This window comes from Xenopus tropicalis, chromosome 3 (assembly GCF_000004195.4).
Source record: "Xenopus tropicalis strain Nigerian chromosome 3, UCB_Xtro_10.0, whole genome shotgun sequence".
Classification (NCBI taxonomy): domain Eukaryota; kingdom Metazoa; phylum Chordata; class Amphibia; order Anura; family Pipidae; genus Xenopus; species Xenopus tropicalis.
Window position 1 is genome coordinate 69,016,330 of NC_030679.2, and position 540,544 is coordinate 69,556,873.

The 540,544-nt window shown below is 36.4% G+C and overlaps 6 protein-coding genes across 17 annotated transcripts; 5 read left to right on the forward strand and 1 right to left on the reverse strand.

Annotated features, from left to right (window-relative positions):
* Window positions 1–52,295: 52,295 nt before the first annotated feature.
* Window positions 52,296–223,673, forward strand: kcnd2 (potassium channel, voltage gated Shal related subfamily D, member 2). The gene is made up of 6 exons (XM_012959957.3): window positions 52,296–54,162; window positions 207,945–208,107; window positions 208,812–208,907; window positions 210,733–210,828; window positions 218,227–218,465; window positions 221,384–223,673. The coding sequence occupies exons 1-6, from the start codon at window positions 53,051–53,053 to the stop codon at window positions 221,559–221,561; spliced, it is 1,884 nt and encodes a 627-aa protein (XP_012815411.2). The 5' UTR covers window positions 52,296–53,050; the 3' UTR covers window positions 221,562–223,673.
* A 13,903-nt stretch (window positions 223,674–237,576) lies between these two features.
* Window positions 237,577–313,876, reverse strand: tspan12 (tetraspanin 12). 4 transcript variants are annotated; one of them, XM_031898979.1, is made up of 9 exons: window positions 313,210–313,876; window positions 309,999–310,170; window positions 308,489–308,629; window positions 291,444–291,526; window positions 289,786–289,921; window positions 264,605–264,679; window positions 259,177–259,284; window positions 250,056–250,199; window positions 237,577–241,099 (listed from the first exon to the last, which is right to left on the reverse strand). In XM_031898979.1, exons 3-9 carry the CDS (start codon window positions 308,552–308,554, stop codon window positions 240,797–240,799), a joined length of 915 nt encoding a protein of 304 aa, XP_031754839.1. In that variant the 5' UTR covers window positions 308,555–308,629; window positions 309,999–310,170; window positions 313,210–313,876; the 3' UTR covers window positions 237,577–240,796. The 4 variants fall into 4 exon arrangements, with proteins under 4 accessions (XP_031754839.1, XP_031754838.1, XP_004913041.1 ...); XM_031898978.1 differs by lacking the exon at window positions 313,210–313,876 and adding an exon at window positions 310,407–311,384; XM_004912984.4 differs by lacking the exon at window positions 309,999–310,170.
* Window positions 313,877–320,419: 6,543 nt separating this feature from the next.
* Window positions 320,420–339,230, forward strand: ing3 (inhibitor of growth family member 3). 5 transcript variants are annotated; one of them, XM_031897849.1, is made up of 14 exons: window positions 320,420–320,556; window positions 325,080–325,127; window positions 325,262–325,366; window positions 325,484–325,548; window positions 326,765–326,865; window positions 328,040–328,105; window positions 329,279–329,375; window positions 330,523–330,594; window positions 331,753–331,872; window positions 333,600–333,757; window positions 333,948–334,135; window positions 336,710–336,905; window positions 337,124–337,162; window positions 337,971–339,230. In XM_031897849.1, the coding sequence occupies exons 5-14, from the start codon at window positions 326,770–326,772 to the stop codon at window positions 338,085–338,087; spliced, it is 1,149 nt and encodes a 382-aa protein (XP_031753709.1). In that variant the 5' UTR covers window positions 320,420–320,556; window positions 325,080–325,127; window positions 325,262–325,366; window positions 325,484–325,548; window positions 326,765–326,769; the 3' UTR covers window positions 338,088–339,230. The 5 variants fall into 5 exon arrangements, with proteins under 5 accessions (XP_031753709.1, XP_031753707.1, XP_031753708.1 ...); XM_031897847.1 differs by lacking the exon at window positions 320,420–320,556 and having other exon boundaries at window positions 325,085–325,127; window positions 325,484–325,555; window positions 337,971–339,056; XM_031897848.1 differs by lacking the exons at window positions 320,420–320,556; window positions 325,080–325,127 and having other exon boundaries at window positions 325,189–325,366.
* Window positions 339,231–346,046: 6,816 nt separating this feature from the next.
* Window positions 346,047–361,311, forward strand: germes (uncharacterized LOC779566). 4 transcript variants are annotated; one of them, XM_031898982.1, is made up of 12 exons: window positions 346,047–346,618; window positions 347,892–347,924; window positions 352,497–352,610; window positions 353,023–353,144; window positions 354,140–354,283; window positions 354,707–354,809; window positions 356,050–356,108; window positions 357,386–357,991; window positions 358,753–358,834; window positions 358,967–359,086; window positions 360,186–360,593; window positions 360,659–361,305. In XM_031898982.1, exons 1-11 carry the CDS (start codon window positions 346,580–346,582, stop codon window positions 360,591–360,593), a joined length of 1,830 nt encoding a protein of 609 aa, XP_031754842.1. In that variant the 5' UTR covers window positions 346,047–346,579; the 3' UTR covers window positions 360,659–361,305. The 4 variants fall into 4 exon arrangements, with proteins under 4 accessions (XP_031754842.1, XP_031754841.1, XP_031754844.1 ...); XM_031898981.1 differs by having other exon boundaries at window positions 346,048–346,618; window positions 360,186–361,311; XM_031898984.1 differs by having other exon boundaries at window positions 346,054–346,618; window positions 357,893–357,991; window positions 360,186–361,305.
* Window positions 361,312–368,804: 7,493 nt separating this feature from the next.
* Window positions 368,805–488,293, forward strand: cped1 (cadherin-like and PC-esterase domain containing 1). 2 transcript variants are annotated; one of them, XM_031898985.1, is made up of 22 exons: window positions 368,805–369,719; window positions 376,937–377,117; window positions 385,389–385,486; window positions 393,396–393,471; window positions 400,805–400,937; window positions 401,213–401,351; window positions 404,925–405,061; window positions 406,110–406,179; window positions 408,114–408,266; window positions 409,500–409,607; window positions 414,799–414,965; window positions 419,505–419,572; window positions 421,491–421,520; window positions 423,393–423,579; window positions 426,206–426,374; window positions 467,522–467,624; window positions 469,251–469,387; window positions 470,106–470,323; window positions 471,488–471,589; window positions 475,136–475,223; window positions 479,125–479,271; window positions 487,559–488,293. In XM_031898985.1, the coding sequence occupies exons 1-22, from the start codon at window positions 369,504–369,506 to the stop codon at window positions 487,748–487,750; spliced, it is 2,919 nt and encodes a 972-aa protein (XP_031754845.1). In that variant the 5' UTR covers window positions 368,805–369,503; the 3' UTR covers window positions 487,751–488,293. The 2 variants fall into 2 exon arrangements, with proteins under 2 accessions (XP_031754845.1, XP_031754846.1); XM_031898986.1 differs by having other exon boundaries at window positions 421,494–421,520.
* A 20,405-nt stretch (window positions 488,294–508,698) lies between these two features.
* wnt16 (Wnt family member 16) lies at window positions 508,699–523,409 on the forward strand. The gene is made up of 4 exons (NM_001103081.1): window positions 508,699–508,790; window positions 516,794–517,080; window positions 520,941–521,227; window positions 522,945–523,409. Exons 1-4 carry the CDS (start codon window positions 508,699–508,701, stop codon window positions 523,407–523,409), a joined length of 1,131 nt encoding a protein of 376 aa, NP_001096551.1.
* The last annotated feature ends 17,135 nt before the right edge of the window (window positions 523,410–540,544 follow it).

The following is a 540,544-nucleotide window of genomic DNA, read 5'->3' on the forward strand; positions in this document are numbered from 1 at the left end:
ATTTGGGACATACAGTATGTTAGCAACTTCATTCTCTTTACAGGCTCACATGCCTGCTAAGTTTGGTATATCTTTGACTTTGAACTGTGTTTTCCCATAGTTACTTAATAATTAAAGAGATATTATAGTGGTGCTACATTGCCTGGAAGGTGCTACATTAAAAAAAACAAAAAGAAAACTAACCAACCATTGTAGAAATATTCTTTACAATAGACTAAAGGTTGCTGTTTCAAATGGAATCACCAAATTATATTAATTTATTTTACCTACCAGTACTTTTGAAAGGCTCATTCACATACACAGTATGTTCTTTACGTAACTGAACTGCCCATTATTCACTAATAATCCTGTCCATAGCTGTTTTTTTCTATTTACTTCAACTATTCGACTACTAGACATTTTACAAGGCTTCCCCAGACACCTTGCTTTTTTCTTAGTCAGCTATACCCTACCCTAAATCTATAGTCCCAGACATGTGAATTCCCCTTTCTACTAAATTAATAATTGTTCTCAGATCTTTCCTTCTATTTCATCTCTTTTAAAGCTGCTAAAAATGAAAAAGTTCTTCCCATACTGTAAGCTGTTTTGAGAAGAACCTCTATGTTAATCTAATGTACAGTAATGTGATCTATTATATGGAATATTTTGGGCATAGTGATTACCTGGAAAAGGTATTTTTCCATAATGTAACCTTGCCTTAAAGTCACTTAAAAACACATAAACAAAAACCCAATAGGATTATTTTTTTTCATACGTATTTATGTTAAAGCTTAGCTAATGTCAAGTACAGGGTACTAGCCAATTATTACTAATTTTAACTTTAATTGCTTGTTTAAATAGGATACTATTGAAAATGGTAATGGCAAATTTCCCCTGCTTTCTGGATAACAGTTTTCCAAATTACAAATTATATCTGCAATATTTAATTATTATTGTTAGCGTAATAATAGCATGCATCTATAAAGCACCAACTTATATTCTGCAGCAATATACACTTGAATGGTGTATAGATTAAGCACACATGACTGTATTAATACTGACCAGTACAGAAAAGCAAAGAGGGTGTTGCTATTTAGAGCTCACACATAAGGGCTTATTTACTGTATGTTTGCAACTTGTGCTTTTCTCCTCAGACAGTTGCTCCTAAACCACTTTCATTTAAGTTACTTGAATCAAAATGCTTTCTTTGAGCTTGTGTATAGCTGCACTCAACTCATTCCTCCCTGTTCCAAATCAGGTGCTGCTGCACCTATTGACACATGTGATCCTTGGAGCTGCCCCCACCTCCTGAGCAGGCAGTAGCTCCAGGGTTCCCTCAGTGCAGCACAATTGCGCTGAAAGAATACGGCTTACATGTCACTTGCACACCAAACACTAAAAATGATGGCAGCAATAAAAATATTTTCTGCAATTGTACCTGATTTTCAACAATATGTAACTGTAATTGTGTCCATTTTTGGTAGGCAGCGCAACAAGTGACAATATTGTCACTTGTGTACATCTGCAATGATGGCAGAGTTATACTTTGCACTCTGTGTCTAAGTAAGTGAATGCGTCCTATAGACTTACAAAATAAAAATAACATTTAAAAAAAAAATCTATATTCCAAAGAATCATTAATATTGTACAGAAGTAGTTCAGGTTTTGCAAGAGGAATGTTTCTATCATGCTAGATTTAAGAAATTATTTCTGAACAAAGCATGCTTAATTGCCATCTCAATGGAATTGATTTATTTGTAGTGAGCGTGGGTTGCCTTTAAGATGTGGCCTCTTTGTGACACTGGATGACTTAATCTACCTACTCATGCAGAAATTATCTATTGCAGGCTTGTTAGCTTCTAAATCAGCTATTTATTTGTTAAAATTAAAGACATACTGCTTCACTCAGTCTAAAGCAGAATCAGAGATTAGCACAGAACTATCAGCTTTAACGAGCACCAAAGTGTGTCCCTGCCTGCCTGCATTGAATGAGCTCTCTGTCTAAGACATGAAAGGTAAGGCTGATGGCAGACGTGGTGTAGGGCGGATATTTTCAGCAAGCGGAAAAATGCTTGCCGAAAATAAGCCCCGTTACTGTAAAAATCACCTACCTTGTGCCTGCACCTGAATGAATAAAATACACTTGGGTGCAGGCACATATAGCTTCGGCTATATGTGCCTGCATCCAAGCGTATTTTATTCTTTTAATACGCATAAAAACGCGAGAGAACACAAAGGGGCTGATTTACTAACCCACGAATCCGACCCGAATTGGAAAAGTTCCGACTTGAAAACGAATATTTTGCGACTTTTTCGTATGTTTTGCGATTTTTTCGGATTCTTTACGAATTTTTCGGATCCAATACGATTTTTGCGTAAAAACGCGAGTTTTTCGTATCCATTACGAAAGTTGCGTAAAAAGTTGCGCATTTTGCGTAGCGTTAAAACTTACGCGAAAAATGCGCAACTTTTCGCGTAAGTTTTAACGCTACGCAAAATGCGCAACTTTTTACGCAACTTTCGTAATGGATAGGAAAACTCGCGTTTTTACGCAAAAATCGTATTGGATCCGAAAAATTCGTAAAGAATCCGAAAAAATCGCAAAACATACGAAAAAATCGCAAAGTACCGATCATTACGAAAAAAACGCAATCGGACTCCATTCGACCCGTTCGTGGGTAAGTAAATCAGCCCCAAAGTCTTGCATTTTTATGTGTATTTCGGCTACATGTGCCTGCACCTGAGTGTATTCCATTCATTCGGGTGCAGGCACAAGTAGGAGGTGTAGGGTGGTATTTTTGCCAAGCGTTTTTCTGCTTGTCTGGCATCAGCCTTATTTACAATGCACCACACAGTGTGCAAAGTAAAAAAAAAGGCCACGATTGGCCACTGCTATGCTAGTTGTGTCTTGTGTAGCTGTGCTTTGCTACTCTCACTGGATTTTCAATCTAGCATGAGAAGGTGCTTCTTAAGTCCTTAGCATCCTAGCAGTTGCTCCCTGGTTTAAAGTAAATGAATACTTTGATTTACAGGAGAATTGCTCATCATTCCAGTTTGCAAAGTTCTTTTTAGCTCTCTTATGGACTTCTTCTGTGCATGCCATTAAATAGTGTACTTCACCGTGTCATGCTGATCTTTCAGCCTCTCCATACATCAGTTGTTGTTGCTACGGGAATTTTGATTAATGTCTTTCTATTTTGCACTGCATGTAGTTGTTTACTTTTCGGCTGGTATATTCTGCACTACATCCTCATTAGTATTTGCATGTAAAGGCATTAGTTGAAGTGTAGTAAATGGTCCTTGGATATTACTGCACTCAGTTTTATCAAAAAAGTAGCCTATACTTATTGAAGCACTTAACCTTAATCTGTATTACTCCTTACCCTTAAGCATTTCTCTTCCCATAGAATTAATTTGTCAGTGTATGCATTTGTTTGATTTATTCCTTGCCTACACTGCAAGTGAAAGGTGTCTTAAAAGTTGTTAGTAGTAGCATTACAAAACACACAATTAGTGAAGGAAATGAAGGACTCAGCACTCACAGAATCTGTCCTGTTCCGCTTTGCCGAAAAATGAGCCAAACTGTAAAAATTTGCAAAATGCAGCCACGACACATCTTTTTTTCTTGAAGTCTGTGGACATTTTTTAGAGCAAAACCTGGCAAGAAATATCAAAACAATTGATAACAGGGTGATACAGGGGATACTAATGTGGGGGCCCAGTAATCATTAGGTCCAGGGATACCCACACTTCAATGAGCATTTTTTTTAATTCAAAGTGAATTCAGCAGTATCAGTAGTCTGCTTCTTTTTGACATCACAAGGGGTGACAGTGGACCCAGCCAATGGAAGGGCATGTTGTTGTGATACAATAAAGTTTCAGCCTCCTGCCTATTATTCTGTGGGTAGCAGCTCTTCAATTTTAATTTTTAAGGTAAGCACTGCACACTGCACTGGATGACAGCCATTTATAGGTGAGTTGTACTTAAGGTGTGAGCAGTGACATAACATTTGTTGTTGTTGAGGCAGAAATTTGGAAGGAATTTTTTAGGGGCAAAGTTATCAAATATAGGAAATATGGGAAAATCGAGTACACTCCTAAGAATTTTAACAAATATAGAGTACTCCCTATTGTAAAATATAAGGATAGTATGTCACTGAGGAGTTCCATGGCCATATAAAGGAACAAGGCCAAAGGTCAAGTGCTTTTATACAGGTCATGAAACTCTAAGGTGACTTAAAATATTCTCATTCATATATATATATATATATATATATACAGACAGAGAGCCGCACACACAAGGACTTAGCAATAAGTGAGAAAATGTATTGAAAAAATCCAACGTTTCGAGTACTGACTGTACTCTTCTTCAGGGACAAACCCATATATATATATATCCACCATCAAAACAAAAGATGCCTGGGTGCTGGGTAAGGTAGCCACCATGTAGAGAAATGAAGGACTCAGCACTCACAGGATTTGCAGAAAAATGTTAAAAAATTCTTTAATGTGCAATATCAACATTTTGGTGATATCTTGAAAAAGGTCCCAAAGTTTAAATCATAATAGGTATATGGATTAAAATTTTGATCCCTAAAGTTCCTTAGTTCATGTTCTTAGCTTGTGTCCTTGGGCATAGTTAGTCTAGGGGCAAGCTATTTTAGTATAAATTTCCTAGTCCTTGACTTTGGTATTTGTTATTCTAGGGGGCACTAGCAAGTTGTTTATCATAGCACTTGCTGTACAGCAATCCAGTGTCTGGATTTTACATCATTCATTACAAACACGTGTGACATTGTGCTAACTTGGATCAGTTTTAAGATAAAGAAAGTGAACATGTTAGAGTGAAAACATAAACCATGAGAAAGAATTATCAATCAAATTGAATAATGTGCTGTAGGGCGTCAAAGAATCCAAAACAAATACGGAAAAGCATAAGATACAGGGTTGATTCATTAAAGGGCGATAAAACGAGTGCTATTTATAGCATGCGTTAAAAATTTTATCGCATCTTATTTTTTGCGACTTAACGCTCGATTCACTAAAAGGATAGGTGTCATAATTAAGCCGCAATGTTCTTTGCGTTATTTAACTCATGATGAGCGCTTTTCTTGTGTTATTTCCCACTGCGCGCGATATATTTCACCGCAAGTAACCATTACTTTCGGAAAACTACTGTTCTGAAAATTATCATTTCCCTGCAACCTGGGAATGCATCACTCTAGGGCCAACACATACTTGAAAAAATCCCACTGCAAACTCCATTTTGTGCTGCTAAAAGCTCATGAACCACAATTTTCTTTAAGTACCGCCTGCCCCAAGTAGGTGTTAATATTCGCACGGACTAATAAGATATTTAGTGCGTTTAACGCTTCATATGTGTTTGTGAATCATGTGTTATTACTATTTCTATTCGCTAATTAACGTAATGCGATAGAAATAACTGCGTTTTTTAGCGCATGCGATATGCGTCTTAACGCAGGCGAAATGCCTTTGATGAATCGGTACTTATTAAGTGCATGCTTTTTAACACAAAAAAGCATGTGATAAGCATTATCGACCTTTAGTGATTCAACCCCACGGTAGCATAAGATAATCAACTAAGCATGATTCAAAAGATAGGAGTACCTGTTAGTGATGAGTGAACCTGTCCCATTTCGCTTTGCTAAAAAATTCACAAAGCTGCTGAAAAATTTGCGAAATGGCGGAAAATTTGTAAAATTAATTGAAGTAAATGGCCAACAATTTTTTTACATCCAACATTTTTTTCTTATGCCTGTGACTTTTTTCTTACTCCAAATGCATTAAAGCAAGTGAGTGTTTTTTCTCACTTACTCTCTCTTACTATGCGACAATGTTTTCTGACACGCGCAACTTTTTTATCACTCCAAATACATTAAAGTGAATGGGCGTGTTTTCTCGATGATTGTTTGCTGCAATTACAGAAATCATTTTCCAATGGTGAAATGTGGAACTTCGCTGCAAATCTATGTCTGGTGAAAAAAAATGCTCATTACTAGTACCTGTGTATATCAGAAATGAAGGTACTATTTAAGGTATTGTATGCATGCAAATGCATAGAAATGCATATTATGTAAGTGTTACAAGTGCCGGGAGAGTCCCCAGACTCTTCAGCGCGCATCCAGTTGTGATACATGTTCAGACGCACGCCTAAGCAATAGTGTTTGGCACTGCATCGTGACATCAGCAGACATGCTGACATTGCTTTGCTTCCAAATTCAAATTTAAATAGTGCTAGAGTGTTTTGATTCCCATAGCTGGCTCTCAGTATCCAGCTATGATTAAGTGCCAAGTGCACGAAACGCGTAAGGCTATAATGTGATCTAATTGTGTACAATAAAGCTTCTTTGTTTTTATCTACTATTGCCTGCTCGTGGGATCTGTGAGTGCCTGCCATATGTATTGAAGTATATCTTCTTCTCAGTATCCAGACCTTAGATAAGCCTAGTATTTGATAGTTCAATTGGTTTTGCCTGATTCTTGACACTGAACCTTTGCTGCCTGCCCTCGACTTTTTTCCTGACCCTAACCTTAACCCTAAAGTTGCCTTTGCCTGACCCCTTTTGTACTGTGTTTCTGTATCAACCTTGGCATTGTTTAGGGTCTTCTTCGCAGCAGAAAGCCCAGGGCCCCAAAATGGTGTCGGTGAAAACCAGGGCTGCCACGGCTCTTCTATTTTACCTAAGGTTGGTAGTAATAGTCTACTACAATCCATAACAGTAAGATTATTTTTTTTTCATCTATTGGACCCATAGCTTTACCACACATTTACTTTTGAATACTAATGCTAGTTTGATATATAGATTTTTCTACCTAAGTGAGCCAACTCAGACCCAGTCCTATATAGCTGATTCATTTATTTATTCATGTCTTGACATTTTTTACTATATAAAGGTTGCATCATTTTTGTCTAAGCACTGCCTACTCTTGAATGAGAAAAGATTATTCTATATTCTGTTGCATAGAATTACTTCTTAGCAAATTCTTCTTGAAATAAACCATGAAATTCGTTTTTTTTATTTAAATTGAATTATCTTTTATTTCTGTTGTTTATGTTAAAGAATAGGCCATGTTTGGCATACCATAGACGTATTACTGGATCTTGGATAGAATGAGCAATGTTGTTGTTGTAGCGTCATACATATAATTACATTTTGCCCCCCCCTATTTTCCAGTATATAGATTTGTTTATATTTCATTTCCTTGGTGTTCAATAAAAAGGCATAGACTTTTTACAAGGCCAGACAATCTTATGATAGTAAGAAATGTTCTCTTGTCAGTTACTACAAAAAAAAGCGTTGTTTTTCTTTTGGCTAAAAACAAAGACTAGGGGGCACATTTACTAATCCACGAATCTGAATCACGAATGGGAAAAAATCGGATTGGAAACGAAAATTTCTGAAGATCGCAAATATCACGAAAATGCTTACGAAAAAATCGTATTAGTCACGAAAATATCGTATTGGTGATCCGAAAGTCACGAAATTTTCGTACCGAACAATTGTAAACAGTGGTAAAACCTTTCCGATTTTTTCGTGCAAACGTCCGAAAAAGTCATGCGGCGTACGAAAAAGTTGTGCGGTGTACGAAAAAGTCGTCCGGACGCCCGAAAAAATCGGCGAAAATACGCTCGGAGCATTCGCATGAACGCTCGAGCATTCGTGCCTTTGTAAATGTGCCCCTAGGATACATCTTAAAATATTTAAAAAATGATGTTTACAAGAATCCATTAGAACAGCATTTATAAAGAATTGGTAGGTTTAAGTTACTGACTCCATCATAAAAATTAACCATAAATACATGTCTTTGCTTAGACTTGAAGGATTTTCAGAGAGAGGGAACTCAGGCTACTTACTTTTGATTACATGGGAAAACACCCAGTAAATGTTGGGTTATTTTTCATAGGGGGAGATTTATTAAGACACGAATGCTCTGAGCATTCATTCGAATGCTGCAAGCGTAATTTTACGGATTTTTTCGTACTCCCTCACGACTTTTTCGTACGCTTGCGCGACTTTTTTGTACGTTTGCGCGAAAAATTTGGAAAGGTTCTGCCGCTGTTTACAATCGTTCGGTACGAAAATTTCATGATTTTCAGATTGCCAATACAATATTAGCATGACTAATAAGATTTTTTCGTAAGCATTTTCGTGATAATTGCGATCTTCAGAAATTATCGTATCCAATCTGAATTTTTCCCATTCGGGATTTGAACTTGTGTTTTAATGAATCGGCCCTATAGAGTATAGAGTTAGTTTTGTTGGTCTCTGTTAGCTTCTGTTGTCCATAATTAAAGTGTAAACATTTTTTATGTAATTTCTATTACTGTATACTATTTTTAGGGTATGGCATGGCTAAGATAGAAACTGTCTATGTTTATGTGGAAAACTCAAGTATAACAATACAGAACCCCCAATATCCCATTTGCATCAATGAAAAAAAAAAACAGATGCATCGTAGCTTGACTGTAATATCAGAACTCCAGACATTACCATTTCAAGCTAGATATCCTTGCTTTTATCAAACTTTTAGGATGCTATAGAATGGCCAGTTCTTAACAACTTTTTAATTGGTCTTCATTTTTTATTTTTTATAGTTTCTGATTTATTTGCCTTCCTCTCATGAATCTTTCAGGCTTTTAAATGGGGGTCCCTGACTCTGGCAGTCATTTTAGCACTTAAAAATCTGAATCATAAAGAAAAAATCCGACCATTTGTAAATGACCCCCAAAGTTAATATATACACTTAGGGGCTGATTTACTAACCCACGAATCCGACCCGAATTGGAAAAGTTCCGACTTGAAAACGAACATTTTGCGACTTTTTCGCATGTTTTGCGATTTTTTTCGGCGTCCTTACGAATTTTTCGTTACCAATACGATTTTTGCGTAAAAACGCGAGTTTTTCGTAGCCTTTACGAAAGTTGCGTAAAATCTTGCGATTTTTCGTAGCGTTAAAACTTGTGCAAAAAGTTGCGCTTTTTTCGTAGCGTTAAAACTTACGCGAAACTTCGCACCTTTTAAGTTTTAACGCTACGAAAAAGGCGCAACTTTTCGCGTAAGTTTTAACGCTACGAAAAATCGCAAGATTTTACGCAACTTTCGTAATGGCTACGAAAAACTCGCGTTTTTACGCAAAAATCGTATTGGTAACGAAAAATTCGTAAAGACGCCGAAAAAATCGCAAAAAATACGAAAAAATCGCAAAATACCGATCTTTACGAAAAAAACGCAATCGGACTCATTTCGACCCGTTCGTGGGTTAGTAAATGTGCCCCTTAATCTTTGACACAAGTGGCATCACTACATGATACAAAAATGCTTTATGCAACTGTACATGTATATAAGGCAACAACTTGGAATTCCATTATAGCTACTAGTAGATTTAACGTTAATTTTCATTCATATAAAATTATATTATGGCTCACTGAAGTTGACTATTGCACTACCTTTCAGTCTGCTGATGAGATGTCACTAGAGTTTACTAGAGTTAAAAGCATTAGCAGTAATTATTGGTTGAACTCAAGCTGCATCTTTGCAAGAGGAAATGTCAAATAGCAATTAATGTTAAGCAATTATTGTCATCATCTTACTAATTACTTACCTTTTTGTGCCCATGTTTATTATGTTAGAGATAAAAAGAGGTGTAAATAGTCACAAAAACAATATTGTTTTATTAACTTTTTGATCCAAATTTTACTACCATGATTTACTGATTAGCAATAATGCAACTTGTGTTCAAACAGATTGAATCTATGAAGCCCTGCAGCATTTTTTTTTTAATTTGAGCTGATATTAGCAGTATCTAGTTCAGTCTTTAATGTGGTTTATTCTTTATACACAACAGAGTTTTTTTAAATTGTCGCGAGCGTCAAAAGTATTAACGCGAGCATTAAAAAGAGTTGTTGCGAGAGTTAAAAAGAATTGTTGTGCGTCAGAATAATTGTCTCTCATGTCAAAAGAATATATATAGTCTTGGGCCAAAAAGTCTCACTCATCAAAAGAATTGTTTTGTGTATTAAAAGAATTGTCTCGGGCCAAAAACAATTGTCGCAACATTTCTTTTTACCCACAACAATTTCGCCATTTTGTTTGCCGGCAAAGTGAAATGGGACAGATTCGCTCATCACTAGTTATGATTTATCAACCTGGTGGGATATTTAAGTGCCGCAATAGATTCAATATGGGTTCAGCTGCCTTATATTACACTCAGTAATTTTGGGTTCCATCATTTATATTGAGTTGCAGCCTGTGACGGATTTACAATTGATGCTCCCCTAGGCCAGCCACCTTTCATTGCACCCCCCTTGTCCTTTCCTTCCCCACCAGTGTTGCTTGCGCATATTTTACCTGTGCATCAGTCACGCTTCTTATCAGGCCTCAAAGTACCGAGGAAATGGCGCGCAGGAAACTTAAAGAAATCTCCTGCTTGCCTATTTCCTCAGCACTCTGGGAAAAATTATAAGACGCTTTACCATAGATTAAAACAACAAAAACACTTATTCAAAGTCTTACAGTATTTCTCACCTTGACTACTGCAACTTACTCATTGCAGGCCTTCCGATATGCTCTCTTTCACAACTTCAATCTGTTTTAATTGCGGCCAGTAGACTCATTCCATATTTTGAGAACATAATGTGGACTGCAACTTCAGGAGTAGAAATTTAATTAAATAGATATAACTAACAATATAAGACTACCACCAAACAGAAAATGTACATGACAGCAACAACACGAGGAGTACTTGGGCTCTTAATTTCTTAATTATATATTTAAGCATTGGCATTCAGTAAACTTTCTTGCTAGTTCTGTTTAATTACAGTTGTGGGTCTTATGTATTAATATCATGCACATTGTGTCTATTACCATCCAACGATATGTGGCAGATGTTCTCTTTGTTATTTCATTTAATTGGGCTGCATCATGTTTCATTTGATATATACAAATCATTTCATGAGGTATAAAAGACCGCTAAAAAGAATTTACAATGTGGAGAATCATAATCTCAGATAATGTATCCACCACCCTCTGCTGTTAATGGATTCTAAAATGAATATGATGTGTGACCTTGCTGAAGTGCCAGTTTAATAATATTAACTTCATACTAGCAACCTTCATGAAGGTAATTGGTGCATCTGGCTGTGACCTCATAAGTAACTTTTCAGAGCAATTCCACTAATCAAAAATCCCCTTAATCACTACCACAAAACATTGTATATATCATATGTATCATATTTATATTGACAAGAAATATTCTGGCCAAAATACGTCATTTCATTTAAGTGTTTTTTTCTTGCTTGCCTCCATTAGATAAATACTGTTCTACAGAAGTGTTGTCTTTTCTAAGACAAGCTGAATCTTATTTTGATTTATTAAAAATAGTTTTCCTTGTACTGTAATATCCACTAATATACTTGAAAACAGGCGCACTGAACAGTGCATTGTTCTACTTTATGATAAACTGAGGTATATTTATACACAAATCAATGTGAATACAGAATTTATCTAAGCAAAATGGTTAGGTATTTTCATTTTAACCTAAATTCAGTTAGACAAGAATCATTCAATATATTTTAACTGGAAATGCAGTTAATGCATTAAAATGAAACTCACACCAGCTTATTTTTGTAATGTATTTAGGGTTTAAGAGACTTTGCTCTGGAAATATTTCAATTATAAAAAAATTGCTGAGTAAAAAGGTTGCTGAAGTGAATCGATTTTAAATTGCCATAACATATTAAAGATAATTTGTTTCACATATTTTATAACAATGAAGTTTTACTATTCTTGATTAAGTACTATAGATTTTTAAAGTAATTGCAACCATTACTATTTTCTGATAATAATTACACAGTAATGTGTACATTTTTAACAACTTGAAATGTATGTGTATCACTTTGTGTCCTAGTGGTGCAGGCTCTTCTGGGCATATTGATAGTTTAGCCCTTTTGGAAATTGCATTCTACCCTGTTGTGCTTACCCTATTTACCAATTTTTGACCCAGTTCCTTGGCAATAATATCTAGATAATTATACATGTCTAACTTGGTTCTTTGGGAATCCCCCAGGGAACTAGGCTAGCTACAGTGTTCCACTGTATTTTATTATGATTAATCCCACAACAGATGCTTGATTTAATTACTTTTCACCTAGCTGTATCTACAGTTAACACTTGCTTTTATTAGATTAGATTTTTTTTTAGTTGTTTTTTCATAAATTTAAGATCAACTTCTGGTTACTATGGTAATTAATGGCATTCCTGTTTTAGCACCATTTTCTGCACAGGGGAGGGTTCGTAAGGGTTTGCATTGCTTACACTTTTGTTTGTTTTTTCTTTGAGGAATATCATGATTATGTGATTGAAACTTTGGAATTTCTTTTGTTTGTTTATTTAAATCAGTTACACAAATAGTGCCTGTAGGGTGCGGTACTTTTCTGTTGCTCTGTAGATAATTTACTTGCACCCAGGCATGTTGTGTTTTTGTTTGGTGAGTGCTCCTCCATGATATATATATATATATAATTTCACGAGTGCCGTCACTTGTATTTCCTCTCTCTTCTCTCTCTCTCTTTCTATCTATCTATCTATATATAGATAGATAGATAGATAGATAGATAGATAACTTGACCATAATTGGTTTGCTGATTTACTCTCGATTAGTTTCAAGGATTTGATGTCATTGTGCGATAATATTTGCTTCTGGCCAATTTAATGAACTGATATTATTGTGTGATGTATACCTCCTTTTCTTTAATATTGTTTTTAAGATGTATATCTATAATAATTTTAATCTATCACTTTTACCAGGGATACACGTTTAAAACAATTTAGTACACTCTATACAGCAAGTTTTATTGGGATTTGAGACCCTCTGAATTTTCCTTTACTATTGATGGTGTATTATGCTTAAGGTTTACGTGGGCACAGCTGGGGATATACATTTCATTACATCTGTTTGATCTGTGGGTCGCGATAATTTGAACATAGAGATTGCTTTTCATATCTATTTATTGATTTATCTATTTATCTATTTATTAATTATGGTGGTGAAATTAATGGTGACTCCCTATCTTTTCACTTTAGATATCTTTACACCTTAGATATTTGTATACGTGAGATACTTTTTAGGCCTTAGATATTTATTCACTCTGTGATATACTGTATGTGTACTAATTTATTTATTGTCTGTATAAGACTATCACGTGATGGGTTAATTATGATTGGATTTTGATTGGGTGATATGGGTATTTAATGATGCACCTCACTTCCTGTCATTATCCTGACATCGATCCCTAGTGGATCGAAACGCGTTGATATAGAGTTTCAATAAAGGTTTCATGGGTGGACCCTATGCTGTGAGTGCCGTTTGTGAATGTGCATATGAGAAGTGATGTGCACCCGGCTTTAAATTTGTACTTTGGTGAGTGCCGATAACTGGAATTTATATATATATATATATATATATATATATATATATAGCATGTGGACAGGCACTCACATCTCAGTAGGAATAGCGATGCCTGGGTGCAGTCCCAACGATTATGGAATATTATCTAGAGAAAATGTCCCGCACTCACAGGTCTTAGGTGAAATTAAAGGTGTTTATTCAAAACATATATATAAAGAAAGTGCAAGTGACGGCACAATTTTTTAGCAGTCAACCAAATTGACTGTGGTCCTTCACAAGGAACTTTCTCAAGTTTCTCTGAGTTAATCTAGTGAATAAAACAAAAAAGGTTTATTGATCTAACATTTTTATAAGTACTTGCAACAAACAAGGGGCACAGTCATGAAACTGGCCAAAGACAGGCAGAAGTGGAAATGCTTTACATTGCTTATCATGCTATGCATTTCAGCTTTATCTATGTGAATATGAGCAGGTGCAGGATAAGTGTATATATGATTTATGTTGATTACTTTGAATTAATATAGTTTTTTTCCTGGACAACAGCTGTCCTATCTTAGCAGAATTTGACAGCATGGTATTTGAGGTTGGTAGGGCACAATTGTGTGTACTTACTAAATTGCGTCCACCAAAAAATGCACACAGTGCCTCAATATGCATGTAAATTGGCACTGATAAATGCCTGGGAGTGTGCTACATTGCATTGATTTGAATTGCATAATTAAGGCTTAAACTTACACACTAAACCCTTCCATAAAATTAACTGTGCTCTAAGCACCCTTAAGAAGAAATCTAGTAAAGTAACATTCAAGGTTTATTCTCAATTTTTAAATATGATTATGTCTTTAAACACTACATTCCTATAAGTGCTACTGGGCACTAAGTCATTTTAAAGTCTTAAATTACAAGCTGAATTTTTTACAGCAATGCTTGGTAAAATGTTTGCTGTCTGTTTCTAAATTTGTGAGGCTGTTCCTTTTACATTTAACTGACAGTTATTCAGTGGTAATTATTTACATAGACTGTAATTTGTAAACCCAAAAATGAAATTTTGACTGAAGAAAGACTATATAATTATAAGCACTCCAAATCATTAATGGCAAATGAAGTTATTTGTAAACCTAACTGATATTTAAACCAGTATCTGTCTGTCTTCGGATATTCTCTGCACTTACAACTGGGTCAGACTATTGAAACAATGTAGCAGACTGAGGACAAGATTATGAGTGTGATTCCATGTCCTGCTTGTTATTTTATAATTGTTTGACCAATTCTGACAGTTGAAAGATAAAAAAAGTTGCTAGAGAAAACCTCTTTTTCCTAATATAGACGAACAGAAGACAGATGAAAGTTGGAAGACTTATTGCAATGACATGTGAACTTTTTTTAAAATGACATTTTAATCAATCGAGTTTTTGATTTTTGAGACAGTTTCTAATAAATAAGCACACATTTGATTTTGGAGAGTTTTCAGGTTTTTTCAAATTAAAAAAACTTTAAAAACACAAAAAAAAATATAAATATGCCTCTCTAGAAATTCTATTAACATACTATAAAATAAAACATGCTTTAATAAGATCCTTTTATTCTCCACACCAAAACATTAGTAAGATTACTTTTTTTAGCAAGCAAATGCTGAGCCCTCAACATTCCTGTGACCCCACCAAGTCTGCTTACCGAACTGTTATACCCATATCCCAAAAAAGCTCATACCCTAAAACCTTTGGTTTCCAGATTGTGGTGCTGCTCCTTTTAGAGCAGTGCCCTGGAGCACTTTCAGACCTTAAAGTTAGTTAATGTGAGATCAATGGTGAATGTCTCTTTCTTCTCCTATGTTCATCTGGAAGAATAGACTGGTAAAGGTCAATAGGACTTGTGGTCTTATTTCATGTTTTTAGCAACAGGGGTCCTGACCAAAAGCTGAACCTGAAGGTGGTTTGAACTGAAGAACTGAACTTCAACTGAAGAAGTTAGAAAACCATTGGAGAGAGGTTCACTTGCTGCATAAGGAATTGTAGCTAACGTGTAGGCATACAACATCAGAATATATTGAACTGAGTCTGGGTCTCCCAGGACAAGATAGAGTTGATAAATGTCTAAGACTTTAACATGGAATTGTTATTGCTACTGAAATACAAGACCACATAAGCACTAGTTCTTCTTCGATGTGTTTTGCTTTTACTGCTCTAGAATTGGTATTGGACTTATGGAAACAGAAAGAATTCTATGTGAGTAAATTTTATGTTTTGAGAAATGTCTAAGACTTTAACATGGAATTGTTATTTCTACTAAAAACAAGACCACATAAGCACTAGTTCTTCTTCGATGTGTTTTACTTTTTCTGCTCTAGAAATTGTATTGGACATATGGAAACAGAAAGAATTCTACGTGAGTAAAGCTTATTTTTTGAGAATATAGATTATTACAGAGATTTATAAATAGTTTTTGAACACTTGCATTTCTCTAGAGTAGCAAGATACATAAACCCACAGTGGCGTACCTAGACTGTGCAGGGCACCCCACAAAAAAATCTACTGGGGGACCTGGTGCACTTCAAGACTATGTCCCCCTGACGGCCCTCCCACCTGTCCTTCCTCTTGCATTCACCGGCTCTCCACCACTGGCAGGGCGACCAGGGAGGGGGGATTTCTTTAAGGCTATAGAGGAAGCAGAATGCGGGGTCTGCTTTCTGTATAGCTACACTACTGTAAGCCCATTCTGACTTCAAACTGGCTTGATAGTGCATATGATCATAGAAATAGATTATTCTCTCCCTCACTCTTGATAACATTGCAGTCTTTTTTTAGAGCACACATGCAGGTTCCTGATACTTAGGGGGAGATTTACTAATCCACAAATGGTCTGAAGGCGTCCGAATGTGTTTTTTCGTAATGATCTGAATTTTTGCGACTTTTTCGTATTTGTTGCGACTTTTCGTATATTTTCCGTGACTTTTTCGTCGGCGTCGTGAAAAAATTGGATTGGTTTTTCCGCCGTTTACAACCGCTCAATACGAAAAAATCGCGTCGGCGACTAAATAGTCGTGCAGAATACGATAAAGTCGAATCAAATACGAAAAATCACGACGGCGACGAAAAAGTCGCAAAATTTTCGTTTCCAATACGATTTTTTCTCTTTCGGGATTTGGATTCGTGGATTAGTAAATCTCCCCCTTAGTGTTTTTTTATTTAGAGAAAACCTAAGCCACAACCTGGTCACACTGAAGTGTGTGTGCGTGTCATAATCAGCCCACTGTTGTGCAGAGGAGTATTTTAGAGAATAGAGGTGAGAAGTAACTCACTGCTGTCCAATGTCTGTGGTACTGAGGGCTGGAATTTTTCTGGCCTACATGGTGGAAGGCCGAAAATGTAAGCCAGTTTTGACCATACCCAAACTAATGGTGGTAGCTCAGCAAAAACTCAAATGGTTGATGCTTACTGTATTGATATCACCCTTCATTCATATGTGAAATAATTATATTATGTCATATTAAGACCTACCCATATATCCATATGTCCCCTCCTCCACTGTGGATAGCACAGCAACCCCCAGCATATAATTACACACCTTAGGGACCATAAAATGACTATTTCCAACTGCTAACAAACTCCCAGAACAAACCCCTGCCAGGTTCACCTTCCACAGGCAGCACAGGGCAGGCAGAGTACTGCTTGTGTGTTCCATACTCTGCCTGCCCTACCCTGCCTGTGTGTGCCATAATCTCCCTGCCCTATGCTGCCTGTGTGTGCCATACTTTGCCTGCCCTATGCTGCCTGTGTGTGTCATACTTTCCCTGTCCTATGCTGCCTGTGTGTGTCATACTTTCCCTGTCCTATGCTGCCTGTGTGTGTCATACTTTCCCTGCCCTATGCTGCCTGTGTGTGCCATACTCTGCCTGCCTGCCCTATGCTTTTGCTTTTGTCTATGTGAATTATATACTGTGGAAGGCATACTTCTTGAGGGAAAACAAAAGGAGAACTGAGGGAGATAGAACAAGCAGTGCAGGAGTTGGAAGACCACAAGAGTGAGTGTCAAATCCAGAAGACTAATGAATATTTTAGGATAGCTGACTAGTGATGAGCAAAATCTTTCCCCAGGTATGGATTTGCGGCAAATTTCTGCCTTTCGCCATTGGCGGATTAGTCATGAAACGGGCACAAAAATTCACCACTGAAAAATTTGTCACACATCAAAAAAAATTATACACGTGTATAAAAAATGATGCACGCGCCCAAAAAATGACGCATGTCAAATTATCACTATAATTGACAGGTCTGATATGCTTGTAGACATGTCTGAGTCTGCACTACTGGGAAATAAGTGGGCAACAGGCTACTTGTTGCTGCTGTCCTGAAGAAACACACCAGAGCCCTTCTGTGTGCAAAATATAGAGATGATAGATACTGTAGATAGATAGATAGATAGATAGATATGATTTATTGTTTGCATACTACTTCCCCTAAAGTCTGTCAAGCTTTTGTTATATTTTGTGTCTGTTTCCTTCTGACTCTTTAAGTCAAAGGGGATTCTGTGTCTTTCTGTCAATTTATACTGCTAATTATATAAAACCGATAAGATAACACTACAGCAACACCTCATGTCGGCAGTTGACCTTTTCTGGAATAATGCAATATATGTCTTACTATTTTTTTTAATATAATGAACCCATCTTGTGTTTTTCCTTTATGTTTTCTCTCTCTCTATTTCAGTTCACGTTTATAGATTTTTTTTAAAAATGCTATTTCATTGCAACTCCCAATTTATAATGTTTTACAATAAAAATGCAACAAAAATTATATAGTATAAAAAAGAAAAGAAAAGACTGTATGACTGCAAGTGCAGTGTGCAAAAGTGGATGGAGATTTGTGCACATATTGAAGCCATCTATGGAAGGAACTTGCACTCAAAAATGCTCCTTGCACTTCCATGTCCTTATGCTGAGCACTATAATGCCCCTACCCCGCCTGTTCTCAGGTTGCATCAATAGCCACAACAGACTTTCACCAATTGAATTGCATGCTAATGCCATTATTAATGTCATACACACTGGAGCACAGGAAGTGACACAACCCCACTCTGATAATGCTAGCTGCAACTAATGCATGTTTTTGCAATTGCTACAGTTGTAACTTGGCACATGCCTGCAATAACACTGGGATTCTGGAAAACGCACTCTGCACACTTCACTGTGGTTGTAAATAAGGCTTGTTGTCATTTGGCAATAAGGTACAGACCAGTTGAGCTGTCTGATCTGCCCATGGAACTCCTATATAAAACCCAAATAACTTTGCTCCAGATAAAGTAAACCAGCACATTGGCTCACAATTTTCTGAACAGAAATACATGACATACACGTATGCTTACAGTGCTTAAAGTGTTACATTTTGAGGGCCAACAAAAATCCCCTTATGCATCTCTCCTGCAAGCAAACTGGAATTTACAAGGTTTAGTGAACAGTTATGTAAAGGCTGCCAATGAGAGGAAGATTACTGAGACAGCCTGCTTAGCTTTGGAACTATTCAAGTGTACTGCTGTGTAACCCTGTTAAGGAAGTATGTCCATATTGTAAGTACAATATCTCATTGTTGCATCCATTTGTACTTTACTTGCATAAAATTAAGAATGACTATGAACAGAGAAATCCTTTTTTAATGCAAGAAATTACAAATAAACATTGATATGGTAATACATGCTTACATACATTTTGTATATACCATCTTTAACAATACAAAATGTACTGCTAAAGCCACAGACATAATATTTTTCACTTCTTAAGCAAAATCCATCCATCTGAATGCAAAGATGCATTTGAATGCATAATAATTACATTCAGGAAAAGTAGAGGGGAAAGATTGCCTATTTTTCTCTGGCCTTTTAGACATAAAACAATTTTATCGCCGAGGTTGATCTAAAATGGAACATATGTTTTTAGATAGAAATTTCTCAAGAACAGTGGTTACAAAGAATAGCTAAGCTAAATTGCACAGCACTGAATTGATGAGAAAAGACCTTCAAACAGATCGTGTCTGAGTTGTACCAACTGCAAACAATGCATCCCTTAGGACATAATAACCTTTTCTTTTTGCTCACACTACAAACCTTTTTTCTTCTGCAGTTTTTTTGAACATAATATGCCGATTGTGACAATAATTTTCTGGTAACATGAAAGTAAAACTGATTTCTATTCCCGCCTTAAAAGATTGTGGATAATTTTAAAGATATGGAGTCTCGCTGGTATCAGGACAACAAAGATCTCTAAAAACTCTCTTGGTGGCTAAGTATTATAGTGACAGCAAAACGTAAAGGAAAAATCAGCCTCCATATTGCTTTGTGCTAAGGTGCAGCACCAGTGGTGTTCATAAACAGACTCAGTGTCATGTGACTAAAAGGGGATTGCATTCCCGCATAAAGAAAATACTATTGAAAAATAAAGGTATCCAGTCCTTCAATAAGAGTTAAATAAATAAACTGAAAGTACACAGGCATACTGCATTCTTAATTGAGAATCCGTTAAAAGAAAGAGCCCCATGCCAACAATACCCCTAAGCAAGGGATATTGGTAATATGGTCAGAGGCCAGTATATAATTAAAAACAAATGCACATTTACATTGCTAATAACTACTCATTTCATAAAAATACCTAATATAATTCTTGCAGTTTCAGTAGTTGTGAAAAAAGGCTTGCCTTATGGAAAAGGAAGGTAATGACATTTACAGGTGTAAAAGGTTGCCCTACTTTATAACATACAGTACATAAAATTATGTCTATTTTTGTCATTTGAGGGAAACATCCTGCAGTTAGGTCAGTGTTTAGAAAAGTTTTAACTGTTCTACATTTGCACAACATCCTTTATGATTGAATAAAAGTGACATTGTTTTAAAATAAATGTGGTGCTTGCTGCTAGTTTACAAAATACATGTCTCCTGTGCCTAAACTTTTTGCAGTCACTAGTCTTTATTCATTGTAGTATATTTATGACTACACTAATAAAAACTTTAAAATGTTTGTATGTAAAGTGAGTGAAAGTTGATATGTCTTGGCTCTACAGGTCATTTGTTTACTTTTGAGGCAAAATACGATTTGTAAATATCTCACGATTCAGTAGGTGACTTCCTTTTTTGTATTTTGCACTTAACATGTCTATAGCCGGAAGCCACGGCTTTTAGGAATATGCACTCCAAGTTAACTTTACTATAGACTTTATTTTGGATAGCACAACTGATTTTTTCTTTTTGAATTCAATTATACATACTTTCAATAAGTATATAAATAGAATTACTAAGGCCATTTTTTCATCCATCAAAAGCATAAAATATGAGTAATATTAATAGGAGATATGCCATATTGCCATATTTGAACTGGAATCCATGTATTTTTAATATGGTAAATGAAGGACATTACAGATGGATCTTTCACATTTGGATCTAAAGTCTCTGCCTACCAGATAATTCAATAGAGTACATCTCAAAAGAAAACAGACTGGTCTCAGCCTGCCAGAGAATTCAAAAATGTATTCATACATATATACAATATATATATCCAGAAACCCATTATCAAGAAAGCTCTGAATTATGGGAAGGCCATCACCTATAGACTCTATTTCAATCAAATAATTTAGATTTTTTAAAATGATTCCCCTTTTCTCTGTTAAAAAACTGTACCTTGTACATGATCCCAACGAAGATACTAACATATAATAAATCCTTATTGCAGGCAAAATAATCTTACTCAGTTCAATTAATATTTAAATTATTTGTTAGTAAACTAAAATTATGGAGATCCAAATCATGGAAAGATCCCTTATCTCGAAAACCTCAGGTCCCAAGCATTCCAGATAACAGGTTCCATACCTGTATAATGTTTTGCCTGCTATTTTTTTTTAATTTCTAGTAAAATGCCTTACTTAGCTACGGATGAGGAAATAGTGCATCAACCATAAGAATTTAACAGAAACCTTTCTTCACTGATGTTCAGGAAAGCATTGATGATGCACAGTATAAAGACAGGGCAAGGTACTGGAAAAAGCTGTTTATGTGATAAATTAAAGAATGTAAGGACTGTGAACTGTAAACTTTAAGGATATTTGTTGGTTTGTTCTGGAACAGCAGAAATACTGTATACAAATATGATAAGACTGCTTTTTATGCCCTACTGGAGTGTAAAAAAGTGTATAGTTTACATGTCTAATAGTACAAATGATGATGAATGCACAAAGCATGTTGTTAATTAATTACTTAGGTGCATGGGAAATGTATGAACAAATTAAATGAAACATAGTTTGATCCTATAAATCCCCTTATTAGCATCTAAGATCAATAAAATTTATCTTTATATTGGCATACACTGTATTTATTTTATGGAAAAATTATGCATCACCGTAAGCAAAACTTAGAAAAAATGATGAATTGCCAGAAGCAAAACTTAAAGACCAAGTAAAAACTAGTCTGCATTTCTCTATTTCTGTTATTTAGACATAACAATATGATTTATAGAACTGTCATAATATTTTTTCCTATAAGTAAAGCAGGAACAATTGCAAATTAAAAATTCATAGGTATAATCTTGTTGTATCCATGCATGATAAAGGGACAGCAAGTAGTAATGAAAATGTCCAATCTTTTTTGTTAGCCGATAATATGTATGTAGGGGATGTGAAGGAGTTAACTATCCCTGTTTATGACCTGAGGTGGGAGGTATTCCTATTGGCCTATATGGCAAATTTATCAAGGTATGTGTTTCATTTTACACCATCTGAATGCTATATTTGATGGTGTTATTTTATACCACTTCAGACCTTGTGTAATCCATTCAATTCATGGGAATAGAACACCATGTAGCACACTGTGAATTTGTGGTACACTAAGGCAGATATCTGTGGGGTACACCAGCTGCAGCTATTATAACAGTGACATGGCAATTTTTCCTGTTTTGGTATATAAATAAAATCTACATTATATTTATATTTTGTTGCACATAGTTACCATGCTTAGATACCCCGGGACCTGCCAGAATGTAGTCTTTAGGTGTGGTTGGTATGTCTTATACATGTAGACAAAGAGCAGGCCCCGAGTTTACAAGATAGGAATTGTAGTTCATATTTAGGGGCTGATTTACTAACCCACGAATCCGACCCGAATTGGAAAAGTTCCGACTTGAAAACGAACATTTTGCGACTTTTTCGTATGTTTTGCGATTTTTTCGGATTCTTTACGAATTTTTCGTTACCAATACGATTTTTGCGTAAAAACGCGAGTTTTTCGTATCCATTACGAAAGTTGCGTAAAAAGTTGCGCATTTTTCGTAGTGTTAAAACTTACTCGAAAAGTTGCGCATTTTTCGTAACGTTAAAACTTAACGCTACGAAAAATGCGCAACTTTTCGCGTAAGTTTTAACGCTACGAAAAATGCGCAACTTTCGTAATGGATACGAAAAACTCGCGTTTTTACGCAAAAATCGTATTGGTAACGAAAAATTCGTAAAGAATCCGAAAAAATCGCAAAACATACGAAAAAATCGCAAAATACAGATCATTACGAAAAAAACGCAATCGGACTCATTTCGACCCGTTCGTGGGTAAGTAAATCAGCCCCTTAGTGTTGACGCTATGCCAAATTATACCTTCTTTTGTGTTATTTCTTCAATAAATCATTTGTCCTTTGTTAAGAACCACTGGCCTTCAAGTTTCTTTGTTAAAATGATTGTGTTGTAGTTTTGCTTGGAGTCTTTTCAACTGAGAGGGCCCAGTTTAGGAGAGAAGGCACATGTAGTAGTGTTCTACCACTATTACCTTCTGAAAAAGAATCCCAAAAGATACCCCAAAGTTAAAAAAGACACTGAACATATCATTCATTAGAAATTGCTTTATAAAAGAGATAATAGTTTTTATTTTATTAACTGACTTGCATATTTATATATATAAATATGATGTTACAAAAAAGAAATGCATAATATATACATATATATATATATTATGCATTTCTTCTTTGTAATATCTTTTTTGGATATTTATGCACTGTTTACCTTCTGTAATATTATTGTAAAACTGAATACGTTTTGCTCCTGTTGCTCTAAAAGAACTCTTAGCTTGTAAGAAAGTGTATGTGCCAGTGCATCTTAACTCTCTGGGGCTGATTTACTAAGACACGGATTCGAATCCGAATTGGAAAAATTCCGATTGGAAAACGAACATTTTGCAACTTTTTCGTATTTTTTGCGATTTTTTCGGCGTCTTTATGACTTTTCGGAAATTATCGCGACTTTTTCGTTACCAATACGATTTGCGCAAAAAAACGCGAGTTTTTCATAGCCATTACGACTTGCGCGAAAAAACGCGAGTTTTTCGTAGCCCTTCTGAAAGTTGCGCAAAATCTGGCGATTTTTTCGTAGCGTTAAAACTTGCGCGAAAAGTCGCGCCTTTTTCGTAGCGTTAAAACTTAAAAGGCGCGACGTTTCACGCAAGTTTTAACTCTATGAAAAAATCGCGACTTTTCGCGCAAGTTTTAACGCTACGAAAAAATCGACAGATTTTGCGAAACTTTCGGAATGGCTACGAAAAACTCGCGTTTTTTCGCAAAAATCGTATTGGTAACGAAAAAGTTGCGATAATTTCCGAAAAAATCGCAAAATACCGATCATTACGAAAAAAATGCAATCGGACGCATTCGGCCCGTTCATGGGTTAGTAAATGTGCCCCTCTGTGTTCATTTGTATGCTAACTAAACAATTGACTGCTAGAACCCTTTTGCTTAACCCTTTTGCTGCTGGAGTGCTTGTTGACTTGTAAAAACAAACCCTTTGACTGAGCTGAGAGTGTGATCAGTACATGACATGGGGAGGTTGTAATTCCGGTCCCCTTTTCTCTTAACCCACACCCCATTCTACCCCCGGCCCCCTCACAAAAAACCAACACAGACCTGCATTTTCTGGGTGGAAAGGCCACAGCTTATTTTATTGATAACACAATAAAATTGTAAACAATGTTTCATTCAATAGACTTTTACCAATTAAATAAACATAGTTACATAACATTTAGCCGCTGAAGGCTGCAATACAACTCTTACCATTATAATAATTTAACCTTAAATTAACCTTGGAGAATTAAAGAACCCTTTCACGCCTGTGACTAAGCCTCCATAACCAAACTTTCCCACCTCCTGTGCTTACTATGACTGTTTTTCCCCCAAAGCCTAGCCCCCAGGCCTGCCCCTCCATAAAAGCACCTGTCCCTTAATCTATTTAGCCCCTTTTCGGCTCCCCCTAGGGCAGCCCCACCACGCCACAAGCTGCGACTAATCAACCAGTTCCCCTCTATTACCTGTCCCTGAATTCCGTACTCCAGAGCGGGTGGGCGGGAACGCTGTCCTCTCCCTTCTACAGCCACGAGGTAATGGGTGCCTTCTTCCGGCTCCTTTTATTTATATGGCCTCTTTCCCCTCCCCTCTGCTGCTTTGGTACTACAACTCCCATCAACCTTTACTCCAACTTCCTGTGGGTCCCTATTAACCCCCTTGTCATGGCCTCGCTCCGCTCCACCTGTCCCAGGCTCGCTCTCCGGGCTACTGTTGCATAGAATTATGTATTAGAGATCAGAGAACTAATAATATTAGACCATTTTCTAAGGGTAGATGGTGACAGTGAGTTTTGAAGGTTTTTGGGGTGGCAGGGATATTTTGGGAAGTGTAATACATTAGTCTAAGTGAGAAGCTGAGTGTATAACTAGTGATGTTTCGCCAGGCATGGATTTGCAAGAATAGTCGCTGGCATCAAAACAATAGTCGTGCGTCCAAAAATTGTTGCATGAATAGTCGTGGGCGTCAAAAGAATATTCGCGGGCATCAAAAGAATAGTTGCGCATCAAAAGAATTTTGCCGTGCAACATTTTTTGCCGTTTTGTAAATTTTTTTCGCCATTTCGCAAGTCTTTTGAAAGATTTGCAAATTTTTCAGTGAAGCGAAACGGGACAGATTCGCTCATCACTATGTATAACCCTTGTAGCTGCTCCCCCTAAGTCACATGCATCTAAAGTGGTTTTTTTTTGATGGGTAGAAAAGCAACAAACTGTAAAATATGAAAGTTTAAAACCACAACCAATGAATATACACCTTTTAAATATACAAAATAAGTGAAATACATGTAATATAACTATACAGAAGTGTGGGCCATTGATAAGTCTGGTCTAGGTGGTCCTCTAGCAGCTGGATAAGGAAAACTACCATTAACCCCTATCCTGGTTGAATTTATTCCTTAACAAACTGTTTGGATTTTGATTCTATGAAGAAAACAGCTAACTCTGAATCACAACCATGCTACATTTTCCATCAAATCTCAGAAGCAGAACTATTATAATCAGAAAACTCTGCAGAATGGTTTACATTTTAACATGTGGAATTATGAAAAAATAATCAACTGTAAAAAGAATGCCATGGATAAGGATTCACATACCTACATTTTCAATAAAGCAAGGAAGAATATCAGCTTGCTCCATCAAAGTGACCACCAAAGTATTGAGTGTATCCACCCTAACAATAATTAGGAAAACAACCCTTATATAATAGACCACATATAGCAATAATATAGGTGTGGCACACAGGTGGTAGGGTAGTGGGACCATGATGTGGGCTGACAGAAGCAGTCTAGGCTAGGGGACATGAATATGAATATAAAAATAGGAATATGTAGCAAGGAAGGTTATGAATTTTTTTTTTTAAAATGCAACAAAAACTATGAATTACTATGGGAACATATTTCCTTGACAATATAGGGCCTTGAACCTACAGAAATGGTTGAAGCTTAAGCTTTATGCATACTTACGTCTAAACATTGCATTTAAAACATTTCATTACATTTTTGAAATATTTCTTATTAGAAAAAGCAGGGCATGCAGTATATAAACATAATATGGGGCTCATTTATCAAAGTACGATCGCTTCGAAATCTTATTTTTTTTTCATTTTCGCATTGTGCGTATTTTTTGTGACTTTTTCGTTAATTTGCGCAACTTTTTCATACTTTGCGGCAAAAAGTGCGACAATTAGTGAGACAAAATCGTATTTGTCGCGACGAGTACGAAAGTTTCGGATTCATTTAAGCTTCAGTATCGTGACTTTCCTTGGGCCAGGTTGGAGCTGCAGAGTGCCATTGAGTCCTATGGGAGGCTTCCAAAATCATGCACAGAAGGATCAGAAAGGTTTTCCCGCCGTTTCCGATCGTTCAGATACGAAACTTTTTAGACTTTCGGATAGCCAATATGATATTATCATGACTAATACGATTTTTTTGTAAGTATTTTAGTGATGTTTGCGATCATCAGAAATTATTCTACCTAATCCGAATTTAACCCCTTTCAGGATTCAAACTCGTACTTGAATCAGCCCCTATGTGTACAATGCATTTTGAAGACTTGGAATTATTTAGTCATAGAACACTAATAAACGTTTTGGCTGTGGCTGTCTGCCACAATATTAATCAAAGAGAATTCCATTTGATTGGTGAGAATTTGTCAGCATTAACATAGAGGTTAAACCATGACAGAAGATGTCAGAACAAGAACTCAATGCAAAGTTCTGTAAGCTGCATCTGTTTTACTTATCAGCTGGATAGCTACCAGCTTCTTACATCCTGCAAATAACTATTAATAATGGACTTTGGTTTCATTTAAAAAATGGTTCAATCTAAAGAACAAATTAAATTCTGTACAGCCTAGAGCTCCAGTTAAACCTAGAGGTTTAAGCATTAAAGGGGGCAGCTGAAGCAAAAGTCATCAGGTGATATAAAACTGTTTCAATGAAGCCTTAAGTTTAAACAAGTTTAAGGACAGCAAGAGTGATGGACTGCTGAAAGTTATGTATTTCAGGCCACCCAAAAGATCAGAGTTAATAAACCAAATCTTGAAGGAAGGAGAAACACATTTTTAAGATTCTCCATTTAGAGTTTCTGCAGGAGAGATTAAACTAGTGCAGAGAGCAGCCAGTCCCCTGGGAAAAATTCCTCTGTGCACGAGTATTAAAAGACATGTTCTTGCACCCCGTAGTGCTCTTGTAACCCTTAGTGAGCCTGCATTTCTCCCTACAAACATACCCATATATACTGTACATGATTGCTATTATGCTGGATTTCCCATCATTTAAAGAGATCCTGACATAATAAAGTGCCATAATACATTCGAAGAACTATTGTGCCTAGATTTATTCACCTGTTTTTTTTTAACCTCCAGCTGTTCCTGCCTCAGAATATTGACCAGATGGCTGCAGAATTTACATGTCTTTATAAATAATTAAAGGGTGATGGTAGAGATAATATTTAAAACACATAAACATAAAATCAGTAACCCCATATTTTTGGCTTTAACAATTTATTTTATGAATACAAATTTATTGTGTGCTAGAATAATTTGATTCTAAAAATAATTGTCCAAATTGAGCTGAGCAGTATTGCTCAAAGATCAAGTATAGCTTAAAGCTATACCCCTAGAATAAATACTTAACCATCATATTAGGTGGTCTATTAAACAATCTTAACAAACTGGAAGATATATATCAGTAATATTGCCCTTATTGCCACCACCATTTTGTGATTGTTTGTGTGCTCCCTCAGAGATCACATGACCAGAACAATGGAGCTCAAACTGTAACAGGAAGAGATGTGTGAGTAAAAGACAAACCTTCGTCCATTAATTGGCTGATATAACCTAACATTTATGTGTTCCCTTGGTTTGTTTGTGTGCACCATAATTCGTATGATGCCAGGGGGTGGCCCTTAGTACTTAAAGAAGAACTATACCTCCGGGCTATAAAAGCTTCCTTAATTAGCGCTGCCTTGACCCCCCTCACCTCTCAACTTAGCGCATAGTTTCTAACTTTTAAAACTGTCCCAATCGCTAACCCCAACCTAAAGGAGCAGAGTAGTGCAGCTGCGTACCTGGCTGATATCTTCCCTGGAAGTGAACAGTCTTTGGGACTTTTGCCGATACGAACCCTGCTTGCGCATGCACATTTGTATCGGCAGAGAGACCCGAAGACTGTTCACTTGCAGGGAAGATGTCCGCTGCTTATCTCCTTTCTCTTTTTTATTCTTGGATTTTCTTCCTTCACTAGAGTATTTGGACTGATTCATTAGGGGAACAAGGACTAGTGATGAGCAAATATATCCTGTTTCGGTTCACCAAAAAATTTGCAAAAGGACAGGAAAATTAGCGAAATGCAGAAAAATCGGTGTTTGTCGCACGTCTTTTTTGTCGCTCACGTCTTTTTTTGCTGTGGCCGTGCCCAACTTGACACACCCGTGACTCTTTTTTACGCGCAACAAATTTTTCTGTGGCAAATTTTCTCAGAATTGAGCAAGACAAAAATGCAGAAATTCGCTGTGAATCCATGCCTGGTGAAAACATTTGCTCATCACTATCGAGGACAGCTAAAGAGATACTTTTCTTTACTTCATTTACTTTTCTTAGTAAAACAGTAAAGTATACGATACTGGTATTGGACCCCTTATCCAGAAACCCATTATCTAGAAAGTTCCGAATTACAGAAAGTCCATCTCCCATAGACTCCATTATAAGCACTTCCTTGTCTAAAGGTCATGTGATAATGAAAAATGTTGCATGATAATTAGGGTTGAAATTTGTTTCAACCAGACACTGCACAAAGATGATTCAGTTTAATCCAGTGCTAAATTCCAATTACTCTTTGCAAACATTCTAAAATTTGTTTTTTTCAGTCTACTGCAACTCCCAAAATAAAATCAATGATCTGACTAGTTACTATAGAACATTGCGCTGAGTTTGCACTATTGTGCAAGATATCAGGGGTGGTCAGAACTATGGTAATTCAGTCTTTTACAAATGCAGGGAAGGTTATACAGTTTGTTTGAACTCCTCAGATGACTTTTTATCATTCTAAATGAATAGATCATGAAAACACTTCACAAATGTAGATTCTACTAACAAACAGGGTACATTTGTCCAGAAATGTATGTAAAGTTGGGTTTGTGTCCAAGTGTGTGAAACTGCATAAAATGTATTTTGTTTTATTCAGAATAACGGTTTATGTAATTTCATGTAATACAACACAAAATGGGGTATATATTATTTATTACTGTAATCTGGAGCACCATTCCTTCAAAGTACTAAAAACATATATAAAAAAAAAAAGAAAAACAGATATGAAAACAGATATTTATTAGTATTAGGTCCTGTTGAGTATCAGGTACTGTATAATTATTACAGAGATAAGCTAATCAGCCAGTATAAAGAATTGATTTTTAAAACAGGACACTATGGAATATGACATTGCTGTATATCAGAGCTTCCTAGACCTCCTGCATAATACAGTAAATCCCATTCCTACTGTCTGTCAAGAGGATAAGTCACCTTGATTTCCCTGCAGTGAAAACCACAGAACTCCCCAGTGACTTATAATACCATTATTACGCACAGTAAACACATTATACCATATATAGATGCAATTGCTAATACCGAGCTACAAATCTAAAATAGAGCTATACAAACAGTGTGAATGTAACAAAAATGTTAAACTTATTAAAACTATCATAATAATATTAAAACTATCATAAAGCATAAAAATACCAAATCTGTTTATATAGCATTAAACATAACAGTTTGACTATATGTTATATTAATGAATATGAAAATGAATAACCAATATCAAACTGGTAACAGGAAAAAAAGTGTGGGATGGCACCCATGTTAGTAAAGGAGCCCTATACTGATTTGCTAACAATATTAAAAGTATGTAAGGTAATACATAATAATACATAATAAAGGCAGGTTAAGGTTCACTTTTTTCTTCACTATTAAAGAGCTAGATCATAAACATGCAAGATCATAGTTCAGATTCTGAACTAAAAAAACCCTTCTAAAGTGATCAAACTTGCCACATGTATACAGGCATAAATCTATAGCATTTCTACAAGATGTTTCTAAACACATCCTCAAATTTTGATATTAAAGTGCAGTCATGTATTAATTGTCACATTAGTTCACAAAACAGTAATATTGCACCCCTTATTTTATATACATTTCTAAACTGAAATACAGATGGGTTAATGGAAACTTGCTTTGATTTATTTTCTACAAACTTTCATATTCTCAGTTCAGTAACTTATCCAATTAATATTCCGCCCATGGAGCCTAATTAATACTCTGTTGGAGTATTTTCATTTTAAAAATGAAGATTAGATGAGAACTGTTATTATTCAGTAGTACTGTTGGTAGTATATATAGAAAATAGTTGTATTTCTCATTTACCTGAGATACCAGCATAAGGTACTAGGTTTCATATTTGCCTCCTTAAAACAAAAATAAGAAACCAACATCAATATGTCTTCTCTTTACCTGAATGGTGTTTCAAAATAGGTTTCTCAAACTGTGAGGCCAGCTTTGTCTGTGACACACAGTATGTAGCAGTACTGTCTGCAAACACTTGGAACCCTATTGTAATTTATGCAAGAAACAGGGTTACTGAGGTTATGTACCTAGTACCTGCCGTAGGGCATGGTACAGAAACCCAGTGTTCTTTACCAACCAGTTCTCACAAACTTGCATGTCTGAATAATGAACACAGTGCTGCCAAATGCAGGAAGCACTGTACTACTGTACTGCTTAATCTAACCCCCATATGCAATAAAAGGCACAAAGTTTGCCCAGAAGCAGTAACCAATCGCAACCAATAATATGTTTGCTTCTAAACTGATGACCAGTAAATGCTTTCTGCTGATTGATTGCTAGGGGTTACTGCTCTTGGGCAAACTTAGTGCCTTTTATTGCTTTTTTTTGCAAGTCCTGTGTTGAACCAAACTTTTTTTTCTCTCTCTATATATATATATAGATATGATGATATATTTTTCAGTTTATTTGTGGCTTTTTTATAGTCTTAGGTAGATACTGCAGTGTTTAGATCCACCCACCAGCTGAATCACACATGCCTATTCACAATGGTCTTTTCCTTGATAATTAAGTTGGCAGATCTACAGTATGAGTCTATGAAATCACCTTCCCACCCCCAGGTGTGTAATTTCAATTCAGTTATTTTTCTTTTTAATATGCGCAAGAACAGAAAACAAAGAAATGGAAAAAACAAAACAAGTGAACAAAATATGAATGCAAATACAGTACTGTATTTAAAAATAGCCCTTTTTTGAAGGTTCGGTTATTATTTAAAAATAATTTAAAACAACATTAAGTGGAACATAACATAACATGGAATTTAAATGCACACTCTATATTACCGCTCTACATCTTTATAGCCTCTGCTTATGTTATACATTTACTGTCCTCAAGCAGCAACCACTGCCATCATTATAGAGTCATGTACTGTAGATCGGGTTCCCAATGCTCAGGGATCAAAATAAGCTATGGAGCCCATGGGGTGGCACTGGTAAAATGCCCATGGTGTGTCAACAGGCAGAGTTAAAGGCTACCAATCATTGGGGGTCTTTTATAAACACTTGTCAAATTTGCACATGGGCAGTAACCCAAAGCAACTGATCAGTGATTGCTTTTTTCAGTCAGCTGCAGGTTAAACAATGAAAACAAACATTCGATTGGTTGCCATAGGTTACTGCCCAGGTGCAAGTTTGACCAGTGTTTATAAATGAGGCCCATTACCAGTGTGCACAAGAGTTTGTCAGTTGATTTACATGAAATTAGTAAAAAATACACTTGTGCTTGCCATTACAAACTCTAAAGCTGGCCATACACGTGGCGATCCGACGATGTTTCGTACGACCATCGGTCGCACGAAACATCGTCAGATCCGCCACACACCATTCAGGGCTGAATCGGCAGGTAAGGAGGTAGAAACAATAGGATTTCTACCTCCTTCTGCCGATTCAGCTCTGAAGGGAGAATTTTGGTCAGGCGCCTTCTATGGCGCCCGATCAAAATTTTCTAACTTGGCCGATCAGCGAGCCGACCGATTTCAGCAGCTTCCTGCGATATCGGTCGGCTCGCTGACATGCCATACACGCACCGATTATCGTACGAAACGAGGTTTCGTACGATAATATCGGTGCGTGTATGGCCACCTTAAGTAATGCAGCTTCTGGTGCTTAGTAAGTCTTTCCATATATCATATTTTGTATAAAAGTATAATTGTTGATTGAATACTTAACCGCACAAACCCAAACATGTATGGGGCAAAATCACACAAAGCTATAAATAGACTATAAATAAAAAAGATTAAAATGGGAAAAGGGCCTAGAGTTTTTTTGTGTGGGTTTAGATGAATTTTCATTCAGCAACAATAATTTCAAGAATGAGGCTGCGATGAAAACACAAGAAAAACCACAGGATGATTCCCTATAAGTTATAATATAAATTATGTAGATTGCATTAAAAATGGACTGCATGTGCAAAAGTATATGTATCAGATCTCTGCTCTTAAAACACCCACTAACCACATTATGAAAGCATTTCCACTGTTCACAGTATGTCAGCATGCAGGGGTTCTTTGTGTGATGGGTGATTTAAGTATTGTTTATACCAAACCAAACTGCATTACAGCAGTTTAAAAATATAAACAGTTATGTAAATGAACAAAAGGCTGAACAGAAATATTTAGGAAAATGAAAAATAAATTCTGCATTCTAAAAAGTGACAATGGTTTAAAGGTCTTTGTAATAAAAATGTGTAAACTGAAGTATTTGCTTTCTTATAACATAAACCATGTATTTTTTCAGTGGAAGCAGTAACTATTTCAATTTCCTTTTTTTACTTTCTCATGTCTCAGAGAATATAATTCAGTGTCATTATTAGAACTGCACTCTGAACCTAAGCAGAAACATTGGCGTGTTCAAGTGGTTTGAGTATTAGCAAGATCCCCAGACCACCCAGCTCATCAACCTCCATGCAATCCGAACAAGATTCCCTTTCTCCCTCTGCTGCTACAGCTACAATAGCAACAGAGAAGTGTATAAAAGAGCTGGATTGGGAGAATGTATGATCAAGAAGCTAAATAAAGAAAAAAATGCAAAACAGAACATGGGTGAATGGAAAGGGGGTGGAGAGTTGGTGAGTTAAATAGAAGAAAAGGAAACAAGCAATTTACAAGCAAGTAAACTGGAATGAAAATCAAAATAGAGAGAAAAACAGAGAAAATGAGAGAAAAACTAGAGAATATGAAATAACATTTATAAGGAAGAAGGAAATAGGTAAATTCTGTAAAATGGGCTCCTGCTTACAAAGGTGAGACATTGCTTATATTTTAAGCAAAATTTAGCAGATATTTTCTTAAAGGAAACAATTTATGTTTCTATTAAAAAATCTAGAGGCCACTCACAGTATAAACTAACTGAATACGAAACCATGGGAGCCTACAGGGATTTTCTTGAGCAGATGGAGCATAAATAGTTACTGCAGAAATTACTAACGGCTATGGTATAGGACAAGCTCACTATATTGTATAGATAAAGCAATCATTACATTTTCAGCAAAATGAGTGCACATTTCAACAAACTACTATTCTACAATTCTATATTGCATAAACATAGAATGGAAATAAGGAAGAAAAGCTGTATAAAAGGGTAGTATAGCACAGCGTTTTTCAACCACTGTTCCGCTGTGATGCTGACTGGTGTGCCGTAGGCAGGGCCGCAATTTTTCCTTTCAAAGGAGGCCCGGCGATGCTACAGTTTTTCTTAGTAGCTCGGGCCCCCTTTAATAAAATCCGGGCCCTGTCATTGGTTGCTCCCCGTGTGTACGGGTGACGTCAGTACGCACGGGGCGCAACGTTATAAAAGGGCCTGTGTGCGGTCGCGTGTAGGCAGAAGCGAAGCGCCTGAGGGATACGAAGATGCTGCTGAAGCCACCGGAGAAGCCGCCGAAGAGCAGAAGTAAAATGCTGCTGGGCACCAATGTACTAGGGGGGCTGGCTCTTGGCACCAATGTACTGGGGGGCACTGCTGCTGGGCACCAATGTACTAGGGGGGCACTGCTCTTGGCACCAATGTACTAGGGGGGCACTGCTGCTGGGCACCAATGTACTAGGGGGGCACTGCTTTTGGCACCAATGTACTAGGGGGGCACTGCTGCTGGGCACAGAGTTAAATTTTTTAACATTTTCTAATGGTGGTGTGCCTCGTGATTTTTTTCATGAAACAAGTGTGCCTTGGCCCAAAAAAGGTTGAAAAACACTGGTATAGCATTTTAAGTGAAATATGTTAAGTGGGGCTCCTTAGTTAAAACATCTGGACTATCATTGTGGTAAAAAAATGAAATTGTAGACCAACATCAGCTTGTGGTACCACTCCAGCCTATAGAAATGATTTGTCCTGAATCTATCAATGCTATCTTGCATATACAGTAACATTCTGAATAAAAGATCTCCCTGTAGTGAGAGATCCCCTTCTTTCACTTATCTGAAAGAGATCTACACTATGGGGCAGATTTACTAATCCATGAATTCGAATCCTGAATGGGAAAAATTCGAATTGGAAACAAAAATTTCTGAAGATCGCAAATATCCCGAAAATGCTTACGAAAAAATCGTATTAGTCATGATAATATCGTATTGGCGATCCGAAAGTTGCGAAATTTTCGGACCGAACCATTGTAAACAGCGGCAGAGCCTTTCCGAATCTTTTGCGTGGGTGCGCAAAAAAATCACGCGGGCACTCGAAAAAGTCGCGAATGAACACTCCGAGCGTTCATGTCTTGGTAAATCTTCCCCTATGTCTGTTACATTCTGCTCTCTCTGAGCAGGAAAACATACAAAAAGAAAGTACAAGGTTTTTCAATTTTGTCAATTTGGTGAAGCAAGAAAAGGTTCATTGATCCAAAGTTTCGGTCCTTCAGGACCTGTCTCAAGGAAAACCGGTTTTGCGTAAGAGAGGTCCTTGTAAAGGACCAAAAGGTAAGATCAATTAACCTTTTTTTGCTTCACAAAATTGACAAAATTGAAAAATCTTGTGAGAGCCGCCCTTGTACTTTCTCTTTTTTTTTGTGTTTGCAACTAAGCTATCTGAATATGCATGCCTAGATAGAAATGTTCTCGATAAGACCTGTTACATTTTTCAAATTAGGACAAAAAGGGAAAATCAAATATGTTTTAAATATTGGATAAGTCCTTCTGTTCATAATACTTTGCCAATTTCAGTTTTAATTACAAAATTTCAAGTGACTTATTGAGTTTAGGAAAACACTACAGAGACGATCAATCTGGTACCCAGAGCATATGTAAGTAATTATTAAAATCTAGGCATCTCAAGATTATTTAATTTGTTTTATTCTTCTGTGTACAGAATAATAATATTACAACTGTGACTGCAAGTCGCGAGACTAGTTATGTATCAACTTACATAAAAAAGAAAACTTGTCATGAGGTAACACTTTTAGATCAATACAAGAACATTTGAGAGAATTGGGGTTACAGCAATATACATAGTTCTGGCTTTACCAGCCTGGGTGTACCTGTATTCTGCACACACTGCTAGATATAGGGATTGTAAATAAAAAAGGAGAGAGAGTAGGTCAAGCAAAAGAAAACTAAGAACAAAGACCAAGCTTAAATAGATACCCTTTCCTCTCTTTTTTTTTAATCATGGTCACTACTCTTCATTGCAGGTGTAGAAGTAGTTAAATTCTCTGTTGCTTCAGCATGTCTAAGTGCCTGGAAGATCTGAAGCATACTAGTTTGGCTTATAAGAGAAGGACAGTTCCTTACTCAATAAGATTTATGTTGGTTTGAGGGGGTCACCCTGAGTTTCAAGTTGCAGCATGCACCAGACTAGATTTTAAAATAAATTGGTGTTTGCTAGTAATCTCTGTGTGCTCTGAGAATTCCAAATGCATAAGCAGGGAGCTGAGATGATTTATTTGGACCATATCTGGTTTACATTAGTGCAAATCCTATACAGTTAAAGATCTGTTTTGTGGTTGCAAGTCAAAAAGGATTCTGTTTGAGATTTTATGTTAATATTTTTTGTTTCAAACAAGCAATATGTTATTTTTTCTCTGACAAATGGTAGTGCTGTGCATCTTCTATATAGCACATGCTTCGCTTCTTTGCACCCAAAGACTGGTGTCTCTTTAACATAAAGACATCAAGTTCTCAGAAAGTTTCAGCAAATGCAAAACAAGTATCTTCAAATGTTAATTTGGATTTTAACTACAGTTTAGTCTTGATCTTTTATAAACCAGCCTATCCGTCTATGCAAGGTTTTGCACCACTTTCAGTGCATTATATTTCTATTTTGAATACTTATAGCTTTTCTAATAGGGCTTTTGGGGACAGATAATATGTATATATATTACATATGTATTATCTAAGGGCTATGGCAGATGGGGCTTTTTCTCTTCCATCTTATTTCACGTAGCAGCATAGAACCAACACTGCACTTGCAACCACTGAATCCTGCTACTACTAACTTTAGTGGAAAGTCCCTGACACCAGTATTATTAGTTCTCAGTCTGAAACTAGTCTAGTTAGTGTGTGCCTCCTGGGCCAAGAACCCCCAATACTTTCAATATCAGGTTATTTCCAGTAAACTCAATGGAAGGTAGCAGGGATTCTTTCATGCTACTCTGCCCGCCAATATATTGGATTAGGTGAAGCTTTATTTAGACGGAAAAAAAGATGTGTGGCTGATAGCAAAGACAAGGACATATCCTTCAAAAAAATGATTTTGACATCTATACAATATAAATACTGTAACTATTATTTATTTATATCTCAATAAAGATTAATCAAATTTAGGGTTGTCCATGTTTATAATTTCTATTAGCATCACCTTTGTGGAAGCAAGTTAAGAAAAAGGGTTAACTGCACAATGCTCTTGAAAACCTAAAGAGTAGTGATGAGCGAATACACATTACAAATGTTCTGAGTTAGCCTCAGCACTTACCAACCCACTAAGCAAAGGAACGAAGAAAAGGAACAAAGCAAAAAAATGCAAATGACAGTTTCCGTCTTTAACTTCTATATAATACAGGTATAGGATCGATTATCTGGAAGCCCGTTTTCCAGAAAGCTCCAAATTATCTCCCATAGACTCCATTGTAATAAAGTAATTCAACATTTTTAAAATGATTTCCTTTTTCTCTGTCATAATAAAACAGTACGTTGTACTTGATCCCAACAAAAATATAATTAATCGGAGGCAAAACAGTTCTATTGGATTGCATTCTTCTGCACGATGGCTCCCTGAACTTAACATGTACTATATACAGGTGGTAAGTACAAGAATCCCTTAGTGCCTTGTATTCACAGATGTTCCTTCTAACTAATGAATGATATGCCAGTAAGGGACTTGCATGTGAATGCCCCTGTGTTATCCATGACATGTTATATATGTTAGTTTGTATGCAATTTACTGTCAAGTGGAAATCTTTGGTCCTGCTTCTGGCTGACAGTGGTGACCCAAATATGGAGGTACAAGGTGCATTGTAGGGACAAAGGACATGGTTCTGTCTTTAATTTTCACTTTTCCCAAATTACAAAATTAGCTCTTATCAGTCTTGCACATAAAAACTCTATGTAATTACGTATTGATGTATTAGAAAGACATGCTGCAGTATATGGTAAGGTTATTAAAACAAATCACTTGGACCATTTAAATTGTTACCCCCTTTTCAGAAAAATTGGAGATACTGTTCCACTTGTCTAACAAAGAAAATGGTTTAAATGTTGCCTTCTGTTGTAATTAACTGTACTAGTTCAACTAGTAATGGATCGATATTCATCATCTCTTATAATGTAACTGTCACCAAAGTAACCTCTGTTTAAATTGCTCTTAAAAAAGAACTATGATTTCTCCACTACAATAATTATATGACCAAAAATGAAAAATTATTGGTGAACTTTGTATAAAGTACTTACGAAAAATGCTTTAGCTCCTAGTTGTTGCTCTGTGCTGCAACCAAATACAACTGCAAAAATCCAAAAATAGGAAAAAAAGCTCCAGCAGATTAACTGCAAAACATTTATTATGGGTAGTGGTAACACGACATGTTTCGGGTTAATACTTGATAAAGGGTATTAACCCGAAACATGTCGTGTTACCACTACCCATAATAAATGTTTTGCAGTTAATCTGCTGGAGCTTTTTTTCCTATTTTTGGATTTTTGCAATTATATGACCAAATAGGTTACAGCATGCAGTATGCCATGCAATTTTTGCAACAACAAAACTAAACTGCAGAATCCAATGACCAAGAGATTTGGTTCTCTTTTTCCCAGCCCTATACCTACTACAGCAAGAGCAGGAGCTCCTACCAAGGGAAAACCCATAACTTTTAAAAAGTGTAACATCCCTCACATATTGGAATACCATTCCTCTCTCTGTAAATGCACAAAGAAAACTATAGTATACTATAGCTAACTAATACCATTGCTTTTATCTTCAGCCAAATATTAAAAAACATTTAGAGCATGACATTTGACAATTTCAGTTCCCAACATCAGTGACTAATGGAGTTATGATTAGATATAGTGGCTTTGAGAATATAGTAATACATACAAAGACGATGTGAAAGTGGTGACTCCTGCTACTGTACAGATAATGTAGGAATCATAACAATAACAGAGAAAATTCCTGATGTGATTCAGGAACAAAGATGTCATGAAGGCAAAGACTCACATTTACAAAACTGGAGCCAGGAACACCTTGCCCAAATTCAACATACAGTAGTTGTTAAGCCCCTGGGCATAGGAATAAAGTGCAAACAGTTGTGCCTCACTCTATATGCAGCACTGCATGCAGAAGGGATGAGAGGAATCCAGCACAGGGGTGTGTGCTTGAACATGTTTAACTTGTGTGTCACCTCAGCTCCACAATTTGGGGAGCATAGGAAAGACAAGGTGCTAGGGAGGCCTATGGCAGGCATTAAGAGCAGGATTCTCTTGCAGCTAATAAAGTCTAGTACCAAAGGGAATAGGTGCAATCCTTCAGTCATTCTGCATTTTTACTATATATATGAATATTAAATCATACATTTTACATAAGGGATGTCCTTAAAACATCCAACATGGTGAGTGCAGTGTTTGCAAAATCAGTCATCTCTTTCTTCCCCTTGTTTATATTATGGGAAAGGTTTATCAGAATTTCTGGTGCCTTGCTGAAGATGCCAGTTATTGCTGTTTCGACTGAAACTATACAAGTGAAAAGTCAATCGGGGTTATTTATTAAGAACAAAGCAGAAATAGAGACTGCACTCAAGCAAAATTTCAGCTGGGGAGCTTACCCTATTTATTATACCAATCTACCACAAAAAAATCAACGTTGATTTTTTTTGTGGTACATTGGCATAATAAATGGGGTAAGCTCCCCAGTGGAAATTTTGCTTGAGTGCAGTCTCTATTTCTGCTTTGTTTCTACATTATATACAGTATATATTGGGGCGCTGGGGTGAGTGCAGCTGTGATTTTTTTTGTTTGTTATTTAATAAGAAACAGGGCAGAAGTGCAAGAGCACCAAAAGGCTCAAATGTGCTCTTCTTAGTGCTCATTCAAAAATAACTTCTGTCTGTCCAGAGTCTGGCTGCACCTTGCTCTAGATTCTTTATCAGGCATATGGTGCAAAGCAGCATGTCGGTGGACCCAAGACAGCCCTGTCCTTATGCTCTGCCATAGAGCAGGTGGTAACTACAATGCCCCTTTGTGGCCTGTGCCTGGGAGAACTCCCTAACTTGCACATGGGACAGACAGAGGACAGGAAGTAGGGATACTCAAGTTCTATTTCTCAGCAGTGCTGACTACAAAATTGCTGAATGTAGGCAGCACTGAATTCACAGGGTGCTCGCAGGTCTCTGAAATGGAGTCCAGAGACCAGTGGCAATACCTCTACCTCTTACACTCTATACTCTGCTATGCAGGTAGTAAATTAACCCTTTTCTCTTGTGTTGATTAAACAAAATTACACTTGGGATGAGGGAACAAGTTTCTTTAGGTTTCATGGAAAGCTTTATGGTGAATGTATAAAAAACAGTAAATGCTAAACTGTAACTAAACCATAAAAATACCAGCAATAGCTGCACTTTTAGTGATGCTACTTTGTCAGTGCTAACACTATTCTGATTCAGCAGCTGCAAGTCACATTATTACTCAAAGCAGGTTTCTCCAAAAGGGCAGAAATAGAAAATATGCCCCAGCAAAGCAATAATATTTCTTTCAGTAATACACTGTACAGTGAGGAACATAAGTATTTGAACACCCTGCGATTTTGCAAGTTTTCCCACTTAGAAATCATGGAGGGGTCTGAAATTCACATTGTAGGTGCATTCCCACTGTGAGAGACAGCATTTAAAAAAAAAATCAGGAAATCACATTGTATGATTTTTAAAGAATGTATTTGTATTTGGATCATCCAGATGGTCATTGGCAAACTTCAGATGGGCCTGGACATGTGATGACTTGAGCAGGGGAACCTTCTGTGCAATGCATGATTTGAAACCATGATGGCGTAGTGTTCTACAGACAGTGACCTTTGAAACTGTGGTCCCAGCTCTCTTCAGGTCATTGACCAGCTCCACCCTTGTAGTTCTGGGCTGATTCCTCACCTTTCTTATCATCAGTGATACCCCACGAGGTGAGGTCTTGCGTGGAGCCCTAGTCCTAGGGAGACTGACAGTCATCGTTAGCCTCTTCCATTTTCTAACAATTGCTCCAACAGTTAATCTATTTCACCAAGCTGCTTGGCAATTGCTCTGTAGCACTTTCCACCCTTGTGGAGGTCCACAATTTTGTCTCTGGTGTCTTTTGACAGCTCTTTGGTCTTGCCCATGGAAATAGTTGGAGTCTGACTGACTGTGGGGTGGACAGGTGTCTTTAAAGAACTTAGACAGGTGCTACTAATTTAGATTAATGAGTGGAGTAGAGGTGGACTATTTAAAGGCAGAGTAACAGGTCTTTGAGAGCCAGAATTCTTGCTGATTGCCAGGTGTTCAAATACTTATGTGCAGCAGTGCAATACAAATACATTCTTTAAAAATCATACAATGTGATTTCCTGAATTTTTTTTAAATGCTGTCTCTCACAGTAGGAATGCACCTACAATGTGAATTTCAGACCCCTTCATGATTTCTAAGTAGGAGAACTAGCAAAATTGCAGGGTGTTCAAATACTTATGTTCCTCACTGTATATCTTTTCTTTCTATTTTCAGCATGAACAATGTTGACCTTATAGAGCCATTCCATGGACTGATTAGTAAACACAATGATAAATGCAATTACTATAGTTGTGTAAATAGTGTTTTAAGCACTACACAAAGTTGGTTTATTTTCAAACAACTTTAACACTTTCACATTTATATTTTTGTAATATTACTTGATATTCTGATCATTAATGGAAATCTAACTCATCTGCAAGGGTTTGCCTCTGTTGGTCTGTTGTTCCTATCCAGAGATGAATTTCTTGGTGATCCTGGGGCCCCTGCTTCTCATTTTTATTTTTTGCTTGAGTAACAGGTTCCTGTAATTGGTGTCTTTGACCTTCCCTTGCTCATCCGTGACCCTGTTTGCAGCTTTGGTATTGAATATAGTATTTATCTACCTTTCAGTAATCAGAACACTCACATTCTTTCCAGATTTGTACCAGTTCACATGTCTGAACAGAATTAAAATGATATATAGGACAGACTTGAAAATAAGTAAACTTACAGTTAGTGTAAGGTTAGAAACTAAAAAACCATGTGGAAAAAAAATAAGATTTACACAAATCTGTGATCTAGCTATCCCTTAACCAGTAGGTTTACCACAGATGTGGTCCCTTTTCAGTGCAATTTGATGATCTACTATGACTTTTACTGAGTTGTCTTATGACAACTCACTAGTGATGAGCAAAATTTTTTGCCAGGCATGGATTCATGGCGAAAATCTGCATTTCGTCATTGGTGGAATTTTTTCCCAAAACGGCCCCAAAAATCTGAGAAATAAATTTACAGAGTGAGGAAAAAGTTGTGTCAAAAATGTCACGGTCACATCAAAAAAAATTGCGGTTGCGTCAAAAAAGTTACCATTTTTCACCATTTTGCTATTTTTACTCAGTTTTACAAATTTTTCGGTGAAGTGAAACGGGACAGATTTGCTCATGACTATTACTCACACCAAATACCTTGAATTCCCTGTTGACTGTTCCTACATTAGCATTATATTGTTTATTATTATTTAAAAAGTGTATAATGATAAGGTGGCACATATAGTTGATACAGTTCAAAGTGACACCAAAGCTACACCAATAAATGGATCAATGAAATTGTTTATTGCAGGTATTTAGTTTACACTATTCGGGCTTAAAATATTTGTTCCATATATTCGAGGCAGCATAGGGGATGGAGAAGCAGGTAAAAAGTTATCTACTGTTTAATTGGCTACATATTTGGTAGCCAATTATAGCCATAACGTTTGGAAGGGATTCTCCAAAAAATGCCAGGAATATTAGACATTAAAAACATAAATCAAATTAGTACACTACCTATTTTTTTAATGGATACTGGTGTGAGTAGATACATATTAATTGACTCCCATTGTATGTGGCAGTAAAAAAACATAATGGTTGTTTGCAGCACCTGCAGATAAAAATGATGTTATGTTTAGACATATTACATTTATAATAAAAATAAATCCACCTTGTTTCATTTGTATCCTGTATGCTACTCTGGTGTTTCTAATAACTGCAGAAAAACCAATAAGAAACTCAATTAGTGTCTATCTGTATAAGAAATAATGATAGGTTGATCTACTAAACACCCCTGAAGACTTCATTCACATAAATATAGTACTAGGTTGCTATTGAGATTCATAACTGATCCCCTTACACTGTCCTATCATACTCATTTCAGATTATGCAGGGTAGAGGGTTTATTCTTAGTGTTCTGCATGAAGCTGACAAAGTCACTTATAAAAATAGTTACTCTAGTAGTCATGGTGATATTTCCCCATGTTAGTTGTCATAGATGGGTTCTACTGGAGCAAAAGCCATTCTGGGACTATTTTGAACCGTTTTTTAACAGTGGTGGATTTCATTTTGAGCAGCTAAGATGAGAACTATATCTTATAGGTGTCAGAAAAAGCAGTATCAAGAAATATATTAAAAGGAAGATGTTTAAATCAATGTGAATATACTCAGCTAAGTTTACTGTGTCTATTAACCTTCATAGCATTGCTTAGAGGACATCATCTGATTTTGTTAAATAATATGACACTGTTAACGATGTAAACATTCAATGTGTTTACTTAAGCAAAAAATAGTCTGTTCTTTTTTTACAACATCAGTTACTATTCTTTGCATTGTCAAGTGTTTGCTGTGTAAATGACTGTATGTAAAGCTGTACTATAGTGTATGGATTTGCCCTGCATAGCAAACAATCTCTGAGAAACCAAACAATTGCCTGGAATGCAATGACAGCAAGTAGGCACAAAATCTCCAGTGCGGTCTATAAATACTTAAGGCAGCAAAGGGACACGGGGAGTTGGTGATCAATAGCTGGAGAGCTGCAAGCTGGACATCTCCGATATATACAGTATATGATAAAAATATCTAACAATAGTTCCATGACATAATTCCTTTGTACTTTGATTTGCTGTTTCTACCATAAGAGACCCTTGTAATGCTGTCTGTTAAATTCAACAGTGCCAGAAATAATTTTATTACCATGCAGTTTAGGTGGCAGCCTCAACATCAGCTCAGAACCTCACATGACAATATATTTTGACAATCTATTTCTTAAATGGTTGTATTATATATATTTGAATAGGAAGCAAACAGCCTTTAAATTGCATAATGATCTCTTCTCAAGATAACAGCACTTACCAGAGACGGTGGGGATGGGTTTGCCATCACATGATGAACAGTGTTATATAAATTCCTTTGCACATTTCAACACATGATTTACCTACATACCACTGCTGGGAATTTTGAAGGTATTCTGCGTTACATGCTGATGTCTGGGAGCTTGGGAATATGCACACTTATGGCTCACAAAGCATCTAATATTATGAGAAAACAGCACTTGTGGTTAGTTGGTTAGCAAAGGCTCATGATGACAAAAAATGTAACTAAGGGGGTTAAAAAAACATTGTGGGATATATATATGATAAAGGTTTTAGAAAGAGACCGAAACGTTGGCCTGTTTTATCAGTATGAACAAATAAAAGTAATGTTTTATTTTTAAAAGAATATCCTGGTGTGCACCTGATTTTTTGGATTTATATATATATATCTATATATATATACCTGTATATATATATATTGGCCAATATAAAGTCTTGTAGTCATAAATAATAGCCTTGATGTAAATCAGGGGTCCTATAAACCATGGGGCTGAGGCTGTAAGTAAAGACCAGGCTTTTATGCTTTGGTGATACTACATCGGCCTGACTATGAGGACTAGAGTATGATTTATTTGAAACTTTATTATAATCTGCATAGCTGACTAAAAGTTAAATTACAAAATTGACTTCTACCCCTATGAAAACTTTTGCAAGATATCAAAGATCGTTGCCATATTGTTCATATTCATCAACAAACTTTTCAGTAATCATGAGCCTCATTTACAAAGAATGGGACAAGGTACAAGGTGCAAAAAACAGGCACACAACACCCTATAATTCGTACCTTGCTTGAAGTCCAAGTATTTGTGTTCAAGTCCAAGCATTGCCAGCATTCAACAGTGATGCAGTGTGAAGGTAGTAGTGGCTGATGGTACATGTGTGTCTCCTAGAATGCTACTACCTTGTACATTATTTGGGGAGGTAAAGACACTAGGGAGCCCTGTGCTTTATGCCCTATTTTTGGCACATGGTGCAGGGTGCAGCTTGCAACTGCTTACAAAATGGGCCCAATTGCTCCCTGTGTGGGTACATAATTAATACCCTTTATGGGTGCACCAGTACTTGTGCCTGTGCCATTGGTAAATGAGCCTCTGTATCCGACATTTGTAAAGCTTAAAGGAGAAGGAAAGCCTAAGCAACGAGCGGTTACTTCTTCAATGTTGGTGCGCTGCGCATTAGAGTGAAGAGCCGACTTTGTTGTTAAAGTTCAGCTTTTCACTCTAATGCGCAGCGCCGGCCCAGGGAATTTGCCGCAGAAGAAAGGAAGAAGAAGGAAGCGCGCGCTGCTATCCCAGGCTGGTGCAATTTTCTCCTAACAGGGGCACCAGCCCTTGGTACAAGGTAAGCCATTAAAGTCACTTGGGGGTGCCTAACATTTTGGCACCCCCAAGTTACTTAGCCATTTGTTCTCCTTTAAGAGGAATGTACATTTCTGTTTATAGGTTTACCTTCATGATAAAATACATGATGAAGAGTGTATCACTCTTTGGGGCCGATTCACTAAAGGTTGATAAAATGAGTGCTATTTATAGCATGCGCTAAAAATTTTATCACTTCTTATTTTTTGCGAGTTAAAGCTTGATTCACTAAAAGGACACTTGTCATAATCAAGAATCAATGTTCTTGGCGTTATTTATCTCATGATGACATATTTTCAAGCGATAAATTACACAGCATGCAACATATTACTCAGCGCACAATATATTACACGCGTAACCATTACTTTCTGAAAACTACCATTCTGAAAATCACCATTTCCCTGAAAACTGGAGGATGCATCACTCTAGGACCAACACATACTTCAAAAAATACGACTGCAAACTCCATGTTGTGTTGCCAAAAGCTCACGAACCACAATTGTCTTTAAGTACCGCCTACCCCAAGTAGGTGTTAATATTCGCACAGATTAACGCAATATTTTGAGCGTTTAACGCTTTATATGTGTTTGTGAATCATGCGATAGTACTATTTCTATTCTCTAATTAACGCGATGCGTTAGAAATAATGCTTTGCGAAGATGCGTTTTTTGTGCATGCGAAATGACTTTGATGAATCGGTACTTATTTATCGCATGCTTTTTAACGCAAAAAAGCATGCAATAAGCGTTATAGACCTTTAGTGAATCGGCCCCTTAATTTCTTGGTGCTTCTGAGCCATTTCCACTGGTATGTTCAAACCCTTATTTTAACAACTTGTAAAAAAAGCTGTGCATTGGGCAGCATTTGTTACCGTTTTGCTAATTTATAAACAGTTTCGAGAAAAAGATTTGCTCATCACTACTTTTAATTGTCACATCTAGTCAATAACTGCGCCTGATCTGGGAACTGGCACTTACATTGCAGTGTCACCCACTGTAACCTGCATCACTAAAAACCTTCCTATTTGTGACTGTAAGTTATCCTCCCACTTAGATTGCAAGCTCTACAGGGCAGGGACCCCCATTGTCTTGTCTCTTTGACAATTAACTCTGTTGAATCCTTAATGCAACTGTATTTTGTATTTATTATTGTACTTTGTATTTATATATTATTGTAATATCCCCTAGCTTGTTGTGTTAATTTATTGTTCTGCTGCACAGCACTACCTAAATAAGTAGCACTATATAAATAAAGACATAAATACATACATACATACAATAACTAAATTACGTAATTTTCATCTGCAGAATTGAAGAAATAATCATTGCTTACACATATTGCCACAATAATTCCAATAATACCCTTACTTATCATGACATAGACTGACCACTATAAATTGTGAATTTCCCATTCACAATACTGAGTGAGCCATGCATCTGTGCCAATCTCTACATTGGCTTTCACTTTTTATTCATGATGTGATTTATAATTCTGTAACTGGCATTCAAAGCTGTTCACAACTCTGCCCAATATTATATCTGCAAAATTACTCTAATTCCTTGATACTGAATTATTAGTCTGTGGCTGCCCAACTACTGTTGATGTAAGCAATATAAACAAAGGATGCAAAAATCTTACAAAGCAAACAAAGTACAATGGCCCAACCAGGACAGGGTATGTGGTAACGCTTGGCTGGAACATCTACAAGTGCAATGGCAGTGTCAGTCCATTAGAAAAATATTCCTAAGGCATAAACCTAATTGCCCTTCTGTTAAGGAACGCTCTACCTGCAGACTGGCACACCAGTGCTATTAAACTCACAGATGTCCAAGGAAAATTTTAGCTCAGGGTTTTATTTGTCCTTTGAAATTTGTTGGAAACTTTTTTAACTGACCCAAACATCATTCTGCTGAACTCTTTATATAACAGCCTGAATAGCTGCTTATTTACTTTGGTACACTTTTTTCCGCAAAACATTTATGATTGAAAAAAATAAAGGTTGTAGCCTATTTCTTTATCATATGCAGTGAATTTATTAAGAGTTTCCTTTAAGGTTCCATGCATTATTGAAAAAATACTTTTCCTTTGTGTTTGTGGTAGAGATAATTTATCATTGCTTAACAGAAAATCTTAGAAGTAATCTGTATTTAGACAAAAATGAGTGGGCTGTAGGGAAGAATGCAAGCAGGCATCCAAGCTGCCGATGGAGATAAATTTAAGGTTCACCCTGTTACAGAAATGAGCTCATAAATACTGTTTTTTACGTGGACATTGTTAAATGCAGTAATTTTATTTTAAATCTTGACCAAGTCCTTTTTAATTTGGTGTGAATATGTGTTGGAATATGATGAATATGTTTTCTTAAATGTACAGATCCGCCACAATGTTTTCATGGCAAAAAGGTACTGTAAACACAGACTGACACTTTGTTCTGTTGTTTAAAATACCATTAAATATTTCAGCACCTCATTTAAAGATATATACATATAAATGAATACAAAAAGGAGGCAGAACACATTTTGCTGCTTTCTAAGGAATGGCATTACTGTCAATTTTGGTTGAACCACTGCCCCATCTAGTGGTTTCCTTCCAAGCTGGGGATGTAAAACCCGCTCCTAGATAAAGAAAAACACTAAATACTGAAGACCCATCGCAATCCTGAATGTTTGTTTTGACATAATCAACCTTGATTTTCTGATTAGGAATGTGTTTATGGAATTACGTAATATTTATGTACTACACTTGCAACATCAGCTCAATCTATAAATCATAGATTCAATTCTTTAAAAGGGTTCATCTCTTTAAAGGGTAGCAGCCCTTTATACACATGCCATAATGTTGTTAGGGGTCAAAACACCAGAACACTATATTTCTGTGTACTTACTGACTAAAAAGACACTTTAAAAGCATACTGTCACAAAACATATAAAAAGACGAACAAAACATGGAGGCTAAAAGCTATGTATGTATATAGTTTATGTATATGTTTCTTTTGTATATTGTTGCACACAGTAACACTATACAATATCAGACACTATTAATCCATTCCCCTGGATTTCACGAGGGGATCTCCTTTTGCATCAAGGCAGGTATGGGTAAGATGGTTACATGCATATGTTATTTGCACTACAACTCCCAAAATCACACCCACATCCATTGTTGTAGAGCTGGTGGGAGTTGTGCTCCAACAACATTTGGAAAACTTGCAGGTTGCCCACCACTAATATACAATATAAAAAATAATGTATTTTTTTCTGATTCAGAAGGAAAATAGTATAGTTTGCAGATTCAATTATATTATGTTAAAGTGAACTCTTGGTCCACATGGTTTCCTTTTCCACACTGCTGCAAATATCAAATAAAGGTTTAGATTTTACTGGTTTATTGACTTAGATATTGTTTCAGTCTCAAATGTTAAAGGGGACATTGTGCAGACCCATTATGGATTAAAATACCTGCCTGGGCTTTTGCAAAGTGAAACAATAAGATTGTCATGCTACCAATATTCTTTGTGGAAATGTTATTTGATTACAAAATGTGGTAAATATTCTGCTGATTTCCATACAAATTTAAGGGCTCTGTTTTATTAGAGTATTTGTCTTGGGTTTACGGAATCAGAGCAATCAGGGCTGCTCCCTGTCATATAAATAAACATATATGCACATAAATCCCTCCAGAATACCATAAAGTAGCCAATGTGTTACTGAAATGTTATAGGGAATAAACTGAATGTGAGCCTTCTAATAGATATGGCATATTTCCTTTAATGCCTGCAATGCACAATGTTTCTCAAACTCTACATGTTACCACATCTTAATAAGTTAAATTTTATAGTAATTTGTAAATAGTGGATTCAGGACCATGTAAAGTAAAATTGCAATGCCTACTGTTATATTTATACTCTATTAAAATGTAGCATTTCTTGACCACTCAGAGCTGCATTTCCAAAGGGCAACCCATCATTAATCATGGTAGCTAAAGCTGGATTTATGCCTACTTTATTTCTATACTTGATCTTTGGCTCTGACCTGCTCTGTCCCTTTTTAAAATTTCCCATTGATGACTTTTGCTAGGTATCGATCAAAGAGTTGTTGGCTATTCCTGATGCTTACCTGATCACTGGCTAGACTTTAATTAATGCTGTACTGCTAGCCTTGGCACTTTCTTTGGGATCTTGTTTATGTATCACCTCTTTGGCACCGTGACCCAGTCTGACAAAAAAACATGTTGTGAATGAGCCTTGTCATTGTTGCTTAATTAAGGGGGACATTTCCTAATGAGCAGTTTCTTTTTTTGATTCAGATTTATTAGCACTAAAAGTTGCAAAAAAAAAGTTGCAACTTTTTTGAGATTTACTATGCAAAAAAACGGTTACAAATCCGAATCCAACAATTCGAGATTGTGTAGAAGCCAATGGCAGTTTTCCTTTACCTTCCCTTGAGGATTCTTTTTTGCTTCAAAACTTTAGAGGTTTTCAGATTTTTGACGCTGTTTTTGTGCAGCAATTTGAAAAAAATTCGAAAAGGTTGCAGTTTTGCGACTTTTCTGTGACTTTTTCCAGCATGTATTTTTCCAGTACAGAATTAGTTTATTAGAATTTCTGGGTTTATTTCATGTACATTATGGAGACTTACATTAATTCCAAAACTGCATAGCAATACTTTATTTGCAGCATATGACATAGGTCACTTTTTTAGTAATTCTCCATATTGAATCTAATGCACACATAAAATAATATTTAGGAACCACTAATCATATAGATCTAGTCCTTACCAGAACATCCAATTAGATTGTGAGCTCTGTGGGGCAGAGACCTCCTTTGTCTCTTAACAGTTAGCCCCTAATCTTGAAAGTTAATGTAATTTTGTATTTATTGATATTCTTTAATTGTATTGTTTAAATGTACTGTGCTGCATACAGATGTAGTTCTACATAAAGATAAATATACAAACATTGATATTGACATCCTATGAGCTTAGCTTGCATCTATAAAAGGGATTTGCATGCTGTAGTGCCTGCAGCTAGATTGTGTTGAACAACAGATTATTCAGCTTCTTGACTTTGGCCCCTGGTAGCATGCTGGGAATGGTGGTTGAACTGCATGTAAAGGTAGAAATCATTGGTCAATATGGCATTTTAAGTTCCCTTCTGGAAGGTAGAATTAAACTGGATAGGAACCTTTTCATATTTTTTAATATGCAAAGGTATGTTGAGGGGCAGAAAAAGCATGGACTTTAAAAATACAGGGACACTGAGTGAATAATCACCAAAATCAAACTGTTATTATATAATATAAATACAATATAAACTGTTATATAATAATATAATATAATTGGTTGTGCAGAAATACAACATGCAACATGTTGATTTCAAAACCATATGCTCAGCTGAGAAATGGTTCCTGCCATTCAGGAGTGTGGGTAGTACTTCACATTCACAGAATACAGGCCTGATTAGAGGTCTAGTTATTATAAAATGGGACCAGTCTGTAAAGGGAGCATTTAAAAATTTCCTACACGTAATCAGTGTGTCTTTCACCAAGTTTAAGGGCTGAGGAGTATATTTTCTGGTTCCTCATAAATGGATAAATACTATCATTTTTTCCAACATGGGTTCACTTTTCCAACAAGTTCACCTTTGGCTGGCTGAGCCTGCCTCCTCACCTTGTTGTATGGTAAGCACATCACTCTGTACCATAGGTTTATTCATACACTGTCCAATATGGATTATTACAGCATTAAAGCACAGGTCACGTGGGAGGTCCATGTGACTTTACACCTTACAAAGCCTTAAAGAGAAGAACCCTAGTTTTCAATATGGCATCCACTAGGGACTTCCCTTCTGTAGATAAAAATTGCATGGTAGGGGATGGAGAGATAAAATCCTGTGTGTAGAGGGTTGTGGGTTGTGAATCTCTAAAAAATTTTGAAAAAAAGGCAATGTATTTACTTTTTAGTAATTTCCACTTCAACAGGGGGCTGAGACTGGAGGCACAGGGCACATGAGCTAGGGAAAACAGCTTTTCAAGCAGAAAATATAAGTACCAGAAGTACCTGAAATGCAGTTAAAGCTCAGCTATTAAACAACAATTCCTTTGCCCTGTTAAATATTTTCTACCAGGGCCCACTGGCACAAACAAAGCCATCTCAACCATTTGTTGTTAAAGTGGTGCCATAATAATCAAATATAAGCGTACAGATGGGGCCACACTCTGCCAAAAAGGGCAAAAGCAGTTAAAAGAATGTCATAATGGTAGTGAAAAAAAACTAATTCCATCACCTTGCCTTTACCCAGGAACCAAATAGCTTGTATGTATAAATGCACATAGACACGACTATACCGCATGCTCGGCTGATAAATATGACTTGCTTATGGCTTTGGATATGTCATTAACCCTGCTCCAATATTCTAACCAGATCTGTAACTGCTCAGCATATTGTACGTTTAAGGGGAGCAGCCTGAGACTATGTGAATGGATTTCAGAAAAGCCCAAACTCTGATGAGCATATTTGCAGACAAAATGCTCTGCTGAAAGCCAAGGCAGAGTGTGTTGCTGCTGAGGGGATGCAGCAGGTTGATCCTGGCTCAGTAGAGCGCTCGGATGGTCCATTTCAGCACCCTGAACAGCAACAACCTGTTATGGAATTAGGACCTTGCGGCCGAGGCCGCGCCTGCACAGCGTGAAGCCACGCCCAGAAGGCAGTCCAGCGCCAGAATGTGGCAGTGTGGAGACTTTGCTAGTAGAACGGAGCTCAGGCTTCCCAGCTTTGCGCTGCGGCTTCTTCCTGGAACTTGGCTGGAGTGTTGCGGCTTCTTTGTACTTGTTGCTGAGTCTCTCTGAACCTTACACAGGGGATACAGTTTAGTGGCCGAGGGTGTCACTCTGGGACTATTACTTTTCCTGGTTTAACATTGCTCTGAAGAAGACCCTTCATGCTTTAAAGCTGCGTGCCCATGGAACGGTGCAGCATGTTGGACGCTTGTTAAAGGAAAACCGATCCCAATGAATGGGAAATGGATGGGTTGCTGGAATTGCCCAAAGAAACAGAGCCGTGCAGATGTGCTAATAGGCAATGACAGGGATCGATGTGAAAGGAATGGGATCCTGCAATTTGTGGCAAAGGCAAGAGTGTGATGGATTTGCAGTAGTTAGGGAAGCGCGGGCATGTGCTGTAATGTGGCTGCTGCTGCCAGTGCCGGACTTGGGAGACAACATACTGAAAGAGGAGACAGATGAGTGAAACCTGCGGGCAGACAGAGCACATCCCTCCGTGGTGCTGAAGCAGCTCTCATAGGGACAAGTAAGGCAGCAACACATGGTTTGGCTCAACAGCTTCTCTTTCCTCCCTGGATGTTCATCAGCGAATTGGGACATTAATTAAAACAGAAACTGCAGATAGTAATCAGACGTTTTTGACATTTGGCAGTGTGATTATCTTTTTTTTTTTTTTTTTTTAATTTCAGTGTTTTAATCTCAAGAAAATTAGTAGGAGCAATAGTTGGAAACATGGCAGCTGGAGTGGCAACCTGGTTGCCCTTTGCCCGGGCAGCTGCCATTGGCTGGATGCCAGTGGCTGCAGGCCCCATGCCTCCAACTCCTCTTGGGGAGAAGAAGCGCACTCAGGATTCTTTGATTGTGTTAAATGTTAGTGGCACTCGTTTCCAAACCTGGCGGAACACACTGGAGCGATACCCAGATACCCTGCTGGGCAGCACCGAAAGGGATTTCTTTTTTAATCAGGACAGTGGGGAGTATTTTTTCGACAGAGATCCTGATATTTTCCGTCACATCCTCAACTTTTACCGTACAGGTCGGCTGCACTATCCACGGCATGAGTGCATTTCTGCATATGACGAGGAGCTGGCCTTCTTTGGCATAATTCCGGAAATTATTGGTGACTGTTGCTATGAGGAGTACAAAGATCGTCGCAGGGAGAATGCAGAGAGACTTTTGGATGATGCTGATGAGAACAAAGCAGAAGGGCCATTGCCACCAATGAGTGCACGCCAGAAGATGTGGCGAGCCTTTGAGAATCCTCACACAAGTACATTAGCCCTTGTCTTTTATTATGTCACTGGCTTCTTCATTGCAGTCTCTGTTATTGCCAATGTAGTTGAGACAGTACCATGTGGTATCAGCCCTGGCTCCCTACGTGAGTTGCCTTGTGGTGAACGTTATGCCTTGGCATTTTTCTGTTTGGATACAGCATGTGTCATGATCTTCACTGTGGAGTACTTGTTGCGCTTAGTGGCTGCTCCTAGCCGTTATCGCTTTGTAAGAAGTGTCATGAGCATTATTGATGTGGTGGCAATCATGCCCTATTACATTGGTCTTGTAATGACAAACAACGAAGATGTAAGTGGCGCCTTTGTGACATTACGAGTGTTCCGAGTATTCCGGATCTTTAAATTTTCCCGCCACTCCCAGGGTCTCCGGATCCTAGGCTACACATTAAAAAGCTGTGCCTCTGAGCTGGGATTCCTGCTCTTCTCGCTTACAATGGCCATAATAATATTTGCTACTGTCATGTTTTATGCAGAAAAAGGATCACTAAATAGCAGATTCACCAGTATACCTGCTGCGTTCTGGTACACCATTGTCACCATGACAACACTGGGGTAAGTACTGTTGTAAAATAAGTGCTTTGAAATTTATTAGGTGATGTGGGAAACAAAGTTAGTAGGCTTGTTCTCTATTTTAAAGATAAATGAAAGCGTTATCTTACAGAACAGTCTCTAAAATGCCTATTGCTTCCAAATAAAACAAGTTAGGTATAGTAGGGTTGCCGCCTTATCTAATGCTAAAACCGATTTAGGAAAAATATAGGAAAAATTAGCATTGCTGTTCCCTTGCGTACAATATTTTGAGTTGTGATTAACCAACCCTAACCCAAGCTTTAAAAAGAGACAGGTAAAAAGGTATGTGTGTGTGCATGCAAGGGATATAAGCACATTTGCTCTCACCCATTTGATGCATTATAAATAAATCCATCCCATTTCATTGGTTGTGACTAAATCTAGCTATAGAAATATTACTGGATCTAAAAAGCCTACATGCACTAAGCTTCCTACAAATGTGCTTAGTTTTTCAAGACTACAGCTCACAAATTCCCAGGATCCCAACACATAGCTTACTGCTGGCGCCTTGGAATAGCCGTGTGCCTTAGTAACCAAGAAGTGAACCATAAAGCCCACCAAAAGTGCAGTGCAGGCAAGATGTCACACAGTGTACCTACAGTATATCAAATAACCTCCCCAAACATAAAATAGTGTCACAGTGAGGCATACTTTTCACTTTGATTCTCCTTTATCCATGCTATATTTTTACTGTCCAGTTTTCAGACCTAAGAAAAAAAGCAAAGTCCTCAGTGAACTGGTTAAAAATAAGAGTTAAGAGCTGCCAACCCTAGGAATGTAGTAAAAACTGTCTGTATTTTATATGTTATTTTATTTTTTATTATTATTTTTATTAACATGTATTTATAAAGCACCAACATATTCCTCAGCGCAGTACAATAAGTGGGTTTATACATCAAACATACAAAATTACATGTAAGGCAACCAATAAGCAATACAAGAGGTGAAGAGTTTACAATCTATGAGGAGAAGTAGTTGAGACACAAGGTGTGGGGATGGGCAAGATTCAAATTAAGCATTGTGAATGATATAGCACAGGGTATTGCTTTAATGAGGGTAAGCATCTTTAAATAAATTAGTTTTAAGAGATCTTTTAAAGGAAGAAGATTGGGAAAAAGTCAGACAGAACCAGAGAAGGGGTGCAGCCCTTGCAAAATGCAAGTGTGTAAGGAGGTAATGAGAGAGGAGTTGAGGAGCAAGTCATTTGATAAGTATAACAAGCAGTTTGGTGAGTATCTAGAAATGAATTTAGGGATGTAGTGTGGGGCAGAGTTGTGAACTATTGAGTTGAGTCAGTGGTTTGAATTTTATTATGAATAGTAGTGGAAGCCAGTGCAGGGATTGACAGAGTGGCATGGCAGAGGAGGAGCGGTTGCTGAGTGTGTATGAGTTTAGCAGCAGTATTCATTGTAGACTGGAGAGGTGACAGTCTGTGGAGGGCAAGGCTAATTAACAGAGAGTTACAGTAGTCCAGGCGTGATTTTATGAGTGTGAATAAGAATTTTGGGAGCATCTTGGGTGATAAATGGTCTTATTTTGGAAATATTTATTTGGTGAAAGTAGTAAACAAGAGTCCAGAGTGATGAATGATGTTAACAATAAATATTCTAAATTTTTCACTGCTATGTTCTGATGTAATTTCTTCACTGTGATCTGTGTGAAGGTGCTTCATTTAATCTCTTCACTGGATGGGCATGGGATTTATTGAAAAATATAGATACCAATTACCTACTAAGAAGACCAATGTTGAGTCTTTGACACAGACAGGTTTATGTTGGGATGCTTGATATCAAACTTAGCATGTAATTGCAAACAATATGCTTGAAATATTAGAGGAGAACAGCAGCACCATTGTACCCAATAGGCCAAGCAGTAGAGAAGGACACATTGGTGGTACCTTTCTTTGAGCTTCTGATGATACAGAGGACCGAATAGCAAATATAACCTGACATAAGCTATTATAAGTAGTACACAAAGTAAGGAAATCAAAGTGAGCTCACCTATTAAGACTGCATATCCCATAATGCATCAGGGCATGAGGGACACTCAGAATGGAGGATTATTCTTTTTGTTTATAGAAAGGGGAGGATGGTATTTTCTCACTCTTTCAAAATAATTATTTTGTGTCTGCTTTTGGTGGTTATTCTACCATGTTTAGTACAGATATTGGATCTTTTATCTGGAAGCCCGTTATCTAGAAATCATCAAAGCTCTATTGTGCTGACAAAAAGGGGATGCCAAAACAGTAAACACAGTCTTGAAATAAATTGTGGGCTTTATTTGTAGAATTTGCATGCATTATGGGACCAGGTGGAACTGACTCTAACCCAAGTATTATAAAAAAAAAACAGGGTCTGCTGAATGCTATAAAAGACATTTAGCTTTAAACTTACTATCTTCTCATTTCATTCAATAACAAATTGCACAGTCTGCTTATTGAAAAACACATTTAAGTAGGCCTTAATAGTGATAATTGTTTTACATTAACTGACCTTGTTTATAACAACAGCTTATTTGGTTGTGCTTAGAGAGACAGATTAGTTTAGGCTTTAAGTGTAAAGAATTTAAATATACCAGCAGGGATATAAAGTTTTTTCTTCAAGCCTTAACTGGTTATTCAGAACATTAATAATCACATTCATTTGCCTAAATCTATCTAAAATAAGTAAATATGTTAATAAATAAATACATCTAAGTGCTTGGAATTCAGACTTGAAACTGTATATGCTAAAAATATACTGCCAATCTTCAACACAGGAGGTATTTCAACTGTTGTAATATAAATTAATTTATAACTTTGCATTGTTATCTTTGCCAGTCCTCTCAAAAGTCATGAATAAGCACCAGTGTTGGTTACATGTTCTGTAAAAGGTTTATTGGAAAAGATTCCTGTAACTAGTCGGCCAAACTCTATAATAGTGTCTGAACCTACTATTATTATTATTAACATTTATTTATAAAGCGCCAACATATTCCGCAGCGCTGTACAATAAGTGGGTTTCATACATTGGACATACAAAGTAACATATAAAGCAATCAATAACCGATACAAGAGGTGAAGAGGGCCCTGCCCAAAAGAGCTTACAATCTACAAGGAGAAAGGGTTGAAACACAAGGTGTAGGAATGGGCATGACCAGAGTTGTGAGAGGTGTGGCACAGGGTATTGCTTTTAGCAGCACACTGAGGGTATGTTAAACTAGATTAGGGTAAGCTTCTCTAAATAAGTGCGTTTTTAGAGATCTCTAGAAGGAAGAGAGTTTTGGAGAAAGTTTGACAGTTTGTGGGAGCGAATTCCAGAGAAGGGGGGCAGCCCTTGCAAAGTCTTGAATGCGAGTGTGTGAGGAGGGAATGAGAGAGGAGCTGAGGAGCAGGTCAGTAGAGGAGCGTAACAAGCGGGTTGGATGGTATCTAGAGATAAGTTCAGAGATGTAGGGTGGGGCAGAGTTATGAACTGCTTTGAATGTGAGAGTCATTAGTTTGAATTTTATCCTGGATGGTAGGGGAAGCCAGTGCAGTGATTGGCAGAGTGGCATGGCAGAGGAGGAGTGGTTGGAGAGGTGTATGAGCCTGGCAGCAGTATTCATTATGGACTGGAGAGGGGACAGTCTTTGGAGGGGAAGGCCAATTAATAGGGAGTTACAGTAGTCCAGGCAAGATATTATAAGAGAGTGAATAAGAATTTTGGCAGCATCTTGGGTGATAGATCATCGTATTTTGGAAATATTTCTTAAGTGAAAGTGACATGATCTGATAAGTGACTGGATATGAGGAGTGAAGGACAGTGTAGAATCAGCGATAACCCCAAGGCACCGGGCCTGGGAAGATGGGGTGATGGTAGAGTTGTTAACCTGTATAGAGACCATGGCTACTTCTGCTTGGGATGCAAAAAGAGTTGAGCTGGTGGAGCTACGCATGATGGTCAATGCATACATAAAACATGAAATATTCGGGCATGAACACACAGGTAGATGATTCAAGGTGAAAGTGCATTTTTTTTTTTGTTCTTGGTTTTTTTTTTTGGTAGGGTAAGAATATAATGTTGCCTTAAATGCTGCTGCTATCATATGTGGATTTGTCATTTAGATGTAAACAAATGTATATCAGAATGTCTTTGTGAGTGTGTTTGACACAGGTTAACACATCTGACCTGTGAAAGCATTTTGACTGGATATCATCTTGAATATCTATCTTCTGCTAAACACTGGATGTCATTAGAATACGCTGCATCTTAACTGTGGGTCCAAGGCCCACGTGCCCAAGCTTTTGGCATGTCAGCTGGCGTGGCCAGTGTACGCGTGTGTTAAGCAGCATTTGTCAAGAGACCCTACTGTAGGACTAGCTCTGAGAAGCCTTTTACTTGGGTAACCAACTGAGAGCATATTAATGAGTCTGATGAAAACCAGGACTGAATTTACTGTACCTAAAAGATAGTTTAACAGGCATACCAAATAAAAATAGACAGTAGAAAATAGAATTGCTGGTAGCTAGAAAGCTTAGTCCCAATTGCTGGCCAGTGGTAGCAGGTAGCAGACTGAAAAGCTAGTCTATAATCTGCCTATAGGTCATGACAGGCACCAGGCAACAATGTCTGTATAAGAAAAATTTCCTTTCAGGAGATGGTTAGAGAATATAATTAGTGACCCCAGCACTAAAACAAATGGGAAATATGTTGCCTATGGCAGTTGTTGGCACTGTTGGGGAGAGCAAAAGCGCAGTTTGGGTTTTACCAACTCAACAGTGCCAGTGTTCATTACAGGCAATACATAATATGAATGGGAAGCAGTTGCACTTAGGGAGGTTGTTTTGGCTACTACTGAAATTATTGTCTTTATTCCTCCAAATTAAAATATCCATACAAATGTATTATTGTATTTTGAAAAGTATATGTATCTTTCCTATATTTTTATGCTGCTGGTGCCGCAATTAGAAGCAGAGTAGATTGCATTCATGTTATCAGTGCCCCTGCAATCTCCTTCCATAATATTGAGAAACTTCAGATATTTGCATCCACCCATTTGCAGCCTGTTATTAGCTAAATCTACCTTTGTTTTTATCCCATCTTTGTTAGATAGAAGTGGAGCATAGGTTTTTTTTTTATTTAAAAAAAACCTATTCATGTGTTGAGAAAATTGCATAGTAAGGGTCAGCATAGAAAGTTAACTAGAGTCTGCAGTAAGCAGAATCCTCTGCAGCCCCTATTAGAAGTACTGTTAAGGCAAATCTATTTCTTAGCAGAAATGCTGGATGCATGTATGTCATATACACCTATATATAAATTGTGTACATATGCTCAATTATATTTCTTCAGGTTTTTGTAATTCTGTATGTATGCTGTCCCAGGTGGATCTCTTTTTTTAGATTTGAAATGTCTTTTAAAAAAAGATTTTGTTATCTGGTTCTGTGCCATGTTATGCTGTACTTTCAAAGAAGACAGAATATTTTTTGGTTATGGGTTGCTACTTCATGGTTTATTTACTTTTTCGTTATGTCATTTGCAGCTTTGTATATTCTGCAGTTCTCTAAATGGTGAGTTTCCTCCCTTAATATCCCCTGTCCTATTTTTTCACATCATTTCAGTCCTAAGGTCCTGCTTTCTTTCCAATAGAGGCATCAATTGCAAGTGGTTAACAGGCTGCTATTAGTGATGGCCTGGAGCAGAACTATATGATGCAATAGAGCTTGTATATATGAAACATAAATAGGAGCTCTATGAAAGCTAAACTTATTATTGAAGTGTTTTATTCCCCTTTAACTAGAACTGTTTTAGATTCATTTTATAGTATTAGATTTATAGTATTAGATTAGTTTTATAGTTTTTAGTAGATGCTTTTTAAAACCTTGGAGTTTTCTCTAGATGTCTTATGTAATTATGGATTGTGAACTTTAATAACAACAACATTTCTTATACAACAGACTGTTTCTAGCAGTAAAATATAAGTAGTAATGGTGTAACCTTTTGATAAAAAGATATAATGGTTTGTGGAAAAGAAATGCAAATAATGATCTTTTTAGCCATGCTTAAAATCAGAATACTATATACTATATACTATATACGCATTTGCAGATATACCCTCTGCTGACTGAATTTGCCTCACAGATAAAGCCGCAGATTGCCATTGGATAATTGCTGATCTAGATTTTACTTATCCTGTTGACATAGGATGCTTTAAAGGGGACATATTGTGTGAAAAACAATATTGTGCAGATGAATTGTACTCATCTAAATAAAGAAGGAATGCTTTACAAATTTCTCCAAAAACCCCACTAGCCCCACCCATATGTTTCACTTCCTACTGCTTCCTTTCCCTGGGGGGGGGGGCAGGGATGGTTAGTTCATGTCTACCCCTCATTTGAAACACAGACAGGGACCTAAGAGAATCTATAGGGAGCTCCAATAAAGGGGCCATTTTACAGATAGGATTAATTTTAGCCCAAAGTGAAAATACTAATTCATAATTGCCTACAAGATTAGATTTTTCATTTATCCAAAATGTCTCCTTCAAGACAGACAGGGGCAGGCAGTTGGAGCTGATTATGTGGTCCAAGATGTGCTAAATCTCGCACTGTATTTTTCTCATAAACACTTCTGCGTCCTGTCTTTAGCTCATCCTACTGTTTTTTATTTCTGTTCTATAAGATATTTTAAGTACATTGGTTTCATGTCTTGTCTTTGTGTCTTATTTTGGATATATGTTTATCATAGAGGTTTAAGTGTGCATCGTATATATGTAATGTTAGAGCTCTCCTTACCTTTTGGTCTCAAATAAAGTAGCAAATCTATGAATTTATTCTGTGCATCTGTAATTCAGGTTTCTGGTTTGCTAACCCCCTCCCCTCTGACAATTGTATTTAATTGTATTCAACAAGAATATGAAACTGACAGTGTTAATGTTTCATCCTGCATTTTTGTGTTTAAAAACAAATGTTTTTGTTTCTGTGCAGCAGAGATTAGGTAGCTATGTTCCAATCACTTGTTATAGTGCATGACAATGCAAATAGGATGAGTGCACAACAATCAGAGAGACTTTTGCTTGGATACATCTCCAGTAAGCATTGCCAAGAAGGGGGCAGGAATCTGCACATAAAAATGGTTATAAAATATAATTACAGCATATTACAGTAGTACTCTACAGATGTAATGATAACCTGTAGTATTTATGTCCTCTTTTATTCTGATGTTACAGTATCTTGCATGATTTTGTAAGTTGCTAATTAAGAGTGTATGAGTGCAGCTATGTTTTTATGAGCAAGAAGGTGCATCTGAAGACAGCACATATTTGCTTAACTTTATAAAAAAAAAATGCTTTTTGGGTAATGGCACAAGTGGTGAATAAGTACCTGTTCAGTCAAAGCTCTCAGGAAACATCTCAACACCAATCGTAAAGAATTGAAGCAGGCTGCTTTCCATTCTATTTTCTTGGAACTACCAAAGTAGAGCAGATTTGCAGGTAATTGTTGTTCCTAGTTCCATACTGACAGTCATTGTCATTGATTGGTATAAAAATTGTTCTGCAACACTTCTCTCCATTTTGCCATTGAGACTTTTCCTGTATAATGTTGCAGAGAGAAAATCTACACAATTTTGTTTAGAGACTTAAGGGGCCACTTACACACACAAGTGTGCATCACAAAAAAATGAACACTATACCAAATAGTGTTGGTACCTCATTATTTAGTGAAAAAAATAAGATTTTATTCTTCCTGTTTTTTTTTTTATATAAACTGGCATAGTATACAGTTTATGTTTAAGTTGAAATAGAGTGTATAGGGAATGCAAATACCTTTGACTGAAAGGCAGCCATGGGGTGAGCTAGTGACAGAGCTTGGAGCTGTATGCAAGTTTGTTAATAAATGGACAACAAAGCCATGCTGCAAAGCCCTCTCTAAAGGGAACTTGATTCAAAAGTGGTGTTTATAAAACAAAGGTTTGTTCAGAGGATTGGTGGCATTCAATTCTTTAGTTGGAACATTATAGCTGACATAGTTACACAGAAAGTGTAAGTCAAAATAGTACAACTTTTCCGATACCTTATAACTGAATTTACATATGTGATGGTTTTGTTTGTTCAACCTCTGCCCATTTTGGAGCCTTTAGGATAATGCCTAAAATTAGTCCCCTGCCAAAAATCTCTGCTACCATGGGTGACTAATCTCCCAGAAAAGCATTTTCAATAAAGGGAATCGCCGATGGAAAGGCCTACTCATTGCTTCGGTTTTGTGAAGTCAAACAAACTTTCCTCCTGCAAGCAAGTCTGTGCAACTTTGGAAAACCGAATCGATGCACAGGCCTTTAAACCGGCAAATCCCTTTATTGCGGGGGAGATTAGTCACTTGCAGTAGCAAAGATTTATCGCGGGCAACTAATCTCCTTGTGGGACATTGCCCTGCATATGACCTGCCCTTGTCAGTATGTAGCTGGTGATGTTATTGCACAAATGAGCAGTTTGAACAAGTAAGTTTCCCAGATGAGACTCGTTTATGTTCGTTTTGCAACCAGATGTCCAACAAAGCAATTTCTAGAAAGTTAAGGAGTTAGAACCTAACTTACTATGTTTCTATGAGTAGGACTTGGTGGGCTATTAAGTAGAAAAAACATCAAAGTTAGGGTAAGAAGAAAGTCGAAGAGTCCTACAAAATGCAAGACATGCAGTAAAAGCCTTTGTTGAGCTGCCAAGGAATTTGGTGAACTATTCCTATACGAATCAGAGATTGTAAATGAAGAGTAAATGTTTTTGGGTTATTCTTCTGCTACAAAGAAAATAGTACATCATACTTTTAATAGAAAAGTATAAAATATCAATGTACAGTAGGCTCATTTTAATTCCTCTGGCTTTTTGATTAAACAGAATGTTCTAAGGTGTCAGACAACATTTGAGTTATACTTTTCAGTCTCCTTTTTTAATTTGAGTATTTCTCAATGTTTAATATATCAAAGATTGAGTTTGCTACCTTTAAAATGAACAAATAAATGTCACATGTTGCTTGGCACCATAACAGTGCAGAGTATTTCTTTTTACGTAACTAGTATAGATGTCAAAGTATAATGTGCAGGAATAATGCAACACTTAGCAGAGAGAATTACTATATTTTTAATAATTCATTGTCATATTCCTACAAATGTAGAAGAATGGTTAGTAATATTTTTTTCAGGAGGTCTGGTCATGCTGCTTCTTGGTGATTTAGTTAAAACGCCTGTGATTTGACAACAAAAGCATTATACAGTTAATAAATTTTAAATTGCTTTTGGATTGATTTAAAAATTGTAATAGAAAATGAATATAAAATTCCAGACCGTCAGCTAGAGACTTATGAAGAACCTTTCCCTTCTAGCAATGTAGCGCCCCATTTATTTCATTTTCTAGGTTATGATTAGAGATGAACAATTTAGCTGCAGAGGCATTTATTTGGTTCACTGGGTTGTACTTCACAGTATAACTAAAAAAAAGGAAAAAAAAAGTAAATAAAAATGTAAGTAGAAAAAAGTGACCTGGCACTTTGAGTGTTCTTATAGTGGTTTATCATGCATGAAGGAACTGTGAAATCGAAACACAAAAAACTGGCCTGCCTACTATATGTTTTACTGCTGATTCTGTGTGATAGGACTTTTCATTACCCGGCATATAACAAATCTACATAAAATGACAGAGTATCAGAAAGTAAAGGCTTATAATTAGAGCTTTATAAACTCCTTAGTGTTGCTGGTATATATTGTAATGTATACTGATCTATACTCAGGTTATTCACATGAAGATAATTTCTCTGTAGGGGGATTTGCACTAGGGGACAGTTGACACTTCTCAAGTTTACATTTATGTTTCTGGACCACAAGTTCTGCGGGGTACTGACAGACAGAGGTGTGATGCTGGGACACATTCTGTAGCTGGGGGTATGTAAAATGCATGTCTATGAGAAATGAATTACATAGTTTCCAGATTTTTTTTTTTAATAACACTAATATATTTCACAACATACATTAAGGCGTATATTTATAACTATACAATTTTTTAACACCACAAATAGCTCAATGAGACATTGAATTATTCTAGCACCCTTGACATCCTATAGTTGTAGTTGTATGAAAACTGTAATACAACAATGTCCTTCATGTTGGATATCCTAAACTTATTTCCTTTAACTTTTTTTACATTTATGACATTGGGTTTAAGAGAATACTGAGAACTGGATTTCAATAACAGCTATAGGTTTTCAGATTGGACATCACTGCACTCATTGGGCTTTAGCTTGGGCAATAAATGTAACATTATCATGTAGTGTTCTGTCTGTGGTTTCAGAGTTTAATTGCATAATGAATGGAAAATATGAACTCATCTATTATAACTGCAAAATATATATGTATTTCACGTGTATTGAAACCATTTCTGCATGATATATCCAGGTATGGCATCCATTATCCAGAAAGTTCTGAATTATGGGAAGGCCATCTCACAGACTACATTTTAATCAAATTATTAAAATTTTCTCTGTAATAATAAAACAGTTATTTGACCTTGCACTTGATCCTGATATATAATTAATCCTTATTGGAGGCAATGCAATCCTTTTGGGTTTAATTAATCTTTAAATTATTTTTAGTAAACTTACAGAAAGACCCTTTATCTGGAAATCCCCAGGTTCTGACCATTCTGAATAACAGGACCCATACCTATACTGAAATATACTGTTTCTAAATAATGTGGTTGAACATAATAGCGTGATTGTTATGTATACTGCAACAGCATTTTTTCATTGCTTTCCTTTCACTAAGTTTTAAAAAAATAGATATTCCTCACTTTGCTTCCCAAAAATAGTATAAACATGAAACTATGCAGTTCTGTTAATAAGCTGTAAATGCATATTAAATATATGTGCCTTTTATAATATATTCTTTATAGTATATCATCTTTATATTCTCAGGGGCCTCTTTGTTCAGCAGTTGATGTTCAAATGTCATATATTTAATAATGTAGTATATAGGAATACTGTAAAAATACAACACAAGAAACATGAAGAGGGACCTTCTCATGTGGGTCCTGTCTTAGCTAGATATATTACATTTTAAAATTATAAAGGCAGTATAGGGTCAGGAAGTGCATCATCTCCTGGATGATTTTATACTCAACTCAAATTATTCTGCCAATATCAGTCTTTTAAATGACAGCTATATGAAAAGAATCAGCATGGATTATGGTATTTATAATATCAGACTAGTATCTGTTTGATATTATCAGTTTATCTATTATTTCCGATGAAAATAAGAATTTGTTAGTCTCTACATTTAAATTACATTCCATGTGAATTTTTTGTTTGTGGCACAGTAAAAATTAAATATAGAAAGGAATCAATACGTATATAGAGTATTGAGTTTTATTATATAGAGTACACAAAAACACATGTATATTACAATTTGACATATATTTTGTTATTCATTTGTTGCCAATGACTAATTCATTTAAGCTAAAGATTTAAAGTGTTATGTGTTATTTTTGAATTGTCCAACTTAAACTGCAGTTAGCGGTATGAAAGTAAAACAAGTAGGCACTGAATGTTCAAAAGCTGAAAATAGAAGATTGGAGGCTGTGATTTACATTATGAAATAAAACCTGAGTAGTTGTGGCTTATAATCATAGCATTTATTTCAAGTGTTGCACATTCCTTTTAATTGGGTGTCATCAAAGTGTTTTGTAAGGCTTAAAATCTTTCATTTGTCATCATTTTCATATGCCTAACCAGAATGTATGGTCGTGTGTTTTATGTAAAGTGTTTAAACACCATTTTGTGACAGAGTGGGAGGTATCAAAGTGTAACAAAATTTAATTCCTCTTCAATGCTGATTGTAAAATGCACTAGCTAGATTCTGTGCAGGCTTCAAGGAATATACACCGTGACCATGTTGTAGGCTGTTTCATTAATGAATTGCAGCTTTGCTGCATGCACTGCTTCACTTATTTATTGAAGAGATAATAGGAAATAACAGTTTTTTTGTGAACTCATAAATAATATGACACAAAGATATTAAGTTTACTGAGTTGTGAAAGGAAAGCTAAAACTTGTGGGGATTGGTGCATCACCATTAAGGAAAAGTATTTTTTCTGCTTATGGTCAATCTTTACATTTATATAATTTTATTTTTGGTGCGGTGCAAAGCAATTAGTGACTTTATGTGGTTAGCCTAATGCCACATGTAGTGTAGGTAGCACTTTTTTGGCAAACTGAGTAACTCTTGCCGAGAATATAGTACGTATGCTTCAAAATCCTCCTACCTTGTGTCTGCACCTGATAGTATTGAATACACTCGGTTGCAAACACATGTAGCCAATATCCACTGAAAATGCAAAGTCTCACATTTTTAGGCAGATATCGGCTACATGTACCTGCACCCGAGCATATTCAATGCCATCAGGTGCAGGAACAAAGTAGGAGGATTATACAGTAGCATTTTTTGGCTTGCCGAGAATACGCTCCGTGTGGAATTAGCCTTAAGTATCATGAAAAATCTTTAAGGTCTCCAGCTGTTAATTATTTGCAACTCCCCAACCTTTCTTACTCCTGAGCCACAGTCAAAAGTAAAAAGACTTGGAGACCAACACAAGCATCATAAAAGTTCATGGAGGTGCCAAATAAGGGCTCAGATTGGCTATTAGGCAGCCTCTAATCACACTATCAGCTTACAGGAGGATTTATTTGGTAGTAAATCTTGTTTTTATTCAACCAAAACTTGCCACCAAGTAAGGAATTCAAAAATAACTAGCTGGTTTGGGAGCACTGAGAGCAACATCCAAGGCATTGGGGAGCAACATGTTGCTCACAAGCCACTGGTTGGGGATCACTGCTTTAGAGTGTTGATTCTCAGATTCCATGTGGCTCATTTATGAACACTGGGATAATCAGCAACTGGGCAATAGCACACATTTCGTAGCCTATCAGTGATTAGCTTATTTTAGACAGCTGCAGGTAAAACAATGAATGCAAACATTTGACTGTTTGTAAATGGTTTCACAAGCACATGTACAACTGTAAGGAGCCAAGCCGGCCAGGCACTCTAAGCAACCTGGTCGGCTTGGCCCACCCCAGCCTCCCCCTTCCCATGTGAACGTGTGGATGTGCAAGCAAGCTTGCAATGAGAGCACACAGGGCGGCAGGGTTGCGGGGGCCACTGGCGGAGGTAATGCAGTTGGGGGTAAGAGCCCGGAACTAGTAGTAGGTGAAAGAAGGGGTACCCTCCTGGCGCCCCCCCCCACACTGTTGCGCCCTAGGCAGGTGCCTCTTCTGTCTACGCCTAGTTCTGCTCCTGCACTTGAGACAAACATCACATTAACCAATCAGATCTTTCTTGTTTTCTAATTTAGGAAGGAGGATACATCAAGGAATTATTCTCCTTGAGAAAAACAAATAACACATTTAGAAACATATATCATGGCTTGAGAAAATGTCAAGGCAAGTAATAAAGAAAGATCCACAAACATATTGTGCCAGATATATATTTGGTTATGAGAGCACCAATAGATGGATTCACATGATTGAACAAATATTCAAAAGTCAATCAATGGCTTTTGATATTGGCCTTTAGAGTTCTTCATAGTTTCCTTGATATATTTAATAAATAGTGGGATCACTGAGCCTTCCACTTACAAACCACCTACTGTGAAGTGATCAGGTTTCATGCACAATAAAGATCCTAATAATTAACAGTATTAATGTCTTCTAAGTAAACTGCTCCTCTGGGATCATGATCTAAAGCTCACAACCACACTCAATTATCTTCATTGTTTCACCTTCCATTGTGCCATGACATACTACTGCACAATGCAGTGCTGACACACTAGAGGACTGAAGAGTGAAACACTAGATATGGACTCTGTTGATGTTGCATAGAACAATTATTGTGCTTTATGGAGGCAGTGAAATTGGAAGGTAAAGTATGGAGGCTCATTTAGAAACCAGCCACAAAGAGTGAAATGCATTCCATTGTACAAATGGTTACAATACGTATTTACTCTGATTATCAGTTTTATTATCCTAGTAACCAAAGATGATACTAATTGCAATGCAACAATTTATGGACAAGTGTAATGCTAATGGAAAGCCAGTAGTGATCCCAAGTAGGCTACATTCAATATGACTAAGCCAGTGACCAAGTCACTTGAGCATATTTCTCAGGGTGAAACTAAAGTTTAAAATTGTATAGAGTACACACTGGTGCTTAGGCAAACTGTCATTAAATTATTTGATAGATATGTCCAAAGTAGAGAAGTATGCTATTACTTTCACTTTGCAATGGTTCACAATAGTTCACAAAAAGTTGTGTTGAACATAAAATTTAAAATGAAATTCAAGCAAATGTAGTACCACAAAAGGCCATTTCTGCAGTTTTCTTCTCTGAAGAGACATTTTATAAGCTATATTATTAATTGCATATATCAAATTATTTCTATCAAGAAATACATTGAAACATTTGCTCCAAATGAAAGATTTCCTTTAAATGAACCTTCTCACCTGACAGTTTTCACAATCTACTCCATTTACTAAAGTACCTATATCAGCAATTTACTTGTGTAGCCTTAGTCTACCAGTATTCACTGTCACTAATTCACTGTTCTAGGTCATGAAACTAAAATTGATTTTCCATCCACTTTCCTGATCCCTGTCATCAATACTGTTTCTGGGATACTCCGTGCATTCCTGTGATACTAACCTTTTAGACCTAATGATGGATGGAGATACATGTCCACTTCTGCACTTGCAGTGATTTAAGCGATTAGTTCCACTGCATCTATGACTAGTCTAAACTAATAGTATAGGGTACACAGGAATAGACAAGGATCCCAAAATGAATGCTTAAATAATTTATTTACAAAGAAGAAAGCAAACTGGTATCTGGCAAATATGGGACAATGAAACAATCAGATAATTGTCATTTATTTTCTTTGTAAACCAAAGGTCAATCTTCAGCAAATTAGCTTACATGTTTTGCTGCTTAAGATTGCTTGTATAAATATAATGTAATAGCTGAAAAGCAAAAAGCAGCAGCAAGTTAAATTTATAAAAGTTTATGTAACATTTAAGTGGGTACACAGAAAAATTGTGTCCTGAAGAAGGTCTTCATGCACAGTAATTTCTTTATTTATATCCTTGAATAATTTAATTTGCTTGACAAGGCAATTTCTGGATCGGGCTGTCACAATCATTAACTCAAGTCAATTGGATTGTGCCATCAGTGCAATAGCAAGGCTATCCTTCAAAAGTGGTGTAGTTCTTTTCTTTGATATTCTTTAGCAGACAAATAAAGAATGTATTATTTAAAAAAAAAAAAAAAATATATATATATATATATATATATATATATATATATATATATATATATATATTATAAAATAAATGTTGATTTATTGAATATTAAGAAGGAAGTACAAAGAACTCTTATATAGGAAAATATAAAACATTTGTGAAAAACAATACCTGTATTAGTCTATGGGGCCTATTTACAAAAGGTTGTGTTTTTAGATAAAGATATTTATTTTTTTGCAAAAAACTTTTTTGCCATTTATTATGTGTCAAAACTGCAATAAATGCAGTAAAAATATGCCATTTTAAAGGTGTTGAGGTCATGTAGAAGTCAGTGGCAGCTGTAATTTTCATTCGGCTAATTTTTCTTTCCTTTGTTTTATAGGTTTTTGGTTTTTTTACACTTTTTTACACTTTCATTTGTGCGACAAGGAAAAATGTGTGCGTGTTTTTTTAACATATTGCTAAAAAGTAAGTATGGTACAGTATCCAATAGGTCGTGGAAGTTTTAGTGAAAACTGGACAAAATATAGCAAAGTCAAGAAAATCGTAATAGGGACTATTACTTTAAATTAAGACTATACCCCTAGAATAAATACTTAACCAACAGGTAGTTAGTATCATATTAAGCAACCTATAAAACAAACTTACCAAACTGGATTATGCATTTCAGTAATGGACAGAACTGTGTCCATTCATTGGCTCATGTGACCTAAAGGTATGTGTGCCCTTGGTATGTTGTGTGCTCTGTGAATTGTTTGATCCAGGTGGGCGTCCTTTACTACTTAAAATGGCAGTATTCTATTTAGGATTACCTAATAGCATATCTACTAAAAAAGTATATTTTATGAAAATCGCATATTTAGATTAGGCAGGATTTTACATACTGTATGAGCTGTTGTATGCACTAAAGTTTTTTAGAGACCTACATTGTTTGAGGTATAGATTTCCTTTAACTGCAAAGCTGGGACAAAATTGCAACCATTAAAACAACTCAGAGAAAACATTTGCCTCTACATACTCCAGAGCTGTCAACTTTTATGCATTGGTGGACGGGGTATAGTGCAATGCACGCCAGCATGCCGCCAAAAATTTGCGGCTATAACTGAAATTGACATCACGTGCCGGGCCACGCTTCCTTCCTAAACAGGAAAAGGGGACTGGAGGGAGATTACATGAGTTTATGCAGAGAGGAGAGGGGTACATAGGTAAATACCAATGTAGTTGAGTAAGGCATATTAATTGAGAAGATGGGAACTGTAAATGTATATTATGGAGTGTGTTTTTTAGCAGAAGAGTTAAATTGATGTGAAGTAAGAACTAGGGTAGTGAAGACTATACAGAAAAGAGTTGTCTGAGAACCAACATAATCATAGTACTCCTGAAACAAGTAAAAAACTCACCATAGTCAAGGGGGGCTCAGGGACACCGCTCATTGACCTGTTTATTAAGTGCCTGCTCTCACACCAATGGTTTCTCGAGAACCAAACTAAGGAATGGAGCAAGGGTGACATGAAATGACCAGAAAAGAATACAAGAATGCAAAAGTAAATAGATTGAATATGAACTTAGGGAGAGGTAATGACATGCATCATATAAAATGACTACAAAAAGTACAAGGGTTTAAGTAATCTGAATATAAACAACAAAGCATATATATGAGAGAATAAGGCAATATAAAATCAGGATTAAGGGAATTACGACTATGTAGAATGCGAAGAAAACTGAGGGAGATAGTGAGAATAATTCGAATTTTAGAGAGGGAACTGAATTTAACAAAAAGACCTGGCTAAAAAGTTGACGGTGACTAACTGAAAAGATATGAAGTTGGGATGGAGTAAAGATTTTATGAAGCAAAAAGGGAGGCTTTAGAATCCAAGGACTGACAAAAGAGCAGCTGATAGAATATGGAAGGGGGTCACACAGATAAACTGAAATATGAAATGTGGAAAAGGGGATAGGATTCAATATGAACTTAGTTGGAATTAGGATCATAGTTATATAGAGCAGCTTGGTGATACATTAAATCAGAGGGAAGATTATATTTTATAATAATATTAATAAGAAGGGTAGATACAAATGATATTCTTAGGTGGAGAATTAGCTGAAGATTGGGTTAAAGGGGACCTGTCACCCACACATAAAAGTTTTAAAATAAAAGTCCTTTGCAAATTAAACCTGAAACCCAAATTATATTTTTATTAAAACATCTATACCTGCTATAATGGTATTTAAAAATCTCAGCTGTAAATCATATATTGCCTGCCCCGGCCTGGGACAGGCAGTTAATTTCCTCTCTCCATTCAGCATTTTCTAGATGTCATTGCATGGTAGCATGGGTATGGGTATCAGGTTCCCAATTCCCCCACATAAACAAGACTTTGAGATAATGCATATTGTTATAATAAAAGTGTTCACAAATTGGTGCCTGCTTGCTGTAATTGTGAATCCCACAGAAACAAGATTTAAATCATATATATATGTAAGTAAAGTTTATTTTTCCTGATTAGCACAATAGAAAAGAATTTGGAATTATTTGTTAGTGTGACAGGTCCCCTTTAAATCAACTGCATGGTAAATAGAAGAGATAAGCTGTGGCAGGAAGAGGAGAAGGTGTGTTGTATATAAAAACAACAACAAAAGGCAAAGAAGAGCCATTTACTATTAAATCGAGGAATAAATGGGACTGGTCAGACTTGGTTTCATTACATCTGAGATGCAATTTCATTGTCACGAACATTCTATAGAAGGTCACTAGAAGCCATTCTCCAGGGAAACAGTGATCCCACTGACTGAGCAAATAACTTAAGGAAATAATGGTTTCCAGTTAAGCAATAATAAGGCTTTAGTTTAAGCAGAAGAGTTTTACAGACAAACAGTGACAAACTGTGACAGAATGAAATATATGTTTTTAATAAAGGTATTAAATAAACATACATTGTAATTTGCAGCAGAGGGAGCTAAAAGGTATTTTACTAATTCATGAAAATCATTAAAGTAGTTTGTTACTGTAAAGGTATCTGCCTGATATCTAATAGTCATAGACGTTTTGGAGCAATAATTTCTCATGTTTTACTTTCCCCTGAAGATGCACTAATGGATTTGTACGTATGTATATGGAAATTTACATTCAGCTAGTGGGTATGCAGCACTTTACATAGTTAATGGGTATGTAACTTGGAACCAAGAGTTACAGTTCATGAATAATAAATATAGCTCTAAAGGTAAGTACATTTATTAAGGACACATCTGCTTCTAAGAGCTTTCAAATTAGTTGCATATATGGAACAGCAAATAGAAACAATTGCTATTAATTTAAATGCATATTAATCATGAAGCCAAGGAAGCAACATAACAGCGTGGGAGAAAATGTGTAGTGAAACAGTGTTCTAAGAAAGCAATACGTTTCGGAGTTAGTATCTTAGTTGATACTTGCTCTTCAACAAGGGGTGGCTGTTTGTCACAGTTTGGGTCATCTTTCAGTTAATTACCATAGAAAATGTGACTGGGTGACATAGCCTAATGACTATTAAAATCTCTCTAGGACTGTAAAGCGATACATGCTAATTGGTCAATTGGATTAACATAGCCTACCTCCCAAGGACTACTTCTGCTAAGACATCATAAAGACACGCTTACCAGTGTCTACTTGGTTAAAAGACTGAACTGAATCCATTTACTACAAACTATGGCATAAAGTAGATGGTCTCATCTCCAGTGTGCTATGAACACTGGCAATGTAGACGGGTTTGGACATATTTCACAAACTGACATTTGCCTATGTGTGACCAAATAAGTCAAAATGTCAAGTCTGATTATCAGGTTAGTTGACATCCAGCAAGATAATACATTGCATTGAGTGTTCTTAGTCAAAATAACCAGACACATTATACTGACAGCATTGCCCATGGAGTAAGATAAAAATGGGGGAATATTGTACATAGAATTAGCTCAATACAGAGGGAATTTCTGTTTTTAAAATAAGATTAAGATTTTAGTTTTATAGTTAAACTAATGGATTCAGAATTTAAAGGGCTGTAACATACAAGCAATGTGTAGTGCACACCACTGATTTTTTAACCCAACAGTACAGTAAGTTACTAAATGTAAAATGTGGCCTGTAGAGTAGAGAAAAAAAGAAAAAAAGAGAGAAAAGGTTATTACCTAGGGTTCCACTGTTGGTCACATTAATTCCTGAGTGGACAGTTAAGTTTTGGATGCCACTTGCCAAGAAGGTTAATATTTAATTTCAGTACAGAGCAAATTGCTAAAGTTAAGGGAATAGCACAGATCAATTATAGATAATACATTTCAAAACTGATTTGGCTCTCTCTAAAGAAAAAGCATTTGAGCACTGGTATGAAAAATAATCAAAATATTTTATCGGTTCATATGAAGCACCCTGAAGAGGTAGGAAGAGGGATGTCCAAAGCATTATGGTCACTCTTTATGAACAGGAGCAACATATTTTCATCTTCAGCTATAGAAAGGGTTTTTTTTAGTAAAAGCAGTAAAATTATAGGATTCTTGGCCAGGAGAGCTTTTGTTGGCAAATTCTCTTAATGCTTTCAAAAATGGATTAGATTATTTTATATTGAATAAGCAGGATATTCAAGGTTATAATAATTAATTTAGCCGAAGCAGTATGTTGATTCAGGAAGAAATCAGACTGTCACTTAAATCAAGGAGGATCTTTAGCTCATTCTTGTCTTGTCTTGCCTTGCCTTGCCTTGAATGAGCAGGTATGTGGGTGTGTGTTTGATTGTGTATTTATTGAGGTGGCAGGTGAGTATTTTTAAAAGATTAACAGCCACAAAGTGTTGAAGATTTATTGTTTTAAAAAATGTTTATAAATGATCAAATAACCAGAGTGAGAAATACTTCTTGTTACAAAGGGTTGTCAGAAATTAGTGCAGTGATTTGCAGAATGGGGCAGTAGAGAGGAAAGAACTGGAGCAACTGCAAAGCACTGGATGTAGTTCTTTGTTAAAGGGCAGTCAGTAAATCTACACATCTACATCTAAATCTACATTTACTGTACCTTCAGTGTATTTAGTATTTTGCACATAGTAAAAGCTGTAAACACACAGTATAGTCATGGTTTTAATAGCACATTATGTCTATCCTTGGATTCTTTATGCTTTCTGAGCACAAACATCAAATCTAACTCCTGTTTTGTGGATTTTCCAGTTGTAATATGAATTACAGATGGTAGCAACACATGAAAATAACCAAATTAAATGCATTGTCCTGGGACATTCTTCTACAGAAATTCTCCATTATAATGCATAGCATTGAACACTGAACCCATCTGTATGTTGATTATATGTTAATGAGCAAAACACTGAATGTCTTTCTGTTCACTCCAGCTGTTCAGAACTACAGTGCCCATTAACTTCTGCCACCCTACAGCCAAAGGCTGATTAAGGCTGAGAATAGTTGGAGTCCTAAAATACCATGAGGTCTACATTGGACATATTTGATTTATAAGGAATTTTCACTCATGCATTTCTTTTTCTTTATTGCTCAAGTTAATGTTTTGTCTGTTTCTCTTTTTCACACATAATGTAAAAAGTGTGGCAAACTATAGTACTTTCACTTCAGGCATCACCGGAGTAATGTAAAAGCAAAGCTTCTCTGATCTTTTTATAATGCCTTTCTTCAATAGAATAAATTGTAGGAATATTTTCTATTGTTGCTATCCCACAGAGAAAAGGGTAGTGGAGTGCTGTGCTGTGTTTTGCCTTGGGTATTTGTTTTACCTGTACTTTGTGTGCATTATAACAGCAGAGGTAAACAAAACAGATATGCAAGTGAAGACATAGGAAATGCACATCACTCTAAATCTCTTTAAAGATTTATTTTAACATTGAAATCGGAATAAGTAGAATGGTGTGGCATGAAAACATTGAACATTTTGATAACAGCTTCTGTTAGCATCAGGTGTGTAGATTAACATTTTTGTTAGCTGTCCATTATGTTGCTATAAGGCAATTCCCAAGCCAGAACACGTGTGAGACCCAGAAACCAGTTTTACCTATGGCTAACTATGGTTTAACTATGACATTGCCACTCCCTACATAAAGTAGGCATTATTTTAATTGTAGTACATAGTGGCAGCAGGCAAGGGTCCTTGCAAAAGTTTAGGTGCAGAAAGCAGGTATCCCGGAGGCTCAATTAAAAAAAAAAAAACAGCTAATACCTTGTAATTATCAAACAGCCTCCCAAGCCACATCATTGAGTGTAAGTTTGAGAACTTCATCAAAGTAACAGTCTCTCTTAAAAGCTTGGGCCAGAGTCTCTTAATGTCTGAAGCCAAATGGGAAGTATAGAGACCCCGTTCATTTCCTAAGTGAATAGATTGAGGGCAGTGCTGTTCATGAAACAGTTGAGCAGATTATAGCTGAGAACCTCCCTGGACCTCAGCAATGATTTTAGGGGCTCCACTCTGCTCTCCATCCTAATCTCTGCAATTTAGTCCTGATGTGGCTGTTTTCTAACATGTTTTCTATCTGGTTACATCAGATAGTTCCATGCAAGTTAGATCTCCCTCATATGTGGCTAATAATAGAGTCCTTGCTACAGAGATAACTACTTGTAGCCAACTACAAGTACCTACTAGTCACCCTGGGAAATATAGGGAGACTAGTAGGGAGACTTGTGTGTACTTATGCAGTAGCTTCATGTCACATAAGTCATCCGTTATAGAATGACAGCAATTTGGAATGCATGTGTATTCAGGAAGGAAATATATTTTATAGAATTTTTTTCAAACAAGTAAATTAACAGACAAAGTTAACGTTTCTTTTCCAATGTTTGTTTAACTGAGGTATTGTATATCAATGTGTTTCATGCTAAATTAATGGTAATCATGATAAACATATCCTGGGCAATTACAGGTGTTTGTTAAATTCTCCTTAACGGTGTGTTTTGTTTTGACCCTGCATGGCAGCACTTGCTTCCAGGTGTCACCGAGTCTTCCACACCTGATACCTGAAAAGAGCACTCTTCTAAATTGAATATGGCCTTTGAAATACGGTATAATTAATTAATGTTTTACTGGATTATGTCACTGTAAAAAAGAGCTGTATGCACCTTTTGGAGTTGGCAGTCATTTCACCTTCATGCAAAATAGAGGCATTTCAAGAGTTCTCTAAGATAGAGATTTAATTAAGTTGCATTTTATGTGATACGCAATGATCTTTAAACTAAGAATCAGTATTGACAAATTGTCAATAGAGATATACAATTAAGTTGGTGAGAACAAAGCTGTATTATTTATCTCACCCTGAAGCTCTGAGATGATAATGCAACTCTGAGTTGATAATACACTAGGGATTTATCAAAGGTAACTAGCTTTCTTACTAAAAAGGATGAACACATTATTGTCTTTTTCTGCTAATGTAAGCTCTGGAATATAAAGTCTTAATACCCAATTTTGAAACCAATTGCAAGCCTCATTGATCCGGTTTATAGAATAAAAAAAAAGATTTTAAAGTGTGTTTACTGGTAGGTGGTGGGATAAAGTATTTTTCCCACTGCAAAATGCTGAAAATAATCTGGTAGAGCCTCGTTGAACAGGTGACATAAGCTATCTATAACGTTAAAAAGAAACCTAAAATCCTAAAAATAGTACAACAAGTTTTAGTTGTTTGTTGTGTGTAAGGGTAGAGTTGGTCCTTGGGAATAAATATGTTGTAAAATAGTTGCAGCTGTTAAACATAGGGGTTTTGCCAGATAGATAGAGGTTTTTTTTTTTGTCTAAAGAAAAAAGTTTGCTCAGTACATAGCCAGTGGCAGTCTCTTGAAGTCTCTGGAGATTCAAGCCACTGCTTTACATGACATGAGTTTAGAATGAGTGTACTTATTTGAGCTTGGATTGTGAGATTATTTGTAATGGCCACCCATGGGGAATTTTCTGGTAATGGAATATACATTATGCCATTATAAAAAATTCATAGCATCAAGAACTATCCATATATTTTAAGGCATATTGTGTGCCTTTTTGGTGTCGCATGTGTGGCACAGTTTACATGATCATCATTTACAGCTCGTGCAACAATAATAATACCATTTATCAGTTTTTCCATGTTGGAACAATTCTTTCCAGAGAAAGATAGTTTGATTACTTAATCCTTACTTGCTATTACAGTGAAGATTAATTATTCAGGGCAGTGTTACAGCTGAATGCTGCTCTAACACACATCTTCTCAAACCCATTCTGGAGAGTTGACACAAATAACTGCATTGACAAATATGTCAGTTCGCTTAAGCACTTTCCTGAATGTCAGCAAAATGTTACTGTCATTTAGGGCAATATTGATAATTGGGGAAATATCTCCAGGGAATTCTTTTGGATACCCCAAATCAATATTTGTCTTTAAGAAGGAAACAGTTGTCAACAAATTTATTTATGCATTGTACAAAATTCTCAACCCAAATTATACCCCCGTTATGTAGAAAACTTCAAATTTAAGGGAATGTCATCTTCCATAGACTCCATTTTCTTATTTATAAAAATGATTCCCTTTTTCTCTGTAATAATAAAGCAGTACTTGGTACTTGATCTCAACAACAATATAATTAATACTAATTGGAGGCAAAACAATCCAACTGGATGTTTAAATGTTTTTTTTAGCAGATTTTAGGTATGGAACTCTAAGTTACAGAAAGACCATTTATCTGGAAAACCCCAGGTCCCAAGCATTCTGGATAACAGGTCCCATACTTGTATTTATATAAATATATAAGTACCAGATTTCATTCAAGCTGCAACTTAATTATATTCATTCTGTCCATACTGTATGTCCTTTTCTGTAACCCTCTCTAAGGCTTTTACACTCTAAATTTCAAAAGACAGATAACATTTAACTTATTTCACCAAATATATTTCAGTGGTAGTGTAATAAAAGGTGCAAACATTCAGTTTTTTAGTTTCTATATTTGTTACCAGCTTTTTATATGATGGTTGGCTAAAGAGTATCATTTTAACAGCCACCTGATATAATCAATAAAAAATGATTCTGCAACTTTTGCTTCAAAAGTTATAGTGACAAGAACCATATGTGCCATAGACTAAACAGACCTTTTTTTTACCATTTTATATGAATTGTACAATAAAAAAATTCATCACATTTATGACTGTTCTATAAAACTTGGGAATATAGTCCTCTCTACAGACATCTGTGCATAGGACTGTTTGATTTAGTGCAAGTTCATGTGTTATTCTTGAAACTGGTGCATGCCATCCCACCACGAATGTCTTTTCTTTCTAATCTCCATGTATGCTTAGAATAATATTGTCAAAATGGGAATAAGTTCCTGTACAATGCTCACTTAAATGATTCTACTTTATGAAACTATAGACACATTGCAATAGAAGCTACTAAACAAAATTTGGTCTAAATGGTTAAAGGATCAGGAAGCAAGTGTTGTATGCATGGAATAAGTAATAGAGAGGTGCTCTTTGAGATGGCATAATTTTGGTGTAGGATCTTACCAGTTTAAAAAATGTAAAGTTACTGCAGCCATACCTCTATACACCTCAAAATATAACTGGCTGCCCCCCTTCTCTCCCTCCCTCCCTCTCCATTCTTGTCCCCCAGATAATTTGGGTATATTTTTAATTTAATTATAACACTGACAAAATAATTTTAATAAATGGAATATTTAGGCTTACAGTTACAATACTAAATAGCCATTAGCATTAACTAATATAAAATAAAGAAAAAAACAATATGCAGTTTTTAAGTTTGTTAGTTTTACAAATGCAGCTATTTGACAGATGTATATAAGAACAGAGGTTAAAACAGCAGCATATTTCTAACAATGTGATTCATTAAAAAACCCTCAATATTGTCAAGATGAGGATTAGCAGAATATAAAGGATATAATTATTCCCTCTTGTAGGCAATTTTTTGCTTGTAAACAGCAAAGTTGGTACTACGTAAAACGGAATCTCTCTAGACAGAAGACCTCTGGCACATGACATTGCTGTCTTGTCCAATGCTCTTGAGGACATGAGATAAGACAGTGCACCAAATGTACGCATAAATACATTTACAAATTGCTGTAATTGGTATATCTAAGCTAAATTAAAGGTTTACTTCTCAACATAAAGGTTAGGGAGTACTAGCATTTCTGTACTATATGTTGCCCAAATATGCATTAACCAAAGTAAATATGTTGTACTACTTCTTGCACTACAGTATTTACAATGTAAAAAGAATTATGCATTATGTAATACTTAGGTGTTTGTGGTTAGTGGTTGTAAGTGGTTGTTCATAATAATATATATTACAGCTAGATTAAATTAAACTACATTCTTACATAGCTTTCATTATACACAAAATTTAAAGATCTTTTTTTTTTACGGGTAAGCAGTCAAATCTGTATTTATCTTTAGTTTGTATTGTCTCTTATAGATAATAGCAAATGTTTACTTTTTCCTTTTATCATCTTTAGATTACATAAATATAATACACATGAACCATACATATCTGTAAATGATATCCTTATAACCAGTGCTTATTGATGTCATCAGTTATAATTGTTGATTAGTGATGTTATTTCTGGACTTAACTCAATAAAACATGTGTAATATCATAATTTACCCCCTGATGTAAAATATATGTTAATATATATTTATTAAGATATTTATATATATATATAAATTATATATATATATATATATATATATATATAATTGTATATTTATATTTTCATATTTTCTATTTATATTTTCATATATTATATTGGAAGTTTATGGCATTTATAAAAGCCTTCAGACTTGTGGCTTATAATACCCTTATATTTTGCGATAGAGGGGTATTCAGCTGGCGTTTCAGCTGTGCATAAGATTTCTTTGTATTTTGACTTTTCTGCACCCATCATCCTTATTTTTCTTTTGTAACCCTCCAGTTGTTCTATATTTCCCTTCCAGTAATTCACTAAGGGGCAGGGTCTTGTTGCCAAGGGGATATTATTGATGCCATCAAGTATGTGCCTAGACCTTAATTTAAAAAAAAATCTCTACAAATTGAAAAAGTCAGAATAAATCTCTAATCCTGATCCAAAAAACTATACACAAAGAACTTCTGCATGGATAATTTTCTAGTATAGTGTTTATATTTTTAAACTTGTATTGCTTTATTTGTTATCACTACATCAATGTCTTTGTGTTATTATTACCTTACAGCCTTTAAGTAAAGTCTAAGAACTTTGCAGTGTGAATGAAATATGTATTGTATATATGTATTGCATAATACTAACTTGCTTTGTTGCCGCTTGCTTTGGAGCGAGTTACAAAATCAGATTCATGGAAAGTAAAGTGTTTGAAGGCAATCTAAATTTGCATGTCAAATAAATGGGTTATTGCAAGAATGAAAGAGGATGTAAATGATCTTTGTGATCTTAATGAAACTAATATGATTGTTGCCTATCCTTTGTAATGAGAAATTGAAAAGGTATGTAGATTAGAGTACTGTGATATTATCATACTCATGTTTCTGAAATGAAAAGAGAAATGTGGAACCCCCAGTACAAGAAATAATCTCTCTCAGATGTTGATGGCATGCTTTTTTTTATAACTAGGCCTAAAAATAGCTCAGCTATGACATGTCTCTGTATCAGAACATGCACTATATTTTACTGTGTAATGTGAATATAAAAAAATGAATTGAATTTCGTAATTGAAGTAGAAAATCTTAAACCAATAAGGTAGAAAATTGATGAGTATTTTCCAAGCAAAGGATAGTACAAAATGCAAATAGTGACATATATATATATATATATATATATAGAAATGTTTCCCCTCCTCTAACGATAAATGTCCCATATGGCTTATTCTCCAAGTAAAACAAGGGTACAAGCTTTGGAAAAACCCTTAGTTCAACAAATATTTCTTGATTAACCCTTTTAGTGGCATACAAAGTAAATGAGTCTTGACATTTTCTTTATATACAAACAACAAGGGAAAATAGTAAAAACTAGCAATATTTACAAGTTAAAGGAGAACTAAAGGCAACCACAGCCCTTTTGCAGAGAAGATCTGTTCCTCCAAAGATGCCCCAGTAGCTCCCCATCTTCTTTTCTGCTGATTCCCTGCACATGCTCTGTGCTGCTGTCACTTACTGAGCTTAGGGGCCGACTCACAATATACTGTATATACAGAATATAAATGTCACAATATAAGGCTGATTAGTACAGATACTTGCTATATTGAATCTCATAAATCAGTGCAACTAGAATCAGAATTTAATCAGTCCTGTAGCATTAGCTTTTATGACAGGCCAACATCATTTTCTGGTTGATAATTTGCAATGATCTCTAAGTTTAGCTTCTCAACAGCTGCTCAGAGCACACTGACCATGTGCACAGTTCTAACAGAATCCAAGATGGGGAGCTCCTGTAACAACTGTAAGCACCTATATCATTACTACTATAGAGATGCTTAAACTTTAGACTAGTGCAGTCAGTTTAGAATATATAAAATATGAACTTTCTAGCCATACTCATGGTTAGGTTGGGTATTTCATCTATGTTTCCTTTTGAAGCAGCGTAGGTGGTGTTTTAGGGTAAGGGCAGCGAGGTTGGGGAATGCCCTTCTGAATTATTATGTAATGGCAGATTCTGTTAATGCCTTTAAGAGGGGCTTGGATAATTTCTTATACAAGCATAATGTCCAAGGCTATTGTGATACTAAAATCTACAGTTAGTATTGATGTTGGTATATATACTGTAGCTTATGTATGTAAGTGTATAGATAGGTCAGTATAGTTTATGTGTGTGCTGGGTTCACTTAGAAGGGTTGAACTTGATGGACTTTGGCCTATTTTCAACCCTATGTAACTATATGTAACCTATAACAAAACTATGAATAATTGCAAATCTACCTGTATATTGACCAGTTGCTCATAATCTCTGGGACTGTTCTCTTCAATAAGAAGGATACTATTCCTATTGTTCATATAAATCCCAGCTTGTCTAGTGATGGTTGTCGTAGGTATGCTTCAGCTGTTGATTTACTGCTCTGTCTTCATTTCTCATTTAAGAAAAAATATATATTTTTTGAACTATGTTTTTATTTATTTTCAAAGAAAAACGAGGTAAAGGTACAGTATCAATGTTTAAGGTTAAATAAGTACACTTGTTCATATAGGTTGTGGTAGGTGTGTATGTTAAATAATAAAGAAGAGTGAAGTACACATCTTTATTTTTGCTTTTAATAACTGTTTTTGCAAAGGGTTCCGCATATCCTTGTACCATTAATTTGATGGGTGACAGTAATTGACCTTAAACTCTACAGTATTATTGGTAGCTACCCTGTACTCGTGCTGCAGTTCAAATTGTATCTACATGGTTGTGTAGTTGTCCATAGTATGAGTCCCATAGAAACCAGTCCTCTAGGAAGGGTAATGTTTTATCATGAAGTATAGCCCTTAAGTAATCCATGTTACGTATATGCTGTATCTTATAGATCAGTTCAGGTATGGTTGGCATTGTGGGAGATTTCCAGTGGGCTGCTATCAGACAGCGTTTCCCTAGTAATACACTTTGTACCACCTTTTGTGTCCGTTTGCCTACTCCTTGTAGTGGTAGTCCTAGGAGATGTGACAGTGGGTCTTCCTGCATGGAGAGACAAGTGATTTTTGAAAGAATTTCTGTGGTTTTGTCCCATAAGGTTGATATTCCTGGACAGGTCCAGAATATATGATACATCATGGCTGGGTTGTGGTTGCAACGCCAGCATGTAGATGGTGTTCCTGGGAAAAGTTTTCGGAGGAGAGATGGTGTATGGTACCATTTGAATATTATTTTCCTCTAAGGTGGTGCATATAGAGGTTTTGGCAGCCACTGTCCAGATCTTTTCCTATTATTCTAGGGTTATGTGGGTGCCAAGTTCTGTATCCCAATGCAGCATATAGGGATGTGGTGAGTTCTCTATGCATTGATTAGTGAGAATATTATATAATGTAGAAATCATACATTTCTTTGATGTTGACCGTGAGCAAATGTATTCAAAGTTTGTCAGGTCTCATTTTTGCAGTTTTGAGCACAGGGATCAACATAGTGTCGTAATTGGTAGTACAGGTAGTCTTCCAGACCTTGGAGTTGCTAGTGTTGTGTTAGTTCTACCTTATCCATAAATGTACGTGTTTTCCCATCAAATATTTAAGAAAAATTTTAACCCCTGAACAATGCAGATTTCTATAAAAACATATCACATAAAACAGCCCATATGTGAAACACTGCTTCATCTAAATAAACTGATTCAAAAAAATATACTTTTTTAGCAGTATATTCCATTGCTAAGGGTAACCCGTGACCCTTACCATTCAAAGTGTATGCAAACAAACCAAAACAACCAACAAGACATGCTAGGTCATATCAGCCAAATAATTGACAGAACTCTGGCTTTTACTTTGGTATTTCTTCCTGTTACAGCTAGAGCAACATTATTTCCTGTCAGGTGATCTTTGAGGGAGTAAGCAGGCCATAACAAAATGGTGCCTTTAGGTAAGCTATGAAAAAGGCATGGGTCTATAAATAGACGTAGAGCTGCGGATTGGGATGGCAGGTTAGGGACAGGTGCAGATCGACCAATTGTTGACCCACACATCACTAATGCAAATCCTTTCATATTTTGCCCGGTCTGGAGAGAATCTGTCCATTGAAGGTTTCAGATTACATAATAACTATTCTTTATTGGAAGATCTTTAATGTGTTAAAGGGAATAACATGACATGACCTGAAGTATATGGTTGGCATTGCACAGCTTCTCTGGAAACAGAGAAAAAGGGCATTTTTGCATGTTACATTTTACCATGTAAACATTTGTTCTGCATAGATCAAATACCCAACCAGAAACACATAATCTATTGTGCTTATATTATGGTCCTTTAGAACCAATGCTGTAGAGTCTACAGTCAGTGACACTCCTAGGGTTAAAAAGGAAAACAACTACTATACACAATGCAAATTACCAATACTAAAGCAGATATTACTAAAACAAATGAGATCTTCAATATGCAAAGGCATTGTTTAGCTTATTTTTACCTTTTTTTTAGACATAGCGCTATTGCTTTAGAAAACATGAAATGTTAAAAGGTCTTGGTGATAATTTATGTTCAGTAGCTGTAAAGAAATATTTTATCTTATGAATGTCAGACATTTCATGTGAGAACATTTAGAACTGATGTGCAGTATCTTTTCCATCTATTTAGCCTAGAGACACTGCACTTGATGAAAGTAAATTTTGCCAGGAAAGAAGAGAGTACTTTTCTGCTATTGAACAAAGAAACAATATCAAATAAATGTGTAATCAAAGGGTGTTGAGAGTAGCTCTCAAAGGATATGAGATTATTTACATTTTAGAAGGTTGAAGATAAAACTTTAACTTTAGGCTATAAATACTAATACTGCATATTATGTGTTTTTCATAATGTGTTTTCATGAGAATTGTATTTTGGGTACTGCACATCATATAGGATGTAACGCATTAGCATATACAAGGTAGCTATGTGTTTAACCCTTTAGAAGTATTTATTGTAATCAGAACCATGATAGAAAACAAAAAAGGAGGAGAAGGAGGAGGCAGGCTGATGTCTTGGCATCCTTCAATAACTTCTTCATAAGTACAGATCAGTGTAAATACAGTAACAATACTAATAGTGCTTAGTACAGTGACCAACACAATTTATTTGACCATGATTGGGTGTGGTGCTAACAGCAGTGGATTACTGTACCAGCCCTGGTATGATAAGTTAACTTATAATTTAGATAAATGTGTCATCTTACTGGGAAATGTAATAACAAGAGTTAGGGGTGGCATAAAGCGCCTTTCCAGCACATCAGACATGGGTGTGTGGGGGTAATCATTAGTGGTAGTAAATTTCCTAAGCCTTTCAAATCTAATAGAGTTGTATTTTTGGTAAATTGCCATCTGAGGCAAGATACTTACCTTTTTTAATCTAAAAAGCTAAAAAGTACCCCTGACAAATACAAAGTTTGCTTTCAAACAGTAGACAAGTTAATACAGATGCTACACACTGATTGGTTGCTTTAAATTACTACAATTATAGGATAGTTCTACCTCTTTAAAGTCACCTCATGTTAGAGTTCACCGTTATAAATACCGTGATAAATACACTTCTAAAAATCCTATAGGATTGAATAGAGAGTGGGTAAATTTTTCTGTGGTGAGCTCTCATCTCAAGTGTTTTTTATTACATAACCCCATTAGTTACTCTATAGGCCAGAAACATGTTTGACTGATCAAGGCAGACAAACACATTCTACTGAACTGATGTGTTTATCTTCTTTCTAGTGAAACTTTTTATATATCCTAAAACAGATCAAAATAGATACTGGATTCTCCAGTTTGGTCCCTTGTTTGTTCTGCCTCAATCAAGTCTCTCACAGTTTCACACTCAACTAAGTTAGGGATAGACTTCCCATGGTAAGAGTGGAATAAAAGTTAATGATGTTTCATTGAAACAGAAATAGTCACATGGGTATCAGAATATTCTGATATTTTTTTTAATGTATCTATTGCTTTCTGTTTCAAGCTACAATAAACATGTTTTGTTATGACAACATTCCCTTATTGGAATGGCCACACAGACTGATCATTTCATGCAGTTATTTCAAACAAAATTGTAAGATTGATGTACCACATATTGGCCCTCAAGAAGTCAAAATAGTTAATCATAGTTTGATGGTAAATTGTACTGAATTAAGTTTAATGACTCCTGGTAGAATCCTGCATCACGTCTGGAGTCAGTTTCGGATGGAAATAGGTAGGCCAGTCAAATCGGGTTTGCAGGTCTGTCCAGTCAGACCTGTTCAGTACTCTACCTCCTGGTGTCCATTGCTTTACAGTCATCTCAATTTAGGAGTTCAGATTCAGCAAATCCTGGTAAAGTGCTGGAATTAGGTCAATCACAAACCAAATCCTGTATTTGGTGCAATCTTCTTTGCATTATATACAATTACAATGTTTTCAGTTTTTCTGCTACTTTACAGTTGCCAGAGCTTCTTGGAGCTCTGATTCCCTGTGGACACAAAATCAATATTTTATTTATCACTGTTGGTAAATCTAGTAGTTTTTGTAATTTTTTTTTTTTAGTGCTCTGTTATGGCTGTAGTTAAACATTAACCATAATTTTTTTTAAAAATGTATTGGTTCATGAAGTAAGCATTAACTTTTATTACAGGCAATAATGAAGAGCATGATTAAAAATGTTTGAATATGAACCATCTGTACTAACTGATGCCTCAATAAAAGCATATCAAATCTGGTACAAAAACTTTGGTTTTGATGTCTGTGCTTTATGCATTGCTCCCCAGTCATGTACAATTCTTTGTTTAAATTATTGTATAATTGTATATTGTGTAAAAACAAAAAAAAGTAATTGAATATAACTTTGAAAAATTGCCCAGGCTGTCTACAATGTCTGGTTTTCCTGGATTTAATTAACTGTAATTAATTAATAATAATAATAATAAGTATTATGTAATGATCCCACTCTTTAATAATATGTATTCCTTGTACTTGTTCTTTAAAAGCATAATTACATCTAAGATTTACTCTTTTGAGATTTTTTTACCTGGAGGATTTAGTCACTGCTTTGGCCATGTTTTAGTAATAGGATACATTTTAAAATCATGAATTTCCTTTCTGAATGGTAGTACTGTTATTGTTTTAACCATACTTTATGTAATTGCTTGTAATGAAAAAGCAGGGATATCAGATAATAGAAAGCAGTCTTGTTAAAGTGTTTGGCTTTTGTTTGGCATAAGATAGAGACACACAGATCTCACACTGGGTTATCCAGAAATGTTTCCTATTCATTGAATGGTTGGCTTGCATTATATTTGGCCACTCATAAGGATGCTAATGGTTTTACCAGAACTGAGCCTGAGTCATGAGGCCAGACATTAGGACCACTAGAAAATATTTCTATTCTGCTTCAGGTTGGCAGAGCACCACACATGATACATCTACAGGCTGTGGCCATCAACAAATCTGTTCCTTGAAATTAATTCTTCAGAATTAAATACTTTAGAATTATTATGAAAATCCACACATATGAATGGATAGTCGGCAAGTTGAAAATACAGAACAAAATGTTGCCAGCTTTAGATGGCATCTAATTATTCTAAAACAATTGACAGCTTTGAATTTAAGCCATTATCATTGTTTTCAGTTGTCTAAAATAATTGTTTTGAATGTGTTTGTTGTCTCTAATGTCATGTTAGTGTTGCTGAAACTAATTGGTCAGTAGGACTTTGAAATACTGATCAGTATTGCTATTCTCATTTCTTGCTGTAACAATTTTCTCTTTATATAAGTATACAATTAAGATTTAGGTAACAATAAAACAAATCTTCTTAGTACTACTCTATTTCTTTTTTTTTGTAACTTTAATTTTTTATTGAAAAGATATTTCAGTGGTTTGCATACATAAAAGAAAAAAGGAACAGTAAAAGAAAAGGGAGTACTACTCTATTTCTAAGCTTGGTGTGTTTTCTCTTTGCAAATTTAAGACTGTAATTGGGTAATGAAAAAAATCAATATAGCCTACTTTAAGCTGTTGCCTTTGCCCTCATGTTATTAAAATAACCCCAGCTTACAACTCTGCTTTTACCTTTTATTCTAATAGAACAATGATCTGTTGTTGCTCTGGGAGCTATAAACAAGTGCTTTCTATTACCAATGATGTAAAGCTATCAGCTTTCCTCAAGGGAAATTGAGGCAATCTAACAACCCCATGTGCTATTGGCCTCACCAGGGGTGTAACAGTAGAGACAGGAAAACATGGGGCTGCTGTGAAGTATAGTGGTCCCAGAGGAGGTCTTGACCTACGGACAGTGTTAGTGTATTTGTGCAAATCAGATTTCGCTTTTTTGTTGTAGAATTCTGACATGATTTTGAGCCCAACACTGGACCTTATTAGTGCAGTCCAGTTTGTATTTTTCTTAATTATTGTAAAAATGATTTTAAAGAATGCTCGTCTGAGAAAATCATTGCATATTTACCAAGGAGTCAGTTTCATTAAGTATTACCTTCAGTCATGTAATGATTTGTGAGATATCAAGCTAAAACTAGCAAAACACAAATAGAATATTAACTCTCATCTTTAACCCTATATTAAATTGGCGATATGCTATATTTTGTATATAAAAGTGGTATAAAATATCTTTTTGGTTTGGAAAACAATTTTAGTATTCATTTTTTACCTTATAAATGCTATTTATACCTATTGCCATTAAGAGGGTTAAACCAAAACTAGGCCTTGCACACTGAAAATGGACCCTATAACTATTAATATGTGAATAACGTTTCTATACTGCAACTGAAAATGGTGTAAAAAGAAGTTTTATCAAGCAATGCAAGGCAAAATGCACGGATTTTATTATTTGAGGTCATAGCACACATTAGTTATATAATATTAATGCACAAAATGCACCTGATCATTATACCAACAGGTGATGTGCATTCAGTAATTTATCTCACATTTTGAGCCACCATTAGTAAATACTGTATATGCCTAAAGGTTCTGTATAATTTGGACTTAGCAATGGACTGTATTTGTAGAGGGGAAAAATCCTAGAAATCCTTTATTGCATCCATTGTAGAAGTGACATATTTACTTGCCTCCTTTGATGATGAATACTGTTAAGAATGCTGAGATCATAAATCACTCCTGTATGGTTGTCAATCGCATTCTTATTAAATAAAGCAAACTATATAAATCCCTGCTATTGCCACACTTCATTATTATTTTAGTATATAAAATGTTGCCACTTGTCTTACTCATTGTCCTGCAACTTTTAGTTTCATATCATAATACTTACAGTGTTCAAATTCATTTGTCTGACTATCAATATACTGTCAGTGGCAGCTAAGAAGTGCAATGGTGCAAAAAAGCACTAAGGAATCTCTAATGAATCACTTGAACAATGATTTATCTCATGTTTCAAGGTATTCATTTACACGTACTAATGTAATTTATATTTTAAAAATTATACTTCTTTATATTGTATACATTATACATTATACCACAAACCATCTAGTTGGTGGGCAGGAATTTTTTTTTTACACAAAAAAAAGTTTTAACAAGAATTGCAGGGAAACCAAATATGAATGTTACTAAATCTGCCCCTTAGTTACTTGAACTGAGGTCCTACAGGGCACTCAGCACTGTGCATAAGATATCCTCTTTGCAATGTACTATGGCTTATGTCAGAAAATAAAGAAGCCTATTTCTATCCTGCTACAAGCAGATGTTACTAAATTTTCTGGGTGTATTAACCTGACAAATAAAGTATATCATGCCATATATAGTATGCATATGACAGGACAATAAGGCATTATGGAAGCTGTTGGCTATCTATTTGTTAAACAGTGTACGAATTAGGTCTTTTGACTAGATGATGATTTACCTTCTTGCACTTATTCGATGAAGAATGTTACCTGAACAATTTCAGTGAAATACTGGTCTGATCAGCACTGTCTGAACTTTTATGAACTTCTATTACATTAATTTTAACACACTAATTGTTTATATCTGGGTGCTTAAAGATTTGGTGGGGTGTTAGGCAGCAAGTTTGAGAGATAATAACACTCAGTAGTCACACAACTGTTGCTCTACAATGTCAGCGTTTTCAAGTGACAGTTGTCTGACCCATGCCATGAGTGCAGCTACAGGTCTTGGCGATTGTCATTAAAAGGAATGAGGGTGATTCTAAGATTTTTGTCTTGTCCATTAAACTGGAAATCACTCTGTGTGCCATTGCCAGTTCAAACACTCTTTAACTTTAATTCAGTTACCACAAAAATATAGCATATATTAGTCTAACTTAACTTTACGCTACAGATGCTACAGATATGGTAGTTTACCCTTCAATCTGATAAATCTGATGAATCAAATCCATGCCTGCAGAAAAATTTAAAATTAAGCAGTGCTTGCCTTTTCCAGTTCTGTTTGCATTTGGAGTTGGCTTTCTGTCTCTTTGTTGTTAGTGAGAGAAGTTTAATAGTAGCAGAGCATCATGACCCTTGTCAGTAATAAGCACTGCTAAGATGCACTGTTATACTGCTTTTCTCTTATTTGCTTCAACAATTCTTAAATCCTTGGGAAGATGTAATAAAGTATAAACTGATGATTCCAGAAGGATTCCTAGAAGTTCCATCTATTTTTTTATTCAAAAGATTTTCCTGGCTGTCAGGAAAGTGTTGCTGCATGGACATGCATGGATACATCTGAATTTTTAGTGGGTACAAGTACTCTGCAAAGCTCTTTGCCAGCTCTGAGTACTGAGTACTAATACCCATCAGGCACCCATGATGGCACAAAAGGGGTGAAATAACATGGGGTATAATTGAAATGCCCCCTCCCAAATAAATAAACCAAACAAAAAAAAACTTTGTTATTGCATATAATGTCAAGCTCATTTCATTTTGGGGTTGGTAGATGTAACAGATGGCAGTCTTTATTATTCTGCTTGAAATATTTTATCATTTCACTATTTATAACTATTAACTATGTCTCATATATACCAAATACGTTATCCTATGATACCAATTTAGTGTCCTTCATCCTGAAAGAACTAAATTCATTGAATGCACCAACTACATGGATAATTATTCTCTTTCTTTCTGCTTTCCATTCCAGTATATTGATAGCCTGCCATTGAGGTCTTAGTGAATAATAGTCCCTAAGAGACCTCATTAACATTATGACATTGTCCAAATGTTGTTCTGTTAATCGATTCTTTCAAATGTGAATTCAACACAGGTTGTTTCTGGCTTGCTATGTTAGTATAAATGCTTGCATTTTGCATATTCAGTAAATGATTTATTAGGTATAAGTACTGTTATCCAAATTTCATGTAACATTGCTTAATCCAAGCACCTGTTTAGTTCCTGTTCCAAACAGACTAAATAGTACTTGCATTCACATTGCTGGTCATATTAACTATTGTCTGTGTGCGTGTGTGTGTTTGTGTAAACGGTGTATATAGGAATTTTCTTTTTTTGTTTGTGTATTGATCGCCATGGTCTTCTAAGGTCCTTCTAAGGAATACACTTGGAAATGTGTGGCACAGTTAGCACATTACCTGTTAAAGTAAATGAGAGTGGCTTGCATGGGTAGAATAGCCACTTGATTGTGCCATGGGAATGGAGTGAATACATGTATAGTACATAAAGAAAAGGTTGCAGTCCTTCCTCTGTTTCTTTTTTTATAACACTGTATAGATTATATCTCATCTTGTCTAAAAATAACACAAAATGCAATTTATTGCAAGGCAAAGAAGCTGTATAGGGTCAAATGTAGTTTAACATATGCATTCAATTTTTGAAACTCTGTCTGTTCAAAAGGAATCATGCTATGAATTCCAATATACATGTCAGGTTATTATGCTGCATCAGCCTTTCTTTAACTTAGATTATGGAATATATATGGAAATTGCTCTAGTTTAATATGCATTAGCTAGCTGGATTTGTATGACTGATCAGAACAGTGAGAAAAATGCTCAAATAAGAGATCATTGCTCTAAAGGTGCTCCGTAAATGAGCAGAAGATTTATTTTTGTTCTATAATAGACAGTGTCCTTTGCAATTGCTCTTTCTCTCTCTGACCTATTTATGGTAAGCTGTCTAAAAAAAGATTTATTTATTCCATTTGGGAAGAGCTGGAATTTCCTAAATATTGTTATTATATTAAATCTATAATTTGCAGTTTTAAGGATACACTATGAAAAAAAATATTTTCTACATTTTGTCTGACATCATTCTTGATATCTGCTGTGCTTTAAAAGGCTCAGCATGGGCCAGTTAATTTAGGTGAATGAATATGTAACCTGCTTATTGTAACAGGCTTTAAGGTGATTGATTTACTGTATTAGCTTGTTTTTAAGAGATATATAGATAAGGGAGAACACAAAAGGCTGGTTAGGGATGGAGATACACATTGTCAATATCTGCTAATTACACTTCTGGTTTGCAATACATCACTGCTCATATCAATCTGGCCAACATTTGGACAACAGACAGTACATCCAAAATATTTATAATGTGATTCTGGCAGCATCTGGTTTAGTCTCAAGGGAGGTCCACATATTCACTGTATATTGAGAATTCATTCTGATGAAGGAGATTCCTCAGCCTCAAAAGGGATAGTTAAAAATAGAAAGCCTCACACTGCACTAACTGCCTGAACCCCTTCTCAACAGAGTGATTCTATAAGTAATTAAGTAGTTGGAACCTAACAAGGAGCTAAACATGTAACATCACAACCTTATCTTATTTACTAGCAGAAGCGACTGGTCATTGTTTTGTGGGGGATATGAGAACATGTTTGATACATAGTTTAAAACCCACACACTTTTGAATTTTTATTGCATGTATGTTATATATTATATTTATATATACTGTCTCTTATAATAGCTTGCCTGTAGCAGGATATATTTTTAAAATGTCCATGCGCATAATGCTCATTATACTGTTACCCTGCATAATATCTCCAGGAAAAAGGTGCCATATGGGCTAATTTACCAAAGGTAGGTGCAAGTACCACCAGTATTCACTCACAGGAGCCTATATCCCTTTAGAAAATAAGCTGCATATCTAAATAGTAATGTGATTTTTTACATATATAGGGAAATGTTTACAATGTATCCCTCTTTTAGAATAAACTATAGTGTGGCAAATTTGTTTTATCCAACAAAAATTAAATCTGTTATGAAAATATATTAGCTGCAGACTTCTTTTGAATAATAGCCTTTTGGATCTTCATGGAGGGTGCCCCCTCTCTTACCATGGGAACTACTGGGTGAGCTCCTTCCTTACTGGTTATTAAAGTCATGTAACTTGAAATGGTCACAAGAACTAGGGACTGCATGTGCCTATTTAACAGCAACTGGTCTACTGTTCTACAGTTGCTGCTTTACTGTTATGGGGATTTAATTTTAGAACAGGTGAATGACGTAATAGAACTTGCAGATATACATAGTCATAAAAGCTCTGCACTAATATATATAGATATATATATACATTAATAATGTATATATTATTAAGAATGTATATATTATTAATAAATAATATATACATTCTTGAAGAAAAAGGCCCCATTGATGTAAATAACATAACATAAGGGCTCCTGATTGTTTATAGCTGTTTTGCTATAATGGAAGTAAGAGAGAGTAATAGCTAGGAGAAAAAGGCAGGCAGCAGTTCAAAGAAATAGATCTGGGTTCAACTACCTGGCAATATGTTTTTATGTGGAGGTTCCAATCTACCATGAAACACTTAGTTACAGATAACTTATTGGCAAGGTCACTGCTGCTTTTATCAGTACACACCTTATTAAACATAAGGTTGAAAAATGGCAGTTCACTGCATGGGTATGATACAGGAATAAACTTTCCATGTATTGGAATTTAGATATGTACATGATCTTTGTTTTACGCAGTGACGATTATATCTCTCAGAGAGTTTTGATATGAAGGCATTCCCTCTTGTTTTACTACATGCTTAGGAGAGAAGGCACGTAAATACAGAACATTGTAACATCAATAGAACTAGAGGTTGAGAAATGAATTTCCATTGCCTGTTCTGGTTATTGCATAGTTATTAGAACAGACTAAAGGTACTGTTTAGACAGACAATGGGGTGGTAAATTTAGTTCACTATATATGTGTAAATAAGTATTTATTATATATTCAAAGCTGAAAAGTATATACTTCCAAGTTAAGGAAGCTGTAGGGGGTTGGTATCTAAAACACATTTGTAAAGCTACAGCTTATTAATTTACACTATAAAAAGGAAATATCATACTAGTGATATTTGTGATATGTGATACAGGCATTTTTCCAGACAGATTACAGCAACCCAAAAGTGTTTCCTCGAAGACAAAATATAAGACCATTGGATTTGGATGATTATGTCCTTTGTTACTGGGTGTAAAGCTGGGGAATTTGACACTGAATAGTTAAAGGTTCATGAGCATGTAGGTCTCCACAGGTCAGAGAGCAGGATATATTAAATAGTGCTTTATAGGAGGTATGTATGGAGCTTGGAACCGTGTGTATATTTCAAATAATAATGTTCTAGGATTTGTTTTCTTGTACAGTTATTTTCTAAAGTTCATCAAATCAAAATATAGTTGTGGATGTCAATAGTGTTAATATCAGTAAGTTTTGGGTTTTTTCTAACTTCAATGGGTTGGCATAAAAGCAATTTAGATGGGACAGTTACCATCAACCACACATACATTCATACACACAGCAGCAAATAGCCATGAATATGTTTTTTTTCAACCAGCTAAACAAGGGTAAAAGTACCTGGAAATTACCTATAGATTATAGGATTTTCTAGATAATAATTTGGCTAATCATACCTTAAGTCTAGCAAAAAAAACATTTGCATTTGAATGTATGGAAATGAGATCTCACAACTGTATTTACTAAGTTTATAATTCATTATGTGATTATATTTTAAGTTTGCATTCATGGCCTGTGTAATTTGAAAAAGAGTTTTTCGCATATGTTTTTCGCAATCACTTTAACTGTAGATACATATTAAAGGAGCCTGAGTTATTTGCAATTAATAACTAATAAAACTCTTAGTAAATTATGTTAAAGTGTTTAAGTATATTGGACAATTATATAAGGGGCAGATTTTTCAAAATGTTCACCATTTGATAAATACACTTCTAAAAGTCCCATAGGAGTGAATAGAAAGTGGATAACATTTGCAGTGATGAGATCTAATCTCACATTTTTTATACATTTTCCGCTAAATTGCTCTTCTCTTGCATTGGAATACACTCCTGCCTGACATAGCACAAAGCAGCTGCACTGCTATACCATAACCCATACTGCAAAAGTCTGTCTTTAGCTATCAGAAACTAAAAAAAAGAAAAACAAAAAATATTCCTGTTGGACATTATTAATTTATCACAACAAACTGAAAGGTAAAAATGTCCCTTGCTTCAATATACCACAGGAATAGGAAGATGGAAGAGGTAGTCATAAATTAGCAAAATGGTGCTCATCATACTCTGTGATAAAATGGCACTTGCATAGTGAAGGTCAAATAAAAAATGTGATCACATTTACAGAAAGCTGATGCATGTGATGGCTAGATTGGCTTTAAAGCCATGATCATAAAAGCGAAAGCTCAAATATTTCCCAGCATCACCAATATAAAGTAGAGGATGAAATCAATTGGTGTGTTCAATGAGATTCTTACAGGAGAAGAAAGCAATGTATTATAGTTCTTGTAAATGAGAAATGCAGTATGCACCATGAGCATGCCTTACAGATTCAGCTAAATAACATTTCATACCATCAGTCCAAAATAATAAATAATAGTTCCTATTCATGTTTAATTATTTGAGTAACCTTTATATTTATTTAGTTGATAGCAAATTTTGAGTCCTGAGATTTTAGATGTAAACTACACAAGGGTAAACATATATGTGTGGAGTGTTAAAAGAAAACTATAGCCCCAAACAATGTAGGTCTCTATAAAAATATATTGCATAAACAAGCCCATATGTAAAACCCTGCTTCATCTAAATAAACCATTTTCATAAAAATATACTTTTTAGTAGTATTTGCTATTGGGTACTCCTAAATAGAAAATTGCATAGGTTTCACATTGCACACAAACAAGCCAAGGCCCCCATACATGGTTGGTCACATCAGCCAATTAATGGACAGAATAGTGCCTTTTGTTTCCACATGTTTTCCTGTTACAAGTAAAGCTGCATTATTTCTGGTCATGTGATCTCTGAGGGAGCACACAGCCCATCACTAAATGGTGGATCAAGGGAAAGGATGTAAAAGGCCAATATTTAGTGATACTGTATATATATTCCAGTTTGGCAAGATTCTTTAGGCCACTTAACATAATATAAACTATCTGTTGGTTAAGTATTCATGGCAACAATATTGTATACTTACCCATCCTGTTGCACTTTGTATACCAGGTGTCATGAAATAACCACAATACGCGTGACATTGGATCAAAAAGGCCACAGCGTTTATTAACATTCAATAAATTTAACATTGTTAAATGACAAGTTGATAAATCCTAACTAACATAAACCACCTTACTAAACTTAATCCTCCTTTCTTGGCAAGTGGCCCATGTAACCGCAAAGTTTTTCCAACGCAACGTCACAAAATTTCTGACCAATCACAAGCTACTCGCCAGACGCCACCACACCGACTCGGCGAGTGCCCACCACCAGGTTTGCTCTAACCAATGTGCCCCCCGACGTGAAACCATTGCCCAGGGGGCCCAAAGTATATATATATATCCATAGCTCCCTTAAGTTCCAATCTTGAGCAAAACCTTCCGTCTGCAATCACCTGTTCCCATGAGCCACCGCCGCTTCTGCTGTGACAACTCATAACCCTCCACTTTTTTTTTTTTTTTTTGGAGTTAACTCTAACCACCACCTTCCTTTAGGGAGGGCGGGCGGGAGATTTTCTGTGACCCCCTTCTTAGAATGGCGCTGTCTTCTTCCTTCACCTTACGCTGACTGGGCTTCGTACCGTAACCCCTAGCAACCCGCGCCAATGTATGCAACCAATGGGAACGCTCCCAATTGTTGCCATGCCTCCCTGCCGTCTACCCCTCACAGGAGTCCTTTCTGGTGGTATAGTTTAACCGCTGGAAGATGAAACACATTAAAAGGGAGGAACAATTCTGGAGCTCTAAGCAAATTGTTTCTTTTTCAGTTGTTTGTTTGAATTCTGCTTCCATAATATGATGGAGCCTTCTTTCTTGACCTTGCATGAACATTATTAAGTAAGACAAATATATAACTTTATGCAGCACAGCCAGCTAAAATTATGTCTTTCTTGTACTATCAAACTTATTTTAATATATATTATTGCAGGAATCAGTACTTCACTCTCTTGTGTAACAAAGGATATGACAGAATATAAAATATGAATTACATGCAAAGTTTATGACCTGAGCCACATATTTTGCACAACTTTAGTTGAATATTTTATCATCCATTTAGTTGTATATTTTATATTCTGTCCAGTATGTCCACAATTCAATTATTGCAGTATCCGGTTTCAGGAGTCTGATCTCCTTAATGTTCATTTTACCTTTGCCAATATACTGTTGCTTGACAAGCTTTGCATAACTCTGTTTGCAGGTCCAAATCTGCGGCAAAGCCACTAATTACTGTATATCTTGAAGGGCCTGTTGGCTCCCAGTTGGAAAGCCCTGTTGTATGTTATCTTAATGTGGAGCGCAAAGAAATGTCTAGATAAAATATGTATTCTCTGCTTCATAAGGCTAGATAAAATATGTATCCTTTGCTTCATAACATTGATTGATTTCTATGTTCTGTTTCTTACTTCTTGAAGGCTCAAGACGCTTGTTTTTTGCAGATGTTAATGTATATTACATAGTATCTTTTCTCTTTAAAATATCTTTTTTAAATATTCAAATTAATTTTAGTCAAAACTGAAAGGAATTGTATTCCCATCCCATGCTGTCAGGTTCTAGGATTTTTCGTTACCATCTGTTGCGTGATAATATGAAATGGAATATGAAATACAACATAATTAGCTTTTTTATCTTTCTTTTTTTTCTTTCATGGACTTTCAGAAAACATAAAACAATTTAAATGCAGCTTGCAGCTCATCATAATGTCATTTTCTGGAATAAACAGCAAAACTTCAGTCCTTGATATTGTTCTTGTTTTGCATATTACAATATTATCTGGATTTGTTTGCATATTCCTTCATAATTTATCATAAAATATCTAAATGCCTTCTTTTTTAATATCAATGTAATTTCAGTCTTTTTCTCTAAGTAGCATAAAACCAGCATAGAAAGAAAAATGTTTTTATGGTAGAGCAAAGTGATTTAAACTAAAGAAGAACCTATGTGCAGTTTCTCAGGTCCAGTCTGAAACTGAATCCAGCATTTATATTTTTGGACTAGATCCAAACATTATTCTAAAGGAAATAGAGAACATTCTCAAACAGTAACTAGTAGCAATTTATAGAATATTGCGGGTAATATTTAGTGATTTCCTCAGTATGTTTAATTATAGAAGACAAGAAAGATGATTTTTGTTATTTTTGGAAGGGGAGTAGACAGTATAGTATTATGTTTTACCTTAAATTTTTGTCATTTACAACCCCAGGGGGCACAAGGGCAACAGCGCTAAGGGGTACAGGAGCCCTTCTGCCACTCCAAGTTTGCATCTCTGATTGATACACAAGGTAAAGGCAGGAGGGGAGGAATGCTTCTGCCGACCCCTTTTGAATCTAGTGGGTCACTGAACTCCAAAATGGAGCTCAAAGCCCCTGGCTTATTGCATAATGCCCCCCACACTGGATAAAATGCAAAAAAAAGCCCAATTGCTGCCTTTTTTTTTTGCACACTGTATGGGGCATTATAAATGAGCCCTTATGAAACACTTTCATATCCAATATGATGTGACTTAACAAGTTAGTCAAATATTTACTTTTCTTAAAAAAAGGAGAGGAGTGCCCTTGTTTTTTTAAAGCAGTCACCTGACTCCTTAAATGGCTGAAGCCTGAATTTCTTCCATCAAACGTGATAGAGAATAACCCATTCACAATATTCAGTCAGCTTTGAGGAAACTCAATAACATGATTTTGCCCAAATGATCTTTTATTGTGCCTTGGTCATCCATATGCATCATGGGACAATTTCAAGTTTACCTGAAGAATCTTAACTCCCAGCCCCTCACAACTGGCCTCCATTGGCCCTCGTTTCCACTTCCCCCCACTCAGTCTTTTACACTTAAAAATGCTAAATTATTGTAGTGCCAGTTCACTCTGCCCTGTCTATTTAGGGCATAGGGTTCTTCCATGCAGTAACTCTTTCATTTTTTTAAAGATAAAGCATTACTAAATATGTAACAAATCTGCAGACAACTTTTATTTCATAAAGCTCCCTCTTTGTGTCTTTACTAGATGGCAACTAGGGTGACAATATGGTTGAACCAAGCAGCCATAGCTCTGGCACTAGGTTAGCCTATTAAAGCAGTCCAAAGGGTTACTTGTAATAGTGCTTTTTAGATGTATCTTTTTAAAGTTGTTTTTTTTCCTCAGTACAAGACTAAGCGGTTTCAGTCAGGTGTAATAGGGCAATATAACAGTACAGGTATGAGACCTGTTATCCAGAATGCTCGGGACCTGGGGTTTTCCATATAAGAGATCTTTCCATAATTTGGATCTCCATAACTTAAGTCTGCTAAAAATCATTTAAATATTGAATAAACCCAATAGTATTGCCTTCAATAAGGATTAATGGTATCTTAGTAGGGATCAAGTACAAAGTATTGTTTTATTACTACACAGAAAAAGGAAATCATTTTTAAAAATTAGAATTATTTGCTTATAATGGAGTCTATGGGAGATGGTCTTTCCGTAATTCGGAGCTTTCTGGATAACGGGTTTCCCATACCTGTACTAAAATCAAAGGAATGTGCTGATTATCTCAAGTACTTAAGGCAAATAATGAATGCATCAGTGATATGAATGTTTTTTTTTTACATTAGACCTCTTTTAAGCCCATTTGCATGGTAACATTTAATCGGACTATTACCTTTCTTACTGTGAGGATGATAAATTGGCCCAGTGAGATTGCAGATGGTTCCGTCCATTGATGCCTGTTGCAATCTCATTATGACCTCTTTGATCATAATGTTTTTTTTTATGTGGTAGATGCAACCCCAAGGCAAATTAATACTCTTTTAACCAGAGGAATTTAAAAAATTTGGAACATATGTGTATTTACCTGAATCAGATTATTTGCTTTGATTAAACTAAAATGACTGTTTTTTTTTTATTAAAAATACTGCAATACAGCAATACTGAATATAGTTATATCACCATTTAAAAAAATGTACCCTCTAAAATCATATTTTAGATTATTTCAGGTTTAAATCTTTGGTCAAATCTGATATTAGTCTCTAAGGAAAGAGGTCACATGAATAAGATAGAAATGACGGCAAGGAAACATATCTGGGTAAATAAGTATAAGGTAAGTGATGGAGTAATTGTCTGAAACAAAAAAATTCATGTATGCCATTTCAAAATGGCAGACACAAACTCTACTGCAAAGTCAATGTAAACTTAACTCCTAATAATATCCTTAAAAACACCTTTTCTGTTCATTTTACATCATTTTACTTCAGGCAACTTCCTTAAAGCAATAGTTCACTTAAACATTTCAGTTCATCTGTTTCAAAGTGCACCAGATATAACTTTTTTTAATTGCATTCTATTGTTTACTTGTTATAGTTTTTTTTTATTTTTAAGAATGAATTTGTTTCATTTTTCCTCCCTCTGTTGTCTCCCAGTAGCAGCTTAGTAAGCTAGGTTGCTGAGCCCTGTCCTTACCTCCTGCCATAAACGTAGGGTTGCCACCTGTCCGGTTTTGACTCGGACAGCCCGGTTTTCAATTGCTGATCACCCTGTCATAGCCCAGTTGCTTTGACTGTGTGGCCCACCCCCGTGATGTCCTGCCCCACCCCTGTGACATCACACCCTGCCTCCCTGCCCAGAGTTCTTGGACAGGATAGGTGGAAACCCTACATACAGGGGTCCTTTACACTCTGCACCCACCAGTGCTCCTTAATGCTTAACATAGGGAACAGATGAGTCAGCCCTTGCCCCATGCTTCCCAAAATTACAGTGCTGCTAACTGGCAGTCAGAGTCTCTGATGGCAGGACAAAGTGTGAAAAACATGGCTGCCTTACCATAAGTAAATGAGCCTTATAATATGTAGGGTGGCTAGCATGCTATCCCAGGTTCATAGAAATAGCACTGCAAAATGCAAATATTTATATATATGGAACTTTCGGCAGGGAAAACAAAACAGTGTAAGCACAAAGTGTACATTTTGGCACCAAATAGCATTGCTAGGAAACCCCCAAAGTAAACAAACATACATATTAACAAGAAAAAAACAGGCAGGTTTTTTTTGCTACCACACAACTCTTTTTTACGTATGCAACTTTTTTTTATGCGCCCTTATTTTTCACTCCAAATTAAAAACCAATGGACGTTTTTTTTTCTCCCCTTTTTTTCTCACTCCAGCTGCATTAAAGTGTATGGGTGTTTTTTCTCAAGTTTTTTCTCATTCCAAATACATTCAATGTCAATTCCAAGTCAATGGCCATATTTTCTTACTGCAAATTAGGTTTGCTATCTCTGCTGGCTTTTATCTCTGGGCAGGGGGCGGCAGTGATGCCACAGGGGTGGGGCTAGGATGTCACTGGATGGGGAAGAGGTGGGGCAGTGATATCACTGGGTGGGGCTGTCTCAGTGAGTCCTGCCCAGTTTTCCTAATTTGGAAAACCGTGCAGGAGGTTTTGACCTAGACAGCCCTTTCAAAAACTGGGCTGTCTAGGTCAAAACCGGACAGGTGGTAACCCTACTCTAAATACATTAAAGTCAGCGGCTGTTTTTCCTCACTCCAAATGCATTAAAGTTAATGGGCATTTTTTGTCAACTTTTTACTTACTTCAAGTACATTCAAAGGGTGTTTTGTCTTACTCTAAATGCATTAAAATCAATAGGCTTTTTTTCTCACCCCAATTTTTTGATCAATGGCAAAATGCAGAATTTAGCCACAAATCTGTGCTTGGAAAAAAAAATTGCTCATCGCTACCTGCTACCCAACTGCATTACATCTCTCAATGGAGTAATAGCTAGATATAACATCCCAGTGACAAAGCCTCGTTGAGACCTCTGCGAGGCCACACAATCAAATTTACATATCCACCTACATTACTTCATTACACCTAAGAGCTGGGGCTTTATTCTGAAGTGTTGTTCATATTTAGCAATAATATATTTGAGCTTAGAGATAAAGAAGATGAAGACTTAAGATTTTTGAAATCAAAGATTTTTATTCAATTGGAATAAGATCTACCATGTAAGGCATTTCTATATAGGGAAATCTTTCTGTTTTAATTAATGTAGTCAAATACAACAATATTATTTTTAAGTGAAAGATTCAAATACGTAAGGATGTATCCTGGCAAACCTCATGATAGATGACTGTTATTTATGTGAGGTATTATCAGAAACCAGATTTATTTATAGAACTTCTTCATCTGTCCAGTGATTCATTTCTGAAACTTTAATCTTGCTAACACAAAACTGCGTTAGGCCTACCAAATTAAATTACAAGACATCAGTTACAGTAAAGAAAAGATGATAAATCTGTAATAAAGAGTGTAACATACAGTAAATTAGTCGATTGCCTAATACATTTAGAAATATGTATACAAATCTGAAATGCAACTGAAAAACACACACAAAAAGTGCACTTTATAGAGGGAGAGCTCACCAAAGGAGTAGTGCTAATATTTGACTAGAATTAGAATGATGTTGCCGCAAATGGTGACCATTGTGATTAAAATTAGTTTATAACGCTAAATATTTATGTTTGCTAATTTATCAAATACTCATTTATTATGTCTGGAATTCATACAAAAGCTTGATTGGCATGTTGGCGCTTTATAAATAAATGTTAATAATAATAATAATGGTCATTAATTTTATTAACCAGCAAGCAATTTATTCTTTATTAATGTTTTAGTAGTATCCAATGTTATGATTACATTTTTTTAACTTCATCAGGAAGATAAAGGGCTGTTTGCTTTTATGTTAACATTTAGTATGGTTATAGATCAGGGAAACCCAACCTTTTTAGTCCTGAGCAACAATCAAATGTAAAAAGTGTTTATGCACCACCAAGCATGAAAAAAATTCTACAGTGATGACAAATAAGGACTGTGATTGGCTATTTGGTAGCCTTGTCTGGACTGCTGGCCTGCAGGAGGCTCTGCTTGGAGTAAAACTGTGTCTCTGTGCTTCCAAAACTTTCCTCCAAGCCAGAAATCTAAAAATGGGCACCTACTTTGAGGCCACTGGTTGCAACATCAAAGGGGGTGGTAACAAACTTGCTGCTCATGCCACTGGTTGGGGATCTCTGTTATAGATAAACCTTCTCTGAGCAGCTTTTTAACTGTTTTTGTTGAATGCACCAGTTAAATACAGAATAGCTGCAAGAGTTTAATTCAGTTTTATTATTATAAGTAAATGGGGGTAATGGCCTTTTATGATTATAAAAATCTCTGTTCACCATAGCAATTTCCCTTTTAAGGTTAGAATTTACAGTAGTTATGGTAAGATAAATAGTTGTGTAAGTTGTGTGTAAGCAATAATAATACATATTCCAAAGCAGAAAATTAGAACTTTTTGTTTGCAATTTTGTTGTCCCGTTGGTACAGCAGTGTTATAAATACCCTCTTGTATAGTATAGCAGATTTTTATTTTTTTTATATTTTTATTATATATTATAACAATTTTTTATATATTGTTATTAAATTATTCACCTTGTTATATTGGCTACTAGAGAATCATCAACATCTTTGATGTCACACCCACAGAGACAAAGACTGCAGTGGGAAAATAGTCACCAACTATCCAATTGCTTTTCTACTGAGGCTAAATTCATCCTTACTGTAGTATTTCAGTAAATGAATACTTTTTTTAGTGATGAACTAAATTTGTGGGCAGGTATAGATTTGCAGCGAAATTTCGCATTTCACCATTGGCAAATGTTTTCGTGAAACTGCTGCAAAAATTTGCTGCAACAAAAATTTGCTGAGTGAGGTATAAGTCGTGAGTCAAAAAAGTTGTGAGGTAGCCACATTTCACAACATTTTTCGCTGCTTTGCGAAATTGTAGCAGTTTTGCTAAATTTTTGGTGAAGCGAAGATTCGCTCATTGCTAATCATTTCTCTAAATACTGCTGTACATGTTTTGATTTTTCTTTACGACCATAGGATCTCTTACTTTGACTCCTTTTGGCAAAGAAAACTAATTTTTACTTTGTCCCAGGACAAGAGAGCAACGTTAGCCAAATACAGGGTTTATTATTTATTCACGCATAGGTCTGTATGACTTCACTACTAAATACACATGTAGTAAAAACAGATATTAAGCTGTACATTTTGTGGTGACAGTCTGCCTTTAAACAATATGGCTATTTGATCATCTGAATTCTGCTCCCTAATAATATCTAAAGGGGTACACTGTATATCTGAATAGAGTATCCCTGAATTGGGTCTTTGTTGCTGGTCAGTTTGATTAGAGTGTTAATATGTGAGTTTTTGGATCTGGGAAAGTTGTGCATTTCTCTTGTGTTAAAGTCTGGACATGTTAAGAGGCATATAGTAAGGGTTGCTTGCTTGACATCTGATACAAAACCTTTACTCTCCACTCATTAATGTGCTGTGAAACCACCAGGGACCTTTTTTGCTGTTCATTGTTTCTACTGGTATTTGGAATGTGAGATGAGGGTAGGTGTTACACGTATAAGTGGCCTTCTTCATTACTAGTAAAAGATACCATAGGCTAAATGCTGGCATGGCCTGGGGACCAAATAAGTGGATCATGTGTGAGATCTACTGTTAAGTAGGTAGCAAATGGTCTGTTAAAGAGGATTGGCACCCAACACTTTCTATTTGGACAATGACCTCTAATTCATACTGTGTGCAAATGAAAGACAATATATTTTTCTGGACAGATTATGATCTAATGTAATCAGGTGACCCTCTTCAATCATATAGTCTTTATGAAATAGAAAAAAGTTGCAAAGCCTTTAAACACACATTGTGTTTTTGCCTGTAACAATAAAACAGAATTTAGGCTTTATGAATTCTGTTCATAAAGTCCCTGGGTGCAAGTGCAAGAGCACTAAGGGGCACAATAGCATGCACATTCTAAGAGCACTTGCACCCAGGGATAAGCTGGTCTTTCAAGGGAGCACCAGTTCTTTTGCTAATGGTAAGGAACAGGCTGCACTTTGCCTAAAACCTATTACTCTGTGCCACATGCTGGATTCTTAATCCGCTGCCAGGTGCAGAGTGCAACAAAGACCTAAAGGACTTATTATACCATAAGTTAAACTAATACATTTTTTTACAACTGCTCTTGTGTGAAAAACTATTAAAGTATTTGCTTCAGTTCCAGTCATTGTTTTAATGCAGTTCTGTGCAAATTTGTTAAGCATTGTTATTATTTCTGCCATTTAGCACACAGAGTTTTAAAAAAATCTTTATATCTCAGAAACAATAATAGGGCGCCTGTTTATTTATGGGGTTTTTTTTATTTATCAACTTTAGAAAATGTACCAATGTTTAAATCTGCATTTATTTGCATCTGAAAGGAGCCCAGATGTATCCTCACAATGTTCCTTTGGTCTAAAACTAGGGCACTGGAGGGGACTAGTTTCTAAAAAAAATGTAGAAATGCAGGAAGTCTAATAGAGATGATTTAAAAATCAATAGTTCTTCCCAAAAGGTATAATGGATACTAAAACCCCTATAGAGACTAATCTTATTCTACATTCTGTGCAGCAAAAACTGTTTTGAGAAAGTTTTTGTTGCTGGATTTGTAGTAGAAATCATTCTCTTAAAACCTAAGAGATTCATTATTTGATAATTTGCTGGTTATATTTTGATTAGAGATTATCTAAAACAACTGGAAACTTAAAAGGAATAGTAGGACTGCACTTATCACAGACTGATTTTATAAAGACCTACTATCTAAGTGCATTTTTTGTGACAAATACCCTTCTTTGGCAATTTGTAATGTATCTATCACCAGCTTTGCTTGTTGTCTATTGCATTTATTATTTTAAATAAATAAATAAGTAAATTAGCAACTGATCTTCTGGAACCACAGGGATCAGCAGCCTAGTATTGTACATAAGAAGCATGCCTTTATGCACAGCCAGCGCGTGGTAAAAAAAAAATTCAACTTCCATGTTTATATGGCGAAAAGTCAAGTGATTTTAAGAATTTGGATTTGATTAGGCCAGGCACGTGGATTCGCCCAAATCCTACTGAAAAAGGCTAAATCTTGGCCAAATTGCAAACCGAATCCTGGATTCCGTGCATCCCTAGTAGATACTTCCATGACATACTAACACTGAAAATTAAGTTTGAATATAATGGAAATTACTCTGTGTGTTTTTAGTATGCAGTATTTTTAGAAGTTTTGGAAGGAAAACCCCCAGAATGAATACTTAACCACCATTAAGTGATGGGCTGTGTACTCTCTCAGAGATCACCTGACAGGAAATAATGCAACTCTAACTGTAACAGGAAGAAGTGCGGAAGCACAAGGCAGAACTCTGTCCATTCATTGGCTGATGTAGACTAGCATGTATGTGTGCATTGGCTTGTTTGTGTGCACTGGGAATCTTATGATCCCAGGAGGTGGCCCACATCAACCAATTAATGGACAAAGTTCTGCCTTTTCCTCTCACACGTCTTCCTGTTGCATTATTTCAGGTGATCTCTAAGGGGGAACACAAAATAGTTGTTCAAGGGGAAAATTTATAATTATTATAATATTTTATATATAAATTCCAGTTTAGTAAGATTCTTTAATAGGTCACTTAATATGATATATACTATCTGTTAGTTGAGTATTCTTTCTGGAGTATAGTTTTTTCTTTAATTAACTGTGCTCCACAATGAAAAACATGTTGTGTGCAGCTAGTTTGAATAAATCACTAAAAAATATCTAAGGACAGGTATGGGTTGTACTTGATCCCAACTAAGATATAATTAATCCTTATTGGAGGCAAAACAATCCTAGTGGGTTCCATTCACATTTAAATTAATTTTTAGTAGATTTCACTTATAGAGTTCCAAATAACAGAAAGACCCCTTATCCGGAAAACCACAGATCCCGAACATGCTGGATAACAGGTCCCATACCTGTACACAAATTTGCCTGAGCCTATATAGAAACTGTAATAAGGACTGTAAGGGGCAGATTCATAGGAGCAGATTTATCCGATTCCTATGCAATTTTTAGGAGCGTATTTATCAATGGACGAAAGAATGCTTCTAATAATCCTACAGGAATGAATAGATGCGGGTGCTTTTTTATGTATTAAGTTCTAAACTCACATTTTTGATAAATCTGCCCCTTGGTGATTGCTAAAAGTGTATTTTTGTTTTTTTAAAAGTTTTGTTATTCATCATTTCAGTTTTGATTAATTGCTTTAATTAATAATTGTGCTATTAAGCAATACATTACAGTATTTTCAGAATTTATATTAAGGTGGTTAAGGTGACAAAATCAGGTTGGTTTTAAATTATGAGATGGTTGTTCAAATTGAAAACAATTGCCACTATGATACGTAAATCAAGTGAATTGGATTCTTATATTCCAAATTATAGTTACTGGAGCAATTTTCTCCATAGGATGGTTGGATAAGACAACATAAAATCTATTACAGACTATAATCATAAAAAAATAAAGTATCCCATTGGAAGCTGTTCATTCAGCCCTATGACATCAACTGTGCCAATTTTGGAAACAAAATTAGATATGATTATTTGGTCATAACCTTGAGCTTTAACCTCTGATATTTGCTCAATTTAGAGTGTGTTAGTAGCAATAGGAAAACTGAAATCATTCTCATTTTCTCACTTGCTCAAGCTTTTTCTAGCGTCCTGCATTTTCTTTGATGTACTGCTTTGGCAGTTTAGTATCTTTTCAGCCCAGAGTGTCAGGTCTATAATTTTTTTTTATTTAAATGTCTGGTAGCTTATTCTAATTCAGTATTTCTCCATCATCTGAGACAAATGGGTGTAAGTCCTAATTCTCACATTCTCCTATTCTCAGATATGTTGTGGTAAATACACTACCACTGACTTCTGAATACCAATACGGTACACTGTAAAGCTCTAGAGATATAGTGAAATATACTGTATAATGCATGTAATCAAAATAGATATTAATGTATAGTGATGAGCGAATCTGTCCCATTTCGCTTTCCCAAAAAATTTACAAAACTTTCTAAAAATTAGCGAAACGTGGAAAATGTGGTGCGTCTAAAAAAATTCTCATGTGCGCCAAAACAAATGATGCACATGTCCAAAAAAAAACTTGACAATTTTTGTTGATGCATGTCATTTTTTTACATGCGCGAAATGTTTTTTTTGATGCGCCAAATTTTCCTGCAGCAATTTTTTGCACCTGTTTCGTGAAAAAATCAGCCAATGGTGAAACATAAAAATTCACTGTAAATCCATGCATGACGAAAAATTTTGCTCATCACTAATAATGTATAATCTCTGTAAGTAAATATCCTGTAAATGAAATCCTTAAATAAATGGTGCTTTGTGAAGTCATCAGTTATAATCAGTGCTCAGTTATGTAATTTCTGTCACATGACTTGCTGAAACTTGTGTAGTAAACAATGCCCCCCTTATTGTTAAAGATGAGGATATCAGAAGCCACATTGGAGTTCCACGACCTATATAAGGCACTCATCTTTCCTAAGGCACCTCCTCCCTTTATATGGACATGTAACTCCTCAGGACTTATAATATTATTGTATATTACAATAGGACTTACATTATTCACTACATAATCAACTATTTGTGATATCATAAGTAGTTAATTATAGCATTCCATGCAAACATTCCGGCAAGCCTGGGTGAGATTTAGTTAGTTTGCCTATTTGCTGCACTAGGAAACTAGCAGAGGCTCAACCTGAAGATTTTATAAATTGGAATGAACAAATATTTGCTGTCCTAGATATTCATGCTACTATAGTTAAATGTCTAATACAATGTTTATTATTATTTAGTTTTCACCTTTGTATGACCTTAAGGGGACTCTGACCAAATGTTAGACTGGGCAGCACACAGGGCTTGCACCAAAAAAACATAACCAACAGTCTGTATAGTAAGAAATAACTTTTCTTCTGTGGATATAAAAAAGTAACATTTTAGACCCTGTCAGTATTTTTCCTTTTAATGCTCATGGAACTGTTTGATGAAACATAATTCTTCTACAGGAGGGGTTACAAAAATCCCTGTATATTGTGTAGAATGTTCAAATGGGATGTAAATTATTTTATAATATACATTTTTGCTGTACCTGTTTGTAATTATGAATTGCTTTCACCTGAAAGATTATACTGTATAAAGTTGTGTCATGTCATTATAGTATAAGTTATACCACGAAACCACACTGTAGCCTGCTATTTTTGGGATTAATCTTAATAATTATTTGTGAAATGTTGCTGAAAGTACATTTATACATGTCGTTAGACATTTTCCACTCAGTTCCCTCAGAATGGATTTAATGAGTCCATTACAGTGTTTAAACAAAAAATGCACCCAGCTGTCAGAACTGAATGGTATTCCTTTGAATCGATATAGTTTGCATTTAGAATATTTTCTGAATATACTTGTATTTACAGGTAAGTGGCAGATAACATTTTTGTTATGAATATTTTTTTATATGTTTTCTTGTGTACAATTCATAAGATTTTTCTATATATTTTGCTAAATATAACAAACACTACTAAGGCTCTTTCCTTTTATACAAATGTAGCAATAGTGCCCAGTTGGTGAGAACACACAACACATAAGAAGAATACAGAACAAAATAATTGTGATCTTATTTAGCTAAATCTAAATATGGTCAGCCTACATGGGTTATAGCAATGCAGATTATTGATCAGTTACTAATAAAAATATACAGATACAACCACCATGAATTGTGCACGTGCAACATATAACCAAGTCATTGCATCCACTGAAATACATTTTGTGTCATGTGGGTCTTGTGTGCCATATGCACATATCATGGTAGCTCTACTTTTTTCCAGAATTAACAAATGACCCCTTATATCTGTTTCCATTTACATGCTTTAGTGCATATACAAGAGCAGATCTTTTGTAACTTTGTTTTTTTAATGAGACAGGGTTAAGACTGCATCAATATCTATGGGGCATATACAACTTTGTAAAAACCTAGGAATAGAGAAGATAGAGAAGACAGGTACTTTTCAACTGCTTAAGATACTTGCAGCTCATGTGTTCCCCTGAGTGTCTGAATATCTAATTTGTCATATTAAATTTCATCAGTTACACACAGATGAATCAATTCTAACAAATAGGATTTCGGAGTTTGCCAGTATCCACAAGCCCCAGACTCTGTTAACATAAAAATTTGCAGTAAACAGTATAGTTCTAATATATAATACACTGTAATCCTCCTTATGTTCTGGGTAAAGAACTAGCATATAAGTCAAAAGCAGTTGGTTTTCTTGAACACAATGAACTTTTTTTTTTTACTTCAAGGTTGTTTTTTTGTTAGCCAAATGGCAACTTTTTTATTTTCAACAGTTGTATTAATGTTTTTTTATTAATGTTTTATGTTTTCCACTACAAGAAACATGCAGTTGTTACAACAAGACATGCATAATAGACTACATAGTATTGGTGACAGTTCTTAATTACAACCCTCTAATATTTAGTATAGAATTTCAGTGTTATAGGTTCATTTAATATTCTGTTAAACATGATGGTTATTCTCTCTTCTCACAATTACTGTGTCTTCAGTTACACTGCCAAATATTGAAAAGCTGACTAAATGATGCACGGATATTATATAATATATATAACATATATATAACTTATATTTATGTCAAGTTGTTGAGCTTTTCAAATCATAATCATTGTTACCAATTAACAAATAATGGTACATTTGTTGCATCACAACAGCAGCCTTTTCTCCAGTATTTTGCCTCTGGCATTGTCAAACATACCCAGTGTAGCTGCCCATGGTGGCAATCTGACCCCAGTTTCCAGGGGCTATATAAGCATTCCACAAGATTACACTGTAGTTATGACAATACTGGGGGGGACACTGGATTGTCTGTAAAATGCTGGGTTCTGACTGAGAGACTCTGTGTGCTACAGGTAAAAAACATCTAAAAATATCTAGTGTTAAAAAAATTAAGACTATACTGACTAAAATAGATTTAAGTCATATATAGTTACATAGTTACATAGTTACATAGGGTTGAAAAAAGACCATTGTCCATCAAGTTCAACCCATCCGAGTAAACCCAGCACACAACCTATACTAACCAATCTATACACTCACATACATAAACTATATATATACAACCAGTAATACTAACTGTAGATATTAGTATCACAATAGCCTTGGATATTCTGCTTGTTCAAAAACTCATCCAGGCCCCTCTTAAAGGCATTAACAGAGTCTGCCATTACCACATCACTAGGAAGGGCATTCCACAGCCTCACTGCCCTCACCGTGAAAAACCACCTACGCTGCTTCAAATGGAAGCTCTGTTCCTCTAATCTATAGGGGTGACCTCTGGTCCTCCTTACTATGTTTAATGGCGCTACAACAAAAAGAACTAGGAAAAATAATCACTTTTTATTTAATACTACAGATTTGCTGAAACTGAAATTATAGGGAACTATAATTTATTTGGGGTCATGATTAAAAACAATAAAGTGACATTACAGACTAAAAAATAGGAATGAAACCCTTTAAAACACAACACAGATGCTGAGTTACATTATAATCAATTAATTGTTTGAGGTTCTTTTACACAGACTTTTTCCGATTTGTGGAGGTTTGTTTCTGTGCAAGAGTTTGTTAAACAGACTGGCTTACAAGTCTATAATTTTCAGATTTGTCTCCAGGGTTCTTTTGAGTACTACTTTGGCTTTCTTCCAGTCCTTTGGTATAAGACAGTTACAAGTAAACTATTAATATTTTTGACAGTTCTTTTAAAATCAATTATAAATCCCTTTGCTTCCAAAAAGACATAGAGACTATGTAGAATTTCACATCAACACATTTTCTTGGATAAGAGTATTTCCATTTATTTTATTTTGTACATTTGCTTAATAAGACTGTAAAAAAAGTATAGCTTTTTGTATGCATAAACATTCCTTTTGTGTAGGTTTTTTTTCCACTTATGAAGTACATTAGCACCTGCCCTATCATATTAACAGCTACCGCTTGTCAGTAAACATGTAAATAAAGTGAAAAGGCATGTTCTGTACATTCATTTATACCATTACTCTAAAATGTCATCATCCAAATAATTTACCATACCAAAACACATTAACATATAAAGGCATATTTACACATGTAAGCACAAGTAGAATGCATAGTAATATAGTAGCATAGCCAGTTTGACACATGTCCATCAACGTCAATCTTTTATGTCTATATAACCTGCCTAAATGCTAATTGAGCTATTTAATGTATCGCCAGTATGACTGGAATTTGCTAAAATGGACATAAAACTGATCACACGTTAATGATATTTAGAAATGTATTTGTGTCCATACATGTTCCTTTACAACTTGCAGTAAATGCCAAAGTGCCCCTTTAATCTGCTCTGGGAAATTATGCATAGGTGCACAAATAATTATGAAATTACCGTCTGCCTGGACATGTTGGTAATTTCAGAGTTCCCCTAGCCACTTGCAGTAATAGCCACATCTGACACACTGAGGGGCATATTTATTATAGTGTATAAGCCAACATCACCAGTGATGTTGCCCATAGCAACCAACCAGATTTTTGCTTTTGTTTTCTAACTTGTTGGTTCATTGGTTAGCTAATTGCTGATTGGTTGCTATGGGCATTAGTATTTTATTTACTTTGGGGCATATTTATTATAGTTTGTAAATCAACATCATTTTGTACAACTGGAAGATCTTTCTTTGTTTCATGATTTTAGAGGTTTTTTGGGGGTTTTTTTACACCTGCATTTGTGGAACAATACAAAAAAACTTTTTTTATTTATGATTTTTTAGTTGGGATTTTTTAATAAATGACATTTGTGGTTTTAATTGAAACTATTTTAGTAATGGTTTCAAAACCTCTACAACCACAAAAATGAGAATGTTGATAAATGGGGCTCTAAGTGGACCATTTACTAACATTATTTATATATTATATATATTTATATTAAAAAGCTGTGGAAAAAAAAGTTGTGACTTTTCCAAGATTTCTTATGCGACAAAACTGTGATAATTCTGAACTAGAAAATAATCTTAAACCTACCTAGATCATGTAGAAGTTAATGGCACATGTCCCTTTCCTGGAAGATCTTTCATTGATTCGAATCTTTAAGGTTTTCGCATTTTTGATGCTGGTTTTTGTGCAACAATAAGAACAAGTCGCAGTTATCATGGGACAAGTAAAAAAGTCACAGTTTTTGTGACTTTTCCATTACTTTTTTCCACCAACCTGTCTCTAAGACGTCATTTACTAATGCTCAGATTTTTTTTCCAGTTCGGATTTTTTAGCACTAAAAGTGGCAGAAAAAAGCTTCGACTTTTTCGAGATTTTCTGTGCAACAAAATGGCTAAAAATCCAAATTTGACAATGCACCGGATAAAAGAGAGAGGACAGTATTAATGTAGTGTGTCTTTTCAGTGCTACAGTGTACTAGGAGATTTTATCCAGTGGCCATTGTTTTCCTTTTTAACAATCATGGGTAACTTGACCTGTGCTTGGACTAAGACGTTACATTGGGCCTCTCAGGATCTGGGTATTTATGTTGCTCTTTTGCTGCAGCTGCACCCTGTGGTGTAATGCATTTAAAGAGAAGTCAACAAAAGGCATAAAGAACAAAAGAGTTCACATGGTAATCAGTAAGAATACCCTGTTGTTTGCTAATCAGGAGAAAACCCCATCAGCTATGTCATATCATCCCACCCTTCTTATACTCCCCAGACTTCTCTGTAATGTATTTGCTGCAATAAAATCTCAGGTTTACAACAACATTCAGAAAAAAATATTCTAATGCATTTTAGATATGAATGTGTTTAGTGTGTCATTTTTATGATACCCGAGATGGTCATAGAAATAATATTAGAGAAAATGTTACATAGTTTAAAGTCAGTTGCTACTATTCATTTAGATTATCAAATGCCTTATGCCATGTTTCTAGAAGAATAGAAAAATAACCCCAGATTCTAAAAATGTCAAATAAAAATCTTAATTTCTTTCCACAACTTATTAATGGACCATTGTGTCCAACTGCATAGAATCCTCTATGCAGTTGGACATGAAAAAATTCACCACCCTCAAATCTGCAAATTTTGCTTTGAAACTGTACTTGGTGAAAAAGTTCACTCAGCCCTACTAATGAACATCATGGTCACAGTTCTATTATTAGGAATACTATACAGATTTTTTTTACCCTACATAAACTGCAAATTTTCTGGTTGTGGTTGACATTTGCAACTCCTTGTGCCATAATTTACTTGCTACATTTTAAAACGAAAAAATTAAATGAAGAATTGTGCAATGGGGAGAATTAACTTTCAATATTATAATAATAATATTATCAGAGTTGAGTAAACTGTGCTCCCCCATTAATCATGTACTGTATTCTGTTTTGCAAGTAAAAGGCAGTATTAGATAGTTAAGATGCATTAGTATAAGCATTTCCTCTTACAGCAATATATTTATTGAGCTTTATCATACCCGCATTAAGCATCAGTATAATCACTATTCTCTGACAATGTTTAATGTACTATATTTTAGTTATACTAAAGTATTGCTTAAACAGTCTATATAAAAGTATACAGACTACAAAAGACACATCAGAGATATACTGTATAATGGCTACATAGAAATTCATAACGTATACTTTGCATTTATATATGGCTAATGGCAGTGATAATAACTGTGCTCTGGTCAGGCTCCCAGTGACCACTAAATTAATTGAAAACAGCACAATTTATGTAGCCATGGAAACACATTATAACACAATAGTCCTGGGAGATTAGAATAGCAAGTTCTATTGATTAATCTGAAGCTAGCAAGGAAAACAATTTGTGGACATACAAATCTCATTTGTAACGTTAAATTTTGTATGGCTAAGCTATAAGTTACATTAAGCAAAGCTCGCTAATGAAAATTGCATACAAAGCATTTGAATACCACAATCTACTCATGGGAAACAACATCTTTATGTCCATATCTGAATGTAAAACTTCCCTACTCTTCTCTTCCTTTTGTTATTTTACTGTTCTCTTATAGCTTTCATTTCACGTTTTTTAATACCTTCAGCTCATCTTTTAATGGTACTATACTTATTTTCTGTTTAAACTGTAACCTTCAGTTACATGTTACTACCTTTAATGTCAGGCAACCTTTTATATCTTATATGATGATAATGCATGGCTTATAGCAGCAGAGAAATATAGTTTAGAAACATTTTCCCTGTATGCCAGTGACCCTCAGATACATTTTTCTGTGCTGTACCTTTGCCTTCAGTCCACTAAGAATGATGCTACTCCCCTTTGCCATTCATTACACTGTCTTCCCAAAGACTTGAAGTTTAGATTTAAAGTCTTTCATTTCCCTACAAATACCTTTATGACTCGTGTCCTGCATGCAGTATGTTGCTGACTTCATTTCTAATTATGCTTCTACTCACCCTCTGTGCTTCATGCACGACCTTGTGATATCTTCATCTTTCATAACCTCATCAAACTCTTGACAAGACATGTCTTGTTCTGTCGTTCATGTGGGACTCACTAACTTGCCCTGTCAGAATGTCTTTAGTTTTGCAGGTTTTAAACACTCTCAGAAGACCCACATTTTCAAAGAAGCATATTCCCTATCTGCCAGTGTGCCTTCAACATTTCCACTCTTCACTCCTCAATCGAAATCTGTCACTACTGTTAATTCCCTAAAAACCTGTTCTATGCCTTCTACATTTTAAGATTGCCCAAGTATGGTCTTATGTAGCGGTATGTTACTATGCAAACTGTTCCCTTATTAAAAAGTATTTCTCTTTAAAATTGACTCTAAAGGTGGCCATAAATATGCAGATACTGTCATCAAATACAAGGTTTTTGGTGGTTATGTTAAGGCAGATATTATTGTGCCATGGATATTGATCATTGATATGATTGTGAATCAGGATGTCACAATGGAAGATGAACAAATGAATGATAGAGGGCCTAAATACAAGTAGAAGCAATAACAAAAATTAACGCTTACCAGGATAGTATTCCTAACAACCAAATAACATTTTCTAGGCCAGAAAATGGCAGAATAGGCTGATACAGACAGAAAATGTAAGACCAACTAAACAGTTGATTAAAATAGGTCTATAACAAAGTAAAAGTTTTTTACATTTAAACAATAATAATAATAATTAAACAGTGATAGTGATTAAACTAACATGGTGGCTGTTGCACATCCTTATACAGACTTTTTAAAGGACATGTAACCACATGCATTGAATATGCAGTCTGTAGGTATTGAAAAAAGGGGATCATGTGACTTTTATTTTTTATAAAATGTAAATCAACTCAACTGCCCGAATGTATGCAGCTTCAGAGGTTTCTAATTTTACCTTCTATTTGTTTTCCTAAGGGCATACCCACATAAATCTTTCAGTTTCTGTTCTGCACAAGGCTACATCCTGACTTGGTTAGTGTTACAGTATGATGAATAGCTTACATCTATTCTTACATAAATACAGCCTAGTTACTTGTGGATAGTGTAGGCACTGGCACGCTGTAGACTTACTAAAAATGTACCAGATTACAGTATAAATAGATCAGCTTTAGTACACACAGCAAATCATGTCTTGATTCCTAATTTTCCTTTCTTTTACAAACCTCATAAATATGAATGCGGAAAATGTAGACAATTCTTCCTACATCTATAATTGTGTTTTGCATGTGCAGTTGGGATCCTAGACTGATATACACTGCTAAAATGAATCACTGTAAAGAAAAAGCAGTAAGGCTTTAATTGCATGCCATTTAATTGGCACAGCATTAAGCACTTTGTCCTGTATTTACTACCTAGTTGAGACAGATGTTAAATAGATGGCACTCTACAGTATGTGTACAGTATTGGTATAGACAAGTGCACATAAGCACAAATGTTTTATGCATGGCACAGTTCTGCACTCATTTATGCACTTTGTGAACGAGCCTGACATTATCAGTAAATTTGAGCTTCATTATTTTGTTTTTCATTTATTTGTGGTCCAGATAAAATGTTTAGCACAAGTACAAAAGGAATTTCCTTTTTATTGATACTGTATACTGTAGGTGCTGATATTATATATATATGTCAGGTGTGTGAGTAAAAAATACACTTTTCTTTTTAAAAAATTGAATGCTCTCGTTAAACAATTTTTTTCTGTCTGTTAGAAGAAGAGTGTAATAGGAAGTTAGTCAAACCTTTAAGTGACTTCTTCTTTCCTTCTAAATATGCAACCCATTTTAGACATCTGTAGTGTGACTAAAGCTCTAATTTAAAAGACAGATAAGTAAAGCAGTAACATATGTTTGAATAATTGTAGCATCAGGCAGAACTTGGTTTAAACTGTGTTTTGACTTCAATGCCAAAGTTCTATTTTTATTCACTGAGTTGTTTCATACAGTAGAAAATAGATTTGATTTATGACTAAATACAGAGGCAGAGTTACTAAAACACTATTTTTTTCTAAATTTGAATTAACTCATTTCCACGAATGTCTGATCATTTTTTTTATCAAACAATCTGAACTGAAAAAGCAAATCCAAGAAAAAGTTGAGGAGAAGTTGTATAAACTATGAGTTTTTTGACTTATAACAAAAAACAATAACTGGGACTGTCACGCAAGCCAGCGTCAAAAATCCAAAAACCTCAAAAGATTAGAAATATCTTCCAGGGAAGGGAAGACACTTCTACTATTAACTTCTACATGATCTTAATAAGTTTTAGATAAAGTATTTTTGACTTTTAATGCTAAAAAATTCTAATCATAAAAAATGTGACTGTTATTAAATGCCCCTCTTAGTGTCAGGTAGGTGTTCATATCTTACTTTGAGATAATTTACGAAATATAATTTTGTAAAAATGTGCTTTATAAAATTATTTGTAACTGTTTAGTAGAATTTAAACAACTGTTTTTATTTTGCATCACTGTTCTTATTTTGCATCACATATTTGTATAAAACTCCCCAATTCACTAATAATTTGGTAATTACATCAATTACAGTGGAGTGTTAAATAATGTACATGTATTGTGAATATTGAATGCTGATTAAATGAATGGATATAGCAAAACAAGGTTAAAGACTGATGATGGGGACAATGCACAGAGAAGAAGGTAGGCAAAGGTAAATTGTAGAAGAGGGGACATGGAGAGAGACAAGCAGGAGTCTGAGGTGCAGTAAGAAAAGTGGCTAGAAGTGGTGGGTAAATATACTTCCTAAGGAGCTAAACAGTGCAGTGCAAATGATAGGGATGAAGACGTAGAAGGATACAAAACAATGGAACAGCGTGGACTAAGGCTTCATCTAAATAGAAAAAGCAAAAATGGATTGCAACTCTGCAGTCTGAGCAGTAAATCATTAGAATGACATCTACCTGTCACTGCAGAGATGTGGCAGATTTCAGCCAGAAAATGCACACTTAAGCAAGGCATATCAGTGTTTTTCCTACAAGGATTAAAAATGCAATCTCAAAGTTTGATGAATTTGCCACTGAAAGTAGTGCAATTACACAAGAAAATGCAAACACATATTGATTAGGGAAACAACGTGGTGGTAATAGCAGCCATTGTGGCTGGGAATTCTTTAAAACAGTTACACCCTGAGGTAGTGTGCTAAAAGTGTGCAACTGAAGAATGGTGTACTGTAGGTTGTAGCTGCCATGTGGAATATCAGAGAGCTACCTGCAAACTGCTTATTATTTTATTGCAGCAAATTGCTTACACAGCCTGCCTAGATGCTGGGTAACTGTGGATGAATGAATGATGGCAGCTCAGAAAAGCAGATAAGCATTAGATACACAGTTTGACAACTCTAGAAATGTCCTGTCAGAGGAATTCAGTAAACTTGCTCAGTGGTGCCTTATAATAAATAACTAGATATCATGCTTTTGGGGTTGAAGAATGTCAGAAAGCTGCAGTGCCCTGTGATTTTTTTTTTCAAGGCCATGGCTTCACATTTTGTACAGTCTAAGTACTAAAGTTAGCAAAATAGTAGCCATGGTATATATGCCTACAACTACTATACTGTATTGTCAGCCCCGAGCACATGTTGGGCCATGCAAATACATACTGCATCAATTACAGTGAAGTTCACTTTTGTGTGGAAACCCAACAGGATGAGAAATTCTAAATTATTCTTGGTTCTGTTAAGCCTGTGACCACACTCTCTCTTCAGTTAGAGTCTTTTATACTTGACTGCAACTAAGACTTGCATGATATGCAAGATTCCCACAAAAGCAAGTGAAGGTACAGAATGCCTAAAAGTAAATGGAAAGAGGCTGGAGCACTAAGACACCAGAGCAAGAAATCCAAGTAAAACTAAATGAAGATGTAGTAGCAGCTACAGTAAAACATGGACTCCATTTAGAGAAAACTCAATTAAGCCACAAAAGCCTTATTAAACACAAATCTCTAACCTCAACTTTTGATAAATGTTCATGACTGGTCAAAGTAAAACAGTAGTGGATGATGTATATTGCACTATAGAAGCTGCCTCCTTAGATTGGAAGGCTTCTATAAATTTGTTTGATAATCATATGAAGGCATTGCAAGACTCCAAACTCACTTCTTATAATCTTATGCTGTAGTATATATATATGACGATCCTGTATGGATCGAAACGTGTAGACATTTGTGTCTAAATAAACTTTTTGATTTTTATATGTCCTTGGAGTGCTTTCTACGAGACTTTATATATATATATATATATATATATTTATATATATATATATATATATTTGTATTTTCAAGCAAGCTGTATATTATCTTTGTGAAATACAAGTATTTCTGGCAAAGGTGTATACTGTGTGGGGAGTTGGAGGCCAAGAAGTAAAGGTAATAGATTGATAGCCATACATATTAGCTATGTCTGGAGAGAGTGGAAAGGAAATAAGAGAAAAAAAGCACTTTGCAACACTGAATGCAGACAGGCTAAACACAAACCACAGGCTTTGTATTTTTCATATTTAATTACACTAAGGTATTATACCACAATGTATTTCAGAAAAGCCTATGTATCAGAGTTAGAGGTTTCTGCCTGTAGAGAGAGAGAATCACCAGTTTAATATCAGAGAGTGCAAAACATCACAATATACTGTATAGTGTTTTTCCAGTTTATTTTGTGTGTGTTACATCCAGGCTCTGTGATATCATACTGTGTAATAGCCCATAAAACAACATGTGTTTTTCTTAACACAACTGTAGCTTAGTTGTACTGTTATTAGTGCTTTTTGTTATACTGAGTAATACTGTGATGATAGAACTATTGCTCTTTTTGGCACAATTTCTTGAATAATGCCTGCATACTGCAATAGAAACACGTTTGTGAAAAGTGACAGTTAATTATGTTGTTTCATTCCTTCATGAATAAATATAATATTTTTTGATGCAAACTTGACAGTATCTGCAGATCATTTAATAACACATTAGCAAACCACACAACAGTGTATTATAAAACTGTATTACATTGCTGGGAAGATCAAAACATGCTAAAATTGATTTCATTTTTCCTAATGCTGTCGAATAGAGATGTTCTTGGGATTTTCCTGATTTTACCCTGCAGCTGGTTTTGGCTAAAGCTTTGAATGCAGAAATTGTTTTGGGATTGGCAAAAACTTAATGAAAATGGAAAAATACAATTTCATCCTGTCTTTCTTAATGCTGTCAAATTCAGCTGAGATGCAATACTGATTTTTTGTTTTTTAATGGATCGTAGGTTTTGTTTTTCATTTAGGTATAGTTAAAGGGTCCTCTTATTGTCCGCTTTACAAAGTTCATGGGTATGGCTCAAAGGGAAAAAACATCCCTGCTTGACATAAGCTCATTTAGTTGGGTTTATGTTAAAAAATATCTAAATTTGTGTTGGCATTTTAAATAGTCATTCCATTCTCATGCTTATTTTTAATACTTTCATACAGCATTTCCTGCCAGCAGCTTGCAGTAGAACAAACGGCTAACAGAAAATGCAGCCCATTCTAATGTCAAAATACTGAATAGCTGTTGACTGAAGCCAACCATACACTGTTATTTATGATCAAAACATAAATCAGTTCCTGGTGATTATTGTGTTTCTAACCTCATAAGTTCTCTAAATAGCTCTAATCATTAAATAGAAACTGCTAAAATTCAAAGAGCTTCACTTATCATTTAAATATGTGAATGCTGGATTATAAAGAGGAAAAAGAGGACAGTAAATAGTTGTTCTCCAACCTGCTTACAATCGGTGAATGAATCAAAATATACTGACATTCTTACAAACCACAAGATATTATTCAATATGACTGTACCTTGCTTTAAAGTAAAATAAAATCAGATCACAGCCATGGAGCACGTGATGTACATGAACCTTCATCCTTCTGATTGGTTATTCAACAATGGTGCGTTTGTGCACATAGAGTTCTACACCAGAAAGAAAATACATAGCACTGGCAGGGAACAGGATCAGAATCAAATAGGATGCATTTATTATTTGAGGCATGATAATTTAATATCTTTTGGGCAATTGGTGTCACTTTAACTTATATCAACATGCCAATGCGGCTTTTTAACAGTGTAGTTGAAAAGGGACTCCTTATACTCCTTTTCTCTGCACAGTCCAGGATCTAAATGAGAATTAAAATATATGAATGTTATTTAGTGATTAAACTGTTTGTGGTTTGTTTTTCAAGTTGACACTTACAATTACGTTTTGTCAGGATCTACAAAGTACCTTTATAAGGTGTTAGCTTGGTAAATCAGATGATCTTTATATTAAATATTATATACATTAATATTTTGTTCAAACTACCTCATACAGTGTATGGCCCAACAGGTCACCAAAATTCTGATTCAGCCAAATTAAAGGGGACATGAACCCACCAAGAAAATAAAAGTACATTTGCTGAAATGCTCTTCTGAGCATTATGGCACAGTTACTATTTTTCTTGCATTTAAAAAGATATTCCAATTTTTATGTTGTTAAACATAGAAAGCTGCTGTATCTACATCATGGCAGTTAATTGAATATGTTTGTAGTATCTACAGGGAGAAGTCATTCTGCATATCACTTTCTCAGTCCCTGTGGATTTTAGAGATTAACTGACAGCCTTATGAAAGAAGACTTTTCCCTCTTGTACAACTCTCTTAGCCTCCCTCCTATTATCTGTTGGGTCCTGTCATTGATGTAACAGGAACCCAATACTAAAACATGCAGAGTGGCATCTCATTGCATATTTAATTAACCCCCAGGGCTCCTGACATAGCAGCCTTTTCAGAGGGCTACTGTGCTAGAAGCCCCATTAAGCAGCATAAAAATGATATCTTTAAAGGGGAAGTTCACCTTTAAATTAGTTAATCTATTTACAGAATGTTATAGAGTGACATATTCAACACAAGTTGGTCTTTTTATATTGTATGCTTTTTGAATTATTAGAATTCCTATTCTGCCATGTACATTGCCTGTACATTAAAAAAATATCTTATTTTAAGGCTCACTGATATTGACAAGCATTTTGTTTAATTTCCATTGCTCTTACAGCGTTGTTTCACTCTTGGGGGCCATTAAAGGTTCAATTTTACATGTTCTAATATTTATTTAGGGGTCTATTTATAAAAATGCAATTTTTTATTTTACTCCTCAAAATGTATAACACAAGCGGTGAAATTTACCTCCTTGCCCTGTTGACCATAGCTTTTTTTGTGGAAAGAAAAGACAAAATATGTTCAGAACATGCCACATTAATTGAGCTCATGTTGAAGAAGGTGGTATATTGCCCCTTTAAGTCTCAGACCCAAAAATATAAACAAACACTGACTACAATAGCAATGCAATGAAAATCTTTTAATGCATATATTTTGAAAATGTATGTAAAATTACATTTTCTTTGGTTATGCAAGAAACTCCTTAAGAATGGAATACCCATTTAAATAAGTATCATTCCCCCACTAGTTAATCAATGACAGTAAAATATAGTATGTTGAGAATACTTGTATTAATGTTTTATGTTAGCCTATATTTAAGTAGAAATTAAACTTACTTCAAAAGGCACTAAATAAATCTTCCTTCTATTTGGGGAAAACCATTTATTAGAAACCTTGACATGCATGGATTATTGAAGTGTTGTATTACTGGAAACAAAGAAAGCTTGGCATGACAGAATTCTGCAAAGTATGTGTTTTTAATTAACATAACTGCACCTATCATCAAACTGATGAGGTATCACTTTAGTATAAGAGGTGATAAAATCTCTTTACTTTGTATTCATCATTAGTATTTCTGCTGATGTGTATGATTAAATGGCCAAAGCTCTTTGACATATTATACAAGATGGTGTTTTGTATTAAAATCACTGTAGAATACATACATACATATATACATACATACGTATATATCACATCTAGAATATTTATACTCTACCTGTAAATATTACTACAGCTCTGATGTAGTAAATATCTGATGAAATAAAGAACTAAAATGAGAATTATAGCAAAATATATAAATCAAATTAGTACTTTAACTAATAACTGAATGGTAACAGCATTTGCACAGTGCAAATAGGAAATGTATACTATCGGTCTAATCTAACAATTTTTTAATGTCTTTAATGTGTAATAAGTAACTAACAGAGCTGTGAAAAACATATAGCAATACATTCAATTTGCCAATGTCAAAATGTTATTACGTCAAAAAAGTACCCGCAGTACCCGCATTACGTGAATTCTTTGCCATTGCACTTTCCGCAGTTTGCAAATTTTTCAGCAAAGTGAAACGGGACAGATTGTACTGGTTGTTTTCAAGGAGATGGGTTAACAGCTACAAAATTGGGGGACCCATGGGTAACTGGTCTAAATCATTTCAGTGCAGTTTGTTCAAATAGGATCACACAGCCATCTGTATCAGAATTTGTATGAATGAAACCTGCCTAACTAATAATTGATTCAGACGAAGGTGGAACCCCCTTCTGGAGCTTCTCCAGTTTGCTTCAGATGGGAAAAGATTCCTTCTTGGCTCCTAAGATGGCAATTAGACCAGTTTCTGAATTAACTAAAATTGATTTCAGTAATTGGTATTTTCTCACTTTCTAAAAAGGCATCCAACCTTTGAAACCCTATTTAATGTATCTTTTAATACAACAGCCTTGGGGAGAGAGTTCCACAGTTGCGCAGCTTTCACTATAAAAAAAAATTCTGTATGTTAAGGTGGAACTTAATTTCTTTAAATCTTTTCCCCACAAGTGGGGTTTTGAGAAAAATAAAAAGCTAGGTTTTAGGTGGCAATCTTTTGATTTTTCTCGAATCCCCTTGTGGGGGAAAAAAAATCTTTTAAAATCCAGTTGGCAGCAAGCAGAAGTAATTACAGAAACCACAAGTGACGTCAGGAGTGAGGAGACTCAAGCAATAGTAAATGTGCCTCTAAGGGCCAGATTTTTTACATACTCGAATTACAGTTTCCGAAACTCAAATGTTCTAGATTTATTATGCACAAAAAAGTCAATAAGCACATATGTAAGAATTCAGAATCTAAAAGCTGTGGGACTTCTAGCAAAATTTAAGCCATTTTTTATATACCTTAGCAACTAGGCAGTTGTTTAAATGAGAGACTGGAATATGAATATGAATAGGAGAGGGACTGAATAGGAAGATAAGTAATAAAAATATAGAAGTGGAAGGCAAATATTTTGAAAACTATAAAAAAATAAACAATAAAAACCAATTGCAAAGTTGCTAGGAATAGGACATTGTATAACATACTAAAAGTTTCCGTAAATGTGAACCACTCCTTTAACTGCTCATTACATCAAAGTAAAAACATTCAACTTGTTCAGTCTATAAAGACAGTCAGGTCTTTTAAATGTTTATTTAGGGAGAAGCATTTGTATACTATTACAGTTTCACAATTTTTCAGTAATGTGCTTGAATTGACCAATGGACCTTGAACATTGCTACCAAAATTTCACTGCGGAAAATTTGCGATTGTGTCAAAAAATTCAGAGGCTGATATCAAGATAGCAGAGAGTCAACAAGTGGATTTAAAACTGGAGGGAGTAAATCTAGACTTGTCAGAGTAGATACACAGCCTGGGTGTAATTCTAGAGATCTCTTCCTCAATCATCAGGTGTCAGCTACCATCAGATCAGCATTCTTCCATTTCAGGAACATTACAAGAATAAAACCTCTGATTAATCAATGTTTTTGTTTCCTTAAGACTGGATTACTGCAATGCCCTGTATTATGGTCTTTTATAAAAAGATCTTTACCGATTACAGTTGGTACAAAATGCAGCAGCCATGCTACTCATCCACCAACATCGCCAATGCCACGTAACACCAGCTCTACATTCCCTACACTGATTTCCAGTTAAATGGAGGATTCTGTTTAAAATTGTCCTTCTTGCCTTTAAATCTATAAATAATCTAGGCCCTGTTTATCTGGAAGAACTTCTGATTCTTCAAGTACCCTTCCCTCCCCTTTGTTCTTCAGACTCAAGGTGCCCAGAGTAGCACTAAAATCCTTTGTATCTCATGCTTTCTGTCACTCTGCGCCCACAGTAAGGAACTCTTTGCCATATGCAGTCTGAGTGGCATCTTCTCTGGATAAAAACAGACTCAAGACATATCTGTTCACCCAGGCTTTTTGAATACAATAAGAAGCATCTATTAAATCTGTAATGTATAAAGCGCTTTGAGTCCTACAGGAGAAAAGCACTATAAAAATATTATATTATATAATAAAATATTATTATTTATATTTTTTTTAGGCTGGAGTTATCCAAAACTTTTTCTGGAAATACTACTGTTATCCTCCTTTATGGATTAGCACCACTGATAATATGGCTGGTAACCACAATGTATTTCTGATAGTTACTGCAAAGTGTTTTATTTGACTTTTTTATCATATAGTTACACATTATAGTACTAGTTTACAAGAGATAGAAGTTATTTTTAAAAACCCTCAATTCAGCTTCTGTCCTTTTAATATTACCAGCTATAAAAAGTGCATCATTAGCTTTTCTTTCTGTTTTACTTCTGGCATTTCTGCAAAAAAACTGATCCATAAAAGAAGGTGAGAAAATAGGATTATGGAAATAGAACAGAATTTCCAATTATAAATTTCTATTGGCAAGCAGACACATATGTGGTATTCATTTAACAGACTTCAAACACCTGTTCATGATTTTTTCCTTCCAGCTATTTTCTGACTTCTGACTGCTTTATGCAGAATTATTAATAATTTTCATAAACTGGAATAACTTAAAATATTGTCTCAAAAATATACACTATTAGTATTATAAGTATTATTTCATAAATGTGTTTGTTTCTCTCAATTCATAATTAGAAAGACATATTAGTAGTGACTAGCTTACAGACATGAGTGAGCATGATATTTTAAATACACTGAAACCAAATACATTTTTTTTTGTATACATGGGAAAACCCAAAATGTCAGGGTTTTGGTGTATGCATCAGAACCAGCTGTTTCCTCCCAGAGTCTGCCGGATGCAGGAGGTGTAATTGAAACAGGGAAAGAAGACATGTACTAAAAGGAACTAAATTTGCCCAGATGCAGTACCCTACAGCAAATAAGATGTTTGCTTATAAATAGATGCCCCATAAATGTTATCTTTTCATTGGTTGCTCTAATGCAAATTCGCACAAGGAAGTGTTAAAGAGAAGTGCACCAAAGCGTGCAGTGAAAAATGTTCAACATCCATGTCTATGTGACAAATAGTCACAAGGAATAGTATTTTGTTCGGCCAGAGGCATGCATTTGGTCATGTCCGAATCCTGCTGAAAAAGGCAGAATCTTGGCCAAATCCCGATCCGATTCCTGGATTCTGTGCATCCCTAATAATAAACATTTCATCTTTTGTTACATACTATGCCCAAAAGGCTCTGTAATCAAAAGATATACAAAAGTCCTTCCTAGATTTCACCCCAACTTTTGGGCATTTTGTTAACCTTTAATCATATATTTGAGACAAGAGTGGAGACTCCTGTCCCAAATATTATGTTATTTATTATTATCAAGTATACTTGAAGATTAGGTACACATCTTTCTTTGGCACTACAATCAAAGTCAGGCAGAGTATAAGTCACAAGGTAAGAAGTATCATAACAATGCGATAGGACATATAAGTCATTGCCCACTAGTTGCACCTTACTGACATATACAGTATCAAACTTCTAAAACTACTCTCCAGCATGGTAAATAAAAGCATTGTAACTAAAACTGTGTTTTTTCCACTCTCATGTTACAGCAAAACCCATTAATAGTTTACTTAGGTAATATAAAGTCTTCTACATATGTCTTTTTCCTTCCTAATATCTCTCACCTCAGTCAGCTCATGTTCCAAGTGCTTACATTGGGAGAATATGCTATTTGACCTGGGCAGAGTTAAGGCCACCGTCGTCGTTACCATTTATTTGGCCCTCCTTTTTAGTTCTAAATAACAACACTAAGGCACCTGGGTGGATTGAAAAGGCAGGAGCTTTATTAATAATGTTAATAGTAGTACTCAACCGAGTAAACGGCCCCCCACCATGCCAGCCATCCTCATGCTACTGCACTCGTATGGGCAATTAGAGGCGAGTAAACCTCACTCAAACCCTTACCTCTCGGGACCATAACCAGAGGTAACAACCAACTCTACAGAATGGGATAAATACCGGCCCCATTCTCCACTCCTGCAAGCATTCCACCGTCAACTGAACTGTGACTATATACCCACCATTAACTATGGATTGTATGTCTTTACTCCTGGGCGGGTGGGCGGAATGCTGCTCCCCCTGCTGCTAGAGAGACAAAGTGAGGCTTCCAGCTATGCTCCTGCTCCTTTCTTGCTCACTGACTCCTCCATCCTCACTCTACCAGTTGACCCTCTCCTTTCTAAGCCTGCCTAATTAAGTCAAATCTCCCCTGCCTTCATCCTTATGTCCGGGCAACCGTATTTTTGTGAAAAGTGAAATTTAAAGGAAACATACTGGATAAATGGGAAAAACCCTAATTTTATAGGCAATTATGAATAATATATGGTGCTGGTTTCACTTTGGGCTAAACATTAATCCTATCTGTAAAAATGGCCCCTTTATTGGAGCTCCCTATACATCCTATAACTTCTCTGTCCCAGTTTTAAATCAAGAGTGGGTGTGTCCTAACGGTCCCTGCCAGAAGCACAATAAAAGGGGGAGAGCCAATCACAGCCCTGCAGTCACACAAGCACAGACAGGCTTCAGTTCCCAATCAGGTCAGCCTAGCTGCTGATTGGTTCCTATCCTACAGTGCAGTGTACTGAGGGCCGCCGGCTCCCCAGCACATCCAGAGAATTCAGCCAGCAGGAAGTGGAACAGATGGGCGAGGCTAGTGGGGTTTTGGTGGAATTTCTCAATAAATCAGTCTGAAACACAACTTTTTTAAGCTCAATCCTTCTATATCTAGAGGAGTATAATTCACTGGTACATTCATAATTTTTATAGGATATGTCTCCTTTAAAAAGCAGCAAATTGTATAAGAAGAAATGTCAACCTGTTGTTGGTGAGTTTAGGACTTCCCTGGCTTGCCTTTAATCTCATTCCCAGCTCTGCCAAAAGTTACCTACATCTTTTCAGTTATAGGTATTTATAAATAATGGACAAATGTATTTGGACACTTGATACAATAGCCCCTTGATGAAATGTTCTCTCTATCTTGTTTTTTTATGAACTGGTTCCCTTAATATGAAAGGAAGAGTTGATATATACTGTTTTAAAGTGTTTTATCATTCATCTATGGGGTTTGAATGTCAATGTGGTCTTGATATATCAGTTCATAGTTAACACTGGATTGTTGTTTTATATTCACTATATCACTAAAGGTTTTGTATTACTGAGACCCTATGCTTGTTAAAGGTGACATTTATGTGTTTATTAGTCTCTTTGGTAGTGACTGGCTGCCAAAGACTATATAACATTAGTGATTTGGATATCTTACTAGATTATTTAGAGGTTAGGAAGGTGTTATTTTGATAGTATGAGGGTTTTTTGAATGTCACATTAATTACCATAAGGTAAGGTGATACTATAACAGATTGTTTAACATATAGATACTTTTTATAGGCATTACAATAGGGGTAGCATTTTCTTATATATATTTATGCCTCAAGAATTGGAAACTTCAGCACTTTCATTGTGTTTGTTACTATGTTTTTAACGTATGTTATGTCATAATTGATGTTATTGGTTGTCATTTGTATATAAACCTGTACTTCACTTCCTGTCACTATCCTGTTGAAGATCCTCTAGGGAGCAAAATGTGTTGTTATGGTTACGGAATAAAGATTTGTGTATCCTGTCTGCAGATCTGGTAGCCATGAGTGCTTTTGTTGACTATATATATATTCATATATATTACATTCCAAAGCACTTAATTTAAAATGATTGCCCATAAGAATCCCACGCAGACATGGGGGAAAACATTCAAATGCATTGCAGAAAGTGCCCAGAAATCAGGGAAATCAGGGATATAATGCAGCAGTGGTCACCGTTGCTTAAAAGTGCTGCCATAGTAACCAATTAGAATGTAGCAAGTACCTGTTTGAAAGCACAATCTGATTGGTTGCTATGGGTTACTTGTCTTTTTACAAACGCTGCATTTAGTACCTTATTCCTCTATGACCCTTGCTTAGAGTATTCCATGCAAGGTAGTTTTTTCATTGAATACTCACAATCCTCATATTAGTTTTGCTTCAAAAGTTGTATGTAAAGCAGTCTGCAAATGCCTAAAGCTACAAAGTAATAAACAGTGAAATACTAATCTTGTTTCTTGCTGGAATCTATTTCCTTCCTTATATTGTGCAGTTGATGCATTATTAATCAGTTTTTAACCCATGTTATCATTTTCTATCAAAGATCTTCTGCTCAGTCACAATTCTAAAGATGGCTGTATTAGCAAGTCTGGGTGTTGTGAGTGATGTGATCCATGTAAGCACAAATAGTTTAAATGCCAGTAAATTCAAAACAAGGAATAAAAAATATTTTAAATTAGAAAAGGAACATGGACAAATAACTTTGTCTGGGATTTTTCCGCAATTACCTATTTAGGATGCCTTGCACTACACAGTTAACAGATATAGGAAGGGCAAGCACAAAGAGGGTTGTGTGTTTGGAACCTTGTGATAAGGGGCAGAGGTGCTTAGGGTAACAATTCACTGAATGGTCATTTCAATTCCATTTCTCATTCAACACATGATAAGCTCCTAATTAAAACTGGTTGTTGTTATCCATCAAAATTACAATTTGATGGACTGGTTACAGCCTCTCTAAATCTAATGAGACTGAGCGGAAAATAGGAATCCAGCTTAAATCTTCCCTAGGTTTTTAGATGCCAGTAAAATATTTACTGGAGACCTTCTTAGGCTCTTAGCTAGAACCACAGGGCAGGGTATTGCTTCTAGTACTTTTTCCTTGTCTATTGTATGTCCTCATATTCTCACTTTTTCTTTCTTCATTATAATGGTATAATAACAAATTTCTAACATTTTTTAGATGGTGGGGGTTAGTGATGGGGGGCTGACCCAATACCCGCAGGAACCGCGGGTCAGGCAGGTTCGGGCTGACCTTGGCACATCACTTGCGGGTTGCGGGCGGGTTCGGGTTGAACTCTTACACTTGCTCTCCCTACCCACAGCCTTACACTGCTGGCTACTTCTTCTGGCTTCTGTATTTATAGGTGCTCACAACATTGCGTGGTGGGTTGGCGCGGGTCTATAGAGTGGAGAAGCTGGATCGGGTAGGGTTAGGAGCGGGCGGATTAGGGTTGGGTGTTGGTTGAGGTTTTCTAGGGTGTATATCAAAAAATCCTTAACAGACCTTTAAAATTTCCTAGATTTCACAACAGGGTTCCTTTTTTCTGTCATCTTTTAAATTAAGTGGAACAATGTTTTCAATTCCAGCTATACAAATGCCATTGTGTAATTAATTAACTTCTTGAACCTGTTTCAGTCATGCAAATGAATGATTATGTATGTATTACTAAATCATGGTTCACGAAAGTGATTACTAAAATTATAGCTATACTTGCTAAATTCTTGTTTTTCAAATGTGGAATAGGAAATAAGGCAGATGGTGTTGATCTCTCTTAAGAATGTCAGATTGGCAAAATTAATGCTGGGATAGAAGAATAAGATTGTTAATGATATGGACTAATATGTTCCTGCAGCAACATCATCATGGAGTAGTCATAATCTTAATTCTTTCTCTGGGCACCTATCGTGCAATCAGTGAAAGATTTAACTTGATGAAAAGCTATTTTTGATTTACTACAGAGCAGTAAGGATATAGCACCAAATATTTCTGTAGGGGTAGCATAGAGTCATCTATAACCAACACAAAGTAAATTATAGAATGGAAACAATTAGGTGGATATCTGACTGGTACCTTATCAGTGGAAGAATCATTGAATTGGTCTACATGGTATAACTATGAAATAAAATAAAGCATGCACATTGGCAATGCAAATGTTTAAAAAGTGAGAGGAGATTGTAAGATTAGATTTGGACACTAGGGGGGAGATTTATTAAGACACGAATGCTCGGAGAGTTCATTCAAACGCTCCAAGCATAATTTTGCCGATTTTTTCACGCTTGCATGACTTTTTTGTATGCTTGTGTGAAAAATTCGGAAAGGTTCTGCCACTGTTTACAAACGTTCGGTACGAAAATTTTGTGACTTTCGGATCGCCAATACAATATTATCGTGACTAATGCGATTTTTTATAAGCATTTTCGTGATATTTGCAATCTTCAGAAATTATCGTATCCAATCCGAATTTTTCCCATTCGGGATTCGAACTCGTGTTTTAATGAATCGGCCCCTAGGTGTAGCACGATTAATGATTTTAAAGTAATTCTGACAGATTTCAGTAAAAACCAGGAATGCAACAGCATCATTTATGACATGCATAGTCTAAAAACATAAGGCATTGCATGAAATGGTTCAGCACCTTTACAAATATACCACTCACAGGATATGGGAGAATTCCAATCCACACACCCGCACAGCGTGGCCTTTTTGCGTATGTTCCACCTGGTGCACAGTATTTAGAGAGGTCTTGGCACCCTCCACTATGTTCCAAAATGCACAAAAATACTACCAGTATTGGAATGTGGGAGAATAACAGAAAATTATAATAGAATAGTTCAATAGCAGATGAGGCACATTTATGTGCTTTGAGCACTATAATTTTTAAGAAGTCCTAAAATTCAGCAAGAAAGCCACTGAAACCACCCCACTTTGCCTATCATTATACATCATTATACACTGCATGGGAATGTTTTTGGTCAGTTCTTCCAGGCAGATTAACTGTTGATTAAGATAGGATGTTAAAAATGTTAACTGATATAAGTTTTATTGTTAATAAGTAAATAACTGCGGCCTTCTCTTCCCAGCTACAGTGTCCAAGTGTGTTGTTTGGCAGAAAGTTTAGGGGCGGGGGGGTTAAAATGGGGAAGGGTTAACGGTTGCAAGCTCGATGCTGCACCTGTCATGCGATGGGCCAGTCATAGCATTAATCCAACTGAGATTTTGTGGCGCTAGTTGCAAAATGATGGTTCACATTTGTCATCTAATTAACTGTAACAAACTAGAATAACTCCCATGAGCCAGAATAACTCCCATTGTTAAAAGCTGGTACACCAAGAAAACTCAAAACCTGTAATTTGTGCAAAAGGTGGCTTTACAAAATATTAAAGTGTGAGGATATAGTACTCATGCAGACACCATGTTTCGGTGTTTTTTCTGAAATCAGTGTCACTATAAAAAAAGGCAATTTTCAGTTTATTGCTGTGAAATAAAAATATAACAGAGAACAAAATTTCAGTTGCCTGGAATCCTGGCATATAAGGTAATGATCCATAGCTTACACGTAGACAAGACCACAAGACATTCTCTAACTAGCAGTACAACTCTTTTCATTAGCCTGTACATTACATGGCAATTGGAACAGTTACTGTACAACATGTAAAAGGTCACATATTATTAAAATACACATCCATACTGATGCAAATGTTTGTCTTATGGTATTTCCCCTTGTTCTATACATCATCAAGAACATGTCAAAAGATACATTTTTAATTTGCTAAGCATCTGGAAAACACTGTGAACCCAGAAAATATTACTTTAGACTTAGACTACTTTTCTATGGCTTTAGTAACACTTTGAAATAAGGTTTGGCTGGGGGGTGCAGGGGCCACAGGGCAGAACCCCCTCCCCTGAGCGCGCATGCATATTGCTTACTTTTCGCACGTCAGGAGGAGAAACATTAGCAGCTGGTGGTAATAGGTCTGGGCAGGTGGGGACCACCAGGGAAAACCCCCAGCTTTGGCCCAGTCCAAACCTGCTTTTAAATAATACAACCAGTTTCTCATTTGGTTTAATAACTATCGCAGGGTGACATCTGTAATGCAGAATGGTAGGTAATCTCATTTATTCTTTTAAATAGACATTACCAATAACATTTTTTATCCTAAGTGTGAAACAGTTGGAAATATACTGTATGTTTGTTAAACAGTGAAGAATTTGATCAGCTTGGGAAAGGCTAAAAGTAGTTATAAAGGTTGGGGACAAAATCCAAAATGCTCGGGACATGTGGTTTCTGGGATCGTTCCATAATTTGGATCTCTATAGCTTACATATGATAAAAAAAAATGAAACATCAATTAAACCCAATAGATTTTCCACCAACAGAATTATTTTGCCACCAATAAGGATTAATTATATCTTACTGAGATCAAGTATAAGGTCCTGTTTTATTATTAAACAGAGAAAGGAAATCATTCGTAGAAATTTGAATAATTTGTTTAAGATGGAGATGGCTAGTGAGGAGCAATTTTTTCGCCAGGCATGGATTCACAGTGAAATTCTGCATATCTTTTTTGTCAAATTTTTTGTCAAAGTGCCGTAAAATGTTGCCTTCAAAACTTTGCGGTTGCATCAAAAAAAGTTGTGCAGTACCCACATTTTGCTAATTTTTTAGATTCTGAGTGCATAGTAGTCTTTCATTTTTCATTTGGAGCCACTATACAACTTGTTTGCATAAAGACTCATCTTTATATTCTGTATAATAAACTACTTTTTTGCATGTATAGCCACTCATAGTGATGTTGATGGGATGCTATTAAGCCTATGATCTCTCATGACCTCTCTCTTCTTCCTCCCCTTAATGAAATTTGCATAACTCCAAGGCTGCAACCAAGTGAAAGATACAGTGGTATCATGGGATGCTAGGAGGTCTTGCTCCAAGGACTAACTAAACTAATAGTACAAATACAATTATGTCAAACCATTACATTTTTTTCTATATATGGGTCACACATGAGTGCACAATATGTAGGTTATACAAGGAAAGCTAGTATATGGAAACTAAACGACTGGTAAATGAATGGTACCTGGAAATATCTTGGAATATAGAAACCTCCCTGGCCAAATAAATTATTTTGTTGATGAACATTATGTAAAATGTTTAAAAATGTCTTATGTTGCCTAAAATTTTCATGTTGCGATACAAATACCTGGTAAAAAAATATTTGAAAAATTAAAAAATCTGTTTGTTTGATTTAAGGGATAGTAGAATCAGTTTAATTCTTTTTACAAATAAGCAGCCATCATGGCAGTTCCAATGTAAATATGCAGTATGCATGAATATGCCAGTAAGGTAATATATATTCACCTGTTAATATTCACCTGTGAGTATTTTCCTTATAAAATTAAATCTCACAACATGACACTGCTGTGCAGAGGTATAAAATAACTGAGCTTGTACCTTCCATACAAACACAAAAAATCCCTTAAGCTTATTTTAGGTTATATATAAATGTAAAGTTTTCTTTGGCTCTTAGTGATTTAATGGCCGTTAGTTGTTCTAATAAAATATAAACAATGAAACAAAACAAAAATACAAAAATTTTCTGTGATTTCAGGAATAGTTTAGACCTTTTCCACATTTGCCCGTAATCCAGATCTCTGTGTAACAGAGCTGAGCAAACTGATTAGAAATGCTAGCTAGCTCCTCTGCGTTCTGCTTTAAAAGTCTCAAGATATAGCTGGCTGAACTTAAATGACCCTTCCAATGTCACTCGGCTTGCAATAAATCTTTCCACTTGAGCTCAGTGACAGGTAAAAGAGCAGATTATGTCAGTACATCATCAAGATAGCCGTCTTTCCTGTAAGCATATGCTGGTTTACTTGTTGAGTGGGTCTGCCATATTGATTACATCACTGCCATCATCAGACTAGTGACAGAGAACACACAATATGCACTGTTGATTGAGCTGGTAATTTTTAGTGAATTATTTTTTTGTAATCCTTTCTGCACTAAATAATTAGGTGGCTTGTAAATTTTAATTTACGTTTTTCTTTGTATGTTTACATTAAAATGTATTTTGCTATTTCCATGCTTCTATTCTTTCACAATTGTTTTGTATTCTATGTTTGCATTGTTTTCAGTTTATGTTTTGCTGTATGGAAATTGGAGCCAAACAATATTTCTGAATATAATAGTTGTTATGTATATTAATTCATAAATGTACACTTCCAAGTCTAGATTAAAAATGGGCTCATTTATTAACACTGGGCAAGTTAATACATAGGCAGTCATCCATAGCAAGTACTCAGTAATTACCTTTGGCCAGAAAGCTGCTGGTAGAACAATCAAAGCAAATATTTAATTTGTTGCTGTGGGTTACTGCCCAGGTGTAAATGTGCCCAGTGATGGTAAATGAGCCCAATGTATTTCTTCTTAATCAGTGTTAAATTGGTATATAAAAAAAGCTTATAAAACAAAATAGCCATTGAAAAAAATAACCGGTGTGTACTGAATTGAACTGGGCCGATATGTCTGATAGATATACATTTTATACTGTGTCAAATGCAAGTGCTATATTGGGCTCTCATGAGAAAGTGATCAGTTTAAAGAGCATTGATCAACTGGCTCCCAAGTAGGGGGATTTTTTTTGCATTTCACTGCAAGGAAAGCAGGAGTTAACTGACCCAAGTCTCCTTTATTGGTCCTGTACCCATGGGAATGCATCTAAATGCTGAACACAGATACAAATGCATTTGCACATTTATCTGTGTTCAGCATTTACATGCATCCCTATAAGTACAGTCCCCATGAAGGTGCTTTTTGATCTAGATAGTTGGGAATTGCAACTATCTGATATCTACACAATAGGGAATTAGTTGCCTATAAAATGTGCCTTAAATGATTTCCTTAGACTATAAAAGCAGTGCCAGGCATTTGCTACCATTTTTTGGGAAAACAGAGGCAACAAATTATATCACATAATCCTTTGGGTGTTTGAGAAAATGTGCTTTGATTCTTCTTAATGCTGATCTATGGTGTGATATATGTCTGATTTCTGGAACAAACCTAACTTTCTGCTGTGCTCAGCTGTGAGTTTAGCTTTTTATTGTCTGCTCAGACCCAAGTCAAAACAATATTTCTGTAGAAAACTGTGACACTGACATGTGGTTTCATTATCATGGGAAGAGATGTTTTCTGGGTGTGAGGAATTTGAGGAAGCAAGGGAGAAATATGTAATGGCATGTCTACACTTAAAAAGTCCCTGAATAGAAACAAAATCTGTTTTCATTTGTATGAATAGATTTGTCATAAGAGCTGCTTGGTGGAAAATATGTAACTGATGTATAAAATAGTTTTAACATTCCCTCACTAAAGATGTTACATCACTTAAAGAGTTAAGCACCTGCATCATTAAGCAGCAGAGACTGTATTGAATGGGCCGAGTTGTTTTCCCATTGTTAGCTTGTAGATAAAATAGCAATAAATCTTTTATTCTGACACCTTAATTGGCACGGGGGAGTGTTCGCTATTATAGAAATAGCTGAAAGTCTTTGTTTTAACACAAATCACATTAATGCATTATCATTTTTTTGTGTAAAACATACATTTTAATGCTAAAGGTTTGCTTTATTCTCTGTTTCAAATGTTAGCAGCTTGGATTTTAGCAGATTTTATAGAGAGAAGTCATTCCCCTCTCAGAAATAAAATCCTAAGCTATTTTATATTAGTGGTGAATGGTTAGAAACCTATAAGTACAGGAACAAACTGTAGGTAATTCTTTGAATTTATGTATTAAAATATATTATTGTAGATTCATATTTTAATATTATTTTATTTGGTTTCAAGGTGCGTTATATTATTCATATTGTGTATGCACATCTAGGTAAAAATCAAGTTCAGCTTCTACTCTTACATATTTCAATGTCAGTTACATACAGACAAATTCCCTTGTGATCTAATCAGTCAGGAGAGCAAATTTGGGCCATTCATATGTACATTGCTGTACCAAACTGTATGTAGGTCAGTTGATCAACCTACCATCCAAATGATCACATGTGATGTCAGAGGAGGGAGCCATTTGATATTTGCTGATAATTTCTTTAGACTGCATAATGCTCTTTTTAATATTGTAGTTAAAGTGCAAAATAAAATAGTTTCCAAAGTTACTGATGGAATTATAATAAATATATAATTATTCAAGTGTGAAGCATTTTGGGCTAACTGCACATGGAGCTATGATGTTTTAAATATAATAAAAATGAAGTCATTGAATTAAAATGCAAAACATTCATAATAGTCTAGGACAATTCTGTTGAATTCTCATCAGGTTTAGGGGTTGGATTCATATGAATCCAAGGGGCTAGAATTCAGCCTAATCCCAAACTGAATCTTGGATTCTGTGCAAGCTGAGGGGACTGTGGGTTTGCTAGATACTTCAAGGAGCCGCACATAGGCTGTCGAGGAACTCACCAAATTTATTGTGGCCACCGTGCATCGGATAGTCACAATTAATATACTCCCCAATCACAATTAATATACTCCCCAATTGCAAAGGAGTGTGTTGTGCAGCTCCTTGAAGTGTCTTCTGTTACTGAAGTGACTGTGTCAATTATATAAGGAGATCTTCACCACTAGTGAAGTTTGTGGGTTGTGCAATGTATTCGCTAAGTCCCATGCAACTCCACCATAGATTGAGAGACGGATTAAACATACTGCAATGTGTGCCGTTTGAGTTTTGTTTGTCATATCTTTATCATATATTTGATATTCATTTCACTAGATGTCTGGCAAAAACATTTATAGCCTAATGGCCTATAATCGACCATATTAAAATGTGTGTTTTCCCATTACTAAGCAATGTCTTATATTTGCACAAGTGATTTACAATGATGATTAAACTACAACTGTACATTGCTCCTCTTCAGAATAACTAGAAGCCACAGTGTCCGATAAGCTTAATTTCTCCAACAGGTCCAACAGGACTTGTGGGCAAACAAGTATTATGCTGCTTTAATGTATATAATTATAATGAGCACTGTATTCCTTGCATTAGTAATATGAAGCAAGTTCCAAGAATACAGATGCGTGGGTTTCCTTCTTTTGTTTTATTTTTAATTTAGAAAATAACTGAACATTAACTTGATTGTTTGTGACAAAGCGGTTGGCATAATATAGAGCTTATTTTATTCTGAAAAACACAATAACAATGTAATTTTCTGTGTGTTTACTTGTTCGTTATTCTTTGGCAAGTAGAGGATAGCGTGGTAATAGTTTAGCCAAAGACTGTCACTCCACTTACAAGAATCACGAAGTATAAGAGAGACTTGTGTTCTTATTTTTTTATTTTTAACCCCCATTTATAAAATAATGTATCATCTAGAGTTTGAGGGGTTTTGTGGCAAAACTTCTTCCTAATGCTAAGGGGTGTATAATACTGATTTTGTATTGAATTTATATTTTCTTTATATTTATAAAATTAGTACCCTAGAGCTTGAGCTTCTTACATTTTGTGTTTATATTTAGTCAGATTAAAACTAAAACAAATTTTAAAAAATTGGTTCATCTTTAATGTAAATTATAATTGTTCTCTTGTTTGTTATTTCAGTATTTGCTTGATTCCTGGCCTAATTATTTGAAATAACACATTATAAAGCAATTAAACAATCCTTTCTTGAAAACTATTTCATATTTCCTTAACTGAACAATTTATATTTGTTTTGTAATGAATATTTATCATTTTGTGTAAGTGACACTGATAGGATTTGTATTACAAGCATCTTGAAACTAAACAAAGATTACATTTTCTGCTATCTCTTAAAATATTAATAGTGCTTACATTTAAGTACTGGTATGAAATGTTTTGTTTTAAACCCCATCTGTCATAAAAAATTCAATGCCATCTGAATATTTTGTGAAATTTCAAGCTGCTGCCATAAGCAGTAAAAGAAACAGCAACAAGTTGGCATTCTTATCTTGTTAATTACATTTTTATATACAAGTCTCAGTGTATATATGTCTTTTGGTAAAGTTGTATAATACACAAGGCCATGGATAAACTGTAAAATGTATGCTTATTATGGTGCTTTGTGATGCTATCAATTATAACTGGCTGCCAGTGATAATTTGTGTCACATGGAGAAAGTAATGTGTTCCATTGTGGCTTTATATAGCAAGGAAACTCCTCTGGAACTTTATTTTACAGGAGTAAGGGGTATATTATTCCCTATAAAAAATGCATTTCTGTATTGTGTTTGATAGATAACTGAATGTATCGTACTTCTTTATCATGTTATTCTTTGATTGGAGTTAATTGTTGGTTGTTTTTAATTATACATCACAGGCTTTGTCCTGGAGAAGATCCAAAGACTGGATCATCTTGGCGTGTAATTTACTGAAAGAGTTTCCAGGCATTGTGCCACACTAAAGTACCTTTTATATAACTGCAATTAGGAATAGGGGATTTCTAACAATAATTTTAAGCACAGATAAGAGATTATATGACATTAACCCACTGAAAATTGTGCTCCTTAAGCAACTCCCGAATCTCAGAAAAAAAAGACATTCTATATCGTCTGTGTCATTAGACTGACTTTTTTTATACTGGAATGTGGTACCAAGGTGCATATGCATGGATTCTAATTTTAACTTAATGAGTAGCTGTGTAAATACATTCACTAGCTGGTTTTCTCACTAGTCTCCATTAGTTATATTAGTTATCTAATATATATGACATTCTATGCATTTCTAAGTTGAAATATTACAGGTATGGGATTCATTATCCAAAAGCCCATAATCCAGAAAGCGCTGAATTATGGAAAGGCCATCACCCATAGATGCCATTATAAGCAATAATTCACATTTTTTTAAAATTTCCTTTTCTCTGTAATAATAAAACAGTACCTTGTACTTTATCCCAGCTAAGATATAATTAATCCTTATTGGAGGCAAAACAATCCTTTTGGTTTTTTAATGTTTAAATTATTTTTCAATAGACTTAAGATTTGGTGATCCAAATTACAGAAAGACACATTATCTGGAAAACCCCATGTGCCTAGCATTCTGGATAACAGGTCCCATACCTGTACACTACATTCAAATGAAATAATGTATTTCAACCTATTATGTAAACAAAAGGAATTCTGGGAATGAATTCCAAACTCTTAAAAAAAATCCCATTTACATGGGTTTATCCTATAGGCTACAGCTCACCCACTGGGTTTGAAGCTGAAGCCAGGATAATAGCTGATCAGATTCCCAACTACAGACCGGTTTCACCTTTCTTGAGGTTCATCAGTGTAGTGCAGGGTTTTCTGATCAGCTTAGGTAGAGTCACCGTGTGGTTCTACAAACAAATAAATAAGGTTGAGGAGACTGCCTCATACAGACAAAAGTAAACAACAGGAATTCTGGGAATGAATTCCAAACTCTTAAAAAAATCCCATTTACATGGGTTTATCCTATAGGCTACAGCTCACCCACTGGGTTTGAAGCTGAAGCCAGGATAATAGCTGATCAGATTCTGATCTGGATCATGTAAATCATGTAAATGGGATTTTTTTAAGTGTTTGGAATTCATTCCCAGAATTCCTTTTGTTTGCTTTTGTCTGTATGAGGCAGTCTCCTCAACCTTATTTATTAACCTATTATGTATTGATACAGTCATACTTTAAAGTTCTTGTAGGCTAGATTAGGCTTACTGCAAACATTCTATCTAATTGATGCTATTATACCATTACCTTCTATGTTGATATTTTGCATCATTATTTGTTTTCCTGAAATATGCAGTTGAGTCAGTTTGATACACTTTATGCTTTACAATAAAGTATGTCAACTTAAACTATAAAAACACATTTTTATTATGTTACTATTTCTTAATTCAGTATATTATGAGTTAGATATATTCTTAATTTTATTTTAAATTGCACTTGTAACTTATAATTAATTAGATCACTTGATAATATATTTTTACTGTAACTTTTTGGTGATGAAAGAAATTTCTAGTAGACCTTAGTGTTGAAACTTGTTGAGACAAGAGCTTCTGCTCTTTGAGTATAGAGTTTCCACTGCAACAGTAGCCTAGGAGTACAAAATAACGAAAAAGGTCATGGAGGTTTTTTGTAGGACTGTGTATAGTGAAACTTCCCCCGATGTATTTTTATCCCACTGAATTTTAACATCACATTAAAGTCTTGAACGTAGCAAAGTTTCAGACCTTAAAATGAAAAAAGCTTAGTAAATATATCAATTTTAGGTTTTCCTCCTTTAATTAAAACAATATTAACTATTAACTGTGGTTTGCTCCAGTTTTGACCTTTCTTTTGTAAAGTAGAGATTGAACATGGAACACCATTCTGCATCTTATTTTCATTGTTCTGTACAATTTAGCTCCACATCTTTGTCCGTATCTCTGCTAAAGCACATTGCATGCTTTGGACATGACAGCTTAGACTGGTCAAACTGAAAAGTTTAAAATTGTGAATGTGAAGGAATATCTTTATGCCTATCCACATCTGAGTATCAAGGAACAATTTAGTGGTCTAGAGGGAGCTCTAATGATTTATATCTGTTAGGTAACACAGTATATACCATGTAGATGTTAGATTGCAAATAAGTAATTACCATCTTACAGGCAACCATATAAAGGCACACATCATATTGCATTGTATAGAGTAATTTCATTCAGCCCTTTCTGGCAGTGTTGGATTTCACAATTTGGGCGCCCATAGGCCGGTCCCCTTCTCTGCTCCCCAAACCCTCCCCCCACCTCAGATCATGCGCATGCACATTTATTTCCCTCCCATACGGAGCACTGGGGACGGGACACGCTGAAGTTTACTGCGCATCCTGTTCCCTGTGCTCCGTATGGGAGCAAAATGTACATGCGGCTGGGTGGCATTCCACACCTAAATTTAGGCTGCCCTAGGCCCAGGCCTTTGTGACTTAGAAACCAGATAGCTGCTGAAATTGCAAACTGGATTGCTGATGAACAAAATGCTCCATTATTCAAACTGAAATCAAACACAAAAAAAAGTCAAGACAAAAAAAAAAAAAAAAAAAAAAAAAAATATATATATATATATATATATAATGGTATAATTTACAGAATATTCCTGACTATAATGTATTATAAGTCACTGAGGAATTCCAATGTTGGGATTCTGCAATAGGACTGAAATGTTGATTACTATGATGCTTTCATTATGTGTTTACTTTAAGCCCTGAACAGTGCCAAGCTGCCAAGCTTCTTTATTTTTGCTCAACACCTAGGCATTAAAATTATCTTTACAGTGGAGAATTGGCATCCATAGACAATGAGCATACACTTCTGACTTCTTGGTTCCTGCTGGTTTGGAGGACCATTATATCTGTTGCTGAGATTCACGCACCTTGGATGTCACCTCCGGACATTATAGCCATAATGCATCAGATTTGATGTTGAATGTTTAAGAAATATTCCATGTGTTTCAGCATCTGATTGTTTAAGGTATTGCCTGAAATCTTGTATTATTGTTGAAATATTGATTGGTTTTTGAGTTAAGCTGTCCTATGTCATACACATAATTTATGCATGAATCGTATTTCCCTTGTGCATGTCAGTGTTTGAATGCTTTTCAGAATTTGTAAGTAAGCCATAACGGAATGACATAGAACCATTTATGACTGTGTGGGAAATTATGATTACCACCATCTTAGTAACAACTGCCCCAAAAGACTTTAATGTTATGTATTAATCCTTATGTATTAATCATTATAATTTAGATGGACTTCAGTGACTGTAGTTATAAAAGACACACACAAAGGTGATCTTACATCTAAACGAATTATAATAGTATTTCAACAATTTTGTGATGATAATTACATATATAGTTACATATAGTTACAGTATATATAGTTATGAACGAATCTGTCCCGTTTGCTTCACCAAAAAATTAGTGAAACTGCCGAAAAATTTGTGAAATGGCAAACATATCGTGAAATGCAGGTACAGATGACTTTTTTTGATACACGCGCTTTTTTTGATATGACTGTAAATTTTTTCGGCAAAATTTTAGGGAAGTTTTGTAAAACAATTTGCAAGTGGCAAAATGCATAATTTTGCTGCAAATCCGTGCCTGGCAAAAAAAAAAATGTGCTTATCACTAGTGATAATTTTTTGAACAAATTTGATTTGCATACCAGTTCATTTTCACTTGAATAATGGAAGTTTAAATGTAATGGTAATGTAATGTGAGCATTTATGACCAAATCAGCGAGGCATTTGTAAGAATCTTCCAGTGCTTAACAAAGTGAACATTTCATGGTTAACACTGACTAGTTAAACAGCCCTTAGTTTTTTTGCAGTGGTGTAGGGTGATATAGGAACTTGGTTTAATCTGAGTAGAATATTAGTAGGATCTGTTGGTACAACATATTTATTCCCATTTATGATTTGTATACCAGTAAATTATCCTTTATAATGGAAACTTAATTTTGTAGCACTGATCTGATGGGCACCATATTTGTTCACACACACACACACTTAAGGAATACACTATTATATACTCTTATTTAACAGCTCTAGTATCACCGTCCATATAGTTAATTTTCTTAAGATAATATAATTTATTAGCACAGTCAAGGTCAGGCTGGGGGGTGCAGGGCCCCGAACTCCCCATCGGGCCCCTGTCGTGCCCCCCTAACCCCCTGCAGGGGCCCCCGCCACCCGCCCAACATCCTCCCCTGAACGCGTGTAAGTGAAACACATCCGGGGAGGACACCGGCAGCCGGGGGATCGGTAACAGGGATCGGGTCTGGGCCGCTGGGATACCGGCCCCCTGTACCGCCCCCTGACCCTGAGCACAGTACAGGCATTGCGACACACAAATTCCTAAAAACTATTTTTAATTCCCTGCAGTGCTACCTTCCCCAAACATATTTTTTTTTAGATCACTCTGTCATCCTTTGATGTGATTACCAGTGTAACATATGTGGAGCTACTTATAGTTCTGTGCTCTTTAACCATGTTCTTCTGTAAATGTATTTACATTTGTATTAGAGCATGTGGAATTATGGGAAGACAATCATGTTTTGCCCTAATGTTTTCATTTTATAGAATACCATGTAAGCTGATAATTACGCCAAAGTTTTGAAGTACAGCTAAGGTAGGTGCCGATCAGATAATGGCTACAGATTGGTTTGCCCTTGTTGGGATCATCAGAGGTTCTTAAAAGCAAAGTTCTGATTGGTTGCTATGGGTTACTGTACTGGTGCAATTTATATCAGTTATTAAAGGTCACGCAAATCTCTGTTTTCTGCATGAACTGTGCCAACATCTTAGAATTATATATACAGTTGTAGACTGACATCTAAGTTGAAAAAAATATTGTATTTTTTTTTACATGTATTTTTTTTACAATATAAATTGTATTTAAAATTATAATTTGTCTCATGTGGAAATCAGAACAACCCCCCAAAAAAGACAATGGATAGACCTAATTAACAGCTCAGTCCCCCTATACCACCTGACATACCTTAGCAGAGGATGTCCCCAAAACTTCCACAAAGTGTGGACCCCCTGGCTAACTGAACACCTACCTGCATTATTTCCATAAAGAATAGTCAGCCCCCCCTTCCCCACCCTTACATCCCCCCCTCCTGCCCCCCCCCCCCCCCCCCCCGGGAAACAACATTACGCACCATAAGTTGGGAAATAGTTTATTAATAAATACTAGTTAGCATCAATGTACAGCTGTCTATATACTCATTCATGTAAAGGCATCCTATCTCCATAACACAGCAATATATGAGAACTGAATGCCTGGACTGATTCACTATGTAAAACTGTTACCATTTAGACAAACTGTAATGTGTAATATAATATGCTGTTTTATCTTCTTTTCTTACTCTTTCCTTTCTCCCTCTTTCTTCTTTCTTTTTCTATGTTAAATAAAACTCAATAAAAAACAATTGAAAAAAAAAATATAATTTGTAAAAACAGCAAAACATAGAAGTGTACAAGTGAGGGATATCTATACATGTAGAACTGTAAACAATATGGCAAACATTGTAACAAGTATCATGTCTAATTATATATGCAGGGATGCAGAGAAGCATGAAGTCATTGGGGAATTCGGGTAGACAGACAAAGTAAGGCATTTAGATAATCTCTACCAAACCAATCATTTGTTTCCAGATGAGTAATTCTCTTTGTGTAGCATGGAGAGTAGTACAGTATAGCAGTATGACAAAGATGTCAAGATAATATTTAATTAATGGGATGTTCAAAGATTTATAACGTATTGTATGAGTCTGCCAAGATGCAGCATATATATACAGCAGAAACCACTCTCAAATTGCTTACGAGGATTACATTTGAATACATATAAACAACTGTAAGAACTAGTAAATGAAGGAGGCTTCATTTTGACAGATGAATTGGAAAGCATTTTTTAAATGAAATACAACAACAATGTTAAAGTCTTTGCTCACTTTCATTGCACAAGGAATACTTGGTTGTGTGGGTAGTGCTTAGTTTGTGGTTTGATACCAAGAAGGTGGAATTTATGCTGTGTAATCTGTAATGGTTCAACTCCTTCAGAAAAACAAACAGATGACACAGAGCTTGGGAGTGCTGCAATTTTAGTTCATTTTTTATGCAGTTTATACAAAATGAACAGGTATAAAGACTCTTCAACTCAACTAGGTATCTTAATTTTTTTTGTCTTTTCACTTACTTGCTTTTGTATGGATTAATCTTCAAGACATATGATGTTCGAGTATTCTGTTAGCATTTTCTTAAAGGGCCAGTAACTCTTCAAAATGTAAGTGATATGCACACATTAAAGACTCTTTAGTATTTTGCTTCTCCTTGCACTTCTGGCTTGCAGGTTCTGAATAATGAAACAGTCTTCTCAATGAAATTCCCCATCTTAAATATATAAATCACACACAGGCTTAAGGGGAGTCCATGTATGCACCTCTGAATACAGCATTGTAGAATACAGGCAGAATTCACATTATGGTGCAACTCTTTGGGCTATTTTATGCACTTTGCATGCTTGCCTTGTTTTTCTTCTTTCTAAATGATGCCTTATATGTGACTATTTTTTAGTGGTGATTAGTACATTAATAGGGTAGTTAGTCACATGATTGTTAACTCTTGTTAGAACTCATTCGTTTTTTTAATGCTACTTTAGGTTTTGCTATTTTGTCATGTCAGATCACTGACAGTTAGTAGCAAATAGTATTTTGTTAAAGGAAAATGTTTCCATGACTTATTATATAGTCAAAGTAACGTGTTATACCTAAAAAGCTGTAGGCAACAGGCCAGCAATAAGGCAGCAGCAGAGACCAAGTAATTATATGTACCATACTCTTTTCCTCAGAAAAAAATAAAAAAAAATCAGTCTCAACTGTCAAAAAGCCGATTTGTGAACAAGTAGGTAAATCCTTATTGTGTGCTCTTTATTGAGCCACCAAAGACTAGAGTTTATATACAATTTAGCATTTTCATTTATACCCTTCAAATAAAAGTCACAATGGGCATCAGCCAGGCCATTTTTGCAAGCTCCTACATAGTTTATAATAAAACAAGTACTCCTAGAAAATACATTATATTATATTATTAAAGGCGCTAGAGTTATGAAATATCTTGTTTAATGGCTATATCTATTAAATTCCTACAGCAACCTTATACAGAGTTTTTGCTGTTGTAGTTAAATACATTTATATACTATTTACACTGTATTTAGATTTATATAATAATGATTTTACATTTATTTCCAGCCTGCTGGTGCCCTAATAAATAATTTACTTCTTACGTATGGAAATATTTAAATATAGCAATATGTCTAAATGCATTTTTTTAAGAAGTCAACAATTTGTAGATTAAGAAACATACTATGTCTGTGTGCAAGTGTATACATGCTTTGAATAAATAAATTGTATATACAGTGTATATACAGTGCATGAATATTTTCAAAACAATGAACAAAGTTTCAAAAAATATTGACTGGAAAACTAGGCTACAACTTCTATCATTCCAAGTGAATCAATTCCTGGTCTGATCTGACATATTTAGAATGAATTCTGTGTCTTTAATCAATAATACATGGTGTTTTCATTTGAAGTAAACAAAAAGAAACTTTCCAGAAATAAAAGGTCCCCATGGAGGTCAAAGAATTGATTTTCTTTTAAAATAATGCTCTTTATTAAGAGCACTGTTCAGCTTCTATTAGAAGTTGGTTGTTCTTTCTCCAAGTACACTTAGCTATTCTCTGTTGTATACTGGGTGTGCCAAACTCTTAATTAGTAACAATCAGCGGTAAGAAGCTATTCTGGTTCAAACCAAGCTAATATTTTAACACTACTTTGTAGCATTATTGGCATCCAGATAATTCAGTTATGCCTTACATATACCCTCTGCTTCAGATCAAATCCATGCAAACATTTTTCAAAAGCTTTATTAAAGTGATTAATAGTGGTTATTAAAATAACACATAAAATTCACTTATAGTTGAACATTTCCTTAAAAATACTAACTTATAGACTTTATTTTACACAAGCCATCTCTGTCTCTATCTAATAAGCAAAGCTATAAATGAACCAGCAGCACAAAAAAGAAAAATTCCAATTATACATGTAAACCAACATTTATAAGCAGCAGCCTTATTTTTCAAGGTTCCATTCTGGAAAGGTGTTGACTTGTGATGAGAGAATTTGTCCCATTTCACCCAAAAAAAACCTGCAGAAATGACATGCGGCAAAAAAATGATGCGCGGCAAAAAAAATGGCAATTTTTTTTTTGCGTTGCAAATCCATGCCTGGCGCATTATTTCGATCACACAGCTATGAATGGCATTTCACCTTCTTTTCATTACTATTTAAGAACTAATCCCATGAAGGGCTAGGAACCCATAGCAACCAATCAGGGGTTAATAGAACTGGTGTCCACTTTACCCCTATATAGCTTATCTGTTGAATATGCAACATGGGCCATACAGCCTTGCATAGATGCCTCCACTGTTACAAAGCAGCTATGTTATATAAATGGTTTTAAAGAGTCTAACAAAAACACACACAAGATATAAACACATTTTATGTAACTGTATATGAAACACTTATTTTTTTGCATTAAATATAAGTGATAATTTCTGCCAAGCTGAAGTCCATAAACAACATGCAATGAGTATTTTCTCATGCTACCTAGAAAACATCATTCAAAAAGGAAAAAAAAATAACAGTAAAAACAGTAGACACACTACATTCTATCTCATCAGATCCCCTTGCACTGCATCAGTATCTTTTACTACAGCATGACAAAATATCTGAGGAAGAAATTTAATGCATGTGGAAAGTTTCAAATTAACATATGTCAATCAGTTCTGGTCACATTCTTGGGGTTTAAGTAGCCAGCAACTGTCCAGGCAAACACTCTCTACATGGCCCCTGCTTGTTATGTTGTGAGTGGGACTAAAATAAATTATTTTTCTTCATATTTGTTAGATAAAAGGTATGGCTCCACAATGTTATGGATAGTTAGATATGTAATTAAATCTAACAATGTTAAAATGCACAGTCAGGATATTAACCTGCTAATAGAATGCGGTTGAATTGGATCCTTCAATCCAAATATGTAATGCAGCTACATGGACAAATTTTTCATAATGATATGGTCTTTCTGATTTAGATCAGGCTCCTAAATATGTAGATTTCCAAAAGCTGGTTGTTTATTTCTTAATTCATTTGCACAGTATGTTTTAGAGATTTCATGACAGATACGGAAGCAAATGAACCAATGATATATATAAACCAGACCATGCCTTTAAATAATTAAACTGCAAATAATATTCATGCAGTTTCTTGTCAAAGTCATTAATAATGTACCCAGTAAGAAAACATTTCTACATTTATGTTAAATATTTCTTTTTAAAATAGCCACAGGGAAATGAATGCCATTGTTGCTTAGTTGGCTTTTGGTTCACTAGAGGCATTAATTGTCAAGTAACAGTTTGCCATTTGCTCTCTTTATTGTAGAATTACTTGTACAGCAGAATGGTTCTAACTATTTTTCAGGGTGTCTATTTTTTCTGCCATTTCCACATTTACTGTTATCATTATTATTAATAATAAGAAAGAATACTGCGAGTTCTGCTTTCTCCAATTAATGTTCAGATTTAGATTCTGTAAACCTTATCTAGATAGTTGGCTGTGATTATTATGCCCCACCTTATCACTCCTTTAAACAGATCTTTGAAATGAATTCTAGGATATGTTGTGCCCTGGTGTTCTGTGTAAGACATGTGAGATAAAAACAAAGTTTGCTCTATCTATAAATAGCCTTTTATCTCCCTATATAATTGGGGCCATGCTGCCTAGGGCAGATTCAGGGCCGTCCCTGCAATCAGGCAGGTGTCCAGGAGTTGCAAAAAGCTTCCTTGGTAATTGATAGAGATGAAATTAATTTTTTAGTCAGAAAGTCAGCTTTTCTAGTGCAAAAAGTCCAGTAACCCTCTGTGCACCAATGATTCCAGCATTGACATGGCCAACTCTGGCAGCATGGGGTCCAGAACTTCCCCAAGGCAGATTCCTTTCCTGGCAGGCAAGTATCACATGGTACAACAAAAGTCAGTGTTCTTGAGCATAAGAATCATCTGCAATAGATAGAGCATTTGGCCTTTAATTGAATATAAACCAGCTGTCTGCAGAGAATGGTATTTTGTTGGCTCTGTGTCTCTCTGTGAGAAAACTGATGTGATCATAATGTACTTTTTATCCTACTGCATCTTGTAAATCCTCTGAAATTTTCTTTACAAATATTTGTAGTGACTTACGTACCATCAGAAAAGTTACTGTATAAAATGATGCCGTGTCTTTTTTAATGAGCAACTTTAGTAGCATTTTAATTCTACATATCCAAAGTTTGTACTGCTAAGTAAATGGTTTCCTTTTTAATTGTCTATTTCTTTTCAACTGGAACATCTTCACTTCAGCAAGCTTAGAAGATCTACTGTAAGAATTGTAGTAATTTCCTAATAGCCTGCAAACATCATTAGCTTTTTAATTTCGGATAATACCATAAATGTCCTTTATAAGAAAACCAAAAGGCTGCATTGCCAATTGTTTTTTTTTTGTCTTTTATAGCTCGGGATGGGATTAAAAAGGCACTGTTGTAATTAGATAATGAGGAAATGATCAGTTACACTATTATTGCAAAATTACAAATGTTGATTATGTGTTTAATCATGATAATGTCTAGGGATCTGTCCATTTCAGAGTGATGCATTTAAGAAGCATTTTGATTCAATGTAACAGTATAAAAAAATCTTTACATTTCACAAGAGCCATTTAACTTTAATCTGGAATTTTGTTGATTTATAAACTGGTACTCTCATTACCAGTCCCACACTATTAAAATGTACTTTTGTACTTTTCCACACTGTCAAAAGAAATCATCACTGGGTGCCTGTAGTTGTAATCAAACGGTAACTTTATTCTTGCCTGCAAGCCAGCGTTCATACAGTTGCCAAGCAATTTTCCACACTTATTTCCTTCTTTTAAATGTTTAAGCCTTTCATCAGTTCTAGTCGCATTCAGGAACATTTTCAGTACAGAAGAGTTTAAGCATTTCTCATAAGTTTCTCTCAGGTTAATTACAACCCTTCTGGTGTTTCACCTACCCATCCTTGCCTCCAGGGCCACTATGATGGTACCTCGATCTACATTCCCTTCTACAGGGCTAAACCCATAACACCAAATCTTCAGGCTCTTAAGTGCCAGTCTGGTCCCTTATTAAAACACCCCAGAGACTAATTACTCCATCTCAAACTGGTAGGGCCACTGCTGCTATTTCTACTAACTTTATGATGGACTAGAGCTGCCTGTCAGACAGTGTACTGTCTGGCTCACACTGCTATGGAGGAAATGGCTGATCCTACCCGCATTTGTCTCCTGTGTGATGTTTACAGGGTAACCCTTTTGAAATAAAAAATAACAAAAGTGTTATAAAGGTGATACCTTTATTGGCTAACTAAGATAACCATAGCAAGCTTTCAGAACATTCTAGTTCCTTTTTCAAGCTGATTACCTGTGTGAGTGACAGGAATAAAAGAGACATGCCTGTTACTGCACACATGTTAGGCCTACCCCTAAAGCTGATATAATCCTATAGCAGATGCATTAGATAAATACTTCATAATACTGAAAAGAACAATATAGGCAATTACTCTAAATAGATGGAAGCCAATTATCTGTGTAATAATGTTAACAACAAAATACTGATGGGTGTCATAAGGAAGCATTGTTAGTGTGTTGCCTGCGTGTGTATTTAATCCATCATGTGTTGTAGCACAGCAGTTTATTCCCTTTCTGCCTTTAGTGCACTATAGCCGTGTGGGGATGATTGATGCACTTTTCCTGCACACCGGGGGTCACCCTTAGGTCACTTTCTGAAATGAACATTATCCTCTCATGTACAGAGCCCAGCACTCCCCATGAACTTCCTTTGCCTTTCCTGATAATGTTATTAGCACCGTAACACAAAATAACAACCTGCATTCAATCTTCATTTCAGAAAACAAATACTAAATCTTTCAGCACAGCATGCCCTGTAAGTTGCAATAGGGGGATGATTGTTAGCAATCCTGACGTGAATGAAAAAAAAAATACTTGTATTAGCATATAATAAACAAGTCATAGATAAAACCTGCAAAATAAATTATGTGAATTACTGAGAATTTTATAAGTGGTCACCTCAGAATTCCATGTGCTATATAAAAGCATTCAACCTGTGACCTTGTGCCTTGTTTCTGTGGCAATGGAACTCCTTGGTGACTACTAATAGCCTTATATTTCACACTGGCTGGCAGATTGCATCATTGCCTATGATTAAATGCTGGTAAGGCTACCTTTATAGGTCAGATTTATTCTTTTTGTGATTGATTCAATAAAAGGTTATGTTTTAATATTTCTAATTTTGAAAGCCTCAAAATCTTATTTATAAATGCTGGCATCTGGAAGCTCTAGATCACAATCCTTATATTACTGAAAGTACTTATTATTTGCTAATTCAGATGGATCGTAGGTGTGTTTCAAATCCATAGTTTTATTATTCTTTCCCAAATGCTGAGGTAAAAGGGTGATTCCCAAGTTTCCAAGAACATGGAAAATCTAGTTCACTGGGGGTGCCAAAATTTTAGGCACCCCCCATTGAAATAGATCGCTCAGGTTTCCTTTGGGTTGGTGCTTCTGTTAGAAGAAAACCGCATCAGCCCATGGAAAAACTACCTAGGCACTGCACCGGCATCTCTGCGCTTTCAATCTTCCATCTTCCATCAGGACACTGATAGGAAAGCTAATTAAAAACAGTGCTTAGTAAGGTTTTTCCACAGGCTAGTGCAGTTTTCTCCTTACAGGAGCACCAACCTGAGAAAAAACACTTAGCAATCTATTTCACTGGCACCAAATATAAGGAAATTAAAGGAACAGTAACACCAAAAAATGAAAGTGTATAAAAATAATTAATATATTATGTACTATTTCCCTGCACTGGTAAAAGTTCTGTGTTTGCTTCATAAACACTACTACAGTTTATATAAATACCCTGCTGTGTAGCCATGGGGGCAGCCATTTAAATTGAAAAAAGGAGAAAAGGCACAGGTTACTAAACAGATAACAGATAAGTAGCAGATTCCCATTGTATTCTACACAGTTTATCTGTTATCTTCTTATGTAACCTGTGCCTTTTCTCCTTTTTTCAATTTAAATGGCTGCCCCCATGGCTACACAACAGCTATTTCTATTAACTACAGTAGTCTTTCTGAAGCAAACACACAGCTTTTACCAGTGCAGGGCAACAGTACATTATATTTTAATTATTTTAAAACGTTTTTATTTTTTAGTGTTACTGTTCCTTTAAATATAATATATTAGGAAATTAAAACGTTTTCAGTGCTTGATTGTGATGTCCCTGCAGTGCTGCATACTTTTTGTTAAATCTTCCTTTTTGGTCCAACATTTTATTGGGCTTCACTTTGCTCATTATAGGTATAATATATAGGTTTATCTTTCACTTTGCTGCATTTATATACAGTATAAACGGTATCACTTTCAGTCATTAGCATTCTTACTCTTTTATGGTAAGAACCCATGGAGCGGTTCAGGCCCCCGCAATAGATCACTGCTATTGCGGGTGACAAACCGCTGCGGCAACAACAGGTGGAAAGCCCTTTGCATCACTGAAAAAGGGCTTTCTAATCTGAAGTTGCGCAAAGTTTCCTCCTGCAGGCAACTTTGCACAACTACAGAAAACAAAGCGATGCAAAGGGCTTTACACCAGCGACACCTAGGGGCACATTTACTAAGCCACGAACTGGCCGAATGCGTCCGATTGCGTTTTTTTCGTAATGATCGGAATTTTGCGATTTTTTCGGAAAATTATCGCGACTTTTTCGTTACCAATACGATTTGCGCGTAAAAATGCGAGTTTTTCGTAGCCATTCCGAAAGTTGCGCAAAATCTACCGATTTTTTCGTAGCGTTAATACTTGCGCGAAAAGTCGAGTACGAAAGATTCGGATTCATTCAAGCTTCAGTATGGTGACTTTTCTTGGACCAGGTTGGAGCTGCAGGGTGCCATTGAGTCCTATGGGAGGCTTCCAAAATGCTAAGGACCTGATTCACTAAAGTGCGATAAAAATTTAAAAACGCAAAATAATATGACCAGCCACCGCCGGGGGACATAGGGGTCCACGAGAGGAAGAGGGCAATCCTGGCTGAGCTAAGAGAGGGTTTGCTCGGCAGGTTTGCCCTTGATGTGGGCCCCCACCAGCTCCGGCGGCTGTGGTCCGACCTTAAGCGCAGGAGCCCAGAACTGGTGGCTGAAATTAGAGAAGGTAATTATTGTACTTCTTTATGCTGTTACAGTATACGTTCAGTAAAAGATTTAGCAAGTAATTTGAACTAAAGGTACAAATGTAAGAAATGTCAGGGATGATGAAAGTAACATAGTAACATAGTAAGGTGGGTTGAAAAAAGACATACGTCCATCACGTTCAACCATAATGCCAGTGAGGAACTGAAACGTTGGTCACAATAAACCTCTAAATATTATTTCACATATTTGTGACTCCTTGTGAGAATCCTGTGGGTGCCGTCACCCCATGCCTGTCTAGATTTTGTTTTGCCACAGGCACCCAGGTATTATTGTTCCTTATGGTGTGCAGCTTCCCAGCACTTCCTATTGTATATATATATATATATATATATATATATATATATACACATCTATTGTCAAATACATAAAGCAGGGGGGAAGCAGCAGGGAGCGGCCCATAGTGTGAGTCATTTGGGGGAAGGCCCACGAATGTTTTAGGGGGCCCTGGCTAACAATGTTTGTGTGTCCTTTGTATTGATGTGAGGGTTCACAGGGGGAGGGGCCATTGGGGGCGTGGGAGGAGGGGGGCCCAAAAAATGTTGTTGTGAGGGGCCCCGTTATTTATGATGGTGTATGAATGTATATATATATAATATATTACACAAAATAACATCTTGCAATACTATTTCACAGAACTTCAGCTGGCGCCTCCTCCCCAGGCCCAACCCCAGGCCCTCCAGCCTCTACCGGCCCCAGCGGCCCGACCTGCGGCCCCCGAGGCCCATCCACCGTCCCCCGAGGCCCAACTATTGGCCCCAGAGGCCCGACCAGAGGCCCCAGGACCCAGCCAGGCCCCAGAGGCCCCAGGACCCAGCCAGGCCCCAGAGGCCCCAGGACCCAGCCAGGCCCCAGAGGCCCCAGGACCCAGCCAGGCCCCAGAGGCCCCAGAGGCCCCAGGACCCAGCCAGGCCCCAGAGGCCCCAGGACCCAGCCAGGCCCCAGACTCAGATGAGGCGGAGGAGGCCGCCGAGGCCGAGGAGGCCATGGAGGCCCCGGACACCCCCCCCCCTTTACTCCTCTCCCAGTTTGTCCCCAGTTTCCCCGGCCCTTGAGTTCCCCTCCCAGCCCCCCGGATGCCAGCAACCAGGTTCTCCTGCTGACGAGGGAAGATCACGGTCCGTGCAGGAGGACCTGGACAATGTGAGGGCTGAGGTGGCCCAGCTCCGGGGGGAAGTTGCTGAACTGAGGAGGGAAGTCACCGAACTCAAGGGCAGCAAGCCCTAAGTTTCCCCCCCCCCTTTTTTTTATTTTATAAGTAAAAGTTTTTAGTTTTATACTTTTGAACTGAGTAATGTCTCATTATTTATCCTTCATTGATATGGTATTCTATACTTTCATGTAGTTTCCCCTACACTCTTACATTTATCAGTAACACATCAATATGCTATATGGGTTAAATGTTTGCAAATATTCTGGCAACAATTTTGTCTTGAGCCCATTTTGCTGAATAGTAAAACTTGCGTTAATAAGTAGCGTATTTTCTGGCGAGTGTGATAACTGCCAATCCAATGTTTTGTTGCCAGAATAATTGCAATATTATATTTGTCCCCGTTTAATAAAGTGGCCATAACATATTTGCCATTTATTCTGTGTCTAAAATCTCTAACTTAATTTAAGCCACTTTAGCAAAAGGACCCCTAAGTATTTGGCTAAATATTCTTAAATGCCCCCCGCCGCGAAAAAATTCAACGCACGTGCAAAAATTCGCTGCAAATCCATGCCTGGCGAAACATAAATATAAATAGTCGCGCAAATGAACGCACGCCATGTTAGCCATACACGCCAATACTTGCGGAAAATTACTGTATTAAAAATGACCATTTCCCTGCAAACTGGCGGCTGCGTTACTCTGGGGGAAACACATACTTGAATAAATAACACTGTAAGTCCATATTTTATTGCAAAAAACTCATTTACTGCACTTTTCTATAATTTTTCGCCTGCCTGTAGTAGGTGTTAATTTTCGCATAGCCGAATGCGATATTTAGCGCGCAAAAGTTATAGTGAATCATGCGATCGTATTCTTTTCAGCGCGGAAATTAACGCATAACGGTAAAACTAGCGCGAGAAATAACCCATGCAAAAATGGCGATTTTTCGCACGCGATAATACTATGGTGAATCGCGCGCAAATTTACCGCGCAAATTTACCGCGCAAAAGCGTGTGATAATTTTTAACGCACTTTAGTGAATCAGGCGTCAGGTTGGAGCTGCAGAGTGCCATTGAGTCCTATGGGAGGCTTCCAAAATCATGCTAAGTCTGAAAGTTTCGCCCACCGCTTAGGAGCGCTCAATACGAAAAAGGCGCAACAAGATACGAGCGCATTGTAACGGCTACGAAAAATTCGCGTTTTTTCGCGCAAATCGTATTGGTAACGAAAAAGTCGCGACAATTTCCGAAAAGTCGTAAAGGCGCCGAAAAAATCGCAAAAAATACGAAAAAGTCGGAAAATGTTCGTTTTCCAATCGGATTTTTCCAATTCGGATTCGAAATCGTGTCTTAGTAAATCAGCCCCCTAGTGTTCTTACCCTTAGTCTTCAGGGAGTTAGCTCCATCTAGTGCTTTTGGTCCCACAGAACAAAAATGGACACCATGGTAGGAATAAGGTTGTCACCTGTCTGGTTTTGACCCTGACAGTCCAGTTTTTCAAGGGGCTGTCCAGATCAAAGCCTTCTGCCCAGTTTTCAACATTCTGAAAACCAGGCAGAAACCCTTCAAATTGCGTTAGGCAGATTCAAATTGCGTCAGGCCCCTGATGTCATCATGCAACCAGAATATGTCATCAGATAATGACTTTGCGTGATGATGGCAGCTCATGTGATGATGTCAGCGACACACGGTGCCGACGTCATCATGCACTCCCCTTTTTTCCGGGTTTCCAGCTAAGATGCAAACCCTAGGTAGGATTATAACACGTATTTGCTGGATGTAACCTGTTTCTTTTTTTTTTGGCTAATTCTGCACATAATCATACAGTGCAGATAGTACATGATCTGTGATCTTTGGTATTCATTTTAATCAGGTTCTGGATCTTGACAGAAATACAAAAAACATTTCTATATCAGATACAAATATTGATTTTGTAACTGATTAATAAATGGGGGCATTTATTTATCAACACTGGGCAAATATGCCCCTGGGTAGTAACCCAGGGCAACCAATCAAATGCTTTTATTGTTCTACCTGCAGCTTGCTAAAAAAAAAAAACAAAACAGTAATTAATGGCTATGGCTTATTGCCCAGGTTCAAATTTGCCTGGTGAGCCCCATACTCCTGATTATATTTGGAATGTGTATACTACTGATACTTGGTATAAACTGGATCTTAAAAAGGCAAAGAAAAAATCTTTAGTGCTCTAAATTATGTCTGTCATGGAATAATTTATTTCTGTTAATTGTAGGATAAACTTTCAGTCATGTAGAATTGTCAAAGTATATTTTATTAAAATCAGTTTGTCATAAAATAAAATCATGAAACAAAAAGAAAAGAGTAAAGAAAAGACATTTGCAGAAGCAGACATTGTATGTAAATTATTTTCTTAAAACTCCTCTAAAAAATGACTCTTTGAACAGGGAAATGGAAGAATGAAGATGCATACTGCAATTGAGATACTTTCAGTACATTTTAATTTTAGGCAGTACACAGTATTAATTCCTTTGCATTCATAAGGATTTTGTCTCAATTGCCAAAAGTAGCCTGGTTTGCACCTAGTGAACTAGATACTTTTTACAAAGTTTATTATTTCCACTAGAGAAAAAAGTACCATTACCTTGGGCTGTTAAGGTTTCCTTTCATGAAATTCACTCCAGGTGTCACCTCTGTATTTGCAGAAACTTAGACTTCAGTATTTTCTTCTTGGTTACACAGCTGGCCTCATTTGTTTCCCTCTATGTTTCTAATGTGCAATACAGTGTTGGTTCTTGATCTTATTTATGCTTTTTTTTAATACGGCAACAACATACACTTTACACAGCACTTTACATAGTTTGCTTATCATTCCCATTAGCCCCCTGTAATACAGTAGTACTATCCACTTAGCCACCATGTCCTATGAGTTTCAGTACCTGTTTAATTTAAATAATATTACTTTGACCTTTTTTGCATTTCAAATTTTTCTCTAATTAAACAGTATCTTTTGCTCAACTGCTAAAATAAAATTTCCATGTCAACCTAAACCTTATCCTAAAATAACCGAGACCTGTGTTTCTGTGTTTCTCTACATTGCTTGGACATACAGTTTCATTGACATATAATATTGAGTTGATGTTTTATTTAATGGTAATTCAAACAACTATGGTATTACATAACTTATTAGTAAGTCTATCATGATGCTTCATGGAAGTGGCAATGTTGGATGTGTGATTTCTTTGGACTGTGCTTAAATGTACCTAAAGTAGATTGTGACTTAAAGGGCATGTCAACCCCAAAAATAATGTTTTGCATAATGAAAGAAAACATAATTCTAAGCAACTTTCTAATATGAAATAATTAAAAATTTGTAGCGCTTTAAACGTTATTTGTAAATGTAATTGCTATTGAAAGCAGCATTTGCTGAACTCCTGGTTGTTACATGTTAAACAATGTTGCAAAGGTCTAGCTTCTCCAGCAATACAGGTCTGTCAGTCTGCTGCTTGTGTTAAATTGTTTCAACAGTCAGAGCCCCCAGGGCAGAGAATAGATAAGGACAGGCAAGGGCTGCTTCTAATAGCAATTAAAAATACAAATAACTTAAAAACCATTACAAACTTGTAATAAATGTATATTGCAAAGCTGCTTAGAATTTTGGTTTCTTTTTTAATTAAGCAAAAAATTATATTTTGAGTTGCCTTGTGCTTTAAAGGAAAACTATACTCCTGAACAATGTTGGTCTCTATACAAATATATCACATAAAACAGCTCACATATAAGACCCTGCTTCACCTAAATAAACCATTTTCATAAATATATACTTTTTAGTAGTATTGGGTAATTTCGTTAATTAGCATTGAGAAATCCTTAATAGACAACTGCCATTTTAAAAATTAAGGGCCGCTCCCTGGGATCATAGGATTCACAGTGCACACAAACAAGCCAAGGTACACATACATGCTAGGCCACATCAGCCAATTAATGGACAGAGTTCTGTATTTTACTACTACACTCCTCCCTGTTACAGTTAGAGCTGCATTATTTCTGGTCATGTGATCTCTGAGAGAGCTTACAGCCCATCATAAAAGAGTGGCTCAAGGTAAAAGATGTACAAGGGCAATATTTACTGATTCAATGTATTTACTGATGTATTCAATCTTGGGGTATAGTTTTCCTTTAACTTTGAATTTCCAATTTGCACTGTTTAGTGAAAGCAATATAAAAAAACAAGGTTTTCCTAATTAAATGAATTGGCAGAAAGTATGTTGGATGCATGCCCTAACTAATGTCTTATTTGACCCTTACTACATACAATACAAAAGTAAAGTAGCAAGCATATAGTATAGACGTTACACCATGATTTTTTTTTAATAATAATAATGGGTGGATGTAATTCATTGCACTGCTACATCTCATCTATATTTGACATTTATCATTAACATCTGCAGTCTATAAATGGAATATCATTTTTTTCCTGGTTGGAATTTAAAATTCTTTTGTATAATGCTTGCCAAAATCAGAAGCCGGCTCATTCTAATTAAAATGTCTGAAGGTCAGTTCTAAAGCATTCTGCATTCTTCCAGGAAATACACATCAATTAACATGTTCTTAATTTGTTTATTTTGAGGACACATAGTTAATTATCAATAGTTGGACCTAACCTAATAGTAATATTTGTATTTCATATGATGCAGCTGCCATATCTTTTAGTTAGAAAAAAAAGATTTTCTATTCCAAAGCTTACTACTGTAACATATTTGTTAAGTGTGCTCATATAGCCCTGTCTTTTTTTTATACATTACAGGCCTGTTTATCTAATATTTTGGGGGTAGTTTGATTGATGCATCTCTGATATTTTAGTGGTTGGCTTCATGCTGCAAAGAGCCAAAAAAAAATTGGGAACAACCGTTCCGTGGTTAAATTTCATTCTTTTCTGTGGAAGAAAACAATTATTAAGCATATGGATTTCCACGTTGGAGAGATTGAAAACTACCAAGGCAGTATTTAACTGTGATGGAAAGAGGGAAAATATCAATTTTTACGATTCTAATGCTAAGTATAAAAGGTTAGAGTAATGGGGCACACCGCCTTAAAGCTGATTACAGAGTGTGGTATTGGTTAGGGTTTTTCAGGTTCATTTTGAAGTCTGCAGTCAAAGAGTAAAGGGGTGGGACCTCCAGATATGTTTTCTGCCTTTGAATTCATAGGTTTATGTGTTGTATTTGAATGTAAATGGCATGGTTTAAAATTAATTCAGAAAGATGATTTATAAAAGACTAGTTCACCCTAGGACACTGATTTATTTCCCCTCAATTGGATTGGTTTGAAATATTTCTTATGAAAATTACACTGGTACATTGTTTAAGAATTAATTCAAGCCTATTATATCAAGTGTTTCATTTTTGAATATCATTATTTCTGTGTGTTGTTCTTCGGACTCATTTCCTAATGTACTCCTTCAATATGCACATTTGCTGAATGCGTTATTAAATGGATTACCAAGCAAATTGCATGTACAGGTTCCCACACATGACTTCCTAGATTAATTACTTTGTTTTCATACATCATAAAGCAGCAAATGATAAGTTGCATTTGAATTGTTTTTATTAAAGCCAATTGGAAAAAAATGTATAAGGGATAATAATGAAATTAAAAGCAATACAGATATATCTAAAGTAAAACAACTTAAAATATATATGATGAATTAAAGACAGAATGTATATAATGTAAGGTTGATAATTTATACTATGAGAAGCAATTTATGTAAGGCTTTTGTCTTCTCAGCTGTGTTGCAGGTGATTTTTTCTGCAGTTTCAAGGTGCACGATACTATAGACACTTCAGGTTTGACACCTGAACCATATTTCTCTATATACAAATCTCATTCAAATGGGGATACATGCGCAGCGCCTAGCACTGGCCTTAAGCTCGCCCCATAATCCCACAGTCAACCCATGCTCAAACAGACCAGCTGTACTGTCTATTCACCGATCATTTGGGTGAAAGGTACCCTTCCCTCCTTTTAGCTGGGGATGGTTTAAAAAAAAAAAAAAAAAAAATTCTTTCTGTACCCAAGGGCTGCCACCCTAGGCCTGCGTCACCAGATGTCTATATGGTAAAAATGGACCTGGGTAAGAGAATAAGAGAAATTCCTGACTAAAAGGCATTAATTTTGTCCAGGTACAGTAACCAATAACAACCAATAAGCAGGTAGCATTTACTAGTCACTTGTTTAAAACCAAACATCTTATTGGTTGCCAATTACTGCTCACTCAGTGCCTTTTATTATATATTGGGGTAAATGCTCTATAATATGATATCTTATTGCTGTATGCTATAATATCACAAAAAAAATTATATAACACCAAAATCCATACTATCAAAAATTATGGCGGTCTCTAAAAGAGAACCTTCTAGTCCAAAGCATAGGATTTTATGAAAAAATTATGACATCCATTAACGTAGAGGAAAAGTCATTAATATGTTATGTCACTTTAATGTGTATGTACATACATGAGCTGCAGAAAAAGAAGGTGAGTCTGTTTTATCATCTAAAATCTGATTATAAAGCAATAGAAATAATCATGTATGTCATAAAACCTCAACAACTGATCAATAATAATGAGTAGGAAAAGTGCTAGATTATAAATTCAAAAAGACAGTAGAACTGAAACGGGTCTATACATTTAACTTTATCGGCAGTATTTATTGTTCTGATATTACATACTGACCCTAGCCACAAGGTACATATTTATTTATCTTAAAAAGTGTTAAGCCCTGATAAAAAAGGCCAAATTAATAATTACATATTATCCTCTAACAGTTTTAGAAGTTTTTATCTGTACTTCATTAATGCTGTTATTCTAATATGTGTAATTTGCTTTAATTCACCAAGGTTTCACTGTGTGCTTGCAATTCATTGTTAGAATTTGATGACAAAATAAACTGAATTTCTCATAGCTAGAATGGCAAAATACTGCTCAAAAGATTTTGATATGTGTTAATTAAAAATCCAAAATGACAGTTTATAAAGCATTTCAAAGGGAGTCATTAATTGTCATCTCAGTTTCCAACAATAAAGCTATCAGACTAAACAGGGCAGTACCACAATTTCCTTCATATATACTGTAGCATGTTATTAAGACTGGTGCTAAAAATATATAGCTCATAGTAACAAACAAAAAAGTCAAAGCGCCCTTATATTAAAGGGGGGTGATGTAATTAAACTTGCGAAATGTAAGTAACTAAGAGCATTTAATGTTCATCTGCTTAAAAGAAAACATCTGGTTGGGCGATAGAGTAGAAACGTATGTGTTAGATTTCTCCAACACGGTAAACTATGGGTGTAAGCTATTTTGTAAGAAAATATTTTAAAATGAATGTTGCATGGCCAGGCCCGGATTTGTGGAGAGGCCACAAAGGCCCGGGCCTAGGGCGGCAGAAGTTTAGGGGCGGCATGCCGCCCCGCCGCAAGAACATTTTTTAATGTGCGCGTTCGCGCATGCGCATGGGGGACTCCCACAGGGGCGGCCTCGGGGCGCACCGGAGAGAAATCCGGCCCTGTGCATGGCATTGCAGTCTCTTTGAAATTTAATTATTTTTATTTTTTATTATGTAGTTAGTGGACATATTAGAAACTACTTTACATATTGACCTAAATCCTGGTCCCAGCTGACTTGGAAGTATTTTCTTACCACCGATAACACATACTATGTCCAGTTTCAATAATCACTTAGTGTGTTCTCGGATTGTTGTTGGCCATATATAGCAAGATCTGCTCATTTGGAGCACACAGTTTATCTGTGAAGATCCCTCAATCAACTTCTTGTAGAGCACAGCCCAGGTATTGATTGAAGAAGCCATAGATTCAGCTCCATATAAGACACTCAAGTCTGCAACCGATATTGGTAGGTATATGGCCAAGGGGGGAACTAGAGCAGGCAGAGCAACCCAATGCAAATTTAGGAAAAACATATGTAATAAAAGGCACTAAATTTGCCCAGTAGCAGTACCCCAAAGCAACCAATTAGATGTTTGCTTTCAAACAGGTGACCAGTAAATTCTACCTGCTGATTGGTTGCTATTGGTACTGCACCTGGGCAAACTTAGTGCCATTTATTACAAGTCCCACAAAACTGGGCACAAATGTGTACTGGGCAGAAATGAACCCCAGAGATACGAGACAGCAGTGCTAATTATAGTACTACTAAATGTTGTCCTCATGTTGATCCTGTGATAAGAAGAAAATAATCCAAGTATTTTTTAGCAGCATATTAAGAAGACAATTAACATGCCTACCCTAGAAGAATAATGTTATTGCTTTAATATTCTTTCACAAATGGTCCTATGCATCTAGTTTGCTAATTATCTGTGATGCATTTTTAATAACAATTTACTTTTGTTCATGCTACTTGACTACTTAACACAATTTAAAATGATTAACTTTGACCTTATATGTATATAGTAGTTTTGTTCTGTCATGAGAGCAATTTGTCACCCATATTAAAATTAAACTCCCAATTATCTTCTATTGAGTATGCACACATAATACATGCAGATTTATTATTTTTCAGTTTCATAAGCTATTAATGCCCTGTATCAATGTGAATGTTAATTGGGGAAAGAATAAATGGTGCATATAAAAAATGAGAAGTGCACTATAACATTAATGCAAATATTTACATATCAGTTGAAATATAAATACTCAGTAATTAAAAAGAGCTAATGTTGAAAAAATTGTATATTTTAGCAGCTGGTGCAAAAAAAGTAATCGTGGTTTGCTCTTTTATATTAATTCACATTAAGTAAAAAGTTGTTTTAAAGGAAAAGTAAAAGCCTAAACATTATTATTTCATATATGTACTGTAAAGGGTAAATTGGTCCCTAAGATCAGGCAACTGACAGCAGCAGAGAACATGTGCCAAAAATCTGGGGAAAAGAAAATAGGGGGTTAATGGGGCTTTGATATTTACTGTTAAAGGGCTATGGTTTACTGTGCTTGTAAAAAAAAGCCTAACAGGGGTCATTTATACCAGATCGTAAGCAGGTTAAGTGCTTTTTTTAGTGTGTCTTAACTCCACATTTTTCCCAAGACTCCAGCATTCACAGAAATTGATTTGACTTGGGTGACATGCAACTGACGCATTTGGGAATGGCCAACTCCACCCTTTCCAGAACAACTAACTACAGAATCCATCATTTTATTTTGCCTGAATATTGAATACTCAGCAAAAAACTGAGACTAATGGGAAGGGGCCATTATGTGGATTAAACTGATGAAGGGTAGCTGGCACTCACCGATCCCACAGACAGGCCAGGGGAGAAAAAATAGCAAACTTTATTAAGCAAACATAAGACCAAAACCAGTCTTTTGTGTTTCGTGCACTTGAGCACATAATCATGGGCTGATTAAGCAGGATACAGTGTCCTACCCCACTTATCACAGTTAAGCATTCTTAAACCTGATAGGAGAGGAGAAGCTAAGGGGGAGGAAGATTAAAACCATTGAGGAATAACAAAAGGAGTATATACAATTCCAAAAATATAGCAGATACAAAAGTACAAAAAGTAAATTTTTTTACATTTCAAAAAGAATTTACTCATAATAAGAAGGCACAATGAAATCGTTATTTATACCCATAGGTTTTGTAGTCCCCTGTGTAAAGATTTGTTTCATTTCATTTTTATTCAATATAGTTAATATACTTACTCCTCTAGGTCCCAATTTTATTCTCTCTATGCTTTTTATAGATAGATAATTGATATTACCATCTGAACAAAGGAAAGACACATTAGTTCCCCTGTTCCATCTGATGTCTAGGACATGCTCCTGTATGCGTTTTTTAAAGGAGACATATAGGATAAATGGGAAAACCCTAATTTTGTAGGCAATTATGAATAATATATGGTGCTGGTTTCACTTTGTGCTAAAAATTAATCCTCTCTGTAACAATGGCCCCTTTATTGGAGCTCCCTATAGATCGTATCACTTCTCTGTCCGAGTTTGAAATGAAGAGTGGGCGTGTCCTAACGGTCCCTGCCAGAAGCACAGTAGGAGTGGGAGAGCCAATCACAGCCCTGCACTCACACAAGCAAAGACAGGCTTCAGTTCCCTATCAGGTCAGCCTAGCTGCTGATTGGTTCCTATCCTACAGTGCAGTGTACGGAGGGCCGCCGGCTCCCTAGCTCATCCAGAGAATTCAGCCAGCAGGAAGTCGAACAGATGGGCGGGGCTAGTGGGGTTTTTGTGGAATTTCTCAATAAATCAGTGAGAAACACAACTTTTTAAGCACAATCCTTCTATATCTTAGAGGAGTATAATTCCCTGGTACATTCATAATTTTTATAGGATATGTCTCCTTTAAGAGTTCTAGTGGCTTGATCCACATACTGTTTTTTATACTTTGTACATGTTAGTAAAACAAAGTCACATTTTTGGAATTGGAGTTGATGTATTGTTTTGTATGATATTCCTTGTTTGTTATTGTAGATACAAAGGTTTTATTGCTGACACATATGTACAAGTTAAACACCAAACAGAACCACATTTTACATGCCCTTACGGGTCAGCCATATGGGAGATGTGGATGGTACTAAAGAAATAATAATAGGAGCTAAAATATTACCCCGTGATGGACTATGTGGAGCTACACAAAGCAGGTATCAGTGTGAAAACACACGCATTTGCATTACTGTGCCAATATGTTCACTATTCCTGTCAATGGAGCTAAGGGGGTGTGCGCATAAGATCGGATCCACTTGCTCCACATCTATAAAAAATGGCTGCAGAGGAAAGCAGTGAATCTGCTTAGTGTGCTCTTTCCCCAATACCATACAGAACCTAAAGCATCATTTACATACAAACCGGAAAAAGATAAAACATTTGCTTCAACTGATCAAAAATGTCAGACTTTAGTATCTGTAAAAACTGGACTTCAGCAGTTTTGATTTGGTTCAGCTGAACACTTCCTGCTAAATCTTGAAATAATTCCTGGATTTTGTGAATCCCTTTTGACAACAACAGGAAGAAAATGACCGGTGTTCAGCAAAAGAGTTTTACAATTCCCATAGGACTAATGTTAATGTGTAAGTGCAGTTACGGCTCCCAAAATGTCCCCAGTCGCCGCGTCATTCTTCAAGAATCCTGCCCAGTTTTCCAAATTGGGGAAACCAAGCAGGCAGTTTTGACCCGGACAGCCCACCAAAAACCGGGCTGTCCAGGTCAAAACCAGACAGGAGACAACCATATCTCAGTCAGCTGCATGTAAAACCACTTTCATTAAATGTGCTTCTGTGAAAATGCACTCCTTGCACTTCTGTGTTATTGTGTTCAGCGCAGTGTTCCTGCCTTTTGTTTGAATTGAGCCCTGCTGCTCCTGTTGTCACAGTGGAAACCTGAAGCTCCCACCACCTCCGGACCAGGTGGTAGCTTCAGGTTTCCCTTAACGTCCAGTGTCAATAGACACAGCCCCCTTATGCCTAATGAATCAATCGCAGGCTGAACTCTGTAAGTGACTCCAGGCAAAAAATATTCTGTGCAGTAGTGCCCAATTCGCAATGAAGTACATATGCTGTTGCTTTAATTTTGCTGAACTGGACACTATTGTACAATTGCACCAAGAGCATCACCACATTCTCCAGTAATTACAGTTAAATTCTGGGAAAATATGCAGTTGCTCTTAAAATTGCACTTTGCTCGCTGCACTTGTGTACATACATGTACCTTCATGTGTGTTGGCACACATTGCCTCCTGCTTTTTATCAAAAACTCAACAAACACTAAAGAAAGCTGTACCCAGAGACCCTGCACTAAATAGTCTATTGATCATAAAGACCATATTCAGGCAATCTATTTTTGCCAACAGAAAATATTGGTCATTAGTGAATAATAGTTAAAAAAATGTTTTGGCAGAAAATCAAAATGCACTTAAACGTGTAAGTATGGTGGGTATGTAGGAAATAGTCAAAGCTGCCTCCCCAGAATGTCTTCATCTAATTGTACTCAAAACCTCTGCCCAAATTGTCCTTCTTTGTTCAAAGAAGCCCTTGTGTATCTGATATCAGAGCTTAACAATAAGTTTTTTTTGCTCAGGCAGTGCCAACCTGGTTAAACATGAAAAGTACAGTACAAACAGAAGTGGAAAATCCAGTAGAATATTATGGTACGCTATAGGCATACAGCAACTGATGTAGATCAAAGAGTATTACATTTTAAGGGACAATAACAACAGTTTATTTATTTTTTTTAAAAAGGTGTTAAAATTAGGATATATACAACAACAGGTTCTGTGAAATATTGAACAAGCTGGTGTATATGTAAACAAAAAAAATTGTAGTACATTTTGTGTCAATGTTCCTTTAAAATAAAGAACCACAAATACAGCAATTCTTGAGGATAAAATCACAGATATAAACCAGCTGCAGAAATCTGAGGCTGCACCTAGATGATGGTGTGAATCTGATTGATGTATTGATTCACACGGTATAAGAATTCATACATTAAAAAGATGGGAATCATTTCATTTTTATAGCACTTGCAGGGGCTGCTCTATATGTTTCTACAAAATAAAGGTTGTTTTTTTTTTTTTTATCCCTGGTTGAAAATTGTTTCATTAAAGTTAAAAACCATACAGTGGGAGTTAAGATGAGATCAGAACAACTTGCAAGGATTAAAAAAAATTGCCCTCTTTCAAACTCAATATTGCAGCTCTTAAATGATATTTTAATCTTGTGGTATGTTAACACACAAACCGTTCTTGCCATCAGCATATTCTTTGTAATATATGATGGAACAGCAAGTTAGGTTTTTACGACCATATTAATGTTTTAGAAAATTATAACCTCTTTCTACTACTTAAAAATGACATTTTACTCACATAAGTCACAGAGAAATGCAATTTAAAAAGAAATTAAAACAAGGAGTGAACTTTTATAGTGACACAAAATACATCAATATAAGATTGCGACATATGCCTGGAAGTTTTATCAAGGTAACATTCTGTTTTGTTCTTTTTTTTATTTTTCAGCTTTACTGCATAACAGAATATATTCTTATGTGCTACAGTGTCAGATGCCATGCATTTTATAGAGCTGGGAGGTTTTGTATTTGGTCTTATCACTTTTATATATTTATTTGAAATCCTTCTTGTAAAATATAAGATGCTTGAGACATTATAACATATTATTATAGTTGTCAATTGTATGTAATCTTTAGTGGATACCTCTTTATTCACAATACTAGATTAGTATAGTTGTATACTATATTTGTCAACAGATGTCTTAATGGGACAGATATCAATGAAGAATTTGTCAGGTGAAGTACTGAAATCCAGGCCCACTAAGCATGTTCATAACAGCAGTGATTTGGGGGTAAACCAGTGGGTGCAAAATTGTTGGGAGAAGGTTTGGACATAAAGTTTCACAATTTGTTGCTGAAATATTCTGTGTCATAGATTAGTACAAGTAGGGTTGACGGTTTACTGAGGACTTTTTGAACCTATTGTTTAAACTTCGAAGGGTGTATGCTTTCCTTTTACCCCATATTGTCTGTCTTGGACCTTGCATGTCTGTGTTCCTAGACCCCCAAGGTGTACAGATATCATCACTACACAAACTGTGAATAAACCCAAAGCATAAATAGATGTCTTACAATTATCCATTTAATTGGTAATCCACTTGTGCTGGGGTGGGTGGGCTCCTGAATTATGAGCCACTGATGTATGTAGTGAGCACCATACTAACATTATTCCATATAGCGATGCTGAGCAAAGCAGTGAGCAAATGCTTGGCTCATATGGTTCACACTGGTTTATATTTTTATACCCAGATGTACAACTTTAAATTGGGATATTTTTTGTTTTTTGTGTACATGTCTTGTTGGTCAGCAGTGGTATGCATTGCAAAAGGTTAATACTTACTGCCTTTATTTATGAATAATATTCCAGCAATCTGGGCAGTAACACATTCCTCTAGAATCATAAAATTCAGTCAAGCAACTGCAAATAAAATATTTTGTGACAGCATCGGTCCTAATTTGAAAATTTTCATCTTATAGGTGTATAGAGAGCAATGAATGCCATTTGACATTATTACCACTTAAGCTATTCAGAATACAATGACTGAATTTCATATCTGTTATACAAACAAAGCACTATAGACTCAGAGGACCATGCATGACTTCCTGCATTGTTACAAAAGAGCTTATTTGTATACATTTATTTATTAGCGCTACTGTATACACAGCGCTGTTAAATTTTAAAATACAGTAATAGTGCAAATGTTGCAATACATAATAGTGATGAGCAAATTTTTTCGGCAGGCATGGATTTGCAGCGAATTTCTGCATTCCGCCATTGGCAAATTGTGTTCCAAAACTTCCGTGAAAATTCGGCGCGGAAAAATTTGATGCACAGACTTTTTCTTTGCCGGGCATCAAATTGGGCATCAAAAAGGCCATGGGTTTGTCAAATCGGATGCGCCCCTGACAAAAAAGCACAGACGTAAAAAAAAATTGCAACGGCGACAAAAAAAATTGTGCGAAAAATGTGTTTTGCGAATTTTATGACAAAAGCGAAATGGGACAGATTCGCTCATCACTAATAAATATAATACTAACAAAATATAATACTATAATACTAAGAGATCATGTTAAAAGACACAGGGAGAAGGACGTTGCTTCCCTGTTGAGCTTACAATCCAAGTGGATTTATCCAAATAAGAACTTCTGAAGAAAAAACTTTTAGAGCATTAAGGTTACAACATTGTAGTAGAAAGGCTCGAGCAATCATATATAAGGCCCACGGGCTAATTTATCAAGCTTGGTGTCACATGCAAAAAAAAAAAAAAGACTAATTTTATGCACTTTGCACATAGCTCAGCCTCTTGTGGCTCTTTGTGCTCCTAAAATGTGCTTCTCTTTGAATGCATTGGCAGGGATGCATTAAGAGAAGGTAGGTGACACACAAGCACTCGTACTTAATGCCTGCCTATGGCTGTTTTGTGGCCACACTGCTACCTTGCATGGATCGATCAAGCATAATATATGGTTATATGCACAGCCATTGAAACAGACACAATTGCTCCCTTGCACTTGATTCTCGAGCAATAATAAAAGAGGTCCATGGTGTATAAATTGCCACGATACTATCAGATACAGTTCTGGTGGTCAAAATGCTCTAATTTTTCCCTTTTATTGAAAGCAATTGTAGATGCTCAGGCAGATGCTGGCAGTGATAGACAGGCACTGCCTGGGCTCACTTTGGCCTTCTAGCTTGTTGCACTGGTCTCAAGAGCTCTTACATATAGTAAGAACACCACAAATTTTCCTTTACTTTACTTTATAAGCAATGTATATGAACAGGTTTCTACCATTTGAAAGGCATAATACAGGAAAAACTCTCAGTTAAGACACTTTAAAGTTGTTTTAATATGTTGCTGCATGTTCTTATTAGGGTAGTCATTCTTTCCAAATATGTAACAAATCTGCCCTAGATAGAAAAAACGTGAATAGTTATGTGCAAGAACAAATCAATATCTAACTAAACTAGAAACAGTGAGAACAGTTGCCGGTTAATGCAAAGAAATGATATTTATCAGCGTACAGCCAATGTTTGACATAACTTACAAACATGCAATAAACGATGCTCTAAATAAAACACCCAGAATACAAGAAACCTTTTCTGGACATAATTTTTTCCCAACTAAATTTCAATTGTTGTCACAGATATTTTCTTTTTCATTCCGTACACACTTTATTGATGCATTCAATTCTCTTTCTTGTGTCTAACATTTGGTGTGCAGCCTTCCATCACCTTTATTGCTTTGTTCAAAGTGATTTAACACTCATGTAGTATCTATGGTTATCAGTAAGGACATTTTACCTTTTATTGAAAGCAAGATATAAAGCTGGATCCTCAGCTAGACTTTCATAGTACTTCTGAAACCAAGAAAACACACATCATAACCAACTCTGGGGGTACAGGCGCTTTATAGGTTATTTATTCCTGGTTTCAGTCCTCAATTCTGTGCCATGCTTTTTATGGAGTGCTTTTATAATCCATCACTGCTGACATTGCACGGCACTCTGTGTTTTAGTAGAAAGTGGATGACGCTGGTGTAGATTCAGGGAAGCTTCTGAAAGTGCTCAGTTCTGTTTATGAAAACTTTCTAGATATGATTAAAGTTTTATTGCATAAAATTGTAGAGTAAATGGATATCTATATGAAATATTATTTAATATTGTGCCATGATTTTGCTTACAAACTCTCTGGAGCAGAGCATGCCTACTTACATTTGTATTATATGAGGTAATACACAGATAAAATATTTATTATTATTTTTATATTTTATGTGTTGTAACTGCCAGTTGCTCTAAAGCCATTGGGAACATGACACTTTTTTCCACATTGAGTATTTACAAACACCCACACAAGGTAAGATTTTCTAGGCAGAATTAAAACTCAATGTATTTGTGATATCTGTGTATGTATAGAGGGCACTGTGTAAAAGTATATGATTTACCGAAAATGTTTTCTTGCACCTAGAACAGGGGTGGGCAAACTACGGCCCGCAGGCCACATCCGGCCCGTTGGCCTTTTTAATCCGGCCCGCCGACTCCGGGTCCCTTTAAATAATTTCTGGGCCCTGATTGGTTGCGCTTCATTCGTGCTCATGATGTCATTACGCAGGGGGCGCAACCATAAAAAAGGATGCAGCGGGGAGCCGTGGAACAGATGCAGCCGAACGATGGAGGGAGCCGCAGGTCGGGGAGATGGAGGATGCTGGGGGGGGGGGAGATGGTGGGAGGACGTTGGCCCGCCCTGGCCCGCCTGTGAGTCAATGTGGCCCCCGAGCCAAAAACTTTGCCCACCCCTGACCTAGAAAGTGGTGGCAGGTAAATACCCTACTAGTTTCAAGAGTTCCAACCCCTCCAAAAAATAATTAATTGATTAAATGAATTATACTTCTTTGCACCACTTGACATTATACCCCAGTAAGTGGCAGGAGAAGGGACTTTCTGGGTCCTAGTTATAAATAAGGATATGGTAGGACACATGGAGAGTGTCTGGATGCACACATACTGGGGATAACTGTTGAAAAAATCTTCATTAAAACCTGCAGCAGCTGGCACATTTCCTTGTTTATATAAATGTGTAACACCATGAATACAACAAAACTGTTCAAGTTGGAGCCTTAGAGTTATGTCCTTTTATAACTTTTAATTTAAAATTAACTGTACAGCTCTTCTGGGTCATCACCCTGTTAAAGTCACTTTTAATTTGAATTGCCACATATTTTTCATACCTCTAATCTGTATGACACTCCTTAACATCTTCTTGAATCCTGTATATGAAACTGCAGGTGTTTTGATCTTCTTTGTTCATTGGGACAGGGACTAATGTGAATAATGTATAATCTCTGTAAAGCAAACCATTGTGGAATATGTTGGTGCTGTATAAATTAATAAATACTACTTCTAATAATAATAATATACAGGAATAGTTTTTTTATTATTTTATAATTGGTAGGAACACCTCTGGACATATAATTGCTTTTATTAAAATGTTTTATACAACACATTAATGTCTGCTTGTGCTCCCTTGTACATCATTAACTGGATAACTGTAGGTCCCAAGAATTCAGATAATATAGCTCACATGTTTGTCAATAAAATCTAATTTTTGTACAACACTGTCCTTAGCATGCTGGCAACAGTTTGTTATGAGGGTGTATTAGCTCCATTTATTATCTATACCACACAAGCCTTTCTAAGTTTACATCTGGGCGTGAGAGGACAAAGAGACATCCAAAAAAAATCCCAGCCCCACTCCCTACATAAACTTCATGTGGGGGCATGTTTGTTTGGTAGCCTGTTTATTTATCAACCTATGAGCTTGTTCACTTTTTTGTTTTTATTTGATGACTAATAAAGGCCACCCACAGGTTGATTTCCTTGCACCTGAATTTTATGCCCGGATACACCAATTTTAATTTATAAGATTAAATGCCATTCCAATACTTATTGTACAGCGCTGCGGAATATCTTGGCACTTTATAAATAAATAATAATAATTCCTCTTAAGCTCATGCTAAATATCACTCCTGAACAGACTCCTCCTGTATGGAAAAACTGTGAGAACATCACATGATATTTAAGACCGCTTTCATTACCTTGAAGCCGCATCTCATGAACCAACGTTTAAATGATTGATTTATCACCTTGCAATGCACATGAACAGTATGAGAACAGAAATAATGCTCTAATTCACATTTAGAACATACCTTCCGGAATAATTTATAAATAAGTGTAATCTGCAATAAACAAATAAGCATAGCCTTGGGATATCACCTAGGACTTCACCATTCTGTCTCTGGTGAAGGTCAATATACTATTTTGTTTTTTTTCTGGACTGGAAAATATTTTGAATATTAAGAATAAATGATAATATCTATGTTAGTAGCCCCTTGGTCATAACTATAAATATTTTTCTGCACGGCCTGCCATATCTTTTCATGCTCCACTAAACATTTTAATAACCATTATTATATTTACAGAATACTGAAATGCAGATAGAGATTGCAATATATACATCTATATCATTTGTTAACTGGTTTGCACACTCCTTAATATGAATAATAATCCAATGTGCCCAGGTGCAGCCACTGAAGGGAATCATCAAAGATAGGAAAACAATAGCACTCTTCCACAACTTTTCATTTTACCATTATTAACTTTAAGATACCAGTGTCAGCATTTCAGTATGTGCCTAGAGGCTTTTTATTGGCATATATAACAATATAGAAACTTTGGCTGTTGTAGACACAGTTCTAGGAATGTCAGGGGCACTAAAGACTAACTGAAACTTGTATATTTTAAAAAATATGAGGATATTAAAAGTCACCTCAGAGGTCCAGCATTTGGCCTGCAGCTCTGGTTGTACTTGCGTAAAATGCACTTCCATATAGTTGCACTTCATGCCTCCCATTCCAAATTAAGGGCAGCTGCATCTATCAATGCAGAGGAACCCTGCAATGGCTTTGGTAGTGGCAGTGGTAAATAGTTCATTATACATATGAATTTTGTTTTAAGTTTACAACATTATACATATGCATGTGTAAAATGAGATTTGCCTGGACTCATAGAAATGAAATAGCATCTAATTTCACTATGACTCCATACAGATAAATGGACATTTGTATTTTGTAGCATTTGTATAGAACTAAGGTTTTGGTATGCTGTGCTGGCTTTTTACACTTGAATAACATGATGTTTAGAAACTTTTGATCCATTTTTAGGGCTGGGTTGACCTACCAAGGTAAGTAGTTCCTTCATTCACTCATTTTCCTTTAATGCCCAGTCATGTTGTTTGGCAGCTGTACGATAAAAACCAATTGTCAATTACTTGTCAGGAAATCAGTTAATAGGAATGACGTAATAATGATTATCTTATTGTGCCAGTGTCCCTTGGAGCATGCTAGTCACCTGCGATAGATCTTTGCTAATGCAGGAAACGAATCACTCCAAAATGCCTTTCCACTGGCACCAATAGTAGCCACTGGTGGAAAGGCCTTCGGATCTTGTTTTCCAAAGTCGTGCAAAGTTTCCTCCTGCAGTCAAAACCAAAGCGTTGCATAGGCCTTTCCCCTGGCGATTCCTATTGTTAGTTTTCTAACTTCCACTTACACATACTCCCAAGTCAATAAATTAAGAAATATGAGGTTTACTGTAAAAGGGAATTTCACCTTCACAAAATATTTTCAAAAAGTAGGCAAGAGGAGATTTGTCACTTGCAGAAAATCTGCGCCACCATGGACAACAAATGTTACAAAAATGCCTTACCCTTCACTAACATTCGGACCTCCACATGTAAAACACCGGTAGAAGGCTGTGCGGTGATCCGATGTTAATAATGAAGTCATTTTTCAGATTTGTTGTCTGTGGTAGTGCAGATTTCATGCAAACAACAAATTTCCTCTTATGCTATTTACATTTTAATAATAAATTCATTTAGTACTGCCTGTCATGTTTCCCAGTAGCAATTGAGTAAACCAGATCTCTGACTTTATCTATTACTATTTGATACTTTAGTTATAAATTGCGCCATTAGATCCCTAGTCAGCCTGCTCCCAATGCTTTATTTTAGGCTGAAGCAGAGGAACTGTTACAATTTGATACATTAGTTGCTGGCGTTTCTCTCCCGGGGAAAGTCTGTGATCTGGAACATATTCATATTTAAAACCTGAATTTTAGAGAAACAGTAAACAAATAGAAAAGAGAAAGCAACTGAAAAAAGTTATTATTTGTAGTAGTGTATGCTATTTGAACATGATAAGCTGTGTGAAGGAGAACTGTGCAGTTAATCACTTCTGGGCTGTAAATCTGTCCTGTAGGCCATTCAGGCTCAAATTCTGATAGTTGCGAAATCACTGTTTCAGACTACTTTGATTGATCACTTTCCTGGAGGTTTCTCACTTTCTGGAGTCTCAAAGGAGTTAGTCAGTGGGGACAAATGCTACAAATTACATCTGCTGCTGGGAAACAATTGGAAGTCTAATGTGGCCACGCGTGGAATGGTTTTTCATATAATTCTTGCAGTTTCTGAGCCATATGACAGTATGTGCATGTGTGCAGCCATATTTAATTTGGCAATCAAACATTGGCATCAAATAGCCAGCATTTATTGGAAACATGAAAAACTGGGTGATAGTTCCTGCAATAGAGTGGGTTACAAGGTTTGATCATTTGGATAAGTGCAAAGTATGAAATTCTTCTTTAGTCTCTGTCATATGTCTATTCTTCTGTTATATTTAATACTGTATCAAGCAATTTAAGACATAAATTATAATAAAATTGTTGAGGTGAAAGGAAATAAGAGAATGTTGCATTTCTAAAATATAGAGTCTTGCAAACTGACATTTTATTTCATGTTAAGAAACAGGAAATGCATCATTACTCGTACATTTATGCCCTTATATAATTTTATGAGAGCGAACAGAAATCTCCTCCAGAATTGGAAATCATTTCCCTGGAACAGAAGTGGAAATTCAGACATTAGAACAAAACTGCATATCAAGGCTATGCTACAGTGTGTGTCTTAGAGTCTGTGTTTCTCCATGAGTATATTTGTGTCTGTTTGTGTGTCTGAACCAATGAGAGATTATCCTGCAGCATTTTTAGAGGACATGTTGTTATTCTTAACATTGAAAACATCATTATTAATGTTTGTACTGAAGCTTTTAACCTCATACATATACATTCTACCCCTTCCTTCTGATAACACAAACAGTTTCTTACCTATTGACACAAATAGATTGGTGGTCCTGAAAGCCTAATGTAGAGGATAATTGTCATAAGACCAGGGGTATAAACACCTGTTTTCTGTGACACACTGGTAAATACATTTGCACACTTTGAATAAACTAGAAATATCAATTGGTGTGACATGGGAATAAAGTAACAGAGTGTTGGCCCAAAGATTTACATTCATTCCTTATTCTGCTGAGAAACTAAAAGACATCTTTACAAATATTGCAGCTACTCATAAGTGAGTACAAAAGTCTGCAGGCCCACATCATCAGACCCACCAAGTGAATTTTATGTATGCCGCTCTTTTTAAATATGCAAGGCTTAAATGAAAAGTTTGTAGTACTTTGAGTGTGTATAACACACAAGCTTGTTGGATACTGGCACAAAAATAAGGAAATTGGGGGAACTTTGGGGGTCTATTAAAGGTTTATTAAAGGAGACATTTTATATAAAGTTCATATTCAGTTATAATATTCATCCTCCCTCAAAATGTGAAATGATGCAGAAAGAAAGAGGTTTTGAAAGCATTTTACTGCCTAAAACTGCCATTATATGAGAGCTGCAGAGACAACCACTCAAGTCTGAAGCCAGAGCCAAATGAAATATGGGAAGGTCGCTTCAGTCTTCCACAGGAAGTGGTCACAACACTGACTGACAGTCTACTCAGCAGCAGCAGGGAAAACCCCTCCCAGTTTCCTCCTTCTGTGTCTCTCTGCTTGTGTTGCTGCCAGTGGGGGGGGGGGGGGGTAGCGAGTAGAGCAGAACAACTGCCTGTGACATCACTAAGCCCCACCCACCCTATGCATATTAACTGCATTCAAGTAGCTCTGCTGAAGTCTATGAGGGCCAGCGGCCCCAGCCACATACTGAAGAGTCTAAACCGGAAGCTGGCAAAAGGTCTGGGTAGAGCACAGTTTTCAAGCTGTTATGGACATATTTGAACCCAAAGGTATTAATAAAAGCACTTACTTCTATTTTACATTTACATTATTTTAGATGGTTTAGTGCATTGTAAATGGTATATATCCCCTTTAACCCTGGAGACAAACATCACTAGTGATGTTGCCCATAGCAACCTAACAGCAATTAGAGTAACCAATCAGTGACTTTAGGGGGGGGCATAACTGTCCAATTTGTTTACTTTCGAATCTGACCTGCGGGCTCACAAACTAACTGAACAAACTAACTGAACAGTTATGTCCCATGTGGCTTCCCATAAAGTCACTGACTGACTGATGTTAGAGAGCTGAAAGAAGGAAGTAGAGTTCTGGCTATTATTAGACATCTGCTCATCCAAGCCTTTATAGATTACATTTTTGCCTAGCTAACTATATTACAAATATTTTTTTTTTGTTTCGTGCAGTCTATCTATTTAACCCAGTTTTATTTTTACACTGAACTGTTCCTTTAATACATTTAGTGAACAATATTTATTACGCCAAAGTTTAAAGGTGAGAGAAACAGAAGCACAGTACCATGTGAAACTCAACATGTAGCTGCATGGTTATGCAATCCACAGGTAACAAGGCCAGCATTTTCATTTTTAATCAATCCACAAGGTTCAGACATCCCTGTGGGCAAGGGTCTCCAATCAGCTGTAGGAGAAGTACCAAGGTGTTTTTCCACAGCCAGGGTGCTCCCCAGGAAAAAAATCTCCCTGCCTGGAACTGCACATGCAGCTTACTCTTACAGTAACTCCCTGCTGCAACAACTAGGTAGCAAAACCACCCCATGTGCCATAAACCTAATCCAAAGTAATTCTGATCTTTCTCACATTAAATTTCCCTACCAACAATTCCCTGAACTTACATAATGATCCGTTCACTAAAGTTCTGTAATTGTTAACTTACATGGCAATTTAGAACAGTTTTTTTTAACTCCTGTCCTCAAGGCATCTTTTTTAAGCTTGCGAAGTTCAAGCTTTTAGGGCAACCTTATCAAATTACTTCAGTTTGAACATAATTATATTTAAATGTATGCAAAATTGATTCATGCAAAAATGCACTTATATCTGACCTGCCTTGACACAAAAGGTTGGGATATCACAAATATTAAACTTCTGAAAAGAAAATACGTAAGCATATTCAGTGGATAATGGTATGCATTCAAGTACTGTACAGTTTTTAGATCTTTTTTAGTTTTATTATTTGCCATATATCCCTCAATTCAAAGATTTATTTTTAGCATCAAATAAGACTAAAAAGCAATAAAAATACATCCGCAAGACACAGGCTTAATTTAAGTGTTAGTCACACACAAAGCCACACTGGAGTACCGCACACACCATTTCCAAACTAAGCAGCCATTTACAGGGTTAAAGGTACATTAAAGGACATGTAAAGCCTACATTTGCCTACAATGTATATCAGTTGGGCATGTCTCCCTGCAAATAGCAGCTTTCACCCAGTGGCCATTTTTCCTCTGATACATACATAGTAACATAGTAAGTTGGGTTGAAAAAAGACATACGTCCATCACGTTCAACCTTAATGCCTATATATAACCTGCCTAACTACTAGTTGATCCAGAGGAAGGCAAAAAACCCCATCTGAAGCCTCTCTAATTTGCCGCAGAGGGGAAAAATTCCTTCCTGACTCCAAGATGGCAATCGGACCAGTCCCTGGATCAACTTGTACTAAGATACATTTAAATCTGCAAACAGCATACACACACAGAGACCTTTATTCAGCATACATTTCATCAAGAATACAGTCTCACACAGACATAACTGTCTGATAAAAGTTCTGCTTTGTTTGAGCTGAGCTCAGGAGAGGTGGTTAGAAAAAAAATGAAAGCAGAAAGCAATGCCATCTCTTCTTTGGCTGCTAGACTGGAGGGTATGTTTAGTAACCTGAGTTTAGAACAACTGAGCATGTCTGGCAAGCCAGGAATCAAAGCAAATTCCGAGGGCGGGGGGGTGAGTGGGTTACAGGAGGAGAAGGAAATCTGATAAAGTGATGAAGGGGATGCTGCATCATTACTATTAACCTCTGGACAACCAGTGTGGCAGGTATTGAAAGATTTCAAAGAGGCTGTTCACTGATTAAATTTTTGTGTGTGGGGTTTACATGTCCTTTAACACCAAAACAATTGCAGGTTTTTATTACGGATGTACAGAATCTAGGATTCAGTTTGGGATTTGGCCAAGATTCGGACTTTTTCAGCAGGGTTCAAACGAGTCCACGCTCCTGGCTGAACCGAATCCTTACAATCACATGACTTTTTGTCACATAAACATGGAAGTTGAAGTTTTTTTGCATATGGTTCTCTTTAACCCTTCCTTATCCTAATTTGCATATGCCAACTAGGATTCGGATTCAGTTCGGATTCAGTTCTGTATTCGGTATATCTTTTATGAAGGATTCAAGGTTCATCCGAAGCCCAAAATAGTGTATTCCGTGCATCCCTAACTTTTATACACATTTGATTATATGCAGCAGAAGTAGAACATATAACATTCTTGCTGGAATCAAACCTATGACTATAGAGCTGAAATGCACCAATGCTACCCTTTACTACATGTAGTTAAATTGCTTAAGGAATTTTTATAAACCTATATAAACGTGTGTCTATTTTTTTGCTGCCCGCACTTTTTTTATGCGACCACCCAATTAGATGTGCGACAAAAAAAGTCTGCGTGACAAATTTTTCTGCAGCGAATTTTCATAGAAGTTTCGCGAAACAATTCGCCAATGGCGAAATGTGGAAATTCGCTGTAAATCCATGCCTGCCGAAAAAAATTGCTCATTACTAGCTAGGGACAATATATGTCCCACAGGCCCCTAAAAAGCACTTACATGTTATCTTGTTGTAAAGAAGTTATGTATGCACTACTTAAAATCAAGTTATAGTAGGCCAACAGAATAGCAATAAAAGAAGGATGTTCACATATTGATCAAACAACCTGCTATGTGATGTCTCAGTCAATAATAGTCCTTAATCCCTATACTTCAGCAGTTAATAAGGGATTCAGCTTTATGTACACATCTTATGCGTGTTATACACCTAGAGACAAATGTAATTAAAGTAGCATGTTCCTTTTTATTTCTTCATTAATCCCTTACAGCTATTAATTCATACAGCAGTCTTCTTGCTGACTCCAATAGAAGTTTATGTACATCCCCACCATTTAATTTCACATATTGTAAACCCAGTAATCATATTGGAATTTTGCTGAATGTGCCCCAAGCACGTTGATGGTACATATGCTCAGGTAATTTTGAGAGAAGTGCAGCAAGCATATAGGTTTTAGGCAGAGTTCATGAATGATAACCATGTTAGAAATCTAGGCTTATTTAAAGCCATAAGTAATTCCCTTGGTGTATTACATGGAGTTCCTCTATTGATTCACTCAATGCTCATATAGCTTTAGGAAAAATGGTGACTTTGCAAAATGAATATTGAACAGACATCAGTACGTGGGTGGGTTCATTAAATTGTAAGATTACTCTTAGTTGTTATAGGAGGGGGATAGATGGTAAATCTATCATCTAAATACCTGGTGTTACTATGCCTTTAAATTAAGTGCAAGGTAGGGGCATGCCAGGAAAAACTGCATAAAGTCTGTAAGTCTGTAGGTAAGTCGGTACAAACAAATACCAGGGAGAATGGGATACAAAAACACTGTGCTTCATGCAGGTTTTTTTGTGCTAATTCTAATGCTTCAGTGGTAGAAATTGTCATGGTTGAGAATAAGATAAATCAGTTTATGAATATTGTAGAACAGAAAAGGAAGACTAATAAAGACAGCCATTTAACTGCTTTAGATTTTATCTCTCATTACCAGCTTGAGTAAACAAAAAGAAATAACTCTGGTGCTGTAGCACAGAACCATTAATGTCTACACACAGAGCACTCATCACAAAGCCTCAGATCCCACAGGGTTCAATAGAGGCAGTAGCAGCAGGAATCCTGTTATAAAGTAACCTGCTTTATTCCTTAATTTCCAGGGGCCATGTCCTGCCGCACTGCTAAAGGAAAAAGAACATCTCAATGTTTATCAGAAATAATCTTAAAGCTTTGCTTTTTTACTCATGGCGGAGCAAACATAATGTTAGAGGGACGGGTGTGGATTTAAGAAGAAAATGTCCTGTAATTGTACAATAATACATTTAGAATATGTTTAGTAATCCCCTTATAAACAAGTGAAGGAATTTTATGCCGAAGGGTTCATTATGGTGGTGGTAATCCTTGTAACCCAAACATAAATAAGGATAATGCTACAAGAGACAATTTCAGTAAGGCCACACCTTTTGATTGTAAGCTGCTGCAAGCAATGCCCTATATACATGCTGTTTTACCAAACTCTTGGTTAGCAAGCTATGTAACTTGTTGGTGTCATGTACATAGATGATTATGGGCAAGCAGCTGCTTCCTATGCCCCAACTTGTAGTAGAAGGCAAAGTAGGCAAAAAGTAGGCTAGGACCTGGTCAATGTATAGTTCTCTGTGATATTTGTGATATCATAGGACATGCTGGGAGGCTCATTCCTATTAGCTGATCATGAGTTTTATACTTTATACTTTATGGACAAATATAGGTAATAATGTGCTTTCTGACATTAAGACTTTATCTCCATTTCTACACTACAGAAACTCAAACATCTATGCAGGGACCTTTGGCTAAGAACACTAGTTCAACTATACCTGTCATAAGCATTTGTGCTTTCAAGATATTTTTCAAACTACTTCTAGATACATTGTATTTGTATAGTGGCTTGGTTAAAAGAAACAAAGTTCTTTGTTTTCTGTCGAATGTGTCAGTTTGTCCGGAAATATTGTTAAGCACCAAGAAATGAACATAATGCATTTTAAAAAGGACTTAGAGATTCACACACCAATTACTATTTAAAATAGTAAAATTAAAATAGTGAAAATGTGAAAATGCTCAAAATGCATTGACGTCAATGGGCATTTTTTTTTACACCAAAAATGCTCTGGAGTCAATAGCCATCTTTTTTTCCATTTTTTCAGAGTACAAAACTTATCTCATCACTTTTCAGGACATATTACTACATTCTATTGACTGTTCACATTAAAATATTGGTTGTGTAAATCCATAAATCTTTTCAAATACAAGTATAGGGCCTGTTATCCAGAAAGCTTGAGAATAAGGGTATTCTGGATAAGGGTTTTTTTCCTTAATGTGTATCTCCATACCTTAAGTCTACTAAAAAAAATCAACAAAACATTAATTAAACCCAATAGGATTGATTTGCATTCAATCAGGATTAATTATATCTTAGTTGGGATCAATTACACGGTACTGTTTTATTATTATAGAGAAAAGGGAATCATTTTTAAAAATCTGAATTATTTGATTAAAATGGAGTCAGGCTTTCTGGATAGTGGGTTTCTGGATAACGGATCCCATACCTGTACACCAATCTATTAACAATATAAATATGTATTTAATGAGTTGATTAAATGAATGTGTGATATAGGGCTGTAGTAAATTCCATTTACAGGAACTATATAGCAATAAAAATATCACCAACTGGACTACAGTGCACTCCCAATTCATAGCAAAAAGAAAGTTGTGCTCACTGCTAAACTTTAAACCTATAGGTGGTGATGCAATAAGGGTGTGACCACAAAATTCAGACAGACAGCAACAATAGATCCTCTGCACTCATTTTGTGCATTAATCTATCAAAAAATGCCCCCACATTTAAATGAAACTAGAATTGTTTGTCCATATATTGCAATATATTTAAGCTAACCAGCTACATCAAAGTCATGCCTGGTCTGGCCAGTCCTACACTCACTTTTATCTGATTTAATAAGAATTATATTGCTTCATTATATATTGTACACAGGGACTAAGTTTCACCTGCAGCTTGCTTGCTTGCTTTCAAGGTTAAATCTTCCAAATGTCTGCCCTTTTCATTGGCTAGCACTGGGATCACCTGACTGAAGCTGTGAATGATGGGAGCTACAACATGGAGCTGGCCACTGCTTCTAAACAGAAACAAGAGGGCCTCTGCAGAGTTATGGCTTCTGTACCTCATACCACCCCTTGTATATGGGTTAAAGCTATGCCCTAAAATTTCTTTAGGCTAAACTTCTTATCTTAACTTGGAAACACGTCATGTGTTAATTTAGTCACGTGTTAAGTTTAATTACTTTATTTTCAAATCTTATAAAGGTATATAACATGTTGTACATATTTTGTCATCGGCATAGTTAAAGGATACTGACTAAAACAGTATGTGCTAGTTTTATTAGCATTTTTTACTCATATTTTAATCACATTTCATTTTTTTTAAATAAAGGTTAAAAATGTAAAAATGTGCATACTACATTTTCCCTAACTAACTAGACTTCATTCAGTTATGTACAGAGCATTATCCTTTTTGAATAGCAGGATACCTGTGAGCAGAACTGGAAATAATGTAATAAAAGTTTTATGCTGTGATTTAGTACATCTTCTGAAAATTGACTCATATTTCTCTAATGGCAATAAGAGCAGGGCTAGTTTCTGCAGGCTGTTCCAACAGAATTCAGTGAACTTTTTGTCCTAGCACTAAATGCAAAATTTAAGGTGTGTGTAGCATTTTATAAAGCCCAGGCATGGGTAATGTTCATGCAAATTTCTATCTAATGTCAGAAATGAGGTATAAACAACACAGTACAGTATGCTTGACTGTATAAAAGCAAAACTATTTTATAATAAATATTTTATGGTGAAACAATGTACTGCATAAATATTTGTAATGTGCCACTGTAAATTCAAAGTACCAAATGCAGTAAGTGTGCAGAAGAAATAGAAATGACCTAGCTATTGTGCCTTGTCCCTTGCCAACCCTTTTCCTTGTTCCTTGCAGCTTGACAGTTGTTCATGAGGAATGAGAAACCCGTAACTGTTCAATGGCAACGAACCACAGCTGCTCTTAACCAAGAGTCATGACACCCTTAAATCAATTGCCCCTGTTAAGAAAAATCCAGTTTTGCAAGGTAGAAAAAAATAGTTGTTGATGAATATTAATAGCATCAGGCCGGTTTAAAGTACATGGGTTCGGAATAACCTAGGAGCTGACACTCCGCATAGACACAAGAAAGAACTTGTGGTTCTTGAGTGGTTAAATATAAATGCACTTTGAAACCTACTGGCTGTTTTTAAGGCATTCATAAATGTACTATATAATTCTCATTTCAAGGAGACTTTTTCCTCTTTTTTAAGCAACATAATAATAGGATGTAGGAATATAACTATAGTCCTTGTATGAGTTTCTGTCTCTTTTCTACAGCTACACAACATAGTTTGAAATAAAGACAGCTCTTTTTGTTCCATTCACCCTGGAAAAGTGCAGTTTTAGCTCAATTGTTAGTGGTTGAGTAACTAAACCTATTTTTTATTCCATGGATACAGTATACGCAGCAGCATATGGGATGCTTTCATCTCCTACTTTTGTCAGGGAGAATCACGACAATCACAGTGTGAAGCAACATCCTATTTAGTAAAACAGAAAATAAGTTCCTTGTGGCACATTCCATATTTTTCTGTAAATGATCAAGGAAAAGTATTGGCACACACAAATATATAAACAGCAGGATGCATTGGTTGAAGGGACAGATTGCTTTGGGATTGATGCAAAGTAATAGAAGAGAAAGGGAGGGGATAAAAAACTAAAATGAAGAAGACTAAATAGGGTTAATTTGACCATACAGAAATTACCATGCAAATAGAAGTGAAGCCAAATTATGTATGCCAGCTCTGAAACTGGTTGGGTTTTGTATGAGCATGTACCTGTATAACAAAGATCCAGTAAAACAGACTGTAGTGAAGGGTGGTCAGAGAGAATCTGACTGCCAACTTGAAGATCTGCCCCAGAAATGGTGGACCCTAAGGGGCACATTTACTAACCCACGAACGGGTCGAAATGAGTCCGATTGCGTTTTTTTCGTAATGATCGGTATTTTGCGATTTTTTCGGCGTCTTTACGAATTTTTCGTTACCAATACGATTTTTGCGTAAAAACGCGAGTTCTTCGTAGCCATTACGAATGTTGCGTAAAATCTGGCGATTTTTCGTAGCGTTAAAACTTGCGCAAAAAGTTGCGCTTTTTTCGTAGCGTTAAAACTTCGCACCTTTTAAGTTTTAACGCTACGAAAAAGGCGCAACTTTTCGCGTAAGTTTTAACGCTACGGAAAAATCGGGCGATTTTACGCAACTTTTGTAATGGCTACGAAAAACTCGCGTTTTTACACAAAAATCGTATTGGTAACGAAAAATTCGTAAAGACGCCGAAAAAATCGCAAAAAATACGAAAAAGTCGCAAAATGTTCGTTTTCAAGTGGGAACTTTTCCAATTCGGGTCAGATTCGTGGGTTAGTAAATCAGCCCCTAAATTTGAATAAACTAGAAGCTTGACAACATTACCAATGTAATGTGTTTTTACTTTTCCTAGGGCATCTTAAGTAAAAGAAAAACTAGTATAGCTAATACTAGAACATATGTATGATGAGATGTATTTTGCTTGTGGAGTTACCTTTTTTTAGTATGGATCCTCTACCATGGCTGTTGGGCTAGTGTTTTGCAACTAGTCCCTAATATATACTCCAGTAAGTACTAAGCACACACATAATACTAATTGAATTTGGCCATTTACAAAATCATCCATTGCATATTCTTATTTGAGAAAACAACAAATAATGTTATGTTCACTTGCCACGTTTGGTTTTGTCCAAATCCAAATTTTGCAAAATGGACTGGGGTTCATCTTATTATGATTAATTTGTCTGCCTTATTATATTGTATGAAGGTAATCCATTTACAAACTGGGTTGTTTGAAGGGACCCACCAATAAGAGCATGGCCTAGTGCTGCTAAAGTAATATTAACGCATCTCTCTGCATTTCATCAATACAAAATACCATGCAGAGTGAAATATTATCACTTTTTGCCCTGACACTGATACTGTTTTACAACTGTCTACCATAAGTATTAAGGATTTCTTTATCTATGCAAAGCTGACATAAACTAAGAGCATATTCCTTTGCCTGCATACTGTGAGCACTGTATGAATTTCATTTCACATGAGTTTCATGCTGCAATACCCTGACAGATTTCACTAACTGCCTTATCCCAGCTTGAGTCAGCAATTTGCAGCACACTACTGATCCATTTTGAATAAACCTTTATATTAATTACAGTTTCCTTTCAAACACATTTTTGTCAGTCGATGTGACTAAATGTCATTGTACTGATATTCAAATAAATGTAAAAAATAATCTTTTCAAATTCTATCTTTTATAGCACTAAACTGCAATCATACCTGTATCAAAAATGGATCAATGAACAAAGTGTTTGTTGCACCTGCCCAGACCCAAATTGTGACTTTCACCTGGCAAGATCAAATGTATTGTTTTTTTCTTTCTTTCTCTTTCTTTTCATATGATGAATGAATGTAAAATCTAAAAACCTACTTTGTAACAAGCCAGAGGCATACCATCAGATCCAAATTAAGATTAGCAATATGTACTGTACTGCAAGTTGATGTTTTTGACCATGTACAGATGCAGCCCTTTTATCTCAGAAGGAGTATCTGTAACATACTAATACACAAAAAATGCAGCTTAGCAAAGGATGCAGAGATAACTGTCTGAGATATCCTGAGCTGGTAGTTTGGCATAACTCTCAGGATAATGACTGTTATGTCTTCTTTTCCCCACAGATGGTGCTGTAACACACATAGACAAAAACAGTAAATGGAAATAATTAGGCCATATGAAATATCTAAAAACTGAATTAAATTAGACTTCATTTTGCAAAACATAATTTCCCCAGAATGGAAAGGTAATATCATTATCTTCAATTCCAAAATGTTACAATGCTGTAACATTTGCATGGTAGTAATAACTGGTTATAATATTCAAGTGACTGATCATGCTTGAGAGACAACTTTGGAGAAGGCTCGCAATCCTTAAAGAGGTTGTTCACCTTTGAATTCACTTTTATTATGATGTAACCAATGATATTCTGAGTCAATTTGCAATTGGTTTTCATTTTTTATTTTGTGTGGTTTTGTTCAATAACTATCTGGTTAAAATTCAGCAGGTATCAGGTTGCTAGGAACATGTTTACCTTAGCAGCCAGGCAGTGGGTTGAATGACAAGCTGAAATATCAATAGAAGGGGGCCTAAATAAAAAAAAGATAGATAATAAAAAGTAATAATACATTAAACATAAAAATAGCTGTAGCTGCACAATAGTCTCTTAACTGCCCCCTCATTTTAAAGCTGTAGAAGAGGATTGCAAATAATTTAAAAACTATAAATTAATAATGAAGACCAGCTGCAAAGTTGCTAGAGGTAGCACATTCAATTACATATTAAAAGTTATCTTAAATGTGAACTACCCCTTTAATTCCAACACTAATTAATGGTGTACTTTGCCAATAAACAGTTAATACAGATCACAAACTCCCTTTCCTTGTGTGTATATTCTCATTGCTGCAGCATGGCAATATCACATATTCTTTTGCCCTAAAATACCATATTTGTATCTACATTTATTTGATTTCTCTTCCATCCAGCTTGAGCTTTTTTGTCATGAATATGTATTAGTATAATAAATCATTTGGTAAGTTACCCTGATATTCTTCTAACATCCATTTTACTTTCCTTCAAATTCCTATAGTTACCTGCCTGTTTCCTCTTACCCACCATACCTTTGTTAATGGGATTCTGTCATGTTTTTTATTGTCTACTTTTATTTTCAAATTACACTCTTTACATAGCAAATATTTCACTCTACCATCTAAAATTGTATTCTTGAACCAACAAATGTATTTTTAGCTGTAATATAGGTGTGCAGGCAGCCATCTCAGTGCATTGTGCCTGAGTCTGAGCTTTGAGAAGGAGCCAGCACTACACATTAGAACTGCTTTCAAGCCACTATTAAAACAAGCTATTGTTTCTCCTACTCAGTGTAACTGGAGGAGTCATGAATTATGTGAGCTTGAGTTTATCAAGTTTATCAGAGCACAATCCACATGGCTGAGGGCACATGGGAAACTTGCAACATGTCTAGCTTCACGTGAAACTTTAAAATTAAATATTAAAAAATATGTTTGCTGTACAAAGTTCTGCTGAATAAGCTCTATTAACTGATAGGAAAAAAAAAAGATGTTATTCCGTGACAAAATCCCTTTAAACTCTGCACCTGTTTGTGTTCTTTTGATTCCTTTGTGCTGCTCTTCTACTTCTTTTTCTTCTATTCCTATCTTTATACCTGTCTCATACTAGATTTAGGATTCTTGTGGAAGATTCTGTTCGTCTTTTTAGTTTATTCTATATACCTATCATGCTTTCTGTAAAAAAAAGAACCTCCTTATGTTGCCTGTCAGGTTCTGAGGCTTTTCTGCTAGTAAGCTAATATCTTTTCTTGTGCAACTTTGTACTGTATTTTCCCTTCTCACTGCTTGCTAAATTGCCTCCTCACATTTAAGTCATCTAAACTTATGACTGCTAGGTTCTTTTCCTCTTGCTGCTGAGAGCATAAAATTTATGATCCCAAACGCTTGTCCGTTCCTCCAATTTCCCTAAATCATTATTCATCTTGCTTATACATTCTGGAGCATCTAGTCTGCTGCAAATCTAGTTCTAAGTGGTGATCAGACCCGCTGCTGTGTTTTGTAGTTGCCATTCCAGTGGAGGGAATTGCTGAGCGCATGTGTCCCATGTGTAAATTATGCATGAGGCATAGTTAATAGTTATATATCCCAAGAGTGAAGTGTATATTGCACATGCATAACCTAGCCCAGTCGAGCAGATCCATAATAAACAGATTGAAGTAGGATCCCCCTCTTTTCTGCAGGTAATTTATGATGTCACTACTAATATAAGAGCCCATTCACTCTCATTTAAAATAACAGATTGGATTGGTTTTAGTTCCCTAGCATAGTTCTATTTAAATAGAGGAATTAGATATTCCAATCTGAAAATAATCTCATACTACTACTTCTCCCTTAGATATAACTTGTTGGAAGTGCCAGACTTAAAGAGTATTGTCCAGTGCATAAAGGGTTTAAACTACATTACATCTAAATATATACTGCAGACAAGGACTTTGCAGGTTGCTAAGCAACATATGGAACTAAGGTTTTTGCTCTGCATCAGCTTATCTTCACTGTTGTGTCATGCACTTTCTATTTACCTTTTCTATTAAACAGTTATGCTGCTGCAAAGTTTCACTTGCAGTCCTGCTATTTAATGGCATAGTAAAATATTTGCTAAGATTTAATTCTATGAGTGAGAATTATAGGGGAAATGTAATAAAAGGCATAAACAAAATTCATTTGCATAACTGAGAGAAAAAGTTGCATTTTGCAACTAAATAGTTACATAGTTACATAGGGTTGAAAAAAGACCAGTGTCCATCAAGTTCAACCCATCCAAGTAAACCCAGCACACCTAACCCACACCTACCAATCTATACACTCACATACATAAACTATAAATACAACCACTAGTACTAACTGTAGATATTAGTATCACAATAGCCTTGGATATTCTGATTGTTCCAGAACTCATCTAGGCCCCTCTTAAAGGCATTAACAGAATCTGCCATTACCACATCTCTAGGAAGGGCATTCCACAACCTCACTGCCCTCACCGTGAAAAACCACCTACGCTGCTTCAAATGGAAGCTCCGTTCCTCTAATCTAAAGGGGTGACCTCTGGTGCGTTGATTGTTTTTATGGGAAAAAAGAACATCCCCCATCTGCCTATAATCCCCTCTAATGTACTTGTACAGAGTAATCATTTCCCCTCGCAAGCGCCCCTTTTCCAGAGAAAACAACCTCAACCTCGACAGTCTAACCTCATAGCTTAAATCTTCCATCCCCTTTACCAGTTTAGTTGCACGTCTCTGCACTCTCTCCAGCTCATTAATATCCTTCTTAAGGACTGGAGCCCAAAACTGCACTGCATACTCAAGGTGAGGCCTTACCAGGGACCTATAAAGGGGCAAAATTATGTTCTCATCCCTTGAGTCAATGCCCTTTTTAATACAAGACAGCACTTAATTTGCTTTAGTAGCCACAGAATGACACTGCCTGGAATTAGACAATTTGTTATCAACAAAAACCCCTAGATCCTTCTCCATTAAGGATACCCCCAACACACTACCATTCAGTAGATAGTTTGCGTTTATATTATTCCTACCAAAATGCATAACTTTGCACTTATCAACATTGAACCTCATTTTCCAGTTTGCTGCCCAGTTTTCCAATTTTGTCAAATCGCTCTGCAAAGCGGCAGCATCCTGCACAATTTTGTGTCATCAGCAAAAACAGAAACAGTACTCTCTATGCCCTCCTCCAGGTTATTAATAAACAAGTTAAAAAGCAAAGGACCAAGGACTGATCCCTGCGGTACTCCACTAACCACACTGGTCCAATTAGAAAATGTTCAATTTACCACCACTCTTTGTACTCTATCCTTCAGCCAGTTCTCTATCCAATTACAAATATTATGTTCTAGGCCAATATTCCTTAATTTGATCATTAACCTTCTGTGAGGTACTGTATCAAACGCTTTAGCAAAGTCCAAGTAGATGACATCAACTGCCATACCAGCATCGAGGTTCCTACTCACCTCCTCATAAAAAGCGACTAAATTAGTCTGGCAAGATCTGTTACGCATAAAACCATGCTGGCACAAACTAATAGTATTGTGAACTGCAATGTATTCAAATACCCTATCCCTTATTACCCCAAAATTTTTCCTACTAATATTCTTTCATTTTTCATTTCAAGGCCTGCTTAAATTTTTTAATGCCAGAAAATTGACTTCTTTAGTTAGAAGTAGGAAGTTTTATTACACACACTGTACATCAGTGAGCTATATTTAATTAACACAAAGATAAAATTGTTCATGCAATGAATAATTTTTGCACATTTTTCGATTATTACATACCTCCATTAGATGACTTTCGAACAAGTCATATGGACTCTATTAACACATAGGGGCATGTTTACTATGCGGTTTAAACAGGACGCCAAAATTCACCATACATAACCAGGCTTTGAGACGTAAAAAACTGCATAATTTTTTTACCTTTTTTTTTTAGATCAACTTCTCCCTGAAATAATGCCATCAAATCCAGCTTTCGGACAGTGTAAAATAAAACATAGCTTGATTAATTGGCTATTTATTTTACACAACCTTTTATACCGTTTTTTCAGTAAGACTGAACTTTCTATAAATATACAGTTCTGCCATGTACCCATCACCACTAACAGAACAGCTTACAAATTTATAGCACAAAGATTGCTATGTAATCAACTAACCCACTTAGACCTTTTGACTAGGGATACCTTATACTGTAAATATTCTATTTTATTATTTACACACAGCTCATTAACCTTCAGATAAAATATCAATACATGTATCCTTCTGACCAATAGTTCTAGGGCATCCATTATTATTTTTAGGTTCACGTTTGGGATCTATTATCTTAGATTCTAAAGTTTTCTGAATAAGAGAACCTTTCTATAATGTAGAGCAATATTGAATGTCTCAATGCAACTAAAATATTTAAAAGTAAAAAAAAAAATTAAATGACGAACTGTTTGTCTGAACAGGACACTGTGGCAAATGTCATTGCCCATGGACAAAGGTCTTAATGTAAGCCTATAGGTGTTACATAGCAGCCTAAGGCACAGAAATACCTTTCCTAAAGAATGCAATGACCATGAGACAATCAGGAAATACATAATTTTCATCATATACTATTAACTGACATTTAGTAAATAGTGTTGAGCGATTCTATCCCGTTTCACTTTGCTGTAAAATTCACAAAACGGCAGAAAATCCATGAAACACATTTGTTGCATGACTTTTTTGTCGCCTATGTCTTTTATTGTCGTCTGCATGTTATTTTGACGCGACCGCACCTATTTTTATGCAACCATGCCAAATTCGGCGTGAACGTTTCTATTTTGACACGGATGCAACTTTTTTTGACGAGCAACAAATTTTTCTGCAGCGAATTTTCACAGAAGCTTCGCAAAACAATTCGCCAATGGTGAAATGCGGAAATTCGCTACAAATCCATGTCTGGTCGAAAAAATTCACTCATCACTATTAGTATACAAATGTGCCTGATCCACATGACAGTACTTTTTTAGCTTTCTCTTTGGAATCTATATTTATCTCATACAGTTTAAAGGAGAAGGAAAGGTAAAATCACTGGGGGGGTGCCAAATGTTAGGCACCCCCAGTGACATCAGTAGCTTACTTTTTACACTGGGATGGTGTTCCTTTTAGGAGAAAACCGCACCAGCCCGGGGTACCTGCAGATAACTGATGCTCTTTCTTCATTCTTCTTTCTCTGCAATCCCAGGACTGATATATATGTGCAGTAGAGTCAAACAGCTGGATTTTTTGTTACAGTTTAGCTTTTTACTCTACCACACATGCGCAGCCACTGCAAAGACAGAAGATGGAAGAGAATCACTCCCCTGCATGTACCCTGGGCCCATGCTTTTTTTGCTAACAGCATCCCCAGCCTGGGGTATTGGGTAAATGAATACAATCACTGGGTGGGTGCCCAACATTTTGGCACCCCTCAATGAATCGACCTTTCCTTTTCCTTTAAGTTTTTTTTTATCTATTCTGCAATATTTATTTTAGACAGAATGCAAATCTCTCCCAAATAGAAGTATATTTAACATTATTATTACTGGATATTCTGCTGGTTTTTTTTCAATACAGACATTTTGGCAGATTCCTGCTTATTAACTCTAGGGGCTTATCAAAATATCAAAAGACATCAGAAAAATGATGTCTTTGGAAAATAATTTTGTTGAGCAAACATTTGTACACCAGATATTATGCCAATAGCTACAAGTCCCCCCAGGAGAGTAAAAAGCAATATTGTTACTGTTACATATTTTTGATTTGTTAAATGCATATCTTGCTAATCTCTTTTTTGGATAATTTATTTTAATAAACTGGGGACCTAGAATAATCCTCAGATCCCCTTGGGACATAAAAGAAGGTCACAAAGGTTGGGACACTTTGTAAAATATAAATAGAATTGAATAATTTGCAAATTATTGGGTTTTGGTTTTTGTATATGTTTTACACAGTGTCCCAACTTTTTTTGGAAACGGGGTTGCATATTGGAGCATAGTATATAGTATAGATTTTTTTAAAATAATTTCCTTTTTCTCTGTAATAATACCTTTACAATTAACCTGTACGATAACATATAGCATAGGTAAATAAGAGTTGTACAGGTATGGGATCCCTTATCCAGAAACACGTTATCCAGAAAGCTCCAAATTACGGAAAGCCCGTCTCCCATACACTCCATTTGAATCAAATAATTAAAATTTAAAACTGATTTCCTTTTTCTCTGTTATAATAAAACAGTACCTTGTACTTGATCTCAACTAAGCTATAATTAATCCTTATTGGATGCAAAGCAATCCTATTGGGTTTAATTAATGTTTTATTGATTTTTTAGCAGACTTAAGGTATGGAGATCCAAATTACAGAAAAACCCCTTATGCGGAATACCCTTGGTCCCGAGCATTCTGGATAAGGGGCCTATACCTGTACTAAATATTTCACATATATTCATTTTGATACAGGCATGGGATCCTTTATCCGGAAACCCTTTATCCAGAAAGTTCCAAATTAAGGAAAGGCCATCTCCCATAGACTCCATTTTAATCAAATAATTACAATTTTTCTTTGTAATAATAAAACAGTACCTTCTACTTTATTCCAGCTAGATATCATTCTATTGATTCTATTGAGTTTATTTAAAGTTTAAATAATATTTTGGTGAATTTTAGGTATGGTGAAATTATTTTTCTAATCCAGAAAAACCCAGGTCGCAAGCATTCTGGATAACAGGTCCCATACCAGTATTATTAAAAGAACAGTAACACTAAAATATAAAAGTGTATATAAGTAATTACAGTATAATGCCCTGCAACTGGTGTGTTTGCCTCAAGAAGACTACTATAGTATATATACAGTACACAAATTTCTGTGTAGCCACGGGGGCAGCCATTTAAGCTGGAAAAAAGGAGAAAAGGCACAGGTTACATAGCAGAAAACAGATAAAGCCCCATTATTTTCTACAGAGCTTGTCTGTTATCTGCTATGTAACCTGTGCCTTTTCTCCATTTTTCCAGCTTAAAGGAGAAGGAAAGGCTAAGCCACTTGGGGGTGCCAAAATATTAGGCCCCCCCCCCAAGTGACTTAGATCGCTTACCTTTTACCCCAGGCTGGTGCCCCTGTACGAAGAGAACAGCACCAGCCCGGGGTAGCAGCGAGCGCTTCCTACTTCCTATTCGCATGCGCCGGCCGATGGATTTCGCCAGCAGAAGAGAGAGGAAGGAGGAAGCGCTCGCTACAGGTACCCTGGGCTGGTGCTGTTTTTCTCCTAACAGGGGCACCAGCTCAGGGTACAAGGTAAGCGATTTAAGTCACTTGGGGGTGCCTAACATTTTGGAACCCCAAGTGACTTAGCCTTTCCTTCACCTTTAAATGACTGCCCCCATGGCTAGTGATGAGCGAATCTGTCCCGTTTCGCCAAAAAATGTTCAAATCTTTCAAAAGATTCGCGAAACGGCGAAAATGCTGCGTGTCAAAAAAAATTGTCGCCTGTAGCTATACTTTTGTCGCGCGTCTATTCTTTTGTTGTGCATCAATTCTTTTGTCACCCACGGCTATTCTTTTGTCAATTTTTGGCCGTGCGGCGAATTTTTCCGCTGCAAATTTTTATATCTGTTTCGTGAAACAATCTTCCAATGGTGAAACGCGGAAATTCACAGCGAATCCATGCCTGGCGAAACATTTCGCCCGTCACTACCCATGGCTACACAGCAGCTTATTTATATTAACTATTGTAGTGTTACTGTAGAAAACACATCAATTTTACAAGTGCAGGGCAACATTACATTATATTTTTTGCCATTACTATTTCTTTAAAATGCCTGAAAGTGTATTTGCCCACATCGTGATCATTTTCCCCTTGTTCACTACTAGTATACATTTCTTGTTACGCTGCATGACTGGCATCTTTATCTCTGTCTTTTAGTTGCAGAGGTGACTTATGCAGTCACCCTTGACAGAAGAAAACGTAAAAGGAGGCCAGCAAGCTGAATATTAGCACAATTACAAATGACTTTTGCTGACAGTTAAGAAAGTTTTTTAATAATCTGACATATTTAGCAAAGCTTTTGGCAAGCTGTATGCTATTTTGCTTTATGGGGTTTTAACATAAGAGTCAGTTCTTAGCTCTAACACCCTAATCCCTGTTTTAAACTGCAAGCAAAAATTGCAGAATTGATTTTCTGTGTTGGAACAAATGATATATTAAATATTATTTTGATCTTTTTGACAATGTGATAACTAGCTTCCGTTAACCCAAAAAGTATGAACTAAATTCATAGAGAGGTCACATGATTTTGTTTTGTATAGTTGTCCTTGCCCTGATGTGCATGATGTGCTAGAGTATTATATACTTTCAATTTCAAAGTGTTGCAGAGAAAAATGTATGTTTATTGCAATCTCCAATCTGTACTTTTTCAACATAGTCCTCTATCTCTAAGCTTCATACAGTATGTGGTTTTCTCAATCTCCTGTTTATGGCTGAACTTACTATATGACAGTTCTTGATGTTTCTCTAAGACTAAACAAAAACTCTTATCAGAAAGGAACAGAATAGAAAGGGATAGATGCTCAATTCAGTAACAATGTCATCTACAAATATCTTCAAAATTATTGAATGTGTTAATGCATATAGGAGAGTTAATTAAAAATTGCTTTTATTATGAATTCTTTTTATATTTGGATTTACCACCCCTTTAACTACATGTAATCAGCTGAACATAAACATTCAAGGCAAACTAATTATTCTAAAAGCACCATTAACTTTCTGTCATACAAACTGCAGACTGCTCAGAATATCCAGGAGAAAAAAGACAGCATTCATTAACAGACCGTGTGTCTCATGCTTACCAAAGGCTTAAAACTGTGTTTTCCACATTTTTAACTACAGTGGCCCAACCATACAATGTGCCATAAATAACATTAAAATGATGATGCCATCACTGTCATAAAAAGAAGTCTGTTCTCTTTTGGGCAAGTTGGGGGCTATAAATGCTTGGTAGGGTCACCTTTTAGTAATAACAAACCTTTAAACCAGTGTTATAGTAATAACACTGTTTTAAAGGTTTGTTTTATCTTTTCTTTTTTGAAAGTGATCTCTCTCTCTCTCTCTCTCGCACCTACTGCAAATTACAATTATGTGCATATTATGCACCAGTTGCATCAGCAGTGCCATTAACTTTTTTTTCCAAATCCCTCACTACACTACCCTAGAGAAAAATTACTGAATAACTAATGTAAAACCTTTTACAAAATATTTTTATATCCTTCCAGGCAGGGTCATCATTACCTACTGTCTTGGTCAGTTTGTTTGTTAGCTTTTATGTGTGTAATGTATAGTGCTGATTAATACATTGTTGCCTTTTAGATAAATGCAATACTACTACTACTTATACTACTACTACTACTACTAATATATAGAAATGTATTGCATGTGCTAAATTATGTTTTTTTCTGTGCTGGTTATCTATTGTGCTCTTCTGAAATCAGGTGTGGTCCAAAGTATAAATTCTAAGTCATGTTCAATATGATTATTATGTACTGTAGATATAGTGTAATCTGCTGCCAACCATAGTACAGATAAGTGAATAAATTGGGGGCTTCAGTCGGCTGTTTATTGATGCTATTAGGTGGTGTGTTGCCGAATGATCCAGTGAGTGGGGGGAAAACACTGCAGATTCTTGTTATATTCATCGTCAACACAATGTAGGATGAAGGTTTCCTAACCTGTCCTCTGGTCCTTCAAACGCTGCTTGTTTTCCGAGTATTTTCAGACAATGCAAGTGATCAGTCAGCTACAGTACATAAGTGGATCTGTCAGTATTCACTTATCGATTCACATATTAAGCAACTTCACTCCTGCAGTAGGAATGGTACCTCCAGGACATTTATCCTGTCACAGAGGTCTAGTTTGAAATATTTGGTTAACTTAGGTTCTGATGATACAGCAGGAAGGTATACACAAACAAAATACAATTTTATTTGACTAATGTATTATTATAAACATTATATTTACACAATATACATATAATACATATTTACATTATATTTATATAAAATAATAACCACAAACCAAGAACAAAATAAATACTAACCTAAGAAACATAACCAACTTACCTATCACTCTTGAAAGTCCAGTGTATCTCTTTCCAGACTCTGGCTTCATTCTGCTACTTGAATTCTGCAATCTCACTTGTGCTGTGGCTCTGTCCTTCATTGGTCAGTTGGGCACTCCTGTAGCTGTCCCTGTGCCTGTCTTTCTTCCTGTTGCTACCTAGTGTCATCCTTTAAAGTTAATAGCTTTCTGGTAGGTGAGAGCAAAAGTCTACAGAATTAGTGCTTTTGCTAGATATGACCTTTCTACATAGCTATTGAAATGTTATATGGAGGGGGTCAATCATTTTCTTTTCTTTCCGTATCCACTAGAAGTTCAGTAGCAAAGAGCTAAACTTGATAGATGTGGCTTTTTTAGCCTCAGTCATGCTGTCACTATGTTTATCTGTGACCTGTGTGTCTTAGACTACGAGTAGGTTATAAACTGCCTAATACATCTCAAATATATTCAGTAGGTTATAAATAGATGACAGATATTGTGTAAGGCTTAGCCTTTGCTATAATTCTGCTGTATATTCCCAGTGGTAAAACAGCCCTATGACAATAAACAAGTCAGCTCAGATGTAATCCCCATGCCTCAGTATCCTCTCCTTCCTTTTAGGCATTAATGTCCATTTAATTTTCATTGCAAGGGTTGTTAACATCAGCATTTAAGTTGATGAGGAATTTCTGCCTTCCATGAGTATTACAGAAACACATACTTATTGTTTAATTGCTTGTGAATCACACTGTTTTCATTAGCAGTTTAGTTAGCAGTGTATTCATTAAGGCTAATTCATGAAACCCGACAAAATTCAACTGACAACGAAGTTTCTCATAGAACTGAACTAGAGACAAATGAAAAATTAATTCTATGAAAAGTGTAACATTTTGAAAAAATATATCAACTAAAATATCTAGTGCAGAAAATATTGAATAAATACTATTACATTTACTTACAATATATATTCTTTACATCTTCATAGAGCAGAAGGAGAAACTGCTGTCTAAACTATAGACTTGTCACTTCTATACCTCACAATATAGTACATGTGCATTCAAGACATCAGAAAAAATGTTGTAGTGTGGGATCTTTAACCTAAGTTCTGTTTTCATGTCCAAATTAAACTTTATGTGCAACTTAGAGGCAGCTAAAACACCCTAATTATTAAAAAAGTATAGGTGAAGTGGTAGAAGCCACAGTGATACAACAATATGTATTAAAAGGGATGTATGGGATGTATGCAATACACCTATCAAAGTCAAGCAACTGCGAGTGACATTTCAGTTAATGTGATCCTATTACAATGGTGAGAGGCAAGTGCTATCACAATCTGCTAAAACCATAAAAAATCTAACAAGTGTTAAGTGCCAAAGATACTGTATATAATGCTTTACTTCTTACTTTTTAATTTTTTTTACTAATTGCTCATTTTTCTATTGTAAGGTTTTAGGCTAAAATATGTTAACTTAACCTGAATTAAAAACAGTGCAATAGAATTTTAAAAGCAGTTTAAAAAGCAAACCAACAATAAAAAGGACAAGGTAAAAAGGTAAGTTGTAGAACTGCACAAATCTTTTTATAAGTGTAGTTGCATCTTGTCGAAAACTTGATAAGGCAAATCAAGTTTTAATCATTTTATTATGATATGGGTATTAACAACTGCTGCAGGATAAGGACTGAAAAATGTTTTCATTTTGGAAACATAAAAACCATATGACAAACAAAAGGAAATGCACTGTGTATTATACTGTGTATTATTATACTACTATTTACACAAAAACTTTGCATGAATGCCAAAAATATTACACAAAATATAATATGTATTTATTCTAAGAACTGAACTGAAGGAAAAGCATTTTGATAAGGGCAAACAGATTACCTTTTGCCATAAATATTAAATGCTTGGTAATAATAGAAAAGACATTATAACAGGTTTCTTATTGGAGTGTAGTGCACTGGAGAGTTATAACACCCACGAGTCTTTATTTATATTGCTTCTATAACACTGAATGCAACATGTCAGACAAGGTTCTGCATCGGAAAAGCAAATGCTTGTATTATTTATCATAATATGAACATGAAATTACTATACCAAGACTTGGCAAGAAAAATTCATTGAAATATAAAATGCGGTCGTTGGTATTCTGGGAAAGCGAGTAAAGGATATTAAGCTGAAATTGTATGTGATAAGTAAATGGAAGAAATCAGGGCAGCTGGCAAATATATAGAGAGCAAGCTTGTAGTAGCTTAATGAGATATGAGAACATAGGATGTGGGGTAATACTGTTGAATTGCAGAAGCAAATGGAAAATAATTGATATGAGTAGCAGGATATAGAGCATGAACATAAATTGAAAAGCAGTAGACAAACAGTGAATAATGTACAAAATACTTTATATATTTCTTTCAGAAGCAAAAGAGGACAGTCTTGGTGTCTACCTATTCAGGCCAGCTTATTTCTTTAATTTTAACACACCCTGGACAACCTCTTTTTTTAGGAGACCCAGTTTACTTGATTACCTAGAAACTATGCTAAAAGAGACATTGAAAAACACTCACTAGCATACTCTACCCCAGAAATAGGAATAAATAATTCTGTCACATCAGAAACATAAGTAGGCCTCGTGTCCTTTTTCTCAATAACATTTTACATAAATAAATCTCCTCCCTGTATTTTATGCCTGTCATTTTGTCACCTACAAATGAATCCACAACCCTGGTGGGTAAAGCAACAAGTAATGTCACGGACTGCCTACTTTAGTGGAAGGTTGTCAAATAATTTGTTACTTTAAAAAATGCATGAAAAGAAAGTTATGGAAAGTTTCTTTATTTTTTTCTAAGGAACCAATTACATTGTAATTTAGTTTGCAAATAAATACTGTTTTGTACGTACATAAACATCATTTCATCTTTGCAATTCCAATTGCTAAGATGGTCTCCATGAGAAATTATTTATTGTTTAATAAGCAAATGAATGCAGTTATACACAAACTGATAATGGGCTTGCAATTCACCAGTTTTGATTTGTCTAAACTCTGTGCCATCTCTGTCATGGTTGAGTTGTTTTTTTTCATTCCATATGTAACCCTATCTTTGCTAGTATTTGCCAAATCCGGCTAGTGGGTAAGAGCACAGGCACATGTGACTCAAACACGCAGGCTGGGCCTTCGCAAATTGGAAGTAATGCACTAATGAGATGTTGCTGAACTGCAACTCCCCACTGCCAAAGATGTATATAATGTAATTATGGACGCCAGAGGTTCTTTTGCAATGAACCAAAACTTGGTTTATTGATGGTACACAGCATATGCAGGGTTTATACACTGAGGTAGAATAGCATAAATGTCAAATGCAGTTGCAAGGTAGCAGAACAGCGTAGCACCACGGTGGAGACAGATGTGGCATAATAGACAGGAGTCCCAAGGGAGTCTACCTTTACTGGACCAGATCCCTACAGCCAATAGTGGTTCAGGGTTTCGAGATAGCCTGAACCCTATGTCTGAACTGTGGTCCCTACAATAAAGCAGCAGAGCCCTGGGTGTACTAAACCCACTAAATTCTCCTTTGTTGGAGCACACAGCTGCTCTGGCTAAATAGCCCTTAGCTAAGTCACACTCCTAGAGCGAGCTATTACAGGGGTCTAACCTGCAGATGACTTCACCTCACTCACGAGGTCCCTGTCCCTGACTTAGAATCACTAGATGGATGGCTTCCTCTAGGGCACAGCCTTCTGGGCCTAGTTGGGTCCCAGGCTCAATGTGCACCACCTTCTGTTGATGAGAGGAGTGGGTTCCCACACCCTGCATAACACTATATTACAGTGTGCAGGAAGTGGTCATCCTAACTAAGGGCTAGTAATTGCACAGATGCAAATAGCTAAAGTTGAAACATAACATTCTGCTCAGTAACAGCAGACTAGGAAGCGTAGGGCTAAGACCATAGGTTGAGTGTTAACCCTATGGGTCCCTACACATATATTCCAATTCTCTTAATATTGAACCTAATTACCAAATATATTGTAAAACAGTTTTTTTTTTTTTTACAATTAATGAGCATGGAATTATTAAATTTTTAATGCAAGGCAGACTCTGGTCTGGAAAGAGTTCCTTGCAGTTTCTTCCATGTTTATCTTTACTTTGTGAATAATTCACGTTTTGTTTAACTGGGAACATAAATCTCTTGCTGCTAGTGTTTTGCTGTGCTGTTGAAAGGACTCATTAGCAGATGAAGCTGGTTTAATGCTTTTCTACTTCAGCAACAAAATCCATTTTATTGTCCAAATGCCTTTTTTTCACAAAGCATTGGGCAAACAGGACAGAAGATGAGTATTCTTACATAATGCATAATAGTTTTCATGAAGACAAAGGCATTTTCCTTAATGCATATTCTGCAATAAATACTTTTCCCTGATGGCAATTCTATGCCCAGTTTTTTTTTTACCTTTGACCCAAAATGAAATAACACGGGAGTTGTAATCACACAATATTTACAATTGCCTGATGTTATCAGTGATTGTAGAATGCTTAACTCTGCAAGATGGGTGTCTTCTCTTTTAAACATAAATCGTACATATATCATAAAGTGCAGTTTCCAGACATAGAAAGGGTGTAGTACCTGTACAAATAATTCCAATTTCTATCCAGCAAAGGTTCTCCATAATTGTGTGCCCTGTCGTTGTTAGATAGATAAATAATCATGTCTGCTTGTACCTGCGCATATGGGTTTCTTCAAACACATGGAATTCCAATTCAAGACAAAAAGTATATAGAATAATACTGACTTGCACCTTGTAAATTAATCTGTTGGAATCCAGCAGGTTCTCTGACACTCGCTGTATGTATAATAATTATTATGCTCTAAGGTCTAAATGTGATAAGATGTCATACTTTGTAAGATGGGTGACTTTGTGGGAGAGTATCATGGCTGAAAGTAAAGTGTTTTACAGAAACTTGCACTTGACACATGAACATTGGTGAGCTGAATGCATATGAACCTCATCCAGAGATTTACGTTAAAAAATCTTTATAAAAAGCTATGGCATAACAACATTTTAAAGCTCATGGCCAAGTTTAATATGTAACTGTGTGGTTTTTGATGTAATGTAAAAAAAGCTGTAAGTATTTTGGTGTTATTAATCTAAGCAGATATGTGACCTGGGTTGCAATCAAACTTCCCCAGCAGGTTGCCTTGTTGTTCAGCACACTTTGATAATGCTCCCCACACAGGGTCGGACTGGGGGGTGCAGGGCCCACCGGGGCTTCTATCCCCCCCCCAATGGCCCCCGCTGCGGCCTTCACACACCTCCCTGCAGAGAGAGTAGTGGACTGTACACCATGTCAGACATTGCCCTTATGTTTTACAGCTGTCCTCCATTATGCTATCTTACCTTAAGTCAATGCCCTTTGTATGTATGCAATATTTTATTAACTTGAGCATAAACTGACATTACCTAGATTTACCAAGTCAAGTTTATTAGCTAAGGTGAGGTCAAAGTGAGGTCTTACCAGGAATCTATAAGTGTCAACATTATGCTTTCATTCCTTGAGTCACTGACCTTTTGTAGATAAGAAAGTAATGCATTAGCTTTAGCAAAAACCAACACTGCTGTTGAGTTGCAAGGTCCATTTTGCACCGTAATTGCTATATACAGTACTTCTTAGTTCAACAGGACTCAACAGCATTCTTTTCAGTGTATAACTAGAATTCATGTTGCTTTTGTCCAAATATATAACATTGCTTTTATCAATTTATAATCTCATTTGCCAGTTATCTACCCAGTTCCCATGTATTCAAACTACTCTACAACATCCTATGTGTTGCCTATTATTTTGAAGAATTTAGCATACTGTAATACATCCTATTATGTACAGTGCCAACTTCAAGGTTACTTACGAATAGGTTAAAAAGCAATGGACCAAGAATAGACCTCTGAGGTACTCTGTTAAAAACAATGGTCCAGCTATTAAAACTATACATTTGGCAATACTCTTTGTAATCTACCTTTCAGCAAGTTCTGTATCCAAGTACAAATAATAGGTTTAAGTTCAATATTCCTTAATTTAATAATTAACCTTCTGTGCAGGAGTGTATGAAATTATTTAGGAAAATTTAAATAAATCACATCCACCACTAGGTTTCTGCTCACGTCCTTGTAGAAGGCAATTAGATTTATCTGGCAGGATCTACTGAGCAGAAAAAAACATGCTGGCACACACTTCAAATTTAAAATGTGTTCCAATATCTTATCCCTTTATATCCTTACCAAATGCTTTCCTACCACAAATGTTAAACTAACCAGTCTACAGTTTCCTACAGTTTCTTCAAGATAAGTCACCAATAATTACTTCTCTGCAATTAAAACCTCCACCCTTAAGATTTCCATACTGTTCCTAGGTCCACAGATATTCTCCATAATATCCTGTTTTAGAAAAAAGAAAATCAGTTGATGAATACAACGTTTATCATATGTCCTTAGAGAACGTATAGCGACTAAGGCTATAAGAAATATCCATTAAAAGGGTCATAGTAGTCTTGAGAATTAGCAGCTTGATGAACTCTATTTTATGTAAATCAATATGCATTCTGTGTAGTAGTTTAAACTGGACTTCAGTTACACTCCAGGTAAAGATGAATAAAGAAACTAAAATACATGCCCAAAATGTTACGCTATATGACTCGTGCATAAAGAGCAAGCACCATGTACTTACCTTTAACTGTTCAGACATATAATGGTGCAAAAGGCATTTTGTTATTCATTCATATTCATAGGAAATATAGGTTGGTAATATATAGAAACAATATCTATGAAATCTGCCCCAATATGCTTACTGTATATATAAAATGAATATGCACATAAAATCATTACTTAACATACAAGAACAGAATCTGACATTTTACAAGTCTGAAATATGGAACATGCTGCCGCCAGCTATTTGCCATTCTTTGTATTATGCTTTAAGTATATCGTTATGTGCACATTGCACAGTCCAATGGTAGAGTTTAGCAGCTTGCATATGCATGGTAATTGCAGTAAATTTCCAGGCTTACAATTATTTCACATATCCTTCGGCAAACATTCACTTGTTGACAAAATGAGTGAAATAGAATTGTGGTGATTAGCATGCAAAATAACACATTGCAATAGATTCCACTTGCAGGGGTGAAATATTAAATATCTGCAAATAATATCTAATTTGCCTTATTGCTATCATAATGATAGTCAGCTACTCTTTTATTGCCTTTTATTCCCTATGAGTTAAAAGCAGACAGAGAACATTTTTGCATGTATTGAATTTGTACGTGTTCTAATTGGTCTGGATTTAAAGGCCTTTGCTGTGTCACCTTGGAAAATCTAAGTGATAATGTTTTATCCAAATAAAGGAAATTGATTTTTGGATTAGTACGGAATGTGATCATTCTAATCTAATTGTTGTGCCCTATTTGTTGCTGTCTCTGTTTTGTTTGTGAAACTGTGGGAAAAAGAAGTGCAGATGCCATTACCACATTGCTTTAATTGCACCATATATTCAGAAAATGAAAATATTTAAGTAGTTTTATGAAGGGATTGAAGCAAATGGATTAGTTTGTTCCTATTTAAAATACTTTTTTCCCTGTATCAGATAAAAACAAAAGTTTATAGTGCTACATTTAACATAATCAAGAGCAGCCCTCTGCCTACATTTCCAAGACTAATGAACTTCCTGCAGCCATGCAGTGAGCTTTTACAGCTCTGGGATCTGTTATCCCCAATGCTTGAGTAAATAGGACCCTAGCAACCAGATAGCTGCTGAAATACTAAACTGGAGAAATGCTGAAAGAATAAAATAACTTAAAACCACAAAAAATACCAATTACAAATTATTTCAAAATATAATTGCCTACTAAAAGTTAATTCAAAGGTAAATTTTGAGCTTTGTGAATATCGGGTTTCTAAATAAGAGAGCCATTACCTGTGCCAATGCTCATGAGTATTATTCCCAAACATATAACCATATTACCCTATAATGATAGGGTGAGGTGCAAAAAAGAGGTCCATTTAAAGCCTGTGCATATTGTAGCTTGCCCTGTTGTTATTACAAGGCACCAGAATGAACTGCAAAGAGTTGCACCTCTTTAGGCATGAAGCATTAGAAGTTTGAAATCACAGTCATAGTCATCACATAAGTTCCACAAAATTCTCCAAAAGGGTGTTCTTTAATGAGTTGTTAGTATGATCTGGTGGTGTTTTCTTTGCATTCTCTTAATGGTGCTTTGAACATACAGTTAGTAACAAAATATTTGGTCCAAAAAAAAAATATACATATTGCCTGTGATTTCTGATTTTTTTGTGCTTCAAAATTTCATTCTAGGGATTATTACAACAGATCCATAGTTATACTTATTCTTAACATTTACATATTTTGTTTAGTAAATATGCTTTTTCACAGTTTAATTTGCATTCCTAGATGTTCATCATGCTAAAAAGTTCGGAAAAACAGGAACTGATCCATAAATTACCCTTTTCATATTGAACAAATGTATTTTATACTGCACAGTTAGTATTAATTTTTTTAAATGTATTTAATAACAAATGTAGCCATTCATTTAATACATAATGATAATCTGCACATAAATTGTGGTTCAAAGAGCATTTACTGACTAAAAGGGCATCATGCCATCTGGTGGACAGTTCAAATGCACAAAATTAATAAGCAGGGTATAGAAATCATTGTGTTCTTTAGAGAACTGTGGGTTCATACAGTATTTTATTGCTAACCACTAGCAATAAATGTATAATTTCCTTTGGGTGCTATAGTTTCCTACCATAGTAAAAACTATGGATCAGGACCAAAATAATTGGTTCTACTTTGTGTGCATGTTGGTGTTTGTGTTTGAATGTATTTCTTTCTGAACCAGCAAACATGGGATATGGTAGGAATAAGGGAGGGCAAGGTGAGGATGCTAGTAGTATTTCATACATGTAAAAAAAAAATCCCACCACAGTTAATGTGATATTTAACTTCTTAATTTTGCATCTCTTTTCTGTTAAGCAGGACAGACGTGTGTGATTACATTGTTTAATTTAGGTTTCCTAAATAATGGTAGCCATACATGGACACGGAGCCATACACAGATTTAAATTGCTGATTCAGGTCCTTCAGACCAATTTGGCAGCTTATATGTCCATGTATGGGGCCCCTGATGGGCCTACCCAACCAATATCTGACTTAAAATTGGGCAGATATCAATCGGGCAGGTTTGATTTTACCATCAGATCGGGGACGTCATTAATATGGTCCTTGCTTCAAAGGGTACTATTCCCATCATTGCAATTTGATTATTTGGTGGAGGGCCAAAAAATTGAAATATGACAATATCGCCCATCTTAGGGCATTTTGGTGGAAAGATCCACTTGTTTGCGCCAAACGAGCAGATCTTATTCTGTCTGGCCACCTTAAAGGTCCCCATACACGCTGAGATCCGCTCTCTTGCCGAGATCGCCAAGTGAGCGGATCTGCACCCTATATTCCCACCTACGGGGAGCGTGTAGTTAAAAAAATAAATAATTTGGCCCTGGGGCCAAACGATCGAATTATATTGGCTGCCCGTGTATGGGGACCTTAACGCTGGCTGGTTTGTGAGAAGAACATAAATGATTTTTTTGTTTTGTCTTTATTTTAACAGGTATGGTGATATGGTTCCAAAGACTATAGCAGGAAAGATATTTGGATCCATTTGTTCTCTAAGTGGTGTGTTAGTCATTGCATTGCCAGTCCCAGTGATTGTCTCCAACTTCAGTCGCATTTACCATCAGAACCAGCGGGCAGACAAACGCAGAGCGCAGAAGGTCAGATCAAATATTTATCTATCATTCTGAAAACCCTTTTTTAAATGCATAATATGTAAATGAACTTTAATAGTTTCAGAAATATTCTCGCCAGATATACTATAGATTTAAACAACTATATTAAATGTTTTGGTTCATAATAGAATTTGTAGAAATGCCTAATAAACGTCAGGCATAATGCATTGTATGGTCTTTTGGGGCCATACATATATTCATATTTTAATTTGTTTGGGTCACAGAAGATCACTAGAGCACCAGTGCTAGGGGGGAGGTATACTATATCAATAATCTCAGGGAATTATTTTTCACTTTTAAGTAGCACCTCAAGTGCTAAACTAATGCATCAGCTGTACTACCAACGGGGGAGTCATTTATAAGCAGAGTAATTTGCCTTTCAACTAACAGATGTCAGAATGGTAGCAATGGAGCCTTAGTTTTAATGAATAAAAATAGGTTAAGCCAAGAAAAAGACGCTTTGAGTTTCCAAAACAATACACTGAAAAATTCCCAAATCAGGTTTGTTTCAGAAAATGCCAGAAAGGTGAGAATTTCACACTCCATCAGCAGTACTGTTTGAAGAGGAGAACAGAAGTTATATTGTTTCTTTGATCAAAATTAGCAAATCCATATGGTGACCAGTTATGTTCAATTCATTTGCATTATTTACAGTATTTGCCTTAAATTTTTTTGTTTTTATTTCACAGAAAACAAGGCTTGCTAGGATTCGCCTTGCAAAGAGTGGAAGTGCTAATGCTTATTTACAAAGTAAACGCAACGGTTTGCTAAATGAGGCATTGCAGGTAATGATCCAAAATTCTGATGTTGTTAAACTTAAGGTGTACAGGGCACTTTCTGATTTTTGGGTCTGCACCTTTACCAAGTTATAAGTCACTGAGAATTGTCTGTGAAAAGTCTATGATAATATGTGCAGTGGCATAACTATAGAGCAAGCAGACCCTGTGGTCACAGGGGACCCTCTATAGCTGTTCCTCCACTCTGTTTGTTGCTAAAGAAGCTGAAAAGGCTATGGAATACAAGGCATTCTGAAGCAAGTGTTGCAGAGCAGTCTCTGCATCTCACCTCTAGCATCTGCCAGAAGTAGGGCTTCTATTTATTTGAATGGGAGGCAGTAATAGCAATGGTGGGGTGCTAATTAGGGTTGCCATAGGGAGCCTAATTGCTTCAAAATATCAGTTAATCCTTGTATGCTGAATCATAACTCTGCCTCCATATATGATTGGTCTACACCAATTATCTCCACCCCAGGCTTTATGCTGCCACCTGTCAAAATTTTCTCCAGGTAAAAGGTAGACAACCTTAGTTTTAAGACTTACTTGGAACAATGCTTGATGGAAATAAATAGATGTTTCTTTGAAGCACATCACAACCTGAATATAATATGCAAATGAAATATGAAATATTAAAGTAACAGCAGTAGTAACAAATACACCACTTAATGTAAGTTCTGGATTATGACATGGGAGCTGTTACCGAAAATGCTTGGGACCTGGGGTTTTCCAGATAAAGTTTTTTTCATAATTTAGTTCACTATACCTTAAAGGAATACTGCCACAGGAAAACATGTTTCTTTAAAATGCAGTTAATAGTGGCGCTTTAGCAGAATCCTGCGCTGAAATTATTTTTTAAATGTGGAAATAGATTTTTTAAATATTTCATTTAGAATTTTGATGTGGGGCTAGACATACTCTTAGTTTGCAGGGTGTCCACAGCCATGGGACTTGCTCTGTGCTCTAATAAACTTCAGTAACTCTTTACTGCTGCGCTGCAAGTGTGATATCACGCCCCCTGTCCCAGGCAGACCATTAGCAGAGCATGTGGCAGGTAATTCAGGATTCAGCTGCCTGAACTGATAGTGCCTCCATGATTACTTAGCTTTCTAATCAGCCCCTCTACTATTCATATATCAATTACTCTCTCAAACCACTCCCTGGTTACTAAGGTAAATTAGACCCTAGCAACTTTCCAAACTGGAGAGCTGTGGAGCAAAATTAAAATACCGTAATTAAAAAATAACCAGTAATAAAGAATGAAGACCAAGTGCAAATTGTCTCAGTATATCACTCTCAACATACTAAAAGTTAAAAAAAAATCTTCAGAGGGGCCTGGTGCGTAACACAAGAACTACCTGCCTGCCCCTCACATCGTCCCCATTGCCATTAGTAATATTTGTTAGTGAATTGTCTGTCCCAGGCAATGGTAATCTTTGCAATCTATGGCGATATTTGATTCCCAGCATCCCCATACCTTGGGAACACTTGCTTCCCTGTACATAAATGCTCACCAACAGCACCAGAAATTACATTTCCTATTAATTTAAGATAATTAGCTACTAAATTTCCTCTGTCATTTTAAAGATTTTACAAAAATGTTTAAGCTACCTACATTCAAACTTGTAACAATAAGTTACTGTTACTCTATTGTTCCATTATTATAGCTATAACACCCTATAAATAAAGATGAGCATTGCCTGTGATGGTTGGAAGTGTGTGTGACTTTGTTGCTTTGAAATGCAAAGTACCCTGACTTAATATAATTTCTCTCATTCTTCTAATATGTTGTACGTCAAAATTTTAGATAGCAATAATGCATTCGTTTGATCCGTAGGGTTCCAGTGAAGAGGAACAGCCGCTTGTTAGCAAATCTGGCTCTACATTTGCAACCCAGCATCACCACCTGCTACACTGTCTGGAAAAAACCACGGTAAGGAAACTGAGGCAATTTCCTTTCATGAATGGTGGCATAAAATTTGATTTCTATTTGTCTTATATTTGGGAGTTTTACACTGTACGGAGCCGTAGTGACCGCAGAAACATTTGTTTTATCTCTCCATCTATAGTCTTTCTTTTTACTGCTTCTTTGTTTCACAGCATAATCATTTTTATTCCATATTTTTAAGCTTCAAAGTTTTTTATTCTAAGTTATTTATGTATGCATGCCCCAAAAACATTTGTAATTAATACTGTCAAAGTTCTATAAACTGACAAAAGATTGAAATCTAATTAATGAGGTTGCAGTGAGGACAGCATGACCTTCATTTATCAACTGACATTACCTAAAACTGAGACTAACACTAGGCACTTGGCCACAATGCTGGTATCACTCTGGCTTGTGACAGACAAATGTGCAGCTTTTTATGTCAAATCATAACTAAGAATTGCAAAATAGTCAAACAGAGGAAAAAGTCAAAAAGGCTATAAAATAAATGCAAATTAAGGCATGCAGACTCAGCCCTCTAGTGACCAGAAGGGAAAAGCAATACAATTTAAAGATTGAGTCCACATCAAAAAAAAGTTAAAATTAAACATTTTTATTATAATCCATTAAAACAAACCCCATCTACAAAGCCTTATTGTATTGCTAAATCATAACTAAGGGCCACAGAGCCATAAAAACCTCAAATGTAATATTTTATTAAACTGTATATGAAGCTTCCAAGCCCAAACTACACTGCAAGAAATCACTAGTCCCTCAAAGCAAAGTGTATAGTGTTTGCATCTTTTAAAGCAATAATACTACATACATCATTGCAGCAATTCATTTTAATATTGTGCTACTGAAATGAAAAAAACTTGTAGTGGGGGTTTAGCAGTTTGCCTAGAGCTGCAATGTTTCATTACTCTGAATGGAGGTTTAACTTTTATGTAAGTCAGGAGTCTGATCCTGGCCCTGTGTGCCTCACTGGAGGAACCTTGGGCTGCACAATGCCTGTGGTATATTTCTACATCCCTGTGGGGCTTTTCAGCTACTTGATACTGTCACTGTAAATTCTAGTGGAATGACTCTGTCTGGTCTCAGGTTTAATCACTGTCTCTGTCATCTAATCTGTATTTCCCTTATGTTTTCTGTCATCGCATTACCATGTAGGGGTTATCTCATGTTTTGGATGATTCCATCTTACCAATAAGCTGTACATCAGTCATGAAGGTACCATTTTAGTGTTGCTTCTGTTTTTGAAAGATGTAGTTTCACTTTTCTTAAGTACAACTCTGCACTGTCTGTGCCTCTAATTTTACCAGAGGAAACAGAGCAAATCTTTAAAGGAGCAGCAATGAATCCATCAAGTTGTTCTTGTCTTGAAAGAGTGATAAAGAATAAATGAAACACATCATTATTTGTCAATGGCATTCAATAATATTAGTAGCGTTGACATTGTGCAACAAACTCTTTCAAATAAGAGGAAGTGGTAAAACATGTTAGTGTGCTTCCAGTGGTGGTACTGTGCCACTTCTTTGGAAAGATGCTATATGTATATTGTGAAATTATATTCATACCCACCTCTGGCTCTCTTCTGCAGCCAATGGCTGCTTGTATGTGATGTTTGTGCCCTGTGCCTTTGTCTTGTCTGTGTCCCACCACAGCAGGAAAATAAGAAACATGTTTGCCACTTTTTAGCATACAACTTGCAACTTACAGAATGTTTTTGTTCATGGGGTTTACAATCATAAAACTAAATAAAAACACGAGCACAACACAAACACACCCATGAAAAAGCACTTAAGTATGGTGAGTGCTGTTTATGGATGCTTAAGACTCACACATATACAAGCACACACACACAAGATCCTTGCTGCTCCATATAGTGCAGAGTGTTCACCATCTGAAAAATCAGAAGCTTTGTGTGTGAATATTGTAGTATTCTGTGTTTTCATCACGTATATATATTTTTTTATTTATATAGCGCTGCTTGAATATGCAACTCTGTTTCCTTATGTTGTGTGCATGTTAATATGTTCATTATTTATTTAACATTAACCTGTTTTGCTTTAAATGTGTCCTTTTTTAATGTACATTGGCTGCTGCAGATGTCTATAAACATGTGGGCCTTTCTGATATAATTAGTATAGGCATCTACAACCTGTGATCTCCAGCTGCTACTTTATTTTCCTCTCAGCATCCCAGTAGATCCTTTTGCTGATGTTGGACACTAGATACCAATACACAGGTTTCTGATATCTTTTGCGCTGTTTGTTAGTGTTGTGTATTACTATTTCGCTAGTGCTGCCGAACTAACACACAAAAGAGGTGTTTGGATATTTTGGGTTCAAAGTAACATAGGATTATGTAATAAAATACACTAAATTTGCCCAGAAACAGTAACCTAAAGCAATCAGTCAGCAGGCAGCATTTACTGGTCACCTGTTTAAAAGCAATCATCTTATTGGTTGGGATTGGGTTCTGCTCCTGGGCAGACTTAGTGCCTTGTATTACACATGGGGGATAGTCTTTAATCAAGTCCATGCAAATGTAATATATACACATTTATATTTAAGAGGGAATTTATACCAGAATACAAAACATTTATATCAGTGCAACCAAATATATTATTTATTTATATTCATGTTATTGTTACTTTCTATCCTAAAAGTACATACAGGGAGTTATAAATAACATGTGCCACTAATGATTAGCAACACAATAAATATTAATAATAATATTGTAAATTGCTTGTTTATCTGCTAGGCCCAATGGGCTCTGCTGCCTTGTATTGCTGCTTTCACTGTAAGGGTCATAAATATTAGGGCAAAAAAAAACAGTACAACAGCTCCTTCTACTATTAATAAACATTATTATATGTATGTATCTTTATTTTATAAATTATTTTAATATGTAAGATAAATAGTGCTCCTGTGCAAATAAAAGTCACTTAACAGCATAAGTCTATATCATTTACTGGACCTTTGTTGTAAAAAAGATAATATTAGCTTTACATCTCATCTTCACATGTGAAGAGCGATACATTTCACACAATACTTCTAAAACTTGACTCATATCTTTGCCTTGACATGAAATGCGATATATGTTAGTTTTGCTTATAAAGGATTCTAATGTCAGTGTGACATTCTGTTCTCTCACAATTACACTTAACCCTCGAACAGCAGTCACCACAACAGAGTGTTCTTTAGAAATAAGCTTTCAATAACATTAATATTTTCAAAGTACATTCGGCTCCTTTCCTGGTTTGAGCTGGAAATGGGATTATAAACTAATTTTTAAACAAGTTTAACTGTATTTTCCAGATCTGCTCCTTAATTGAGGAAATTAGTTTGTAACCAGTTGCCATGATCATACAATGAGAAATGAATATTATAATAAGAAGTATGACATTGAAGAGCTGTAGAGATGCAGATTGAGCAGTTCTACTGAATACATGTTCTCCGGGAAGCACTGTTGCTCTCTTGTGCTTGATTGATTATTGTTTGCTGTAACGCTCTACTATAGCAGTCTAGTCCAAGGAGCACTGGACAATTTCACTTGGTAGAAAAACATTGCATCTGGAATTGTTACAATAATTTTTTCAAGGAAATGGTGTTGCATGCACATGAACCATAGGTACCACCAGCCCAATAAATAATCACTATCTATGGAGTCTTACAGTAGCCCCTCTAGCATATGCCAGAACCCAATGATTGCCAGTCCAGGCCTGCGTTACCTTGCCTCCTACAGAGGCAAACATATTTAACACCTGACCAAAACTTCCCGGGACACAAGCAAATATTGGTATTACAGTTAAGGAAGTTTTCCAGCCCTACAGAAGAGGCACACAGAAGTAGGCCTGTTGTCCTATAAATGAGAATATAATTGCTTTGAGTTAGTAAATAAATGAGATAGGACAAAACAATAAGGCTTTACCATATGGTGTGGTATATTAAAGAAAATGTTAAAGAGGTATTGTCATATTAAAAAGCATGAGAACAGAACGCAATAAACTGTAACAATAAAAAAGAAATAAGAAAGGCAATATGTATATATAATGTTATTTTTACTCAAGCTTACACATTCCAGTAAGGTTTCTTGCATTAGTGATTGTACATGTAGTACTGGACCAGTTTATATCGGATTTGCATATGTCTATCCTGCTGCCTTAGCCTCTGGCTTCTAGTCCTCACTATAATATTTTATATAATCTCACCTGCCTTTCAACCCCCATTCTCCCCTATTATTGCTAGTTTCTTATGTGATCATCTTTAACAATATTTGTCATTGCATTCTCCACATCCATGCCTAGTTTAAAGTTCAGAGTTCTACTAGAGACTTGCATCAGCAGGGGCTTCTGACTTGTGGCAAGCAAATTGGATGCTAATACCATTGTTAATGATACTTCCCAGAAGTGATGCTATGCCAACAGAGGAAACTGCATACAATGCATTTTAGCCTTGATGTTTTAGTTGTGTCTTTGTATAAATAAGAACTATAGTACTTCAATGCCAAAACAAGATTATTTTGACGAATACCTAAGTTTGCTAGTTGTGCACCTTGTATTCATTAAAATGCTCACAATATTTATTACTATTATTATTAGAGCAGTTTTCTGCTGAATACTGATCCTACCATCCTTTCTGTGCACTGGAGTGGTAATCCACGTGAACAACTGCAATTGTTGTATGTCCCTAACAAAAAAAGAATTATGAGACTAAAGGCCTATGGGAACTAGGGTTTGAAAACAGTGATGGCTAAATCAAGGCAGTAAGACTAGGAGCTACACAAAATCAATATAACAATTCATTCACTTTTTCATATATTCATATGACAAAAGTGAATGGAAAAATAAAAAAAAAAGTCTTGTATATTGCTTATAGTTAGTAATGCAGTGTATAACTATCTCTTAAGTGGCTTTAATAAAGCACAAAATCATTTTCAGCCTTGAAAAAAAATCCTGTGCACATTTGAAAGTGTCTATGTATTTAGTAGTAAATGTACTTGCTTTTGCTCAGTTTATCCTCAATGCATATGCCCACCTCCAAGTTATGGACCTTTTCAAATGTTATGGCCACCTAAAAACTGAAATGGTAATATAAACCCCACACAGTTACACACAATTTCATCCTAAAGTGGCTAAATATATTACAGTTGTATTTTTAATAAGTAAAATCACTTGTTCGCATGCCCATAGTATTTTGTTTTCAGAAGTAAATCTGTAAATGAGTTTATCCTGCTCACAGTCCTACAGCTGTCATTAAACTACCACTCCTCCCCCTCTTATACCTTTTGGGGAAACGTATATTGACTGGTGAATGAATTATGACAACAATAGTAAGGGAGGAACAGGCAGTGAGCAGGGCAGAATGCCAATGGCAAGAAAGACAGAATATGTTCCAATTTTTCAAACTATGATTTTCATTTTGTTAACAATACAAATGTCCCAGATAGAAGCTCTGCAAAATTAAAATTTGCCTATTATCTTACTGCCACAGTTAAGGGGATGGGGGATGGTAAAACTATCTTGGTAAGGAGCAGGGGTGTACCAATAACGTAAACCCCATGGCTGCAGCAAGGTCCAGGAGTGTACAGGAACCAAAGGGGCCATAATTAATGCCCAATTTTATATGTCTTAGTAAAACAAGTCAATGTCTGAAGGTCTTTATGGATCTTAAAATAAATAGTGGTGGGGCCCAGTAACATCTATTTATGCCTCTGGTTAGGAGGGAGTTCCACAGATAAAAAGCAGCAGAACAGAAATAGTGAAATGAAGAAAAGCATATGATATGCAAGAAGCAGATATGATCATTGTGATAGGAATGGGACATCAAGGCAGCACAGGGTCAGGACATTTGGTAGAAGGCACCACAATATGGGGGACATTTTACAAGTATAATGTGCAATATTAGTAGCTGTTTGCTTGTTTAGAGTGAAGACACACAGAGCTACTAGTAGCAGCTACTTGCCATGGCTATTAAAATATACAATGCTAATAGATTACTGAAAATTGTATCTACGTGTGTTTTAGCAGAGGCAATACTCAGTATTGTCTATGGCAGGGTATTTTCTGCCATTTTGTAGCTAAGACAAGTAGCTGCTACTAAGTAGCTCCATATGTCTTCGCCCTTAATGGTGCAGTGCTGCGGAACTAATTATTGTGCAGTTATTCTGCAAAATTCAGATAAAGTCCCCTGAGGACCCTCCTTATTTACCTTTGCAGGTAGCAGCTTATCTGTATTTTAAATGGACATTTGCTGCTTGTAACTACTCAGAGTCTGGTTAAATAAGGGTAATTGTTCTGGAAATGTGGTGCAAGTATGTCTGGTCATAGAAAATTTTTTGTGCAATGTAAGGCAGAGTTTAAGATGGTTTAATGTATGTATGCATGTATGTATGTATGTATATCTATTTATAAAGCGCTACTTATGTACGCAGCACTGTACAGTAGAATAGATTAATACAACAGGGGGTTATTAAAATAATAATAGATACATACAAAGTATAACAATAAATACAAGGTACATTTGCAATAAGTTAAGAATCAAAGAGACAAATAATAAAATATATATAATAATAATATAATAATAAAAACCTGGGTTTAGGTTTTGGGAACTTGAAATAAAAGATATGTTTAGTTTACAGAAACCACAATGGAATAGTGGGTAACTAAGATTCTTGGACAATAAACACGTAGAATTCCATTTACAAATATGTTCTTCTTCCCTTTAAAAAGTTACATTGTTTCCATGTAAATGTTTAGGAATCTTACATTTTTGTTAGTGGAATAAGTGTTCTCAGCTTTTGATTTAACAGTTGTTTGGTATAGCTAATAAGGAAAAGGATTTTATGAAACCCTTGGCAAACATTTTGAGTTTTTAATTTCACATATCCATCAAATATATGAAAAAAAGAACATTTTCATATTTATACAATACACACAGCTATTTTCTTACAAACATATGAGTCATTATGTATGTTTTAATACACAAGTCATTATAATCATGTAAAAACTGAGAACATTGAGCAAATAAATGTAAATCTTACTGTGGGTGGGAGGGTACAATATGTTTAACTTAGCGACATAAACATTCCCCACAGATATAGAACCCAGGGTTTCAGTAACAGATTTATGATCATAAGGATGCAAAGTGGAGTCTGCCAAAGAAAAGAAGTTAAGGAATTTCTTCTAACCAAAGCATTTACCTTTGATCATGTTTCCCAGACACACCAAGTTTTTGCCCATTCCTGTTTACGGACACTGTAGCCACACAAAAATTTGGGTTCCTCACTGTACAATGAGAAATGTCTCAAGCTAAGTGATTATAGAGTACACCAAACAATGTAATTCTTTGATGAAATCTGTTATGTGTAACACAGTTTTTTTTTTGTTTTGTGACCTAGAACCATGAGTTTGTGGATGAGCAAACTTTTGAAGACAACTGTATGGAGGTTTCTACAATAAATAAACTGCACAGTCCCTCACTTTCATCACAGAACAACAGTTTTTGCTGCTCTCGAAGGAATAGGAAAAATGTACGGATTCCAAACGCTAATGCTCCAACCTGCAGCCAGCACGAGAGCCTTCAGGAACTAAGCGCTATACAGATCCAGTGTATGGAAAGAGCAACTTTGTCCAACAGGTATTCTGTTTAGGTGTAATGAGTTATGCAGCAATTTTCATGTTTGTGTCTGGAAAATCTCTAATTATGTTATGGAGTTGGGTTACAAATTCATACTATTGTTTTATCATTACAGAAAAACAGTAAATGAATGAAGAATTTTTAAGGTTTCTGGAAAACTATAACAGCGATTATTATAGTTATATTGACTTCATTATTACAGGACTGTCCAGCCAGCTCCAAAAGGCCTATCTTGCCATAGCATGCACTGGGATGATACCTTTTTTTAATCTTCTACTTTTGCGACTACTAACATTTTTCTGGGGAGATTTTAATGAATTGCAGGGAAGACCATGTGACCATGTTTTAAGTAAAAGATTTAAGCTATGTTCAGTGGCGTAAAGCTGGTCATAGGTATGGTTAGGATGTAAGCAGTGTTCCCACTACAACAATAATATGTGTTACCTATTGTACAATCCCAAGACTGATGGCAAGCTACTCAGTTACAGTACCACTTGGTTGCTTCCAAGCTGATACATTAGGTCTTTTAATAGTTTTAGCTTATTTTTACTCGATAGACATAAGTTAATTTTACCATTTTCCCCATTTCTCTAGCATCTATCATATCTACAGTACATTAGTGGTTGCAGTATACTTACACCGTGAGTGCGAGATACAAAAACATGCCTATATCATTTTGTTTGTTTCTTGGAGCCACAAATAGACACAATTACCCACATAAATGTGATGCTGCTCTATAATCTTAAGCATTGGTATTGCACTGAATTGTATACTTATAGCATGTCAAATGTTATAGCACATATGGTATTAATTAAGTTATCTATATGCTGAATGTGCACCATGCTTATCCCTATCAATTATTTTTTCTTGTTAGCCAGTGATCTGGGAATTAATTTCTAAATGTATTATATTACAACTGTGAAGGTGTTCACTGTCATTGCTAAGGTACTGGAAAATCTCCAGAGTACATCTGTAAATCCTGCAAAATAATAAAAGCCACCTATACTGGTAGCAAATGTCATAGTATAAAATATTGGCACAATTTTGGCCAACAAAAAACTTCTCATTTCAGCACAATATAGCAAATATTAACACATTCAAGTAATGTGACAGCAGTAATAATTCATTTTCTTTAGGTTTCCTGAATTCAATTTGGATAGCAATGATATTGCTATATGTAAGCCCTTCAGGACATTTTAAAGAGGGGTGTCAAGTGGTAGGCTTTCCTAATCAATAGCAGACATAATAAGTACCAGTACTGAGGCCATTTATGCCAGATGTAGTGCAGAAAGCTGCGTGAATGTATGTGGAGGAAAAGGAAATAAATGACTACATGGGTATTATGAATAGTGACCTTAGGACTGATGAAAAATGCTGAATGAGTTATCTGTTATAAAAATGAATTTAAAAGAGCAGTAATGAAAATACATATGTTCTGCCACCAAGGAACAAAATTATATGCTATTCAGAATTTATTTGTGCATGTGCCATTTCTAAGTATACTTTGAGATATATTAAAGTGATACTGACACAGGCCTATCAGTGATATAAATTGTGTCCCACTAATAAAGTCCTTTGTAAAATTACCAGTACCAGGCCCAGCACTGCCTTTGGGACTAACATTCTGACATACTGACCCAGAGTCAGATCTGCTTGCACACAGGCTTTGTAAAGACTTAAGTAAGATGTACTATTGTACCTCAGCTTATAGGAGGGTTGTGAAAGTACCACATTACTGACAAAGTGTTCTGCTTTGCAAGATGTCAGGCAATGTTAGACCCTTGGGTAATGTTGGGCTGGGCGTTGATTGCATGAAAGAGTAGCATGTATCATTGATAGGAATGTGTTAGCACCCCTTTAATAGCTGGGGAGAATACCAGCTAAGTAAGCCATGGCTTACTGCATACATCCACTTAGATTTCATTGTGCGTTATTATGCTTTAAGTCTTCTGCTTTCTATGGTATACTCAGTCGATATACTCGTATATAGTTTTACAAATTTGGATTTTTCATTTTATGGACTTTTTATACACTACTGCGTACTTGTCAAGTCTCCTCTCAGGTCAGGAACCTTCTTTAATAATGTGTATTGTGGTTGAATTAAAGAAAGAATAGGCTGAACCTAACAATAGATTTCATAAACCAATAAACCCCACAAATCTGAATTACTGCAGGCCCACCAAGCAAGCTAAAATGTTCACTGTTTCCTGAATCCTGTAATTTGTTTGAGTTTGAAAAGTCAGTTAATATGTGCTCTACATTATTGGCTTCTCTTCCCAGACTTGTATATCATGCACGTTGGCATATGTTAAGGTAGCTGGGATCCTGTGTTTTAACTCCCCCTGCTATTTCAGCACAAGACTATGCTATTGATTCTGTGGACTTCCACAACCGTAGCTCATTAAACAAAGAATAATATTGATACTAATTATTAATACCCAGAAAGTTCCGAATTACAGGAAGGACATTTCCCATAGACTCAGTTTATTTTCCAATTTTCAGAAATGATTTCCTTTTTTCTCTGAAATAATAACAGTACCTAAAAACAGTACCTAGCACTTGATTCAAACTAAAATCGAATTAAATCTCATCGAAGGCAAAATAAACCTATTCGGTTTATTTAAAGTTTAATATTTATTTATTTTAATGTTTTGCCTGCAATAAGGATTAATTATATCTTAGTTGGTATCAAATACAAGGTACTGTTATTACATTATTACAGAGAAAAAGGATATATGTTTTACAATTTTGATTTATTTTATTAAAGTAAAGTCTATGTGAGACAACCTCTTCTCTAACATGTATGAAAGAAGGTTTGTTTACCAGATGTATGTATTAGCACAATATTGAATTAAATGTCTGGCAGTATCCAGAGCATTGGTGTCTAACTTTTCTATGCTCTTATCTCTTTGTGCCAGCCGATCCAGCTTGAATGCAAAAGTGGAAGGAAATGTTAAGTTAAACTGTGAGCAGCCTTATGTGACTACAGCAGTAATAAGCATCCCAACACCACCAATGACTACACCAGAGGAAGATGGCAGATCAGAATCCCCTGATTACTCACAAAGGAACATTGTAAGAGTGTCTGCTCTATAAACTTCATACCAGAAGGATTTTGTATTAAATGCAACATGAGCCCCACAATCCGCTCCAAAGGAAAAGATTTTTCAAGCAGCAGTTTATTTGCATAATCGTTAAAAAAATAACAGGTCTAAACAATGTACAGGGACAATGCAAGATCTCCCAGTGCACCCACAACTCTGTGACTAAGTACATAAGCACAATGAATGTTCCCCATTGATGCTTTTTCTCAGATGCAACATTTTTATATGAAAAATGAAACCGTAACACCCTCGCTGAGAGTATTAGGGAGAAAAAAAAAAGCATTACAGAAATGGAAACATTTTGATAACATTTTTCCCCAGAGGGAACAATGAACTTTGCATAAAGTAATGTGTATAAGAATACATGCGCAGCAAACCTATTTGTACTTATTTAAATGACATCTGTAATGCATGCAAACATCCTTCGGAGCAGAGATCTGAGATAATTGAAGCTGTTTCCACCAAACACTGTTTTATGTGAAAAGACCCTTTCAGCGCTCTCCTAACAACAGGATGAAAAATGTTTACAGTCGCTAAACAAAAACAAACAGAACTGTTTTGGAAACTAAACAGGATTTATTAAGGTATTACGGCAGAGTTAGCCGCTGTACAGGAATATGGATTTATTAAATTTCTGTTGTTGTTTCAGTAACAACTGCAATAATGAATTGTCCATTTGCAACATCAGGAATCCAAAAATTTATTTCGAAAATTCAACATTGAGTATAGATAAGTGCTTTTCAACACTTACAACAATTGGCCGATCTATTTACTTTTGGTGAGGGCATGGTTTTCTTTTTTTTTGTGTTCATTAAAGGATTATCACTTTGAGAAGGTGACAGCTATATTAGCTTAATGACATTTGAAAATGAAAGATTTCCACTTTGAGTCCCTTTTTTGTGTTATTTGAATATGCATGAAGAACGACTGTTTTTTTGTCCTGGATGCTTGTAAAAATGTTTTCCTTCATCTGTATTGTTTTGTAGTGCAGGTTGTGTCAGAATTCACATTTCTAAACAATTGTGAAATGAAGATAATTTAAACTGTCTCTGAATATTAAGAAACAAAAGAACAAAATGTATGAAAAGCATAGGACCAACAGAGCAGAAAGCAGTAGGAGAAAGCTTGATGAATGGGTTCTTATGACTTGCATCTATTTTCTCCTGGATCACAGATTTAGATGGTGTATAGATAAAATTCAACATTTACATTGGACACTCATATGTGTAACACATTTTAAACCTTTCTTGTGGATAAAGGGGCAGCCAAGGAGAGCCCCATGAAGTTGTAAAGCTTATTAGACTTCAACCAAGAGCTGGTTTTATAAAAGGTTACATTATTAACACCATCTAAAAATGTGCTCATTGTGCAAAATATGGCCAAATGGTGGCTTTATTGATTTCTGCCATTAAAAGGCCAAATCCCAAAACAAAGTACAGTACTCTATCATTAAAAAAATATATAGATAACATGTTTTAAATGATGATAAGCGGAAATGCAATGTCCTATGCCAAATACACTGTGAAGCCATTTCTCTATGCTAGAGTATATACAGTTCCATCTAATTTAACCAAAATATTTATGAGCAACAATTAAGGGAAGGCATTGTATTCATTTATCCCCTGAAACTGTACTATAAATACTGTACTTCAGAGAGAAATTATCTTAGTATTTATTCTATCCAATATTTTCTCCTTTGGCCTTTAGATGTTATATATATATATATAGATATTACATTCAAATAAAAAAGCTAAATATATATAATTTTCTATTATACCATTTAATATTTACTTGATTTAAATTGAGTTTCTTTTATTAATTAAAATAAACTAACACAGGTTATGTAATAACATGGACAAAGTGCACCCTTGGTCTAGTAACCTATAGTTACCATTAGTAACCAATCAGCAGCTACCTGTTATTGTAACCTACTATACCAAATGGCAGAATGATAGAGTGAATTCAGATACAAACCTATGCAAAAATGTAATGCAAAAACAGATGTTTATTTTGCCTATGGAGCTACTGAGACTATATTTATTTTAATTAATGGGGGTGGTGATTGTGTAAGTCTGTGGCAGCACAAAATAAACTCTCACTTTTAGTTGCTGGTGGAAAACAATCTTGTTACATTAGTATGTATATATTGTATTATTAACACAGAACAGTTGCTATGTAAGTTATCTCTTGACATACTAATGGAGATATGTGCAATGTCTCCTCTTAATGCCCACTTCAAAATATAGGGGGTGATTAATCAACGTTCGAGATTGATTTTTTTTTCCCAATTCAAGTTTTTTTAGCGATAAAACTCAAATGTTTGATTTAAGTGCAAAAAACCCAAAAACTCAAATGTAAAACTTTGGCATTCTATTGAGAAGTCAATGGGAGTTGTCCTAGGCATATTTAAGCCATATTTTCAGTGTGAGATTTTCAAGTTTTTTAAAAAAGCAAGCATTCAATTATTTTAAAATGTGAGTTTATTCGAATTAGAAAAACATTCTTGAATTTACAAATTTGAAAATCAATAAATAAGCCCAAAAAAACTGGTGTGGTTGCTTCAGAAAAACTACTATGGTTTATATAAATAAGCAGCTGTGTAGCCATGGGGGCAGCCATTCAAAGGAGAAAAAGCAAAGGTTAGCTTTTTTTTAGCAGATAGCAGCTAAGCTTTGTAGAATACAATGGTGTTTTACAGAGCTTATCTGTTATTTGCTATTAAACCTGTGCCATTTCCAATTGTCTCCATTGCTAAACCAGTTTGTTTATATAAACTATAGTAGTGCTCCTGAATCAAGCACGCCAGTTTTACAGTGCAGGGCAACAGTACATTCTATTTTACTGAATTTGAAAGACTTTCATTTTTTGGTGTTACTGTTCCTTTAAGTCTTTTTCTCTTACAGTGTGTGCATTGTGTGTTAAACATATGTCTCTACTTAGACTGCCAGCAATTTATACTATTGTTTGCTTTGCATTTTTGTACAAAAAGCCTTGGGAAATGTAGGTGCCTTTTTCTCTAGGCTTCTGTTTTTAAAAAGGCAGAAAACAAACTGAAATGAGCCACGTTAAGGTTCACTACCTCCTTACAGAGCACTGGATCTGCAGTGAGTGAAATAAATATAAAATGATAGTTTTTACAACAAACCAGTGCTTTTTGCTTGGCTCACCCCACCTCTTCCTCTAGGTTGGGCTTTGCTGTTTGTGGATGTATACAGTATCCAAGGACGATTCTAGACATATCGCCGCCTGAGGCGGCTCCTGGATGCCGCCCCCCGCCGCTTACCCTCTGAGCGCAGGAGCGGGTCTGGGGGCGGTGAGATCGCTAGTGCAGAGAGCACAATTGCGCTCTCTGCACTAGAAGAGCCGAATTTCCGGTTTAAAAAACGGAAATTCGGCTCTTAAAGTTACCAGGAGCGGCTTTTTGCCGCCCCTGGTAACTGGGGCTCTTCTGCCGCCTGAGGCGAGTTTCTCAACTCGCCTAATGGCAGAAGCGCCCCTGACAGTATCTAGTAGAATTAAGTATAAAACAACTGGACTTTTCTGAGTTTTCTTAAAAATGTTTTACCACTCATCCAATTGGCTTCTTTAGTTCAATGAGTGGAAGAGAATTGCCAGTCGGATGAGTGGTTAAACATTTTCAAGAAAACTCAGAAAAGTCCAGTTGTTTTAGACTTAATTCTACTAGATACTATATGATGGCCTGGATAATTGAGAATATTCATAGACATTTTGTGGATGTTGTGACACCCAAATAAACCTACTCACATTTTCCAGTTCTAATTCAGTCATCCAAAATGTAACTGATGGCAAAAATAAAAGGCAATTTAAAGCGTCCCTGTTGGTTCCAATGAATACTGGGTCAGTGGTGTAACTATAAAATGTCATCTCAATACCAAGAACTAGTGCACTAGGGAGATCCGGCCTCTTTCAAGTCATGTTTAATATCTTTTGCTTTATTATAGCCATTTTAAATACTGTATGGCTGTGATAATTATATACAAACTGTATTGACTGGTACATACATCTTGTCAAAATTTGGGTACATATTTTTTGTAGCTGCTGCTTCCTATCATGCAACAAAATTACCTTGCACCTTCACATTAAATAGAATTGATTTAGTTTGTTGGTTACTTTCCATGTCTATGCAGATTGAAGAAAATAGTCTTGAAGTAAAAAGAACTGCTCTATTATCACATTTGCACTAAATTAAAGTAATTATGGAGAAATACAGTTTTTCTCTGTAGTTTCTGCTCATGCATAGATGTATAATAATGATGTGATGGTGCGTCATGTTGTATACCATGTAGGCACATCATGTTTCTTCTTAATGAGGAATGCAACCAGGACTTGCACAATAAGGGCTAGGGAACTGGCAATGGGACAGACTCATCTTAAAGAGAAAATCTATCCCCCTTTTTGACATGAGCTCATTCAGATGTGCTCATGCCAATGCAGCATTTGAATTTAAAAAAGAATATATAAATGTATTTTGTTTTGTATTTTGTTTTCAGACATACATGATTCCTCAGATTGCAAGAAACCGAAATTAATCTCTGACTTGTAGAAACCATGTCCCAATTCTTTAGACCTACAGAGCCATACAACAACTCCGTTACCTTTTTTCATTATGAAGTGATTCTGTGACTTATAGTCCCTCTGCTTTCCATAGTATCTATGTACCACCAACTATAGAAAGCATAATCCCCAGGGCTGCATAATTTTATGAGTCGTTTACAAGGGTCACAGGTCTTCCCTGAGATATGGTTATGAATATATGGCGTGTGTGTATATTTCCTGCATTATAATACCATTTGCAAGGAATGTAGAATTATCATGTTGTTTATTCACTGATCTAAGTGAATCATAGGAGCGTTTTTGTTCTCTACTTTCTATTGGCATTTACTACTGAACCATTACTGACCTGTGTGTGTGTAAACTACTACATATTGCAAAGCAAATGCATATGTATCCAAATAGATATTATCATCACACCCATATAACTTTTTCTAAATGCTGCTTAAAGGGCCACTATAACATCAGTTTGTGTTTTCTTTGTGGATTTCTCTAATGGAAAAATTATTCATTAGTTTAATTAACCAATGCTTATGTGAAGTTGTGACACGCTTATGTTGCAGGTTAATGTTGCCTAAGCAGCCACTGTCTCTCTGGTATGCCTGATCACAAGATTTATTACCCCCTCCCACAGCCCACTTATGGGATTGTTTAATAAAAGACACTAAGTTAAATTGGAGCGGTAACCCATAGAAATTAAGCAGCAGGTAGCTTTAATTGGTCACCTGTATAAAAGCAAATATCTTATTGGTTGCTATGCATTTCTGCATCTGAAGAAACTTTTCTTACCTAAGGATAATGGTGTGTTCTAATTGCATAATAGCAAGCCTAACAGTCCATGGTATAACACTGAGTCCTTGCAAGCCAAATTAGGCCATAATTTAAACTTTCTACAGCAACCTAGGTTTACCTATAACCCTAGCTTATCCCATGACTAGGCATTGTAAAAGAGAAGAAGAGAGTAGTATATTGCACACCATAGCCTTACACATTTTATGAAACAAGCGTTAGGCTATAGTGTATCCTATATTTGTGTTAATAAAGTTTTATAATGCCTGGTCATGTGATTTGTGCTTGTCTAGCATAGGTATTTCCCTATAGTAAGAACTATTCTGCAAGACATTTTAAAGGTTTAGTGGCTTATAAATGTTTTACAAAGTTTTGTGTGTTTTGCAAGTCTAGTGGATCTGTTTACCCTTTGTCATTATAGAGGATCTAAACCCATATATATATATATATATATAAGCAGGAACGAATGTCAGCACTCTCAGGATTTTTACAAATGATCAAGAAGTCATCAGGTATTTGCAAACGGTGAGGTTTTATTACCAACGTTTCAGTCCTCACTTGGGACTTTTCATCCCTGAAACGTTGGTAATAAAACCTCACCGTTTGCAAATACCTGATGACTTCTTGATCATTTGTAAAAATATATATATATAATTAGCATTTTTCAATTTGCATTTTAGACTGCTAATACCAGGGTTTGCTTAAATGAGACACAGCAAACGAAGGGTTAAATAGGGGGGCCATTTAGTAATTTTTGGAATTTTCAATTCAGGTTTTTTTAGTGATAAAAGTTGCAGAGAAAAGTTGCAACTTGTTGAGATCATGAGTTTATTACATTTTTTAAAAAGAAAAAAAAAGAGAAATGTTAGAGTTTTAGTAAATCTGTCCGTAAGTGTAAAATCAGTTAAGGCCGCTGCTAAAGCTCTAGGGCTCTGCAAGCCTCTCTAGCAGTATAAGATTGCTAATATCTCAGAAACCATTAAATCAAAAATTAATACTTGGGGTTTAGATCCCCTTTAAGCTCAGTATCATAGCTCAGTTATGCACAGGTATCTGGCAAGCAATGTAACAAATGTAAATGGACCTTTCAGATGAATGATAGAATGCCTTCCATAAAGCAGTGAAAGGCCTGCAAAAAAGTAGGTATATTTAAATTAGTAAATGAAAATACACTACAACTTTTTTAGATGTTCATGTGAAAATGACACTATTTTAAAGGCACATTATTTTTTTTATGACATTATCCATTAACCCTTTTCCATCATTATGGATTTTTTTGCTGGAGGGGTCACATGTTACTGACCAACACAGAAGCATGTACAGCAGATTCTATGATCCATAGCACTTGGTAATTGAGAAAAGGCGCTCAGGCATCTTGTTTTGACATGTTGCTTTTCGAGACTAAATGTTAGCAAAACTCTTTTGCTATTATTCACATTTCTCAAACAAATACGCAATTTAAATGCATCAAAACCAGTCTTGGAACAATGTGAGTGGATGAAAGATTCATTTTACTAATGCGGCTTTTCGTGTGTAATGAGCTGAATAGAAAAGAACAGTCATTGTTTTATATGCCAAAAGGCAGAAGTAAGTGGCAGCATTTCTCTGGTTTCATTTTCAACACAGCAATATTATTTATTGGCAAATAGGCATGACCAATATTACATAACATCACAGTATATATCAACACTTTTCAACACTTGTAGCTCTTCAGCAAATTCAGTAACACACAGCTCACTCTGGCCACACACAGTTGCAGAGAATCTGAGATATTTACTTGCCCAAGACAGTTGGTTCCGTAAGAGAGCAAAGACAAAAGTATGGAGGAGTATACTCATCTTCCTAATAAAGTCTGTTGTAGCCCTCTATCAATTACAAGTCACTCTTTCAAGCGATTTGACCAGAACTATTCACCCACCCATCCATCCATGTAAAACAATACCTGTTCCTATATCAAAAATTTAGAGCTTTCTGGTTAACGGCCTAATATGGGATCCCATATGTGTGCCAGTTAACTATGTTTGTGGTATAGAGACCTTGGAATCAGAATGAAGTTTCTCAGTTGAATATTTAGCCTCGAAAAGAATTATGTGTGTATTTTCTTTTTTTGCTGGTTATCCACTTTTTCTGCACTTATTCATACATTCTAATGTTTAACATAATACATCTGAAAAAGCAAGACTGCAAAAGCTAAAAAGTCATAATAATTTTGTCTGCAGAGTACCTTTACACAGAAGGTCGCATACCCGTATACATAATGCTGGTAATGGCCAATAGGTAATGTAGGAGAACTTAAATATAAGATGTATCGCCTAAGCATAGAATAGAATTGCACAGGTGCTCAGTGGGTTATGGTGGGCTTCAGTTTAAGTCTCCAGCCAGGGGGCCCAAATCTTCCCCTGGGAAGCCCCGAGTAAGTTAGTTTGAGCAGTGGGAGGGCCTTGGTGACCATGGCTATCCAGGCTGGTACTGTTGAGCTGCCATCTCTTATCAAAAATTTTTTGGTTTAAAATAAGAGTGCATGAGTTAATGATCTAGTTTTATTGTAGGGAGCAAGGACCTGGAAAGCCCAGTTCATTAGTTACTGTTCTTCAGAATGTGGGCAGGGTATGGGCAGGGGAAAATAGCACCTGGATTACACCCCATTTTTTTCAATTTACTAGGGTTAATATAAATGTGTCTAAACACATTTCCGTTGGAAAAATAATACCTGCTGCCAGTGACTAGTGATTAGCGAATCTGTCCCATTACACTTTGCCCGAAAATTTGCAAATCTTTCAAAAGATATGCGATATGATGGAAAATTTGCAAAAATTTGTCACTAAAAAAAAAAATTGTTGTGAGGCGGATGACACTTTTTTGTTGCGTGCGAATTTTGATGCCCATTTCGCGAAAAAATCAGATGAAATGCGGAAAAAAACAATGGCGAAATTGGCTGCAAATGCCTGGCAAATTATTTTACCCATCAGTGACACCTACAATGAATAGCTGCACGGAGTAGTTGCTGAACAAATCACTGAACTTTTTGAATCAAATACACCTTCAGCCTATAGAAGCATTAATAACAGTGTATAGACAGTGTGTGAGATGAATAAACTCTTTAACGAGATGCAGAGAATCTAAATCAACCATACATTACTACATTTTATAGACAGAATGTATAGACAGATGTTCCCATGTAGCTATTAAACCCCAGTGCAGGCTGTAGGACACACTTGCCTAGCAGAAAACAGACAGATAAACTATTAAGTATATATTGAGTTTTGGCAATGAAGTGGTCCAACATATGTGTCTTCAATTCAATTCAATCATGGCTTCATAATCCCCTATAGCAGTGATCCCCAACCAGTGGCTCGGGGGCAACATGTTGCTCCCCAAACCCTTGGATGTTGCTCTCAGTGCCCCCAAACCAGGGAGTTATTTTTGAGTTCCTGACTTGGGGGCAAGTTTTGGTTGAATAAAAACAAGATTTCCTACCAAATAAAGCCCCTGTAAGCTGATAATGTGCATATAGGCTGCCTAATAGCCAATCACAGCCCTTATTTGGCTCCTCCATGAACTTTTATGGTGCTTGTGTTGCTCTCCAAGTCTTTTTACATTTGACTGTGGCTCACAAGTAAGAAAGGTTGGGGACCCCTGACCTATAGAATGCAAAACACTACTACGCAAAAGAGTGCTGCTTCTGCTGCAAGGAGGCGTTTTATTTGCAAACACTGGCAAACAATATTTACATATATATATATATAGTATATAAAATCCTTTCTTTTGCTTTTTGTGTTTTTGGACCTGTGCCTGAATCACTGTAGTTTTGCTCAGTTGTAAATGAATGTGATCAAACGCAGTATGAAAGTCCTGGGTAATGGCATGCTTTTGCCATATAATGTCCCCAGGAGAATTCTACTCTGAATCAAACGACAGATTACAGAAAGCAAAATAATAATGTTCCCTATACCTTTTACACTTATTCTGTGGGTGTTAAATAAGAAATGTTTTTAATATTTGCAAGGAGATTTACTCTTTTATAGCAGACTTATTCTATAGCTTACCGACCAACACAAATGCTTATTTATATTAGGCAAAGTGTTCCTATGTAACTATGCTTCTCTCAAAGGCCATAAACAATAGTAATTTATGCGTTTGTCGCAAAGGGTTTTTCCCAGCAAGTAAAAGTGAATGCATCTTTTCAACCAGAAATCAGCAGTTTCTGAAGATCCTATCAGTTAATGTCTGATTGATCATATTAGCAATGACAATAGCAATACACACGCTGACCATGCTTACAGTATATTGCCTAAAGCGTTTCTACTTCACTGTACTATTGCAATTGGCCATTGATTAAAGTCATTTCATTTTCAAGTACCAACAGGGTGTTTCAAAAGATTGTGAAGTAGCCATTGCAGTGTAATTGCCCTAGTGGGAAATTACTTTAATCCTACTTTTTCCTCATAAATGCTCAATATTTTCTTCAGTCTTTATTAAATTACTTTTCAAAATTGCTTTCTAATGACTTAGCCCTTCATTCTCGAGCCATACAGTTACCTTAGATTATGAAATTGCCCAACAATATTAAAATACAAACAGCAATAAAGTGGGTATTTCCATTTCTTTCTCCAAATAGTCTCCCATAGTGGTGAGCTGTGTATCCAGTGCAAAGAGAGGCCAGATTGCTAGCATTGTAACTGTCTTTTCTTTTGATCAAGCATCCAGCAGTTTACATTCAGGATCTTTATTCTGCATGGTCCATACAGAAACGTGTTCATTTTGTGATACAAACTTATTTGGTGTTGTCAGTGCTATTAATGTTGTTTTGGTAGTGTATGACTGGTGATGACTGTACAAAGTATGTTAATGTAATGTAAATGACATGTAATCATTTATGTGTTTCCTCCAGAGAAACCAAGGTTATTGTTTTGTGGCTATTTTTCTCTGAATTTCACACATGAAAAATCAAGCATAATGATGTATTATGCGAAATACAAAGAAATGAAGGGATATTTATTTCTGCATGCCGAAATGGGGCAAACCGCTTCCGAGCAAACCACCATTGAAACTCTTTGCTCATGACTTGTACCGTTTTAAGGAAGTCAGTTTAGATGTTTCAGTTGTCAAAAAAAATTTATGATGAAAGTTTTACTCTGAGACTACTTTTGTAATAAAAAGTTCAAACACAAGTGTCTTGTTTGTGTTATGGAATACCCCCTGAAACGTTGCCAACGTCTCTGCTTTCCATTATGCATGTTGTTACACCTGCACGCAATGGGTGCAAATAGCAGGAGTCAAGGTGTGAAAACATGGCCCCATGGCACCTTAACTCATTCTACCTGCTTGAAAATCAGCCTTTTATCTTTTCCATACACTAACCCTGATTGGATTCATAACTAGCAAACTTACTGATTCTGCATCACAGACCTTTCCAACTGTTATACATGCACCTACAACCAACAGACCTGCACCATAGTTACTTTAGGGGCATATTTATTATACTGTGTAAAACAAATTCGCTGAAAAAACAGTGTAAAAAGCTGTGTAAGATAAACAGAGAAGATCCAACCCAGATTTTACGCCGTTATTTGCCAATATTGCCGATAATGCCTGTTTTTACATGGCGAAGCCTGCCAATATGTGGCGAATTTACTCGCCGTTTATTACACAGCATAATAAATCTGCCCCTAAATGTTAGGATTTAAATGTGTTTTTTCTGGCATCTTACACAAATTGTCAGCTAAAAAATGATACAATTTTGCTTCCTATTTTATTTAAAGGTAATTACACTGTAGCAATAGCTGTCAGACTAGTTGTGTAGCCCCCTGTGAAGGTTTAACCTTTGGTCAGAGCTCCCACTAGTCCAAAACAAGATAAAAGATATGTAAAAACATTAAAGTATTTGCCATTGAGCCATACAGTAGTTCCAACAGTGTTTGGATAGCAAATACATTTTTACCCCAAATCTAATCCTAACTGACCTTCAGGTTGAGCCCCCCCCCATGTAAATAACGGCATAAAATAGGCATAATTTTTCTACGCATTTTTTCTACCAGTGGCATTCGGATTGCGGACATTTATTTCACACAGCTTTTTACACTGTTATTTTGGCAAATTTCATTTTACACAGCATAGTAAATAGGCCCCTATGTGTCCTCAGTATGTGTTACATAACTAGAGAGCACAAGAGTAAGGATAGGAGTCAGTGAGCCCCTAAAGCAGAACAAGCCAGAGGGAAGGACTGATCCATTGACAAGTAATCTGTGATCTGATTATATATGTACAGATGAATGATTGTACATGCTTGCATATTGTTAACAATTCATTTTTGGGAGATAGACGTAAACATCCCCTTCAATTATTCCAACCCAGATGCCTACTTCAAGGTACTGCCAAAGATTTTAACCGAGCAAAGGAAAATTTTATGTGAAATAATGAGTTAATATTGGAAAGTTAGTATACTCTCAGGAACATTGTTACACCAACAGTATAACCGGAGTGTGATTCAGTTTTTGCATGACCTGATGTACTGTGGCAAAGGCAGCTAATGGATCATGGCATATATTGATCGCTGAAGTTCTCTCCAGGTGGACCACAGCTGTCAGTATGTCATTGCCCTACTTCTAGCTGCTTCCCTTGGCATATACTGGGGCTGTAAAGCGGCGAACATGAAGAAAATTTGAATGTTCTGCCAGGAAGGGGTATAGGGGATGTGTTTAGATACAGCACACCCAGAATTATATCCATTCTAATTTCTGTACAAGGATTACCTTCAGTAGGTATATATATATATACCTTGTGTTTATACAGGTGAAGTTCACCTTTAACTGAACTATGGGTAAGTTGTAGTTGTACCATTACTCATTTTGGCTTTTGAATTGGTAGTGTTTATTGGTAGTGTTATTTTGCCTTTTTTCTGTTGCTGGCTATAATAATAACAAGTTGACTGTGAGGCTTTCATTTTATTGCTGTTTTTACATTTTAATTTCTTACTTTTCATTTCAGGTTCTATAATACTCATCTTTGATTTTGATTACAAAAAATGTATCCTGTTCTTAGGCCCCTAGCATCGAAATTATGTTAAAATTCCAAGCCTGAAAGCCATTAAATAACAGTTTAAATAATTCAAACAAATGCAAAATTCTGCTGTCTATAACATTCTCAAAGTTAATTTAAAGATGAAACATTAACTAATAAAACGGAGCCCTTGACTCCTTTCTCTTACACCTATACTATTGAGGTTGGCAGGTACGCTCACCATTTGGCGGAGCTGTATTTCCCTCCACTTACTAACCAGGGAGCTAGTACTTGGTAGAACCCATTTTGACTGCATTTACAGCTCCAGGCTTCAAGTTCAGACACAGGATCTGTTATCCAGAATTCTTGGGACCTGATGTTTTAAGGATAAGGAATGTTTTTGTAATTTGGATCACCATGACTTAAATCTGCTAAAAATCATTTAAATACTTAAACCCAATAGGATTGTTTTGCCAATGATATAGATTCGTGCAGCTTATTTTGGATCAAGCAAAAACTACAGTTTTATTATTACAGAGAAAAAGAAAATCATTCATGAAAATTAGAATTATTATAGCTGTGCATATCATACATCCCGGCTTTAAACACTGCTCAAGAGTGATTTTGGATTATTCTTCCTGAAGAATATTCTCCATGTTGTTCATCTTTTCAAACTGTGTCACAAAATCTTCAACTGTATTGGGGTCAGGGCTTTGACTGGACCATACAGAACAGTCAGATTTTTGTTCTTGAGCCACTACAATGTTATCATTGACCTACTGAAAGATGACATTTTTCCTAAATGCAGTTATTATATCAGGAACAAGTTTATTTGCAGTACAGGTATAGGACCTCTTATCCGGAAAACCCATTATCCAGAAAGTTCCGAATTACGGAAAGGCCATCTCCCATAGACTCCATTTTAGTAAAATAATTCACATTTTTAAAAATGATTTCCTTTTTCTCTGCAATAATAAAACAGTACCTTGTACTTGATCCCAACTAAGCTATAATTATTATTATTAACATTTATTTATAAAGCGCCAACATATTCCGCAGCGCTGTACAATAGGTGGGTTACATTCATTGGACATACAGAGTAAAATATAAAGCAATCAATAACCGATACAAGAGGTGAAGTGAGCCCTGCCCAAAAGAGCTTGCAATTAATCCTTATTGGGGGCAGACCATCCCTATTGGGTTTACAGTAATTACTGTTTAAATAATATTTTTTGCAGACTTTAGGTAGGAGATCTGAATTACAGAAAGACCCCTTATCCGGAAAACCCCATTTCCCGAGCATTCTGGATAACAGGTACCTGTATTTTGCACTATCCATTCTACCTTCTGTTGTAACAAATGCCCAGACCTTGCTAATGAAAAGCAACCCCACCACAGGGTGGTTATTTTTGTTATCCTTTGATCTTATATTTCCTAATAGTGCCTCAGTAAGCCAGGTCACTAATTCTCTAACATGTACAATGTGATCCATCAGTTGCTAACATTTCTTATTCATTGCCTCTGTAGGTGACACGCAAGCAGTGCAACCAAATAACACTTGTCTCTGTTTCTTGCTCACACTTATCCCAGGCTGGCCCTCTTCCCCTTCACTCACGAGCCTATAAAGGCAAATGGATCAACAGGACAGAATTTTGTACAATCCCACATTGTGATCGCTTTGTGGCACATTTGTAATTCTTTTCTAAAAACAACAGCAACACAAAATAATATTTTGCTGAATATTTAAAATCACAGAGTAGTTTTATCACTAAAATTCATTGCTAAGCCCTTCTCATACTATTGAGACTATTGTGGTGAATGACTATTCAACTAACCATACAGCGTATCACAGCTGGGCTCATTTACTAACAAAGGTGCAGAATTGTTTCAATGCACTAAAAGCCAGAAGCCAGATTTTTTAATTATTTATCTGCACTTAATTAAAACAGTCAGCGCTGAAAAACTTATTCTAAATACATCCGTTCCTACTTCTACTGCCAAATATGCTTAGGATGATTTTCCAATAAACTAACCTTCAAATTATATTTTGCCTACTGTGTCACAAATTATTCTAATTTAATGTTCCAACCAGCAGATTAATTTATGCTTTTTATTTGACCACGGTTCTGCCAATAGTGGCCAGTAAGTGACGTGACATCATCTGACACGTGACATATATATATATAATATAATTATTTTACCTATTTACAAGAAGTATTCTTCTTCTATTATTAGAATACAACTACATAACATCTTACATTACCAGCTTCTACTGTATATTAGATTTTTATTATCAGAATGATTGATCACTCTGTGTTACTTTTTAAATGGATTCCCTATAAGTCAAAGGGAATTCAGAAAGTCTTTTTGTATCTTCATGAGGGGTGACAAAGCGAGACTTATCTACTCATGCTCCTTGTCTTCTCTTTTTTTATATTAGTTATCCATTTTGTATATAGTGTGGGGATTTAGCTCTTGAGGTAGAAGCAACAGCTCCTTTCACACAGATAAGATACAGGTACACAGGGTTTAAAACTGAAATTTAGCCTGTGAATTTATTTAACACAGCAGTTTTGGCAGAAAATAAAAGTTCATACAGCTGAGATACCATTATAACAAACGACTAGCAGTCTTGCTGATAAAGAAACTGTCCTGCTTAGAGGACACCCACAGCCACACTTGGGCAGATTGATCCAATTTAGGTAAATGCAATACTTGTGCTCTCTCAAAAGCCGCAGCACCCCAGTCCTAAGTCTGTAGGGCATCAGATAGTAGCCTGAATCCACCTTGTGTGGGTAAGTATTCTCAGACTAAAGGAGGCCATATAAGTAGGAACTTCGATCTTTCGTGCGACCATCGGTCGCATGAAAGATCGTTCCCACCCTCCACTGACATTCAGGGCTGAATCGTCAGATATGGAGGTAGAAACAATAGAAATTCTACCTCCTACTGCCGATTCAGCCCTGAACGTAGATCAATGGCGCCCAATCAAAATCTTTTAACCTAACAGATCGGTGAGTCGACCGATATCCGCAGCCTTTTGCAATATCGTTAGCCTTATCGAGCCGCCATACATGCACCGAATATTGTACGAAACAAGGTTTCATACGATAGCATTGGTGCGTTTATGGTGAGCTTAAGAGGTACTGTAACTGTGCAGCAAACAGTTGCTCTGTATAAGCTCCACACTGAAGCTCCAGTTGCTCACCTCTCTCCCAGAACAGGGCAGCAAAAGTACCCTTGGAGCACCCCTTTTAACTTACTTACTTACTTACTTACTAGCTTAGCTGAACAGACCCTCAATTTCACAGCCCGCTGTGTTACTTTAAGAGGATTCTGAGAGGGATATACCTTCCTTCTATGATTTTCCCAACTATGCTAAAATAGTTTTCAGAATAGGTTATCAAGACAATTTTCTGTGTGTGTTTAGGTGATTCGGATTAAAAAAAACACCTTTTTTCAACACCTGGAGTGGCGGCGGCCTTTCTAAGCAGTGACATTGCAATTGTTGTCAAATGTCTGCCTACCATTAACTACCGGAGTCTCTTCTAAGGTTCCAATCTGCCTCTATAGTTGATCTGATGATAAAATGGTATAATTAATTGTTGCACTAACTGAATTATCCCATCAATATCCAACCAGTAATATATAAGGGTGGACATATAGTTTTATTGTTCAGGAAACATTTTACAAATACAATCCCAAAACCTTGATCACAGATACATGCAATGAAAAATAAACAAAATAAAACAGCATAAACCATAAAGACAGGAACAAAACTATATGCTTAGCTTAGTCAGTCAACGGCTAACATTTTAATATAATAAAAAGGCACTAAATATACATACAGTACAATACAGAGCTTTATACATACACAGATGATTATTTTGTTGTGCTTCTAGAAACACCTTAGTACAGCACATTATTTAGTGCAGTACAGACCCTGATAACATCATACAGCAGATTACTCTTGAAATACATGAACAGTGCATAAACAGTTATCACATATGGCTTATATGTGCAAGGACAGATTTATCAAATGTTGAGCTTTTCCCATGCTTGACTTGAAAGAACAATTTCCCCACATATTGACTTCTTTTTCTCAAAGTGGACCAGGCAGACCCACATGAAAAAAAGCAAAAACATTCCGACTTCATCAGTAGTCACTTTTATGGTTTAATAGTGGCATCAACTAGTGTTTTATAAGAAAAAAGAATATTTGGTATATTAGACCGTTCACTGAGGTCAAGATGAACCTCTGACTGTGTTAGAATCCTTATAGAATCATTATAAATGTGCCCCTAAGAGTAGTAATGTTTGAGAGTAGCTATATTGGCAGTGAACTTAAAGACATAATTATTCCACAGTATTAACATGAGAGAAAAAAAAATAATTTTCTGAGTTATTTTCAGATGTATGATTTACAGTATGTATACAGGTATGGGACCTGTTATCCAGAATACTTGGGACCTGAATTATTCTGTAATTTGGATATTTATGCCTCAAATCCACTAAAAATCATTTAACCATTTAATAAACCCAATAGGATTGTTTTGCCTCCAATTTGAATTAATTATAACTTAGTTGGGATCTAGTGCAAGGTACTTTTTATAATTACAGAGAAAAAGGAAATATGTTTTAAAATTTTGAATTATTTTATTAAAATTCAGTCTATGGGAGATGGGCTTTCTGTAATTCTGAGCTTTCTGCATAACAGGTTTCTGGATAACAGATCCTATACCTGTATACAATATATGACATAACCATTGGTGGTTTAGCTCTGGCTAAATGCATCACATTCTAAGATGCTTTTAAAGTTATGAACAAGTTGCAAAGGCGCTGTTGGAATGAGCCTGCTTTGGCACTGCAGGCTACATGCAAACCGTACGCTTCCTTGGAACACTCCTTAAAGGAGAACTAAACCCTAAAATGAATATAGCTAAAAATGTTTTATAGACTGTACTTACTTCACCAATATAAAGTTTCAGCATCTCAATACATGGTGTAGCAGCAATGATCCAGGCCTTTACACTTGTCACAGGAGCTCCCCATCTTGGAAAGTGTCTGCCATGTAGTATTTTTTTTATTAATTACTAATCAGACATATTTTGACACTTATACATAAAGTATAATGTAAATCCCTAAGCTTAGTAAGTGACAGCAGCACAGAGCATGTGCAGGGAATCAGCAGAAAAGAAGATGGGGGGCTACTGGGGCATCTTTGGAGACATAGATCTTCCCTGCTAAAGGGCAGTGGTTGCCTTGGGCTGCTACAGAAGCCTAAAACATAATGTAAAACATTTCTGCCATACTTCATTCGTTAGGCTTTAGTTCTGGTTTAAAGATCCATTAAACAAAAGCAAACCATCCATTAGAAATTATTTATTTTATGCGTAATAACAGCTTAACTATTAAATGAAAAGTAGTAAAAATACTGTATTAATACTTGCGTTTTATTAAAATGAATCAATAATGTTTGTTGGCTCACTGGGCATACTGAAGTCTAGGGTCACACCAGGAGATTTGTCAGTGTTTGGTAGCTGTATTTGTTTTACTGGAAAAGTAGTAGAAAAAATATGCATGTGATTGTCTTCAAGCATTCCCACTGTAAATAGATGGAAGTGGAAGATTTATGGTGTAACTGTCACATTCATTTCTTTTTTGGTGGCATTCAGTACAGCATTGAAACCATTCCGATTTCATGCATTTTGTCACTACTTCTTTTAAAAGAAAAGACATGGCTACTTAAACCTGTCAAAACTCTAAATATGACATTAGCCTATTATTTGACATCTGGAAATACTTAAACGTTTGTTCCATGGCATTACTTCAAGTGCTTCACAGATAAATAAAAACTCTACCTCACCATGTCTCTTTTCCTTATCTGTTTCGATGCTATCTATGCTTGTGCTATAGAAGTCAGATTTTTAGATCTGAACTGATCAGCACACAAGTCAGTCAGACAAATGATCTTCCTAGAAACTGTAGCTGGTACACAAGTCAGTCAGCAGTTATTTCATTTGGCCAGGCATGAAACATGGACAGTGATTGGTTTATATCTCTTGCCCAAAATAAGTGTTTGCACCAGAGTTTGATGGAAAGTGTGTGTTACACCCCAAACAGGGACCAATGGACAATTAATACATAATGAACCACCTGCATGAAATCCTCATGTGGCCAGCTTAAATGGCATAACTGTTAGTTGTACAGATCCAGAGATCAGGTTGGTCTATTTTTTTGCAGTCATATGTATTTTCTGACTTGACTGCTTAACAATGAAGGAGTTTCCTTAATGAGTGGTCTATCCAAGCAACCCTTTTGTATATCTCCTGCATTCTTAAAATACAAGCCTAATACTGATGTCCCCAGTATCTCTATTCCTTTAACATTATTTGCATTAGTCAGTATGCTGAATGATATAAACCTTTGCCATTTGTTTATAAAATTAATTCAGTTCTCTAAAAACATCTCTCTGTTTCCACACACACAGATTTGGTGCTTTTGGAGGTGTGAGGCCCATTAGTCTGATCCTCTAAATTGGTGTAAAACTGTAGCAGAGAATTGCTATTTGATAAGCTAGACTAATAGAGAATACTTCAGTGAAGAGCAAAGCCATGAATAATTCACAGCCATTCCCTTTATTGCTTGAATGTTTAGTTGTTCTAATTTTTAAGCCTGGCCAAATCTTTTCCATTCCACAGAGGAAACATTATTTGCATTACTAGAAAAATCACGTCTAATGTTAAACAAAAGCTTTTTTCACTTCATCTTCTCTTTTTCAAAGAAACATCACTAGGTGGCAAAAGAGTCCATTATGCACAGAAAGCTGGTATGAGATGGTGCAGAAATGAGAGGTGTTTTACGTAATCACAAATGCTTAATTTCTAAGTGTGCATTAAATCCATTAGCTGTAGTTTTTTGTTCATTAGTCCTTGTGAATTTAGGTTTTAAAAGTTCCACTGTGTGACATTGGGGTTGTACAGTGTCATGAATCTGTGGCATGATTTGACCTGTGCCTGGATCTTTTCCATCGTAATATAAAGCCCACAACAGGGTAATTGTTAGGATCATAGCCAAGATTTGTGTAACACCAATAGCAATTCCCAGAAATCGTAGTACTTGCAGCTGTTTGGTTCCTCTCAGAAAACTGTACATTTTTCTTCCACAGCCCTGAAACAGAGGTGCATGAATATATTTAATTCCATAATCACATATTTATGGAAAGCCATACCAGGATTCAGAAAGCCAGTTTTGAAAACATATTTTATTATAGACATTCTATAGCCTGTATAGATAACATTTGTTTTGCTAAAACTTGAGTGCAATGCAAGTGAGTTTACTTAGTTCTGCAATACAGGTATGGGACATATTATCTAGAATGCTTGGGACCTGGGGTTTCCTAGATAAGGGATCTTTCCGTAATTTGGATCTACATACCTTAAGTCTGCTAAAAAATAATTTAAATAATAAATAAACCCAATAGGTTTGTTTTGCGTCCAATAAGGATTGGTTCTATCTTAGTTGGGATCAAGTACAAGGTACTGTTTTATTATTACAGAGAAAAAGGAAATCATTTTCAAAAATTAGAATTATTTGCTTATAATGGAGTCTATGGGAGACGGCAATTCCGTATTTTGGAACTTTCTGGATAACGGGTTGCCGGATAACGGATCCCATACCTGTACCAATAAGATTCAATAAATATTGTTCCCTGGTCTTCAGAAAGTAGGGCAGAAGTGTGATCCCCAAAGCTGAATCTTTTACATATAACTGAGCACCATTTACAGTATCTTGATCCAAGTCCTTGCTCATGTCCCTTAAATGGGTTGAACGCATTGCTAATTCACAGAAAAGTTTGTTCATGAGCCAGTTTGCTTTATTGATAGGGTGAGGTTATTACAATATTTTTTAAGCTTTGGAATAACAACTGGTTACTAGGTTAACATGTTGCACAACTACTGGTTTGCTAGTGGTTTAGGCTCCCTCCTACAGCAAATATTTGTGGTCCCAACAGGCAACAATCATACATATCCATGTTGTGTTTTTGTGTGTGTTGCAGTTGAAATGCAATCATTTACCCTGGGGTCTGGGAGGGTCTCTATTTGTTACAGTATTTATTAATAAAGAATTAAGTTGGTATAAATTAGGTTGTAACTTTAAGTAAAGCTGACATTACATCAAGACAATGTACCCATTTACTGAGACCAACATGACCACCAATCCTCAGGGTCAATGGTATGTTCCATCAGGGCAATTTATTATTTGACTAAACCAGAAGGAGATACTGATTGGGGAGGACATTGCTTTGGGCCAAAGGGCTGATGACTTAGTAAGAGTGGCCATGTGAAATAATAATAATCTTAAAAAGATAGGTTTAAACTTTAAAGACAAAGCTGAATGCATATTAGGGATCCCATATCAAGAACTATACTGTGAACTAAATGATCCTATCATAATTAGAGCAACATTAAAGTAGTATTTACAAGTCAGGTTGTCTCTACTGTTAGATCGGTATGCCTAAAGTAATTACACCTGTTGCTAAAATAACTTTTAAAATGAGTTACATTATTCTGTTTTAATTTGATATTCATATTAAAAACAATTGATATAATGCTCCCCCTTTCTATAGTTAATGCTAATCATATTGACAATGAAACTGAAACTCCATAGATCACAGTAAAGTGATAGTTTTGACAACCTGTCACATGGCATAGTTCTTTCCATTTAATAGTCATTGGTACAAGCCTTGCGTGGTCAGTACCTGACATTGATGGAGTACCATCCCACACTTCATTACACTTACTATTTACTTATTTATTTTAACTATTGCCAATTAATGCTACACTACCAGGGACAGTCATCAATACTTTAAAAAAGAGATGACTTTACCAGGAAATTGAACTCATTACAACACTTTTTACATCAAACAAAAATAGCCTGATTACCAAGAATCTCAACATGTTAATGGGCATCCCTTGCCATAAAATATAGATGACCAAAACTAGAAGTGAATAATTCAACGTGCCCTCTCTAACTGAACCTTCATGCAAGTGTCCCCTTTCAGGGTCTGCATTACTAATGCCGGGATAACTTAGAAATTGAAAAGTGTCAGTTCCTGGCATTAGGACTATTAGAACTTAGTAAATGAGATCAACTTCCTAGAAGGATTTTTTAGTACTTCAAACTGCTTTTGCTGCCAGTTTTATAAATGCCAATCATATTCATATTTCAACTCTAGATTAAATCCTCTAAAAAAGCATTTGAAATCTTAGTTCGATAATAAATGTGTACTCATTTAATTTAGGGAACACAGTAAAAAAGATTTTTACATCATAATGTATGTTTGTTTAATGTTTTTCAATCAAGTTTAGTCTTGATTAATCTCTTTGCTATGCTAATACAAAGAAGGTCAAACACTTCCTTGAGCAGGGATCTGGGTAGTGGACTGAATATATTTTGCCAGTATTACAGAATACATTTATGGGACCTTTTATTCAGAATACTCTAACCTATGGTTTTCCAGATAAGGGTTTTTTCCATAATTTGGATCACCATATATAGGGGGCCATTTACCAACGCTCAGATTTTTTCCCGATTCTGATATTTTAGCACTTAAAGTTGCAGGAAAAAAATTACGCAAATTTTACAAAACAAACAAAGCCGTCAAAACGGCTAAAAATCCAAATCGGACAATTTGCCAGCTAAATCTTGCCGAGATCGTGTAGAAACCAATGACAGATGTCCCTTCCCCTCCCTGGAGGATGCTTTTTTGCTACGAAATTTTAGAGGTGTTTGGATTTCTGATGCTGTTTTTTTGTTCGACGGTTCAAAAAAGTAGAGGTTTTGTAGAGACAATTATAAAAACTTGCACTTTCGCAAGTTTTTCTGACCAGACTTTTTCAGTTCAGACATTTTTGTAAATGTTAGACATTAGTAGAAATGAGTCTATTTTATTTTTTAAAAAGAAAAAACTAATCTGCCCCTTAGTCTACTTAAAAACATTTAAACACAATAGAATAACTGGAGTTTATTAGAGCTTTCAAGTAAATGGGAATGAGATATTAGTGATGTGAAAAAGGAACTGCTATTGTGTAATTCGCAAATTCTTCAGCTTGAACTGTGTGATAACAATTAGGGGCCTATTCATTAAAGTTCGATTGAGTATGAATGCTAAAAAATTTGTATTTTTTCTATGTTTTAGAACTGTATGTATTTTCTGCGATTTTTTCCTTAATTTCCGCAACTTTTTCGTACTTTGCGTCAATTTGTGCAACAAAATCGTATTTGTCGCAATGAGTACGCAAGTTTAGGATTCATTCAAGCTTCGGTATCATGACTTTCCTTTGGCCAGGTTGGAGCTGCAGAGTACCATTGAGCCCTATGGGAGGCTTTCCTTGGGCCAGGTTGGAGCTGCAGAGTGCCATTGAGTCCTATGGGAGGTTCCAAAATCATGCACTGAAGGTTCAGGTTCTCATTAAAGACATCAAAATCAGAAAGGTTTTTCCGCCGTTTACTATTGTTCGGATACGAAAAAAAACTTTCAGATCGTACCACGATATTTTCGTACGACCACAATGCGAAATTTTTGTGCATCAGAAATCGGATTTAATCCGAATTTTTTCAATGGTACTTTTAATATAGTAGATAAATGGGCCCCTTAGGGTTGCATCAAATCTAGGATTTCAGTTTGGTTCAGAATTAAGTCAAATTGCAGTACTTTTTGAAGAATTTGGCTGTATGCTTGGAAATTATGCAATAAAAGGTGAAACTATAATCACTTATAGCATCCAATCAACAGGTAGTATTTACTGGTCACCTGTTTAAAGCAAATATCATATTGGTAGCTATGGGGTACTGCACCTAGGTAAACTTTATCACCTTAATTACAGATGGGGGCAAATGCTTAGCCAAACCAGATGCAAATTCTCAAAATAATGTGACTTTTACACACTGGATAACATTGTTTTTAATTGATTTGGATTCAGTAAGCTTTCAAATTTCTGAAGGAAAGTTTAGTATTTGTCAAATACCAAACATTTGTTTTAAAGAGAAACTATGCTTACAAGTTTGATAATAATTCAACAGGTTCAGGGTTTTTTAATAAAAACACTACAGGGACTTTTTCATACTGTTAAAATCTTTATCCTTGTTTCCTACCCCTTTACTTGCCAATATCAGACTCCTACTTCCTTGACTGCTACAAATAACAAGCTACTGTAACACCTGGCTAAAGATGGTGATAAAACACATTAGACTGAAAAACAGCTCTAGCTCCTAAGAACTGGGGGGTATTTATCAACTCTGGGCAAATTTGCCCTTGGTTAGCAACCCATGGCAAGCAATGAAATTGTTGCATTTACTGATCTACCTGCAGCTGACTGAAAAAAACGGATTGGTTGCTATGGGTTACTGCCCACAGGCACATTTTTCCAGTGTTGATAAGCTACCCCCTGTGTGTCCAGTATATCAAGTTTTAGAATCAAATAAAATCCCAGTTTAACAGTATAACAGATAGGAGGCTAGCTGAGTAAATATGAGGTGTTGGAGAGAGGTAATGGTAAATCCCCCCTTAAATACTTAAATATTTTTGCATTGTTCAGTTTAAAATTATAGAAGCTTCTCCTTTTGAACCTGATAAAATAAGGACATTTTGGCCTGGCCTCCAATATTGCCTAGGACTTTTACAGAAAAACATAAAAAATGTGAATATTTTTCAATATCACAGCTCCACAGCTGGCAGGTATAAGATTTGGTTATTAGCATGTTGATGGTACAGGTATGTGATCCATTACTCGGAGATCTGTTATCCAGAAAGCTCAGAATTACAGTATCATCAACTTCAATAGACTCCATTTTAATCAAATAATTAAAAATGTTAAAATATATATTCTTTTCCCTGTAATTATAAAACAGAACCTTTTATTTGATCATAACTAAGATATAATTAACCCTTATTGGAAGCAAAACAATCCTATTGGGTTTATTTATGTTTAAATGATTTTTAACAAAGTATGGTGATTAGTTATGAGGGAATCTGTCCTGCGTCGGCAAAAGATACGCGAAACAGTGAAAAATTTGTGAATTGCGGCTACTGTAACAACTTATTTGACACGTGTGAGTTTTTTGATGGAGCTGCAGCTTTTTTGACTGTGATTTATTTGATGCGACTGTGACTTTTTTGACACGACGCTGACTTTTTTATGACCTATTTTGAAGCAACCACGGCTTACTTGACATGAACGTGAATCCATGCCTGGCGAAAAAAAAATTCTCATCACTCATGGTGATCTAAATTATGGAAAGATCCCTTATCTGGAAAATTCCAGGTCCCAAGCATTCTGGTTAACAGGTCCCATACCTGTATTAGTATTATACTCATGCATTTGATAGGGAACACTGGTTTATAAAGGAATGAAGACCTATAAAACGAGACCTATATGTGATGCTAAATGAAAGAGAATGGATGGCTTAGATGACTGTGGCCACGCAAAGTGATACTAAGTGAAAAAAAACTCATGCTAATATTAACAGTACAATTCCTATTATTAAGAAGAGAGATTTGGATACCAAAAGAATACATATCACTTATATCACTAAGCCAAGTAAGGTATTCATTCCCACCTACAAAAACATGGTAGCCATTTACTGTTATTATTCCGATATGCAATATGTGCTGCAGGGAATCCAATGTTTCTGTATTGCCAAATTTAAATTTATACTTTACATTTTTGTTTTACAGTTAGGAGTCTCTACTACATAAACACATCAGTGTTTGTTTTTTATGGCTCAGAGTATTACCGTTTCTGTCTTCATAAAAAGACTTTCATTGCTTTATCTATAATTATATCTTAAAATTCTCAGATGAACATATGTAATATCATTATTGCTTTTCTGAAGTATGGCTGTAATTGCTTTAATAAAGCTGCAACCACTAATATTTGAAGAACTGTTTAAACAACTGAAAAGATCATTAAGAAAAAATATGCTTTTTTCTCTGTTGTTTAAATTGCTTTTTTTGTAATATACCGTGTTTAGCGGAATCAGAGCTTAAATACAAATGGCTTGCTATGATTATGGTATAGCTAGCACAGTAATTGCTGATGGGTAGGATGAAGGTTTGGTTGGGCAAGTGCTAAGGCAACGTTCTGCAAAGTGTGCACACCTATGAATAACATTTTGTATGTGTTCGTAAAACTGATGTGATCTAAGCCAAACCACTTTCCCTTGCTTGTGACCAAAATGTGACCATTAATTTTTCCTGTTCCAATTCTGGCCTAATCCTGCAACATATTAACTTTTTCTTGTTAAATACATTTTTCCTTTTTGAATCATATTACATTGCCTGGTAATTTAGTTTTTCAGAGGGCCAGGGTATCATCAGCTGTATTTTAAGTATTAACTAAAATAGTTAGTCTTGAATATTATTCAAGCTAACTTTAACAGCAATGATACTATATAAATGGCATTAACACGATGGATGAAAACATAATTTTACTTCTTTATAGATACTTGGTAAGGCCTCACCTTGAGTATGCGGTGCAGCTTTGGGCTCCAGTCAGAGACCACCCCTTTAGATTAGAGGAACAGAACTTTAGCGTAGGTGGTTTTTCAGGGTAAGGCCAGTGAGGTTGTGGAATGCCCTGCTGGCTGATGTTGTGATGGCAGATTCTATTAATGCTGATGATCATTCTCTTGGGAGAGGGGTTAAGAAGGGAATTGCAATGTTCTCATTCAGCCATTAGGGTTAGAGTATATTGCCCTGTGTTTACTTGCTGACACCTTCAACAATGTCAGTCTTTTATGGCAAATATCTAAATGCTCACTGGCCACCATGCTGTATGTTGTGCTCTTTGGGTCCAAAATGTTTGGGAATAGAAAGGGTGAAGTAAGCACTGCAACCCTAGATAACTCTGATAGAGTTTTAAGTTTACAATTCTATGTAAGTCAGACTGTCACTTTCATGTGACACAATAGTATCTACCTAGAATGGAGGCAGAAGGCCTGTAAAGATCTCACTGCCCTCACACTACACCAATGTCATATACCAGGTATTAAACTTTCTAATGGTTCAGAATGAAGGTGCTGTAACAAACTATCAGACATTGAAATGGAGTATCTCAGCTTATACTGCATTTACTAGCCATAAGTGAAATCTTGCAAATGTTTCCATTGTAAGGCAAAACTGGACAGATTTGCTCATAACCATTGCCAGTGTACACATTAAATGGGTGGTTCAACTTTAATTTAACTCCTAGCAACTTTGCAATTGTCCTGATTATTTATTTATTATATATTTGTTTGAATTTACAATATTATTGTTATTTTTACTTTTTATTACTTATCTTTCTATACAGTCCGTCACCTTTTCAAATTCCAATCTCTCATTTAAATCACTGCCAGGTTGCTAGGGTAAATAGGACCTTAGAAACCAGATAGCTGCTAAAATACCAAACCACAAAAAATAAAAAATGAATGGCGAATTGCAGATTGTCTCAGAATTTCATCATACTAAAAATGCATTATACATTTACACTGGATTTCACCACCGCTGCCTAATTTGTCTTAAGTATTTGGGTCCCCAACCTCTCTACATAGCACTAAAGAAACCACAAAACTGACTAGAAACCAGCCAGGGAGTGCAACAACTGTGTGTTTAAAGCCATTGTAGCTACAAAAATGACCCAAACTGCAGAGAATGTCTAACACATTTTATATAACTAGTTTTATTATATTTATTATATTTTGTGACAACAAACTCTACATGAAGGGCATCCACAGCCTCACAGAGTACCTTGACATCTGTAAAGTAAAAGTCTTTTTGAAATGATAATTCATGGGATGTCAGTTTAGCAAACCAATTAATTCGACAAAACCTTATCCCTTGAGAAAGTGTGCGCTACTTTATACATTTGCAGACTTAACATTAGGAATGGATTTTTTTTACTGCCTTTCTCTAGAACATCTAAAAGGAGCTCAGAACTAATAGTACTCTTTTAACAGGAGTTAGTAGGTGCTGTAATTGGGCTCGGTAACATAAAAGCCTTTCTCAAATAAAATAAAGTAAAAAGGAATTGCTAGGTTCTCAGTTGCTTGAGAGCTATGCTATGCAAGGTACATCAGGACAGGACACTGATTTACTGCAGCTCTGTTTAACCTTCCTTAACTACATTTAAGAATAATGAATTATTTTTAGAAACGAATGACATTATAGAGCAGGCTAATCGACTCATTTATTAATAGGTTTCTGCATAAACAACAAACCATCTCATTTTTTGCATTCAATTAAAACCACAAAGGATCCTGTAAAATAAAAACATTCCACTTCCTAGGTTCTACCATTACAAAACTGAACTACAATGTGATGAATTGTATCTGAATTGAACTGCAGTCCCAGAAGACGTTTCAAGAGCCTATTTGAGATTTGTAACCATTATGTGCTTTGTACTTCTAGGCATCAAGGGACTACTTCTATTTTTACTTTGTTTCTGAATACAGTGCCTTTGAGGTTTGACTACAAGGATGTCATTTTAGTAAACCCGAAACAGATAATATACAATTAGAGAGATAACTCAAGCAATTTGTTAACAAGTTCTTCATCTAGTCAAAGCCAGCTAAATAAACACAGAGAGTCTACATTAAAAAAACTGCATGTTTTCTGCTTTAAAAGAGGGGTGGATTTAATTGGTACTTTTGTTTTAATTGCTCTGTTTTCTAAATATAGCCACATAATCTTAGCCTTTGTCAAATCCTATAAGGAGCAATATATGTCATTTTGTGGTGTGAGGGGGTAGCCAATAACCCCTTTTGCTTATAGTTAAGTACTAAATTATTGTGACATATTTTATCCAATCAAGGACTGTACTAAAGGTATATTATACAGGTAGTTTACCTATGTCTTGGTTTTAAATGCAAACACTAAGGCCAGTCACACACTGGGCTGCACCTTGGCCGATGCAGTCCCCTGATTCTTAAGGAACATCTTAAGAATCAGGGGACTGATGTTTTTTTTATCTTTTTTATTGAATAAGCCCGATATTTTATTGCTTTTGTACAATAATTTTTTTTATTACTTTAAATTTAATATAACATTTTATAAGGTAATTCAGATAACTATAAAAACCCCCACCTCTTGGTATAGATCACTAAGATCTCCATGATGTGCTTGTTTGGAGCAGCCTGGATATTCTTTAACGCAACAAGAATCAGGAGGCCAATCCATCTCTGTCATCTCTAACCAGTCTGTGAGATATACCACGCCACAGCACTTGAACTGTTAAAAAGAAAAATAGCATTTATATTTCTTACAACTGTTCCATGGAAAACAATGGCACGTTCATCTAAAAAGCAAAAGCTTGCATTTATTGTTTTTTTTCTAATGAGGGCTTTTAATTTTGAAAATGTATAGTATATAGTCCAATACAATTGGTCTTGTTCTAAATCATTTTTGTAGTAGTTCAATGAAAAAGTATTATTTATTAGTGATGAAGGAATCTGTTCTATTTCAATTAGCTGAAAAATTCCCAAAACAATTCTTTTTTGATGCGCGACACATTTTTGCAAAATTTTTTCATGAGAAAATCCACCAATGGCGAAATACAGAAATTCACCACACATCACTATTATTTCCATATACTATAAAACTATATATTCTATGCACTATGGCAACTAAAATGTATAAGTTTTGCCTACAAGAACAAACCAGCAGGTGTCAGTGTGGAAGTTTCATTTAAAAGGCATTCATTGATTATCTACAGATTCATATAAGGTTAATGTCAGACGAAGTGTATTCTCGGCAAGCAGAAAAACGCATGCTGAGAATATGCCCGCTACTGTAAAATCCACCTACCTGTGCCTGCACCCGAAAGCATGGAATACGCTCTGGTGCAGGCACATGTAGCCGATATCCGCCTAAAAACACAAAACTTTGCATTTTCAGCAGATACATGTGCCTGCACCCAGGTGTATTCCATGCTTTCGGGTGCAGGCACAGGTTGGAGGATTTTACAGTACCGGGGGTTTCCTAAGCAATCGTTTTTAAGCTTGCAGAGAATATGCTCAGTCTGACATTAGCCTAATATTATACTAAATGAGAGGCAATTTTGCAGCTGTTGACATATTCAAAGACTCCACCCTCACCCAACTAAAAAGGGCTTTAATTTGACAAACTCTTCTATCAATTCAGGAGCTTTAAAGATGATTGAATCAAGTGTCCCCTGTACTGGTCCCCCATATGCAGGAAAGAAACCCCCCCATACCGATTTTGAAAATGCAGTTACACAGCAGGTTGGTGCCCATTTGCCTTCTGGTCCTCTGCTTTCTGATGGTCATTAGAGATGTAGCGAACTGTTCGCCGGAGAACTAATTCGCACGAAAATTGGGTGTTCGCAAGTTCGCGAACTTTTAGCGATGTTCGCAATTTTAGGTTCGCCTTAGCTGGAGCCAAATTTTGACCTCTCACCCCAGAGCCAGCAGATACATGGCAGCCAATCAGGCAGCTCTCCCTCCTGAACAACCCCCCGGTCCACTCCCTTCCATATATAAACCGAAGCCCAGCAGCCATTTTACATTCTGCCTGTGTGTGCTTGTTGAGTTAGCATAGGGAGAGAGCTGTGCAGGGGTTTGAGGGACAGTTTAGGTAGCTTTGCTGACTAGTAATCTACTTTCTACTGCTCTGTATGTAGCTGCTGGGGACAGCTGTCCTGCTGATCTCATCTGCTGTAACCCAATAGTCCTTGTAAAAGCAGTTTATTACACAAGTTTAGCAATGTAGTGTGATTTCTGCCCTTTACAGCACAAAACGCAACGCTGTGTCAACAACGTATTTTTCAGAGAAATTTTTGCCCTTGATCCCCCTCCTGCATGCCACTGTCCAGGTCGTGGTACCCTTTAAACAACTTTAAAATCAGTTTTCTGGCCAGAAATGGCTTTTCTAGGTTTTAAAGTTCGCCTTCCCATTGAAGTCTATGGGGTTTGCAAAGTTCGCAAAAGTTCGCACTTTTTGGCAGAAGTTCGCGAATGGGTTCGCGAACTTTTTTTGTGAGGTTCGCTACATCTCTAATGGTCATTAGGCATGAGCACTTGAATAAATTATGCTAGGGCACATGTTCCTGGTTGGTAAATGCCCCAGAAAGCAGAGGGCTGAAAACAGGCAGCTGCTAACCCCAGAGGCTTAGTTGGGGGAGGGCCCTAAAAACTAACTTTTAATTTTTTAGGTTTTTAAATTTTTAGTTTTTTTTAAACTGGCAATATTTCTGTAAGACCTTCTATTGCGTATACTATTTTTCATCAGTAAGATAAAGACTGTATGTAAAAAGATAAGGAAAGGTAGAATAGCATGTAAGATGTAATTGGCTCCAGCACAGCGATTACAGCCGAGCACAACTCCAAGGAGTTAAGCCTGAGTGCTGGGTACAAGAAAGTGCAAATGAGTGCATTGCTTTGATTAAGTTGTATGTCCTTCACAAATAAGCCCTATGTTGTTTAACACCATTAAAATAAGTTACAGTGACGAAGGACACCTTTGTTGAGTCTTGCGCCATGTTAGTAAAGGACCCATAATTATTGTAATTATGTTATAAAATCTGCACAGTTTGCAACAGTCACCTATAACAGGCACCTATAACAACCAATTGGCAGGAAGCATTTAGTGGTCATCTTTAAAATTAAAAAAAAAAAAAGAAAACATCTTATTGGTTATTATGGGTTACTGCACTTGGGCAAACTTTTACCATTTATTACATATGGGGGGATGTTATTTATGCCAGGAAAGAACTCATCTGATATATCCTAATGGCAAATGTGGATGGAGCACCTACTTTTACTAAGATAAGTGGATCTCAGTATAAGTAGGTGGTGAAGTATATTCATTTATCCAGTAAGCCAGAAACACTGAAGAAAGGCTAAGTCACTGGGCATCCCCAGTGGGGGGGGGGAGACACTCACTCGTAGGTACCCCGGTCTGGTGCGGTTTTCTTCTCACAGGAACCCCAGCCTGGAGTAGAAGGTAATGTTAGGCACCCCCCAGTGACTTAGCCTTTCCTTCTCCTTTAAGTATACCTAAAAAATTGCCCACTGTCTACATTCTCCAATAGTATGAAATAGCTGTAGGCAGTGAAGATGGAGAAAGGGAAATTCTATACTTGGGGGCAGAATTATAAAAATGTGGGGGCAGTCCAGCCATGGTGGAGAGAGGACACATGCTTTAAGAGCTCCATCCAGCTAATACTTAAAAGCCTGTTCATAAGCTACTATTAGCTTTAAGAACAGAAAGCGGGTTACCTATTCCTCACAGCTACAACATGGGAAAGTGAAAGATCCGAAAACAACGCATTATAATGTTGCTTTTTCTTCAATAGACTCTCAGCCAGGAAGCGCTGCTTTCTTCTTCTGCTTTCTTCCCAAGATGGTGCCAAGTCCAACACTGTAACTGTACAGACCTGCTGTGTGCCGCTTCTTGTCCCACACCATCAGTGAGTACATGTCCTTTATCTACTCCTCAACACCAGTCCCTGCAACATCTACCTTCAGGCATCATTTCAGCAGAACAACCAGTGACTGAACAAATTCCAGCTGACCAGTTAGCATACTTACAGACAGCCTTGACATCTTCCATTACACAAACAGTCTCTGCTGCTGTGAATGCTGCAATTAAAGACCTGCAGATGGATGTCACAGATTTGGGGGACTGCACCGATAAACTGGAAACCTATACTGATGATATAGCTCAAGTGTTGAGGAGGATAACACTTTCCTTAATGAGGAAGTACTCCATTTAAGAGATATGTGGGAAGACTTAGAAAATATGTCTAGAAGGCAAAACTTAAGATTCTGGGGAATACAAGAGATGATAGCACCACCCAATATATTAAATTATCTTAAAGGCTTATGTGCTTTCATATGCCCCGATACCCCAGGAGCCATGTGGCAATTTGATAGGGTGCACTGCTCTTTGGGCCCCAAAACACCTTTAAAAAAATCTCCATGGGATATCATTCTATGCTTTCACTACTTCCAATGTAAGGAAGCTATGCTTGGTAAAACTGGCTCTACCAGTACACTGGAATTTTGCTGGCCATTCATGCACCGATAATATCGTACGAAACCTCATTGCGTACGATATTCAGTGCGTGTATGGCAAGTCGGCGAGTCGACCGATATCGCATGAGGCTGCTGATATCGGTCGACTCGCCGATCGGGTGGGTTAAAAGATTTTGACCCTGAGCAAAATCTGCCTTCAGGGCTGAATCAGCACAAGGAGGTAGAAATCCTATTGTTTCTACCTCCATATCTGCCGTTTCAGCCCTGAACGTTAGTGGCGGATTGGAACGATCTTTCCTGCGACCGATGGTCGCCAACTGTTAGTGCCCAAGTTCCATTGGACCTTACTATTCTTTTACTGGGCAGGCCAATACCAAACGACATAAAAGTGGGCAAGCCTTGGTCAACCAGGTCTTAACAGCTACCTGCCTAGCCATATCAACTAAATGGAAGAACCCAGAAACACCTAACATGGTTGAAATAATTAAGTGTCAAAGTCAACAGAATCTTTGAATCAGGTATTGCTATTATCCAAAATGCAGTCTCCATAGGAACAGCAAGACCTAGCTACCCCCTCAACCTAAAAAGCCTACACCCACATACAATCTTTATTTGACAATTTTTATTTGACATAACCAACTGTATCAACTCAGACTATCCAGTTTATGTGCATCCATGTCACTACCGTAAACTGTTTGTTTACAGTTCATGTTACACATCACCCCATATAATACCAACTAAAAAAGACAATGGACCTAGCTTACTGTGTGCTCCTACTTTATGAATCTTTGAAACATTGTCATATGATGCAATCCATTACATTGGTTTGAGCGAACCCTGAATCCTTCATAAAAGATTTGGGCAAACACTGAACCAAATTCAAATCCTAATTTGCATGTACAGGTATCGGACCCCTTATCCGGAAACCCGTTATCCAGAAAGCTCCGAATTACGGAAAGCCCGTCTCTCATAGACTCCATTTTAATCAAATAATTCAGAATTTTAAAATTGATTTCCTTTTTCTATGTAGAAATAAAACAGTACCTTGTAACTGATCCCAACTAAGATATAAATAATCCTTATTGGATGCAAAACAATCCTATTGGGTTTCATTAATGTTTTATTGATTTTTTAGTAGACTTAAGGTATTGAGATCCAAATTATGGAAAGACCCCTTATCCGGAATGCTCCTGGTCCCGAGCATTCTGGATAATGGGTCCTATACCTGTACAAAGTAGGCTCTGGAATGGTTTTCCAGAAGATTTTTTTTTACTTCCGTGGTCATGTAACCAAAAGGATTTGGTTCAACCAGACACTTGGATTTGGGCAAATACAAATCCTGCCGAAAAAGTCTGAATCTTTGGTATTTTTTATAAAATTAAAAATTAAAAAAAAAAGAATTATGAAAATTTAAGTTGAGAACTTAATACATAAAAACTAATTTATTTAACAGAATTATCAAATTGTGAATTTTGAGCTTAATACATAAAAACCCACCCGCATTCTATTCATTCCTATGGGATTTTTAAAAGCATATTTATGAAATGGTAAACTTTCACCCACTGATAAATATGCTTCTGAAAATCCTGTAGGAATGAATAGAATGTGGGTGGGTTTTTATGTATTAAGCTCAAAACTCACAATTTGATAAATCTGTCCCTTAGTATTTTGTTTACTAAATAAGAGATACTTGACACATTAATAAAATAAAAATATAGTCTATATGCACGTTTCTAGAGACTTCAGATTAAGAGAACACTGAAATAAATTCATTATGCTGTGCTCATATTTGTTTACATGCCAGCCTGATAAATCTTCTTCAGTGTCACAGTTATACGGCCTATCTTACTTTGTCAGTGTCTAGGATTGGAGGTTTAATTTACTTTAATTACTGAAAATGCCTCCAAACATTACATTCTTGGAGGTAAGTACATTAATCTGCTTCTGACACTTCTGACTGTGCTTATAGTATAATTGAAACTTTCTATCGTGTTGTTTTATGGTCTAAATTTACTAACAAACATACATTAGGGCTGAGCTGGGATAAAGAACTGAAACAGTACATATAAAATACTGAAGATGTTTCACGGGCTGGTGTTTAATTTAATATCTGACCTAGGAATTATGATTGATCAGAAAATCACTTGGGAAAACAGGATGCTGCTAGGCAATATCAATATTTCTTTTTATGAGAAGTCAGAAAGCTTACTTTTACATTAGATAAATGATTTCTGCAATAAAACTTCAATGGTTATTTCTGCATATTACTTGACCCATTCTATATACTGGGTAGGAATTCATTCAGTATATAAACTGCACTCATGGTTTATCTCATGCATACTCAACAGATGTTTGGGCCTTTTGTATTTTAGCAGTCCTTTCTATTATGTTATATTTCACTGCTGAGACACCAGTGTAGATTGATTGTGCCTAAGGTATTGATCTTTTTGTAATTTATTATTTATAAAATTTTAAAATTTGAGAAATATAACATTAGCATTTGTGCTTAAAGAAAACATTTGCATTCAGTCAGTTGTCTAAGGTGCATTATTTGTTCTTGAATTTGAATAATTGTATAAATTAACATCTTCCTTTCCTCAGTTGCAGCCTGTTAGCCTGTGAGATAAAAAGCAGCTCAGTAAACATGGGGCTTCTCAACTGCTGATCTGTGTTTACCTCGCTAGCAGGGACAAGAAGCAGAATGTTTAGTGCAAGAAATCACAAAAATGTATTTCTTATTAATAGAAAAGGCAAGAATTATGCTCAGCACAAGCACTTTTTACATAGAAATGTCGCCTCTTTAACTAGAAACTTTGTCTAATCACCTGTATCATATTGTCCCAAGTATATTGTCTGTCTACACTCTCTACTGCAATTCTGTTTTTTCCTGTTTCAAAAATATGAGGTTGACTAGTAAATGGGATTTCAGAGCACAAAGCACCACTCTTACAGAAACAATGGTCTGAACACAGCAATGCCCACTATAGAGCTGAGCACTGGCCATAAGAAGTGGCAACAGCTGAGGAAACTGTGGTATGCCATTTGTTGCAAATGCTGAGAGTGAAAGGCATCTCCATTAATTCTAGGCCATCCTATCTATTTTGTTTTCATGTTACTAGCATAACAGATTAATATAGAGAGGACATTTCTGTGTGTCTATATTCAACTCCAGAATCTTTCCAGGATGCCCATATCAATGAATGGCAGAGAGGCAACTGAATGGTTTGTAAAAAAAACAGAGTAGAACTATGGTCAAGAGAGATATACTAATTATTTCAAAGAAATGGGTGGAGTCCACAAACAGGTCCAGGCATTTAGGTTGTATGGTAAATTTTTACACAATATATTTTAACTATGCTAAAGTGAGGCCAGGATTACAGTGTAACGTAGGAGGAGGGGCCTACATGACGGGGTTGGAACTGTGAGTACAGATTGGCAAATTTATTTAACTGGCTGGATAAGTAAAGGAAAGGGGAGGAGGTTCCAGTTTGACAGAGAAGGGAACAGTCCTCCATTTTGGCACAGGCAGCACCAGCACAAATTTCCTACCCACTCTCCCTACCTTGGTTAACTGATCGGCTAATTAATATGTGGTGTCTACAGTAGTCTTAGTTAAGGTGGCCATACACAGTAAGATCTGCTTGTTTAATTATATGCAGTGCAATAACTATTTATGTGCTATACATTAAAAATGATCTGTGTATTTAATCCTACAAAGGTTTGCTGTAATTAAAATTGGCATGCAGGCCCCTGTTAACTAGATATGCAAAAATAAAGCAAACTTCTCATTGACTAACACACAGTTAGTGCCATTTAGGAAAGGAATATGTTTGAATATGTTTGACCATGTTTGTGCAAGAAGTCAAAATAACTGTAGAGTATCTTTGATTGATCAGTATAAATAGATAGATAGAGAGACAGATAGACAGACAGCTCAGAATGAATACAAAGCAGAAACGGCAACTGTCAGTGTGCTGAAATTTCACTCTAATTTGTAATCTTTTTCTTATTATAAGGCTATATTAAGAATAGATAATAAGTTGAAAAATGAAGTCACAATATCTGCACCTATCAGTGGAGCAATTAATACCTTAACGGTCCCATTGTTTTCATATATTTACCAATCTAAAAAATTAAATCCCTTTCTCTAAATCTTTTGCAACTGATGAAAGTTTATTTAATTTGATCACTGTAGCCCTCAAACAGACCTTTTAATGCAAAGCCAGGAAATGTTTTAATTAACAGGAAATGTGTGAAACAATGGTTAGCTTTAACACCATGACAAGGCTAACAGAGTGATAGGCACTGTATAGTTTTTCTTTTCCGGTGTGCAAGCATATGTCTGAATTTTGTCATCTTTCCCTTGTCTACTTCCTTGTGAACAATATTCAAAACAACGCTATGTATATATAAGATGCAAAAGACTTGAATAGTACATAATAATATCTTTTTGTTCTTGGCCAGACAAAACACTCAGGGACAGATTTAATAAAATCTAGACTAGGAAATTCTCACGGATTCTCAGCAGTTCGAATCAAATCATGGTTATTAATAATTCCCTGACAGGTAAGCACTTCAACATGTTTTCTGTTCTGATCAAAATGTGTTGGACTTCTTTGACCACTCAAATTCCATTCGGTGTTATGAGGTGTTAGAACTCAGTGGCAGCGCTGAGCTCTACCACCCAACTGAATTTTTAAGCCCCTACAATTATTACGTTTTAATTAATGTAATAAAAGTTGATAGGAAGTTTGACAATTCAGAAATGCTCTTATTTTCACAGGGGTCTTTGTTTCTAAATTTTTTTGCAAATCCAAAAACGCATCCTGCCATTTTTAATAGAAAATCTGCCACTGAGTCCCTGAGCTGCTAATGTCCCTGAGCAAGGCCTGTTTGTTGCAAGATTGTTAGAATAACTTGCCCACGTTGAACTATTACCAATAGTACAATAGTAACGGTTCCTGGTTTAAAGAACATGTCTAAAGTCTTATTCAGTGTTATGTGAGCTATTTCAATATCTTGATTTCATTAAATATAAAGGATCTGCTGGTCCCCAAGGCCTTAATAAACTAAACAAGGCCATGTCTGAATACATATTTGTAATAATGTTTTTAGGAGAACATTTTATAATTAAATAAATAACCTTTATTATTATGTTTTATAGGAGGACAATGATATACAAGTCAATATAGAATATGTATTGTACTTACTTCCCTTTGAAAGAAATTCCATGCATTTGTCAGCCACTGGTACCTAGGAAACCCATAGTTTGGCATTTTAGCTTTTAAAGTGACCATGTCTGACCACTGAACTGGAGCCTGAAAATAAAAAGTAGAATGTATATTTTAATATATTTCTATATTAACCCTTAAATCAAGGTTATAATATTGCATGATGGTGTTAAAATCTAAAACTATAATAATTTCATTTTACATTGGTTCTACTGGTTATTATGCATTAAGATGCAAAGAGTATTACTATATTCTGCAAATTTTACTGGTTTTGGTGTATAAAGATGCAAAGAGTATTAAAGGAGTGGTTCACTTTTAGTATGTTATAGAATGGCCAATTCTTTTCAGTTGGTCTTCATTATTTATTTGTTATAGTTTTGAATGTTTAACTAATAATAGCTTGTTTTTTTAATCTGGATTGAAAACAGCAGCATGCATGCAGTTTAATGAATATTCATAAAGACAAATGAGTAAGTCACAAAGGAACTAATTTCACTGTACTTTTCCCTAGCATACAGTCTTCCAGCTCCCACGGCAAAATGTGCTTCTGAATCTCAAGAGCCCTTTGCATGCCAAAATATATGTTTTCCTGTGTGTTTCTGCCTCCACATGATTGGAAAAATACCAGATCTGCTCATTTGTAAAAAAAAAAAACATGCTGGCAGTATTTACAGAACTGGCAAGAATAAATTGCAATTAATACATTTAATAGGTCATTTCTCTATGTATCTTAGCTGTAAAACTGGTCCAATCTGTTACAAAAGAAAAAAGAGAAATACATATACATAATAGTTATTTCTAAACTTTTTAACTTGCATATGTCAGAAAAAAAAACCTTTTAACATTTTAGTGGCATTTCTCTTTTCAGGTGTTATCAATAGGTCAATGGCAATGGCATAAATCAAATAAAAAACCTTGGCGGGAAATGCTGGATGCAAGTGAGTGCCTCTGACATTTATTGTTGGCCACTGGTTCAAAATAGGATGGGGTAATCTATAGAAGGCTCAGACTTTTGCTGCTATGCACAAAGGTATCTGTACTTATACAAATTCCTTTGCAGGGACACTGTTCACACACAAAAGCAGAAAGAAAATGTGCACTACACACAGGGTGCTAACTTGCATCAGCACTGGGGAATTGTGCACAAGCCGCTTCCTACAGTCTTTAACAGGTGCATTGTAGGTAAAAACATGCTGATCTGCATCTGAGTGTTGATGACTGCAGTTTACATGTGGGGTAGTCACTAGAATATACTGATCGCAGAACACTGGTGACCAGAATGTTGATGGAATTAACTGCAGGAACTGCCATTAAAATCACAAAACAAAAAAAAGCAGGTATGTAAATGCACTAATTTGAAACTGGCTGGCGCAACATGCTAGTCACCAAATATTTATACTTCGTTTCAATGCAGGCAGTTCCCACAGCTGGTTGACAGCTGGTGAGTGCCATAACGATATAAGGGAATACTGAAACCATGCTGGTGGTTTTGTATTGTAGCTGGTATTTTTTAAGGGAAAACATTGTGACATGAGTTCAGTTAGTTGTGTTCCAATAATAAATACACATACTTTTTACACAGACATACATGATACATTTGAAAGGAAACCAGTCTGAGCCTAAGAGGGAAAATTGTGCCCACAAGCATAGACACAGAGCCAGTAACCCCCCCCCTCATATTGTCTCATTAGAAAATGATGCATTCTGGGACTCAAAGTACCTCTGCCTACCAAAGCGTTTTGTGAACAGATCCTGTGGAATACAGAAGAACTTCAAGAACTTCCAGAATTTATCACTCTACAATGAAACAGGGTGAGGAAGGGGTTGGATTGCTTTTTTAGCCTAAGGGAGATTGGAAATTATTCTTACAAGTCAGGTATAGACTATCATGGTATTCTTTCAGTCTGTGTAATATCTATATAGAAAAAGAAAACATTTAAATTTATTTTTGGTGGAGAATAATTTCTCTGGGTCTGATTTTTTAACATAGGTGCTAAATTGCACCAGTGCAGTTAACAAAAGCAGCCAGTTATGCATTTACTTTCATCTTATAACTTGTAGTGGAAGGAGGAAAAAAAGTAATTAGTGTTGCTAGAATATTATGCAATAAGGATGCTGGACGAATACTAAGGGGCACATTTACTTATCCACGAACGCTCCGAGCGTTCGTTCGGTCCAATCATCTTTTCCTCAACTTTTTCGGCGCTTGTGCGACTTTTTTGACGCTTTTGTGAGTTTTTCTATGCTTGCGCGACTTTTTTGTATTTTTAGCGCGAAAAAATCGGATTGTTTTTTCCGCAGTTTACAGCGTTCGGTACGAAAATTTTGTGACTTTCGGATCGCCAATACGATATTATCATGACTAAAACAATTTTTTTGTAAGCATTTTTGTGATATTTGCGATCTACAGAAATTTTCGTTTCCAATCTGAATTTTTTCCATTCGGGATTCGAACTCGTGTTTTGATAAATCTGCCCCTAAGAATGCAGAGCTAAGCAAAGCTTGCTGTAGGGCCTTGACCCTTGTAAGCCAAGGCAGAGCTGGTTTGTGCTGGTAAGGGGAAAGGGTTATAAAGATAAGTTTCTGTTTTTATTCTCTTCCCTTCTTTAACTTCTTACTAGGAAGAGTTGCCGGCTGGGGGGAAAAGTTTGAAAGATATGGATAGCTTCCATTTCAGCCTAACTGCCCAGGCAATTTTATCTAATTGTGAGCATCCAGCTGGCAACTGTAATTCTTAAAATGTTAGATTACAAAATGCTGGCTTTGGATTACTTAGAACTTCCTATATTTTTAAAACAACAATTGGAAATATTTTACAATTGTAAAGCATCAGATTTGAGGGTTATATACAAATACAAAAATAAGGCAGACATTATTTTTACCCATTACTATGCGGGGTCTGAATAGTATATAAATCAGATATTCCCAGCCAGAGGGGAAGAATACCTGACCCTTTAGAAAAAATGTAGACAACTGAGAATATATCCTGAAAATGGTATGATATTTATATTTTAAAAATGTAGGTGTGTTTTTGTCTAAAAACGTTGGAAATATAAATCCTTGCTCTATTCAGGTAAAGAGAATCAACCACTGAATTCTGCCCCAGGTAGCTTACTGACTATAAATCAACTGCCACTAATAATATCTTACAACTAAAAGTTCTTTTCCAGTTCCCAGCTCTTTTTATATTTGGCCTTGGGGGTCTAAATTTTTCCTGTGGACATTCCATTTTCCATTTACAGTAGTTCCATGCCATTGATTGTTTCAAGTAGCCCAGCATTTTAGACATGCCGAGGAAGAAACTGAAGAGCGTTTTATAACTGCCAAAGGATTTAGTAAGCAATCTATAATTTGAATTCAGAACTCATCACCTTGTATGTGGTCCAGTTAAATTTATTACTGAATTTTACTACTTAATTGACAATATCTGTTCTTTTCATTCAGTCATTTGTATCGGAAAAAACTGTAGCTGCATTTATAAACAATATAGTCCTATAAATTCTTGCCACAAGGAAAAACAAAGTGATTTGTTTACCTTACCAGGCTGGTTTCGATGTTATCTTACAAAGAACCTCTAAGCACAAAATGCATATACTGTTAACTTGGCCCATATTCTAAGCTGGAATTTAACATGTGTTTTTGTTGAAATGTTTTTATTTATTTCAAGTTGCCACAGTGCTTACAAAGTCTACATTACATCCAGTTTGGAAGACGTAAATATACCTGTAGCCACTTGGAAGATTTAAAAAAAAGAAAGTGATGTTACAGGCAATCCGTTTTAGTAATATTAGTAATATTTGGGAAATTTTATTTGGAAGGAAGCACGTTCTAAAGTTGAAGCTTTATAAAGAGGGGCTCCTACAATATCCTTCTAAGTTGTCTAGGGAATGAAGTACAGTTAATCCTTATCTGGCATTGGGTAGAGGGGGGAAAAAAAGTTGCATCACAGAAAGTGTTCTTTATACATGTGGCACTAATGTACTTTGACAGTTTTTCCTTTATATTTATGGACATTTTCTTAATGCATATGTTGATGTACTGCTTTATATATAGGTTCAGTTTATTCTGCGTGTGTGGGGGACTTTGTGTCAAAAAATGGACAAAGCAGAGTTTTTTGCTACCCAAAAGGGAGCTGTACAATGCATTGCATGTCGCCTTGGGAATTTTGACACTATGCTATGTTATATCCTAGGGATAATTTTATGCTTATGTGCTCTAGGCAGCTCATTTTACTGTTTTCAGCAACTGCTAGTGCATCAACATTGCTGCTCTGAATTTACAAAAACAAGTTAGTCCATAGGGCCTCAAATGAATTTTGAATTAGGAAGATGATTGCGATTATTTATGATTTATAACTACCCAAGTAAATCTGACAAGTTTCCAGGAATCCAAAATGTAATAATACATAGTTTAATCATGGTTTAACACATTCAAGTATAATTTGCTAAATACAAAGTATCTGTCAGCTTAGAACTATTATTTATAGGCTATGCACAACTGAGTAGAAACATTATTAGTTATCTCCACTCCATCTTACCCTGTTCTTGCAGAAGTTAAATATTCCCAAGCGAATCTCATATCTCATTTTCAATATATTAAATCTCATTGTTGGCACAAATATTGCATTTCACCTGAAGATACAAGGGGAGCTGGCCATGGGAGCACTTCAAGGTAAAATGCATGTAATGGAAGTACTATTTATGTAGCCAGAATTGCTACATACATGCACATTCCCTGTATGCTGGTAAAGCTATCACAATCAGTTTCATATTAAAAGCTACAGAAGACACAGCTTCTGCTGGGAGACACCAGATGCTTGAAGAGCCAAGTGACAGCCCTGCCTGCTGTGCATTTTCAATATACTGTATGTGTGTGAAATAAAATATTTGGCCTAAAGACTGTGGAACTGGCAGTGAAAATAGATTTTCTTTTTAGGGCACAGTAACATCTGGTTCTTATGTATCAATTTCTTAACATTTGTTTCCTACTAATCTGTTAAGCAAATCTAAGCAGTTCCCGTTACAAGGTGCAAATGACTGCCTTACTGGGAAAAAAGGTCAAACTTGGGGCCCTTGCACCTACAAGTCCCAGTCTGTGTTATCATTAAACTTAAGGGGGCTATTTACTAACCATTGGATTTTTAGCATAAAAGTGGCAGAAAAACTAGTTAGTCAAAACGACTAAAAATCAAAATCTGAGAATTTGCCAGCTAAAACCTGCCGAGATCATATAGAAGTCAATGTCAATTTTGATTCGGTTTTTTTGTGCGACAGTTCTAAAAAGTCACAGTTTTCATGAAATAAAATCGAAAAATTCTGAATTTTCACGACTTTTTCCACGCAGACTTTTTTAGATCAGACTTTTTAGTAAGTGTAAGACATTTTTAACTCTCTTGTTCGATACATACCGTAATTTCCTGTTCGTATGTCCATACTCCACAAGACAGCTCAATGCAGAAAATTATTAACAGGCTTCCAAAATACTGCAAACAAATAAAGAACCCAGCATAAATATACATTTTTTTTTATCAAGTGTACATTGTATATGGTAAACAATTCAAAAACTGTGGACCCAGTTGGTACTTTTTTTTTTAGCATATTTTATTTTGAGATCTGTATTTCAGACATGCATTAAAGCTAGTGAAATCCATTTGGTGCCTTTTAAGTAGCCTTTATTTTGATATCTGTACTTCAGAGATGCCTTAAAGCTAGTTAAAAAGGTAAGTCTGAGATATTGTGTAGAGTAAAGGTGCCCTTAAAGGTTTTACAAAAAGTTTCCTTACATGATTTTTATTTATCCGACATTTCAGTTCCTAACAGGAACTTTCCTCAGGGAAATATAGTAGCTCAGTAGTGAGTTTTAGTGGTCACACTGATCCCTTTCTATACTACACAGAAGGTATCTGAGGCTACAGTTGTCTTTGCCCTATAATTATCACTTTTGTTTAGCACTGATTTCATAATTTTGGCTTCTCACAGGCCAACATTAGAAGGATAATATGGACTGGACAGCTAGTTGGATTGCTGCTACACAGAAGTAGCCCAAACAGCCCATCCCAAGTACCATGTTGGATCATCATTCAGTCTAGGTCTACATTGACTGATCAGCACCTACAGGCTTTCAGACAAATTATTAACAAAGAAGGGGGTTTGCACATACACCAATGATCACACAGAACAGTTAAAATTTTACCAAAATATCTCGAATATCTGTGGCCAGAAATTAGATGTTATCATTATAAGATATACAGTGGAGGAAATAATTATTTGACCCCTCACTGATTTTGTAAGTTTGTCCAATGACAAAGAAATGGAAAGTCTCAGAACAGTATCATTTCAATGGTAGGTTTATTTTAACAGTGGCAGAAAGCACATCAAAAGGAAAATCGAAAAAATTACTTTAAATAAAAGATAGCAACTGATTTGCATTTCATTGAGTGAAATAAGTTTTTGAACCCTCTAACAAAAAAAGACTTAATACTTAGTGGAAAAACCCTTGTTTGCAAGCACAGAGGTCAAACATTTCTTGTAATTGATGACCAAGTTTGCGCACATTTTAGGAGGAATGTTGGTCCACTCCTCTTTGCAGATCATCTCTAAATCCCTAAGGTTTCGAGGCTGTCTCTGTGCAACTCTGAGCTTGAGCTCCCTCCATAGGTTTTCTATTGGATTAAGGTCCGGAGACTGACTAGGCCACTCCATGACCTTAATGTGCTTCTTCTTGAGCCACTCCTTTGTTGCCTTTGCTGTATGTTTTGGGTCATTGTCGTGCTGGAACACCCATCCACGACCCATTTTCAGTTTCCTGGCAGAGGGAAGGAGGTTGTCGTTCAGGATTTCACGATACATGGCTCCGTCCATTTTCCCGTTAATGCGAATAAGTTGTCCTGTGCCCTTAGCAGAAAAACACCCCCAAAGCAAAATGTTTCCACCCCCATGCTTGACGGTGGGGACGGTGTTTTGGGGGTCATAGGCAGCATTTTTCTTCCTCCAAACACAGCGAGTTGAGTTAATGCCAAAGAGCTCTATTTTGGTCTCATCAGACCACAGCACCTTCTCCCAGTCACTCACAGAATCATTCAGGTGTTCATTGGCAAACTTCAGACGGGCCTGCACATGTGCCTTCTTGAGCAGGGGGACCTTGCGAGCCCTGCAGGATTTTAATCCATTGCTGTGTAATGTGTTTCCAATGGTTTTCTTGGTGACTGTGGTCCCTGCTAATTTGAGGTCATTAACAAACTCCTCCCGTGTAGTTCTAGGATGCTTTTTCACCTTTCTCAGAATCATTGACACCCCACGAGGTGAGATCTTGCGTGGAGCCCCAGAGCAAGGTCGATTGATGGTCATTTTGTGCTCCTTCCATTTTCGAACAATCGCACCAACAGTTGTCACCTTCTCTCCCAGCTTCTTGCTAATGGTTTTGTAGCCCATTCCAGCCTTGTGCAGGTCTACAATTTTGTCTCTGACATCCTTGGACAGCTTTTTGGTCTTTCCCATGTTGGAGAGTTTGGAGTCTGCTTGATTGATTGATTCTGTGGACAGGTGTCTTTTATACAGGTGACTAGTTAAGACAGGTGTCCTTAATGAGGTTGACTAATTGAGTAGAAGTGTCTAACCACTCTGTGGGAGCCAGAACTCTTAATGGTTGGTAGGGGTTCAAAAACTTATTTCACTCAATGAAATGCAAATCAGTTGCTATCTTTTATTTAAAGTAATTTTTTCGATTTTCCTTTTGATGTGCTTTCTGCCACTGTTAAAATAAACCTACCATTGAAATGATACTGTTCTGAGACTTTCCATTTCTTTGTCATTGGACAAACTTACAAAATCAGTGAGGGGTCAAATAATTATTTCCTCCACTGTATATTCTCCTTGCAGTATTTTAATATACCTTACTTATTCTTTTCCTTTCAAAGATTTTCTAGGGGCTCTGTCAACTCAAATTTTGAAAACATATTTCCTTTTTTCTTTGAAGTAATAAAAGAGTACCTAATTAATCCTTATTAGAGGCAAAACAATCCTATCGGATAATATTCCCATGTTTAACAGACGCATATATTTGTTAGAAACAAACACACCATTTTACCTGATCATCTCATAACGAGGCCAATGATTCAAATGATCAATTTTGACTTTGTTTAGGAAAACAACGTTTGGTGTACTATATACTAATATATTTCTCAATTTTTTTGAATGTTTCTGGTAAATACGGTGAATAATACCTTTGTTTTTTAAAAGGGTATATGTTCCTTTTAAATGCCATCAGACATTCCTCCTACATATGGATGAACTTTGTGGTCCTACTGATTTATCTATATATTCTAGATTAAAAAAACATGAAAAACATCTTGGTGCTGTGCTGGGAGATTCAGTCTCCACCAGTGTAACAAGCCAGCAATAACCTCACAACTTCAACAAAGCAAAACTATTGAAAAACACTATACCCCATAATTATTAGTAGGCTTTTCCATCTTAATTTTGAGTTTTCTTCTCTGAATTAATTTAAATCATAATTTTTCTCAGTGTTTGAAATATCTACTTTGGTTGGAGAGACATCTTGGTAGAAGCTGATGCCAACAAAACATGAAACCCAAGTGAGCAGTTTACCAATGGGAATGCTAATTTATGTGTTGCGGGTGACAGTTCTGATGTTTTGAGGCTGTTCATTGTCAGGCTTTAGAACAGGTTTAAAATGTCACCTTATAATATATTTGTTACTGTGATAGAATATTTTCAAAAATTAGCATCTGTGGAGTCCTGAATACGAAAAGCAGAACAGCAAGATATAGATAGCCCTATGTAATGCAGAAATTATCTACGGCAATCTCGCTTTAACAGATGGATAGCAAAACATTCTGAAACAGACCGAGATTCCCAAAGTAGAATAAACAGTAAATCCCTGTACCGTAAAAGTGGCAATAAATACCAAAAGACAGAATTTGCAGCAAAATGTAACTCAAAAGAGATTTTAAAATGAACAAATTAGAATGAGCAAGCATAAAGTGCAACTAAATACATATTTTTAATGCACAGATGTTTCTATAATATCCAAAACATTAATATATATATATTAAACAGCCCTTGGGTGAATGATAATTCTGTTCAGTGAAGCCTGAACATCTGGTCAGTTGTGCACAAACATGAACTTTGTTTTATGACTGAGTTGAATATGACAACAACTGCCGTTACAATCAATTTAAATTAACATCCATATCAGAGAAAGGAAAAAAAACACTACTGACTCCTACAAGATATAAAATGATGAACTGCAGCAAATCAAGTCTTTGCATCTTAATGGTCTTAAAGGGGACAGGAGTTATGGGCTAGCAGATGGAGAAAAATATGCATAAATAAAAGGGAAAGATAGAATAAATCTCTGATGTGTCTTCTATTCAACTAAATATGATAGAAGCTGATGTTCCTGGTTTGGTTCACCAACAGATAAAATCAAATACAGACCTAATACACAATTAACATGGTCAGAGAAAAATAAAATCAATCATTTATTTACTACCTTTTATCTTTTATATACAAGCATACATTTTACAGATGGCAACACTAAACTAAACTTGCCTTTGGTTAAAAACTATCACTTGCTCTAAGTGCACTCCAAGTGATAATTGTTTGCCATGGTCAAGAATTAATTTATCAATACTGTAGTGCAGCCAAGTCAATTTAAAGTGCTTACTGGAAAATAGCAGAGCTTTTCCAACCACTCAATAGCACACACACACATTTATATGTATGTCCAGCACATTCACTAAACCAGAAAAAAAAGCACAGGAGATTGCTGACTTAGGGAAAGACTGTCTTTCAAAACAAATTACTATTATGTGGAGAGTTGTTTTGCTTCAAGTCACATAGTGAGCACCTTTAAAAGAAATATGGCAAAATAGAGAGAAAAGGAGCTATCACAAAGTGATAAATTCCAGCCATAGCTTCGCTGTGATATTGCACAGAGCCATATTTAATGAATCTTTGTCAGTTGTTTATTTCATATATCCATATATTAACTGAACAGAGATAAATTCATCTCTCTAAGTAGTATGTACATTCTATAAGCAAATATTTGTATAATGATATAGTGCAGCTCTGTTTTCTTTAAATTCTTCAGTTTAATATTGAACTGCAGGGTTGCACTTTCTGTTCTAAGTTTTGTATATGGTACAGATTAAATTAAATTGTACTCTTTTCATCATCATCATTGATCATTTATTATATAGCACATGTGAGTTACACTGTTTTACAATAACTTTACAATAAACAAACAAATGGATTACAGAATAAAACAGTAGGATTTGAGGGCCTCTGAGCAGAAAACCATGGCAGCAACAAGAAACAAATTGCAACTAATGAGGGCTCAGCAAAAAAAAAATAAGAGCTGCAAAGAGTAGATAGTGTGGCAGATTTATCTAAAGCAATAAAAGCAATATAAAACACTCATAAAACTGTACCTAACAATGACAGGTAAAGTTTCAGGCACATAAAGAGTGATTTGACCCCCTCTACTAACAGACCTTCCATTTCACAGTGAAACATGTCCACTTTTGGCACTTAAAATATAAATCCCTTTGCTTATAATTAATGTCACTAACTGCAGTGCCAACTGCAAATCCTTAGCTGCAGGTTAAGAAGAAATCAGCGTAGTAGCAGAAAAAAGGAATGTAAGGGAACTTCAAGATCAGGGCAAACTACCATCTTGATTTACACAGCTACTTGTCTATTGTATTTCTCCACTTTATTCAGCACTTGAACATTATCCTTCAACAAACAATTTTTCAAGCAAAGGCCAGGCTCTGTGTGAGAGCAATTTCTGCTATTCACTGTGGAATATTTTCTCCAAAAAAAAACCCTGAATATAATGTCACTGTATTCAAGCTATTTATATAATAAAAAGCAGGGCTGCTATTATAAACTAATTTGTGATTCTGAAACCCAAGTACAAGAAGTAAGTTCAGTAAGGTATTATCACCTTTACCCCTAATAATAGCTCCAGTCTTTAATTTCAGCCTATGACTAATTGCCTGTGTTTAGGCATGAGACGCAAAAGACTATTTTTTCCATATGAGATGTAATTTCTTAATACTTGTACATTTTTTCGGCATTTATTTACACAATATGTTTCAGTGTGCTTGGCAGCTTTTCTGAAATTTTGGTAGACATCCACTCTGTAAGATCTGTGGCATGTGCAACAGGTTCTCCACACATTCTGGTAAGTTTAACCTCTTATTGAAACCTATTGATATTTGGATATTTAATTTTAGGGAATGCAAACAGCCTTCTGCCCATATTTAGAAATTTAGAGGGTGCTGTACAGCTTCTCTTCACATAAGGCAAGTTGGACTGGCAGATGCATTAGATAGCTTTAAGAAATGGTTGGATGGCTTTTTAACAAGTAAGGAAATACATTTTTAATAAAAATAGCTGTTAGTACAAGTTAATCCAGGGACTGGTCCAACTGCTATCTTGGAGTCAGGAAGGAATTTTCTGCCCCTTTAAGGTGAATTGGTGAGATTTTAGAAGGGGTTTTTGCCTTCCTCTGGGTCAACTAGCAGTTAGGCAAGTTCCATATAGACATAAAAGATTAAGATTGTGTCTTTTTTTAACCTAACTTACTATTTTACTATGTAAAGTGTAAGTTAGGGCTACAAGAGCACACTCTTGGCATCATATAGGACCTTTGTAATGGGCAGGATTAACAGTGTACTGAATTTAATGATTCCTTTTATTAAGTATTAAATACAAAACGGTAGACAGTATACTAGAGAAAGGAGAATGAAACCAAGCCAATGGAGATTATAGGACTATAGTTTGGACAGATATTAAGAAGAGGATAAGACCCTGCGATGAAATACAGATGGCAGCTATCTAGTTTATTCAGGCCCAAAAGCAACATGTGGATCACTGATATGGGCTTGATTTGTTTCTCTCAAATTAAATAAAACATAAGAATCTGACATATGCTATGAGTTTTAATGTTTAATGCTGATAGCAGCGCTTGCTAAAAGGGAATCACATCATCCTTATATAAGATAAATGCATGCGAACAGGATGGACCATATTGACAGAAATCAGCAGGATATTTTGAATGTTGCACTTTTCCTTCCTTCTACTCTACGTGACATTTCAGTATTCAAAGATGCACAGCTTTGTAATTGCTGCCATGGTGAGAGAGACAGATAATTCCATGCGCAAGGCAGATTTTTCTTTGGTGTCCATTTATCAAGCGCACCACGTCAATACCATGCTGTGTGGGAGTGATTAACTATCCTGACAATGTTGTCAACTAAAAAAGCATGATTTTTGCTGATAAAGTCAGCATAAAGAAAGTGGTTTTCATGCTCACTTTATTGATTATTAAAGCTATAAGACTAATTTCCTAAGGAATACATAACTTTGTGAAAATTTTAAACATGTAAATTACTGAGGCAAGTACAATATGCAAAAGCAAATAGATGATAGATTTTGTTATTTACATTGCAGCGTTTCCTAGAATTCCAGACTATTTAGGGGCACATGCTATGTAGTGTGTATTGCTACTTATGTACAATTCACCAAAAGAGATGCTGCCTCCAATGCTCGTAGTGCCAAAATTGGTGCTGATGTGAAATACTTGTGCAACACCTAAACGACCTCTAGAAATAACACCTCCTCAATGCAGGTGTTCATTTCAGGGCTTGTTTGTATCCCTGTACATTTTATCATAAGGCGTAAGAATAGAAAAGTGTATATAAATGTAAATAGGAAGAAGATGCTGGTGGGGGAGCTGGAGGATACCGCGGGGGAGCCGGAGGAAGTAGCTGGGATGGGGGAAGCTGAGGGGAGCCGGAGGTAATCGCTGGGATGGGGGAAGCTGAGGGGAGCCGGAGGAAGTAGCTGGGATGGGGAAGCTGAGGGGAGCCGGAGGTAATCGCTGGGATGGGGGAAGCTGAGGGGAGCCAGAGGTAATCGCTGGGATGGGGGAAGCTGAGGGGAGCCGGAGGAAGTAGCTGGGATGGGGGAAGCTGAGGGGAGCCGGAGGTAATCGCTGGGATGGGGGACGCTGAGGGGAGCCGGAGGAAGTAGCTGGGATGGGGGAAGCTGAGGAGAGCCAGAGGTAATCGCTGGGATGGGGGAAGCTGAGGGGAGCCGGAGGAAGTCACTGGGGGGGGGAGCTGGAGGAAGTCGCTGGGGGTGAGCTGGAGGATTATGGTGGGAGCTGGGGGGAAGCCGGAGGATGCTTGGGGGGGGTGGGAGCTAGAGGATGCTGGGAAGGACTCTGGGGGGAGCTGGGGGGAAGCGGAGGATGCTTGTGGGGGGGGTGGGAGCTGTAGGATGCTGGGAAGGACTTTGGGGGGGGAGCTGGAGGATTCTGGTGGGAGCTGTAGGATGCTGGGAAGGACTCTGGGGGGGAGCTGGAGGATGCTGTGGGGGGAGAGCTGGAGGACCGGGGAGGGGGGTAACTGGAGGATGCTGGGGGCCCTGGCTAACAATGTTTTAGGGGGGCCCTGGCCACCAATGTTTAAGGGGGGCCCTGGTTACCAATGTTTTAGGGAGGTCCTGGTTACCAATGTTTTAGGGGGGCCCTGGTTACCAATGTCTGTGTGTCCTTTGTACTGATGGGAGGGTCCACTGGGGGCAGGGCGTGGGAGGAGGGGGCCCAGAAAATTTTGTTGTGAGGGGCCCGTGATTTCTGATGGCAGCCCTGGGCTTATTTAACAGGGGTTTTATGTTTTCTTTTATTTCTGAGCAAACAGAAATTTTGGGAGGAAACAGGATTTTGGGAGGACTGAGTGCTATTTTAAATAGCCTGAACATCTGGTGGACCATTATCAACAATTCAGTTTTAGGCTAATGTCCCACACAGTGAGTTAGTCACCCGCGATAGAGTTCTGCTACCACAGGCAACTAACTTCCCCAACAATAGTCGCTGGTGGAAAGGCCTATGCATTGCTTTGGCTTTCCAAAGTCACACAAAATTGCCTGAACATCACTGTGAACACTGTGAAGAAAGGAACTGCCTGCTTAAACACATTCAGACAAACTGGCAAGTCTATCAGCTCTGATAAATGTGCTTGATTCAATAACATGTTCCTGAGATCAATCAATTTGATAAGGTTGAAAAAAATGGTTGGACATTGCCACACTCAAACAAAGGATCCCCCTCTTTTCCAAGATTTAACATGAAATTGGAAACTTTATTCACTTTTATACAAGCAACCCTCTTACTGGGTTACACAGCAAAGAGAATATTCTGTATTAGGTTAGAGATAGGTAGTACAGAAGGGTGAAAAAAGTAAATAACAATTACAATAATAGTAACAATAATAAAGCCAGTTGCAAATGTGCTGAGATTGAAGTCTACAGATAATACAAGTTGATGCTAATTAGACTTAATTAATGTCCCTTTTGTTATGATTTTGTTTTTTATATTGTGGCTCAGTTTTATATTTTGTAGAAAGCCAGTCTACCAAGGCATACTGGTACATAGCTTCAGTTGAAAATCTGCTGTGGAAAATATAGAAAGCCAGTGCTTTTAACAGTACTTATTTTGAAAAGCTAGGCCTTTTAGAAAGGCACTTATCCATAAAACAGCTTGGGCTCTGTTAAAATGATAAACTAGGTAGTCTATTTTAAAGTGCACATTTGACACTTCAGAATCTCCAAAAGCCTTTGTAACTTAATGCACTTGAACTCCCAGTCTTAGCAATTAGTTCTAGTCACAGTAGTTGGCTGCAGTGGGTTTTAGTTTGCTTGTACAGAGGAAGTATTTTATCTGCAGGGTAAATAGTTTCAGCCCTAGTGCACAAATTTTTTACCAGAAATAAAACTCGTTTCTTTGCGCCATGTTACATTTTTCACACAAATAGCTATTTCCTAACTAAATAGATAAACCAAACAAATAATCTGTGTGTGTGTAGTTCCCTACTGAGCAATTTGTCCCTTCAAATTTAGTACAACTGCACCAAATCTGTTCAACCCAAAAATCTGGCCAGCAAATGAGGTGATTTGGCCCATGTACTGAGTCAATGGTCAATGGTCAGTCTAGAAATGCAAGAACCAGCACTTCATTGCAGCGATCAACCTGATTTAGCCATGTAATAACAAAACGTACTAATATAGACATAATCTTTTCAAATGCCAACTGGCTGTACATCCAAACAATTAGCCAATGTTTGTCCAGCATAAGTTGTTTTTTTTAAATTTCACTTAGACCTTAGATTTTCTTTATAATAACAATTACTTTATATGTTAAATGAATAAGAGAATATGTCCTGTTGATAAGGACTGTGTACTTCCATATAAATAGACAACAGAATATGAAAAATAGACAACTGTGTTTATAGCACATTCCCACTATGCATGTTTGCATTTTATAAAGCAGTGTGAGCTGTGATATTGCTTACTTTGACAGATTTTCTCTTTACACAGTATAGAAATTGCATATTTAAAGATTACATTTATACCAACAAATATTTCGCCAGATTTGATATACAGTTACTATTGGATATTGTTAGGAGGCAGCTTGGGGTGAGTTGTGCTCACCAGAGCTTTAACTCCAACACATCATATTCACTGGAGGAATGCAATTTATTAGGCACCCTCAAGTGAGTACAACTGCTTACTGACCTGGGCCAGTGCATGTGAAGTACAGTACTTTTCCAGCTTTACTATACTGCACATCAATTGCCCAGTGAAGAATAAGGGAACTCTGCAAAAATAAATCAAGATTGTGGAATAGTACTCAGATTAGAGTATAACCATGTGCATTTTTACAGTATAAGGCATGGGGTAAAAATAAAAAATAAAACTATTTATTCCAGCTCAGAATGCAACCCACAGGGCAACATACAATTTGGAATAAAACAGGATTATTGGTGCCCAGTTTTCCCACTTTGAACATTGTTCCACACTCCTTATGTTTTGTACTATGCTTATTTGTCTGTGGTTTTACCTGGAGTTAGCATTTAATGTGGAAGTGTTTGTATAACAATGCATAATCCACTTTAACATCTTCTGGCTCTGCAGCACTAAATTTACTATTCCCAGTTATACACCATAATCCACAAAATGGTTATTCATTTCCTAATTCCTTTAATTAAAACAGATTGAGTTAGTTATGAATATTAATTCATAACTAGCTCAATCTGGTATGTACCTAACCTAAAAGTAGTCTGATATGCTTTTCTATAACAATTTTACTGCCTTTGTCATTTTTTCTCTTTGCTCTCTTTTTATCTGCCATTCTAGCCAACTTTCTTACTGCTTTTTTTAGTGTACCTGCTTTTACTATATTTTAAAGGAAAACTATACCCCCAGTTTATATTATTTTAAGTGACCTATTAATAATCTTGCCAAATTGGAATATATATTTCAGTAAATATTGCTCATCTACATCTTGTCCCTTGAGCCACCATTTAGTGATGGGCTGTGTGCTCCCTCAAAGATCACATGACCAGAAATAATGTAACAGGAAGAAGTGTGAGAATAAAAGACAGAACTGGCTGATGTGGCCTAGCATGTATATGTGCCTTGGTTTGTTTGTGTGCACTGTGAATCATATGATTCCAGGAGCTGGTCCTTAATGCTTAAAATGGCAATTTTCTATTTAGGATTATCAAATAGCACATTAGCACATTTCATTTGCATTGCATACATTCAGACATCCTGAAACTACCAAGGATGAATGTACCACAGATGCAGTGACCCTAGGTTAGACTGTGACAGGACAACCAATTAGTTTCCCTGCAAAAAGTTAAGGAAAAAAATAATTATTCAGATCACTAATAATCAACTACAGAAAAGGAGTGTTACATTTGAACTGCCTTGTCAGGAACAGATTGAGCTAGTTATGAATTAATAATAAGCATAGGGACAGAGAATTAGACATGTTCTGGCCTAATGACAATGAAATAAATCTGATACTTGGATCTTTAATTAAGCCATTTTAGAATCTATTCATGGTATGTAAGCATTGCCCTTATTTTCTGCTTCCTATGGAGAGTTGAAAAAAGATTTTCATGTTCAGTATTCTTTAAAGTGCACTGTATATACTGATATATTATTTTCCAAAAGGTAAATTAGTAAGCTTCCTCCAGCACTCTCCAGGACACTTACCTATAAATCTAAAGCTGATAGGTGGTACCCTATGTGCAAGGACTATATTGTGTATGAGCCAACCAAGGACGAAAGGAGGCACCCAGTGTCTAGGGCCCTGCTTTAAAGCTACAGAGTCAGCTCTTGGGAATAGATAAAAAAAAACACAGAAGGACTGAATTGTCCTTGACTTATGGGAATTCAAGTCTAATAGGTATCTGCCCATTTTTATCCATATAAGTTTCAGGTGGGCATTAAGAAATTGCCCATATGTAGACAAATAAGCTGGCAATTCACTATGTTTTATTGGCCCGTGTATGGCCATTTTATGTAAGTTATAAATCAAGATGTTAATCTCTGTCATACTGTAGCCCTAAGACTATCAATTACCAAAAGAGGGGAAGGAATATCTTCCTGACAGATTCTGAAAGCTGTTGGGCACAGGAAGTCAGCAGTCGAAACACAAATGAAAAAAGAATATGAAAAGCATAGCTATGCATTTTTGCACGGAAATCTGCTTTTAATGTATGCATACAGACTGATGCCTGTTAGTGCGTTTTAAACACATGGAGCAAATGGGTACAGATCCATTCTCACCAGCTATTTTTATGCTTATTTAAATTGTGTTGTTGCAAATATAATTTGAAAACTATGCAATTTCATCTACATAGTTCAAACAATTCATTTTTAAGGGCTGTGCATATCAGGGAATACTGGGTTGTGTAATCTGAATATATTCAGATTAATGGGCTCCTATCACCCCTAGCTTTTCCCAATCGAGCTGCAAGCTGACACAACACACTCTCTGGGTGGGGAAAGCAATACTGGTACTGACAGTAGTGACTAGTGACCAGGATTTTTAAGAAAATAGCTCTGCCACACACACGCACACATATTCTTTGTTTTAATTTAAAAAGTATGTTTTGATAATTACATAGTTACATAGGGTTGAAAAAAGACCAGTGTCCATCAAGTTCAACCCATCCAAGTAAACCCAGCACACCTAACCCACACCTACCAATCTATACACTCACATACATAAACTATAAATACAACCACTAGTACTAACTGTAGATATTAGTATCACAATAGCCTTGGATATTCTGATTGATAATGATATTATTCTTTTCTTTGTAAACCAGTTTTAATAAAAAACGGCAAATGTCAGGCATCAATATTTATGTATGCTGGTTGTAATAATACAAACACATCCTGTTCATAAAAACAATTCTTTTTCAGTTTGGCTCTTTGCTGTACTCTTATTTCAGAATGTAATTGCATTTGTCCATTCCCCTTTTTCCTTTCATTTCAATAGAAGTCTGGGATAATTGCATGTGAAGTAGGCAGGTGCTCCTTTCACTTCTATATAGAGATTCCATTTCCCAGGGAGACAGGTTTCATTTCATTAGATCTCATGGCCATTGTAATACAGTGATTATCACATATTGAAAAGTTGCAAAGCCAGTTTATATCCTGTTAAGGTCTGTACTATTATAAAAACCATTGTACTGTTCACAAACACCTGGCTTGGTTGTGTAATTTTCTTGATTAAGTATTTATACTTTTTCTAGAAAATACTTCAACTGATGGACATAGCTAAATCATAGGTTGAAAAGTGAAATTTGCAATACTGGTGTATTAATCTGTAAAACTGTGAAAAAGCATGGCATGCAATATGTAATACAAACCAACAAAATGTTGTAATAGATGTCATAGGTCTGAAGTCATCTTTGCATAGACCCTTTTCTGTATACAGATAACATTATTTGTTTGAAAAGCAACACAGTAATGTCATTTTAATTTGGGTTATTGACCTCTGTGACAGAATGCTATATTCTGCAGATAGCCAGATTGCCAGTAAAAAAGCCATGCCCAAACTTCTGTTTTCTTCATAGATGAAAAAGACACAAATCAAACATAGCAATACACTTTGCATGACAGCTTTTGCATCTATGCCATGCATCGCCAGGAAAACAAGCACACGGCATAGATTAAAAGGAGAATCTAAGGCGCCAGCACAATGTTTTTTTGTAGCCCTATACACAAAGGGTTAATAAGCTATTCACTAACAAGCTATGTAATTATGGATACATGACACCTGTCATATCTATATATTGTGATTCAATGCCAATGTCATTTTTTAATTCAAGCCGCAATTTTGAGGTTCTACTTTTGTTTAGGGCCCACATTGCTCACATCACAGTTATAATAATAATATTAATAACATTAGCTATGAATATCCTCTAAACGGTGTCCATATAAACAGTGCTTTGTGATATCAATTATAATCATTGCTTAGTGATGTAATTTCTGTCGCATAACTCATTGAAACTTCTTTATAATAATGAATAATGTAACCCCTGTTGTAAAATATGAGGATATTAAAATCACCTCATTCTTCCATGACCTGTATAAAGGCAGTTATCCTTCAATCTTGTGATCATGGAACTCCTTAGTGACTTAAAATATCAGAAGTTCCCTTGACAAAGGCATTTGAGACAAAACGTTGGGGTATTCTCTCATCCAGATTATCTGCCTTAATTTCTTTTTTCAGTTTTTCACTGGGTGGTATGTACTGATTTGTTTATTGATGGATATTGTGATTTTTTTTTTTACAAATGCAGTATTGTTGCTGTACAATAACCTGGTAAATAAAAATGTTTTTTTAATTACAGTACCTCCCTGATAAATTCTTTTCTAGTGTGCAGGGTTTATATATGGGTTTTTATCACTTAAAATATACTTATATTTTACTATTGGGGGCTAATTATTCACTATATAAACCACTGATGTATCTACCAATTATTCATAATTCCAAAGTTATCTGGAACAGTTAATAAATATTGAACCAAGACCTAGTTGTTTGGGAACCCTGCCCAATGAGAAATAAAATGGGGCCTTCTTTTTTAGGGCTTTAGTTGTTCTTTAACCCATTGTATTAATCAATTAGCATCTATTAGGTTTTTTTATTGCTGGAAAATGTCATAATTCACTTCCAAAACTCTGCAGCACACATCTAAGTGACCCAGTCATTTTGTCAAATAATAACACAATTCTGAGCTGGGCATTGTTGGTGCTTCGTGGTCCTGTTACCAAACATATTAACATGTGTTTCAAAAGCTTCAATATATTCCGCAGACAGTGCTCTACAACAGATAGCTGCCTACATCAAAAATTCAAATGCTGACCTACACAGGTAGTTCTGTTATGAATTTCTTTAAAAGAAACATCAAAGGAAAATACAATCATTTATATGTAAACAGCCCATGACGTCTTGGATGACTCCATGTAATTTAAAGACAAGAAAAGTTCTAATATCTTGAATCAAAGCATTTAAATTAAAAAAAATCTGAAAAAAATTGTATTAAACAACATTATGCACTCTTGAATGCTACTCACGCATACATCTATACTTTACTAAACTTTGAAGTGCGCTTTATGGGAATGATAAGGCATAAGTCAAAAGAATATCTAGTTTTTGAGCAGGCCTTTTTACAAGTCCCATACTGTGACTGTTAATGTATGCTACAGAAGTGCTATAGCCTGGAGTCTATCTATCCCCCATAGGCTTGCATTAATGAGAAGTATTCCTGTTACAGTGCTGAAATACTATAGATGAATTATTAAGGGGAACATTTGCTAGACAATATATTTTTAACAGAGCTGCTATGTGAATCAGATAATACACACAGACTTAGCTTTGTAATGTCAAATAGATAAGGCAAAAAATAAATACAAATAAACATAAGTCCACATTTGCTGCTATTAAATTAAAATGTAACGGCACTTGCTAATTTACATTATTAATGCAGAGCATAAACTTTGAGGCTGATTAATTATTTTTTTTACCAAGCAGCAAATAAAATAGTTTGTATACAAAGCACTACCAACCCCCCCCCCCCAAAAAAAAGAACTGTGTGTTTGACTCAAAGTCAAACACAGTGGGATATATGCATCAGAAGTTCAAGGTTTGTAGCTTAAGGGCTCTGGCACACCCGGCGATTAGTCGCCCGTGACAAATCTCCCCGTTCACGGGCGACTAATCTCCCCAAAATGCCATCCCACCGGCGAAAATATAAATCGCCGGTGGGATAGCATACGCGGTAGTGCGATTTCAGTGAAATTGCGGAAGTTGCCTTGAGAGGCAGGGCCATGTTTATCAAGAGGGAGTTCACCCTTTGATAAACACAACTCACAAGAGCCTATACAGGTAAATAGAAGATGTGCAATTCCCTTTCGGCAACCTGTGACAATCTGGTTTTTGTTGTTTTTTTTTTGATTTTGGAAATTAGACTTATTTTAGGGAATTAACACATAGATCTGTCAAGAAAGTGTTTAGTGACTGATAAAATTCAAGCTGCCAGGAATACTTTTTGATTCCACAGTCTAAATATTAATAGAGCTACCCCATGATGTGTAAGCATTACCTGTTTATACTTTCTCATGCCTGTAGGTTATTTGTTTTTTATTTCTTAGTAACAGCTCTTTGAATATTTTCCCTTGGCCTAGAAATATGGAAAAATCACTGAAATAAACCATGGTTAAGATATAATATTTTTTTAGTACTAGTAATATGTTACACATCAATTTTGTTGACGGTATTGAAATGAATACATACATATACACACACAGATACAATGGGCTAATTTACTAACATACTGTAATTATTAAGAAAGCTGCAGATCAGCTGCCCACAGTTCTGTGTTTTATCTCCTATGTAATTGTTGATGCTGCTATGTGCTATGGGCAAAAGCTTCTGCAGTGTAGCACCTAGGGTGGTCATCCCCATCATGCACAGTCTTTCTAGACAACCAATGCAGTATGGGCTGCACAGGATATAGTTGCAGGATATAATGCAGTAGAGAACACGAACACCAATAAAATCACTAAGGGCTATCTAAAGAGGAAACTGGACATTCACAGTAATAAACCACAAGAGCTATTTAAAACTCTTAGTGAAAATGTTTTCATTTGTATATTTATATGTATGTATGTACAGTGAGGAACATAAGTATTTGAACACCCTAAGATTTTGCAAGTTCTCCCACTTAGAAATCATGGAGGGTTTGAAATTCACATTGTAGGTGCATTCCTACTGTGAGAGACAGCATTTAAAAAAAAAAATTCAGGAAATCACATTGTATAATTTTTAAAGAATGTATTTGTATTGCACTGCTGCACATAAGTATTTGAACACCTGCCAATCAGCAAGAATTCTGGCTTTCAAAGACCTGTTACTCTGCTTTTAAATAGTCCACCTCTACTCCACTCATTAATCTAAATTAGTAGCACCTGTCTGAGCTCTTTAAAGACACCTGCCCATCCCACAGTCAGTCAGACTCCAACTACTACCATGGGCAAGACCAAAGAGCTGTCAAAAGACACCAGAAACAACATTGTGGACCTCCACAAGGGTGGAATGGGGCAATTGCCAAGCAGCTTGGTGAAAATAGATCAACTGTTGGAGCAATTGTTAGAAAATGGAAGAGGCTAAAGACGACTGTCAGTCTCCCTAGGACTGGGGCTCCATGCAAGATCTCACCTCGTGGGGTATCACTGATCGTAAGAAATGTGAGGAATCAGCCCTGAACTACAAGGGAGGAGATGGTCAATGACATGAAGAGAGCTGGGACGACAGTTTCAAAGGTCACTGTCGGTAGAACACTACGCCGTCATGGTTTCGAATCATGCATTGCACGGAAGGTTCCCCTGCTCAAGTCATCACATGTCCAGGCCTGTCTGAAGTTTGCCAATGACCATCTGGATGATCCAGAGGAGGCATGGGAGAAAGTCATGTGGTCAGATGAGACCAAAGTAGAACTTTTTAGTCAAAACTTCACTTGCCGTGTTTGGAGGAAAAATAAGGATGAGTTGCATCCCAAGAATACCATCCCTACTGTGAAGCATGTGGGTGGTAACATCATGCTTTGGGGGTGCTTTTCTGCAAAGGGGACAAAAGGACTGCACTGTATTAAGGAGAGGAACAATGGGGCCATGTATTGTGAGATTTTGAGCAACAACCTCCTTCCCTTGAAGATGGGCGTGGCTGGGTCTTCCAACATGACAATGACCCAAAGCACACAGCCAGGATAACCAAGGAGTGGCTCCATAAGAGGCATATCAAGGTTCTGGAGTGGCAGCACTGTACACAAATCCACAACATGGATTTGCAGCACTGTACAATGCCATTTCTTTCTCTCTTTTTTTGATCTGATAATATTTGCATGTCATTTTATGTACGCTATAGTAGAATTTTTAACCCTTGGCATATTATCTTCACATGCAACTCAAAAGGTTAGACAAACTTATCTATCATTTCAGGTGGGTTTTGCCTATAACAACACCACTTGGCTTGTCACTCTGTCCACATAGTATTACCATTGTTTATTAATTTAGTGAAAATTAAGTTTACAGAGTTCATTAGGAATAAAACACATGTAATACCATCACTATTAGGAGGCTGTGGGCAGAGCACAGGTTTGATGCTGTATTTAATTGTATGGTGCAATCTTACTAACAGTAATACCATTGCAGTGGGTGGCAGTGGTTAATAAACACATCTTAAATTAATGAAGACAGCTGATTAATGTACAACAGTTAAACAGTACATACAAGGCAACTCACAATAGTGGTACTTGCATATATCCTGGAAAAAATGTCTCAGGAAATACTTCTACCAGTCAATCATTCTAATCCCTGAACTCAGTGCTGTCCAACTTATTACATGTACTGAGCTGATTATTTTTGATATAGCATGTTCAAGGGCTGAATTAAATTAAATTGACACTGCCACTCAATGTGAATTTAAGGAGCATTTAAGCATACTGGGGGCCATAAAATTCCTTTCAAGGGCCACATCTAGCCCACAGCCTTCCAGTTGGACAGCCCTGCCTTAACTTATGGCTCTGCCACTGTAATGCTCAGCTAACTGATGATCTGCATTCTCCTACTACCCACACACAGAGCCAGCTATGAAATTGCCATTTATCCTTTCTCAGGTTTGTGGTCTTCAAATTTTGAAACTATTGTGTGACAGTTTAGAAAAAATCATTTTTAACAGGTGATGAGTGAAAGATTACCCACAAGGCAGAGCTGGCCAGACCTGACACCCTGTGTCCTAATCCTGTCTATGTCAAAACTGTGTCTCACAGAGAGGAAGCAGGTGTTGTAATGTTTACATCTTGTGCAGTTAGATAAGAAAAGTTCAACAGTTTAGCAAAGTGGAAAAGCTAGGAATAGAACACAAAGGCATGTCAATCAAAGCAGCAGCATTTAAAAATATAAACCTTTAACTTAAAAATGAAAACCCTGCTTAGCTAAACTGGTAAAGGAAGCTGTAGCTCTGCATCTGAAGCTGCAGCTTTATTACTGAAATCAAAATGAAAGATAATGGTAAATACAATAACTGTCCGCATCTATCATTAAGACTGAGGATATTGTTACACAGGAACAAAAATACTGTTGGGCAAAATGTGATAAGTAGTGCAAAAGATAAATTAATTTAGTGCAAAGAGCTAGAATGAATCCAAATGTGAACATGCACTGAGTGCTGCATTGCATTTACCCCATACATAGTACTAGCAACAGAGACAAGGTAAGAACCTTATCAGGGGTGCTAAAAATCTGATTCTGCTAACTAAACCAAATTTTGTGATCTAAAATGAAAACCTGGCTTTTCAGATCAATTACTGAGGCAGGCAGCAGGGCTTCTCTTTGGGCAGGCAGCAGATTTTGATGAATCAACTTCATGCATGAACGCAAGGGAACACTGGATCTACAGGTTGAAGTAGATACTACTTCATGTGCTCAAAGTAACACTGAAATGATGGGAAAAATATTACATTCTGGGTATAAAAAACATTGTGATTTACATCCCATAAACTGGACATAGAACTGTTTTAGGGCGAAGACAAACAGGGCAATTAGTTGGCGTGACTTTTAAAAAAACTTAGTTGTGGTGACTAATTAAAGCAATTTAGCTTCCAAAGATCAATATACAAGTCACTGCAACTAAACGTGTGCCATTTGCATCATGCCCATTAGTTACCGTGACTTTTTTAAAAAGTTGTGTGACTAATCGCCCCATGTGTATTCTCCCTTTATATTGTGCAACAATTGTTTCATAATCTCAGTACATTACATTAAAACAATTGCCTGAAATGCTATACAAGTGAATTTAGAGTGTCTGTACAGTTCCACATCAGTGAAAAGTAACAATTATTTTATTTAAGTGCAGAAAAACACCATATTTACCATTTTCTAATACTGCCAATTCCAATGACTAAGAGTTATATGTATATGTAGGTAGGCAAATGTAGTAACTTAAAAGGTAGTAACTAGTCAAAATGTATAGGGCACAACTTTTAATTTGCAGCATAGCAAAAGTGGTGTAAAGATGATACCTTCATTGGCTAGCTAACATGATAATCACAGCAAGCTTTTAGAACATTTCAGTTTTAGTGGTGTAAAGGTGATATTTTATTCACTAAGATGATAATCTCAGCAAGCTTTCAGCAAATTTCAGCTTTGAAAAAGGAACTGAAAGCTTGCTGTGATTATCATGTTAGCCAATATAGGTATCACATTTACACCCCTATTGTTATGCTTCATATCAAAAGTTTTACCATATGACTTGTTGTTATGGTATACATGTTGGAAATATATTTCACTTGTCTACATAATAAGAATAATATGTATTTGTTAAATATGTTGACCACGGTATATTATCCAAGTACATTCTTAAGTGGTGCTTTTACTATTAGTTTATTTCAGTAAAGAAAAATGCTTTTATGTTATAAGATTCATTAAGCAGGGCACTCTTTACCTCTTGTATCAGTTGTATATCAGTTGGTCGTATTTTTTAATGTAATCTTTATATTCAATTTGTCCCTTCTCTGTACAGTACTGCAGAATATGTTGAGCTTTAAAAGGTGTGATATTCATGTCAATAATAATAACAACATCTAAACATGCTTTTAAAACTGCTTGTTTGTATCTATAGCACTGGTACTGGAAGGGTTTACCAAAGTTAGGTACTGGCAAAAAAAGACAAGGCAGGGAAGAAATCCAAAGCACAGCACTGCAAGGGTTAAAATACACAAGTGCTGCAAAAAAACAGCAGGGCAGTACAGAAAGAGTTCAAACAAGTTGCTAGCACTTAACTTATAAGACATAATTGCTAAATTGCTACTTTATATGTGTTGCATACCAAAATATTTAAAGGAGACATATCCTATAAAAATTATGAATGTACCAGTGAATTATACTCCTCTAGAACACTAAAATGTTCTGAAAGCTTGCTATGATTATCTTAGTTAGCCAGTAAAGGTATCACCTTTATACCACTTATTATTTTTTATTTCAAAGGGTTACCCTGTAAACAGTTTGACTGGCTAGCATGGTACATCACCTTTTCCTGCATCTATAAGCTACGAGAAACTTTAATTATGTGATACAGTCCCATGATACAGCTACTTTTCAAGATATGACACTCCTCAAGGATGTCATTAGATAACAGACATCCATGTGAATCCAAGTTAAGTTGGGCTATGATTGTTTTTCTTTGTCTTCTCAAAAAAGGGGTGATCCTTGGATCATTCTGGTACAAGAATACTGTCTCTGTAATGCTCTATTCAAGTTAATTCTACCTTTTCTTGTCATAAACAACTGGAGGCAGAAAAATCTGCAACCCAAGGACTGTAATCAAGAGCTTTACCTATACTGTAGAGCACATTTCCCAACTTCCCAAGACTGGAGCCCTGGTTTCACTGCCAGGTTTTCTCTAGACTAAAATTGAAATGTACTAATAGACTAAAGGAAGTCAAACATGAGACACTTTGGTGTTATCTGACTGATCAGCCCACAGGTCAGACTGTAGAATAGTGTTCAATTAAACTATCATCACGGTCATATAGTACTCATTCATGGATGAATGAAAAGCTCCGAATCATGTCTGAGCTGCAGTTTCTCTCACTTCCATTTCTGTTGATACATCACACAATCACTGACAATAGGCATCTGTAAAAGTGCTTTTCTGCCTGGGTTAACTTAATAGAATACTATAGCATCACAGGGTGGTCCTTCCAAGCTGACCTGAGATAACTAGACATGCATCAATTGTCAGACAGTAAAATTGGCAAATCTGCATAAACATATCTGTGCATGTATGACCAGCTTATTATAAAGAGCTATCCCTATAATTAAATACAATATGGTAAATCACTCCAGATAAGTGTAAACCCACTATCTAGCTATTACTACAGAAAAATACATTACTACATAAACAAAAAATTAGTTTTTCAGGTGTAATTGGATGGAGCTTAAATAACTTGCCCTTAGAGTAAATGGTGTACTTTTATTTCCAAATGACACTGACATAGCAAATAATTCACTCTACCATTTAGAATTGTATTCGTTAACTAACAAATGTACTTTTTTTTTAGTTGTAATATTGCTGTGTAGGCGCCATCTCAGTGCATTGTGCCTGATTTTGAGCTTTCAGAAGGTGCCAGCGCTACACATTAGGACTGCTTTACAGTGACCTATTGTATTGTTGTTTTTTCTACTTCCATGCAACTGAAGGAGTCCCAAGCTGGACTTATTATGATATCTCCTGGGAGCTGCTATCTTGCTACTTTCCCATTGTTTTGCTGATCTGCTGCTGGGGGGGAAAGGGAGGGGAAGATATCACTCCAACTTGCAGCGCAAGTTTTTTTAAAAAATGGATTTCAACACAGGATTCTGCTGGAAAAGATCTATTAATTGATGTGTTTTAAAAAATAAATGTTTTGCCATGACAGTATATCTTTAAAGGGACTACAGGGTTCAAATAAATATAAGTAAAGCTTTTCATATACAATTATTATGGCTGTGGGGAAACTACAACCACTTATCAATGTTGAAACCCTTTGAAGGCCCTTTGAAGTTTTTAAAAAGGGAATTGTACAGTCCTATTTGATTACAAACCTTCTCACTTGACAAAAATCTGGTTTATTGAGGCCTGGGTATAAGGTCATCACCAATAGCAGAAATTATCAGGGCCACGACAATCTTCTGCTTGCCTTATAATATACTGAATTCAACTGGCTGAGTAAAAACAATGTGGTCCTCAGAGTTGATCTGCACCACATTTAAGAAAGCAGAGGGCAAAGATCAGAGCTAGGCTAGTGGGATAAACCTTTGATTTTTAAGTTGTCCCTCAACTTTTATAGCATACAGCTATTTAACAGTCTTATAAGTATATTTTTATTCTTTTTTAAATAATGAGAAATCCACTAACATGAGAACTGTGAAGACTCTCTCTGAGATGTCTCATGTCATGTCACAAAGACGAAATCTCAAATTCTTATAGATTTACTGAAGGGAAAGCAAGCAGCAAAATGTCACTTTTACATAACAAAAACATGGTGATACATTATCTGGTACTGGTGTAAAGGTTGCCCTACTTGTGTTTATTTTTCTTGTCCCCTTCCAAGTACCTTTATTAGAAAGACAAGAAACATGTCTTTTTCTTGACCAGTCTAATCTGTAATTCATAGCTAAAGTAAGGACTTAAAAGCCTGCCGTATAAGATTAATTATAATTTTATTGCTTTTGAAGATATATTTTCTAAACATACACTTTTGTTGTCATTACTCATTGATTAAATGTCTGTTATTTGCAAGAGCATCTCTGTATTTCATTCAAAGTCTAGAAAGGTCTTTAAGGCAATGTAAAGCTGCAAATAAACATAGACTTGTCTTATATATTTTATGGAACAGAGCTGCTGAATCACTTCCCATGGCTAGAGCCCTAAAGGGGGTAGTAATATCACAAGGTAAACATATTTATTTGACTTTTAAAGGTTATACATTTCTTGACATTTTCTTATTTTATATGCTAAATGTAATCATCCTATAGGTGTGTAGGTATGTCTATGAAGATTTTCATTCATCCAGGTCATGGTATATCTAGTATAAATAAATTTAAAGCAACTGGACTTGTTTGGTAATCATTGAAGACGTTTCACTACTCATCCGAGCAGCTTCTTTAGTTCAACTGACTGGTATCAGTCACCTTTCTGAAGAGTTACAAAGTGCCATTGTGATTGGATTAGTGGAAGAGTATATATGCTGAGGACTTCCCAAACCAGTCAGTTGAACTGAAGAAGCTGCTCGGATGAGTAGTGAAACGTCTTCAATGATTACCAAACAAGTCCAGTTGCTTTAAATTTATTTATACTAGATATAGGTGTGTAGGTAGCCAAAAACTACCTCAGACCACTGTTTATCATATTGAAATCATTATATTCTAAACTGATTTCTGCTGTGCACATTCATATTGTTATGTAAATGGAAGCTGTGTATAACATTAGCTATTGCAGGGAAATAACACATTTTTAAATGCAGCCCAATTAAATATTTATCATTTATCCTATGAAACCCCATGTCTGTACTGTCATGGCCAATTCCACTGACGATATTGGTACTCACAAATGTTTTATTGTGCTCTGACCAAAGAGAATGCAGTGCCAATATGCAGACCAAAAATGTCATAGGTTGGAGTTCTCATAGAGGCAAATTTATCAAACATTTATAAATGTTCCCCTATTTTTTGTAGTAACCAATAAGTTTCTTTTTTTTTTTTTTTCTTAATTTCTCTTGTCCATTTCCTGAGCAACCCCAAAAAATGTTTTTGACTTGACCTAGGTAACTATGCATGTATCCAAAACCATAGAGGATTATTACATAAATGGAGTTATAGAAATATTTCATTTCTATGCTGCTTTGCCCATTTTTTGAATAGATGGTGAAACCTCTGAACACCAACAAACACCCCAAATAAGAGGCACAAACATTTGTTATATAGAGATGAATGTCAATAAGCATTAGAAATTTTTCTCAAGATTGAGTTCAAAAGAAATGTCAACTATTGGCAAATCTTCCCCTTGGTATTGTAATTCTAATGTCACATGGGCCAATACAGTCTTTGTCTCATGCAACTTACACCTATGGCATCAGCCTGTCATCGGAGGGGATTTTTTGGGTCAGAGTTATGAAGATGAAATTTAATTCAAACATAAAGCACAGACAGTATAAATATATAAGTCTGCTCTGTGTCTTTAATTTTAAAATACAGGGGTAATATAATAAATTATCCTAAATGTACTACTTGTTTGGTAATCCATAGCAGCCACTTTGCAGGCAGTATTTAATGGTCAGTTGTCTGGTCTTTCTATGGCTTGCTAGATATGCATTTTCTTCATATTAACCTACAAATCATATAATCACTAAGCTGTTTGAGAATGGAAACCTCAGTTTTAACTCTGCTAGAAAGTCATACAATATGGACGACTGTAAGTAGGTCTAAGACTTTATTATTAAAGTTTTCTATAGAAAATATATTTCTACTAAAAAATATTGCACTTACATTAACTTAGTTTCATAGCAGATTGACAGTTGTCATTTACAGAAGTATTTTATTTATTATCACAGCAAATAATAGTGGAACAAAGGACTGATAAGAAGCCACCTACCCATAACAGCAGTATCAGGTTGCTTTTCACAGTTCCACAGTAACCCAACATTCCCACAATAATAAGGAAACAGCAAACTGCGATCATCACTGGATGGAACACAGGGAAGTAAGTGAGAACTACTGCTTCCTCAACCCTGAAATGACATGTAGTTTTACAGATTTACTTTAAAAACATTTAATGATAATTTAGATTAACATTTTATCATACAATCAAGTAAGGCCAAATGCAATAGCGAAAACTTGCAACTGCACTAAACATCATCATTCCACTCTTCAAAAATCATAATATCTGTACAGGCACTGGCAAATGTGGATGAAGAAAACCAATAACACAGATACAAAGGGAGAAGGTTCCTGAATGGAGCTGCACCTAGATATATTTATTTTATTTCTGGGGATTATTCTTGTAAACGTTACTGTTTTGGTAAAAAATATTGAATTTCATGGTGTCAGTGTTTTTGATCCTCTTAAAACATTTTCAAGACTATCTAATACAAATATTATAATAACACTCTGGGGCAAATTTATAAAAGTGTGAAATTAGATTTCACCACAGAAAAACTCACCTACTTTATATTCATACATAAAGGTTCTTTATAAGTGTATTCATGAAATGGTGAACTTTCACCCATCAATAAATATCTAAAAGACATTTTGGTTGCCACACATAGGGGTTTATATATATATATATATATATATATAATATAATATAATCATGAAAATAGATGTCACCACAGATGAAAACTGCACAGCTCTCTCTTCACTTGTATTACATTTTTAAGAGAATTAGAATTCACTCTTTAATTAATATGACAGTCAGAAGTCTTATACAATTGAAAAGAGAGCTGAGGCGTTGCCTACTGGTTAAAGGAGAAGGAAAGGTAAAAACTAAGTAAGCTTTATCAGAAAGGTCTATGTAAATAAAGCCATAAGCACTCACAGAAATGCTGCACTGAGTTCTCTATCAAAAGATACAGGATTTCTTGTCTTTTTGGTTTCCTCTGCCAGAGACACACAGCTCACTCCTCTCTCCCCTCCCTCAAGAATGCTAAGAACTCACTCCCCCCCCCCCCCCTTCCTTAGGAGTGTGGCTCTGAGCTGAAGTTCTTCGAAAGTCAATGGACTGGCAGGAGTTTTTTAGCATGGAAAATTCAAACAGCACTGTGTGCACTTGCTATCTTCTGATTCGGTCATAAAAGAATGTCTTAAAATATAATGGCATATTTATCAGTGTAAACAGTGCTTGGAGCAGTTCACCAGAAAGAAACTTCATAGTTCTCTATTCACTAGTACAGGATTTTAGGAGTATATTTATCAAAGAATAAGTAAAGAACAAACTCCATTTTCAGCCTTTGTAAATATGTCCCTATAAATCCTATACTAGTGAACAGAGTTGCAGAGATTTCCTCTGGTGAACTGTAGTGAACTCTATTTCCATCTTTGATAAATATGCCCTTTGATGTACCTTTGAGAAACTGAAATTAGATAGAGTCAATTAGCCAGCACATGGAAGGTACAGAAAACCATTTTCAACATCATGGTTGGAGAGGATCAAAGAAGTCAATCAATACAATGGAATTTGACCCTGATTTTCAAGGCTATAAACTTTTTTAAGTATACATTAGAAGCATAAAACAAAAAAAAAATCAGTGTTACCTTGTTTCTGCAGTTAGTGTAAGCACATTATTAATGTAGTCCCTCATCCAGGCAGAAACTCCCAAAACACAAACTGACATCAACTAAAACAAAGACAGAGATTTGTAATTAGACAAGCCAAACCCACATATAGCCATATGTAATTTTTCATGAATACAAGCAGATGCCTTGTGCGGTGCAGAGCTGAAATTTGCACTCTAAGCAGGATTTTAGGTGTTATGCAATAAAATGCACTAAGTTTGCCCAGGAGTAGTAACCCATAGCACCCAATCAGCAGGTAAAAGTTAATGGTCACCTGTTTAAAAGTAAACATCTTATTGGTATAGCTTACTGCTTCTGGACAAACTTAGTGCCTTTTATTACATATGGGGATTTGAATCTGCCATAAGTTATAGAGTACAACAAGACTCAACCATTTTTCAGGGGCTACTCTGCTCTATGCACTAGAAGAGCCAAATTTAAAAAAAATGGAAGTTCAACTATTAAAGTTACCAGATAGCTTTTTTTATTCCCTTGGTAAATCGCCACCTGAGGCAGGGTTCTCACCTCAACTTCTGGAATGAGCACTAAGAGCTGGATTTGACAACCCTTAGTCCTTTTTCCAATAAAAAACACACAGGCATTTTCATACCTCCAAGCTAGATTTTAGATAATCAAAGTGAAGCATTGACCTGGACTGGTGCAATGATTAAGATGACTTTGCGGCCAAAACAACGACCCGCAAATGATTTTATTCATTTTATGCAGAAAAGTCACAACATCAGAAAAGATTTTCTAATTTCCTGAAGACAACACAATATACAATACATATTGTCTCTCCACACAAACTGTTAATCATCTTTAATACTACAGCCCATACTGTACAGCTGCATAAACATGCTGGTTTCAAGGCTACAAATGTCTTATTTAATTAAGATGCCTCCTTTCCCATAACTGCTATAATCTCAACAAACTCTCCCTCCTGCTTTGAAAACTCAAAGATAACAAGAGGTAAGAGGAGTTCACTTCAGAGGAGTTCCTTTCCTTCATTAGGAATGATAGAAGATCAGAGACAGGTCTCAAAAAGCTAATGCCGGTCTAATGCCAACAGATTATTCCAAATATAAATCTGACAGCCTTACATTACACAAAAGATATGATCTTAGAGAAGACATAACATACACACTATACACAGCCTGCACAATCTGGGGACTATAGGGGTCATTTATGTAACAGAATGCCATGTACACACTGCACACTGCCTTCTGCTCTTTAAGAGTTCCCACAGGTCTCTGTATAACAGACTGCAGAGACCTGCTGCTTCCCCCACAAGTCAGTGCTGTATTTGTGGGGGATGCAGCAGGCCTTTGCTCTGCAGGAAAGAGGAAAAATGGAGGCATCCCCCATGCTTCCTAATATGCACATCACTGAGGCATGCAAGTTAAATATTTGCTAAAATAGGGATCTGTGGAAAATGGCATTAACATATTGTGGAAGATTCAATAGAATGGGTTCCTGGGTAATAGGCCCAATATGTGTAATATGCAGTCTCTCTTTATATCCTCTATAGTTCATTGTTTTTATGCAATCTGTATTTAAATGCTATACTATTCTATAGTGCTGAAGAATGTTGGCATTTTATAAATAACATAATTATTAATACGAGTAACATCCCTCCATTCCTTAGAAAATGCTGAATTACTCTATAGCACATCAGTAGTTAGGTATTGGTAGCAGTCCATCACAGACTGGAACAGCAATTGTGACTCACTATTTGAATAGAGAATATGTTATACATTTCTGAGTGCAGAGACCTGCTGCATCCCTCTCCAATACAGCAATGATTGCTTTAGTCAATGCTGTGTTGGTAAGGGGTGGGAGGGTAAAGGAATGAAGGCATCCCCCCATGATTTCTAATATGTAAGGAACAGCAGAAGATGCAGGCCACAACAGGCCCCTGTCTTTTCCCTGTGCCATAATGTTGGCCTGTGTTCCCTGACACTGCGCAGGTACATATTGCAGCAATACTGGCAACACAAGTGCTTGTTAAGTGAGCACTAAGGGACACACTGTGGATTTTAACTCATAGGGGCACATTTACTAACCCACGAATCCAAATCCGAATTGAAAAAATTCCGATTGGAAAACGAACATTTTGCAACTTTTTCGTATTTTTTGCGATTTTTTCGGCGCCTTTACGACTTTTCGGAAATTGTCACGACTTTTTCGTTACCAATACGATTTGCGCGAAAAAACGCGAGTTTTTCGTAGCCATTACGATGCGCGCGTATCTTGTCGCGACTTTTTCGTATTGAGCGCTCGTAAGCGGCGGGCGAAACTTTCAGACTTAGCATGATTTTGTAAGCCTCCCATAGGACTCAATGGCAACCTGCAGCTCCAACCTGGCCCAAGAAAAGTCACCATACTGAAGCTTGAATGAATCCGAATCTTTCGTACTCGGCGCAATGGCTACGAAAAAGTTGCGACTTTTCGCGCAAGTAGTAACGCTACGAAAAAATCGGCAAATTGTGCGCAACATTCGGAATGGCAACGAAAAAGTCGCGACAATTTTCCGAAAAATCGCCAATTACCGATCATTACGAAAAAAACGCAATCGGACGCATTCGGCCCGTTCGTGGGTAAGTAAATGTGCCCCATATAATAGTGGATTTTTCACCATTTTGTGAGTTTGTCTGCAGTTTCCAGTTGTAAAAGGGACATCTGCCACTGACTTCTACATGATCTTGATAAGTTTTAGATGGTGTATTTTTGCTTATCTGAGATTAGTTCTTACCAGAGAAAATTCACCCATTTTTTAACATTCCTATGGGATTTTTAGCGTAATTATTACATGGTGAAGTCTAATTTTCACCTATTGATAAATACACTTCTAAAAACCATAGGAATTAGCAGAAAGCAAGTGAGTTTTTCTGTGGTAAACTCTAATCTCACATTTTAAAATAAAAATCTGCCCCTTAGGGTTGCTGACACTCTGTCCTGCGAATACATTTATTGAGTTGAAAGTTTCATGCACTGTAGAAGAAGCTGTACTACTCTATAGTGCATTAGTGGGTTGGTGTTGGTAGCAGACATAAACAGCTGGGATACTATACCTTTCAATTTTTGTTTTAGGCTTGTGACAGATGGGGCAGATTCTCTGTTGGCATTTTTCTAGCTGTGGTGAAACTCTAGTGACTGCCCAATACTGCCCCATTAGTCCTGCCTTCAATTCTATCTGCCTGGTGCTGTGAAGGGGGAAGATTTCCACTGGAAGACACGCAAGTATGTATTTCAAGGACAAAATCTACCCCATGTGTGTACTGACAGGCCATATCGTTGAAAAGAATGGTAGAAGGAATAGGTAGTTTTGGGAGGTAATAGAGGATCCTTTATGTCTACTGTTAGCTATACTATTGCCTTGTATTCCACTTCTAATTTCTTCCTTCATCTTTCACATTCTTTATGTGTCATATTCTTCTGGTTTTTTGCACTGTTCATGCTTTCTGTATGCCGTTATTTCTGGCATGGTAAAGTTTTCCCCTGTTACCTTTGCTTCCTTATTGCTCTTTCTTTCAGGCTTTTCTATGCTTTTATGTCAACCTTTTTCCCAGCCCTCTTTACCTGCTCTCTCTTCCTTTCCTCTGCTTTTATTTCTGTTATTTACTTTTATGTTGCCACTGTTCTAGCCAATAGTTTTTGTACTGCCTTTTAGTTGTGATTCAGTATGGGGAGCCAGACTACCATATTTCTTTTTCAAGGAGTCATTAGACACAAGTGAAATTACTAAACACCATGCTGAAACATGTCTATATATAATCATAGAGGATTTCTAAAATTATATACATGCACTAAAACCATCTTCAAGAAAACAGGATTACCAGCTGTGTACAGGCTCTGCAGTTTTTGTAAAAACCTAAAGTAAACAAAGCTAACTAGAAAATGATTTCTTCACTGAGTCTAAGCAGACCTATACCAGCAAAGTTATTCATCACTGTCAAACAACTTACAAGTTATACAACTTACAAGTTATATACCCTACTTGAGACACTGAACAGTGCCAGTACTGCTAAAGCTGTGTATACAACCTGGTAAAGAAAACTCCACTGTCGTCAATAAGGACCATATTTTTCTTTCTGCATTACAAAACTGTGACAAGAAACAAATTTAGGATCGCTGCCTGACAGCTACAAAGGATTAACAAAGCCATTAAATAACAAATGACTTTACAAATGAGCTTACCCTCAACTGACTTGTCAGAGAAATCTGTAAACAATTTATACATTCCTACACTCGGACAAGATAACACAAGTCACAGTAAATCTTAAAAAAATTTAGTCTATTCAATGTATAGGTGCTCAGTCTGGAACATGCTGTTTTTTTCCAATGCTACCCACATTCTCCTCTTATCTTGTTTTGACTCTTATTCTATTCTTTTTTAAATCTAAAATCTCCTTACTATGTGCAACATTGTATCAGTAAAACATACATTCCTAAAAGTTCCAGAAAAAACATTGAACTGATCCTGTGCTAGCTTTTTGCTGGTTGTTTACCACAGAACTGTGACTGTGCCTTACCGTACAGTACATCTTAATAAAAAATTGGCCGGCGACTTAGCTTGTGTTTTAGATTTTGGCCCCCTTATGTGATTGAGTTTGACACCCCTGAAAAACGATCATAACAGAAGAAAGAGCCAATGCACTATACACTGGCAGATATGGTGATTCGGAAGACACCATTTTCAAACATCCTGTCCCATAGAAGCACAATAAAAACAAATGAGCAGTCCCCTGAGAAGCCTTCTGTATAATCAGATGCTTCTTATCTCACAGCCTAATGCACTGCAACTGCAAAATGGAGGGGTTTGTTAATAGAAAGGGCTTTTTTCATGGACTGCTCATTTGTTTTTTGTTCATGATTAAAACAATAGGCAAAATGTATATTTAACATGAGCTCCTGAATACTTTTAGAGGTCTCTTCATGGGAAACCATGTCCCTACAGCAGACCTGCTTTTCCATCAAGTGCTACAGCTAAAGGCATTAATGTGTTCACTTATTGGTACTTAAAATTGCTTCCAACCATGTTGTACAGGAGGGCTGATTCCCTAAAGTACGATATTGCACTTTTTTTGCGTTAAAATTGACGCGGAAAAAACTGCGCGATTCACTAAAGTATTATCACATGCGTTAAGTCGCATATCGCGTGCGTTAATTTACGCGCAACCGAATGCGTTAATTTTACCTCATTGTGTTAATTAGCGCGCAGAAATAATACTAACGCATGATTCACAAACACTTAGACGCACTAAATATCGCATTTGTCTGTGCGAAAATTAACACCTATTTGAAGAAGGCGGTAATTATAGAAAAGTACAGTTAATGAGCTTTGTGGAAAATAAAATATGGACTTTGCAGTGGGATTTATTCAAGTATGTGTTGGCCCTAGAGTGATGCAGCCTCCAGTTTTACGAAAGTAATGCCGTGTATGGCTAATATGGCATGCGTTTTTTCGCACGCGGCGACTATTTGTGCATGATGCATTGATTAGGGCGCGTTCCGTCAAATACCGCACGAAAATAGTCTTCGCGACTTAAATAACGCAAGCAGTAAATTAACACAAGTATGCTTTTAGTGAATCGTGTGTTAAGACGCGAAAAATTAGACGCAATAAAATTTTAACGCATGCTATAAATAGCGCACGATTTAAAACACTTTAGTGAATCGGCCCTATGCAGTCTGCTACTGTAACTTAAAGGAATACTGTCATGAGAAAACATGTTTTTTGAAAACGTTAATCAAGGTTCTCTAGCAGAATCCTATGTGGCTAGCAATATTCTTCATTTCCCAGTGGGACCACAGCTATGTGACCTGTGCTCTGATAAACTTCAGTCACACTTTACTGCTGAGCTGCAATTTGGAGTGATTTCAACCCCCTCCCCCCAGCATCTGATCAGCAGAACAATGGAAAGGGAGTAAGATACCAGCTCCCAGTAGATATCAGAATAGCACTCAATAGTAAGAAATTAAAGTCTGGCTTGGGACTCCTCCAGTTACATGTGAGTAGGAAAAACAATAGGTTACCTGAAAGCAGTTCTAATGTGTAGTGCTGGCTCCTTCTGAAAGCTCAGACTCAGGCACAATGCACTGAGATTGCTACCTACACACCATTATTAGAAATAAAAAAATATACATACAAGAGTAAAATTTTAAATGGTAACATTTAAATGGTGACATTTGCTATTCTAACCCTTGACTTGTGATAAGGATGGTCATTTTCTAGATCTGGTCTTTTCTAAAAATCTAGATCTATCTACATTTAACAGTGAGCCTTTTCCTCTTTCAGATCATCATCTTATCTCCTTTTCTATCTCGCACATGTCTCATTCTCCCTCTAACGCTCAGCCTAAAAGCCTGATTCGCAACACGCGAATGGTTGATATAACTGCTCTCGCTAACTCTCTTAGTTCTAGCCTCTCCTCCTCCTGTGCTTCCTCTAATCCTGAGTTACTGGTAAATACCTACAACTCAATTTTATCATCTGCAATTAACACCCATGCCCCCCTGCAGCCCCAACACAGTCGTGCCCGCAATCCCCGTCCCTGGCTTAACCCTCACACGCGATTTCTGCGCTCCTGTGCACGATCTGCTGAGCGCATTTGGAGGAAATCACGCGTTAAAGCTGACTTCCTCCACTATAAATTTCTTATGGTGTGCCTCAATACTGCCCTATCCCAGGCCAAGCAAGCATACTATAACACACTTATAAATAATAATAAATTAAACCCGCGGCGCTTATTCTCCATATTTAACACACTACTTCATCCCTCACCTAATGAATCAATCATATCTGAACACATCCCCCAGGAGTTTGCTGACTTCTTTAAAAGCAAAGTCGATTCTATCCGCAATCAATTTTCCCAACCCTCAGATACCGGTAATCTCAACCTTCCTAAATCTCCTCTCTCCCTATTCAGCTCCTTCAGTCTCGTAACAGAGTCTGAAGTTTCTCAGCTTCTCCGATCCTCTCCGCCTACTACCTGCTCGCTGGATCCTATGCCCTCATCCCTACTAAAACAGTGTGCCCCTGCCCTTACTCCAGCTCTTACCCACATATTCAATTCCTCTCTGGCTTCTGGTACTTTTCCCTCTCTCTTCAAACAAGCATGTGTCAAACCCATTCTTAAAAAGGCTACACTGGACCCATCCTGCCTTTCTAACTACCGCCCTGTCTCTCTCCTGCCCCTAGCCTCTAAACTCCTGGAACATCTTGTCTTTTCTCGTGTAACTAACTTCCTCTGCAACCATAATCTGCTGGACCCTATGCAGTCTGGTTTTTGGCCTGCGCACTCCCCTGAGACGGCCTTATGTAGAGTGGCAAATGATCTCCAGACTGCCAAGGCCAAAGGACGCTACTCGGTTCTCATTCTCCTAGACCTTTCCTCTGCTTTTGATACTGTCGACCATTCTATTCTTATGCACATTCTCTATTCTCTGGGTATCCGGGATCAAGCAGCATCCTGGTTCTCTTCCTATCTCTCTAACCGCTCCTTCTCTGTCGCTCTTACTAACAAATCCTCTACCCCGGTTCCGCTTAGTGTGGGGGTCCCTCAGGGCTCTGTGCTTGGTCCTTTGCTGTTCTCCCTGTACACTCTCTCTCTAGGAGACCTTATTTCTTCTTTTGGTCTTAAATACCACTTATATGCAGATGACATCCAGATATTTTTAGACACCCCTGCACTAACCACTGATGTTCAAACCCAGATTGGTAACTGCCTCCTGGCTATCTCCTCCTGGATGAACCGACGCCAGCTCAAACTTAACCTAGCTAAAACAGAGCTCATGGTCTTCCCGCCCAAACCTGGCCCTCCTCCTCCTTTCACCATTACTATTGATGGCATGACCATCAACCCTGTAAATTCTGCACGCTGCCTTGGGGTTATCTTTGACCAGTCTCTCTCCTTCTCTAATCATATTAATAACACTGCCAAAACCTGCCGCTTTTTCCTCTGCAATATTGCCAAGATACGTCCCTTTCTTTCACAAGCAACAGCTAAAACACTAATCTATGCCCTTATCCTTTCCCGCTTAGATTACTGCAATCTCCTACTAACCGGCCTCCCAGACTCCCACCTCTCTCCCCTGCAATCAATCTTAAACTCTGCTGCCACAATCATCCTGCTCTCTCCTAAGAGGGAACCTGTTCAGCCCTATGTAAGCTCTCTAGCATGGCTGCCTGTCAAGCAAAGGATAGCTTACAAAATCCTTCTGCTGACATTCAAAGCCCTTCACTCCTCTGCTCCTCACTACATTTCTTCACTGGTCTCCCTACATGTTCCTGGTCGTCTCCTCCGCTCCTCTCAGAGCCTCCGTCTCTTTACACCAGTGATCCCCAACCAGTGGCTCAGGGGCAACATGTTGCTCCCCAACCCCTTGGATGTTGCTCTCAGTGCCCCCAAACCAGGAAGTTATTTTTGAATTCCTGACTTGGGGGCAAGTTTTGGTTGAATAAAAACAAGATTTCCTACCAAATAAAGTCCCTGTAAGCTGATAGGGTGCATAGAGGCCCCTAATAGCCAATCACAGCCCTTATTTGGCACCTCCATGAACTGTTATGATGCTTGTGTTGCTCTCCAAGTCTTTTTACATTTGACTGTGGCTCACGAGTAAGAAAGGTTGGGGATCCCTGCTTTACAACATCCACACCCACAGCGCTCTCTCGTCTTAAACCTTTCTATCTCGCTGCTCCTTACCTCTGGAACTCTATCCCTGAATCCCTCCGTAGGGAACACTCACTAACTCTCTTTAAGAAAAAACTCAGCTGTTACCTTCTGGAGCACTAAGACATTATTTTGCCCAGTCCTGCGCTTAAGGGCAAATGCCCATACCTGGTGCACTCTTACCTTCCAGTTTGTGCCTGTATGTTACCCAACCACTCAGATTGTAAGCTCTACGGGGCAGGGACCTCCTTCCTACTGTGTCTCATACCACATGGCACTTATATATATATATGTATATATATATATATATATATATATATATATATATATATATATATATATATATACATATATGTATTTATTGTATTTATTTATTATATCACTCATCCTCCGTGTGTGTAATTTTGTATTCTGTAAGACTGTACAGCGCTGCGTACCCTTGTGGCGCTTTATAAATAAAGTTATACATACATACATACATTTAGTTATCAGAAACTGTTCATAGCAATGTGCCAAGAGGTTGCCACATCACCCCATTAAGGGCTGTGACAGACGGGGAGATTAGTCGTCGCACAACAAATCTCCCTTGTCACGGGCAACTAATCTCCCTGAAATGCCATCCCAACGGTTAGAATGTAAATCGCCGGTGGGATACATACGCAACGATTTGCCAAAATCGCCTTGAGAGGAAACTTTGGCGTTTTCGGCGCCGTGTATGCCATCCCACCTGTGATTTACATTCTAGCCGGTGGGATGGCATTTCGGGGAGATTAGTCGCCTGCGACAAGGGAGATTTGTTGCACGGAGACTAATCTCCCTGTCTGTCACAGCCCTAAAACTGTACACATATTAAATCTACAAAACACTCTAACAATTGATACTGATATATGCTGCATGGGTGTTATCTGTAATATGCTTTTAAATGAAATGCTCAAGGGGCAAGAAAGATTCATCCTTTGAAAGCCCTTTATTCAATAAGGTGGAGATACAATGTCAATGATAGAGTTTGGGAACAATATTTAATTTTAAATTCCCAGTTCCCAACATCATTTTAACAGCACAAGCTGATGTGGATTTCCCTTGTATTTTACAGGGCAATTTAGCAACCCCTGAATTACAATACAGATGCCTGTATGACATTTTATGTTGACAATTCTTACATGTTTATAATTAGAAGGCACTTGCTATTCCTTTAAAACTGCTTAAAATGAAATTGTATTATCAGGGGATTAACACAGCAGATTTTGTTTAACAAAGCATGTTGAAACACTAGAAGAATAATTTCCTGGTGTGGTAAATTGAGAATATTTATTAATATGTAAAGTAAATTTAATAGCAAACTGCAAAATCTGGCACAAAATTAAACACATATTGTGATGTGGTGTTTAATATAAGCCTATTGGCATAAATTCTAAATATAATAGCTCTGGTGCAACTAACAATAAAAGTATGCTGCTATTCATAGTTGATCAATGGTTAGCATACTGCCTTAAAGTTTCCAGGGGCTCAGGTTCAATATCAGCCAGGATCTACCTGCATGAAATTCGTATATTCACGTGATTGCGCAGTACCTTTAGCTATTATGATTTTCTTCCTCACTCCAAAAACATAAACGGACAAGTGGAATTTGTTGGTGTCATGTAAATAGTGTATAATAAAAATAATATGGTAATATTTTCTATGAACTAGTAATCTAATTATATATTTAATAAATAGTTGCCATGACAACTAATCCACATTTTACACCTCCTGCCACTCTTTAACTTGCGTCTTTGATTGATATGCAAGTTAGGGGATGAGTAAAGCTGGAAGATTTTCTCATTCCCAGTGGCACAAAAAATGTATAAGAAGGGCGAAGTCTGGGGACCAATCAGCACTTGGATGTACCTGTAACTCATTTGGTATGATATGCACAATTCTGAATGACTTGAATTGATTATCTGTAACCAAAAGATACTTTTTTATGTAACTGGTTACTTAGCCTGAATAATCTTTTCTATAAAAGATAGCCATATGGGTGTGTGGCCAGATTATTAAGAAATCTGTTCTTTTGGATCTGTGGTCTACTTAAAATGAATTGTATAAATGGCAGCATGCATTCGCCTATATATTGGGCTTTTATCTTAGTTTGTAACAGAGGTATATGCAATTATTTACCTTATTTCTTTCTTTTATAAATGGTAAACTGTTTGTAATATTCCATTTTTTGCAGCCTAAAAATTACCGATTTTTTTTCCAACAAAAATGTTTTATTGCTGATAAATGTTTCTGCTGCCAGTCTTTTAGACATGGAGAATGACCTTTATTGTTCCTAGAGAACACTGACAAAAACCCAATGATTTTGGTCATACGCTTCCAGGAAATAAGCTCACAGCTGCCAAATAAGCATGATGGATGCATTGTACAACCATGTTCAACATTTCATTCTATTTTTATGTATTCCATTTATATTTTCCAGAGGGAGGTAAGGTTCAGAAATGCTCATTTTGTTTCCAAAGTAAAGAGAATACAGCAGATAAAAAAATTAATAAACGTACTGTGTAAGCAGTTCCCTTCCCCCCCCCCCCCTCCGCCACAGTGGTACAGTGTTATATTTTATAATTTGTATTGATTGTAATTTGGGTAGGAGGGAAGCAGTTACAATGTTTCTAAGTGGCAGTGTATAACTAGGGGTCAGCCCCAAAGCATGTGGCCAGTCCACATGACAGACTTTTACACAGGAATTTTAAAGGTCTTGTCTATCAAATCTAGTCTTGAAGGATTTGCGGAGTTACAAAGTTAATTTAGAAAAATACAACTGTCAATCAAGTTCAACTTGTTTTCAGTATCTTGCAGCCTTGCTTACCTACAAGGCAGAAATAAAGAAAACATCACTTGTTAGCAGTTCATCTTTTTCTCTGCATACATAAAAGATTCCAACTGTACTGCACTCAGTGTCAATGAGAAATTTAACTGAGAAGCAAAGGAACACACAATTACACATTTAGATGCATGCATTATCCACAAAAGTGTATATATAAACTATAAATATAAGCTATTCAAGAAATCATCCAAGCCTTACTTAAAGTAATAGAATCCGCTATCACAACATCACCTGGCAGGGCACTGTACAACCTCACTGCCCTCACTATGAAAATCCATTTACGCTACTTTGAAAGTTCCGTTCTTTTAATTTTTCTGTGGGGAAAAAATATCTTCCACTCTACTGTATATCTATAATGTACTTGTAAAGAGTAATCATGTCCCTTTGAAAGTGCCTTTTCTCCAGAGAAAACAACCCAAACCTTGACATTCTACACTCGATAGTTCGAATCCACTATACGTTTTACCACTATAGTTGCATCTGCACTCTCCCCAGCTCATTAATATTCTTCTTAACGAGTGCAAAACAAAACTGCACCGCATACTCAAGGTGATGCCTTCCTAGGGACCAACAAAGAAGCAAGATTATATTTTCATCCCCTGTATTAATGCCCTTTTTTATGCAAGACAGTACTATATTTGTTTAGTAGCCACTAAATGACACAGCCTAGAATTATATAACTAGTTATCCAAAAATTACCCAGATCCTTTTCAATTAAGAACACGCCCAAGACATTTACTGTATAACTCACACTTATGTTATTTCTACCAAAGTGCTTATCAACACTACTCCTAATTTGCCAATTTGCTGCCCAGTTTTCCGATCAAATTGCTTTGCAAAGTGGCAGCATCCTGCATGGAATTTATCATTTTGCACAATTTAATATCATCAGCAAAGATATAGACAATAGTTTCACTGCCCACCTCCAGGTCATTGATTGAGTTAAAAAGCAAAGGGCTAAGGACAGACCTCTACAGTACTCCACTAACAAAACTTGTCCAATTAGAAAATGCTCCTTTTACCACCACTCTTTATAATCTATCTTTTAGCCAGTTCTCTATCCACGTACAAATATTATGTTCCAGACCAATATTTCTTAATTTAACCACTAACCTTCTGTGTGGTACAGTAACAAAAGCTTTAGTAATGTCTAAGCAGATCACATCCACTGCCATTCCAGAGTCAAGGTTCCCGCTCACCTTCATATAGAAGGCAATTACATTAGTCTGGCAAGATTTATTATGCATAAAACCATGCTGCAACAAACTCCCAGTATTATGATTTTCAATGCATTCAAGTATTTTACCCCTTCTGAACCTTTCCTACCATTGATGTCAGACTAACATGTCTATAGTTTTTAAGCTAAAAATGTGGTCCCTTTTTTAAATAGTGGCAGAACACCAGTGGCTCACAGTACAATGACAGACCTCAAAAAATCCTAAAAAATTAAGTGAAGAGTTTTGGCAATCATAAAACTAAGCTTCTTTATTACCCTGGGATGAATACCATCCGGTCCCGGACCTTTGTTTACCTTTACAAATTCCTATGTATTTTAAATTTCTTGTGACCCATGCATTAATAGTTTTATTATTAGAATTGGGTCTGTTAAAAATTAAACCTTAATAAGCTGGTTCTAATTAGCTGGTAGACAGACAAAAAATAACAGATATAAGCTTTGCTCTTTATCTACTTTTATTAATCAACTTGGCTTGCTTTTTTGCAAGCTTCATTGACCTCATTGTACCTGATAAAAGTTTCTGCTGTTCCAACTAACTTGAATGCCTTAAAAACATGTTTTTATAGCGTAATCCCTGCAATTTATCTCAAGTGCTTTACAGAATAAAGGGGTACAAAAGACAGAACAGTCAACATGTACATGTAAACGATTCACAAAAATGGTTTACAGTTACATTTGGATGAAGATCAGAGACATTAGGGGAGGGCCCTGCCTGCAAGAGCTTACATTCTAAATGGGACGGTGGCTGAGACATAAGGTCAGGGTAACTAGCATGGCGTTCATGTTGGTCTCTAAAGTGACAATAAGGGGCTGATTTACTAACCCACGAATCCGACCCGAATTGGAAAAGTTCCGACTTGAAAACGAACATTTTGCGACTTTTTCGTATGTTTTGCGATTTTTTCGGATTCTGTACGAATTTTTCGTTACCAATACGATTTTTGCGTAAAAACGCGAGTTTTTCGTATCCATTACAAAAGTTGCGTAAAAAGTTGCGCATTTTGCGTAGCGTTAAAACTTACGCGAAAAGTTGCGCATTTTTCGTAGCGTTAAAACTTAACGCTACGAAAAATGCGCAACTTTTCGCGTAAGTTTTAACGCTACGCAAAATGCGCAACTTTTTACGCAACTTTTGTAATGGATACGAAAAACTCGCGTTTTTACGCAAAAATCGTATTGGTAACGAAAAATTCGTATGAGGAAGAGCGTTCCAGAGGATGGGTGCAGCGTGTGAAAAGTCCTGGATACGAGAGTGAGAGGAGGTTGATGAGTGAGGAGGAGAGAAGGAGGCCATGTATAGAGCCAAGGTTACGTCTGTGGGGTGTACTTGGGGATTAAGGTGGTTAAATAGAGTGGTGCGGCACCAGTGAGTATTTTGTATGTGAGTACAAGAATCTTGAACTGAATCCTGTATGTGACAGGTAGCCAGGGCAAGGATTGGCAGAGAGGGGCGGCACTTGTGGAGCAGGAGGAGAGGTGTATGAGTCTGGCGGCACGGTTCATGATGGATTGGAGTGGGGTCAGTTTAGACAGGGGAAGCCCACAGAGCAGTGAGTTGCAGTAGTCTAAGCGAGATATGACAAGGGCGTGGATGAGAATTTTGGCAGTCTCATAAGTGAGGAAAGGTCGAATGCGTGCAATTTTTTTGAGGTGAAATCGACAGGATTCAGAGAATACTTGAATGTGGGGAATGAAAGAGAGAGCAGAGTCAAATGTGACCCCTAGACAGCGAGCTTGTGGAATTGGGGTTATATTAATATTTTCGATGCAGACAGTGATGTCATGCAGGGAAACAGAGTTGTAATGTGGGAAGATGACCAGCTCAATTTTGTCCATGTTGATTTTTAGGTAACAAGAGGACATGAATGCAGAAATTGCAGTTAGACAGTCGGAGACATGAGCTAGGAGTGAGGGCAGGTCTGGCGAGGAGAGGTAGATTTGGGTATCAACTGCATATAAATGATAGTGAAATCCAAAAGAGCTGATTAGTTGACCCAGATCAGTGGTGTAGATTGAAAATAGAAGGGGCCCAAGAACCCCTTGAGGTACCCCATCTGAGAGAGGCTGAGGAGAGGAGGTGGAGGCCGAATGGGAGACACTGTTAGCTATTATCAAATCTAAAAAAGAGAGTCTTTCGTAGTTGGTTACTGAACTACCTGAAATAAAAAGTTGTCATTTAGCGTATTTACAGCTTTTACTGACTTGGCCAACCCATTACTCCAGTCAATGTCTGAATAACTGAAGGTAATCATGATAAAAACTTGACCTAGTTGTGAAGCCTCTTCCATTTGTAATAGTAGCTGGGCATCATTCCTCAATCCTTACTTATACTGGGCAGTCTGAAGCCGTCTCCTGATTTTCCTACACTGATATCCACATCTGGCCCATCCATAAGGAGGGCAGGTGTCTTGGGCAGACATGTGCAGTGTGGGCAGTGTGTGAAACAATGTTGGTCAGCTTTATAATAACCCAAAAACCACAGGCGGTTTCTTCATGCCCCCAACAAAGAAAAGATACATATACAGGTATCGGACCCCTTATCCGGAAACCCCTTATCCAGAAAGCTCCGAATTACGGAAAGCCCGTCTCCCATAGACTCCATTATAAGCAAATAATTCAGAATTTTAAAACTGATTTCCTTTTTTTATGTAGAAATAAAACAGAACCTTGTAATTGATCCCAACTAAGATATAAATAATCCTTACTGGATGCAAAACAATCCTATTGGGTTTAATTAATGTTTTATTAATTTTTTAGTAGACTTAAGGTATGGAGATCCAAATTACGGAAAGACCCCTTATCCGGAATACCCTTGGTCCCGAGCATTCTGGATAATGGGTCCTATACCTGTATATGTATATATATACTGTGACTCACCAAAGGGTTGAGAGTGCTACAGTCTGTTTTTAAGGAAGCATCAGCATTTCATGGGTAACAAAAGCAATGTGTTTAATTAGATTTTTATTCAGATATAGGGCTGATGATTCACTTCTTCTATGAACTATTGCTAAGTTATAGCCTTGTGTAATCCTATTGGAATAGCACATTGCAATTTTTGTTCCCCCTGGTTCTGAATACTTTTTTTTCATTATCATGCTTTTTGTATAGGCATAAGTAAGGGTTAATCACAGTAATGGGTGGGGTTTGAGTAGGGGAGTGTCTGTGAAGATTTATATATTTGAGTACTAAACATTTATATTTTTAACTGATTTGAAAAAGGAATATACTGCTGTTCCAAAATGTCATTAATAGGTTACGCTCTATTAAGAAAAGCAGAAAGATGGCAGGTTATTTAAGAGATTTGTACATGCAGAAAAAAAGTAGTGCCTTTTGTGTATACCGGCCATGTGGCACCCTGTACAGTAATACAACTTAAAGGAACAGTAACACCAAAAAATTAAAGTGTATAAAAGTAACTAAAATATAATGTGCTGCTGCCCTGCACTGGTAAAAGTTGTGTGTTTACTTCAGAAAGTCTACTATAATTTATATAAATAAGCTGCTATGTAGCCATGGAGGCAGCCATTCAAAGGAGAAAAGGCACAGGCACATAGCAGATAACAGATAAAGCACTATTGTATTCTACAGAACTTATCTGTTATCTGCTATGTAACCTGTGCCTTTTCTCTTTTTTCCAGCTTGAATGGCTTCCCCCGTGGCTACACTGCAGCTTATTATATAAATTATAGTAGTGTTACTGTAGCAAAGACACCAGTTTTACCAGGGCAGGGCAACAGTGCATTAAATTTTTATTACTTTAAAGCTCTTTCATTTTTTGGTGTTACTGTTCCTTTAAACACCCCAAAGCCTGGTCCTGACAGTAGTACTAACAAGAAAAACTGCATTATTTGAACATCAATGTAAATACTTGCAGTGATACATAAATGTACATATATTGTATATAATTGTAACACAGTAAAGAATCCAAACCATAAAACAGTTTACGAAAGTAATTTACAAAGTGAATAAAATAAAACATTGCTTCTTCAATTCCATCTATTCCACTCCTCTCCCCCTTTCTCTTTGAAAAAAACAACTGGCAATGGTGCCAGTACAGGGAGGCTGTAGTATATGTTGATCAAAGGAATAATCAGAAGACAACCCTTAGATGTTTGCAAAATACACAGTAATCCTGGTAAATGAATTCATGCTTAGCAAAGCCCTTTGGTACCTTCTGTTGGCCAGATGTAACCTGAACCCAAGCATTTCCACCTGTTTGACAGACTGGAACTGCCTGGTGTTCTTGACTCACCCAGAAAAGCAAATTGAGGGCATAGAGCAGACAGCGAAGGCACTTCACAGAGTCCTCTCTGGCCATTATGCAATCCTGACAAAGACAGCCCCATCGTTTCACCACTTCATCCTCTCAGAAGTCCATGAGAAATCCAAATCACTTTACATGAGGAAAACAGAAAGACATCAGCTTGCAAAGAGTTAAGTAGAAGCAATACCTAGACAGAGGTTATCTTTTTGTAATATATAAAACAAAATGAAAAAAACAATAGCAATATCTATTCAATGTATTTCTGAATATTAAGCCTTGATAAAAGTGTTTTTACTATGGCTCTCTTTGCCGTAGTTTTCTTTGTATCTTTAGTTTAAAAAAAGTAGAAAAAAACAATCATATGCCACAGTAAGATCCATTTCTGCAGGGTAAATGTAATGAAATACTACATTTCTTCTATACAGCATCAATAACTGTCAGTAGGCACTGAATGCACAGAGGCTATTCTTTCATCCGCTGCATCTATTTTTCTCTGTTCCCTAAAGATACATATTATTTTACACAGAAAGGTATAGCTTTTATAGCCACCTGTCAAGCCAATCTCTTCTAGTGCAACAGAAAGCCTTGTTATACATGTCCTAGTTCATACAAAATCAGAGCTGGTGCTACTTCATTGCAAAGTGCTTGCTCCATATTGAAAAAAAGAAGCAGACTCCATAGTAATAACAGAAGTGATTGGCCTACTTTCTTAATATGAAATAAGTTTGCACAACAATCAATTCACTAATCTTTTATACTTCTCACTCTGAACAGTAGGGGTGTTTAATCAATAGTAACTTCATAAAATAAAACATTGCTTATACCTGTATCCTATTATTGCATCGAATGTTACATTATAGAGAAAACTGGCACCCTAGATTTTTAACAGGGTAAAATACCATGGGAGAAATTGTAATAAGCCCAAGAAATGTGTCCAGTTGTATATACAACTGGACACTGACAGTTGTGGTCAGAGTAATCTTCACATGGAAAGATTGAATAGTGCTAAATCAAACAACACAACAAACAACCGTATTACAAGAACTGCAAAAATATCAAACAATCTCTAAACATTTGCAGAAAATAAACAGAAAGGGGTTAAATGCTCTATAAAAATCCAGTGACATTACATAGCATTACAAGATTACACAGCATTACATGTACATCAGGACAGTAAGAGCCAGCAAGCATACAGTGAACCTGGAGTAATCTACATAACCACATAGAGATCTATGATAAGCAAGTCCATAGGGGTGTTTCTTGTGCCATGGAGAAACAAGATTATAGATAGTGAATAGGAATAAAGTATAAGCCCTTGAATCATTTACTATAAATACATAAATGTGAGTGTCAGAATGATAGAGTACAACAACAGAACAGAAATATATGTCATATGATACAAAGCTGATTTGATTACATTGCTTAATTTATTGTACTGTAGAATGAATGGACAACAAACACCCTGTTGATGCTCAAGGCCTATCTATTTAGACAGTACCTGTGTGTGAGTGCAGATCCTCAGTGTGCTGCTCTCACATAGTAGTGTTTGAGTGTATAGGGTTCTGCAGCCCCTGCTTGGGAATGTGAGAAAGGATGGATTGTGTACAGCAATGGAATGCAGGAGATTCCCCAGCGGGGGCTGTGACCTGGAGCCATTAGTGTCTGTGCAGCTGTGTGTCAGAATGAAAGCAGAATCAGTGCAGGCAGGGTGACCATAACTCAGTAGCGCTACAGTCCTGCTAGTGAACAGAGCACATAGCACTGTGTAACCATGTAACCAATCAACACTGCCTGCAGCCAGGCTTCTAATTCTCTCTAAAACTTTGCCAATGTTTCTGTCACTTTGCCTCTTATTGTTCTAAATCTACTTTTACTGCACAAATATATGTGTGGTAGTGTGACTTACATTATACTGTAGTCATGTGTCTAGCTGTAGAGAGATGGAAGCATATCCAGGACAGGCAAATCTTTTCACAGGAGCTAACAAATCTGTTCCATTTGTGGCATGGACTGTGGAGAGTCTTACTTCTGTGCTTCCTATAGAACAGAAGCCCTCAGAGTTTTTCAGAGTTCTCAGCTGTGCTCTGTCCTGCCAAAAGCAAGCTAACTGGGGAAAGAAGGCTCATGCGCATGCGTTGTTATTTGCTCAAGCTCATTGTTGGGTCCTAAAAGACATCTGATACCTGCACCACACAGCTAGGAATAACTCAGCCCAGGATTCATTCCATGAACTGGACACAAGCGTTTTCCCACTGTACTATTTTCACATATATGTCTAACAACACTGCAGCTGAATTCCCAAACACAGATTTTAAAATTAGTGCTCATTTTATAAGTATGTATAAGTTTATTTATAAAGCAATAGATAAACATGCAGCGTTGTTCTACTGTGTAGAAAAGATAGAGAGAGATTGAGAGATTAAGTGCCATGTGCTAAAAGACACAGTAGAAGGAGGTCCCTGACCCATAGATTTTATAATCTAAGCCTTATATGCTACCATACTATTATATAGTATCCTTCACATGCATATTTATAAAGTACTTTTGGATACTTTAGTACTTTAGAAAAGCATTTTGTTTTACTTATCAGGACAAAATGGATACTTCTGCTGACTGCTAAGCCCACTGCCAAGGGTCAAATATTACTATAAAATCCAACATGCTGCAGCACACAGAGTTTTGTGAAAAAGTGTTTATTGTGCCAACAATACAGGCAACGCTTCAGGCTCCATCCCTTTCTCAAGCCTCTCAGATCTGGAGCCCAAAATGTTGCTTGTATTGTTGGCACAATAAACACTTTTTTACCTTTACTTATGGAGGTTCTGATTTTGAATGTGAATCTCAGGATTACAAATAAAAAATGGGTTTCTCATATTCTCTGATTTAACTAATAGGGGAATAAGGAAGGGAAAGAAGAAATCATTGCTGCATTATCAAAAAGCCACATTTATCTTTTTTTTCCCACCCACTGGTATTTGGCTGGAGTGAGGGCAATACATTTAATAAGGCAACAGTCCTAAGGTTCCCATACCCTGTATGAAGAAGAGTTACTGTAATAGATTTAGGAATCTTATTTGTGCCCCCTTTGTCAAATGCCATTGAAGTAATATTGGGCTATGTATTAAAAGGTGCTAAGCATGCTACAGATCTAATCAGCAGGTGACATTTACTGGTTAAGTGTTTCAATGCAAAATCTTATTAGTTGCTATGGGTTGCTGTACCTGGGGAAACTTTTATTACATATGTGGGTAGCCTTCTAAGGGCTGAGCTCTTGCACAGCCATTAGCTGTAAATGGTTGCAAGTGATGAAAAAAAAGAATTATTTTGTCTAATAGCTCTTACACAGTTGTTTTTCAGCAGGTTTAAGTAAACTGATTGCACTTTATTCTGCCTAGTTGTACCCACAAATATCAGCCTAGATATAACATGTTGCATCTATATGTGTGTTTTCAAAATACAATAAATTAAAAAAAAGTGTGCTGAACACTCAAAAATGCACATTTTAGAAAACAAAGAGGTATACAAACACAATAAGTGCTGTTTGATTCTTTCACTATACATTTAAACTGATACCAATGTGTAAAGGTGGCCATACATGGTCAAATGTACAGATACCATACGAGTGACTATATGTGTGTATTGTTATGGTCATTTGGAAAGACCACTTGAACGATCAGAACAGCTCTTCCTTTCTGCCAATTGACATAAAACATTCAGTCAGGGCAATGATCAATAATCAACCAAACTTCCTGACCAAATCTGGTCATTTATAACAAGCTTAAAGGAACAACGCTGCTGTCTCCTTTGATGTCAGCTGCTGTGGAGAAAACTGCAGGTGACTACAGTGGACACATTGGCATCAATCAGAAGGGCCAAGCAGGAACAGTGTCAATACTACTGTAATATGGCTCTGGACAAAGTTCTAAAGTTTTAGGCTGTGGAAGTGGGATGCACAGTGTCAGGTGCTGACTGTTGTCTGTTTCACACAGCTGAATTATGCTCACTCACTGCCTGCACGGATGACTGGTGGCGAAGAAATCTTACTTACTTTCACTACAGGCACAAAGCTGCACAGACACTAATGGCTATAGGTCTTAACCCTAGTCTGGATAGTTTTAACCCTAGTCTGCATTCCATTGCTGAACATAACTCCTTCTTTTTCACAGTGTCAACCAGGGGCTGTAGAATGATACATTCATGCACTCTACTACGTATGTGACTGCAGCATTTTGAGAATCAGCTCTCATGTACAGATAAATAACACAGTCTCTTTATCAAGCTGTCTTTAAAGTTTCCTGTCCATTTATTCTTTATTGTTGCATTTAATTTCCTACACCCATTTTGCAGAATCTACAGTATTTATGTACTGTTACATGTTTCAGAAAGAAACATGTGCATTTCCTAACTATTTTAGTATGAATGCCTTTCCTTTATGTGTTGTTATGCACTATGGTTAATAAAGTTGGTCCGCAGCAAAAACTCCAAGATGGATCTTCTATTTGTCTTTATGCGCTAACACCTAGGTTCCCCCAGGTATACTGTAAGTTTAAGTGCAGAATTACCATCTCTATGGTGTACAAGCTGCAGTTATACTGTATTTGCAATGCTGTGTGTATTATGTCCTAAAGTTCAATAACAATTGCTCCTTTTAAAGATATGTTGCTTTCCATTAGCTGCAAGAGTTAAAGATTGTATAAAAGCATGCTTACCGGCTTTAACTGCTGTACGGGCTGTTTTCAGATCTGTCTTACTGTTCATGTAAGGAAGGACAAGGTCCGCCTTAGGGAGATCATACAGTAGTGGGCACTCCCCTTACAGTGTATTCATGCCCAGGGTGGGGAGAGGGTTAGAGGAGTGGGCTAGGACTGTAAAAACGACACAGAGGTGGCATAAATAAGGGTGACCAGCAGAAATCTTTAAAGCTCTTGGTAAGGGACTGCAGATTCTTTTACTCTGGGTGGAAAGACCAACATATCTATCAGGAAGGAAAAAGGAGAAAATGTTAGACACAAATAACAGCCTGTTCAGAGTCTGAAACATTTCAGTACGCTGCTAGTTCCTGCCTTCCTGGTTCCTGGAGAACAGTGGATATAAACTTTCCTTTCCAGCACATACTGCTTAATAAGTATGGGTGCTAGATTATTATAAAAGCATTATTATTAAAAGTAACCATTTTTTACGAACAATGGAGTGCAGCCCTGTAATTTACAAGGGGTGATGTTTAGTAGTTCTTGTTTTCTAGGTGTTCTGTTACTCTTGCAGTAAGACAAGAAAGAATATGAATTCTTTCCAACACCATTCTATTTCAATTGCAATTATATATTTTAATTGATATGTTTCATTTAGTGCTTTGTCAAATAATGCCAAAAATCCATGAATACAGCGCTGATTGTGTTAGCGCCATTTTGATGAGGGATGGTGGGTGAGAGCCACATAGGTGTTGTCCACCCTGTCGGCTACTGTGCCCAACTTTCAGGATTGCAGCTTAGAGAGTGGCAGGAGACACAAGCCACAAAGGGATTTTTTCCTTACTATTCAACCAACACCCTTAGGCTAATGCCAGACGCCGAAAATCGCTTGCCGAAAATAGTGCCATACGCCTCCTCCCTGTGCCTGCACCCGAATGAATGAAATATGTTTGGGTGCAGGCACATGTAGCCGATATCGACCAAAAAACGCAAGACTTCATATCTTCAACGAATATTGGCTACATGTGCCTGCACCCGAGCGCATTTTATTCATTCAGGTGCAGGCACAGGTTGGAGGCGTATGGTGTGATTTTTGGCTTGTCCAAAATAGACGCCAAACACCATGTCTGGCATTAGCCTTAGTCTTTTGTATGCACTTCTGTCAAGCACCACCAGCACTAAGGGCAAAGACAGGTGTGGCAATCTGACTGTGTGAAATCTTCTCTTCAGTAAGAAACAAAGTGAAATGCTTTCTTCTGCATTTTTGTGCTACTATTTGGGATCACCACATTTTAAGTGTTTTACAGGCAGAGATTCTAATGTATCTGGAAATAAGGTATATCCACCTGCCTTGTGAGTCATAAATCTCCCCATTTTATTTTGCCTTAAAGAATAAGTAAACCTTTTTTTTTTTCTATCAGTAAAATTACTCTAACCAGCCTCCAGAATTACCTACCTTTGTCCCAGCATTCTGTCTGACCTGGTTCCTCAGTTAGACGTTAACCATTTCCTTTGCTTCCTTGTGCAGAGTGAATCCCCGCCCCCACTTCCTGTTGAGTTCTCTCTTCAATTCGACAACCTGTTGTCGGAGTGGAGAGCCTTCTGCACATGCCGGTTTTTTTTTTTGATGAGAGACCTGAACAGGAAGTGGGAGTGGGGCTTCACTCTGCACAAGGAAGCAAAGGAAATGGTTAACGTCTAACTGAGGAACCAGGTCAGACAGAATGCTGGGACAAAGGTAGGTAATTCTGGAGGCTATTTAAAGTAATTTTACTGATAGAAAAAAAAGGTTTACTTATTATTTAAGAGATAGCATACTCTCTCTAGACTGCAGCCTTTTTCATACCAAAAAATATAAAAAAACAAAGACATTATATGAGCATGCAATATGCCTACTTTCCATATCCATCTGGTCATTTGTGTTAAATTCCAACTGATTTATGAACATTAATCCTGTGAGTGCTGTCAATCCATTTCTGCATCTCTACGCTCCTAGCACTGGCACCCAGGTATCGTTTCTTCTCATGGTGTGCAGCTTGCCAACAACCTATATATATATATATATATATATATATATATATATATACAATCCATAGGTATTCAGCACACCAACTGACCGAATGACCTGGGTGCTACCAGATTATGCAAGGTTATCCAAAAAATCAGGAAAAAACAGGTGCACTCCAGGAACCTTTAAAAATAAAAATCAAGATTCTTTATTTTAGTAATTTTAAAAATGTATCAGGCCAACGTTTTGGTCTCCTTCTAAGACCTTTGTTCCTTTGTTAAGATATATATATATATATATATATATATATATACATACATCCCGTAGATAAGCTGTGCAATGAACAGTTGGATCTGTACAGATGTAGATGCAATATAGTAGAAAGGATTTAATAAGTAATTTTGGAACAAGTGTGTCAGTAATATAGGAGTAGACAGTTGTACCATGTTAGCCATATATCTAAACCAGAAACTATAGAGGTAGATAATATAATGCAAGCTTTCAGGACTCCTCCCTGAAGCAGGGACCTATGTAGTCCTGTAAACTCATATTCTATGATCTACTAAGTTAGACAATAAAATGTATCACCTTCTCTATATTTTCTAAACAAGATAGGAATAATACCTGTTGAGAGTTGTAGGTACATACTGAAACTGTAATGTCTATCAGTCTCCATGTATCCCTTTGAAACAATGATATCCAGACACAAACTGACGTGACACAAATAATTTGCAAATTGTATCAGCTAAACATATCAACTTATACTACTTAAACCATAAAAAATAAAGCTTTAAACTATTAGTGTGTGATTGAGATTGGGTTTTAATTGCTTTTAACCATAATAGGTTCTTAATATCAACATTATGGGGTCTATTCATTAAAGTACAAGTTTGAATCACGAAATTGGAAAAATTCGGATTAAATATGATAATTCATGAAAAGTCGCGAAAAATACGAAAAAGATGCAGAAAATACGCACAGTATGATCAAATATGATTTTTTTGTATTTCGTACCTGTCATACTTTAATAAATAGGCCCCTAAATGTCATCAACATTCAAATTTGATTTTTTTTTCATGATTTAAGTTTTTTGCTCTAAAAGAGCAAAAGTATGTTTCATACGCAAATGTCTGGTATTTGTTAAGTGCAAAAAAACTCAAAAACCCCATCTAAAAGCTTGCGAGTTTCTACACAAGTCAGTGGAAGTTGTTCTAGGCAAAGTCAAGCCATATTTTTAAACTCAAATTTTTCGAGTTTGTAAATTGAAAAATTCATACATTACACACATTCTTTAATGACATGTACCTGACAGTGCAAGTGTCTGTTAATGGCACTGTGTTTTTTCTTTCTAGAGACAGGTGTTTTGATCTCCATGATTCTCTCTGATAGGACAATAGCTACTGTATTAAAAAAGCCTGTGTGCCCTGGGTTTAGAGGTTTTGGCATACCTGGTGTTTTAATTGCCACAGTGCTCTGAGGGAGAACCCCACCTTCCATCTTTATCATTTGAACAGAAAGGGAAACATGCTACCTATGCAGAAAGGCAGGCACCATTAGAGCAATTGGTCAGAAAGTAATTATTACCTATAATACAGTGCTCAGCATGTTTTTTGGAGTGCCTACATGAACTTTACAGAGTATATGCGTACACAATGAATTTGTTTCTGTTTATGTCTTTTAGTAACACTTCCACTACAACTACTGATTGTATTGTATAGTATTCTAACCTTATCTGCAGCAAGCACTTCACTACATGCTTAGCACATAAGGCTTTTCATCCTGTCATCATTACATGTTTAGGCAGTTTTTCCATAGGTTATTATATGAAGTACCAGGCAGATGGAAGTTTTGACCCTCACTGTTTTCTGTTTGATTACACTGGCTGTCAAAACATGATCCTTAGGTGCTTAGCACAATACAATGTATGCTATAAGCACAATACAATGTATGGCTATGAATATCCTTCCAATAAACAGCTACCCAATCAAACCTTGCATTTGTTTGTCCTTTTGACCCACTTTCCTGCCCATTACAAACCTGTGGGCCTATGGAAGAGTCATGTCTTTCACCCCCCCCATTCCAACTGCAGATTTGCTTCCAACTAAAAGAAAAAGAGGTTTCCCACTACTTTTCCAAAAATTCTTTGCTTTCAGTAAATATGCAGACTTGACTAGATTTGGCATTCCCTGTGTATATAATACTTTGCATTTTCTCGCGTTTTTATGCGGATATTGGCTACATGTGCTTGCACCCAAGTGTATTCAATTCTTTTGGGTGCAGGCACGGTTAGGGGGGAGTTTTAAGCATATGATGCGTAATCACTTGCTAAAAATATACGCCATACGCTTCGTGAGGCATGAGCCTAAATCCTGAATTTTTCAGAATGAATCCATGACAACTGTGAAAAAATGCTGTGTGCTAGAATCTATGCAATAAAACAGAGCGAAACATAGCACATTGTTTTCAGACACAAATTGAGATGTATAGTAAACCAAAATTCTAATTCAAATTTCACAACTGGTGCATTTCTGTATGTGCCATTATCTGCATTTGTCATGGTCAGATGCTTGGCCCAGTGCTAGTGAACGCCACTCCATTTCAGCCATGGATTCTGGGACTGTGGTGAAAAATGGGACAGTGGGGTGGTATAACAGTTGAAGGTACCGTACACTGAGCTCCAGTGCAACATATTTATTCATAGTGAATAAGCATAAATCTAGACAAAGCAATTTACATAAAAAGTAAAAATAAATGCGAGAAATGTATTTACTTTTAAGAATGTAACAAGCTATTTATTCTGAACTTTTGAAATAACCATTACATTTCTTTGTATATCATACTTTCTAGAAACAATAAAAAATCTAACTAATTGCAGGTGAACATCATGGTCAAGTCACAACTTTTAAAATCTTATCCAGGTACCATTTCGCAAAAAAACCTGCTTCTATGCCAGAAACCTCTGTAGATAAAGGAGAGGGGACTTCCAGGAAAGGTAACCTTTACAATAATCATGAACCACAAAACTGAGCTGTTGAACTGTGAAAATAGCGTGAAAGTGTCCTTGCAATATGTTTATAATACAAACAAGGGTTGAATGATTATAAAAATAGTATTAAAGAAGAGTAATTATAATAATTATTATTATATCAATTAAATCTGAGCCCTAGCAGAATGAGTGAATAAACTTAATTTACTTCAGTATTAATGATCCAGTAACATTTCATTGTTGGTGTTACTGGTCCTTAAAGATAGATTATTAGAATTACAAATATCAGTTGCTACAGCTCAGTTCTTGAAAACATGTCAAAGCTAGTGACTCAATGAGATACTATTTGTAATGTCAGCTTTTGTTATACAATATTCTAACTCTGACCCGCATGTACATGGCAAGTTTCACATGACATATTTCCTATTCATAAATATTAAGGTTGAATGGAACTGTCTTTCCTGTATGTTCACAGCCTGTGGCAGTTGCTACAATAAATTCATTTTTCTCTGTAGACAGTGAAATCCATTTCCTTCAAATACATACAGGATGACTTTAGGAAATTCAAGTCATCTTTCTGACATAGTCATCAAATATTAGGTTAAACATACAATGGGTGTAGTAGGTAAATTCCATTTCAACTTGTAACTGTGTTTTTTGCTGATAAAAACACATTGTGTTCAAAAATCATATTAAAATCAATCAATATTAAAATACAATATATAATTTATAAAATATATGGTATATTTATAATACAAGTATAGGATCTATTATCTAAAATACTTTTTGGGGATTTCTGGACCACCATTTGGAATTGCCATAGGCTAGTTTTACCAACAATATGGATATAAGCATAGTACAAGATACTGTTTTATTATTACAGAGAAAAAGGAAATCATTTTTAAACATTAGAATTAACTTTATTATTTAAATAATTGATGTAAAATTTACAAACTGGATGCTGGATTTAAAAAGGTATTACACTAACCTTTCTTTTTTTTATATAAAACCATGTTAATACGAGGTACACTATCAGACTTGGCCTGCTGGTCTAATAGATGAGTTTGAGCAAAACATGGCATTCATTAAAGGTCTAAAGCCTTTATTTGCATATCCACATAGTGGCACTACCTTCTTCCCGCCTCCTCTTGTAAAAGTGGCAGCAGTACCAGTGTTCCCTCAGCTGCCTATGTGAACTGACACAGCAAACTTGTGCCTAAAAATCAGGCACAAGTGTCATTTTGATGCCCAGCAGCGGAGATGACATACAAACACTGAAGATTTTCAGTACAATTGCTATATATGTATATATATAAGCAATTATTTCATGTCTAGATATGCCTGGATGCAGTCCAATTCATAAATCAAATAGTCATGTCAACAGGATACTGCTTCATGCAGTGAATAATAGCAAAATGCAAGTGAAAACCATTTCAATCTATCTATCTACCTATTGTTTTTTTGGGAAGACAGGTAAAAAGGGTAGTGCTAAAAGAAAGGGAAAAATGAGTAAATACAGAAGCAATTTTTACCACTGACCCTCCCCGAAGAGGCTCCTGCGATGCCGTCCACCCATCGCCCCTCCGGCACTTACCTTTCCTGTGCCAAAGAAGAACATAGGGAGGCCGCATCGCTAGTACAGAGAGCACAATTGCACTCTCTTTACTTGAAGAGCTGAATTTCCGGTTTAATAACAAGAATTTCGGCTCTTAAAGTTACGCTTTTTTGCCGCCCTCATGGCAGCAATGCCCCTAAGTAAATAAAAAACATTCAGCTTAACATAAACAACACAGAAACAACAGTTCACTGTTGCGAATAGGTATTTAATATATGTATGTATGTATGCATAACTATAAAGCTCTACATGGATACGTAGAACTGTATAGTAAAAAAGCATACACAGGTAGGAGCATTATAATAAATAATAAACTAGTATAACTATACTGAGATTAAGCACCATTTGGTAAAAGACACAGTAGGAAGAGGTCCTTGCCTATATAAAGTGACACAGCAAACCTAAAACACCTAAAGCCTAAAACTCCCTAAAAATCAGACACAAGTGTCTTACATACATTGAAAATGGTATTTAACTTAATGATATTTTATATTAAACAGAATACTGTCTCAACTGTTCTGGCCCTGCCACTTATAGTTAACCAGTTTGGTAATCTCTTTGTCATGCAACTTGTTGTTACTAGCTCAGCTGTTGCATGAGACAGGAAGTCAGTAAAACAGGAAGGTGAGCAAAGCCAGTATTGACAGTTAGGCTTTATCCGCAGACCTTTACAGGCTTGGAGTTTCCTACATAACCCCATTGAAAGCATTCCCTGTTATCCAGTTTGTATCCTTGTTAAAATAGCTAGATTGGAAAAAGGTAATGCTATTACTGAGTTTATGAAGCTAGTTTGTTGCTTACAATAGCTAGCCATGTTCATAAAACTGCTGTTATTTATTCAAATGCTGATTGGTATTTTCTGTATGTATTTGTATTTACAGTTTTCACTTCATTTGTATATGTAAACACTTTCTTATTCACCTCGTGGTCCGAAAGTTATTATTCAAGGGTGTTTAGCTTGCTGGATAAAAACTAAATAGTACATTCAGTGAGGCCAGTACATCAACCAAAGATATTTAGTTGAGATTATTTTTTTTTCTTCTAGTAGTGTACATGGACACCTTATCTGGATACAGCTTAGCTTGTTATGGACTTGGGACATTGTTAGCACAGTGAAGAGCAAACATGCTGCACTGACCCACCTTGTAGCAGCTATAACATAAGAATATATTTTAGGTCCTTGAGAGAGAAGTTATTGGCAAACACTATAATGGCAGCGTGCTATTTAGTCTCTGAGTTAAGTTTACAGATTACTTACTGATATCTGAGCATAATCACTGTTGGGCAGGTATAAGTTGTTTAGGGAATATTGTCATGGGAAAACATTTTCTTTTTCAAAATGCATCAGTTAATAAAGCTTCTCCAGCAGAATCCTGCATTGGAATCCATTTTTCAAAACCCGATTTTTTTAATATTTAATTTTGAAATTTCACATGGGGTTAGCCATATTCTTCATTTTCCAGGGTGCCACAGCCATGTGACCTGTGCTCTGATAATCTTCAGTCACACTTTACTGCAGAGTTGCAAGTTGGAGTGATATCAACCCCCTCCTAGAAGGTGATCAGCAGAACAATGGGAAGGTAGCAAGATAGCAGCTCCCAGTAGATACCAAAATAGCACTAAAAGGAACAGTAACACCAAAAAAATTAAAGAGCTTTAAAGTAATAAAAATATAATGCACTGTTGCCCTGCACTGGTAAAGCTGGTGTGTTTGCTACAGTAACACTACTATAATTGATATAATAAGCTGCTGTGTAGCCAGGGGGGCAGCCATTCAAGCTGGAAAAAAGGAGAAAAGGCACAGGTTACATAGCAGATAACAGATAAGCTCTGTAGAATACAATAGTGTTTTATCTGTTATCTGCTATGTGCCTGTGCCTTTTCTCCTTTGAATGGCTGCCTCCATGGCTACATAGCAGCTTATTTATATAAATTATAGTAGAGTTTCTGATGTAAACACACAACTTTTACCAGTGCAGGGCAGCAGTACATTATATTTTAGTTACTTTTATACACTTTCATTTTTTGGTGTTACTGTTCCTTTAATAGTAAGACATCCAAGACCGGCTTGTGACTCCCATTTGACTGGAGTAGGAGAAACATTAGGTCTGAAAGTAGTTCTTATGTATAGTGCTGGCTCTTTCTAAAAGCTCAGACTCAGGCACAATGCACTGAGATGGCTGCCTACACACCAATATTACAACTAAAAAAAATACATTTGTTGGTTCAAGAATAACATTTTAAATGGTAGAGTGAATTATTTGCTAAGTAAACCTAACCGACCTATCTCTCTGCTCCCATTCATCTCCAAACTACTTGAGCGCCTAGTTTACAACCGACGGACGCTATTCCTCTCTGACAATAACCTCCTGGATCCCCTACAATCTGGTTTTAGACAACAACACTCCACCGAAACTGCTCTAACCCGACTAACAAATGACCTTTCGGCTAAAGCCAAAAAACACTACTTGCTACTAATACTTCTTGATCTCTCTGCTGCTTTTGACACTGTGGATCACCCTCTTCTCTTCCAGTCTCTCCACTCTCTCTGCCTTCGTGACACTGCTTTATCTTGGTTTTCATCTTATCTCTCAGATCGATCCTTCAGCGTCTCTTACAATGGAGCATCGTCTTCTCCCTTGCCTCTTTCTGTTGGGGTTCCTCGAGGCTCTGTCCTGGGCCCCTTACTATTTTCTCTCTATACTTCCTCACTAGGCAAACTAATCAATTCTTTTGGCTTTCGGTACCACCTCTATGCTGATGATACTCAGATCTATCTTTCCTCTACTAATCTCAACCCAGAGCTTCTAAATCGTGTCTTCCTGCCTGTCCGCTATCTCCACTTGGATGTCCCAACGTTACCTTAAATTAAACCTCTCTAAGACTGAATTGGTTCTCTTTCCCCCATCCAATGCCCACATTGTTCCGAGGTATCTATAAAGGTTAACAATTCTACCATCACCCCATCTTCCCAGGCCCAGTGCCTTGGGGTTATCCTTGATTATGCCCTGTCCTTCACTTCTCGTATCCAGTCACTTATCAAATCATGTCACTTTCACTTAAGAAATATTTCCAAAATACAATCATTTATCACCCAAGATACTGCCAAAATTCTTATTCACTCTCTTATAATATCTCGCCTGGACTACTGTAACTCCCTATTAATTGGCCTTCCCCTCCAAAGACTGTCCCCTCTCCAGTCCATAATGAATACTGCTGCCAGGCTCATACACCTCTCCAACCACTCCTCCTCTGCCATGCCACTCTGCCAATCCTTGCACTGGCTTCCCCTACCATCCAGGATAAAATTCAAACTAATGACACTCATATTCAAAGCAGTTCATAACTCTGCCCCATCCTACATCTCTGAACTTATCTCTAGATACCATCCAACCCGCTTGTTACGCTCCTCAACTCTGCTCTCATTCCTTCCTCACACACTCACATTCAAGACTTTGCTAGGGCTTCCCCCCTTCCCTGGAATTCGCTCCCACAATCTGTCAGACTTTCTCCCAACATTTCTGCCTTCAAGAGATCTCTAAAAACGCATTTATTTAGAGAAGCTTACCCTAATCTAGTTTAACATTACCTCAGTGTGCTGCTAAAAGCAATACCCTGTGCCACACCTCTCACAACTCTGATCTTGCCCATTCCCACACCTTGCGTCTCAACCCTTTCACCTTGTGTCTTAACCCTTTCTCCTTGTAGATTGTAAGCTCTTTTGGGCAGGGCTCTCTTCACCTCTTGTATCGGTTATTGATTGCTTCTTATGTTACTCTGTATGTCCAATGAATGTAACCCACCTATTGTACAGTGCTGCGGAATTTGTTGACGCTTTATAAATAAATGTTAATAATAATAATAATAATAATAATAATAAACAACAGTGTAATTTAGAAATACAAAGCATACCATAAAAATCATGACAGTATCCCTTTAACTTTTCTGTTAAAAATGTTTAACAACAAATGGTCATATACAAAAATTAGCCTTTTTTTTCAACTAATAGGATTATTTAAAACAAGGATCTAGTTCCTGGACATTGCTATGATAGTAATATTAAAGAGCAGAAGCATGAAGTGGAATAGGGATTTGAATAAAACCGAGAAGCCTGTAACTGTTTTGTCGCATGCTGTATCCCATAAAATACCATAAGTTCCTGGTTTTAAATTGATACTGAAAATTAAAAACTACTCAAACTATTAATGTACATTAATAAGTATTAATTAGTAAGCCTGACTGTTTTGCTGACCTGACTGTCACTTCTCAACTTGTCTGTTATAGCTTCTTATGTTGATCAAGTGGGATCAGATAGGTAATATAAAAGCATTGGGCAAATACTCTTAAGGAAACCATTATAAATAGCATCCAAATACAATGTTATGACAGATGGTTTAAATTCTGGTGTCAGTAACTCTTTAAGATTTTCCTACTAATGCTCCAACTGATAAATAGATCACCAGGATAAGAAAATGGGGTGAAAGTTCTTAAGTGTGGTGAGTTAATAGCAGATGATTTTATTTTTATTAAGTTCTACATTTTCTATGAAAAAAATGCTGTCCTTCCTATATGCTATATATACAGGGTGTTGCTTTTTATAGAAAAATATAAAATTATTTGAATATTGGTGATTTCAAAACACTAGTTATCTTTGATCCCTAATAACACTAACAATAGGTAAATGATTAGATTTAGGCACAGGCCTCGACTAGGGTTCAAAATAGGCTATAGAATTTCAGGTACACAGAGGCCCAAACAGCCCCCCACAAGCCCACTAAATAGTGACTATCTACAGCATGTTACAGCAGCCCCTCTGGCAGTTGCCAGAATCCACACATTGCCAGTCTGGGCCTCTATGGGCCCAACCGTGTGCAAACAAAAATGAAGGGATGTCACCTGGCTGGAATTGTACCATGACATTTAGTAAAAATTACACTTGTCAATGCAAAGTCAAAGCAGCTCTAGTTTCCTGGGTTTCATTTTGACCAGGGAATTAACGTCCTGGCATTTTAGGTCTTGGTGGATGTGTTCCAAAACTTATTTTCCTCTCACACAACTAAAAATACAGGTAGGTTATTTGGCTCAAGATGAAACTAACTAAAGCAGGTATATGTGGTATTGACTATTCCACTGAGCATTGTCTACAAACAATCTTGGCTCTTTCCCTTCTTCCACCATTTTACACACCGATGAACTACCACCTAGTTTTATATTATTTTATTAAAGTATATTTAAAATAATCATCCATTCTTCAATAATAAAAACCACTCCTAATCCCACAGCCTAAAGTTTCTCTTCTTCTAAAGAACCTCGGCCAAGCAAAAACAAAAGTGAGTATAGCGCAAACTGACAAAAATACTACAATCCCCATAGTGCCCTGCGGCATTAAAAGGCGTTGACATCGGAAGTGCGAGCAGCCAGCGCATGCGCCAAGCAGCTGCTGTTCTCCTTTTCTGTTCTGCAGCTCCTGACTCGGCGCCATATTGTCTGGGAAAAATAGTCATCCGTTGCTGAGGCCTTTGCGTTCGTGAAATCGAAAATATGTTGTACCTGGAGGATTATCTGGAGAGTGAGTTTGCCTTTCGTGCTATGAACGGCGCAAAGTGCGCCACAGAGAGGGCTACGGCTTTAATCAGCAACACCCCCTATTAACCGCCCTCTCCCCCTCCCTTCTGTCTCTCTGCAGTGATCGAGCAGCTTCCCATGGATCTGCGCGACAGGTTCACGGAAATGCGCGAGATGGACTTGCAGGTGCAGAGTACGTGAGCGGCTTTCGGCTCTTTATCCGACGACTAACGGGTGTATGTGTGTGGCCTGGTGACTCCAGGCCCGGAAACATGTGGTTGTGTCGGTGGCAGAGGTAGCGCCAGCAGCTAAAGCACCATGTACATCCAGTGCAGTGCTGTGGTTGGTCGCTAGGAGGAAGTACTGAGCTGTCTCACACGTGCCCTTTTAGCACCAAAACAAATCCCAATTGCTTGCCCAGTATTGTACATCGGTGCGTCGAGCAGGCAATATTAGATACTCAGCATCTTGATTTGTAAAATAAAACGCAGTCTACAGTGTGTCTGTTTGTTTCCCACAGATTCATAGTATTCAGAAACTCGTTTTGTATCACTAGGGGTTCATCACAATAAAGTTTATATTGTTTTGTTATAATTGAAAACTCAAAATGGAGGAAACACTCTATAGCTCAGGGCTATAGCCCCCTTTGGAATTGCTAAGTTAGAGTTAATGAATTGAACATTAAAGGCATAATGACCTGAAATAAAGTGTGCCTTTGTCCTTGCACAATTTGTACTAAACCTGTTTGTTAGGTTTCATCTGCTCCATTATCTGCTGTGCCTTTCAGCAGGGATTACTGTCAAGTAAACTTTATTTTTGCTCCAGATACTGATTCCTCTTCCTTGTAAATAGGTTCATTTAACTTATATATAGCTATAAAACAAGATGTTCTACATGTCATGCATCATTATTTTGCAGCTGTGTGCAGTGTTCCCTATAGTTTGTGTAAGGTCTGCAAGCAAATACTTTATTTTATGCTCATGGGTGATGGGTTAGGGAGGGCCAGCCTTTCTCAAAAAAGAGAGAAACTGACATATAGCATATATAGCTTTAAACTGTCTCATGGAAAGCCATCTATTGGTAGCCTCAACAAACATACAAAAAACTCACTCTTTTCCCCTGTTTGTATTAGTTCTAAAACAATTGTGTCCAAGCAGGTGCTGAATTACATGCACAGTCGCTAAATCTGTTGTGTGTTTTGGTGGGGTTGTACCATCTGTGCACATAGTGTCAGTGGAATATTGACTGTATGAAGATGTGCTTGTATCAGAAATCGGCATACAACTTTTAAGGTTAATTTATAATCAACTTCCAACATACAATATTAAAATTCACAGTAAAGATAAGGTTGAAGATTTGAGGTTTGTTGCTTGAAATTTGTAATTGATTCTTTGTAATACAGATGCCATGGACCAATTAGAACAAAGGGTTGGGGAGTTTTTCATGAATGCTAAGAAAAATAAACCGGAATGGAGGGAAGAACAAATGGCTTCTATCAAAAAGGTTAGTGCAAAAAGAAAATTTGTTGTATCTGTAGCAAACTATTTATACAGAGGTATCCAACTTTGAATTTATTGACTACACAAGGAATGATTTATCTTTATTCATTCTTGACATATTTTGCACTTGAGAGATGTTGCAGAACGTTTCTGAACTTTTAATTCTCCTGCATTTATTATTCATCATTTCAATTTTTTATGCATTAAAACATCCAAGACATTTTTTGACAACTGCACAAGGTTCTGTAAGAAGTCAGACTTCGACTTCAAACTTTCGAACGTTTACAAAAAATTGTTGCTTAGAATTACATTTTCTTTACTTGGCAAAATATTATTTTTTGGCTTAGATCCCCTTCAAATGTATGCAGTTTATTTGCATATGGTGTTATTTTTTGTTATGTGTTATATTTTGACAAGTGTAATAATTAATATTTACTTGAACAAATAAGCTTATATAACTTTATATAGTGCTTGTAAATTCTGAGCTATATGTATCTTAAAGGACCAGTAACATCAAAAAGTGACAATATATTCTTATATTCATTTCAATTGTGAATTTGTTGATGAAGCACCTCCAAATAAAAATTTATTTGCAACATTATGTTTTATATGTCAGAGGTTTCAGTATATTGTTCAGTAGCGAGCCATAACTGACATCTGTCTCCTGTTTATCTTTGTACTAGTGAAGGATAACAGTACATTACGTTTAAATGCATGTATTTTTGGTGTTACTATTTTTTTGGTACATTAATTTTACAAGTAGGTATCATTGGTAGATCCTGTACAGTACAAGATGGCAGCTGCATACTCTTTACATTATTACTTTAAATTATTAAATATATTGTTTGGTATTTCATTATGCTGAATATAACATTTAAGGAGGGGAAACAGTACAAATAATTCATGCAAAAAGGTATGGCAGTTTGAGATTTGGTTGTCATATACATTTGCATATGTATTGTGTGTATTTTACCTATTTTTAAACTTCCATATATAATAAAAAGGTTGCCCATGTGCAGCCCATAAAATGTCTGCGTTTAAACAGATGATCAGTAAAAAAAAAAAAAAAACTACCTAGTGACTTATCACTGAGTGCTACTGTCCCAGGCCAAATTTAGTACCTTTTAGTACATAACACCATATGAATTTTTGACTTAGTGTGAATTATTTACTTGCAGGATTACTTCAAAGCTTTGGAAGATGCAGATGAGAAAGTTCAACTTGCAAATCAAATTTATGACTTGGTAAATAGAATAATGTATAAAGCTGTTAAAAATTGTTTTTAGGAGTCTGGGATACATGTGGAGGGGAATATAACAATAATATATTTCCATGATCATTTTTGTTTTAATTCATCATACATGTGGCAGATCCTTCCATCTGTTCTAGCACATTCCAAATCTTAGAACCAGAAGGAATGCAGGTTTTAACAGCACATTATTTTCTAATATGTAGCTTGTACACACATGGCCAAGATACGTGTTGTGTCTCACCTGCGTTTGACAGTGCAGCATGGCCCCCTATGAGAACAAGCTACATAGAAAATAATGGCTCTGTTAACTCCTGTGTTCCCATGTGGTGAAGCACATGCTTAAAACACCTGTGTAAGGGCCTTTACTGAGATAATGGATAATTTAAATACAAGTAGGAGAAGTAATCTAATACTTAAAAATCCAATGCCTCAATATATTTAAATATATCAGATTGTGCTTTTGTATTGCATGATTAATTCTTTGTTGTTGATAATAATAACACAGTTGATGTGGTGGTGGAACATATGACTCCCTTTCCTAGGTGAAGCTTAGTTCTTTTTAATTTTCTAATTTAAAGGAGAAAAAAGGTAAAAATCCCTGGGGGGTGATATTAATAACTTACCTTTTACACCAGGGTGGTGCTTCTGTTAGGAGAAAACTCCACCACCAGCAGTCCTCTTATTCCTTCTTTCTTTTCACCGCATGTGGAGTAGAGTGAAAAGCCGAACTTTAACAAAAAAAAAGTCAGCAATATTCGCCCTGCTGCACGTGCGCCGGCTTTGGAATTCAAAGGAATGTACAAAGACTGTAGTGGATCGCTCCCTCTGAGCTTTCCCAGGTTGGTGCGGTTTTCTCCTAACAGGAGCACCAGCCCGGGGTAAAAGGTGCGATTACAGTCACCGAGGTGCCTGACATTTGGCACCGCCCCCAGTGTGTTTTACCTTTCCTTCTCCTTAAATATTAGTTCTGGTTATTTGGCTTGCACTTTGGGTTTCTCACTAAGTTCTACAAAAATGAAGACTGAAGGGCATTTTTCTCTACTGCATTAACTGTTTGTTTGTAAGTAATTACTCAACAGTGGTTCCTCTGATCTTTTATCAAAACTGGAAAGCATAATCAAATACTAAGCAAAAAAATCTTGTTTGCCTGTGGACTTTTTAACAGGTGGATCGACATTTAAGGAAATTAGACCAAGAACTTGCTAAGTTCAAAATGGAATTAGAGGCCGACAATGCTGGAATTACTGAAATATTGGAAAGAAGTATGTATTTTATGTACTTTTTTTAAGTTGCTTAGAGGCTTTTGTAACCTTTTAAAAAAACAGACATAGGATAAGCTTTTATGGACTATATAATTAAAACAGTGTATTTCAGCCCCCCTCAGCTAGCCTCCCTTTCTCTTCCTCTCTGCACAGTATATTCCATTCAAAAGTATTCCTACTTGTTAACCTGTCATAAACATACAGAGGTGTGCTGTGGAATTCACAGGCGCCGTCTTCTGCCTATTCGGATCCTCTTCTGAGCTTGCCGGAGCGCATACACAGTTGAAGCTAGGTCCAGGAGCAGCTTAGACTGCGCATGCTTTGTGTAAGTGGAGTGTGGCCAGAAGATAATGCCTGTGAACTCCACTGTACACCTCAGCATGTTTGACAGATTCACAAGTAGGAACATTTTTTAATGGAATATACGGTGCAGAGAGGTAGAGAAAGGGAGGCTAGTTGAGGGGGGCTAAATGTATGGGGTTCAGTGCAGTGGAAGCCAGTTTCAAACAGTTTTTCACTTCAGTTGTTTTCAGATAGTAAACCAGAAATAAAGACTTTTTGGAATTGCGTTGTTTATTTTATTTTTGTAATATTGAAATATAACATCTCACTGACACTTCAAGTTTAACACATTAGTTAATACATTTCTTTTTTCTTGTCTACATTGGGGAACACAGTTAATACATTTCTTATCCTTTGCCCTGTTAAGCTTATTTCCTGAGTTCCATTAAGCACAGCTTGCAAAACTGATACAATAGTTGCTCACATTTTACTGCTGAGAAATGTATCCGTGTAGTAAATTGTAACAGTTCAGAATCTGCACTTGGATTACTGAGTTGACAAACTGATACACCACAGACAAACAGCAAAGTTTAAAATGTAGTTTTAGGAAGAAAAGGTACAATTAAGTTACCACTAGGAAATATGCAGAAAATTAAGTGTTAAACAATTGGTGAAAGTTGGTCTGCACTCAGAGGATTAAATATCTGTTTATTTTACTCTTATCTAAATGTTTTTCATTGCATCTATTTTTGTCTTTTTTGACCTGATTAAGTTGTTTTGTATGGCTTATCTCAGCATTAACTTTTAGGATTCCACTTGGTTTTCTGAAATGTGTTGTAAGGTATGTATTATATGTTTGTTACAGGATCATTGGAATTAGACACTCCATCACAGCCTGTGAATAATCACCATGTTCATTCTCATTCTTTAGGAGAGAGTAAGTTTTGGTTTTTTTTTGTTTTTATGTTAGCTGAATCGGATGTTACAAAAAACATTTTAATTTGTGGATCGCCTAAGAACACTGTTTGAGTGATTTCTGAGTGATCCTCAACATTACCAACAGGTGCCTGCTGCAGCGCTTTTTACAATTCAGGAAAGTACACACGAGCAAGCATTATAAATAAATAAGCATAGTGCCTTATGGTAAAAGTCACAGTAGGGGGTGGCGCTCCTTGCCTGTTTAGTCGCTCATTTTGTCTCTGCATAGAGAATATAAATCACCAGTACCTAAACCGACGATGCTACTTCAAATCGCTTATCGCTCGGAAACGCTGTGAGACCCTTTTTTTTCACAAAGAAAGCATTGTCATTCAAAACTAATAGAATTGCTGAAAGTAAAACCCACTGAAGTCGCTGCTCCCCCCAGAGACTTAATCTCCCCGTGGGACAATAGCCTTAGAGCTTACTGTCTAAGGGTGAAGGCACATGGAGCTACTAGTAGCAGCTACTTGTCATGGCTACTAAAATAGACAATGCTGATCATTTACTGATAATTGTCTCTACATGTGTTTTAGCAGAGGCAATTCTCAGTATTGTCTATGGCAGGGGATTTTCTGGAGTTTAGTAGTCTTGAAAAAGTAGCTGCTACTAGTAACCTAGTGTGCCTTAACCCTAAATGGTTTGATAACAGGGGCACAAATAGAAGGGAAAAAGTGCACAAAGTTTTGGGCAGTGACCTTTAAGTTCCAAGACTACATAATGTTCTATGTGTTTTCAAGTAATTAAAATACAATGCACTTTTGCCCTATGCTGTTAAAACTGGTGTGTTTGATTTAGGAACACTACTATAATTTATATCAAAATTATAAAAAGGTACAATGGGTTTGTATTCCTGTTTAATACCTAAACCCATTGTATTCTACATCCCATTGTATTCTTCTCCAAGTCAACAGTATATTATATTTCAATTACTTAAATGTTTGATTTTACTGTGTGAAAAGAAAGTGGTTTGGAGGGAATGGTAATAAGGGAATAATTGGGAAGTGAGTATATTATATACCTGTTCAGGTGCCAGCTTTTTGGGCCTTTCTCCACCAAATGAATAATGCTGGGTAAGAAATATTTATTTAGCCTGTGGATTTTTTTTTTTTTGCAGAGCGGAAGCACAATCCATCATCTCATCATTCAACAACGGACCATGTATCGGAGAAAAAGTTTAAATCTGAAGCATTGCTGTCAACTCTAACTTCAGATGCTTCCAAAGAGAACACAGCAGGTATAATTCATTCACAATGTAGTACAGGTATGGGACCCATTATCCATTATTATTGCTTCCAATAAGAATTAATTGTATCTTAGTTGGGATCAAGTACATGGTACTGTTTTATTATTACAGAGAAAAAGGAAATAATTTATAAAAATGTAAATTATTTGATTAAAATGGAGTCTATGGGAGATGGCCTTTTCATAATTCGGAAAATTTATAGATAATGGGTTTCCAGAGAAGGGGTCCGATACCTGTACTGTTATATGAATTTGTTAATGCTGCATTACAAGCAAGAGTGTGGAGTCCTTAGTTCTATTAGAGAATGTATCTGTTTGCAAAAATAACTTCCTGCTATATTTCATACTATCCCATATTATGCTAAAATAGCTACATTACAAGTAACAATCATTTTTCCCACCAGAAACCTCTAGAGAGTATAGTTAAATATGCACCTTACATTCCCCTGATAAGCATCTACATTTACAGTAACACGGATAAGTATTTAACGCCCTTGGTCTTTTCACATTATGTTTTGTTACAACCTCAATTTTTTTTTTTTTTTTTTTTTAATTTTTGTCATCTTCTGCATTTTTTTAGTTATCAGATGGAGATGGGGTACACTGACCATAGCATCTAAAAACTGTTGTTCTATGAGGTTACAATTTTATTGTTTTTACTTTTAATTACCTTTCTGTCTAATAGGGACATCTCCTATTCATCTTCCAGCCTTTCATTTCTCATTTAAACCACTGCCTGGTTGCTAAGGTACATAGGGTCATAGCGACCAAATAACTGCTGAAATTCCTCTGTTAAACGAAAAGCTAAATAACTGCAAAATCACCAAAAATTAAAACTATTTGCAAATAGTTTTAAAATACGAATGTCTACATCATATTAAAAATGAATTTAAAGATGAGCCACCCTTTTAAAATCAGAGCTTTGACTGGGCCACTAAAGGACTCTTTTTTTTTTTTTTGTTCTTTAGCCACTTCAATATTACTCAGTCTTTGTGATTGGATCCATTGTCCTGCTCAAAGATTCGCTTTCTCCCACAATTTTTAGCAGATGAAAGTTCTTTTGCAGTATTTTCATCTTGAAACTCTTAAAACTCTTGTTTTAACAAGATGTTTAGTGCCAGGTTGTAACACAAAAAAAATGTTAGGGGAGGTTGAATATTTATGCAAGCCACTGTAACAGCCCCCTGTTGAAAGGACCCAGATTTAGGGGCTGATTTACTTACCCACGAACGGGTCGAATGGAGTCCGATTGCGTTTTTTTCGTAATGATCGGTACTTTGCGATTTTTTCGGATTCTTTACGAATTTTTCGGATCCAATACGATTTTTGCGTAAAAACGCGAGTTTTCCTATCCATTACGAAAGTTGCGTAAAAAGTTGTGCATTTTGCGTAGCGTTAAAACTTACGCGAAAAATGCGCAACTCGCGTTTTTACGCAAAAATCGTATTGGATCCGAAAAATTCGTACAGAATCCGAAAAAATCGCAAAACATACGAAAAAGTCGCAAAATATTCGTTTTCAAGTCGGAACTTTTCCAATTCGGGTCGGATTCGTGGGTTAGTAAATCAGCCCCTTAGTGTTGGTTTTTACTCCATTCCTTTTTTGCAGTGCCTAAGTAAAGCTTTTGCATATTACATCATTTAATGTGTGTAACATTTTTAAGAACTTTATTTTCAAAGTAATAATTTTTCGGTTTTAATATATTTTTCATTCTTCTAGGTTGTAGAAATAATCTGTCTTCATCTTCTACCAACAATGTCTACAATGTTAATGCTTCCCAGCCATTGACCTCATATAATATAAGTTCCCTTTCAACTGGGGCTGGAGCAGGTGCAATTACCATGGCAGCAGCTCAAGCAGTTCAGGCAACTGCACAGGTAAGTATTGCATATTGTAGTGTCAATTATTTTAGAAGATAACAGCTGAAATTCCACGCCGGAGAGCTTCTGAATCTTCTGATTGATGCACGTTGATTGCTTGTGTGCTATGTAATGCCATTTATTTGATTGTGCAAACACTGCATGTTAGTATACATGTAATCAGTGTTTCCAATTAATGTGTTCTTAGATGAAAGAAGGAAGAAGAACCTCCAGCCTTAAAGCCAGTTATGAAGCCTTTAAAAACAATGACTTTCAGCTTGGAATCTCTTTGTCTAGAGATTCTGCTACTTATTCATCCTCAGCACTAGCATCAACGTTAACCCAGACATTAACATCATCTGCAACAACAGATTCAAGAAGTGGTAGAAAAAGCAAGTAAGTTAATTTGCCTTGAATTTTGATGGAGGAAAGCTCATTTAAAGGAACAGTAACACCAAAAAATTAAAGTGTATAAAAATAATTAATATATTATGTACTGTTGCTCTGCACTGGTAAAAGTTGTTTGTTTGCTTCATAAACACTACTACAGTTTATATAAATACCCTGCTGTGTAGCCATGGGGGCAGCCATTTAAATTGAAAAAAGGAGAAAAGGCACAGGTTACTAAGCAGATAACAGATAAGTAGCATAGATTCTCATTGTATTCTACTCAGTTTATCTGTTATCTTCTTATGTAACCTGTGCCTTTTCTCCTTTTTTCAATTTAAATGGCTGCCCCCATGGCTACACAGCAGGGTATTTATATAACTATAGTAGTGTTTATGAAGCAAACACACAACTTTTACCAGTGCAGGCCAACAGTACATAATATATTAATTATTTTTATACACATTCATTTTTTGGTGTTACTGTTCCTTTAAATGCATTCATGTAGTGTATTAGCTATTGCATTTCACTTCACACTTCTTAGTTAATTGTTCTGTAATTTTATATTTGCATAACCCTTCTCTCCACTGGTATTGATGGACTTCATTTTACTATTAGTGGGTGCAGAAGTAGCTTGGATAAATTCCAGATGTAGATCCTAGTTAACTGCTGTTTTTAGCAGTGATTGGAAAGTGTGGAGGCTTACTTCTTGTTTACATTGAGAAGCATGGAATCCCACAGACAGAGCACCATTTAAGTCAAACATAAATTATGTGATAAAAAACAAAAAAAATCTTTGGTATATTTTAAAGGAATACTGTCACGGGAAAACATTTTTTTCTTTCAAACCACATTAGTTAATAGATCTTCTCCAGCAGAATCCTGCATTGAAACCTGTTTTTCAGAAACGCACGCAAGATTTTTTTTATACTTTTGAAACTTCACTTGAGGCTAGCCATGTTCCTAATTTCCCAGGGTTCCACAGCCATGTGACCTGTGGTCTGTCATTTAACTGCTGCGCTGCAGGTTGGAGTGATATCACATCACCCCCCCAGCAGCCGATCAGCAGGACAATGGGAAGGTAGCAAGATAGCAGCTCCCAGTAGATATCAGAATAGCACCCCAGGGCCAAATGGTCCAATTAGCTTACATGTAGGTGGGGATATCAGGTGAAGATCGGCTCCCTTGGTGACCTTTACTTGGGAGTTTGAGAAACAATAGGTTACCTGAAAGCATTTCTAATGTGTAGCACTGGCTCTTTCTGAAAGCTCAGATACAATGCGCTGAGATGGCTGCCTACAAAAAAAAATAATTTGTTGGTTCAAGAATAAAATTGTAGAATTAATTATTTGCTATGTAAATGGTGTTATTTAAAAATAGGTATACAGGTATGGAACCCTTTATCCAGAATACTCGGGACCTGGGGTTTTCTGGATATAGGGTCTTTCTGTAATTTGGATCTCCTACATTAAGTCTGCTAAAAAATTATTTAAACAGTAATTAAACCCAATAGGATTGTTTTTCCTCCAATAAGGATTAATTATATCTTAGTTGGGATCAAGTACAAGGTACTTTTATATTATTACAGAGATAAGGGAAATCATTTTTAAAAATGTGATTTATTTGATTAAAATGGAGTCTATGGGAGATGGCCTTTCCGTAATTTGGAACTTTCTGGATAATGGGTTTCCGGATAAGGGGTCCAATACCTGTACCATAAAAATCATGATAGTATCCCTTTAAGCTATATCTGAACATTGGATGATGCCTGTTTTACAGAAAAAGATAATGCCTGCAGTTGGTATAATTAGTTTTGCTAGTAATGAATAGAAATAATTCTGATTCCAGGTTCTGATAAAATCTGAGTTTCATAAAATACATTGGGGCGATTCACTAAAGGCCGAAAAAACAAGTGTTATTTTTAGCATGCGTTAAAAATATTATCATTTCTTATATTTGGAGAATTAACGATCGATTCACAAAAAATACACTTGTCTGAATTAAGAAGCAATTTTATTGTCGTCATTTATGTTACAATGACATTTTTCAGCGATATTTTAAAGCATGCAAAATATTTATGCGTTATTTCGTAGTGCACGCTATTACGCACGTAACCATCACTTTCTGAAAACTACCGTTCTAAAAATAACGGGTTCCCTGAAAACTGGAGCATACAGCACTCCAGGACGATCACATACTTGATTCACAATCCAACAAAAATCTGACTGCAAACTCCATGTTGTCTTCACAAACTTTCAGGAACCGCAATGTTTTTGGAGTAACATCTACTCCAAATAACTGTTAATATAATATATATATATATATATATATATATATATATATATTAGTCTTGCAAAAAATCGGCACTCACCATCCTGATGACGATCCTGTGAGGATCGAAACGCGTTGATGGTATGCTGAAATAAGTCACTGACTTGATTGATGGTATAGCTGTGAGTGCTCTCTATTTTTGAATTTGATATATATATATATTTTTATTTTTATTTTTTTAATTTTGATTTGTGCTAACTTGTTTATTCATTGCAATGTATAGCCTTTGTAATAATTCCTTTGTATTTTAAGGAGCAACAACAAATCTGCAAGCCAGCAGTCGTCGTCGTCTTCATCTTCCTCTTCTCTCTCATCATGTTCTTCATCATCTGCTTTAGCACATGAACTGTCTCATCAACAGACTGCTGCTATTCCAGAGTCTGATACTAACAGCCAGGTTGACTGGACTTATGATCCTAATGAGCCTCGTTATTGTATCTGCAATCAGGTAATTGTTGTTTTCTCAAACATTTTACCCTCATTGGCCAATACAAATGGCAATTAATTATGTGGTTAAAAATTACTTTATTTTAACAAAATATATTTACCTGACTCGCTAGTATGCCATACTTAGTATGTTTTAAGTATTATTTAAGAATATTTATATATAAGCCAAATAATTTTTGTTATATATTGTACACTGATTGTAATTTTTTCTCTTGCTAGGTATCCTATGGTGAAATGGTAGGCTGTGACAACCAAGATGTAAGTATAAAATAATGGAATATTCAAGTAATGTGCATGTTCTTTTTTTTTTTTTTGTGTATATGTGTGTGTGTGTGTGTATGTGTATATATATATATGTATGTGTATGTGTATCTGTATGTGTATCTGTATATGTATATAATATATATATAGAATGTTTGGAAGAATTAAAATTTAGTAAAAGAGGATCTTGTGTTGATTTTAAGTTGTTCGGTAGTGTGGAATTGTGCTTTTGTTAAAAGGTGTGTAATACTTAAACAGCCACATCTTTCAGATGGTGTGCACTATTAGAGCAGTATAAATCTTGTTACTCTGTAATTTCTGCATCTGGTTCACTCTGGTGCACTGAATATTCTTTTTTTGGGGTTATGTAATAAAAGGCACTTACGTTTTCCCAGGAGCAGTAACCTGTACCAACCAATCCGCATGTAGCATTTACTGGTCATCTGTTTTTAAACATCTTATTGGTTGCTATGCATTATTGCTCCTGGGCAAACTTATTGTCTTTTATTACATATGGAGGTTAGTGTTAATGATAAGATGGCTATTCATGGTATCACATTATGGTCCTAAAAAAAACTTAACAAACAGATTATTTTATTTCTTATAAATAGGTGAGGTACCCAGCATTGCCCAGAAAATGTAATGTTACTTCAAACTAACTGGACAATAGTTTTAAAGGCACACTACTTTAAAAAACAGTTATGCTGCTAATAAGCTAATAATGCCACCATGTTATTAATTAGATGTGTTCTTAATGTTTCTTTTATGTTTCTTCTATTATATTTCTTCTATATTTCTTTTGCAGTGTCCAATTGAATGGTTTCATTATGGATGTGTTGGGTTATCAGAAGCTCCAAAAGGCAAATGGTACTGCCCCCAGTGCACAGCTGCAATGAAGAGAAGAGGCAGTAGACATAAATAACATTCCTTGTGTTGTTTCAGAATGAACTTTACATATGCAGATTACACCCATTTTGTCTTGCCTGACAAGTAAACTGCCATTCATGTTCCATGTTGCTTGTTTTCATGTTGTAAGATACATTAAGCACCACAAAAAGTATAGTGATGGCCACCATCACAATGTTTGTATTCAGTTGATATTAGTAACTACACTGGGCATTAACATTTCGTCCTTATAGGATTTCAATACATTTTTTTTTTATTTTGTTAATATTATATATTAAAGAGGTGTCTCTTGCACGGAATTCCAGGATGTTACATATCTAAATATAAAAATGTTAAATCTCTACTGCAAAATACTGGGTTGTTGTAATTTGTTAACTACCAATATACTTCATTAGCAATTCAGCTGGCTGAAATATTAAACAATATAACTAGTCTGTTGGGCTGGTGTCCAAGTGTTTGGATACATGGCACTTCAACCTTCCTTATGTAAGGTTTAAGTATTTGTATTTTGCTACACAAAAGTGTGTGTAGTCTTGTATTGATGTGAACGGTTTCATGCCAAATGTTTTTTTTTTCTGTGCAAGCAGTTCTTTATGTAGTAAAAATACTAGAAAATAAAGGACTAGCACTACCTTATTCTTTTGAATTTAAAAATCTTTATGTTGTAAGAATACATTGTGTAGTTATTTAAGGGAGGACAAATGTTTAGTCGTATTACTTTTTAACTGTCAACTTTTATATAATTTTGATACTTTTTAATGTAGTTCATTAACAAGTGCAGTGGGAGTTTAGTTCCCTATGGGGAAGAAGCAAACTCAGAAGTAATAGTTATTGTGTAGCACAAAGGTGTTGTATAGCTGTGGTAATCATATCCTTTGCACTTGCAAATTTCAAGCCATGGTTTATCCATGGAAATATAAATAACATTTGATCTGTAATACTTGTTAACATATATGAAACACACTTATTAAACTGTTCCTATAAACTTGCTGTTTAATTACGAGGGAAGAAATTGTTGGTTTGGCTTAAAACGAAACATAGCATAGGGTGGCATCTTCTTGCATACACGTTGCCAGCCAGTAATAATGGGAAACGTTTAGAAAAAGACAAGTGTAGTTCATTACAGTTTGAAATAAAATGGCAGATATTAAACTGTTAATAAATCTTGGTTACATTTTGTATTAATTATGCAGAGGTCCACTGTGCCATTAGCCAGATAGTGCCCCATAAACAACTAGAGATATTGGTATATTCGTCCCTAGCTGCTTGCTGTCTCTGCACTTTTATTGCTTGCACTCTGTCAAAAGAACCTGCATAGTGAGCTGTCTGTAGTAGTGTAGAGCCTTATACCATCTTGGCATTAACCTTATGGGCAAAAGTTGATGGAGCTTATGAAGCACTTAATATATATTAAGGTCCTTAAACAATTCTCCCATATACAGAACAAATCCTACCTAACAAAGCTCCTCCAAAAAGTGCTAGGATTTAGCAATCCTGAACCAAATTAGCATCTCTTGCCTCAAGCATAATATCCAAGGCTATTGTCATCTTAACTGATACTAAAAAAAGAATGTGTCAGTATTAATGAAAATTTGCGGCACTAAATCGTTGCAGCCCAAATTCCCCCAGCCCAGTGATACTTACCAAAGCTTGACACTCTGAAGTGGCTAAAGACTCTTTAGCAATGCAGTCCTTTCATAAGTTACAGTGCTGTTTTTATTTGTAATTAGCCTATGGAAGGATCACTTTGCCCCCAGTTCAGCGTGACTGAAAGAATTGTGCTGGGGGTGGCTTTGGTGGGCTTTTGGCTGCAAAAATTTTTTGTTCTACAACTCGCCTCTAATACTGACGCGTTCCTATGGATTTTAATAGGAAAGTGTCAGTGTTTTTTAAGATCACAGTAGCATTGGATATTATGCTTGTCCAAGAAATTATCCAAACCATTCTTAAAGGCATTAATAGAATCTGCCATCACAGCCTCACTGCCCTTATGATTAACCATTTTGCTGGTTCAAATAAAAGTTATTAGAGATAAAAAAAAAATAATTGGGGACTAAAGACAGGTGTTGTGCAGATCATAATTTGCTGCAAAAGATATTACTCATACCATAGCTAAGTGACTTGCAGCTGTTTTTAGAAATATAAAAACTTAGAATAAACTTGCCCAAGCCTAAAGGCTATTTAGGACAAAATAAGAAGAATATGTTCATTATACTCTTGTAACTATAGCAAAGCGACTGCTACAGCTGTCAAATAAGCTGATAGAGCAGTGGATGAGCAGTTTCTATCGTAAGTTCAAACAAGTCCATCAGTTTTTGTCCAAAGGAATATCATATCAACCTTATGATATCTCCTGTTTCATTTTCCCTTTGTAGTTTCTCTGAAAGTACTACTGACCAGTGGTGTAAATATAGAGCAAGCAGACCCCTCTAATTATATTGGGGGCTTATAGGTTACCTGCTGCACACATAACCTGCATGACCTGCAATTTTACATGGGGGGATGGGAAAAAAAACTTATTCAGAAATGTCACATACAACATTTCCGTGACGTGTGAAGAATAAATCTACCCCTAGCCTCATCTGTATTATTGTAATCCCTTTACAAGAAGCCTGAAATAAGGATGGATAAGAAGAAGATTGTGATTTGCAACCTTGATTTTTATTACCTTGTTGCAATCATCTGGATAATAAAGAATTGTTTACTTATCATAACAAGGTACATGTATGTATATCTTTATTTATAAAGCGCTACTTATGTACGCAGTGCTGGACAGTAGAATACATTAATACAAACAGGGTGTTAATAATAGATAAATACAAAGTATAACAATAAATACAAGATAAATACAGCTGCAATAAGTTAAGAGTCGAGGACACAAGAGGAAGGAGGTCCCTGCCCCGTAGAGCTTACAATCTATATGGGAGGGTAACCTAAAAATAGAGCAGATCCAAAAGCTGCTAGAGGGATTGTTATACAGAGGGCCATATGTGTCTTCTTGGTTTGGAGAATGTTGAGCCTAAAAAAAGTTCTCACTTTTGGGTTTACCACTTTGCTTAATTATATTGTTGGATGGTTTCTTGTAGACACAAGTTCAAGTGAAAGAAGACATAGAAGGTTTTAGAAAGCCATGATGTATACAGGAAAGGATACATACTCCAACAGAAGAATAATGGAGTTGGGGGGTGGGGTCATTGACTAAAAGAAGATATGTTCAGCAGAAACCTTGTTGGAAAAAAAGCTTCTGAAAGCAAAGGTATAAAGGACAGCAGAGGCAGGAAATGTTGGAATAGTGATAGGGTTTGTAGATTTAGAACAACCCCAAAAAATATGAAAAGTAATTTGAACGAAAGCTGTGTTTCTGACTGCAACTTTGCTTTTCATACGTTACTACTTGTTTGCAGTATTGTAAAGCTACAGTAAAGACATTAAAGTCACAGTACAGTAAAGTCTTTATTGTAAAATAAGTAGCAGATAGATATCATAGGGCAGATAGATATTGGTAAACTGTCAGCAGTCTCCACTTGCCTTAGCTTGAAAACCATTTATGTTACAATTTGGAATCGAATGCTTATTTCTGTCATATATTATAGGCACTATATACAGCCTCTGCTGTAGTTAATAAAGGCATATTTTTGCATCCAGTTTTCATTTTGAAATGTGGCTTTTAGCTCTTGACAGCTTGAAAAGTGTTTAGAACCCAGAAAACTGACCTGCAGGCATTCCTTTAATAAAGGGTTGATGACACCTGGAAAGAGAATTACTTGTGGTCAGTTTTCTAAATACTGTATATTCCTGGGTGAAATCTAATTGCTTCCACATCATGTAGTATTGTCCCATCCAAGAAATGGTATATACATTTCATGACAAATTAAAATGGGAATTGCAGTCTTAAAAAAAAAAAAAAAAAGATAAGCAAAACTACGGTATATTTTACTATACATACAGGACAAAACTTCCTTTGATTCTAATTGTTATAGTCTGGCACTGTTTCTGTAAGCCAAGTCAGTAATACACAGCTCCTGTCATGTCTAAATCTAAATAAACCATTTCCATAAAAATATACTTTTCTCTGTACGGTTGTACTTGTCAGAGCAGGACAACTGGGTTAAGCTCCAGGAGTTTGCCCCATGACAAACTAAAGAACTCTTCCTTCTCTTCCTGTGTCTTAACCTCTCTTGCCATTTTTTAGTTTGTTTTGCCTTTGAGGCAGAAATAATTCCTTCTCCTGTACATTATTTAGTTTTATTTTCCCTGGTTTTCAAATTTTGCTGAAAAACTAGGATGATTGCAAGTAAGTATATAATCAGGTTCGGCTCACAGTGCACTCCCATATCCTAACAATCAGTGGAATGATGTTTCAGAGTGCTCCAACCTATAAAGGATTTAGTGTGTTCCCCTGCTTTGCATCGGTTGAGCCTTTACATTATTCCCTGATTACTGCAACAGAGTGTTCCCACTTGGTTGAGCCCCTGTTAAAGTGTGCTCCCTTTGACTTATGGTGGTTGTGCCCTTTTGAGCATTCCATCTAGGACAATGGCTTACTGGTGTGCTCCCCATATGGTAGAACCCCAAACACTTGGTGCGCTCCCAACCCTGGTGAAGTGAGGTGAGTCCTAAAGAGCACCGTTATGCGTTCAGCGGCCATCTTACTACTCTTAAGCGGGTAGTCAGTAAGCAGCTGCCATCTTGAAACTCCCATATGCGAAATCCCCACATGAATCTCTAGCTGCTAATTGCAACATCATTATGTTGTGCATGAGCATAGTCTCTGGTGCCTATGCACAATGTCATAAAATTGTGCAGGAGCAAATTATACAGTGCAGGAGTGACAGCCTTTCCAGGCGCATAATTCCAGAGCCCCCTGATTGTACCAGTCTGCCATCAGTCCAACATTAATCACATAACAACTGTAATAAATGAACAACGTATTATCTATGCTATAGCATCTGCAGATGAGGAACTGATCTCCCTCATTGAAGATAAAGAAAGGCCTGACAAACGTCGGAAGTTAAAATCCAGGGTCAGAGAAACACATAAGGTATCTGGCAACCAGAGCTTCTGCAGCCTCAGTTGCCACCCACAGAGCTCTTTGGCTCCACAACTGGTCTGGTGACACAGCTTAAAAAAAACAGGTTTACATCACTAATATTTACAGGAGATTAACTCTTCAGATCAGACCTCAAACAAATCATAGCTGACGTTACAGGTGGCAACAGTGCAAGAAACTCAAGCGAGATTTCCACAAAAGAAATTACCACCACAGGTCCTGGAATTATGGCTGCAAATCTAAATAGACCATCTAAGAACCAGCCGGAAGAGGTTTCTGCCCTCTTGGCAACCACAACAAAAATCCACTAGGAAAGCAGTGCCAGCCAAAGGGCAGTATTCCTGATGACCTTCCATCAGGGACTTCCCCAGGTCAGAGGCTGATTAAAGGAAAAGTCAACCCAAAATATAATTTTTTTACCTAATAAAAGAAAACATAATTTTAAGCAACTTTGCAATATACATTCATTACAAATTAGCAATGTTCTTTACTTGTATATATACTTGTTATTAGAATTAGTGTTTCCAGTCATTTTTTATTCTCTGCCCTGGTGGCTCTGGCATTTGAAACAATGTAACACAAGGCAGCAGATTAACAGACCTGTCTTGCTGGAGGGGCCTGGCATTTGCAACATTGTTTAATAAATAACAACCAGGAGTTCAGAAAATGCTGCATTCAAAAGCAATTTCATTTACACATAACTTTTAAAGCACTAGAAATTTTCAATAAATTCACATTGGAAAGTTGCTTGGAATTATGTTTTCTTTTATTAGGAAAAAAAATGGGCAAAATATTTTTTTGGGTTTACATGTCCTTTAACCAACTTCTTACAAGCCTAGCAAGCCTCCATAAGAGATCCTTGGGTCTTGGACATAACAGCCCATGAATACAAAATTTATTTTCGAAAAAAAAGGCTCACAGATTCATGCCTTCATTAATACCCGCCCAAGAGCACAAAAGACAAGCTTTACAAACCATTATCAAAGATCTCCTCCTATTAGGAGTTATCAACGTAGATCCTCCAACCCACCACTTTTCCTGCTCACAAAAAAGGCGCTATTGGCTCTCAATCTCCACCCCTGAATCAGTTTGTAAAGTATCAATGCTTCAAAATGGAATCCCTCCCAACTGTTGTCAAATCTCTTCATCCCCACATACATGGCGAAGATAAACATAAAAGATGCCTACCTCCACATTACAATTCACAAGGACCACCAAGGCTTCCTAAGGTTCGCAATAGGCAACCAACACTTTCAATTTTAGGCTCTTCCATTTAAACTGACTTCGCCCCAAGAGTATTTTCCAAAGTACTCAACACCCTCTTAGCAACACTGAGCATTCAGCGCATCCCAGTCACAGCTTACCTGAACAATATAATGGTCAAGGGTCCTACACAGGAAACACTTCAATAGTTCATGGACACTTGCACACACACTTCAACAACATGGTTGGCTCATCAACCTCAGAAAAAGCTTTTTTGACCCAACGCAGAACCTAATTCTTAGGCATAATGCACTCATTCCAAAGTCTACCTTCCCTTAACCAAAACACTGACCTTGCAAAGCAGAGCCACCGAGTTCATATGCCAACCCCTTCAGACAGCAATCTCAGTCTATTGGGACATATGGCATCCAGCATAAAGGCGATTCCATTCTCCAAATGCCATCTCAGACAATTGTAATGGGAAATTTAGCACATCTTGGGCTTTATCTTACCAGACAGCCCTGGACATGATCTGCAAAGCAGTCAAATGGAGTTCATTCCTCTTGTGACATTGGCCTTGCTATATGTCATACATGGAAATTCACGAAAGTGGAGTAAACAGAAATTGGGGTAAGACATATTATTGAAGTTAAAGGACCATTATTAAATATGCATATTCACAAAAGCCTTAGGGCCAAACTACAGGAGATTTTGTAGAATGGTGTCAGATCGATGTGGTTGCATGGGTCAAAAATAATGGGACTGATAGAAAAATCTACAGATGTACACTGTACATGGAAGATTTGCCGTCCAGCACAACACATCTCTCCGAAGGGAACACTACATATTGTGTTTACATCCAGCAAGATAAAGTCTGATGGTGTCTGAAGGACTTTCCAGAATGCCACATTAGTAAATTAGGAGTACAGGCATAGAATGTATAATGCAGAATGCTTGGGACATGGGGTTTTCCAGTAAGGAATCTTTCTGTAATATACCACCATACCATAAGTCTGCTAAAAATCATGTAAACATTAAAAATGTTCTTGCAGATTAGTTACCATCAATTACAAGGTACCTTTTCATTATTACAGATAATAATTTTCTTAAAATGGGCTGTATGAGAGATGGCCTTCCCATAATTCAGAGATTCTGGATAAAGGGTTTCCAGATAACAGATCCCATACCTGTACTAAATTTCTCCATGCAAATATGGAGTGCAACAATTTAAAGTTTCTTTACGTTTTTTGTAGTTATTAACCCCCCTTTTGCTGGAGTCAGTGACTCCAATTCTCAAATTCAAAACGATGGAATTAAACTGGCTAAATTGATTACCACAACATTTTGGAGTAGATTGGAGTAAAATTAAATTAGAGTTCAGAAGATTATGAATTTATTGTTTAATGATTTTCTGGTGGAAAAAAACTATTTACTCCAATTTAACTGCAGATTTTTTCATAAGGGCTCTTATACATGGGTGTTTTGCCCTGAGTTCTCCTTTATATAAGGGCTCTTATACATGGGCGTTTTGCCCTGAGTTCTCCTTTACATAATTGCTCTTATACATGGGCGTTTGCCCTGCATTCTCCTGCAAGTGGACCGTATTATACACAGGTGTTTAGTTCTGCATTCCCTTGCAGTGAAGCTTTCATGCATTCCACCACAAGGAAATGCACATGTAAATTCAGCCCCTTTTTTCAATCACGTCATACTCATTGTGCAGCAGGCAAGAATCGCATGCAGATGGAATGTATTAGGTCGTGTTCTACCTGCTTTCAGCGTTTGGAAGTGCCACAATGAGTACAATCTAATAAAAAATAATAGCCTATATTCTTCCTTCCTTGAAAGCATAAAAATGCAGGGAAATGCAGTAAAAGACTCTTTTGTAATTGCCCTAAGACACTTAAAACTACATTTTTACAGGTTGCTATGGGTAACTTGTATACATTTATTGAATATCTCAGACTTTTCTCCCCCCTTTTTAGTGCCATTTTATTAAGTTCCAAATGTGTGGATAGCTGATTAGAAATGTAATGGTTTTTTTTTTGTTATATAAATATCTTCAAATGATGCTGGTTTAGCACTTACATTTTCGCTTAGTTTAGCAGTTGCTCTGAACAGAGGTACTACTTACCTAGGCTAATGTAATTAACTTAATTAGTGTTTTCTGGCAATATTTTATTCTGTGCCTCCTATATATGTGTTGGTACATTTCTTTCCCATATACTTAGCTTGTGCTCTATCAAATTTGACAAATGCTGGAATATGTGGTTAAACAAGTAAGCATTCTGAAGGTGAGTGCTTTAAAATAATGCATTTATTGTGTGCTGTAATATGCAACTTGCAACAGATTTATTTGATTCAGTAAGCATTGGATATTTTTTTAGTTTAATCCCAATCTTGTCATTTTTGAGGCTCATCTGGGAACACAGGGCAAAATTGCACTAGTGTAAATCATAAAAGATAAATGGTAAGTTATTTTTATACCTGCATTAGACAGGTCAGTGCTGACTGGTTGCTACAGATTACTGTGCTAGCAAAAAATTGCCCACTGTTAGCCCCAGTAAATCTATTACCTCCCTAGAGATTGGAAGCTCATGGGTGAAAACCTCTATGAACCCATAAACTCAATTCATTGTGTGAGTGATGTGATTTTTTTTAAAGTGTCAAAGTATAATCACAAGCAAGTTACATCTGGTATAAACACTGTGTGTGGATGTATTGTGTGCATAATTGTCTGCTCAGCTGATTTTTATTTATGCCATACTGTATAAACTCCACATACTGAGTAGGCAATTAGCAATCACCTTATGTACATGTTGTAAGGCTGCACATTATTCAGTGAAGCTTTTTTCATGCATCCAAACAAATGACTGTTCAAACATATAGAGAATAGATGTAACACATCCTAATTTAAAGATGTAAGTACATAAACTTATTAACTGCACCAGTACAGGATGGGGCCACACCTATTTAACCCACAATACATGAACACAATTTCAAATGCAGAATGCAAAATAGGTTTCCCAATGATTCTTTGCAGTATTTTTAAAAACATATTTTGGGGCAGATTTATCAAAATGTGAGTTTAGAGCCAGGGATTGGCGAAATAATTAATTGCTGTGTATGTCGCTTTCTTTGACCCACGAATAAAAAGAATGACACGCGTAAAAAAAAACTGTGCACACCAATTTATTGTCACGCAGCAAATTTTTTCACCATCCCTATTTAGAGCTTAATACATAAACTCACCCACATTCTATTTGTTCCTATGGGATTTTTAGAAGTGAATTTATCAAATGGTGAGTTCTATTTGTCAACCATTAATAATTATGTTTGTCTCATAAAATAACATAGGTTTTTCTTAATTTAAAACAATAAGCAAAAATATATATAATTTAACAATAGTAAAAAAAAAAAAAAAAAGTTTGTGCCTTGAATGCCTTGAACTTATGTTGAGAAGGGGTATACTCATGTTAAAGGGGTATACTGCCTTTTTAAAACTTGTGAGAACATTTTTATTCAATCTGACCATACATATGCTTTTTGTCCTTGTTTATTCCCCAGGAATGGCTAAAGAATACATGCCAACTGTTGAAGGTATGTGAATTTCTAGACTGCTCCTATATTGACTAAAGCATCAAGTGAAGTACCAGATTTCTTGTTTGTATAGGCTTTTTTTCTTTACACTTATGACCATTAAAATTTCACAATAATAGTGTTTTTTTTTTGGTTTTCTGATGGTAACTGCTATTTATAATCATTGAAAATATGTTACCCATCCCACTTATGCTGTACGTTGCACATTGGGCCAGTCTTATTCTGTGCAGCCATATCACTTGATGGGTAACTACTGCCTGGCTGCCCGCATACTCAGTGTTTATATTTGGTTCAGTGGAGAAATTGAGATAAATATTCCAGGAACCGTTTGTACATGTATCGAACCCCTTATCCGGAAACCCACTACCCAAAAAGGTCCGAATTACGGACAGGCCATCTACTATAGACTCCATTTTAATCAACTAATTCACATTCACAATTCAGATTTTCTTTTTTTCTGTAATAATATAACAGTTCCTTGTACTTGATCCCAACTAAGATCTAATTAATCTGTATTGGAGGCAAAACAATCCTCATGGGTTTAATTACTGTTTAATATTTTTAGCAGACTTTAGGTAGGAGATCCGAATTACGGAAAGACCCCTTATCCGGAAAACCTCAGGTCCCAAGCATTATGGATAATAGGTCACATACCTGTATATGATTCAAATATGTGGAAAGGAGCTAGCCTTTTTAAGGGACAATAACCTGACGATTATTTATATGGAGATGCGTTCTAAGATTTGGCTTACTTAACCTTTTTAGTGCCATAGGACGTAGATTCTACGTCCTAGGTACCAAGGGACCAAAGTGCCATAGAACGTAGAATCTACGTCCTACAGCACTAACGGGTTTACAAGCGCTGCGCTCGCTTTTAAAGCAGCGCAGCGCTTGTAAAGCCTGCACAACCCCCTAGGCAACGAGCATAAGAGGTCATACTTACCGATCCGGGTCCCCCAGCGCCGCCGATCCGGGTCCTCAGCCAATGACAGCAGTGGACACGCATTGATGACGTGTCCACTGCTGTCCCTTTAATTGTCGCCGCCCCCGCCGTCGCCTCTTCACTCTGCTGCCACGTGAGACTGCTGGAGCCCCCCTGCTGCCTTCCTGCTGCCTTCCTGCCAGATTGGTCGCCCTGATCGCCTGCCTGCATTGTGTAAGCTGAACTACAACTCTCTAACCACTGTTTATTTTGCTTATTTCTATCTCAACTGTCTAAAATTTTTTTTTTTTTTTTTTTTCATTTCTTCTTCTATCTTTGTCATTATTACACTTTTGTACACATACACACTTATTTACAACTTTCCCAAGCACACACAGACACTTACACACACACTTACACTTACACTTTTTTTTTTTTTTTTTTTTCTTTCTTTCTTTTCTTTTCTTTCTTTCTTTGCTTTCTCTGGCAGTCTTTTTTTTTTACTAAAACTTTATTTCTGATCTTGCTCTATAATTATCTGATTTATTTGGTTGCATTTTAGTGTTTTTTTTGCATTTTCATAATTGATTTCTGTTTTTGAATTATTCTATTGCACTATAACTTTTGTATTGCTATTGGGTGCTGAATTTGCAGTGACGTTGGTGGATCCAGGGCTCTGACCACCGATTTCATTGCAATAATTATTCTTCTGTTGGTTTGAGCGGTTTTTATTTGAATTTACTGATTTTATGGTGTTTTATCTTTGCATTGTTCTTTATTGTGTATTTAGTGCCCCAAAAAGGTTGCTTTTGCAGTGACATTGGTGGATCCAGGGCTCTGATCACCGATTTCATTGCAATTATTGTTCTTTGATTGCTTTTAGTGGTTTTATTCCATTTTAACTTCATTTGATTTCAGTTGTTCTAGAAAGGTCCAGAGGTGCTAAGATTGTTCTGGTAGTTTCTATTGCCAAGGGTTAGGCTGATGCCACACATGGCGTAGGGCTGATTTTTTCAGCAAGTGGAAAAACGCTTGCCGAAAATTCAGCCCTACGCCTGCTACTTGTGCCTGCACCCGAATGAATGGAATACGCTCGGGTGCAGGCACATGTAGTCGATATACGCATGAAAACGCGAGACTTTGCATTCTCACGCGTTTTCATGCGTATATCGGCTACATGTGCCTGCACCCGAGCGTATTCCATTCATTCGGGTGCAGGCAAAAAAAAAAGGGGTGCATAGAGTGCAGCCCCAATATTATGCATTTTCAGGTTTGGCGGCCATGTACTTATGTGCATATGGGGTATCGTTTTATTCAGGGGAACTTGCAGATTTATGGTTAGTAAGTTTTTGGTAGTTGCCATGGAGATTTTGGGGAGAAATCTAGGTTTGTATCTGGTTTTTCCTTGATTTCTGACCAATGCGCTGACTTCTGCAAGGGACTGCGGCCACAATTTTCCATGTAGAAAGAGAAGAGTGGTGTCTCTGAATAGCTGAAGGTGTGCACTTTTCGTAAATATATGATTGTGGGGGTTATTTCACAGGTAGGGGGGGTTAACACTGAAAAACTGCAGGTAGAGCAAAGCCCCCCGTTATGCATTGCCCCTGTTAGGGGGCATTTGGTGGCCACGTCTTTATGTGCACCCATACATATGGGGTATCGTTTTATTCAGGGGAACTTGCAAATTGAGGTTTAGTAAGTTTTTGGTAGTTGCCATGGAGATTTTGGGGAGAAATCTAGGTTTTTTATCTGGTTTTTCCTTGATTTCTGACCAAAATCTAGGTTTGTATCTGGTTTTTCCTTGATTTCTGACCAAAGCGCTGACTTCTGCAAGGGACTGCGGCCACAATTTTCCATGTAGAAAGAGAAGAGTGGTGTCTCTGAATAGCTGAAGGTGTGCACTTTTCGTAAATATATAGATTGTGGGGGTTATTTCACAGGTAGGGGGGGTTAACACTGAAAAACTGCAGGTAGTGCACATAGAGCGCAGCCCCCAAAATTTCAACTGAAATTGCCCTTATGCATTGCCCCTGTTTTGGGGCATTTGGTGGCCACGTCTTTATGTGCACCCATACATATGGGGTATCGTTTTATTCAGGGGAACTTGCAGATTAATGGTTAGTAAGTTTTTGGTAGTTGCCATGGAGATTTTGGGGAGAAATCTAGGTTTGTATCTGGTTTTTCCTTGATTTCTGACCAAAGCGCTGACTTCTGCAAGGGACTGTGGCCACAATTTTCCATGTAGAAAGAGAAGAGTGGTGTCTCTGAATAGCTGAAGGTGTGCACTTTTTGGAAATATATAGTTTGTGGGGGTTATTTCACAGGTATGGGGGTGTTTAGACTAAATAACTGCAGGTAGAGCACAGCCCCCCCCTTATGCATTGCCCCTGTTTTGGGGCATTTGGTGGCCACGTCTTTATGTGTACCCATACATATGGGGTATCGTTTTATTCAGGGGAACTTGCAGATTGATGTTTAGTAAGTTTTTGGTAGTTGCCATGGAGATTTTGGGGAGAAATCTAGGTTTGTGTCTGTTTTTTCCTTGATTTCTGACCAATGCGCTGACTTCTGCAAGGGACTGCGGCCACAATTTTCCATGTAGAAAGAGGAGAGTGGTGTCTCTGAATAGCTGAAGGTGTGCACTTTTCAGAAATATATAGTTTGTGGGGGTTATTTCACAAGTAGGGGGGGTTAACACTGAAAAACTGCAGGTAGTGCACATAGAGCACAGCACCCACATTTTTAGCTGTAATTGCCCTTGTGCATTGCCCCTGCTTTGGAGTGTTTGGTGCCCATGTCTTTATGTGCACCCATACATATGGGGCATCATTTTATTCAGTAGAAATTTGTCTTTCAAATTTGCCTTTGTTAGAAAATTTTTATGAGATTTTTTTTTGTCAAATCCACATTTGATCATGCGTCCAAGTTTACGTTTTAGAAAAAAAAAAAAATGTCAAAAAAACTTCCAAATTTCACAATGCACTGACAAAAGGTATTTGGCTTTTTAGTGAAAACTACATTGCACCTAGAAACCTGAAGGTCTGTAGTTTCTAAAGATACCAAACATGAGGGGATATTTTAGATTTACATATAAGTTATGCTGCATCAACTGTTACAAGCGCTTTTCCGCTTTGTTCTGGTGTGATATTGTACTAAGTATTGCTTTAGTTTGGGGGTTACTTCTGGACAGGAACTGTGGGGTACCACCACATATTTGGTATCGTTGGACTTGGGAGTATCAGGGCTTTTACAAACAACAAAAAAAAGTTTGTAAAATTAACTTTTCTATGGAAAAAAAACTCAAAATATACAGAAATTTTTCATAATTTTTTTTTTTTTTACATAATTCACCCAAAATACACATCATATCTCCAGAAAAGTTATAAAATTTGGTATGTATGTCGAAGCCCAATTAGTGACGAAAAAAACGATATATAATTTCCCTAGTTTCATGGAGGTTTTCCTACCAAAAAACATTGTTAAAGCGAATGAGTACAAAATGCTTAAAAAACGTCTGGCACTGGGGGGAACCGAAATGACGAATTCGGCTGGCACTTAAAGGGTTAATGCTTTAATATACCAAAAATATGTCCCTTAAAAACTTAACCTTAGTTTTGGCAATAATGTATGTTTTCTTTATTTTTCTGTAGATGGTTATTTTAAACACAGATTTTGGGCCTTTCACATACAGTCATGAAATTTCCTCTGTTGCATTTGTTAATTCTTTACAAGATGAACATCAGAAGAGGATGGACTTTTGGAAAGTAAGCCTTCTGTTTCCCTGCATTTGATGTTGGATATTGCAATATATGTTAGGATATTGTGGCTATAAATGTACAAATTTTAATCCAAACCATTGAATAACTTTAAAAGCTTGCATATTGCTTCTTTTCAATCTACACCAATGTGGCCTGAACTAGCAGACTCCTTATTACTGACTTGCTCACGAGTAGAGCTTGATTGGTGCACACTTGCTGACATGGTGATTCATGAGGATTTTGTTAGTGTCTTGCTAGTACACCAAACAATTGAAGGGATGTTTTGCTTGTTAACCCTAAAACCGCTATGAATATATTTTATAAACCCTATAGGGTTATCTTATCTTTATCCTTATATTTTAGCATTGGTGGTACTGTCTTTTTATTTTTATTTTTTGTAATTTTTTTCTTTATATAGGAAATGGCTGAATTTGACTTCCAGTGTAGCCTGCTGTTTGAGAAATTGTCCTGTTTTCATGAACAATTTACTGGGGCCAAAGTACCAGAGCATACTAAATTCATTTTATTCTCTATAAAGCTGTAAGTAAGATTTCTTTACGATTAAAGTAGTCCTGATACATACAGGGTAGAAGTGTAGAATCCCCAATTTCACAAGGGTTTAAGGGCAGCTTGTAGCAATACTGTGCAATGTAATTGAATAGCAAATAAATGGCAGTTGAAAGATAAGATGTGATATGCGAAAGTGTATTTAGGAACAGGCATAACTAATGCAAAGGGTATTCTAATCAATCATTGGAAAAATTCACCAATGAGGGTAAGAGGTGTATTTCAGGATGGTGTGGTATATAATAGGGTAACCCACTACTACCTTTTCCTAATTATACATAAATATAATATTGTGCTGGAAATTGATCAAAATGCCTATATAGCTATCAACTGTAACCCATGTTGAATTTGCACCCTGGTGTGCTTACACCCCCCCCCCCCCATCTAAAGGGCAGTTTTACAAAAAAAAAAATTAAAATTCCAGTAAACTCGTTTCCATGAAAATGTTGTGTTTTTTTTTTGTTTACTTTGTCACATGGCTGTGACTTTTTTGAATTGTAGCACAAAAAAAAGTGTCAAAAATTGGAATCTCTAGGGAAGGGACATCTGCCATTGACTTCTGCATGCAGTGTTTTCCAACAAATCTTTTAGGATGCGTTTTGGGGTATGGCAATCGGGAGTTTGATTATTAGACCTATATTAGAGATATATGAGCAATATACTTTAGAAATGATTGATACAGTCAATGATTTGGTCAACATCATTTAAGCGGTACTTGAATTTACTCACTGTATTCTGGCCATCTATTCATCCAGAGGAGACCATCCATTTTGAGACACATTACCAGTGATTAATTGGAATATCACATAACTGAATGCTTGATTCTTGAATTTCCATTTTACCTTTGAAAGTAATTTCTAATTTATCATTGAAAGTATATTCTAAATATATACTGTATATATTTAAAGGTGTTTTGAGGTAACTTTTGCCTATTTTGTTGAAAAATGTATCTTCTTAAATGTCCTCAGGAGCTTTGCCATTGATGGTAATCTTATGAAGTGTGAAGAACTCTTGCAAAAATTGCAGAAGATGAAAGCCTTTGGATATCAAGCTGTGCCTGGAACACCAATATTCAGGAATGTCTTTTTTGATATTCTCTGTTACAGACAGGAGTAAGTTGTGCATTTTTGGCAGTACAGAATATTTCACATTCCATTAATTGGCTGTACCTTGTAATATCAAAGAATGCTGTAAAGGGCATATACCTCCTGTGGAATACCTACATTGCACCCAGGCCTCCCTGCAACATTATTTTGGAGGGACCCAGCGCAAACACTTCAAATGCTTCCCTCTTGCATTCCTGGCTCCCCCCCTCCTCGTAACCACAGGGTCTGCTTCCTCTATAGTTACGCCAGGGTACACCTCTAATAGGTGAGATAACTTGATAATGTTTCTTTATTTTAACCATATTAATTTGGAACATGGTTAATAACCCAATATTCCTTTTTTTTAAGAATATTGTTTTTAATTAGAGGATTCACACAAAACAGTGAATCATCTGGCAGTAAAAGAAAATTCTTTTATTCTGTGTTCAGATTAATGAATGCAGCTCAGAAAATGGAGTTTCTCTGGAAAGAGATTTATGAACAAGAAGAGGTTTTGTTAAAAACAGAAAAATGCATACAATCAGGATATCAGGTATGTGCACATTAGGAATACCCTTCATGTTTTCTTTTTCTTGTCCCCCTATAAACTTTCCTTTCTTTAATAAAACTATAGACGCTATGGTCTTTTTTACTTTTGTTGAAAGAAGTCTGTTTGCAAAGTCTCAATTTACTGCCATATAAAACTTGTTAGGATTTGTGCAGAGGTACATCACACACATTGCCAGGGCCTGGTCTGCTTAATTTTAGTCTATTACTATGACCTATATAAAATTATGATTTTTTTTTCTAATGCTAAATTCTTTCTATCGATATAACCAGTGGGTGCTAAGAGAAAGGCCTTTGAATATACATGCCTGTGAACATTTGGGCCCAAGTCCTTAGAAAGGATATATTTGAGGTCTAAAGAAACTTGTGTTGTATGTATTTGTTTGTGTGTGGTTTATTTTTTCTTTAACATTTAGGGGTTATAATGTTTTGAGAGACTTTAAACACAGTGACTTTCAAAGTATTAAATCTTTTGATATGCTTCAGAATTGTATAGCTGTTGGGTCTATTACTCAGTCAAAATTCAAAAGCAACTTTCACGATTCATACATGGGGGTTACTATTGCATAACAAACAGGCCTTGCTAACATCACACAATCAGACGTCCTGTACTAATGTCAGCTCATGACTCTCACCCTAGAAAAAGACTGAGCCTTCAATAGTGATTAATGGTAGAGTGTATTATGGTAGCTTGGGTAGCTGCTGATCAGATCCTTACTACAGACAGGTTTCACCCTTGTTGTAGGTCTCTGGCTGTACACTGAGCCCTAATTAGGATGGCAATAGTCTGTTTTGTATTTGTTTGAACACAATTATTTGAATTTGTAATCAAAACATGTAAATCTTTGTTTTTAGGAGTAGATCATTAGCTTAATATACTGAATACAGCAATTTTATTTTCTGTATATTCTTAAACTGTACTGTGTCTTCGTTACTTGGAATTTATTTGATTTGTGTGGTTTTCTGTATGGATTTTTCTGTGCCAAGTTGTTTTAAGTTCATTGTTTAATGTAATGGTTTCCATATACGTGTAATATGAAGTATGTGTGGAGGGTGAAAGACTAATTACTTAAATACCCCCCCCCCCACCCAAACATAAAGGAGAGTTAGCACAATTCTTTGTCTCTACATTTTTCCTGGTTGGCTGAACTACCATTTGAATATTGCTATTAATGTACATGATTTTATTCTGTCTAAAGAAAAAGATTTTTTGTTTTGTATGTTAGGATTTCAGCTCCAAGAACGGCACGTTGCGTGAAAGATGTCATCAAAAGTGCAGTGAAAGGTAGAAAAAAACTGGGGTCTGCAAAATTTATGGAACATATTGATTTAGTGTGATTATAAATACTAACTTTTATATAAATCCTTTAATATTATTTTTATAAGCTAAACTCCCTAGAGTAGTAGCATAGTTAAGGCATGCACACTACAGAGCAATATCAGTGACAAGTGCTGTCTTATTAGAAGGGGAATGTTGAAATCACAGGTAGGTTTCTAACCCCCATACGTAATAAAAGGCTTTATGTAACCCATAGCAACCAGTAAGATGTTTGCATTTAAACAGGTGACCAGTGAGTGCTACGCTGCTGATTGGTAGCTATGGGATACTGCACCTGGGCAAATTTAGTGCCTTGTATGGCATAATACATCTGCTGGTGTATCTGCAGGTGTTGCTAAGAAAAAAAGCCCTTAAGGTCCCCATGCATCTTAAGATCTGCTCGCTTGGCGATGTCGCCAAGCGAGTGGATCTTCTCCCGATATCCAACCTACAGGTGGGCAATATGTGGAGAATCCAGGCTAATTTGATTGTTTAGCCCTGGGGCCAAACGATCGAATTATAACGACGGGTATAGGCAAAGTCGGTTTGGGTACCGCATCAATGAGCCGATGCGGCCCCCGATCCGACTAGATTTTTAAACCTGCCAGATTAGAGATGGCCGATTTCAGGACAGATATTGGTCGGGCAGTCCCGTCGGTAGTGCCCATACACGGCCCGATTAGCTGCCGAATCTGTCTAAGGGACTGATATCGGCAGCTAGAATCGGCCCGTGTATGGGGACCTTTATGCTTCAGTGGCTGCAAAAAAAATAAATAAATAAAAGTCAAGCAGTAGCTGCGAAAAAATGCCCATTGACTTCAATTTATTTTGCAAATGTTTGCAGTTTCATGATTTTTTCCAGTAAAACAGGACAGCAGTGCCGGGCGCCCTAGACAGCCCGGCTGGCCAGCTCGCCCACCGCCCCCTCTCCTCTCCCATTGCGTTACCCTACCTTGACAGCACGTACTCGTTGCCATGCATTAACAAGCTGTGGGGGCAAGGAGTGTGGACTTAGAGGTAGGCAGAAGAGGTACCTCCCTGAGGCCCCAGTCATTGCGCCCTAGGAAGGTGCCCTTTCTGCCTTCACCTAGTTCGGCCCTGTGGAGAAACCTTCTTGTAAATAGCTTTTAAGTAAAGAATTTTCCCACTCATAATTGTGGCAAGTCCATTTAATCCAGACTTAAAGAGGTGCATAGCAATCAAATCTCTTTTGACAATATTTGTGTTTAAATTATATTTTCCAGTTTATCATGCCACAATCCCAATTTTCAACATAAGCAACCGAAAACTGCAGAGCATGCATATTCCCAGAAAACATATTCTCCTTACAATGTAGTTACAAATACAACAAATAAAACTGTGCTCAGTGAATCTGTAAGCTCAAGATTCTACCTTGATAAATATTTAGAACCTATAAAAGTAGAATCTTACAGTATGGAGGATTTAAACCACAAGAATCTCCTAAATCCTTTGTTACGGCTGCCATTGGCTGATTTTACCACGTCAAGTAGAACTAGAGGAGAGAAATTGTCATTGCAACCATTAACTAAAGTCAATAAGTTGCTGAAAGATGTCTCTATTCAAACTCAAGATAAAGAAGAGGGAGAAATAGGACTATCAACCAGTAGTCCTTCAAACTCAAAGGAAATGCAAGACAAGTATTCTGAACTCTCTAAAGAATGTGGTGTGCAAACTGAACTGTCCTTTGGAAGGGCATCTCCATTAGAATTAAGTGACTCTCTCCTTACCAGTTTTAGTGAACAAACTGATCCTGACACCAAGTCAAGTGTTTTTTGGGATAGTTATGACCTTCATCTTTCCAGAAGAATGTTTGATAATTCTGTAAATTGGTATGTACCATTTTATTTATTATTATTATTATTATTATTATTAAGGCCATGACTGATAAATCCGATCCCATTATCTAAAACCTTAAAGCTTTGAAAAGTTCAGAAACGAAAATGAGAAATTCCTTTTACAATAAAAAATCTTTTAGTCTTCACATTAGAATTAAGCAAACATACTTTTCACTAGAGCAATTATGCTCTAGTAAATATAGCAATTATGGTGCTATGTGCTTACCCTTGTTTTGTGTGTTGCAGTATTTCAAAAGCTCATTTATACTGTTTGAGTACTTTCACCTCTCCCAGTATTGAGTGGGAGTCTTGTACCTTATTAAGGCGACGAGCGCTTTGTGTGTATGCTCCAGCAACAAAATGTTAAGTCTATGACCATCAATTCACCTTTTAACCTAAGACTACAATAGTGTGCCTGTGTATTATTGGTATTTTTTAATAAATTCAATGCCTTCTTCTGGTCATACTGACCTTTATCACTGATCAAAATATAAAATCACTTAATACTGAATGCTCCATTTATAAAGAATCATTTTAGATATATAAATTATTTTATATGTTTCCAAAACAAGTTTTTGCCAATTTAAATTATTTTACAATGGCAGTAGGTCTAATTTCTATCTTCAACTAATATGCTGTTTTTTGGGTTTTTTTTGCCACTGTCCCTAATATTCTTGTTATTACAGTAACTTGTAGGAACATAGTTTTTCCTTTTTAAGAGTCAAGTTAGTGTAAAACTGTTACTTATCTCTAAGGCAACAAGACTGGGATGTTAAGGAACATAATGAACTCCAAGGTATTGAGAATCTGTTGAAATATACTGAAGCCATACTTAAGGCAAGTACTGTAAATGTAATTAAGTCTGATGCTGGTTTGAATACTGGATGGCAAACATGTAAATGCTGAATAACCTTGGTAAATATTATATTATTGTCAAGTATAATTTTTTTCTTTGTCTTTTTTCTAAAGGAGGAGGACATGGCTCTCCGAGAAGAGCAGACATTGGAAAGCCTTCTACGAGAAGCACAGCTTCCTATGTATTTCATTTTTAATGGTGATGTAAATAAAGGAAACTATCAGCAGAACCAGGTTGGTTTGTCATGCAATATAGGGGCATCTAAATCAAATCTAGTTTCATACTCCCCATCCAAGTGACCAGCAAGTATCTGCAATGGTTTTCCAAAGGGTTCATTATTAATACACTTTAGCTTAAAATAAGAACTAAATTGCAAAAAGGGGCATGGCTAGAAATTATGTATATGATACACTGAACATACTAAACCAGTCCACCAGAAGTAGCAGTAATACGCCAATCCTTCATTATTGTCCACAACAGCTCCCCCATCTTTTTATCTTTGTTTGGGTTAGAAAAGATTAATATACACAAGGAATAGGGTCACCAGCTCATCCCTTTTAAAACCCGGGTTTATAAAATACTCTAGAACATGACAAATTATCAGCTAATGCAAATTCATACTGCTCAGCCGTGTAGGATCCAGTGTAGTGAGCAGCATGGATTTAATTGGAATGCTAAGTTGCCATGCAGTATAAGGATTCACTCCTCATCATGGAAACATTATCTCCTAGTGATTAAATACTATTAAATTGTCTAGTATTTATTTCCAACTACTGAAGAGTAGAAGGGGAACTATATCAATGTTTTGTGTAAAACTATAATTTAAAATATTTTAAAGGATTTAAAAACTATTTTGGACAATCTATTAAATCTACTTGTAATATGAATGTTGGATGTTAGAGGATTGTTTGAGTTTAGAGTTACTCCTCCTCAGATAAAGCATATAATGTAAAATTTGGGTAAGTATACTGGAGAGCTAAAAAACAAAGGTTATTTGATTTACATAATGTGAAGTGTGTGTTTGTTTCATTTTAATGCGTATGTTATGGTGGTAAATAAAATGTTAAGCTTGTAGTTGTTTGGTTGAAATCCAACTAGTTTTTAAAATGGAAATGGGAAAGGATAAGGATGAAATCGGACCCTACCATTAAATCATTGAATGTCCCCTCACTTGGTAGAAACTAGACTCTTAAATTGCTCTGTAAATCATTGGAAAAAAAGAAAATGAGAATGATAGTCAGTTTTTAAGTTGTGTGCCTCTTGGCAGACTGTAACAGTTGCAGTAGTTTATACACTACAGTGTTTTATTAGGCCATTTATTTTCTTATTTAGGACATACAGAAGAATATGGAGAGTAATGCAGTAACTAGACTAAACCGGTTATCGTCTACACCAAATGTGAATATTACCCATCAATGCACAAGTTTGCATTCACTTATTCAACAAAATAACTACCTTCCCGATGATTCTGTAATAAATCTACAACACTGTGATCTGGATATGGTTGAAGAGCTGAAAGAACTGCATCTAACTGAAGAACGCATTTCTGTAGAAAGTAAAAATATAAAAGAATGTTGTGAACTGGGAAGTCATGAAGCTTTTAAAAAGGATTGTCCATTTAATATAAGCAATAAAAGGCTCTCGTTCCTGGCTCTGCTTCGAAGACAAAGAAACCAGGTTGAGGGTGGAAGAAAGCCATGCTTACAGATGGGAAAGACCACAATGAACAAAATACTGTAACCATGTAATGTAAGATTCTAGATTACCAGAGTATACCTGTATGTGCCAATCTTTCAATGTCTACTCTACTAAAGGAAGAATTAATGCCCCTGTGATCATTTGGAAATTAAAATGAAAAGGTAAAATCTTGTGTTTGGTTCTGCACATGTATTGCTCATTGTTGGTGTGCAATGTGTTTACCATATGACAAATCTGTGTATGCATTCTGTGTACTGTATTTAGTCTGCTTATCTGCATTCTGTAATCTGTTTTTGATGTGCCGCTCTTAAATTCTCACTCGCATTTTTCATGGCCAAAATGTTTTCCATAAACTTCTTAATTTATCTATCTGGTATTTACCTTTCTATTATTGTTGTCAAATGAAATATTTGACCCAAAAAGTGTGAACCATACGGTTTGCACTGACTGAAATTATTTTTTTTTTATGTTGTGTGATAATAATCACTGTTTTTGTGTAAATCACTTTTTTAAATCACTAAATCTGCCCATTTAAGTATAAGCACAAACACATATATATTTAAATCTAGTATTATAAGGTTTCACACATGCAACATTGTCACTTAGCTTGAGATAATTTGGTAGTCGTGATTGGCTGTTTAGCAATTTTTTACTTTTGTATGAATTTTCATTGCTAAAAGGTTTTACAAACAATAGAGCACTTTACACAACTTTTTATGACACAATGCATACTCAATAAATTCAAATAATTGTATAAAGACCGGTCTTTGTGTTATATTAACATTAGTTTCAGTATAAGGCATGTTTGTTGAGAGCATTGGCTATGGGCCCAACCTGTATTGCAGTTAAAGTCAACTTTGTGTAGAATGGCTATTAGCTCTCATAGATACTCCTGGAAAACTAGTTGGAAAGTCAATTAGGGTTAGGTTTGGAGTGAACATAAAATACTGCCCTAGATATTTTTGCAACCTTGTTATGAGTTTAAAGAGGGGGGTGCCTGACCAAAGTCAGAGAGCCTCTGGTTTATATATATATATTGCCTCTCCACCATAAAGTTTGTTAGTGCAAGTAAGGAATTCACAACAGTCACAGCCTCTAATTACCAGCTATAGCAGGAAATCGGACATAGCACTTGTCAGAAAACCAGAGCTGCAAATCAAGTTTGCACATTGGAGCAGTCTACAAAACAACTCATTGTTTAAAAGAAAAAAAGTCTATAGTTACTCCAATCAATGGTGTGCTTTTACTCAGAAAACCATAATGGCCTTTTCTGCTCCAAAGAATTCTGGCAGTGAGTAGGGGAGGGGAGAAAACAGAAAATTGAAAGGAACCAGGCCATAAGACTGCTAGATCACTTTTTATCCATAGCAGACTTTATAGACACAGCATTCTTGTAAAGTTGAGTGGTATCTGTTTCTGTATGGGGCAAAAACAGTGGCATTTTGGGTTGATATCTGATAAATATCCTTAAAAAAATCAATTAGCTTGTGGTTAGGTGTACTCGTATCAAACACATCTTTGTTCTTAAATTACAACATTCGGGGGCGCACTAGGCAACTGCACACCTGCGCATCGCGCACTCCCCCCCTGTGCGTTTTGGCGCACATGCACAGTTTTCGTGACATACGAAGCACAATGGAGCACAGACTAGGGGTAGGCAGGAGAGGATCCTGCCTGGCACCCCCCAATCGTTGCGCCCCATGCAGCTACCTCTTCTGCCTACCCCTAGTTTCAGCCCTGACAACACTGCGACCTCAGAAGTGATTTATGTAAAAAGTTTGGAAGACTGGTAGCCATTTTCCAGATCTTTCTGTAATTTGGATCACCAAATGTTGTCTGCTAAAAAATAATTTCAACATTATATCAACCCAATAGGATTGTTTTCCTACCAATACGGATTCATGCAGGTTCGTCAAGTTTATCAGGTAAAAATGAATGCTTTATTATAACTGTGAAAGAGAGCATTTTTTCAAATTAGAACTACTTGCTTAAAATTAAGTTTATGTGAGAGCCTTCCTGTAATTCTGCGCTTTCTAGTTAATGGGTTTTTGAATAAGGGATACCTGTAATTAATTGCATGTTGCTAAAATGAAGGACCTGTGAAATGTGTTTTTGTGACCCTAGAGGTGAGGGTAGCTCCAGGGTTTCCCTGCGTCAATAGGCACTCAATAGGTACAGCCGGCACTGAGCCTCCAGCTCACGCATGGTTTTTGCAAGCATATACCTTGGCTTGCTACCAATTGTGTTTATTGTTTGTTTGTTTTTCCCAGGCAAATGTTTCTTCAAAAATAAAAAGCTCAGAAGATTTCAGATATAGAAACCACACGCAAGTATAGGAACTCATGCATGGTTTTGGGAACCAAATTCTCAAGCCTTTAATAAATCACTCCCCAAGCAATCTTAAAGGTCCTGTCTGATTCTTTCTGCTTTATGAAGCTGTAATATCTGTCCAGTTTATGCTTTTCTTTAAACCAGCCATCTAGTAATAGAATAAAATAGTAATAAAGTAAAAGGATAGAAGAAAAGGTTGGGCTGGCAGAAAAATCAAATGTGTTTCCTTCAAGTCCCATGCTGTAAATCCTGGCAGGTCTCCCTATTTAGTTGTATTCCTGCCACATAAACAGATTCTCCAACCTCACTGAAGAATGAAATACCGATTGCTTCTGAAAATGTAGTGTTCATTTGCATTTTATTGTTTTGCATTTGCCAGTTAGTTAATAATATCATTTATTTTTATAACACAGAACATTTTGCAGAGAAAAGTCATAATTTACTTTTCTGTACAAACTCATTTGCAAACGTTACACAAAGCCTGTGGTCAGTTTCCTCAGGAGCATTTTATTTATAACTTGTAGAGTATGATTATCAGATTTATATATGTGAGTGAGTATAATAATACTTAACAGATCCACAAAGATTACTGGGTTTTAATGTCAAAGCACTATAAAACTGACTTAATTATTGGCTAAATTTTTGCATAGGAAATCTAGGGGGATAATGACTGTGACTAGACAACAAGGTGGTTTAACAGCTTCTGTTATTTAGTGATACTATGAAGCTTTACATCTAAGAGAAATATTGGGCTAGACCTCATTGAAACCCAGCTTTAAAGGACATGTAAAGCACACATTGCCTACAATGTGTATCAGTTGGGCATGTCTCCCCCACCCAAATGGCATCATTTGTACTGCATATATCCCCTCCGCTTGCCAGCACCATCTCATTTTCGTAAAGCAAATAGCAGCTTTCACCTGATGGGCATTTTCCCTCTGATACATAATTGGATAATTGGATCGCACATGCGCGCACGGTGGGGGTGCGACGGACAGGGGGCGGCCTCGGGGCGCCTGGATTACAAATCCGGCGTTGACTGTGCTGTAGTACTTCTGTAGGAGGCAATAGCCACCATCTGCTTCAGCTTTTTGTTATGGTCTGGATGTCACAGGCACAGTAGAGGTAACGCTGAATTTACATGCAAAAAGCCATAAGAAGACTATCACATGACACTCTAAAAATTAAATCTGGTCCATTATATAAACACTGTGAAATTACAATACTCTAATTTCTGAGCATATATTGTATCTCTTCTGCAACAAAATTGTGTCTGCTTTATTGAAACAGGACAGGGGGATGCAAATGAATTCAATCTCTTGCCACCATTACTGTAATTTTTTTTTCACCCCTTATGTGTGTAAAGCTCATGGTTATTCACTTAAAAGGGAATCTGGGGTACTGCTTTGAATGTTATTTAAATGTATTTATTCATGCAGCAATTTCTATCTCATCTAATCTGGGTGTTTTGTCTTTGGTTATACTTTGCAAGCTTTACTGGAAAGCATGACTTTCCATTAAGCTAGCCATACACGTAATCGGGCCAAGTTATGAATCCAAGTGGAGTTGATAAAATGGATGTTCATTTCAGTGGACTTCTCAGATATTTTCTAAGGTTTATACCTACTTACTGTATTCATAAATGAGCACTAAGGTTGGCCAAATTAAGCCGAACTGATCTTCTGCTGATTCCACCGAGTCAGCTTTTTGCTGTGCATAACTGTGAAACAGTGGGGTTCAGTTGTTATAATATGAGGTGCCAATAAGGCAGGGCGAACAAAAGGTACTAGAGCATGATTTAGTACGTACAAGTAAGTTTTATGTGAAAGTTAAAAAAAAAAAAAGTCAAGGCAGAGATTAACTTCAGGGCTCGCTTGTATCTGTACACTTTGTACTTTGTACTGTGTACACTTATGTGAACATAATCAAAGCCATGTAACCAACTGAAGAATATGTGCTAGGTTGCTAAGAGCATTTCTAATATACTGGTTGTCTGCACAATTTTTTTGCACTTTACTTTGGAAATAAGCCCTAATGATTTATACATAACAAAAAAGTAGTAATGAAGAAAAAGAAACACATTTTACCTATTTAGTGAAGAATTGATTGTACTAAGTAATATAACAGACTCCTTTATTTTCTGTCTCATTCCTTTCAATGAGCTTCTTAATTCTGCTGAATTCAGTTCATTCTGTGTTGCAGTCCTATTTCATATGTGCATCCTTTGTTGGGGATTATTTTATCCTTCTGAATCGGAAATCTAGAAAAGTAAATAAACAGTCATGCAGAGATCTTATTACAAGTTAAAAGACTAAGCATAATAGTCAATTTGTGTTATGAACGTTGGCTAGTCTACTCTGAAATTCTTTAAACTTGCAGCTGGTCACAAGGTTAATTTGCTTAGTACTGGCACCCCTGGTCAGGGTGGGTGAATGGTGGTTTCTAGGCTGGAGAATGTTTTTAAAGTAACTATCACAAAATAATGAAGCTTTTGTTTAGGTCCCCCCCCCCCCCCCCCCCCCCACCCCGAAAAAAAGCATTTTCCAAAGTATACTACAATTTAAAATACTATTGGGGTTATGTAATAAAAGGCAGTAAGTTTTTTCAGGAGCAGTAACCCATGGCAACCAAAAAGATGTCTGCTTTTAAACAGGTGACCAGTAAATTGTACCTTCTAATTGGTTGATAAGGGTTATTGCTTCTGGGCAAATTTTTAGTGCCTGTTGTTACATAACCCCAATTTTTTTGTTATAAAAATGTCACATTAGTATTTCCTTGTGCCTTCCCCATTAGCCTTAAAGTCTCTGGTTCTTGACTGTTAGGTGCATTTGTTTGCCTCCTACCTTTCTCTTATTAGTCTATAAAAAATCAAAAACCTCTAGGTATAGGGACATCTGTAGACATCCTGTAATGGCCACTTTGCAATATGTATGAAAGAAAAATAAGAAGATCAAATTCAGCGGACATAGTTTAGATAGTGATAAATAAACATGTTGGTATTACAGACAGGACTACCATTATGCAGAGACAAGGGGCCCTCTTCTAGTAAGGGGCCCAATCAGCCGCAAGAATCCAGATTCACTGATCCACAAAAAGACACTGAAAGGGTGGTGTGTGCGGTATATCGGGAGTATTATTGTGTGTAAAAGAATATGGAATGATTTGGCAGAGTGGGGCCCTAACTTTTTTACAGGGCTGAAGTTCCTTGTTGCCTGTGGTCATATAACACAGCCTACAAGAGAAGAAAGCCTGGTCCAACTAATTATTATGGGGCTCTTAAATATTAAATAACTGGCTATGGGCTAGAAGACTAAAGACTGAAGTTTTGTTTATGTTTTGCTTGGTTCTTACAATAATTTTGTTAAAGGAGAAGGAAAGTCATTTTGGCATTTTACTGCCAATAGATTTGCCACATTAGTGCCACCTAGATCACTATATTTATTCAGCAGAAAGCTTCTACTATACCCTAGAAGCTCCTTCCAATAGCAGCTGCCATTTTAGCTTTGCGGCTTTCTGATGCAGTTATAGCCGTTGGAAGCTCAGATCACACATTTCTAAGGGAGGGGGCAATAAGTTCTTATGCATTCTTATGGGAGGAGGGAGCAGGAGAAGGGAGGGGGTGAGGGAGAGAGCTGAGCAGACTCTTGCCCCAAAGCTTCTACTATACCCTAGAAGCTCCTTCCAATAGCAGCTGCTATTTTAGCTTTGCGGCTTTCTGATGCAGTTATAGCCGTTGGAAGCTCAGATCACAAATTTCTAAGGGAGGAGGCAATAAGTTCTTATGCATTCTTATGGGAGGAGGGAGCAGGAGAAGGGAGGGGGTGAGGGAGAGAGGAGAGAACTGAGCAGACTTTTGACCCAAACCTGAAGGAGCCCTAAAAGAGAGGAAGTCTGATACCCAAGAACATGTTCTCAAAAAAGAAAACAAGAAATCCTTTGTTTCTTTTGATAGAGGACTCAGCACAGTGTTTATGGCTGTATTTACATAGACCTTTCTGATAAAGCTTTCTGAGTATTTACATTAAATATTAATATATTTGTAACTGGTCACTGAGTATAAGTGTATTTAAGTTGTAAGCAATACAAACCCTTTTGGTTTAAGATAAACTGGACAATAGGGGCTGAATTATCAAAGGCTGAATTTCGTACTTTTAAAAGTACGCTTAGGAAAAATTCAGATGAAATACAAAAATTTGTGATGTGCATAATTGCACGAAAATTCGCATTGTGGTGGTACAATCTGAAAGTTCCAACATTTTCGTATCTGGACGATTGTAGACAGCTCAGAAAACTTTCTGACTTCACCTGCACCTTCAGTGCATGTTTTTGGAAGCCTCCCATAGGACTCAATGGCACTCTGCAGCTCCAACCTGGCCCAAGGAAAGTCACGATACTGAAGCTTGAATGAATAACGAAACTTTTGTACTCGTTGCGACAAATAAGATTTTGTCGCACAAATTGTCACAAAGTACAAAAAAGTTGCGGAAATGAAAACTACACAGAAAACGCTCACAGTTCTAAAACTCAGGCTCATTTGGACTTTAATGAATGGGCCCCTAATTGTATTTAATTCTGTTATTTGGTATCTCGGCTTTAAAAATCCTAAATTCAGCATAAAGGAAAACAGCTTCCTACAAGCTTTGTTTAATTAACTAGATTTATACCTTTTCTTGCACTGTTCATTCTTTCTGCATCGTGTTTTGCAAAACTGCAAGGCCTGTCATAGGTTTTCATTTAATAAAGTGCTTTGTAGGCAGAGGTTAAAAATCAGCACATAGATGGCACTTTAATTAAGGAATGAATATAATGATCTATGCATTAAAAACAAACAAACTGAACAGTAGCCAGTTCTCATCTAGAGGAAAGCAGGTTCATAGTGATTTTCCTTTCTTGTTTATCCGTGGAATAAGTGCAAAAAGTAAATGAAATACTTGGGTGCACCTGCAAATCAAGATCTTTTTCTCATGCAAATCTAACTGATATTCAGCTTGGATTCTATTTGAATGTATGGAGTGAATGCTCACAAGTTCTCTTTAGCTCTTAGTAGACCCAGCAAAAAAAAAATCCTTCTCAAATTTGCCTCACACAGGAAAAAAATTCTGACAACCAGTGATGAGCGAATCAATCCTGTTTGCTTTGCTGGAAAATTTGCAAAACAGTGGTTGTTTTTTTGCAACAACTTTTTCCATTCTGGTTCAACATTTTTTGCAGTCATTGTAGTTTATGGGCATTTTTTTCTTAGTGAAACCGGGTGAAAAAATTATTGTAAGCTTTCAGGTTTTCACCCATATAGCACGGATATCGAAAGGGCTGTCCAGGTCAAAACGGTCTGTCCAGTTTTCCCAATTTGGAAAACCGGGCAGCATTTGCAAAAACTGACGAGGTGATTGCCTAATTTCCAATCGCTACCTCATAGCCCCACCCCGGTGACATCAATGGCCTGTCCACATGACATCACTGCTCCGCCCAGAGACATCAAGACACCACCTGAAGTTGCTCATCACCACTAATAGAAATCGGATTTGCCCCCTGTAATATATATATTAACTTGCATTTTCTAACTTACCAATGTCCAGTCCTTTTTTTTGGAAGTTTATATGTAGCTGTTAGCATGCCCTTAAAGGTGAAACAGAGAAAAGAAATGTAAGCAATATGGAGTAATGGTATAAAGAGCCTAAATTAATTTAATAGGAAAAGTTTCCAATTAAGGCTTTAGACAAATGTTTCTCCTGTTTTGGGTCAGATTCTGTCACAGTTCTAAACATGTGAAATTTAACTAAAGCACAAGATCTAAGGACTTGTTAGTGAGATCTGTAACACATTTAGAGAAACATCAGCTGCAGCATCCAGATGCAAACAGTTCTTATTTAAGTGAGCAAGTGCAAACTTTCTTTACTTCCACCATCTGTTTTACTGGATATTCCAATCCAGTTACATGTGTAAAAGTTTCTAAGTGGTTAAATTCTTTGCTCAGAGTTAAAAGGATGAAACTAAACCACACCCTGAAAGAAAGCAAGTTTTTCATTTTCAGTGCTTGTGGTCCAAGTGAATTCAGAAGGTTTCTGTGTGTGTGTGTATGTGTGCAGTGTTTGTGTTACACAGACGGCAGGACTGTGCCAAGTGCATACAACATACATCACCAGCGCACCAGGGATATAGAAAACATTTCAGCTAACAGGCAGAGAGGACTTTGGAAGTAAACTAAACTTTTCAGCCAAATGCAGACGGAAAAGTAAACTTCATGATTTTCTACAACATGTACTGAAATGAAAGCAACTGACAGGCATTATGGACCTCACTTATAAAATCCTGAAGAGATGACAGAAGCTGTGAAAGAATGCTTGACCACATACATTGCAAGGGACGTCAAAGACCCTGGAATATGACATTCAGAAAATCTTGCTTTAAGTTTATTTTTCTGTTTTTTATGAGCACATGAATGGTGGATCAGAGAGTACTGTTCTGGCACTTTTTACACTGCTACTTTACTATGGCACATTGAGAAAATCCTCTACAAGTTATGGAATATTTTTGGGACACTCTTTACTACTGAGTGATATAAGGTACCAGACCCAGTGCCACTTTTGTCTTCTTTGCTAGAGGCATGTGTTAATAACAGTAATGGGTTGGAGGCGCCGTTACTGTCCAAGCCCTGCCATTATAGGTCTAGCTTTGGCAGCATGTGTTTTCTATCAGAGTCTGATCCTTCTTTGGAGGAGGGCATCCTGGAAATTTGAGGAATATGCAAGCGACATTAAACCAGCTGATTTAAATGAAACCTTAAATAGAGAAGATTGTGTCCTTGCTGCAATCAGGTTATATAAGCGATTAAAAGAGGTAAGCATCAAATTTATTAAACCAAAGTAAAATACTGACACTTGATATAGCAGTATTGCCATTTTCTGTTCCTGAGTTTGAGTAGATTATTTAAGGTATATCCCATAAACCCTTTGATCAGTGGTGATATTTGTCAGAATTGCTTCTGTACACTGATGAATGTTAATAATGCCTTATAACAAATGTTCTAATTATATTGTACTTTAAATACAAGTAGATTATATGCAATGCTAGTCATATGTGCTTGTATTTGATATCATGTGAAAGTAGTACAATACTATGTTTAGAAGTAGGTGGAAATGTTTAATCCACAGACAATTGGAAGTGAAACACACACACACATACTGTATATATATGATATTGTTAATATAAAGGCAGAGACCAGTGTAAATATTTTGTCCCTGTCCTCATTCTTGTTTAAGTTTCCAGGATAGATTAAGGTATTTAACAGCTTTTGTCATCTAAATCAGCGGTGTCAAACTCAGTCACCTAAGGGGGGCGAAATCTAAAACACAGGCTAAGTGGTGGGACGAATTTTATTGAGATACTCAGGGGCCTATTCATTAAGAGATGAGTTTGAATCCCGAATGGGAAAGATTCGGATTGGATACGATAATTTCTGAAGATCGCAAATATCACGAAAATGCTTACGAAAAAATCGTATTAGTCGCGATAATATCATATTGGCGATCCGAAAGTCACAACATTTTCGTACTGAATAATTGTAAACAGCGGCAGAACCTTTCCGAATTTTTCGCGCAAAAGTCGTGCAAGTGTCTGAAAAAGTCGTGCTGGTGTATGAAAAAGTCGTGCAAGCGCGAAGAAATCGGCAAAAATACGCTCAGATCGTTCAAATGAACTCTCCGAGAGTTCATGTCTTAATAAATCTGCCCCTTAGTCTTAGTTACTATATAGTTACTTTGTGAGGAAAATGGAAATTGATCAAGCTGGATGGTCAGACACACTTACCAAGGGACACATAAAACAGCCAGGTGGGCCGGATTCGGCCCGCGGGCATTGTGTTTGACATATGTCATCTAAATATACTAACGCCTTGCTAGCTGCGAGGTGGAGCAGCTTTTTGAATAGGAAGTTAACAACCTCAACCTCAACCTCATCCAGTGGGCGGTAGTGAAAATGACTGAAGTTTCCCTATTAATCGGAGATTTACTGACACATGGAAGCCTTAATGCTAAACAGATTGTTTTGGATGTGAGCCCTGCAGAGGCTGGTCTTTCCCTTTTTTTAGTCAAACAGTGTGTTTAAAGCTAGTATCAATAGTGAAATATGAATGGACTTGTATGAATGTATGTATATCTTTACTTTCACACTTCGATTGTAAGCTGTACGGGGCAGGGACCTCATTCCTACTGTGTCTCATACCACATGGCATTTATTCCCTGTGCATTTATATATATTTATTGTATTTATTTATTATAACACTTGTCCTCCCTGTGTGTAATTTTGTATTTTGTAAGATTGTGCAGCACTGCGTACCCTTTATAAATAAAGTTATACATACATACTTATATAGTACTACATATGTACACAGCTCTGTACAGCAGATCAGTAAATTTATACAACAAATGGGGTAATTACAGTAATAGATAAATATAAGTACAATAATAAATACAAATAAATACAAAGTAAAGTTACATTAAGGATTTCACAGAGCTAAGTGACAAAGTGACAAGAGCCATAGAGCTTACAATATTATGATTGTGTTGCTTTTTATATCTACCATACCCCCATCACCAAAACTGGTTTAGGAACTCTGAAACAATCCTCTCCAGGATTTCAAAAGCCAGAATGATTGCATTTAATATTTCATAAGCAATTGTCTAATGAATGGCATTATTTTGTGAATCTTCAGGGTATTTTCAGTACATAAATTGTCTTGCTAAACTACAGTCTAACTAACACTTGTAGGGGAGATTTAGCCAGGGTTCTTCTGATGGGAGTAGTGGGATGGGTCTGTACCCAGTGGTTTACATGTGGAATGAAGTCAGTAAAAGTAAAGATACACCAACTGAAAATGAGCTTCATACTGGTCACACTGTATTTCAGAGAGCAATCATGAAGTGGCACAATTTCATGTCAACATGATCTCTGACTTCAATAGATATTTTTCCAATACATCCTATAGGGACAAATACAGTGATACAGTAAGCTGTTTGGTTAAAGGGAAACAGCTAAGGGGAAAGTGTCAGAAGGCTTACTCTGTGCTGCTTTTATTTCACTTGCAGTAAAAGTTACATGGACGTTATCTAACAGAAAACAGGAACTGAATATGCATTCCAGTCTAATTCCTTTTTTCACTTGGTAAAATAACTTGAATTTATATAAAATAAATTCAAGGAGCTTAATGCATAATTTACTGAATATAAGGAATTTATTTTGAAAGAAAGCACATCTTTTTTTAGGTAAATTGAAAACAAAACCATGTACATATCTGCTATCTCACGGACACAAGTGCAGGAGAGCTAAGGGATGCAAAGGCTCCTGCAAGCCTTCTGAAGCCCACCCAAAATGCAGTTCTCTTTGTTCAGTTTTGGAGTACAGAGACTCGCAACAATTCTTCTATCTGCAGAGCACAAAATCCATAGAAGATTTCACCCGACTTTTGCACTTTTAACTTTTAGTGGTTGTTTTCATAGTTATTTTTTAATTTATTGTACTGGATCAGGAATTCTGCATCCCCCAAAATGTGTTGCATTTGTGAAACTTATCCTTGAATGATGCATAATGGCAAGCCATTTAATGCATGCATTTGGAGGCAATACCCCAATGTCCTGATATAATGTTAGTTATGATGAATAAAGTGTTTTCTGCAAGTGTTAAGAGCAACATGATTTATCCTAGCAAACTCCTGTGTGCACACTGCCCATTTATTGTGATGCACACAGGCAGAATGCACCCATCTGCATATAAATGAATAATGTGTAAATCCCCCAGCCCTTTCAGAGGAGCTTACATACATTTTTTTATTTTCTTCAAACATTTCACTTTTTACCTGAATTTAATTTAGAATAAAGAAATGCATTAACTTGAAAAGAGAACCATTGCCCATAAAGGAATAATAGCATCTTTGTACATAAGCACTACCCTTTCTTATACTTAAATACATTAAAAAGAAAATTAATTGGCAGTATTCTCACACACTCTAGAAAAGGAATATCAAAAATGTTCAAAAAGGAAAAGGGAATGCTATATTTTGAGCATTGTGTACTCCATACAAATTTAGATAAATTGCTACGCAAATACAGTAAGTGCATATAGCAAATAAACCAGTCAAAAACAGATTGGGGTAATGGCACAAAGTCAAAGCAATTAATCCTCAAAATCTAAAAATATACCAACTTGCTGCTATAAATATAGGGCACAAGAAGACAGTCTATCAGAACAATAATTACATCAACAATAGCTACAACTGATGAAGGCATCCAGTTAAGTATAATTGGCACAAACATAGGTGTACAAAAACCCAGTTTCTCTATGTGCATCAGTTACACAGCCAGCTATTCCATTTAGCCATTAACATTAGATGGCTTGTCAATTCCTTAGTGGCAAATCAGTGGCAGTAACTGGGTAATGAACTACTTGCAATATTGCACATGTATACAAAAAGCTTAAGGAAGTATCAGTCTTTTGTTGGATGGCGCAAGCCAATTTATATAACAGAATTAGACTGAAGGGAGGATGCTTGTTTGTAAATGCAGATATTTCTTATATTGTCTGTCTATTTAGAGTTATAAAGTAACAGTTTAATGCAAAAATTAAACTGGGTAAAATAGATTCAAAATTAAAAAATGTTTTCAAAATAGTAACTTTAATTAAAATTTAATCTTTTAGGGATGGAGTGAGTGGATGTCTAGCATAATCTAGCATAACCAGAACTCTACTTCCTCCTTCCAGCTCTCTAACCTCTTAGTTAATCATCAACTTGAGGGAGGGCCACATGGGACATAATTGTTCAGTTAGTGTGCTTTTGATCCTGAGCAGACAGGTCAGATTCAAAAGCAAACAGTTATGTCCCATATGGCCCTTCTCAAGTCACTCAAGTAACTATATTGATAACATTTTTTATTTATAAACCCTTATAAAGAAGGATGCGCTAAAAAATGAACATTCCAATGATTTTGCATTAAAATGTATCATGTTTAAGTCACTATGGCCATAGGGGACACAAAGCATGTGTACTTCGCTTTGATTAAAGCACTTTTTGAGCAGCTAGCCTAGTACTGGTTCTGTGGCTTTCACTCAGCGGCTTTAAATTAAAAAGTAAGTATAGTATATACTAAGGAAAACATGCTATTGTTAAACACTTTCTCAAAAGGAGCCCTGGTGTATGTACCTTGCCACTCAATATTTTTTTACAGTGCCATTTTGGTGCCATTGCGTCTAATCCAACAGCCACTGGTTTCACACATGGCATCGTACCCAAAGGCTTTCCCCTGGCGACTCATATTATTGCAGGTGGAAAGCCATTTCCGAGTTGTTAGTCACCTGTGCAGAGATCTATTGTGGGTGACTGAACCACTCCGTGGGTCCTTAGCTTAAAGGAGAAAGTTGATTGGCTCAGCTCCCATTTGCTTTAATAAGCACTATCTCCAGCCCAGTTTTGTTTTTGCTATAACTTTTCACAATTCAACATTTTGAAGATATATTTAAGATTGTGATATGCAGCTTTGAGATGGACCCTAAATGTGTCAGAAGTATAGCCTAGAATAACATTTACAATGGAATCATTGTGTGTTAGTTTCACAATGATTCTAGCATTTTCCATTAGCAGTAACATAGCCAGTAAATCACAGATTCTTCCTCTGCTCCTGAAATTTTTATAAAAATTCACGTTCAGTGTGAGAAGGCCTAAAATAGTTACACATCCCACTGCTTACAAAAATGTACACCGTAGCCAACTGAAATAGAAAGCTGCTTCCTGCCGCTGGGAAAGGGACTGATCTCATTTTTAGTAAACCAGAACAGTTTCTATAAACAATCCCAAAACTTACAGAATGACAGAGTGAAGTTGGAGTTATATAAAAGAATTTTCCTCTTTCACAAAGTTATGCAGGAAACCCTGTGCTGTAAAGCTATTGTCAGTTTTCTAAATGATTTCATTCTTGTATATGAAAAATACAGTATTCTTATAAGTTGATTTATTTTCACCTAAAGGGGTCAAATATAAGAGACACTTGTCACAAGGACTTTAAATATACATGTGTGTTAAATAAACAATGTACTTCAATAGCATATAACCAGATGGTGATGGTTTTGCTGCACTAAGAGAATAGAAATACTTGTTAAGAGGCAAGTAGCATATACATATACTTATGCACTTCCACAGATGCAGTGTGCAATTTTCAACCATGTTTTTACTCACAATGCAGTGTTTCTTCTAATATTTCCAGCATAATTGCAGATGCCAACAGGCAAGTCTCTTCGCTTTACCCCACTTGTGTCCGATTTGCCAAAATGGATTCAACTGTGCATGTACTTCAGGGCACATCAGGTGCAGTTGCACCAAATACTGTATTTTCAATGTCTGTCTGGCAACATTTTCAGTGTTCAGTGTGTGAGTGACATGTGCATCCTATACTCTTGGCACAAGCGTGCTGCTCCTATTGATGCAGCATGCAAGGGAACCCTGTAGCTACCACCTGGTCAGGAGGTGGCGGCAGCTTTAGGATTCCCCTGCATCAATAGGCGCAGAAGTGCCTGATTTGGAGCATAAGGCAGAAAGGACTGGGTGGGTGCAGGTGCAACTATATGGGGATGCAAAGACAGCATTTTGATGCAAGTACCTTTAATGAAAGTGGTGTTAGCTAAAACTTAGGGGCACATTCATAAAAACATGAGTTTGAATCCCGAATTGGATAAATTCGGATTGGATACGATAATTTCTTAAGATCGCAAATATCACGAATATGCTTACAAAAAATTGTATTAGTCACGATAATATCGTATTGGCAATCTGAAAGTCACAAAATTTTCATACCGAACGATCGTAAAATGCAGGAAAACCTTTCCTTCTGTGCATGATTTTGGAAGCCTCCCATAGGAATCAATGGCACTCTGCAGCTCCAACCTGGCCCAAGTTAAGTCACGATACCGAAGCTTCAATGAATCCGAAACTTTCGTACTCGGGGTGACAACCAATTTTGTTGCAAAGTACGAAAAAGTTGCACAAAATATGTAAAAGTCGCCGAAAATATGCTTGGAGCGTTCGTGAATTTGTAAATGTACCCCTTAGTGTAGGGTAAAAATTCACTTGCAGATATGAATGAGCCCTAAAATGTATATGAAGATTATACCATAACCATTAAGCATGACATTAAGTGCATGGGAACATTCTTAAGCCCAGTACAATAGTACCCCCTCTTCCCCCTAATAGTGGCCCTGCATGGGGACAAATTTTCCACCAACCCAGTTTGAGTATGTGAATATGCAAGTAAAAATACTGACCTCCAAGCGGTGCCCTCTATTCTGTTGCACAACAGGCAGTTGCCTATCCTGCCTACCCCTACTTCTGGCCCCGATATATACAGTATTTTGGAAGTAGGCTTCTTAGCTATGGTACAGTAAGTGACAGCAACACAGGCCAAGAATTGTAAATCAGCAGAAAAGCAGATTTAGACCTACTGTGGGCATGTTTGGAGGCACACATTTGCACTGGTAAAGGGCTGTGGGTCCAGAGGACTTTTTTCTTTGTCTGTAGGAATTTTGTGTTCACACACTCATTGCACCCCCCAATGGTTTAAAATTCAGTGGTGAGCACAACTTTCCTTTTTTTGCTATAGTTGTTACAGGAGTGGTGGCCAGCTCCATGTTGTAGCTCAGGGTTTCCCAATGGTGGCCAATAAAAAGCTCAACCTTTAGTGGTGAGCACAACTTTTTTGCTGTGGTTTCTTTAGTTCTCCTTTTATAGTGCATAAACTTTTTGTCTAAAAATTTAATAAAGGCTCTACATTTGCCAGTAACCCAAAGCAACCAATTAGATGGTCCCTGTTGATGCTATAGGTAACTTGACATATAATAACCTTTAAACCTTTAATTACATAACTCAGTTATTGGACATAGCCAGCCACACGCCTTCTAAACCAATTATACAAAATCTATATTTGTAATAATATCTTGTGTATATTTTTGAACAGTTAATGCTAGAAGTTGTACATAATCAATTTTAATTCTGATACATTTTACATTTTATTTTTTAGTTTGGAGAAAGTATACAAAGAGATTTAATATCTAGGCCTACAAGAAGAATCTTCTTATATGTGCATCCATCCCTTGGATCCGAGGAACATATTGTTTACAAAGATATTTTAAGCCCATTTGGAAATATAGTCCTTACAGAAGAAATTAAGGATGTGAAAGCAGACGTGACTAAAAACCAAGGTATGGACACTTCTAAAAAGGCGTTTCCAGTTCTTTATCGTGAAATACAGTGTATTATTTGATTTCAATCAGCATGTGGTCAAAACCAAACCAAAATGACCAGAAATGGGAAAGAGCAGGAATGGAACAGACACCTAATAACCAGATATACCATAAAAATTAAATCTTTATGTTATGTACTGTATGCAAGTTATGTTTGTCAAATAGCAATTAATAGGGGAGTTTTACATAGATGTGTAGGTTGCTGGTATTTGAGATGATTAATTACTTTGGTGCACTACCGCTGTTTGATTTACTCATGCATGTAGTCACCCACTTTTTTGATTTCTAATAGAGACACAACATCACTATACAAATGGCAAAAAGGTAGGTTGTAGTGATAGCATAACATAGTAAACTGGCTTTTCCTTTACCACTATGACTGTATTTTAGCTTTGCTTTAACCCATAAGGTTAAAGCAGAGAAGGTCATTTGGGCACAAATAATTTTTTTAGAACATACAAATTGAAGACCTGCATAGCGAAGTTGCCAAAGCAGATCAGGAATTGAAGGCAATGAGTGAATTCCTATTAACCATAAAACTGTAATTACGGTACTTCATGATAAAGCTGAAGCCACATAAGAGATATGTTCAGGTTACACAGTTAAATTTGTCTCTGAGTTAAAAAATGATTTGCAGCTTCTCTGAGAAAAAACCCTTAAGCTATGATTAGTAGGAGAGATTATTCCACATGAGAAGCAAAAAAGCCTCTGGAACCAAAAAAAAAAAATGTTTCTTTATAAAGATTATTAAGCAAACTCACTGCAGCCTAAATTCGTGTCAGTCTAGGACAGTCTTGTTTCTTCAATGCCAAATACCTGGTGCTGCAACTCATCTGCATTTATTTCTGGTGCATAGGATTTGTGCCACAAGTACAGGGTCTCTTTCTCTATAGTACCATGTAAAGTATCTTATAATGCTGCCTAAGACTATTCAACTGAAATTGCAGGCCAAGTGCTTTTATGGGTCCGTATAAATAGGGTACATTTTGTTTTTCTTCCAGTGGGTCATGTGACAACTCTAAACACCCATTATAACAGATTCTATCACTTATTATAGGTCACTGTGGAGGTCCATGACCATATAAAGGCTTTTAAACAGGTCCTCGAACTCTGAGATGTATGTATGTATGTAAATAGGTTGAGTGATTCTGTTGATGAGGGATGCAGAAGGGTATTGAATATAGAAAACAAGCATTGTGGGTTGGATTTGTTATTGTTTATAAAGATATTTTATTACTCCTGTTTGGCAAGGTAGAGTTGAGGCATGACAATAGGAATTTATAATGGATAACACAGGATTTCCTCCATGTACGTTCTGCAGACCCTGCACAGGGGCATGAGTTTTAAACCCGGGTACACTTGGGCTGAAGGGGAGAAAATACATCAATGGTGGTGACTAGTAGGTAGTTGTACTCACTAACTAGTGAGTGTTTGTCCACTGTTGGAGTTTAAAGGAGGAGGTTAGGCAGAGGGAAAGGCAGTGCCAGGGTTGTAGGGTATCACCAGTATTGGAGTTAAAATCAAGGATTGTCAGTATGGAATAAAAAAGATAGCCAGGTTGCAAAGTCAGGGAGGAAGGGGGTAGCAGAGTAGGAGGCTGACTAAGGTCTGTAAATGACAGCCACCCGTACAGAGAGAGGATGGAAGATTTGAAGGGCATGCACCTGAAAAGAGTTAAATGAAAAGATGAAGGAATTCGAATAGGTGCGAACCAACAAAAGGAGAAGAGGAGAATTCCGGCTCCCCCACCACGCCCAGTGGTCCAAAGGGTGTGAGAGAAAGAGAGACCACCATGAGAGTGTGCAGGCTCAATGGTGGTATCGTTCTGTGATGTCTTATAATACTCATATTTTATAACAGGGGAGTACTTTATTTTTATAATACAAAAGTTAGCCATGAAACACAGATAACATTACTAAGAACCAATTATAACTGATAAAATATACCGGATATAATTACATACAGTATAATTTATAGGATATTTATAAGTCTTAAATGTTATATATGTCTTATGACAAACTTGGATTTAAAAATTCATACAAATTCTCTATAAAAGGTGTCATGTCATTATGAATAATATTTCATTCAAGTTTTTCCATTTTATACCTCACTTGTTTTTTAAAAGATCTTTTCCACATTTTCCTGTATTTGAGCCAGATCGCCAAATGTAAGGCAGTGATGCATATTCTTCTTAAATAAAATGTATTTCTGCTTTGTTTCCCTCTCCCACAGCCAAAACTCTTAGAAAAAGAGCTAGCACTGGGCAATACATCAGTTACAGATTTTTAGTATGTTCAGTCTAAAAATGAAACTGGGTAAATAAGCTGTGCAAAATAAAAAAAAAAGTTTCTAATATAGTTAGTTAGCCAAAAATGTAATCTATAAAGGCTGGAGTGAGTGGATGTCTGAAGTCAGTAACCAATCAGTCACTTGAATGGGGGGCACATGGGACATAACTATTCAGTTAATTTGCTTTTGAACCTGACCTGAGTGTTCAGCGAACTAACTAAACAGTTATGTCCCATGTGCCCCCATCCTTCAAGGCGATGACTGACTAACAGCTAGGGGCACGTTTACTAATCCACGAACGTCTGAAAAGCGTCCGAATGCTTTTTTTTCGTAATGATCGGTATTTTGCGACTTTTTCGAGCGCTCAATACGAAAAAGTTGCGACAATTCGCGAAAGTCGTAATGGCTATGAAAAAGTTGCAAAAAATACAAAAAAGTCGCAAAATGTTCGTTTTCCAATCCAAATTTTTCCCATTCGGATTCGGATTCGTGTATTAGTAAATCAGCCCCCTAGTGCCATTATGTTAGGTATTCACTCACTCCAGCCTTTATAGATGACATTATTGGCTAACTAACTATATTAAAAAATAATGTATTTTGCGCAGCCTATCTATTTACCCAGTTTTAATTTTACACTGAACCGTTCCTTTAATGCATTTACCACTGCTCCACAGAAAATAATGCCAATCCAGTCAGTTTATCTCATGCTCTTAATGTGCTGACATTTAGAACATTACCATAACTTACTAGTTGCCATTTTGCTTCCCATATATTTTTCTTGTTTGTCCATCTCTGCTTTCTACATCTAAAGAATATCTGTGAATGACAGAAGGATCTGGCAACCTTCATAAATTATGCCTGTTAATTTGCATTCAGTGTTTATAGTAAAGACCACTGTAATAATTCTCAGTGATATATGCATCTTCTGTAGTTTAGAAGCTAATAACCATGTCATATTTTTCAGAAAGCAACTGTTATCTTGTGATCCCATGAGGCTTTTATTTTAAAAACAGTTTGGATTGGAGAAATTCCAGCTCTCTTACTAAGTACTTATATGGGAAAAAGCACAGATTTTTATTTTTACTTTTAAACAATCATTTAGGCAGTAGACATTTCATATTTTATTTATGATGGATCATTTATTGCTAGCTTATATTATGCACGGTAATGCTTAAACTAGGATTCACTTTAACAGCTTAAAAATGCCCCATTAAACCCACTTTAACTGAGCTTCCTTTTGGAATATACTGTCTGTTCTTATACCAGTGCCAAAACAGCAGAGCAAATCAATGTAACAGTTTCAGCTTATTTTGTGTCATTTAAAGGGTGTCATTGACCAAATGACTATTTAATGCAGGACACCAGTAAAAAAATTACTGAGCATTATATTCAACTTGACATTGCACTATAGTTACATAGTTACACCTCAAAATTTATGATCTCTTGGAGGCCTACCATGAGAGGGAGAAGTGCACTGACTCTCTATAGTAACTTTATCATTGAAATTTCCAGGAGAGCAGAAAAAAATGCTGTAAAATCTGAGAAAATGTAAAATCAGGAAAATGCATTATATATTGGTAGAACCACAAACATTCAGTGTAAAATGAGGGAAAACGTAAAATTAGAGTATTAAAAATTGAGGTTTTACTATAGTAAATAAAAATAACTCAACAAATACATTTTGGAAGTGAGTGATAGTAAGCAGGACACATTTTGTACTCTGCTCCCATACTTATTAAAGAATGGACACATTTTCCTTAATCCCAAAGAAATTCTAGAAGTTCAGGAATCCCCTGGTTGTCAGTGCCACACAGTGATGCATCATCCATTTACAAATTAAATATGGAATTACTGCAGCAATCTACAGAGTGCTGTAATTAAGTTGATGAATTAGATAAAGGAACAATCTAAGGCTTACACACACGTGGCGGAATTCTCAGCCTATAGATAAACGCATGGTGAGAAATCCCCCCTCCATTTAAATCAGCGCTCTTCTGTGTCTGCACCTGCATCATGCACATGGAGCAGATTCTGGCATACTCATTCTGCATACTCATTTTGGAGCCAAAATCTATTTTTGTGTGCCTGCACTCTGACCAAGGCACTGGCTCTGGGTGCAGACACAGAAGAGCGCTGATTCAAGCATAGGGGTGGATATTTGGCCTACGTTTATCTGCAGGCCAAGAACCCTCCATGTGTGGCATAAACACCCTCTCATGTGTCTCTCTTTGTGTACCTTTAAAAAGTTTTAGTATGGGGCACTTACACATGTAATGTAAGAAAATGTGCCCATTCATTATTAAATGTGTGAATTATGTCATGTTTAATGAAGCTTCAGCATTTTAACCTACCCTCACTTTTTAAAATAGTTTACACTGTTCTGTCGATGTTTCATTTATTTTCATGTATTTCTACTTCACAGTTCAGATGTGAGTATCTTATGACCTCTCATTTATTTAGTTTGCTTTTTGCTGTCAAGGAAAGAACAAAAAGCCCAGTGTCTCATTTTGGCTTCACACAAATGAGTTTCCTCCAGATGATTTTGATTAAAACTTTCAAATCATAGCCAGATGTTATTTACTAAATACACTTAATATACCCAAATTTACAAAAACAGCTAAAGGTGTAAAAAGTTTGATCAGTTGCAGTATATATTTTTTTGGGGGTAGCAAATTGTAGGCTGACACATATATGCAAACATAGATCAGCAGTGGGATAAAATAATAATTTTTCATCTTAGGCCTATTCCACACAAGGTATTTAAACGATTTTTATGTGTGTTGCATGGGCCTCTTGTTGTATTGCAGATTGCCCAGTTAATTAACAGTAGAATATTGTTTATAAGTGCTCCACTGAAAGTCACCAGTATGCCACTGACACTAGGGGGCAGATTTAATTTTTTTTGGAATTTCATGGTTTTACAGTTTTTTCAAGCCACCAATAAACTCAGTTCCACAAAAATCACAAAATAAAAAGATCCAAATTCAAAAAGCACAAAGGAAAAAAGATGTGAAAAAAATTTGAGAACTGCAACTTGTATTGTCAAACACGTGAAAGATTCAGAAATACAGAAAAACCTCTTAAACCACAAATCAAAGAAAGATCTTCCAGTTGTAAAAAGGACACCTGCCATGTCTTCTACATGATCTTGACAGCTTTTATATTTTTCTTTCAGATCTGTTGCAGTTTTGTCGCATAATAAATGGCGGAAAAATTTTTTTTTTCAACAAAATCGTATTTTGGTACAAAAAATACAAATTGTGAAAAAAATGAACTGTAGTATATGACCCCACTTCCCTAGATATTGTGAAAATAAAACTGGGCACTCCACCTGTATGTGCATTTGTTATATGCTGTCATCATTACAGTTATTCCCCCACTAATGTGACTGGCTATTTCTGCAAGTAGCTGCCTAAACTAATAGGCTACCACTATTTTGCTTGCTAGTAATAAGTTGTATGTATACAATGCTAAAAGTTACTCTAAAAGGAATAAACCCTTAGCGAGCTTGCTACCATAAAACAGGTATGGGTCCTGTTATCCTTGGGACCTGGGATTTTCCCAGATATGGGGTGTCAACACACCACTCTCAGACACGTATGACACGGGGACGTGGCAACAAGGGGTTACACTCAGTCACCTTCACACAGGTTAGACTAACATCAAGCACCCCCAAACACACCACTCCCCCAAATAACTATTCGCTGCCACCATCTATCATTAACAGGCTATAGAAACCTTATGCACAAATATATCACACAAGCTTTCTCTCACTGTAAGTAGGGTTAGTTTCCGCTAATTCAACACACTCCAGCAGCCACAGGGTTAAAATTACCATCAGACACACTCTCCTGCTAGCAGCCCACTAGTTAATTAGCATCTACACAGAACTTGCCCTCTACTCAATACACATACAACTAAGCAGTTACTACATTTAGGCCAAGCATTTATACAAGGTACGTGGGGATCTTTATAGAGCCAAAGGACAGAACTTATTACATTTTATATTTAATATTACAAAGGTAAACAGTGCATTTGAAAAGGTTTTACAAAAAGAGACATATACATACAAACAGTAAATAAAACACAGAGAAAAACCTATGTACGTTACCGAGTTATCTTTTGTGTCCTCCTGAGGCATGAGTTTGGAAATCCTGAGCCCATCCCCCAACATAAGCTGAGACCTCCAGAATGAGCTGCTAGTACCTGGGTCTGTGCCCTTTTTATCCTTCCTGCTGGGGCTAACATGACATGGGGCCTTTCCATAATTTTGATCCCCATAGCTTAAATCTAATAACAAATCATTTAAATGTTAATTAAACCCAATGGGATTTTTTAGCTGCCAGTAAGGATTAGTTATATCTTAGCTTGGATCAAGTACAAGGTACCATTTTATCATTACAGAGAAAAAGGAAATCATTTTTAAGAATCTGAATTATTTGATTAAAATGGAGTAAATGGATAAAGGATCCCATTACCTGTACAAAGATGAGGCAATAGCACTGGGGTACCAGTAACTTAACTTTGAAAAACCTTTAAATAAATGGTGTTAGAAACAAATAGTATCAAGTATCTTGAAGTTCTTGCTCTGATAACCAAATAATTTTGATTAATGCTTGCCAATGGGATTTAGCTTGTACAAGCTTAACATATGTGGGCTGAAATGGATGTTTCTGCAATGTCATCAGACAAATGGATGTTTGCTCAATGTGGTGACTCAGGTAGTTGCCCCAGTAGGGGTGAACCAATCTTTCTGATGGCATGGTAGGCCCGTGGTGTAGTTTGTAGCATAAGCACTGCCTGTAATCACTTGGTCTACTAATCAACTGATCCATACCTGAGCAAGCCCCAATTTGATACTGGCCAAATTATTTATCAGTCTTCTTCCAGGCATACATTTTGTTTCTGACTAAAAGTAGCTATGTAATATTTACGTTTATGCTACAAAACTGTCATATCTTACTATATATGCTATATAGTATACTGAATACTGATAATAGTCTATTATCACTTGCTTTTCATTGCTCTGTCAGTATTGCTGGGTGAATTTCCCTAATGCAGTGATACATAGTAATCAATTAAATATTAGCTTTCATGGGGCCTTATACAATTAGGATTGTGAAAGGAAATCTCTGATTAATTGCTATAGGTTACTGCTCTGGTTCAAAATTGCCCAGCGTTAGAAAATACATCTTATAGTCCATAAAGGAATCTATTAGTGTTCACTTTCCCAGTCGATATAATGTATAATTTTAATTAATAGAAAAATGCAGCCAATATTTACTAAACATGCAGGTGGATTTTACCCAGCTTTACACTTGCCAAGGATTGCACTAAATGGAGTTAAAATCTGTTTGTGGCCCTAAACTATACATTTGGGACTGGCTTTCATCACTTGCAGCTGATCATCTACTGTTTCCTTTCCTACTGTAAATCTGCATGGCCCTTTTCAAACTTTTAAGCAAGTAACAGTTTTTTTCCTCTAAACAAATCTGCCATTTGACTCTTAAAATGTACCTATCATCTGCACTAATACTGAAAAGTCATTTCCTCACTTGGCAGCCACTCTGCTACTTCCATCAAGCTGCTTGATCTCTGGAGTGGTGTAATAAGCCACAGATGTCTGGCTGCAAGTTATTTCTTCCATCTTCAGCCTCGCTTAAGTCATGGCCAAAATGATAGAAAGGTCTCTGCCAGATTTTCAAGATCTCCATTCTATTTTTTTTTATTAACAGCCTTTGCCAACTCAGAGTCTACACATTCACTTAAAACGAATGGGGGTGCAGCCCTAGCAGCCATCTGTGATCAGACAGTTAAATAATTGAAATTTGCAAAGAAATAAGAATTGGATAACTACTTTTTGAGCTATTATAGGTGTATATATTTCTGTATGTTATGTCTTTATCTTGTGTATATACAGCATGTGTATTCTTCTTCTAGGCCTGGTAAACACTGAAGATATTTTCATCTATATCCCACCTAATAACAGTTCTGAGTCAGACTGCAGGAAAGAAAAAGAGCTGTATCAATTTAAAAAGGTAATTCTATTACTAGTAAGCAGTTAATGCCATATGTAACAATGTTGTTTTTTGTAAAAGACTGCACAGTAAGTGAATTTTCTATCTTACAGTATTGTACCCACAGTATGACATATATAGTGAAATGGAAAACTCTGGATCTCCTGGCCAAATAAAACATTAAGTGAAAAGTTAAAAAACAATGTATTTGCAGATATAAATGCAAAGTTACATTCTATTTCACAAACACATAGGAACAAAGAAAATAGTAATTATGCAATGTGTAAAAGTTTGTCCAGTGATAAATATGTTTTTGCAGGTTCCTTTACCTTAAAGACCTCATTTGGCCTTATTAGCCATTAGGAGTCGTGACCTGTTGACCATTCCAGAGCTAAATAAAATCTCACCCCAAGACTTTGGGGTTTCCCCTGCCTTTAATGTCATAAAAAAAATAACAGTTAAGGGGAACTGTGGAAGTTATGGCAAAATTCGAAAGACCAAGAAAGCTTTTCAGAGGCAAGGAGCATTGTAAAGGAGAAACCATATACTGATGGGTTTTACAAGGTACTCTGCTTGGTTATGTGATATTTTGGCATTCCATGCGATTCCGGAAATCCTTAGCAAAATAAACTCTTTGTAATGCAGATTTAAGATTTTGATTTGATTTACTGGGGGCAAAACATTTTGGTGGCAAACACTCAAAGCTGCAGGTGTGTAAACAGTATAAGGTGGTTTTTATATTTCAAGCAAGTAAAATGCATAGATGTTCTTTGTGGGAATTGGGTTGCAAGCAAAATGTTTTATATAATATCTATTTACCAGAAAATTGCTTGCAGGTTATATCCTATGAAAAAGTGACATTAGGCTGATGCCAAACTGAAAAACGCTTGCCGAGAATATGCCCTGCAACTGTCGATTTACCCTACCTTGTGCCTGCACCCAAATGAATGGAATCTGCTTGGGTGCAGGCACATGTAGCCAATGTTCGCCAAAAAATGCAAGACTTCATATCTTCGGCGGATAACGGCTACATGTGCCTGTACCCGAGCATATTTCACTTATTCGGGTGCAGGCTCAGGTAGGAGCGTATGTGGCATCATCTTAAGTAACAGCTGTAGTAACTATATACTTCAGGTTCTACGGTGTTAGGTCTAGACAGGTAAACTGACCATGCCAATCAAGCTGCCGGCAGAAAAAGAGAACAGCAATAAGGAAGACTTAAGGAAAAAAGACTTGTGATTTGAAGTGAATTGTCAGGGCAATTTAAACACATTCCTAACATGATGTGTCAATGAACTAAAGCCAAATTTTCCATATGCTGACTGTTAGGAGTTTGTTTGAAATGTAACTTCTCTTAGACATTCTATTTCTGGAGCCTCTTTATAATATTTTGATTAAGACTGACTCAGAGAAGCTGTGAGAATCCTCAGAACATGACATGTTATTTTGTTTGAAGCACATACAAATTAACTATGCCCATTCCTTAGTATCTTTCAATTAGAGCATTTCAGCTAAGATCTAGAAAATGAACATTGAGTATACCTTTAAAATGGTATTGTCAGACCTTTTTTGAACAGTGAGACTTATAATAAATGTATGCCTCCTGAACAATATCAGTATATATAAGGGCTCATTTATATTGTGAAAGGCAGAGTGCAAAGTGCATAAAGCGAGCACTTTGAACCCTGCCTTCCATGCTGTATCCTTTTGAATACATTGCTGCCTGTATATGGCAACACTGAATTCTTAAAGGGCAGATGGTGGAGGCACGAAGGCATCCCCTCTCTCGACCCCTATCCATCCACTATCTATGTCCCCACTAATGCTGCACCTCATGTTGGTTTCTTTAGTCGGCACGAGGTGCAGAGTGCAGCCAGACCCTGGGCAGATGTGCTCTCTGCATAAACGCTAAAGGGAGCACTTTTGCACAGCTTAGTGCCCTTACACTTATGCCTAGGGTTATAGTAAATTTAAAAAATACACTCATGAGTCTACAATATATCCATATAATTGTTTTTGTCCTCTAAAATAATTTTCAGTCTTGAAAGTGTCCTTTATGCTAAATAAAAGTTTCTTAGAAGACTGGCACAAAATCTGCTTCAGACTGGGCCCCTCCAGAAACTGCTTTGAGTCCTAGAACAGAACCCCACAATTTGGGAACAACAACTTTAAGTCATCATTTTAACTGCATATTTTGTGCAAATGTGGATCATAATTGTTTCATATAGGAGTATTTTATCATTGTTTCTTTTTAACTGGCCCTTTTATACATTTTATGACTGCTACCTTGCCTGGCTCCAATATTTGATCAGTTTTATCCAGCCTTTTCTGAAATTTGTATGTGACCACGCAAGAACCAAAGGAAATGATGATAAGGTGGTACTTTCACTTTTCCAAAGGCTCAGACATTCTGCTGAGTATATATAATTAGCATTATTTTGAAGATAGACCATTTCTCTTTTGTACTGTCTTTTGCTTTGAAGATTTTACCCTAGGTAATGTACTGAAATGACACTTTTAATGGCATAAGATTCGCTATTCCAAAATGAAGGGCTTTTTGGATGACAATGCTGTTTTTCATAAGAGATTTCTAAATGAGACTATTTTGTGAGATGCTTTCTTGCTTATATATTTACTGGATCATATCAGGTCACCAACAAGCAATCTCTCAGTTTAACAACTTAGTCCAAGCAGTTCTCTATTTAATATGCCAATAAACTCATTTTGCATTGCACATTGCAATTAGTAATAGTTAGCCTTACTGTGCAGGTTTCTTTAGCAGCATGGCAGTGCTTTTGTCTATGTTAACGCTTTCCAAACTAAAGAACTGGATTGAATTAATATAAGAACTGTATATACACACTATATTTAAGGATGGTAAAGAAATATGTGTGCATAAATATAAATGTAATCATGCTATTTACAGGTACAGGTATGGGATCTTTATCCAGAAACCTATTATCCAAAAGCTCTGAAATAGAAGAAGGCTTAGTGTCCATATTAATACAATAATTAAAAGTTTTAAAAATTATTTCCCCTTCTCTGTAATAATAAAACAGTACCTTGTACTTGACTAAGATATATATATTCGGTTTATTTATTGTTTAAGTAATTTTTCAAAAGATTTAAGGTAATCCAAATTACAGAAAGATCCCTTATCCAGACAACCCCAGGTCCTGATCATTCTGGATTGTAGGCCCCATACTTTTAGTGTCAACAAAAGAATAAAGTTGGGGGTAGAACCTCTAAATGGCAAAAGATTTTCAATGTTAATAAATACAAGGGTTATGTACTGGAGGGAGACAATAGCATATTATTAGTGACTCTTTACTAATTTGTCAAATGCTAGGGGTTTTATTATGTTGGCATCATAAGGAACTGGTGCTATTGCCCTATGATTGGTAAATATTTACACTCTAATTAATACCATATGTATTGGTTATTGCAACAGGCAACTTTCACAGGGCAATATAATCTTTTATCACTGTCATGTGTCTATGGCTTTTCCTGGTATTTGTTTCTTTTCATGTACATGAAGTTGAAATTCACGATTCCTGTAAATTCCTGCTTCCTGTAGATAAGAATGTTTCATGTTACACAAAGCATCAGTTGTGATGGAAAGACAAATAATTAATCTAAATTCTGCATTCATGGATGAAGAAATAGCGTAGTAGCCTGCTGTGGTCAACAAATTGAATATATAGCATGAATAAAATTAACCTGACTTCCACAGATGGTTAAACTGATTTTCACATCTAGATACTGCAGTTATTCCTCATTTGGCTTTGTAGCTCTGCCTGTTTGCATGAGGATCGTGAGTGAACAGCCTCCTTCAAGTGCAGCTACAAATTCTCAATTGGATTGCAGTTTGGGCATTGTTGTATTTTAGTGTAGTTTTGTCTTTGTCATTGTCTTTCTGGAAGATAACTCTTCTCCCAAGGCTTAGTTTTTTTGCAGACTGCTTTATGTTTGCCTTCAAGGTTTCACTATATTTTACTGCATTTGTTCTACCCTTGCCCTCACAAGCCATTTTGAGGGCTGCTGCAGGGAAGCCTTCCCCCATCGTGATGCTGCCACCACAATGCTCCATGGAATGGTTTATGTGTTTATGCTGATGTGCAATGTTTGGCTTATAACAAACATGTAATTTAAACTGAAGTCCAAAAAGTGAAATTTTTTAGACGATAGTACCTTTAACACAGTCTCCCATGCACCTTCTGGCAAACTGTAGGCAAGATGTCATATGAGTTATAGTTAAGATTGGCTTTTTGCCACTCTGATTAATCTGCAATGGCGGCAACATTTGTATGCATAGACTCTACAGTCTCAGCCACTGGGGCTTGTAACTTCTTTAGACTTGTTATGGGTTTCTTGGTTACCCTATAACCATTCTCCTTTTTGCACAATCACTCACTTTTCGTGGATGGCCTGTTATTGGCAGAATTAAAACTGTGCCATGCTATTTCCATTCTTATTTAACTGTACGCCAAAGGATACCGGGGGACTTGCATCCATCTCCTAACGTGCATTTTGTTTATTTTTCACTGAGGTTTTTAGAGTGTCTTTTTTTTCTTCATGGTGAAGGTTATGCCACAATACTAACTCACTAGATTTTGGACCTTCTTAATAATTTTATTTATGCTACAATCACTCGGAACCCATTGACTGCGCAACTGGTGATGTCTATGTAACTTATTGTAAGATTTTGGAAATTAATTGGCTGCACCAGTGATGATTTTAGTTATTTTGTGTTTTTCATTGCAATTCATTAAAATCACTTTGCAGAGATCAGTTGATACTTTTTTAACAAAATTGAATCCACTATGATTCATTGTCCTTTGAGAATAAAACAAGAAATGGGGAGAATATATCTTTTAGGCAATGTATAGCACGCAAAATCACTAGGTTACTAGGTTTTTTTAAAATTATCAAGCTAATTAAGTTTTGAAAACTACTCTTCGTTGCTAAAAAGTAAGCATAAATAAACCTTTTATTTGAAAATCCCTAAAAAGACTCTAAACAGTAAATTACATACCTCTCTCCTGACATTGAGTCTGATGTTTTTTCGAATAAGATGGAACATGCATCAGAAATCTTTAACTTCCTTATCTAGCATGAAGCTCTGCCTCCTTTAGCATACTGAGCCTTCCTTCTCTTTTAAATAGAAAGGAAGTCAAAGAGCTGTCTATTGTGCATACTGTACTTGCTGCCTCCTGTTCCAATAGTAATCAATATCCGCAATATGCACAGTAGACATCTCTCTGACTGAATGTAATTTCAACACAAGTCCTATTTATTATGTTCCTTTTTAGCAGAGGTGTTTTAGCTAGACTGTCCCTTCAATAAAATGACTCAAATATTCAAACAGATGGACTTACATAGAACAAAACTTTAAAGAGCCTGTAAACCCGAACACTAAGGCTCTATAGTACTCAAGATGAAATATTATTCATCTGCTTCCAGACCTTTAATTATATTACTGTCAGGAACCGTCGCCGCTCCCGCTCCCTACCTGCTCCTGGTGTGCGGCGGCGTCTTCCTTCTCAGCGCGGCGAATCCAAGATGGCGGCGCCCAGGACTCCACGTGGGCGCAAGGACGCCGGCGCGATGACGTCACGCGCTATGGCGCCAAATTCAAACTCAAAAAGACGCCAGTGACCCAGGTTCAATGCCCGAGTATAGCTCAACATACCTATTGTGTTCCTGGGTCTCTAATATTCTTATCTGCTTCCTGTTGCTGTTTATTTGCCTGTTTCTGACCTTGAACCTTGCTGCCTGCCTTTAGTGACCTTTGCCTGAACCTGACCTCTCTATTGGATTATCCTGCATCTGTACTTCGCTCGGACTCGCTGGAAGCGGCCTTCCTCCTTGATCCTGACTTCACCTCTCCCGTGGGTGCCGGAGGCCCCCGCTGACAATTACTGATGCCAGGAGCCTAGCTACAAAATGAATCTGCACAATTAAGGGTCCCTGCGCATTTGTCCGTGGAACTATTGCTTCAGCACTAAAAATGGTGCATTTACAGTGCAACTGCTATTTTCCTGCCCACCACGGAAGTTGTTTAGTGAATTGTGAGAGAGCAGGTTACTCAAAAGTTTATTTTTAAAAAAATGAAACCCAGTACTGGAAACAAGAATGCGACTGCATATTTTAAAGTGTTTTATATCCAGTATTTATAAATGTTACAACATGTCCTCTCTCATACAGTTAATCATGTTTACACAATAATTCTGCAAATTTTTGCTATCTGTAAAAATATTAATGCTCTGAACAAAATAACAAAAATAACAGCTAATGTGGAAAATATGCCTTTCTGTCTTCCATGGCAGCAACGTTTTTATATAAAGCAGTTGGGTGATGATTATCACAACATATTTCTATGCAGATAAAGAAGAAAATCAATATTTGGCAATGTGCTCCATAAGGATAATTGTTCTGGCAACTAACAAGCTTGGTGTTACAGGTCAGATTTTGTTGTTAAGTTATATATTTCACTTCAATTTTTTTTCAACCACAGGGATGAAGCAAGAAAATAAATTGTTCTTTTTGTTATTATTACCAAGATTATTGGTTAGCGTCTCCTACAGGGCTAACCAATTTTACTGAGATCATTGTAATGCTTCTCAAACGGATCAGTCGCAGTGGGAGCAGCAAAAAATAACCACATCATTTAGAAAGTTTCAGAAACTGTTGACTTGATTTACAGTTCGAAGTTATTTAAGCTAAGATATTAATCTACAAATACAGTTTGCTATGTGATAATGTCATGCTCTGTAGTGAAGCAGGAAGTCAGCACAGATATTGGACCTGTTATCCAGAACGCTCGGGACCTGGGGCTTTTTTTATTATGGGTCTTTCCATAATTTGGATCTCCATACCTTAAATCAGCTAAAAAATCATTTAAACATGAATTAAACCCAATATTTTGATTGTTTTGCCTCCAGTAAGGATTAATTATTTCTTAGTTTGGATCAAGTACAAGTTACTGTTTTATTATTACAGAGAAAAAGGAAATCATTTTTGAAAATTATAATCATTTGCTTATAATGGAGTCTATGGGAGATGGCCTTTCTGTAATTCTGAACTTTCTGGATAATTGGTGTCCGGATAACGGATACCATACTTGTACTGGTTTATTTTACTTTATATCGAAAAGTCAGTAAAAAGTACAACTACAATTTAATGACTTAACCTATATAAAATATTCTATAAACTGTGGGAAATAAAAGCAGAAATGTTTACATATAGTAAGTAACATACATTTAATACCCCTTTGGATGTTAAAGGCAGCTTATAAATACCCTAACTGAAAAAAATGCTACTGATACTGTTTTCTGGCTCTCTAACCTCATTTCCCACAAAGAGCTAATTTTCTTTTCTCACTTAAGCAAAGGCAATTGCTCAGACTTTAAGAGACACATTAACTCCCTCACAATATCATGCTCTTGTAGAGCATAGTATTTATATATAATTTCATAACATTCCATTACTTAACTTTTTTCCTGTCTGCCTATTTCTTGCGTGCTGATTTTGATGGAGCACATATAGCCTATAGTTAAATATACCATATACAGGTATGGGATCTGTTATCCCGGAAGTTCTGAATTACAGGAAGGCCATCTCCCATAGGCTCCATTTTAATCAAATGACATTTTTTAAATGATTTCCTTGTACCTTGTACTTGATCCCAACTAAGATATAATTAATTCTTATTGGAGGCAAATAATTCTAGTGTATTTAATTAATGTTTAAATGATTGTTTGTAGCTGTAAGGTTTGGTGATCTTAATTACTGAAGGACTCGTTTTTTGGAAAAACCCAGGCCTCAAGCATTTTGGATAACAGGTCCCATACCTGTACTTACTCCTTCCATACCAAAAATTATTTTTAAATATGTTTATCAGTTAAGATAACATGTTCCTTTGTTACAGGTAAATATATTACTGGAAGTGCAGCAGCTATTATGCCGCAAAGAGACAATCTGTGAAATGTCAGGAAAATTCCCAGGTATTTTAAATTAAAAATAATTTATTCATATTTTATTGTTTTACTGGAATGCATCACATATTATTTCATCAAAGTATTTAAATGCTGCATACTTAATTTGACATGTATTATTTAATACATTAACTTATTTCCTGCAGAATTGTGCTTAATACAAGGAATACCCCATATTTAGAACACCAGGGGTACATTTACTAACCCACGAACGAGCCGAATGCGTCCGATTGCGTTTTTTTCGTAATGATCGGTATTTGGCGATTTTTCGGAAAATTATTGCGACTTTTTCGTTGCCATTCCGAATGTTGCGCAAAATCTGGTGATTTTTTTCGTAGCGTTAAAACTTGCGCAAAAAGTCACGCCTTTTTCGTAGCCATTCCGAAAGTTGCGCAAAATGTTGCGATTTTTTCGTAGCGTTCGGATTCATTCAAGCTTCAGTATGGTGACTTTCCTTGGGCCAGGTTGGAGCTGCAGGGTGCCATTGAGTCCTATGGGAGGCTTCCAAAATCATGCTAAGTCTGAAAGTTTCGCCCGCCGCTTACGAGCGCTCAATACGAAAAAGTCGCGACAAGATACGAGCGAATCGTAATGGCTACGAAAAACTCGCGTTTTTTCACGTAAATCGTATTGGTAACGAAAAAGTCGCGACAATTTCCGAAAAGTCGTAAAGGCGCCGAAAAAGTCGCAAAATGTTCGTTTTCCAATCGGAATTTTTCCAATTTGGATTCGAATTCATGTCTTAATAAATCAGCCCCCAAGTCTTTTGGCCCAGCAGTAGAGAGTGCTATTTACTACTCTGTATGGCCACACAAATGATAAAGACATGCTACACCCCCTGCTAGGTTACCCCTTTCTGAATTCTTAGGAAGATAACACAATGGTGGTTAGTGACAGGTGAATCGGTTGTGGCTAGTATACTAGTAAGACTGTGGTTGTTACTGCAAGGCTAAAACTTCAAGTAGAAACAATAATTTCTTCTCAGAAGTTTGGGGAATTAAAAAAAGACAAATCAAAATAAATATATAAAAATAACAATTATATAGGGAAAAAGTGAAGGTATAGTGTAACTTTAAATAATAAAGTTAATTTCATACATTTAGGCCACAACTATTGCCATATCCACAACACACATTTATTTTTCTGTCCAGTTCTGAATCCAGAACATGTATGTACTTTTGCTAAATAACCTCTTAGAAAAATGACCTTTCACATTAAGAAAATGCACATGCTCTGTATACGCTGAAAATTCTGGCTCATTATATACCCATAATATCATAACTGGAAAATAAACAACAAATAGAAAGTTCTGCTCCCAATGGGGCACTAGCATATTTGACAGCATATCCAAAAGATTTTATCTGAGAACACGCCAGTGCTCACATAATTCATTATGAATGATGCTCCCCTTGACCGGGCTAGGAAGGCAGGAAGGACACAGAGGAAGCTGAGCAGTAAAAAGGGTGGCATGATAGGAGTGGCTTATAAAGAGTCAGTACTTCCTTAGGTATTGGGCCCAGGAGGCTTTGGTATGGTGTGAGGCTCATCTGCTACCGCTTGTCCACCAGAGTGCACATGGTAACCGGCATGGCAGCGGTGACCATTCACTCCGGTGGTGTGTTCTTTGTGGTGACAAGCATTCCCCTGTTGCTGTCATTTGTTATAGATTGACATGTTAATGTAAAATACTGTTTGTATAAATAAAGCTGTGGCCTTTACAATTCCCAATTTATTTAGGGACCTTAGGGAAGGGGTATGTGGGCTAGTAGGAATTAGCATGCCATGGGACGACCTAGTACATTGACTCTGCACCGGTCATAACTCCCAATTCCTTGTGGTAAACTGCTGTATCCAAACTTCTACAGGCATGATTATTCCCTGTCTGACATGCTCAAAGACAGAAAATAAGAGTACAAAGTTGCCTGTGAAAAATTGCGGCCAGTGGAGATAATCCACAGATCAGACAACCCACAATGCCCCTTCTGTTGGGATACAACAGAGATTGTTCCAGTGCATCTAAATGTTATTTCCTGCAATGGAGGATTTATTGTTGCTTAGCAATAAGATGTCATGTGTTCTCTCTATGAACACATGTCAAATTTTCTGTTGCAGACATGTTATGCTAAAGTGTTTATTCTAAGTTCTATAAAGCAACTAAGTTACTGCACACACAGAAGGTGGCATATGTCCTCTTTTACAAAGAAGCCGCACATGCAGCTCAGATCAGCACTTCAACAGAAACCACTATTCCTTCTAAATGCATCAGGAAACCCAAAATGCATGAATCAAATCTCCAAACAAAGGCACAATATAAGAAAAACAGATTACAATTAATTTAGATTTTTAGGATAACTGGAGTATTTGCATAATCCTGTGACAAAAGGAATATATTATTTTTTATTTTCATTTGCATAATCCATTCATTGTGATCTTTAGAAATTAAAGTTAATACAAAAATACAGTTTGACTCTTGTAATTAAAAGTAAATCTACACATAGCTGTTTGCTAGGATGTAATTAACTTAGCCGTCAGGTAGCAGTCAAAATGGAGTATTAATAAGAATAACAATAAAAATGTAACTCTGCATCATTTTGGGCCAGTACCCTTGACAACTAGATTACATTATCAGTTTCAGGCTGAAAATAAGCCATATAGGAACACCAACAATTCAAGAACCATGCAAAAAATAGAGGACCTATTGATAAGTTAATGAGTATCTATAACAGGGGTGGGCAAACTACGGGCCGGGGGCCACATCTGGCCCCTTGGCCTTTTTAATCCGGCCCGCCGCCGACGCCAAGTCTCATCACGCGAGACTTGGTGTCATTGGCAGCCCGGAATTAAACAGACTAAGGGGGCGTAACGCTGGCCTGGCCCTGCCCGCCCTGGCCCGGTCTGGCCCGGGGGTAAGTAAATGTGGCCCGTGAGCCAAAAAGTTTGCCCAACCCTGATCTATAACATGCTAAAAATGAATATAATGGTGAACATCCCCTTAAATATAGTACTGATACAAAATGTAACCCTACTACTGGTCTCTCTTATTGTGCTACTGATATGTATACCTGTATTATTGTACATAGTTAGTATTTTGAAATTATATAAAGCAGACTTACAATTACCGCAACATGTGATATTGTTACGAGAAAATCCTGCTATGCTGTATGACAAAATAATTTTTCTTTATTTCATGTTAAAATTAATAAAAACATATATACAAAAAAAAAAAATATAGTACTGATACAGTACTAAATTTATAGGGAATGTGTCAGTTTCACTAACAAATAAAGCATGGAGTATTGGTTGGAGATAAGGGATGGGACCTGTTATGCACAATGCTCAGGACCTGGGATTTCCTGGCTAAGGGGTCTGTCCATCATTTAGATCACCATTCTTTAATGGGCTTATTTATCAGTTTTTGAATATATCTGTTTTTCTAAATCAATTAAACTTGCATATCGAATGCTTATTAGAATACTCCAATTTTTGAGTTTTAAACTCAAAACAAACTTGAATAAAACTCATAAACATGAATGTAACATATGGCTTGGCTTTGCCTAGGACAACTCCCATTGACTTCGATAGAAACCCGCAAGCTTTTAGATGGCAAAGTTTTACTTTCAAGTTTTTGGGGGTTTTGTGCTTAATAAATACCAGACGTTCGAGTTTTTTAAGCCCAAAAAAAACCTTAAAAAAAAAAAATCAAACTCAACCATTGATATATCCCCCCCTAAGTCCTTTAAACATTAAGTAAACCTAATAGAATTCTGTTACCAGTATTAATTATTTCTTAGTTGGGATCAAATACAAGATACTGTTTTATTATTAAGGGAAAACATTTTTAATTATCTGAATTATGTAATTAAAATGGAGTCTATGATAGAGGTCCTTTCCTTAATTTGGAGTATTCTGGATAATGGGATAACGGATCCCATACGTACACAACCCTTAAAGGGGCCCTGTCAGCAAGACATAAAAAGCTGTATAATTAAAGTCTATTTCAAAGTAAATATGTAACCCAAATTCATTTTTTATTAACACATCTATACCCATTATAAAGGCATTTAAAAATCCCAGCTGTCAATCAGCATAGCAGACAATTACTTTGACTTTCCATTCAGAACTTCCTAGATATCACAGCACCCCAGTGCATGGGCACCTGAGTCATGTCCCCATTCTGACACATAAAGAAGATTTTGGCATAATGCAAATCTTACCTTGATATCAGTGTCCAGAAAGCGGCACATTTCTGCCTGCTGTGACTGTGAATTCAAAGACTGAAGGAACAAAATCATTTATCTAGTTCAAGTGAAGTTACTATTGATTGACAAACACAATAGGAAACAATTATTTCTTAGTGTGACAGGTCCCCTTTAATTGTTAGTGATGCTGATACTACTCAGGTGCAGAAAAAATGCCAAGTGCTAAGTACAATTGTGGCACTGTACAGTTATGGGTTCATCTGTTCATACACTACTATCCTGAACTGTCCAGGACAAGGAATATTTAAGTTTGCAAGCCTGAAGTCATTTTTCACGGTACTTTGCTAATTTTTTCTGACTGCATTTTGTCTAATGCCTAATCATTGTCATTTCAGTGGCATTGCCCTATTATTGTTAGAAGATGAAGACTTGGCAGAGTGGTTATATAATGAGGCTATTTTAGAACATCTGACTGCCCTGGATAGTTAATGATGCTTTGCACTTAGCTGTCATTCTAGCAATTCAGTTTTCTAATTATTACTAATCTTTGCTTCTGTAAAACCTGCTGAGTGTATTATCGAATAATTTCATTAAAGCTTGCTGGTTTAAATACTGATTTTGCACTGCTGAAAGCTGCATTTTCAGTAATTGCCTTCTACAAAAGTTCAATTCCTTTAAAACTGGCAATTTGGGTACAGTGCTCTGTGATGTATTTTTAAGTCTTGCACAGTCATAGTTAATATTTTTTTCCCAAAATGTTTTAGGTTTTATTATTTATTTAGATGCAGGTATTATTGCTTGCCCTGTTATAAAGCGTCAGCACTATGTAGCACATTGATATGGTGTCTGTAAGAAAGATTTTATAGAACTTTTCTTAGAGCTGACTATAGCAAAATCGGAAATATTAGTTATAGGATTTTTAAGTACTGTTTATAGGCAAAGCCTTAGGCTCGACTGGCCTATATCTAAATTTAGATCTGCAATTCACACTGGTAGCAAAACAATCCTGTTTGGGTTTATTTTATATTTAAATGATTTTTAGTAGACTTAAAGTATAGTAATGCAAATTACAGAAAAATCCCTTATCTGGAAAAACTCCCATCCCAAACCAAGGCCGGAACTAGGCGTAGGCAGAATGTGCCTGAGGTACAACAGAAGGGGGAGAACAAGATACATACCTTCAGTGTCCCACCAGAAAACCTTGGAACATGGGCCCATTCTCTAAATTATTATTCCTCCTTTGTTCTTATACAGCAATAGGGAATGACCATGAAGCAGGCCACCGGGAGTGTTCCTGGTATCTCAATGGACCAGTCCAACTCCAGCAAATAGTTAGAAGCAAGAGGCCCCACTGACATCTGGGCCCACTGGGAGTTTTCCTGGTATCCTGGTGGGCCAGTCCGACACTGCATATCCCTGGTTCACCTTGCTGCCCACCACTAGTGATGAGCAAATGTTTTTGGCAGGCATGGATTCACAGCAAAATTCTTCATTTCTGCATCTGCGGAAAAATTTGGAGCGACAAAAATGTCACCAAAACAAAAAAGGCGCTGGCTGGAGTAAAAAAAAAAAAGTTGCGCATAAAAGATGTCGTTCATGTAAAATTTGTTATGAGTAATATTTGTCGCTTATTGTCTTCAGTGCGTTTTGCACATTTTTCGTCAGTTTCACATATTTTTCGGCAAAGCAAAATGGGACAGATTCGCTCATTCGCTACCTACTACTAGTTCAGCAATGTGGTACTGTCCCACACATTCTGGTTAATAAATCCTATACCTGCAGTTAAGTATAATTCCAACTTTGAACATCTAGCTGGTGGAAAAGCAAAGGCATTATGCCTATATAAGGGGCATGGCTTAGGCAAAGAACCTTTTTGGTCTCTGTACTACTCCACAGTGTCTTCCACAGGGCTAGCCAATGACTGTACCTCGTTTGAGGTATTTTTGTGCAGGCACCAAAACATCCCATCTGTCATCACTCCTCAAGCCTTAAATAGCATTATGTTTGCAAGCGGTGTACACCAGTCACAGGTTACCTGCTTAAAACTGTGTACATTGTATATCTTAAAAAGTGGACCTGTCATTCAGACATAACGCATGCAACCAAAATTCTTTTTTTTTTTTTAAATTAAAACATCCATACCTGTTATAAACTTATATATAATTCTTAGCTGTCAAACATACATTACCTGCCCCACCTAAATGCCTCAGGATTTGGAATAATTTTTTTAGGGTTGCAAAAATGCATTTTTCGGTTTATTGAGTGGTTCACTGAAACCAAACCCTGCTGGTTTTTTGGGTAACGACCCTCATTCTTATTTATTCTTATTTATTTAGATATCTCTGTAGTAATAAATTGCAATACATTTCACACTTATCTACAGTAGGCCTACTAATGTGGAATTAATCAAGGCGCCATCGATGCCTCCAAAGTTGCAAAAAAAGCATTAGTACTATACAGTCACTGAACCCCATCAATCTCAAAGTGAACACTGCATAGACAATGAATGTTGTCACATTTGTTTGGTTGTTTCATTTCATTCGAAATCAAGTACTACCATTATCCCATTTTATGCTTACTCAGTAAACTGTTTAATTACAATTCATAATGATCCTGTGACAGCAGTATGGGATGGAGCAATAATAGAACTGTTGATCTTTCATACATTACTAATACAAATCACAACAAAACTGTTTCACTCTGAATGTCATTTACAAGCCCTTTGATGCCCTCTGCTGTACATTTATAGAACAGGTTAAAGAATAGGCTTAATATTCATACAGCATTTACTATTTAAATAAAAAGATAGGATTGAAACAGGATTTCATTTCACATCGTTAATCCTTGCATGCTTCATGGACTGCTTCAGGCACAATATGTTCTCTGCATCAAAAAAAAAAGCAGTGTTGTGTATAAATGTTTTGTTACAATGTATTCAAAAAATCTGTTTAAAAAGAAATGATGAAGGGGGATAATTATATTATTTTTTGCATGAGAATGAGGGCTATTACAGACAAACCAAGCTCGGGGAACCCTGGAGCTACTGCCAACCTCAACATGGCAGTAACTCCAGGGTTCCCATAGTGGGTTGTGATAATAGCAGAATACCATTTATAGTATTATATTGTATTTGTTTCTCGTAGAAGTAAAAAATCTTACAGTGTGTTCACCTCAGTCGGATGCAGCTAGCTTCAGAACAAGGGTCGTTACGCCATTCTCGCCAAGTAAATTCAGAAGAAAAGCACATAACACCAGTCCAGTATTTAAGACTCTCTTGTAAGTACATTTTAATTAAATATGTATTCTTTAATACTCATACTGTAGCATAAACACACGCAATCATTGTTAAGGAAGAAAGACCATGGAGGAGTTATAGGTTTAAGTAATAATGTATGACAGTTTTCCCATTTTCAAAGAAATGTAAAACTGCTTATTCCTAAAACAACTAACTAGTAAATTCAACTGCATTAAAAAAGCCCCCAAGCCCCCTGCAATTGCTCTAGGATTCCCAACATTTTTGTCATGATTATCAGTTATTATTGCATTTTCAGGTCTGATCACTTTCAACATCAGAATCTACCAGTCATAAGAGCATACGTGCTGCTTACTTCATCATCACCGCTGCGTGCATTTCTTCATTCTGTTGCAATTGTTCAGCACCACCCGTACCAACAGTTTGTTCCCATAAAGGTAATATAGGATTTTTCAACTAGATTTATGTTATTGCTACAGGGGGGTTCAGTAATTTTTAATAAAGACCCTTCTTCCTTAAGGTTATTTACCATTATCCCCCAAAGTTATACATATTTCTTAAACTGGGTTTGAATTCACATATTCTAAAACCTGAGCCTGTTACCAAAGAGAAAGCCACACTATTTATGATATCCAGTAATCAGTCAATATATTTGTACAGTTTTGTTTAGTTCTTATATTTAGATGTGTATTTTAACCCCATATTTTGATGCTGAATTTGATATGTAGCATTGCAAATAAACTCATATTTTTGATAGAAGTTGATACTTTTATTTATGAAGGTAGCTTTAACATTATCAGAAACAATAGGCAATACATTGGCATTGTCATGCCATTGTTCTGTTTAACAAACTTTACATTCATCATTGAATCCTCCATGTGCATTAGCATGAATCAAATGCAAGACTATGTAAACAAACACATTTCTTACTGGTCTCCTGCTGATTTACACTAGTGTGATTATTTTTAATAAAGGCTCTGATGTATTCATAATATTGCCATTCTTTGGAGAAAATTCAATTGATATTTACATAAAGAACATGTTTATTACAAAAGGCAACCACTAGGTGGCACTATCCCAGCACTTAGAGGAATATACTGTGCATGGCAAAGTTTGGCTTCATTTATTACATGAGCCTATAAAGCAGAAACTTCTAGAATACGTTTGATTTTCTAAAGTATGACACTCTAATCAGGTCTCTAATAATAAAATTTGTCATACTAAAATATGGCAATTCTAGATGTTTTAGAGAAAACATGGAATGGGAGAATATTCTAGGAGAAAATTACTTTCTTCTGAAAAAAGTTTGTTGCTTGTTTCTTGTCATGGGGTTATATTTCCTGGTACAGGTATAGGACCCATTATCCAGAATGCTCGGGACAAGGGTATTCCGGATAAGGGGTCTTTCCGTAATTTGGATCTCAATACCTTAAGTCTACTAAAAAATCAATAAAACATTAATTAAACCCAATAGGATTGTTTTGCACCCAATAAGGATTAATTATATCTTAGTTGGAATCAATTACAAGGTTCTGTTTTATTTCTACATAGAAAAAGGAAATCAGTTTTAAAATTCTGAATTATTTGATTAAAATGGAGTCTATGGGAGACGGGCATTCCGTAATTCGGAGCTTTCTGGATAACGGGTTTCCGGATAAGGGGTCCGATACCTGTACTAGTGACTGAACACAAAAATAAAATAGCTCTGCTCTGACTGTGTGCATTGTTGTATTCAGCTAAAAATTAGTTATAACCACTGTGTCACGGTCGGCACCCTAAACCAGAACAAATGCCAAGTTCCTTGGTCTCGGCTCGGCTTCACCAGTAATGTGACCGCCTTTGGCTTCGGGAGGAGCCCTCAGCTACTCAGATGCCACCTGGACTTAACGAGAGGAACAAGGCAGGAGTTCTGGCAAGCAAAGGGGCACGACTGTAGATAAAGTTAGTTAGGCCGAGATCACGGTACAAATAGGGTTTAAACAAGTTCGTCGTCAGGCAGGCTGGGTCGAGGCAGGCGGAAAACAGGGATCGTCAGACAGGCAATGGTCAACCAGATAATCAAGTAGCGGGTTTAGGCAAAATCGGAGTCAAAAGTACAAGCCGGGGTCAGGTTACGGATTTCAGGAAAGTCAAGAGCAGGCCGGGTCAAAACAGGAGAAATACTATCAGAAATACAGGAACAAGAATGCACAAGGCTCAGGAAGGCACCAGGAATCGAATCCTATCACGGGCAACAAAATGTAAACAAACGTCCCTTTAAATATCTTTGAAATTCGCGCCATTGCGCGCTGACGTCATCACGTCAGCGCGCATGCGCCTTTAAATGCGGGAGCGCGCGCGCGCCCACTATGAGGAAGCCGGCGCATGAGGAGGACGGCGCGGCGGGCGTCCCCGCTGACGGCGGCGCGGCGGGCGTCCCCGCCGTGCCGGTAAGGCATTTTTTGTTACACACTGCAGCTGACATGACAACAATCCAGTTAATATACTGTATTTTAGAAGAACCAGGGCCTGAATTATATGTTATAGCCTATTCTTATTTTCTTAATACACCTGCATAAGCCACCTATAGAAATAAATGAATATAGTGTTTTAATATAAAAGTGTTGTCCTAACAAGAAGTACAGCCCCTATGCTGGCTTGGAGCCATACCACGAGCTATGGCTCCTTAATTTGAAAAACCTTTCATGTTGTTGGGAGTATGACAGAACACTGTATTTGTAGAGACCGATTAAATACATGTGATTAGATATGTGCTTTAGGCATTTAAATTGAATATCCTTTTGATCATTGCTTCCTGTTCTTTATATTCTTTTATCTTTTACATTTTTTTTATATGCAAAATGATATGGATTGTTAGTTCCAATGTTAAATTAGTTAAATCAGTCCTATCATGTTATACATTTACAGGGACCATTTCTTTTAAGAAGTAGCATGATATATAGGCATTTAACTAACACATTGTTTGTTCTTGTGTGGCTTTTTAGGCAGTATGGTGCATGCTTTTCAAAACATTGGAGTCCTTTATTTCTAATATTTTCTTTGATCTAGAGCCAAAAGAAAGTAAAAATGAGACTCTTAACAATTGTAATGGTTGACCGATTAATTCCAATTTAAAAATGTCGCCAGAAGCCAAGCAGTGCCCAGTGATCCAAAACAAATGTTACAAATGTTTATGATCTTAGATCATGTACCTGAGAACAATGTACAGGAACAGGAGAGCCGTCCCCTTTCTAGGTTTAATGCGGTTTTGTCATTTTTATTATGTTGCAATGTAAATTTTGTATTGATAGATCACTGTGCTATTTGGAAGCAGAATAAATAAACTGTTTAAAGGGATTTCCCCCTTGAGAAACTGTTACACTGAATGTTTTTAAAATGAATAGTATAATTCGTTTTTATTTGGATTTGCAGAAGCCTGTTAATTGATTTTGCAGGCTGTAAGGCTCTGTGGCACATGTGGCATTAAATGCTGGAGGAGAAATGCCTGGAACAAGCCTGTCTGTTATTGACCCCAATGGAAATATGCCTAATGCAGCAGGAAAATGTGAATTTCAGCCCAGAAACAAGTGGCATGTTGTCAGGCCGAAATCCACCTGCCTCAGAGGTGTTAGGTGGATTTCTATTATAGTAAATTAAATGTGGCTTAGCCAGGACCAGGAATTTATCCACTGCCAGCAGAGAAAATATAACATGTGCCTGGAGCCTAAATGAAATCCCTTATCCAGAAATCTGATATCCAGAAATCCATTTTCCCTGTATTAATAAAACAGTACCTTATGCTGAAGCTGCATAAATTCATATTTTTTTTTAAATGTTTTAAGTAGACAAGGTATGGTGATCAAAAGTATGGAAAGCTCCTTTATCCCTTACCTCTAGGTATTGGATGCATTCCAGATAATAGACATTTAGTAAGAACAAATAAATTACTTGCTGTCAAATGTATTTTCTCGTTTCTACTAATAATAATGTAGGTATTGAATGCTAAAAATATTTATTTTTTTTCATTACAGCTTAAGGTATTTTATGAAAAGTTCTTCAAGTGGAACCCTCCCTTACAAGCCTTTATTACTATGAAGGAGGCAATTGGCAAATTTCTGCTCAGCTTTGGGGGACTGAGTGAAACCTTTTCTCTGCCTGTCATTAGCAGGTAAAAACAAGTACTATACCAATACTGTGATAATTTTGAAGGACCCCTATATTCATTTTGATCAACTGGAAGTAATAATAAACATAACTATATAAAAACTGATCTTACCACTGGAGGTGAGCTAAAAAGTTATTGGAAATATGTGATTTAGTCTGAATTTATTTTTGCAAGGTCCCCAACCTTTTTTACCCTTGAACCACATTCAAATGTAAAAAGAGTTGGGGAGCAAAACAAGCATGCTCCTGGAGAGCCAGATATGGGCTGTGATTGGCTATTGGTTGTCCCTTTGTAGCCTGATAGCCTACAGGAGGCTGTGTTTGGCAGTATACATATTTTTTTTTAACTAAAGCTTGCCTTCAAGTCAGGTGCAGCTTTCAATTGGTTGATGAGCAACATGGTGCTACATGCAATCACTACAATAAATTTAAACTTTTAAAAGAGAAAAGTAGAGCACATTTTTAACCTACTTGCTGTGCTAACCAGGTAAATAACATCTAAAAACAATTCAGGCTTATATTTACCATATGCAGGATCCAGTACAAAGGGATTTGCAAAGAAATGTTAAACTGCAGGAAGTTTGCAGAGACCAGTGCTCCCAATGCAATAGTAAATCCATTTTTATCACAAGAGATCAGAAGTGCAGTCATTATCCCAATTGTCCTGAGGGCCAAAGTATCACTTGGGCCTCTATGTAACAGTATTTGCCAATGGCCATACACATTTGCTGATGAGGTCATTGGTTGACCATGATTTTTTTCAGGTCGAAAGGTGGTTATTTTGAGTCCATGCATATTGTTGCCTAGTACATTTGTGCAAACGCTATAGTTTGATACTTTTAAAAACAAGAGAACAGCAGTATTGATAAACTGACAGGAGGCTTATTGATCTTTTCCTTTTAACTAGTGTTATACGTAAATTGATTCAGACTTCAGGATTATACTGCAAGTGACCGAGTATGTACTGAGCAGTATGTTATAAGTAGTCTGGGAGCTCAATGACTAATACAATGAACATGCTGGGATACATGCTATATCATTATTTATTTCAGATGCAAAGAATGTTTTCAGCTTTTAACTGTGGATGTTAGATACGAGTCACTGCTCCCTGTTGTGTTTGAGGTAAGCTAAAGTATAGATGTAGTAACTGGAAATAGAAGTCAGATTTTCGAGTCTTTCCAGCACCTAAAAGCTGCAGCACTTTTTCTTATTTAAGAAAGCCCACTCTGGGAAAAATACAACTAAGAAGGTTTTTTTACCTCCAGCTCCTTACCTCACTTAGGGTTTCCTTTGTGACTGAGCCATAATGCTTGATCAATCATAAATCTGCCCCTTAGTGTTAGGCTTATTAAACCACACCCACACTTGTCAGATCTGCCCCATGTAAATGAAACCACATGGATTTTAATACAATAAATGTACTTTTCTCTATTTTCTAACCTTTTTTTGAATTAACTTTCATATATTCTTACATTTTTAATAAGAGAAAGGTGGGCAGAAAATACATTTACACATTGTGGGACATTTCTTTGAATTTCCTAATATTTTATCATGCCTTTTTTATTTTTCATAAAGGAGTACCAAATGTTGTATTAAAAAGAATACAGCTACTCTAATTATGGTAATTGCCATTTCTTCTTATTAGTAACTTCTCTTTGGGGATAACACTGATCTCCTCTTTTGCCCTAAACATATAACTCCGACCACAAAATCTTTCCAGCAGCATATCTGTCTTCTCTTTAAATAGTTCCAACAAAGAGATCATTTTTCTCAATTTAGCAACCTTTTTTTTTTGTTGGAGGTGGTAAGGACAGGGCCCCAATTCGACCGCAACTACCCCTAACTTGGAATCTGAGTGACATGCCAAGTGTATGTCTATGTGCCCCCTGCCCCTTATGAATATAGCACTGTCTGTGCTCAGAAACACTGTATTAATAAGGTGTCCACAGGTGAACCCAGGAACCAGCTGCAGTGTGCAGGACTTTATGCATGTTTTTTTTAACTTTTCTTATGCAGATTATTTTTGCATTTTTATATTAATGAAAAAAAATATTTTGGAGCTTTAAGTTAGGCACAGACAGTTCTACAATTTAAAATAAAACCGCAAAGGAAGTATCTGAAAATTTGTATTTAAAAAAAAAACATAACTCAGGCACTGAGGTTGACTGGTTGTTAGTTCAATGTGGACTTGTTTTCAACATTACCAGATGTGTACACTGGATCATATGGCAAAGAAATATGGCATGGGTCAATTTGAGCAAATGGCACTACAATGTCTTATCTAATGGAAAAAAAGGTTTATGAATACAGGTATGGGACCTGTTATCCAGAATGCTCGGGACCTGGGGATTTCTGGATAAGGGATCTTTCCGTAATTTGGATCTCCATAACTTAAGTCTGCTAAACATAATTAAAATAGTGAATAAATCCAATAGGATTGTTTTGCCTCTAATAAGGATTAAATATGTCTTAGTTAGGATAAAGTACAAGGTTCTGTTTTATTAATACAGAGAAAAAAGTTGAATTATTTGCTTATAATGGAGTCTATGGGAGATGGTCTTTCTGTAATTCTGAACTTTCTGGATAATGGGTTTCCGGATAAGGGGTCCCATACCTGTACAGGTAACCATTTTTCACTTTCATTCATTTTAATTTGAATAAAGGATTATTATCCCCTTTTCAAGGCTATATACCTACACATCTTCTGAACTGTTCACTATGTATTTTTACACTCAAACAAGGTAATAAAAAAGAAGCTCAATCTTTAATATAAATTGATTTCACCCAGGGTCATATGCAAATTTTTAGGAATGAACCACTATTGGTTTTATTTACTTCCATGTAAAATTGCTTAGTTATGGAGAATAAAATCAGATTCACCAAATAAATAATTTTGCAGTAAACTGCAGCATGCTGGTTTATCACCACTAGGGGTCATCTTGAAATCCATAAATGGAATAATAGAAAAGAAAATCTATTTGCTGTTTTGTATGAGAAGTTTGTTTTTGATTTTCCAATTTTCTCTTTTCCATACATTTGGATTTATTGATTTCAAGGTAAGAGATCATTTCTACTTTGAAGGACTCCATGCAGACAACATGAAAGTGAAAAAACAAATTTTGAAAGAGGCATTTACGTTTATTTTAAGAAATACATCGAGCAGCATTCTACAGGCACTAGAGGTTTTGCTGGAACTTTCTTTTAAAAAGGTACAATGTCATTATGGTGTAAGACACATTTTTATTTCAAATTGCTTGTAATAATACAGATGTACTTTATGGAAAAAAAAAGATTTACTATACAGGTATGGGATCCCTTATCTGGAAACCTGTTATCCAGAAAGCTCCAATTTACGGAATGCCCGTCTCCCATAGACTCCATTTTAATCAAATAATTCAGAATTTTAAAACTGATTTCTTTTTTCTCTGTAATAATAAAACAGTACCTTGTACTTGATCCCAACTAAGATATAAATAATCCTTATTGGATGCAAAACAAGCCTATTGGGTTTAATTGATTTTTTAGTAGACTTAAGGTATGGAGATCCAAATTACGGAAAGACCCCTTATCCGGAATACCCTTGGTCCCAAGCATTCTGGATAACGGGTCCTATACCTGTATACAGAAAGTGTGTCAGATATAAACCACCCAAAAATGAAAGAGTTTTGTTGAATTCTTCAACCTAACGTTTTTTTATCTGACTGCAAACAACTTACACATGCTCTAACTGGCTGGCATTAGCATAGGTCAGCAATTTATATAAAATTCATAGTAAGGCTGTAGCATCCCCTTTATCACTTAGGATTCCTTCTCCTCCTCTAACCCACACAGCCCCCTCCCTTAGGAACTGACTTTGGCTCTTGGCTAACTGAGCATGCTCAGTTCTTCTTAGTTCACGTTACCAAACACAACCCCCCAGTCTTGCAGCCAATGAAGAGATGAACTGCTGGTTTCTATAGAAACTCTGCTCTAGCTATGCACTCTGCCAGAGAACCTCCTGCCCTGAGTTCAGTTTAATTGTTACTGGGCACAATACAAGCAGGAGTTTTTATTAAGTTCTGCCTATGTAAGCTTGCATTTCTCATAATGCCTGCAAAATATGGAATGGATTTTAATGTGCCTTTTACACTATCCTTAGGTATAAATTCAACATTGCACCTTTATAAATAGGCCTCTAAATGTTTAGCTGAATGTTTATAGCTTGCAGGGAAAGGGAGAAAGACATATTTGTCTGTTAATACTTCAAGTACAGCAAATAATAATAAATAATATAAATAGAGCATAGGAATAAAGCACAACAAAAGGGAAGGGCAACATATGTCTACATCTGAGGAGCATCTGTAACATAGATTGAGGTGTTATACATGAGAAAAGTTGTTGTAGAATCTTGAAGGGGAGGAATACTGATACTGTAATAATACTTAATACTCATGCTCTTTCAGAAAGATGTTTGCAAGGCTAATCCTATCCTAAAAGACTTGAGGTGGGAAGAAATATCTATGCTTCTCAGTTCTACACAACAGCATGTTCATGTGGAAGCCTTTGAGTTGGTAAGGTGCCTACTGGCGTTTTTAGTTCCTGAGTAAGTTATCTGTAATTCCAAAATGAATGCACATTTAGCTTTGTTAATTTACAATTTACATTCAATTGTTCAGCTAGTCTATGTTCAGTTTAGCAGAGTTTTACCCCTCTACTACTAGATCCTTAGCTTTTCAGCAGGTTAGAAATTCTCACCTTTGATTTATTTGGTCCTAACAATTTAGCTCTGTTTGTCATGGGATTATACTTACTGCTTATCTGCATTTCTTAGGGAAAAGTGTCTCTTGAAAATGACCATTTCCCTGCAAACTGGAGGCTGCATCACTCTAGGGCCAACACATACTTGAATAAATCACACTGCAAGGTCCATATTGTGTTGCCAAAAGCTCATGAACTGTACTTTTCTATAGTTACCGCCTGCCCCAAGTAGGTGTTAATTTTCGCACAGACTAATGCGATATTTAGCGCATCTAAGTGTTTGTGAATCATGCGTTAGTATTATTTCTGCGCGAGAATTAACTTAATGCGGTAAAATTAACGCATGCAGTTGCGCGCTATTTAACGCACGCAATATGTGACTTGACGCAAGCGATAATACTTTAACGAATCGCGTTTTTTTCGCGTCAATTTTTTACGCAAAAAAGCATGCGATAACGCTTATCGCACTTAAGTGAATCAACCCTATTGTGTGTTATAAAATGTATTCTGAAATGGATAAAGAAGAGTTCTGGGTTGATAAGTGTTCAGATGTTTGCTGGAGTAGCACACTTCATGCTTTACAGTAAATGTAAGAAGCAATACTTAATAGCTAAGAGGGTGGATAATGAGGAACAAAGGAGACGAGCGTGGTAGAAACTTTGGTGAAAAACAGCTGAGTTTAATAGGCACTGTAATGTGAATGAGGGGAAGCAGAAATGCCAGTTACATTATTTTGGATTGGGCTGAGATGACAACATCCACTGGAGGGTCCTTTGAGTTTAACAAACTGGAAGTTGTTAATAATTTTACATAGTTCTCAGCTGTAGGAGCTGAATAAAAGACAGATGGCAAAGGGTGAAATGATCATAGAACAAAGTAATAAATGGCAGGCAGGCAAATGCACACTGTAAGGAAAAATTGAATATACTACATAGCAAAGGAAAAATAAAGATATTTGTCTGCACCCATATTAAGTCCCATTATGGGAGATTAAGAAAACATTAGGAAATAAGGAGTAGATATATTCAATGGGGTGGAGGGGTCAGTTTGGAGGCTTAATATTCCCAGAAGCAAGAACTAATACTAGTAAATAGATAATATGGAGCTGAAATTTTAACCATGGTAGAAGGTTTTTGTTATGATATGATAAAATATGATATGCTGAGAAAAAAAAGAAGGAATCCCTCCAGTGGAAGCCTCTCGGGGATCCAAAATAGCCCCAGTCAATTTCTTGCCAGTGGCCCCTAAAATTATGCAAGTATCACCTTGCAATATTGTCTACATGCAACCACCACACAGTGGAGCTAAGAGTCGCTCTTGCTAGGATAGCCTATATAACTAACAACTCCTAAGCATCTGCTAATACAATAGCTGCTATTCACTGCCTACTACCACCTGAGGCCCCCTAGCAGACCCACCTCTTGCTAGGATGGAACCTTTCTCCCTCTTGGCATAGATAAAAGAACAGGGACTTTCCGAACCAGTGGAGGGAAATGACCCCATGGATCCCCTATACTAGCATGGAAAGAGTAAAGTGGTGAAAAAGAACCTTGTTTGTTGTTTAGCTCTCGTTCAGTTTATTATTTCCAATATAGATTATAATGTTAGATTTACCAGAACAGTTTCTTTTTCTGATGTAGTTCATGATCCACTATATAATACAGATTGGTATCCCAGTGCAAATAATCTGTTTTAAAAATAAAATAATCTTTTTTATAAACCAATATCAGCAAGAACCACATTTTTTTACTGGCCACTGCTTATCTGGGAGGAGCCTGCATGACCTCCCATATACTATTTTACAATTGCCAATTCTAATTTTTTTTTCATTTTTTTGCCTTCTTCTTCTGACTCTTTTCAAACTTTAAAATGTGGGGCTACCATTTTATTGTTACTTTTTATTACTTTTCTTTCTGTTTAGGTCCTCTCCTATATTCAAAAGCAATGCCTGGTTGTTAAGGTAATTTGGACCCTAGCAACCAGATAACTGCTGAAATTCCAAACAGGAGAGTCGCTGATCAAAAAGTGAAATAAAAAAACTACAAATAATAAAAATTATTATACAATATATTATACGATATTACTCTCTACATCGTTCTAAAAGTTAACTCAAATGTGAACAACCACTTTAAGGATCAGAACAAGCTTCGAAATATTGCAGTTTCAATAGATATAGAATATATAAAAGAGCATAAGTTGCAAAGGCATTTTATGAAAGTTCACTTTTGACCACTGTCTAAATAGGTTGCAACTGTCAAATCTGTTCTATCTACACATGTTCCTACTTATCGACTAAATGAAAACGTTGCAGAATTCCTATTATTTTTCATGTAAGTTCAAGATGGGGAAGATTCATATCAACATCCATGTGGGTCTGATTAATAGTTCGTAAACTGAAAGTGATTTAGACTGAATATTGTTCTGCACATGGCATTCTGGTTTACAAATAAACCTTTCAGAATACCATGAAAGGTGAATTTTAACTTGAGCCAATTCCTGTTACTTAATTTTGTAAGCTAAATGTTTGAATTTTACTTATATCATATAATTCAGTAAGCAGTAAACATTTTTTCACTTTAATGATGATGACCATTAGCCAGTGTTGGGTATTTTATATTGTACAGGTATTACATGAGAATTATAAAAACAATATACAATGTATGCCCCCAGACTGCTAATAACTAGTCTCACCCTTCATCAGCAGTGAAACCTTTATGGCTGCTATATAATAATGGTTAATACAGATATTGTTGTACTGACACAGGTAGAGGAACATCTATAATATAATTGCGTGTGAGAGTGAACACATCACAAGATACACAGCAGCTGTTGTTGCTACAGAAGAGGGATGATTTATTTAGACATCTAGCATACACTGCTGCTCCCTTTTTCCTTTTAGAATGAATGTAAGCCAGATGACATTCATATGTTAAGAATTGTGGGGGCTTCATCTCTACCTGACTGCCACAATCTCCTTTTTGGCACGAACGCTGTCATAATAGGCTCAGTGGGAATTATTATTACATTTAACCTATTTGTGACACAACTGAGTATTTTATCCTATATGAGATCACAATGGTAAACAAGGCACCTATAAGTCAAACGAAAAATTTAAATGTATTAAAATTATCTGTATTAATGGGCCCTATGGACACAAACCAATGTCAAGAAAGGCTCCAGGTGCTATATTATCCTGGTGATCAGAAGTATCATGTATTTTCAGGCTAAAAAGATCCTCTCATCTGAGACCTAGCTTGTTTTGCAGTGTACTCCTCCTCACATTTATATACATTAACTTTTCCTGGGTGCTTTGTCTACACTCAAAAGTAATTTTTACTGTATGTTTAACTCCCAAATGTAACAAAGAGAATAGCCTGCTGGATCTTCTTCTTTCCCAGGCAAGGGAAGAACGGGCTGGGTGAATACCAGGTTTTATTTATTTATTTGAAGGCAGAAAATTACCCCACTCTGTCTTGCATTTTGCTAAAACATATATTCCATATGGCTGCATTATGTTCATCTGAGAGTGGAAAGAAAGACGTTTTCGTTTAATTAAATTAAAAATATCACTGAAAGTGTGCCAATGTCTTTTTATTGTGAAAGAAGCTGTTTAAAAAGATTGATTTAAAACTGTTTAAAATAATTGTTATTTCTTTAAAGCTAATATTACACAAACAATATTGTCTCAAATGTTGCCAAATAACCCTTTACCAGAAAAAACAGAGTAATACATTTATGCTGAATATTGCAGCCATCACTGTTTTAAAATATCCAAATGAGCTGTAGTGGATTGATAATACACCTGTTTTATTTATTGTTTTACAGTTGTTTATATATTAAATGATTTATTAGTGAGTTGCTCAACCTAACTTTTTTCAGCTTCAACCATCACATTTCTGCTTTAAGTTATTGACAGATTTCACCTGCTCAAATTAGTTATAGGCAATTAATATCACAGAGAGTATCACTTCTGCCTTGCAGCACTGGTGTCCTGGGGTTAAAGTGTATGGCCACTTTCTACAAAGGGATTTGTGTGGGTTTCCTCAAGATACTCCAAAACCTACAGGCGGGTTATTGGGCTTCCAACTAAATTGACCATAGTGTGTGTGTGTGTATGTGAATGTAATAGGGACCTTAGACTGTAAACTCTACTGGGGCAGGGATTGATGTAAATGATGTATAATCTCAGTAATGATTCAACTATTTACAATGCTCTACTAGCACACAGCATGGTTATGCTCATTACATAAGGAAAAAAACTTTTAGGTTAAGCTAGAACACTATTAAAATATTTATATCTCAAAATCTAAAAAAAATAATGAAACTATTTGTAAAAAGGCATTCTACTAGAGTTCAGTGAATTTTTTTATAATAGAATCAGTTGCTCTTTAACAAATCACATCCATATTCTCCCAGCTATTGCTGATTTTATTACACATCGTCAAAGTGATGTTATGGTTGTGCTACTTGATGCAGCACATTGGCTTGGACTAATAGAGGTTTGGACTATGGAACAAAGAGTTGGTGTCATATGTATTCAAAGATGAAAAAAAACATCTGCTTTTAAAATTTCAACTTTGGTGCCATATTGGCAAGTCAGTATTTATTCTACATGTTGTAAATTCCAGAAAAACAGCAAATATTGTTAATGTTAAACAGTATCTAGTAGAATTAAGTCTAAAACAACTGGACTTTTCTGAGTTTTTCTTGAAAATGTTTCACCACTCATCCGAGTGGCTTCTTCAGTTCAAATGACTGGTAGGGAATTCCCCGGGGAATTCCCTACCAGTCATTTGAACTGAGGAAGCCACTCGGATGAGTGGTGAAACGTTTTCAAGAAAAACTCAGAAAAGTCCAGTTGTTTTAGACTTAATTCTACTAGATACTGTATATCATGACCTGGATGAATGAGAATCTTCATAGTGTTAATGTTAAAGGAACCAGGTGTGTTTTAATGTGCAAAAATTATTCTGAATGTAAAGAAAATGTGTCTTGATCTTTCAGATTTACCCATTCACCTCTGATAAATTAGAAACCTTGAGGAGCAAACTTCATAGCATGACTGACACAAAAATGAAGCTCAATCCAGATATGCACTTGCTTCTTTCTCAGTTACTAAAAGATTTCCAGCTGCTGATGAACAAAGCTTCTCATTTATATCCAACAGTGAGGTAAGTTTGTTACTCTAATGCTGGTGGTACCAATATGTCTTAATCTGCTCACCTTCACATGGCAGTACCAACTCCAAATGTTTAATGAACATCTTGGCTAGTAAAAAACACCATGTACATGAAAACCTTAATTTGTTTATTTACTGTGGAAAACTCTGTGAATAAAACACAGGTTCATACCTGCATGAAAATTACATTTGATCACCTGAAAAATTACACTGGGTCTCTTCTGAAAAAATGTATTATCTTGGATGAACTCCCACAAGAAGAGGTATAATAGATAAAGATGCTATCAGTCAATGTCAGGTGAAAAGAGAGTAATGGACAGGGGTTATACAGTATGTTACTCTGCCATTGTCAATACACTTTCTTTGCCAGGGTATTTACGACATATCCACTTTCTTCTGCCCCAAAAGCACTGTGTATTGACACAGCAATGCCTGATATTGAGATGAAAATTATACTTTCACCCTTCCATGCCACAATCTGCCCAGCTGTGCCCTAATAGGCCAATGCCATGCCTATCACTGCACAGTGCTTTTGGGGAAGAAGGAAGTGGATCAGTGTTTTCTTCCTGCAGATACGCAGGCAGAAAAAACACCTCATGTGACATTGAGTTAGGTCTGTATTTTCCATCAATAGCTGACAATGGTTTAGTCACAACTGGATGATATAACAGGAGAGGGTTTGAACATAAAGATATGCAGATATGATTTTTAACTTTCCGACAAGAGTATTGAGACTGAGGATTGGGACAATATTTAAAAAATTACAAATGATAAAGCTAATGCCAGATCTCACCCTCAATGTATTTGTATTCATAGGATTCCTCTTATTTGTGTGTGTATGTGTGTGAGTCTATGGGAGATTGGGAGATGGACTTCCCATAATTGAGAGCTTTCTGGATAATGATTTTCCGGATAACAGATTCTGTTCCTGTATACATGATAACGTTGAAATACACTATATATTTTTTACTCTCTGATGTCAGTAAATGATAATGACAAATGAAAGGTGAACATTCTTGCCCCAAATGGTTGTATGCCAAAAGGGTGGTTACTGGGAAGTATGAAAAAGCAAAGGTGCAATAAATTGGTGAAAAATAGAAATGACAATAGAGCAGAGCAGGATAAAAGCCTAAAGCAAAAAGAATACGGAGGACTGTAATATATGTCAAATAAACCATGTGCCAAATGGGACAAGTAAAAAACTGATAACCACTTGTATTATTTATTCTATGTACACTGTTAAAGTAATAATCAGCTTTTGCTAATCAAATACTGGCATCTGTATTTGTGTTTATTATTTATGTATGACTTTTTTAATAGCCTTACATGCAAAATATGTTATGCTGATTTCCATTCTTCTGTTAAAGTTTTAAACCTCAAATCAGACCTTTAATTGTAAACATTTGTATCTAGAATGTGATCTTTATTTGGAATAATCAGTCTGTTTTTTGCTGATGCAATACAGAGCATCATATATTCCAGATCAAGATAGATATTTTATTTCTTGCATGTGTGTTTCATCATGCAGAAGTACAAATCTAGTTATATTAATTGTTACCCTAGTTTTGCAGTACTTGAATTGATACAGTCATTCAAATATTGGCTGGCTGTATCACATACCAATTAGTCTGTCTGCTCCTAGAATAACGAATGTATAATCTATTTCACAAGCACATAAAATGCATTCCAAGACATGATGTATATTCTGACATTAGATATCAGAAGAAAGCCAGAACATTTTTTTTTGATTGTGAAAAATTTGTTTTGTTTCTAACATTGCTGCATGAAGAGTCACCATTTGCTTTTTGTTTTGTGAAAATTCACATATATTGGCACTCCATTAACCCAAAGATTTGTTACATTTATAATAATAGTGCTACAACTCTGTATACATGGATACTCTAAGCTTGACCACTTGTTTGTAAGAAACTTTATTAGGTTGTAGTCCAAAAGTCCAAAACGACATTTATGACACCTACAATACTGGCCACACATTGACAGATTTTGATATTGATTTCCAGCCGAGCTGTATGAACATCTGTACATGTCGATCCTTTCAAATAATTTAGTGGATAATCAAACCCTAGTGGAAATGAACCAAAGCTGATGTGTCTAAATACAAATACCGGTGAATTGGTGACTTTGTTTAGTGTATTTTATACTAACTCTAAATTGCACTGGACACAATTTTCCACTTCTCTGCCTAACTGTGTACAGTTTGGGCTTCCATATGTGTTGCCATAATGTGCATATATTTAACCAGTCATCCCATGGCTCAGTCACTATGATATGCTGGGACCTGCATGGTCAGCTCAGGATATTTTGTTTGTTTTAAATTATGAAGTATTTATACAAACAATACCAAATGGACATATTTCAAATGCATAAAATAAATAGAATTAGCTCTTGCACAGTCAACATTTTATATATCAATGACATTTGAAATATAATTACAATTACAGTTACAATTGTATTTAAGTTGTGGCCTATACATCAAAAGACCTCTTTCAATGTTGATGTTTTCTAGCTAGGTTCAAATTTAAATAGGTTTTATTGGACATTCTCTAGCCTCAAAAGATTGTCTTGGAAGACTTATTCAAAAAGGTCTGCACACTGTCAATGTTGACTGCTGGATCCCCATCTATCTCATCACTCATCAGTTTTTATCGTACAAGAGAACTTTTTTTTTTCATGTTGACATGTGTTGACACACTTTGTTAAAGGCACTTTTGTCCAAACATGCTCCTAACACTTCCGTTTAGTTGCATTAGCATCTTGTGTTCGTCAAGTTAGTTGTGATGTAACACTCACAAGTGCAGTCCCCTAACTGTCAGAATGCAATCTCAGGTTTTGGAAGTAACTTTCGTCTGGTTCGTTAAAGTGCACAGTTGTATATGTGGGATTTTAGTATAAAGCATATGATACTGTATATATAATGAGATGCAAATACAGCTGCTCTTTCTGTATAATGGCAGCGCACAAACATGAACCTGAAGAAACTCCTCTTCGTTCTTGCCAATTACTCTCTGTTTTGGAAATTGCCAGTAACATAGTAAATTATTATTATTGTTTTTGTTGAAGATACTCAAAATTGTCCAGATTGTGGCTACTAAAGCAAAAGTGGCTATTACCTTGAGGAATTAAAAAATAATTTTGTCTCTCTATAGGTGCCTGGAAAGGCCTTACCTTCAGTATGCAGTGCAGTTCTTTTGAATACACCTAAAAATACTGCTAAAATTAATGAAATGTTTGAAATGTTACTCTACCTATGTCTTAATTTTAAAAATAATATGTTTTTTATTGAGATTTTTATTTGTCATAATAAAGTAGTAACTTGAAAGTTGGGCTGTTTTCACAGAACTCTTCCCCTCTCTTTCTTAATAAACAGGGTAATCTGTTCAGAGCTTGTGATCTACCTTTGAACAAATAACCTTTTCCATTTTCTAGGCAGCAACCTTTGAACCCTCATTATCAGGGGCTTCTAAGTGGACTGTTTTTTTCTCTGGTAAAGGGCACTTGCAAGGGGAAATGATTACTTTTTACAAGAATTTTATTTGAAGCACCGCAGGTGGCTCTTTGCAGTCAATCTTTTCAAGATGAGTTAGCTGTGAAAACTTATGTAGCAGCTGGCAATTTTCCTTTATTACAATTATATTACTCAACCCACAGGGCACTGTTCACCGGACAGCATAAAGGTTAATTTTGTTTTGCTTTATTTACTCCTTTCTCTCAGAACCATAGGCAGTATGATACCTATACAATGTATTGGGGTGCTGCTGCTAGAAGTTCCATGTTTTTCCTTAGATTACCTTAAACATCTACTGAGCTAAATCCATTAAGAGACACTTGATTGCAGCACTACAATCAGAACTTTCTGTTGTTGAATTTAGAAAACGATATCCTGCAGTGCCCCAACATTTTGATTGCCTTTACTTGTTAATGTTTTCTATTGTTAAATTACATCTGCTATTGTTTGAATGCCTTTATATCTTATCAATAAGTTACAGAAACTCTGAGCCTTGTAGTGCATTTTGAGATGGAGCGGGGTCACACCTGCCACACCCATATAACTATTTCCAGAAATGATTAAGAAATAATGTGGAAAGTTTAAAATGCAGTTTGGTATAAGAGAGAGACCTGTTAATAATTAGGCCTGTTCACTGGATGGAAACTAAAAGTGATGACACAACAGTGTTGTCAGTTGAAGCATCTGCCCAGAAAAATCTGGAAACATTTGTCTAATTGAAAACCACTTTCCAGGGGGAAATACAATAAATGCAGCCTGTTAATCAATTCGTCTAAAATCATTTGAAAAATTGGTTGAATGACTAATGATGAGGCTGGGGAAGCTCCTTTCCACAAGAGTTTAGTTAGTAGTAGAAAGCTTTGTGTTTATGTAAAGTGTTATTTGGCCATTATATTTTGATATTTGCTTGTGGTTTTAATCAGCTTGTTTGTTTTTTGTTCCTCAGAAAAGTGAAACCATTTGTTCAATATGAATTCAAAATATTAATCGCAATTTTATTTCTAGTAACGCCTACCAAACGGCATATCAATACGAGCAATCTGCTTTATCTGGAAGTATTCATGGTCTAAAAGGTGGGTGAAAATGTATTGTTTCTCATCATCTCATCAATATTTATCATTTTATTCTCTTAAATACTGGTACTCATTTACTTTGGAATCCCATTTAACTACAGATGAGCTTGAGTCCATCATTCTGGAGGCACTAATACAATATTATATTTAATAAGGCAATGGGAAATTGGTGAAATATTGTTTGCTAAATTATTTTTATATTGCAATTTCCTGTATGTTTCTCCCTAAAAGTATTTCTGCCCCTATATAAATAAATCAAATATATTGTAAGCTGTAATATGTCTTCAAAAGAACCCACAGAAATAATTTCTTTGTATACTACTCTCTTATCTTATTCAACCACAGATATGTGACTAGTAGATACTGTAGGTCAATGATCCACACTTGTGTAGCACAAGGACTCAAAATAGCTTTATAATGACATTTAATATATCTAGTTTTGCCAAAGCAACTTAGTCATTGGTTTTGCAGTAGTTAAGTAAGACATTGTCAGACCAAAGAAATAAAATTTAATAGTTAACATAAAGGACAGGGGTATAACTATCAGTGCCGTAATAGTAAGGCACCACCCTCACCTTGTTGTCGTCGGGCAGTTTAGTTAAATAAGAAGATGCGGCCAAGGATGGGGCTACTGTTCTCAGTTATAGGGATTGTGGATAAAGGATTCATTTAGATATGAATATCCTATAATACAGTGGTCCCCAAATGTTTACATGTGTCGACACCCCAAAATCACCCTTTTTAAATGTAACTACTAGTGATGGGCAAAATGTTTCACCAGGCATGGATTTGCGGCGAATTTCCGCGTTTCACCATTGGTGGATTGTTTCGCGAAACGGATGAAAAAATTTGCCGCGGAAAATTTGCTGCACGTCCAAAAAAATAGCCGCGGGCGACAAAAGAATAGCTGCGGGCGACAATTTTTTTTCCGATGCACAACATTTTTGCCGTTTCGCAAATCTTTTGAAAGATTTGCAAATTTTTCGCGAAGCGAAACGGGACAGATTCGCTCATCACTAGTCACTACCACATCTGGTAGTGCATGCAGTTACCCAGGGGTCGTCCACTACTCTATGTGTGCCTCACAAGGCTATTTGAATTTGTCTCTTACATAACAGAGGCAACCTGCATGCAGGATACATGCCACATGATGGTGTGTTTAATATTCACGATATACTACCACCATCTTAAGGCAAGCCAAGTATGTCCCAGTCATTTATTTCTGGTGGATGTAGCACAAAAACCACACTGGAACTGAAAATATTTTTAGTGGCGTAATAATTTTCCATCAGTTAGCTATAACAGAAAATATACAAGGATACATAAAACATATATGTAAATATTTTTTTCACCTTTTCATAGCATGGGTTTGCAAACATTGCTTATTCCTATATCATTAAATGAGATAGTAATGGTGCTGACAATACTGTAGGCAGTAAGTTTTGTTATTAATTGAATGCTGCACCAGTCCAACACTTTTCTACCCTGAAATAGCTTATATCAGTCATATTATTTCTTAATAGAATATTTTTATACTATATCCTTTGTGCACTCAGACTGAAAATAGAAATGATTTAGTCTATGAAGTATGTGTCTGGGTATCCACTAGAAGCTGGTAACTAAGAAAAAAATGCACTTTAGTATTAACCTGTTTAAAGAGAGAAGCCCTTAGGTATCTTTCATAGATGCTCTTTAGGGTTTGTAAAGTGGCTGGACATAAGTGAAACTCGTGTTTTGACAATACAAGCTTATGTTTCATGTTTTAGTGCAAGAGCAAGAGAGATCACATTAACATTTTTCTTGCTCACATTAACATAACTCCATCTTTTAATCTAGAAGCTATTAAACCAACAGCAAAAACAGACTAAAATATTTTAGATCGTTATGACACAATGTCTAAAATTTTGTTATTTTGTAGCAGGTATTAAAGAGAAGAACTGTAGTCATGGTAAGTTTTTTATTTACTTTAATTGAGTACAAACCTGGGCGAATGCGAAGGGCATATATTTGGATATTACAATATCCCAAAATCTAAGGTTCTTAATAATAGCCATTCAATAGTATTAAATACATTGTGCCTAGTTGTGTGAAGCTGTTACCCTTATACTTTTGGTAAACAATCTTAGCTGTAGATTTGCTTGGCATGAAGCATGTTTGAACAGGGGGCATTTACTAAAGTTACTTTTTTTTCCACAATTTGCATTTTTTTGCGCCAAAATATGATTTTGTTTCAGAAAAACTTTTTTTTGCAACTTATTATGCAACAAGATTGCAACAAATCTGAAAGCAAGAATATGCCATCTAAAAGCTGCTGAGAACATGTAGAAGCCAATGCCAGATGTCCTTTTGACAACTGGTAGATCCTTCTTTGCATTGTTGTTTTAGAGGTTTCTGGGTTTTTTTTTTTACACTTGCATTTGTGCGACAATACAAAAAAAGTTGTGGTTAACGTGTTTTTTCTGCGTCTTTTTTTGTTTGTGCTTTGTCAATTTTTATCTTTTATTAAATGACTAGACATTTGTGGTTTTAGTGGAAATGAGTTTAGTGGTGGTTTCAAAAGCCTCTAAAAACCACTAGAATAAGAATGTTGATAAATGGTCCTCTAATTTTTGCTAATCTTTTTTCTAGCATTTTCATCAAAATTTTTACACCAGGATTTAGGATAAAACGCTGTCTGATTATAAAGAATGAGCTTATTAATAAGTTTTATACAGTTATGGGACTACCACTTTATTGATTGTCCAGGGGGGAAAACCATTAGAGTCTGGATTTTTCCAAACCACATAAATGTCTAATGCTGTAGTTACCATCTCCATGGTAAAATGATATTCCAAAAATTCTACTGACCCTGGTCCAATAATGGGAGATTTGCATCATCCAAATTCAGACCTTTTAACATGAATTCTTGAAGAATATAGAACTAAATAATATAGTTAAAGTTATTCCTTTATTTAGTTTAGGTCATTAATGATCTCCCACTCTGAAGTAACCAGATGCATATTATAGTTGCTATACTGCTGCTGCTGCTACTACTACTATAAAATAGCAGATGTTTAACAGATATCCTCATTAAAGAAGAAGGAAAGGTAAAAATGAAGTAAGCTTTATCAGAAAGGTCTATGTAAATACAGCCATAAGCACTCACAGAAAAGCTGCACTGAGTCAAAAGAATCAAAAGAAACATAGGATTTCCTGTCTCCTTTTTTGTAAAAAACATGTTCTTTGGGTATCTGACCTTCATTCCTGGGGCCAAAGTCTGCGCAGGTCTGTCCCCTCTCCTGCTCCCCCTCCCTTAGAAATATGTAATATGAGCTATAATGGCTGCAAGCAGGAAGCTATGAAGACTAAAATGGCTGCTGCAATCTTAAGCAAACAGAGAAAACTTCTAATCCTCCTTACTCAAGTATGGTAATGCTTTCTGCAGAATAAATATAGTGGGGCATTAATGTGGCAAATCTATTGGCAGTAAAATGCCAAAAGGACTTTCCTTCTACTTTAACCTATTTAATTGCAATATAAAGAATGCTGGAGATGATTCCAATAAATTAGTTATGTAAGTAACTATTTGAACTGACAAATGCAGTATGTACTAGAAGAAATATGCTACAGATTTCTTATAAAGATAACAAAAGCGTAGCAGATTAAATATTGCCCTTCTTTAGTATTATAGATATACTGTATTAGTTCTTGCTAAGGGCAAAAATGTTAAAAGAATAATATGTTTCTGTACTCCATGGTTTTTTTTTCTTATTGTGAATAAATAGGAAATCAAATGCAATTAAAATTATTCCTAAATTCATTACTTTCTTTAATGAAACAGATGATGATGATCTACCTCACATCAGATATATCTTCAGCAATCCCCAGCTGGTGCTGGTCCCTGCATTTAGCCCTACGATCAAGGACTACTATGTGGAAGTTCCATTTGATATGGTAATGGTGGAAATAGGAGCTGAGGCTGCTCACTGTGACTGTAAAGTGCGTCTGGAGGAGAAGGAAGGACAAGGGTACACTTTCATGACTTATACAATATTTTGACTTTTACATAAAACTTATGCATACAAACTGAAAGCTATTAGTTCCAGTTGAACCACAGTTCTCTGTATCATAGACTTCAGCTTCCTTTTTGAGCAAACAGCCCATCAGAAAATCAGACAGATCAGTCCAGGGCAGTATCGGGCCAAGTTAAAATGGTGCCCATGATTGCACCGCTCTGCCCCCTGTGAGGTTACAAGAAATGGGATGGAATGCTGCATACAAACATCCTGTACCCCTACCAATGCACCCTAGGCACATGTCTCTTCTAGTTCCAACCCTGGTCCAGAGGCCAGTAGGTCATATATGTATAATATTTTTACATGGAAGTAGATTGCAGAATAAAACTTATTGACCTGATCTTAATAGCTCTGTTGCTGTGGACAGGCCAATGCACTTACTGACACATGGGTTTGACAACACTTTTTGTGTAGTGTCAGGAGAGACCTAACTGCTGTGCTTGTAGACAGCCAGGCTACTGTCTAGGCATATATCTCTCTCTTTAACTTTTGAAGGTACATGGATAATATTTTATTTTTGTAGTTGCTTTTGTATTTTTTGTAAAAAAAAAAAGTCAGATATATTTCTAGTTAATTATGTTCTTTGAGCAAAGCATTACATTACAACATATTGGAAAGTTTAGTTGCTGGCAGCAATTCGAGAAAGTGGAATCTGGAGAGAGGTTATCTAGTCAAGAATTAGTGGAGGCTAATTTTCATTTACTGAGGTCTTAGCATGGGAAACCATCCCAAGTTTTCACTAGATGAATATGGCATACACACTGCACAGACTGCCCACATCCAAAAATAATAAAGCACAAGCATGTGTATGTGTGAATGCCTCGCTGATGCTTGTAGTACTGTGCTACAGAAGAAAAGGCCAAAAGAAGATGTGCACAGTCAAGAACACATTTCATTATGTAGAAACCTACAACCCTAGCTGGAGGTGCAAAAATAATATGAAAAATATAATTGATTTCTTGGTTAACAAACATTTGGATGACTTTTAATGTGACACATTTGTTGCAGAATAATAACATATCCTTATAGCTGTTTATCTGAAATTAACCAAATACTATTTTTAGGGTGCAAAGGAATTTTTCTCCAATAAACTAAAACTGGCAACTGTCTTACAAGGGGTTTTTCATTCCTAAGATCAACAGGGAGATAGTTTAGCAAAAGTTGAACTTGGCTTAGGACTATTTCAAGCTTACTGTGTCACTGTGGCAGCACATAATTTAAGATGTTTATTTCCTTCTGTTTCCAACTTTAGTAAGCTATATTTCAACATTGTTTAATTTAGCATTTCCAAACATTTCGAAAACAGTATCTGAGATGTATCTGTTTTTCAACCAGCTATCAGTAAAATAAGCATTGTACCTTTAATTCAGCTCTCACTCTGCATTGCCTCCAGCTCGAGACATGGATAATTCATTGGATTTATTTTATGATTCATGCCTCCCTGAAGTATTTTTAAATGGTGCAATTATCCCAGGACAATAATGTAGGGCATAGGCTGAAAAGTCACTTACTATGCTTGATTGTGGGTGGTCTGGACTCTTGGAATTTAAAGAGGGAAAGTAAAGTATAATTTCTAATTATGTTTGCAAGTTACATGATATATCTTTCTGACATTGAAGAGATGGGAGATTCTTTTTTAATCAAATAATTTATGATATACATTTATGCATTTATATCTGACAGTTTATTCACATTTTTCTGCTAAGAACTCTAGGGTGGTTTAAAGGAGATTAGCTAGTATGTCAGTCTCTATGTCATTCACTTTGGAACCAATACATTTTAAAGCTCATAGTTTGCAATGTCTATGTGATTTTAAACCTGGAGTAAATGCAATGAAAAGAAAGTACTTTAGAGGTAATTTACGACCAATTCAAAAGGTTTCTTGCACCTCTGCAAAACTGCACTTGGTGCCAATTGATCCTTTCTGCCTCCTGTTCTAAATGCAGCACAGTTGCACCTGTAGATGCATTGAAGCCTGCCACCTCTGAACATGGCAGTAGATCCAGGATTCCCATAGCACCCTGTGTTGGTCACGGCAGCACAGTTGCATTGACACAGTAGGCTACACACTGAATGCTGGAAATGATGTCAACTGGAGTTAGAAGATTTTCAGCACTATTGGGCCTAATTTGAAACGAAGTGTGAGCATAACTACTTATCTCAATGCAGCGACCACAACTGCAAAAGGCACAACTCCCCCTGTTGACAGTAACAAAGTTGAAATTTTGAAGAAAAAACATGGTGATCGTACTCAAAATTGCACTTTGTTCACTGTACTCTCTTGGTTTTAAATAACACCTTGAACCACCTTTCCAACACTGCAAAAAGAATGCACTGCTAAAAAAAGTATATACTTTATGTAACCTTAATTATTACAATTAAATACAACTAGTAGTATATAAAAAATTGCATGTTACCTATGTCAACAAGGGACCCTGACACACATTCATTCAGCTACTTTCAGCACCATGCCAGATGTTTCTTATGTGTATAATAGTATAGACCACAAAGTACATATGTTGTATTGTTACTGGAGAATTGCAGTTGTCAATGTAAGACAATGCTTTTTATTTTACAGAACTGTGGCTTTTGCACTGGGCTTGGGCATTAATCAGATAACCATATATGTGACTGATAAATCTGAACTAACTCCAATAGTATTAAGAAGCTATCGTATAAGTGTACACCGGGAGGAGCGTCCGAGTTTGCCATTGTTTGACCATTACATCATATGTGGTTTTGTACAGGTAAAGTAAAAACAGAGGTTGCGTTATAGCCATATGTTGTACAAAATGTTTAAATTATGCTTTAACTTTCACCTAGCTGAAAACAGAGGCCAAAACAGCTGCAATAACAACAGAATGCCTGCTATTTATTTCATTTGTCTACATGCTATTTTACTCAGTTTATTATTCTAAGAATATGCTCGTCTAGCCAGTGCTTGTTTTGGACATATCCCATCCTATCTAAACAACATGTCAGCGATTACCCTATTCTATTGCCACTGGGCAAGGGAGTCATCAATAAAAATAAAAGTAAATGCCCTATAAACCAAGCTGACTTCAAAATAAGGTTAAAAAACAACCTTAATCTAAGTATTCCCAAAACACTATAAAAACAATTGGTGAATGTTTGTACTTCTTGGGTTTAGCCTGGCACCTGGCCAGATAAGGGACTATGCAACAAATCACATGGGGAGCATGGAGGATCTTATGTTTTGATTGTGGATATAAAATGCATTTATATCTTGAAGAGGATATAAATCCAGAAATAAAATGCTCATTTATAAAAGATAAAGTATTTATTTGTTACACATTTTTTCTTGTTTTAAAGTAATTTGTAAATGCACCTGCCTTTAAAAATATTATCTGTCTACCCCTTCTGTTCTCTGCACTGACAACTGAAACAAAGTAGCAGTCAACTGACACCTGTAAGCAAAACAGCAAGGATCTATGGGCATTGTAGTTTTAGATAGAGAAGAGCTGACTTGCAGGAGACACCTTGCAAGTATATTGTTAAGTATAAGGGTGAAGACACATGGAACTACTAGTAGCAGCTACTTGTCATGACTACAGAAACAGACAATGCTGATCATTTACTTATAATTGTCTCTATGTGTGTTTTAGCAGAGGCAATTCTCAGTATTGTCTATGGCAGGGTATTTTTTGGCATTTAGTAGCTGTGACAAGTAGCTGCTACTAAGTAGCTTCGTGTGTCTTCAACCTAAGTTTCCCCAGAAAAGGGAGATATCCAGAAATCAGTAGAGTTTCAAACTGTCTCATTTTTACTATTGTTTAAGGGTATTGCTTATTAGCTAAAATGCTTAGTTTAAAGGGTTAGAGAGCAGCAATGAAAGTACAAGCCTAGAGTAGATAGCTTTACTGGACTTTCCTTTTCTCAAATGGAGCACTGTTTGACATCAGGTAGCATATACAGCCAGAGCAGAGTTTTCCAAATTGTAGGGTCCAAAGCAGTCCTTTTGGGCATGAAAGCTTGATGACCCATTGGTTGAGATTAAGGGGTGAAGTAATTGCTTTTTTACTTTGCTTGGTGTGTCTGAAGAATGACTACAAAAGTCATTATTTGAACTTATCTGTAGCCTTATTATAAGCTCAGAGAGCCTGAAAAAAATTAAACTGAAAAGGGAATGTAAAGCAATTTCTGCAATATTTGATCTGTATCATATGTGGAATGGTCCTAAATTTATTTATGATACACTATTTCATAAATGATGTTTTAAAGAGGTACACCTAGTTCAATAAGTGCACTTTACATCTATATTTTTAGGGTTCTCAAGTACCCAAAGTCATAATAAATAGTTTAGAAGGGTAGTGCATTCAAAAAATGCTAACAACTGTGTCAGTAGTTTCTAAAATGAATTATTTACAACTGTAAGCTAAAACAGGATTCCAGCAGATTTGCTATGCTAGAAAAACTTTTCAAACAAAATGACATCACAATATACCAGCAACTTCTCTAATTTTGTTCTTTTTTTAATCTGACACCTGTTGTACCACGAAAAGGGTAAAAATAAATGGGAGGGTTCCCTTTTGACACTTAAACAGGCTCAACTGGTATGATACTTATGGAGCAAAAGGTCAGTGACAGCAGTGTGGCCTTTCTCATAGTAGGCTTTAGTTAAATTTCTAATCCAAAGACTTTTTCAAACTTTCTTTTATGTTTAATCCCATTAGGATATTCAAGTTTCACTGCAAGCTGATACTGTGTTGAAGGTTACAATACAAAGACAGATCTAGGGATGTTGATTTCAACCGTCTAACAATTCTCATGCATTTGAGTAATCCTGGATTAAGTTCAAGGCTATTCATATAAGAAATGTGTGGCTCCTAGTAATGCCGGCATGCAGGATTGATTGCTCTCGCTAATTTTACAAAATCAAACACATTTGCAAAGCAGCCAACTTCTTCCATATCAGATATGGGAAATTTATTGTGTTTTATTAGCATTTATAGTGACGTTTAAGCAAGTCATGCCAAATCACGCTCTTATAATGCAGTGAATTTCAAGGATGAAAATATTATAAAAAAAAAGTATTAGGAGTTTGAATAATAATTCATTAAACTGATAATAGATGTTGTATGGTTTTCTTGCTTTCTCTGTTGACAGAACGACTATTTTAGCTTAACATTACTTATCTGTTATCTATACATGCATGCAGTTTTAAGGGGTTAGCACATTTCATATATTTCACTTACACTGCAGGACTCTATGGGAGACGGGCTTTCCGTAATTCAGAGCTTTCTGGATAGCAGGTTTTCAGATAATTGATCCCATACCTGTATAACCATCAGTTTGCCTGTCTTGTTGATAGCAGAATCTGGCTTAGGAGTCAACCATACATAAGATTGCCTATACAGTTTCCCTATTCCATTGGAACACTCCATTGTGTCCCCTTTTCCATATTTTGTTATATTTTTCAAGATCCAGCTTCAATCACTACAGAGTTAGCTAACCTTTATTATTTTAGTTTTCTTCCTAGTTTAGTTTTCTAGCTTAGTGCAATACACTTTGTGTAAAAAGCCACAAATGGGATGGTAAATGGTGTGAAAGTCAAGAAATCTCATTCTCATTTTACACATATATTTACTTAATTTGGCTCCTATAATATTGCTTATTTGCAAGTCAGAGCATGACATGTTAATGTCAAAGGTTAATAAGTGGATTAAGCCATTTCTATTTTTTTCTTTATTCTATATAGTTTAAAGATCCCCAGCTGCACTCTGCCCCTAAATTAAATTTCTTATGAACTGATTATCATTTATGCACATATATTCTCATATGCTGCATTTTAAACCTAATACTCTGGGCATTTTAAGGCAATCACATATGCAGCATCTTACATTGTGCAGTAAATCTTGCCTACAGTGTCAGTACCTCCAGGTCAAAGTAGGTCAGTGTCAAGCCAAAATAAATTTATATGTAAAATGCTAAAAACTCAAGAATTGTTCCATACCAATGAATGCACTGTAAGTGAAAGAGCCTATAAATAATACAGAGTCTGAGTAAAGCATATGTTCTTTGTTACAAATAAGCTAAACATGTATAAAATGTGCAGACAAAATTCTGATATGATGAAAATTCACTTCTGCAAAGCAACGTGTATTCGCATACTATTCACATAACAATAACTGAAAACTCTAGGCGTATTAACAATGTAGCCCTTCAACCTAAACTATTGGATGTTGTAGCAATGGCTTGCATTATTAATCTATAAGTCTTGAAACGTCAGTCCCTGAAGCTTTAGCTTATGCAAGTGTTGCTTATACATAATATGCAGGCTCTATTTGTGCATCATACTAAACATGTTGCAAAATAACAATCTTTTTTGCCATTGTAGTGAAAGGTGCAAACTTCCATTAAAACCTGCTCCATAAGTAAGCCTGATATGCAGTGACCTAAGACCAGATGAAATTTGTTAATGTTAATTTATTTAGTGCATTATCATTGTCAATAACTCATTGACCCTGAATGCTATAAATTGTTTAGCTCCAATATTGTCACAGTGCCAAACTTAACTAAGTGCCAAGCCACCTAATTTGTCTTGTGGTAGCTGGCATTAGCTATGCCAACATAAGATACAGGATTTTTTTATCAGCTTTGGTCAACTGAATTTTCTGATATTTTTTGTTTTTATCAAATACTGTAAAACTATTTTACACCAATGAAGCAGTTTATTATGAATTATTAACCAACTGTAATAATAAAGTAATTGCAAAGAAACCTTGATTTTATATACCCGATTTTACACCATTTCTGTGGCCCCACCAATGTATACATAATATATATCCCTGATTTTACAATTTCCCTGATTTTACACCATTTCTTGGTCCTCTGTAAAATAAGGTTCTACTGTATTACAAATATATCAAGAAATGAAGAAAAGACCTATCGTCACTCAAGTAAAAAAAAAAAAGGAGAATGATGGAAATGCATATAGCTAATGTCTATGTAGCACTATAGACATTAAAGGCCACTAAATATCAGACTTCTCGTACTTCACACAATATAGAAATACATCTGTTTATTTCACCTAAGGTTATCCATCTTTATGTGTATTACTGTATTTGCGTTTCTATTTTGAAACTGTTTATAAAATGTAATTGTTTTGAAACACATTACAGATTCCATAAAATGCACAGATGAAACATATGCTTGGGGCATATAAAGGATGGTACTTATAAAGCAATCAACACTGTCTGTATACTGTTCTGTTTCATAGTAAAACTACAATACTTTCTTTTATATAGCATATTGCTGTCCTCGGTTCTAAAAAATAGATTATGATGGAGTGTAGGAGAAAGTTGCTACACACCTGTACTGACTGTGCCATGTAGTTGTACCCTCTATTTTGGCTCAATAACTGCCATCCTGGACTAGTACCAGTAAAACATGGGTTACACTGGACTCTCACCCAGAATGAGCCTTCGCTAAGTGGAAGAGGAAGGTGAGGGTGTTGTGCAATTACAGCTCTCTTGCTGCAATACAGACACCCCCTAGTGGTCTTGATCACCTCAGGGAATACTCTATCCTGATTCCCCATCCACTGGGATTTCTACATACAGGCAATATGGCCAGGAGAGATACCTCCAAAACTGCCTCTTCTGTGTTGGAGCCCAGAACTGTTCTTTCTAGCTCAACCCTCACTGACTTACACTCCTAGAGTGCTCTGGTACGGGAGCTACACCTGCCACTATCTAATTGCTCATTTACAGCAATAACATTTAGGCAGGAAGTGGTCACCCTACCTGCTAGCCAGTAGCATACATATTTAAAGTAACTTCCTTAGATATATTCCCTTTTGCCCAGCAACTAAGTGAACTGAACCTGTAGGGAGTTTAAGCTATAGGGGCCATTAACACTATGGGTCATACATAGCCTTAGAAAATAGATATTTTATAGATGTTAAAGTATTCTCAAACAAATAAATATTCCTTTTGTTGACTATCTGCTATGTACATAGCTTGATGGTTTGATCATGCCATTAAGATTACTTTTCCTAAAACATTTTCTATATTTTAGTTTCATCAACATTTAAATAAGCTGTTTTGCATCTGCTTCATTGTCATGGTATTGCAATCGGTAATCCCATCAGAAAACAACAATACAGTTTTAGAACATTCCAAGCTCTGCTGAAACCTTTTACCGCCATGTTCAGCAGTAAAAAAATATGGAAACTTTATGGGTTTCTAAACTTTCAGAACCAGGGGCATAACTACAATACAAGAGAGCCCCTCCATAGCAGTTCTCCTATCTTAAACTTCACCACCTGCCATCAGGGCCGGAACTAGGGGTAGGCAGAAGAGACAGCTGCCTAGGGTGCAACGATTGAGGGGCGTCAGGCAGGAGCCTCTCCTGCCTACCCCTAGTGCTACTTTGTTATTGCTTCCGCCGCTTGTCATTAGCGGCGGAGGCAATGACCGATCTAATCGCCCTGCCCCCCCCTGCACCGCCTCCTGTGCTTTGGCGCGCATGCGCGTTCGGGGGGGCAGGGAGGTGGGCGGAGTTGGCTGACCGGGTTGCCTAGGGCGCCCCTGGCTTGGCCCGCCCCTGCCTGCCATCCACCAGTGGTAGAGGGCAGTCATGAACAGGCAGTTATGGGGGGTAGAGATTAGTGTCAGGGGGGACTATGCGCACTGGGCCCCCGATATTTTCTTTTTGGGGGGGGGGCACCTGGAGCATTCAAGTTGTGCCCCTGTTCAAAATGATACATTTTTTTTGCATAATATTCATAACATACCCTGTGAGGAATAGATTTGTGAGCATTATGATTGTTTTGTGATGCTAGGGATTTCAGGAAATCTTAGAAGCTTTCTAGCTAATGCAAATATTGTATCTGCATTTAAATAGATACTTTGTCATTGCTGAGCTTTGCCTCTAAATTGGGGATTTCTCATGCCATGTGACAAAGAGTACAGCAGCTGCTTCTGGAAGTCACAGGATTGGGCTCAACATGAAATTCAAAGAAAACTAAACTTTTGTTCCTTTTCAATCAAAGCTAGAATGTGTGTGTTTTTTAAGAAAAATTTGTATGCATATTCTAGCTGTCTGACCATCACACTCAAAAGTATAATCTAGATGATTATCTATATTCTAACTAAAGCTTGTGACTTATAGCAGCGCATTTGATGTCTGCTTGATTAAATTGGCTAATAACAGTGATGGAGGGATTAACTTGGAGGTCATGAAATTAGATGGAATTAAAACGACTGGAAAGCTTGCAAAAGTTTTCTTATGATTTGGTTCATAGCATCTGTAGATTATTTGAAAGTAACAATTTGGAATGAACAGTAACCTCAGGAATGTCCTCTAGGATGGCTGTGTGTACATATATTACGTACTTTGTTGGCTGTGCACCAACATATTAGCATTTCAAGTGTATCAGTCTGGGAGTCTTGGTCTAGAATTACTCAAGGTTTTATATTATATAGTGCATGAACAAAACTAAAGAACCAATACAATAAAACTTTCACAATAGATAACATCAGTATTTTATACAGTGATTTTTCTCATTGTATGCTAGTCCTGTCCCTACACTCACTACAATATTGGCTAAATAGTGAGAGAATGCTGAGTCATGACAAGATTAAATACAATCTTATACTTGCAGTTAACATTCCAGGCATTAAAGATATTTGACATAATTATTACAGGCATTTTTTTCTGTGCTATATTTTTATCTTTAAAACTACATTTGTTTCTATATAGAAACAACATTGATACTGTAGGATACTATGAATGATGTGAACATTGAATTATAAACACTAATCAAACACTTGCGTGCAGATTGGCTTCATATGTTTAACGTTAACCCTAGTTTCTAGCTGAGCCATCAGGTTCAAAGTACACATGAACAAGGCACCTACAGTCATGTTAATTTAAAAGGCAAAATATTATTATTATTTTTTTTATTAATGGGACAGGGTGCAAAAAGCATCTTAGGCTTTTTCTCCTCAGGCCACTGGCACAAAACAGACTGAAAATATAGAAACTGTAAATATGATTACATGCACACCCTAAGAAAGAGCACACTATGGAACCATGTAGTATATTGCATGTCTATTACTGTCTTTAAATAGTCAGAAAAGTGCAATCATAGCAATAAATGCAAAAACAGTGCATTACAATATACATACCACAGTTCTCATTGCAAAAGCAAAGAAGACACAATTAGTAAAGTAAGAAAACCCTACATTTCAGAAATGTGTCCTTTATCAAGGGGATCCTGAGCCATAAAGTGCTCCAAATATCTCAATAGCAAAACAACAATGTCATCACACAGCATTTTCCATTGGTTCTCAGTCTTTTTATTCAAGCTCCATTAGGAGCTCCAACCTTTGGTGAAGATCACTTTAGTTCATAACATTATATAAAGATCGAGGAAGATACTGGTGTATCACTCATTTAATCATAGTTCCGAAGAAAACAAATAAGTTCCCACCCCTATTCTTACCTTAACTGGTCTTCAAAGATAGGCTTTCAGGTATATCTACAATGGCAAATGCCCAGTTTCCCCATATTTCACCCTAATTGGGCTTTAGGCTGAGCCCCTTCCATTAATCTAGGCCCCCCATTTTAAAAACACTGGTTAAGAAACAAGAAATACCATTCTTTTACAACTATATAAACCCACAAAGCTTATAGATAAATATGAGTGATTTCTGTTTACTTTTTAAATCACTTTAAGACAGTCAGCAATGACTGGGTGCAAATATCTAGATTACTTATAATCTTCAGATTCTAAAAATGGTTATAAATCATGAAAAACATATCATTGTTTATAAATTAACTCTATAAAGTACATGTAAAGAAAAGAAAATGGTAGTAAAGTGATGTTACATCATATACAAAAAAAAACTTGAGAATTGTTCAGGTGGTTGGATTGTTTTGAATTGAGGGTATATGAAAACTTTGGGAGAATTAGTACAGGATCCCATATGATGTTTTTTCTATATGAATTTTAAGTTACAGTTCAGATACTGGACCTTTTGAGATTTGAGCTGTTAATTAAGTACCTCCTGTTCTTGGAGTGGAATAGATAGTGTACTTTTCTTTTATTCCTCTTTTTTTCTGTTTCTGACATTTTTCTCAGTCTTCTCCTAGATCTATGTTCCTTTCTTGTACAGGTATGGGACCCATTATCCAGAATGCTCGAGACCTGGGGTTTTCCAGTCTTTCTGTAATTTGGATCTTCTACCTTAAGTCTGCTAACAAAAATATTTAAACAGTAATTAAACACAGTAGGATTGTTTTGGCTCCAATAAGGATTAATTATATGTTAGTTGGGATCAAGTACAAGGTACTGTTTTATTATTACAGAGAAAAAGGAAACCATTTTTAAAAATGTGAATTATTTGATTAAAATGGAGTCTATGGGAGATGGCCTTTCTGTAATTCGGAACTTTCTGGATAATGGGTTTCTGGATAAGGGGTCCGATACCTGTACTAAAAATAAGTGCTGATTTATACTGTATGTTGCTTTTAATGCAGTAATAGAATGTTTTGTCTATTTGCAAATATCCCTTTAATAAGGATAACATCCCTTGAAGATCCTCTGTGGAAGTTCACAAATAGTTAGGTACACTTAGGGGGAGATTTACTAATCTACGAATTCGAATCCCGAAAGGCAAAAAATCGGATTGGAAATGAAAATTTTGCGACTTTTTCGTTTTTGTCGCAATTTTTTTGTCGCCACCACGACTTCGTATCGTATCGTATTTTGTGCGACTATTTTGTCGCCGTTGCGATTTTTTCTTATTGAGCGATTGTAAATGGCGGAAAAACCAATCCGATTTTTTCGCGACGGCGACGAAAATGTCGTGGAACATACAAAAAAGTCGCAACGGCAACAAAAAAGACGCAAAAATACCAATCACTACGAAAAAAACGCATTCGGATGCCATCGGACCGTTTGTGGATTAGTAAATCTCCCCCTTACAGTCCTTACTTTTGACAATGCACTAGGGAGCAAAAAACTAGTAGAACAAAACAAGTAGTTTTCAGTTTTCCTTTCTAATCCTCCATTGGGAGTGACTTAAAGACTCAAATATATCATATTTAAGTGAATTTAAGTGAATTGATTTTTATGTGTTGGAAAACTTTGATGATGAATATCAATATGTAACCACAGTGGCACCCATGTAGTACTGGAGTTCTAGGCCTGATTCTAGCAAGGGATTCCTCCTACACTTTAAAAACATAAAGGAAGACTTTATTATTCTCAGATCATGGAGCAGCCATGCTGGATTCTTTGACCAAGATATATGGGTCTTGTCTTGAGATATGATAATTAAATGATAAACCACAAATAATAAATTATAATGATAAACCCCCAGTGACTGTGTTCACTTATCTGATACCCGGGGCCGGTGCTGTTATAAAAAACTGCCCTGGTGCAGGGAATTGGGGAATATTTTGGGACAGGGGACAGATAAAATAGTTTTTGACTACTCAAGGGGGACACATTCTGGGAATGTACAAAATGCATTTCCATCATTTTTAGAGACGTTCTCTAAACACAAAGGACGAATCTCAACATGGTGATAAGTTGGTAACCAATCTTTGTAAAATCAGGAGTTACATGTAAGTAGCCACAATGTTTACTAAGTAGCATCAATTGGCGCTTATTTTAGTTATTACATGGTTTTGACATCATGCAGTGGCAGTGGCATTTTAGTAAATGTCTTAATACAGTAAGTAGGGGTGGAATTAAGTAGAGTGTGGCCAGTGCATTTAGTCCCCAAAAACATTGAAGGCCACTGGAGGAGGCACAGTCTAGCCCTCCTGCTATACGATAAGATCAAATTAGTGGGAGATTTCATTGTTTTTTACATCATTCTTCTATCCTTTTCTTTTCATCAGTCAGACCTTTGTCATCATGATTTGTATAGGATGGCTAACCCTAAAGCTGGCCATACACACACCGATAATATTGTACGAAACCCCATTTCGTACGATATTCGGTGCGTGTATGGCAAGTCGGCGAGTCGACCGATATCACAGGAGGCTGCTGATATCGGTCGACTCGCTGATCGGCCAGGTTAAAAGATTTTGATCGGGCGCCGATTGTACAATCTTTCGTGCGACCGATCGCCACGTGTGTGGCCACCTTAATACATATCTCTATTCCCCTTCCTTTATTCTTTATTGTAATGATTAGAAAGTCTGCAATACTGGTTGTTTCTAGAGATGAAAACATTGACCTCTTTATTTGTGGGGGGTAGATTCAGCTCTTAGAGAATTGTGTTCCTAGTTTTTTGCAGGGGGCAGAGGAGGCCCCGAGGCCCCTTTAAGAAGGATATGCATGTTTTTTATATATGTGCATTGTGCATGTATATATATATATATATATATATATATATATATGAAACCATAGTTTCTATATAGTCTGCCTTGGTAAAATATGTGCTTCCAGCAACAGAGACTTTAAATGAGATCATCATCTTTGTGGTTTCTAGGAAGCTTACCCTAGTCTGCAAAATAAATTGTTTCAGGTCTTCTTCATGAGAAAGAAACCCCTGAAGAATAGCAATATCTATATAAAGAATAAGTGTAAAACAATTCAAAATGTAAAATGTATTTATTTAATTCAATATGTAGCCCTCTTATATTGTCTAGGATCTACAGCTTTTAGAATATTACATTTTATCATGACTATAAATGCAGAGCTCTATGGGGCAGGGACCTCCTTCCTACTGTGTCTCATACCACATGGCACTTATTCCCTGTGCATTTATATATATTTATTGTATTTATTTATTATAACACTTGTCCTCCCTGTGTGTAATTCTGTAAGATTGTACAGCGCTGCGTACCCTTGTGGCGCTTTATATATAAAGTTATACATACATTATACATACATACAGAGCAAGGAACTACCTCAGTGAAACTTCCAGGAGACAGCTCATGCTATACAGGGACAGAGTGGACGCTAGTCCTAGCTACACAGTTGCACCAAACTGGACAGTATCTGGGGATGCTTGTGCATCACTGATTGATTATTTATGTGCCCATCAACTGACAGTTAAATTAGAGAAAATCGGATTCTCTTTCATTTATCTTTACAGTATCTAATGACTTGTACTGTCTTTAATTCATCCAAATTTTTACCTCGGCAGCATAAAGATCTTCTAAAAGTGCTATATTCTGGTTACATACTCCATCAAAACACTTTCTCTGAAATTAAACCTTTTTTTGCATCTATCATAACATTTTCTTTACATGCTACTTATAGTTTTGGCTGATGCTTTTACATTCCCTATCTGATCCCCAATAGCCCTCTATGAGGGGGCGGCCATATTTGTGCAGCAGTAGTTCATTAGTATTAGAAGCTGTAACTGACAGGTTGAGAAGGGTCAGTCAGGTTGGCAAAACAGTCAGTTTTAGGGACTTCAATTTACAATTACTTACAAAAGCAGACTTATCAGCAAAAACAATCAACATGGCCTATAGGTAACTTTTAATGTACTTGTACATTCATATTGTGAAGAGTATTTTTTTAGTGTCATTATCACTTTAAACTTTATACTTGGCCCTAACTTGTGGTAAACCTGCCAGGGAAGTAACCCTGGATGGAGCAAAGGGCAGCCCTAGCTGTTCTCTCTGCCTCTTGTCCTTAGAATGAAATGTAACAGAAGTTATCCCTGTCTTGGCTTTTCACCTGGAGTTTTCTCTTGGAGTTTTTTCTGGCACCTCAAGCTCCTGTCTTCCTTCTCTTGTTTCCAATGGCCAAAGAGAACCACAACTATTCCTGTCTTCCTGTTGTACCCTTTTGGGCCCCTCTTTCTTTTGTAGATGTTTCCCAGGAAGGTCCCTTTTCTTCCTCTGATGGTTACTTGTTGTAATTACATCCACTTTTTGAATTCTTATATTGATGAAACCATGCGATTGCACCCCCTTGAACCATATTGTGGAACTGTTTATCAGCCTCTAATGGGTTAATTTGCTACTGATAAGAACACTAGGAGCATATAACACTAGGTTTTTTTTGTGGAGGTACACATTAAAGATTTATATTGGCACTTGCTCTTTTATTAACCAATATAGTATTGCAGCCTATTCCAGAGTTCCTGCCACAAGAGAGGTATGCCTTTACTCTCCTAATATGTAGGGATGCATCGACTCCACTATTTTGAGATTGGGCCAAACCTTGAATCCTTTATGAAAGATTCAGCAGAATACTGAACTGAATCTGTATCCTAATTTGCATATGCACATAAGGTCATGGAGGGTTAAAGAGAACAATTTTTAACTTCCGTGTTTATGTGACAAAAAGTCACGTGATTTCAAGGATTCGGATTTGGGTTAGCCAGGCACATGGATTCAGCCAAATCTGAATCCTGACGAAAAAGGCTGTGCTCCCCTAATCACCGAAGCTTATGTCTTTATTGTATCCCTTAAGTATCTCTTAAGTATTGAAGTCCTCCTGATGATGAAAAAACCAAATTAGGACTCCACATTGTAAGTAAATTTTACAAAATTTTTAGTATTTTATGAAAGTTTTTGATTTTATGGCATGGATATTGGAATCTGCCAAAGGATTCTGGAAACTAATTTCCTGTATTTATTGGAATTATATTTCTCGAACTTTTTTTAGACTGTGATCATGTATTAATTGTATATTTGTCATATTTCGTAAACTGTTTGTTTACACAAAACATGCTGTAATAACTTTGCTACAATGTAAGAGATTTTGTATGTCCATTGTATATATGCCTGTTTTTAGCACATTGGTGTATGCATTAGGAAATATGGGATCTATTAAGCAGAGAAGCTTGGAATTCATGCGTGCATATGTAAGCTTTAGTGGGGGTAAGGTCAGTTATTTATTCAAAAGATCACTTGGCCTTTAAAGCTATTTTTTATAAAACTGCATAATAAAAGATACAGCACTGTGCAGCACTGGGCCATTTATGATCACACTAAATCTTAACTACATAAATGTTAAAGAAATGACTTGCATCTTGCTGTATTGATGATGTGGTATGAAGGTTAAAACCTCTCATTTTTGGTTTTAATGCTGTGTTATGTGTGTAGAATAGTGTAAGGCCCAGGGGCAGTGCGGCCGCCCACCTGGCCACAAGGGGGCGCGTCTTGTCGCCGGCGTGTGCCTAGACGCCAGCGTGCGACTTGACACGCCCTAACCAATATCGTTCTTTTGCCTTGCTGCTTCACTAGTCCTCCCCCTTCAGATGCCATAGTCCAAAATCTTGCAATACTAAGATCTAAAACAGGCTTTCTGCAAGTTTTCATATATGCTCCGAATTATTAGGCTGTAACTGTGCTATTCAACCAGCAGTTTTGGATGCATAGTTGGCCACAGGAACATTAGAAAGTCATTTTCATGTCTCCACCCATAATTTCTGAATTTGTTCGTTTAAGTAGTGATGAGTGAACCTGTCCCATTTTGCTTTGACAAAAAATTTGCATAACTGCCTAAAAATTGAACGGTAAATCTGTGAAATGCTGGTTCTGCACAACTCTTTTGATGCGTAATTAATAAATTGCAACACTTTTCACCATCTCTTATACTGCACATCTACTTATCTGCAACGCACTGCTATTACCTTATCTTGACTTAACCCCCCCTTATGAAATTACATAACATTTATCTAAAAAAATCTCTATCTGCAATAATTTATTGAGTGCATTATATCTTCTTGTGCGTCTATCTATCTATCTATCTATCATCTACCTTTCTGTCATATATGATATATATATATGATATAATCAACCCCCTTATTGTAAAATATAAGTTCCATGACCATAGAAAGACAGAAGGCCATAAGCTTTTTATACAGGTTATGGGACTCCAGGGGACGTCTAATATCCTCATATAACATGAGACACAAATTACATCACTAAGCAGAGATTAGAACTTCACTGACAGTGATATCACTAAGTACTATTTACAAAGTTATAATTTAATATGTATTAATGAAATATAAAAAATATATTCTGCAGCAAGGAGGGTGGTGTAGTACTGTCCTTCTTTGGAGAACTATAATGTAGTTAAGGAAATAACCAAGTAAAAAAAGTATTAAAATTGAGCAACATTGAGCAATGGAACAAAAGCCAGACAGTAAATTGTGACTGCCTGGGAAGCAATCAGTAAATTCTCCTGGATAACAGCCTTGTCCTCATGCGACCATAATGTGCAAGACGTGACAGTTGTTTTTAGTTGTTGTCTGCTAGTCCTTATAAATTTTGCAAGACAAATTATTTTTTAGCAACTGGATTTAAAAAAATATACCTTTTACCTTTTCAGCATATAAAGGATAATTAATTTATTGGGAAGAAATGGCAAGCTTACATTTAAAGGAACAGTATTACTATCCATCACTGGTTCAATGATTAGGGCTTGTGCTAGTTTACTTTATGCCTATTGTTTTAATTAAGAAATAACAAGTGATTGTTATTTCTTGCATTTAAGAAGGCAAATATTTAAACTGAAAGTAAAGTCACATTTCAGATTCTTTCTCTTATGATATGGGTCATAACAATAAGACACCATTAATTCTTTGTATTAAAGAATTTATGGTTGTTTAACGACTGTTGTTTTTATAATCTCCTAACACACGGGCAAATGATTTTACCAATCATTTGTAGGTATTTGTACAGTTTAGGATGAGTCAAGCTTTGGAGCCAGTGCCACATTTATTTCTCTCAGGTTAAGTGATTTGCCCACAATAATGCTGCACATACTAGGCTCTTCCTTCAAGTCTGTACCCATTCCTTCCCATTCATAGACATATTTAGTCATGGATTTCATTATTTTTCTGCTACCTTCTAAAGGCAACACAGTTCTTTGGGTAGTTAATAATTAATTAAGTAAGATGGCTTACTTTATTCCCTTCCCTAAGCTTCTGTTGGCTGATGAATTTTTCCAGCTTTTCAACATATGTTTCAACTTTATGGTCTTCCCCTTGAGATGCGCTCAATTTGTTTCCAAGTTTTGGAGAATCCGTGAGAACCAGTATCTCCGGTCTACCATAGTAGACTCATACTAGACGAACTGCTGAAAGAATGAGTCAAGCTCTGGGGCCAGTGCCACATTTCTTTCTCTCAGGTTAAGTGATTTGACTGCCCTCTGTGGGGAAAATTTGCCCACAATAATGCTACACATACTTAATACTATTTGTGTCATGATGGGCGTTGCCCATTAGCCCCTTAAGAGTATGCTCTGCTGCACAATCCTTAAGAATAAAATGAAATAAAATGTAAGCGCAAATTCATCATATTCCTTCAAGGTGTCTCTTATCTAAGGAAGGTAGGTTTCATTTAGTAAGTTTTTTCTGAAATAAGAACTCTAATTTCTAAATAAATCTGATTGTCCTTCTGTAAACATTTTTACGTTTTTCCAAGCCTTCATTGTAGATAGGCACCAAAGAACCATTTGTATCCCAAGGCATCGGCAATTCTATGATGAATACTCTATTATTCTTATTATTAATATTATTACCTCTTTGTGCATGTTAGCATTTTATTATGCTTGGAAGAAATTATGTAGTACTGAATTAAAGAGGTTGTATACCCATTTTCAACATGAGCTCAATATATAGGGCTTATAATAACCAAACTTGTGATTAAGAAATATATATTGTTATTTCTTGCACTAAACAAGAAAATAAATCAAGTTTCACTTCAGTACTTCCTCTCACTTCCTGGTCCTGCCAAGCAGAGAAAAAGTTATTAAAACTAATTACTTACAGGCTGCAGTGTAGAAAATGAAGAAGTTTGTTTGTCCAAAAGGAAATAAAGCTTAGATCAAATTCCTCTGCTTGTAAAGGAAGAGGGGAGAAGCTAGAAAATATTCTCAACACAATTCAAAATTATTATGCTCATTTTTTAGTATTTGCTGTCCATTAGGTTACCTTACTTATTAGTAGACCAAGTAAATCCTGGAGAAAGCTTGTAATGATGATTACTGTAATCGTAGGCAAAGGGTCTGACCACTGGGTCACTCCCTTCACCCAAAATAACAGTAATCATCATTACAAGCTTTCTCCAGGATTGACTTGGTCTACTAATAAGTAAGGTAACCTCAAATGCTAACAAAACATGGAAGGCAGATTTTTCCACATCTGTCTGTCGGCTGGTGGCTGAGGGGGGCATAATTATTTATTATTATATAATTTAATACTGGCTGTTTGAAGTTCTGTTTAAGTTTGAACCCAGGTCCTGTAAAAGGTAGAGCAAGCTGTCTCATGTGCTTTGTAGGCTGAATAACACAGGAAAGAACCCCTTGTAACTGAGCCCTAATGGAAGCATAACTTTGAGGATCTATCAAATGCAGGATATAGATAAAAGTACATGGGCCTATGTGCAAATTTTAGTGCAAGGACCCTTCTTTATCACCATTAAACACCCTATCACACTACAGTTATTTTTTTCTCATGCTGACTTAATTATTTGTGCATTGGGCCCTCCTTAGTTATCAGAGCCTATGTGAAGGCACAACCCTTGTAACAAAGCTGGTCATGTTATACAAAAATAAATACTATTATATGGTGGACTGTATAGATTATTTCCTATTACAACTGCAAAGCAATGAACACAACAAAAAAATGCTTGTACAAAAGTAAATATGCAAAAAAAACTGATACAAAAACCATAACCACGACAATTCATACAGCATACTAAAGTAAAGTACTGCACATCCTTTATTAGAGAAAACAAAATGTTCAGCTGCTTTTCACTATGCTTCATTTATTCATTAGGAACATGCAGTGCAGGAAAACATTACAGCCCATAAACCTATTCTTCTGGACCGGTTTTCACATTTCTAAATGGCCTCTAAAAATTAGCGGCAATGAAAGGCCTGGTTCAGATCACCGTAGAAGAAATAAAGAATTAAGATCTGGCTTCAAAATAGACATTTTAACGAGAGCCTTCTGACTTACTGATTATGTCATATCAATGGAAAAAGATTTTAAATTTGGGAGGGCAGTCTTGAGCATTATCTAGACATTAATAGCAAACTTAACTTTTATTTATCTGCTTTAAAAACCTCATTCCAAAATCACTTAAATATATATATATATATATATATAGAGAGAGAGAAAGAACTAAATTATATGGTATTTAGCCTCCAAGCAAATCTATCTGCCGAAGCAATAGTCAATCTGGCCCCAGTGTCTGCATCTACTATCATGATTAATTTAGCACAAATCCTTCATCATTGATAAATGCAGCTATCAGAATTTTAGATGTCCAATGGCTAGAAACCAGTTTGTACCTAGACACATGCTGGTGAAAGCTAGTGACCTTAGCTTTAAATATAGCTTCTAGATTTTTTAATTTGGAAAGGGGGATGACAAGGGAAGGGTAGAAGAAAAAAATAACTGTGATGTATGGAGCAAACTTTACACAACAAAGGCCAAACCTACTTTTATGACAGGCCAAGCAAAGATTAAAACAATAAGGCTGTCAATATGTTAGGGCAGTGCTGTCCAACTTCTGCGGTGCAGAGGTCCAGAATTTCTCTCGCATACATGGTGGAGGGCCGCTAATGGAAGCCACTTTTGACCACTCCCCTTTTTTAAACCACACCTACTTCAACCCACACCTATTTTATCACAATGGTGGTAGTGCAGCAAAAACCCAAATGCTTGGTCCTTACTGCGGGAATATCTACCGTCATTCGTATGTAAAAGAATTACATTATGACATATTAATATATACCCTTAAATCCATATGCCTCCTCCTCCCCTGTGGATAGCACAGCAACCCCCAGCATATAATGACACACCTTAGGGACCATTTAATTTCCAACTGCTAACAAACTCCCAGAACAAACTCGTGCCATGTTCAACTCCCACAGGCAGCATAGGGCAGGCAGAGTATGGCACACACAGGCAGCACTCTGCCTGCCCTACGCTACCTGTGTGTGCCATACTCTGCCTGCCCTACCCTGCATGTGTGTGCCATACTCTGCCTGCCCTACCCTGCCTGTGTGTGCCATACTCTGCCTGCCCTTACCTTCCAATATCTGATAAATAAACCCAACACTTTTAACTGTAATCCCAAGCCACTAATACAGGCAAAATAAATATGAGGTAGGAAAGGCTGGTCCATAGCCCACTACTGGAATATGCCGCTACTTAATTTTCCCACCATTCATATACCATATTAACCCTTCCTCCTGACCTTCCATTTACTTATATTCTCCCTATGGCCTCTACTGTAACCCTAAACTAATCAAATTCCTAACTGAATCCTTTCTTCCCCAGCCTACCCTTCCTAAATTAATCTGAGCCCCTTTCTATTGAAAAACTAAAAAAAATTGATAATGTGTAAATGAGATAATGTGTTATTGGGTTCCCATCCCTGGTGGATAAAAAAACTTTGAGGCTTCCATTTCATCTTTATTTTGTTATTCCTTATTTTCTATTTAGGCCCTTTCCTGTGAATCATACAGTATATGCTGACTTTCTAGCTGATATCTGTTTGCCTGGCTAATTAAGCCCTAGCAAGCAGATTATGTGTTTAGTTCCATGTTCCAGACCTACTGAACCAAAGTCTTATATAATTTAAAAAAAAAAAATGAGGTGTCATTGCACTTTATATTAGAATAATAATGTCTACACCATACTAAGTGACACATCTCTTTTAAAACCACTTGATCCTGATATTCTACTATGTAATGAAAGAATGACATACAGTCTTATACACCATTTTCTCATAACAGCACAGACATATTTTATATTTATTTTTATTTTTTAGAAAATAATTACAGAAATGGGAAAATAAATGAGGAGATCTGTTAAGGTGCTTTTGCTTAGATGTTAATAGCCATATTTAAATGATAGACATTTTGGAATGATATAGATGTACTTTTAAATAACTTGCTCTTATGAAGGGATTTAAAGATCATTCTAATATCTTGGACTTCAAAGTATCATATTTTAACCGCTGTAGCATTAACAAGGATATACCATGAATAATATGTCCACAGAAGAATGTAGCACATGTGTTGCATCAAGTACATCCTGGCAGAACATAACTGACAAACTTTAAACGCAGTTGAGTTATATGACCATTAAATCTTTGATGTGCTGTTTGTACCCTAGAGACTGAATGAAGTAAATACGTAACATTGCAAACAATGCTGGGATTGGTTTTATTGTTATTATTTATATCACATAAAAAACACATCTGAATGTCTGCAAATCCTTCAATAAAAGATTGGGGGGAAATCTAATGTAGTACTCGCACATATCTGTAACATGTATGTGAGGTGTATGAAGATAAAAGGCCTGATTTATTCATGATTAGGAAGGAACAAAATGTTTCACCTGATACAGTGAAATTCATGTCTTTGGCAATGATCAAAATGTTCAGGAGCCCTCTTTTCGCCTTCCCATTGACCCAAATGCATTTGTCAAAATTACACTTTTTTGCAAATATTTCTTGGGTTTTGCAAATTCTTCTGCAAAGTTTTGTTTTGCTCTTCTCTCTTCATGATCTTTATGGATCCATCAAATCAATCCAAAAAGATTGTGGAACTTTTTAAAGGAAATCATTTTTTTTAAAAAAAAAAGCTGATTGGATTTGATTTGATTCGATGCAGAATTGATCATTATCAATCTAATTTTGGTCAGTCAGCTAGGAAAGCTTCCTGAATAGTGATAAGCAACTATTGCAACAGCAACATTTTTTCAAAATGCATTGGAATCAATGTGACATTACATTGCAATTTACATTGCAAAAAGCTCCTAGATATATATATATATAATTAGATATAATAATGATATCTGCAGGATTTTTTTCCTGGTGGATTAGACTACATGGCTAAATTCTAGCATAGGTTCATAAAAACACTTTGGGGCCCATTTATCAATGTATGATTGAGTCCAAATACTAAAAATTCATATTTTTTCTAAGTTTTAGAACTGTGTGTATTCTCTGTGATTTTTTCATTAATTTGCACAACTTTTTCGTACTTTGTGAAACAATTTACACAACAATTTGTGCGACAAAATCAAATTTGTTGCAACAAGTACGAAAGTTTAGGATTCATTTAAGCTTCGGTACCGTGACTTTCCTTTGGCCAGGTTGGAGCTGCAGAGTGCCATTGAGTCCTATGGGAGGCTTCCAAAATCATGCACAGAAGGTTCAAAGTCAGAAAGGTTTTCCCACCGTTTACGATCGTTTGAATACAAAAATTTAATGATCGGATCGCCATTCGCAAACAATCTTTTCAATATGAAAATTTTGGAAGTTTCAGATAGTAAGTACCAAATTTTCGTATTCAAACAAAAAGAATTTTGTGGCATTTGTGATCATCAAAAATAATCGGATTTCGTGATTCGGATTCGTACCTTAGTGAACCGGCCCCTTAGTTTCAATTGTGCCAATATCGACATAAATTTCCTTCAAATTGTTGCTTTGTAAGTATATTTAAAAAGAGACTTAGGGGCACATTTACTTATCCACGAACGCTCCGAGCGTTCGTTCGATCGGTCCAATCGTATTTTCCGCGACTTTTTCTATGCCTGCGTGACTTTTTCGGTGCTTTTGCGACTTTTTTGATGCTTGCGCAACTTTTTTGTATTTTTTGTGCAAAAAAATCGGATCGGTTTTGCTACTGTTTACAATCATTCTGTATGAAAATTTTGTGACTTTCGGATCGCCAATACGATATTATCGTGACTAATATGATTTTTTTGTAAGCATTTTGTGGTATTTGCGATCTTCAGAAATTTTCGTTTCCAATCTGAATTTTTCCCATTTGGGATTCGAACTCGTGTTTTGATAAATCTGCCCCTTAGGGTTATATTTAACATGCTGTGTAAAAAGTGGAGTGAAATCTAATTGCTAATAGGTATCCTTGGGCAGCATCACCGGTAAAGCTTCACTCTTCTTTTTACACAGCATGATAAATATACCCTTAGTTACTGTGCTCAGTCAAGAAGAATTTAGATGAGACTAAATAGTGTTGCTGACATCACATGTTGCTTGGCTAGACTGGTCCCTATATTTACACATTTATTTGTTACACACATAGGGGGGTGTGCAACAACAAGTGTGTTATACACTACCTGCACATAATAAATATCTCCTATAAAGTTCTTGGGTTTAGTGTGTCTTAGTGTGTCATGTTGCCATTTAATACTGGGGAATACTACAAACCATAGTGCTGTCTTATGTTGGGGTTTTCTGTGTTACAGTGTTCTTTTATAATGTGCTGGGAGGTAATATTTTATGCCTAACTTTGCTTGGATCTGAATGCTGTTCTTTATTTTTTGCTTGGGTCTATGAGTCAGTTTCATTTTATACTAATACATACTAGACCGGGGTCCCAAACCTTTTGTCTTATCCATGAGCCACATTCAAATGTAGAAAGAGATGGGGGGCAACACGAGTATGAAAAAAATAATGGAGGTGCCAAATAAGGGCTATTTGGTAGACCCTATGTAGACTGGCAGCCTACAGGAGACTCTGCAACCAAAACTTGCCTCCAAGCCAGGAATTTAAAATAAGCACCTGCTTTGAGGCTACTGGGAGCAACATCCAAGGGGTTGGGGAGCAACATGTTGCTTGTGAGTCACTGGTTGGGGATCACTGTGCTAGACAGTGCTGTTTTATGATTAGGATTCAAACTGTCATTACATATTGAAGAAAAGTCTCTGCTACCTTTCCATACCACAACAGGGTATAGAATGGTGGTGCTTAAACCATGTCCTAGATATCTGGCATGCTGTCAGTGTGAGTAAGTTTTTTTATTAACAGCTATTTAGCAAATCTGGTGAGTGTTCCTATTTTGATTTATTATTATTGCCTCATTTTTGTTGGTGGTTGATGGGGGGGGGTCAAAGTGCTATAATATATTGGGGTGACTGTGATTATTTCTTGGGGTCACTAATCACAATCCTAGACAAAGTGCATATGACTTAGAAACAATACATCTGGGGGTGCTTGCGGTCTATGGGACAAAATCTTGGTTTTAAGCAGTATATTTCCTAAGAACTTACAGAATAATAACAGTAATCTTTATAAACAACTATACCAGAATATAAAGGTGCATCCAGTCTGCATTAATCTTAAGGTAAGCAAATGCTAAATAATGCTTATATGAAACTTGATATAGATGATATATAGATATATATGATATAGGAAGTACATTTCACATTGCATTGCGTGTTTCTGTACTGATTGCTTTGTTCTACAGTATGTGAACAGAGCAGTGAGCAGTTTATGAAGGCATGCTTCAGAACTGCCATCCAGGGTCAGGTTTTCTAGATCTGTTGCTACAGCCCATATTGCATTGACACATGTAGCAAAAATGAGTTATACATAGGTGCGCTGAATAACAAAAATGTTTAAATGATGACAGCAAAGTCCATTTCATGTAATCACCATACTGTATCCACAGCTGGTTTCCACTTTTTTACTTGATTCACAACCAGCATAGCTGGTGTCAAAAGACAAAAAGAGCATACCATCTGCTTTCAGCAAACATGCAAATCTATCTAAAAGAGCAAATTTGCCTCTTGTCTTCAGCTGTGCCCCATATGTTAGCCAGAAGATTTTTAGTGTCTCATAAATACCCAGTAAATAAGGGAACATAACACAAAATGTGTAAAACTGTCTGCTTTGGAAAATGAAATGCTGAAAAAACGTTTGTAAATATCAATAAAGGTTTATTGCCTGCCAAACTAAATTTTCTGCTCATTGGGCTTGAAATGTAATGAGGAAAAACCTTCTGAAAGCAATTGTATGAAAGAAAATGCTACTGGACCTTTTTCTTCTGTACAGCTGTAAATAGGGTTCAGCCGGGACCTTTTTTTATCATATACTGTATATACGGCAGACATCACAGAACAGACATCTGGTAATGTGCAATAAAATACTGTAAAGGCTGCGGTTTATTGAAATATGCTCTTTCTGACAAATTAGCATTGGGTCAATCAGTACAGAAATAGCTTAGCCATATACTGACTAACTATAACCTGTGCAGAGAGAGATTATATCTATGAAACAGCCAACTCTTCTGTGGCCTGGGGATTGCTACTGAGCTGCACACACTGTAGCATACCTGTAGGGCAGTACACGTAAATATTTCCAATAGAACATAGGCTTAATGATTTTTGAAATAGGTAAGGGATGGATGGGCCTAAGATTGGTATATGAAAAAGTAATGAACAGCAGTATTATGGGGTATTAAGGGGTACAGGATATTCTCTAGGTCCTATGCAGACTGATGAACACCATTTTCTTTACACCGCCCTGCTGCTTTATTAATAATGGTCAAAGTCTGTATTTCCTGCCATGCACACTTGTCTAGAGGGCTATTTATCATATTTGGTTGATTTTCTACGTTTCTTCTTCTTGCAGCTGGTGAAGTTAAACACTTTTAACAGCTGAATTAGCATATACAGTATATATATATATATAAATATACCTGGTTTGTCCCTGAGGAAGAGCACAGATTGTGCTCGAAACGTTGGAATTTTTTCAATAAAACCACTTTTTCTTTTGTATCAAGTCCCTATGTGTGCGGCACTCTTTCTATTATATTAAATATATATATATATAATAGAAAGAGTGCCGCACACACAGGGACTAGATACAAAAGAAAAAGTGTTTTTATTGAAAAAATTCCAAGGTTTCAAGCACAACCAGTACTCTTCCTCAGGGACAAACCAACAGACCATATCCCAACACCCACAGTAAATACCCCCACCACATAAAATGGCGCAAAAAAAAAAAACCGGCCATAGTTACCATGGCAACCAGTGTAAACAAGCCCCACACCCACCAGAGCAAGATAAATTCAAAGTCAACATATACAGGCACATAGAATGGGAGTGCAGTGCTAAGCAGTTTAGCACTGCACTCCCATTCTATGTGCCTGTATATGTTGATTTGTCCCTGAGGAAGAGCACTGGTTGTGCTCGAAACGTTGGAATTTTTTCAATAAAAACACTTTTTCTTTTGTATCAAGTCCCTGTGTGTGCGGCACACCTGGTCCTGGTGTGCATCAGCATTTTTTTTAACATATACTGTATATATATAATATATATATATATATATATATATATATATATATATATATATATATATATATATATATATATATATATATATAAAAGCAGCATAGTACCACACACAATTTTTTCAATACATTTTGATTAGCTGCAATGATGAAGGGTGAAAATGCCTGTACTGTTAAAATAGTTTTTAACATTCACTGACCTATGACTACAACCAGCAGCCTAGTGACCCAGGGTTACACCTGCAGGATTCTTAAATAATTCATAAAACACGCTGCTTTTACCTATGATGTATAACAGTAATTGAAATGAGCTAAACCACATTAAAGACTTTTCAGCTTAGAAAAGGAACTGAACCATCCACCAACAGAACTCCTTAATCTTCCACTGGAAGAAAGATCAATGCCGACACTGACATTCGGGTTTTTGTTGTGGATAAAAGGTAGTGAGAATATCCACCGCCTAATAACACATTTGTTCAGAAATTGATTTTTTTTTTGTCAAATAGTTGGCCTTGCTTGCTTTCAGTGCTGAAATTAAACAGCACATGACAAAGCCTTCTTTTTACATCCAACCAGTTCTTGTGTTACTAGTGCAAGTTTATGAGAACTTTCCTTTGGCATCCTGTTGCAATATACCCAGTAGAAATGTAGTTATGTGATAGATCCAAGGAAACATACATGTAGAAAAGAAAAAAGATCACATTAACAGGATTTAAATTTGCTTCAAGTAGAATTTATTTTAAAAAATGTTGCCAACAATAAAAACAGCTTTTGCAAAAGCATTTTTACTGCATATACCCTGCCTGATATATACTTTGTGGAAGGACAAAACAAACATAAAACAAGTTCCCATAAAGTTGTAATAAAAACAATGCTATTGGCCCAACCCATCTTTTCCCTTGAGCCACCATTTAGTGATGGGCTGGGTGCTCCCTCAGAGATCACATGACCAGAAATAATGCAGCTTTAACTGTAACAGGAAAGTGTGGAAGCAAAACAGTTCACAGTTCTGTGTGTCCTTATTTTGTGTGTAAGCACAGTGAATCATACAAGCTGGGGGCGGCTTTTAGTGCTTAAAATTACAGTTTTTATATAGAAGCATCACCAATGGTACATAATACTTAAAAGGTATATTTTTATGAAAATGCTTTATTTAGAAGAAGTGGCCTGTTTTATATGATATATTTTAAAGAGCCCTGCAGTGTTTAAGGGTATAGTTTCCCCTATTGTTTACCCAAAGGAAATATTTGTGCATAGACCCAGCCAGGGCACTATCTGCGAGGAGTTTGTGTGTGTTTGTATGTGCTCCCCGTGTCTGGGTTTCCTCTGGGGACTCCGTTTTCCTCCCACAAGCCAAAAACATACATGGATGAATGTGATAAGAAGCTTAGATTGTAAGCTCCTGTGGGGTAGGGACTGATGTGAATTAAGTATAATTTATGTTAAAGTGCTTGAGAAATGCGCTAAATAACAGGTAATAAAGAAAATGCCGTTTTAAGCAACTTTAAGAGTTATTTGTAAATTACATTTTTATTGAAAGCAGCATCTGTCTGGCTGTTTGTATGCTCTGCAATCCTGGCTCTGACTCCTACAATAATGTAGCAAAAGCCAGTGATTAATAGACCTGGAGGAATCTGATTTCTTAGATTTCTTTCATGAGTCAGACCCAGACAGATACAAATACTGCTTTCAATTGGAATTACATTTACAAATAACTTTAAAACCATTTAAATGTGTTAATTTAATATATACTGAAAAGTTTCTTAGAATAACATTCTCTGTTGTTGTTCTCAAAACCATCTTTTGGTGGACATCCCCTTTAATTTTGTCTGCTGAATACAGCTGCATGAGTTATGAAAGGGCTTTGGCTTCTCAACACTACTTTACATGGTTGAAAACAATTGTAAGCAATATATATACAGTATATATATATATCCCTATAACTGACATTAAAAGGTTTACATAAACTACTACAAAGGGATTTATAGGCTGTCAGGTCCTGCTTGGCTCCTGCTGAGATTGTAGTCAGGACCCACGAAAAAGTTTAGGCAGGCAAAAAGTTCATGTTGCGCTATCAAAAGGGTTAATGAGAGTTTCTTGGTTGATATCCAGGCACGGGTTGATACAGGCAGCAATCAGCAAAGTAAAGGTCAGGCAAAAAGGCTCAAAACCAGAAAGACATTCCAATACAGCAATTATATCGCACCCGGGAAATTGTAGAAGAAAATCCTATACTCTGGCATGGAACCCAGATCCTCAGTATATATTTATTTTGAATTTTTGCACCAGGCACAATGCAGTGATGTCACACACCTGTGCACTACCTTCACCCCGGCAGCGACACGACCCAGGTGGTGGCCATGGGTGCCCCCCATTTTGATGCGCTGCTGGTGGAGAGAAGACCTCCATTGGGTGCTCCTTACACAGGCTTGCTGTTCACCCACCTGTGTTATAACCTGCAGTGCCCAATAACTGGAAAATCTGTCAGTGGACTCTGTCCTTTAGGATTTTAGACAAATAATTTAAAAAAAGAATTTGGAACTCAAATCCACCTTTATAGCTCCCCACCCAATATGCCATACAAACAGCAGGCAGGAAAAGGCCAGTAATTCGAAGCAGCTAGAAAGTACAAATATTGGGAGCCAGTCCAAAGGATGAAATGCATAGCAGAATAAACAAGGCAGAGTACATGGTGTCAATACACCATAACTGAGGCCCATGAAAATAAAAACCCAAAAACTCAAGCATTACCAAACCATGGATCCATGCTCAAAAGATAGAGTCCTTGCAGAAATTCAGGATTCCATCCTATAGCATTTCCATTATAAAATCATGCATTTTTTATTTACTGAAGATGGATCACTGTCTACAAGAGATGAGCAAGTTTAATTTAATACATTGTAAAAAATGTTTTTTTTTTAACAATATGTCCTTTTAGAACCATTTAATAAATGTGAATCCATTTAAATCACACACACACTTTCTAGACTGGTAGTAAACAATACTACATATATTAAACAACATGGGAGTTTAAAAAGTTTAGTAACAACTGAAAGTAAAAACCTTTACCTTTAACCATGAAACTATTATAAATTGCGGTGGTTGAGAGACCCCATGACAGCAGTAAACCTTCTCGCCTTAAAGCTGAGAATATCTCTGAAGTTTCAGAGATGGCTGTCTCAGATTTTCCTTTTTTTTTTTGTAACTTATATTTTTATTGTTTTTTTTCTTTTCTTTTTCAAATAAACATTTATGTTTACAAAACATAAAATAATTTTTTTTTTAAAAAAAGGCATAGTAAGTATACTAAAGATAGTGAACCTAGGTTCTACTGGTTGTGGTTGCCCTGAGGCGATGACAGTTTTTGTCCTTATTATTATTGCTATATGTCTTCATTCGTCTCAGATTTTGCTTTGAGATTTTGCTTCTCTGCTTGGCTTTTTTCAGCGTGTTGGGAGTAGTAGCCCTCTATTATCATATGGTCATATATTACAAAGTTGCATCTACTCCAAACTATTATTTTATATGTTTAGTGACTTGTTTGACCTGAGGCTAGCAAACTGGTAGAAAGAATAAGCAATTACGGTATTCAAAAAAGGAATTCAGTATCAACCTAGTAATTCTAAACCTGTAAGTATGACATTTGTGGCAATAAAGATATTGATATTATAGGTTTGTTACAAGATTTTTCTCAGAATTATATTTTGTAGAATAATATAATAAGCAGTCAGCATTATTTTATTAGAAACAGATATTGTCAGACAAATTTCTGTTTTTACTGTGATATGAATAGGAAGTTGGACAGTGGTGTTGCTGTATATGTGGTCTGCTTAAATATTGCAGATACTTTTGACCCACTGCCAAATAAATGATTACTGTATAATCTAGTTCATATGGGTTTTGGGAATTCTTTATGTACACATATCAATTGAATGATTTATGCTCTAACTCACCTATTTTTTTTTTAAGTATAAACTCCAGGGTTTTTGTATTTTGACCACTTAACTTGTCCATAGAGACTTACAAGTTGACTGTCTTTGGTGTCTGCCCATGGAACAAAACAAGGCACATTAACAGAATCTATGTAATAAATATCAGGGGTCATTTTAATGAACCCTGGACAGAAGTTCAAGAGAACTAGGGGGTGCAAAAGTGCATCTGAATGATGTGCAAGTTAGGGGACAGGTAGAGGGCAGGAGGTTGGAAACCTTCACCTACCCATCCTCATTAATACAGCACTGCCAAAAACAAGCAGCAATGTATTCATGGGAAAATCATAGGTCTATGTGCAGGGTAGATTTATTTATATAAATTTATTTAATAAAAATTGCACTTGGTTCAGAAGTACAATCATATCACATACTTGTCCCAACACATTTCATCAATAGTCAACTTCCTCAGGGGAATTCCAGGAAGTCAACTATTGACGAAACACATTAGGCTATGATTGTTAGATGCTGATTGTACTTCTGAACCATTGTTAGTACAATTTTTATTAAATAATTTTAATAAATTGATGATTTATTAAAGTAAAATTGTTGATTTTACTTTATAGGAGCACACCCCTCTCTTCCTTTATCTTTTTCTATAAATGAGATGTGGCCAGGGCAGACCAGGCAACAGCAACAAGAGATCCTCTGCATTCACCCATTATCAATATATATAGGACATTAAGACATTCTGCGCATTAAGCTACCAAGGAATGCCCTCCCCTTTAAGCAAAATAGGGTTTGTATATAGATATTGCAATATAATTCAAGCTGTCCAACTACATCATCCCTCCTGGCCAGTCCTACACTCACTTTTATATGATTCATTAAGAATTCTGTTGCTTCAATATAAATTTAACAAAGGGACTGAGTTTTACCTAAACTTACTTGTATTCAAGGTTAGGGGCAGATTTAAGAATGCTTGAGACTTCAAGCTTGAGCAATTAAATACAAAAACCATACGAGAGTTTCCAAACTCTTGCGTGGTTATTTAATCTGAATAGCACGCTTCATGCAAATCGAGTTTTTCTTTTCCCTGACAAAAAAATAAAAATAAAAAGCTCAGCAAGTTTTAGGCGCCAAGCTTTTTATTTTTTTGTCTGGGGAAAAAAACCCAGTTTGCAAGAAACGTGCTATTCAGAGGAAGAGACCATGTGAGAGTTTGGAAACTCTCATGTGGTTTTAGTATCCGAATGCTCGAGTATTCTTAAGTCTGCCCCTTTGTGTATAGTTACCCAGCTGGCATCTTTACTTGAACAAAAAGTGAAATAATTTAAAACCCACATTGACTGCAAATTGTCTTGGAATATTTCTGTCTGCATCATACTAAAAGTTAATTTTAGTATGGAACAATTACAGACAGCAATTTGTTTTTCATCTAACTAATTTTCTCTGTATGATATTCCCCAGTTTGTATGTATCTATGTTTGCCTGCCATCCTCACTACTATCTTGACTACTATCTTGACAAAACCAAGTAAGATGCTGCATCTGCATCTTACAAGATGAAGTCTGATGTCTGAAAGACTTTTCTCATTAAAATACATTGACTGTCAGATGTAGATGCAAAAACAAAACATACCATCTGGCTTTGATCTGATTTACATTACATTTATGGGGGATCAGATTTTGCAGGATCCCACAAATTCTTGTGCTTTAGCATGACAAGATTTTGAAAGGCTATAAAGGCATATATCACATCATGAGATTTATCCCCGTTGTATTATTGTTTACTATATAATATTTTCTGGTGCCAGTCATGCATGTGTGCAATTCTTGCAAAGATTCCAATAACCAACAACAGGAAGTAATCTCCAAAAATGTTATTGTTTCCTCTTTTCTGTAGCAGCAACATTATAGGGGTGAAACCCGTTATGCCCGTATGGCATTAACCCTAGTTGTAAGACTAAAACTGTGCATTACAAGCATTTAATATAAGCTGTTCAGCTCTTTGCAGTTTTGAAATCAAAATCACTGCCCTATACTGCAGTTGTCAAATCATGATCACCGTTAGCAAAAGTGGCTTTTTAAACACTGAGTTCTTGTTCTGACAGTAAAACATATTCTTCAGCTTTTTATTTCAGACGAGACACTGCTGTTAAAATATGAGGCTCCAGGGTTCTGGAAACAGACTCTGAGAAAAAATATCTAATCGTTTATGCTACTTTATGTCCTTCTCATCCTTGAAGTGAATGACAGTTTGTAAACAGGCTTAAAGCCAGCCTGCCTTTCATCTTCAGGAGAAGTTACAGAGATGTTCCTGCCATTACTGCACCTTTCTGGTGACTTCACACACACATAACATGTTAACTATACGATTACTGGAGAAAGAAATTGCTAAAGACGCAAGGACATTTGTTTTAAAGTAACAATTCTTGGTTAAAAATGTCATGGTGGCCTTTGTATTAAAAATAATAACTGCTAATATAGATACGCAAAATATAGTAATATTTACAGAAGATTTGTAAAGAAGGGTGAAACTATTGAATTAAAATCTTAAGCAAAATCAGAATTTTGAAGATGTGACTGACTGCTTGCCAGTTACTTCATGTATTAAAATAATGCAGTGAAATTAAGTTTAATACATTCAAATAAAGGTCAAATAAATAAAAATAATATTAATCAGCCGTAGTGAAGGAATGTATCTTTATCTGCTCCTTAAAGCTTATATAAAACATGAGTATGTCCTGCATCCTGTTCACACGATAATTTAAAAGGAAAATGTGGCATCAGAAGGTTTGCTTCTGATAGGAAGGTAGGAATTATCCCTAAACTAACTATCAGTGATGTTAACAGCTCTACCTATTTTATATCTGATAAGTTTATGTATTGAAAGGTATAAAGTTTGCCATAGATCTGTTTTTTTGTTTTTTAAGAAACCATTGGTTAAAAAGGTTTTCTTTTGTAACAATGGGTATGGGTAACAATAGGATGAGGTTATGGTGTTGGATAAGGAATATTCATAAGATAACTTTAAGTCATTTTAGGGATGTGATTAAAGCAACTTCTGTGAGACACATTTTATCTTTGAAATGAGTGGGAGGGGGGAAGTAGGAGTGAATGAATGTGAGAGTAAGGGCAGAACTGAGTATAAATGATGGATCTCCAGCAGTTTCAAAACCTTTTTATGTTTGAAATCTACAACACATTTATGTTCCCCCCTCAGTTGTAGCAATACATTTTTATGCAAACACAACTTGGTATAGCTTCTCCTGATGTATTTTGTTGACAAGGCACAAGAGAAACAATGGAGCCAGTAGAAGGGGAAAGAAGATGGGATGGGATGAAGGTCCAGGGGAATAAGATGGGCATCATAGCAAGAGTGGAGAAAATATATTATTCAGAGAGAATGGACAGGCGTGATACAGGAAAAAAGAAGTATTCAAAGCATAAAAAATATAATACATGTAAGAGAAAAATAAAATGGGAGGGAAAGTGTAGAAAAGGCCAATGGGGAGGGATACAATAGTAAGCACTGCTAGGGTAATTTATGTAAGATTAAAAGAAGGCAACTGACTAATAATACAAGCATCAACAGGTATAGTATAATACTGGGGAGATAAATGATTAGGGGAGATAAAAGATTTAAGAGGAAGGAGGAGAAAAAGGATGTAGACAAAAGCAAAAAGGCAATAGATAAGTTAGATTACATTGCAACATTTTTATCATTGTAATACCCACATCCAAAAAATAGGGTAGTACTAGATTAGGTACATATTATGGAGCATTAAGACTCATCTCTGTCTTCAACATAAAATAACATTAGCCCACATTTGTAAAGTGTTGTGCATCTTTGCAGATCAGCAAGGCACAACTTTATTCCATCACAGCTGGTTAATATTAGTCCAGGTACCACTCATCATTAGCGATGAGCAAATCTGTTCCGTTTCGCTTCGCTGAAAAATTTGTGAAATGGTAAAAATGTTGCGCATCAAAAAAAATTGGCGCCCGTGACTATTTTTTTGTCACGCGGCAATTCTTTTGTCGCCCGCAGCTATTCTTTTGTCGCCCGGCTATTCTTTTTGACGCGCGACAATTTTTGGACACGCAGCAAATTTTTCTGCGGCAAATATTTTCATCCATTTTTCTAAACAATCCACCAATGGCAAAACGTGGAAATTTGCTGCGAATCCATGTCTGGCAAAACATTTCGCCCATCACTACTCATCATTATAGATTTCCTACTTATCTTACTGAAATACATTCTCATCTGGTTAGACACATTTGGCCATTCATGCTACCCTGACCATTACTGCTCTTAATCCTGAATTTTGTGTTTATTACTGATTTATACTTGTTCAGTTGGTGTCCATTTATGTTCTAAAAACAACCCTGTTCCAAGCTTCCATGCTTCATTACTGTGATGTTCTGGCTAGGATTGGTGTCCCTCTAAAGCAGCGCTGTCCAACTGGCGGCCCGCGGGCCCCCTCTGTGTGGCCCCCCACCTGTCTGGCTGCTTTGATGGTTTACTCTTGTGTAAGCTTCAAATGGTATTAGTACTGTGATTAACTGCCCCCCTGCATGGTTCACACCTCAGATTCAGACTGTAATCCCCTGTGTTGTTCACACTTTTTAATCCCTGCATTGTTCAACCACTTTATTGTTCACACCTCAGGCTCAGGCTGTAATCACCCACATTGCTCACCTATTCACACATCAGAGCAGTAGAAACCCACAAATAAACCCTGCACACTACAAAAAGAATATATACTGAGGTGGTACTGCAATTAAAAAGTTTTTGTTAATAAATAGTTATTGTGCAGACTGTAGAAGCAGTGCCAGCATTGTGTCACTGTATGCTGCCTGTGTGTGCCATCACTGGGCAGGGTAGGGCAGGCAGAGTATGGCACATACAGGCAGGGTAGGGCAGGCTGAGTATGGCACACACAGGCAGGGTAGGGAAGGCAGAGTATGGCACACACAGGCAGGGTAGGGAAGGCTGAGTATGGCACACACAGGCAGGGTAGGGAAGGCAGAGTATGGCACACACAGGCAGAGTAGGGCAGGCTGAGTATGGCACACACAGGCAGGGTAGGGAAGGCTAAGTATGGCACACACAGGCAGGGTAGGGCAGGCTGAGTATAGCACATACAGGCAGGGTAGGGCAGGCAGAGTATGGCACATACAGGCAGGGTAGGGCAGGCTGAGTATGGCACACACAGGCAGGGTAGGGAAGGCAGAGTTTGGCACACACAGGCAGGGTAGGGAAGGCAGAGTATGGCAGGCTTTTGCTGTACCATTGTGTATGGTCATGTGATAACATGGGTGTGGTTTCAAGTGGGTGTGGTTGTAAAAGGGGAGTGGTCAAAACTTGCTTCCATTATCCGCCCTCCACCACGTAGGCCGGAAAAATTCCGGCCCTCGGTACCACAGAAGTTGGACAGCACTGCTCTAAAGTATATGCTACGAATGGGAACTGATTGTATTTTAGTAGACCTATTTCAGGAAGCAACTTTTTACTATGCTTCAGGTTTTGTATACCACTCTCCTTGAGTCAACTCTTATGCTTTCTAATTCACAGTAACACAGACACAACAAAATCCTAAATGGTGTGAAGGTCAGTCTAGGTCACAAGAGAGGGACATTTAGCCTGAGAGAAATAATAGCTAATGCATGAACAAGCTTTGACATTATTTTCTATCACACTATTGACAGAAGAGAGAACAACTCAGAATATTAATCAAATATTTAAAAACTTGCTTGTAAGGTTTACATGTCTTTGTATATGTTATGTTAATAAAGGTGTGCTCCCATACTAAATCTGGGAGCTAATATGTATGCATGGACTTGTACAGTTTAGCATTATTTTTGTAAAATAGCTCTTTCTCTCTGCTAAAGTGATCGGTAAGAGCTGTTTAAAGCATAAAATACAAGCATAACAGTTCCCCCATAGTAGGTATCAGTAGCCTAAATATTTCAGCATAATCTGGGGTTACATCTGCCTAAAGCCAGGGGCCTATATTGAAGCCAGAGCTTGTGGCTGCTTGGGGGTCAGCAGTATATGGGACTCATATAATTTCCCCCAAGTTTGTTTTATGGGTACACTATTAATATTTTTATAGAACCCAGTAAATTAGAACTGCATTACTATGTAAAGTCCTTTTGTTTCTTTGCTTTATATAGGGCACTGTGTGCACTGGTATGCATGGGGTAACTGATTTATTGTATGTATTAGTAACAGACATTCTGTTAAGCAAATGATGAGCCTTATCAAGTTAACCACACCACAGCACCCAATCCTAGTTAATATTTATTGGTCTAGTGTGGTTTGACTACTCCAATGAACCATCAGACATTTACTACTACAATCAAATAGACTGGTACCAACATTGCTCATTTTACAGTGTACATCTAAGACTTCCTCAGAATAAGACTGCCTAAGACTAAGAGTAGTCATAACTACACATATTCAGGAATTACATTTAACAGTTGTACAAATGGTGCTCCATTTATTGTATGTGCTACAGTCCATAGCTTAAATATTCTGTCACCAAATGTGTCTCATTTGCATGGTAATGGTAAACAGCCCACAATTAGGGTTTGTAGAGAGGTGATAACATAATAATGCAGGCAGTGCCTTCAAGTGATATGTCATACTACAAGCAGATCTACAAGCAGAGCACAACAGGTGTGTGAATAGAGAGAAAGAGATTTTTCTTTATACTTAGGTTGTATATAATATATCTACTGATTTGTACATCCCCTTTGGTATACAAATTGCTTTAGTTTTAAACTGTTACCTGTTTAATTAAGCTAAAGCAATATGTTTTCATGGAATCTCCCCTGAAAGTACATCAGTCTTGTCTGAATGGAAAATATAAATACAGTTTCCATCAGTACCAGATCTAAATAAGTTTCCATTAATCAGTCAGTCCCAGTGCTGAAAGTGTTAAACCCATCCCAGTGCACAAGTATGAACAAGAAAATCCCTGTTAAGTTGTCCTGTAACACTTTGTTGAGAGCAATCACAAGCCATTCAGGAATTTAAGGCTGTTGTGTGAAGCCCTGTGCAAATTGTTTCCCTGCAAAGGCGAAACTGTCTGATGTTAATGTTAGCTGGAGTGATACTGCTAAATATCTACACAGCGTGCCCAGACCTTGTGGCTCCAGGAGAACATAGCAGTTGGATATTACACGCTCTCGCTGCTATTCATTTCACTTCAGAAGTAACAGTTGGCCACCTAATTCAATTGAACAATTGAATACACAGGCACAGGTTTACTCCTGCCACCTTTAGTAGATACTATGGAAAGGACAGGGCATGAAGACAGACCCTGGCATAGATTCAGATGAATTTGCATCAATAGAAAAAAGTTCATATGTTTTTAGACTGTGCATAGTGGTTTAGTTTTTCAGAAATGTTTGTGAGGGTATTGTTGCCAGTAATATATAAATCCATGCCTTACAAAGACATTATTTTGCAACTACTGTGAATATCATAGCAAAACCAGAAGAGTATCCTTGTCTCCTTGGGGAGACACTAGCTCTAACTACCTGCAGGTCTATGAGAATACACATGTTAAGGCAAATAATACAGCAGCTCCTACTCAGACCTATAGCCTGTGTCTCTAAGTAAAGCAGCTGTTCTGAGCCTGTTCAGTACAACACTACAGATCAAATACAGTTTACATATTGATAATATAATATGGTCTGATCATTATTGTTTTATCCTTGAGAAAAGTCCTATTGAGGAACTGAAAAGTTGGTCACAGAATATTTATTGCTGAATACATAAAATTTAGCTGTGCACCCCACAAGGTTACAAGCTTTGAAGAGCAGACACTATAAAGACTGATATATATATGTATATATTGCCTTTTTACATCTTTTCCCTTGAGTGAACATTTTGTGATAGATTTTCCTCAGAGATCACATAACAAGAAATAATGCATAACTGTATTAGGAAGCGTGTGGAAGCAGAACTCCTCCATGTCCATTCATTGGCTGATGTGGCCTAGTATGTATGTGTGCCTTGGCTTGTTTGTGTGGATGGTATGATCCCAGGAGTTGGCCCTTATCTCTTACAATGCAATTTTCTATTTAGGATTACCCAATGCACACTACTAACAAAGTATATTTTTATGAAAATTATTTATTTAGATGAAGCAGGGATTTACATATTTATGCAATATACTTTTAAAGAGACCTACATTGTTCGGGGGTATAGTTTTCTTTTAAGGATATTTCTTTTCAAGGGAACCAAAGAGTGAAAAATAAAACCCCATTATCTGAAGTTTTATTCATTTAATGTTTATTGTTATGGATGGCCAGAAATTAATGTAATCCTCCTTGTGCTGGTTAATGTGCATATTAAGAGGTGCTGCTCCATTTTCCCTGGTACTGGGTCTGGAACAATAGTGTCATATTTAGACATATTCACAGCTATGTTAAAAATGGTGCACTTTGGCAAACTGAAAACTCGAACAACAATCTAAATCTTGTAATCTACAGAACTGTGCATGGTGGGAATCTTTGTTTTGGTTATAAATATGTCTTTTTAAGCATAAAAAAAGCTTAACATGACAAACTTGTTTTTTTTGGAATAATTTTCCTGTCAGTACACATTGGTGCTTTAATAGCAATGCAGCATGCAGTAGTAATGGAATTGTAAACTTTAAAGAAACCTATATATATATATAGAATAAACATGTTCAGATGTATTAACAGTATATCTCCACACTGTGATTAATATCCCTAGATAACCACATTCTAATGCTGATACAGGCTTGATTGTGTTACTTTGTATTAGAATGTCAAGCAATATTTCTTCCTGTAAATCCTATGGGTCCTTATTATCTGATTTGTGTTTTAAAAAAAAAAGCCATTTAGTTATCAATTCCATTATCTCCTGTTCCATACATAGGACGAGTGCAGTGCTGGTTGCATGATTCAGTAATACATTCAGTGCTGGAGGTCCTGAGAACCCATCTAGCTGGAAGTTATTCAAAACACTTGAGGGATTAAGTTAAGGTTTTACTTTATACTGTTCTGCTCATTGCTGGTTTCCCTTATCTTATTTCTGTATTCTATTTTTCAATGTGGTTCTTAATACATAACATATTGTCATTATACGCATGCTTTTCAAGCTTACTGAAGAAATAATCTTCCAGCATAACTCTTCCAGTGACTGCATTTGTTTTCCTTTATCCCTTGTGGTGCTTCTTTGGATTCCATTTCATGGGATTTTTGTATGCACAGATTATTTCTTAACAGTGAGCAAATGTGCAACGTGCAGTAACCCATAACAACCAAACATATATTTGCAGTAGTATATTGGCATAATATTATATTTACCAAATAACTTGTAAGGAATTGATGCTGTGCCCTTGGGAAACCTATAAGAACATGACAGTACTATATGGATAATTGTATTAATATTATACAACTGAACACCTTCTCCAGCAGCAGACAATATTTTAATTTCATCAATATGTATTACTGTTAGATTTCCCATTGTTACATATTTATTTGTATAACTTACAATGCTGTTTCTCACCTGTATTATTTTTATGCTTGCACGTACATTAAAATGGTAAATACTTTAATCATTTCTGTGCACTTGCAATGATTGAAACGACAAACACAATTAAAATAAAAGTCAGACATAGACAGTGATAAAAGCTATAACATTATTCTTGTACTTGAAAATCACCCTTTATTTATAAATAGTGAAATCCAATATCATTACAATATTTACACTGCATATGTATGAATGTAGGAACATCTTTACCTAAATTATGGTTAGGGTTTCTACCTCTGGCGGCATTTGTCGCCGGGCAGGGGGCGAGCATTAATGTCACTGGAGGTGGGGAAGAGGCGGGGCTGTGACGCCATAGGACAGGGAAGAGGCGATCGATGGGTCAGGAGGTTTTGACCTGGACAGCCCTTCCGAAAACTGGGATGTCCAGGTCAAAATTGGACAACCCTAATTATGGTTATATATGTCAGCAAATCAAAGAAACAAACTGGCAGTCTTGTTAAGTTAAGCTTCTTATCTGGCCATTACATTCATCTGCCCCTTTCCTTCCATAATGTAACTCACATCTTGTTTACCTGCGGTGAGTCTCACACATATTGGTGGGGATATTAAATGCAGCACTTTGCACATTACCGGTATGTTTAGCCTTTTTGTCCTTATACTGTGGAGCTTGAAATATTTCTTGATCACAGTCATACAACACACACTAGGGTCAGTTTAAACAGGAGGCAACCAACCTTTTAATATACTTTTAAACTATGAGAGGAAACATGGGGTGACTGTATATACGCCATGCATATAGATTCCAGATTGGAACATAAAAAAACCCCTGAGATGCAACGTAGCAGTGGTAGCCAATGTGCTACTCTCACTAGAATTCTGTTTCTTCCACTTAGCACAGTATCAATAACCTTCTGCTCTTCTACAGAAGCTGGTTGTTTATAGCAGATTAGTGCATCAAGTAGAAGAGGGCCCTGGACTGAAGGGCATATCACCATTCATACACTGGCCTTTAAGAAAAGCTCATAAACTGAAGTACGTTTGCTTTATTAGAAACAGAGAGGTTATTCCTGGTTCCTGAAGATGAACAAAAATACAGTTTGCAGATGTGTTTCAACAACTTTCATTGCTAGTTGCGTATTTGGGGTTATAGAGGTTACTCATACAAAATACCTTAACCCCATTCCAATTGTGTAAAGTCTACTAGTTTCATTGTAAAAATGACAAATGTATTTACTAATCAAGAAAGGAATTTGCTGGAAATGAAGTAAAAAAAAAGATTTCTGTGTAACCAAAAAAAAACATGTTTTCTGCGCCATCTAGTATGAAAGCACACAATTCAGATTCATTTCCAACCAATGTCATAGCTTCAGCCGTGAGTCAAATATATGAGAAGAAATCCAACTACTGTTAGTGAATCTACAAAGATAAAATATCCGTGCTTCATAGTTTAGTTCCTTGTAAACAATGTAAAAAAAAATTGGGCCAAAGTCTACAAAAAAAAAACACAATAATAGCTACAGAAGGATTTTGTTTGTTTTTCTCTGGATCAACAGAATGGATATCTGGCACAAGATGAAATCAATAGACCATATGCCTTTTTCAGCCTCAAGAACTATAAGTAATGATTTAATCATTCAGCTGTTCACAAAAAAAAACTCTTTACTCGAAGTTAACCCTCAGTTGCCAATTGTAAAATTAGTTTTGATTCCAAAGAATATATATGACAATGTTGTTGTTGGAATCAATGCTATAATAAATAAAATGAGGAAACCACAGGCGAAGGAACATTTAAACAACAAAAAGAGGTTGCCTAGACCTTCATTAGCTATTTTATGTACAGTGTTAATGGTAACCTCCACAAACCAAAATAATCCCAACAGAATAAGCTTGAACTAATAATTGCTATAATTCATAAGGCATACGAATCATTTATGAAAGTAACCACAAGTGAGGTGTGCTGAAATGGGCACAAAGGTGAGCTTGCATTAATGGCATTCTTAAAAGGTGAGCCCATACATTCTTCTAGCACCTGCATGTACTTGCAAGGTGTGTCAATGGGGGGAATTCACAAAAATGTTGTATAAAAAATGTTGTTTGTGCGCTTATTCAAAGACAATTTTCCGTCATTTTTCTGCCTCTACCGACAATTTCCAAACATGTTGAAAAAGTGGGTGTAGCTATTGTGCACAAACTTTTTTGAGAATTAGTTGCACCCACAACATTTTTACAGACATTTTGTATGCCAAACTGTCTCTGCCAAAACAAAAAAGTTGGGAAAAAAATATTGATTGGTTCATTTGGCTAGGTTAATTTGCCACACAAATAACATTTTCACAGCGGAATCAAATTTTATTTTTTTAGTAATCTCAATAGAGATGATCTTATAAGAAGTAATTTGCTATTTTCTCGCCTAGAATGACAGCTATCTGAACTACAGTTATATATGTGCACAGGGGTTCACTTGGAAAGACTGAGTTTGATGGACAAATGTTAAAGTTGAATTAGAGAGAGAGAGAGATAGATAGATGATAGATAGATAGATAGATAGATAGATAGATAGATATCTCACAGTGGATGCAGCCAGCACTCACATATACTGGAGAGTAGGATACCTGGGTGCAGTCCGGTATGAAGGTAATGTAACGTCCAGTATGAAGGTAAATGTCCATAGCATTTGCATAATTAACACAAACACACTACAAAAAAAGTGCTAAAAGTGTCAACTCAGCACCTTTCCCCCCAAAATGAAGGGATGAGACATGGGTTGTTTTGTGTTTGTTCACTTTGAGAAAGATTATTGTTTTAATCTTCACAAATAAATTACCTTAGTGTTTCTATGCAAGGCCTGCGAGTGCAGACCTTTCTTCCCTGGTGGACATATATATATATCACAGTACAAATGTTCAAATATCAGAGCCTGGGTGCAATCCAGATGATAAAGATATATATATATATATATATATATATATCAATCCAAATGGTGTCCGCACTCCAAGGCTCAATATTCTGCGGGGTGCTAGCCAAAATTATGTCTGTATAGAAAATAATCATCTGTGGCCAGCACACCCTTCAATGTTTCATCAAAAAAATTTTATTTTAAATATATTGTTAAAACCAACGTTTCGGTCCTTTCATCAATTTTAATGAAACATTGAAGGGTGTGCTGGCCACATATGATTATTTTCTATATATATATATATATATATATATATACAAGCATACATATATATGTTATAGTGTTAAAGTTAGTACCATTTGTAACAAGTCATTATACAAGTATTTGGCAATGAGATAGCTTAAGGAGTGGATGCTCTATCATGGTTCTTTTTTTTTATAATACATTTGGCCATACTGTATTAGTTAATGCATTAAACCATGTTTTGAATAACTGATATTTTCATATATTTAGGACTGTGGACTGATCATTCACTCTGGCAAGCCTTGCGGATTATATCCACTGTCCTCTTTTCCAAAAGCTCCTCAAAAGAAATGTGACAGTGGTGATGCCAAAGGTAAGTGTTTACTCAGAAATATGCATCTATCATAGTTTAAGAACATTCTATATGAGTAATAATGTATCATTACCTACCTCTTATATGAATAGTACAAGTCACAAAGCCTTCCTGTTATGCAACTACCAAGCTGCAAGGAAACTTTTAATACCTTCTGTCACTTTCATGACATTTCTTATTCTACATAAATGGCAGCTTAGGATAGGTAACTTAAGCTTTTGACATTGTGCTTATAAATGAGTTATTGGGTTTAGTTCTCTCTGATGTGAGCGAGGCATAGTTCAAACAGAGTATAAAACTGTACATTAGAAAAACTGGAGACAATATGAATTAATATGTTGTTCTTTCTTCTAAGTCAAAGGAAGTGTAATAAATGAGTGGAGCTGGTGGTAACTTCATGCGGTGTATATCTCCAACAGACCACCAGGAGTAAACTTGCCAGCTGCTTTGAAACTAATCATATAATACAGTTAGTTCTTGCTTGATGCTTCCCAGTTATTAAAAGAATGTCAGATTGTCCCTAACTATGCCTAGATCAACTACCACAAAATTGACTGGTTAGCTGCCAAGCCCCTTGCTTTTCCTAAGTCCAGCTGCTGTGTTTTGATTGGCGTAATGGAACATCACATGTGGCCATATAATTTCCAGTTTATCCCAAATCTTTGCACTTTCCCCACAGTGTGATTAGGCTGTCTAATAACTTATGCTGGCAGACAATGACTCGCTAACCTAGATGAGTTTAACAAATGACGCAGAGGCAATTAGCCCGAATATAAGACCAAATATTTTATTTCATAGTTCAGAGGCCAAAAATATTTAACAATTCATTTATTTCTGTGCAAAGATTTATTTTTAATGTAGTGTTCATAGTTGCTATATAGCTCAGTGTGCAAATCTTACTTAGGATTCATATTACTCTCCTTAAAGAAGTCATATCACTCCCCCCCCCCATATAAGTCTTTTCAAAGAGAAGATTAGGCATTTTCAGCAGCTGCTGGTGGAGATTTCTCAAAATTTTTCCACACAGGCTCCTGCTATTGAGTTTTCTTCTTGGCAGACTTGCTGAATTGTGATATAAAAGTAAAAACGATTACTGGCATTTCAGGAACTTTATTCCAGTATTTACTTATGTTTGTAGTAAGTGGCATTTCATGCCTTGCTCTGGGTTATTAAACTGTACACTTTCTGCATAGCCTACATTTGTGTAATACATTAAATCAAATGTTTCACATGTTATGTGCATCTCCTTGCCAAGGACCAAAAAGTCCAGTTATGAGACCTGCCATGCAAAATCAGAGATTTGGATTCCCAAATATTTCAGTTCTTTCCATGATCATATGAAATTTTTTTACAATTCTAAGGATGATGCATTTAAAACGTAGTTGTTCCCTTTGGCTTTAATAAAGACGTGTGTCCAGGCCATCAGTTATATATTCCCTGGTTATTTTCATCATTTGCAAATACTGTAACTATTTTCATAAATCTATGATGTGATTTGATGTATTTAGCATAATAAAGAGTGCAAATGTTCTGCACAAATTTTGAATTCAGAAATTCTGTTTGTATATATTTATGTACAAGTATGCATATACAATGTAAAGCACTGTAAATGTGTGTATGTTTTAGGCCAATGGATAGTTCCCTGCCTCAGCTGCGCAGACAATAGGACATGTGACTGGCGTGCAATATCTTGGTACCCTTATAAATGCCAGCATCCAATTCTGATAAAACCTGAACTTCAGGAATGTATGCAAGAGAGGAAGGTATTTATGTACATCATTATAAGCCCATTTTAGACTGTCTCAGCAATTTTAACTGTGTGTATGCACTGTACAGGACCAAAACCCTTGCATGTTATTTTTCCTATAAATTATAACTGTCAGCACTGCTTATGTACCCTATATCATGAATAAAAATACACAATGTTTATCTAACTAACCATAATTCATAGTGCAACAATTTGCAGTAAGACCATTCCAGCAAAATAATAGAAAGTACAAATACACAGGATGGATACCCAAGATCAGTTCATTTGGTGATATTTGCCCAACCAACTGTTGAGCTAAATTGGAATTATTTAATAAGGTAACTATTTATCCAATATCAAACAGGTTTGGACTGGTATTCAAAATATGCCCTGACGTTTCAAGTACACAGAATCCCGAAAAGCCCCCCACCAGCCCAATAAATAGTTACTATCTTGCAGCAGCCCTTCTGGCATTTTTCAGAATCTTGAAATATATAATTTATTTCCCCTACAATTTCTGGAATTTTATTTAGTAAATAACACCTTGATTTTTAATGTAATAGCATAGGAAGGTAGCATAATGTGAATGTATTTATATTTTAAATAAATACTACTTTCTGAATGCATAGCAGACACAATATTGAAGCTGACATTGTACCTTGTCTTGTGATATAGCTGTTATGCCAGCTAATGTTTAATAATCTATGAAATTGTTTTTGTTTCCCTTCAATAAGATTCTGTTTATAGGTGACTCAACTAACAGGGGAATAATGTATTATCTGATAGAGCGAGTAAATGAAACTCTACAAGAATGGCAGAAGTCTCACGCCATGAAATTCTACAATATAAATAAAGGCAGAACAGCCATTAGTTACTCTTACTACCCACAGTTCTGGATTGAGGCCACGAAGAGGCCAACATTTGAAAGCACACTGGAACAACTTATTGAAAGGTATTCTTCAAATATTCTCTTACAATGCAATAGCTATAAAAACGTACTTGCATTGTAGTTATTTTCTGGTGACAAGATTTAGGGGCATATTTATTATGCTGTGTAAAAAACGTCGAGTAAATTAGCCACACATCGCCAGGCTTTGCTGTAAAAAACAGCAAAAAACAGCAAACAGCAAAAAACAGAGTGGGTTTTTTGTGGAATTTCTCAATAAATCAGTCTGAAACACAACTTTTTAAGCACAATCCTTCTATATTTAGAGGAGTATAATTCACTGGTACATTCATAATTTGTATATGATATGTCTCCTTTAATATTAAAGTAGTCCTCTGCAGACTCCAGTATACATTTCCAAGTCAAAAGTAAAGATAATTCTACCTGTTAATTGGCAGTACGGTGTTATTGCGGTGTTTAGGACACACAGGATAGGATAGAATTTGTAACTACTGTCTACCAAAGTGTTGTTTAGATTTGGCTTTTCATATCAGTCTACAGTTGCTCAAATAGAAAGACATTTCAGTGTTGCTTGTTATCCACATGGAGCCACTAATTAGAGAGCAGATAATAAAAATTAGCTTTAGGGCTCTGGCACACGGGTAGATTAGTCGCCCGCGACAAATCTCCCTGTTCGCGGGCGACTAATCTCCCCGGATTGCCATCCCACCAGCGAAAATGTAAGTCGCCGGTGGGATGGCACACACTGCGCAGGCGATTTCGGCAAATCGCCGGAAAAGCCTTGCGAGGCATTAGGGCATAAATAGCCTGTGGGATATGTGGTTTACACCTTAACGTTTTGTAAAGTAATGGTTATTACCATGATTCCTAAAAAATTGATTTCATACCTTTACCTTTTCACTATACTTGGTTACCTTCTTTTCATTAGGTGTCTCTAATTAAGGGAATTTCCAAATGGAAATATTTCACTATACTTACTCAAAAATACCCTTTTACTATCTAGTGATCAAATGTGAACTTGCTATCCTTCTTTCTTTCCGTCTTTCTTTCTTTCTTTCTTTTCTAAGAACTACAAGTATAGAACTTCCCAACATTTGTAAAATAACAAATTAGTGCTTTATAAATAAGGTGTTCTTAAACTTAAAACTTGTAAACGTATAAACTTAGAAACTAGTCCACTTCACCTTTTTTTTAATTCTCTTATTTCAGATCACGACCCATCATTAATTCACATAAAACAGTGCTGGTTGTAGGCGGAGTACAGTGGTTAAACTCGAACCACATGCAGATTATTAACAATATACTGGAGAGGTAAGGTCCAAGGGTAATGGAGTCAAGTAGCTATATACAGCATGAGAGTTTGGGCCAAAAATATTAAGGTATATCTTTTAGAACTTGGGGCCAGCTGACCCTACTTTTGTTTAAATTAAGCTCATGTACAATAAACTTTAATGATGTCCAGCTGAAGAAGGGACGGTGTGGCATATAAGGGGGTTGCAAGCTGATCGTTATTATCCAGATAGTATAAGTGAAAGCAAGGACCCCTGATAGCTAGAATATCCTGGCTCTTCAGTGAAGCAGGTGAATGCCAGTACACCCTTTTAAAGGGGATCTAAAGCTTAACTAAAGAAGTATGGCAAAATTTTTATGCAGCACTTTACTTGAATTTTTAACAAACAAGCGTCATAAAATAATTTAATTTAACAAGGGCTAACAATCTCAAAGGTTAGGGTATATTTGAAACATAAGGAATATAGAAACAAGTTGGTAATGTTTGATCAGTCAACACTACATTATACATTTTCTTTTCTACATTATGTACAAAATTATGTTTATTATGTTTTTGAAGATTATGTTTTGGGCTTGGTCCTTAGCAGTAAAGGTTGGCGTTTCTGAAGATGCCCCCAGTAGTTCCCAATCTTCTTTTCTGCTGATTCACTTCACATTCTTTAGCTGAGGGAGCTTAGGGAACAACATACAATATATTATATATACAGAATATATATACAGAATATATATCAGCCCTATAGCATCAGCTTATATTACTGGCCATTTTCCACTTGATAATTTGCAAAGACCCCGAAGATTAGCTGCTTAACAGCTGCTCAGTGCACACTAAGGGGCCTATTTATTCTGCTGTGTAAAACAAAATTTGCCAAAAAAAGCTGTGTAAAATAAATAGGGAATGCCAGATTTACAAAATAATTTTATTTTAAGTTTTGGTGGAAGAAAAAACACGTACAAAATGACGCTGTTTTTTATGTGGTGAAGCCTGACTATGGTGAATGGTGGTGAATTCCGTTGAGGTTTTTTTACACAGCATAATAAATAGGCCCCTAAGCATATAAGTGTCACTGACATTTCTAAAAGAATACAAGATGGGGAACTCCTGTAACAACTTTGAATGCCTGGATCATTGCTGCTATAGAGATGCTGAACCTTTAGGCTGGTGCAATAAGTTCAGTATATAAAATGAGAAAATGTTCAGGTGGTTCACCTTCAAGTTAACTTTAAGTATGTTACAGAATGGCCTATTCTTAGAAAATTTTCATTTGCTCTTCATTTTTAATTTTTTTATACTTTTTTAATTATTTGCCTTAATCTTCTTACTCTTTAAAGCTTTCAAATGGAGGCCACTGACCCGGGCAGCCATAAAAATGTTGCTCAGTGAAGCTACAATTTTATTGTTATTGTTACTTTTTATTATTTATTTTTCTATTTATGCCCTCATCTATTCATATTCCTGTGTCTCTTTCAAACCACTGCCTGGTTGCTAGGTTAAATTGGATCTTAGCAACCAGATAGCTGCTGAAATTCCAAACTGGAGAACAGCTGAACAGAAAGCTAAATAATTACAAAACCCGCAAATAATAAATAAAGAAGACCAATTGCAAATTGCCTCAAAATAGCACTCTCTACATCATACTTAAAGTTAATTTAAAGGTGACCGGGAATCCTACTCATTGGAACTTACTCATGTCAGAGAACAGATTGGACAAGTGCAGTACAGACAAGGGTTAAGCAAAGCAAAATCAAGGACAGGACTAAAGGGTCAGGGCAGGCAACAAGGATCATGGTCAAAGCTGGGATAATGCTTAAAAAGAGGCTTCAGCAGGAACCAAGGAATTATCTAGCCTGCCCAGGCAAAGGAACTATGCAAAAAATTGAATTTATAATAAAGAGGGGGTCAAAAAGGATGGACTAAATCAATGTGTGAATAAAAATCTCACAATGATGCACACATCCCAGGGGCATAGCCTGCGTCACTGTGCTATGTTGCACCAGGCACAATATCAGCCACTACTGAAGAGCATGCACGATCACAACGGGAACCAATGTGCCAAAAAGTAGAAGTAAAGTTGGAGCATTCTATTTTCTTCATTTTTTATCTTTTTGAAGGACAAACTGTCGAATGTGACTATTGTTGTACAACCTATATTTAAATTAATTTGTCATTATTCATCCTACATGTTTATTGCAAAACTTCAATAAAATGTTTAAAAAAAAAAAAAAAGTTGGATTGGGCTATAAGTCCTTGCTTTGATTTGTGTCCCCAAATAATTTGAGGTGCACAATCTGGCACCTCCTGTCCTATTCTCTCAGTTTCTATTTTTATACTCATTGTTGAACTCTATACTGGGAAACCCATTCCGGTTAATGACTTTGGATTGTGTCACATTCTGTGAACCTGTAGTAAAAAAAAAAAGGACAACAGGAAATAATTTTGCAAATGCAAGGAAATGCAATCAGCAGTTAAAACTCAGGGAATATGCAGGCTGTCAATCAAGGCTGGTTTCAATGAGACTTAATATTGGAAATATTTCTCTACAGAGTGGTGTCCAGATTTATATTGAGAGCGGTTCTTTTATATGGTAAATGTTTCCTTTAATATGCTAATACATGTACCTAATGCTGCTAATGTATTCCCTATGTCATTTTCTTAAAGCAAGTAATCAGGGCTTATCCATGTGCAATGCTTTTGTTATTTAGTCAGACATGGGAAGGGTGCACATGAACACAGAACACTAAAATAAAAGCAATGCTTTCAAATACAAATGTTCCTTTTTACAGAAGAAATCATACTAAAACATACATTCCTTGTGATTTGAACTCACTACTTGTAGAGCAGCAGGCTATTACTGTATAAGCTGAGTGAATTAAAAGTGGTATCTTGGTGTCAAGTGCATTCATATCATACCTTTCTAACTCTAACAAGTAGCACATAATCCAGCCACAAGTGATGCTTTCTAATAGCATGATTAGAGAAGCTGTATATTGATTAGAGAAGTTGCATATTGTTCTTCAAACCTACTTGTATGTGTCAAGTATCATTTGCTTTCTCATTAACAAAAGGCTTATATTCTCCTCTGCTACATAAGTTTTTTTAAATAGGCAAATACTTTTCACTAGGCAGCTTTATAAACAGTTCCCTGGTCCCTAAATGTTGTATTGTAGCGTGATTTATAACATTTTTCCTTCAAAATCCAACATTTCTACATGATAGCACTAGAGCTGTTTGAATGTTTGAACCCTGTTCACATAATAACCTGTTTTTGAAGACTTTTGGTAGGGAACCTTACACAATTGGCCATCCTTAGGCATAGTGTTCCATCTACTCAAACAGACGTACCAGATTAAATGACAAATGTCTAAAAAAATCACATATGGACTGTGGTTAAAACTGGAGCTCTCTAATCTTGGTTATGCAATTCAAAGACATCTAAGGATAATCACATTTTTTTAAATGACGATACATGCGGCCAAATGCAGTTGTCCTGAATTAAAAGCAAATTGATTTAGCATTCCATCTGAAGCATAAATTAGATGGCTAATATTAAATACTGTTTCTTTCCACAGGGAAAACTTATTGGATATCTTGGTAATTATAAAATCCATAGGGATGGGCTTTCACCTACCAGTTCATGGTATTCATTCATTATCAGCGGTATGTATACCAGCAATTTAATTTTTACATGTACAGGTATTTGCGCATTTTATAACGTTAACTGTATTTTATTTTAATTCAAGCACATATAATTGAAACATAAAGCAGAAAAAAGTTGGTCTGCCATATCCCTATTCTTAGGTGTTCTTACATGCAGTATTTAATTCCCATATACAGTATTATTATTAACATTTATTTTTAAAGCGCCAACATATTCCACAGTGCTGTACAATAAGTGGGTTTCATACATTGGACATACAGAGTAACATATAAAGAAATCAATAACCGATACAAGAAGTGAAGATAGCCCTGCCCAAAAGAGCCTACAATCTACAAAACAGTATCTGAAGGAAAGCTATTTTGTTTATGACACTTTCTGCTACTAAGGGGCACATTTACAAAGGCACGAACGCTCGAGCGTTCATGCGAACGCTCCGAGCGTATTTTTGCCGATTTTTTCGGGCGTCCGCACGACTTTTTCGTACGGCGCACGACTTTTTCGTACAGCGCAGGACTTTTTCGGACGTTTGCACGAAAAAATCGGAAAGGTTTTACTGCTGTTTACAATTGTTCGGTACGAAAATTTCTTGACTTTCGGATCGCCAATACGATATTATCGTGACTAATACGATTTTTTCGTAAGCATTTTCGTGATATTTGCGATATTCCGAAATTTTCGTTTCCAATACGATTTTTTCCCATTCGTGATTCGGATTCGTGGATTAGTAAATGTGCCCCTATGTGTTTCCTCCCTCCAGCTTCATGAAGTGTCCCCTAACTTCAGTCATTTTCCCTCTTTAACTCTGTAAATCCTCCTAAATAAAATATTTTTATTCTATCATCTCTCTTCCTTTATTGAATTTTATTGTATTTTAATCTTGAAGCCCTCAGTTTTTTTTGGTACTTAGATTATAAATTGTTTAAGCTGACCTCCTCTGGAAAGTTTTCATTTTATTTACATTTTTTGGTAGAATAGGGTTTTAAAAACTGGATGCAATTTCTGTGCACAGAGGCACTAGAGTCTAGTTATTCAAAGCCTTCATTTAATTTTTGGATGCTACAAAAATGGCATCTGTAAAATTAAATCTATTGTGGTTCTGAAACATTTGTTTTGAGCATTTGTTGCTCTTATGTTGGTCATTTTAATCCCCAGCATGTTGAGCTGTTTACATGTCATGTATACATGTGACTGGAGTAATGGGGTAGGCAAGTAAGAAAAAGCTAACAAGTTTGTTAATATGCTAAATGACAACTTTTTATTTCAGATAGGTCACAAACCTACTAGGAAAGGTGCTCTTCTGAATCTCATAATAACTAATAATACTGACCTTATCTACAGCATTTTCATGGGTGAGCATTTAGGGAATAGGAATCATAACATGGTCTCCTTTTGAGATTAGCAGAGACAACTGTATAAGGGAGTAACTAAAATACTAAGGGGTGGATTTATTCATTCTTGAGCCTCTGGACAAACAAGTAAAACTGACTCAATGGCTGGTGGCTGTGATGAGGAGCAACACTGTACAGAAATACTTTAGAATGCCCTTGAGGACTGCATCAGTGACTGAAGAAAACAGGTCCATGGGACAGAGCAAAAAAAAAAAAAAGAAATTAAATTGGTGAAGAGTTGGAAATTGTAGTTTTCCGTAGGAATTCGAGCAGGGGGTATGGTTATTAAAGGACAACATTTACCTGAGCAGCTTTCCCCCCTTCCCCAAGTAGACAGGGTACAACTTAAGGGGCAGAGATCTTGGAACTGTATGGTAGGCTGACCTTTCTGCTTTCTCACTGGTAGTAACCATTTAGTTCTACTTGATCGTAAAGTGTGTTAAAGTTGACTCAAATTCATATTGTATGGCCCAAAACTGTTCTTAGCATTTAAAGGCTTTTATGGGCCCAAAGATAAAGATTTTTTTTTTTTATTGACAGTTTTTTTGCATTAACAGTCAAGCATTACATTCCAAAGATAAAGATTTTTATTAGACCACTGCCTTAATTAATCCAACCAGGCAAAGAATGTCATTACACTGGACGCTTACCATTCAGCTGCACTCACAATACTCATATCATGAAACTTGTTACTTTGAATAATCAAATGCAATGCAGAAATCATAACAACATACTGTATGCTCAATAATGCACATTTTGCCTATGCCTGTGCTTCTCCTTCAAAGGTCAAATTGATCACCTGAAATTACTTTTGTTTGCAGATACGATTTAGTAATGTTATAGTATAATATTTTCCATATGTGTTTTGTTGGCTCTGCACTTTGTTGACACTAAAATGTCCATGTAACGTATCCAAGGTGACAAGCAAACACATTCCTGGCAATGCCTACTAAATATGAAGAAACGTGCTGTGTATACACAGAGCACATCTCAAGCCAGATGAAATACCGTACTTTATACTTGACATGCTGTTCTGCTCAATGCTATATGTGGCACACAACTGCATAACTTTCCAATACATGTTTTTCTACACAAGCTTGTTTAAAGGGACAATAAACTCCAGGCTCTTTGGGGCAGGGACCTTCTTTCATACCGTGTATTTTATTACATCGTATTTAATCTCTGTATATTTTTACTTATTTATTTTGTTTATTATAATGCTTGTGTGCTTTTCTACATTGTAAGATAATACAGCATTGTGCATCCATATAGTTCTTAATTAATAACATTATGCATTTGCAGTGTTTTATTTATTTATATAGCACCATAAATGTAAGCAGTGTTTTCAAGGCATATACACAAACAGGGGTGTAGTTATTATAAATGAATCACAATAACTTAAGTTCTAGGAGGTTCAATATGCAGTTCCTTCCCTGAAGAGCTTACAATCTATTATATCTGTAGATAATACACAAGTGTCAAGAATATTCTGTAAATTATGTACACTTTCTTTTAGTTGAAGGGCACATTTCTTTAACACTTCCCCCACACAAGAAACACTAACACACCCATTTGGCTTCATTAGGAAAGGTCAATATCAGGGAAGGGCTGCTATAACGTAGTTTTGCATCATCCACAGAGCTAAATGAGAAGCCTGTCTCTAGCGGCTATGAAAGTGCCTTGATTTAAACCATACTATTTTATATACTATTTGTACTAACCTTTGACCCATTCACTTATATTACCATTTTCTATTGTTTTACCATAATCCTCCAATATAAAACAATAATTTAATTACTGCTAAATGTAAAATATATAGCCACCTATTATGTCTGTATGTGAGAATTGGAAAATGGCTATTATATTTCCTAACTCATGTTTATTACAGGTATGGGATATTATATCTGGAAAACCATTATCCAGAAAGCTAAAAATTATCAATTTTAAAAGATTAGATAATTTCCTTTTTATTTTATGGTAACTGAGCTGCATGAATCCATATTTGTAGCAAAACAATCCAATTGGGTTTATTTAATGTTTAATTTTTAGCAGACATAAGGTATGGGGATCCAAATAACATCCAATACTATCTAGTACTATGTACTATAGGGTTTCTAAAACTATTTTTTATTCACCCCTTCACAACAACATCCTTTTCAGCAATTTCAGATAGTTGAAATATCCCTGCCACTGATCACTTTGCCAGTCATTTAATGTTGTAAAAGAAAGTTAAATCATTTAAATAATTTCAGTATTAACAATGGTTTTACTTTCCCTGAAAATATATCCAAAAACAGGCAATTCCTACTTCTATAAAGTTCACCAAAAATCAGGACAGTAGGAAACATTCCTGCTCTGATGGCTAATAATGAGGCCTCTAGATTTCTACATCTGTACATTTGGTCATTGGAATAATTATGGATTCACCTAATAATGTAGAATAAAGCAAATCATTTTACCTGTTGCTGGTCAGTAACTCAAATTATCCCTACAACTTGTTATATATTTTCAGACCCAAGTAAAAAATTTACATGATGACAACCAGCTCATACTGAATATGGCAAAGCTGTATGGTTACGAAGTGGTGGACACTCTCAGCATCACAATGGGACGCTACAAGGAATTCATGCAAGGGAAATGCGGATGCCATTTTCATGAGGTATTTTATTTACAGAATAGCCAAGAGATATTTTTTGCAAGAAAAGATTCGGTTTTAGAATTAAAAAGTGCGAAAAATGAATTGCAAAAAAATACTTTTCACCTCATTTCTAACATATAAACCATAAAAACTGGAAGCAAAACTGGCATATCCACCTGGGGTAAAATGCTTCCAAAGATGCATCAAATTTAATTTAGTTTTTTTGTCTTTGCTATATAAGGCATGGCTGCTGATTTATAATTCCAACTCTATTTCTAGTGGAGTTTTAACAGTGCCAATGAATAAAGTAAGTTGTGTATTTGTAGATTCTATGTGCAAAGGAAGAGCTTCAGAATTATCGTGTTGTGAACTGATAGAAGCGTGGGCCACATGAAACTCTTTGTTAGTCCAGAATGGTAGAGCAAATTACAGTGCAAATCCCTTTCTTAGCTCAACTCTCACAGAGGTGCTGGAGGAAGTGTTGTTCAAGCTAAAATATACTTGTTTTTTCATAAAGAAACCCTAACACTCCATACGTAGAGTTAATTTATTGAACATCTACAACATAACGTTAGGTACTTTAAGAAGTACACAACAGATATTTAGCTGAGTCCTTAGTAAAACAGAAAAGAATAGGCATTTTCACAGAACCTTATAGGATCCCCAGGTGGAAGAAAACGTTGGATTAGATACAGTATAATGATGTGAAATAAAAGTCACAAATTGATCATGGAGGAAGTGCTGATTTATTCTGTTTTTAAATTAATGTTTATTTCATTGTGCAACTCATACTACAACAAAAAAAAACACAGGTACATTGCAACAACCACCAATTTAAAGGGACATATACAGGCAGATTCATCAAAATTTGTATTTGTCTGAATTTCATGTTTTTTTCTACTTCAACTAAGCTTTAATTTAAAAAAAACCTGAGATACCATATTTATTAAAAAATCCTATTTTTTAAAAAAGAGATCAAATAAAAAATTTGTAATATTTGTGTCATTTTTAATGGGTTGCAAAGCTCAAAATTTTCAACTAGGACAGCTCCCGTGGATGTCAACATGTCAATATGCTGTACTTTTTTTTGCTTAATAAATATCAAAACTTTAATTTTTTTAAACACTATTTAATTTCATGTTTTTTCATGCAAAAAACTTGAATTATGAAAAATAAATATGCACATTGATAAATAACCCCCATTGTGTTTTTTAAAAATCACCTTCATCTTGTAAGTAATGATGAATACTATATAGTCCCTCATTTGAATTTGAGTTAAAAGGGTTTTTACCTTGAAACAGAGCCCCTCTGGTCCCTCTGTATTACTAATGAATGTCATACACTGCAAAATTCTGAGAGCCATAGACTTTGCTGTGCAGACTAGGAATGCATTCAGTAAGAAGCAGAATGGCTGGCTAGCACCAGCAAGGTTTTGGGGGAAATTTGTATTACATAACATAAATAAATAATGGCATGGGGGGATTAGGGACCTGTTTACATATTGCAGGTGTGTGTGTGTATGTTGTGAATGTCAAGAGTGTTCTCTAACACTTCAATGTAATCATACATCATTGTAATGTTTCTTTGACAGGCCTATGCGTGGGGATGTAAACATTCTCCAAATGTGCATTTTGGTCAGTCTCCAGAAGAAAAGATCCAATTTACCCCTAGATTTTTAAAGTTAATACAAGTGTACAGTAGTGCTGCACTGTATAAAACCTAACATTCCTGCATTGTTTTGATTATATTAATGAATATAGATATAGGTGTATGGATCCATAGGGTTAACAGTCACTATGGATGTAAATCCCCTGCAAGTGCTATTTCCCTAGATGCAAGGCAGAAACCCATGTATATAAATAAGATTATTTTCATATGTTTGTTATTGACCCATAGGTTAGTGACCACTTCCTGCCATGCTTTAATACAGTGATTAGAAAGGGATGGTTATTCCTCTTTGGCCTTCATCTTCTTCCATCTGGTGGATGTGTCTAGGAAGCCTGGTGTCAACATTTCCCAGTATGTTCCCAGTATGGATCTCTAAGGGGCAGATTTATCAAAATGTGAGTTTTAGAGCTTAATACATAAAAAACTCACCCACATTCTGTTCATTCCTTTGGAATTTTCAGAAGTGTATTTATTAATAGAAAATCTGTGAGTTTTTATGTATTAAGCTCTAAACTCACATTTTGATAAATTTGCCCCAGAGTTTAATTAGATAAAACTCTTCAAAAGCTTCCAATAATAATAATGCATCAGTTTATAGTATTTTTTATTTTTTTAAATATTTCTGGAGAATATGGATACATTTCTAATACACAATCTCAAGGCACAAAAATCAGCCAAAAATTGTGCCAGGTCTGCAAAAGTACTCCGAAATGCAAGTTTCATCTGCTCAGGAGAATTAGGTGCAAGGCATGGCATGCCTTATCAGAAGGGCACCCTGTACTTTACACCTCCCTGGAGCAGGAGGTAATTATAGAATTCCATTTTAGGCAGCACACTATGTTACGTCTACATCAATGCCATAGCAACTTCCACTAAATTCACCAAACAAATTTAAGCTAAAATGCAGGACTGTGGTTAAAATACATGGCGTTATGTGCCAATATTTAGTGCTTTACACATTGTGCTATTATAGTAAATCCACAAGTCTCTTTTTATTTACATGTTAGCAAATTTTATTTTTTTACAAAATAAATAGAAAAATATTTTGGGCACAATACATTTTTTAAATGTTTCTCCTAGCAAAACTCTGAATTAACTGTGTGTTACTAGAACTGCAGCAATGGTATCTGTACAAGTCTCTTTACATAAAGTCTGTTGCAAATGTTTCCAACACAAGAGTTTAATACATGATAAAAACTTACCCACATTTTATTTATTCCTACGGGATTTTTAGAAGTGCATTTACCAATAGGAGGGCCCTCCAAAATTGCATCATTACTGTTGCCAGTAGCATCCAATCACCGATTAGCTTTTACTGATCTATGACAATGATCTATGACAAGCAAAAATCTTATTGTTTCATATGGGTGACTGCACTGCCACAGTTTACCACCCAGTTTATAAATCTATAGGAGAACAAATAAATCACCCACAAAACTCCAACCAGTGTTTTCTAATGCACAGATCATTCACCCTACCGAGCCATTCCATTCAATAAATCATAGATCTGGCATAAGGATCCTGCAGTTACCAAATAAGTGATTCAGTTTCTGGAACAAGAAAGGGTTTAATATTTCTAATATGATTTTATTTATCCCCTCTTAGTCTGTCGGGATTTGAAAACCTTTCATGTTAAGTAGAACATTTGGCTGTCCTCTAGCCCACTGCCACTTGAGAATATTTTCTGCTTAATTGGAGTGTAAATGTTATTTATCAAATCCTACAAGATGAATAAGTAGGTCAAAAAAAACTTACCGCGTAAAATTAGAGTTCAAGAAAAATAAAATGTAACTGATCTGTTTTGCAGTGTTTTCTTAGTTTGATCTTTCAGTAGCTTTAGCTAACCATTTCCACATAAACATTGTGAATCCAAGCTGCCTGGCTACACAAAAGAAACACATTCATTTTTAAGGGAATTACAAAGAACACTGGGTAGCAGGGGAATACATGTTGATAGGTATTTAAAATCCTTAACTTTCTTAACTGTACTAAGTCTATAGTAAAAAGAAACCAGACACCATGTGCTACACAGGTCCAAACTTCAGAGTAAAATTACCCAGTAGTTTGTGTTATGCCTATGGTGCAAGTGAAACCAGCATTACTTCCCTTCCTTACAAGGTAAATGGATACACAAACAGAGACTTTGCATGAGATGACCATTGCACTAGTTGTACAGTCAGTGGATACCAATCCAGTCATCAAGGACCAGTTAGACAAAAAAATCATTGCCAGTGCAAGGTGTCCATCTATGCAACTGAGTATTTTTAATTAAAATGCAAAATTTAAAGTGCATGTCAAATATTTGCAAATGATGGCTATATTACACTTTGGTCAGCTTTAAAATGTAGGCTAGACCAAACACAACTATGCATTATGTGTAGTCAAGCGCCGGCAATTTCTTTCGGTCAGATCCTCACTGTCGTAACATTAGCATTGAGCTTACTTGCCAGGAAAAAAACTCATCCATTTGGTTTAGCCCAGAATGTCATCAAGTTTAAAGGGATATTACTTTTACTTATTATGACAAGTTAAACTGTATATTGATACTGTCAGATCAGTTTGTAGATTTTTTATTTATGTAGCACTACAAAAACAGACAAGGGTCAATACAAAAATAGAATACAATGAAATACAAACTACAGCTACATTCAAAATGAAGTAAGTGCTAAGTGTTAAAGAGACAAGAGCAAAGGGGTTCCTGCCCTGTAGAGCTTAGAATCTAAGCTGCTCATTGTGCAATACTGCAAAATGTGTTTATTGCTTGTGAATATAGGTTCTAATATAGGTTCTGCACTTAGGGGCCTATTTATCAATATGCAAGTTTATGTTTTTCTCATGATTCAAGATAAAACACAGCAAAAAAGAGAACGCTAATATACTTGAAAACATTCTTCAGAACTGAAGTAATCGGTAGTAATGAAAGAAAAAACTTGCCAAATAATCGCTGGTGAGGTTCAATGGGGATTGTCCTTGACAACTTTATTTATTTTCCTAGTTCAATAAAACATTCACGTTTTTTAGCCTCATTGAAAATAAATGGGATAATGTAATTCTTGCTTGTTGATGCGGTCCCCGAACCGATTGTGCCTATTACCAGGTGACTAATCTCCCTGCAATGTCATCCTCTCAAGGCAACATCGGGCCAATTCCAGAAATCGTAGCAGTGTGTATGCCATCCCACCTGCGATTTACATTCTTGCCAGTTGCCTGGCATTGAGGGGAGATTAGTTTCCCGTGGCAACAAAGATTTGTCGCGGGGCGACTAATCTCCCCGTCTGTCACTGCCCCTAGCAGAGGCAATTCTCAGTATTGTCTACGACTGGGTATAAGTAGCTGCTACTAAGCATCTCCGCGTGTCTTCATCCTAAGGGAAACTAGAGACCACTTCATATGAGTGTTCACCTTCCACTGGATAACCAGTACAATAGACAGGATATATTTGGGCTAAACTTTGAAGCTGCTAATAAACATTTTAATCTAAAAGGACACTATAAAAGGGGGACTGCACTGTTTCAGAACATACAATTAAACATCACCATTGGATTCACAAAAGCTGCTGTTCCCCTTCAAGTCATTAAATGTAATGTTTGAGGGGAAAAAACTCAAACGTAACATCAACAGGAACGACTTAGATAAGAAGCATATTAGCTTAAGACAGTAAAAATCTTTTTAAAGGAATTAAAAATATTCAGGTATTGAAATCACTGTTCATCTCCCTACTTGTATGTTGATAGCACCCGTATGCTTTCTATACAATTCACACTAAGATCCTTTGATGGCTAAAAGTTTTTATGTTAATTATCCAATGCCTTTGGAATGCATTATCATTCAATGTCTGTCAAGCACCTACTTTGACAAACTTCAATTCTCTGCACAGAGCTTACCTAACAGTAGTATGTTCCTTATAATAAAGTCACAAAGCAAGAAACACACTGTACCTCCACTTGTTCTGATAGCAGTTTTTCCTACAGATCTTTAAATGTCATCTTTTCTGTTATTGACATCCTTTAATGTCTCTTATTATTGGAAATATTAGCAGTATGTACGCAGTTATAACATCACCCAGATGCAGATTTAACACCAGGTGACAGTGACTGTCTTCATACTGTAGTTAAGACTTGCCCTTGAGGTTAAGTGCTCTGCCTCTGAGCCTGAATCTCAGTGTCAGCTCCTTCAACAAGTTACTTTATCTCTTGCTGTTCCAGCATACTTAGTGTATTCCAAAGATTCTTTCTAAGCGCTTAAGAGCCCCTTGGGAGAAAATACTATATACCTCATATTGGTTAATAGAAGCTTTTAAAAACAGACTACTTTTTGTACTTTGCAGATATATGTTCTGCATTTTTTTGTCTATAGCTCATAGCTCTAAAGTTAACTTATTGGGCTGATATTTGTGGTAAAAAAAATACACCCCAGTGTTATTCTGATTCCAATAACTGTAACAAAGAATTCCACCCTTTTTCCCAACCTTTTAGCATTAAGTAGCATTTTTTCAGTGCTTTATAAGTGTGCCTAAATGAACAACAAATCCAGTTAGTCCTTCTATGCAATATATTTTCATCAAATGAAATAAATGATAGATTCCTGGTCGTATAAAGTTAAGGGGTCACAATCTGAATCCTTTATACATACTACTGATACACTTATATATAACACCAGTGTGTGCATTATAACTTATAAAAAATGAACTTTTATGGTGAATTTGGGAGGTAGTTGTTGGGTCAGAGGCAGGTGGCATCCAGCTTGCACTCTGCAGCCATCCAGAGATACTTCTGTCATTACGGCATACGTGAAATTAGGTTACTTTAGATGTCCTCGGCAAAATAGGGAAAGAGATTAAATAAATTCTTATTTTTGGCACTCTCTGACATCATTAAGGACAACATTTGCAGGACATGCACAATTTGGCTACTGGGGACGCAGATGAAGTCAAGAAAGGCTAATAGCAATTGGATATACCTCCAAGCGTTGCAGTTCAGTCTTCACACGTTCAGTAATGGCCTAGGCCAATGCAGGATGTTAACCAGGATGGGGGAGATAATAGTATAAATTCTCATCCCTTCCTCTGCCATTATAAAAATTAGACGAACTTAAAATGACAATACCTTGCTATATTTACAAAAAAGCTTTGTGTGTTGTAAATGTAGCCCAAGTGCAGTCAAAGCATAATACTTATAATACTCATAATACTTAAAACTGATTTATAGGATTTGTTAAATTTTACTATGCTTACCCCTAGCCTGATGCAAAAATATTTTTTTCTAGCCCCCTGAAAAATGTAAAATGGGGGTTCTACTGTACAGGGTATTCAGTGAAACCTTTAGAGGTAATAGGATAATTCAAAAGGGTAAGCTAATGATCCTGTGTGTGTGAACTTGTGTGTGTGTGTGTGTGTGCACATTATTTTTGGCTTAATTTCCTCATGATTAGATACCTCAGAAGTAAAGCATTACCACGCAAAAGTTTATTTTTTTGGAAGACCAATCAAAGCACCTGTAGGACCAACGTTATCATATTGCTATATACAAGTTGTTGGATAGTTTAATACCCTGCCGAATAACAGATGCATTGTTAATTTCAGTGCAAGTTCAGTGCTTGACTTTCTTCTCTGAGTAAAGAATACATTTTCCCATTTAAAGTTCGCATCAAAATGTTTTCAAGGTGACATTGAATATTTCATATAAATGCTGCCATAAATTTTCTATATAAATTCAGCAGTGTGAGGAATATTTGCTGCTGAATTTATACCATAGAAATGATGTATGAGGAATATTAGCATGGAAAACATGACAAAGATAGAGCAGCTATAAAGGTATGAACCTGGCAAAACTCCTCATGGTGAAAATATGCATCAGCATTTTTGATTGATTGGTAAATTTTCAAAGTTTTGCACTGGCAAAAAGATGAGAATGCGTGCCAATATTAAGTTAATCCTCCAAAACTTGTTGCACTTGCATAATGGTAAATTTCTAATTTTGTGGTGATTTTTTTTCCAAAAATACATCGAATTTTAACTTTTGAGGGAGTTTGAAACTCCCCCCAAACTCCCCATACAACCCAAAACATGTTACAAAATGTAGTTCACTGTTCATAAACTGTGTGAAAAAGTAAAAGTGGTTTTATAGCCATTTTTTTAAATTAAAATGGGTCACAGTTTAGGTTAAAATTCCCACAAAAATTGTATAATTACTTTGGGATGAATGTCCAGTTATGCCCATGTCACCTGTGTAATCCAAGTTCTGATGTGCATCATTCCTTATATTAAAGATTGGTTTTCATCAGTGGCATAAATATAGACGAAGCAAACCCAATGGGGGAAGGGGGTCCAAGGGACAGGGCTTCCTCTATAGCCACTCTAATCGGCAAAGTTATGGAAGCCCACTTGCATGTTAGTGTGAGGAGGAGGCGGCGCTAGATACCTGTGCACACCATGCCCCTCTGATGATTTTTTTGCAGGGGGGCAGTTGTCTTCTTGTTACACCTCTGGTTTTCATTCTAATTCTGCTTCAATTCGTTGCGCTACTCTGGATCGATAGTCGTATAGCACTTTTATGCATTGTACTGCAGACCTACACAAAACTGATTTCATTGTTTATTTGCAATTTAATAACGGTGACATTATTATTGCTTTCTACTTCAGGTTATTAAATCCAGTGTATCCAAACAACACTACCAGAAAATTAGTCTGCTAAAGAATTATACATTTGGAGGGCAAATCTTTCCTCGTCTTCAACGTTTTCCAGCAAACGAGAAATCACCATACCATGTACATGGTCCAGTGAATCAAGTTTATTCTGAAATTCTTTTAAGCAGGATATGTGCAACAAAATAAATACGTCATGTAGAAAAAAAAAAGATTTCCCCACAAAAAAAAGGAACAGATTCTCTACAGACTGGATTTATTACAAAAATCTCTGATTGGCTGCAAGAGCCCAACTAAAGACATATGGCGGATACTTTAAAGCTTTATGAATTCAATATGTCATCATGCAAACATGCAGTTTCAAACTAAAGGATGCAAAATATGGTGGGTGCTTCAAGTATTGCCAAGTTGTCTGAATATAATACTTCTACTAAAAGGGCAAGGACTTTGTTTAAGCAGTACATATCTGTAGATTTTTATTATTTATTTATGTATTTATTATCTTGCATATCAGAAATGTATATAAAAGAGTTCCCTTGGATTTTTGTTACATTTTTAATAATATCCATTTTTTTATAATGTTCAATTATAAAAAGCAAATTTATATAACATAGTCACTTACATTGAGAAAAGACACATATCCATCAAGTTCAAACTATTCAATTTCTACTTTATTTCTAGTTTCCTAGAACAATATTAATTTGAACCTTAGGGTTCTAGCAATGTGCAGAATAGTTACTGTATATAGGCACTCTCTCTAATATGCGAGTGCAGCTATTTTTTGCATTTTATATATATATATATATATATATATATAAAATATATATTACAATACACAAGAGCAATGAAATCTTGTAAATGATATCCTTATAAATGGAGCTTAGTGAGGTCTTCAGCTATAATCGGTGCTTAGTGATGTCATTTCTGTAACATGACTCACTGGGGCTCATTTATCAATGCATCACAGCACACAAACCGACGCAATTATGATTATGCACCATTTTGTGCGCACACGCAATTGCATATGGGTTACATTGCGTTGGTTCATTTATTTTTCCGCCAGTTCTTTTTATGCGCATGTCGCAAATACTGGGCAATAATGTTGCAAGCAACAACGTGTTTTTTGGGGGTGTGGCTAGGGGTGTGTTTTAAGTGCCCGGTTTTTGCGTGAGTGCGCCCTTTGCGTATATATGTGCTATTTGCGCGTATATATGGGCAGATTTGCGCAGGCACGGCTGCATTGAAATCTTTACGCCTGTTCATTTGTGGCGTAGTTCTGACTGCTCGTTCTTCAACATTTGCGCTAGTATATTCGCAGATTTGCGCTACAATAAACTAAGTTAGGTATGTCATTAATAAAACCATGTTAATGTTTCTCAAATTTATGATATGTTAATTAGCATTATTATAAAAATATAATTGTTAATTTGTATACAATGTTTTAATAGCATTTACCCTTTTTAACTATGTTCTTATCTATAAAGGCAGTTTCCCTTGTTAATGTGATGGAGCCTTTCATATCTTTGTTCCATTTAAACACCACCTGACTAGGTGGTCATGGTGGACTAGGAAGCATGTAGTTGGTATGGGTTTATTAGAGCATTAGCTTGTGCCATCTATGCACATAATTTATGACAAGTTTTGCGTCATGATATGTGCAGTTTTGCATCATCATATGTGCATGTTTGTATGGCGCAGCAGTTTGCGTCAAAACTCGCGCATGAAAGTTTAAGCAACTGTATTTGCGCTATACTGTTAAATATGCTTATGCGCAGGGCAAAAGTTTAGCCTCTGCGACTATTACAGCACTGCGATGCGTTGGTAAATGAGCCCCACTGAACCTTGTATATTAGACCTCTCCTTGGAGTTTCATTACCTGTATAAAAGCACACCACCTTCAACCTTGTGCTTCATGGAACTCCTTGTGAGTAATAATATCCTTATATTTTACAATAGGGTTCAGTATTCACTATTTTGTATGGCATACAAATAAAGCATATTCATATACAGGTATGGGACCTGTTATCCAGAATGCTCGCTAACTGGGTTTTTCTGGATAAGGGGACTTTCCATAATTCAGATCAACATACCTTAAGTTTACTAAAAAATTATTTAAACAGTAATTAAACCCGATAATATTGTTTTGGCTGCAATAAGGATTAATTATATATTAGTTAGGATCAAGTACACGGCACTGTCTTATGATTACAGAGCAAAGGGGAATGTGTTTTAAAAAAGTGAATTATTTGATTAAAATGGGAGTCTATGGGAGATGGCCTTTACGTAATTCGTAAGTTTCCGAATAATAGGTCCCATACCTGTATATAACTAATGGGTTCACATAGTGCTAAGAAGAATAAAAAGTAACAATTTATCATTGTAAATTAATTGTTTTTAAAACGATGTGTCCTATGGCCCTGTGAGTTTACAAGCCACAGAACTATTTAGGGCTTATTTATGATGCAAGTGCAAAGTGCACTTTCTGAATGTAATTCACCATGTTGTTTTTATCCAAAGCTTCTTATGGAAACAGTCATGATGAGATAAATGAGTTTCAGGTTGATACATCAAATACACATGCACTTAGAAAGCAGATTACCAGAACACTACAATAAAATCACCAATTAATATGCATTGTATTACACTTTGGGCCTTTAAGTGTCATACATAATAGGATTTAAAAAACTAGTTCAGCACCAGAGTAATACAATACATAGATCAGATTCTTGTGTAATGTAGCCAGCGAATTATAAGCCTGACAAGACTAATGAGTAATCTGAGCTCTAGATCATTAGAACATTTTAGCCATTCAGAAAACCAACTGATGGACACTGAGGAAAGGCACCAATCTACACATATGGCAATTTGGAAAAGAAATGAATTATTCATTTTCAGTGGGAACTATTTCACAGGGTTATTTTTTATGGCCAAAAGAAAGAGTGAGACCTAGTAATTAGTGTGTTTTTTCCTTCCAAATATGCAGTGAATTTACATCTGGTTCAGACAGCTAACCACAAATGATTAATAATACATTTGCTGTGACATAATAGTAAAGAAGATTATGTTCTAAACTTAACAACAACTCCCAATGCCTAAATGCTTTAGAAAATAAGCCATGTCCACGTTGCAAACTCTTATGTCTAGACCTCTCGTGGCGAGATGCATTGATCAGTTATTTTGAATGTACAAAACTAGCCAAACAATTACATTATTTCTGCGCTTATTTTTGCCAAGGTTTTTTTTTTAGTGCTGCATATCTGGCAGTAGTCTCTTCACAGCTACATACAAAAACTACATTTTATCTTATCAACTTTAATATTTTAGCTTTATCCGTGTTTAATAAGTGGAATATAACACATAATGGTGAGCCCAGGGAAGCTCAGACCTAGGGAAATAGAATAAAAACATCTTGGATCTGGATCTTCACACATCTTGAATCCCATATTTAGTCACCATAATAGGCCTATCTCAGTTCTTAGTGCTAGACTTATTAGGCCTTTGATCTAGCACTGATGTAGGGATGTTATCCTTGCTCCTTGTCAGATCAGTCCATCTTCTTGGATGTCTCAACATTTTTGCCAACCAACTCTTTCCACTCTTTCTTCTTACCCACAAATTGTGAATGTTTTGTCGGTGCTCAGTACAGCTGGGTTTGTCAGAATTTGTCTGAAGACAGATTCCTTCCCTTTTCCTTTCACCTGTCTACCTACATCTTTATTCTTTTATTCCCTTTTTTACATTATCTAGTTTTTTTCAAATCAGAACCTTGTATACGTTATTATCTATTCTTTCCTACAGTAGCTCTTTCCATCTGATTATTTTATTCAGCAGCTGTTGCTTAACTCCTTTGTATTTTGTTATAACAACCCTACCACCCCTTTAAAATAGGAGTAAGGATGATGGCACAATGGGGAATCTGTCATCCACAACTAAATCTGTGCTACCATGGACAACAAATGTCCACTGAAAGCTTTTTCACCATAGATAAAGTTAATTACTGGTGACTAAGCATACACAGGACTTTGTTGCACAAAGTTTATTTGCAAGGAAAACAAATCACTGTGTTTGTTTTTGCCACCAGCAATTTAGTTTATCACTGGTGGGAAAGCATTTAGGAGAGATTTGTCTCCTGTGATAGCTTAGATTTAACTGCAGTGACAAATCTACTTGCGTGCTATCACCTTAATTTTTGTTTGGTATATGGTGGGCCAAATTAGGATGAGCGTATCTTTTTGCCCCTAGGCCAACCACTGTGTGATGGTGGCCTGCACAGATCCATTTGGAGAGGACCCTTGTCCAACAGGACTTTTTAAGTTTCAAGTATGTATGTGTATACAGTTTTAAAAGTAAGCAGTCACAGGATTTTTTTTAGATGTTAATCTGCCGTTCAACTACCTTACAGCCTTTTTCTAGTTAATCAGGAATAGTAAGTCTGAGCAGCTTTGCAACCAAAAAGATGGAACAAGGCTAAAGATGACTTAGGAAGCATGAAAGTTGTTATTATTATTATTAACTTAATTATTAAGCACTAACATATTCCGAAGTGCTGCACAGTAGAAGAATGTATAAATCAGACATACAAATACTAATCCATATGGAAGGTTCATGGTCAAAAATTATTTTTTGAAATACTGAAGTTTTGGGTGAAGAATACAGCCCCTTGAGTAGGCACAGCCAGAATAAAATTAGACTATGAATTTTGAAAGCCTTGGCCAATTTAATCAATCAAAATTATTACAAGCATGGGATATATTATCCTGAATGGTCAGGACCTTGGTTTTCTAAATAAGGGATCTTTCTGTAATTTGGATCACCAGACCTTCAGCCTACTAAAAATCATCCAAACATTTAATAATTTCAACAGGTTTGTTTTGCCACAATATGGATTCATGACGCTTAATTAGGATAGGTACGAGGTGATGTTTAATTATTAATAAAAACAAGGAAATCACTTAAAGTGGGATCTATAGGAGATTCAGAGATCTAGATTCTGAGGATTCTATACATGTATTTATTAGTGTCTATATAGGCTTCAGGTCAGGGATCCTCAACCTTTTTTACTCATGAGCAACACTCAGATGTAAAAAGTGTTTATGAGTCACAGAAGCTTTAAAAAAATTCTTTATTATTATTATTAACATTTATTTATAAAGCGCCAACATATTCCGCAGCGCTGTACAATAAGTGGGTTTCACACATTGGACATACAGAGTAACATAAAAAGCAATCAATAACCGATACAAGAGGTGAAGAGGGCCCTGCCCAAAAGAGCTTACAATCTACAACTTTAGGGATGCCAAATAAGGACAGTGATTGGCTATTTGGAAGCCCCATGTAAACTGCTGGCCTGCAGGCTCTGTTGGAGTAAAACTGTCTCTCTGTGCATCCAAAACTTGCCTCCAAGCCAAAAATTGTTAAATGACCGCTTAGTTTGAGGACATTGGTTGGAGTTCACTGCTTCAGGGATTAAACACCTCAGACCTCCAAACAACTGGCTTGTCTGAGTTACTGAATCCCACATAGGGCTACCAGTTTAAAATAAATTGTCAATCTGATTCAATTAGATTTGTTATTTTCAGATTCAATCAGATTAGTTATTTTCATTGATAAATCTACTTTGTCCCACAGAATAGAAAGTTTGTTGGCCAAAACAGCTTTGTATAATTAGATTCAGCTACTCGAATTCCTTCACCTACCAGCCGAATATGAGCCAAAAATGTTTATTCCATATATTGCCCTTGACTGAAGAAAACGGCCCTTCTCACTTAATTGTAGCTTTAGTTTATTTTTATAATAAAGTCAACTTGTATTTTTGACATAATATATGTGTTAATGCGGTCATAAAAACAGAGGCAGTGCTTAATATACCTTCAAAATGAAAATCCAGAATAAAAATAAATATTTGATTTGTATTATTACAACAGTATATGTATATACAGTGTTCAAAACCATAATATTATAGTCAGATTATATATATTATATATATATTATGTAGACTATTCATTCTAATATTGTTGTGATCAACTTAAAGATTTTCTTATTTATAAAATAATTTAAAGGTTCTTATTTGTTAATGCATTAAAGATGGAATTAGAAGTATTGCAGAATTAATATAAATACAAGCAGGATGTTGTATTATTGATTATTGGTATAGAATGTAATTGATGGTATATATAACACATATTACACAGAGCTATATGGCTATGTAAGATGTAGATTTCCTGAGTGCTGATAATTTCTTAGATCGCAAATGTCACGAATATGCTTATGAAAAAATCGTATTAGTCACGATAATATCGTATTGGCGATCCGAAAGTCACCAAATTTTTGTATCTGAATGATCGTAAAATGCAGGAAAACCTTTCCGACTTTGATCCTTCTGTGCATGATTTTGAAAGCCCCCATTTGTCGCACAAATTTTGTTGCAAAGTACGAAAAAGTCGGGAAAAATACGAAAAAGTCACGCAGGTACGAAAATACGCTGAACAAACGCTCGGAGGGTTCATGGATTAGTAAAGTACTAAGCTATCTGCAGAGGTATTCAGATTTTTTGAAGTGGAGTTTTAATCCAGAATTCCAGCTGTACCATTTATGTACCTGTTATAGTAATCTCATATATAGTATTTTATATATTCTGTTATCACATAATGCCTTGACTAACATTTTTCTCTACAGACTGTCACCAATCCAGACCATCATAAATGTCTCTGCCAGGCTCACTAACCTCACTAGTCATGTGTTCTCTGTCCCTCATCATCTCATCTTCACATAAAAACATTGCTTTTGCTAACTGTGCCTCTTGAGCAGGAAAAGTACAATTTTATCCTTATGAACAGTAGGCTTGTTTATTAGATATCCAAGACTGACCATGTGCTATGAAGCTATGAATCTGCTCTACCATCTGCTCCTGTTGGTGAAGCCAGGCAAGGCTCCCCAGAGGTGGCGCTGCACAAAGAGAAGGCAGCATAGAGGGCTGGATTTTATATTGGTGCATCCCTAGGCCTCTTACCCCCTCCGCACACTCGCACCCCTGAACACTCGCTCCCCTAGGCGTGCTTGCCCCCCCCGGCACTCGCACCACCTTCCCCTGGCTGCAGTGGGGACTGGAAAGGCCATGGACGTAAACAGCTGTCAAAATCTCCCATCCAGCCCCTAATGGAGATGTGCCAGTGGGCGGCATGTTGTCCCCAGATCTTTGCCACCCTAGGCCCCTGGGCCTGAGCATAGAATGTACAGGTGATGAGATGAGGGTGATGACTGTATCTGCTATTTATTGATGACAGTGATTATCTTTTATATCTACTGTGTGTTCTCGTGTTTTCTCATAACAATAAATGTCCTGGTTAAGCTATTTTGCAGTACCTGAGCAACATGTAATTTTTCTTTGTGTATTTATGTTTTTAATTATTAAACCAAGAATATAAAAAAAAACAGACTGCATATGCTATCTTCAGTAGTCAATGTGTTATCCTTCAATTTGATTAAATATAAAAACAATTCCTAGTTCTTTAACCATCATACCTATTTACCGACCCTTAGCAATAATAAAATTGTGCATATTTTCGTGTATGTGCAGAAACAAATAAATGGTGGATCTACTGGCAGAAACCAAACTCCTTTCCCATCAAACACACTGGGGCCAATTCACTAAGGTACGAATCCGAATCACGAAATCCGATCATTTTTGATTATCGCAAACGTCACAAAAATTATTTTAGTTTGAATGCTAAAATTTCGTACGTACTATCCGAAAATTTTTGCGAATGGCGATCCAATAGTCATTAAATTTTCGTATCCTAACGATCGTAAACGACAGGGAAAACCTTTCTGACTTTGAACTTTCAGTGCATGATTTTGGAAGCCTCCCGTAGGACTCAATGGCACTCTGCAGCTCCAACCTGGCCCAAGGAAAGTCACGACACCGAAGCTTGAATAAATCCGAAACTTTCGTACTCGATTCGACAAATACGATTTTGTCTCGCAAATTGTCGCAAAGTACGAAAAAGTCACGCAAATTAACGAAAAAATTGCAGAAAATACGCACAGTTCTAAAACTTAGAAAATATATGAATTTTAGTATTCGGACTCAATCGTACATTGATAAATGGGCCCCACTGTGTCATATCATAAGGTTTAGCTAAAGGCCCAAGTTATTTGTTATTGTTAATCGATATGCTGAAGATATTAGGTAATATATGTGGAGAGGGTATTAACAGACTTTTCCTCAATAAACAATTCTTTGTTTAACTTCACCTCCAACCAGTCCATGTGAAACAGAAAGTGCAATTTATTTTTCACTAGTTATATGGATAGGAGAAACAGACAGTGCTGTATTATGGATTTTGTGGCTGCTGATGCAAATCAACACCATTTTATCTATTTTCCCTAATTCATTCTGATCTGCTACTTTGCTTGAACTCAAATGTTGGGAGCAATTTTTTCTCGTTGTTTCCCTCTAACCCTGACCACTACCCAAAACAACTTTATAATTAGATATATTGTGTCTCACTGTGATATTTGAGATGCTTTTAAACAATCATGTTTACTGTAAGTGGGTTGCTGGAATTTGATGAAGGTTTTGAACTGATGAAACTGAAATTTGAGGATTGCATTAAAAAAAAGATCGATTGGACACTAAAGAAAAGTCATAAGGATTAAAGTAATGTTTAGTACATTTGCATGAAAAGTGTTGAAGGAAGAATAGGAAATAGGAATGGGGAAACATATTTGGAAGGCATTAATCCCCAGCATTGATTTTCTTTTAATCTACATCCACTCCCTCAACTAAACGTGTTTCTGATACCTAAGAACTGGAGTGTTAAACCTAAATCATAGCTATTATAGACAAGCAAGTTCCTACCACCCATCTCTTATGTATCTTCACTATTTATATCCAAATATTCAATATGATCCCCATATACTCTACAATATATGCTGCTTAAAATAGGAACCACAATGCTTAGCACATTTTAAAATAGATGATGTCCTTTTAGTCCATAAACATATTTCCTTATGTTGCCTATATTTAAGTTTGTTACAAGAGAAACTATCATAAAAACAGAAATTTGATGCAAGGTTTATCACATAAAATTATGTACCTCCATATTTAATAAAAGGCACTAGTTTGCCCAGTAGCAGTAACCCATAGCAACCAATAAGATAAGGTGAGCAGTAAATTCTACCTGCTGATTGGTTGCTGTTGGATACTGCTTTTGTACAAACTTAGTGCCTTTTATTATATAACCCCACAGTCATATAAAAAATGCAGAAGAATGGCACTCACAGGATTTCCTGAATCAGTCTGCCAAAGGTTTTATTTTGCTCTCTCTCTCTCTATATATATATATATAGACTCCCGACAAATGTACCTGTGGGGGACTGAAACGTTGGGGAAAATAAACCTTTGTTGGAAGACTGATTTAGCAACTCCTGTGCCATTCTTCTGCGTTATATTTATATAAATATATATATATATATATGTACATACACACACACAATGTATAAATATAACATATGTTATCTCTGGTCCCAGTACAAAAATTATGGATGGATGTATTTATTTATAGTGAGTACTAGCCTAGCTGCTGGATAAAACAGAATTGATAATATACAGCTTAGGCAATAAAGAACTTCTGGTACAGCCAAAAATTTAGACAAACTATAATATATTCTTTTATCTAGTGGCAGTTTGTCTTTAGGCTTGAACTGATGATTCTTCCTAAGATCCAGAAATCCCATTATGTTGCGACTAATAGAAAATACTTCTGTCAGTGAAATTCTTAGTGAAATGCTAAACATTAAATATAAAGTTTCAAATACATTCTTTGCTTCATTTGGAATGTCTGAAGTAGAACTCTCTGACAGACACTTTAAAGTATATTATTCATTCCTGTCTACTTGACTATAACACCTTCAACTGATGAACCAAAGACTGTCCAGAATGCATTTTTTTTAGAAATGTATATCTATTATCCCAAATGTTTTGGGTTTTCTGGATAAGGGATCTTTCTGTAATTTAGATCACCATAAGTCATCTAAAATCATATAAATATTAAATAAATCCAACAGGATTGTTTTGCCACCAATATTGATTAATGCATTTTAATTACCACCATACTGTTATATCAAGGTACTGTTTTATTATTACAGATAAAAAGGAAATAATTTACAAAAATTGTACACTCTACACTCTATTGTACAAAAAAAATACACTCTATAGGAGATGACCTTACCATAATTCTGGGCTTTCTGGATAATGAGTTCCTAAATAAGAGATCCCATACCCATCCTATAACTAACCCATTGGAGGTGGAGCAGATTTTGCTTTTCTGCAAAACTACTTTAGTTATATATGACTTTTTTTGTTTAAATCAAATGTATTCAAAAGAAGTTGTCTTTTCTTTGGGCTGAACTGATGTGGCCTGTCCTGTTCACTTTGTAATTGTAGTTATCTTGTTAATTATTTCTAAGAGTCAATTGGATGCATTCACTTACCTAGATGCAGGGTGCAAAGTTCAATTTCAAGCACAATCACCATTTTTTCCCACAATGCACTGTTATTTCCCAAAATTCTGTTGTCATTGTGGATGCAATTTATGTACAATTGCACTGTACCTACCAGAGTCCGATTTGCCAAAATAGATGCAACTGTATATGCACTTCATTGCAAATTGGATGCAGTTATGACAAATATTTTCTTAGTCTGCCTGTTATCATTTCCAGTGTTCAATTGTTTGATTCCCAGTGTTCGGCATGCAAGTGACATGTGTGCCCTATACTTTTGGTGCAATTGCACTATGCCAATTACACACGGTGTGAAGGGAACTCCTGCCACTCCCTGACCAGGAGGTAGCTTCAGGGATCCCCTGTGTCAATGGGCACGGCAGCACCAGATTTGTATAGGAAGGCAGGAAGAATGAGATGCACTGAGCATAACTATTGGCACAAGAACTTTTAATAAAAGCACTTTTACACACAACTGACTGCAAGATAAAGTAAAGTATAAGTTGCCCACTGCACTTGTGGATGTAAATGAGCCCTAGTATCTTCTCCAGTGCAGCTTACAAGGTTGGAACTTGTTCCTATTTCTCTAACTCAGTGTAACTGCTGACTTTTCTACATCAACTTCTTCTTCAGCTTCTCTTTCTGTCTTCAAGAGGGACACCTGAAAGAACAAAAAAGTAGGATGTAGGTGTGTTTAACAACATAACATGGCATTAAGTGATTCTAGAACTAATAATGGAAGAGCTCAAAACCTAAACAGAAAAAGTTGGGACTGATTAATGTATATTCCCTTTGGACTATTTTACTTGTAGTTTATTCTTAAGTGTTTAAATGTACACAATCAAGGTGTATGTGTGTCTTCAACAGGCATATCAATTTAAGCCCCAAAGTAACAGGTCCTTCTTCCGCTGTCAGTAATTTGAACTCAGAAACTTACAGTACTTGCTCCATTGAAATGAATAGCATTGTCAGGGAGCAGCTGACTGAGGGAGCATGGCAAGGGGGTATGCAGGGGCAGAATGGGGTGGGGCAGGGCTAGGATGGGGGTGGGACCAGGGTATAGCAGGTGTGGGAAAAATGCACCTAGATCACTTCTGACCAAGTTGGCATCTATGTTTGGAGATCTCTCCCAAAAAACACAGTGGTGGAAGATCAGTCTTTGAGACCAAAGCTTTTACCAAGAAATGCTGCTAAGCAGGGAGTATGACCAGAGGTAAATAGATAGGACCACCAAATGGGATTTACCTTAAATTTGTATTGTTTCTTGGAAAGCATATAAATTCATAAATAAAAAAGGCAGAATATGTATAACCTTGCAAATAATGAATTACAGGTGAAATAGAGCCCTGCACTGATCAATGCAGTTTTGACCAGACCAGTTACACTTACATTTAGTTCACTTTTACACAATCCCCTTTATAAAAACTAGCACAATTGTGATCTGCAGTTTACACTGGGTACTTAATCACACCAACATGCCATATTTACCAATTTAGAGAAGAGCTTAGCAAACCTTTTTCCCCCAAACGGTCATTTAAAATTATTGATGCAGGTTTTTTACCTACTTTAGTCATAAATAATTGTGGCTTTTTATAAAGCATCCAGGTTTAGCATTCGAAAGGAAAATAAAATACTTTGAGAATAATAAACCCTTTTATTTATATCAGGTAAAGAGGATGCATGCCTTTAAACAACAAGTTTGAAAGTTTAGTTTTGTATGTGTTGTGGTTGTTGTTCATAGACGCATGCATGCACACAAATATATTGTGTACACAATACATATATGGGATCCGTTATCTGGAAACCCATTATCCAGAAAGCTCTGAATTAAAGAAAGGCCATCTTCCATAGATTCCATTATAAGCAGTTAATTCACATTTTTTAAAATGATTTCTTTGTAATAAAACAGCACCTTGTACTTGATTCCAGCTAAGATATAATGAATCCTTATTGGAGACAAACCAATTCTAATGGGCTTAATTAATGTTTCAATGATTTTTAAGTAGATTTAAGGGGGAAAACCCCAGGTCCCAAGCATTCTGGTCCAATACCTGTACAAGTAAACACACACACACTTTCATTTTAGGGGTGTAGATGTTGCCCTTCCTAGTACCAGTACTAACCTTCCTTTATGGTCTCATAGAAGATAAAGATCTTTAGAATACATATGGTAAACCAGGGATCTGTTCTTACAAGTTTGCTCTTGTGACCTTGTCTGTGTATACAATATTACACTAGAGGGGGACATTAAGGAAGTTGATGAATGTTGAAAGATTTGTAATGTATAGTTTGTATCCATATCTAGGACCAAATTATTTTACCTTTTCTGCCCATTTTCTGCTTATGCTATTTTAATGTACTTTGAAGCTAATATTTTATAGTATTATAAAATCTTGAGCAGATGTTGCATCCAATGCAACTGCACCTTATGAGTCAAATTGAACGCAATTGCTCATGTGTGTTGTCGCAAATCAGGTGCAAGTTGCTGATAATCATTTCAGAGTGGGATTACGGTATGTTGTTTCTGTTGTGCACAGTTACAATACTATTAGTGTGTCATTCTTGTTCTGCAAATCTGCATCTATTGACACAACCAGTTGTGGACACCCTGGAACTACTGCAAGTTCAGGGTTGCAGTAGCTCCAGGGTGCCCTAGGTGCATTTGTGCATAATATATAAGAAGAGACACAATGATCACAATGGAGCTCAGCACAACTAGGAGGAAGAGCAAGGAGCCTGTTTTGGATGCAGGTATCTTTAATGATTGGTGTCATAAACACTTTATACTGCCTGTACAAATATGAAAATTGCAGCATGGTTTACACTCTTAAATTTAATAAGAATTCCTGCTTTAAAATGGAATAGAATAATAGGTACAAGGCATACCCAGGTCAAGTAATTCATAGCAACCAACCAGCCAGCAACTGGCTAGACTGGGGGGTGTGTTTACTAATCTGAGCATAGAACAACTGAGCATGCCCACAAGCCAACAGCCAAAGCAAATTCCTGAGGGAGGGGACGAGTGGGTTACAGGAGGAGAAGGAAATTAAGAAGGCACTGCAGCCTTACTATTAATCTCTGGGCAACCAGAATGGCAGGTTTTGAAAGATTTCAAAGAGGCTGTTCACTGATTAAATTTTTGTGTGTGGGGTTTACATGTCCTTTAATAAAATCTGAAATCAGTAGCAAGTCACAAATATACATTTGTGAAAACCTTAATTTTAAAAAATCAAAAGATGGAAAATACACACCAGGATGTATGCCATATATATTTACATAGTTCTGACAGTGTACAAAGCTTTCTAAATAAACATAGCTGAAAGTTAAGCAAACTTGAGCAAACAGTGTGACAGTATCATTTCATTGGACAGGGCTCAAAGTGTTAGAATTTATTGTAAGGGGAACAAGAGGAGGATATTTACCATGGAGGATGTGTAGGACTATAGGTAGCTATAAATCATTGGTGTCCTTCTTAACCCTAAATATTTACTAGCAGGCAGGAGTTTCAGAATTGCCCCTAAAAATTAGGTAACTGACCTAGGTCAAATGCTTGTTCGGGAATAGTAAATAAATGTTGCTTTGCAGACAAAACTCAAGGACTGAAATTCTGAAACTTAATCTAAATTAATGTTATTTACCATTCTCTTTACAGCTGAGTCAGTGTTACATACAGTATATGCACAGTGTCTAGCTGCTATGTATGTCCTAGAGAACTCAGGGTCATAGCTTTAGCAAGCAGGGCTTCAGGTCCCTAAAGATGCACTCCATACACTATACACAACAAAGAATATTTTCAATTCACAAATAGGGACGGACATGAAAGCTTACCAGAGAACTTGCAATCTTCAAACCAGCTTTCAAATTTACAAATGATTAAGACACTTGGGGTAATATGGAAAGTTAGCCCTAGTTTATGTAATGTACAGCAATCAGAGCAAGGACTATTCGCAATCTGGGACACAGCACAGATTATTCATAAAAACACCAGGTTGTGAATGTATGATTACAGAATGAGGCTACAAGTCAATCTTTTGTGAATATAGCTGTATACTGTATCTTGCACTAAAGAACCAGTCAAATACTAATCCAAATCGGAACCCTAATCTGATTATTCAGATTTAAGCAAAATAAAAAAAACATATACAGGTATGGGACCTGTTGAACAAAATGCTCAGGACCTTGGGTTTTCCAGATAAGGGATCTTTCCGTAATTTGGATCTCCATACCTTAAATCTACTAAAAAGTAATTTAAAGATTAAAGGAACAGTAACACCAAAAAATGAAAGCGTTTTAAAGTATTTGAAATATAATGTACCGTGGCCCTGCACTAGTAAAAGTGGTGTGTTTGCTTCAGGAACACTTCTATAGTTTATATAAATACGCTGCTGTGTAGCCATGGGGGCAGCCATTCAAGCTGGAAAAAAGGAGAAAAGGCACAGGTTACATAGCAGATAACAGATAAGACACCATTGTATTCTACAGGGTTTATCTGTTAGCTGCTATATAACCTGTGCCTTTTCTTCTTTTGAATGGCTGCCCCCATGGCTACACACCAGGGTTTATATAAACTCTAGTAATGTTTCTGAAGCAAACACAAAACTTTTACCAGTGCAGGCCAGCAGTACATTATAGTTTAATTTCTTTAAAATATATACATTTTTTGGTGTTACTGTTCCTTTAAATAAACCCAAAAGGATTGTTTTGTGTCCAATAAAGATTAATTATATCTTAGTTGGGATCAAGTACAAGATAATGTTTTATTATTAGAAAGAAAAAGGAAATCATTTTTAAAAATTAGAATTATTTGCTTATAATGGAGTCTATGGGAGGTGGCCTTTCCTTAATTCAGAACTTTCTGGATAATGTTTTTTTGGATAATGGATCCTATACCTATAATGTCTTAAATTGTGCAGTAGCTGCTATTTAGCCTTATCACAAGAGTAATCTTAGAATTAAAATTGTTTTGAATATGTTTTTGTGCGCACATGTTCCTGTTTTGTGGCATATTTCTCCCCAGTATTATACTGCTGGTGGTAGCAATATAGTTAAAGGGGACATATACCATACATTTTTACAATGCACTAAACCATGTAAAATAGAAGTAAGTACTTTTATTGTGATACCTTTGGATCCAAATATGTCCATAACTGCTTGAAAACTGTGCTCTACCCAGACCTTTTGCCAGCTTCTGGTTTAGGACTCTTCAATATGTGGCTGGGAGCTGCTAGCCCTGATCTACTTCAGTAACAGAGCAGCAGCTACTTAAAGGAACAGTAACACTAAAAAATGAAAGAGCTTTAAAGTAATAAAAATATAATGCACTGTTGCCCTGCACTGGTAAAACTGGTGTGTTTGCTACACTACTATTATTTATATAATAAGTTGCTGTGTAGCCACGGGGGCAGCCATTCAAGCTGGAAAAAAGGAGAAAAGGCACAGGTTACATAGCAGATAACAGATAAGTTCTGTAGAATACAATAGTATTTTATCTGTTATCTGCTCATGCCCCTCCCTTCCCCTGCCTGCCTGCTATGATTGCTTCTCTCTCTCTCTGTGCTCTGCTTGTTCACCCCCCAACTGATCGGTTCCCTCTGCCTCCCTCTCTGTGCTCCGATTGGTTGCCCCCCCCCAACATTCATTTGTGAATCATGCACATTACATGAAAAATACCATTCCACTATAAACAAAGGAAAATGTTTGGTTTTATATTTTTTTACATTTTACAACTAAGCTTATTGAGCAATAACTAGCTTATTGATCTGGCAGCAGCACCAGCAAAACTATGCAGCCAGGGAGCAGAGACACAGTAGGAGGAAACTGGAAGGATTTTTCCCTGCTACTGTTGAGTGACCACTTCCTGTGGGAGACTGAAGCGACACTCCCACCTTTCATTTCACTCTGGCTTTTGACTTGAGAGGTTGTCTCTGCAGCTCTCATATAATGACAGTTTTAGGAGGTAAAATGCTTTCAAAACAACTTTTTTCTGCATCATTAATAATATATATAATATATATAATATAATATAATATAATATATGTCACCTTTAAGGTGTATTCTGAGCACTTATGTCTCTAAATCCATATGTCCATCAATATTACCATGAAGCAAAATACTGAAAAGGATAGAGTAGTGAAATGTAAGAATTTCTTCCTCTTTTTATTTTTTTTTGAGAAGCAATAGCTAAAAAAGGATTAAAGGAAAACTAAACCTTAAAAATGAACATGGCTAAAAATGCTATACTTTATATACTAAACTGACTGCACTAGCCAAAAGTTTCAGCATCTTTATAGTAGTAATGATATAGGTCTAAATAGTTGTCACAGCAGCTTCTCATCTTGGATTCTGTTAGAATTGTGACATACTCAGTGTGCTCTGAGCAGCTGTTGAGAAGCTAAACTTAGAGATCATTGCAAATTATTACGCAGAAAATGAGACTAGTCATTTTGATGCTAATTGTACTGGTTTCAGAGTTGCCATGTTATGTGAATCCAAATGAATTACTAATCAGCCTTATACTGTTCCATTTATATTCTATATATACAGTATATTATGAGTCGGCCCCTAAGCACAGAGCACAAAATCTTCATTAAAAACCTAAATTCATTCATTAAATTTCATCACTCGTCAATGAAACCCACACTGTTTCTCTACACATATGTTTATTGTTCATGTTAAATGCAGCTTATAAATATATAATGGCCAACTTTAAACTTAGGGGCAGATTTACTAATCCACGAATACGAATCACGAATGGGAAAAATTCTGATTGGAAACAAAAAGAAGATCGCAAATATCCCGAAAATGCTTACGAAAAAATCGTATTACTCCCCGTGTTAGAGAATCTCCCCCTAAGTGTGTGGCTAAGTGTGAGATCGAAAAAAAGAGAGAAAGGGAGTTTTGGACCAGCTTTTGCATGAGAAATAATCTGAGTTGAATTTCTCATTCTGTACTTACAATTTTAGGTGAACAAATGTTATCACTTGTTTTTCAACTCTGCACATTGGCTTTAATTGTCAGATTGATCAGCTGTTTCCCTAGCCTTCTAATCATGTGTTAAGGCAGGCTAACACTTTGAGGGCTATGACATACCTTATATTCTGGAATTTTGTACTCCTATTACTATTTCCACTGACAGCCAGGACCTTGGGCCAAGGATTCTGTTGCCTGTGGGTTTATTGGAAGCAGATAACAAATATCCCAATAGCCAGTGCTAAGGTGTGTAATATACCAGAATGAACCATGTTGCTAAACCTTTACAAGCCAAGTGTTGAGAAATAGGAAGCTTTTATGACTACGCTGTCCTGTTTCTAATAAATAAATAATGTGCAGCATGGATGAAGTTGCTTTACTACACACAGATAAAAACAACATCTACACTCCATACACCAGCAACAGATAGAACAGAGGCTGCAGTAATAACTATGTGCAATAAATCAATAACTAGCACTGCTGTATTTGTGATAAATCTCCTGGTTTTGGACAAAAAAACGTTAACCAAAGATTTCCAAGTTATACTCACAATACAAAACCTAGAAAAGCCAATGAAAAGGACAGGGGGGTTAAATGGTTTAAATATTGGTTTGTGAAGGATTGGCCTGGAGTTTTAGCTGTGAGGTGGAAATCGAACTGTCAGCTCTAAACAACCAGATCTGTTTTTGTCTGTAATGGTCTGATCAAACTAGCTATCTAAAATATAATTGTGCCACTTTCATTTTTTCTGATTATGGTGCAAGTGTTGCCCTTTATATCTAGAATATTACATGGGGGACCCTGACCAAGGGTTTTAGATGGTTTCAGAGATATATTGGTGGGATGCAGTCAATGATGTGGGTATAGTAACTGGGAGAGATGCACTAATAGTACAATGTGGGCAAAGGAAAAGTAGCCACAAGGAAGAGTGTATAGCCTATACAGAATGCCTTAACATAGGATTTTGCTTAGACCTGTAATGTGCCATATATTTCACTTCATCATTCATTTAACCATCAGGTCCCTAAAGAGTTGACAAATTTTCTAGACAAGACTTGCGATCCAATAGCAATGGAATTGCGCATATCACAGATGAGAATCTCAGCTGCTAAGCGCCAATTCCTTACTTCAAAGCCCGGTATGCTTAGCATGTACTTGGATATCTCCGTGGGCTGCTTGGGTTTAATAAGCATCTGTGGTTATATTTAATATCTACAGGGTGGCAACACATTGCGCTCTGCTTCTTGTCAGTGGCCGTTAACCACTGCATAGCCTTATGACAAGGCAGAATAGTAATTGTTGTACGTGGGGGAATTTTAAATTCAGTTGGCCTTTATTAAGGTTTCCATATGGCCCTGCTACAGGTTCTTGGTCCCCAGGGAAAAGTGTCCCCAGGAAACATCTCCCTACAGCTTACAATAGCAAAAAAAGTCCCTATGCAGCCTTTTTCATATCGCTGTCACTGTTAGAGGTATGGATGTATTAGATTTGGGTGAACTATGAGTAGTGTTTAGCTCTACTGTATACTTCTGCCTTAAGCCTTCTGCCCAGTCACTCATCCCCTGCCACCCTAATCACCCTCTTTCTCCTGGTACTTGTGTTCCCTTGTTAGAGTGGCTGCAGCAAATTCCATTCCCCCTCACTCAGTTGATTCACTGCTGCACTTATCATCCCCCCCCCCTCCACCTTTGTTTCTCTGCCCGGTAGAGTCTTACATATTGCTTCCCTGTAATTCTCTGCAAAATTTGTTTTACAATCTGAGTAGCTCTCATCCTGCTTGTGAGCCTCACATGGATACCTGTAAATTCAGCTTCCAATCCACATGACTCAAGTGAAGGCAGAGAAGCTGCAGTACAAAAGGCTTCTTGCTGACAGGGAAGGAAAGGGTGAGAATTGCACAGAACAAAGTGGCAGAAGTTATTTGTAACAGGACACTCTTTGTTTTCAATAAATTTAACCTCCATCCTCTTTAAAATAACACTTAACTAAGATTCTTCCCTCTTTTATACCACTGTGTTGTGGGGGCATAAAACAAAGTTGGAGCTTCAATAATGCTGCTGCTGTGTGTTCTGAGACATGATGTGGGCACTGCATTCATACTGCTGTGTGTTTTAGGGGTAATAAACATGAAACATAGCTTAGAAATATTAGTGGGTTCTAGGGTTATGGGATTTGTTATCCAAAATGCTTGGGACCTGGGGTAATTGGATTTCCATACCTTAAAGCTACTAAAAGCATTTAGACATAAAATAAACCCAATACAAACCACCAATATAGATTCATGCAGCTCAGTTTTATGTATGTACATATATTTTTACTTATATAGCACTTCTTATGTACACAAGTAAAATTACTGTTTTATTATTACAGAATAAAAATAGAATTATTTTCCTGAAATGATCTTTAAGGGAGATGACCTTTCCATAATTTGGAGCTTACTAGGTATAAAGTTTCCAGATTAGAGATCCTATACCTGCATTACCATTTTATGTAAGCATAAATTGCATTTTCTTGCAGTTTCTATGTAATAATGTGTCATAAAATAATATGAATCTGTGACTTTGAGTAGGTGTGTCTAAATGGAAGTGACAAAAGTGGGCATGGTCTATTGTAAGTTTTGTGGAGAACCACAACATTATAGGTGTCCCTGGATTCTGCTTCAAAAATCTGTAACATTTCCTTATACAGTTAAGCATAATTCAGTGATCATTTATTCTAATCTGTTTTTACAGTCTTAACTGATTGCACAAGAGTAAACAAACATGTATTTCAAGTAGATAGTGGTTTGCCATAAACACTGCAATGATGCCTTAGCTGTTCTGTTTATCCAATTTTTTTATTTGATTTCTTTTAATTAAGGCATATAATTTATAATATGATTATTATATGCTATGCAAATGTATTACTGAAATCCATATGATATTTTGCTAATTATAGTTGTAATTTAAAAAAGTTTCTCCCAAAGTAACTAATATATAGTTTAGTTTTGTACAACCAACTCAAAGAATGTATTTCTTGTGCTGATGTATGTGTTCCTGGCAAACAATTAGTGCCCTATTTTATTAAGCCCTAGGAAAGAAAGAACACTACCGGCAGACAAGAATAGGCTGTACAATAAAACAATCTCTAGCTCTCCACTTGCTCCCTGCTGGGGAAAAAGATTTTTGTTTATTCTGTATTATTATAGGTGGTATGGTTGTGTATTTGTTCTTGCAAGTTGCAGGTTACTTCTGCCTGTCTCACAATCCCATTACTAGAACTTGTCCTGTCCCCCAGCTCACCCCCACCCACCCCCAGCTGGGGTCGCTGGCCAATTGGAGTTGGACTGATGCATACATTGTTATTCATTAGTCTTCTGGCCAATCACAACAGGAATGCCACTGTAAAGAAACAGAGCAAGTGGGGAACTGTAGAAAAGACTTATAACCAAGGAGAACTGTCTTACCTTAAGCAAAAGGACCTGTCCTTTTCCAATACTGGCAGGCTCCCCTCACTGGCATCAATGTTCTTCCAGCTCTACCTGTGCAACGTTTAACACCAAGCAGACATGACTGTTGAGCGGGGACTGATATTCATAAAGATTCTTTGGTTCTGAAAGTCCTGATCCAACTCACAAGCCGGGTTTCCCCAGATTTGCAGAGACTTTTGGAATCAATGTACTGGAGATGGAGAAGGAGTCTCCTTTTGGACTATCCCATATTTGTGTCCTTTTGACTGCACTGATGGCGATTCTACCTCTCTCCCAGGGAAACTGGATGTAGGTATCCTCATGCTGTGTTATCCACTGTCCTGTGGTGGTACCGTTGTAACTTTGTATTGTAAGCAGCAGGCTGGGTGGGACTCGTTCACTCTAGTGCAGAAGGCATATAATGCAATCTGTGTTCAATCACTGACTGTTTCCTAGAGAGGTTGGGACTGGGATATATACAATAGCCAGCATGCCATCAGACTAGAAATCTCCACCCTGTGTGGATACAGATTGCTTTTATCTCACAGAAAAACTTACATCAGCTGTCTCATTGTTTGTCTTTCTGAGCTGCACAACTGTATAAAGTAGTATGGCAGATCCCAGATTTGCCAGGCAATGCAGTTCTCCTTTCATGTCACATCTGGGAGATACAAACTGGCAGCTCCCTGGCAGGGTTAGTGTGACATTAGTCTGATTATCATCCAAATCACTGTTGCTGGTAGTCCCCATTCCCTAGTGTGATTCTTTTCTTTCTTTCGATCAGCTGTAGCTTTGGCTTGCTTTTCTTCTTGCTGGGATTCAAATTTTCCCTTCCCACCCCCTCATTAGGGCCAGAGAGGCAAATGTTTTGTCTTCCAAGAACTCCTATATGTTTTTCTTCTTGCTTTTCTTCACTAGAGCAAAGGAAAAGTTTATATTATGTGATTATGTGAGAAGTGCATATTAAATGTTGAGTAAATTTAAATTATACACATTCTTATACTTTATTTGAAAATTTTGTTTAAAATTATGAAGACATAAAAGGAAAAAATGTCCAGTTTAAATCCTTTTCATGCAGATATTATATTAAGATTTAAGCACTAGGTTCCCTTTGAGGACTCACTTTGGGTAAGAAGGGATGCTGGGAATTGTAGTTCATCAGCAGCTGGAGAGCCAAATATGACAGGTCTCTGACAATACATATGGGCTACACAAGCTACAGGGTTTTCCTACACACCAGTGGCTTTGATTCATTAAGCAGCAGTGATCAAGGAATGTCGAGCACTTATAAGTGTGAGTTATCATCTCTAAGTTAATAAATCCCAGATATTTTTGGACATATTTATCAATTTTGGAGTTTGTGAATTCAAGTTTGTTTAAGCTTACATATCGAATGCTCGCTTATTTCTTAATAAGGAAAACTCATTCTAGTAAAAAATTTGAATACTTTGAATTTTTCAAGTTTACAAACTTGATTTTGAAAATATGGCTTGACTTTACCAAGGAACTCCCATTAACTTTCTAATCTTTCTGGTTTTGTGCACTTAATAAATAACAGACATTCGAGTTTCTGAAACATAATTCTAATTAAAATGTTTGTGATCATGTGTATATATATATATATATTCATCTAGACACTTGTAGGTTAGTATTAGCCCCCCCTTTTTTTACTTAAATTACTTTTTTGAAATTGTAACTATAACTTTCCAGGACACATACCTGCTTTTTTAATCCCAGTGCTATGTAAGATCCATTATTATTACTGGAAATATAGGCCAGTAAAAACTGTACATTTTACTTAGATAATCAGTCCATATTTGCACATTTTAAATAAATGTTAACATTTATTAAAGCTGAGTTATTCTAACTAATTTTGTTGCATCTAGTCCTTTATGGAGTGTATATCAGCTGGAGGTATATAATCTCTGTATGCTGAAAATGTTAACCTTTTATACCCCTATATTGATGTTATCTTGGATTCCCTTATGCAGGTGTCATTGTGTCTATTCAATTGCTTTTTGAGTGCTTTTTACTTTTTGCGTTTGTTTTTGCCTAATCTGCTTGGGTCCCTTACATGAATGTAGAAATGTCCAGCATGTCACCCATCAGCACCAATCTAGTGAATTTATTTGGGAAAGACAGAAGCCCTGAGTGAATGCAGTCAATGTCTCTGGTATTCTGAGGATTTGACTCTTTAAGCCAAGGAGGTGTCAGGCACGTCAAAAATATGTAGCATGACTGACACTGATTCTCCTGAATCTTCTATTCTCCCTTATAAAAATCCCTATGCATTGCTGTAGGTTCAGCTCCCCTCTGTTTAGGTACTTGCATAGTGTCATTTGGTACTCGCAAAATGTGTGTAGTTTTTGCCATATTTCAATTAATTTTGGTGGAATAAGTTTAGCAGATTTTTGAAGCAGAATCCAGGGACACCTATTGTGTGGTGGCATGATCTGCATGAATCCATAGTGGCAAGCAATCCTATTGATTTTATTTAATGTATAAATGTTTTTAGTAGCTTTGGGGAGATTGGAGATCCAATTTAAAGTGAAAAAACAGAAAACCAAGGTCCTGGGCATTTTGGATAATAAATCCTATAACCCCACAACCCAACAATATATCTAAGCTAAGTTTTATGCTTATTACCCCAAAAACACACAGCAGTATAAATGCAGTGTCCACTTAATGTCCCAAAACACATAGCAGCATTATTGAAGAGCCAGCTTTATGTTTCATGTCTTTAGAACACAGCAGTATAAAAGAAGGAAGAATCTTAGTTAAATGTTATTTTGAAGAGGAGATGGTCAAACTTATAAAACCCAAAGAGTGCCCTGTTACAGATAACTTCTGCACCCCTGCCACTTAGTTCCGTGCTATTCTCACCCTTTTCTTCCCTGTCAGCAAGAAGCCTTTGTGCTGCATCTTCTCTGCATTCACTTTAGTCATGTGGATTGAAAGTTCAATTTACAGGTATTCTTTATCCATGTGAGGCTTACAAGTGTCTAGTGAGATGCAACAGCACAAATATTAAATACAGACAAGAAAGAAAAAGGTAAGAGCAACTCAGATGTAAAACAAATATTGCAGAGAATCACAGGGAAGCAATATGAAGGACTCTACCAGGCAGGGAAACAAAGGGAGGGGGAATGATTAGTGCAGCGGTGAATCAACTGAGTGAATGAGAATGGAATTCAGTGCAGCCACTCTAACAAGGGATCACAAGTACCGGGAGAAAAGAGGCAATCTGAGTGGTGGGGGATCTGAGGGACTGGGCAGAAGACATCAGGCAGTAGTATTTAGTAAAGCTAAACACTGCTCGCAGTTCACCCAAATCTAATATGTCCATACTTAATATACATGGTTAACTAAACTCTGCTGCTCCACCTATGAACGTGTATAACCAGTAAGTGCTCCTGATTCCATCACCAGTCAAGGCACCCAGACCCAAGCACAAGCGAATTTTAAAAATAATTTTTCCATGGGAATGAATGGAAAATGCCAAAGATTATCCCATTGTGGAGATTCTTACTCACTGCCATGGAAATGTATTTTCAGGGTCTTTAAAGCCCTGGGGTGTGATTTCCATCAGGCAAGCCTAAGGTTTCTGGCAACTGGTGGAGAAGCACCCACACACAGCCTAGGAGCCAGAAATGAAGCAGAAATCATCCTGTTTCTATTAAAACAAATAACATGTTCCAGGGCCAGAACTGGGGGTAGGCAGAAGAGGCATGTGCCTAGGGCGCAATGGTGAGGGGCGCCAGGCAGGTACCTCTTCTTTTACCTACCTCTAATTCCGGACACTTTCACCCCGCTGCAGCGGCCCCAGCAACCCTGCCACCCTGTGTGCTCGCTTGTGCATGTGCGTGTTCACACGGGAAGGGGGTGCCTAGAGCGCCCGGTCAGCTTGGCCCAGCACTGACAAGCTCTTTGGTAGGATTCAGGTGCATTTCCATGAGCTGAAAAGCACTAGCAAATAATAAATCCTTAAGGAAACTGTTTGGCACTTGACCAAAAACCAGTTTCCCGGCGTGCGAAAGATGCTTCATTGTAAAGTTCCTCCTTGCTAAAGCTTAGCAATAATTATACCATTAGTCTTGATAGCTAAAGCACACTGGCTTTTTGTTAGTTGCTGTTCCTTGTAGCAATAATCAAACACCCGTGATTCTACTAGTAGTCAACATATAATTTCAGTACTGATGCCAAGGTTGGCACAATACCCATGGGACCCATCGGCTGGCCAGATCCAGGGTAAAGTCTCAGTATCTACCTAGGTCTAATAGGCCAAGGCAGAACAAGACAGACAGTAATGTCCAGTTGTCTGATACAGATGATGGCCCTGTTCCTACCTGTGGCATCGTGTAGTTCCCCTGCCCAACTGACGTCACTGCACATTGTCACCAAAGAGTGCAGGTCAGGTGCTGGCTTCTCAGTCTGAGGTCAAGGTTGACATGACAGGAAATTCCTAAAATGCAAAGCTGGTATAACCCTGTGCAAGGTTGCATGGAGACCCAAAATACGTACAGGGTTCTCCTTGCTTGCATTCGTTTTGTTGTGCCAGTAATTGTTTTGTCGTTTCAAGTGTTACTTTTTATACCAAGCACTTAAGGCCCCCATACACGGGCCGATAGAAGCTGCCGATATCGGTCCCTTGGACCGACTCAGCATCTTATCTGCCCGTGTAGGGGCAGAAATGAGCGGGCTGGCCGACCGATATCTGGCCGAACCGACTGCCCCATTGCCACCTACATAATCCGTCGTTTGGCCCCAGGGCCAAACGATCGGATTATTTTTTTTTTTAACTTCAAGCTCCCCGATATCGCCCACCCGTAGGTGGGGATATTGGGGGAAGATCCACTCGCTTGGCGATCTCGCCAAGCGAGCGGATCTTACCGTGTATAGGGACCTTTAGCTATTCATTGTAGAAAAGACCTAGTTATGCTGGAATTTTGTTGGATCTCTACAGATTAAGCAATTATTGTCTAAAAATGTGGATACATACATTTTGGGCTGATAAAGATGCCCAAACAAGCAATCTTAGTGCTAAAAATGGGAAGTGACCTGCAGCAAGTTAAAGCATTTTAAAGAGAATTTTCACTCAAATAATGAAAAAATGCATACTTTAATTTTAATTCTAAATTTAATTTTACACAATTTTCCATTATATATGTATTAAAAATATCAGTTGTTTCAAAGTTCTAGTATTTGCAATCACTATTAAAAGCATTATCTGTCTATGCCTTACAATTATCTGTACTGCTTCTCCTGACTGAAACATTAGTGCAAAAGCCAGTTCTTCTCCAGTTCCCATAATGCCTAAAAGTTGACTTTTCCTACATTGTTTCAAAAGTCAGGACAAGCCATGCAGATAGTAGAAATGGCCAGACAGGTACTGGAAGAACATTTACAAATAACTTTTAAACCATTACAAAAATGTAACATATATATTGAAAAGTTGCTTAAAATTAAACTATCTTCATTGTTCCATCATTCCCCCTTTAAAAAAATTGTGACACAATTCTTAGCATGACTGAGATTATTTCATCAAAGCAATTATGTCTGCCTTCATTGAAATAAATGAACACAAATATGCAGATAAATGAGGCACTCTAGGCAGAATAACCTATACCAGTGGCTGTTACTGAACATTTCTAAGAAAATAAATTGAAAGGAACCCTGCTTCTAAATAAGGCATATTGTACATTTCAGATTCTTTCAAGTATTTTCTGTGTAATTTATTATTCTTTATGGTTCATTTCATTCAAGTTCAAGTGAAGTTTAATTTATCATTATATAGTAAATAGTTTACTGCAAAGCTAGAGATATTTTTGAGCACAGAGGTGCATGTAAGTACTGAAACCACAATAAAGAATAGTTACACTCTTTTAATGGTATAAAGGGCTGAGGATTTAAGCTAGTATTCAAAACTTGTTGACATAAATTGTTATGATCACATATATGTTCTAATGTTTAGGGACAGATTACAGAGAGCTCCGTTGCTTTATGGCATGTTAAGCTAACAAGTTGTCCCTTATTGGCATTAATATATGAGCCAGATCTCATGATTCACTTACAAATTACTAAACACTATTTTTGCTGTTATATAATGTGAATGTATAAAATACCTCAAAAGTTCCAGTTTTATTCTTTAAAGAAAAGCATGGGCATGTTTGTGATGCCTGTGTATGCTTTTAGTTTTTAAAAACTGCTTTTGCCTGACATTGTCATCTGTAATAAAATCAGAGGTTATTGGTAAATGCAGAACTAAAAGCACATGAACATTAGTCTTGCAGCAATGTCTGCCATTTTCCAAGTATTTTTTTTCTGTCCTGTCCAAATTCTCCCATACCAGACTATTTGCTTTGCTAGAATAGGGCATGTGCTAAAAAAAGTGAAATTCCAAAGCTGCATAATTTGCACCACAGCCATTCATTCACCATTTTAGGGGAGGGGGAAGTGACACACATGTGCAAAGCAAACAAATAAATACAGTATAATGCAAGTCAGCAATGCAGAATTTGACATTTGGTGCTTAGCACATATTTCCACATTTCCCAGTCATATACAGATACATTTGTATATAATGTTATTTGCTGAGTTTGTATTAGTTACTAATGAGAAAGAATTCAGTGCACTGCTACTATTTTATTTCCCGTAATAAGTACTTCAGAACCCTCATCTTGTATGGAAATGAGATACTCTTTTATACTATGCGCAGACTAGAATGACTGTCATTCTGGACAAGTCCAGTATGATGTTTCTTGCACATCGTATCTCTTTTAACTTTCAAAATTCCTACTTTGAGATGCTTTGATGGTCATTCTCATGTCTATTACCATATAACTTTGCAGAAAATGTATTTTGTATATGTATATTCTACAGAACTGATCTGCTATCTGCTATGTAATGTGATCCTTTTTTTAGACAGAATGGCTGCACAACAGCTTTTTATATAAACTATAGTAGTATTTCAGAAGCAATCACACACAGCTTTTATAGCTATATATATGATAACACAAAAAATACAGAGGGTTTACAGATCTCTTGTCAGGTAACTATGTGTGTATAGGTTCATAGACTTCTGTATGTTCGGTTTATAAACCTTGCACCGGGTTTTCACAGACACTCTCCCAGTGTCTCTCTCTAAAAGACCCTCTGCAGACTGACCAGCCAGAGCTTGAAGGCCTGTTGATTAGCCAGAGGAGGTCAAGATGAGAGAGCAGCTTTTTTTAGGAAAATGCAGATGTCATCCAGACACTAAAGTACCAGCAGGTGCAGGGCGCAACAGAGTCCTTCTCTTTCCTTTGCCATATGCTTTTTAAATGAGCACTAAGGGGTGCACTTTGCACTTGGGTCCCCGATCAAAGTAAATGGCAACTAAAATATGAGTCTTGTTCAGCTATATGCCATGAGAATATAGGGAATAAGGAAGAACACATGGCTTTTGGGAAATATGTTTAAGTTACCAATAAAATGTTACAAGCTTGCAGAATAGAAATTTAAAACATTTTCATCCAAAGTCTATTTTGCTGTTAATGTGGAAAGTGGTGCTTTGCTGCAAAAACTGTTTGTTTACCACAAAATGTTTCAGGTCATAAAGGATCCTTTTTAAGTGCATGTGAGAAAGGGTCCAAAGCATGTTGTGGTGAATAAACAGTTGTTTGCAGCAAGTACTGGGGTGACTTGTGCTCATTCAACTTTATTGAAGATTCTACAGTTCTACAAGCATTCTTAGTGGTGGAACACAATAAAACTAAGAAGCAATGTGGTGAAAGCATTACTGAGAAACCATATTATCCCCTACCCCAGTGGAGCGTAAAAACGAAGGTCACTATCACATTCACACATACTGTGTGGCAGAACCACATATAACCTGTCTGTATGATTTGGACTGTGGGAGGAAACCCACGCAGACACAGGGAGCACATACAAACACCTTGCAAATAGTGTCCTGGTTGGTATTGAACTCAGATCCCAGAAGTGCTACCCACCAAGCAATTAAACTCATGTCCACCTGCATTTAGGTAGTTATATTATAACTTTAAGTGAGTGCTACAGTGGCAACAGATTGTAACAGAAGAACACTGCAAAGTGTACTAAAACACTTTATATATTTTAGAAAAAAACAATAAAAAGTCTAGTGGAGTAGAGCTTAAATAACCAAGAATAAGGAAATAGCATCTGGGAAGTAATAACAGATTTTTCTGGTCAAAATCCCAGTTTCTGTCTGTCTACCCAGAAGTATTTTCAAAACTTAACTATGCATGTCATATACATATAATGACCTAATTCTGTGACTATGCTTCCAATTGCAGGTGGCTAGGTGTTACATCTTTTGGGGTACCAGAGAAACTTGGTTGCACCAACCTGCCGCTCAGCTTTCACCAAAAGGAAATGTGCAGGAAGAAACCGTACTTGTTGTCCAGCATAAGGGAGGGAGCCCGACTTGGAATACATGAGTGTAGAAACCAGTTCAAGCACGAAAGGTGGAACTGTTCGGTTTCACCCACCATTTCCTCTGCAAGTTCATCATTTTCCTTATCTTTCATAACTTCATCATTAGCATCAGCTCATACAATTTTTGGCTACGAGCTAAGCAGTGGTAAGTTACATTACATAGAAAGACAATTTTTATTTGATGACAAACCACATATATATAGTGTGTTTGAGAGGCAAGCATGGAAATTTACAATGACAGCAAACATTCACTTGTCTAGTTGTTTTGGTGGTAAGTTTCTATCCCTCGTATTTAATTAATGACACTATGTTTGCCCAGGAGCAGTAACCCATAGCAACCAACAAGATGTTTACATTTAAACAGGTGACCAGTAAATGCTGCTGGCTGATTGGTTGCTATGGGTTACTGCTCCTGGGCAAAATTAATGTCTTTTATTCATAACTCCCTTAGTGTGGCTATAACTAGTACATTTCTTTTTGCTTAATGTATATGACATTGTTTTAATGCTGCTTAAAATGCAAGTAATTCTTCCTACAGGTTGCCTTTCTGCTATAAAATGGCACATTCAGGAGCTTTTATGTTCTACATTTCTGCAGCTATGTTAATGGCATCAATGCTAAATTTTCCTTTATGTAAATCTTTAATACCAGGGAATGTTTTTTTTATCTTGGCTCATATGAGATTTATGACTTCCAGCTATGCTGAAAATGTATGTAGATGAATATAAAATGTACTTAAAACTATATTATTCCAATGAAAACACAGTTTAGTTTGTGAAAACCACAGGGTGATCTAATTGCAGCACAAGAAACAAACTCAGTTGGGGAAATAGAAATCATTTTGTAACCAAATGTTTCAAATGGGGTGCCTGCTGTGATGATGAATGTGTATTTTGATTTTGTAACCATCTAGAAGAATATCCATCCTGTTTGATTAGAATTGGGTTTCTCCCATGGTTATTTCTTAACTTGTATTTTATTAGCTTAAAATAGAAAACTATAATAGCAGAAGTAATAAAACATATTAAAGAATACCAACATACAAAATATATCCAGGAAAATGAATTTTTGCTTTGGAATAGACATTGAGTTTGAAATAATATGTTAATAATAACATGTTACACTTAAAGAATGTTCAGGCAGCTATGGGCAGAGATTGCCAGGATCAGCAGTTGAGTTCCACCTATTTCCTTCTGCTGCTGATGCCCCTTCATAAAAAGCTCTTTAATAAGTTGAGCTGCAGCCATTTTAACTGGAACTCACATGTGTGACCACACTGTATGTCTGTTGCATGTTAATTAAGCCATACATCAAAAATATTTTACAGAAGAGAATTCCTGGTCCTGTCAGAGTAAGGGAGTAACATTCTTAAAGAGGAAGGAAATGCTAAATCACTGGGTGGGGGGGGGCACCAGCTGGGGGTTTCAGGTAAGTGATTAAAATCACTGGGAAGTGCCTTACATTTTGGCACCCCAGTGATTGGAACTTTCCTTCTCCTTTAAAGGGACAGTTTACACCCCTTTTTTAACATGAGCTTATTGAGTAGGGTTTTTGCCGAATATACTTTTTGCCCATTGTTTAAATTATAAAATATCTATGTTTTAGGTTATTGATTGTACTAAACAAGAATATGAAACCAGTTTCACTTAAGCACTTTCTGTCACTTCCTGATCCTGTAGAGCTTCAGAGGATCTGATAAAACAAATTACCAGTCCATTGAGAAGCTCATGATATTAAGCTGTTCGCAGGCTGCTGCTTAGAGAAGAAAGGGGTTTGTTATGGAGCTCTGAATAAACTGCCCTGTGTATATAGGAAGGGGGGGGGGGATTGTGTTCAAGAAAAACAAGCCAGCTTTCAAATTAGTGCTTTCTAATAGCAAAACAAATAAATGAAAATAGGGATTTTTTTAAGTTAAAACAATAGGCAGAATGCAATTTCTACACATACTCTATTTATTGTGTTCATTTTTAGCAAAGGAGTTCTTAGGTGTATAATGTCCCTTTAGGATCCCATTAAAAATACACTTAAAACCCCTAAGCCCACCACTAAAGATAAAAATACAAACAAACATTGCTCTTTTTTAACTTCCCAGTTGCAGCTGAAGAGATAAGACTGGGCCAGGCAAGAACTACAGAGCCAAATCAAATGTTGTCTGCAGCTGTGTTTTTCTTTCAAAGGCAATACATTTAGGGATAGTTTGTTTTATTTTACAAAATCACTTCTTTTGTTTTGGGTGAAACTATCTAGGTAAAGCAGATATGAAAATATACAATTTATCATTTTTTGTGCACAAAATACCCTGAGCCAACATTTTTTGGGTTATTTACCATGTCACAGCTTTGTAGAATGTATCTTTTACTTAACTGATCTGCAATGTGCATGACCTACCCCAGAGTGGTTGAATTCAATCCTGAATTTCCTAATACCTCCAAGACATAGTTTTTTTACAGGATAAAAAGGGTTCCACAGGACCCAGTGACTCAATTCTGACTCTGTTCATTTTATGTTCTGTGTGCTTACACCTGATCACCTATCAGGAATAAATGCAGGGTCTAACTGTAACAGGAAATATGAAAGTAAGCTCTGTCCAATCATTGGCTAAAGTAACCTTACATGTATGTGTGCCCTTAGTTTGTATGTTAGCACAGAGCCTTGTGAACCAAGGAAATGGACTTACTTATCATAACAGTGTTTTAATATGGGATTATTTAGTGGCACATACTGTACTACAAAAAATTGTTAAAAGGACTTGAATTATACAAATTAGGCTCAACTGTTTAATATGGGCTGTTTTCCTATGGTTTTCCTATAGTTTAATGTAAAATCTCAGATGGTTTATGTAGCAGTGACCAAAGAAACAGTTTGAAATTACAGTCTGCAGAGAGCCGTTGTTATGTGACCCAAGAGTGCTGGCTTCATTGCAAAACAAGAAAACATGACACACTTAGGAAAACACTTAATTCTAGGCCTCTAAAGCTAAACAATTTTGGATGAATGGCCCAGAAGGCTGACAGAGGGAGGGGAAATATGTGTTTGCTGACCAGAGCCTGAATTAGTGGTAGGCAGAAAAGGCATGTGCCCACTGCCTACCCCTAGGTCAGGATCCTAGATATTTCTGGATTGGCTTCTTGTCACTCAGCAGCATCCCTTCAGTGCACCTTCTGCTTGGCCTGGTTTTGTTGCTGACACAGTTGTAAGGAGGACAAGGCTTTGTCAATATTACTCTATTATTTGGAGACATCATTTTGGTGATAATATAAACCCACTTTTTTTATTTATTTCTTAGAAATTATAACCACCCATGTTTTTAATATTCTTTTAATATACAAGTTATGTAGCATAACAATGGATTGATAGAAAATGGAATACATTGTTAAAAACAACAACAAAATGCATATACTAATTACTTTATATATACATACACACAAACACATACTTCACAAAAGCTTTACGTGTTTTAGCCTGCTTTAAGTCTATAAGACTAATGGCTTAATGGCACACAGGGCTGTTTATGGGCTTTTCTCCACCTGCAGGCACCACTCTTCCTCCACTCCAGCCTTTAAATTATTTGTTTTTCAGCACAGAAATGCTTTATGCATGTTTTTGGGCTGAAAAATGCCAGAGTTCCAAGCTCTGCCATGCATGTCCCATTTATGTAATTGGAAAGCTGCAGTGGGGTGTTTGAGCATTTCTCTGCCAGATGGAAAATACCAATGGAAAATACACACCATGTGGAATAGGTCTTAAACAAGTGACAACTAAATGCTGCCTGCTGATTTGTTGCTAGGTGCTAGATAGCTAGATTCACTTAAACTGTTTCAGGAGGGGTAAGTACTGCTAAGCTAGGGGCAGCTTACAACTTATAGAATCTATTATTTGTTGCAACATGAACAATTACTTATTTACGTGATGGAAATTCAATCTATTCAATAATAAAATATATACATCTACTATATCTGAGAAAGCAATGCACAGTTCCTATAACATGATTTATCTTTATCCAAGGCACCAAGGAAACAGCATTTATATCGGCTGTGACAGCAGCAGGACTTGTGCATTCTGTAACGAGAGCATGTAGCGCTGGAAATATGACTGAATGCTCCTGTGACACCAGCCTGCAGAATGGGGGATCAGCTAGTGAAGGATGGCACTGGGGGGGCTGCTCTGATGATTTACAGTACGGAATGTGGTTCAGCAGAAAATTTCTGGATGCCCCATATAAAAACTCAAGTGGAAGAGACTCTGATGTACTAAATGCAATGCACTTACATAATAATGAGGCTGGCAGACAGGTAGGATTATTATAAATGAATGTATTCTATATTAATTAACAAAATGTTATTGTACACTCAAAATAAATGACCACACAAATTAAACTCTAATTTGTTTTATAATTGTGTTTTATAATCCCCTACACCCTTGACAGGGGTAACAAAATGCTACCAAACCCACAGACCTAGGGTCACGGCCCAAAGCCTGACTCAAAAATCTATTAAAAAAAGATATTTGTTATTTGTCAGAAGTCCAGTAGTAAACTTGCATGTCGCTGCAATTTATGTAGAGAATACATTATTCTTGCACCATTAATTTGCTATTTCTTGGCAGTTAAATGTTAAGATATTGAAGGGTATTTATCGATATAGATTTCTATTTCATTTAGATACTATTAAGGGTTTGGTAATGGATTCATTCATTTATTAGGTATAGAGCACTTTATGGTACAATTATGAGATCTCTTATCTGGAAACCTGGAAAGGCCATCTCCCATAGACTCCACTTAATAATTCACATTTTCTCTATAATAAAAATACAGGCATGGGACCTATTATCCAGAATGCTCGGGACCTAGGGTTTTCTGGATAAGGGATCTTTCCGTAATTTGGATCTCCATAACTTCAGTCTGCTAAAAATCATTTAAATATTGCATAAACCCAATAGGATTGTTCTGCCTCCAATAAGGATTCATTATATCTTAGTTGGGATCAAGTACAAAGTACTGTTTTATTATTACAGGGAAAAAGGAAATCGTTTTTAAAAATTTGAATTGTTTGCTTATAATGGAGTCTGTGGGAGACAGCCTTTCTGTAATTCTGAACTTTCTGGATAATGGGTTTCCGGATAAGGGATCCCATACCTGTGCTACCTTGTACTTGATCCCACCTAAGATATAGGTGTATAAATACGTATAATTGGATTGAATTTGTAAGATATAATTAATCCTTACTGAAGGCAAAACAATCCTATCCAGCTTATTTAATGTTTAAATCATTTTTTACTAGACTTAAGGTAAGGTGATCCTTATCCAGAAAACCCCAGGTCCTGAGCATTCTAAATGACAGGTCCCATACCTATACATTCACTAGATAAGCCATTCCATATATTATCCTATTTAGTTCTACCTAGCGGTCCCATACAGGAAGCTAGTCTTTTTTATTGTTGTATTTTTTTTTAATTGAACTGAATTTGTTTTATTATTAATTATAACTTATTAGAGATCGCTCTCCATTATTCATTTTATTTTATGTGAATGTATACAAATATTGGGAGCTATAAGAATCTTGGTGAAAAACTGGATTTAAATTTGTCATACCTTTTATGCAATATGCCTATACAGGCATATATATTGATTGCAGTGTCAGTGATTGAGTATTAAGAAGCCAATTTCTTGTTTGCTAGTGCAGGAGAATACTTGTCTGCACAGCTAACCTAGATAACAAGTAAGGGTATTGCCCAACAGATCAGCTAGATGCAGGGATTGTTGTAGGGTGATTAGGCCATTATGTCACATGGCCATGCTATAAAATTGAATTGGCCTGTAATCCTAAAAAGAAACATGCCAGTAATAAAGGTTGTGAATATTTAAACATAATTACAGATATCATTTTACTTTCTTCAGCATTTATTCCTGGAAAAAAAAACCTGCTTTATTTGTTGGACTCACTAAATTCATACTCGCGTAACAATATAAGAATTTGCTTCAGTGTTTTGACATTTGATAATTCTTTTCAGGCTGTCACTAAACTGATGACTGTGGACTGTCGTTGTCATGGAGTTTCTGGGTCATGTGCTGTGAAAACTTGTTGGAAATCCATGTCTTCATTTGAAAAGATTGGCAATTTTCTTAAAAACAAATATGAAAACAGCATACAGATAGCAGACAGACTAAAAAGGAAGGTACGCCGCAGAGAAAAGAATGACCGTAAGATACCCATATATAAAGGGGATCTTGTTTATACTAACAAGTCTCCAAATTACTGCGTAGAGGACCCAAAACTCGGCATATCTGGAACACACGGGAGGGAATGTAATCGCACTTCTGAAGGATCCGATAGCTGTAATCTACTCTGCTGCGGCCGTGGGTACAATACACACGTAGTAAGACATGTGGAGAGATGCGAGTGCAAATTTGTGTGGTGCTGCTATGTACGTTGCAGAAGGTGCGAGAGCATGACTGATGTACATACCTGCAAGTAACTTTCTCTACACACAGGAGAGAGCATGGACAAATTATTTATGACCAGTTTTTCTACAGTTAAGAAGATGCAGTCATAAAATTCTAGGTGCTAATAAAACCTATGCCATGAATGTAGGCCATTCACAAAAAAAGGTGACTTTGCCCTTTAAAGAGCCATCAAGCTTGACTATTTATCATCAGTATTTTCCTTCTATGCCACCAAAAATTTTTTAGTTACAGCTAATTGCAATGACATTAAGTTTGCCCTGCAGAAAATGCCTGGATGTTACATAACATTCCTCATCTGTTAGAGAATACAGGCACTTCTCTAAGGGAAAAGTACACCTATAACTGAAATATGGATAGTAGGGCAAAGGATGCAGTGCATATAAAAATAGTGTTTCTACAAATCTCTTGCCTGTAGGGAAACAACTGCCTAATATAAGCTTTACTATCTCTACTATTTTTCTGTTGAAACTCATAATCATATCTCAAATAATTACACCTATTTGTCAAAAATAATTTTTTTGTCGGACAAAAACGTATTTATTGTGGATTTCCCGCAATACATTTTCCCTTTCCATAAAATCATATCTAGCTGGTATGAATTTGAATAAATGATACAAAACAAACATACCTGGAATATCTGTACTCAGTCAAATAGAATAGCTTAAAATTATGTCATAATGGTTTGGTTTAGTAAAGTAAAGTGCAGCATTAGTTGTTGCAGCTATTTCATGGTGCAGTCGATTTTAAAACCATTATGTGAAATGACTAGAAAAGATATGGCAATCTCTGTACAGTTATCATTGCAAATTATGGAAGTTAAACCTAAATACTAATATAATGATAGTTTGATTAAATGTTCAAGCATTTTAAAATGAACCAATTTCAGCAGTAAATTATGTTATTACAATATGATGTAATTGCATAGATACTGGATATGTGTAGGCGATTCACCAACGGAATAGTTAAGTGCTTTGTATACAGTATTGAGAGACCTGGCCAGCAATAAAATCTTAATAGACTGCAATATCAGTAAATGTTATAATCACAACAGTATTTAGCAGCATTTGGTGACCAGACGTACCTTAATGTGATTTACAAATATAAGGGTTTTTTATATTTATGATTTATGTACTGGTGCAGATATTTTAGCCATTCAATAACATTTATTGAAAAGTATTATATGAATGCAAATATAGTTCTTTGTATGTACAAATGTTATATTTTCATATAAAATTCCATTTGAAGAGACTGCCACATTTTGAAAATTAAATTCTAAAAAAAAAAATACATTTTTCTTAACTGTTACTTGTGTACATTTTGTAAATACTTAAATTATGCACTTATTGCTTACTGGATATTAATCCAATAGCTTGTATATTACCTACATTGATATTGATATTCAATTATGAAAAAAAAGCAAAAGCCACCTATGCAACAGCTTGTCTGTGTTAGATGTTGTACATGGAGATTGACATTTCTGCCATTACTATGTGGAAAATGTACATTTTTAGCAGAAATAATAAAATGTTTAATATTATAATCCGCAGATTCTAGTGAATTCAGTATAGTTATGCTCAGAACTGCTTGTCACCTTTGTTCATTCATGTATTCTATGAAAAAGGAAAGTAGTATATTTCCTTATATTTACCTTAAGAGTATTAATTAGAATATTGACCTAGTCTGATCAAAAGTCAGAGCTGAACTAAAACTTTAATAATGAGACAGCTAAGGTAGCCAATTGATTTGTAGCCAACATTTGTGATTTCCTTCTGGACAACTATCAGCCTTTTTGAATGTCCTCAAATGATTCTGGTATTTGCATTTAGAATTGGAAAGTGACCCATATCAGCAAATGAAATGCATTCTCAGGCCACCATTAAAAAATAGGGCACACTTAATTATCCATATATCTGGCCCCCTGACATGGGCATCAGTACTATCAGTCTAGCATGACATTTGCTTCACTGACCCAATAGAATAGGTTCATATCTGGGACTATACGCTCTACATTGTATGTTGTTTTAATCTCCACTCACTACCTTACACAGAGTTTATGAATAAGATAATATTTTATTTTTTACTTAACTTTCATCTTGGTTCTATCATGGTGACTCTGCTAGCAGCTCCATATTGATTAAGCATCTTTCATTTTCTGTCTGTCTGGCTAAGCCTTCCCTGTCATTTCCCCTTGACCTCCTGTTGTGTCATAGCCCCTTTAATAAAAGTTTGCAGGGGTACTGACAACAAAGAAAGGTCTTTGTGTTTTAATAATTTTCTTTTATATTTTATTTTTTTATTTAATTTATAAAAATATGTTTTTTTCTCTGTAGTAATAAAACAATTATGTGTATTTAACGGTAACTAAGCTGCATGAATCTTCACTGGTGACAAAACAATCCTATTGGGTATTTAATGTTAACATTTTTTAGCAGGCAGTATGGTATGCAAATTACAGAAAAATCTCTTATCTAAGTCCCAATGTGCCAAGCATGCAGGATATTAGATCCTAAAGCTATGTACAAGACTGTATTTTTTATTCACATGGATAAGAAGCAGCCCCTAAATGAAGATTATCGGGCAGGGGTGGCCAGACTTTTTTCTGTCGCCGATGCGGAATGCAGAAGTGCGGTGTGAATGCGTATGTAGCCACTTGTGTCCAGTGCTGCTACTGCTGATACTTTTGGTGCTAACAGGAGCCCTGAGCGCCGCTTACTTTGGGGAACAGATGTTACTTTGCTTATTGGCGTGCCTCCACCCAGGATAGGGACAGATTGAACTGTAACTCCCCTCCCTGAGAACTTGATATTGTACTTCTGCTTAGGGACTCCCAGCACTCCCGGTACCTTGCCCCTTCCCTTTGGGGTAGCTGCTTACCAGGCAGTGAGGATCCTCCTTGGATTAAGAGACAGCACACTGGTGTGATGATGAACCAGGTGAGAGGTTTATTTGCAGACAGACAGGCAGGCTCTACAGGATTACAATGGTGAATCAGGTGACACTCAATTCCTATGGAGATCCCCTCTCCTGCAGCCTACTCGCGGTACTTCCCGCCAGGTGACCCTACTTGGGAGCTCCCCCTGGTACTCACGCCAGGAAACCCTCTCTAGGGCTCTCCCCGGTACTCCTGCCAGGCAGACACTCCCTTGAGACCTAACCCCGGTACTCTTGCCCGAGCACCCACCAGATAAGGACCCTTCTGATCTTAACACTTAGTGCCCTGACTCCAGCTATGAGTGCTGGGGGATCTTAATCCCGGTAAATCTCCTGTAGGGGCGATGTCTGCCCAACTAGATGACCTATCTTCCACTCCTAGGGGCTGATTTACTAACCCACGAATCCGACCCGAATTGGAAAAGTTCCGACTTGAAAACGAACATTTTGCGACTTTTTCGTATGTTTTGCGATTTTTTCGGATTCTTTACGAATTTTTCGTTACCAATACGATTTTTGCGTAAAAACGCGAGTTTTTCGTATCCATTACGAAAGTTGCGTAAAAAGTTGCGCATTTTTCGTAGTGTTAAAACTTACGCGAAACTTTGCACCTTTTAAGTTTTAACGCTACGAAAAATGCGCAACTTTTCGCGTAAGTTTTAACGCTACGAAAAATGCGCAACTTTTTACGCAACTTTCGTAATGGATACGAAAAACTCGCGTTTTTACGCAAAAATCGTATTGGTAACGAAAAATTCGTAAAGAATCCGAAAAAATCGCAAAACATACGAAAAAATCGCAAAATACCGATCATTACGAAAAAAACGCAATCGGACTCATTTCGACCCGTTCGTGGGTAAGTAAATCAGCCCCCTAGAGTGAGCTATTACCTCAATCTGCTGTCTAAGCACCGGCCTGTCATTAACCACATGGCTGCACTTCCTTATATAATCTAATGCACCACCCAGTGGCTGCTAACTGAAACTGCAGGGCTACTCCCTGTTAACTAATTACCTCCCAAACCACCCTTGGGAACCTGTACTAGGGAAACCATCATAGGGGGCCCAATTTGTAAAAGAAACCAAAATGAAATCACAAGCACGCAATTTTCTGAATTAAAAGCAAGTTCCAGCAAACAGTTGAATGCACAGACCTTGGTTGTAACTCCAGGGTTTTCTTTCTTGAATGCATGCACTTGCACACACTTCATGAGAGGAGGCTGGGTATATACTGACAATCCCTGCAAATGTAATGAGCATTTATACTTTGAATGTGTCAGTTTGCTCTCAAAGTTGCCCATATTTGAGCACCATGTGGTTATGTTTGTAAATCAGCTGTTATAACTTTTTGCTTTTCCCTCTAGCTGAGATTATAGATATTATGGAAACGGGTGAGTGTGGCTGTGATTCAGAAGAGCAGTAAATCACATTGGGAACATAGGTGTACTAAATAAATGAAATGTGCCCCAGTGTTTCTACACTGCAACATCTATATATAAATGGGTAGAACATATACATTTAGGACCATTTAGTAATTTTATAATGTGTGTATCACGCTGGGCCCTCTACATTAGAGCAATTTAGTTTATTAAACTGGGTGTAACTCAGGAGCTTGTTGGTCCTTCTACGTCTTAAAGAAGGAAAGGCTAAATAATTAATCTCAAGCTGCAAGCATACCTTCAGTTCTCTCAGTATTCTCATATTTCACCTGTTCAGATGATCAGAAGCCTCACAGGAAGAAAAAACGCTGAGCTGTGTAAAGAAAGTTCCCATAATGCCTCACTCCTGCACCAAGACCCAGACCAGTGTACATGCTCAGTTTGTAAGACTATGAGGAAGCTTCCTGCTGATTGGCTCAGATCCACATCCCTAAGGGGAGGGTGGGAGTTCTTAGCATTCTTGAGGGAGGGGGGAGCAGGAGAGTGGAAGGAAGAGAGAGCTGCATGTCTCTGGCACAGGAAAACAAAGAGACAACAAATCCTGTTTCTTTTAAAACTGTGAGTGCTTATGGCTGTATTTACATAGCCCTTTCTGATAAAGCTTACTTAGTTTTTACCTTTCCTTCTCCTTTAAGTCATTGAGCATACTAATAGTTAGTCTCATTGCAGCTGGCTATGTATGATCCTCTATGTTATAATGATGTGCTGATGTTGGATATTTTAGATTTAGCCTTTTGGTTCTAAGGGCATATAACTGTATGTAAAACTGCAGCCTCATTATTGACCCTTATTATAGATATTATGGAAACGGGTGAGTATGGTTGTGATTCAGAAGAGCAGTAAATCACATTGGGAACATAGGTGTACTAAATAAATGAAATGTGCCCCAGTGTTTCTACACTGCAACATCTATATGTAAATGGGTAGAACATATACATTTAGGACCATTTAGTAATTTTATAATGTGTGTATCACGCTGGGCCCTCTACATTAGAGCAATTTAGTTTATTAAACTGGGTGTAACTCAGAAGCTTGTTGGTCCTTCTACGGAAAGGCTTTCCTTCTCCTTTAAGTCATTGAGCATACTAATAGTTAGTCTCATTGCAGCTGGCTATGTATGATCCTCTATGTTATAATGATGTGCTGATGTTGGATATTTTAGATTTAGCCTTTTGGTTCTAAGGGCAAATAACTGTATGTAAAACTGAACTGAAGAAGCTGCTCGGATGAGTAGTGAAACATCTTCAATGATTACTAAACAAGTCCAGTTGCTTCAAATTTATTTATACTAGATATACCATGACCTGGATGAATGAAAATCTTCATAGACATATGTATGTAAAACTGCAGCCTCATTATTGACCCTTTAGAGACCAGCCTTTTGGCCAGCCTGCCCATTTAAGGGTGGTAATAAACTTATATTGCTCTTGATGGTGCTATGATGTAATTTTCCCCTTTCAACCCATATTAACTATATATAAGCTATATACAAAACTGCTGTGTTTGCCAGGCTTAAAGCAATAATGTTATAACCCTTGTCTGTGCTTGGAAACAATGTGCAATGTAGTGTATGGCATTGTGGTTTTAGAAAACACTGATTTACTTTGTAGAAGTTTACAATTACTTGATTTGGGAAGTACATTTCATGGTAATCACATCAATCACAATCAAGGCAGTTGAGCCTTGCTTAGTAGCACAGAGTTTAAATCTAACCTCAGGATGAGAGCAAGTGTCTCTTATCAGACACTCTTAAGGGTCAGTGAACCTTTATCTATATGGTTAATATCACCCACAAATGCCGTTGAAGAAAATGCCAATCAGCAACTAAACACCCTGGACTGGCATCTGCCTTTCAGTACCCAAAAATGAACACTTTGGCATAAAAACTTTGAAAACACATGAATATATAAAATCTGAATCAGTGGTTTTATTTAAAAAAAAATAAATACAGTTAAAAGCTGCATAATAAACTTCAGTAAACAGTTGTGCCTGTGGTCTGCAAGAAATATGTTAAGGAACATCTGTACATGGGTCATTGTTGTTACTCTACAATTTTGTGTGACAAAAAAATGTTGCGTGCGTCATTCAAAATAAAATAATGACGCATGTCAAAAAGAATTGTTGTAATTTTCGCACCCCTTTCGCACAAATATATGCTCTATTTTTACTTTTTTAGGCTCCCATATGTCCATGATGTATTTGTTTTATCAATTCTGTTCTCATGGATTTTGACCAAGACTCAGCTACTGTTGGAGGACAAGCATGTTTTGACTTTGGCCATCCATTTAATATGACTTTCCTTAAAGGAACAGTAACACCAAAAAATTAAAGTGTATAAAAATAATTAATATATTATATACTATTGCCCTGCACTAGTAAAAGTTGTGTGTTTTCTTCATAAACACTACTACAGTTTATATAAATACTCTGCTGTGTAGCCATGGGGGCAGCCATTTAAATTGAAAAAAGGAGAAAAGGCACAGGTTACATAAGAAGATACCAGATAAACTGTGTAGAATACAATGGGAATCTGCTACTTATCTGTTATCTGCTTATGTAACCTGTGCCTTTTCTCCTTTTTTCAATTTAAATGGCTGCCCCCATGGCTACACAGCAGCTATTTCTATTAACTATAGTAGTCTTTCTGAAGCAAACACACAACTTTTACCAGTGCAGGGCAACAGTACATTATATTTTAATTATTTTAAAACATTTTTATTTTTTAGTGTTACTGTTCCTTTAATGCTGCCATTTGAGGGTCCTCTGCAGTTGCACTTTTGAGCGGTTTCATTATCTGGTCTGAAATGAGAAGGCTTGACATAACCAAATGTACTTGTGTTTCAAATGCCTACTCTGTAGTTCCCTTTACTTGAAGAGACAATCTACTTAGGGTATCTGCAACAGGAATCATGTTCCCTGGTTTGTATGTCACCAGAATATTACATTTTTGCAGACGTAACATCCTTTGTAGCCTGGCTGGGGCAGATGCCAGACTCTTTTTCATGATTATTTACAAAGGCTTGTGGTCTGATTCCACAGTTAATTGTGGCCCATAGATGTACTGATGAAAACCTTCACATCCAAAAACAATTGCATTTATCTCTTTTTCTATTTGAGCATAATTCACCTCTGTCTGTGAGTGATTTGGAGGCATAGACTGGCAATTGGATTCCCTTCCTGCAGCAATACCACTCCAAGCCCTTGTTTGGATGCGCCAACTTGAATGGTTACCTCCATTTTAGTGTCATAATATGTAAGAGTGGCAGCATTGGAAATTACCCGTTTCATTTTGTTAAATGCTTCACTCTGCTGGGATCCCCATTGTTTATTTAAAGAATTATTCCATCAGCATCATTGAATGAACAATCCCTGGCTAATAATTTCAAATCTCTAATAAATTACCCTATAGGTTAATTTGTATCTCGAACCCCTTTATAGAATTTATATCTTGCGAAGATGGGGTTTGCTTTTAAGGTTACATAGTCACTGTATCTTTTATAAATAAGCACTGAACTGCTTGCTCTTCTCTGCTGACATGTCTCCCCATGAGTTCTCTTCCTTTCTCTCTAACAGCATTTATCTTCCTCTGCTTTTGCCTTTGGAGGGTCCTTAAAGTTGAGCTCTGCATGTTGTTTAAACCTTTTCCATTCCTCTGAGAGGTTGATGCTATCCCAGTCCATGCTGGGTGGCTACATGGCTGCATACCTGCAAACTCTATACTTTCTCTAAAGCTGGCCATACACGCATCGATACTATCGTATGAAACCTTGGGTTAGAAGGTTAGAAAACATCGAAACATCGTCAGATCGCTACGTGTATGGCCAGCTTTACTGCAGTGTGCTCTCTGCTGTGGGCTCAGTGCTGCAGTCTTCAAAATCACCAGCTTCTGACACCATGTAGTGTTTCCGATGATGTGCTTTCAGACTGTCAGGGTTGTACTACTCACAATAACAATAATAAGGAGATATTCTTGATATAAGAAATCTGAATTAGTTATCTAACATACTCCAAGATGGCTGCAGAAACTCCCACATCAAGTTTTACTTTGCTTGTATGAAGCATTGTTCTATTGTAGTGACACCTAGGGGTATATTTATCATGCTGTGTAAAAAGTGGAGTGACACATTACCAGTGATGTTGCTCATAGCAGCCAATCAGATGCTTTCCTTTGATTTTCTAACTGTTGAAATCTAATTGCCAATTGGTTGCCCTGGGCAACACCCCCTGTAATGCTTTACTCTACTTTTTACACAGCATAATAAATATACCCCCTAGTGTGCACCATATTATATTACACTCTGAATCTGCATTCCTGAGTATTATTTTTGCCTTTTTTTCCCCAGTGGATAACTTGTATTGAACAAGCTGGTCATTATCTGTTTTACAGCCATAAAGGGGTTACAGAATCCTCCCTCAGTCTCTTCAGAACTAAACTCAAAGACTACCTTTTGGGGCACTCACTTAGCACCTGATCTGGGAACTGGCACTTATATAGCAGTGTCACCCACTGTAACCTGCAGCACTAAATACCCTTCTATTTTTATTGGTAAGTTACTCTCCCATTTAGATTGTAAGCTCCAGCATTGCAAACTTTTTAAGGCAAATCTTTTGGCAAACGTAACAACATTTTCATTAAGTTTTGTTACATACACTGCGCACTGTCGCAAACAATAACATTTCTTTCAGTGTTGGAAGCGGTTGCTAAACAGCTTCTATGTTCACAAAGCCCATATTAAATTTGTGCAAAGGCAAATTTGTTCCCACATACATTTTCGCATTACGACTAATTTAATAACTTTTATTACATTCCCTCCTTTGATCCTTACCTTATTGCTACCGTACCTTTTATTTATTATCACACTTTGTATTTATATATTATTGTGATAACCCCCTATTTGTATTAATTTATTGTTGTACTGTACATAAGCAGAGCTTTAAGATATACATACATACATGAATTTTTTTTTTTTTATAGAAATATAGGTTAGTACTGTGTTTACATTGAAAAGAACACTGTATTCTGGATACTACCAGTAGATGTCATTATTGCTTCTTGGTGTACACAACAAACCTTAATGTCATAAGTTTTTGCTCATTAGAGGGCAACAGAAAGTCATTTCAGGACATGCTTATCTCCATCTCTTTGCATTAAGAATGGAGTCATCAGGTCCTGTAAAGTTATGCAGTTTCCCTACAAGTTACACAGTAAATCTAAGTAAAAAGGGGTAAGCAGCAACCACACTGCTTTGGTTTTTTATCCTTTTCATGCATTCTGCAAGTGTTTGAATCTGTTCTAGTAACTTGTTAGCATGCATAGCTATAGTTGGTGTTTTATTTGCTTTCTGATCTTCACTAGTATTATGAGAATGGGCAACTTTCTTTGAGGCAAAAAAAAAAATGGGGGTTTTGAAGTAAGGGACCTCTGTGACTAAAATAAGAATTTGTATTAATGTTCTGTACAGGAACATGCTATGGTCTCATTTAATAAACATAGGTGCTAAATTGCAAAAGTGGAGTTAACCATACCAAACAATCAGTTATTAGTTTTGACCAGTCTACTAACAGCTGGTAAATAAAACACCTCATTGTTGCTTCAGGCAACAGCAATTTAATGCCTAAATTATAAAATCAGCCCACTAGTTTCTAGAGACATAAACAGAAATAAAGACAGAAACAGAAATGAAATGCACCATTTATTATTCATTTCAGGCAGGTTTGAGTATTTTGGTCATTTCCCTTTGTTGTATAACATCTCTATGTGTAAGGTGCGGATCTAATTTAGTAAATCCTTGCCTTTACAAAGGTGTCAAAAACATCTGCACTAATTTGTCTATTTCTGTGGGTTATCATTATACAATGATAGCTGTGAAGTTATGGAGTTCAATACTTATTGGGCAACTTCAAGAAAGGGCTGGATGGCTTTTAGCAAGTGAAAAAATATAGGGTTACTGGTCTGATTGCCATCTTAGGGTCAGGAAGGAATTTTTTCCCTCTGGGGCAAAATAAAAATACTAAAGATAAGGTTTTAATCAACTAGCAGTTCGGTTTCATTTAAAGTTCCAACATAACATAACACTGTAGAAAAAGCAGGGACGTGAAACTAAACTGGTAAAGGGGATGGAAGATTTAAACGGAGGTCAAGGTTGGGGTTGTTTTCTCTGGAAAAGAGGTGCTTGTTAGGGGACATGATTACTCTGTACAAGTACATTAGAGGGGATTATAGGCAGATAGGGAGTGTTTTTTCTTTAAAAACGGTCAGTGCACCAGAGGTCACCCCTTTAGATTAGAGGAACAGAACTTTCATTTAAAGCAGCGTAGGTGGTTTTTCACGGTGAGGGCAGTGAGGTTGTGGAATGCCCTTCTTAGAGATGTTGTAATGGCAGATTCTGTTAATGCCTTTAAGAGGGGCCTGGATGAGTTCTTGAACAAGCAGAATATCCAAGGCTATTGTGATACTAAAATCTACAGTTAGTATTGATGTTGGTTTATGTAGGCAAGTGTATAGATTGGTAAGTATAGGTTTGTGTGTGCTGGGTTTACTTGGAACCCTATGTAATTATGTAAAGGGATGATATATGCAAAAAATTATTTTTCTCTGTTCTATTAAAAAAACCTGTAACTTTTGTAACACAAAAAAACAAACATTTGCACCAAGGTACTGTTTTATTTCCTGTGCTATTAAGAGTTTAAGATTTCATACCTTATATAAAGTTTCTATGCTCACAGCTTGTATTTACACTGCGCCATCTTATCTTTATCGCTTTCACTCCCATTGTGTAAATTAGTCACAAGCCTATTTTTGAAGTTGTAGCAAACATGAGTGACCCTTTTAGAAAAAGGCTAATTGATCCAGTTTTTGTCACGTGGGACAGTGGCTCTGATACCAGAAGTATATTTAGAATCTTTACCATAAGGCTCACTGGACATGGGGTATATTCTAAAATAGAATCTTTACCATAAGGCTCACTGGACATGGGGTATATTCTAAAATAGAATCTTTACCATAAGGCTCACTGGACATGGGGTATATTCTAAAATAGAATCTTTACCATAAGGCTCACTGGACATAGGGTATATTCTAAAATGCTGGGGGCGAAGCACCTGAACTTTTAAAGAAGCCTGTCATTGATTTTAATTGAAACCACCTGTTCCCAAAAGTGACTAAAAGTGCAGGAACTAAACACATATGCCTAGGGTGCATTGGTTGTGGGGGTGCTAGGCACATAGCTCTTCTGTAGCCCACCCCTAGTCTGGGCCCTTGTCCACCCACCAGCCGCAAGCAGATTACCCCTCCTGGAGGTGGCCAGGCAGCCTGGGGCAAATGCTGGCTCAGCCTAGCGCTGGTGACTGGCAAGGCTCAAACAAACAGCTTGTAGTGGAAAACTTGCCTTTTACCATGTCTAATGGAGATGTCATATGTGCCATAAGCCTAAAGAGAGAACTTTTGTTTCAAGATCCGAGTACAAGGAAATAAAATCTTCCATACAAAGAAAAAAACAAACAACTTTTGACAAAGTTAAGAACTAGGTCCCCACATGTACACTGTTTTGCATATTCAACAGAATTCGGGCAAAAGAAAAGATTTTTTAATTCTGACAGTAAAATGTAATAGGGCACGCCAACCCAAAACATAAAATATTGATTACCTAATTAAAGAAAACATAATTCTAAGCAACTTTGCAATATACGTTCATTGCAATTTTTCTATGGTTTTACTATTTGTAATTGCTATTAAAAGCAGTTTTTGTCCCTTTCTATTCTCTGCCCAGGTGGATCTGACTTTTGAAACAATGTAACACAAGGCAGCAACAGTGTTTGTAAAGTAAATGGTGTATAAGGGTTAATATGTATCTGGGGGAGGGGGGGGGGGAGAGGCTTGAGGTCACTGTAGCCAAGGCTGGATCAGTTGTGATAAGGCAAAGAAATAGAAAACATCTATATTACAGCATACATAGCAACAAATATGTGGACTCTTTCTTAATGCTGCTTCATAGCAGTTAGTCATAGTTTAGTTTGAATATTATATTTAAGGCATGCCTTACTATTGCGTATTGTGCCAGAAGAGTGCCTTGGCTCTCTCGCTGATTTAAATCTAAGTTAATGGATAAAGAAATAGATCCAAAACATACTGATTAATAACGCTAGCCTCTATTTTTTGCTAAGGTAAACTAATATACTTAAAATATAAACACAACCAGATTATTGCGGTCATTACAGCAGTGCCCATTAAATTAGTTTACAATTTAGTTACGTTTGGAAGGATTTCTGCACAAAAAAGCAAAATGAAAAAAAAAGAAAAAATACTGCATAGTAAGCACCAAGTGGATTCATTATTTTGTAGTGCCCTCTACTGGTAACTTTTGAGCATTATTATAAAATGACAAGCTTGAAATGAAATGCAATACAATACAATACCAGGCTGCTGACTCAACTAGAACCATATTTTTTTTCTAATAAAAGCACATAAACACTAGCAAAAATTCATTTTCTTATTTCCTGCATGCCAGTACAAACCTAGGGCTTGTATTGTCCCACTCACACAAGGAGGCAGGAACAGTAATTTAGCCGATAGAAAATAAATAGGATCTAAAAGATAACCTGACTTTTGTCAAAGCCGTGATACTTTTGTCAACAGTAGAGGAAAGCCACATCGATATTCCTGGGATGGGAAAGCTTGTACTGGCATGTCAGACCTAGGAAGAAAAGGAGTTCAAGGATTTATAGTAAATACATTTCCACCTTTCTTCCATGTCCCTTCCATGCTAGTACAAACCTATGTGATATGGCAAACAATGTTTTAAACAGCAAGTGATGGAAACTATAAAAACACTATTTCATCCTTGCTGAAAAAGTCACTTGACTACATAAAAATAAATGCAACCAATTCAACCTACTATGAAAGCAAAAGGCTCATGTAGGGTAAAGATCAAACGAAAATATTAAATGGTGCCAAAAATAAGATCATCTAAGATCACATCTAAGATCAGCCCTTAACAATCAGAATTTGGACATTTCAGAAAACTGATCTCCAAAGATGGCCTACAGCACAACATTAAACAATACCTCTTCTGATTGAAGCCAAAAGACACACCCTAGAACTGATCCATGTCATAAACAATGGCATGAGTAACTGTATCACTGAAAGAAACTACAAAGGACAGACTATTATAACTAGGTGTTTTGATACAAGAATCTAATTAAAAGTCTAGCAAACCTGATGATATACCCTTAGCTGAGGGAAAACCATACCTGTGATAAAGAAAATGCAAACGGCTTTGAGAGTGAAAGACAATGCCATGTACTGTGCATGTAGACACAAACCCACAAAAAACACTTCACTTGCAGACAGTGGTTGAAAAATCCTGGTGCAAAAGTCAGGTGCTGTACATGCAGTGGTCCCAAAAACACTAACAGTGCATGCAGCCAAGCACCAAGCATGTTGATACTGACACAACAGCCAGACACCAAGCATGCTGATACTGGCACAACAGCCAGGCACCAAGCATGCTGATACTGGCACAACAGCCAGACACCAAGCATGCTGATACTGGCACAACAGCCAGGCACGAAGCACGCTGATACTGGCACAATAGCCAGGCACCAAGCACGCTGATACTGGCACAACAGCAAGGCACCAAGCACGCTGATACTGATAGAGCAGCCAGGCACCAAGCACGCTGATACTGGCACAACAGCCAGACACCAAGCACGCTGATACAGGCACAACAGCCAGGCACCAAGCATGCTGATACTGATAGAGCAGCCAGGCACCAAGCACGCTGATACTGGCACAACAGCCAGACACCAAGCACGCTGATACAGGCACAACAGCCAGGCACCAAGCATGCTGATACTGGCACAACAGCCAGACACCAAGCACGCTGATACTGGCACAACAGCAAGGCACCAAGCACGCTGATACTGATAGAGCAGCCAGGCACCAAGCACGCTGATACTGGCACAACAGCCAGACACCAAGCACGCTGATACAGGCACAACAGCCAGGCACCAAGCATGCTGATACTGGCACAACAGCCAGGCACTAAGCATGCTGATACTGGCACAACAGCCAGGCACCAAGCATGCTGATACTGATAGAGCAGCCAGGCACCAAGATGAGGTGAGAAAACCAAGCAGTGTGAATGTGGATACTGGCACAAGAACCATGTACCATACATGCTGATACTGGCACAAAAGACAGGTAATTCGGATGCAGACACTGTTGTAAAAGCTATATGCTGCCTTAGAAGAGAGATGCCTTGCATAGAGACTGTGGCACAAAACTAGTGGTGGGCATGCGGACCCTGTTCCAAAAAACATGAATTACTTATTTGGCCACTGCCATAAAAGCTAGGCACCGCACATAAGGACACTGCAGCATAAAGCACCTAACATATGGATTCTGGTACAAAACCAGATCCAGGCATTAGTGCCTCATATGAAGCAAAGACACTGGTGCAAAAACCAGAACCAGTAAACGTGGACCCCGGCATAAAAACCAGGCATTTTTGTGCAAACACTGCCACAAAAACAGGTTTCACATACCTGTAGGCTGAAAAACATTGGAACAGCAAGAAATGCTGAATGTCAATTCAGGATTTGCACATACAGTATGGTCTGGAAGTATATCTGTAGTGGTAAATACTAGACTGAAGTATCTAGTGGAACAACTTTTATTACCTAGAGTTCAATTCCATGAAGTGTGTTTTTTGGGCCTGGTAGATGAGTTGGTTTCCCCATAATCACCTCAGAACTTTATCAAAGCAGCCCTGTTCTATGCAAAGAAATTAATCATTATGGAGTAAATTAGGCATATTCCTTAATGTTTGGTGGACTGGTTGGCACTTGTTAATAAAACCTTTGCTCTGAATAAATTAGTATGTATTGCCAAAGGCTTCCCATTGAAATACATGGGATCCTTGGTTGGAGGCTAATCATCAAACATAAGATCTTCCTGATGCCCACCACACAGTGAGGCCCATCCTGCTTATCAAAAGCTTCTTACACCAAGTTTTAGTGAGAACCTAAAAACCAAATCCATAAAAGAACAAAATAAAGTAGAGTGTACATTAGCTACCTCTGAATCTATGTGGAGTGCACAATGCAATGCAGCCACAAGATCTGTCAGGGAAAGCTGAAGTAAAATGCTCACAGAGAGGGACCACATCACTGCAATTTGCCAAGGTGAAAACAAGTGATGTTACGCGAACCTACTGCCAACTTGTAGGGCTCACCCTAACCCTTAAGACACCAGCCAATATTTATACCCCCTCTGTCAATCCTTGCCCTGGCTACCTGTCACGTACAGGATTCAGTTCAAGATTCTTGTACTCGCCTTTAAAGCACTGACTGGTGTCGCACCACTCTATTTGACAACCCTAATCCCCAAGTACACCCCCAGATGTAACCTTCGCTTTACACATGACCTCCCTCTCTCCTCCTCACTCATCAACCTCCTCTCACTCTCGCATCCAGGACTTCTCACGCGCTGCACCCATCCTCTGGAACGCTCTTCCCCATCCCATTAGGCACTGCCAGACTCTCCAAGCCTTTACATGGTCTCTTAAAACTCACCTTTTCACTCAAGCCTATAACCTAAACCCCTCAAACATTCACTAACCACTGGTTTCCACCTCTCACTCCTCGCTTACTGTCACTTTACAGACCTACATGAACTCTAACGCCATGCTAGTTACCCTGACCTTATGTCTCAGCCCTCCCTTTTAGAATGTAAGCTCTTGCAATTAGGGCCCTCCCCCTAGTGTCTCCGATCTTCATCCAATGTAACTGCAAACCCTTTTTGGGAATTGTTTATATGTACATGTTAACTGTTCTGTCTTTCGTACCCCTCTATTCTGTAAAGCGCTGCATAAATTGATGGCTCTAAATAAATAATAATCAAATAAACAGGTGATGTAACTTAGCACAAAGGTATGCTCATACCTGCTTCTCACCAGTAGGCAGCAAATGGAAATTTGTATGCATTGTGGCATCAGACAAATGGCCTAATTTAACACAAAACTAGGGCCACGGTATGCCCACACCTGTAATTCTTCCCAGGGGCAGGCCAAGCTGCCCTAGGTAACCCGAATGGCCTTCTCGCTCCCGAATCCTCACCCTCTCCCTTATGCACGTGTGTAAAGAAGCGCACACATGCTTACTGATGTTGTGTGTGTGTGTGGGGGGGGGGCCGTACCAGCCTGGCATCCCTTCTTTGTTGTGCCTTAGGAAGGTGCCTCTTCTGCCTACCCCTGGTTGCCGCCATGATTCTTCCTAGTTGGCTACAATTTGAATATTGCATGTTACTGTCATCAGGAAAATTCTTCTCAATAGCCTGGTAACCATCCCTTTGTGTCTGTACATAAGAAAAAAACAAACAAAAAACGGGATTTGTAATACTCACTGATAAATCCTTTTCTTGGAGTCCTGTCACGTGCAGCACAGGGACAGAAGGGTTAACACTTGCTTCCTTCTAGCATGCAGGAGGGCTATCCAGAACTGAAAGGTGTGTGTTTATCCCCTTGACCCTCCCCTTCCTGGTACTGAGAGCCCTGGTGGAATGGGCCGTGAGTTTGAAGGGGACTGGGAGGTTACATAGTTTGTAGGCCTTGGTGATGAGTTCTTTATTCATCTGGTGATTGTGTGTTTGGTGGCCTTCGCCCCCGATTTATAGAGTACAAAAAATGCATCTGGCTTTCTGAAGCTGGCTGTCCTGTGAATTTAGAATGTTAGTGTCTGAATGACGTCCAGGTTACAGAGAAGGCAAGCCAGCCTGCT

What these genes read in the sequence shown, in the direction of transcription:
- kcnd2 (XM_012959957.3), top strand. Translation starts at nt 53,051, where the DNA reads ATGGCAGCTGGAGTGGCAACCTGGTTGCCCTTTGCCCGGGCAGCTGCC. An exon ending in TGCTAAATGAGGCATTGCAG is followed by an intron (nt 208,908 to 210,732) that starts GTAATGATCCAA and finishes TTTGATCCGTAG; the next exon opens with GGTTCCAGTGAAGAGGAACA. An exon ending in AGAGCAACTTTGTCCAACAG is followed by an intron (nt 218,466 to 221,383) that starts GTATTCTGTTTA and finishes TCTTTGTGCCAG; the next exon opens with CCGATCCAGCTTGAATGCAA.
- tspan12 (XM_004912984.4), bottom strand. Translation starts at nt 308,554, where the DNA reads ATGGCCAGAGAGGACTCTGTGAAGTGCCTTCGCTGTCTGCTCTATGCC. An exon ending in CCCTCAATTTGCTTTTCTGG is followed by an intron (nt 291,527 to 308,488) that starts GTGAGTCAAGAA and finishes TCTTTGTTTTAG; the next exon opens with TTGATGTCAGTTTGTGTTTT. An exon ending in GGAATTTCTTTCAAAGGGAA is followed by an intron (nt 250,200 to 259,176) that starts GTAAGTACAATA and finishes TCTTTTTAACAG; the next exon opens with TTCAAGTGCTGTGGCGTGGT.
- ing3 (XM_031897847.1), top strand. Translation starts at nt 325,339, where the DNA reads ATGTTGTACCTGGAGGATTATCTGGAGA. An exon ending in AGAAGTGGTAGAAAAAGCAA is followed by an intron (nt 334,136 to 336,709) that starts GTAAGTTAATTT and finishes TTGTATTTTAAG; the next exon opens with GAGCAACAACAAATCTGCAA. An exon ending in TAGGCTGTGACAACCAAGAT is followed by an intron (nt 337,163 to 337,970) that starts GTAAGTATAAAA and finishes TTTCTTTTGCAG; the next exon opens with TGTCCAATTGAATGGTTTCA.
- germes (XM_031898982.1), top strand. Translation starts at nt 346,580, where the DNA reads ATGCTGGAATATGTGGTTAAACAAGTAAGCATTCTGAAG. An exon ending in ATTTTATTCTCTATAAAGCT is followed by an intron (nt 353,145 to 354,139) that starts GTAAGTAAGATT and finishes AAATGTCCTCAG; the next exon opens with GAGCTTTGCCATTGATGGTA. An exon ending in GCATACAATCAGGATATCAG is followed by an intron (nt 354,810 to 356,049) that starts GTATGTGCACAT and finishes TTTGTATGTTAG; the next exon opens with GATTTCAGCTCCAAGAACGG.
- cped1 (XM_031898985.1), top strand. Translation starts at nt 369,504, where the DNA reads ATGGGTTGGAGGCGCCGTTACTGTCCAAGCCCTGCCATTATAGGTCTA. An exon ending in TCTCTGCCTGTCATTAGCAG is followed by an intron (nt 405,062 to 406,109) that starts GTAAAAACAAGT and finishes TATTTATTTCAG; the next exon opens with ATGCAAAGAATGTTTTCAGC. An exon ending in CTGGAACAACTTATTGAAAG is followed by an intron (nt 470,324 to 471,487) that starts GTATTCTTCAAA and finishes CTCTTATTTCAG; the next exon opens with ATCACGACCCATCATTAATT.
- wnt16 (NM_001103081.1), top strand. Translation starts at nt 508,699, where the DNA reads ATGGAGAAGGAGTCTCCTTTTGGACTATCCCATATTTGTGTCCTTTTG. An exon ending in CTCTCCCAGGGAAACTGGAT is followed by an intron (nt 508,791 to 516,793) that starts GTAGGTATCCTC and finishes TTCCAATTGCAG; the next exon opens with GTGGCTAGGTGTTACATCTT. An exon ending in TGGCTACGAGCTAAGCAGTG is followed by an intron (nt 517,081 to 520,940) that starts GTAAGTTACATT and finishes TCTTTATCCAAG; the next exon opens with GCACCAAGGAAACAGCATTT.